This window comes from Sciurus carolinensis, chromosome 7 (genome assembly GCF_902686445.1).
Source record: "Sciurus carolinensis chromosome 7, mSciCar1.2, whole genome shotgun sequence".
Lineage (NCBI taxonomy): Eukaryota > Metazoa > Chordata > Mammalia > Rodentia > Sciuridae > Sciurus > Sciurus carolinensis.
The window spans coordinates 22,430,429-23,007,144 of record NC_062219.1 but is presented as its reverse complement, the minus strand read 5'-3'; the positions used below and the strand labels follow the sequence as shown (position 1 = coordinate 23,007,144).

General features: G+C 39.5%; 2 protein-coding genes across 3 annotated transcripts; one reads left to right on the top strand and one right to left on the bottom strand.

Moving 5' to 3' along the window:
- Positions 1-38,060: 38,060 nt before the first annotated feature.
- Hivep2 (HIVEP zinc finger 2) lies at positions 38,061-183,049 on the bottom strand. The gene is given in 10 exon segments (XM_047559759.1): positions 38,061-40,526; positions 46,609-47,504; positions 48,264-48,365; positions 51,975-52,150; positions 55,488-55,642; positions 56,798-59,172; positions 59,175-62,365; positions 63,193-63,237; positions 123,764-123,875; positions 182,975-183,049. Coding segments are annotated over 7 exon segments (7,335 nt in total). The 5' UTR covers positions 61,981-62,365; positions 63,193-63,237; positions 123,764-123,875; positions 182,975-183,049; the 3' UTR covers positions 38,061-39,701.
- Positions 183,050-317,606: 134,557 nt separating this feature from the next.
- On the top strand, positions 317,607-561,659 carry Aig1 (androgen induced 1). 2 transcript variants are annotated; one of them, XM_047557714.1, is made up of 6 exons: positions 317,607-317,884; positions 379,539-379,694; positions 407,133-407,234; positions 516,375-516,490; positions 555,503-555,666; positions 561,322-561,659. In XM_047557714.1, exons 1-6 carry the CDS (start codon positions 317,744-317,746, stop codon positions 561,357-561,359), a joined length of 717 nt encoding a protein of 238 aa, XP_047413670.1. In that variant the 5' UTR covers positions 317,607-317,743; the 3' UTR covers positions 561,360-561,659. The 2 variants fall into 2 exon arrangements, with proteins under 2 accessions (XP_047413670.1, XP_047413671.1); XM_047557715.1 differs by lacking the exon at positions 561,322-561,659 and adding an exon at positions 556,242-556,545.
- Positions 561,660-576,716: the final 15,057 nt, after the last annotated feature.

Genomic DNA, 576,716 nt, shown 5'->3' with positions numbered 1-576,716 from the left:
GTTTTCTAATTTGCTGTACTTTCTTCAGATGGTTGTCAGGAATATCAACAAGAGAATACGTGAAAAATATTTTATTGCGTGGTGTTCTTGTTATTTCTATTAATGAAAAGAGCAATAATAATATGGTTATTTAAAGAAGTGTTTTCCCCCTTCATGAAAGCCTGGAAGAAAAGTCAGTTTTGTATAAAATAATCTTACAGCAAGTTTTGAAATAAACTGCTCAGAGCTGCTGCTATAGAATACATTGTGTTCTACAGGAGCATAAAAAGGATTTCTAAAGTAGTTTTGTTGACAGATGTAAAGGGGATCTATTGGAACCCAGACAGTTCATTTTTCCCCAGAGTGCAGGACGGGTTATGATAATCAGGAGTTTTCAGGAATCTTTTCCCTCCTTCTCTTCAGGGGAATATGTTGAAGACTACTTGCAATACAGAATCCAATTCTATTACTAGCTCTGACCTCTTCTTTATTGCTCAGTGTATGTGGCCTCAGAGAGACAAATTCAGGCATAAAGTTCTGAAATAATATATCTCCATCAACGACATCATACACGAAGCATTTTGATGGACAGCTGGTTTTGCTTAACTGACCTTGTCAACCCTACCTATGCAGGTAATCACAGCATAAGCCTTACAAATAGAGGCCAAAGGTTTCAGCCCAGTATGTTTCTTATCAACTGGGGACTAATAATACCTGACATATTTTGTGTACCTATTACATATCCAGATCCAGTTATACCAGAATTTCATGTTTTGTCTGATTCGACTTCAGTATCCAATCACCATTTGAGTTAATTCATTCCTAAGCCTTACAAATAAGAGTTACAATACCTAATATTGTACCTTTAGGGGACCGACTTAACCTTTGTAGCTCTCAGTTTCTTTATCTGTCAAGTGAAGACGAAAGTAGCAGTGAGTTTTATAATGTTAGCCCATGTGAACAGTCTTGGAGTAATGATTGGCACATGGAATACATTAAAATTATTATTATCATTACAAGTGAGAATCCGGCTCCTCAGACAGGAAAAGATTGGAATGTAGGAGGAATTCAGGGGAGGGCAGGAGAGGACTGAGGAACTCAAGGCCACCACCAGGTGAGACAGAAGCTCTCAGCTGTTGGTTCCCTGGTCATGATCTTGAAGGGAGCTCGTCAAGTGGCCCCTTCCTTTACCCAGGGCTCCAGCATGACTTCTGGCTTCCACAAAGCAGAGTCTCAGGCTCTAGGCTCCTTCTCAGTCACTTCCTCCTGAGGCAACCACAGAGCAGTGTGACCATGTGCAGCCCCCGGGTGACCCCCACCTCAGCCCTGGCCCCCTAGGAACACAGTGACTGCATCTCACAAGGGAAAAGTCCTGCTTTGAGGGGAAGCTCAGCCTCTTAGGGGATGGAAACAATCAGAAAGCCAAAGTATAAGCTCAGGTGAGGGAGTCGAGGACTTAGAACAGGTCTGGAGAGACACAGTTTCAATTCCTCACTTATCAGGTGAGGAAACTGAGAACTGGGAAATCAATTCATAAATGATCACTGAGCCAGGGTTTAGCGGAACTGAGAACAGCCCAAGTCCTAGTGCTGTGGTCAGTGTGTTTCAAATTGTGCTCCCAGCAGCCCCAGGATCACTGATGTCCTTCAGAGAACACCAGAAGAGAGCAGGGACCATGTCCTTAACGAGTGCCTCCCACTAGGATGTGGCTTATATGTGGGGCATCTGAGCAACACTGACCTTGAATGAAGGATTTCAGGGTGAAGAGAAAGTTCAAGGACCACTATCTGGGCTCCACTTCCTCACGATGCACAACTTGTAGAAAGCAAAGTTTCCCAATCATGGGACCTTTTGTTAAATATTCCAGGGCTCATTTGAGGCCATGCAATTATACTTCAGGTCATCAGAAAAACGTTCAACTAGATCTAAAGATAAAAAAAGTGAATTTCAGAATGTTTTTGAGTGATTTACATGTTTTGTGAATCTTATTATTTTTCAAATTAATGGTAAATATTTTGTTTGAACAGGACAGATATGCTAGAGTAATAAAGATAATGTCTTCAACAAATATTTATCAAGTGCTACTGTGCATTTCAATCTTTGCCTGTAGCCTGAATAATATCTTACTCATGTGTGCTTATCATTTTTCAAATGTATCTGGATGATCTTGCCACTGATAAAATCCAAATGCATTTGAAAACCTTATTGAATTTATCATAGCTTTCAGTTATTGCAATATTTTCTCAGTCAACATTTTCCTCAGATCCATGAATTTTTTTAATAGAAGAAAAAGACATTCTCTTGTGTGAAAAATTATGGAACCTGGTCATAGAGTAGGACAGAAAAGAACACGGAGCATGAATTTCTGCTGTTCCAATAATATCGGACAAGGGAAAGACTCCTGCACATTTCTAGGTCATTTCACATTCTTGGGGGAGGTTTTGTGAGACTTGCCATAACTATTCTTTCATGTGTGATCAGTTAAGTTCAACAGTCCTCTGAGCAGAGGACCCCAGAGAAATGAGCTGGTGACATTATGTGGATATTAATAAGAATAAAAATATTTTGAAAAGATATATAACTTCCTTATTTCTTCCCAATACATGACCACCATGTCACTATATAGGGACACAAACCCCTATACAGAAATGTCAGCTTTGGTTTAAGATAGCAGTTGATCATGAAAGATGGGCAAGCACAACAAGACAGATGATCTCATCATATGCGGTGGTAACGGCATGGAAGAAGGTGGGCACCCTGATAAAGCTGGATTGGAGTGAAGAGGCAACTCAGTGTTTATTTAGTGATAGGAGGAAAATAACTCAGAATTTGAAGTGGGGCTCGGCTGTAATAACAATTTAAAGTGCTGGGATATTACCATATGAAGACCCCAGGAATATCAGGAGTATTGGGTAAGCAGTATCTTTTTGAGATGATATTTGATGTTCTTGATCACCACTACAGAGAGTGATGGCCAGGGTCTTGTTGGAGCTTGGAGGGTGCATTCATCTGCGAGTAAGAAGGAAGATAGAAGTGGGAGCCAGTGTTGTACTAGGAAGGCAGCCCGAGCTCTAAAGGGTGATGCACTGAGACCGTCAGAGAACATGCAGCCGAGCAGGAGGAAGAGCCAGTGTCCGGAGGAAGAGCCAGTGTCCCCAGGGATAAGTATCCCTTCTCCTGGGTCCCCACTCCTGAAACAAGGGCAGACACAGCTCTTACACCTGTCTCATAGGCTGAACCATCCCCAAAGATAGTCACAGTTTCAGTGAAAAAAAAACATCTTTTGCCATTGAGCTTTGAATGAATAGCCTGGATCCTGGGGAATTCCAGCCACCTTCTCAGATAAGAGCAATGGAATGTTCTATTGCTCTTGAACTTCTTGCAAGTATAATTGTTTAGGGTGTTTACCTTCCCGGATGGCAGATAATTCTTTTAAAATTATTTTATCAAACCCTTAATGAGGTTTCTTCCAGAATTTGTGTAGTGCTGTAAGCTGAAGTGTGTCCCCTGCTCCCAGACCCCCCAAAAATCACATGGCAAAGCCCTAACCTCCAATGTGATGGTATTTGGAGATGAGAACTTTGGGAGATAATTAGGTTATGAGGGTGGGTCCTAATGAAAGGATTAGTGCCCTTAAATGACAAGGAAGACAGATCAGGGCTTTTATGCTGCTGATCTCAGAGGCGGATGGTACTCTACAAGTCAGGAAGAGGGTCCTCATCAGGAATTGAATGCAGGGGCTTCTTAATCTTGAACTCTCAGCATCCAGGACTATGAGAAATAAGTGTCTGTCATTTAAGCCACCCAGTGTTTGGTATTGTGTTTTATCAGTCCAAGCAGAAGAACATAGAGATACTACATCCAGGTCAGGTAGCTCCTGACAATAAGCTGCTCTACACCACCTTCCCTTTATTTTTACCAATGCACTGAAAAGGGGACATGTGAAGAGCTCTCAAAAAAGTCCCACAGCTCTTAGAATTAATGCACGAGAGGGATTTAAGCGTGAGCTTCTGCTAGCTAATTTCTCTGGTTCAGGAGTATGTAAAAGGATCTTCAGGAACTAAACTGAAAAGAATTGGACCAAACTGGATTAACTGGGGCTTCCTCAGTAAGGGTAAGCCCAGAACACCTGCCAACAGTTTGGGACTATGACCTAAAGTCATTGTCACAAATTGCCTAAGACTGATTTGGCAGAATTCCAGGTAACACCTCTCTCACAACTGCTACCAGGAAATTGAATGTAATATTAAGAAAAAAGCCAATCCATATGCAAATCACAGTCCCCTTCCCCCAATGTAAGATCCTTATTTATTATTCCCACATATGTATGATATTTGGGGTCTGGAGGTTCAAATTTTGATCTGTTTAATAGCACTCCCTTAGAATGCATGTTAAAATCTCTCGCCTCCTAAAGTTTTAAACATTTCATCCCATGGGGAGGGGGATGAGGGAAGTAGGCAGGGAACAAAGCTATAATGGGAAAAGGAGTAAGAAATCATATTCCCACAGACTTTGCAATTTTAAAACAATTGGCTGCAAGTTCTGTGTTGTTTCCTTTGCCTTGACTTCCTCTTCATATCACAACCCCCAATCAGCTTCTCAAGAGACTGAAGGTGGGCACATCAGAATCTGTTCCTCCCCTAAAGATCCTTCCTTTGCATTTTCTTGGTGAGAGCATCTCAGACCTGAATGCTTCAATGAACAGAGATCTGAAGCCATGCAGACTGTCTGGGGACATAGGGATGCACAAACTACTGTGTGAAACGTCTTAAATAAATCATATTTACCATGTTTCCTATTTGTGTAATGCAGGAAGTACTGTTTCCATGAGCTGTTGAGTGCTCAAGATAAGGAAGTTCCATGCTGCTCAGAGTTTTTAGATAGACCATGGGGATTTTGCACTAGGTACAGAGCATGGCAGCCCTAGAAAGAGAGACAGGAAGCTATCCCTACGGTGTCATCATCCATTGGAACTGTCCATTAGGACTTAGGAAACTTGGATAGCTGAATTTCTTTGGTGGACTCGCTACAGGAAATCAGGTGGATGTATAGATAAGCTTGTGTCTAGCATATATCTAGATATTGCTGCAAGAATTCGTTCATGGGAACAACGGATAGAGTAAATGAAGCAGATCAAGGTGTGTAGGTAGGTCTGCATCAGAAAACAAACATGGATCTGACAGTTCCACAACTGCTTAGAGGATCAAATGAATCACTAGATAAATTATCGATCATTTTTCTTTATGTGACTTGAAACATTCCCACTCCAAAGCAAAACAGGAAACAAGCAATAAGGTCAAGCAAGAGAGTAAGAGTTGAGATCTGCCTTCTGGAAGCTAGTGTTTGTTTTGATATTGTGTGGGGACGTGGGAAGGTGTGAGGGTGTGGTTGGGAGTGAAGGAGGAAATCTGAGAGTAAATACCCATGTTATACAAAAGTAACACAAATAATCCCAGCAGGGGACAGTCAGAAACATTAAAATGCTTCAGATGATCCATAGAAATAAAAGCAGAAAACAAAAGCTGAACACATCATAAAGGAGGCAAGGATGACTTTGTATAGAAAGTACCTGTTTATTAGCATGGCCGGAAGCAAAATGAAAGTGGTCAGCTCTTGGAGGATGTCAGTCCGTCTCTTCCTGTGATGGCACAGCACCCAGCTGCTCTAACAGGGGGCTTGCAATTTCTTTTCTTTCTTTTTTTTTTTTTTTTTTTTTTTTTGCGGTGCTGGGGATCGAACCCAGGGCCCTGTGCTTGCAAGTCAAGCACTTTACCAACTGAGCTATCTCCCCAGTCCTTGGGCTTGCAATTTCTGATTTTTTTTTTTTTTTTTTTTTTTGGTCATTTCTTGAACTGTGCATTGAACAGTGCTGATGTCAGTGAGTTCTTTAAAATGGAGAAATGCTTGGAAAGCAGTCTGGTTTTCATCCTCATTCCCCAGGACTTGCTCATAGTGAGACATTTGCATATTTCCCTGGGCCACACTGTCTTCCCTCTATGATTTCCGTGTCCTAAATACTTACCCAAGGTGCCTGAAGGAAGTTTTTAAATGTTTGACTTTAAAGAGATTTTCCTAATGATAGGCTCTAGGTTTGTAAGGACTTCATTGCTCATTGCAAACATGTGCTCACTCCACATCCGGCAGGGAGTCCTCTGAAGAAAGTTATTTTCCTGTTCTTTGAAAGTGTCAGATCAGCCCCACTGAAAATTCTGCCAGTTGAATTGGACCTGTAGCTCACATTCAATCTCTAGGCATAATTTAAGGTTTTTACTCTTTTCTCACACGACATGGCCTGTCCTTGCCATCTAGATTTTACAACTAGGCCTATGATCATTTCTCACAATGCCGTCCTCCCAAGTCACCATTGTTTCTTCCCCAAAGCGCTGTAATGGCTGAGAAGGGGTGTCTCTGCTCCCGTACTCGCCCACCTGACAGTGTGCTGTCTGTAGAGCAGCCAGAAGGAGATTTAGACATCCTATTTATCTCACTGAGAGCAAGAAAAAGTCCTATGTAATGGTTAATTTGAATTGTCAGTTTGATTGGATTAAGAGATGCCCCAAGATTAAGAGGTTTCTGGGTGGTCAATGAGGGTATGTCTTGGAATGATTGGCATGTGGGATAGCGAACTGAAGTGGAGACCCTCCCCTAAGCGTAGGCAGCAGCATCCAATGGGTTGGAGGCCTGGATGGAATAAAAGTTGAAAGAACAAGAAGCATTAGCAGATGCAAGCTCAAATCTTCTTGAATGGGTTCTTGATTGCTGCTGCAATTGCCTGAGGATATCAGACTCTCTCTCCTTCACTCTTCCAAAACTGACTCTGCCAGTGATTGTCCAGGGGGTTTCCAGAGCCTTAGGTCTTAGACTTGGGGAGCATCCTGGGGTGGCATCTTTGATCCCTCTTGTCCTGAGGCTTCAGCATCTTGGACTGCACAGATACCGGTTCCTCCAGCTCTCCAGCTCTGCAGCCTGCAGACGGCCTGTGGATTATCCAGCTTCTGGCTGTGTAGGTCAATTTATAAATCTCCTTTTTATAATCATGCCTCTTGCTGGTTCTGTTCCTCTAGAGAACCCTGACTAATACATCTTGACAGGTTGGACTGGAACTGAGGTATTGACATGGAGTCGTGATTTCTCAGTCTGTTTGTGGTTATGTTTGCATCTAACACACACGTGGTTAAGGACACGCACACACCATGTTTTCCGGCTCTCTTTGTTAAAAGAACCCAAAAGTGAAACATGCTCAGTGACAAAATGAACACACCTATCACTTCGACCTTGACTTCTGACATCAGGCCCCACTGAAAGTCATCAGGACTCTCAGCAGATGGTTGTTTCCAGTTCTGTGGTTCAGGAAGTACACTAAGACATGGAAACACCCCTTTATGTAAAAAATTAAGGAAATACCTCCCCCACCCAAAAATGGTGGGAACCTGTCACAAGGACACAGGAAACAGTGTAAAGGATCTCCTACTGTGATAATTTGAGAAATAAAATAATTAAGGGAAGTAATTAATCATAAACAGTTAAAAATACAAACCCACACATTCCTACCAATATTAAATAATGAAATAAAGAATGGGGGCCAGGGAAGACTTGTTTACAGCAGAATGCTGTCAATGTGGCAGGAACATTGATGGAAAATCAGCTGCAAACCTCTAGTAAACATTCAGTTAGGCAAGGGTCATTAACATGTCCTAAACCCCAGAGTCAATTTTGCCAAGAACTAGGATATTTGCAAGTTATTTATCAGTAGCAAGGAGAAAACTTTTTAGTAGTGACTAAATGGTGCACAAAGCTGAGAATGCCATGAGTGGTGTTCAAAATCAATATGGCAGATGAGGGGCGGACAGACATCGTGTGCCTCTAAGGGGGTCCCTGAGAAGGACCAACATCTGCACCATGTTATTTCTCCCCAGAATGCATAACCCGAACCTAATCAAGAGGAAAGGTTTGACAAACCCCAAATGTGGATCATTCTGTTAGGAAGGGGTCACAGCAAGGGTGGGGACATGAGGGAGGATACTGCATGCTTCAAGACCAGGAATAGTTATAAAAACAAGACAGAAGGCTGAGAGATTGTTCCAGATGAAAGAATAGCAAGAGACATGAAAATTAAATGCTATATGTGATTATAGACTAGATCCTGCACCAGAAGAGAAACAAATGTTATCAAAGGCATTATTGATTTCATTGTTAAAATTGAAATACAGAATGTAGATTGGATAAAAGTACTATATTAATGCTCAATTTTACTTATGTTAATGATTGGTCCGTAGTTACTCAAAGTTCCCAGGAGAAACAGAACCAGTGGGATGCACATACATGCAGAAAGGGATAAAGAGCTGGCTTGTGTGATTATGAAGGTTGCCAAGGCCCGAGATCTGCAGGGTAAGTCAGCATGGTGGAGACCCAGCAGAGCCAACAGTGAGTTTCAGCCCAAAGACTGGCAGTCTTGTGACCCAGGAAGAGCAGATGCTTCAGTTTGAGTCCATCAACCAGACAAAAGGTGATCTCTCAGTTCAAAACCTTCAACCGGGAAGAATTCCCTTCTACTTATGAGGACCAGGCTTTTCATGCCATTCATATTTTCAACTCATTGGATGAGGCTCACCATCTATAGGAAAGATAATCTCCTTCATTCAGTCTATTGATTTAAATGCTTATCTCACCCAAAAACACTCTCATAGAAACATATTTAAACATGTATTTAAACAAATATATGGACATTCTGTGACCAAGTCAAGTTGACACATGAAATTAACCCTCACCTTCAGAAATAGCCATTTTATTAGAAAACACAGACTGATATGTTTAGAGATTAAGCCATGCTGTATGCAACTTACTCACAAATAGTAGAGGTTAAAAAAAGTTTTAAAGGTTGTAGATGATGATGCTCATTGGGCCAAATGCTAATAAGAAGTGAATCTGAGTAATGGATATGAAGATAAACTTTTTACCTAAATTTTCTTTTAAGTTTGAAATTATTTTCAAATACAAACTTTTTAAAAAGGTTATCCTTGTCCTGCTAAAAGTACTCCAAATGTTTTCCACTTCCCAAAAATGAATCTGACTTTCCTCACTCAGCCTACATTGCTGCAAGTGGCCCAGCGGCTGCCCACCTCTCAGCTAAGCTGGTTCCACCCACTTCCTGTGATGGTTTGCATAAAGTTTAAGTGTCCTTCCGAAGACTCATATTTTGGAGGCTTGGTTCCCTGGGTGGCAGTACTGGAAAACAGTGTGGACCACTTGGGGGGTGAGGCCAGATGGAGGTAGGTCACATAGGGCATTGCCCTCTGAGGAGATTAAGGTACTTCTAGAGAGTGTGTGATTATAAAGAGGAGTCAGCCTGGCTCCTCTCTCTAATTCTGGGTTCAGGATGAGATTAGTTCTCACACGCGCTCCCACCACAATGCAACACAAACCACCTGACTCACCAGAGACTGAACTAATGGGGCCTCCCAATCTCAAACACTTTGAACTGCCTAAAGTAGGAGCTAAGTAAATCTCTTTCTTCTTAAGAAGCCTGCCTCAAGTACTTTGTTATAGTAACTCAAAACTGATTAATGCACCTCCCACATGGAACCATCACTCACCCTGCATGCTTTCTGCTCCTGGACCGTGCCAAGTTCATTCTTACCCCAGACCCTTCAGGCTCGCATTGTTTGCCTCAACGCTCTTCCCATCTTTATGTGGTCACTCTTGTGGTCAGGTGTCTTGTCAAACATCACTTCCCCAGAAAGGCCTTCTGCCTAAAAAGCACATCGTTAGTTGTGCTTTTCTATTTCACTTTGCTCTCTGGACCTGCCATGTTTATTCTTTCCTTGTCTGTTATACTTGCTCAGTTAGACATTTCATAAGGAAAAGCCAGTACTTCATCCATCCTGTTTACTGCTATAGCACCAGGGTTGAAAACATTACTTGGCATATGATAAGTCCTAAAGAAATATTTTGAATAACTGGATAAATGTGTAAGTGCCTTCAGACCCTTAATTTTTATTTTATTTGTTTTAATTAATTATATATGACATCAGAATCAATGAATCAAAATGCATTCTGATGTCATATATAACTAATTAGAACAAATAATGAAGGAAAGTACTTAATCTGTTCACTATTTGTTGTTTCCCCCCATAGGTTTTTCCAGTTTGTGGCAGGAATTTTATACATAATATTACCATGTTGCTAGTTAGCATCAATTATAGAGTATTCTTATAGAGGAGTTAAAAGAAGTACTAATGATTGAGTTGGATAGAAAGATTTTTTTTCAAGTAATTCTGATGATCTGAACTAGGTTGACCTAGTTAATGTGAAAAATCCAAAGGACACAGAAATAAGAAAATGTGCTGGGAATAGTTTCCTGACTTCCAAGTATCTAGTACAATATTTAAAACAAAAATAGTAAAGGATTCAAAAGAGCTTAATAAATGCAAAATATAACCAATCAGTAGTTCAAAAGCAGGTCACTCCAAAGGGAAAAAAAAGCAGAATGGATGGTTTTCCACTAAAATATTATTTTTTTTTTTTAACTAGCAAAAGAACTCATGCTGGTCAGAGGCAAGATTTCCCCAATGGGATAAGGACAGGGTTAGAAATAGTAATGGCAGCACCTGCCTTGGGTAGTGGCCACCTTCTCTCAGCATTTGTTTTGTTCTGTTTGGGGATTTGGGGCTTTGGGATTTTTGCACCTCTGGTTTACTTGATGCCTCGTACTTCCCAAAGAGCCTTATGTCACCACAGAAGGCATCACTGTCTGCATTCACCAGGGATGTGAGCTGAGCAAATACAACAAATCACTTTGTACCCATAAAAATAAGAATGAAATCTCATTTGCAGCAATATTTAATTAGCAGGCTGTAAGTCATTTTGGTGTTGAAAGCTTGCACGCTCCTGTGATGTGATAGCCCAATTTGCACTTTCATACTCGATCATAATATTGCAGCAATTAGACCATGGAAGGGCACACTTGCCATTTTTTAACAAAAAAAAAATATCTGTAAAACAGTGCATTTAGGTGAAACTGCAGTCTCTGGAAGTTCCTTTTTGGATACCATTTCTTACCCCGCTCTGGCATGCTGTACTCTACCTCCAAGGCAAGGGCAATGTGTGCTTAAGTGTAACTAACAATTTTGTAATTAATTTTTTTTTCTTTTTATTTTTTTTTATTATTGTATACAAGTGGGATACATGTTGTTTCTCTATTTGTACATGGAGTCAAGGCATACCATTTGTGTAATCATACATGTACATAGGGCAATGATGTTGGATTCATTATTTTTTTCCCTTCCCCCTCACCCCTCCCACCCCTCTTTTCCCTCTATACAGTCCTTCTTTCCTCCATTCTTACCACCCTCCTTATCCCTAAACCTAAACCTAACCCTAAACGCTAACACCTCCCACCCCCCATTATATGTCCTCATCCGCTTATCAGCGAGATCATTCATCCTTTAGTTTTTTGAGATTGGCTTATCTCACTTAGCATGATATTCTGCAGTTTCATCCATTTGCCTGCAAATGCCATAATTTTATCATTCTTCATGGTGGAGTAATATTCCATTGTATATATATGCCACAGTTTCCTTATCCATTCATCAACTGAAGGGCATCTAGGTTGGTTCCACAATCTGGCTATGGTGAATTGAGCAGCAATGAACATTGATGTGGCTGTATCTCTGTAGTATGCTGATTTTAAGTCCTTTGGGTATAGGCCAAGGAGTGGGATAGCTGGGTCAAATGGTGGTTCCATTACAAACTTTCTGAGGAATCTCCATACTGCTTTCCAGAGTGGCTACACTAAATTGCAACCCCACCAGCAATGTATGAGTGTACCTTTTTCCCCCACATCCTCGCCAACACCTATTGTTGCTTGTGTTCTTGATAATCGCCATTCTAATTGGGGTGAGATGAAATCTTAGGGTAGTTTTGATTTGCATTTCTCTTATTACTAGAGATGTTGAACATTTTTTCATATATCTGTTGATTGCTCGTACATCTTCTTCTGTGAAATGTCTGTTCATTTCCTTAGCCCATTTGTTGATTGGATTATTTGTATTCTTGGTGTAGAGTTTTTTGAGTTTTTTATACATTCTGGAAATTATCGCTCTATCTGAAGTATGAGTGGCAAAGATATTCTCCCACTCTGTAGGCACTCTCTTCACATTACTGAGAGTTTCCTTTGCTGAGAGAAAGCTTTATAGTTTGAATCTATCCCAGTTGTTGATTCTTGCTTTTATTTCGTGTGCTATGGGAGTCCTATTAAGGAAGTCTGATCCTAAACCAACAAGTTGAGGGTTTGGACCTACTTTTTCTTCTATAAGATGCAGGGTCTCTGATCTGATTCCGAGGTCCTTGACCATTTTGAGTTGAGTTTTGTGCAGGGTGAGAGATAGGGGTTTAATTTCATTCTGTTGCATGTGGTTTTCCGGTTTTCCCAGCACCATTTGTTGAAGGGGCTATCTTTTCTCCATTGCATATTTTTGGCTTCTTTGTCTAATATGAGAAAATTGTATTTCTTTTGATTTGTGTCCATGTCCTCTATTCTGTACCATTGATCTACCTGTCTATTTTGGTACAAATACCATGCCGTTTTTGTTACTATTGCTTTGTAGTAGAGTTGAAGATCTGGTATTGCAATACCCCCTGCTTCGCTCTTTCTACTGAGGATTGCTTTAGCTATTCTGGGTTTTTTATTCTTCCAGATGAATTTCATAATTGCTTGCTCTCTTTCTGTAAGGTACATCATTGGGATTTTAATTGGAATTGCATTGAATCTGTATAGCACTTTAGGCAGTATGGCCATTTTGACAATATTAATACTGCCTATCCAAGAACATGGGAGATCTTTCCATCTTCTAAAGTTTTCTTTAATTTCTTTCTTTAGTGTTCTGTAGTTCTCATTGTAGAGGTCTTTCACCTCTTTTGTGAGATTGATTCCCAAGTATTTTATTTTTTTTGATGTTATTGTGAATGGGGTAGTTTTCCTAATTTCTCTTTCTGAAGATTCATCACTTATGTATAAAAATGCATTGGATTTATGAGCATTGATCTTGTAACCTGCTACTTTACTGAATTCACTTATGAGTTCTAAAAGTTTTCTGGTGGAATTTCCAGGTTCCTCTAAATATATAATCATGTCATCAGCAAACAGGGATAGTTTGAGTTCTTCTTTTCTAATTCGTATCCCTTTAATTCCTTTGGTTTGTCTAATTGCTCTGGCTAGAGTCTCAAGGACGATGTTGAATAGAAGTGGTGAAAGAGGGCATCCCTGCCTTGTTCCAGTTTTTAGGGGAAATGCTTTCAGTTTTTCACCATTTAGAATGATATTGGCCATGGGCTTAGCGTAGATGGTCTTTATAATGTTAAGGAATATTCCCACTACCCCAATTTTTTCTAGTGTTTTGAGCATGAAGGGATGCTGTATTTTATCGAATGCTTTTTCTACATCTATTGAAATAATCATGTGATTCTTGACTTTAAGTCTGATAATATGGTGAATGACATTTATTGATTTCCGGATGTTGAACCAAACTTGCATCCCTGGGATAAAACCCACTTGATCGTGGTGCACTATCTTTTTAATATATTTTTGTATGCGATTTGCTAAAATTTTGTTGAGAATTTTTGCGTCGATGTTCATTAAGGGTATTGGTCTGAAATTTTCTTTCCTCGATGTATCTCTGTCTGGTTTAGGTATCAGGGTGATATTGGCTTCATAGAATGAGTTTGGGAGGGTTCCCTCCTCTTCTATTTCATGGAATAGTTTGAGGAGTATTGGAATGAGCTCTTCTTTAAAGGTTTTGTAGAACTCGGCTGAGAACCCATCTGGTCCTGGACTTTTCTTTGTTGGTAGGCTTTTGATGACCTCTTCTGTTTCATTAGTTGAAATTGATTTATTTAACTTGTGTATGTCCTCCTGGTTCAGTTTAGGTAATTCATATGTCTCTAGAAACTTGTTGATGTCTTCGAGGTTGTCTGTTTTGTTGGAGTATAGATTTTCAAAATAGCTTCTCATTATGTTTTGTATTTCACTCGTGTCTGTTGTGATATTTCCTAGTTCATTCCGAATTTTAGTAATTTGAGTTTTCTCCCTCTTTCTCTTTGTTAGTGTGGCTAAGGGTTTATCAATTTTGTTTATTTTTTCAAAGAACCAACTATTTATTTTGTTAATTTTTCCGATTGTTTCTTTTGTTTCAATTTCGTTGATTTCGGCTCTGATTTTAACTATTTCCTGTCTTCTACTACTTTTGGTGTTGGTCTGCTCTTCTTTTTCTAGGACTTTGAGCTGTAGTGTTAAGTCATTTGTTGATTTCTACTTCTTTTGTTGAATGCGCCCCATGAAATAAATCTTCCTCTAAGTACTGCTTTCATAGTGTCCCAGAGATTTTGATATGATGTGTCTTTGTTCTCATTTACTTCTAAGAATTTTTTTATTTCCCTCCTGATGTCTTCTGTTATCCATTCATCATATAATAGTGTATTATTTAATCTCCAGGTATTGGAGAAGTTTCTGTTTTTTATTCTGTCATTTATTTCTAATTTCAATCCATTTTGATCTGATAGAGTACAAGGTAGTATCTCTATCTTCTTGTATTTGCTAACAGTAGCTTTGTGGCATAAAATATGGTCTATTTTAGAGAAGGATCCATGTGCTGCTGAGAAGAAAGTGTATTCGTTCTTTGTTGGATGGTATATTCTATATATGTTGGTTAAGTCTAAATTGTTGATTGTGTTATTGAGATCTATTGTTTCTTTATTCAATTTTTGTTTGGAAGATCTATCCAGTGGTGAGAGAGGTGTGTTAAAATCGCCTAGTATTATTGTGTTGTGGTCTATTTGATTTCTGGAATTGAGAAGGATTTGTTTGATGTGCATGGATGAGCCAACGTTCCAGGCAAAGATATTTATGATTGTTATGTCTTGCTGATTTATGCTTCCCTTAAGCAGTATGTAATGTCCTTCTTTATCCCTTCTGACTAGTTTTGGCTTGAAGTCCACATTATTGGAAATGAGGATGGATACTCCAGCTTTTTGCTGTGTCCATGTGCATGGTATGCTTTTTCCCATCCTTTCACCTTTAGTCTGTGGGTATCTCTTTCTATGAGATGAGTCTCTTGCAGGCAGCATATTGTTGGATCTTTCTTTTTAATCCAATATGGCAATCTATGTCTTTTGATTGATGAGTTCAGGCCATTAACATTCAGGGTTATTATTGTGATATGATTTGTATTCCCAGTCATTGACTCATTTTTGTTTTTGACATGATTTGGTTTCTCCTTTATTTGGCTATTCCTTTAGGCTAGTTCCTCCCGTTGCTGATTTGAATCGTTCTTCATCTCTTCCTCATGGAATATTTTGCTGAGAATGTTCTGTAATGCCGGCTTTCTTTTTGTAAATTCCTTTAGCTTTTGTTTATCATGGAAGCTTTTGTTATTGTCATCAAATCTGAAAGTAAGTTTTGCTGGGTATAAGATTCTTGGTTGGCATCTGTTTTCTTTCAGGGCTTGGTAAATGTTGTTCTAGGCCCTTCTAGCTTTTAGGGTCTGGATTGAAAAATCTGCTGATATTTTTATTGGTTTCCCCCTGAATGTAATTTGATTCTTTTCTCTCGTGGCCTTTAAAATTCTGTCTTTATTTTGTATGTTACGTATTTTCATGATAATGTGCCTTGGTGTGGGTCTGTAGTAATTTTGTATATTTGGAGTCCTATAAGCCTCTTGTACTTGGTTTTCCATTTCGTTCTTCAGATTTGGGAAATTTTCTGATATTATTTCATTGAATAGATTGTTCATTCCTTTGGTTTGTTTCTCTAAACCTTCTTCAATCCCAATAATTCTTAAATTTGGTCTTTTCATGATATCCCATAATTCTTGTAGATTCTGTTCATGATTTCTTACTATCTTCTCTGTTTGGCCCACTTTGTTTTCAAGATTAAATATTTTTTCTTCAATGTCTGAGATTCTGTCTTCCATGTGTTCTATCCTATTGGTTATGCTTTCTATGGAGTTTTTAACTTGGTTTATTGTTTCCTTCATTTCAAGGATTTCTGTTTGGTTTTTTTTCAGTATCTCTAACTCTTTATTGAAATGATCTCTTGCTTCCCGTATTTGCTCTTTTAACTGTTGATTGGTGCGATCATTTAATGCCTGCATTTGCTCTTTCATCTCCTCCTTCAATGCCTGCATTTGCTCTTTCATCTCCTCATTTGCTTCCCTGATTGTTTGAATTATGTACATTCTGAACTCACTTTCTGACATTTCTTCTGCTGTGCTGTCATTGGGTTTTATTGATGTCGTATCTAGGTTTGTTTGGGACATTTTATTCCCTTGTTTTCTCATATTGGTCAGATGTCAGTGGGACCCTGAGATATTGCAGATTTCCTCTATTGGCTTATAGTGTCCCTGTAGATTTCCAGTGTATCACCTCCCAGCCTTCAGTAGCCTGAAGTCTTGGAGGAACTTGATAATGCAGTGCTTCTGAAGAAAGCTGCCCTTAGCCCCCTACTGGTTCCAGGGCTTGGAGCTGGCTGTGTGCAGAAAGGCTTTCACTGGGGGGCCTACATCGCGCAACTGGCCGTGTGGGAGGAGCCCACCGCCGGAGTGTGCAAGGCTACCTGGGGAAGACTCTAACTGCCCTGCCCTGCTCTGATAAGCCGCTCCTATCCGGGCCTGTCGCCCAGGCCGAGCTTCACCCGGTGGTGGAGACTCACCCCGTGGCTCTCTGTTAGTCCAAGTCTCTCAATGCCTCCCCTTCTTGAGTCCTGGGTTCTGGAGCAACTGGAGATGCAATCACCCTCTAGTCCGCCATCTTGGATCACCCCGTGGAAAGAGCCTGCGGCCAGAGGGGGCAGGGCCGCCTGGAAAAGTCTCTGGCTGCCCTGCCCTGATCCCAGAGGCTACTTATGAGTCAAAGCTCTCCATTGGCTCGGGGACTTGTAGCTGGCTCTGTGTAGAAAGGCTCTCACTGGGTGGTCTGCTCTGAGAAGCTAGCCTTGAAAGGTGCCTCCCGCCGGAGGGGGCCGGGCTGCTTGGGGAAGTCCCTGGTTGCCCTGTCCTGGTCCCTGAAGGTGCTTGCAGGCCAGAGCATGCCGCGCTGGCTCCGGGACTTGGAGCTGGTTCTAATCAGAAAGGCTATCACTGGGGGGCCTGCTCCGAGAAGCTGGCTGTGTGGGAGGGGCCCACCGCCAGAGTGCGCAGGGCTGCCTGGAGAAGACTCTAGCTGCCCTGCCCTGCTCTGATAAGCCACCTCTATCCGGGCCTGCCGCCCAGGCTGAGCTTTACCCAATGGGGGAGACTCACCCGTGGCTCTATTTTAGTCCGAGTCTCTCATTGCCTCCCCTTCTTCAATCCTGGGTTCTGGAGCGACTGGAGATGCAGTCACCCTCTAGTCCGCCATCTTGGATTGCCCCGTAATTAATTTTTAAACTTAAAGTCATCATTGGATCATGGTCTTGTGAATGTCCAAATGTATTATTCTTGATCTCTTCACTAATGCAAAATAAAATTTCACCGCTAAAATTTCCTAAACTTGAGAGAAAACAGAATTAGCAATCTAATCTTTTTTTTTTTTTCTTTTTAAAAATGTTGGTATAACTTGTATAAAAAGTAAACTTCACCTCTTTAGGGTACAGCTCTATACATGTGAACAAAAGCATGCAATCTGTCACCACCACAACCACTAAAGTACGGGGCAGTTCTGTCACTCCTCAAATTCCCTCTGAAAAAGTGAGACTTTATTAGAAAGAATTCAGGAATCAAAATGCAATTTCATCTGCAGAAAGGGAGAGAAAGGACAAGTTAATAATCATGCCCTTAGATTTGTTTCCATTAATTGTTAATTATTTCCTCTGTACCATGTTACCCATATACAGAACTCTCAGTCAATAAAAAAGATCATAGTATGTGCCTTTGTAAATAAGCAGAAAAACTTGGTCTGCACGGTGAGCAAATGCCATTTCTATAACAGTACCTAAATTATTAATTAGCTTATATTAACCTTCTGAAGTGATTGATAATAATTAAGCTATTCTCCTAATCAGAGAGGTGAAAATGTTCTCAATTTGATCCTGACTAATTGCTAGTAGCTTCCTAAAGTTTCAGGTTGCAAATAATTCTGAGACTTAATAAGAAAGATTAATAATGTCAAACATTTAAGTCTTAGAAACTGTTAAGCATTAAATATGTATTATCTTATTTAATTCTAACAACAGACTCAATATAATGTTCCTAATGTTATCCCTATGCTAAGGGAGGGGAAAAATGAATTTTAGGAAAATTCAATAACTTATTCAAAGTTGATCAGGGAGAAATGATGGAGTGGGATTTGAACTCACAATAGCCAGATCTCAGAGGTAGGTATTTTTCAGTTTTACCCCTGTCCACCCAAGCATCACATAATGTGGAGAACCTGCAAGTTTTGCTGAGCAAGGGAATCTGACTGAAATCTGAAGCAGGTGTTAAAGAGAGAGGAGGGGAGAAGGCAGAGCGGGAAGAGCCTCCCAGGCGGAAAACAAGGCAGGGGCAAAGCCCAACTGGTGTAAGAACAAGGGACAGAGCAGACACTGAGTTGCCAGGACAGTGAAGGCAAGAGCAGAGCGGAAGTGGAACCTGCCGGACTTGCTCAAACCCTGCTGCCAGTGAAGGACTTTGATCTTTCTCCTAAGGGCATTGGGAAACATTTGCATAGCTCCAAGCTGGTTGGTGACACAGTCAAATGTAGACCTATCAAAGGTCACTCTGCCTGTGGAGAAGCTTACTCACAAGCTGCGAGGGAGAACAGCAGTTAGAAGGCACGGCAAGCACTCCAGTGGAGAGGTAGCCGTGTGTCTTACTAGTTCTTTACGCTGTACTCTGATGCTGTATGCTCACATCCCATGAGGCTTCGCTGACCCTGGAGGAACCACCCCTGCCAGAGTTAACCAATTCCTAGAGATAGCAAACCGTGGCCTACAAGCAGACCCCCCAACGGCCACCTTTAGCAGACCACTGTTCCCCTGCAATAGTCACCTCTAGGTCTCAAAGCCAGACTAGTAGAGGCAGCCCCTCAACAGCAGAGCCCGCTGAGATGATTCAAAGCAGCCAATTCTAGTCTTGCTCTTTTCTTCCCACAAAAAAAACACAATATAAATTTTTGTCCATGTTTCCCCTCCATCCCCCTCTTGTCCAGCCCTGGTGCGTCTCTGTGTGACTCCCACCAAAGGGCATGCCCTTCCTCTTGGGGTCTGTGAAGAACCAACTAGCTTTCCAGTGGCAGTCATCTGCTGATCTGTTGACCTCACCATACTTGAGTCATAGTAAAATCTGTATTTTAAAACAGTGTCATGCTGGAAAAGAGAGTGCACATTTAAGGGACTTTGGGTGGTCCAAGATCAATTCAATGATTGATGGAATACATGGGAATGAGGAAGAGTGGGTGTCCAGATGAATATCTAGATTCCTCGCCTGCGGGCAGAGAGAGAATAGTGAACTCCCATAGAGCACCTTGCAGGCCTGTTCTAAGCACTTCACACAACTCATTCAACCGGCTTTGAAATCCTTTCTTATTCCCACTTCATGTGGGTTGACACTGAGATGGACAGAAGTGGAGGGATCTGCAGCGCCAGAGTCTCACTAACTGCACATTCATCTCACCTCTTTTTTCCTCCTGGAAAACAGCTGGGCTTCACTTCCATCCTCCCTGGGGGTTTGGTGTGTCCCTTCTACCAGAACACAGGGAAAAACGATGTGCTGTGCTTCCAGCCAGCTGCCCTATGTACTCTACACTAACCAAGAGACTCTGGAAGCTTCCTGTGAAGATGGCAAAACCATCAAGGAGATGAAGTGTAGGTCACTAAATTAAGGAGCAGCAGACTCTATATAAAATTTCGAATAGGAAGGAGACTTTGAGGGACCCAGAGCGGAAATGAAAATATTATTTAGATATCGATATCATGATTTAAAAATGTGGTCACTTAAAAATTTTAAAGCATTCCTAACTCATTGATTGTACCAAAAAAAAAAAAAAAAAAAAAGTGCAACAGACCTAATGCGGCCCACAGGGCCCAGTGTACCAAGCCCTGCTGTAAATCATCTCTCCCAGGGGAGATACCTGCTGATCCTGAGCCTCTCTCATGGGTAAGTAAAGGACTGCGGGGCACCAGGTCACTGAAGTGTTGGGACTATTTGTTCCAGCGTGAGCTTCTCAAAGTGCCCCAAGGAAGTAGCAAAGCTCAGATTTGACTCAGTGTAGTGGGGTTCCTGAGCCTCTCAGACCACTGACTACCTGATGCTGTCTCTTGAAAAAGAGGACCAAGTTTGATTACTGATTCCCTGCCATGGGGGTGGGAAGGGGCCGAGGGGGTTCAGGTGTCATACTGCCATGCTCTTCCTAATCTTGGCTTAAAAGGGAGGCCACAAAGACAAGCAGCAATATTTCTACTTTAAATAGAAAACCCACTACGTATCCAGGGTTAGTAAAAAGAGATCTCATCTGAGAATGTCAAGGACAATGGCTTTTACCATTCTTTCAAGGAGTACTGATGACTATGGACATCACAAAAAGCGCCTCTCCTCCAAATCCAAATCCTGCCACTTGTCACCACATCCCTAGTTGCAGAGTCCTCTGAATCTGGAAGCAAGCAGCATTCTGACAGGAGGGAGACTGGAGAGAGGTGGAAGGCTGGGCTCCCGGGACATCCCACACACACCTCTCAGGATCTCCCTCTCTTCAAGATTTTGCATACCATATTTAACTGAGGAATCAGCAAAAATATTTGTTCCTGGAACTTTATAGAAAGTAAACAGATGGCCTAATGTCAATTATCCTAATCATGTCTAATTCCAAAATGTTTTATGGCATGCAGTGTGCCTAGGAAGGGCGGGGGGAGATTTTCCTGGCATAAATTTGGAAAGAAATAAATCAGCCTTCCAAAATACCATTCCTGCTCATTCTTGTCATCCTTCCTCAGTGGGCAGGATTTGTTTATATTGGTGTTTATAGTTACTGGTTGGCCTCAAAATAGTTATTTTAATTCTGAGATCTCAGTCATGGTTAAGGAATGTGAAAGGAAGGTTTCTGTGGTGATGTTTTCAATTTAAGTTAAGGTGCAGCTTATTAATCTCTCCCATCCATCTCCTGTAAAAGATGATTAATGTGGAAACAGAGAAGGTTGGAGGAGAAAACAGTTAATAAGTATTCATTTTGGAATTTTCCTTAGATTTTGTCTCATTTTGTGTTCTTTGTTCAGAAGATAGAACAGATAAGTTATTCTTATTTCTGACAATCATTTATACTGTACCCAAAGCCACAAAGGAAAACAAAAGGTGATATATGTCTGTGTAATTTGCCTTATTTGTAAATATCCCAATTTTAGTTGTCGTGGGTTAGCTCTACTGCCCCAAATTCTAGAAATGCAGTGAATGCCTGGTAAAAGTCACCTCACAGTGCAATGAGAACTAATGGTTGGTTAATTTAAAAAAGTAAAAAGATCACAAAAATCGACACATAATATTTCAAGATTTTTATTTTAACTTAAAAATTTTTAAATGCATATATGTTTGCCATCTTTTGGGGTCGTATAGTGCACCCTCTGTCTTGAGGATGATTAGTTGAGGATGGATTAGTGATGGGAGAACCAGTCTGGCAGTGAGGTAGCTTAATTACAGTCCACCGACACACAATGCCTAAATTTCAATTCCACTTTATTTAAAGAGGAATGAGAACTTAAAGACATTTAAGAACAAGTTGTGGGGGCAGAATCATTTTTTATTTTTATTATATTTTTCTAATTTTCCACACATAATTCAATGTCTGTTTTCATAATACCTCTTCCCTATTAAGGTCCTTCCAACACACTTAACTTAGCAGCCATAGATATAATCTTTCTTCTGTTTTTGCACTTATATTTCATAGGTAATTTGGATTTAAATTTGCAATTACAATAACCCACATGACTTGTATAAATTGAGATTAGATCCAACTGCACATCATTCAACAGGTAAAATAGAAATTCAAGTGGAAAAATGCACAGAGAGCGCAGAGAGTAACCTGGAACATTCAGTAAGGTTTATGAGGGAATGAAAATAAGTAATTATTACAAATCTGTTATTATGCATCTATTAAAAAATCTAAAATGTAGTTATCATGAAGCCCATTTGAAGATCTGTGTATGTAAAACATTGTGTGTTGGTAAGTTTTACAAACCCTCCATGTTACTATAATTAACTAAACATAGTGGTTGGACTGAGAGGCTAGAGTGGTGTAACAGAACAGTAGTGAGCTTGGGGTCTGTTTTATATGGACTTGAACCTGATCATCTTAGTCACAGTAGCAAATAGTAGAAACGAAGCAATGACTGCCATCATTAATTTTAAACTAAAGAGTAACAGTCTTAACACACTGGATATATTTGTGTCAGCAACTACTCAGGATATGCTTATAGAAATCATCAAATGCTTTCTGACATTTTCTTAGGCATAGCAGTCAGAATGTTTGATTCTGTATTAAAGATGAGCTTTTTAGGAGAAACAAACACTTCTGACTGATTTCTATTTATCTTTATCTACTTCCTCCAGCTTCAGACCAACTGGTGGTTCTCAAATGTGTCAATATCATCCCCCACCAGGGCATTTTGGGAATTTACAGAGTCTCTTTGGTCGATGCCAGGATTGCAGGGCGCCACGGCATTTGGTAAAGAGAGTTCTAGAATGTTGGCATCCTAGCAACGTGTAGAAGAGGTTTGAACAATTTGAAGCCCCTCTAGGCGAGACACTCGTGGAAATGAAAACTTCACATACATTTTTGTAAACCTAGAGTTTCACTCTGATTATAAAGACAAATTGGAGCTGCAAAGATTTTTAATATGTCATTTTTGCTCTAAGAAGACCTGAGTATTCAAAATAAAAAATCACCGCGCTATGTAAAACTGTGTGGTAAACACCATACAGCTGATGAGGCAAACAAGGTTAGGGAAACACTCAGAAACTTCCTCAGTGGCACATGCAGAAAAAGAGAGGATGTCAGTGAAAATGGCTGTATAGTTTTACATGAATTAAATGGTTAAGAAATACACAAGTATTAGAATTAATACAGCACTTGGCTTGAAAAAGACCTAGTTTGGTAGTGGCAGTGGGCAACAGGCAGAGCTATAGTTTGTGAGTTATTGTGAAGGGGTGGAGATGAGTGATCTGAAATGGGATGGAAAGTTTTAACACCACCTACCATGTACATCAAGGTGCAGCATGTAACTCCAGTGCTGAAATGAGGTGGCCAGCACATCCTGAAGTGGGTTTGTGTGTGTGTGTGTGTGTGTGTGTGTGTGTGTTGCTCTATTCCCACGCGGCTCCTTCAGCTAAGTGCGTTTTCTGCCTTCCCCTAGAGTTTATCAATAAAAAACCATGCATAAGTACTTGTGTTATGCTCTAAGTGTTTCCTACTGTATCAATTGCACTGGAACAAAATTTAAAATAAGCATTACAGGAGAACTGACTACAGACTAAATTTCTTTTGAGGGAATGTACTGTGTAAACAGACGAAATGTTTTCATTTGTTTTGTTTGAAATTTTCCAAGTATTTTTTTAACCATTTTAGAAAATCACATCACTATGACAAACGTTATTTGTGGTACTTCCCATTCGATATATTGGTGTGCTAATATGTAATTGTCATATGTATGGTAATCCATGAAGAGATGCAAACACCTAACTTTTTCATTACATTGTCACTCTAAATTTTAGCTGCAATAAGGACCATTTAACTATTAAATAAATAGGTAATATTTTCTTTCTTGTCATTTCATTCTTACATATATACACAATGGAATATTATTCACTCATAGAGAAGAATAAAATTATGGCATTTGCAGGTAAATGGATGGAGCTGGAGAATATCATGCTAAGTGAAATAACTCAATCCCCCAAAAAATCAAAGGCTGAATGATTTCTTTGATAAGTGGTTGATGATACATAACAGGGGGAGGGAGGGAGGCAAGAATGGAGGAAGGATGGATTGTATAGAGGAAAATGAGGGGTGTGGGGGTAAGGAAAAATAATAGAATGAGACAAACATCATTACCCTATATACATGTATGATTACGCAAATGATGTGCCCCTACTTCATGTACAACCAGAGAAATGAAAGTTGTACTCCATTTGTGTACAATGGATCAAAATCTTAAAAAAGTATTTATTGAAATTTTGGAAATTTTATGTATTGATATTATATCAAAGGAAAACTATAAAATACATACTAAGAAAAGGGAATCATTAAATTTGATAAGATTGTGAACCACTGCTGTAAAGCAACAAAAATCAAGGAAAACAATGTGGGCATACTATTATCAACTAATACATGTAAGGATTAAATGAGATAAATATGTCTGACATATGACAAACTTAAATTGTGTAGAGTATTGTTATTGATATAGGCTCAGGAGAACCACAGATCCAAGTACTCCCTGGAACTTTCAGACATCCCATAGGCCCTTCAAACTCACAAAGAGAGTTACCAAACTGATCACAGTTCTCCTGAACCTGGCCCTCTTCCTTGTTGGGGAAAGATATCATCTTTAACCCATATCCACCACTCTTCTCTCTTCCAAGAGTCCTGAAACACATACACCATCATCCGATCAATTCTGCCTCCACCAGGTGTTTCAAATCCACCTGCCTTCCTTCATCTCACCCACTTCTATGTTATTTCAGGTGCTTTTATAGCCTGGCTGAGCTTAGTGTCCTCTCTCATGGTCTCAGATCTATTATCTCACCAGCACCATCCAATAGAAATACAATGTGAGCCACATTTGCAGTTGTAAATTTTCTTGTACAAATATTTTTTAAAGCAAGATGATAAATTAATTTTAATATAATTTTATTTAACCTAATGTATCCAAAATAATATTGCAACATGTTATCATGATGAAAAATTAAGGAGATAGTCGACATGTCAATTTGGACCAGTCACATTTCAAGTCGTCTAAAGCCCCATGTAGTTCTTACATTGGATGGTGTAGTCTACGATAGTGTCCTCTGACTCGCTAAACCACGAATCCCGTCACACCACTGTTCTAACTAGCATCTTTCAATCTAAAAATCTAAAATCTAAAATCTAAAAACGATTTTCAAGGTCCTGCAAGATGGGATCCTTTTTCACCTGTCAGCTATATGTTTTATTATCCCTCTTCTAGCCTCTCACCCCACATCTGTACTCTTTCTGTGCAGAACTTGTCCTATTTCTGTTCTGCTCTCACTTGCCATGGGAACTTTCCAGAGGTCTCGCTGGGCTCATGACCCCTTTTATGTTCTGCAAGTCCCTGGTAAATACCCTCAGGCCTCTGACACCCACACACACTTTCAGCTCAGATTGGCAATCCCTTCTTACGGGGAAGACCGACTAGCCTCAAAGCCATGTTCACTTTGCAATGATTTCTTTATTAAAGCTGCAGAGCTATCATCTTGTTCTCCGGCTCCGTAGCATTCTTGCCTACTGTCCATCACAGGACAGAGTGCTCAGTCAATATATATTTTTGAATGGGTCATGGATTTCCTTTGAAATCTTGCAGCTATAAATGAATATCAAACAAATCATGAAATACCAGAATGGATGATTCTGGAATCAGGTAGACCTGGGTTTGAAACTGAGCTGGGTAATTGTGGGCAATTTATATGTTACATTTCTTTTCTTCCAATTCTTTGGTTAGGATTCCTGTCATAAATGAACTAATGGGTAGCTATCACCTAAATGACATCTATCTACATGGTACACAGTAAATCTAGCCATATCTCTTTTCTCTTAGGAATGTCTAGGTTTTCCTCCAAGATACCTCAAGATTTATATTTACATAGAAACGAAGCAACTTTATTTCAGAATGGAGATCAAGAAGTTCTCTAATTAGGGTTAATTAAGACATTTGTTGCACATGATTGGGAGGCAGATCAGTAGGGTGTGTGACATTCTTCCCAGTCTCCCTGTGTGAACACTTTCTTTCTCAAGTAAGAGCCTGTACAGCAGAGTGGCAGGAAGGCCAGATCCTGCCTGAAACCCCCCAACACATTTGAATTGCCAACTTTTGGGCACCTGGGTGAGGGTAGTACGAGGGTAAGAAATTAAGGGAGGGAAAATTGGGGACTTAAATTGATTTGGTCTTTAATATAAGACATATAAAGACTACATTTGGGAATTTAAGGTTACTCTGGTAAATGCTACAGAGGCAGTGTGTCTATTTGGGATAGTTTCATATTGCGGGCTCTGTCAATTTGGGGGAGTTTGTTGCTGTCTTGTGGCACTGGACATATTATTTCTCTAAACCCCAATTTAACAATGTGACTGGACTTGAACTGAGTTGAGAAATATGCCATGGACCATCCCTTCTCAAATAGGCTTCCACAGGAATATGAAATCTTAAAGCTCATTGTGTGTAATGAATTCCATATGAATATTAAGTTCTAACATACATCCCACTGTGTGTAATGAACTAACTTCTCTCCTATGCATAAGGAAGGTACTGGTTATACATGCTTCTTAGGAGATGAGCAATATTAATCACTCAAATCATTTTCTGATGGGCTTAATTCTCTCTGAGAAAGGTTATATGATCTAGTTTTTGAGATGAGATGTAGTTGCTTAATTTACTTTCTTTTCCTAGTTTTGAAGTTGGATATCACTTGAATTATAGTCTCACTGGTTCCAAGAGGATAACAGTCACAGAATGTGTTCAGGGCAAACGGTGGGTCCTCAGTGATAGAGAGTGTCTCCAAAGAAGGGCAAATTCCAGTATGATTGTCCATGAGTTTGGCTACTCAGACCATTGAGAAATGGTGAAAAAGAGAAGGATTTTCCCCCTGGGCTCCTTGCTGAGTGTTTTAGTCAGCTTTTTCACCACTGCGACCAAAAGCCCTGATAAGAACAATTTTAGAGGAGGAAAAGCTTATTTGGAGCTCACAGTTTCAGATTGATGCACCTCCTCCTGCCACACCCTACCTGTCTAGTTACACTCGGTTAATCCATTTAAGTGGATTAATGTACTGAGTAGGTTGAGGCTCTCATAACCTGATCATTTCACCTCTAAACTTTATTGCAATGTCTCCCACATGAGCTTTTGGGGATACTTCACATCCAAACCATAACACTGAGGAATCTGCATGGTAGGTCAGGCAGAAGAAGGTCCTTCTTTACTATGGGAGAAGAAAGGGTGGATTGACATTATGACTTCAAGCCAAAACACCTAGATTTACTCTTTTCTTTTACTTTCATCCTGTTTACTTACATGTGGTCAACAGAAAAGCAAGGCAGGACCTCCAGTCCACGGTCACACAGCTCTATTCAAGACCTCAACCAGCTGTTCAAAAGCAGAAGGGTGGAGTCATTGACCCTGGTGAACCCATCCCAACTCCCTCTCCTTAGGTCTGTAGGGGAGTATATGCATTTAGACTAAGGCAGAGGGGGAGAGCCCACATCAGCTCAGAGACTGTGACACATTTTCACCCTAACTTTAGGAACTTGTCTGTCTCCTCAGAAAAGCATGCTTTTGCTGTTTCTCTTTGAATGATTCCCAAAGTTCAAAACTTCAAGAGAATGAGGAGCAACCAATAAGAATGCATTACCAGAAACCCTAAGGTGAGTTTTATGATGGCAGATATTTTATTTCTGTTTTGCTTTGTTGGTTGATGTTCAGTGTTATGTCACCAGCATGAAGAACAGAGCTGGCACCTGATAGGAGCTTCTTCTTTTCGGTTAAGTGAATGCTTACAGAGATGCCAGGCACAGCATCCCTAGAGGGTACATATGCAGCTTCTCCAGTGGCTTTGCAACTCAAGAGCCACTAGCCACATGTGTCTACTGAAGTTAAAGCAGAATTGAGCTTTCCACGGGGTGATCCAAGATGGCGGACTAGAGGGTGACTGCATCTCCAGTCGCTCCAGAACCCAGGATTCAAGAAGGGGAGGCATTGAGAGACTCAGACTAAAATAGAGCCACGGGGTGAATCTCCCCCACTGGGTGAAGCTTGGCCTGGGTGGCAGGCCCAGATAGAGGCAGCTTATAAGAGTAGGGCAGGGCATTTAGAGTCTTCCCCAGGCAATCCTGCACACTCCGGCGGTGGGCTCCTCCCACACGGCCAGCTTCTCCAGCTTCTTGGAGCAGGCCCCCCAGTGAGAGCCTTTCTGCACAGAACCAGCTCCAAGTCCCAGAGCCAGCATGGCAAGCTCCGGCCCGCAGGCAGCTTCAGGGACCAGGACAGGGCAGCCAGGGACTTCCCCAAGCAGCCCGGCTCCCTCAGGCGGGAGGTGCCTTTCAATGCTAGCTTCTCAGAGCAGACCGCCCAGTGAGAGCCTTTCTACACAGAGCCAGCCACAAGTCCCTGAGCCAACGGAGAGATCCGACCCGCAGGCAGCCTCTGGGATCAGGGCAGGGCAACCAGAGACTTCTCCAGGCGGCCAAGCCCCCTCCGGCTGCAGACTCTTTCCATGGGGCGACCCAAGATGGCGGACTAGAGGGTGACTGCATCTCCAGTCGCTCCAGAACCCAGGAGTCAAGAAGGGGAGGCATTGAGAGACTCGGACTAAAATAGAGTCACGGGGTGAGTCTCCTCCACCGGGTGAAGCTTGGCCTGGGCAACAGGCCCGGATAGGAGCAGCTTATCAGAGCAGGGCAGGGCAGTTAGAGGCTTCCCCAGGCAGCCCTGTTCACTCCTGCCGTGGGCTCCTCCCACACGGCCAGCTTATCCAGCTTCTTAGAGCAGGCCCCTCCAGTGAGAGCCTTTCTGCACAGAGCCAGCTCCAAGCCCTGGAACCAGTAGTATTCTAGGGGCAGCTTTCTTCGAAGCACTGCATTATCAAGTTCCTCCAAGACTTCAGGCTACTGAAGGCTGGGAGGTGATACACTGGAAATCTACAGGGACACTATAAGCCAATAGAGGAAATCTGCAATATCTCAGGGTCCCACTGATATCTGACCAATATGAGAAAACAAGGGAAGAAAATGTCCCAAACAAACCTAGATACTACATCAATAAAACCCAATGACAGCACAGCAGAAGAAATGTCAGAAAGTGAGTTCAGAATGTACATAATTCAAACAATCAGGGAAGCAAATGAGGAGATGAAAGAGCAAATGCAGCATTGAAGGAGGAGATGAAAGAGCAAATGCAGGCATTAAATGATCGCACCAATCAACAGTTAAAAGACCAAATACGGAAAGCAAGAGATCATTTCAATAAAGAGTTAGAGATACTGAATAAAAAAACAAACTGAAATACTTGAAATGAAGGAAACAATAAACCAAGTTAAAAACTCCATAGAAAGCATAACCAATAGGATAGAACACCTGGAAGACAGAACCTCAGACATTGAAGAAAAAATATTTAATCTTGAAAACAAAGTTGGACAAACAGAGAAGATGGTAGGAAATCATGAACAGAATCTACCAGAACTATGGGATATCATGAAAAGGCCAACTTTAAGAATTATTGGGATTGAGGAAGGCTTAGAGAAACAAACCAAAGGAATGAACAATCTATTCAATGAAATAATATCAGAAAATTTCCCAAATCTGAAGAATGAAATGGAAAACCAAGTACAAGAGGCTTATAGGACTCCAAATATACAAAATTACAACAGACCCACACCAAGGCACATTATTATGAAAATACCTAACATACAAAATAAAGAGAATTTTAAAAGCCACAAGAGAAAAGAATCAAATTACATTCAGGGGGAAACCAGTAAGAATATCAGTAGATTTTTCAATCCAGACCCTAAAAGCTAGAAGGGCCTGGAACAACATTTACCAAGCCCTGAAAGAAAACAGATGCCAACCAAGAATCTTATACCCAGCAAAACTTACTTTCAGATTTGATGATGAAATAAGATCCTTCCATGATAAACAAAAGCTAAAGGAAATTACAAAGAGAAAGCCGGCATTACAGAACATTGTCAGCAAAACATTCCATGAGGAAGAGATGAAAAACAATGATGCGAATCAGCAATGGGAGGAACTAGTCTAAAGGAATAGCCAAATAAAGGAGAACCAAATCATGTCAAAAACAAAAATGAGTCAAATGACTGGGAATACAAATCATATCACAATAATAACCCTGAATGTTAATGGCCTGAACTCATCAATCAAAAGACATAGACTGGCAGATTGGATTAAAAAGAAAAATCCAACAATATGCTGCCTGCAAGAGACTCATCTCATAGAAAGAGATACCCACAGACTAAAGGTGAAAGGATGGGAAAAAACATACCATGCACATGGACACAGCAAAAAAGCTGAAGTATCCATCCTCATTTCAGATAATGTGGACTTCAAGCCAAAACTAGTCAGAAGGGATAAAGAAGGACATTACATACTGCTTAAGGGAAGCATAAATCAGCAAGACATAACAATCATAAATATCTTTGCCTGGAACGTTGGCTCATCCATGCACATCAAACAAATCCTTCTCAATTCCAGAAATCAAATAGACCACAACACAATAATACTAGGCGATTTTAACACACCTCTCTCATCACTGGATAGATCTTCCAAACAAAAATTGAATAAAGAAACAATAGATCTCAATAACACAATCAACAATTTAGACTTAACCGACATATATAGAATATACCATCCAACAAAGAACGAATACACTTTCTTCTCAGCAGCACATGGATCCTTCTCTAAAATAGACCATATTTTATGCCACAAAGCTACTGTTAGCAAATACAAGAAGATAGAGATACTACCTTGTACTCTATCAGATCATAATGGATTGAAATTAGAAATAAATGACAGAATAAAAAACAGAAACTTCTCCAATACCTGGAGATTAAATAATACACTATTATATGATGAATGGATAACAGAAGACATCAGGAGGGAAATAAAAAAATTCTTAGAAGTAAATGAGAACAAAGACACATCATATCAAAATCTCTGGGACACTATGAAAGCAGTACTTAGAGGAAGATTTATTTCATGGGGCGCATTCAACAAAAGAAGTAGAAATCAACAAATAAATGACTTAACACTATAGCTCAAAGCCCTAGAAAAAGAAGAGCAGACCAACACCAAAAGTAGTAGAAGACAGGAAATAGTTAAAATCAGAGCCAAAATCAAAGAAATTGAAACAAAAGAAACAATCGGAAAAATTAACAAAATAAATAGTTGGTTCTTTGAAAAAATAAACAAAATTGATAAACCCTTCCTTAGCCACACTAACAAAGAGAAAGAGGGAGAAAACTCAAATTACTAAAATTCAGAATGAACTAGGAAATATCACAACAGACACGAGTGAAATACAAAACATAATGAGAAGCTATTTTGAAAATCTATACTCCAACAAAACAGAAAACCTCGAAGACATCAACAAGTTTCTAGAGACTTATGAATTACCTGAACTGAACCAGGAGGACATACACAACTTAAATAAATCAATTTCAAGCAATGAAATAGAAGAGGTCATCAAAAGCCTACCAACAAAGAAAAGTCCAGGAGCAGATGGGTTCTCAGCCGAGTTCTACAAAATCTTTAAAGAAGAGCTCATTCCAATACTCCTCAAAGTATTCCATGAAATAGAAGAGGAGGGAACCCTCCCAAACTCATTCTATGAAGCCAATATCACCCTGATACCTAAACCAGACAGAGACACATAGAGGAAAGAAAATTTCAGACCAATATCCTTAATAAACATCGACGCAAAAATTCTCAACAAAATTTTAGCAAATCGCATACAAAGATATATTAAAAAGATAGTGCACCACGATCAAGTGGGTTTTATCCCAGGGATGCAAGGTTGGTTCAACATTCGGAAATCAATAAATGTCATTCACCATATCAACAGACTTAAAGTTAAGAATCACATGATTATTTCAATAGATGTAGAAAAAGCATTCGATAAAATACAGCATCCCTTCATGCTCAAAACACTAGAAAAAATTGGGGTAGTGGGAACATTCCTTAACATTGTAAAGGCCATCTATGCTAAGCCCATGGCCAATATCATTCTAAATGGTGAAAAACTGAAAGCATTTCCCCTAAAAACTGGAACAAGGCAGGGATGCCCTCTTTCACCACTTCTATTCAACATCGTCCTTGAGACTCTAGCCAGAGCAATTAGACAGACCAAAGAAATTAAAGGGATACGAATAGGAAAAGAAGAACTCAAACTATCCCTGTTTGCTGATGACATGATTATATATTTAGAGGAACCTGGAAATTCCACCAGAAAACTTTTAGAACTCATAAGTGAATTCAGTAAAGTAGCAGGTTACAAGATCAATGCTCATAAATCCAATGCATTATTATACATAACTGATGAATCTTCAGAAAGAGAAATTAGGAAAACTACCCCATTCACAATAACATCAAAAAAAAAATAAAATACTTGGGAATCAATCTCACAAAAGAGGTGAAAGACCTCTACAATGAGAACTACAGAACACTAAAGAAAGAAATTAAAGAAAACCTTAGAAGATGGAAAGATCTCCCATGTTCTTGGATAGGCAGAATTAATATTGTCAAATTGGCCATACTACCTAAAGTGCTATACAGATTCAATGCAATTCCAATTAAAATCCCAGTGATGTACCTTGCAGAGATAGTGCAAGCAATTATGAAATTCATCTGGAAGAATAAAAAACCCAGAATAGCTAAAGCAATCCTCAGTAGAAAGAGCGAAGCAGGGGGTATCGCAATACCAGATCTTCAACTCTACTACAAAGCAATAGTAACAAAAATGGCATGGTATTGGTACCAAAATAGACAGGTAGATCAATGGTACAGAATAGAGGACATGGACACAAACCCAAATAAATACAATTTTCTCATCTAGACAAAGGGGCCAAAAATATGCAATGGAGAAAAGATAGCCCCTTCAACAAATGGTGCTGGGAAAACTGGAAAACCACATGCAACAGAATGAAACTAAACCCCTATCTCTCACCCTGCACAAAACTCAACTCAAAATGGAACAAGAACCTCGGAATCAGACCAGAGACCCTGCATCTTATAGAAGAAAAAGTATGTCCAAACCTTCAACTTGTTGGCTTAGGATCAGACTTCCTTAATAGGACTCCCATAGCACACGAAATAAAAGCAAGAATCAACAACTGGGATAGATTCAAACTAAAAAGTTTTCTCTCAGCAAAGGAAACTCTCAGTAATGTGAAGAGAGAGCCTACTGAGTGGGAGAAAATCTTTGCCACTCACACTTCAGATAGAGCACTAATTTCCAGAATCTATAAAGAACTCAAAAAACTCTACACCAAGAATACAAATAATCCAATCAACAAATGGGCTAAGGAAATGAACAGACACTTCACAGAAGAAGATGTACGAGCAATCAACAGATATATGAAAAAATGTTCAACATCTCTAGTATTAAGAGTAATGCAAATCAAAACTACCCTAAGATTCCATCTCACCCCAATTAGAATGGTGATTATCAAGAACACAAGCAACAATAGGTGTTGGCGAGGATGTGGGGAAAAACGTACACTCATACATTGCTGGTGGGGTTGCAATTTAGTGTAGTCACTCTGGAAAGCAGTATGGAGATTGCTTAGAAAGCTTGGAATGGAAACACCATTTGACCCAGCTATCCCACTCCTTGGCCTATACCCAAAGGACTTAAAATCAGCATACTACAGAGATACAGCCACATCAATGTTCATTGCTGCTCAATTCACCATAGCCAGATTGTGGAACCAACCTAGATGCCCTTCAGTTGATGAATGGATAAAGAAACTGTGGCATATATATACGATGGAATATTACTCCGCCATGAAGAATGATAAAATTATGGCATTTGCAGGCAAATGGATGAAATTGGAGAATATCATGCTAAGTGAGATAAGCCAATCTCAAAAAACTAAAGGATGAATGATCTCACTGATAAGCGGATGAGGACATATAATGGGGGATGGGAGGGGTTAGCGTTAGGGTTAGGGTTAAGTTTAGGGTTAGCGATAAGGAGGGTGGTAAGAATGGAGGAAGGAAGGACTGTATAGAGGGAAAAGATGGTGGGAGGGGTGGGGGGAAGGGAAAAAATAACAGAATGAATCCAACAACATTACCCTATGTAAATGTATGATTACACAAATGGCATGCCTTGACTCCATGTACAAATAGAGAAACAACATGTATCCCATTTATTTACAATAATAAGAAAAATAGAATTGAAATGAAAAATCCAGGTTTATTAGTTGCATGCACTACATTTCAACTGCCAATAGGTGCATGTTGCTAGAGTGTATTTTGTATTGGAACGTGTAGATAGAGAACAATGTTTATCAAACAGAAGCTTCTATTGGTCTCCACTGCTTCAAAACCTGACTGCCCACTTGCCTACTTACTAGGTATGTTCTTAATGAAACTACTTCTCTCAGTTTTTTGGCTGTTCAATGAACAAATAGATGGAAGCACTTAAAACCAGTGAACTGGAAGTGTAGCTCAGGGGTAGGCAGCTGCCCAGTATGCACAAGGCCCTGGGTTTGATCCTCAACACTGCAAGAAAACAAAACAAAACCCACAAAACAAGGCAAGCACATGTTACTTATCATTATTGGTTACAACTCTTTTTGTATTGGGATGCTATCTTCCTTAAAAGACTGGGTCTTTGACCATGTGCAATGTGCACGAGTGTGTGTAGTTTTTCCTACACGGTACAATGGTAAGACAGTAACTCAAGGAAAAGTATTTTGAGGCTGCAAAATCTAACACTACCACCTACCTTCAAATCATGGGACAGGTTATTCCTAGAATTCAATGTTGGCATCTTACCATAGGACATAGAACTCAAAACATATTCTTCCTAGGAGTGGAGATATTCAAGGTGTATTTAATGCATCACATGGCTCTTGAGCCATGACACTTGGTTGTTAATGAGTGATACCTATGAGGATACAGATTTCTATCAGATTTTACTGGCAATTCAAGTGCTCAGAATAAAGGGCCCCAGACTCCTGCTGCCACACTTTCTGTTGGGACACAGAAACCAGCAGTTGTTCAGGTGATCCTGTGCTTTGCTCCCATTAGATTTTTCCTATTTTTTTCTCTCTTAATTATTCACAAAACTTCTGGATCTTTTCATTTTGCCTTGAGAATATGACCTGATCATTTATAGATTTAGGCATTTTTAATAGACATTTTTATTTAAAAATTTTTTTTCATTAACATTTTTTTAATGAATCAATAAAATGTATCACTATTAAGCATCCTATTTTTGCTTTGCTGAAATGAAATTCTATTCATATCATACCATATTTATTAAACTTGTATTTCAACAAGTTAATAAAACTTGAAATTTATTGTAAGTATAAAACATGCCAGGGATCAATTGCTGACCCTGAAATGTATCACAGGCAGGCACTTAAGGAAGGAACAGAAAATCTGTTGGTTCAATTTGTTTTTATGACCAGCATTATTTTGGAAGGTGACCCTAGTTTTTGCTAAGCCATGGGTATACATACATAAAGTGATCTATAGAGAGTTCCAGAAAATCAAAGGTTGACACCTTCTCTTTGTTAATCTTCAGGCACATTTTAATGCCAAATAAAATAATTTCTGTCATTTTCTTTAGTACTGTCACATGGCCAACCCTGGTTTATTTACTGCATGTAGAGTACCAGTAAGCAAGTAAGCTTGTTTCTCCCCATTCCCAAAGCACCGGGAACTCATCACGCACCATATGGTGCCAAGCAGCCCTTGGGGGAAAAAATCTATACTGAGGCAAGGTAGCTGTGGTCGTGTTTAGTAATATATTCTAAATTACTAACCACCTTTGCAACTGAGGGCAGAAATGGACCTTGTGTTTCTTGTATTTTCTGAGCTTATTCAACCCTAGCAAATTTTACTGTAAATTGTTGTGATCACAATGCTGATCTAAGTGAGAGGAACATAAATCACTGGGAACTGTTCTCTAAGCAAGCCTGGAGAGAGAGCTGGGAGATTTCTGGGTTAGCCTTGGTTCTTCAGTGAACCTCATTTGGCACTTTGAAAACTTCATGTAACTTCCCTGACCTAGGCTTTGAAGACATTTGTGAATGACCAGTTAGTGTAAAGGTCTCTAATTAATGTTTCATAAGAAGGCTGCCTTCATGCTACTAAGTAAATACTATTGTTAAATAATTCCACAAATAGTGTTGGCTATTTTTTTTCCTCAAAAACAAAAAAGAGGTTCTTCAGGTTTGGATTTCTAGAAATTATCAGAGAATTTATGATAATCACAAAATTGGGTATCCCTAGCATTCAGCACAGAGAATGCGCTGACCTTGCACATATATGCTCACTGCCTCTAACGTCCCTGGTCCACCTCTGAAAGTCCTCAAACCTCCTCCTCCACCGCTCTGCAGGCCCGAGGGATTTCATCCACTTCAGCACACTGCGTGACAAGAACTGGCAAACCAGTCTCCTGCCTTCCATTGTGAACGGCTAAGAGCAGCTCATATCTTTACCTACATATTGTACAAATCCACTTTCTTGTGGGTTAATGACGGTACTCTCCTTCTGTTGCCCACATTAAAAGCTCATCGTATCTTTCATCCACAATACCAAGGCTCTCCAGCTATCACCAGCTTCTCTTTGTTCAGCGAAACTGTTACTTCTTTCAGCAGCCCTGCTGCATCTGTTTGGATTGTTGCTGTTTTTAATGTTCGTGAAAGTGATGTCACTTTGTCATTCACCTAGCTGGTCACCCTGCCTCTGTTTTCTCTCCCTCATACCCATTATCTTCACACGGTGGGAGTTTCTTCCCTAAAGAATAATAATTATAATAACATCAACAACCACAGTGACACTTCCTTGGCTCCCCACTTATTATAGTCTGGCTGTTCCTTTCTACCTTGATCATGTACCACACAGCTATGTGCCCCGGGAGCCCGTTCCATCTTGCTTTTTGTTTTTAATTTACTATTTCCCACATTCTGGATCATCTAATATGTGCTTTCCCACTTCTTTCATTTAATGCCCTCCCCACTAGAACATAAACTCCAGGAAGGCAAGGACTTCATCTGTTTTGTGCAGTACTGTGCACCTAGCATGCAGAACACTGTCCTAAGGTAGGTGATGAAAACTTGGCATGATGGAGCTGGTTAATATACTGTTCTAAGCCTGTGTTCCATGACTCTGGAATGAAGCCTCCCTCTTCCATCCTCAGCAGGGACGATTGCTCGCTTTGTGATTACAAAATGCCAAATGCACAATACTTCAGCACTGACGTTGTCTCTTACACACTTGCTCACGTAGGTGTCTCTCCTATTTACTTGAGCTCCTCTGTGGCAGGAATAGTCCCTGGTTGATTCTAAGAGTCCATTATCTATCGGTTCATAGGAGGCACACAAAACTCTGTGAATGAATGAGCGAACTCATGAGTGTTGGATTAGGCAAAGGAGGAAGCAAAGGGTGAGTTACCATGGCTGGAGATAGCCAGCACTCGTGTCAATGAGGACTAAGACACACAAATTGCCCTACCTCATCCAAATCAAGGATTCTTCTTGGGTAAAGAGATACTAGGCAGGCTGGTTGTGTTGACCTTTAATTCACCTTTGTAAAACATAGTTTAAAAAGTCAGTCTGACTCATAAAATGAAATAGGTAAGTTGTAAATCTACTAATTTGAGATTTTTGACCTTTGATGAGCTTCTGCTTTTCTTCATAAAAGGGTTCTATTCTTATAAAGAACTGTGATGTGTGGTGACTTTATGGTATATTTCAGGTTTGTTTTTGTTTTTACTTTAGTCTCCTCAGCAGAAAGAAAAAAAAAAAGAAAGAAAAAAGAGAAAAGGCAAGTTTTAACCAGGGGCATTTCAGATAAGTCTTCAAGATGAGAGGCAGAAAGGAAAATCATTTGCTTTATTCAGATATGATGTGTGCAGCTCAGGCCCAGGCTTAGGTTAGGTGTATCCGTTTCCAGAGCCCAAACCTTAGTGGCCACTATCTGTCCTACTCAGATGACCAATGGAAGCCAGTGACTTGCCTCTCACTTATTAAAAGCATCCGCACTCAGCATGCCACGGGGTGGGCGGAGCCTCACAATTAAAAGCACAGATGGTATGTCAGCAGCATCAAAATTCATTTAGAAACAAAACTGAGAAATTAAAATGTAAAACAACACATAAGAACTAGACACCTCGAGCATGTAATTGTACATTTATTTCTCTTTTTAAAGAACACTCCTTAATGTAATTCAATATACAAACTTGGTTTCACAGAATTATAATCCACTATGTAGCACAAAGGTAACCCAGATTGTGTGTGTGTGCACACACGTGTGCGTGTGTGTGCACGTTGCTGTACCCCTCCCCCTGCTCTGCTCTTTGGGACCTACGAAGGCTCTTCCCATCTTCAGCACTATTCCAAAGCCATTCTGAATGTTCTATACAACAGACATCATCCTCCCGCAGGTTATTTTTCCTTGAAATCTTATTTTCAACATTCCCCCTGAGATAGCCAGGAGTGTGACACTCTTCCCCTACACAAAGGGGAAGGTGACTTCCCCTAATGCAGATAGATGTTAACCCTGTTACCTTGTGGTCAGTCTGACCGGGAGAGATGGGGAGAGGTCTCCACGCCCTTCCCGGCTTCCACATACAACCCTCGGCGTCCAAGCGCAGGCCCTCTGCGTAGTCTTAGTTCAGTCACCATCCTGTGCAGCCAGGACCAGGGAGATCTCTAAGCCCAGGTCTCCTCCAAGGGCAGTGCACAGCACTGCCTGCCAAGCCACCGGGCCGGCCGATAACCAAGCTCTACAGTCCCATGTGCTTTGTCACTTTAATTTTTAAAGACACCCTAGCATAGGTCTGTGGCAACCTAGTGTCCAGCTGAGTTACATAAAATTGTACCAGTGATGCACTTGTACATATTTACATGGGGCGGAATGTTTTCCCATATTTTTAGATGAGTATATAGATCAACATGTTCACATAAGACCAAATACTTTTAATATTATTTATAACTGTTTTATAAAGCTTTGAAAAAACTCACAATAGCACATTGTTTACTTTAATGCTTTACGGTACTATCAGTTTAAAATCACAATCAGCACTTAAGTTATAGTCAATCCGGCAAACAAGAGACAAAAAAATTTACAAGAGTTAAGAACTGACTGATACATCCTTTATCTTTTTTTGTAACTAATGCATAAGTGCAGAATAAGATACTCTAGTTTAAATATCTTGTTTACAATGTACATTGTTGTTCTAGTTACGCAACAGTAAATCCCATGCTTCACATAGAAAAGCAATCCACAACATTTAAGAAAAAATGTACAATTTATGAAACAAAGTAAATAAATATTAGTATTACAGAATCAGAGCTGTACATAAAAGCTGTTCAGTTTTTATCATATAAAAATATGTTTTAGTGCAACCTCACATATATATTGATGCTGTTTTGCTTTACATCATTTAGATCCAAGTGTCCAAAAAAGGAAAGAAATTACATTTATTACAAAGCAGATACACAAATTCTAAAATATGTACAAATTACTGCTAAAAAATGCTTATAAGAATATAAGCAAAGTAAAGAAAAGGCACAAACATCTGTACAATTTTAAAAGTACCAGACCCAATAGGTTAATTTCAAATTTTGTTTTGGTCAGGCTCATGATGACTTGGTAATTTACCTAATTCTTTTGAAATAACAAAAGTATATATAATAGCAAACTACTGTAACTTAGGACAGGCATGCTATAAACTCGATTATCTCTATTTCTAGAAAAACAAAACAAAAACAAAAAAGGGGGCCAATGTGGAAATGAAAGTCTCCATGCATCTTAGATCAATGTAGCTGACTCTTCCCTGATGAGGGCTCGTGGCCTTCGTCTGTGCTTGAAGAGAACTCCTTGCTGCTCTGAAAGTCCACCTGTTTCTCATCCACAGGACTCTGGCTGTGAAACGTGGAGTGAGCCAATGAAGTCTGTGAAGTACCAAAACTGTCCTTTTCACCATCATGCAAGTCTGGGTGGGCGGCTGAGGTACAGGGCTGACCTGGCTCAGGCCCGCTAAAGTGTCTAATGCCAACGTGTGCACTTTCCAAGGGTTTCTGGAGGGGCTCCTGCACCCGGACTGGCTGATCAGCCCCAAGCAGAGCAGCCTCTTCGGTGGCAATCCGGAGAGAGGCAATGGCTTTTGTACAAGTCTGTATGTTTTCCTCCTGTTCCCTCTCTGTTGCATTTAGGCTGTCTTCCGAAGTGCTTTGTTTCATCAGTAGCCGAGGAGAGGAGGGAGTGCTCGGTAGACCAGATGACTGCAAAATGTGAGGCGCTCGCTTCTCCTGCTGCCTGGAGAGAGCATAGGGATCCTTGGGGAAGGGCTCCCCGGGCGCCCCTTTCTTCTCCCCAGGGCCCTCCATTGGCAGAGGCAATGTGGGTGGAGGATGTAAACCGGAAAGGGCCGGCGGCATGGAGTGGACCATTTGGATCCCACCAACTGGCACCATGGGGATAGGAGCTCGCACTTGCTGCTGAGAGTGGAGTGGAAGATGACTGAAGACATAGTCAGTAGGACCCTCAGGGAAAAGGCTGGAGCCTTGATGTTCATAAGCACCTTCTTGGTCTCCATAGAGACTGAAGTAAGGAACCTGAGGTAATCCTCTTCTCAAGTTCTGCACAGGAAAACAAAGAGCACACAATTCACATCCTACCACTCTCCCTTCTTGGGTCAAGCTTATACCTCCTTTCCTCCCTCCCAGGTCAATGCACTACCTTTATCAACTTCTCATTTCTCAAAACAAAACAGATTTCTACTTCTAGACCCTGAAAGAAGGTGTCAGCCTGTGAAAAGTTACTTCTGTTTTTCAACAGTAAGGTGACAAAGCATTCAGTATTTTCCACTGGGTACAGAGACACACTTTAGCTCTGTTTTCTTCATAAGAGAGAATGAAAAGAAAACAATGAATAATCACCAGGAACAAAAAAGTTTACCAAGCAAAAAACACTAATAAACAGTTTTAAATTCAACAGGAAATAAAAAGAGTGCCATCTGTTTGTACATTGAGTTGATTTTAAGATTTGTCTTAGGGTTGATGTGTATGATTAAGAGTTAAAAGCCTGAAAATTGGCCTTTTAAAAAAGTTTTCCACAAAAAGGATGACAAGACTGTGGGTAGGACTCAGACAGCTTCCTCCAGCGAGCAAGGCATTGGTCTAAAGGACTAAACTCCTGCTCAAGGGCTGTTCAGGGGCCAGCCTCTGCAAAAATAGCCTTCCCAAATCAAGACTATTTAAGTCTTACATCACTGCCAGTTCTATAAGAAAACTATGCATCCAAGAGGTTAACACTAAATATTTCAGATAGTTAACAATTTATACTCAAATACATAGCTGGGAACCAAAGATGATTGTGTCTTAAATCCTTTGTTGATGTTATTTTCACTTAAATGTCTTCTTGGGATTTAATGAATTAAAGATAGTTAAAATTTGGGGCCCAAATTCCAGATTTCCTCTTCTCAGTCCTGCAAATGAAGAATTTATTTTCTACATTTGTTTCTGTAGCTAAGTACAGCTCAGTCTGTCATATTATCAGGTTTTAATGAGATTATCAGATATTAATTACTATGATTCATTCTGTTAATGGACTGTCATTTAAAAGGGGGCTCTGTTGTTTATTTTGAGAACTGAAGGTAGACAGACATAAACTTGTCAAATATGGTACTAATGCAGGAGAGAGATCAAAATTCTAATTCATTTCACGGAAGCTTTGTTCTAAAACTCAAGGTATGCTCTATACCATTAAGGACTCAACTAGTTCTATTTAGATTGTAAGATGGGACCAGGAACTATAAATTATGCATTATCTCCCCAACTCTGTGCCATGCTTGGCATTTAGCCTGCTCTGGGTTACACCTTTTTCAAGCTAGAAACAAATGACTTATTCTGGAAATGCAGGTGAAATGGTGTAATCATCAACCCTGTAATCACCAGGACCTCATAAGCTATGAAAGGTGGGAATTTTACGGTACAAGAAAGAATCATTTAAATGCAAATACACACAAAATCTCTCTTGCATTTGCTCTGGTCTCCTTCACTGAACAACAGTTAAGGTAGGAGAAACTTTAATACCTGTGATAATAATCTGTGAAGATAATGAAATGAATTTTCTTTTAATCACAGTTTCCACAGATTTAAAGTTTAAAATAAAGTGGAGCAGGGTTGCTTTTCCATTTTGCTTTCGGGTGCTCTTCTGTGTCATCCACTGCACATGCCTTGTCAGAGGGCAGAACTGGAGGCCCTGGGGAAGCTGGCAGAGGCCAGTGGGGGATAAGTGCCGTTCCCCCAAACTGTCTGAGATCCCAGCTCCAGCTCACCAAGGGAGTGATGGTCTGTGTCATCTCAGACTAGAATTCACTCAATGCTCTAAATCCAATAAGATCTTGTCTTAACAATAAAAGGTTCAGGGGCTGGGGATATAGCTCAGTTGGTAGAGTGCCTGCCTTGCAAGCACAAGGCCCTGGGTTCAAATCCCCAGCGCCACAAAATAAATAAATAAATAAAGGTTCACATCAGATCTGCCCTGATCAGAAATGGAATGACAACCATAGAAGTGAGTGTACGTGTAATTTCCACCACATCACCTCTCCCTTGCTCCACAGGGTGTCTGGCACTTCCACCCATCCTTCTCTTCTCATGTAACTCTCCTGCACCCTCCAAACAAATTAGCATAATGTATGTTTTTCTTTACTTTGGTTTTTAACTCTGCAATCCTATTGCTTTGTAATTCAGACATTATCACAATGTAGAGTACAAACTCCGGTCCTACTTAAACATCAGTAAGAAAGATCCTGTCATGGAAAACTGAATATTGAATTCAACTGTGGATTACGTTAGGGGTGTGTGTGTATGTGTGTATGTGTGTGTGTGTGTGTGTGTGTGTGTGCACACACATGTAGGTATGTATATCATAGGCCTATAGTACATACAGCTTTATCACCTATTTCCCCTGCACCTCATATACTACGTCACTCATCTTTTCTACAGGGTGTCAATAGGTCCCTCTGGAAGACTAGGAAGGAAATAGAAGAGCAAGAGTCCTGGGGCAGCAGTGAGCAGGAGGGTACCTCATGCAAATGCAAAAGGAGGGGTGACTGATCTGTGTTGGGTCACTGGTCAGGGACTGCAGGGAAGTGGCCTTGGCTTGAAACCTGCCAATGTCCTGAAGTGATAACAGCAGAGGGCTGTCAGCTCACTTCATCCCTTACAGCTAAATGGCATGTTCTTCCGGGAACAGATATCTACACAGTCCACTTCCCTGGCTGCCACAGACAGATTTATAACCGTGACCAAGAGGTGAAGTGACTTGCCCAAGGTCACACAGACCATGAGAGAGAGACTGAATGGTGACGGTTTCACTGCACACAATGTTCATCTGCATCACACACTTTTTCTTCCTTTCATTCTCTTTCTTGCCTTCCTTCTTTCTTTTTCCCTCCCTCCCTCCTTCTTCCTTTTTTTCTTTCCTTAATTTATCTACCAAAACTTAAGGATGGAAAAGGAAATGTATTTGATTAAAAAAAAAAAAAGTTAAGGTGAAACTATAACATTATTCCATCTTGGAGTCACACATAATAGATTCTCAAAAATATTTACTGAGGGGCTGGGGAGATAGCTCAGTTGGTAGAGTGCTTGCCTTGCAAGCACAAGGCCCTGGGTTCGATTCCCCAGCACCGCCCCAAAAAAAAAAAATTTACTGAATGAATGCATAAAAGACCCTTCACTTTGAATCCCACTTCTCTAAAAATAAAGACAAACCAGAAGGAGTTAGGGCAAAAATGGCAGGGTGGTAGCAATCTCAGTGGCATGTCTTGTGTCTTCTGAATCTGCTCCCTAGGTCTGTAAGCCCAGACTAAGCCAGAATCAGCATGACACCCTGGGCTCCCAGGTCCCTTTGCACCACCGCCACTACCCCTCAAGGCTTCTAGCAATGTTAAGCAAAAGAAAAGGCATTGCTAACAGAATGTGCATCAAAGAGGATTATTTTTTGTATCATTCTTATTTGATATTTCATAATTATGAGAGGATGAAGCCTTCATCTAACATAGCAATCAGGAGAAATGCTTCTCGTGGTACTGCCAGGTCTGTGTTGCTCTGACCACAGGAACCTTGTTCACACAGCAGAGAAAGGTGAAAGTCTTCCTCTGTCCCTAAAAAGAGTGTGAGAAAGCATAAAATGGGAAATTCTGGGGACCGCTATCTCTGCTTGATGGAGGATTCTCAGGTCTGTCTATTCCCTCATTGTAAGATACAATCCATGCTTATATAAATATATCAAAATAGATTCTACAGTCATGTACAACCAAAAAAATTTTTTTTAAAAGAATGAGGTTATAAGGGTGGGGCTTTCATGATTGTATCAGTGACTTTATAAGAAGAGGAAGAAAGACCTGGGTTAGTAAGCATGCTCCATCTCACCATGTAACATCCTCTGCCACGCTGTATTGCAGCAAGAAGGGCCTCACCAGGTGCTGAGCAGACCCTGCCACCTTGCCCTTGGACCTCCATGCTTCCAGAACCAGAAGCTGAATAAACCTCTGTTCTTTGCAAATTACCCAGTCTGTGATATTGAGTCAGAGCAGCAGAAAATAGACTAAGAGAGCTTACAAAATTGGAAATCCTGTGTCCTTCTTTCCTGTCTTTTTTATATGATAGTTTTATCACATAAAACTCTTATTTGATTATATTCACCATCAAGGTTTTCCTTGCCTGCTTCGTATGCTTGGCTTTACATCCTTGTGACACCCAGTTTTATATCTCTGGGTCCATGCCCCAAGACTGATAATCTTATGAATCCAAAGAATATTTTTCTCCTAATCTTCTTCATCTCGATAAATGTATCACTAACTGTGCACACACACACACAAGCAGCAGGCTATCCATCTTTGAAGAGAAGTAACTAGGCAACAGACCAAGCCTTCATCAATGGTCAAGTTTAACAACTCTACTTACTATTCAGGTGAGTTGCTCAAAAAAAATGAAGTAAAAGAAACAAATACTGAAAATCTGGGTCAAACTCAGCAACAAATAAAACCAATCTCCCTCCAACAACAACTTTTTGAGCATATATTTAAAAATCAGATGCATTTCCTTGCTCCACTCCTTCAATTCCTTTGCCTGAGTTGATTGTGGGTTGCCTTTTTTTTTTTTTTTTTATAACCACAGCATGGTTGCACTACCAGCTTGCTTTTTATGACTGCAGTTCACTAAATATGCTCCACAGCCTTCCACAGGCATGGTCTCAATGCACCTGGCTGATGCTGGAACAAGAGCAGCGGGGATGGAGGACAAAGCTCCTCCACTGCACCCTGCCAGCAGGATTGTGTCTCTATCAGAGACAGCATTTGACACCCGCCCCAGACCTGCCATCCCACAATGCAAGGGATTTACTGCTCTCTATTCATGCCGCAGTGGCATAAACGGAAGAAAATCCCTCCTTTCCACTTTTGCCAAGACAAAAAACCTGTAGAAATGTAGCTCTTTTTCTTAGCTTGCTAATTTATGGGCTTGGCAAATAAATGACTTCCTGATGGCTGTGCATGTCTCTGCAGGATTTGTACCAGGAAGAAGATGGTACTCAGGCTTTGACAAGAGGTTGTTGGCGATGGGGGGAGTGGAATGCAGCAGGGAGCTTTCCTAGAGTTTAAAAATGACAACCTGAGCTTGTGTTATGATTCAGGGTGGCAGAAAGTGAAGACGGGGAGGGAACTGGCCACCAGGGCAGGGATGAGATGAGCAGGGTGTTGGCAGGGCTTTCATTGGCTGGGAAGAAGAGTGCTGATGCTCAGGAGAGAAAACTCGAGCCAAGAGTACAAGAGAGAGTAGAGACCAGGAAACTAAAAACATGCTTAAAGCAAAAAAAAAAAAAAAAATGTCTCCACATCTCTGTCTATGCTGAGTTCATTTTCATATCCTTCACAGAACAGAAAGAGACATCACTGTCTGCCAAGCCAGGGAACCAGGCAGAAGAGGAGCTTATCTGTGGATTTGCATTAAACCAGCTGCTTAAATGTAGTCTGTGACCCCTGCTGCTGTTCCTTAATTTATAATAAGGGCCTGTGCTAGAAGTTTTCAAACATTCTCCCTTGGCGCTCCTGACTTCCCATTCTCTTGGGCCTGTGCTCTCACTCAGCAAGTGCACCCAGTGGGGTTAACAGCAAGAAAAGCAGAAATGTTCATGCCCTTGCTTTGTAATCATAAGGTGTATGTCACTCTCTCCTCGCCGGTGGCTGGCCAGTTTCACATGTCCACTCCTACCCGGCAAGGTAAAGAGTATATTAGAAAATAATGTTGAAAGCCAGGTATAATGGCAAATCAGAGTTCTTATCTGGTGGAGAGTGCAGATCACTGACACCTACGAGTCCCTCTGAGTGTCTGGTTACGCAGTCAGCCATTCCAACGGCTTCACCTTTTTTACTCAGGAAAAGGTTTCAGCTCGTGTCTCTAGTTAGTTAAGCTTAGGAAGCCTTGAAAAGGCCTCACCTGTTCCCAGCTGGAAATGCACTACTGCTGTGATGCAATACTGCGCTTGGAGTAAAGCCACAGCCAGGTTACTGACAAGAGCTGTGGCAAAAATGTCTTCTGCTATTCTCAGCAACTAAGTCCACACCATGGTACAATAAATGCCATGCTAGCACATCATCCAGAGTCTCCACTGCGCTGCAACTTGTATTAGAAAGAGAAAGCAAGATATACTTACAGGAGGCCCCAATACAATTGGCTCTGCTTGCAAATACTGCCCCATGGATAATGGCGGGTTATGGTATAAAGCCCTTCTGGGAGATGGTGCTCTTATGGTGGTCATGTATCTTCTCTCTCTTCTGGGAGACAGGTCTCTTCTTGCTGTGATGTCTTTCCCAGGAGAGAGTGGCCTCCTGGGGGACAGATGCCTTCTTGGTGAAACATCTCTTTGGGACATCTCTCTCCTCAATGCGGCTTCCTTTCTTGGTGACAGATGTCTCATGGGTGACAGGTCTCTCCTGGGTGATAAATGTCTTCTGGGTGATAAATCTCCTTTGGGTATCAGATACCTCTTTGGTGAGTTATCTCGACAGGGGGAAGAATCATAGCCTGGTGAGGAATGGCGACTGGAAGGGGAGAAGTCCCTTGGGGAGGAACTCGGCTCTGAAGACAGCACGCACTCCTCGTCCATAGAACTCGGGATGTCTAGCCTGTCCTTGTCTGCTTCCGAGTCTGTACTTTTGCTCTGGAATAGCCTCTGATATTCTGTCATCTGGGTATCTTCACAGGAGTCACTGGGGGTCATGAGCTGAGTCACCTGAATACTGGGCAAAGTAACCAAATAGCTGATCAGTGAAGAATGCCCCAGGGAGCTATCCGAAGGCACCCCGTGGGGCGCTGCGCCCACATTCACAGGCAAGGAGGAGAATCGAGGAGGCTGAGGACTGGTGCTTCTTGATCTTGTTTTTGGTGTCAAATCTCCCTGGTCATCGAAGTCATCATCATCTTCATCATCGTCATCATTATCATCTCCATCCTCACCATCCGATTCCTCGGCATCTGAGAACTGGTGATCGGTTGAAATGCTGGACATGCTATGCTTCTCAGCTGTTTTGTGCAAATCTTCCATATTTTCTGAAACATTTAAACAAAGACATCAGAGGTCAAGACCCACATGACAAAGTTCGGAGCTTATTTCTTCCTTTCTAAAAGCTTTGCTTAGCCCTCTGGTCACCAGAGACAGTGATGTCTCTGCGCTCCTCTGACTCACTGGGCTCTGGTCTTTCTATGTATCAGTTTGGTTTCATTCTCACCCTATGATCAGGACTCCTAAGCAGGACTTATAGCTCAGACATCATTCTGCCCATAGAAAACCCTCAACAAATGGGTACAGATACGTTGTTACTGATGATGCCAAAGGACAAGAAGAACAACCTGTCCCTCCAGGTTCAGGTACAAACTTTCAGACACGTGGTGCATCTCAGGAGGCTTCACCCAACCCCAGGTTCCCTATTGAGGTTGATGGATTTTTTTCCACTAGATTTTCTCTTAATAGGAATAACAACACATTGCTTTTCGAATTTTCCAAAATGCATGATAACATTTAAATCCCTATCACAAAATCATCTGCATTATACATGCTTCAGAGTTCTAGACAGAACTATGTTCACAGTAAGACCTTTTGTTTCTTCCTCAAGAGTCACAACTGAAATGCTTTTATTTCTCCTTGGCAGGTTTTAAGCAATTCAATATGTCATATTTGTTTTCTATCTTTAGCGTTCAATAAAATGAAATGCAATCATTTTTTTTAAATGTCTAAACTTACTTTACCACTTGAGTCCTAGAGCTTCAGTGTGCACAGTGAGGGGATCAGTCAGTTCAACTACAACATACCTGCTTCTTCAGTTTCTGTATCATCCACTGATGTCATTGAGACTCCCAACTCCAGGCATTTTTTCATGTGTGCTTTAGATTTCATATGTTTTGTTAGGTTACCTAAAAACACAGCCAAACAAAGAAAGAAACTGATTGGTTACCAAAATGTAATGATCATTCCAAAATGCAACATGAAATGAACTTATTTGGGAGAATACAGATTTGTTTCTATTGATTACCCCTTGCTTCAACCTTCAGAACAATTGGATTTCTGAAGATACCAGTCCCCGAAAGCTTTGGCCCAATCTCAGGTTTTGTTTATCCTAAAAGATGAATGGAAATTCAGGGTCACATCCTCTCAAGAGTAGCAAGACTGGGTTTCTGAGACTTTCCTTCCTGAAAAGGGAGGGATCTAACTCCTACTAAAAAGGCCAGGGTCCCAGGACTCCACAGGTGTGGACATAAGTTGGGTCAAACAGGTGGGAAAAACCTCAAGAAGGAAATATACTCAACACATTGAACAGACCCCAGACCTTTTGGCACTGATGGACTTATAGGTTAACCTCCAAAGATCTTCACCAGTCATAAGAAAAAACACACAAACTGTTATGACAGGCAACCATGTAGATGGATTCAAAGGTCCATAGATCTGCTTAGCTAACTCTTACAGGGAGCATTAACTTAGCACCATTCTGGCTGGCGTATGTTAGCGAACTTTACGACAGCAGTTTCTGAACTTCTGGAGCAGTAGCTTACCCTTTTTTATTTAGATTGGATTTCCACCATTCTAGGAAAAAAGAAGCGTTTCATATTGAATATGCTATAATGATGACATATATAATTATGTGTCTACATATTTAAATGTATATGTATGTATATACATACCTATATCGCTATCTCTTTAGATTTACATAATTACTAGAGGGAACATGAGAACATTTGAAAAACATTGATCCAATCACTCTTGACCCAAGATCTATGGAAGAAAAATAATAAATACATACACACACATACACACTCACACAAACATACACACACACGAATGTAATATATACAATGATATACCATGCAACTTATCAAAATAGATCCAGGAACCAATTCAGTTTTAAGGAGTATTTACGTCCACTTTGATGAAAATGGCTATATTATTATCTGTGCCTTTTGATAATGCATTAGCAATGTACCAACAAATGCTTTATTTTTAAGAGCAGGCTCCCTGAAATCTAGGTGGAAACTCACATTGATGAAATAGTTTGTCCCCTTTATGGTAGTTTTTAGCTTACTATTAACATTATGTCACAATTCTAAACTGGCATACCATGTTTACTATTTTACTTATTTTATTATCTACATGTTGCTTACATGCCTATGAATTTTATGTACAATTTTGATAACTCCAAACACAGAAATATTTCCAGGCCCCCATTGCTCTTCTTATCAAAAACATTATTTCTACAATTTTTAAAGAGCTCCAAACTTTAACAGACATTTCAATTCCTAAACCTGTAAATTAATTAAATTAATGGAAATCATCAGTATCTGCCAGAGGACAAGTATACCAGGTGTGTTTTTAGTTGTGGATGCTAAACGTGTTGAGATGACTTACAGTCATCCCTCTCCATCTATGAATTCCACCACCCAACAAGGATCAAGAATATTCAGAAAAAGAAATTGTATCTATACTGAACATGTATGAACTTTCTTCTTATCACTATTCCCTATACTATATAATAAAATAAAAGTTTACATGGCATCTACATTACATTAGGTATTATAAGTAATCTGTAAGTGATTTAAAGTATACAGGAAGATGTGCATAAGTTACATGCAAATATAATACCATTTTAACTTTATATAAGGGATGAGCATTCTTGGAGGTTAGTATCTGTGGGGGTCCTAGAATCAATCCCCCACAGATGCTGAGATGGCTGTATTTAGATTTAATGTGTCTCTCTTCTACTATAGTTTCCTCTCCATGCATTCCAAGGAGGTACTAGAGTTTTGGGCTCCCTTCTGCAGAGCAAGATCACAGCTAGAAATAGGAATCTGACATAATCCCACCCGTGCTTTGGTTTGCTGAAGTCATGAACTTCTGAAGGAGTGGATTAGGGCAGGAGGGGGAAAGAGAGTGGCAGAGGCAAGGGGAAGGGACTGTCCCTACAACTGGGATGCATCTGTGTTCAGACAACAATGACAGCGATGACAACATGGTTTGGAAAACAGGCCCTTCAGATGGAGGTAAAAAATGGTGGGGTTTCCCAGGCTGTTTTACTCAACTCTAAGGTTCTGAGACATTTGCACACTCCCAAAGGGTGATAAGGAAACTCCATTCGTGACCAGAAATAAATCATTTCTTGCTAAAATTCTGGGATGAGAGTTCAGAGCCAGATTTAATTTGATGTTTTGAAATATCTAGAAATGTGTCACTTCTTCATCCAGTTTTCACACAACTAATGTATGCCTGTGACAACTCATATGCCCAATGAAGACATGTCATTTGCAATGTCTAGTGAACTTGGAGGATGTCCCCAAATTAATGTTTTCATTTTCTTATGTCCTAGGGAATCTCTCAGTAAAGCTCTAAATAAAAGGCTTGATTGTGCAAAGGTGGATGCTATTTAAAGGACCTTATGTTTATTTCTTTTGAAGTGTAAATGAATGCTCTCCTTTTTGTCATCTTCAAATAAGGCAGAACTGGAGTGTAAATTACATTTTTAATAAAGATGAAACAAATATGTGGAGAGGCTATACATTTTTACTTCTGTCAAATCAATAATAATAATTTAGGATTGGGGATAGAAGAGGAAATGATACATTTCTATACTGAAGATTATTTTATTTGATATTTATCTTCCTATATGGAAAAGGGAGTAGATAACTTGATAGGCAAATTTGAAGAGTTAAGGAACTAGAGATGATGTGAGGTTGGTGAGGAGGTGTCTGCAGGATAAGTTAGACCAAAAGTAAAACATATTTCCATATATAAAAATCAAGCAACCTCTAATTCACTACTGTCTCTTTTGAGAACACCAGGCTTATGAATATTTTCATGATTTTATGAGATAATGAAAACTGAAGCAATCTTCCTGAGTAAAATATGTTTATATAAATTTATTTCTTAAAACAGATTTTTTAAAATTGAAATAAAAATATTATTTCAAGGTAAGTTCTCTGAGATGAAGAGTCATGGCCTTAGAGCAAGAAATTGTCTCTGTGCTGATAAATATACAGAGTGGAAGCTATCAGATTTCTATGCATAATTAATGCAACTGTGGATGGAGGGGCCCACCTGAGAGTCTGTGGATCTCTACATTATTTATAATCTTGAAACTGACCATGGGCACATGTTTTCTTTCCAGTTGCTGCTTTGCTTTTCAATTGCCTCTGCATGTATTATCTCCCTGCACAATTTCAATACTGGTGTGAGTATTATCTAGACCACATAACATTTCCAGCATGAAGTAATAGCTACCCAGGCAATTCTTAGCCACTTCCTTCAGAGACGACTGGCTTGGTCCTAAGTCTAAAGCTCTTAATTAGTCATAAAAGGAGCCTCACAGTCTCACATGCATCCTCTGATCACCAACAGGAGGGACAAAATACATTACATGTAGTCATATTTTCACAAAGCCATCTTACTGTTGATAAATGTGAGTTACAAGATAGTATTCAGAAGACTAAGTAGTCATCAGAAAAGTATTTTTTCCTCCCCCAAAATCAGATTTGTACCTTTCGTTTTGAAGGCGAAGTTACATAACTTGCATACATAAGGCCGAACATCAGTATGAGTGCGGATGTGTTTTTTGAGCATGCTTGGCTTCTTACAGCGAATCCCACATTCCTCACAGATATACTTTCCACGTCCACGTCCTCTGACATATACATAATCTTCATTTGACTTATACCTGTTTTCAAAAGGGGAATCCAGTGTATTCAAATACTCTTAGTATGTTATATATCAAACCAAAAGTTAATCACTACATGGAAAATTTTACGAGGGTATTTTACAATTATTCAATTTCACTTCTACAAAGCCTGGGAAATGTATGCAGTAAAATGCCTGGAAGAACTCGGTAACAGATTTGGCACTATAAACAAAGTATAATTCTAATGGGATTCAATGGAATTGGCTCTGCTATTATGTATTAATTTATAGACTTAGGGTACAGATGTTCCAGTGGGTTTCTAGAAGCCCCAAAGAGGTGCAGACCTGTGCCTTATTATATTTGGATTCTAGTAGAGTCCTCAGAGAAGGGACATCCAAAAAGCATATCAACATAGTAGAAATCATCATGCATCATGAGTTAACATTACATCATGTAAAATGTACATGTGCACACACTGTTTTACATTTGCCAAAAGAAGTATAACTGGTAATAGAATTCTTCATTGCAAGTTTCTACTCTATTTTTACAATTCTGGCACGAGAGTGCCTCAGAAATTTCTAGTGTACACAGGCTGAGCTCAGCTCACCAACTGTTGTCTGCAGATTTGATCTGCTCTTCCCAGGGACCATGAAACTGTACTAACGTGGAGTCTAAATTTCAACTGGCTTCTTGAAGGTACTGTTGCATAACAAAAACTAGAGATTCTATTTTTAATAAAATTTGCATTTGTTTCCAGAAGGATTTCACAGAGAGCTCTGAAGGATATCTGAGGTCATCTACTTCAACCAAATCAGATGGATGAACAAAGTCTTAGATATTTCCTTGGATAATAAAGGGAGAAAACACACCCAATGCTCTACCATCCATTTTGTTTAGAACACAATAACACATGATAGATAATAGGTGAGGTTCTACTTAATAAATCAACAAACAACATTACTTCTTAAATTGAGGTTAGGCTAGAATTATGGTTCTAATGCCATTATGGAAAGTTTTTTTTCCAGGTATTTTTTGTAATGTCTAAATGCAAAATTCTTTTTCTACTGTACATTTACTTAAAGGAACTAGATTTATGGTTTTATACATTCTCAGAGGATTGCAAATTGCCTATTGTATCCTAGCTAATCCATCAAGAGGAATAAAAGCAAGTTCAGCTTTAATTGTCCAATTCATTGAAAGACTTTTAAAGGAAAAAAATGCATTCACATCTTTAAATACCAACTTTTCTATGGATGCTATTTAATCTTAACATTATGTATATTTTGGTAAGCTCCAATTGAGGAAAGAGATAATTAGATTCAAAAGTATTAATAATCAATTTTTTATGCATTTTGCTCCTTACAAAAAATTAGATTTAAACTGGTTCTTCAAAATTGCTTAAAGTTTATCTTTTATTTCACATTATATGTTATAATAAAGTGGAACAAAACCAAAAAATGCAAAACACCCTTCATCTTGCAATTTCTCTATTCTATGCTCCTAACTAGATGACATTGCTTAATGGGTATAGAATAAAACAATTTAACAGAAAGCTAATTTTCTTCAGGAAAGGACACTTCAAGTTTACTGTAATCCATCATCATAGTTGATAAGAAATGCCCTTTATCTCCAAATAATAGAATTTATTTTCTAGATCGTAGCTGATTAAATTGCTTCCAGAATACAATAGAGTAAAATTCTGTATAACTGTATATTAGAAGAATCTATACCAATAAAATATCTACCTTAAAACATTCCTGTACACCTTTGAATCTACTTCATAGGATATCTGATGTATTTTGAAAAAAAAATTACTTAAAGATATGTTTAACTAAATCATTAAACCTACCAGTTAGGTAATATAAGAAACATACACTTAGAAAATCTGCTCAGTAATACTTTTTTTCCTTCTTAAGTTACCACTTTGGAATCAAGAAAATAAAGAGGTGATAACACACTGTTTGGGATGAATTCCTGGTTACCACCAGGTAGAAACCAGGTCACAGATGAAGAAGTGTTAGGGACCTAGCTGATAACATGGGACAAGGAAAAGAGTAGGAAATGACAGACGGGCACAATCCATTTGGATCATCGAAACGCAGCAATACAATGCTCATGTACACCCTTTCACTGTGTCCTGGGTGGTGGAGGGGGCTCCCAGTACACCCAGTAACTGCAAAGGTGACACTAATCTAGTGATCTGAGGGCAGATCCACTAATCTAGTGGAAGAGGACTGTTGCATACTAATGTCGATTGAGTCAAGGGACTTTAAAGTCTCTGAGGAAAAATAAAATCTATGTTTCTCTCATTTATGTTAAAAGATGAGGGTTCATGACTATATTCGACTATGGTTTTAGAGGTGAAAATATCCGGTATCCAAATAGGGCAAAATCTAAGGGAGAATCAACAACAGCAATCCATCTCCAACCTGTAAAAACCATGCGAGAGATTGATGTTTCATCTCACTGAACAGTCAAATGCTTTATAGCCAAACAAACAACATTATCTTGTCTTTCAAATATAATTGGAATGAACTCATGCTCGCAAAAATATGTAAATTATAGATCTGTTGGAGAGATAAGGCTAATTACATCATAATCTCCCAAATGTGGTTAAAGTATTTCAAAATTTTTGAAAGGTGAAAGCGTAAGTCTGAGTTTTCCTTTCATGGAACTGGGCTGAAGATATATTTCTATTGGTATCTAAAACTACACATTTCATCTATGTGTACTTTTTCATAATTACACAATAAAAAAAAATCCTTGAACTTTATTATTTGAGTTCAGTTGGCTTAGAACTCAACATTCAAAAAGAAATTCCTCAATACAGAGAAAGTGTCACCAACCAGAGAAGACAGGAGACAACTAAATGCAGTGGCACCCTCACTTGGATCCTGGAACAGAAAAAAGATCCCGAGAGGACTAGTGAAATCCCATGAAAGTCTGGAGCTTAGATAATAATAAAAGAAAACAAGTGAACTAGTTTCTAGGAGTCTATATGAGTGTGCACAGTTTCATTTTTGTAAGAACAGAATAAAAATGTCCATTAATAACACAAATGCCCATAAAGCTATCAAAGAATGAATAAACTTAAATGACATCAAGGGTCTACCAATTTAGTAGATTTCATATTAAATTAGGATGTGAAAATTGAAGACAGAGGCTCAAACCATACACAGCAGGGGTATGTCCATTAAAAGCAAGTCCTGAAAGTACTCATTGCCTGTTTTCAGCCAGATTTCAGAACCACGACTGGAAATGGGATTGGCTTTGAGCTTCCACTCGGAAGAGAGGCTATTTTTTCCAGACAGACATACAGGGCCCTTTGCTTCAACTTATGGCTGAACATTTTGCATTTGCACTTAAATTTCCTTACCCTCCTTCAAAGATTTTAATTCGGATTGGCTCAGTTTGCTTGGATCCAACATCTTTATCTCCATGAAGCTCTCCTTTCCCTCTTTCTTTTAATATATTTCCCACGAGTTTCCTTTCTAGTTTGCTACCAAATAAAAAGGTTGCATCAGGTTTCATCTGTAGGACAGAAAGAGAAAATCATTTTGCTGGCTTTCTCTCAGGCACAATCGCCCCTACATCCCACACTCCATCATCTCTGAAAATAAGCTAAATGCCAAACTAAAAGGACAGGACTGGATACAAAAAACAAGGGACACTTGGGATAAAATAAAGAGCGACAGTTTGCACAGAATAAACCCAACATTGTGAAAGCACACATACACGGCTAGTACTTATTCTGTGCAACACTAATTAAGACTTAGAAGACACTTGTTTTGAAGTAGCAATTAGAAAAACCTATATTAAGGAAGTCATCTCCAAAGTCATTGAAGGGAAGCTAGTAACTGACAGAGTGAAAATATATCCTTAAATCCTCTATTTGCTTCATTATTAATTTAGCCTAAATTTAAAAATGCCTGTTTTTATTACTTTTTACATGTAAGGCAGTCAAGTGTTCCTATAGGAACAAACCAGCCAATAATTTGGGAAAGTAAATTTTGAAAGAGAGACAGAAATTTCAGTGGCTTGGGAGGCTAAAGCAGGAGGATCACGAGTTCAAAGCCAGCCTCAACAACTTAGCAAGGTGCTAATAAGCCACTCATTGAGACCCTGCCTCTAAATAAAATACAAAAAAGGACTGGGGCTGTGGCTCAGGGGTTAAGTGCCCCTGGGTTCAATCCCTGGTTCAAAAAAAATAAAAAATAAATTTTAGTGACAAGTATTGCCAGTGAGAACAAGTCCTCTGACATCTTCCACCTTCAGCTCTGACCCCCTTCATGACTCCTTCCCAATCTCTTTTCAGCATCCACTCCCCATTCTACACTCCCAAATCACAACTCCCAGAATTCCTCACATCTAAAACAAAACAGATCTGCAAGGTCACTAACACAGGTCTGAAAGGAGAAGGACCCACAGGAATTAGTCCTGGTGGGAGAAGTAAATGGCATCTGGATGAAGTAGATACTTTCCTTCTTTGGAACTTTCCCAGGGACCCTGAGGTCCAAGTGCACTCAGTGGCTTCTTGACCTCTGGATAAGGCCAGTGTTGCTGAGGACTGCCTCAAATCTGATCTTAATGTCACTAGCAGTTTTTTAGGCTTTCCATCCTTCACTGTGCAGTTCGCTCAGCAATCAGATCCACAACACAAGTGCTCTCTAAAACAGTATCCATTACCTGTGCAAACTGTTTCCAAGCACTGGATGATGTCAGCTTGCCGGTTCCAGGCCTGTGCATAGCAGCCAGAGTATAAATTTCTGCGGTGATTTTTTGCTTGGACCTCAGAAGAGCCAGCGTGGTCTTGGTGTTCAAACCTGATGGATTTGGGTTGCAGGAACTAATGCACCATGAAGCATAAACCGAGGATTTGAAGGTGGCCTGTTGCACAAAATTGGGTTTTGTATAATTCAAGAAGCACCAACTCACGGTAGTAGTTGTCCGCAGACTGGGGAACTGAAGAATCTGCTGGAAATCTGCCACATCAGTGAAAAGAAGAGTCGAGTTTGCCACATTCCCACTGGGGCCAGAGCCCATGTGGACCAGCATGCCAACAGGCAGCTTCTGGCCTTTCCCTTCCTCTTCCTGCTGACTGTCTCCGGTTGGCAGTGAAGAACTCTGAGGACTCATGCTCATGTCCGATGCTGTCTCATCAATGTCCAACTCATCTGAAGACTCTCTGCTTTCTGAAGGCCCACTGGACTTCTGCCTGGGAGCGGGGACCCTGGAACCAGAGAGCATCTCCCTGCTGGGCGGGAATGGCTCCCTTGAGGGCCCGCCAGCAGCTGGATGGTCTTGAGATGAGGAGGGCGACAGAGAGGAGAAGGACGATGACCTCGACTGGGAGCCGTCCTTTGGCTCAGAAGCACACCCTTGCCGAACCAGCTGGGGTTTCTGGGGGCGGGAGAGGTCCTTCTTGATATCTGAGTTGGTCAGCTCCACAGCACTGAGCTCCTCCACAATCTGCCCATACATCTTTTCTTCTTTGACCCGTTTCTGCTGCTTTGTTTCCATGAAGAGCTCCAAGCTGCTGGCAGGAGAGAGCATCCGCTTGCTGCCTCCAAGAGAGGAGGCACTGTCTGAGGTGGAAGGTAAACATAAGGGGATAGAAGATTCTAAGCCAAGGGGTAAGGTCTGAGGTACTTTCCAAAGTGGGTATTTTTCCAAGTCCACATGCTGCCCGAGCACCTGGGCGATATTGAACCCTATCCCTTGCATGGCTGCGTTGGTTACCAGTGTCCTTTGGGTCATATTCTCGTCAACTTTGCATATGACAATCGCAGGGCTGTTCTGCCCAAGGATCTGAGAAATGCTTGTGTACATGACACTTCCATAGGATGGAACATGTGTCTGGATCCGAACAGGAACCACTGTGCCCGGTAGGGATTGCAAAGGACCAGAATTAGCTGAGACGAAATCTTCTTGAAGAACCTGCTCGGAGGGAGTTTCGGTTGACTTACTGCTTGGGTCCAAAGGAAACTTTGGAGGCAGGTTCTTTGAGTGTAGCCCTGATGTTCCTGAATAACACGGGTGAGTTTGCTCTCTTGTGTGTGCATAATCAGTAGACTTCTTCCCAGTGTGTTCTGCAACGTGCTCTACGGGATAGTTAGAATGAATTTCTGCCTGGAAAGAAGGTTTGCCGTAGCTCTTCTGAGGATGGGGAGCAAAGGGATGGGGGAAATGTGCCTGCCACCAGGGAGGTTGCTGAGCTGGTAAATGAACCATACAGACAGTGGGGTACTGAAACTGAAACAAGGCATTCTGGATCGGAGAAAATGGAATCGTCTCTTGGTGTGGAAATAAGTGTGGCTGTTCAGGTAAGTGCTTGCTTGTCATGTAGGATGTGGGTTGAATCAAGGGGTTTCTCAAAGATTCCTGACTGTCCATGTGCATGATCTGTGGTTGGGCCAGGTGGAGCGGTCCTGAGCTCAGCTGGGCACAAGGACCCACCAGCTGCTTTCCTGGGTCATCTGGCGGAAGAGGCGGAAGCACAGAGGACGGCACGTGATGCCATGCGGCCCTGAGGCCAGCGTGCAGCTGCTCCATCTGCTCCTGTTTGACGCCTGGGTCCACACCGGCTTCTCCCTGGGCGATTTCTGGGGAGCCACTGAAGGAAGCCTGCCGCACCAAAAAGCATTTCTTTCTCTCCCGGGAGGGTGATAACGTTGAGGCTGATGTTCCCACCACAGGGGCATGGGACAGATTCCCATAATCAAATGATTTACTCCGAACCTCTGGGACTTCCGCTGGGTGAGGACAGGGCATCTGTTCTGAGGAGCAGCGTCGCATCTCTTTTTGGTGGTGATGGCCCGGAACAGACAATGAGTAAGAACCAGCAGGGACGGTCAAAAACTCGGAATGCTTCCCAAACTCATCCTGCTTAGGAGGGGCAGTAAACTTAACGCTTTCCTCTCTTTCGAAGGACATGGAGAAACTGGAGCTGTGGGACAGGTTGCTCTCTTGACTGGGGCTGCGAGAGAGGCCGGTGCCCGTGGACTCAAAGCTGGACTCCCCTGAGGAGTGCTCCATGTCTGCGAGTCGCAAGCGCTTCTTTTGGGTGGCAACTTCTCTGCAGGGAGCTGGGAAAGGGTCTCACTCCTCTGGGGCCACTGGAATTCCTCTACTGGCTTTTCAGGCTCTTTACTCTGGGCTTCTTTCTCCTTCTCTGGCTTATCAGGCTCCTCGGTGACTCGAATCTCAGGGACCTGGATGTTGTGCTGGCGAACCAACCTGGGCTGCGCGTGATAGGACGGCTGCTGGGCCTGCGGGGCCGGGGCCGGCTTCCCCCCACTTTCTACACTGTACCCTGAGGGAGCCCACTCCGGGCTCACAGGGGCTTCTGGAACCTCACTGTCACACGTCTCGGATGGGGACGGGGCTTTATCCTGGGTACAAGTCCCAAGTTCAGCTGACTCGGACCTTTCAAAGGAGCTGGGCCGGCTCAGTGAGTTGGTGTGCTGAATCACGGAAATCACATTTCCAGGCGGTTTCCTGCCCCCTGGGTCTGACATCTTGTCAGGATCAGTGGCTGAAAGTGACTCCTCGGATCCCAGGGATGGACTTCCAGAGTGCAGTTGGGGTCGACCGGGGTCAAAACGCTCAGGGTGACCGTGTGAAGGATTCTCGAGTCCAGCCACGGGAAATCCACTCCTTACTCCTTCCAGCATCTGCAGTTTGGGGTCATAATCTGAAGCCATGATGTTCATGGGAGTACTTACGACGCTGCTGCAAATCATGGGGGTGTCCTCCTCGTCCCCCACACTCTTCTCTTTCCTGCGTTTTCTGTTTTCACATGTGGTTCCAAACATGGTTGGCACTCCCTGCACTGGCACCGAGGGATCCATAAAATATTCTCCATGTTTTAAAGAACTGAAGCAGGAAATGTCCCTGTAGCTTTGCTTTGGTGTTTCCGAGTCTTCCCACTTCTTATAGGGTTTCCGGCAGACATCATAGTCATACCCAACCCTGTCCCCAGGAACCAGTTTCTTTTCCTTGAGGGATGAGCTGGTGAGACTCTTGGACATCCTGCCAGGGTGCTCGGCCTCCATGTGCCCTTCCTGGACAGATGGCAGCTCGAATGCCGCTTGTCTTCTTAGCATGCGCTGAGGGGGTATCCCGACAGTGCCCGGGTAGAACACGTCATCGGACCCTGTCATCCTTTCATCAAATGAATGGCTTCCTCTCAAAGAAGGAGGAATACTTAAATTAGTTGCTGAAGAAGTTGGCATCGAGTTGCTTCTAATAAGCGGGGAAGAGTCTACAGGAGCTTCTAAGAGAACTGGGTTGCTGACTGGGAAACTAGCAGGATAAAGTTTTCCTTCGTTCCTGACTGACGACGGAATCGTGTGGGGTAGCCTGGACTCGCTGTTGAATTTAGTGGACTTCAGCAGGCTTGTTTGACCCGGTTCCACTTCCCCCTTGCTGGGGATCAGCTGCGAGACTGGGTCTTCAAACATCTTGACTTCCAACCTGGTGTTTACATGAGGTAATGGTTCCATGATGCCCTTCCGTCCCATGGTGGCCCGCTCCTGACCTGTGGGTGTAACACTGAGTGCATTTCTCGGACTAAGCCGACAGTATTTTCCAAAGATGATTTCTTCATAAGATTTTGCATTGGTATTGGGAGGGCTTATTTGCTGCTCTGCACTTTCTGAGCGAGAAAAGTAACCTGAATCAGTGCTTCCTTTACTGTGCGGGCTCAGAAGGTTGAGAGATGGCTCAGAATCTTGTCCTTTTTTCTCTGACAGTCTTAGTGCAAGTTTCTGTTTAACTGTGTGAGAGTCATCAGCCTTAGTATTTAAAGATGGGTTTGGTAGCATATCAGAGCCAATATACTGAGAGCTTTCGTTAGGTAGTGGAATTCCACTTTTGGGGATAATCAAAATCGGCACCTTCATTGGACCTCCCAGTGATTCTTCTAGGGACCCGTGGTAGCTACCTCTGCTAGCAATATCCAATGGGATGGGTGGGCCGGGGCTCATTTTGTCAGAAGTCTCAGCAAACAAAGAGCTCTCCTCATCCGTGTCTGTACTCTGTTCACCATCCGAATGTATTTCTGCTTCTACATCAATAAAACCAGCTTCCAAGTCCAATTTAGATACAGCCGACTCTGTGAAAGGTACTAATCCTGCCTTAATTGCATGGGCATGTGACTTCCTGTGCTTGTACAAATTGCTCTTTGTCTTGAAAGAGAAACCACAAGGTATACATGGATATGGCCGCTCACCAGTGTGGGACCTGATGTGTTTTTTCAGAACACTTGGTTTGGCACATGCTCTGCTGCAGTAAGGGCAAATGTACTTGCCGGGCTTTTTGGGTTTGTGCTCTTTCTTGTGAGCATCTTCTGCCTGTTCGAGACTTTTCTGGGAGTATTGGCTATAAGCAGGGTTCAGACTTGAAATCTTTTTTCTAGGAAAACCACCACTGTGGCCATGTATAGGAAAAGGAAATAAGTCCTCGGAGGCGACCGATGGCAAAGGGCCAGGGAAAAGCCAAGGAGGGCCTTCTAGGCTCTGGTGTGGCTTGTTGCTGTGCATGACCCCCTGTGGCAATGAGTGCTGAGGGAAAGAGAGTGAATGTTGGCATGAATATGGACTCGGACGGTGCGGTGGGTATTGCTTCTCTGTGACTTGCTGCACTGCTTCGCTGGGTGAGGCCAGCTTCCCAGAACCAAACAGCTGTGCTGATGCCGTGTTTCCAATCTGCTCAGAATCAATTTGTGGTTGCCGCTGTCCTTCTTGACTGCCAAAAGTGCTCATCTTAATAATAGCCGATTGTTCCTGTCTCCATCTACCTGATGCTTTATCAGTTTCTCCAGACCTTGAGGTAGCTTTTTGTCCTAGAGCTGTGTCCCCAGTGTCCATTTTGTTGCGCAAGGTCTTAAGTGCTACTTCGCCTGAAAGCCGTGCAGACTCATGGAGTGTCTCAATGCTGTGCTTTTTAAAGCTTGGGCGCTCCCATGTTCCAGAGTGTCTGCAAGCTGGCTGACTGCCCCTTCTCTTTGGAACCTCCCACACCCACACCGTAGTCAATAGGCATTAGATTGGTATGTCCTTTTACCAGGCTATAACACAGTTCTCTCCATCATAGAAACGTCCATCCAAAACCTAAGTGCAAATCTACAAAGATTTCTTATGGCATCTGAATGTTTTCAACTAGGATGAAATTAGGATGATGAATAGTCTGGAAGAAATTTTGCCCATCAACTACAGCAAAGTTCAGTTGCCAGTTTCTCTAAGATAAAATGGCCTGAAGGAAAAGAAAACACAGAGATTGTTATAACAGCCATCAAATAAGAAACCAAAACCAAACCTAAATGGTCATCCTGAAATTAGACAAATTAAAAATGTTCATTCCAAGGAATTCTTTTATAGCTGATAAAATTAATTTCACAATTAAAGAGTGTTAATTTCAAACAGCATTATGTCATGAGCATTCATCTCTTCCATGTTTGAACTTTGGTCATCCCTTTATAAATACTCCTTAAATTTACTTAGAAAGATATTTGGGGACTGCCAGTGTACTCAGTGGTAGAATGTGTGCTTAGCATGCAAGAAGCCTGGGTTCTATCAACAGAAGAGGAAAGAAAGAGAGAGAGAGAGAGAGAAAGAAAGGAAGGAAGGAAGAAAATAGCATTTGAAGGAAAACTCTTTATAGATATTATTTATAAAATCATAAGATTTTTAAAAAATTTTCATTTAAAAAACTTACACTAATCCTAACCAAGTTTTAAGACTTGCATGAGAAAGTGTATTACCTATGTCTAAAAAGATATATATTTTATAGCTTATAAAATACATACTTCAATATATTACATAATTAATATAAAACATAAATATAAAATATAATCATAAATATATAAACCTGTTTTATAAAATATATTAGTATAAAATATCCTATGTACTATATCACTATAACATATATAATGTAAAAAAAGTAATTAGTAGAGTTAGATCAAGGATGGAAGAATCAAAGATTTCTGCAAAACTTTGGAAAAGATTGAGGAATGCATCTAAACAAAATAATATGGAAAGAAAAGCCTATTTTAGGGAAAGTTTAAAAAATGCAATGATTACCTGAATGGTTTAGAGTTTTCATGGGCATGATTGTCTTGACGCTTCCTGGGAACAAAATAAATGCAGTAAGGAAAAATTGTTACATTACACCATGGCATTGCCATACAAATTCCAATTTCCAGTTCATTATATAAAAGACTGATAATGTTATGTGCCCTAAAACAACAACTAGGAATTGCTTTAGAATGCACCCCACTGGAACATAAAGTCTCATATTCAACAGGAAAAGTAACCACAATCAGTGCTTCCTCCACTGTGTGGGCTCAGAATCTTATTCAAGGAGAAAACATTATAAAGAAAGTCATAGTAGCTCTAAACTAATGGTGAATTATGTGAAACTGAAATTAAGAAAATAATTCCATTTACAATAGCTACTAAAAAAGTTAGGAATATATTTAACCAAAGAGGTGAAAGCTCTCTTCAATAAAAATTATAAAATGTAAACTGCAGATGAAAGAAATTGAAGAGGACACACAAACTTGGAGAGATAGTCCATGTTCATAGACTGGAAGAATGAATAGTATTAAACTGTTCATACTACCCAAAGCAGTCTGCAGATGCAATGAAATCCCTATCAAAATACCAATGATATTCTTCCCAGAAATAGAAAAAGCAAACCTAAAGTGTATATGGAAACACAGAAAAACAGAATAGCTAAAGCCATTTCAAGCAAAAGGAACAAAGCAGGAGTAAAATACTACCTGACTTCAAAACATATGACAAAGCTGTAGGAGTCAAAGCAGCATAGTATTAACATGTATGCAGCGCAGAGACCAACGGACAGAATGGGGAGCCTAGAAGTGAACCCACATATCAATAGCATATAGAGTTTTGACAAAGATCTTAATAATACACAATGGAAAAAGAATGGTCTTTTTAATACACGGTGCTGGATAAACTTGGAATCTACATGTAGAAGAATGGATCTAGACTACTACCTCTCACCAATTGTAAAACTCAATTCAAAATGACTTAAATGTAGGACTTGAAACTATGAAAATACTAGAGGGAAACATCAGGGAAATACTTCAGGACACCGGAATGGACAAGGACTGTTTTGGAGAAGGATGCCAAAGCACAGAAAACAAAGGTAAAAATGGACAAATGGAATTATAGCAAATTAAAAAACTTCTGCAAAATGAAGGAAACAATCAACAGGGTGAAGACACAGTTACAGAGTGGGAGAATGTATTTTCAAACAATACACCCAACAAAGGATGGTTTCCAATCTATATAAGGCACTCTGAAATATCCATAGTAGAAAAACAAGCCAACTAAAGAGTGGAAAAGCAATACTAATAGCCAACAGGTAAACAAAAAATGCTAGACATGACTAACCATCAGGGAAATTAAATACAAAACACAGTGAAAACTCACTTCAACTCTACTATAAAAGACTAAAGATAAGAAGTGCTGATGAAGATGTAGAAAAAAAAAGGAAGCCCTTGCACACTATTGGCAGGATGTTAATTAGTATAACCATACAGAAAAGAGTATGGAGTTCCTCAAAAAATTAAAGTAGAACTACATGTGATCCAACAATACCAATATATGCTGGGTATATATCCAAAGGAAATGAAGTCAGTATGTCAAAGAGACGTCTTCACTACCAAGTTCACTGCTGCACTATTAAAACAGTCAAGAAATAGAAACAGAGTGTTCACCAGTGGTGAATGAATAAAGAAATTGTGGTACACAACAGACTACTATATAGCCATAAAAAGGAATGAAATTTTGTTACTTCAACATCATGAATGGAACTGGAGATTATTATAGTAAATGAAATAAGTCAAGCACAGAAAGAAAAGTACTCCATGATCTCACTCATATGTAGAAGGTAAAAAAGTTTATCTCATACAAGTCAAGAGTAGAATGGCGGTTACCAGGAGCTGGAGGAGGAAAGGGGGAGGTGATCAATGACTATTAACACTGAATAGGAGGAAGAAATTTTGTATGCTTTTGTATCATAGGGTGACTACAGATAACAATAAAGTACTACAAATTTCAAAAAGTTAGAAGAGAGGATTTTGAAAGTTTTCATCATAAAGAAACAGTAAATGTCTAACCTGATTTCAGTGTTACGCAATGTACACACACGTTGAAACACCACATACTAGTCCATTAGTATGTAGAATTCTTGTTGTGTTTCGATTAAAAAGAAATTTAACTGAAACATTTAAAAAGTCACAGAAATTGCTTCTAAGATATAAGACTATCAAAAGATCCTGTTTGTTTTGATGTGATTAGCCTAGTTCTAATTCTCCCGATATTAAAAAGTTGACTGTAAATACTGGTTAATTAAAAGATGCCACCATATAGAGTCACCACTGATCCCCAGACTAGAGTCAGCACTGCTTGTTCCCATGGCCAGTTTGCTCCCTAACACAGAACTCTACTGCGATGAGAGTGAGGTAGGAGGAGAGCACATGGGCATACCCACAGGAACACTGAGACTTCTGGGTGAGAAATCAGGAGCTCCCAGATATTTGTGGCATGTCATATGAAAGCAAAAGTTCCCTCTGCTAGTAGCTATGAGGCAACATAGATTTGTAGAGCAGTTGTTGAAAAAATGAAATCACAAACATTAACTTCAGTTTGCTAAAGTCTCTCTATTGGATTTTAAGTTTTTCCCCACAGAGATTTTTCCCAGCATGCCTCTGGATGAAAAATCATGGTCTCATAATATTCCAATGCAAATTTACTTCTGTCAATTCCAGAAATGAGGTAGTAAGGGAACAAAAAAAAATGACAATATTGAACCTAACGTGGTGGAATCTGGGTTTAACTAACTAAATATTTGAAGTTCATAGGGAGATGATTTCTGCTGGACTTTTTGGAGGTGAAAAACATCCTTTAAAGTGGAAGTATAGTATATTACTGATTCAAAAACAGAAACACGGCTGAGTTCTCAAGTAGGACTCAGATCTTGAACTAAATAATTTCTAATTTACTTTTCACATTTACTATTTTATCCTGATATTGATCTGGGTACATAGTTTAATTACTAATGTAAGCTAAGCATCACTCATTGGAAAATCCAAAATTTGAAATGCTCTGAAATGTGAACTCTTTAAGCATTAATGTGATGCTACATCAACATGATTTCCCACGGGTGGGAAATTCCACACCCGACCTCATGGGACAGGTTGTAGTCAAAACACAGAAACAATAAAAATATTATATAAAATTACCCCCAAGGGGGCGGGCACAGTGGTGCATGCCACAATCCCAGTTTCTCGTGAGGCTGAGGCAGGAAGATTACAATCTCAAAGCCAGCCTCAGCAATTTAGTGAGGCTCTGAACAACTTAGAGACTGTCTCAAATATATAATAATAATTTTTTAAAAAGGACTGGGTACATGGATCAATGGTTAAATGCCCCTGGGTTTAATCCACGGTACCAAAATGAAAAAAAAAATCACACCAAGGTATGTGTATAAGCTGTATATGAAACATAAATGAATTTCATGTTTAAAATTTAGTCCCTTTCCTTAGATATCTCATAACATATATACGAATATTCCAGAATCTGAAAAAAATCAAAATTCAAAACACTTCCGGTTCCAAGAATGTCTGGTGAGGGGTACTCAATCCATGATCACAATGCACATGTACCTGTCATGTGCTATGCATTTGCTCTGGGTCAACACTCGGTCCTCACGACAGCCCTAGGCTAGAGGTATCATTGCATCCATGTGACACTTGAGGATGATGCTTAGGGAGGCTGTGTCAGAACCAGAATTCAACCCAAGTGGGGCTGATCTCTGAGCCTAGGAAGTCTCATCTCCATCCTCCATTAGGTCAAATTACAACTTAAAATAATGCATCTTCAATAATATTATCCTGTAGTAATTTCATTTCATGTCAACATTTGAAAAGCCTCAACTTTTAAGGTGCTGGGAGATTACATAAGAATTTTGGATATTTGAAAATGGCCTCAAAAGGTCACTTCCTAGAAATCCAAAAAGTTCATAATTTAAATAAAGTTCAAAGTATACATGTGTAAGTATCAATTGGATAACTCTTTGTGAGCATATGATAAATTCTCACAAGAAATTATTTTCCTTTGGTTAAAATTCATCACTTGGAAGCAAACTAAGAACCTCAGAAGTAGCCAGGTGTGGTGGTAGACATCTGTAATCCCAGCTATTAGGGAAGCTGAAATAGGAGTATTACAGGTTCAAGGCCAGCCTGGGCAACTTAGCAAGACCCTGTCTCACAATTTTAAAAAATTAAAAATAAGGGCTGGAGATGTATCTCAGTGTTAGAATAATCCTGGGTTCAATCCCCAGTCCTGAAAAAAAAATACATACATATCCCACTTCCTATCTTTTGGTTGATCCTATGTATAATTTTGCTTATGAAAACAAGTTAAATAAGGGCATAGAATTTTATTTAAAAACAAGACTAGAATAATATATCCAACAAATGGTTAAACAGAATATAATGTTTTCATGTATCAATGAGGTAACACTTTTATAAATCAGATTTTACTTATTGTGTTACATTAATAAATTAAATCCATTACACCGCAAACTGAACACACATACTCACTAAGTAACAAAGATGCACCAAATAAAATTCAAAACCAACAATATCTTCCTGTCAGAGAATGAACCAGTAGATGAAGAAACCTGATTGACATGAAATTCAAAAGCAGATATCTACTTGTCAGAACAAAATTTACCTAGAACATCAAGCTAACTGTTGTTGGCTTTAAGTTTTAGAAGGAGGCTAATCAGAAAAAGTCCTGTGTACTATTTTCTTAAAAAAAAATAAAAACAAAAACCAGTTTTAAGATTAACATAAGATCATCCTATACCACAATAGCCTTTATTATCCAGAAAACCTGTAAGATTCAAAATTGGATCTCTGTAAAAAATAAATAAATAAATGAATAACTCAATTATGCAAATAGCTTTTGTCAGGAAACCCTCTTCCTTTGCAACTGAAGTCGGGTAGAATTTCTAAGAAAAGTCTACCTGCGATGTCCCACTACTGACTCCAGAAACTAGATGACACTGCAGACTGTGATTCCTCCTCCTGAGTCTTTCAGGAAGAGGTCCCACCTGGAGGTCCCAGCAGTACAGGGACCCCTGTGATACACATTCCTCTGAAAGCAGCCTCTAAACTTTCACTTGAGTGAAAGGCTTAAGAATCATGCTAGGGAGCAGGATACCATTCCCACGTCACATGAACCGTTTACATTAGACTTTAAACATATTCAAGTTCACATTATTCTCACTTCCACTACCTTTGGGGAGCCTTTACCTAACTGCTACCCACAAAAACCACTTCCTTGGAGTTTCAGAGACATACAGAGAAAGGCATGTGGGAGAGAAATGAGTTGATGGGTCCTTTTGGGAATTTACTCATCCTATTCATGAACCAATATAAATGTGGACTCTTCTATTAATTGCTTATCTACAGTTGCTTTATCTTAGAAACTGAAAAAAAATCTGCAATGGAAATCATGTGCGTCATAGATTATTACTGCGTGTGACGTGTCTTTTTCTTTAAACTCAGGCAGGATTTGGGCATGTTCAAGTGTGTTTGCTGCTCTCCTCAATTTAAAGGAAAAGAAATTCATTGTAAAAACATGAGACTTTCAAAAGTTTAATAGAAGGTTTGACAATGATGTCTTTTTGCTAAGTGACACTTTTACTAAGTGACCTAATTCTTCTAAAAATGACATAAATTCTTGAGTTTGCACTTTATTATTAAAATGTATGAAAATGCTTATACATGGGAAAACATTTTTGTAAGTGGATTAAAGAAGAAATTCTACATTAAATGGATCACTGAGGAAATATTTTCATTGGTCCCCAGGGTATTATTACAAATCACCAAATAAACCACTGTATATACCACAATTTTAGTTTAATTTTCTCGATACAGACCTACTTTCTATAATAATGTGGTTAATTGCTCCTACATTATTTCTCTTATGATCATATAAACTCAATTCAGTTTTCACATTCTCTAACAGCATGTTAAAAGCAAATTCCAGTTGTGTCCAACTGACTGATATGTTTGAAAAATGCAATATGAGAGTAATTCTCATGTGAAAAGAAAGGAGTTAGTTATCATTTTATTCACTGGGATTTCTTTTTATAGTAATCAAACCCACGCAAAGTCATTTTTGGCACCCATCGCCAACAAAGGAACAGTATTCCAAACACAGTTGCACATGCACATTAAAATTTTTCCCTAATATTTTTCAGTGCTGTGAGGATGAATCTCAGTGGTCTGACTTTGGGGTTTCCTGTGGATGGTGCTACAGCCCACAGGTGTCTTGCAGGGTGAAGACAGGCACTATCTAGTGGTCTCACCTCACTTCTCAGAGGTGGGTAGTGTTGAAAAAGATCTAGTTTAGTGGACTGGAACAGAAGAAATGGAAACGGTTCTGCATGGAAGAGCTGCCTGTTTCTAAAAGGGCACCCTCTCCTTTGGCCACTCTTGATAGTCCCACTCAAATAAATATGGTATCCAGCTAAATCATTTCCTCAGATAGGTTCCAGGAGGGAAGGCCCAGCAGCAGGGATCTCCCCTAAGGTCTCTTCAGGATAGCAGCTGGGTGGGGCTGGCAGCGTGGAAGGTTTGCTCTGCAGGCAAATAAAGACCCACAGTACCCAGGGTTGTCAATCTGGGACCTTTTGCTTAGAAAAACAGTATCTCAGAAAAAAATTTTTTTTTACCGCAGGAAATTAATCATTACTTGACTGGTGGCAAAAATCAAGTGAGCATCAAATAATAACATCCTAAATAATAATGGAATAAAATGACTGGTAAACCTGCCTTCCCTGCTTACAATATTTTAATAATAAGGCATTTCTTGAAATTAAAATCATTATTTGGCAATTTTTAAAAGAATTTGGTGGTATTATAAACAAAATGTGTCTTATGATAGTATGTATCAGATGACATTTTAGAAGAAACTTCTATATATTTGTTTAAAAGCCATGGGTCAGTTGTTAAATATTTTAAGAAGGACAGGAGTGTGTCAGGACACCCCTGGCTCAACACTAAGGGTCCCTCCACTCACTGGGACACACAGCCCAGCACTGCCCAGAACACACGGGCTCAGAGGGCACCGGAAAGCAGAAAACAGACCTTACCAAAAAAGTCTGCCCAGTGCCAGAGTCCAGCTGAAAACGGACTTATTTCCACAGGATGATTCTTAAAAGGCACCTTCCTGAGAGCCAAGTTCATTATAAATGCTTCTTTTAATAACCCCTCCCCTTAACAACCTCAGTTCTTCCTAAAATGAGCAAGTTGCCAATATGAGCATAAATACTGTCTATTATATGAAACTCTGCCAAACAGTTCTGAGAACTTTTAGAGAAAAGCACAAACCCTGTGATGATCACCCTCTAATGTGACACACTCAAAATCTAATTTGATATTTAAAGCCTAATGGAACACTGAAATGTATTTTTCCACGTGGGCTGCAACTCGGACATCGTTGCCGAGCTGTGTAGAGTTTGCAAATTTAATCAAGATATTTATGACATTTTGATGATAACATGCTGCTTTTAGTATTTTGTCATGAATTTTTTGTGTAACTTTTTACAACTGATGGCACTTTTCTCGGGGTCTGCTTTCCCATCATATCCGAAGTTCTTACTATAAGGATTACTTAGGATTTACTAAGTAGGATTTCACATGGAAATAAACTCTGCCAGAAACAAATTTTCTCCAAGGAGAGAAGGTTAAGAAGGTTCTGATTAAAACTGTTCTATGGTGAAAAACAAACTAAAACCCAACTTTCACATTTTCCTCTCTGAGTGGAATATACACTGTTTCCTCCCTGATCTGACGACAAAGTCAGTTTATATGAGTTCATGGTAGACAAAACTGCTTTTCAAGATAAATATAAAAAAAAAAAACAGAAAAAACAATGAATTTTAGTTATTAACCTGTTATCCTCATATCAATAAACTGCATGACAACCGTCTTTGATTTCCAAGATGCCAACTCTCTCCACAGGAACAAATGCACAACTTCTGGGGATCTGAAGAGTGAATAAAAAGATTTAAATGACGATGAATTTATCAGGCATGCTTACTCTTCACCCCAAAAACCATCTGCCTTTAGGGAAGAAATTTTGGGACTATATCTCCCAAGCATATATATTTTTTTTAATTTCAAGAAAAAACTTCTTTTCTTTTAACATACTGTAAATCTTTTGCATAAATAGTTGTATTAAAGGAGAAGTGCCTGTAACAGAGAGAATGAATATAATTACAAAACTAATGCTAAAACTTAATGTCTTGGCACTACAAATTATGTCATCCTGGTCCCTGCTCACTCTTCTACCTTAAAGCTGAGATTCACAAGTAGCTTCTTTCAGACCATCAAAAACTAAATTTCATAGTATGATTCTCAGATAACCTTGTAGTAAATTCTTTTTTTTTTTCAACAGGTATGTTTTGTGCTACATTAATTTCTTAATGAGGAGTCCAAAACTAACTAAAGTAAAATCCTGGGTCTCTGTAGTAAGTCATGACGAAAGGGACTTTCTCATACTTGGAATTAATATTTATACAAGACTAAGGCAAAGAAATGCATGGAAGATCAAACTACTTCATCTTAAGATGGTTTAGTTCTTAATTTAAAGCCCCCCCCCAATAAAACAGTACTATGCTACCCATAGATGGTTTTCTTGTATATTTGTTTTTTTTTAAAGACATTGCTTCTGCTTCCTGACAAGTTATTTCCAACACCCTTGTCAGAAGAACTAAAGAATTAAGACATGACAGTTAAAATGTGCCTTCCTTCAGTAGCACTTCAGATAGGCATTTGAAGTGCTTAAAGGAAGTAGTCTGTTTTTATATTCCTCCTCTTCTCTGCACATCCCTGAAGTAGGGCTTTGGGACACCCTGTGCACTTGGAGACATGAATCACGGTAAGCATGTAGGCCCACTCGGTTCCTCAAAAGACACAAAAGGTACCAAAATAGCTTCTGCAATTGAAGCAAGAATCACGTCAGCACCCAGATGAATGTGGGTGGTCAGATAAGATTCTGTTGCTGCAAAGGGCAAGTTATTAAGCAAAAGCTGGGTTTGTTTTCTTTTTAAAACTCTGTTCTTCTTGCCTCAACTCAGCCATTTGCTAGCAGTCACAATGACACCTGACAAGTTCCACTCTTCTCCAAACTGAAAGTTCCACCAACACCAAGAAACATGGTGCATCACCCCTGGAGGAATAGTGATGGTCTCCAAAAAAAGGATACAATGCTTTCTAAGATAATTAACTATTTCTGTATTTTAACACACCAAATATCATCTCTCTTTTAAAAAATAAAATAAGTGCTTCTAGAGGAAAAATAAAAACTGTACCTTGGTAATATCACCTAAGCTGAAGTAAAACATGTCATCCTTCAGAAAAATAAAAGAATAAATCACTGAACTATTTTGCATTCCCCAAAATATTTCCCCCAAGACATAAATGGGCCAAGAAACAGCTATTGGTGTGGTGGGGGAGGGAACCCCTGCAGTATGCAGTGACAACATGCCAGCATCTGACTAGTGAGCCCATAGTCATTGAACTAGGAGGCAAGAAGGGAAAGGAAGCTTAATTCTCAGTAGGTCAGTACCAAGAGCAGATCAGATGATCATTTCTGCCAGTAGCCTCCACAGACCAGAGTATGGGACACCCCCGTCACACCTGGCGAGACTGGGGCAATATTTGCTGTTCTCACTCTTCATTTCCAATCTTACATCCTGGGATGATGGCTGCTGAAATGGGAACAACTCCTCTCATGACATTCTCAGACCTCTGGAATTTTAAATTATGGGACAGTCCTCTTTTCACCCAATAAGAGAATTTGGAAATTGGTTCCACAGACTTATAATTGCATGGCTTAAAATTTGTGACCTCTTTAGTGTTTGATTTGCTTTGAAAAGCAAAAAAGGATCAATAATAGAGTCATGTGTATCTTTTATCTTATAGAATCTTCCAGATAATTAGTGTGATTTTTAAGGCAAAGGTCCATCCAATGATATTAACAAGATAGATATTGATTTGAGCAAATTTGCCCAAATCATTTTGTTGCAAATTGGAATCAGTAATGCCCTATACAAGGAAGACAGTCAGTGTTACTATAAAAATGAAGACATGGCAATACCACTTCTGAAAATTATTTTTGCATTACTTTTAGGTGATTTTTTGTGCATCAGTTCCTTCATCAAAATAAAAGAAAAATCTTTTCTCAAACAGCTTTTGGTAATGTGGTATGGCAACTCATGCTTGTTCCTTAGAAATCAACAGTTCACGTGGTATGCTATTTGAACTACGCAAGAAAAGAAGAGAGCTCATCATTTCTTTAATTTCACTTCTAGGTATTAGATTCATAAGAAATTACCAGGCTGTGAAGGCTTAATATTTCATAAAACTAGTAAGTTTTCACAAATAGTGTTAACAAATCCTGTTAAATATCCTCAGGTTATTTAAAATGCATTCCTAAATATGAGGTGAAAATTATCTTTCACCTTATTAAGTAGAGGCTGATCTCTCTGTTGATCTGCAGGTTTATAGAGAAATGCTTGAAAATATTTCTCAATCTTCCTGTTTGTAACATACACTTGGGAAGTTGGAGTTTCATTGTTTCTATTCCAGTAGGCTCTCAGCCTTTTTATTCTTGAAGGAAGAAAAAAAATCCTTAGCATTATGGTTTAAGTACGGGGAGTTCCCCATGAGCTCATGTGATGGACCATGCTGGAAAGTTCAGAGGTGAAATGATTAGCTATGAGCTCTGTAACAATCAGGGGATTAATTCATTTGATGGATTAATAATTTGAAAGGACTACTATACTAGGGGTAACTATGTGGCTGGAGAAGTAGAGGTGGAGGGTATAGCTTTGGGAATTATACACTTTGTCCCTGGATCCTCCCATCCTCTCTCTGCTTCCTGGCTGCCATGAGCTGAGCCCTTCCCTGGAGATGCTCCAACCATGGAGTCAACAGACAGTGGACCAAACCACTGAAACCAGAAGCTCAAAATAAACCTTTCCTCCTCTAAGTTATTTTTATTTTGGTCACTGAGAGGAAAACCTAACTAATGCCCCTGGCATTAGATATGTATTATGTATCACTAAACTAACCAAAGGTCACATCAAATAATAGGTAAAAGATAATTTAAAAATATCTTTGTAGGCAGGCTTCTTCACTTCCATTCTCTGTTATTTCAAATTACTTTAAAACAAGTTATGACTTAATGGCTTAATATGACTTAGGTGAATCTTGCAAGAAGCTACAGTTTCACTGGGCAACCTCTCAGGCAATATAGCTACTGCCTATCGCCAACAAATACGCACTAGATCATAATTTTAGGAGAAGATCTGACAATATAAACCAGTTATACTTTAGATGAAAGTTATCACAATAAGAAAAAACCAATTATTCTTTGCATAAACTCTAGGAAAAACTGATAAACAGGACCTGGAGAGAAGACGTGACACCCACATATCTCAGTTAAAGGAGGGGTAAGCATGACATGTTGGAAAGAATGGACAATGGTCTTTGGCCACTAGAGAAGGGACACTGCACTTTCGTTTCGTAGTAAACGATGAAGTGGAAAAGCTTCAAAAGTAGTAGCTAAAGATGGAAGAAGGGCACTAAAAGAGAAACTGATGTTCAAGACACACACCATCAATTTCACAAGCCTTTTGTAGAGAGACATCTTCCCCCTCTATCCAAACAACAGCAACAACAAAAAAGGTTCTCATGACTCACTGTTCCACTTTGGAGTGGCAAGACTGGACAAGTACGAGGAGACTGAAGGTGCTAGAGAGGACAAGTGAAGACAGACTTGTGCAGGTCAGTGTGATGACCACAGTGTGATGACCAGCTCTTTATAAAGAGTTTCAATATGGAGATAGAGGTTGGGGAGGGAGTTGGAATGTACAGAAGGAGAAAAGTGCTTAAAGAGATATGGGAAGGGATGGGAAAAGTGGGAACTTTGGAACATGGGACAGCTTATTACTGAGACAGAGCAGAAGGCCTGGAACAGTCAAGAGGGTACCTGGGAAGAGGGTCTCCCCTGGAGTTTTCACAAGAGGAAGCTGGGAAAATAAGCCCACACTAGTCTACTCTGCCATTTTGTGTGAGGTTCTGCTACTAGAAATGGCAACACACATGTGTGGAAACATCACAAAGTGCCCCATAAACATGCATAATTATTTGTTAATTTCAAAATTTTTAGAAGCCAGAGGTGTAGCTCAGTGGTGGAGTGCTCGTCTAGCCTGCATGAGACCCTGGGTTTGATTCCCAGTACCAAGGAAACCATTTTTTCAAATGACTCCTTTGGTTTACTGCTGCTTTTCTAGAATGCAGAGAGACAAAGCACTGTGTAATTTAAAACTAGTGAAACCAACATACAAGCAAGTACATCATGTACATTACTGATTATCACCCAAGCCTCCTTAACTCAGGTTATGAATATTTTATGACACTTTTAGATATTTATTGAATGCTTACTCTATGCCAGAAAATGGGCTAAATTTACCAAATACAAGAAAGGAAAAGACAAGCACAATATTTAAGAGTTAAGAGGGAGATATGTGAACAAATAAAGTCAAGTCAACAAAATATTTTAGGTGTTTTGACATAAATATAAACACTGCACAAGGGAGAATCCTACCAAGAGAGTTGGGAAAGGCTAACTCAGAAGCAGTGCCACTGAGCCAACTTTCTAAAGAAAACTACACATACTACATATCCAAAAGTAGACAGCTTGCAACGTTAGCTGTAGAGACAAATACACTGCCAGATGAAATAAAAGTACAAGACCATCATTCGGTTTCTCTACAGTGGAATCTACTTTATTTTCATGTGCCGGAACATTGAGTTCATCAGGATGCTTGGAAGTAAGGTGTTCTAGTTAATCCCACTTTAGGGTTAGGTAAAGACCAAGGAGACACTAGTTTTTGTTTTAATATCTGCTAGTGATTATATTTTCAAAAGCACCTTAGCCATCTCTCCGAGTCAATTACAGCCCACCAAACATAACATGATTTTCTTTGATAATTCAGGATCCACCAGTGCCCTACAGCCCCATTCTGCCTCCTGGCTGGGCTCCTCTGGTCTTGGCAATGCCAGTTCTCTCCATATGTGTTCTCAAACACATGCCATGTTTCCCACGGTCAGAGTTATTACTGAGGTTTGGTTTCTTTTTTTCTTTTTTTTTTTTTTTACATTTACATAGGGTAATGATGTTTATTTTATTTTTCCCCTTCCCCCACCCCTCCCACCCCTCTTTTCCCTCTACACAGTCCTTCTTTCCTTCATTCTTGCCGCTCTCTTTAGCCTAACTCTAAACCTAACCCTAAACCTAATGCTAGCCCCTCCCACCCCCCATTATATGTCCTCATCCGCTTATCAGCGAGATCATTCATCCTTTAGTTTTTTGAGATTGGCTTATCTCACTTAGCATGATATTCTCCAATTTCGACCATTTGCCTACAAATGCCATAATTTTATCATTCTTCATTGCAGAGTAATATTCCATTGTATAAATATGCCACAGTTTCTTTATCCATTCATCAACTGAAGGGCATCTAGGTTGGTTCCACAATCTGGCTATGGTGAATTGAGCAGCAATGAACATTGATGTGGCTGTATCTCTGTAGTATGCTGATTTTAAGTCCTTTGGGTATAGGCCAAGGAGTGGGATAGCTGGGTCAAATGGTGTTTCCATTCCAAGCTTTCTGAGGAATCTCCACACTGCTTTCCAGAGTGGCTGCACTAATTTGCAACCCCACCAGCAATGTATGAGTGTTCCTTTTTCACCACATCCTCGCCAACACCTATTGTTGCTTGTATTCTTGATAATCGCCATTCTAATTGGGGTGAGATGAAATCTTAGGGTAGTTTTGATTTGCATTTCCCTTATTACTAGGGATGTTGAACATTTTTTCATATATCTGTTGATTACTTGTACATCTTCTTCTGTGAAGTGTCTTTTCATTTCCTTAGCCCATTTGTTGATTGGATTATTTGTATTCTTCGTGTAGAGTTTTTTGAGTTCTTTATAGATTCTGGAAATTAGCGCTCTATCTGAGGTATGGTTGGCAAAGATATTCTCCCACTCTGTAGGCTCTCTCTTCACATTTCTGATAGTTTCCTTTGCTGAGAGAAAGCTTTTAAGTTTGAATCTATCCCAGTTGTTGATTCTTGCTTTTATTTCTTGTGCTATGGGAGTCCTGTTAAGGAAATCTGATCCTGAGCCAACAAGTTGAAGATTTGGACCTACTTTTTCTTCTATAAGATGCAGGGTCTCTGGTCTGATTCTGAGGTCCTTGATCCATTTTGAGTTGAGTTTTGTGTAGGGTGAGAGATAGGGGTTTAATTTCATTCTATTGCATATGGTTTTCCAGTTTTCCCAGCACCATTTGTTGAAGAGGCTATCTTTTCTCCATTGCATATTGTTGGAACCTTTGTCTAGTACGAGAAAATTGTATTTATTTGGGTTTTTGTCCATGTCCTCTATTCTGTACCATTGATCTACCTGTCTATTTTGGTACCAATACCATGCCGTTTTTGTTACTATTGCTTTGTAGTAGAGTTGAAGATCTGGTATTGCAATACCCCCTGCTTCGCTCTTGCTACTGAGGATTGCTTTAGCTATTCTAGGTTTTTATTCTTCCAGATGAATTTCATAATTGCTTGCTCTATTTCTGCAAGGTACATCATTGGGATTTTAATTGGAATTGCATTGAATCTGTATAGCACTTTAGGTAGTATAGCCATTTTGACGATATTAATTCTGCCTATCCAGGAACATGGGAGATCTTTCCATCTTCTAAGGTTTTCTTGAATTTCTTTCTTTAGTGTTCTGTAGTTCTCATTGTAGAGGTCTTTCACCTCTTTTGTGAGATTGATTCCCAAGTATTTTATTTTTTTCGATGCTATTGTGAATGGGGTAGTTTTCCTAATTTCTCTTTCTGAAGATTCATCACTTATGTATAAAAATGCATTGGATTTATGAGCATTGATCTTGTAACCTGCTACTTTACTGAATTCACTTATGAGTTCTAAAAGTTTTCTGGTGGAATTTCCAGGTTCCTCTAAATATATAATCATGTCATCAGCGAACAGGGATAGTTTGAGTTCTTCTTTTCCTATTCGTATCCCTTTAATTTCTTTGGTTTGTCTGATTGCTCTGGCTAGAGTCTCAAGGACGATGTTGAATAGAAGCGGTGAAAGAGGGCATCCCTGCCTTGTTCCAGTTTTTAGGGGGAACGCTTTCAGTTTTTCACTATTTAGAATGATATTAGCCATGGGCTTAGCGTAGATTGCCTTTATAATGTTTAGGAATGTTCCCACTACCCCAATTTTTTCTAGTGTTTTGAGCATGAAGGGATGCTGTATTTTATCAAATGCTTTTTCTGCATCTATTGAAATAATCATGTGATTCTTAACTTTAAGTCTGTTGATATGGTGAATGACATTTATTGATTTCCGAATGTTGAACCAACCTTGCATCCCTGGGATAAAACCCACTTGATCGTGGTGCACTATCTTTTTAATATATATTTGTATGCGATTTGCTAAAATTTTGTTGAGAATTTTTGCATCGATATTCATTAAGGATATTGGTCTGAACACATATTTGACATTGACTAAGTCATATATTGGGCTAATTTGTTTTGGAAGCATATAAATAACTATAAACTTCAGTCATCATTTAATTTTTTTGAGTTTATTGTAAATTATAGGGAGTGTTTCGTACTGTGAAAGAATTTCAAAATGGAATTCTGCTAACAATGAAAAAGGTGCGAACCAGAGATGTTGAAAGTCTTGCTTAGGGACCCATAGCGCCTCACGATGGTCTGGGCTATAGCTTAGGTAGGTCTTCAACTTTTCAAGTCAGTTCTTCTCCACTGTCCTTGCTACTTCCTCTTATTGAACATTTATAAATCTGGTCCTATCACAGAAACCAACTGCATGAGTGAAAGAATGAAGAATAAAGAGTAAACCATCTTGAACTTTGAATGAATAAAGATATTTATAATCTGTACTTTGAAGAGACAGAAGATAACAATAGCAAAACACTAAAGCTCCCTTGAATTATTTACCATTTTTTACAAAAGATAAATATGAATTTAATGAAAATTTTAAGTTCTTTCCAAAATAAATAAAAGCAAAATTTGGTGTCAAGTAAGCCAACTTTTCAAATGGTACATGAGTTAGTGTCTCAAACCAAAGCAATGACTTAATTCATGAGCAATTTTTAGCATCAGATGTTTTCTGTTATCAAGCTTCTTATGCTCTTATAATAATAAACTTTAAAAGTAAATATTTTAAGTAGAGTCACAAGATTACCTTCCCAAAAACAAGAATAGCCCCTTCACTCACAGCCGTTGGAACTAAGCCTCTTGGTTCATCACCCAGCAGGCTGTGGATGAGACAATCCCATCTCCCCAGGTTCTTTTGTAGAATGATGTGTGCTGCATTGCTTTCATATAAGGGTAGGGCCAAGTAAATGATGTTTTGGACAATTCAAGATCCTGTTAGTAACTGGGCAAGGTGGTGCATGCTTATAGTCCCAGTTACTTGGGAGGCTAAGAGGGGAAGATCATTTGAGCCCAGGACTTCAAGGCCAGCCTGGGCAACATAATGAGACTCCGTCTCAAAAAAAAAAAAAAAAAAAAAAAGACTTTTGCTTTCTCATTTTTGATACATTATCCCATTTTACTTTTGCTTTCCTTTCCTTTCAATTCCCTCTACTGTACCCCCTAATCTTAGGATGTTAGGTAAATAACTACTTCTTGCCATCTTAAATATTTGCTCTTAAACTAAATATTTAGAGGAATAGGGATGAAACCAAAGGAAGTTTATTTGACAACCATAATGAAGTGAGAAAATTGACACAACAAAGTCATAACTCTAATATATTGTTTTCTCAAGTTTTATCTTTCCTGGTCCTTATGTTTACTATTTGCTTGCTACTGGTACACAAAAATAACGTCCTGACTCTTTCTTCAATTTGCCTTTTATGCCTGAGTGTGACACGACTAGCAAAAAGAAAGACCAAGGTTAATTGTGGATTATGTAAAGAGAGAGAATGGAGAAATTAAATTATAAAATGTGTGCTGCATTCATAAGTACTCTAAAATACGCCGACCTTGCCTGAGGAAAATCTATCTCTCAAGGAACAGGTCCCCTAACAATGGAAGCAATACTAAAGCAAAGAAAGCATAGCTGAAAACTTAAATCGCATCTCATTAAATGGCTACAAATGATTCTCAGATGTGAAAGAAAGAAATTTTCTGTAGTTCCCTTATACTAGGTCTACATACAATAAAGATCCCTAAAGAGAATCAACACAACACACAGCCTAGGACATGTGGAATCCAACCAGACTGGTCTTATCTAAGTCTACTAACTGTTCTGCTGAAAGACTCAATTATATTTTGTTGACAATTTGTTCAAGCACTGGGGAAATTGGTTTTCCTGCCAGTGCAGGGACAAACAACTGCAGGAATCAAAAAACAAACCCTGATTCAACACTGCCCCAAGACCTCTGATGCATAGAGGGCAAGCAGATCCCATCCCTCAAGGTTTTACAAATAGATATATGTGACCACTGTACATAGCAAATAACCAGAACATCAGTAGTTACCAGAGTTTAAGAAACCATTTGATCAAAAAGGGATTGAACAATCAGGTAGGAGAGACAGAGGGGAGTGATCTAAATTGAAGCCGTGCTTTACCCAAAGGAAATAACCAGAGAAAGTTTACAATTGCCTGTGCTAGCTGGCTATTTAGTTAGTCATTGGCACTCTGATAAACTCTAAATGGTCTTCATTTTTTCAGGCTCATCTTAGAATATATCAAAAAACTTGTTTGAAGCAGGATCTTTAAAAGATTTTATTGGAAGGACAATTAATTCCATCTGCTGGCCCATTCACTCAGTCAGATTACACTTTTCCCCAAAGCTTACGTACTTATATAACGAAATAAAGTATCACTGGAATGCAGTTTTCATATTTATTTGAGTTTGAAACCAAATATTATTGTCTCATTGACCAAAAAAGAATCCCAATATATCCATAATTTCTATTTCAAATACTCCAGATACAAATTAAGAATAAGGCATATATGTGGAATTCAGGATAAATAAGACAAGATTCCTGCCTTTAAAGAGTTTACCATCTCAGTGAGAAAAACATAAACAACAAACTGTGAAAGTAATAGAGGCACAAAATAATATTATGGGCATACAGAACGAGAGACTGTGCTTGGCAATGTTGTATTTAAGAAACACCATGTGAGTTCTCACAGGAAGGTTTCATATGGCAGGTACAGAAGCGGAGGAAAGGCATTTCATGTGAACATATCATCATGCCATAGACAGGAACAAGGGATGCTGGGAAACAGGCTGCGTGACTGGACCATCAGATGGAAGGAGGCAACAGATGTTGCAGCTGAGAAAGAACAGTGGTGGCAGAAGGTAAAGGAACTCTGACAGACAGTGGCAGCCAGCTGCGTCTAGAGAAGACAATGGCCACGATCATAGAGGACCACTTTAGAAAGCTCAACCCTCCATCCCAGCTCTTTCCAGCTCCTTCTAGGTCAACTTCTGCAAGTGTGTAGGCTGAAAAAGATCAAAATCAAGAGGAAGTCTGTTTTGAGACCTAGGGAGAAACAATACAAGTGGCAAGATAATTAATGGCATAAACTCTTGGAAAACCTAGAAAGAAAAGGGAGCTTGAAAGCAAGATAAAAGGGTCAGCTGTGGAAGAAAGAATGGGAAGCTTTTCTGCTTCAGACTGGAGGGAAGGAAGCATGGTAACCTTTCCAATGGAGAGAAAAGAAGCTCAGGAGTTTTGTTAAGATGTTTTTATCTCAAAAATTAGGAGGGTAGGTTGTCTGAGGGAAGGGGGAGGTAGAGGTGGTTGAGGACTTGATGAGTTTAAAAATCATCTGTCCTGAGCAATGAATGCATGGAACAGCCTTAATAAGAAAACTTTCTTATCAAGTCGTTTCAAAAGAGTATCTTGTATAGTGGTCACACCTGTAACATGCAGTTACTTGGGAGACTGAGTGGCAAAGATCACTTGAGCCTGGAGTTCTAGGCCAGCCTGGGTAATACAGTGAGATACTGTCTCAAAAAATAATAATAATAATAACTCATTTTCATTTTCTCATTTGTAAAACATCTTCCTCATTTTCTTTTGCTTTCCTTTCCTTTCAATTCCCTCTATCCTGATCACTCAAGATGTGAACCAAAATATTAATTTAGTTTGATCTCTCCAATTTCTCACTTGCTTCCCCTAACTCTTGATTGACTGGAGTGTTTTATTTCCATTGCTAAAGACCTGTGAAGTTTGATGCTGATTCTATGTATATTTATGTCAGCTCTATAAATGTGAAGGTCGTGGCAATCCATGGCAAAAGAAAGGGAACTCATGAATCAGAAATTGAAGCATCTAAGGCAACATAGCCACAGACTTCTACCTATGTCCCAGAGAAGGTCCCAACAAGCAAGGTATACTGTCATGATGGCCCTCGAGACATTAAAAGTCATCCTTCAGGGTCGGTCATGAAAACTCCTACACTCTGGATTCTGAGAATACAATAACCTGATGACTGTGATTCTAGAAGACAGAATGGTGTGGAGTGCAAGGCACAAAACTTCAAATCACAGACGAAGCCCTATGTGTCCACAGGAAGCTTAGGGTCAAGGGAAGTAATGATATCACATATCACCTGCCTCATCCAGTGGTGAGAGTTCAGTGAGTACTAAGCACTCAGCAGAGTGGCACAGGCAAGTGTTCTTGTTATTATGGGTTATCAATGCCCTCAGAGACTTAGCCTGGGTCTTGGTGACCCCAATGTTACACAGTCAATCTAGAGTGTGAGGCATCTCTGATGACAAGGGCTCACTCAAGACCAGCCTGGTCCCCACCTAAGCCCTAAGTCTGGTTTGAAACCCACCCCCTGCACCCACGAGGAAGGGCGTGAGGGAGGAGCACCTGGTTGCATTCCCCCACAGCCAGGAAAATCTCTACATGAAATTTTCTCAGGATTGACAATTTATCATGGTTTCACAAAGACCATAAAATTGTTGAGTGAAGCACAAAAGATGCAATGAAGAGAATACTGGATTTTTAAGCCAGAAAATCTATATTCTTGACCTATTTTAACCTCTCGTAGCTGTGTGCTCTTGAAAAATTCAATTCCAATTCTCCTTTTTTCACCCATAAGATGGAACATTCATTCCTCCCACTGTAACTGGATGTCTGGCATAGTAGTTTTATAGTTTGAATCTGGAATGTCTCTCAAAGGTTCATGTATTAAAGGCTTGGTCCCAAGACAGCAATGTTCACAGGTGGGAATTTGGGGAAGTGATTGTATCATGAGGGCTCTGATCTCATCTATGGATTAATCCACTGATGGGTTCATAATTGAATAGATGACTGGGAGGTGGAGGAAACTGTAGGAGATGGGGCTTGGTTGGAGAAAGCAGGTCACTGAGGTGTGCCTTAGAAGGATTATATTGTCCCCAGCACTTTCTTCTCTCTCTCTTCTCTTTCTCTGCTCTCCCTCCCTCCCTCTTTCTCTCCTTCCTGGCCACCATAAGCTGATAGCTTTCCTCCCTCATGCCCCTCTGCCATGATGTTCTGCCTCACCATGGGCCCAAAGTAATGGAACCAGCCAACATCGGACTGAAACCTCCAAACACATGAGTCAAACTAAATCTCTCTTTCTTTATTTTTCTCAGGTATTTTTGCACAGCAACAGGAAACTAACACAGGAAGTATTCAATAAATTGATTTTTACAAGATAATGGAATCAAAAAAGAATCCTGTCAACAATAAAATGCATATATCATAATTCTATATAACTATTTAAAACAGAATAATGCAATAATCATTCTGTGCTTCATTCTATAGGCATTTAATAAATATTTATTGATGGCCAAATATTCACTTTTTATAGTGTCTTAGATGATTGAGGTGATTTTTTTTCAGTGTTTAAATCAATAATTTATCAAAGGGAATTGATCATGATTCTGTACCCCATTTGCTTTTCCAGCACAATGATTACAGCATGCATTGTTTATCATGGTGGTAAAAGTAAGATGTTTATTTAACAATTAGGAACCATGGTGGTTTACAATATTTAATGTCTATTTGAAGTGAAGACATATGGGATAAACCTTTCTGGTCTCAATTTCAGGAAGAAATTTATTTCTACATAAAACTAGCTTTATAGACACTCCATTATAAGTCTGTTTGGTGGCCCTCTTTAAATTGGCTGCTGGAAAGCTAAAATCTACTTTTTTTTCCCTTTCTGTAGGAAGTAGCTAAATTTTCTAAGTATGTATTTTGGTCACTAACATCATTCCTACTTTCAAGTACTATTTCCACCTTCATTTCCAATTGTCTCAGAGACACACTAAATGTGTACACATATACACACATCTCAAAAATGGGGAATTATCGCAAAAGACATAATAAATGTAGGTAGGAACTGTTTCCAAAACTGAACCTATTTGTTTATTTCAATCGTGTTTGGACAGCACAACTGTGAAAACTAATTGATTCCAGGTATATTAAAAAGTAATGGAAACTTGCTGAATATTTGTCATTTCCTCCAGCCTTCAACTATATTGATTCTAAGAAAAGATGTTGCAAATGCAACAGAAAAGGTACATGGAACAAAACTCAATAGAAACAGGAATTATTTTTTTCTTCTCTAAGAAATTGCATATGAATAATATGGAAATAATACGGTCAAATTATATTATCTTTGAGACATGGTCAAATTTCCAGCTACTGTCAAAGCTCAGTAGGAGACATCGTAAATGTATCTGACATATTCTTGGACACAGATAAATTACATTGGCAGATCCTACATACAAATCTGGTACAGTATACTGAAGGGTTTGGATGAAGATTTTATGTTTGCTGAATATCCATGGGGTTAAAAATCAGATTTAGAAGCACAGACATTAGTAAGTTTTGAATCCATTTAATCAGAAAGCATTTCAAGTCTCAACTCAACCTCTCCTTTTAAGGCATAAGCAGCAGTTATTCGAAGTGTTACTGAAATTTTAAACAATGAAGTAAAGAAAGGACCTGAAAACCATTTTCAATGTCATTTCGATTAACCAATTACATGTGATTTAATTTGACCTTTCTTTTCAAGTAAATTCATACAGAATTCATTAGAATTCCTAATTTGGATTTCAGTCAACATCAACCAATATCTAATACGGGCATAATGCTTTACTTTCTATGTTCTTCACACCTATTTAAGTAATTTGAAGAACATAATTTAAACAATACAACCAGGAATTACTCACCCTGAAACATCATAATAATTTTTTAAAAATGCATTGGTTTCAGTTTGAAAAACAGCTAGCCAAAATCTGCAGGCCTACAAATGGTTTCAATTCACATGATATTCAGTAAATCCACATTAACTAATGCTATTTGAAATCTCACTTTCATTCTTTCTCATCTATCACTAAAGGGAAAATAATTTGCTTGAAGCAAACTTATTAAAAATTTTTCAGGACCGAGGTGGTAGCTCAGTAGTAGAGCACTTGCCTAGCATGCAGGAGGTCTTGGGCTGGCCCCCAAGCACTGGGGAAAAAAAAAAAAAAATCTTCATTATTCACAGATTCTCTTCAAAACAAGCAGAAATGGAGAAAACTAAATAAAAACAAAAAAGTAAATAAAACATAGAGAATATGACCAAATTAAGTACTTAATAATTTAATATATTCTCTAGTATCTATTAGGCTTGCTCTGGTTTCATTGCGGAATTAAGACAAGGTGCCAAAACTAATATTATTGCAGCATCTGCTCCCTGATTTGAACATGGGTGTAAGTTTTTTGAAAAAGCAGATTATAATATGTGTTTTAATAGAAAACAAGCAATCCAACATAAAGAAAAAAGTTTTAGTAATGCCTTGTCTATTCAAAACTTATAATTTCAGCCTCATAATATCTTTGTAATGTGAGAAGAAAATGAAGAAACTGAGGCTTAGAAAGGGTAAGAAACAGAGTAATTTCTCAAAGATCACACCTGCAACAGTCTGTCCCTTGGCCTCCTGCTTCCCAGCACAGGCTGTTGACATGGACCACATGACACAGAGATCCCTCTGCTCTGGACCAACTTTGGGCAAATCTCTTACTTTGAGCTGAGTTTGGTGCTATGTAAAATTGTAGCCATAAAGGTGTTGGCCCCACTTTTACACCACTTTGTGCGTGAGTCAAAATTGAGATGACATGTGAAAGGTACCTGTCAATATTAAATAACCGAAAAACAGTTAAAGTAGTTTTAAATCTCCAAGTGGATATTGTTGTCGGTGTTACTAATGAACAAAGCAGTGTTCTTGCTGAGAGAAGAAATAGAAGAAATTCAAAGACTTGATTCCTAATACTTCCTGCTTCCCTGAGAACCCAAAGTCTACCAACACAGTAACCAGTCTGAAAACTTATATACAATAGACTAATGTGACTATGCTGTGGCTAAGCAAGGTCAGCCAAAACCTCGGTACACACCCATCAGCAAACTTGTATTCACTGTATTCATTAAATTGCAGTCACTTTCACATCGACTCATTAACCCAACACTTTACAAGTTCTGGATGGGGAATTTTTAATTTTCTTTTTCTTTTCTTTTTTTTTTTTTTCAGTCTTGGGGATCCAATCACCCAGAGCCTCACACCTGCTAAGCAAGTGCTCTACTACTGAGTCACATCCCCAGCCCTATTTTCAATTTTTTAAGGAATTAAACTTTATCTACACAAGTGAATTCAGACAGAATTAATATAACTCAGTTCTAAATTATTTCATAACCCTTTCTTACAGGGAACAAAGAAATGAGCTGTAACCTATCAAAAGCAACAAATCCGAAAGAGTTTCCTCAAGACACAGGAATTCGGACTTTAAGTTAATACAGGCACAAAACAAGTGAGTGAATCTCACTCACTATCACCCCAAACTGTAGGCAAAGTAACAGTTCTCCCCTTGTGTACATATACGTCTGGTGTGTCCAAATAGTACATATTTGGACACCCATGTCTGGAAAATCCTTTGATTTGATACGAACTTCGCAATTTAGAATGGTATACACTCAGCTGATGTGGGCTTCTAGGTAACAGGATCTAGAGCCTGTCAAACATGGAGGAAGACACTCAGCCCACGAAGCCCCAGGAAATTCTGCCCCCGCCTGTGGGCTTGTGTGGTGAGGGGAGGATGTCGAGAATCTCTTTTGCCATTGCACCTGCTGCCCGCGGAGCCAGCCTGATGGCACCACTGAGGGTACAGAGTAAAGACGTTCAACAAAAGAAGGCAGAGCCTGAAGGTTGTGGCTAAGGCTTGGCTGAAGGCACGCTGCCCTGGACTGTTGGGATCAGGAGCCAACCAGCTTCTTTTTTCTGCTTTCAAACTGGGCAGGTCATCTGTTTCTTGCCATCAAAGATATCAAACATGCACCCTGGTTAGAAGACCTTGGTGAAAATAGCTTGGGATGTTTTTTGCGTCTTCTTAGATCTTAGAAGACAAGAAGCCCAGGAATAACAAGTCTGTACAGTCTTTCTTCTGGGCTGCAATTTTCTGCATAACCCACCCTTGCAAATGAAAAGCAATTCTGCTCCTGAATGTTGAGGGTGATCCCATGTAGGTCGGGTCAGGGTGATGTGGACTCTGGAATTAAGACAGAACTGCTTCTTAATCCTAACATCATTCACCGGTTCTGAGATCTTGGTTAAATTACTGACCCTCCCAACATCTGTGTTTCCTCATCATAAAATGGGAACAATTATGGTTTTTTTTTATGCCAGAAGATTATTACAAGTATTAAATGAGATGCCACATGTAAATCATTCAGGACAACAGTTGGCACTGGTTAAATGTCATAAACCATTGGCATTCTTTAGAAGAGAGACCATTAGGCAGAGGAAGAGGATGAGGGTAGAAGGGGAGAGGATAGAGGAAGTACTGGGGAGTGAAATTGATCAAATTAAGCTCTATGCATATATGAATATGCCATAATACAACCCACTGTTCTGAATAATTAATATGTACCAATAAATAAATAAATAAGTATTGGCACTCTTCTTTACATAACAGCAGTTAAATTTCTCACATTAATATCTATGATAAGAGGTAACATTATATTTGCCAAAGCAGGTATTTGACTTTTATTATTTAAGTTCTAAGAAAAACAGGTATATCTCATTAGTTGAAAGTAGTTATTTGATTTTGCCTGTAGGTAAGCAGATGTAAAACATGTCCCTATCTATAGACTTTGTCTCACACAAGTGTAATTTAAATCATGAAAATATTAAAAGGCAAACTTTTTATTTATTATATTTCATAAAGTAAAAATTACTAAAGAGAATATCACTATTATAAAAATTTCTGTTGGGGATATTTTTGTTTGTTTTTTATAACAGAATGACTAACTATAAAATGTAACTTATTTCTCGGCTTGTCATCAAGAAAGTGTGGTTCTGGTCCTAAGTGTAGCCCAGGAGAAGCACAGAGCAGTCCACAGCACCACCTAGGCATCCCTAAAGGACAGATGGGGACGTGGATCTAGTCAATTTCAGAAAGGCAATTCCTCTACAAGGGCCCGAAACACGAAGAGAGGGAGATCATCAGGCATCATCTTTCCTGGAAGAACTGCCAAACATCTCTTCATTGTTTCCTCTGATCCTATAGAATTAAGATTAAAAGTCCATTTCTGATCTGTCATGGGTAGCTTCCAAGTCAACAAATTATTTGAAAAAACCCTCGTGGAGAACATTTTTCCCAAAAACATCACTGAGTCTCAAACATCAGAGTACTGTCAACTAACTTCCATAATGCAATGTGAAACTGTGTTTAAAGTTCAAGGCGGAAGAATAGCAAACTGGTGACATCAGGAGGCAGGGAAGCCTCTGGGCTAAGATCCAGCTAGTGAGTGAGAACAGTCCCTTGCAAGGAACACTACATCAGCACCAGGCCTGCGACAGATACCCAACATCACTGAAGAGTTGGAATTGTACCTTGTTCCATTTATGAACAAAAATCCATATACATACCACTTAATAACAAGGAATCACAGAATCTTTACAAATTGGGGGAATTACTTAATTACTAAAGGCTATTCATTCTCAGAATGTTGAAAAACCTTACTTTTTTCCCCCTGAGAACTTTTCCAGAAATTAAATTAAGCAGCAAATATTTTTCTTTACTTCAGACTCAGTGTCTGGGCTGCAGCAGAGAAATCACTGCAAATGTCTGCATTTGACCGGTGTGAAAAAGCTGTCTTCATTGCTCACCAGCGTCTGAGGAATTCAACCCTAGGAAGAGGAATTGCTGCTTTTGGCTGCTAGAGTGTGTCTCTATTACTGTAATTTTTAGATACTTATCAACATTCAATTAACATCTGTGATATGATATTAGTCATTATTAACACTTATTAAGCACCTCCACCTCTACTCTGAGACACACAGAATTCAAGTTTAATAAGGTGAGACTCTAACTGGCAGACAGCTTCTTCGCTTGATGGATGCTTCCCTAGGAAACATCTGATTCCTTTCCAAGCTCAAGTTTCTAAGTGTTTAGCCTCCATTTTTTACATACGCCCATATGCTCAGACACAAAAAAGGCACAACGGATCACGGATCATAATGAGTAAATTCAGATAGGATAGGAAAACTTACAAAAGAATACATTCTCTACTTAGAAAGAGATGACATCTCAGAAATGGCTTCCTTTTAGCATTCTAAGGAAAGTTAAACAGAATAAAAAGAGAAATTTGGGGATATTTCAGAAGAGGAATCCCCCCAAATCCATGGAGGGCATTTTGTGTCTGTGGAAATAATTCAAAGAACCGATTAGATTTTCTGACTGGAAATAACCTTCTGTTATGGGGGGCACTGTGTTTCTTGCTGGGCTAATCCAAATGGCTCAGGAAAGCTGTTCTCTACCCAACAATAGCTGTAGAGGAATCATCATTTTATCATTTGTTGCTTCTTAATGTTAATGGGCAAATAATGGCATTGCCTGACAAAGACTAGTTACATAATGATAATTACAGAGAAACCTCTCCGCTGTGAATAGACTGAGTCTTGCAGGAGTCACCCCCTGGGTGGCATGGGGAGAGCTAAGCACTCAGAGTAGCTCAGGGAGAGACGGGAGGGCACAGCAGGGGGGACAACTCAGCACTCTGCTCACCTTTCCATTCTGCTCTGATGCCTGTGTGGATCAGAAGGCAGAGGACATGCCCTGGGGTCTCACCAAGTTTGAGGTTAAGCAGTGGTTATATCCAAAAACCGTGGTAACACGGGACCCCACGGAGGCAAAGCTGTAGGTTTAAGAGGTGCTGTAATAGCAAGGAAAGAACCCCAGGAGGTTAAAGCAATCACCAGCACATTTAAAAATACTTTACCTTGTTCAATTCTTACTTGAGAAGGTTAGATAAGGCCAAAGGTCACAGAGGCAGTAAAAGCCAGGGACAGGATTCTAAGTTAATTCACTTTTACTACAGAATCTTAAATATTTCTATTGATCCATGGCACCTCTCATCTCCTGATTATATATATATATCTCACACCCTTGGATAAATCACCTTACCTTAGTGGGCCTTGGCTTCCCCATCTATAAAATAATTCCTACTCTTTCCTAGGTTATTGTAAGAACCGAATGAATCTCCACGCAGTCATATGCTGCATTCAGTCAATGATGGGCTGCATATACCGCAATGGTCCCATAAGATTGTGTCATGGACTGATGTGGCAGAGTTTTAGTTTGTATAACTACACTCTGTAATGTTTGCAAAGCAACAAAATTGCCTAATGATGCACTTCTCCAGAATGTGTTCTGACATAGTGTGACGCACAGCTGCACAGGAAAATAATATTAAAATGGCAATCACTGGATCTTATGACATGAATATTAACCCCAAGGACCTTCTCAATCAGTTTTATAGATGTTCCATCACAAGTCTTCTAGCCATAACTTAAATACTAACTTGGGATTATGAGCTTTCATGGCTCTGGGGATTTCCTAGCTTGTTCCAACTCATCTTTTTTTATTTATTTATTTTTTATTTACACAGACTGCATTTTGATTCATTGTACACAAATGAGATACAACTTTTTGTTTCTATGGTTGTACATGGTGCAGATTCATATCATTCGTGTAATCATACATGTACATAGGGTGATGATGTTTGTCTCATTCCACCATCTTTCATATCCCCACTCCTTTCCCCCCTCATTTCCTCTACATAATCCAAAGTTCCTCCATTCTTCTCTTATCCCCAACCTCCTCCCCTATCATATATCATCATCTACTTATCAGGGAAAACATTTAGCCTGTGGTTTTTTGGGCTTGGCTTATTTCACTTAGCATGATATTCTCCAATTCCATCCATTTATCTGCAAATGCCATAATATTATTCTTCTTTATGGCTGAACAATATTCCATTGTGTATATATATCACAGTTCCTTTATCCATTCATCTGTTTAAGGGCATCTAGGTTGGTTCCACAATCTAATTATTGTGATTTGAGCTGCTATAAATATTGATGTGGCTGCATTACTACAGTATGCTAATTTTGAGTCCTTTGGGTGTAAACCGAGGGATAACTGGGTCAAAAGGTGTGTCCATTCTCCAATTCATCTTTAAGTCTAAATATGATCCACCTCCCTGAAGCCTTCCCCAGTCCCTCTCCTCTCCTACGATCCCACAGGACAGACTTCTCCTAATCACCCATCACACTGTACAATCTGTCTCAGACTAGAAAGGGAGGCCTTGGAGACAGGGATTCTGTCTGTAATTGTTAATGTACCCACTAGCTGCTATAACAAAAGCCAAAATTCTTAACACTTCCTTCACTATAATTGTCTAATATGTGTATCCAATAACTGGGTGGCTCCACTCTGGGCATAATTTAAAAAACTAGGATCCTTGAAGCTTATGACTTCATCATCTGTAACAAGGACTGCAAGCACCTTCAAGGCCTCAAGGTGGAGGAAGGGGAAAACAGGGAGGGTCAACCACGGAGGGTTAGGCATCAGGAGAGGAAGTCGCACGCAGGACTCTCACCCAGGTCCAGTCACTAGAACTCGGCCATGTGGCTCCTCTAACTGTAGGAGAGTCTGGGAACTGTGGTCTAAGTGTAAGCCCAGGAAGGATGGGACACAGGTTGGGAGAACAGTCAGCCTGATGCCACACATGCTAGAAACTTCCAAGGTGTTTCCTAACATACAAATGAACCAGTGTAGAAAATATAGGTATTGGTCATGAAGTAATAAAGGGGGAAAAAATACTGTATGCACAGCATTGTTCACAGATCTAACTCACTTAACTTCACAGGTCGATGCTTGCCTTCCTATTCCTAATATATCCAAGCCCAGTTTTAAGGATGCAAAAGGATGTCACTAAAAGAAATGCATCCTAATCAAAGCCTAAAGTTTCCAAAAAGGAATCACCCTCTAATAAGGGAATATCACAGAGAGGGGAGAGTCATGAACAGAGACAGAATTTACTGGCAATACACAAAGAAGAGGTAGAAAGAGCATGACCCAGTCTGCTTGCTGTGTGATTTGCTTTAGAATTTTACATTTTTATAACACTAAGATGGAAATTCCTGTCACATGTCTGTAGCTCAGTTAGACTTGACAGCATAAAACTTTGATTCTGATGCTTTAATATCTCTGTTGATTTAAGGTCAATTGAGTTTAAAGACTGATCAAGTGCATGGATGAAAAAGACATTTGGAATTTTTGTTTTCTGTAAAGTCAGTAAGTATACCAAGAATGAACGCAGGATCTCTTAAGGGCATCACAGCAGGCCCTCTTGAATGTGAAGTTTGATTTAAAAAAAAAAAAGTCTCCATTTGACCAAGTCCAGACCGTCAGTGTATTTAATTCTTACAGAAAGAGATCTTTCAAGTGCAAGTGGGAGCTCCTGTGGGGCGCAAAGTGCCTGTGCCACTTTTCCATCGTCACCTGGAAGCTCCAGGTGCTGAAACGCCAGGGCTCCCGCTCCAACCCTGAGGATCTCTTTCCTTCAGTGGAGTTGGCTCCACCACACAAGCTCTCAAAATAGATTTATTTCTGCTATTTTTCTGACTATATTTTAAAAGAGAAATGACATAGGATTCGCAGATGCTGGAGAAATAATTGCAGTTGCATAGGCGAGGCATATAATTAGTTGAAGAAGAGGGTAAAAAAAGACTTCACCTACACTCTGTGGGCATGAAGGCTTGGGATTAACTGTGAAGCAACTGCTGTCTGCATCTTTCACAGCTACATCTTTCACGGGAGGAAAAAAAAACCCTACAACTAGACACACACACATACACGCGTAACTCAGGACACAAAGACATCCTGCCTAAATTCAAGTGAGCGCAGACGCTTACACTGAAAATATATTCAGTTAGCGTCACCCATGGGTGTGCAGCAAAAAACCAGAACAGAACAAAGCAGGCAGGAACAATGAGCGATTCTTCTCTTCCTACATTCAAGGGCCACAAATACATCGCTGGCGTCACGGAGAGGGAACCTCTCTTTTTGGCAGCTGGCATATTGGAATGCCGCCCCTTCATGCACCCCTGATTCCTGAGGGATGGGAGGATGTACAGGAAGTACAGGCAAGGAACCAAGTCTTCTCCTTTTCATAGAAACCTGTGAATTTCAACCTCTAAGCTGCAGGAGCCCCTCAGTATGAATATCAAAATCTATTCATACCTGTTTTCACAACCTTCTTTAATTATTTTATGAGATTTGCAAGTGACTTTACAACAACCCCAGTGTAACCAACTCCAGTTCAAATTTTAATTGCCCGTGGAAGCACAACATCAATTTATTTTTATCCAACATGGATACATTTTAATTGAAAGAATTTGCTCTCAGCTTCAACAATCACGCCTTGGTGGTGAAGAGCTCAAAGGACGTGTGAATAATTATAAAAGAATATTACACGTGGCATGGCATGGCCAGCTCCACTCAATTTCAGGAAAAAGAATTATACCAGTATGAAAGCAGTTTGATGGTCCCACAAAGGCAGGGTTTGGAAGGTACATGCAACAATAAGTTCATGCTCTTGTGATCAAGCTTGATACTAAGATTTTAGAACATCAAAGTCCACAACTCTAGTCCCTTTGGGGCCCAGGCAGGTAATGAAGCTGGAGTGGCCAAGATAAGAGGAAGGGTGGTGTCCAAGAGCCATGTGAAGAACGGACATCTTGTCTTAATGTGGATTCAATTGAGGAAGAAACTGTGCTGAACCAACATAGACAATCGGAGATCTTTAGTGACCCTTGCCTGGGGGAACAAATGAACAGCATATTTCTCTCAACTGAACTTTGCTAAGGGATTAAGGAAAAATTAAGATGTTAAACATTTTTCTGTGGTATAAGTGACACACAAGTGCTTCAGTGATACACAGACTTCATCCACAGTTCTAAGAGATGGCCCGGGGCAGTGGGGAGTCGGGGCAAAGCTGACATCCTTTAAGAAAACAGGGCAGCCCAATAAGGGCTCCAGGCCTGAGTATTTGGCCAGTCCACCTCTGTGCGCAGAAATTGCCGCAGGGTAAGTGCTAGATAATTATTCTGAATAGACTTTTTGAAAGATGGATGGGGAATATCTAATCTTTAAATTGGACTCCGGGGGTATTACCATCAAAATATTAGCCCTCAAGTGAAGAAATAAGCAAACAAACAGAAAAAAAGAAGTAATCAATAAAATCCCTTAACATTGCACAAAAGAATGTAACTTTGCCTAGTAGGAGGTCCTGAGTATTTATGCGTCAAGATGATGCTAAGTGCACACCAGGTCACTAAACAACAGGATGCAGTGTAAACAGAGGAGTAATTGGGTGGGCTGGCAAGGCCAGCAGGTGTCCTTAGATAGTCTAAGGGGCCAGGAGTGCATGGTGTGTGACTCTGGGCCACTTCTACCCAGCCTCAGGGCAGAGGGGGCAGCCTGTGCCTCTCACAGAGGGCCAGAGAAGCAGGTGGCACAAAGATCTTCTCCAGGAGCTTCTGGATCGCTCTCCACCTGACCTTCCAACCAGCCTCCCAGAGCCCAGTGGTCAGAACCCAGGTCTCCCCACAGAACACAAGGACCTTTTCAGAGCTTACTCTCCCTCTTGGTGCAAGAGAGGGGCAGACAGGCCACGGGATCCCGCCTTCGTTTGCTCTCCTGCAGGCCTTGCCAAGTAGGGCAGAGTTTTACAGGAAGAAATCTTCACCGTTCCGGGGGGAGGAGCTTTTCAGGACACAGACACTACTGGGACTGTCCTTGGCAAACCAGAACATGAGGTCACCGTTTTCATCTATCATTTTTGTGGGCAGTTAATTCTCCAGTTTAGCAATCAGTTATCTCCTTTCTAAAAGAAATATAAATATGGAATATTTGCTACATTCAAGGCATTGCAATAGCTCCTGAGCTAGTCAGGGACAGGGCTCACAAAGATAAACAAAATATGATGCTTGACCTTAAAATTTACTACTCCCAGAGAAGAAAGACAAAAATAACTAACTTTCTGGACACATACATGCGACAATCTTATGCTTACCTTTTTGCGTACATTATCTCACTTAATCATGGAAACAAGCCTGAAGTCAATGGTATTACTCCCATTTTTTTTAGGTAAGTTTTGTAGTGATTATGTAATCATCCAGGGTCACACAGGTTACAAGGAGCTGGAACCAGGTGCACCCCACTGCAATCTCCCGCTCTTACTCTGTGAATAGTACTACTAGAATAATTTAAAAGAGGGAAGTGTGTATCTTTGGTTGGAGGAATCGAGGAGGTTTCATAGAGGATAGTGGTATTAGATATACCTGGAAATACTGAGTTAGAAGGATTTTGAAATGCAGGGATTAAAGGGCCAGGCCACCCAGGGAGGTGGAACAGTGCACCAATAACCTTGGCCTGGTGAAGACTAAGCTGGAGGCAAACACTCAGCTTTACTAGTACTCCATAGTTTTGTATGAAGATCTCAGAACCATAAGTCTGGAAAGGTCAGCTGAGGCCAACTTGCCCTTCATATTTAATTTAAGTAAATATGAACCCCAGTTTGCATGCTCTGAGGACACTCCATATTTAATTTGCATTGCAGACAACCAATGCATCCAGATGAAGATGTCTCAGAGGCAGAGAGTCTCGTATAGCTGGCCTGAAGTGGGATGTGTGTGTTATCAAAAGACTGACAGGGTATAAAACTGTGGCTGAATGCAGTCATGGAAAAGTCCCTGTACATTGACTTAATGTCAACTACTCACTACGTTGTCCATAGCAACATTGTCATATCCATAGCTAGTTATCCATGTTCTAATAAAAAGTCCTAACTTGTATTTGCTGAGAATACTGTCTTCAGCCTGTGAATTGCTGAGGGTGGTATCATAGTCATAATTTTAATGATCCAAGACTATCCAGGAGCCAAAAACTTTGCAAGACTATGGGGGTGGCAGAGAGAGGCTGCAGAACTAATGCCAAAGTGACTCCTTGGAAAGAGGTTCTGCACAAGACCAGGAAGAGCACTGGCTGGAGCAGAGCTGCCTTGGAGACCAGGCCCAAAGCCATGGGATTAAGTCTTAGGCAAACTGACTAATCAGCTTCACAGCATCTCCTGACTTTCAGGATCTCCCCTCACCCAAATGAGGTTCCTAAAGGTGCATCTCTAATCTCATTATTTTTCTGCTCCAAAACTTCCATCCCCACCAAATCTACCAGGTTCCAAAACCCAGATCTACCACTGTGATCCTCCAGAATCTACTCTTAGCTGTTCATCCAACCCAAACTTCCACCGCATCTACTCCAATATCTTAAGTTGTAGAAATAAATAGGGCTTCATCACTGTTCTCAAGCATACCAACCTCTTCCATCCTTATGCCTTTGCTCAGGCTATGAGCTCTGCCTGGCAGACCTTCCTTATCACCTCCATCATAAGTTATCAAAACCTAACTAGACATTAGAACCAGTTCATGTACCAGCTATTCAATGAAACCTGGAATACAATAAACGTTTTATATGCATCTGTTGCATGGATGGATGGATAGGTGGATGGATAGGTGAATGGATGAATGGATGGATGGATGGATGGATGGATGGATGGATGGATGTTGTGAATTTCTCAGCTGGTAGTGATCATTCCCTTGTCAATGTGCCATAGTATATTTCTGTTCTATTCTGAAACTCTTTGCATGTTCATTTCTTTCATAAACATCTGGATGTATTTCTTTTTCTTATAAATGGAAAACTCTTAAAGACTGAACTATATTTGTCTTGGTAACCCACACAAATCCTAGTACAAGATCTTTCATAGATTATGTGCTTAAGATAAATATAAAAAGTAATATGGGTTAGACTCCATTTATGTATGATGTGTCAATGCATTTTATTGCCATGTAAAACTAATTAGAACAAATTTTTAAAAGTAATATGGTAGGCTTGACAGGAGGTGGTGAATGTACATCATGGTTGGCTTAATACATTTAAGGGATAAATCTGTGGCATGAAGGCTTGGTAAGCAGACTGAGCTTAGCTTTATCTTAGATGGAGGTTAAGTCTCTAGTTTGAAATTAAGTTTTGCCAGACATGGTCAAGGTCATCCTTCTCCTACCTACTCCTCCCTCAGGACTCAACTCTGGCACCACATCTTCCTTGAAGCTTTCTGAGAACACTCTGCTCACCCGCTGCCCACACAGTCAGGGTCCTCCCTCCTTACCGGGCACAGGCACCCTTCAGACACAGGGCTGAGCACACTGCTGCATAACTGTTGCTCCCTCTGTCTGTCCTCAGCTCAGAGGAGTTGGCTCCGCTCATCTCTGCAATCCATCATCTTCAGAGCACAATCAGGCACACACTGGCTCTCAATGAAGGTTTCCTAGTAAGCATTTTATTTTAGAGTTACTTAGCTACGATTCTGATGTTTTATCTACTAAGTACAATCATCATTACTAGCAAAACCAGGATAGGTTACTAATCTCTTAGGGGAATGGGACTGAGGCTTCAGTTTGGAACATCACTCTGCTTCTTACCAAGGCTGTGATCTTAAAAAAATCAACGACCCTCTATGGGTTAATTTCCTCACACTTCCGATAGGGATAGCAATACTGACCCTAGAGGGTGTTGTGAGGACCACAGATTATGCAAATAAGGCACCTAACAGAGTTTCTGGTAATTGGGTATTGCTATACAGTGATAGCAATTAGAATGACTAAGGGGACAGGTAAATGTTGAGATATATATTTTTTCAATGAATATACATATATGTTATTTTTTCATATTACTATTATTTTTTTTTAAATGGCAAATTGAAAAAGTTAATTCAGTAATGTCATACAGGCATAGTCCACATCTTTGGGGCCATAAATTATTTGTCATGCTGCCAGGAAGAATAATGCAAATATGAAGCAAGATACAGGGAACACATGGAGTGGATGGGAAAACAGGTCAAAGACGGCAGAGTGGGTAAGGTTCCATGATCTGTCTTCAATCTGATTTCTTTTCCATGGTGTTCAAAGAAGAATTTAAAAAAAAAAAATCAGTGAGGAGCAAAGAGGATGTTTTCACAACATTAAATATTTAAAGTGGGTCGATAAGAGCTCCGTCTCTCAGGAATTCTTCCTCATCTCCATGCCTCCCAGGCAATGGAAGTGGTGCATATGTGTGCCACACGGAGACAAGGCAATGTGCAAATGTGTTTGTGACAGTCTCCAAAGAAGAATCTAGTGTCTAGCTTCCTGTGTAAACAAAAGTCATCCCGTTCAAAGAACAGTACATCAGGAAATTCTCTGGAAGATGTCTGTTTTCTTGGGGGGTGGTGGTGAGAGAGACAGGGAGGGAAGGCCGGGTGGGGAGGGAGCGCGCTGACAGCATTCCACATGGAATGACCTCAGAAGAACTGGAAGACAGGTCATTAAAAATACAACACATGGGAGCTCTCTTCCACTGCAGATGCAGAGAGGTTAGTGAAAGCAAAATGATCACTTAAGATCAATTTAGGAAACCTGGCTTTATACAAATAGGAGTAAGTAGGTGGATTTGTCCAAACCACGTTATTTACATCTTCAAAACCCTATCATTTTGTGCAATGGCTAAAATTTCTTGCATGTCACAAGTCTTTCTCCTCCCCCCTCACACAATGTGGCTGCTTTGAAGAATGTCAGACTGGGAATAAGGAGAAGAAAGAGCCATTATTTTGAAGTCTCACAAAATTCACAACTGAATTTAAATCAGACAACTTTTAGCTTAAATATTTAAGTATTTAAATGGGTAAATGGTGCACAAGAGGCAAAGCCAATGATACTCACATTGTGGGATGAAAAACTTTCTAACACAATCTGTGTTGTTTCTCGCAACACAGATTTCACTGACTTCTCTCCCTGGGTTAGATGTGTACATTAATTTAAATCCTTTAATCCTGCAATCTCAAACGGCAGTCTTCTGACTAATGAATATTATACAAATGAGAAAATAAATACCAAAATAGTCCCACACTCAGCCTCAGATCAACATGGAGTAGCAAGAGCCAGATTTACCCTTCCACTTGAAAATTACTCTAAGGACAGACAATATTTATATAAAACAGCAGCTCTTGAGATGACCAGCCACCTGGCAACAAAGGATGGTGATCCCTGGAAGAAGGGAAGCAGATGAGGTGTGCCCAACAGTCTTCCCAGCTTACCGCCTAGAGAACTTTCAGGCCACGCACAGAAAGCAGAACCCTAGCAGAGACCAGAGCCTCTGTGCGTGGTGGGTCTAGAGCCAGAAGCCCAGGGAGCACAAAGCAGCTAAAGACCACAGGGCCAAAGACAAGGGAGAACACTGTTCCAAAGACCATGGACAAAGCATTCAACTGAGGAGCAATCAGTTGAATATGTGTGCATATGAGGCACTACCCACACCAGGGGAAGAACATTCTGAAAGTATTGAGAGCACATGCCAGGTGTTGACAGAGGGCCAGGAATAGTGCCTCTCGGACAGGTAGATCAGAAAACCTCAATAGTAAGTGAGGCACTGTTTGCAGTACAAAGAAGGCTCTTGCCTCAATAGTGGGGAAGAACTGACCTAGACTAAATGTCTCCCTAGTTCTACCTAACAAGGCTTACAAGCAAGATCTCAAAGGAACAAACTGTCTCCAAGAATCTTCCCCTTGCCCCACAAGGACACGTAAGCATATTTTTTAAGAATTCAAGTTTCTAGTACTCAGTAAGGTCAAATTCTGCTATACCATCTAAAATTATCAGGCCTACAAAGAAGTTGATCCATAGAGAGGAGAAAAATTAATTTTCTACCTCAGAAATGACTCAGATAGAGAATTAGTAGAAAAAGATACAAAGGTATTTTAGCTGCATTCCAGAAGTTCAAAAAGTTAGGAACTTCTTGAACTCAGTTGAACTTCTAGAGAAGAAAACCCGAAAATCTGAGACAAAAAAAAACACTGGGCAGCAGATTAGGTACTAATGGCAGATTATACTTCGCAGATGAAAAGGCTATTGAAGCTGAAGACATAGCAATAGAAAGTAACCAAAAGGAAAGAAACAAAACACTTGGTCCTAGCAAAGTCTACAAGTGCAAAAGTGTGTCTGCTGTGCTTTGGATATGGCTTGAATGTGCCCCCCAGAGGTGCTGAAGCTTGGTTCCCAGTTGGGCAACATGAGAGGTGGTGGAAACTTTAAGAAGAAGGACCTAGTGGGGAAATCATTAAGGGCACCGACCTTGGAAGCGATTAACATAGTTCTTATGGGACCCCAATTAGCTCTTGATAGAGATAGTTGCTATAAAATAGAGCAACTTTTATGGCTCTTTGGCTTCCTGTCTCACCATGTGATCTCTTCCTTCCACATATACTCTCACAGTGATGCCATCTGTCATGATGTAATGTAATCAGGTTCCTTGCCAGAGACAACACCACATTGCTTGAACATCCAGCCTCCAAAACTGTGAGCTAAATAAACCTCTTTTCTTTATAGAGTACCTGACCTCAGGTATTTTGTTGTAATGATGATGAAAAACAAACTAATAAGTGTCTGGGAGTTCAAAGACTGTCAATTGTCCTGAGGTTGAAAGTCATCATATAGGTGAAGATCAATTTAACACTTTAAAAGAAAATGTTTATTTTGTTAATAAAGTTGTATGATTTTATTGACTTGTCTCACTTGATAATCTACTGATGGATATATAAACTGTTTCTAAGATCTATAAATGCTATAGAGCTTTAAATGAGGACTAATAAAAATTATGACTTTTCTATTTTAAGCAGTTAGCTATATGTGTGTGTATATATAAATATATATACTATATACACATATAACATATATTATATATAATAATATACACATATATATGAACAGATACATGCAATAATAAGAACCATTGGTAAGCTATTATTAATACTTGTAGCATAATTACTTTAAAGCAATGAAAATCATTAGAAGAGTCTATTTCACTTCAGAGATAAACATTCTTTGTTTTTCTAATCTATTTTCTAACTGAAAAAAATCTTTCATTTCATCTATAGCTTCCAGTTTCTGTTGCTAAATATTCTGAATTCTAGAAAATATCATTCACATTCAAGATTTCATTACTATATATAAACTGATGACCCACACATTTAATTACCTTTCCTTTATTTTGCCCCTTTGGTGGTATAAAAAATAGCATATTTTTAAATTCAACTTTTAAACCATAAGACATCTCTACCTGCCTGCCTCATCAGTTCTGATATTTTTTAAATAAGCCATGTGTTCACCTTCTTTTTGTAATCTTTGCCCTGCTACTTTATTGACTTAACTAGCACATCCATGCTGGTTCCTGGAAACATGTTAAATAAGATATAATCATCAGTGTCTATGGCCTTGAGCCAGATAAATGGAAAATATTTTTATACATATGTATGGTCAAGCGTGGAGAGAGCACTATGGGAAGAGGAATGAGGAGGTGACCAAGGGTACTGGGGACAGGGCTTGGGAGGCAGGAAGAAATTGCATAATGGGGATGGCCTTTACATGTCCAATGTGTGTGGAAATACACCTAATAGAGAAATTGAAAAATGACATTAGAGGCAGAGGAAACAGCTACTGTAAATGCATGAGGTACAAAGACACAAAGTATATTCTGGGAACAAATAAATGTGGGTATGGCTGCAGTGCAGGTTTTGTAAAGAATAATAGCTAGATTTGAGAAACGAGGGAGAAACTGAGATAATAAAGCACTTCTTATAATGAGGTCAAGACTTCAAGATTCATCCTGGAGCACGAAGGGGTACAAGCAACTTTCCCCTGGTGCAGCTAGAGTCAGAGGGGTTCATGATTCCAGCTCAGATGACAAGCGAGCGGTGGGGATTTAATGGAGATGCAGGAGGAGGAGCAGGTGTTGGAGGTAAGGTGTGATCTGGACACACTGAATCGGAGTTTATTTAGGCCTAACAGAGATACATAGCATAGCTGTGCATCACTTAATGACCGGGACACCTTCTGAGAAATGGATCCTTGGAAGATTTCCTCCTGTAAACATCATGTCCCCATGCAAGTCCCTTCCACAGGCTTGATCTCATCAAACACAGCCTCCCCTGTGTTCTACCCCGGGTTTCTTATCACTCTGCATATTTGCATATGGGGAAGGTACATATTTGCATATTGGGAAGGACAGCTTCTCCCTCTGTGTCAAGGACCCCCCCAGACCACCAGATACCATTCCCTTCCATGCAGTTTCCTATCTCACGCTGGCACGCTGCTATTTGTCCCATGGAGATCTGCTCTAAGACCTCCTACAGGTCTCAAGGAAGTCATCTCCCTCTTCCAAGCCCTCCCTGGCGCCATATTACTCCAAACACTCAGGGCTCTAAATCATCAATTACTGCTTGGAAGCTATTAATCTTTAACACAGAAAAAAAAAGAGTCTACTGCCATTAAGTTGTTCAAGTACAAGACAATCTGGTTCTGTATAAATTTTTATTTGAATTTTTTATAAAAAGTATTTGTAACAGTTTCAGGAAATATGGAGAGAAGGGGAGGGGGCGTGAGAGTTGAATACTTGATTGACAGTTCCTTGAGGCCAGGCCACAGTTATATTCCACTCAGATTGAAAAGTACTAACTAGGGCATGCGAGGACTTCCGAAATTATCCAAAGACAAGCAGATCAGTTAGTCCTCCAAGCTATCCTCTGACCCCAGGTTCTAAAAATAAACTTTTAAGATTTTAGGGTCCCGTATTTCTTCTGAGACTTGGATATTTGGTCAATATATCACAGAAATACAAAAGTACCTTTTAAAACTATCATTTGGTAATTAATTGGCCTGAAATCTAGTCAAAATATGATGTCTCAGGTTTAGATTATTCTGCAGTTGTAGTAGGAGGCAGAAAAGATACACTTTGAGAATTAGGCTCTGTTCTCTCCCTAATTTCACTTAACCTGCACACTGATGTTTTGACCACTTGGAGATGATTAGCAGTCACAGCCCAGTGACAATCACAAGCTCAAATCTAAAATATTTCATTTCTAATAAGCATCAGCCTATTACTTCTGGTTTAGTAAACAGGAAGTACCTTTGCCTCTTACGCACTTTGCTGCATACAACAAATACAGAGGTAAATAAAACGTTACCAGCAAGTATAAGATCCTCAAAGTTCACACCTTCAGATGTAACAAATGAATGCTAACACAATTTTAAAAGCAAAAAAAAAAAAAAAAAAAACACAAAGATATAGAGGAACACTGCAGACAAAGCAGGAAAAAAAAGCTACTTGGAGGAGTTGCAAAAACGTGTGAGAAAGTGACATTTAAACTAAGTCTCAGTGGGGGAAGGGAAGATGAGAAGGAATTTATACATATGGAGCATCATCGATTGTCCTCCAGACACAAGGGACTTATCTCATTGCTGGCCTGTTTTAGAGATGTTAAGACTAAGGCAGGACAACCAGAGTGACTTTTATCTTGCCACACCACCAACTTCAAGTATTACTTCATATGTTCTGTGCAATGCCTGAGCTCCCTCCCAAAGACAAGGAATATTTCAGGTAGAAAAGAGTAAGAATCATTATTGCTACAGTTAAAGCTTCTTAAAAAGTATGTCTTTTAAAATATTTACTTTTAATAAATTAACATATTACGGTTGTGGCTATAATTTTCTATCTGCCTATAAAAAACTTTCAAAATTCATTAAGAAATGCCCGGGGTCCAATGTCATTTAAGAAATGTGTGAGACTTTAAAAATCATATACAGAATGTTGTATCCACGTGCATTTTTTCCAGGAAAAAGGATCAGGAGCTTTTATGTGCCTCAAAATGGAACTATGAACCTCTCCCTCCAAAAAGGTGAAGAACCACAGATCCACTGAGTTTTGCTAGGCTTTTAAGTGTTTTTTCAAAAGGAAAAAATACACATGAGATTTGGTTTCATATATACGGAAAGGCATTTCATATACAATAAGGAAGAAGATTAATATGCCCTATTAATAATGTAACAACTTGATAATGAGACACTGAAGTGACCCTTACCCATGTTTCTAATAACTACTCAGGATGTTAACAGTGAGAGGATCATTTAGAAAGCTAATTTCCTTTTCATCATGCCTGTTAAGTGTTTACTTTAATTCACATCCTGTGTGACCCTATGGGAAAATTTTTCACTAATACTGGGGAAAATCCCACAGGGTTACACAGGATGTGAACCGGGCCTGCACTGAACGAACTTCAGCTTGAAAAATAAAATTAGATAGGTGAGTTTCACTTTCTGTTTGTCATAAGTTCCACTTTCTGGCTCCCAAAGTTTAGATGCATTGTGTACCTGCATTTCTGAGATGGCAGTTCAACAGCATCCCAACGTTCTCACTGTCTTTTTAAAAGAAGGATTTCTCTGTGTTGCACAGCAAAATCCTTCCGGCAGAAGAGGCAAATCTGTGGTGTCAATCAAGGCGGCTGGCTGGAGCACTCCCGGGGCTCCGGCATACCTGTGCAGCACACAGTTCAGCCGCCGTTTTCCATTTCCTGTGGAGAATACACATCATACCACTTCCCCTATAGAAAAAAGAAAGCAGCCCAATTTAATTGCTGATGGAAACATTGTCATACTTTCCACTGGCCAAGCTTGAAACCATTACTGATCTAACCTTCATTAATTTTTCCACAACAATTTGCAGAAATGTCAGGAAGCAGCTGTAAGAAGACTGATTAATTGCCTTTATCACAGCTACTTCACCAGGCACTCTCTCTCCCTCGTTCTCTTTCTGTTATTTATACATCTGCATGTATAAATACATATTTCAGCTTTTAAAAAATTGAGGACTTCTCTGAGTTGATTGGTATGGATGGCAGTATGTCTTACTGAGAAAACTCCAGATCTATTTTTGATGTCTTCCAATGGCCCAAGTCATCTCAGAACTGGAGGACACCCCATGAAGTTTGGGACAGCATCCATGAAGGAAAAGATTGCCTCCTGCCCATTACTCAGTTAGAGCTGTTCAAACAGACGTTAATGGATTCAAGTCTTATAGCAACACTGCATTTATTAGTCAATCACAGGAGCTAAAATTCACTTCCGAAATGTGAATTAGAAAATCAAATGCCCTTTTTCTGGTTTTTTTTTTTTTCACTTTCTTTCCTCCCTCATCATTTAAGTCTGAGCTATGCCATCTGTCTCACCCTATCAAATAATGTGCTGTACATGCCTGGCAAAAATAAGTGGAACAGTGCACCTCAGAACCCCCGTGTGCAACCACTGAGTGTCTCTAACTGGTACACAGCAGAATCTGGCCATCTGGGGTAACCGGTTACAGCAAACTTGGCTCCTCCACCACTCAGACTTGCAGACTTTTAACTAGTTGGCAAAATGTCAACTAGTGTTCAAGAACAGAAACACTAACAAACATTTTTTTTTCAAAACACAAGAATTCACATATATTTTTTAAAGCAAACTGGCCAATGTTGCCAAAGGGAAGGCTTTGAAACAAAGATCAAGGAACCGTCACATCCTTGACACCTAGAAAGAGTCAACGCGAACCTGGCATTCTGGAGCACTACTCAAATTTTGGGTAAGAACGTGTCTGTCCTTCCCCCATATTGCCTGAATACATACAAGCAAGGGATTAAAGCTGAACCGATGTTGAACCAAATGACACCTTTCAGAGACAGCTCTGCATGACTAGGGAGAGTTCCTCCTAGGACCATGTTAAAAAAAAAAAATCCAAAAATTCATCCCAGATATGTATGTTCCTAAAACTAAAGAAAAACAGACTGGACAATGGTAGTATGTAGCATTCCAGTAATAACTGGATATGTAGCACCCTGGCCCAGATAATGGGCTTTGGAGCTGCAATATCTGCTTTTAATTCCACCTCTGCCATTTACTAAATATATAAATGACATCAGGCAAGTTATCTAACTTCTCTGTATCTAAGTTTTCTTATCTGTAAAATGGGAATTAAAAATAATGTTGCCAGAATCATTAAGGGAATTGTATAGTGCTTACATGATACCTCTGAAGTGAACTATAAAGGTTAGCTACTAATTCTAGATTTTTCTTTAGGTATTTCAGGCATATATTAGTCTAAAAGTGAGGAGGAAATAATGTGACAAGAGTTTCTAAATTAAGAAAGTCTACCAAGTAGGCAGAAAGGTTTTTCCCCTGATGGTAAAAGGATGGTAAGGGTACAAATATCACCACTGAAACTGGATCAAACAATCATAGTTTAGGATTGGTATCTTAAATGTCCCTCAAAGGCCAACAGCTACAAGGAGGTAGGGCCTAGTGGAAGGAAGTGAGGTCACTGTGGACCTGTCTTTGAAGGGCTATTGGGACCCTGGCTCCTTCCTCTGTTTCCTGCTACCATGAGGAGAGCAGCTTTGGCCCACTATGTACTCTCTGTCTCAATGCTCTGCCTCACCACAGGCCCAAAAGCAATGGAGCCAGCTGACCAGGGACAGAAACTCTAAACCATTAGCCAAAAGAAACTTTTCCTCCATTAAGTTGTTGATCTTAGGTATTTTGTCACAGTGATGGAGAACTGACACACAAGGGTAAGTATCTTATATCTTCTGTTGACCTCCACAGTGGCTGTAGGACAGCATGCCTTGTGACGCTATGGGACATCAGAGAAAACTCAGCTGGAGGTCATCGCACCTCACCACCACTGCCAGATCTGGAAAGGAGAGATGGGAAGAAGCCACCACAGGCCAGTGAAATGCAAAGAAAGAGGGAAGAGGGCTTGGCCTTCATCATAACCCAAGTGCTTGCTGCAGGTGCTCATTCCCTAGGCACTGAGATCAAGGCTGAGGCTCCAGAAGGTCACACAGTACAGGAAGGAAACAGCTTTTAATTCCTCTTCCGCCATAAGACCTTGAGTAATGCACACACTCTAAGGTCTTATTTTCTGCAGAAAAACACAGGACTGCATCTAGATCAGAGTTTCTCAATCTTCTGTGACCCTCTTTACAGTTCGATGAAGCCTCCAGAACACAATGTTTTAAAGTATATAAAAAACATTGCATTATAAAGGGAACCAATGACAATGAAATACGGTTATCTCAAAAAAAAAAAAAAAAAAAAAACCTTTAAGCAAATGTGTGGATAGTAATACATGTGATTCTTTGTTAACAAAACATGATATAACCTATATCTAATATCCATCCTAATGTTGAGTAGTCATAATCTTAAAGACATCTTGAGGTATTAGCCTCCATAAGAATGTGATATAAAATTATCTGTGATTTCCATTGATGACAAAGTCATCACTGTCATTTGTTGCTTACATTGAAAATAAAAGCAGTGCTGAAGTTCAAAAACTGCTGAAAAAATAATGTTATTTTTTTCCTCAACCAAATTCTCTGAATTCTGTCCATCTGTGGTTAAGAGCCCCAATCTAAGTGAAAAATAAATCCCTTTTTGATTTCAACTAAGATTAGTGATTATGTCCCGAGCTTCAATCCACAGAGAATATTTGCAAAGAGAAATGAAACTATGCCTGTGCTTTGAGCCATGTGGGGAAAAACAGATTTACAGGGATATGTGTCCTCCCTGCTCCCTATCCAAGGGAGGGAGCATTTATTGACTTGGAAATGAGTTACTCAAACACTCCCAGGCACCACCAGCCACAGGCAAATACATATGCAGTGGCATTAACACCAATTAACCACAGCTTCTGTTCCAGCCCCACCTGCTCACACAGGACCTCCAGTCCCCTTGAAAAGTCCCAACCAAGAATTTCTAGGACTCCAGTAAGGGAGACTTAAGGAGCCCACAGGCAGTCTGACAGCCAGTCACAACACCATCTGCCATTTCTTCCTTCCTGTGCCAGCTCCCCCTAGTGTCTCAGGAAGGAACCCCTCAGATTGTGTCCTCAGCAAGAACGCAACTCCCAGATGCCCCGGAGCAGTACTGCCTATACGCCAGACAAGAAGGGTTCTTGCCTTGGGTTCTGTGCTTTAGAAATTCCACAGACAGACCACAAAGACAACAAAATAAATGTACTGAAAAATACATGACACCTTCATTATTGGTATTCAGATGTCCCATAACCTTAAACCCTGACTACAACTCTTGAGGCTCCCCAGGGAGTCTTGAGTCCAACCTCTTTTGAACCAAGCAAAACAAACAAACAGACAGACAAACACCCACTGAGTTTCAATGCCCTGAAGGTTTGCGGGATGTGGAACTCCATACCATTTCAAAAGCAGAGATTTAAGCAGCCTTAATGCTTAGGTTAAAGAAAAACTTAGTACCTAGTCATTGCTCTCAGATGGCATGAACACAGCAGACTCTTAGCATGACAAACTACAGTCATGCCAAGCATCGTGCTTCTTATTCCCTTTAGTGCTCTGATCAGTACTTCTAGCATTATTAATGAATTGGTGCAGTATTTGGAACAATCATACACAGTGCCTGAGGAACATTTTGCAATTAAACAACTCTTCTTAAATTTGTGATGATGTCAATGGCATGAAGCATGGTGCTAATTCTTATTAATATCCAAACCAAAACTTTACATTAAATCTGTAAATAGTTTTACTTCTTCAAAATTAGAGAACTTAATTAAATTTCCAGAAAATACATTAAAAAGATGAAGCTATTAAGTAATTTTGGATTTAAATGTTTTGTTCATTCATTATAACATAGATTTATTTTAATTTTGGATATTTTATAAAAGAACCTTTTATGAAATTTGACACATACCCTAATTTACATTTTTATGAAAATCTATTGATATTTTGTATACTTTGAATACATTTACATCTTACATGTAAATCTTTTAGGTCAATAAGAATGAGTGTAAATCAAGATCTTGCATCTGTATCTTCTCTTTTGAAGTTTAGAAACTTAAAAACAGACTAAAGCAAAAGTAGTAGAAAATCTAAAGTCAATCTGCTTAAAATTTAAAGTTGCAAACAATTAAAGTAAACAAACTTGTCAGACATGACCCATACAAAATTCACTAACAGAATGTTTCAAATTCTTTTTTTTTTTAATGAAGATTTAATGACCATTCAGAAATAATAAAAAGGAGCCAGAAAATTATTCTATCAAATCTACAACTTGAATAGGTCACATGAAATTCCTGGCAATTTCATGTTCTTTACAAATAAAGATTTCATCACTGATCAAATTAAGAATGTTTGTGAGTCTTTATTTGAACTCTCCCCCTAGAGACCCAACAAATACTGACTGCCATGACCTTGTCCCTAGTTGTGTGTTCTTAAGGTCCAAACCAAGCTTGGCTTATAACCAGTTCTCCTCCAAGACTGTCGTGAAAACATTAAGCATTTCCATCAGGTTTTTTTTTTTTTTTCTTTTCTTTTCTTTCCTCTACTCTTTTCTTTAATCTCAGAAAGTTCATTGGGAATACCTTGTACTCATGTAACACGATGCTCTCTGATCCAGTTCAAGGGGTGAGGGAAGCAACTGGTATGTCTTCCCTTGTCCATCTGAGAATCCTCTACCCTTTTTGGCCAAATGTAAAACCATAGCTGATTATTAGTGAGTGTTAGTTAACACATCCTGGTAGTGAGGAGAAGTCATCTGTGTACCATAAAGTCCATGTTTACAGACAAAACCACTGACTTGGCTTGGCTTTTCTTTCCTCTCTGGTCTGTCTTCTTCCTGCCTCCAAGGTTCCTGGCTACCATATTCTGCACCAACTCCACATTTCTTGGACATTTCCCTACCAGACTTATTAAAATTAAGGCCTGCTAGATGCAAGGTCAAAGGAGGCCAAAGAGAATGAAGCAGGCCTCGGAAAGCCCCCTTTCACATTTTTGTTCATAATCCAGTCCTTAAAGATGACAGATAAATCTTGTAGCAAGTTTTTTTCAACAATTTACATGAGGAGCACAATGAAAGTTTTGAGGAGAGTTGTCCCACTTGGAAGTTTGGAGGAAGGATGTTTCCTAGACATCTGGATTAAGGAACTGACTTACAATAATCCATATCAACTTTTGTTTAAAAATTTGTGTGGAGAAAGAATTTTAGAGATTTTGCAGATATATACAGAAGTCTGGTTTTACATATAAACATATATGTGTAAATGTATGTGTGTACATACACCTAAAATCAAGAGTGCTGAAATAGGGAGGGTTGAGTTACTTGCCCGTAGTCTGTAAGCTATTCTGAGGCTCTCAGCAAGAACCCTGGATTCCAGACATCGCAACCAATGGTTTTTCTAGTTACCCACTACTCCCTCCCCATCACTGCTAACTGCTAACATTATTGCCATGACACTGAAATTATTCAATGCGGAAGTCATTTCCCTTCAATCAGAATGGCAATTATCAAGAATATAAGCAACAATAAATGTTGGCGAGGATGTGGGGGAAAAGGTTCACTCATACATTGCTGGTAGAACTACAAATTGATGAAACCACTCTGGAAAGCAGTATGGAGATTCCTCAGAAAACTTGGAATGGGACCACCGTTTGATCCAGCTATCCCACTCATCAGATTATACTCAAAGGACTTAAAATCAGCATACTACAGTGATGCAGCCACATCAATGTTTAAAGCAGCTCAACTCACAATAGCTAAACTATGGAACCAACCTAGGTGTCCTTCCACAGATGAACGGATAAAGAAAATGTGATATATATATATATATAAAATATATATATATATATATATATATTTTATATATATATATATATCACATTTATATATATATATATATAAATATATATATATTTATATATATTTTATATATATATATATATATATATATAAAATGTGATATATATATATATATCACATATATATATATATGATGGAATATTACTCAGCTTTAAAGAAGAATGAAATTAAGGCATTTTCTGGTAAATGAATGGAGTTGGAGAATATCAAACTAACTGAAATAAGCCAAACCCCCCAAAACGAGGACTGAATGTTTTTTTCTATTATGCATACACTAATTCACAATAAAGAGGGGGGCACTAGGGAAGAACAGGTATGTTAGATTAGGTAGAGGGGCACGAAGAGAGGGGAAGGGGTATGGAAGGAGAGTAGGGTGAAACAGATATTAATATCTCATGTGTATATATGACTGCATGACCAATGGGATCCTACACTATGTACAATCAGAAGAATGAGAAATTATGCTCCATTTATGTATGATTTATCAAAATGCATAAATGCATTCTACTGTCATGTATAACTAATTAGAAAAAAATTAATTTTTTTTAAAAAAGAAGTCACTTATAAGACTTTGAAAATGTTAGAAAACAAAACAGCACCATTGCATTGTCAAGAATCACCCTTATGTTATCTGACATATTATTCCTAAATATACAAACTCCAGCATGTCTAAACAGTACAGAAACAATACATAACATTTCTAAACTTAATTCTCTAATTTATCTAAGAAAGGGTTTGAGTAATAATGTTATCATGAGTGAAAAGATTTGAAAATGTGTTCTGCAGAAAATGTTAACTAAGTGCATCTGTTCTGAAGAATAATTCACAGTGCCAACTTTAAAATGGAATTAATTTATTTTTATTTTTTTTTTCATCAGATTTCCAAAATGCATCAAACATATGCATGTAAAATAGGGCACATGTATAATAAAACAATAAACAGTTCTAATTCTAATAAATGTTTAATATATAGTAATAAGTATCTTCAAATTAACTACTACATTATCTTCATGCAGTAGCTCATTTTTGTAATCTAAGTAAAGTCCTAAGAGAATAGATCTGTATCTTATATGCTATATATATTGGAATGCTTCTTGAAAACAATATTTCTTCAAAAAACATAAAATGAGTCTGATGTAGAAGTTTCTTCGCAGTATCTGAAATTAGCTCCTTACTTAATTTAGAAGAAATTTCCTTTATGTATACATTTAAATAGCATCAGAATAAAAGCTTACATGAAGACTGTATAGCTCCATTTTTACTACACCTATAAAAAGTTAAGTAACCAAGTATTTCAAGTCTTCCTGTCACCTGTTAAAGGTTCACAACACACATATTTTGCAAGACACATATGGTTCTAGCTATTTTGAAAAGACTAGATCCCTTTCACCTGTAAATAATCAAAATGATTTTATAATTAATTAGTTAATAATTTGTAATACTGATGCTGTTAGGTATTTCCCAAAAAGATACTGATTTTCTACTTGAAACCATAAGTTCTCTATGTTGTTTAGTAACCCCCATTAGTATCCAGCTAAAAATACCCTATCTTGCATTTATTAGAATAAAGAATAAAAGGAATCGGCCTCTCCCTATCCTGAATGGATGAATGAGTGAATGAATGAGTGAATGAATGAGTGAGTGAATGATCCAAACATAACACAGACCAGTTTCCATTCTCTCCTCCAAGACAACAGATTTAAGATGAAAGAAGGCAAATGTTTTCAAAGATAATGAAGGCAAAAACATATAGTATTAAGAAAATAATACAACAGTGAAATTAATTATCTTCTCTCTAGAATTAAAAAAATCACATAAACATTTTGTCTTCATCAGAAATAAAAAATCATTCTAGTCATAGTGTAAAACTATAATCCCAGTTACTCAGGAGGGTGAGGCAGGAGGACTACAAATTTGAGGCCAGCCTGGGCAACTAAGGGAGACCCTGTTCCAAAATTAAAAATTTCAAAAGGGCTAGGGATGTGACTCAGTGGTGGAGCATGCAAGAAACCCTGGGCTCAATCCCCACTGCACAGGATTGGGTGTGGCAGGGGATACAAAAAACAAAAACTTCCAAATTTAGGTTAGGGTATTCTTAAAATATTCTTAATAACTTCTAAATCAACATATACTTTAACTAAAACACTTTATTCAATCTACAAAAACATGTTAATATATTCTTCAACAAAAACTCAAAATTTATACTTGGCAGAATGAAAATTATTGCCATTTATGCAAATGTCATGCAAATATATCTTTATTTGCTTTAGGAACAAAACAACTTAAGATAAAGAGTTCTATGACAGAGGCCTATAGGTCTCTTAGTTCAACATGAATTGCTGACTATTTAAAATATTGGTGAACTTGGTGGTATGTTACAATTGACAAAATATCCCCAGATATGTGCTGCAAAGCACAGAGGGGAAGGGATTGAAGACATTGTTTACTCATACAATACAAATCAGACAAAATAAAAAATCAGATAAATCCTGCAAGGTCCAAACCTGTCATCCACAGTCACCAGTTGGAAGAAGAGTAGAAAACTATAAAATGAGGTAAGCAGAGGTATAATCATAACCCCAAGAGACTGGGTGAGGTCTACCAGACTGTTGAGATTGATCACTGGCAGAAAAGATCTTGCCAGTGCTCCTAAAGGTGGGAGATGCCCCTGTACTGGGGAATTCCCTGGGATATTCACACGTGCACGGGAGCAAACACTGACTCCATCTATCCCAGGGTTTCAGATAAGAGACAGAAAGCAGCCTGATAAAACATCTTGCCAATCCAGCTCTCAGGGAAAGGCAATTCCAATGCAACAGGTGAAGCTGAGAACACATGGCGATTTCCTCCAAAGGCAGAGGATTCCCACTCCCATTCATCTAAGAGCTATTTTGAACTCTCACAGGATGAACATATTCTAGGGTTCAAAGAGATAGGACACAAATGACGGGGGAAGAACATTAGTACATAATACTCACCTCATAAATGCATTTTCAAACAAGCTGTCTACTATAAAACAGGGAAACTTTATATTGGCTAGTTTCCTCTAAGAAGGATGTGTTTTATTAAGTGTTTGAAAAAAAATAAAAATTAAAAGATTAAATCTTGCATGTCTTTTATTTCCCAGCCCCCAGCCTGGGACAAAGGGTGAGTTCAGTAATCAAGTAAAAGGATAAATGAACAGGTGATTGAAAACAACTCACTGTGTTTATATAGTTTTGTGCATGCATGGGGTTAAGAGGCAGTTGCTTTATGCTCCATTCTACCATTCCTTTCCACCTCTTTGTTTAAAATTTCTTACAAGATAGTCTGATATAATACAAAATACCCCTTTGTGATAATTAGGGTACCTCTGTGAATGATTTTTCATTGTGCCGAGTTGTCTAGAATAACATGTAACAAATATCAGCTAAGCAAAACCACAACACAAAATTCATCCCTTACATTCTATAGTAATAGGCTAATTCATCTTAATGAAGCAATTTCTGAATTTTTCTTCAATAAATTCTCCTATTACTCTACAGGTTGAATTAGTAACACTATCCCTTCTAACTCTGGCTCCACTGCTGCCCTGTTTCCAAAGGCTGGGTTGTGACACAATGTGCCGGTACCTGACTGTGTGTGCTGTCTACTTATTGGCACATAAATACCCCTGAGGACAGGAAGAGAACTGGTGTGTGTGCGTGTGAGTGTGCGTGTGTGTGCCTGCACACAGGCACTTCCCTAGATTGTTCCCCATGGAAATCTCCTTCCACATGGGACAGGAGCCAAGGAGAGCCCGAGGACTTCCCCAACCCTCAGCCAAGGGAGTGGCAAATGCGCTCACCATTATGAGCTGGGTGCCCAAAAGGAAGAGGGCAGGAGAGGCAGGAGGAGGAGGGAAGCTGGGAGCAAGCATAGAATGTTTTACTGTGAGAAAATAATCTGGGCGTCCAACATTCGTGCAGTTGTTTAAAGTTTGCCAAGACTTCTCAGGACTAGCACATTCTCAAGTGATGGCCTCTAAGAACAGCCGGGATGCGGAGATCTACTGAGTTTTATATAAACTTTACCCAACAAGGTGAAATCACTGAGAAAAAGTTCAGCCTTCTTGCTCACTGATGTATTTATGTCTTCAGTATAAAAAATAAGTTTTAGAACATTTCCAGTCTTAATTTTACACTGCAACCGCTTCCAAGTCCACTATGATCCACTGTAGAAACCATTAACCCTTTGTTAGATCCCAATGTTGGTGACGATTTTGTAATTTCACATACTCCAAACATAATTCTCATGCATATGGAACTTCCAGACCAGGGCCTGCCATCCAATGGACGCTCAAGAAGAGTTCCTCTCTCTCACAAGCTCCTCCTCCCCTATCTTCTCTGAGACTTGCTTGCCTATCTTATTTTTCCAGCTACATTTTGGACAGAGGAAGTACTCTGGAATTCTATATCTGAACTTCAGGCCCAGCTGAAGCATCTTCTCTTCCAAACGCTCTCCTGATTTTCCAGTGCAGAAGTCAGCCTTCGCTCAACTCCTGATACTGCTCTGATCATAGTCTGCTTTGAATTTTAGTTAACCGCATGCATATCTTACATCCCCAAATAGAATGTTCAGCTACTTGGGAGCAGGACCCCTCTTGTCTTTCTCAATACATACCTCAACACCCAGCACAATGTCTTGCACCTGGCTGGCTTTCCATAAATGTTGACTGACTCAAACATTTACTGAAGACATTGTATTGAACCTTATCTCCTTCCTGTTTCTCACCCCTCATAGCCAATCCTAAAACCTATAGATAAATTCATTTCCAGTGTCTCTCCCCTCTGCCCCTTCTTTTGTATAACTTTTACAAATATCTTAGATCAGAATTCTATTACTGCTCGAAATGACTACCCCAATAGCTCCCTAACTTATCTGCCTCCAGTTTTTCCAATTCTCCTCTGCAATGCTGTCTGTGGTAATATAAAAAAAATCACACAAACTACAACCCCAACATGTCACTCCGTACCTCAAAGGTGGGGCAAGGTCCTCTAACACTTATCAAACTGCTGTGCTAATTACATTCAAGGCCCTCTGTACTCTCTGGACTATACTACCCTCCCCTTCTCTTCTTTCACATCTCCTCTTCACTTAACAAAGCTGTATCTCAAACATAATCTGCTACTTTTCATTCCATGATTACACCAATATTATCCACCCCATCTCTTTATCCGTGTGAATGTCATTCTTTCCACCTGTCAAAATCTTGCCCATCTTCACAGGCTTTGCCCCAGGAAACACTTCCTGATCCCCAGTCCTCCACCAATCCACAAGAAAATAGATTAATTTTTCTTCCTCTCCCTTCACAAAACATTTTATACAGACTTCTCCAGGGGCACTACTACCAGCTTTCTTATATTCAAGGCAGATATTCTCTAGTCTCTTCTCTCTTTTAGAGCTTATAAGCAACTTGAAGGCCAAAATGCACACATATTCATCACTGTATTCCTCTATAGCACCAGAATGCAAAATTGCATGTGGCAGAACAGCCATAAATATTCATTGAATTTAACCAAACTAAAGTTTTTACAAATATCCAAACAAGCTCAAGTTCCATGTAAGAAGGATCAGGGCCCAAGCCAACAGAGTGTTGGCATTTGTGATGATTGGTGTTCTCAAAATTTCCACTTAAGGTTGATGACAGAATCAAGATCTGCTACAGTCAATGAATAATTTATTTGTGCACAAAACATTCTGTTAATGGAAATCTTTTTATGGCTCAAGATCTACAATATATTTACTGCCCTATAGTTATTAAACGTTTATTTTAATCATCAGTACATGAGATAATGACAAATGATAATACAGGATCATTATATGCTCTTAAACTGATTTAATCAGGAATATCTCTTCTGAAATTTTAAAACTCCTCCATGGATGAGGAAAAGGGTAGATTCCACTGGAACCCACCAAATCACTGCTATGCTACCATCAAATTTAAGAACCCAAGGTTTTCTGTTGTTAGAAATACCACGGATTGTAAAAAAAACAAAACAAAACCTTGAATTCAAACAGCTAGTACTTTTTTTTTTTCAATTAGAGTGCTCAAATAAAAATCCCTCTGCTTGCCTGAGCTAGACTGACTCAGTCTAATACATCACAGAGAAAGAGAAATGGGAGTGTTTGCGCATTCCCTAGATGCTGCAGCCTGCCAAAAAGTGTTCCTCTGCTGTGCTATGAGTCGTGAGATGGCAATGATCCTGCTCCTCAAAAGGAAAAGGGAGCTGTTTCCCTGCCTGTTGTTGTTGTAGGAGGCTGAAAGGCACGCCTCTGGCTGTTGTGAGCACGCCCCTAGGTACACACGTTCCTGAGGATGTGAACTGGGGAGACGGGGCGGGGTAAGGGTTGAGAAAACCTGAAAACTGTCCTGTGCTCTTGGGAAATATTGAAGGAGCTGAAAGAACGGCAGGAACGGGAAGTCCACTCAAGTTTTCCAGCAAATTCCACTTTTCAACTATAAGTGCTCATGGAAAAAGTAGACTAAAATATGTGCTTTTTATTGGATTTTATTTCAAACACTACTGATGTACAACCATCAAACCACTCCCTAAACAGGTTTCTCTCCGAAGCTCTCTTTTCCCATTACAAGTAAATTTTAACTCCCATGCAAAAGTCTGGCGTCCTCAGTGACATCCTGTCGTCCCCAGAGCCTGTGCACAAATGTGTGCACTTTCCTGCACGCATGGGCATGTGCACGCACACCTACACACACAGTCGCCCAGACCCAAACAGGGAAACTTCCCTGGCTTCCTTACACTTCACCTCCTGTGGTCTGTGACCAGACAGTCCTTTTTGCTATCACTCCAACTCACACCTGCAACACTGATCTCTCACCAGGTCAAGTCAAGGGGTTAGAAGGTACTCCAGGTCCAACTGGCAAGTTTCCAACAAAGGACAGAACTGGGCACTGTGCCTTTGTGTGCACAGGACCCAGGGAAAATTACCAGAGGCAGTGACTTGTGGAAGTATCTAGAGAACCTTGAGGAAAACAATTAGAGCTGAACACAGTCACAGGGGACACCATTATGCAAAAGCTGAGGAAGCAGGGGAAGAGCAGGAAGTTCAGGCAGGAAGAATTCCTTGAGCCTGGGATGAGTGCCTTTGTCTGTGATGTCAGTGTGGGAGGAGATGTAAAGGGCACAACACGAGGTGACAGCTCTCGAGAGAATTCATGTAAGTGCATCCTAAGTAACTTCCTTGCTTCTCGCAGGGTCTGCTGTGCCCACTCCACCACCACCACCCCTACCCCCACCCCCAAGCCACCCAACGCAGCCCCGCAGATCATCTTCCGAACGTGCAGCTCTGATGGTGTAACTCTTCCACTCAAAACTGTGCGAGGGCTTCCCTCCATGGGTCAAAGGAAATGTACCCCGGAATCCTGCCCCCAAGGCAGCAGGCTCTGCCTCACACTGCCTGCACACCAGGTCCAGAAGCCCTCACATTCACAGGCACTGTATCTTTTCAGAGGACAATTATACTTATTGCCATGGCTAAGACAAGGAGAACACAACATGCCCTTCAGGGGAAAGCGGGGCTTTTAGTGTTGTTGTCCTTTGTTTGGTTTAGTGGGGAACGGTGTTGTTATTCTACTTTAAGAGCAGCTTTTTGCATTAAAACAAAAACACTAAAAATAATTATGAATTTGGTCTTCTGACATTTAATAAGCATCAGACTTGCTGATTCATTTCACTAATGGAATTAAAATTAAATATGTGCCCGGATAGCAATTTTCAGGGCCCCAAATTAATTTTCAAAGAAAACTCGCCATCAAATATATGGTTAAATTTAATAAATATTTATTGAATAGCCATTATTTTTTTAATCGTTGGGTTTTTTTTTTTCTCAAGCTGAAGAGGAGACCAACAAAATAAAGACCTACTTTTGCCCTTGAGCAAATATGTATTTTTGTGTTTGCTCTTTGTGGCAAATTAGTTTATGTGAGGTTTTTATCTCACACTGCCATAAAGTGCAAGCACAAAAACACATATAAAAAGTGACTTGAGAAAAATATGAAGTGTTAAGGGGATTCTGAAGGCAGATGAAATAAAATATGAAGGTAAGTAACTCCAAAAGAAAAGAATTAACCAGACTATGACATTGTAAAGTGCACTAACCAATAATACAAATAGTAGGTAAGGCAGAAAATATAATTTATCTTTGGAAATTCATCGATAAGAAGTCAAAATGATATCAAGTACAAAGATAAAATGAAAATCTCTTTGTGGGGAACTTATCCAATTTAGAAATTTATGGTAAAAACTGTAACTGCCATGAGAGTCAGATTCAAGAGGCTGATCTTATCTACAAGGGTGCTGCTAGTGATTCTGAGATGCTCAGATTAGGAGGATGACTGGGTAATCTTAACAGTTAATACCTCAGACAGGTCATACCTGTCAAAGGTCTCAAGGATTCACATTCTTACACCACAGCATTAAGTGCACTACTCTGGACTGGTTCACAGTTCCCAAGATTATGAAATGTGACTCTTCTCCAAAGTTCTGTATGGCTTCTACTTCCTTACGTGAATCATATTAGAGAGAATAGAGTAACCACTTCCACCAGGCTCCAGTATTTGGTCACCACCAGTCAACTAGACCAGTGACCTCTCAATAATCATGACATGCTGTCTGAAGTTGGAAGAATCCAGGGTTCAATTCTGGCTCGGTGACTCACTAGGGTTGTGACTTTGGTAAATTACTCAAGCGCAACACCCGCCCCAGACTCCACTTCCTCTTAACACAAAATAAAGTGTGCGTAATATCTATATAACAGTATTTTTCTCAAATGATATAATATATACAGACACCATTTGTGTATGATAAGCCACTACCAAGAGTGCTAATGCACAGCATCATAAAAGCCATGATCCTATGATCACCTGGTTTCACTATGTAAGTTTTGTTTGATGAGTGAGAGGAAACCAAAAGGTGTCCCATCTCCCCCAGTCATTCTACACTGCAAGTCAAAGGAGGGAGACAGGAAGGATGGACAGAAGGATATGTCCTGAAGTGATAAGAGAGCAGTCTGCAACCAGGATTTCAGATGGCCACAGGACACACTGTGCTTTGCTCATTTGGGTTTAATTAATGCTTGCTCACTGCACTATGAACACAAATCCACACCTGAATGGATACATCGTCAGAATTCATGAATGAATGAAGGTGTAGTCAAGAGAAATTCCCGGGAAACAAAGCAGGCCACCTCAAGAATGGAATGCAATTTATGGAAGAACTTCAGAAAATAAGTTTGGAAAAATGAAACCACACAGATCAAGAAGCTGAGAGCCATGGGCTCCACTCACGTATGCACCAAAGCTAATCAAGGGCAGCAGTCTTTGTAAGAAGACAGAACAAGCTGCAGGGCCCAGAGTCCACATTCCCACACCAGTTTGTAAATCCTCAAACATAAATATAGCTACTCTCCTCCATATTTATGGATCCTTTATATTTTTACATTATAATACAAACAGAAGAACTGTATGTATCTGAAAAGCCATAAAAATGTCCCTCTATAAAAGGAAATATTCTGATGGCTACCTACAACTCTTAGACACTTCTAAGATCTATTCTGAATTATCTGATGGCAGGAGTAGTTCTAGTAAACCCAAAGGTAACAGCAGATCTAATTTGCACCCTTATTAAATCATTATAAGACCAGATGAAATGTGTCCAAATAGAATTATTAGAAGTTTTCCTCCCTTTTATTTTCCTAATTGAGGTAAGTGATGCCAAGAAAGAAAACACATAAAGACAGAGCAGAAAAGAAGGAAGGGATGGATGGATGAACACTGAGGGCAAGGAGATCACAAGATATGGCAATTTCCACAGAAAATAAAATTATGTATTTTGGATTCTTTAGTTTCAAGTAAGATCTCAATAATTTCTGACTAGAAATTACTAACTGTAATAGCTATGCAATTCTCAGCAAGTTAATTACTACCCTGAAACCCAATACTCTCAAATGAATATGGGATTCTTAATTCTTACTTTGAAGAGATTATGCATCTACAGCTCAGATCTTGGATCACAGAACTCAAAAGTTTTGTACCTTCCTTCCTAAGAAGTTCCTCTTACATAATTCCTAAACAACTACAACCAATGCAATGAGAGTATTTAAATGTGAGCACATGGTTAGGGACCAGATTCCAACTAATAATATCCTAAATGAACAATGTCAAGACCAGTCAAAAGCATTAGAAGGAAAACAGCAGAACAAGCAAAGTGCATTACTGTAAAAATAAAATAATTTGTATTTACAATCTTACAACAAGCACCATAAAAAGAACATTCTAACGGTTAAGGATTTTCCTTTTTTTACAAACTATTTGCTACCAATTTGTGGTGGGAGAAATTGGACAAATTTTAAAATTTTATTGTTTGGGCAAAAAAATGTCCTCACACAGGCCAATGGCCAGGTTCGCTGATAAAATCGGCAAGAGACTGCTGGTTATATGTACCATACACATCACGAAAAAGCTTACCAATTCCATATAAAATGCTTATGAATTAAGTAGCATCCTCATTATGTTAAAGCAGAGTGGCCAGTGAGTTGACTAAGGCAGAACAGCCCAGAGATCAGTGCAGTGAGCAGGAGGGCCATCTGCACTCCATGTCCAAGCCAGGTCCACTCTCAGGAGGCACTCACAAAACCGCCTGACCCTGCACATAATTTAAATTAGGTGCCACCAATTGAAATTTAACTTTAGCACTGTAGTATACTTTGGGAATCCCTGTAAAAGCCAAGCTTGTGAGTAGATAGAAAACTAAACGTGGCAAAGACATTTAAGTTAGTGGCTCAGCGTATTAATTTGCATCTCCTAACATGTAACATAGCTAGTGAAGACATGAAGGCTTTGCTTTTGAAACTTTTTAAACATTTCTCTTTTTGATTTTTTAAATTTTATCTAACTGTCTTATACCCCTTTAATCACTTTCCCAAATTTTTCCAAATGGCACTGTGTCCCTAACAATGAAAATGTTTGGTCACAAGTAAGTATTGAATCGTGAACCTTTCAAGAAAAATGAAAAGGACACTGGATGTTTCTGATCCCATTGGACACTCACAGCTACACTAACAAATCAAGTTCCAGGGTAGCTGCCTCCAGGGAGATGATTTTAGACCAAGCTAAAGGCAGCTGTGAGCACTGCATTAACTGTACAGTAATGTCACAGAAACACCATCTGATATCATCAAGACTTAAGATGTTCATAGTTAAGCAGACATTATTGGTTGGTTTGGTTTGAAAGGAAGTTGGCTCACCAAATGATTAGACACTTTCCTATCTTATTCATTATCACTCATCAGGTTTTAAAATAGCTCCAGTTTATTTGAAGGAAAATTAAGTAACAAGCTGCACAATTTTAGAATCATGAAGGGGGAAAAAAAACCCAGAATTTCAGAAACTCAAATCTTCTGACCTAAATTAGGAAAACATTTTTTTTTTCCAAATCATCTCTTACTGCATAAAGGGTTAATTTAAGCATGAGTTTGCCTGAGTTAAAATAAAAAATTTCCAAGCCCGATAATCAGTATCATTTAGACTTCTGATGCCAAAAATCTGTTTGACAGAGTAGGCTTTACTATCCTGACATTTTAACAGTAGCCAAAGTCCTGTTCCCACTAAATTCTGTCTTGGCAGTACCAATCATCTGCTAAAAGCCTGAACTCCTCCTGGTTCTCTACCTCAGGAGCTTCCACAGCATCCAGGGTAACAAGAGAGCTGAATTGAGCCAAGTCCTTACTTAAGACGTCTGTTCCAGGGAGGGAGTCAGGGAGGAAGCATGGAACTAAAGTGGAACAAATTATATTCCATGCATGTACAATTATGTCAAAATGAACTCCAATATTATGTATAACTAGAATGCACTAATAAAAACATTGTTTTAAAGATGTCTGTTCTTACCACAGAAACCAAAATTTCGGTAAAAAGAGAATGGTTGAATAAGATGAAATGCTGATTTACTCAAAAAGTTCATGATACCTTGGATTCAAATCTGATAAGACGCAATTACACGTGAAAATCTCAAAGTAAAATCTGATATTCTCACAACACCTCAAGATTACAAGCAAACCATCATTAAAAGAATAAATAAAAGGGGCCAAGAATGTAATTCAGTGGTAGAGTTTGTGCCTAGCATGTGCAAGGCACATGGATTTGATCCCCAGCACCAAAAATAAATACATAAAATAAAATAGTAAATAAAAGAATCAATTTAAAAACATAAATAATATTTTTCAATGTTCAGCTAAAATCAGACAATTTCTAAAACTGCAATAAAGACATACAAATATTTTCATTTAGGGAATACCCCATCAGACATCTAATCTTCCACAGGCATGGAAGGTAACAAATAATCACTGTCAAAATTTCACAGAAAGTTTACTGAATATTGTGCTTGAGAAACCCTTCCCAGAACTTGGAATTCAAACCACATGGAAGGCACTGGACTTCACTTACCTAGTGGCCAAATGTCAAACAATTGGTAAACAAGTGTTCCAATCAAATCAATTCACTTAATTTTCAAGTAGATCTGATTACCACCATCTTTTAAAAACTGCAAAGACTCCACCTAACAAGAAAAAGAAAAACAAAAACCACATTTAAACCAGAGAAGCTTTATTGAACCTACACATTGTTACACAAAAATCAAATCAAGACTATTACTATATCTTTTCCTAAGTTACTGAGCTATTTAAAACTATAAAATAACAAAAGTACCTCTCAACTACACTAAATTTTACAGTTTGGGATAAAATGAATGTTGAAGCAATGGAGCAACTAAGATGTGAAGGAAGAGTTTATTTTCAGCACTGATCGGCACATGGAAATGATGGCTACATAATATCAGGATATTAAAATCAGAGATGAGGAAAAGATGCAAATTATTGCTCTGGAATTGTCCTCATTCTTATAAGTTACTGACACAATGAAAATGTGTAGGTTGCAGTTCCTGAAACCTATTAAGACCTGGTTCTAGAAACCAATACCTAGCTCGATCATTTAAACATAACAATGGTCAAGCAGTCTTGGAGAGAATTCACTAGCGAGAATTTCTGAATCATTCTGAGAATGATACCTGTCCCACAGAATGCTTAAGCTCCAGTAACCACCCACAAGTAGCTTACTTATGATTTCTAAACAGTACCATTTTAATCTATCCACTTAACCAGTAGAAGCACCTTGTTTGAAGTTCAAACATTAAATTACTATCTCAGCTCTAATAGGAGATTCAAGAGAAAGCAAGCAATATCCCAACTGGGGAGAGCCTAAAATAACCACTGGGGGGCTGAGTCCAAGAGTGAGATAGAAAAATACACAGTTTCCAATTACTCCTCAATCAGGACTCCCTAGGGTGGACTTAGTATGTTAAAATCCACTAAGATTTTAAAGAGCAAACACGGCCATATTCAAGTGCAATATGAAATTCAAGTGGAAGTTTGAAAATAAATTTCAAAGTCATAAATACATGAGTTTTTAATTATGCAATTTGGAATTCACCATGGACTGCCATTCCCCCAACCCTGTTACACACTTTCATGAAATTAGTTAATAGTTCATCTTAGTATTAGAAAACAGAAAGGTTGAAATATATCAGCTATACACTTCTCATATTTGCTCAAAAAAGGTTACATCTATAGTAGTCATGGGAAATGTGGTTTAATTTCCAAGAAAACCTATGTGTGGATTTTTTCAAGAAACAGTTATCTAGGAAACTCATTTGTATATGGTCTCCAAAGACCCTTCTTCATTAACTGAGATAAACAGTCTTAATTATTATTCCAGAGTTCTTGCCATTAGTAAGACAAGACAAATGACATATGGTTATTATTTTATTTTCTTGGTTTGTGGTGCTGGGTATTGAAAGGCCTTGTGCATGCTAGCCAAGTGCTCTGCAACTAAGCTACAGCCCCAGCCCATTCTTTGGCTATTTTAAATTATACTGAATCAACAAATACAATCATCTAAACAATGAGCTGCAAAACTGCACAACACATATATTTTTTCCCATTTGTTCTATTTTTTCTGAAGTTTTACAGAAAAGTTACATAGGCTCTCTCAAATAATGTTAGTACAGCAAGCTTCATAATACCATTTCTGAATACCTGCCAATGCTAGTAGACTACTTAATAACTTTTCTTCTAGTTAGTCACTTTGTAAAAGCAAGCTGGGACACTTCCCCCTAATGATGCAGAATGAACTTGAAGATCCTTTAAGTATTCTCTCACTGAGTTTTCAATGTAGAATGCGAAACTGACCCATACAAAAATCTAAATCTATCATCCCTTTTCCAGTCCTTGTTCATTTCTTAGGTAAAGTTCTGTTTTTTTAACTCTGTTAATTCTTGCCTTATAAAAGGTCTTAAATTTCTGAGAGTAGCCAGTCATTAAGCTACTATGTGAAAAGGCTTTTCACCTGTATAGTGACAATTATGATCTCATTTCCACATAACAAAGGTTGTCTGAGTGGTCAGTAATTTCAGATGACTTAGGAAATTTTCAACATTTATAAAGTGCCTAAAAGCAGTAGTATGGTCAGTTCATATCAAAGTTCAAAAGCACAAGTACGAAATACATTAGTCACTCATATGGATGATTCAGTTAAATGACTGCCACTGATCAACACAAAAGACTGGTTATCAGGTAATCCTCAGGTACATAAAATGCAATGTAACATTTCTTGCGAAAGGTTCATTTTTAAAATGAGCAATCACACCTGACATTGATGGTAGACTGCTTACAATTTCTATACTATATAGTAAGGCAACACCTCAAGTAATTTTATAACCTGATGAAAGGTTGAGACTAAACTTCCTTCCCTTTAATTTGTCCTATTGTCTGCTTTCCACACAGGGATGGGTGGCTGGGGGGTCCTTAATCAATGATATTTGGGCTCCATCAAAAAATCTGAGTACATCTCCACTGTGCATTTCCATCAGTTACATGGTCCAAACAATGGAGTAATCTATCATTAGGTAATATTTAATCATGCTGGCTACCAACTGGTCTACTTCACTGACTTGTAATAAATCAGAAGTATCCACAATGCTGGGTTTTTGTAGCTTTCTCTAGCTGAGTGGTTTTCCCTGGTAGGACACAGGAACCACCCTCTCAAAGTCTACCAGACACTCCCTGGAAGCAGTTAAGTAGACTGGTCTGTTGCAACATGGAACACAGGAAGTTCACTTTGGGGAACCCTTTAGGGTAGGAAATGACACCCTGCAGTAAAGTGAGTCATGTCTGCTTGGAATCACCCATCGTGGTCATCAAACATGCTCCTTTTATTGAGGATGCAACTGAGGTTCAGAAGGTCAGCACAGCTTCAGGACTGGAAGCAGATTTCCTAACTACCTCTACATTGCGTGCCTCCACGTTCTGGAGGCTGGGCTCCCACAGACAAAAATTCAGCCTTGTTTATCACAAGCATCTTGGGCACCAACTGTGTTAAAGTTGCTTCTCAGTTTAGGATAGAAAGGAAAGGGGAAGACACCAACGACCACAGAGTAGGAGAAAATAGAGCCCCAAACCACACGCTCTACACCACCCTCTACATCACGGTTACAGTCAAGTTGCCTCCTAGTGAAAAGCTGACCAAGGAGAATAAGGAAATCAAGGATAATATTTTAGTAGGATTTCAAAGTACCATTTGAAAAGCCATGCCCTTGGCTAGTTAGTATAGCTGTCTGCTTATTTATATTATCTTCCCCATTAACAAAAAATAACAACCGAAGACATTTTTAGCCAGAAAGATACTTAATCCTATCACTCAAATGGAATTATTTTCACTTTTAAAAATCTTAATCTAGTATTTGCCCCACTGTAAGCATATTTCCCATATAATTACATAATGCACATATAATTCTTCATACTGATTTTTTCATATAATAGCTCATAATCAAATTCTTCATTTCTTTGTAATTTTCATGGTGCTCATTTTTACTAACCACATATTATTCCACACAGCATGTCATTTTCTTCATTGTTTCTGTATGTGGGAACATGTCACATGATTTTATTTATTTGCAATGTCAAATATACTATTTTGTCCTTAAAAATATTATCTAACATAGAATTATTAAAAGGTAGGAATATTTTCCGGGGCTTCATAATGACATCCATAATGATGTCAAGAGATTCAAATTACTTACAATGTTACCAGCATAAGTACTTCACTTCCACCAAGTTTCCTCACCACTGGATATGACTGAAATATTTTTGTGGTGTATTTTAATATAAATGGCACTTCAGAGTTGCTTTTTAAATTTTAATGTCAATCATAGTTATTTTACTGTTTCAAAATAATTTTTTTTTACCTTTAATGCAAAATTTACTCATATAATTTTACATTTAGTGAAATTTTTCTTAAACTTTTAAAGAATCCTTTATGTATTCATGTGTATACATACACATGCACACACACACTTTTCTAAGAATTGATTTCACCATTTAATGTATCTGGCATGTATTTAAATCTATAGCTTAATATATAGTCAAATATTATTGACAAATTCCAGTTACCCACAATGCTATTTACTAAACTATCCTTCACACATCTTTCTATAAATTTGTGCTCTATTATCTTGCATGTGTACATTGTATCCTAATGGTTCTGTTTCTGGGCTCTTGCTTTGTTACCTTGATCTACATATTTAAAATGGAACTTTCACCCAGATTGAGTAAATGTAACGTGACTGCATTGTGTTAGACAGTATTCAAGCACATTATCACGTGAGCTTGGTGTGCATGTTCAAACTACTGCTAATAGTTTGAATTTATTGTTGGCAATGTTTTACTGCATGTTCTCTTTTTTTCCCAAACATTTCTTGATATGCTCTTAAATGCATATATGTACTTGTGAAATTCTCATACATTTTTCCAGATTATATTTCCACTCTTTTCAGATTATATTTTTAATGAAATGTACTGTTTGCCCTCCATATGTAGCCATACATTTAAAAGAAAAACAACATAAGTAAAAATAAACTATGAGCACATCACCACCAGAAAACAATACCTCATCCAACCATTTTATATTTCCCTGGTGACTCCTTACATGACAAATCCCTTAGTGCATTTAAGACATAGCAGAATGTCCTAAATGACCTTGTACCTACTACCCTCTTCCCTTCTTTCCACCCCGGGCAATGTCTATTTTGCTCCTGTGAAATAGATGTGAATCAAAGGTAGAGGAAATGGATAAATGTAAATTCCTTAAAATTATAATAAAATATTTAAAACTTAAATTTGAAAATAGTTTATATTTTGTTGTGCATATTAATTAAATTCAACTGTTATTATCCTTGATTGAATGAACTTAGGGAATCTTCTATTTCAGATAACCTACTTGGTGCATGAAAATTCTAGACACTGAAGGAAGGGAAGGGAAGGGAAGGGGAGGAAAGGGGAGGAGAGAGGAGGGGAGGGGAGGGGAGAGGAGGGGAGGGGAGGGGAGGCCAAATAGAAGGAGCTGACTGTCCCTGTGAAGGTACCAATGAGGACGGAAGCTGTGTTTGGCCACTTGTAGAAAGTCACATAGGTGTCAAGTTGAGCTCAAGCATGAGTGATGTGCTTCTTCATTTTCCTGAAGATAGAAACACATAGAAAATATGGCAAATATTTAAGCCTTGTTTCTTGAAAGACTACAAGATGCCCACAAATTTTCTTTCCCAGAGTTCAAAATAGCAAGCTGAGTGGGTGTAAGCACTTTAAGTGGAGGGGGTGGGGGAAGGTAACTAAGGGAAAGGAAATCATACTTTCTGCTTCTTAGTTTAAGATTTTTAAGAGAGGCTATTTAAAGAGATACTTGTGATCTGGATCTCCAGGTTGTCTTGAGTCTGAATACACATGCAGTCCGGATGCCTTTTACACAGCGCCCTGGCCACATCTGAACGTAACAATGCTACAAAGGCTAAGCAGGCATCACAGTTAGAGTAAGGACAAGCAGTTCACTGATACAACCAGATATCTCAACCCCCCAAAGTAAACGCTTGCAACAGGGAGAGCCAGGCACTACGGGGATCTCAAAAGTACTCCGTGAGACTTCAACAGGCGTCTGAGTCATCAGCGGCGTTTGTTAAAAGGTAGGTTCTGATTCAGTAAGGTCTGAGTGAACCCAAACAGTTCCCAGGTGAGGCCAATACCCTGGTGAGAGGGCCACACTTGGAGAAGCAAGATTCCAGACAACAGATATAATCAGCCAATTAAGAATATGTGCCAGGTACCTGACACCGTGCTAGCTGTTACAGGAAATTTTAAGAAGTACATGACACGAGCCCTGAGCTAACATGCAAAAAACGTGTTTCTAAAAAAATAAGTGCCAAATGCTAAAATGTGTGGCATGGATTCTAAGATTAATAGGAGTTGAGAACAGGAAGAGTTCAGTGGACGCCAGAGGAGTTACAAGCCACTGCCCAGGGCAAGAGGAAGGTGGGCAGCCCCAGGGTGAGGGCTGGGCTGTGGGGACACAGAAAGAGCTAGACTTCACCAAGGGCAACTGTGGAGCTACAATAACAAAAGCTGCAGAGAACTTAGCCTTGTAGTCTTGGATTACCATGGGAAGCTTTCAACCAGAGTTCCCTTTTAACCAGGGGAAGGGAACTCCAGCCTTGTTTAATATTGGGGATTATGAGACCATCCCCATACAGTACAGAATGGGTAGTCTTGCTGTCGTCTGATGCAAGTTTCTTCTATTGGCAGCAGCAACAGTGTTATGAATGACATTTTAGGTTTCAGCCTAGGAGCACAAAATTACCATTCTTGTATATATATTTATGCATATGTATGCCTTTGATTAACATATGCCTTTAATGATTAACAACTTTAAGAGCATTAGAACCATAACTTTTTCCTGCAGTAGAATTAATAATCTGTTCCCGAGAGTGTTTGCATCTTACTTTTATTACAAAAATAAAGACTTTTTTCTCCTATAAAACACTTTTGCATGGCACATACCCACACAACACCCTCAACTCCAGCATTACTCTTCCCCATCCTCCCACACTGCCTGACAATTGGAAGAAAACATATCCAGAAACAGAATGAAAGTATTAATGAATTATACCTTAGTTTTTTTTTTTAACCTCCTTTGAGAGTTTTTTCCTGCCAACCCACAATATGTTGAATATATTGCACAATAGATTCAACTGGAAATCAGTAGAGGATTCCAAAAGTCTACCTAAACATCAGAATTCAATCTTGAAACTTTATTTTTACTGAAGAAAATTATAGAGAGCATGGGTACCTGCAAGCTGCAAGAAGGAGGGAAGCATTTAAGAGAACCAGGGGCTGGGGTTGTGGCTCAGTAGTAGAGTGCTTGCCTAGCATGTGTGAGGCACCGGGTTCAATTCTTAGCACCACATATAAATGAATTAAATACAGGTCCATCAACAACTAAAAAAAATTAAAAAAAAAAAAAAAAGAGAGAGAGAGAGAGAATCAGGACATTTTGAAATTCCAAGGTCAAGTCAAATTTATTTCACCTGGTTCCAGTTCCATCATGGAGTCTTTTGAACCACCAAATTCATCCGTGACCATCATTTAGCATAGCTACTATCCCAAATGTTTTCCTGTACTACCAAGTTTCCCTGTGCTTCCTGTCCCTACCAGAGAAGTCAAAACTTGGGGAATAAATCATGGCAAAATTTTGTGATTCCAAAACCTTGAGGCTTAAACATTACAAGATACCTGTACCATGACAACTGTGCTTAAGTCCCCAGATTCATGGTGCATGGATGGAGTTACGCCCCCTACCATTCAATACAAACATGCACAAACAATCATTAGTGAGAAGAAAAAGATATAAATATGAGGATGCTAAATTAAGTGTTACCCATGAACGACTGCAAAACATGAAAGAGACTGCAAACAAGCATGCCCTAATAAGACCATGAAGTCTGTCTTCTACAAATCTCTTCCTCTTTCTATTCTGAGTCCTTTCAGGTGTCCTCCCCTAACTAGGTCATGGGGTCGAGCAGACTGTGCTCTGCATCCTCTGCAAAAAAGAGCTGATAAGCATTTTCACAGGAGACTGCCAAAAAAGTGTAATGTGCTCTCATTATGAAAAGAATGTGCTTTTTGAAAAAAACAAGAGGAAACAAATTCTTGGAACATGAAAAACTTAATACAAAGAAATAAATAACCTGGTGAAGAGACATGTCTAGGGAAGGGCAAGAAAATTCTCTCTGCAGAAAATGTTACTACTAATCCTATACATGATACAGTACAAGGGACTGTGTCACATAAACAAGAAGCAGATACTGATTTTGGTTTTCTGAAGCAAATTATTTTGGGGGGTACTGGGGACTTAACCCAGGGGCTCTCAGTCACTGAGCTATATCCCTAGCCCTTATTTTTTTTTTTTTTTTTAGACAGGACCTCCCTACATTGCTGATGCTGGCCTTGAACTTGGAATCCTCCTGTTCTGAGGTAATTTCTATATGAATTGCATTGGCCCTCCTAAAAACAGATCATCAGTGGTAAGTTCTATCTCTCTGCCTCTCACCAAGGTCTATATATTTTGTGTCTAGTTATGGGGTCATCATACCATTTTTTCCTATCACCCTTTGAAATCATGGATCCACCAGCTTTTAGAATTACCAAAGGAAATCCACCAGACATTACAGAGTTAAATTTGCAAAGCACAGATTTCCAACTACATGCTGGAACCATGGTTGAAACAAGGTTCAGTTTAGAAAGATTTTTCCAAGCCAGAATTGATGTCCTCACTAGCAGGGCTGCCAGGCCTAGATCAAATGAAGGTCAATGCGATGTCCCCAGAGGAAGCTGTTCAACTCGTCGGGTCGGCTGGGAGCCCTGCCAAGGAGGCCCTTTAGACTGACAGCGGACCTGGCAGAGCTTGAGTGTTCCCCAAGGGAGAGGGGCCCTCCCCCAGAGGACAGGCTGGGTGCAAACCCTTCTTCCGCAGACACCATAAGACAGCACAGCTAAGCGGAGCGGCTGGGGACCGCCACTTGTGGCTGACACAAAGGCAGACACCCTCTGCCACAGGACTGGGGCTGTCGAAATGTACACTGCAGACAGGACATCCCTCCTGGCACTCAGTGTGAGTGAAGCCCAGGTCAAGCAACAACAGCCTGGCCTGAGGACAGCCTGCACCACACATCAAAGCCAGGGGCCCTGGGAGGCTGGCAGGCAGCCAAAGACGCCCCAGAGCCCAGGGGAGTGTGTTGCCCTTAGGACAATAGCGAACAGGACCATGGTGGAGTCTGTAAATTCCAAGCACTGGGGAGGTCTTCTCAGAGATTTTACCCTCTCCTGTCAGGGCTGTGATTTAATTTTCTTTGAAGAAGGAAAAAAGAGAGAGAGAGAGAGAAAAGAATATACATTCGCCAACCTCTGTCTGCAAAGCTGGACACCATGATGCTAGTGAATGCACTCTGGTCTTCCTGGCTGGCAGCTTCTGTTCAAAGCAGCACAGCCAAGTGAGATGTGGCCTTCTCCACTCACCTCAAGAGGGCTTTAAGTCTACAGGGTAATTAGGATCATTTAAACGCAAACATCGTGGTTCCATTGCTACTATCCTCCCAGATATTTTCCATCCATTCTGTTTAATTAGAGTCGTATCACATGTTAATTATAACCTGACAGCTTTATTGATTTGGCAGGGCAAAGCAAATAGTACCATTTTAGGTAACAAGGACTTAAGGTAGGGCTTCAAGTTCTCAGTCACAAACATGACTCAGCTCTTGGACCCAGGAGGTTCGACCCAAAGCAGTTTACCCACTTAGTCAACAGAAACTGTTAGCCCAGGAATCATCTCATCCCCTCACTTCCTTGTCCACCTTTCTGCATACGAAAACAAGCAAAGAACAAGTAAAGATGGGGGCAAAAATCTGGAGAAGACAAAGGAAAAAAATCAATCCCTCCCTTCCATGGTCTCCACCTGGGATGGATGAAGTGGTGTGATGCCCCTTCTGGGAAAGCAAGCATCAAGCAGAAATACGGCACACGCGTGCCACCCAAGGGCCTGGGTTCCAGCGTGAGAAGCCACACCACACAGACACACGTCGGAACCCAGAGGGGCTTGTTGGCTTCCCTTTCAGAGGAAATGAATATGAGTTGAGGTCACTCAACTCTAATCCACTCTGTACATCAGGCCTACACTTCCAGCAGCACATGCTCCATTAAGCCAGCAGTTTGTCATAGCCCAGCATGTCACCCCTAATGGCATGCTGGGGGCGGAATGACTTCCAACTCCTTGCTAATCCGGTGTGGGGAATGCCAAGGTACAGAGTTTTACTTGATTGCATAAAATGTAGAGCTATTTTCAGTTTCTGAATCATCATCCTGGCTCCTTCACCAGTCCTAAAGCTGTATTACAACCCTTGAAAAAATATCTTTTCTATTCAATTTCACTTATTTTAACATAAGCAAACACTGAAAGTAAACCCAGTAAGTCTCCAAAAGATGAAACCATGAGATGGAAGCAAAACAACAAAAACAAGAGTTTTACAAACATCTGCAATTTTAAAATGGTCGCTGCGGCATTGGTAGTAGGTATTCAGTTATCTTCAAACCCTTTATAAAAACCCTGGGCAATTAGCGCTTAGCAGGACTTTAGTGTGCCCGAGGATACAAATCGATTTTGTTTTAGTCACACTTTTGAAAATGACTTTGAAGAGAAAGCTTAAATAATGGAAATGAAAACACTGCTAACTGGTATAGGAAGAACCTTAGCTATTTCTGTAATAATTCCCCTGGGATTTGTGCTGAATATTATAAAAACAGGATGTTTTGTTTGTTGTTTCTCATCAAAGACTACCAAGCCAGTATCAGACTCCAAAACATATCAAAACTACAAATCTATGTGAAGTCTGGTAATATTAAAAAAAAACAAATGGAATTTTTATTCATGTATTTAAAATTTTTGGTCACTGTGAGATGAGCTCAGGAAACACGCTTCTTATTTTTATGAATGCCAAAGGGAAACAGAGTTACATAACATAACTCTGCAATGGTTTAGCATTGCGGGCCAGAGAAATGGATCTTAAATGCAGGACAGTCACAGCTGAGTCTTCACAGCTGAGATTTCTCATTTTTAAAAATAACCTGAATTAACTCATGGTAACTAGATACCTGTTGCATGTATTTAGAAACTAATTCCAACAACTTAAGGATTCCAATAACAATCTCTTCCTAACAGTACTTCAGTACACTGCAACAAACGTACTGGCACCAAAGGATGAATTCAGAGGTACACTTAGAAAGGGCCAAGACTAGCACACACGTGCAGTCTCACCTATGTGTATGGAGGGGTATCACCTCTATATATGAAGTCAGGGTTCTCAATACTTGGTACCCACATGAATGGAAGCATACATGTCATCCCCTTATCCTGATGTGAAAATATAAATAAATGGAAAGGAAGTGTGTCTAGGAAACAATTGTACCTAAATACAAGCAAATAATTGGGCTCTGTTTTCTCCATTTAAATGCTTTTAGAAATATCTGGAAAAGTCACTCAAACAGCTGCACTTGCTGCCACAATTCCATGAACGGGTTTCCACTCAAACCATGTGAAAGCACCAACTCAGCCCTGAGTCTATGAAGGGAACTAGGGATTCTTCTAGAGTCCTAGAAGCTTCATCTAATCAATAAGACTGCAGGTATTTTTTTTTAAATAAAACTATTAAAAGTATTTTTTTTTAATATCTAAGCACTTAACAAACACTCCTTCCTGGTGAAATAACTTTTTCATTTCCTAGTTCGATCTCTTTAATTGGTTATTTCTGCTATCTGTCAACCCATTCAACATTTGCCAAGTAACTATTACACATCATAAGCTCTGCTGTATTTTCAAAGGTGTACAAATGTGTTTTGTTTTGCTAACCTCAGAGAATACCTGGTGGAGAAGTAGGGAAAGTGCTATAGAACCAGTGATAGTCGGGTCTGAAGGAGGGCGAGGGGCGGGTGTCAAAGCAAGGCCAAAAGTGGAAACACTGGATCTTGAGTGACAAACACATGTTTGTCAGGTAGACAATAAAAAAACCAAGTTTGCAGCCAGATATGGTAATGAATGCCTGTAACCCCAGCCATCTGGAGGCTGAGACAAGAGAACTGCAAGTTCAAGGCCAGTCTCAGTAATTAAGCAAGGCCCTGTCTCAAAATAACATACAAAGAATTGGGGATGTAGCCCAATTGTAAAGTTCACATGGGTTCAATCCCCAGTACTCCCTGTCCCCAAGAAAAGGAAAAGTCATGAGCAGTAAGAGGTCAAAGGGCTGAACTATGAGAAAAGTCGCAGAGCAGCATATGAAGAAGCTAAAAATCGATGGAGTCATGAGGTCACAGCCTCACCGAACCAAGCAGAGCAAAAAAGTAAATTATTTGAGCACAACAAGTTGAATGATCCAAGACCTAAAAGATTTCACTGAATTGTCAACTTGAGAGGCTACTCATAGATGCTAAAGAAAGCCATCAAGACTGTGGAGCAGTCGAGACAGGAACTGTACCAGCTGGAAAAGTCATTGGGTTATCGGTTATATTGTTTGTTAGTTTGCTTTCAAGATGGAAGAAATTTGAGCATTTTTAAATTTTCCAAATTGAGAGACCTTTAATAAAAAGACCAGGGGCTGAGGAACAACAATGTTGTAACAAGATTTTACTAGATTAAATTCTGGCCACAGTGGAGAGATAATTATGACTTGATTGTGTTAAGTAAAACTTTAAATTCTCAACAATTAGCTAACCACTAATATTGATTTATGGACTTGGGGAGCCTTTAATCACAGGACTATGCTGTTCTGCTGTAAAAGGAATTACTAAGAAATCACACAAAATGGGAAATCTTAAAAATAAGACTACCAAAAGGCAAGGGTAAACTTTCATCAGATAATTTTCAACCTGAACAAAACGTTTTACAGATACCCACTTAAACCCCTTATTTTAAACAGAATTTAAATCAATGCAATAATGACAACTTCCAGTGGAAAATATTAAAACCAAGTTTAATTTGTGCAAGATCATGCTTACAACAGAGGCTGACCAAACTACCCTGTTTCAGAAATTTTGAAACCTTTAATTCATCAAGATAGGAGGAAATTCCTAAACCTGGCAATTTCAAGTAACTAGTGAGTGCACCAAGAGAATTTCTAAGGATCTTGAAGGAAGGCACTGGCCTCTCACTTCGTAGCACCCAAAGACTAACTATCCTGCTCAGGCTGGGGTCATGCCCCAAGTGGCTCTCATGCTGAAAGCTACCCTGTGACAAGGAAACAAATACATTGAAAAGAGTAAGCAAGAAGCTGCACCAACTGAAAAGTGTTAGTGTCACAGAGGTCACATGATTAGAACTGAAACCCCAGTTTTATTCATGGGATACAAAATTCAGGAAAAGAAGTGCTTCGTTAGAACTCAGAAAATGACTTACAAGGTTAGTTTCAATAAAAGAATAACAGAAGCACTTTCAAACGTCTTTTACAAGTTTAGTTTATTGTTTTCCAGGTCCCTTTGCTTTTATGTCTAAAGTAAGAGAGGAGAGAGGAAAATAACCCCAACGAGAAGCAGCAGCAACTTCTACAGGCCTGAAACAAATGATATCTGGAAATAGGATTTAGAGCCTGTATAACAGACTGGCAAGACATAGGGCTGTGGCCCTTTTATATGTAAACATACATATATACCCAGGCATTATCTAATTTCTTCAAAAGATGCAGCAGATCATTTGAGCATTCTGGAGTCTGTTGAGGTTGCCCTGATTTCCATGAAAAGCAAGCTTAAAAGTTTGTGCTTACTACTGAAAACTTTAAGAAAAGGTCCAGAAACAGTAATAGAGTTTGAAACATCATCAGAAAAAAATTTTAAAAACCAGCATTCACCCAGTCCTTGTGCTCCAGAAACTACTAAGTGATCTATGTGTGTCTCCCACTTAATCTTTTATGAGATAGGCACAATTATTACCGCCCACCCTTAGAGGTCTTGAAGCTTCACAGTTTTAGGGAACTTATCTGTGGTCTCACGGTAAGAGCTAAAGATAGTTTTTTTTAACCCTTGAGACTAACTCTAAACCAATGTTCTTGAAAATATACACATGAAAGCAATTTAGAAAGATTTCTTGGGTTGAAGAAATCCAAATACCTTGCAGTAACGTGCACCCAGTTTTCGCTTCTAGTCCTAATGATTCTGACCTGGCAAATAAATCACCAGCACCAAAGTAAAGATAGCTTAACATAGTGGACCATTCCTGATTACTTACTGTCTGAGCTGGTATGACCGCCCCTGTGGCAAAAGGTGCAGCTGGTTCCCTCAGGTCCTGATACAATGACAGAACACTTTCACACTCAGCATGAATAGTCATTGCTCTAAATTTGACAACAAAATCCAAATCTTTCTTATGTAGCTCAAGAGTATTGTTTCACCCAGCTCACTGTCCTAATTTACTTTGGTACTAAAAGTGTTCATTACTCTCAAGTAAGGCTAAAATTGATGGGTTGGGAAGACTTTGTATACTCATGTTCCACTACATTAATTTTGGAGGGCAGGCCATGCTCCTATCTCTAGAAAATACAATCTATTTCCTTCTGCTTAAATAAAAATCACCAATTTCCAAGAAAGAAACAAAAGCTTCATGATATTCTTTAAATCTTGTTTTAACTTCATCATGGGGAAATGTCTTTATTTAATTTTGCATCAAAAAGTAGCATTTTACTTTTCTTCAAAAGTGTTTGTGATAGATCTCCCCACAATTTAAAAAATCATTCAACAAAAAATCTCTGCTGCTATAAACCATGATTCTTCTCCTTCTGGAGCTCAGGCTATTGACGGATGGACACTGAAAACAGATTGTTAGCCAGGCAAAAACCTGTAATACCAGTGACTCAGGAGGCTGGGGCAGGAGGATCATAAGTTCAAGACTATCCTGGGTAACTTACTCTGTCTCACAATAAATTTAAAAACTTTAAAAGGGGTGGGGTGTAGCTCAGTTAGTCTTTTCCCAGCATGCATGAGACCCTGGGTTCAATTCCCAGCACCAAAAGAGGGGCGGGGGGAGGAGGAGGAGGAGAAGGAGGAGAAGGAGGAGAAGAAGAAGGAGAAGAAGAAGAAGAGGAGGAGGAGGAGGAGGAGGAGAAGGAGGAGGAGAGAAAGAAGCAGGTTGTTCCTATGTAGATGCCATAGCAAAAGGCACACTATGTAATCAGGAGCCATATTACAGTATTTGAGAAAAGCAACATTCTTCTAATTGTAAGCTTTTTGAATTTTGGGTGCTTAAATATCCCTCCTTTCATGATCTAAAGCCTCATGAAGAAGTGATTAAAACAATTCACTTTATTTTAACAACTATCAGATGACTTGGGGCATCCTGAACCCAATTTCAAAATCAGTGAGATGTTCTAGAAACTTTTCCAAATAAGTCATTGACCCACCATCTCTCATTCTAGATTAATAGATTTTTCACTTAATCTATTGCATCCATTTGTACAACTTTCACAAATTAAGAGGTAAATGGAAAAAGTATCGAAGATCATCAGAACAGGAAAGCCTTCTCAAGCCTTGAAACAGCCATCCCTCCTGATCTCTCCCAGTCTAAAAAGATAACATTCCTCTTTCACAAATTTGATGTAGAAACAAAAAAAAGGAATTTTTGTGTTTACCTTTCAATTAATTAAGCCCCCTTAGTTTAATTGCAAATTTGTACAATATATAACTTTTGTCTTTCTTTTTCTAGAACCTGCTAAGATTTCAAGTACTTTCTTACTACCTTCTTTCAGTTGGTAAGCACGATCCACAGTGAAGGTATTCTTTCCCTATCTTGGTAGACTACCTTTGACAAAGATTATACACAAGAGAATGTCCAAATGGAATTCAACGAAACTGACACATGCCTCGTTTTTCCACTTCAGAGAAGCAAGTCACAGCTGATCCAATTTGTCTGTCCACTGAGCCTAGGACTAATGGGGTAGTGGATGGGGGGCTCTAAGCTGGCTACCCAGAGGGTCTCCTTGGGGATTTGGGGAAGGCCTCACTTACAACAGGTGTGAACTGGACTATTAATCCTGTGCTTCTCTGTCCCCAAATAGTAGATATTCCTAGTCCATTACTGAGTGGATGTCAACTCCAACTGGGTGACTTAAAAAAAAATCACATTCCAAATGTTTACCTTTAAACTTTCTATTTGAAATTTGAAATATGTTTGCCTTGAGAATCAGTGTCACAAATAGTGGTTGGCATCCCAAGCCAGGCTTCAAAAGCTTATATAACCTGGTTTAGAATTAGCCTAAGGCAGTGTAATAAGAGCACCATAAAACCTGCCAACCTTGGATGGCATAGCTTCCTGCCAATTAGTCAAACTGAGGACCTGAGTCATTAGTGTATGAAATTGCCTTTTCCTACATGGGCCACAAAAGCCCAAGTATAACACTAAGAAGTAAATAAGGAACTAACTGCAATAAGACACATTGTCCAAGGCAAAGGGATGGGCCAGGGGCATTCACAGGAAGACTCTCAGTGACTTAGTCTTTTGTCAGAGGCAGCAGGGTTGGTCCAGTTATTTTCAGCAATAGAAGAGAAGAGAGGGTAAGGAAAATAAGAGAATCCAGAAGCAAGAAACATCATTAAAGAGGTGGTGGCCTGGAATTGAGGGCAGAAGGAGGAAAGGGAATTCTTGTCACAAGCCAGCAGGGGAAGTCCCCTAATTGGGGTTGACATCCACTATATCTACTATTTAGTAATTTAACCCTCAAGACCCTTACTGTTTTAGTCAGCTTTTTTTTTGCCACTATGACAAATAGACCTGACAAGAACAGTGCTTGAGGAGAAAAAGCTTATTTGGGGCTCAAAGTTTCAAAGATTTCAGTTCATGGATGACTGACTCCCTTCCTCTGGGCCAGAGGTGATGCAGAACATCATGGAAGAAGGGCATGGAAGAGGAGAGCAGCTGAGGACAGGACAGTCAGGAAGCAAGAGACTAAGCGCTCCTCACCATGGACACAATATATACCCCAAAGGCACACCCCAAGGACCTACCTCCTCCAGCCACATCCTATCTGCCTATGGCTGCCAGCCAGTTAATCCATATCAGAGAATTAATGCATCACTTGGGTTAAGGCTCTCCTAACCCAATCATTTCACTTCTAAGCATCTTCCATTCTCACACATGAACTTTGGGGGACACCTCATACCTAAACCATAACACTTATTTTCTTACTCTGGCCTCTAAAATTCAAACCTCGTATTGTTAATAAAAATCTGGTTCAGGTTAGTGGATGTGTGATACTCATATTTATTGTTAGCCTACAGTGGTTCTCAACTGGGGCACGTTTGTTCCCCAAGGGGCAATGACTAATGTCTGGGGTTATTTCTGGATGTCAAGACTGGGAGGAGGAAAGGCTGTGTTACTGTCATCTAGCTGGTAGAGGTCAGGGATGCTGGTAAAGAGTCCACAAGGCCCAGGACAGTCCCTCTACAACAAAGAATTTTTTGACCCAAATGTCAAATTGTGCTGAGGTTGAGAAACCCTGTAACATTGAAACTGTGTTGCACTAACTTTTGGTACATGACACTGTGCTCCTGGTGTACCTAGGCAGGTGGCCATATCAAACCCTAAGGAGTTTTCTCAGGCAGGGAACTGCAGGACCCCTGACATGAATGGAAACCCTGCTCTAGGGGGCTCCTCCTGCTTCTTAATGTCCATAAACAGCAGCCATATTCCTCACCTGCATCGAAGGACCACGGCGAGCTGGAGCAAGCTCCTGAAAGGCTCACAGTCAGCTAGTATTAAAGCTACAGTCTCCCCCAGGAAGGGGCCTCCTGGGTTATATATATGAGAAAGGATGCAAGCAGGGCCTTTGATCAGCACCTAGGTCCACTCTGTCACAAATGGCTCCATGGCCCAAGCAAAAAACATCCCCTCTTTGTGGCCCCCTCCTTCCTCCACTAAAAGAAAGAATTGGGCACAGTCATGCCCGACTGTCATTCAGTTCTCACCACCATGATTGTTTTCTTCTAGAACGGTAAGGAAAGGTGAGGCTGCTCCAAAGAAAGTAGAGAAAAGTGAGGCTCCCGACCTCTCTACGGGGAGGGGTCCCCTGGTACGGGTGTCTGTGGGCTGAAGGGGCAGCAGCCCAGGTGGTGAGCTCTCTCAAGAGAAACTTTTTTGAACGAAGGCGAAAGTTGGCCCCAAGCTAGAGAGGAGGAGTCTCCATTTAGCTCTAGGGTAGGTTAGAAATGCTGACTGAGAAATCAGGGAACGTTCTCGGTGTGTGCGCAGCACAGGAAGGACTGCTCATTACACACAGCCCTTCAGCCACAACCTTCTCACAGATGGGCCTCACCTGTGGATCACCAGCTGCCCATTAGAAAGGACAGGAGGGCAGTACAGAGAGTTTTCACTGTGTCTCCCTATAAAAATCACAAACACACAGGAAACGCTCGGGATCAACTCCACAGACCCGAGGAAACGTTAGTCCAGTGGACAAGTGCTTCTTGTACTCATAACTTCATCGTAGGGAACCCCTCAGCAACACCGATCAATCTATCAGCACAGTGTGCACTCAGCACTCTATTATCCGATACTGTTTTCAAGACCCTCCTCAAGTTTTTTATACTTTTATACTTCTGTTCAGTCTTGGTGTAGCTATTTGAAGGAAATAGTGTCAAAGGTACACTCAGTCTCTAACATTATGAAAAAAAATTATATCTCTAGTCTTTAGGTTTTTTTTTGTGGGGGGGTTGCCAGGGGTTGAACTCAGGGACACTCGACCACGGAGCCACACCCCCAGTTCTATTTTGTATTTTATAGAGAGACAAGGTCTCACTGAGTTGCTTAGCGCTGCCTCGTTTTTGTTGAGACTGGCTTAGAACTTGTGATCCTCCAATCTCAGCCTCCCGAGCCACTGGGATTACAGGTGTGCACCACTGCGTCCGGCTTCTAGTCTTTACAGCTTTTAAACTGAGTAGGAAAACTTATTTAAAAACAGACCACAGCAGAAGCACATATAAGGAGAATAAGTAAAAGTAATAAAAATCCACTTTTCTGTCATTTCAACATTATCATAACTTTCCAGGGCTGTTTCCCCAGCAAAAAGATCAGATTTTAATATGCATTTGAAATTCAAGACTTTCTGACAAAAAACATGCTTGTTTTATGGTTTTGTTTGTTGGATTTTTTTTTTTCCAGTTAAACCTGGCACTTTTAGAAGTGTCTGTCATCTATATTTGAGAGTACTTGACAACCATTATCTCATTACCTTTTACCACATCCTGGTAAGGGGGAAATGGCAGGTGTCTCTGCACCTTCATCTCTTTCTCTGAGAAAGGGTTAAAAAAATGATAATTTGTATCCCTCAGTCAGCCTACTGTTCCCCTTTCCTACCCAGGATCCTCCTAAAGCCATCTCCAGAGAAAAGTGGGGGGAAAAAATAATCTCCTTTTACTCGCAGCATTACTGTCCCCTAGAAACTGTAGACTTTGTATACAGTACAGTAGTTTTGTTCTGAATGTAAAAGCAGATGCAAGAAGTTGACACCCCTCTCCTTGCAAATAACTCTAACATGACCGAGGTGCTACAGAAATCAATAGCGGTAATGATTGCCTTTTTTGGAACTGCTTCAGCAGTCAGCTGGAGAGGGGGCATTGCTAAGCTCAGGCGCACTGCCTGGATCAAGCACTGAAAACAAGCTTCACAATAGAGAAGCGTGAGTAATTTACTTATTACAGAGACAACTGTAAAGTCTGATACAAACAGACAAGCGTAAAGCCTTCGATGCACAAACCAAATGCTTGGCTTGGCGACCAGAAAATGAAATAAGCAATGAAATCTAGGTTATATTACTCAACTTCCAAAAGTCTAATACCCACTTTTTATCCTGAAAAAGACGACATAAAGAAATGGTCTGCAAGGGAGGGTTCTGGGCTAGAGGGGCTCCCCAATGACAGGGAACCCACAGCAGGAAGTAGAGGGGAAACCTCAGCGGCTAGTCAGAGACTAAGCTGGCCTTCCGGGTAAGGCTACAGGGCAGATCAAGGGGATTACTGTATTCACTTTGCTTCTGAAGCATTCTACATTACCCCAAAGAACAAAAGTCTAGCCAATAATTGTCCAAACCATCTCCTCTGTGGTCATGTCTCCTATATTGTTCAGAAACACAGCAGCAAAGGTGCATTTGTGTGATTCTGAGGACAAGGGACATTTCCATGACCTCAATTTTCCTTTTTTAAATCATCGAACTACCACCAGTCAGCAAATATCAGCAAAACACCAAGGTCTAAAACATGACTAGAAAATGCAGCTTGAGCTAATGAGCACATTAAATTAAAAAGAAAAATTAACTTCACTTGCCATCAAACATCGTCTTCCAACTTGAAAAAAAAAAAAAAAAAAACCTAAATAAAGACAGAACCTCCAACAGTTCTTCTACAATAAGCTATTGTATGGTTCATAGGTCTGGGTCATTCACAACTCCCGGAAATAACTGCATGTTCGCCAAATGCTCTTATTTTATGTTCTCACGGGCTTTCAGGACTTGTGCAAATTGTTTTCCAAGCACCATCCGGCCATAATGACCAGGTTACCACTGATAATTATGCTTGCCTGCCTATAGGTTTGTCAGCTAAAGAAATCCACAGACGCCTGTCATAATGAGCAGAAATCTACTTCTGGCACAGCTGTGCTGACCACAATGCATTAGAAAAACAACCCTCTTTGCAATAACCAGTTCTGGGCATCACTGGTTAAAAAAGATTAGTTTCCTGTTTTTCTCAAAAACTTCAGAGTGTGGGTATTGCTATTTTTTACCCCACCCACACCTTTTTCTTTTTAATTGTTGAAGATTAGAAGCTATAAACACCTAATCAGGGGCATTTTTACATTAAAACTCTGGGTTTAATTTGGGGGTTGGGGGTGATTTGTCCTTCCCCAGCCTAGGCCTCTCCTTTGCTGAGACCTGCAAGGGAGAAGTTCCAGTCTGCGGGCTGCAGGCTGCAGGAGGGTGGAGCTGGCACTAGGTTGGAGCTTCCCCGCCCCAGGCAGCTGCCCTGGGGCCCTGCACCTCTGATGGCCTCCTGATGGCCTCACAGTCACTGCTCCGAAGGTCCCCTGCTTGTTACTGCAGCTGACTCCAAGGACAGCAGGTGGAGGAAGGGACTGAAGGAAGGAAGGGGGACCTTAGCACAGGCTTGGGCAGCAGCCCTCTACAGAAAACCTGATGGCCCGAACATGACATAAAGCATCAAGACCCCTGACATATCTCATTTATATCTCTACTCCGCCATCCCTCTGCCTCGCTGTGAAGTGTTATTTCCTTTCCTTCAAGGAGTCTAGCACATGTATGCATGTGGCTGCTTCTGCTGAGTGTCCCGTCACTTCATTCAAGTTCCTGCTCTATGGTCACTTCCTTCAGGCACTCCCAATACCAGGCATGCCCACAAGACTGGTACTTGGAAGAGTGATACGGGGCTGTCTCCAGCACTGGGATAGAAGCTCTGGCCCAGCAACACTGTTCTGTTCACCCTGAACACCACCAGCACCTTCCACACTGCCAGGAAACAGCAAAGCTGGGTTAATATCTCTTGAGACGGCCGCTCCTCCTCCGCTACTTTGTGAGTCTCTGTGGCATCTCCTTTCACCTCCTACCCTCTTGTGCACGTCTGGAATCCTGCAGTTTGTTCATATGGGCCTTTCTTATAAATCAATAATCCCTGGAAGTTGAGGACTGTGGTCAACACACCTGGCACCTAACAGGTGCTCAATGAACACCGGAGGAGCACTGTTCCCTGACTCACCTGTGATTGCCTACTTTGGGGACAGGGACTGCACTGACACTATAGAAATAGAAAAGGGAACTGTGTAGACACTGTTAGAAACACAGGTTCCTGTCTATAATGTTTTAACCAATACTATAACTTCTGTTTACCACAAGAAAAGTCAGGTATTTTCTTAACCAATAATAGATGCTCTAAGCCAAGACAATATGATTCAATGCACATACATTTGTTGAAACAGAGACCAAAGAAATAATTTTTTAAAGGAAAGATGAAATGGTTACTGCTGTACTGCTAAGCAAGAAGTTGAGTTAATATCATTTGAAAGTCACTGCAGAGAAACAATCGATTCTAAACAAAATTAAAAATCTACATTTTGGTTAAAGTTCACAAGAGAGAAAGTGTAAACACTTTCTTCTCCTCTAAGTTCTTTTAAAGGGAAAGTAGAAGTTGGGCAAAAGTCTACTCCTTCAGACTTTCTACACTTTTCCAAACTGTAAAAGGTGTAAGAAAAATCTGTGAGCTACAATCATACTTAAATGTATATGTAATGATTTCATGTGACTCCCACTCACTCTAAGAACCAAAGGAATTAAAGCTTAAATGAGTTCCTGATGTGAGAAAAATAAATGTAGTCTATCATGTTTCTAGAATTTAAAAATTACTTCTATGCATGCTCATATGAAGCTCCACAAGCTATTCATGACTGTAATTTTCACCACTGGTAGTATGTAGGTTTTATTCCTAACAAATTCTGCAACTTCTAATAAACAGACTTTTAAAAATGAGATAAATCCTCTTCAATTCCTATGTGCTTCATTTAACAATGAGAAATGTGAGAAACAGAAGTTGTCAACCACCGTTTCGTAGAAGACTTTGCTCTATTTTCAAAGACGTTAAAATCTACTTAGTCCATGCGTAGATCAGATAACTGAAAAACACCATAAAAGAAGTTCATACTAACAGGAACAAATGAAGGCAAGACTACGGGCTTATTCAAATGCTCAGCCCCTTAAACAAAGGAAAATATTAAATAGAATAAAAGCCTACTTTGTTTCTGTATGTTTCTAAATAAAAACTGCCTTACATATTATTAGGAAGGAACAAGTCTTACCCCATTCATTGACAGATCAATTAAAATGGCCTCCCCCCCATATTAATACTCACATGGTTGATGTGTAAGGAGCAATTTATTCATAATGAGGAGCTTTGACATATGTACTGGAGGCTTGAGGTGAGTAAACCACAGTTTTTATACAGGGGGAAAAAAAGAAGAAGAGTGTCATGTCCCAGATAAATCAATCTGATGAAAAAACACTGGATGAACTATTACTTGTAAGTTTTCTTGGATTGATGTAGAATAGCACCTTGCAACTAACAGGGTTTGGGTTTTGTTTTTAAACATACATACACTTTTTAAAAAATCAGGATGTTGCTAAAAAGTAATGAAGATGAAAAAGTAGTGTCCCAAGTCTCATACTTAAAAAAAAAAAAGTTTGGTTTTTCTACAAGTCACCAAATAAATGCTCTTAAAATTAGTCCTCTCCTTCTAAACAATTTAATGTCATCTGAGTTCTAAGTTGTCAGTCCCACACTTCCAAATTATAAATAGATACAACTCAGTGTGTGGAACTTCTGTAGAAAAGGATTCCATTTCAAAGTAGACTCCTAAGAAAGAAATGGTAAGCAGACCAGACAGGACGGCCGCCCTACTGGAGATTAGAATTTGGTCCACCTGCAAGAACAGATGGCTATTTTGAACAGCTGCAGAAAGATGGGGGCAAGATCCTGAGAGCTATTGATTTCTGTAATGATTAAACCAACACAACAAAAGAGTACTTAAGTTTTTAGACTGTCACTTGCATTTCTTTTCTAAGAAATTTTAGGATTATAAATTCAGGTTGATACATCTACCCAGCAATTTTGGTTAAGACTGTTAACCTGAATCTTTTTGCAGTTCTGCATTCTTTTCTCAGGATAGTAATCTCCATTACAGAGAAGAAATGCTAATAACTGAAAGGTGCATTTGACTAACATAATTACAAAAAAGGATGAAGCAAACTTCTTCTACTGGGTTCCAGATGTAAAAGGCAAGTGTCACTTCTTCCTCAAATAATTGTTATCATTTTCAACAATTTTTAAAAAGAAAAAAATAATAGATTTGCTACTATAGCAAATGCAGTGTATATAAATGACAAGAACAGATTTGGTTATATTTTTCTTATAGAGTATCTGTTCACAGCTTCATAATGTACCACATAAATTCATATGGAATCTCTTATAGCAGAACTCCTATTTGGTTAAATAAACTCGTAATCATGGTAGTTTGGGTTACCTTAACATAAATCGTAAATGCAAGCCAAATTTTTTCTCTGCCTTGTTAACTGTTTCTGACACATGAGACTTTTTATATTAAAACCTGGGATCTTTTTGAAAATTATTAATTGACTTCTTTAAATTTTTCATAGCTCCTAATAGTTACCATGCATATGATTTTTTTCTGAAATACTGCTTTCTGAAGAATCAAAAGCATATAAGATATAATATTACCAAATTTAAAGACAGCACATGGCAAATATCAAGTAATGAATACATTTTAGAGAATTCATTGAGTTCTCAGAAGCAAAGAGGAAATATTAAGTTTAGAAAATCTTTTCCCAAAGAGGTCAAATTCAACAGTAAATGTCATGCCAGATTTAAAATAATTGAAAAATACCAACTCAAAGTTTTCACAATGCAGCAGCTCATGTCCACGTTCATCTAACCCTGCATTCCGGGTCACACATTTGGAGGGCCCTACCTATTTGGTCTAATTGGTCTCTATCAATTTCTAACACAGACAAGGGTCTCATGGGGAATAAGATGCACTTCTTTCCATAGGAAATTTCACTTTCCATTGAGCACTGCTTCAAGGAATATTTATAGTCTATCAATCCCTAATACACACTTATAAGCAAAATTTTCATTTAAATCTCATCAATATTTTGTGCAGCTTTGGTTCCAGTGTGGAGAAATGTTTATACTGCTATAAACAAAGATGGTATTAAGAGGATATATGTGTGTTAGTAATTTTCAAATTAAACCTGCATGAATTACCTTTGTCCCTTCTCTTAAAGGCCACCCAATAAGACAGACCAGCAATAAGGCTCCAGGCAGGAGGCGGTGGTGTCCTTTCTTTCTTCTTTGCTAGCTAACCCGGCTGAGTATTTCTTAAGCCTCTCTTCCCCATCCCCCTCAGTTCTGCAGCCTGGAATTAAAACCTTACTTCACTGACACTTCTTACCCTATGGTCACTTCCACCCGCACCAGCCTGCAGGATTACGTCTGCCAAGAGTTGGAGCCCCTCAGTCAAGGACTCCACAGGTAGTCTAGAAATAGGGAGTAGGAGAGATGCTGTTCCCACAATGGCAGAGACATCGGTGTTCCCCAACACCACAGCTTACACTCGGAATGAATCTTTCCAAAGAAACTGAAAACCAGATTCTACTCCTTCACTATTATTGACACTTCAGGTATGTGAAAGGTCCACTCAGCTTCTATGACTAGGCAAAGAATGGAAATTATCCAAGAAAAGTGTTCATAAGCTGAGCATACGGTATAGGCATAGACAGGGGTCAAGAAAACTGAAATCTACAGGTGACACTGGTTCATTTCACCAATTTTTGAGCACTTAATAACTTCTAGGTATGTGTCATTACATAACTCAGTTAAATGCCATTGCTCTGTTCACTACTGCCTTTAAAAGAAAAAGATTTCCTCACTGAGAATTTAACCCTCTTTTCATCCAGCCCACAAAAAAAAAAAAAAAAAAAAAAAAAATCCTAAACATGATGAAGGAAAAACACACTGCACAGAATCTGCCACTCACATGGATGATGCTTAATTACGTCCTTTGGTATCTTCCTTTCCCTGACAGTCCCAAGTCCATAAGAATTAATACAGTCAACTCCATTACAAACTGCAGTTAACCTCCCACAGGCCTGGAACAACTAGCCAAGTCATCAGTTCTCATGGAATAAAAATGATCTATGTCTGTCAGTCTGTGCTAGAGCTTGGAATTGAAAAACACAAGTTTTTCAAACAATGGTTCAATAAGCGTTCCTCCAACTAGAGCTTTATTACAGCCTATTTTGTCCGGCTACGTGAATTTTGTTATTGTTGTCATTGTTTTTTATTCCCTAAGAAAAAGTCTCTTGACAGCCCTTATTGTCCTAGGAAAACCAAATTTTTTCTGATAGATCCCAAGTATCCCCTCTGCTGCCATTTTTATATCTAAGACAGAATCTGGAATCATAATTTGTTTTCTCTTGTACTTATAATTGCTCATTCAGTTAGGATTTGGAATGGTACACATTAATGCTGTTAGGAGCATTTAAAGAAATGCTAAGGGAAAGACAGAAAAATTCAAATTTCATTAAAGGTTAACCAAAAAAAGACATTATGGTCATGCTCCTAACTAATGAGGATCTCAAATTATTAAACTGAGAAGAGCAAAAAAGGAAAGACTTTAAGGAACAGTATTATCACTGCTTTTTTCTTTTACTGAGTTCAAAATCCCTGCATAATTAATACAGTAATACTTAATAAATGCATATGAACTTACCACCTCTTCTCTCTAGAAGTTTAATTAGGTGATTGACTTCAGGCATACTATAAATTATAATGGCAATTTAATTACTTTTTTAATGTGCACACTTAAAAGATTTATAAACAGGAATAGAACAGCCCAGCACACTGAGAAGAGGCACACAGAATGAAATGAAGCCCAGCCCACAACGATCACAAAGACAGATGATTCCTGTCGCTCAGAGCTGAGCCAGAAGGGGCTTCACATGCTTCAGTAAACAACTCCACTGCCTTATGACCAAGTATTAACGACCTATCCAGGCTTCTCCATAACCTTAGCTGTCTTTACAAGAGGAGCAAGGCTTCCCTGTGGCTGACCCTCTGAGCCCTTCCAAGACCACTCCCTCCGGCAGTAAAAATCACAGACTTTTCAGAGTCAGACCTTGGTTCAAATTCTTCTTCCACCATTGGCCATCTGGGTGACCTTGACAAAGTAACCCTCTTGGGGCTTCAATGTTTTCATTAGTAAAATTTGTAAAATGAAGAATACATTAGATTAGATAGGCAGGGTGGTGCTGTGGTCAAGAGGCATGTTGTAAATGTATTCTAGTCCTGGCTTTGCCACTGATGATCTCAAGAATTTGGGCCAAGTTATTTAGTCTTCTTGGGCTTCATTTCCTCAAATGTAAAATGGAGATAATATCCATAACTACCTCAAAAACTACCTGAAGAACTGAATAAGTTATGTACAAACAGCAGCACTGCCTGGCACATACTAAGTGCTCAACAGATGTTAGCTATTAATTAATAACTAAGTGTGATCCCTGGCACATAGGAAATATCCAACCATATTTTACTTCCTTTCCTGGACTCCCAGCTGCACAGTTATTTCCCATCAATCAACAGTTCCTGAAATTCCACTTCTGCTCTGAAGTTTTCTTGTACAAGGAGATAACAACTCAGTTCTACATATATGTAACTATATAAAAATGCCTTTAATTTTAAGTTTGTAGAACACAGTAATTAGCCTGGGAGATTCTCTGCATATGACATGACCTGTACCAATCCCCAAAACATATGTATTCAGAGGTTAATGATAAGGAGAATTACTGGAAGGAGGATCAATACATAGAGCTGTGCAAAGGGTCATCCTTTTATCTTTAAGGCAGGTCTCTCCCAGACTTGATTTGACCACATCAGAAATTCTTTTTATTCCAACAGTGTTGAGGTGCAAGGAGACTAAGCTCAAGGTGGCTAATTATCCCTTTCTAATGTTAAAAACCAATCTCCCTTTCCCTGAGCTGTCTTTAAAAAACAAAGTGAAAGAGAAAATAAAAATCAAGATATAAATTTCTGATAGAGACTTTCAGTTCTTACCATTGTAACTTAGACAATGAGAGAAGTTGAAGAAGAAGATCCAGAGGGTTATGAGAAATCTGGGGTGGGCATGTGCTGACTCCAGATATGTAACCTGTTCTGTGGAGCAGTGGGACTGTTCCAATAAGCAACTGGATATGTGCGTGACTGTAAATATTATTTTTAATCAAAATATACCTATTGAAAAAGCATCACTGCCCATTGACAACATAAAACAAACATTGTCCTCTTGTGCCATTATGCATTCCCATTTGTCTTTTTTTTTTTTTCTTGACATGCTACTAAAAATCAATCAGACCTTGGTTCAAATTCTTCTTGTATTAACAGCTTTACAGAAAGGTGGTAGCCAAAGCTAATGAACACTACACGTTAGTGGTGTTTCTTACTGAAGTCCGGTAATCACACGTATTCAGCCAGTTTTTATTTATCAACTATAGGTGGTATCTATCACTCTGACATCTGCCCTACTGTACATTTGGTGGAAGATAAAAGAAGTAACTGGCTTGACTTGCCTTCCACAAGCCAGTTGTTATCATCACAGATTGATTGCAACAGATATCTTTTGATACACAGACCTGAACACATTATCTCTGACTCTTCCTCCACCCACTTCTGTGACGACTTTGGTCAGCAACAGCTGCGGCTGATACATGACTTGTTTAAGACAGTGGCATAAATACAGAGATTAGATGGCATAAATCTGTGGCTATTAGATGAGGCTCTTATAAAGTTTTCCTGAGTTGGTCAGAAAAAAAAATAGGATATATGATGAAAGAGTTCATATATGCCACCAGATACAAGAATGAACATATGCTTTCAGTAATTCATGCATTAATAGAAGAGGAATAGCATGCAAGAGCTGGAAGGCTCCCTGGAGATTTTTAAACAATAAAAAAAATTCTAATAGGATCCCATATGAAATTCTTGAAATTTTGTGCTAGAATTGATCATTTAGTTTTGCAATAAATGTTCTTATTTCAGCAAGTAAAAAGGAGCTTCTGATATTCTCGGTCACCCATCTGAATAACAGAACTTCAAGTCCTATATATTACCATTTTATTCCTCTACTCTGGCTCAGATTCTCAACAGAAAGGAAACATCTGCCTATAATCTTACATCTAGAAAGACATCACCTTGCAAGACTGCTGTGTCAGTAATTTCCGTTTTCAAGAGTTACACGTTGTTGAACAATGGTTATCCTACTGAGTTCCAGTTCACTCAACTTCACAGTCCAGCAGATGACTGACAAAGGGTCAAGAGGGTAGCAGACTTTGGGTGCACAATATTCAAGCCTTTATCAAAGATGGCAAGAAGCCATGTACTATAATAACGGAACAAATGCTTCCTCTTACCATACTGCCTATACCTTCCTCTAATTGGCTAAAGCTTCAGCCCATGGTTCACAAGTAGAAAAATATATTCTATCATGAGCAAAACACATTTTGAAGAGCAGTCACTTAATTCCTAGGCCAAATGTCTACATCCTTAGAGCAGTTAATAACCAGGTATGTCTATTTACCTCACTGGGTTAAAATACCCACCCAAAAGTCTACACATGAACTTCTAAAACTCAACTCATCCACACCAGTGGCACTAACCCTACTTCATCAAGACACACACCCATCTGTGAGGCAATTAAACTTCTCAGGATGTGCAAGAGGAATATACAGAATGTTCTAATCAGGGCAAACATTTACAATATGGTGAATCATAATAATATGTCTATTTAATTAAAGTTTTTAAATAAACTCTATCAGATTACTATTACAATTTAATTCAGAATCAGAGGGATATATCTACATTGAAAGAAAGGAAGTAATATATTAATCAAAATATTTGCAATTCTGGCCAATGGGATTTTTTAATGATAATTGAGAATCATAAAACACTTATTCCCACCCCAAATTTCTTTTTTTTAAATATCTTTTTAGTTGTCAATGGATCTTTTATTTTATTTACTTATATGCGGTGCCGAGTATCAAACCCAGGGCCTCACACATGCCAGGCAAGTGTTCTACGACAGAGTCACAACTCCAGCCCCACCAACCCAAATTTCTACCAAAATTGGTTTTAAAATCTTCTTTTTCATAATTAATAAGCATCATCTTTGTAAATATAGCATTTTCTCCTTTTTGGTGTGCTTGCAGATATCTATTCAAATTTGCAGAATAAAATATACTTAGGCAAGAAGATTTAAACATAATTTTGAAACTCTAGATCAGTGGTTTTCAGTCAGGGATAGTTTCCGCTCACATAGGTGCATTTGGCAATGTCTGGAGATACTTTGATTATCACAACTGGGGAGAAGGGATCCTACTGGTTTTAACTTGGTGGCCGGCCAGGAATGCACTCAACAGCCCACGTTGCACAAGACAACTCCCCCACAACAAGGAATTACTTGGAACCAAATGTCAATAATGCCAAGGTTGAGAAATTCTGGCTTAGATGCTCCTTTAAAAAAATAAATCAACAGTATCATGCCTTCTACCTACATTTTCTCTGAAAAATAAAGAGCATATAACCAAAATTAAAAATTGTATCATGGCTGATCAACATTTTATTGCATACAAATTCATTCATTTAAACAAATACATATTACATATATACATATATATCAATGTACATGTATAAATACATATAGACTAATACATGTATATATATATATATTTCTGACTCAAATAGAAAATGATTTTACATAAATAATGTCAAATCTAATACCTAAGTCATCCTAATCCTTACAAACTACTGACATGCATGAAATACTTCTTCCAGTTTTAAATTTTATTCTCAATATTTTTAAAATTCTGAAAAAACTAGTTTGAATTTCTCTGATTACCTTCCTATGTTTTAACTCAATTTTTAAGATAGCAAACAAGACAATCCAACTTTTAAAGCTGTTTAAAATTTAACACAATCCTTTAAAAAAAAAAGGGGGGGGTGCAAAACCATCTTATTATCACCAGCAGCATTGCTGGTGCAGTTGCCAGTTCTGGTGGCACATGCCTGTAATCCCAGCAGCTCAGGAGGCTGAGACAGGAGGATTGCCAGTTCGAGGCCATCCACAGCAACTTAACAAGGCCCTAAGCAACTTAGTGAGATCCTGTGTCAAAATAAAAAACCAAAAGTGTTAGTTCAATGGTAAAATGTCCCTGGGTTAGATCCACAATACCATGAATGAATGAATGAATGAATATAAATAAATAAAATAAAAATATGCACTTGAATCACCACCAGAAGACTCAGTTAACACAAATCAAAATTTTGATTCTACATGTTTCAGTCATTTTACTATCTTTAAGTTTATTGACACAGTGACCCAAAAAGGCCTGAGTTAAAAGTGTACTACTACCACTAATCCTATGTAATATGTGTTCAACTACTAAAAAGAGGCTCATAACCTTCCTTCCTAGCAGACAGAAAAAAGTGGCAATTTTTCCCACAGAACACTGATATGAAATGGCCCTTCACAGAGATTAAACACAAGCTTCCCTCAGAGGCCACAGAGATAAGGGACAAGACAAATGCCAATGCCAATGGAGGTAACCAGGCTGCTCCTGCACAATTACCATGCAATATACATATTATGAGTCTTTTCCCTTTATATAACCCCCATTACCTACTCTTCTCAAACTTCTCCCCTTCAGGGCATTGTTAGCGGAAACAATGAAATCAACATTTTGTCTAAAACGGGCCCAGTGGAGAATCCGATTTCATTAAGTTCAAGAACGAAATTTGGCTTGTCTTCTGAGATATTTACAATCATCTCTGGTATTTCCAAAGTGATCCTGGTATGTTTGGTGGGATGATGCAAAGCAGTGGATGCATGAAAAGAGTGATAACAGTGGTAGCAACAACACACACCTGTTCATAACACCTGCCCACACACTGAAAACTTCCCTATACGTTATCTCATCAGACTGGAACATCTAGCATTGAGGGGAGGAAGAGCTCTGCAAGTATTGGAAGGAAAAAGGCAAGTCAGGTGTTAGGGTAACCACAGTCTTAGTTGCTTCTTCTATGGCCCAAAAGGTAACTTTGGTAGTTCAGAAGGAGACCAAAAAAGAACACATACCTTGTAATTCCAAAATAATTTTCAAATATTTTATTTTTAATAAGGACAATAAGAAAAAAAATAAAACTTTTTACAATAATACTACCCACATTTTTATGTTATAAATAAAATTCTAATATAAAATTTTCCTTATGGAACACACTCAGTGGATGCACTCAGAACCTAAATCACAGAAATACATATTTCAAAAAGCACAATGGCATATGTTTGCTTTAACACCCTATTTGGCCCCCATCCATTTTTATCTCGCCTCTGCCCAATTACTACCAGCCCTTGCATGCACCTCCACTCCTTAGTTTGTCTGTGTCTCTCCAGGCTTCACATGGGAGCTGTGCATGGTGCAGACTCAACCCAGGTATAAACAGGCTAAGTAATAGAAATCAGGCTGTTAGCCCCTATTTATAAAATAAATGTCTTTTAAAAATATTATTGAAAGCACACAGATAAGCAACCCTAAATTCAGCTGAAATGCAGCTTTGAGCAAAAGCAAACAGCAGATTCAAAGGCACTATAACAAAAATGCTTCTTCTGAACTCTACAGTTCCTGGTCATTCAGACCCAGAGTAACACGCTCAGAGAAGTCCTCAGAAAGTACTGCGGTATCTTCTGAATCACTGCCATTACCCGAGAAAACCCCAGGAAGTGGTTTGACTGAGGAGCTGGACCAGTGCGTAGGTATCAGCTGATGTCTCTCACACATACAAGTCGGTAACAATGGGGACATTGTGAAGCCAGGAATAGCCTTCCTTATCTGCAGTAGTTTGGGAAATCATTTCTAACTCAGTGAGTATATAACTTGGGTACAAGTCAATGGTTAATTATTCACTGAGAGTTTAGTAATTAATCTGTATTAGACCAAGTATCGTTGGACATGAATAACACAGGGATGTCCAATGTCTGGAACAATGAGTCTTTGAAATCACTTCCATAAAGCAACAATCTTTCCTAAGCAGTTATGACCAGCCGCAAACAATGTCTAACAGAGGCAGCTGCTGCCCAAACTAATCCAAATGGACAGTGATTTCATAGAACCTTCCAAACTCAGTTTATTTTAAAATAAATTCCATCTTTCTCTGCACAAGCAAATGATTGGTGCTGACGCATCTGGGGGGTGGCAAGCCAATGATCTCAACAGGAAGAAAACCACAGAATACACAGGGTCTATCCTCATTTAAATGACACTCACCTAAAAACAGAAAGAAAAAATTCAAGTCAGTCTACCACACCAAAGCTGAGAGAGACTGTGATTTACCTAAACACAGAGGTATGAACTACATATGTACCTGTTACGGTTTAGAGATGAAGTGTCCCCTAAAAGCTCATGTGTGAGACAAGGCAAGAAAGTTGAGAGGTGAAACGATTGGGTTGTGAGAGCCTTAATCTAATCAGTGCATTAATCCCCTGATAGGGATCAACTGGGGGGTAACTGTAGGCAGGTAGGGTGTGGCTGGATGAGAGAGGTCACTGGAAGTGTGCCTTTGGGGTATGTATCTCATTTGTGATGAGGAGAGCTCTCTCTCTCTGCTTCCTGGTTCCATGTCCTGAGCTGCTTTCATCTGCCGTGTCCTCCCACCAGGACGTCTGCCTCACCAGAGGAATGACACAGGTCATCTATGGACTGAGACCCTGAAACCATGAGTGCCAAATAAACTTTTCCTTCTCTAAAATTGTTCTTGGGAAAAAAAAAAAAAAAAAAGCAAAAGCAGACTAACTGAACCCTTTTTACTGCAATAGAAATTGGCCCTTTTGTGGCCAAGGTTAAGGGTTGAAGTCAGATTTCATGTAGGAAGGGGTTTCTTATCAGTTCATAAATTTCTCATTTGGTTTCCACAATTTTTGACTGAGATGCCCCTAATCAACTGTTTTTATATTCCCAGAGTCACCAATCCAAATCTCTATAGGTATTCATTCTCCATGGGATCCAAGAAGGTCACAAGAACACCACCCATACCAGCAGTGTCCTACTAACAGAAAGAAATTGCATTACCAATTCTAAAGCACCACACAACAAATAATTCTTACAGATACCATACAGCTGAGACCCCAGCAAGAGGCTGCTACACAGGAACCTTGAACAGACGGTCTGCCTTCAACACCTGGCAGCGTACCTAACGAGTATCCCCAGCTCCCTGTGCAAAACTACAGCAACCTTTTGGGAAATCCTTTATCTCTACTAACTAGGGATTTTCCCCAAATGCAAACATCATTTTTGCAGAAGCATATTTCTCCTTATCTCTACTTTTCCAAAAGAAATGAATGCTGTGTTCATCAGTTTTTCATCACTGTGATCAAAATGCCCAACAAGAACAAGTTAGAGAAAGAAAAGTTTGTTTGGGGTTAATAGTTTCAGAGGTTCAGTTCATAGTCAGCCAGGTCCATTGCTCTGGGCCTGAGATGAGCAGAACATCAAGACAGAGGGTGTGGTAGAGGGAAGCTACAAGGTTCATGGAAGCCAGGAAGCAGACATAGAGCAGCAAGAGTTAAAGACAAAATATTTAATCCCCAAGGCATGCCCCAAGTAACCGGGACAGCTACAACCTACCTGCCTACGGTTACCACCCAGTAATCCATTCAAATTATTAATCCATCAAATGGATTAATCCACTGATCTAGTTATAGGTTCTCATAATCTGATCATTTCATCTCCTGAATTAACACAGGAACTTTTGGAGGATACCTCATATCCAAACCATAAGAGATGCTTGAAACCAAACTGTTCATTCAAAACAGCAAATTCTGGGATGGACTGAGCCTTCATCCAATCACTGCCATTATTTAGAATGACAATGCTATTTGCCAATAATTGGTATACAGTTCAGCTACTAATTGATATACAGCTCAGTTACTTCTAAGCTACTAAATTTTTTAAATTAGTTCATTTAGTGGAATTATTTGAAATGAATTGATTCATGAATGGAATATATGGTTCCCCTAAATTTTCAGTCCATGTTTTCCAGTTAGTCTGGGTGGAAAGAAATTTATCATTTGTGTATTCTGAATTAAGCATGATCACATCACATTAGGATCCTATTATTAGGTGACCAAACAAGCTTGTGATCCTTTTCAACACTAGTTCTTCCTATCCTGACCCATGGGAATTTTCAGAGCAGATCTGCAAAGGATGATAATGAATCAACATACTTATAAAAAAAAGAGACATTCCCTAGTTCCTGAATGTTTTAAACTTGACCAGTAATTCTTCCAAGGGTCTAAGGAATGAGCAACGTCCTTCTGAAATGCTGAGTTTTCAGGCTTCTGACCAACATCAAAAAGAAAACACAGTTGCACCAATCTCTGAGCAGTCAGCATGACTTCAGCTGAGAGTGAGAGGACACACTGTACTTAAGTTTACCCACTACAAATGGTTCCCCTCCACTCAGCCATTTGCTATTAAAAGAACCAAGCTGTTCTGAAGATAAGCAGGAAGAGGATATTCAAAATGTGTAGGTGGGATATTTTCATAGAGCTTCGCTAAATTCCAAATACCTGAACACACTGAACCAAATTAAAAACCCAAATCCAGCTTTCACCTGAGTTAACAGTAAAAACATTGTCCACTGCCCTTTTCAACTACCTATGAGCTTATTTCATATAAAAAAATAAGTAAAATCAAAATGTTTAACAAAACTTCTTTGGTAAGAAGTCCTCCTCTTCCTACCCATGTTTGCAAAACACCGCATCCTCATCAGTCTGAATTCCCATTTTCAGGATTCTCTTTTCCTCCAGTTGTAGAGATATATCTCTCTTTGGTTGCATTTTAAGAAATCTATTTTGTTCCACACACATTACTAACTGCTGAAATCCAAGGCATGTACTGAGGATGTCCTACATGCTTGGCACCATTATAGCTGACATGGAGATTCAGAAGAGTTAAGACTATAACTCAGCCCCATGTTCAAAAAGCTGACCTTCCAGAAGGACAGGCAGAACATGTATCCATAAAACAATCCCATTCCTGTAAGAGAGATGTAGACAAAAGGAGAAAAAGAAAATAATTGAGGAATGTGACTAGCAAAGAAGAGAGGAAGGACACTCAGGAAGGAAGACCGTGAACAAAGGCCTCCAGACCTGAATAAACATGGTCCATTTATAGGACATTAAGGACGTCAACTGGACTGGGTCAGGAGCTCAGAGATGTGATAAAAATTCAAACTGGCTAACTAAGGGAGTGTCAGAGGTCACCTGTCAGACACCTTAGGTTTTTTGGGGGGGAGTGAAGGTCAGATAACAGGGATTAAACCCAGGGACACTTAACCACTGAGCCATTCCCTTTTTATTTATTATTATGGGACAGGGTTTCACTCAGTTGCTTAGGACTTTGCTATGTTGTTGAGGCTGGCATTGAATTTGTGATCCTCCTACCTCAGCCTCCCAACCCACTGGGATTTAGGGGTGCACCACTGTGCCCAACTCAGACACCTTTTTCCACAGAGAAGGAAAGTAGGTTCAAGGTGATGAATGAGTCCACCAATACCTACAAGAGCTCTCTATGCACCATTCACTCTTTCAGGTCTCAAGCTGCAGAGGCAAATGGTAACCTTCAGGGACTCAGAAAATCTATAGTGGTAAGAGAATGGATGAAAAAACACATCAACCATTAAACTGATCGTCTCTGTTCTAATTTCCATTTCTATGAGTAAAATAATGTGATAAAAGGTGAACTGGAGAGGGAAGGAGGAATCTGCTCAAACATGGGTCACAGATGGCCTGTTCAAAATGACATTTGAATGGAAACTTGAGCAAAGAGAAGAAGCCATGACTGAGAAGATGAAAGTTAAGAGTTTTGCAAGAAGGAAAATAAGGGAAAAGACCAAATCAGGAACAAGTTTACCAAATTTAAGAAACAGAATAAAGCCAGGATGGCCAGCACCTAAGAGGATCTGGGGAATACTGGTGGAGATGAGAGGCATGTAGGCCAGAGTGAATAGCATGGACTTTATTCTGAGGGTAATGATAATTTTTGGCAAAGAAACATATTATATAACTTACACTTACTAGGTTTCCCTGGGGAGTGTGGAGTCATGAAAGCTAGTTATCAGTTTCTGCAGCAGACAAGGCTACAAGCTGGTGGCTCACACTGGGACTACAGCACAGAGGTAGAAAGAAGACATTTATTTTGGAGAAAGAGTAGGAAGGACTTACTGGAATTTTGGCAAAAGCCATGGGCAGAGTGGTCCTATTTACTGAAAATGGGATGTTGGGTGGGGAAGCAGAGCTGAGCAGGAGGACATTAACAGTTCCTTTTGTCTATCTCAATTTTGATCAGAGAGCTGAGAGCACATATTTAGGAAGCATAGGAGTTGTGGAGATAAAACTCGGAAAATTATCAGAATATTGATAATATTTGAAACCATGTGCTTACTTGACACTTGCTAGAAAGTGAGTCCAGATAGATAAAATAAGGGGCTTTAGGCCAGAAGCCATAGGAGACCACCACACTTAGGGAAGGTGGAGAAAAGCCTGGCGAGTGGAGTGTCGTGGAAGATGGGGGAAGTGTGTCATGAAGCAAGACGCAGTGGCCAACTGTTCCAACAACAAACGAGAAGAACAGCCACTGACTCTGGGAAGATGGGGAAGTGAGGAACTCCAGGCGGGTAGCAACAATATGCAAGTTTGAGATTTTGATGAACAGTGATGTTGCCAGAGTCACAAAGCAGGTCCAAAGGCCAAGCAATTAAAATGCGGGTCTCTGGATGGCACTTCCTGTGCGACTTTTGTGACCCTAAGTTGCCTCTCATCTGGTGTCCAATAAAAAACCCCTAAAGAATTAAAGCAGTAAAGAGGGATACTAAAACACATTGTTGTAAAATTAGCCTGATAACTGTGTGCAAGATTAACTTGAGGTAGTAGATGGCAAGGTGCTCAGGGGTAGTGAAGAGGGCAAGAATGGAGGTGAACAGGCCACAAAGCACCTCAGAAAAACACCTAAGGCCACAGCAAGTTAAAATGATTTCAAACCAAGTTTCCCAGACACCAAAAGTCACTCAACAGGGCAGGCCAAATTAACACAGGAAAACACAAAAAGACCAAGCACTTTTGAAAAACTATCATAAGATATGTCCTGTGAGGTCTCTTTTAAAGAAAATAACAATATCTACCAAAGTCTACCATTTTTTTGTTTCTCTTTATTATCATATATTACTAGCAGGTTTCTTTTATTATTGATAATACTTTGAATAAACTATAAGCTAGTCTTAAGTATTCTTAAATGTATTATACCATTCAATATGTGTACTAACAAGCTCATAAAGTACATATATATCTAATTATTTTTCATTTCTTCTTCATTCCATTTTTATTAGCTGGCCAGCTAACTGTAAGGAGGCCCAGTGAAGAAAACATAGTCATTAATTAAGTCAATATTTCCAATGAGTAGCCCAATAAAATTCTTTTTAATTGAATTACCTAGAAGGTAAATAATGTGACATCAACAGTTTGGAATTAAAATTTCACTTGAGGAATATTTCTACTCAATACTATTCAGAATTTATACATCTTGTTGCCTCCCTAAAATGCTTTGCTACCAGAATCAAAATTTTATGTCATTCCAATGTGTTGCATATCATTACACCTTTAGTTACATTAGAGAAAAGAAAAAGAAGAAATGCAGTTTGGCAATTGAGTCCTTTATACTCCTATGCCATGCATTTACTGATCTTTTAATTCCAACATATGAGAGCAGTTACAAAAATTCAAAGCCAAGTATCTCTTCCCCCTGAAGAGTTCTGCTATTGTCCCCCGACCCAAGGAATACAACATTCCAAGTGAGCAGGAAACAAGGAGGATGCCAACAAGGACTTGGAGAAGGCATTGCAACTATTCCTACTTGGCTTTTATCATCTTAACGATGCACCCCTTAATCACAGTAAATCCAACTAAAATGCACAAGTTGCAATTTGTGTCTGAGGCTTAATGTGGAGCCCATAAGGCAGTGTAGGACTCTTGCAGTATCTTTTTTAAAATATTTTTTGGTTGTTGATAAACCTTCATTTTATTTATTTATATGTGGTGCTGAGACTCGAACCCAGGGCCTCACACATGCTAGGCAAGTGCTCCACCACTGAGCTGCAACCTCAGGCCCTCTTGCAGGATCTTACTGAACTCATCCTCATGGTCATTTTTCCTTTACCTATTTTTATAGGAGTGGAGGCAGTCCTTGATATTCTAGACAATTGTCACACTTATTTTTTAATATAATTTAAACTTCTGATGCAGAAAACTATCTCCAAAAATCTCTGTCAAAATCCAAATGATTTTGGCTCAGTACAATGAGAAAGTAATGGAAACAGAGTGTTCTCTAAAATCACGTTAACACAGACTCATTAATCATTGCACTGCTAACAAATGTTCCTGATTTTAACATGTATTTCAAAGTACAGCTCCGCATCCTTCTGTATACAGTACTTTCCAAAAGGAATCGTGCCTAAGTGGCTAACAAATTTCTATGACCATTAATATAACAACTGAGAATACATTTTGAAACAAGTATTCAGATCCTGAATTCCTCTAGGAGAAAATTCACAGCCTGTTTCTGGGGCACACCTTCCTGGAGAGCAGCTGAAGGAGCAAAGGCGGTCCTGGCAGCAGTGAAAAGCCATCCACAAACCCAAGAGAAGTCAGTGACAGCCCTTTCCAAGCTCCATATGAGACAAGCAGGCGCTGAGGATGACATCAGGGAAGTACAGAGTGTTTTCTGTGCCTCCCCAGATGTCCTGGCAGGAGACAGGCTTTTCCCAATCTAAGGGAAAATCAGCCAGGAAATGTGTCTCAGCTGACAGCCCTAGATCACAACTTCTAAGCGGTGACAGAAAAGTGACTATAGGGAGACTGAGAGGGACTGAAGGCACTTCATCTCATCGTGCCAACAGAAATCCTAGGGTGAGAATGGAGATGGGCTCCTTAGGTAACGTAAGGCCCTGGCGTGCTAAAAGGCACCTTGGAATGGAACTCCAAAGACTATGTCTTTTCCTGGCCCTACCACTTGTGAACTGTGGGGGCCCTGGACATTGCCATTGAACCTTTCTGATTCTCTATTATGGCATTCATGAACTAAGAGAGCAACATCCACCCACCACGAGTTTCATAAGAACTCAGTGAGACTAAGTATAAAAAGTCCTTGGTAAATTTTAAAGTCCTATGAAAATGGCAATTTCTCATTTTATGGAGGAGCACACCCACTAAACTGTAGGCAGTAGGTAGCCGGTGTAGTTTAGAGCTCTTCAGAGTAAACTATTAAAAAATGGTATTTTAAGAAGATGAACCTTGCAGCCGAATGAGGAACTGACCACGGACAGAACAATTTGAGCCAGGAAGGACATCAAAGAGGCTGTGGTCCACAGGTGCCATGGAACAGAACCTTTCCATAGTAGTGGCAACTGAAATACACCTTAGCAGATCTTTTGGAGGAGGAGCAAGATGTTGAGCATAAGGGACAACAATAAATTAGAGATGAATATTCCACTAACTACAATTATAATAAACCTCATCATCCAACCAAATTCAACCACATTCCAAATTTAACCCCATTATCCAACTGGACCTTCTCCTTCCCCTCAGTCTCCAACTCAGATCTCCAATTGCTCAAGCCACACTCCTTTCTCTCCATGTTTTCACTTCTTCACAGCTGCTGGGGTGGTTCTTTGCTCTCATGTTGAATTCCGGTCCCTTAGTCTCAACCATCCCAGGCCAACTGACTTCAGCTGTCCCAGTGACAGTGGTCCACACAGGCATTTCAGTAACACCCTCACTGGGCTTCCACAGTCTCTTCTCCTCCAACTGACCCTCCTGGACCCTCTCCAAACACATCTCACCTCATAGGCTGCTTTCTCTGTTCCCCTGGGTTAAGCTGCAGTCCCAGCATGGAGAGTGACCTCAGACTTCCAATGAAATCTTGAAGAAAAAAGACTATATCTGGTTCACTATCACATTCACAGAACACACACGGAATATCCTCACTCTATTTTGAATAAATGAAATTAATATTATTAGGAAACTCTACAAGCCATTCCCCCTATGACTGCACTTTTCTTGGCTTTCGCCTACCCCCTCACACTCTTCCTAGTCTCCATTATTAGATCCCATTTCATTTCTCTCCCCAAAGTCTGATATTTCCCAAGGTCCGAAGCTCAGTTCCCTTATACTCTCTCTTTGCTCTGCCTCTTACCGAGATGAGATCTCACCAACAAAGAGAGGAGAATGTGGAAACATTTCAAACAATCATTCCTACCAGGATCCAAATTAACAGCCCCACCAAGATTTCCCACAACTTGCACCCTGACCCAAGAGGTGAGGCCTGACCTCCACCTCTGACAAAAAAAAAAAAAAAAAAAAAAAAAAAAAGACTCCACTAAGAAAGAACAAAAGTTAGAAAGGAATCAGACTCTCCCAGTGGGGACAGCTGAGCCTCAAGTGGGACTGACAGGCAAGCTTTTGCCACCAGACACAGTCACCAATGTGTCCTACATTGATGACAAAGAAACCTCTCTTCTCAGGGATCACTACTGGCCTTTAAAAGCCCAGGTTCTCTGGGGCCTGGGAGCTTTACGCCAATGAAGGCATTTGGTGCCCTTCCTTTGAGAGGCCCTTCCCCATGAGAGAGAGGTCTGCTCCATCACTTCACCAAAGGAGACATGGAGCCACAGCACTGAGACCGCTCCCCACCCTACCTGCTTTGCCCCCCCAGGGCTTTGACTGTGTTTGACCAGGTGTCCAGGCAAAGGGCAGCCTACAACAGGACTCTGCCGTGGTTCCCCCCACTTATCAATGCCCCCAATCATATTCACAGGTCCCTCACAGCCCTGTTTGAACAGAGAAGTTATATAAAATGTCTCCTCCCCAGTTCTACCCTTTCCTTTCTCCATTTTTGGGACACCCTCCCCATTCCTTGAACTACGGGGGCTTAAACTACTGAGTCCTCCTTCACACCTTCCTTCAGTTAGGATTCAGTCTAAGACATCCATCCATTATTTCCACTCCCCACCCGACTCAAGTTTCTTAAGTGCAAACATTTTTATCTTACGTTTTATAGTTAAAAGGCTTAGATCTTTTTTCATAGTTGGTACTATAAATGCCTGCACTTTCTTAAACTTATTCCCTCTAGAGGAAGGTAAATTCTTTATTGAACTATGTCATGTGGCTTTATGAATACCTCTCCACACATATAAAATTAAATAACAGAAGGAACCAATTTTGGATATGGCCTTACCTCGTCACACAGGGGTCAGGCTATGATTTTATAGGAAATGAGGCATTTGTGGACAATTGGTTATTTAAATATCTATAAATCTCCATATCAAAAATTTCTAATGTCCAGGAAAAAAAAAAAAAAAGCTAAAGGTATGGAAAGGAGAATATTTTTAAATGAAATTCTGCAGCAGTTGAATTCCAAGATGAGTGTAGATAATCACAGCAACCTGCTTTCAGACATCAAGAATTCCATACACGCATTATTAGAGGATATCCTGTCCTCCCTTTAGTTTTGAAGCAACCAGAACATGTCATCTAACTTTAGTGAAATGAGAAGAATGCGTTTGGTGAAAATCCTTGGACCCAGTTCCATCCTGCTTTCAGTTCTCAGGGTAGTTAGACACACAGAGTTCCTTCTCTTCTAGAAAATTTATCTTCTTTCAAGTGAAAAGAGCGAATAAAATATTCCCACAAAAAATATTTATCTGTATGCACTATTATCTACCCAGTGACTCGCGTCTCTCACTGAGCTCCCAGTCGCCTGCTCTGTGAAAGGCTTCCTCAGAGCCACCCCTCAGCATGAGCTTCTAGCCCTGCTGACTCAAATGATGACATCCTGTTGTAGAAATCCAAGTACTTCTCAGTGGGTCTACACATCAGTCACTGAGGGCCACTGTCACAGGAGGACTGAGGCAACACAGTCAAGAGTTGCAGACATCGCCCTAATGAGTTATCAGAGCTTTTTACCATTATCAGAGCTGCAGGAGGACTCTGCCCAGAGTGACCAAGCTCTCTCCCGACATCAGACATATGAGGTCAGAGCCTTTCAGCTCCTAAGTGCCAGCAGATAAGCACCAGTGAGCAGAGCTTGTCCTCAGCTGCTGTCAATACAATGTGCAATCTCCAATGGAAAGCCCATCTGTTTATTGGGTCACAGTTCCTCAACTGTGCAGTGACCACGGTGAACTATAAAGCATCTTAAAACTCAGACTGCTTGCTAATGACACAGGTAACAGGTAGAAGAGTCATTTGCCAAACAAAATATTTTATGCCCTCCCAGAAGGAGCTTTAGAAGTGGATCATTCAATTTTCTAATGCTGTCAGTTGGTTATCATCCTAATTCTAGGGAATTGTGAGGCTTCCTCTTTTTTCTTTATGCAGTGCTGGGATGAAATGCCTGTAAGAAAGTACAATGAAGTGTCATATGACCTCTATGTGTCAGGATGGTTTTAGATGTTTGCATCGCTCTCATAAGTCTCTGTAAATATAACAGGAACTTTAGGGAAAGAACTGTGTGTGTGTGTGTGTGTGTGTGTGTGTGTGTGTTGCATGTGCATGTGTGTGTGTGCTGAGATGGAACTCAGGGCCTCCATGAGCCCTGCTCCTGAGCAAAACCCCCAACCAAGTTTCACATATTAACCAGGAAACTCCATCAGCTGCTATGAGCCATGTTGATACACCAATCACTCATACTACACTCATCCATAAGTAATAAAAGTGTCTCCATAGAAACCAAGTACACAGTGGAATCTGCTGTCAATGCAGGATCTGCTTTAGCAAAAAGACTTCACTTTGAGCCAACATTCTGCCCTAACTTAAGGTTACACATCATCTTACACTGATATCATTAGATCTTACACCTTTGGAGTTTCACAGTCTTCATCACAAAGAGTTCCACACATGGTCAGAGAAACGGGGTGGGGAGGTTTGGGAGAAAAGACTTGCATATGTAGTTATAAAAATACCAAAGCGGATTCCATGCTAAGCTCTGCCAAAGAGAACAATGACTGTTGCCCACCAGCTCACAGCCTTGGAAATATATTCTCTTCTCCAAGCAGAAGCAGTCATCAGATTATCAAAATGAGGTTATCCTGCCTAAACTCAAATAGCTCTTGTATGGAATAAACACAATGCAATCAACAGACAAGCAGCTATTTCCCTCCCACACAAACTATAATCTTCTGTGAAATATATTTCTGATGAAGAATACATAACCCTCCTTGGAGTTTGGTTCTGCCCTCACACTCCTCCACATAAAGCCATACATACACTTTAAAGAAAGGGAGACTTTCATAGCTTCTAATAATATCCCCCGCAATGTAGGGCAAAGAAGAATGGAGGCATCTGAGCCAACCCCCAAATGTATCTTTCACAGGATGTTACGCTTTGAGAAGCAAAGTCAGTCACTAATGGTACCTGGGGCACACATGGTACAATGAAATAAACATAAACAATTGGTTGCACTCATATTTTAATGATTTCATTCTAAGTGGATGCATTATGAAGGTTTAATTCATTCAACTACCAATGACTCAAAACTCGCAAAGCTCTGGCTTTCAATCTTTCACAAATTTCAAATTATAAATTGATTGTCGTGAGTCATCCTGCTTATTCAAGAAGCAAGTTTCAAATGGAATGACAAGTTTTCTTGTAGGTGAGGTTTACAGTGACACTCATTTTTCTTTCTCAGTCATCTTCATTTTAAACGTCTAAAATTGAAACAATAGGACTTGACAGGGGATAGATATTTACCATTAAGAGAGTTGATTTTATAGGAAGCTATAAAAATAGTTCCAAATGTCCATGTCCACTTAATAGCACTATACAAGGCAAAAGAGTTAGGAACAGAAAAGATTGTCCACAAGTGTTTTTCACTCCTCACATCTGTTTGAGGGTACTAGACTCTGGGATAATCTCATAATTTGGAACGTAGGAGGCAAACCCTAAGAAAATAGCTACAGTGACAATTAATCTTGGTAATATGCTACATTAAAGGATAGGCCCTTGTTTGGGGTGGGGGGATAAAATAGGCAAATAAGATCAATAAATGCTTTTTCCATAATGAAAACAGTCTTAAAAGATCAGAAAACCAATTTTGCCTAAGTGAGTAAATGTTTTAATAGTATTACACTAAAAGGAGTATTTTAATTTTGTCTAATTGTCATTAACAAACAAAAATCACTGAAAAGATAGCCTGTAAACACAAGCAACCCAGAGTCCCTGACTGACATGTGCACCTCACCCATCTATAGGGAACCTTGTCTACCTTAACTCAGAAGGATGTCAAGAATTACTTTTGCAAGCAAAATCGCACAGGGAAAGATACCCAGGAAAAGGAGGAAAAGAAGGTGGTGAAAGGTCAGAAGAGGGGAAAAGTTTGGGAGAAAGCAACATCACTGCTAAAGTCTGGTGACAGACCCATGAGAGGTCAAGAATCCTATTCATGCACCTGTAAGAAAGAGGTAGGGACAAGGAAGAAAACAGGAAAATATTCTTGTGCATTCATCCTAATTCATTTCCACACACAGAATCAAATGCACCGTCCAAGTAAGGGGGAAAAAAATCAACTCCAGATAGATACCCATTCACAGCTAGATTCAACACAACAACACTCAATTCCTATCTGTGACTATGAATGCTGAGCCTTTAAATTTAAAACCTCTACTCTTAAACATGCTCATAATAGTCCAGTTGCTCATGGATCAGTCAAGCTCATTTGAAAAACAAAATCTTAACTAATTAAAGAGAGTCCAAAGCTTCTGCAGCCCACGCCTTGGAGTTACTCCACGCTGCCCAAAGCAAGGTTCTGACTACCCTATCCACTTTCTCAGGTCCCGGAAATGCACCTTTCCCCACACACAGCCACAGAGGAGGGCGAAGGAACAAGCTGAGCCAGAACTGCGCTGTTCACAAAAGGAATTCCCCCTCCCTTCCCCTCCTTCTCCCTCCCCTTTCTTCTCCTGTCCCTCCCCCGTCATCGCTGGTGAATAATATCACTTGCTACCTGCCTCGATCAACACCGTGAGCCCCTGTCTTCAAGCATTCAGAGAATTTAAAAGCCTGGAAATTCCTGTTGTCCATTCGCTGAGGTCACAGATAAAGCTAAACAACAGCCGTGGTTCCCATCAATCATAAGTCACTCACTGATAGAATGTATGGTAGGAGACCTGATGTAAGCGAGTCACCAGAGAAAATACCCACTGGTGACGCATATCCAGGCATAAAAATAGCTACAGGGCCCTCAAAGGGATTATTCAACAGCCTACATTTAGACTTTCTTACAAGAGACCTGAAGTCAACGTGCTGCAGTTAAGTGGCTGGAGAGAGTTGAAGTTTAAGCTCCTCAACAGACATAACCACAAATAGCTGGTTTAAATAAGCTCCCCCAATTACAAGCTGTTTAGTAAATTTTAGCTCAACTTAATAAGCACTAAACAGTATCACCAACTACCTTATAAAATGCCACATAATCTTCAGATAATGATTCCTCTTTTTAACCCAAACATCAATACAGAATCAGTGCAAAGAAATATAGTCTTAGTTGCTGCCCAAATAAAAGAAAAATAACACGAATTGCAATTCTGCAACTATATCTTTTTAAAAGGTGTTTTTGAACAGAGCTTACTATAAGTTTCCCCAAAGAAACTGACATTTTTGTCCACTATATATGCTGAAGTGGTTAGATCATTTATAGAAATAATTATCGCGCATACTACACTACATATGGAATCTTATACATGGCAGACATTATTATTGTTTGACGAATAAGTGAATGAATGAACAAAGGAATCAGTGAAGTGTTAGGGGTGAATATTTTAATTGAGCAAGTAGATGTTAACTCAGACTGCAATCTTGGGTTCTGGGATTTTTTTTTTTTTTTAATTTTATGAGGAAGAAATTAACTTTTTACATGTGTAACCATTTTAATAGTTTTCAAGTCATCTGTTCTCATTTTCCTCCCACTCAAAACATATGCACAGCTACCCTGCAAAGCAAGTCCTTCACAGAACTTTCAGATCAGAAAAGGCTGGATTTTGGCACATTTTTCTATTTGAATATCTAAAAATGTTCTCTTCCCAGTTTCCTTTAAGCAAATGCGCCAGCACCATGAACAAAGAAAGCAACTGGCTGTGACAAAACCCAAAATTCTGCCTGAGAACCTGAACGCTTCCTGCTTACAGTGTCCTACTTGTTAGGCTTCATTACAAACCTTCCCTAATAATGGACAGATTCTCATTGTTACCTAGTTAACTATCCGCCATAGGATATTTCTCTGTGATAGTTTATTTCGGCACTTAATGTTATTAACCTCCTACACAACTGGCAAAAATCTCTTAGCAACATTGCTATAACTCTCCAGGAGCTTATTTAGGCCTTCATTCTGGAAGGTAGCTCTCCAGCTACTGTGAACAAGATATTTTTCTTCCTGTGTGAGTAGGTTCTCCATCTCTTTCCTCAAATTTGAAAACCCTGCTATAAATACAGGTGAAAATTATTTTTAGCACTAAGATTTCACAAAGCGCTCACGTTTCTCTCCCGTGCATATGTGTCAACAGTATGTGGCCTACTTTAAAGAATCTAACCGGAAATGTTTGCTGGCGCCCCCTAGTTGAGCAATGCTAAAGTAATTTTGAAGAAACTTATTTCCATCATGGTACTCATAAATATAGCAGTTCCCAATTCCTAACAACTCAACCATTAATTCCTGACACAGAGTGTGAGATAACAAATCAAATTAAATACAGAGCTTATTTTGTTTTAAAACTTTCATTATTTGTTTTTTAAATGAATGATAAAAAAATTTAAGAAAGGCGGTGGGGGGTGGCAGATCAAAAAGATAAGATGAGACATACTCCTCTCTGCCAAAGGGGGGAAAAATGTACTTCACATTAACTGGTACAGAAACCAACAAGGTTTCGCTGATTTTACAGCATCTTGTGTTTTTTAAATAGCTCAAAATTAGCCATGGTACCCAGAAATAAGGTTTTACCCTACTTTATAAATTGACAGACTTCAGTCATGGTGGTCTATGCTGATCAAGTCTAAATTGAGGATTCTCAGACAAATTTAAACCAGTGACAGTCTCCAAAGCAGACACTATTTTGGAATTGCACAGACATATTAACTATCCAAGTAGAGATTACAGATTGAGTTCCATAAGAAGTTATTTCCATCAGCATTCCTGGGTTTTTGTTTTGTTTTGCTTTTTGTTTTTGTTTGTTTGTTTGTTTTCAGTAATTCCATGCCTGTTAGGTTTACTAATAGCAAAATAATTGTTTTACTTGTTTTTCAAATGGAACTTCCCTACCCTGGGTTAGAAACTGTGCTATCATTAAGTTTATTTAAATCCCTAAGACCATTTCCTGCCTTGTTTGCAATGAAGGGGTTAAACGAAGTACTGCTTAAAATTGAGAAATGCCAAAATACATTTTACAGAGCAATTGTGTTTATCTTTTTGGAACAGGAGAAAACATAATCACATAGTCACTAAATTTAAAACCATATATTTAATTATTTGGACAGAATTAGGGGTAATACAGCAAAAAAGACAAGGTGGCCAAACAAAACAGAGCAAAAGCCTGCTTTTTCAACATTAGGCTTTCCAGAAGCCACATTTAAGTTCATCTCCTATGTCACTAATGGAATACCATGACAATAAATCTTTTAAAAGTTTTAACTGTATCAAAAACTGGGAAGGTATGTCCCTAGTTCACTAACTCATGTCCAGTCATCGGCACAGAAATCATATTTAGACTGCAAGGTCAGTTTTCCCTTTTAGTCTCAGGATTGTAGCACGATTCTGTTTTTGTTTTTGTTTTTGTTTTTTTCTTTTTTAACATCCTTAAAATGTGCCTGCAGTTTTTGCTCCCTATGCAAATTAACTCTAACAGTAGCAGAAAGGGCTTCATATCAACAGAACAAGCTATTTCATCTAAGAGATTCAGCCCCCAAAGTATGAGCAGATCATATGACACAGTTCCACAGGGAGTACCTTCCTTCAGTGAGCTCCTCCAACACTGTACCTTTACACAGTTAATACAGTCCATCTCCTATCTTAAAGTGTTTACATATTAATGCACTCACTCTGTATGCCTTCTAAAACTGCAAGTTCATTGCAAGTTGAAAACGTCTAGCTAAATGTCTCTTTATACAATCCAGTGTCCATGCTGAATGAATGACTGCGCCAAAGAAAGGAAGAAACCCCAATGCAAAACAGCACAGGAGACTACAGTGGCAAGAACACAGGATCGGGGGCCAAATCTCAGCTCTATGCTTCAAATCTCAGCTCTGCCATCTATATTCTGTGAAGGCAGAAAAAAATCATTTGACCTCCCATCTGTCAAATGATAATATTAATTATAGCTCCCAACTACTTAGTCTATAATAACCAAATGAAATTAGCCAGACATATAATATTAGTGCAAATGGTATAACTGAGAGCAATAAAATAACATTTGAAGTTCCACTTTCTATATTATTACAGAAAATAATGTCCTGTGAATATGAAGACTACCATGCATATGTCTTGCCAATCTGGGTGAATGTCTGTAGGGAAAGATCAATTTTACAATAACTGCAAGGATGATTACACTTCTGCTTGTATACTGCAAAAAAAAAAAAAAGACTGATTGGTCCATTACAGTCATTACCTGTAGTATATAGTCGTTAGCTTACACTAATGTGAGATAATGTTGGAGTTTGCTCTTGTATATGTAACCTGACTCCTTAATTATACCATATGTGCTGTGTGGACAAGGTTTGTGGCCTTAACATTATTTGGCAATTAACAGTCCACATTCTTTCTATGCTTTTCAGTTCACAAGGTAGAGTCTTAAAGTTGTCCTCGTGACAATTTCCAACATAGGTTGAGAATTTTATTGTTTACATCTTACAAAAAAGCAAAGTAATAATAAGGCCAGCAGGTAAAACCATTGGGTTAATTGCTCTAAGTCTAGAGCTCATAATATTCTAGGAATTTCACATTTCCAAAAGAAAACCCAGATTGGCTCATGTGTTCCCACAAGAAGAATTTTAAGGAAATATTAGACATTACCTCTGTCCCATCATTTATGTGTTTGTGTACATATAATTTAATATTAATATATAATTTAATAGTCTTTAAAACCATTCTCACCCACACTCAGCAGATCCTTGTGATACCTTATAAAGCTGGTGTCATGCCACCTAGTGAAATGCTCACTTATCCATAAGGAAATTGGGGCTTGGAGACATCTGGACTCTTGACTATAGAGTGGAATGATCTGTGTACTTGGGCAGCAGGTACAGAGCTACTTCCAAAAGCTGAGTAACTTCAGGTAAGTTACCCAACCTCTCAGGACCCTCACCTTCCTTCTAGGTAAAATGAGAGACTTTAAGTTACTCACAGATCCCACCTTGCTATTAAAATTCTATTATTCTGCAGCTCTCCCATTCAGTAGCATCACTGAGACAAGGCCCCAGATGGTCCTCGTTGGTTTTTTGTTCCCTCGCATGCACTGTGATGCCTTTTATAATATCTCACTGTTTCTCCACAACTGAAAAAATAGGCCTAATTAAGGAGTCCAGTCTGTTTGTTTGTTTGTTTATAGAGCACGAGGCGCTGTTTATGCCTCGTTTGTTCTTTGATCCCTTGGCTATGCCCAGTCAGTTGAAACACTCATCTAGAAGAAAGGCCAGCTGAGACAAGCCTGAGCACAGGGGTCCAGGGAAAGGGTGTGTCCTCACACAACCTTTTTCCCTGCACTGCCACACTGTCACTCGGAGGATAGGAGACGCTTGTTTGTTTTGATGGGTTTCCATATATTTTTCATTTTTAGTCTTCAATGAAACAGTATAAAACCCAAGGATGAGAGGAAAGACAGGCTCTTGAACCCAGGTCCAGGGACAGGGTCACGACTAATTTAAAGCAATTTAAGTGGCCCAACTAAGAAAACTTCCTGTCCTGAAGAAAGGGGCAAACCCAGAAGAACTCACAGCTGAGGACACACCTTGCTTAAGGAGGAGACATATGTGACATATGTGCATGGACCCGCACATACCCGCTCCGTGGGCACAGAGAAAGCTCTTCCTACATCCCTGCTGTGGAGCCAGAGAAATAAGCAACCTGACCCCCTGAAGTCTCTGAAGCCTGGCAGTAACCTGAGCTGCTCTCGGTTATTTTTGCTGATGGCTAGTGGTTCTTAAAGGGACTGTGTTCTATGTACACATGTCCAGACACGGGACACAAACCAATGACAAGACAGATGTCTTAATGTACCTATCTTCGTTAAACACAGTTCATAAAAGCATGTAATAAGTAAATGAGAAGATGTGAGTGAATATTTTAATGCCCTCTCAGAGGGATCAATCATATATTCTGTGATAGAACATCACTGGTTTCAGACGTGAGAATGCTGAGTAACACAGGCTCCTATTGGTTTAAAGTGTAAAAAGACAGCAGGCAAAGCCCAGGGCTCTGTTCTCAGTGCAAGTCTGCTACTTGAGTAGGGAGTAGAGATTAGAGATGGAGATGGTGCCAGGACTGGGCTCTACAGTTATCATTCCATTTAAATGCTTGGTACTATCGTAAGAAGCATAATTATCCCATTGCACAAAAAGAGGAAAATAGAGCTCAGCCTCAAAAGTTACATGACGGATGGGTGCAGGCCTCTTCCAATAGTTTTTACGGGAATGGGGCTGAATCCAAAAGCAAATAGCCCATTCAAAAGACAATTCTCATGAAACAATCAGCCCTTTCATTCTCTACCCCACATCCCTATATTGGTCAGGGAGGAGCAGGAATAATCCAGTAACAAGGGAAGAAAGATCCGGAGTTATAAAAGCCCAAGTTTGTAAACCTGCTCCACTGTAAACTTGCTGGGTGACCTTGGTCAAGTTAGTTACACTCCCTGGGTCCAGTAGGAATAGCAGAGGAGTCCGCAGAATCAGATTATGAGCAACTGACATCAATGTGTGTGTAATGCATTTGGACCAGAAACTGGTATGAAGAGTCCCTTCAATGAATGGTTGTTATGATCAGGTGTGTTAGTGTTTCTATTCAGCAGGTGTGTGATTCAATTTGCCTTGAAATCTGATAATGTATGACCATAGGAAAAATCATGTGACCACGCTGTTGAGCAGGTACTTTACAGACGTCATCTCCAGGGCTCGCACTTTGCCACAAAAGATTCCACTTCCCTTTGCAGATGAGAGAACTGAGGCTCAGGAGGGTTTAGAAACTTGCCTGAACTCCAGCTAGTAAGAGACGGCAGGGATCTTAACTCAGGTCTGACTTCACGGTCACACGCCTTCCTCTCAATTGAGAAACAGGTCCAGGACTGGACTGGGGAGCTGCAGGAACAAACCTCAGGTCCAGTTCTCCTCCCCAGTTGTTCATTGTGCCCTTAGGTCAGTGCCCTCACCTCTCCAACCCTGTTTCACCTGACAGCTATAGATTTCTTTTTCTTTTGGTATAATCTGTGCAGCAAGTTAATCACCCATTATCAGGCTAGAGGTAATTCTACAGAAGATAATAAGGTTCTCTGTAATCTTATTAAATGTACATTTTTTCTAGGTGTTTGTTTCTGAGTCATGGATCTCAGAAATCCACAAGTGCTATGTTATATAATCTTCATAAAAATGCACAAGTGCACATCTTATAGTACATAAAGCATGTCCACAAACTTTAGCTTGTTTAATTTTTCTGACAACTCAGCATGACAACTATGAGCCTGTTTCCAGTGGAAGGAACTAGACATAGGTTAAGTCAAAGACCCATAGTCACACAATCAGTAATTAGTAGAGTCATCCCTTGAAGACAGTATTTCTGATAGCACACTTATGATTTAACCATTTTACTATATGAAGCTCTGGGAAAATACCAGCATTTATTTTGTGCGATTGGCTATGCTCAATTATATTTCAAGGTGTGATTAATTATTAGCTTCCCCTTCTATTTTTCTAGGATGATCTTTCACTTGTGTTTAAAAATACAGTTTTAATTAATTTCTAAGCTATACACCAACATAGTATAAATCTTACCCAAGGAAGATAAATCAATATGATAACTTCCCACAGTGTGAGTGGTCAAGAGGACAGAGGCCATGTCTTAATTATCATTGTATGGCATGGAGCACTTTATTGCACTGAGAAGTAGGTATGCAGTGATTTTAATTAAATAAGGCTTGAGAGAACCATAACTTTATAAAATTATATATATAGTATATATAAGCATAGATAGTATATATAAACATATATAGTACATATGCTTACATAGTACATATAGTATATGTTTATATATAGTCCCTGTTTTAAATAGTCTTTTTTTTATTTTAGACACTTTGAAGAATCTGACAATACAAGTTGTATTTCAGTAAACATCTATTGAGTATCCATAGGTGCTTTGCACTATGTCAAGTACTTTACATTGATTAATTTATACTGGGAAGCAATATTCTCTGGTGTCTACTCTCTAGTGGTAGACACCATTGTTATTCTTATTTTACAGAAGAGGAAGATGAATCCATTTAAGTTGCTCAAGGGTGCAGAGCAAGGGATAATCAGAGCAGTAATCTGAACCCAGGGTCTGTGGCACCCAGAGTGTGTGCTCAGCACTGTTCTACTACACTGTCACCACTAAGTGCCCAAAACTATCCTTCCACTTCAACTGATCTTCACAACAATCCCAGGAGCCAAAGAAAAATCTTGGAAATTGAAGATTGCTTTGATGATGTGCTGGCATAAGTTGATATTTAGGAGAAAAATAAAATAATCCAATTTAATTGCTTATAACAGTCCTGTTTCATTACCAAAACTTATATACAAGTAGTATGTCCACCAAAGTATAATTTAAAAGGTTGTTGAAAAGATGTATAGCTGTATTTTAATTTTAATACTTGAGTTTTGAATCTATAGGCCATTTACCTCTTCATAGAGAGTTCCTTTGATTTTCTTCTATGCAATCTTACACACTTCACATTGTTTTCCATTTGCCATCTTAAAATTTGTGTGATTCTATCAAGTACCCATTGAAATCTACCTTCTATAATGAAGACATCTAGAGAACTCAAGACTTCAATTTTTACCTCTTTTCTACCTTCAACTTTATTTCCTCATCATTTTTCTCTCTTCTATTTTCCCTTTCTTGTTACTTACTTAGTTTTTTTGGTCAGAATGATGGTAGTGGGGTGCCCCATGCCAGAGCAATCTTTCAGAATCTTGGGGCTCCACAGTGGGCTTCTCCAAGTGAGTCCAGAATAGCCACATGGTCATCTCCAGGACTCAGCTCACACACCTACATTTTTCAGGAAACTGCCCAGGTAACTTCTCTACATATTGACATAAATCACTGAATTCTGAGTCTGCTAATTCCTTTAGATAGTCCTCCTACTGACGCTTTTTCATTTATCAATGAGCATGTGCCAGTGTTACAAAAGCATAAACGTCACTCTCTAGACCTCAACGGAGAGTGACACACAAAATAGAACATTTTTGTATTAAATTTAAACCAAAAATTTTAATGCTCTCTATTATGTATTTCAATGTGTAGCCACGAGGAGACACGACTAGAGAACAGGGAGTGGAACAAATGGGGACTCCAAATGCAGCTGCTCAACCTTTTCAGCCGAGATTACCAAAGCAACAGATTTTTATTTTCAGTGTTTTATTTTGCTGTACAAACCTGACCATTTGGGTCCCTCCATTAGCCCTCATTATCCAAACCACTTTATTGACTCAACTAATGGTTAATGTTAGAGATAAAGGCTCTAATGTAACTTCTTCAGAAGACTTCACTTAATAAAAATTATTTATTTACTAATAATGTAACCATAAGCTAAAATTTGAAATGTGACCTTTGTGAGGGGTTATTCACTTAAATGCTTGATGATTTTCCATAAAACCTGATGGGGAGTTCAGATTATTTAGGTTAATATGACAGGCTACAGGAGTCAACCCTGTCACCTGACCTAACCAGTCACCTTCATGCTGCGTTGGTTGTTCTTCAAACTCAGTGACACCCAGCTTCTCAACTCCTCCCTTCTGACAGTTTGGACCCTTCCTCCTCCTCCTCCTCCTCCTTCCTCCCACTACTCCTCCTGCTCCTCCTGGTGTCTAGACCCAGCTGTAAACCACTTCACTCTTCCTCTTGCCAGCATTCCAATTCATTTCCCACCTTGCCCTTCATCCCCATTCCAAAAACCATTCACCTTTGGATCAAGGCTCATTCCATTCTGGTATCAACTCCTCAAAGTGGCTGAGGGACAATCACCTGCTAGGTAGATTGAACTGCTTCTGACCAGCCCTCTGCACGTTAGCACGTCATTCCCCAGGTTCTACGCGGCACACACCCCATCTCCTCCAGAGACCATGCCAAAGGTCCTCACTTCATCAATATTATCCATTTTCCACACACAAATGGGTTTGTCTTATGTTTCACACACACACAAAAATATCAGTAAAAGAGCAAGTTTTTCAAGGAAACTTTGCTTCAAGGCATAACTTCTACCTATAAGCTTAGTAAAATACCTTCTTCCACTCCACCCAGCCCTCTCCAGAGCTCAGAGCAACCTGGCCACTTGGGGATTCTGCTCAATCTTTTCTTTTTGTCACCCACCTTTCCCTCATCAGCATGTATAAATGGGTTTACATGAACAGAAAAGTTCTCTCGGTTCCCTATTTCTTCCTTTGTTCATCATCTCCCTCCTCCTATGCACAAACTTTTTGAAAAAGTGCTCAAAATTACATATTTCTTGAGGGCACGAAGTGTGACTATTATTATCCTTTCTAAGTCCAGTGCTAGAACAGTTTTAGTAGGCCCTGGGTGATAATTCTTATTTATGATTTTGCAAAAATCATACAGATTTTGCAAAAGAGCAGAAAGCCCAATGGAAAAGAGGACAAAATACTTCGCTTTATAAAACAGAGTATCCAGTAGCCAAAAATACACATGGAAAGAGGCTCACTACCATTAACCACCAAAAAATGAAAATTAACACCATAAGACTATACCTCTAAATAACCACCAAAATGACCAAAATGAGAATAATGAAAATATACAACCAGGGGGACCAGTCAGACCTCTACGTACATTGCTGGAAGTAGCATAAGCTGGCACAACCACTGCAAAAGAGGCGTGCGGCCGAACTGCTATAGCTGAATACCCACGTGTCCCCTGATCCAGCAAGTCCACCACAGGCTGCACCCAGCAAATATGTACTCTAATATCCAGTGGAAGCTCTATTTGTCATAGCCAAAACCAAAACCAATGCAAATTCATCGACGGTAGAATGAATAAGTTACATCCATAAGGAGAGTTCTGTATGGTAATGAGAATGAATGATTGTTACACACAAGGCACCTTAATCTCACTGACATACCACTGAATGAAATAAACCAGACACACAAGAGTAAAAAGCATATGGTTCCACAGGCATGAAGTACAACACCAGGCAAAGCTAATAGACACAGTGCTGAAAGTTAAGAGGCTGGTACCCCTGGGTTCTGCTGTGACTGGAAAAGGGCAAGAGAAGGGTTCCCAAATGCCGATAATGTACTAGTTTCTGACGGATCCGTTTGGTCTATGAAAGTTCATCAAACAGTCTACGTTCTTTTCTGTACGCATGTGATATTACACACACAAAAAAAATTTTTTGATACATTAATTTGCCACTGATCCTCTCCTTATTCAAAAATCTCTTGATGGCCTTCCCTGTCTTGCAGGTTCGAAGACTCTTGTGGCCAGGGGCTGTCTTTTTACTCTTGGCTTCCCTAGTTCCCACACAGACACTGACATACGACTGCTCTTGATGAATGATTCTGAATGAATGAACATGCATCTCAGTGCCACCGACTAATTCCCAACTCCGTCTCTGTTATGCCCTTGATTCTGAACTCTGCATTTTCCATCTCTGCAGGTCCTGATCTGTCTGAAGACACTACTGTGATAATAACTGTCCTTTATTTGAAAATCTGCATAGAGTCAGGAGTTTTATATAGATCGTCTCTTTCACCCATCACAAAAAGCCTATATGTTAGCAATTATTACACCTTTCCCACCACCTTTACAGGCCAGGAAACCAAAGCTCTCATAGGTAAAGCCACTTACATAAGAATACACAGGTGAGAAGTTGGAAAGCTAAAATTGAAACACAGGTCTTATTCCAAAACCAGATATGCACACATGACCCAAAATGTAGGTCACTGCTCTTCTCAAAGGACTGCTCACCTTCCTCAGCCTGACAACTGCCATCCCTACCCAAGAGACCTCTCTCCCTTCCTCCAGAGGTCACTCAGAACTGTTTCCCAAGCACTAGTCTCAGTATGGTACCATTAGTCCAGGCTTTTATTTCATTTTTTGAAAGATGACTGTAATTGTCTGTATACCTATCTCCCAATCCCAGCTTGGTTTCCTCTAATTCATTCTCAGGATTTTCACTGGGAGATCTTTGCAACATGCAAATTAGAACCCTGCTCTCCTGGTTGTCTACAGAAGACATGTGGAACGCACCAGCATGGCATATCCTGCTTGACCTGATCCCCACCCAGAGTTCCAGATCATCCCCTTGTGCCTCCACTCCTCCTTCTCCCACCCTGTAATCCAACCAGGGGAAGATTCACTGCTTCACAAAAGCACCTTGCTGGTTCCCTGTCTTTGGGTTCTGCATGCCAGGGTTTTATCTTCCTGCAATGCCCTTCCCCCTGCTGTGTCTCAAATTCCCACCCATCCTGCAAGATGCAGCTCAAGCATGTACTCCTCTGGCAAGCCTCTCAAGCAAAGCTGAGTGCTGCTTTCATGACACAGCTAAGCTTAGTGCCTCTTTCTCAAATCTCAGACTGTTTCACAATATATATTGTGTGGTTTTCTATTTTTTTTTCTTTCTCTTTTTTTTTTTTTTTTTTCAGTGAGCAATCTTCACTTCCAGATAATTAGATCTTAGAAGCAGACATATCTGTTCTTTTTTTTTTTTTTAAGTTCAGGCCTGTACACAGTAGTAAGTCAAAATACTTAGACAAGTAAGTACATTAAACTATTCATATGTACAGGTAATCATAATTGCAAATAATTTTTGAAAGTAAATCCAAAAAGAATGTTTAGGCTAAAACAATGGGGAAGGACTGGGTCATTTCCCTATGTGAACTCAACTAGAAAGTAGATCAAAGTGTGAGCTAGAGGGAGCAGTTAGTGGTAGCTTAAGTGTCCTTCAGAACATAACACTGTCTCTTCAGCCTCCTATGGTAATCTCTTCACCACCACCAGAGCCATCTGCGATGCTTGGCATGATAAAGTTTCAGAGTGAAATAAAAAGGGTAAAGATCCATATTACATAGAATGTTTACTGGATCCATAATCCCTGAATCTACTGGAGATAACCACTAATACTACACTTCAAGTTCTAGGGTAGAACAAAAGTGGTCTACATCTTATCAAAGAATATTCTCAGTGTAATAAAAAAGAGTAAAAAAAGTCCATTTATCTCTTGGATCAGCTAAATCACAACACAGCAAAGATAATGTTTTTTGGATTATTCTATCATTTCTAAGACGCAGAACAGGAAACAGACATATAAATAGTCAAGCAAGAATGCAGGTACCTGTAAATGAAGAGACCAAGCAAAGGACTGGTAGGACTGCTGAGTGAGTGTGACGAGATTGCTGGGCCAGTGTGGTGGGATTGCCAGGGTGGGTGTGTGGGACTGCTGAAGATGGGTGGAGCTGTGACACATAGTGGGAAAAGAACCTTGAAATATGAGAATTGTGAAAGGGCCACAAAGTCTTGGCACAAATGCTTAATTCCCCAGTCACTCCTCAGCCACGTCGCTCTTCACAAATGCGGAAGAGCACAGGACCTATGAAGATGCCCCTTCTCAGGGAGGAAAAGCGGACTCCAGAGTTCCAGCACCTGTATTTCACAGGTAAAGGGCCAGTTTAACAGCTCTCCCTGGAATAAGCCTGTGGAGAGCAGGGGACAAGCCCTCCCGGTCACACACGAAAAAGCATTCCAAGAAGAGGGGGGAGAAGAGCCTCTTCTTGCAGGAGTGTTCTTGAATTGCCTTTTCTTGCTCTTCACTGGAGAGAGGAGAGGTGGGTGATGGCAGCCAGTATGGCTCATGTGAGAGACCAGAGGGCAGCTGACATGAACTCCTGTCAGGCCTCCTGGCACAAAGATCTGATTATAATACATAAAAATGTGTGGGCAAGACTTGGAGGGCTGGGCTCCCCCAAACTCACTCCCAGCCCCGTGCTCTGAATGCATGTGTGTGTGCACACTCTGTACAGACTAGGCTCTTGTGTTGCCATGGAGCTGCGCCCGCTGTTAGTTCAGATGGAGGGATCACTGGCTTTTCTCTTTCTAATGGAGGTAAGAATCACTGCGTAATATTAACTCCACTTATATTTCAGATTTTCAGTTGTCTTCGTGTTCTGAACTCACTTCTTGTCAGATTACCACAATGGAAGCTGCTGGCAAACTGATTCTCATTTTTATTACATCCATATGCTGAAACTTGAGAACATATATAAGTGTGAGCTTCCCCCACCCTGCCCTTTCTAACAGGGAGTGTTTATGACCTTATCATATCTAGGGGGGTTTATGAGACATGTAAAATATAAATCAATCCGTACCTAATAAATATACTGTGAAATGCATAAAACATCTCATAAATAGTAGCCGTTTTCTCTGATATAATAAAATTAATATTACTATACTCTGATAATTACTTTTCAAATAAGCTTTGAGAATCAAAATCATACCTAGAATAATTTTGCAAATACAGATATACTTCTGTAAATTGAACTTGGAAAACATTTCAAAGCTCAGATACCCACTATTTGGGAATTACATAAAGGAATCTTTCAAAAAGGAACTCAAAGTGACTTCCTAGCACAAACTCAGTATCTATACAGTCCCTCCTTTGGGAATTTTGCATCTCCAAAATAGCAAATTGCATTCTGCAAAAAACAAGTGCAAAGGAGTGAAAGAAAATGATTTTGATTTCCTACCTGAAAATCTGCTTTCGGTCCTAGTCACACGTTCTCATAATCTTGAGTCTCAATTTCTCAGGTAAATTCACCAATCTGCTGACAAGAAGTTTTGTATTATGACTTCTCTTCCCACAGTGCATACATTAAAATGTGACTATGAAAATGGTCCTAATATTAACCAGAGCTGCAAAACTGAATCTATCAGTTGGAAATTTGAGAGTGTGAATATGGAGAAGGGCAACAAAGAACAGGTGGGTAATACAGGCTGCCCTCAACTACAGGTAATACTAGAGCACTCAGCAAAATACAATTTAGAAAATAAAAATTAGAAAGTAGTTCATGGGCAACAAAATAAATGGTGGTAGCACTGGATGATAACCCAAAGAATAGATTAAACACACAAGTCCACACTGAAATCAATCCATCATTCATGTAGATATTCCCTCCCTTCAAGAAATTAAGTATAAGACTTCTCTCCCTAAGAACAGAATAGAGAAACAATAGAATTCAAAAAGAAGAAAGTAATGACTTTACCATGGAAAAATCTCGCAGACCCCACCTTAAACAAGGTTAAAATTACTGAGATAATAAGGCATGTTGATGTGACATTACCCACAACAGAACAAAATGAGATAGGCTTCTCCCCTGTGCAGTATTCTGCACCAAAACTCATAACCTCCATCTACAAAATTCCTGGTCAATAGTCCAAAAACACCAAGCATGGTGGTGCACGCTTGTGATCCCAGCAATTCAGGAAGCTGAAGCAGGAAGACTACAAGTTTGAAGCCAGCCTCAGCAAATTAGCCAGGCCCTAAGTAACTTAGTGAGACCCCATCTCAAAATAAAAAATAGGGGCTGGGGAGATAGCTCAGTCGGTAGAGTGCTTGCCTTGTAAGCACAAGGCCCTGGGTTCGATCCCCAGCACTCCCTAAAAAATAAAACAAATAAATAAAAAATAAAAGGGGCTGGGGATGTGGCTCAGTGGTTAAGCCCATCCCACCACCAGAACTAATCCCCACTAAAAAAAATTCTAACCCTTATGAAGCAAAGGGTGTATGTCATGGTATATTCTGTTGTGCTATTACATACCCTATGCATTTAATATTTTAAAAATGAGTAGCAAGTTAATACTAAACAGACTTCTCATGCAAACCAAATTCTTCAGACCTGTTAACCAAACCCTCGAACTGGCCTTTTCAATAGTAATTTTGTTTTAAGAGTAATTTTTCTTTTATTTTAATGCTTCCAGAACACTTTAGTTACTCTAAGGTGACACTCTAAGGTTGAGGTTGTTATACTTCAGTTTTCTTCTTACCACAAACAGTATGTATATCTTCATAACAATCAGCAACAACATGCCTGGTATTGATGATTCTGGCAACTACTTAGGCTCACTCACTCTCTAGTCCATGGCCCCAACAACACAACACCCCCACTCTCTGAGCACCCTGCCCAGATCCACCATGCTACTTGTGGACAGGCATTCCCCAGTCTCTTGGCTCAGTGACAGCAAGCAACCACAGCAGCCACAGGCAGGTGGAGAACTGATGAATAAAACGATAAATATTTGTGATGAAACAGGATGTCAGAGAGGGAGGAGCAGAATATCTCAACTACTGAACGCTAAAGCTGCTTTGGAACTCCTAACAATGTCCCCTTGTAAAAATGGGAATAATAAGTGGATAGATCTTTTCTCTGGTGTTTTCACCTTTATTACAAATGTATTAGAGAACTGTTACTGTAGAACACGACCCCATCCAGACACAGATTTAAAATTTTGAGCTTACTGAACCTAAGCACTGTGCTCCAACAAATGTGATCAGCCACCAAAGATACTTCAAACAATGATTTGAAGACATCTTTTTTCATGTCAGAGAGCACATTTTCAAAAGATCTGCCCTTGTTTGCAGTTGATTGAAGGTAGACTTTAATCCACTATTTCCCTTCTCATCTATGTCACGTAATAACAAGAATAGTCATTTACAGACTCTAGAGCTTTCTTGTCAAGAGTAAATTTGAGAAATTCTGAAATACACATAATACTTCAGTTTACAGAGTGTCCACTCAGGGCCTTCATTCTTAGGAACTCTGGATACTCTGGGCAAATGATTCAAGTGGTTCCCATCATTCACACACTGGTTCTGATGTCTGTATTAAGGTTTAATGAAACAAAACCAAAAGGTGAAATCACCACTCTATCATGCTCCTTTGGATTCATTTTTAAAGAAAGTGTTATCACCAAAGACAACTTCTGAGTCCATGGTATCCATCTCTTTCCTGTCACTCTTCTCCTCTCCTGATGATAATTTAAACACAACAAAGTAAAAAGTAAAGAAAATCCAACACTAAAGCACATCTGGGAGGAATTTGCTATTTGCAATGAATCTCTGAAGATTTAATCCATGGAAAGTGTCCGAAGAGTGATCAGTCATCTAGCTGTAAGTACAAGGAAATAGATCTAATGCCAGACTGAGTTCTGGAATGAGGAGCAAGCAACCCTGCAGACTAAACATAAATGTGAACTTGTATCAATACAAAACTTGAACTTCCAGCAGTTTTTAAACTTTAACCAAATTCATCCTCTCCAAAGTTCAACTAACATTTGACAGGTCCCTCCAAATGAAGAAGTGGGAACTTATGTAGATGCATTTGAAGACACAATTCTACTTTTGCTTTCCACTTGTTACATTCTCTAAATATTAGCAACAACGACTGATGATTAACTTCCCTGTAAATTGACCATTCCATGATTCTAGAATCTATAATTTTTTAAAATATTCTTACATGTTGATAGACCTTTATTTTATTCATTTAGTTATATGTGGTGCTGAGAATCCAGCCAGTGTCTCTCACATAGTAGGCAAGCACTCTACCACAGAGCCACAACCCCAGTCCTAGAATTTATAATTCTAAAAGAATTCAATCCAGTGACAAGTTGACTCTGAAGCAACATGAATAATAATAATCAAAATCACATGATCTTTACAATGGCAACTTTAAATAACTTTGAAAGGATTCATGAAAAATTAATCAGGAACAGATACGCCCAAACAAAACCAAACTAAAATTTTTAGACTTTTAAAATAAGAAAAAAACAAAATTAAATCACACTGAGAAACAGAACTAAGTGTAAGTAATAAGAATTGATGTTTAGGGGCTGGGATTGTGGCTCAGTGGTAGAGCACTTGCCTAGCATGCGTGAGGCCCTGGGTTTGATCCGCAGCACCACATAAAAATAAAATAAAGGTATTATGTCTACGTACAACTTAAAAAAAAAAAAAAAGAATTGATGTTTAGAACATGTAGAGTTGGCAAAAATTTATCTTTAAAACATAGCTAGGAAATAAATTAGAAAAGTCAATTCAGAACAAGAAATATAATAAAGGAAACTCACTAATTATTTTTTAATCTTTCTTATTTTCTATTTCTATGAATTTTTTATTCTAATTAGTTATACATGAGAGTGGAATGCATTTATACATTTTGATAATCATACAGAAATGGAGTATAATTTCTTATTTTTCTGATTGTACACATTGTAGGATCACATTGGTCATACAGTCATATATGTACATGAGGTAATAATGTTTGTTTCACTCTACTATCCTTCCTACCTCCACACCCCTTTCCCTCCCTTCACTCCTCTCTACCTAATCTAAAGTAACTCTATCCTACCCCAGTCTCCAGCCTTATTGTGAATTAGAATCTGCATATCAGAGAAAACATTTGGTTTTGGGGGTTTGGCTTATTTTGCTTAGCATGATGTTCTCTAGCTCCATCCATTTACCAGCAAATGCCAGAATTTCATTCTTCTTTAAAGGTGATTAATATTCCATATGTGTGTGTGTGTGTGTGTGTGTGTATGTATGTGTATATATATATATATATATATATATATATATATATATATAAATGATCACATTTTCTTTATTCATTCATCAGTTGAAGGGCACCTAGATTGGTTCCATAGTTTAGCTATTGTGAGTTGAGCTACTATAAACATTGATTTGGCTGTGTCACTATAGTACGACCATTTTAAATTCTTTGGGTATCACTAGTTACTTTAAAAATGCAAACCAAAACAACAGTGTGGTGAAAAATTTTAGTGTTTGGAATGGAATATCACATTTTTACTAAAATTTTTATCCAAAAATGGAAAACAATCTGAAAATAGGGATCATACAAAATAAAATATTGAATGCTATTTGATATGTAATCCCACAGGGAAAAATCTGAATATTCAGAAATAAGGAAATTTTTAGAAAATTGTGAACAGTAGATAGATCAGTCATTATAATTAAAATAAAGAAATTGGCAAAATGGAAATGTTTACACAACATTTTGAAAATATGGATTATATCAATATCAGGTTTCTACTATTTTAAATGTGTGCTGTGTGGATTAAAATCAGAGTATACAAGGAAAAATTTAAATCAAATTGATACATTATAGAAGGCAATGGGATAGTTATGTCTTTACTTGGTTTTGTGTGTGTGTGATTTGGTTTGTGGTACTGGGATTGAACCCAGGGGCACAATATTCTGAGCTATTTCATTTATTTTGAAACAGGGTCTCACTAAGTTACCCAGGCTGGCCTCAAACCTGCAATCCTCTTGCCTCAGCCTCCCAAGTCACTGGAATTACAGGCATGCACCACCACAACCAGTTTTCTCTTTGTGATAAATACTGTTTGTGTGATAAATCAAAAACCTGACAAGAACGAATTGCGTTACAATAATCGCGTTATTTGGGCTACAAAATAAGATTTCCCAAATGCATCAACCAGTACCCACCATAAAAGAGTGACCATTCTGCAGAATTCATCCATGGTCAAAGCTCCAAGACTCAGATTTTACATGAAATGCGACTGTGAACGATCCACAGTACATCTGTATTCTTTGAGTCATGAAGGCAGGCCCAGGTTTTTTTAAAAGCTTACTATAGAATGTGATGTTAAGGAGAGTTCATTTTTATCCTTTAAATTGTACCACATCCACTAGTTCTGAAGGAGCCCAGTACACACCACCACATCACATTGTTTGAATACAGGCAGTTCTCAACTTACAAACACCTGACAAAAACCAAAAATAAAACCAGCTGTTGCCATGCCAGGGTTGTCGCCTTCGAACACCACCAGAGGTCTTGCCACTACCCCTGGAGAGAATCAGCTGTCGTGAAGAAATCTTAAACTGTTTAGAGAATTTGGAGGCAGAAAGATCACAGCAATAAAAGCAGGGTGGGACAGGAAAACCACCCAAAACCAGTGCCCACCCTCAGTAACCCTACTCAGGAAACAAGAATGATTCATGAATTTCTGAATTCAGCCCTTTAATTTGGGCCTCCTTTATTTGCCTCTATCCTGATCCAACAGCCTATTAACTAACCTCTTTGTGGAACTTCTAACATCTAGTAACTTCTCAAATCACTTCACCCTATATATTATGAATAATTCTTATCTTCTGAAATTTAGAGGCACCCCAAAGTTGTCTTCCTCAGATCCCTCTTATCAGTTGAATTAGAGAATCACAGAAACTCAAACTTGAGTGGGCTCGAAGGCCTTTTAGTTAAACAACCTAATGAAAGAAGTACAGCAACTCCCCTGTCTCATTCAAGATCCATGGCAATGAATCCAATGATCCAGGCTGCTTATGATTCCTGATCTGCACAGATCCAGCCTCCTGGCTTTCATTCTTGGCCACTACGCTGCACAACTGCAGGGGCACCATTTATATCCAGTCCAAGTGAGTAGTGCCCTCCCTAGTCTGGCGATATCCAACTCCCACTTTTATCTATAACATCATTTCCACCAGGAACACCATCTCCCAACCCCATCTCTGCTTCCAATGATGCTAACCATGCCACAAGGCCCACATCTTCCATGAAATCCTTTCTGGTTCCTGCAACGGGTCTTCATCTTTTTCTCTGAACTTTCACTGCATTTGATTTATGCCTCCTTTTTCGTCTATTCTGTCTTCTAGTATGGCGCGTTAGAGTGCATGAGTCTCATCACCTATCATCTACAGGCTCTCTGAGATTCACCTGTCCTTCCATTCAGTTCCTAGACCACTGCCAAAGTCAGATTGGGTACACAGGTCATTGGTGGCTGGGATTTATAACTGGGAAGGGCAATCGATGATTCAGGAACTAGAAAAGTTTGAGGTCATAATTTTGACTGAAATGAAATACAGCAATCTGAGACCTAGAGGTAAATTTTGATAACTTCATGCTTTCAGAACCAGTGGGTCGAGAGGACTTGCTTAGTTGTAGGATGTTATTGTCAAAGAAATACTTTACACTATTTCATGATTTTTGCCTAAGACACCTGCATACCTATGAGAAAAGACTGCCCCTCACCTTTTCCTTCCTTCCCTTGAGAAAAATAAATTCCAATTTCCGCACATTCAATTAAAAACTGAAAGGAAGTACAAAATAACTAAACACTATTTAATCTATTTTACATAAAAATCAAAAGTAATATTTTAGCCAGGCATGGTAGCACACACCCGGTTGCTTGGGAGGCTGAGGCAGGATGTTCGCTTAAGCCGGGAGTTTGAGGCCAGCCTGGGCAACAAAGCAAGACCCAGTTTCTAAAAACATAAAATGAAGTAAAATCATCAAAACAAAATGAAATCATTTTTCTTTTTCAGTTAGCAAAAGTCTACTAAAGAGTAAGCTTAAAGAACGCTTGTAAATCAGGTATATGCTTTTAGAAATATCAAAATATGGTTTTATTTACTCTACAGAGCCCATGTGTCTGCCCAGCATATAATACACTTTTTCTTCATTAGTACACATGCTAAAGTATCTGTTTTAATAGATGTACCGTGTGCCACAGAAATCATTATGATCTATTAAATGATAATTAGCCACATAAAATATGATTTGACATGAGCTATATAGAATGGAGACATCTTCAAATTGAACTATACAGATTCCTATCTATATAAGTTATCATAATATAATAGTGAAAGGATTATAAGAAGAAAGTTACATGTCCTAGTGTAGCTGTCACTCAATATCAAAAAAACAGGGAACGAGCAATAGAAGTAGTCAGCGTTTTTTTGTGTTTTTTAGTTTTCTTGTTCTGAAATATGTTTTAATTATCACACTGTAATATTTTTTTCTATGTAGAAAAAAATAAAAAAAATATTCTGGAACATGAAAGAACCAATCATCGGGAAAAAAAGAAATCTATCTGAATATTTTTGAAAGCTTTAAAATACGTTGTGTATATGTGGCAGTGGAATGCTGAATATTGGTTGATGAGTCAAAATATTTTAATATGTATCACATACATGGGCATTTCTAATCTGAAAAATGCATCACATTCATCTTCAACAATAAATATGACCAAGGTAGGGGAGAGAAGGGCATTGTTAGAAAGCAGAGGGTCTGCAAATGGACTGCGTACCAAGCATGTCAACTAAGCCTTCACACGCAAAAACGTCTGAGACTACATTGATCTAAAATGCAAAATCTGTTTGCCTCTCTTTTAATCAGAGATGTCTCAGTGTTCTTATCATGGACGCAGATGACCACAGAACCCTATTTATCTTTTTCCTTGTTTCGATTCGCCAACATGGGGTTTGAGAACACCACGGAGCTTCTCCTGTGATGCAGGTACTACGTGGAGCCCTGGATCCAGTGTCAGATGGAGCAGGTGTGGTCTCAGCCCTGGTGAACTTAGACTCTAAGAAAGAGTCTCAGCTCTCAGGAACGCCTCCATGCAGCTGTTTTCCCCTTCACTCTTCAGCTTCCCTCCGGGTCTGCATTTTTATTCTGCCTTTTTAAATGTCTCATTTCCCATTTGTATATTTCATCCATTTCCTTTTTCACTTTCAGGCTGTCAGCTATTATGCTCACAATCAGTGTGCCATCCTGCACCAGTGGCACTATTTCTGTGTGCTTTCTGTATGCTGCCCTTCTTCCATGACCGAGCAGGTAAAACCGAGACTAAAATAAGGACAAACAAGCTCTGAGAGCAGGCTGAACAGGTGTTTTATATCACGGTGGTTTAAGGAAATCATTTCATTAACTATCCATTCCTTCTTCTGATGTGATAGTTTTAGTGTCCAAATGACCCCAGCAAACATTTAAACAAATGCTTTACCCACAAAATTCCCTTTTTCTGCTATCCCTTTCTTTAAAAAGCCAAACAAAAAACTTATACTTCTGAAAAGCAGTATCCCTACTGCCAGAAAAATCTTCTATATGTAGAGCTCTTAGAAATGGTATCTTAATATACTGACCATTATTTCTCAAAGAGAAGGCCTCAGATTATCTGCTTCAGAATTACCAGAGTAGCTTCTTAAAATTCAGGGGTCCAGCACTCCATCCCAGACATACAGAATCACACGTACAGAACTTGAAGATCTGGATTTTTTTTAAAACACCTTGAAAAACTGCTGTGGATGATATAGCTTGAAATCACAGATATCAAAAGCCAAACAGCACTTACTGAAGACCCAAGTTCTCCACAGAACCATCACAATGCAGCACAGACTGATTGCCACTCTCTGCAAAGCACTAGATAAAATTAAGTTTAAAATGGTCAAGAAAATAAAGTTTAAAGCCTGACTCTCCTCAGGGAGTTTGCATTCAAATCAGGAAGAAAAGGCACAGGCATATGAAAAGACACATGAAACATTTTGGGAGTCCAGAACCTGGTGGACACATACACACTGAGAGGGTCAGAGTCAAAGCCTGAGCAGAACACAGTTAGGACTCAGAAAGGAAGACTCTCAAAAAAGATTTGGGTCAGACTTTAAAAGGAGAAGTTTTTCAAGTGGTTCTTAAAGAGATGTGGTGATTGCCAAAAGGCATCTGAGATCAAGGAGAAAATATGTATCATCAGAGCTCTTGGTACCATAGTCAACACGAAGAGAAAAGGAAATGCCCTGCAGGATTATAAAAAAAAGTTGTGATATCGGTTTGGAAAGACCAACCCGAAATGAAGTTTTTCCAAATACATATTATCTTTTGAGCAGAAAGGAGGTACTATTATTATCCATAGTGTATACAGGAGGAAACTAAGAATTATCCAAGACTCTCAGGCTGAGTTCTTTTTGGAAGGCAGAGATGGTTCTTTCTTTCCATCAGGGACTCTTCTTTGCTCAGCTTGACATGTCCCAGTAGAAGGATCACTAATTCATTACCTGGCCTTCAAAACAGTAAGCCATCCAAAACCATCCTATTTTTCCCTCTCTCTATTCCAAGAAGTCAGGAGGGAAAAAGTGTGTGTGTGTGTACACACAGGTCCACCTGTGTGTGCATGGGCATATATGCATTTGCACATCCTGTGTGCATTAACATACACATATGCACGAGGGTGTGGAGGTGTCACTAACTGACTACTCATCATTTCTTAATTAATGACTTACTGCATTTTAGGGTTTGCATGGATGTTTCATTTATTGCAAAATATATTAAAAAGTAAAAGCCAATCAAAGTCTCTATGATTTGGGCTCAATACCAGTTTTGAGATATGCCCATTCTGTCTGGTTGTGCTATCCACTATGGTAGCCACTAGCCACATGCGACTATTTAGATTTAACTTTTCAATTAACATGGAATAAAACTTAAAAGCTTGTTGCTCAGTTACACCAGTCATATTTCAAGTGCCCCCAAACCACATGTGGTTAGTGGCTACCATATTGGCCAGCTCCAATACAGGACATGCCCATCACTGCAAACGACCAATTGGAGAGCACTGCTTTAGTGTCGTCCGTTCCACAAGTACCACAGCAGATCCCAATATATACAACCACTGTTGTTTGTATCTAGTTTTAAGGACATGCTAACTATAGTAATCAGACCTGTGTTCCTTTCACCCCAAGCCTCCTGAAGACTGTCTAAGAAATCCATGTCTTCCTCCTGACCCTCTTCTACTCATCACATCTCTTTCCACGGTGGTTTTCATCCTGGGTCCGTATATATATATATATACTTCCATCTCCCCTACAGTTAGCTCTGTAAGGCCCCTGGGGTCACATTTGAGTGCAATTTCCTAACACAATAAACTGAGTTCCATCAATACGAAGTACAGTCCTGACTCAAAGATTACCCAGTAGAACCCACTACTAGTGGGAACACACAGAGAGTAAAACTGGAGATCTAACAGAAGAAGTAAGAGTTGAAAGCATGGTAAGGGGTTGTGATTATTCCTACTACTTAGTGGAAATGCTGTTTTTGCTGCACATTTAGGGGGAAAAAAATCGAATTATTTCAGAAGTGTGAAAATGTACTTAGACATAAGCTGGAAGAGCATTGGGCTATTGCCTGCACTGTGCACTGTGCACAGCCAGCACACAGAGACTGGCCCCTCACCACTGCAGGTGACCAATCCAGTACTCACAGTGGCCTGCTGAGCTTTTCAAAAAATACATGTCAGTCAGGCAGGTGGTGCACACCTGTAATTCCAGTGACTTGGGAGGCTAAGACAGGAGGATCACAAGTTCAAGACTAGCCTTAGCGACTTAGCAAACCCTGTCTCAAAATAAAAATAAATAAATAAATAAAAATTAAGGGGCTGGGGATGTGGCTCGATGATTAAGCACTCCTGAGTTCAATCCCCAGTACTGAAAAAGAAAAAAAAAGTGTGGGTCAGTTTGATTTACTCTCAGACTTTACAACATCCTCCAACCTCAAGACTTAGGACCCAAAGGAATACTTCCACTTTGGTGGAAGGAGGAGTCCCACTCTGGGATTACCTCCAGACCACTCAAAAGATAAGTCTCCCTCATATTATCATTTGGATAGTTTCAAGTATGTGAAATAAGAACAATATCTGATTAAAAAAATAAAAACTACTTGAGGGGAAAACCCCATGTATCAAAACACACTGGATATTGCTATAAAGTTGGAAAATATTAAAAAGGAAGAGAAGCAATCAGGTTGCACCTCACCACTTACTGTCTATTCAGCCAAATTTAATACAGTTTCCCATTCTGCACTAAGCATCTGGGCACTTTTCCACAAGCCTTGGAAGGTAGAGATACCTACAGGGCCACCTTAGACCAGAGGAAAGGGATCTTCACAGGAAATGAAACCAAGCAGCACAGTAGTAAGTAACAGCACCTCTGATGACAACCGAGAGATTCGAGATAAAGACTAGGACAAGGCGGTGGGGGAGCCAAGTGCAGCCTTCAGAGAAGAAGTGAAACTTAAAACGGGCAGAAGACACATCATTTTCCACAAGAAGATTCACCTGTCCTGGCCCCTCCTCACCTTCGCCTCCATCTCTTGGCTCACCACAATGGTCCTCCTCCACTGTTAACGTTTTAGATTAAAAAGCAACAGACAAAAGATGAGTCCTAAGTCCCTGATCTGTCAAATCATCAGTTACAAGTTACACATATACACATACCTCTTCCTCCCAAAACTTCATCAGACTGGAGTCCCAAAACATTATCAGGCTCTACATACATGGGGGGAAACAAAAGTCAACGGCGAAGTGCTCAGAGTTTGCAGCCACAGCACACACAACGGAGGGCAATGGGAAGCACTGGGCTCTGGTGCCAGCCATCTGAATGAAAATCTGGACTCTGCCATGGACCCACCTATAACCTTGGGCAAACTATTGACCTTCTCAGTGCCACAGATATTCTCATCTTTCAACCACAGTTACCATTTGCCATCAAATTTAAGTTGTCCACCAAAACTAGAACGCATGCACCTTTTCATGTTTTCATATTTCTGTCAATGGCATCTTTCAATTAATTGGAAGTCTAATATTTCTTTCTTAGAGGTACATCCAATGCCACCAGTTATAACTGGTGCCAGCTTAGAGTCTATGAAGTACCGTGGAAACCACATCATAAGGTTTTGGTAAAGACTGGTTAATTTAGGTAAAGAATTTAGAATAGTGGTTATCTCTGAGTAAGCTACTAAATTATCATTAGTTACTGCTATTAAATTTACAAATCTGAAAATGGTCACAATCATAAGAGAAAATCCTTACAGATTTACCCATAATTTGTGTGTTGAAATGCGGTTGATACTGGGGACAGTGGTGCATGCCTATAGTCCCAGCTACTAGGGAGGCTGAGGCAAGAGCATCTCCTGAGCCCAGGATTTCAAGACCAGCCTGGGCAATTTAGCAAGATCTTCAGCCTGATCAATCGATCAGGCTGATGCAGACGTGCTGGGGGTGAGATTAAATTCCTGATCAAAATCTGACATAGTTCCAGTCCTTGGAACAGTACCTGCTACACAGTAGGGCCTCAGTAAACACCTGCTGACTGAATCAGCTGAATGTAGGGCCCAACCTTATTCTTGCCAGAGGCTCCCCATCACACACGCATACAATATCCATTCTACATAATAGGAAAGCAGCAGTGCCTGATCCTTTCAAGGTAAATGACATAGAGCAGATTCCTATTTCTAAAACACTGAATACTTTTCCAGTTCAAGTCTTTGGGCAGGTTTTCTCCTCCCATAATGCCCTCTCTACCTCATGTTCCATAAATTTAAATCCAGAACCCCATTCATGAAGGCCCAATTGAAAATTTCATCTCCTCTAAGAAATGTTTTTCCCATCTTTTTCCCATTTGGCATTCTTCCCATTCCCATCCATCACATTCACCTCAGCTACCATAAACACCTGATTTGGACCTCATTGAACAGAATACTGCCTACCTTGAATTAAACTAGGGATAAGAATGCGAACTCTGTTTTTCGATTGCACTGCCTTCCCTCGAAGGCTGGACACAAGAAGGAAATCCTCTTGGATTGAATCTGAGTTCTCTCACTATGCATTGAATTGTGTCCCCCATAAAAGATAAGTTGAAGTCCTAACCTTACCTCAAAACATGACCTTATTTGGAAACAGGGTCACTGCAGATGTAATTAGTTAAGATGATGTCACACTGGAGTCGGGCTGGCCCTTAGTCCAACATGGCTGGTGTCCTTATAAGCAGACAGGAACCCACAGAGAGAATGCCATGTGAAGACGGGAAGAGATTAGAGTGATGACGAGCCAAGGGATGCCAAGGATTGCCAGCTGTCACCAGAAGCTAGCAGAGGAGCCTGGAACAAATTCTCCCTCACCACTCTCAGAAGGAACCAACCCTGCCTGACACCTTGATCTCAGACTTTGAGCCTCCAGGGCTGAGGCAATAGATATCGGTCACTCACTTTGTGGTACTTAATCACAGAAGCCCAACAAACGAACGTCTCCCTCACCTAGCTGCTATGACACTGGACCCTGTGGACTGTTGTCCTTCTCTAACCCTTTCCTGATCTGCCTGTGGACTCACTTCCTCCTACCAGGACTTTAAAAGTTGGAGTTGCTCTGAGGTCAGCCCTGAGTCCTCTCCTCTTCGCACCCTCTGTATCTCCCTTTATGCGGTCTGGTCTACCCCAATTCAAACACCATCTGCACACTGCTGGCTCCCAAATTCGTGTTTCAACCTATCCTCTCTTCCAGAACCACATGTTCAACTTATTACCTACTGACACTAGAACACTTGTCCACTTAGATAATTCAAAGCCACTTTTCCAAAGCTTTTTCCAAAAGCTTCTACTGCAGCACAATGAATATACAATAAATATTATAAATATACAATAAATATTATAATCTAACTAGAGTCAAACGCTTTTCTTCCAAGATGGTTAATAGTTCTACTGCCATAAGCAGCTATTAACTTTATAAAATGCAAAAATTCAAATCTGATTAGCTGATAACCATTTTCCTACCCTTACTCTAATAGTTTAAATATAAGTAAATGCAAGTTCATAACAATTTTGTGTCTGATGTAATGTTGGTTTTATCACTAATTCTTTCTTCTCCAGGATTATTAATCTACTTGATATGAAAAACAGAATATGCTAATAATAAAAAAATAGAAACACATCCACAAAATGAAACAGTCACTTACTCCAGCCCAATTTTTAAAAATTTCCTGAAGATTTTCTGAGTGCAGATCTTGATGCAAGGACTGAAATGGAAACAGCAAGAGCCACCTCTGCAGAAGCAAGATGTATGGGTGACTTTCAGGTAACAGTTACACACTCCTCCACAGGCACTAATGACTCCACATGCATGTGAATTCCAAATTACCAGGTTTTATTCACATGAACAGTGAAGAGAGAGAATTTTCTAAATGATGAGAACATGTTAGTATTTCACTACTTATTTTATTAAGAATCCTAGATAACTTCTATGGCTTTCGTTTTAGGGAGAAGACCAAAATCCTAAATAAGGTTTGTAAGGTTCTGCTTGAATCCCAGCTTCACCTCCCACTTCAAATGATATTTACCCCCAATAGTTGCATCAAATTGGGTACCAGGAAGTCCAAAGCTAAGGAACATCCCCAATTATCCATATTCATATATATCAGATGAACAAATTCTATTTCTCATGTAGTTTCATGTACTCTCTCAAAACCCAAAAAAGTTTTCTAATTTCAACAAGAACAAGGTAAGTAAGGAAATGAAACGACACCCAGTATCTCTACTTCCTTTCTCAATACCTGTTTCCTTCAACCTCCTCCTCTTTACCTTCCTGTTTATCCTTAGCATTAAACACTACCAGGGGTAAAACTACAACAGCACGCAGAATTTTCATGGATGAGGATGTCACTTCCTTCTAGCTGCTTCTCCTGGCCTTATATCCTACTGTGTCCCTTATCTTTGGACTTGGTTTTGAATACAGCTTCTAAGACAAGCTGAGGGCAGCATCTACAGGGTCAGTGCCTCCCCACCACAGCACTGAGACGCTCTGCAGTGGCTTTTCAACTCCGCAGGCCTGTGGTTCTTTGAGAATTGTCTCGGAGACTCGTGCCCATGAGGTCATGCCCAGCTGACCCCTTCAGAAAGTGATACCCTGGAGCGCAGCTGTAAAAATAGAGCACTGACAACTTCTTATTCACCAATACGCAACAGAATGTTCTCCGGATTCTAGAGAACTAACACATTCATATAATTACATAAATACAAGGTGAAATAAAGGAATAAAAGAGCCTTAAGCTATAGAAATGTATTTTCTCGAGACCAACCTATATAAAAACCAACTGACACATAGAGTTTAGCATCATTCAGAAAACAGAGATGGCATAAAAGCTATTTAACTGAGATAGCCTGGAATCTCAGATTAAGTCATTCCCGCTTTATTTTTTTTAAATATAAATACCTATAGTAAACACCTTCGTGCATTTCTTCGTAGTCTATAATTCCCTACATATTACTTTACTTTTATTTATTTATTTATTTATTTATTTTGCGGTACTGGGGATCGAACTCAGGGCCTTGTGCTTACAAGGCAAGCACTCTACCAGCTGAGCTATCTCCCCAGCCCTACTTTACTTTTAAGTCATACAATTTATTTTATTTTTAAAGTAGCTTCTTAGTGGTGACTGAAATGACTTATCAAGTCCAAGCTTACCCTTCTGTCCAACTATTCTATCCCGTTTAATGACACTTTGAAAGTCTTTCACAGAGACTTTCTTAATTCCAATATATTTTCAGAGTATATTTTTCTTTCACATTTATAAAAACACAAGAAAACAACAACAAAAAAAAAACTCTCAAAAATTATAAAGATCTCCAAAACAAGTCACTTCAACTCTCTCTTCCTCCCCCACCCACTAGTACTAGGGATTGAACCAAGGTCCTTACACATGCTAGGCAAGAGGTCTACCACTGAGCTGTGTCCCCAGTCCTTTATATTTTTATTTTGAGATGAGGTCTTGCTAAATTGCCTAGGCCAGACTTGAACTTGAAAGCCCCCTGCCTCAGCCTCAGCTGTGATTACAGTTATGTACCAATTTACCCAGCTTAACTTTCTTGTTTTAACAAGACAAAATTGAAACAAGGGGGAAGAAAAAAAAATTAGAAAATAGTACTGTTAAGTACCCTTTTATTTGTGTGAAATATATAATCTCCTCTGCTCTCTTCCTGACATAAGAGGTTTTCTTTACCAATTTCAGCACTTTATATTTTAATGTTTGATTCATAATTGTATTTTAAAGACTCAATCCTGCTGAATTCTCACAGGATAGGTTAGGAATGCACCTTAATGGCTGAAGTTCAATAAGCAATACTTTACAATATCTTCTATACAAATCTAGATCCACAGTAGTCTCACATACAAACCTTTCTTTTTTTTCTTTTTTTTCCAGAGTCCTATTGCTCTTCATGAAACACATCATGAATAGTTTATAATATGGTCTATTCATGAGTTGTCTACTCAAAGGCCCATTTTAATAAATATCCTCTTATTTGACTTCTGCAAATAAATTCCATGTTCAAACTTACTAATTTTTAAGAAATAAAAGATAATAAACATGAACTAGTGAAGACTAGTAAGGTAGCATTCTAAAGTATTGGCAATTGTACATTTATTTAAAAAACAAAAAGATATCCTAACACAGATCTCACTGTTCCTTACACACTTGGTGTGACAATTCTCAAGTCATATTAAAAAATTCTAATTAAATCTATGTCAAATCTACTTTGGACACTGATATTATACAGTGAAGACTCTAATCCTCAAAAGGAGACAGAAATGGACACCACACACTTATGATCCCAACAAACTCAGGAGGCTGGGGCAGGAGGATTACAAGTTCAAGGCCACTCTCAGAAACTTAGGAAAACTCTGTCTCAAAATAAAAAGAATAAAAAAGGACTGGGGATGTGAGGATGCAGCTCAGTGGTAGAGCACCCCTGGATTCAGTTCACCTATTCAAAATATGCAAGTGCAAGAGTTTAAAAAAACACTCTATTCTGGATAAAAATAGAGAGCTTTCTGAGGACATTTTTATGCCCTTAGGCATAAATAACTTTTAAAATGTATTTATATAGTAGGAAATTTTGTTTCATGAAATACAGTTCTTCAGTTCAGTGTAAAGAGAGTCGCTCCACCTTTCTATAAAGCCCCGAAAACGCTTCTTTTACAATTTGTTCCACCTCCAAAGATAAGACTTATAACCCCATTTTGCATAACTGCTACATAAGGTCACAGAGTCACAGCCAAAAAGAAAGTTGTAAATGTAAGAATAATGTCCCTTCTGTCATATTGGGCTACTTATTCGTCACTTCATTATCTTGGTATCTCCCAAGTCCTGGCTTCCAAAGGTCATGTCAATTGGGGCTGGCCTTGGTTCCATCCTACCTCACAGTCCTACCTGTCAGTGAATGGCTCACAGTTTCACATTGTGGCAGTACCAGTGTTTTACCACCCAGAACACAGGTCTGCACTGCCAACATCACCCCAACTACTAAGAACCAGTGACCCACACTGAAGAAAGAGCTCACTTGGCAATTCTCCAACTACCAGGAAGCAAACTCCCAATACATCTTACATTCCAAGAAATATTTACTTAGGAACCACATTATTATTTGCAATAACAGAAAAATAAACTTCCTTTAGAAAAATAGAAGGTGCCTACCATCAACAGGAAGAAAACATTTTTTTAAATTCAGATTTACTAATCTGGAAGGTATTAATTCATCATTTTCCCCCTAATTCAGTCATTCATTCACTCACTGATCCAGAAAATGTGTAATGAGTCACAGAAGGAAGCAGGCAATGTAATCATGGACAAGGGAAGTTTGGAATTTGAATTCAAACTGGATTTGAATTCAGACTGCCTGAGCTTAAAGGCACACTCTAAAATGTGCTGCCCGTATAACTCTGAACACACTACCTAACCTGTCTGTCCTTCAGATTTTTCACCTACTAAGGAGGTTCATAGTTTTTTCTCAAAAGATAAAGAATTTAAGGTATGAGATGATTAAATGAGAATAAATTAATTAACACAAATACAGGTCCTAGAAAAGTGACTGACACTCAGTTTTTTTAAATCATCATTATAAATTAAAAATTCCATCAGATTCTGAAGGGACAATGATAATAAGGCTGCATCACCCCATTCCTATGGAAGATTTCAAATACATGGACCCACGAACGAATCTCAAACCAGCAGTTTATCCTAATCTGAAAGAATGAGGGAGAAAGAACTGTAAAACTTCTTCTGAAATTCTAGAACCTAATCCTTTTTTTTATCAGAAATTTCTGTGTCTAATTTAAATGTCTCCCCTACATTTACCAAGAGTGTGGGCATAAATGGTCATTCACACTCAATAGCAAATGACAGAAAAAAATAATTGCCAGTCATCTCCCAATTATAAAGCACTTTCAGCTCTACTTTGTGTTGATGCACAGTCCCCTCAGGGAAACTCTGGACTCTGTTGGCTCCTAGAATAAGATTCTCTTGGTCAACTGTCTCTCTCTCTCTCTGTCTGTCTCTCTGCCCCCACCCCCTACCTCTCTCTCTCTCTTCCATATCAGCATGAACTGTCCTCAGCTCACATTTTTCATGACCTACCACTTGTCCTTTAAACTTGAGTCACACCAAGTTATTTAGAATTCCTCAAACCCCCCATGCATTCTCAAACCCTGAGTTGAAAAGCTTTACAGGATGCATCCCAAACACTCAGGTTGTTTCTCATTTAGCTACACCTTAATAAAACAGGGAAACTAAGCCTTACTGTTGAACCAATTTCAGGAGTAAAATCTAAGCTTCCAAATTTTATAGCCAAGATACTCAATTTGTCACACATATTTAATAAGTACCAAGACCAGCTACACAATTTGCAGGACCCAATGCAAAACACGAATGTAGGATCCTTTGTTCAAAAATTTAAAATTTCAAGACGGTAACAGCAGAGCATTAAACCAAACTCAGGCCTTTTGATCTTGGGACCCTTAAGAATGCACAAATCACATGCCCAGGAAGCCAGTCTTGTTGAGCACCATACTAGTCACTAAAGGTACAGCCAGGCCCTTTTGATTCATAATCCCAATTTCCAGAAAACCTCACATGCAGCATCAAAGATTCCGTTAGAAAATGAATGAACAAATACATATACACATTTCACCTTTCTATCTCAAACTGCTATGTTGAGTCTTGAGGTTAAATACTAGTCAAAGTTATTCAAAATGTAAGCAACTGCTCTTTCAGTTTCATTAAATGTCTTCTTTAGCAAATCAGTAAGTTACTGAGCTTTTTAAAAATGACTCAGATAAAAAATGGGGTTATAAATATTACAGTAGTAAATAAAGCACCAGGGTTGCAATATTGCTAAATATTTTGCTTCTCTGAATATGTTTCAATTTAATGGATGTTTTTTGAGCACCTATTATATTTTTACATACAATTTTTTAAATCCAACAATATCTCATTTGGGTTGAATTTAAACCACTCAACAAAAAGAGAATTCTACAAGTATGGCCCAGAAACATGAAACAGCATCAGAAATATGAGAGATGGTGGGATCCTCTTTACTGCTCCATAGCACCTGTGCCCTGAACAACTGTTCTGGGTGGGGCCCTGTTCTAAGCATTGGGAATTTAGGGGGGACAGGACAAACACTGCCGATGGAGGTGAACCTCACTGGGAAAAGGAGACAGTAAACAATCAATTATTTTTTAAAAATTTTTTGGATATTTCAAATTATAATACCAAGACATAATCAAGAATTACTTTTATTTTAGAATTTTCCTCCAAGAAATGCAAGATTCTCAGCTGAGAGGTAAAAGATATTCTTCTACCCACCCTAACCAGAACTGTAGTTTCAGTTACCAGAAAGGCATGAATTTTTTCCCCCGCACAAAATATATTCTAGCACAAGAGCAGAATGCAACCCCCAAAGTAATTCATGTATGAACCAAATCACTTATGTTTGGACCATGATGATAGATGAGGTATTGAATTTGGACTAATATTATAAAACTCAAAATCTATGCAGTCCAGAAGTATTCCTCACACAATGGAATTATACAACAGCATGTTAATCTCCTGGTGATTATGAGATTCAATTAATATGTCTAAGGATCCTACTTAGCACCTCCAACAAGATGCTGCATTAAAACTGGGGATTATTGTTAATACAAATCTGGAGTAATTGATCTCTATTATAATACAACTAAATAAATACTTTCATAATACCAGTCTTATAAATGGCCAAGCTGGATTTAGAAGCAGTTAAATCTTAAAGAGAGCAAACAGACACAGTGAAAGAGACCCAAAATACAATAAGGCCTCAAAGAATGAAACTAACATTCACTAAAACAGTTCTCCACTTAAACAGGTTGTACAATTTTATTATGGGGGGAATAAAATGAAAAGAGAATCATACAGAAAATTAATATTGCACTACACAGTGCTTTCTGGTTTTAGAAAACATTTTTAGTCTCATCCTGTGTGCTCCTGAATCTGTTGAACTATTTAGAGTGTACTAAGGGTGTAGCTCAGTGGTAGAGCACTTGCCTAGCATGTCCCAGGGACCGGGATTCATGTTCACCACCACACACACACACACACACAGTACTAATGTATTATAATGGAATTGGCTCTCTTTGACATACTACCAAGAAGCTCCAACTACCCCTGGTTTTTAACTTTCAATTTTATTTCCTTAAGTGGGCCATTGAGAATATCTGTACCAACAGTTTTCATACATTTCATAAATAAGTAACTTTGCTAGGATAACTCGAATGACATTCAGATGGGGAAAGGGAGGCTCATATTCCATGAAAGAAAAAGAAAAAAGCTACCCCCAAAAAAGAAAAGAGATGTAATCTCAAAATCTACAGTTCTTACTCCAAATCTACTCAAATAACCTTATAGTTACTTAGAAAGTAAATCAGCTCAAAGTTTCCAAAGGGAAATGACAATTGTAGGCTATTCACATCTAATGATCATGTGGGGACTTCTTTTGCAGGAAAATACTTAGGCAACACAAAAGCTTAGATCAGCGTTCAGCTTTATGATTCACTTTAACTTGAACATGTAAACACAGTTTGTTTCAATGTGGAACAATTTTCGAGGTTACTAGGAGTTATTAAATAATATTTTCATCAAGTCTTCTCTGTCAAGTCTTTGATATAAGAAACCTTAGTAGACCTCGCAGTGAACTTTGGCATTTTGGCTGTGTGGCCAAAAGAACAATCTACCATTACAAAGCCTATTCATCAGTCAACCAGGGACATCATCACAATGGCTACTGGGCTGATCCTCCTCTTTATCGTGCTTGCGAGTATATAAGACACACAGGATTCATATTACTAAATTATAGATTACTAGTACGAAGGTCAATCTTAAAATATAACTCGGAAGATTATTAATGCAAATGTAAACACTTTTTATTTAAAAGCCTGTGTTGACTTGCTTGTCTTCAATTTTTCAAAAGCCTTCTTACAGCAAAAAAAGAGAGTAAAAATCCATTTGCAATTCCAGGATAATAAAGCCAGGGCTACCGTGTTCAAGTTTGCAAGAAGATAAAACTATCTTTTGAAACAAAATTTACCATCTTACCTAAAGAAAAACCACTAAAACCCTGAACATTGATCCCATTTGTGGTAAGAATTCTGCCTCTGTGTTTAAGGGCCTGATGCTGGTGTTTTGCACTGAACACTCGTATCTATGTCTCCACAACAAAGTTAAAAGGTGGCAGTTAGCAGGAGGGTTAAAGGAGAGGTTTCCGTGCAGGGCTTTGTGCAAAGAAAGACTGAATACTCGGTCAAGGCAACGAGAAAACAGCTCGGGCCCTCTGAGGTCAGCATTATTCAGCACTGTGGGCCTCGTTCTGAGAGGCCCCCACACACACCGGATGCCCCGGGGGCCCCCTGCCTGGGCATCCTCTCCGTCAGCGAGGTGCAGGGGATGCGGTTCCCAAGGCCAATTACCACCTGACCCGCCGGCTCTTCGGCGCTGAGCGGTCGGCCGGGCTGTCCAGAGAGCCACTGCGCAACCTGGGTGCTCAGGAGTGCCTGCGCCCCGCGCCCGCAGACGCCCGGAGCCACGGGCGCTGTGGCGGCGAAACTAGGTCTCCGCCGGCCGCCGGGAGCAGCGAGCCCCACTTTCTCCGGGCAGGAAGGGGGGAGGCCCAGAGCATTTCCTGTTGTGCAGCTGAAACCCGCGGAGACGTCATTGCATTCATACTCCCTCGGGTGTCAGCGGCCCGGGCCAAAGTTCAGCCGCGGGCAGGGTGGGCGGCGCGCGGCCAGGGCCAGGGCTCCCCTCGGCCGCACGCCTTCCCGGCGCCCGGCTCCGAGGCCGCGGGCGCGGCTCGCCGAGACCGCACCCGGCCGGCGGGCGGGAGCCGCGCGCGCTCCCCGCGCAGCCCAGTAGGGCCGCCGCGCGCCCTGCAGCTCGCCGCGCTGCCGCCTCCACCGCTCATCTCCGGAGTGAGGACAGGGCATGCGTTTCCTGCCGCCGAGAGGAAGCACTTTCCCTGCGCAAGTTTCTTAGCGGAATTTTGAACGTAGTTTCCAAAGGATGACTCGATTCCCATTAGGACTGTTTTTAAATCGTCAAAAGTGAAAAACACTTAGGAGGTGCAATTGCAATTGCTTCCCCCTCGTTTTCTAGTTGGTCTCCCACTGTGGATTCTTCAAGTCACTGACAGAGGGAAGAGGGACAAGAACATTTCTGTACTGCAGAGCTCGAGGTTAAAGAAAACCAGAAAACCCCCCCTAGACGTTTCTGAAAGCATATTCCACGCATATTCTAGATGCTTTCATTATTAAAACACCCGTTGTGCAACATAGACATTTCTTTCATTTATTAGAACCTGAATTAATCATATCTCAACTAATAAAAGGCTCCAAAGAATCTTTCAGTCTTATACTTATCCACTATAATAGCAACAAAACTTCTGGCTAGAATGTTTTAAAACAGAAATTACCCATTCATATTTTTTACAAGTTCCTTTATTCTAAATTTCCAGTCTCCCCTTTAGTTTCAAACCTCAAACCAGATTATAACCCTGTGTAATTCTACAGAATCAATGACTTACGGTCAATAGGAATTAGAAATGAAACCAAAAAGGTATTGTATAATCATTACTAAATAAAAAAAAAATGAAATAGCTTAATTTGAGTTTGCTAAAGAGAGGTGGTTCTGTTCTTAGCACGGTGAACCAGTGTTATGTTGTTCCAACGTCTCTAACATTTGAACTAAGCCGCATTTCACAACAGGACATGACTTAAAATTTAGGGATTTATATAATGTAAGCTATGGACTTTGGATGATCAAGATGTGTCCATTTAAGTTCTTGGATAGTAAGCAAATGTACTGCTTTGGTGCAAGATTTCTAGTGCGGAGAGGCTGAAAGCATACAGGAATTCTCTATCTCTTCCACTCAATTTGCTGTGAACCTAAAACTGCTCTAAAAAAATGAATTATTTTAAAATCTATTTAGAGCTTTATAAGTATGACAAAACCTAAAATGTGCACTGATTGCAACCTACAAATTCACAGTAAAAGTTCAGAATGTAAGAATTAATACAGAAATCATCATTTTAACACTTCCATGAAGTTCATCACCCAAGTTTACTCCTTGATAAAGAAGCTTCATTTTAAAGTTTACTCCATTTTTAATGTTAAAAGTACATAAAGAGACTTCACAACTTAATAAATTTAATTGCCCCATCCAATCACTTACTACCTAAGGCAATATTAAAGGTAATCTGGGCTGCCATGAAAGTGATTCAAAACCAATGAGTACTTGATCTGTTCTTATTTCCTAAACATCTGAGTAACACAATTAAATATTGTACCACAGAATATTTTTAATTTACTTAATATATGAAAGCTTTCCATCTACTTCGCATATAACCCTGTCCTTATTTTATCAAGACATTAGCTCACAGAACTGAAACCACCACTCAGTTCAGGACTAACAAGCATGGTGAAGACCTGCAGCTAAGCTCCCTTCAATCTTGCTGAAAAAAAATTTTGAATCCTTGTCATTCCTAAACTCTTTACTCGGAACTAAAAGCAGTCCTTTACTCAGGTAAAGAAGTGCCCTCCTGTGAGTCCTGGGAGGGGCCAAAGGAAGAATCCATCCAAGTAGTTTATTTACTTAGCTTGGGTATATAGTACCTTTTAAATAAGATCTGTCAACTTCCCAAACCTATCAAAGGACCCGATGATGAAAGTGATTTAGACATGTTCAGTCCTAGGAAATACCGTGAGGTGACTTTTCTGTCTCCTGAGTGATCCCACGCTAACTTTTCTACATATCTTTTTTTCTCTCGTACATTCTTTTACCCATTAAATGTACATAGCCAGTCTTACACTTTTCGTTAGAACATACTTTTAGTTATTCCTTCAAATCATCTATCAATGGTGCTTAATTAACAAACCATTGCAAGTGACTGCCCAAATACTACCTAAGCTCAATGAAGATTTTACTCAAAGTTCATGCTCTCTGGCTTATTATTAATTGTTGATGATGGTGCTTGAAAGAACAAAAGGAATAGCTAAAAATTATCCCATTTTATAATCCTAATTACAGGCTAAATGAGATCAGTACCACCATAAATTCAGTATAGACTGAAGATATAAAGACTAGTATGAGAGCAATAAAATAAATCAACTTGGTGTGAATAAGAACATAATTGAAAATCTGAACCAGAATACTAAACTTGGAGTTCTTTGGTTTCCTGGTGTTATTTTCAAATACATCTCTATTACATCATGAAAAAGAACACACAAACTGTTAGGATAAAAGGATGTTCTCCAGAATAACATAGTTTACACTTTCTCTTTAGAAAACACAGGAAAAAATTTAAATGCTCCAATTTTGTGGTGAGTGATTATAATGTACAATTCCAACCTAATAGGATATATTAGCATTTAATTCAATTACAAGAATTGAGACTTGAAGTTCCCCAAGTTAAACCTTTGAAACTCATTATTTAGTACAGACTTGGTTTCCTTTCAATGTGTAGTTAGAATATGAGAGTCACAGCAAATTGTTAGTGTACCATTTGGGCCTGAGATTCCAGGACTTTATCTTAAGAGCCTCCACATTTTCTTAAACATTGAAAAGTCTTTGAAACAACCAGGTTCTAACAGGCTGACTTGTTTCTTAAGCCGGCCTCCTCTAAAAATATTCAGAAAAGCATTCTGAGTTCTTACTATCCTCTCACAATATCCAAATTGAGTAATATTCTTTTTAAATGAGCAATGAACATTCACCAATCATTTGTTGTTTTTCCAGAAAACTGGAACCCCAGAAATGCAATGATAATATCATCAGGAATCTTTCTTTCTGAGGTTCCCATCCTATTCTAGAATATATGGTACGATGGCCTTGTACCAGAGCCAGCACTTTCCCAAATCAGAGCCTAAGAGCTGAAGCACAAAGGAAGAGAGCTCAGTGAACGAGCAGACGTACAGGCATGAAGAGAGAAGTGCGTTACACACAAACACACACGAGAACACACATGTACAATTACCCTTTCATTAAAAACCTACCTTCCTACATACTTCACAGTCTAATTCCAATAAGACCCCTGTTGTACTTCAGTATTTCCAAAACCAGTGGCTTTATTTTTTCATACAAACTACCCCAAAAGTATAACCTTCTCTTTATTAAGTGGCCCTCAGCATAAATTACTAGTGCCTCTATCCTTCAGGACTGGATAACCAAAGTACACGCCCTATAACTAAGTCCCAAGACCTCCAGTGGTCCAAGAAGGGTTCATCTCTTCTCTGAAAATAACAAGATAAGGTGTGATCATCTGGGGCCTTTCAGGCTCTAGGTAAAAGCTGACTCAGCCTTCAGATGGTAATATATGTATGTAGTACTCCAGTGTTTAACAGCACATCTCCCTTTTCAGCCTCCATCTATATTCAACACATCAGAACAGGCCCTCAATAAAATTTAAACAGTACTAAGTGCCCGATGGCCTATAACGATGCATGTTATTGAAACACCAGTGTTCTCCCCTGCATTAAAGTAAAAGTGAAAATGAATGAACTGCATAAGTTGATTTTTGTTTAGTTTTGTTTTTACAACACAGTATCTTTCATTCTCTTCTAGTCCCTCACAAAGTCCTGAGCACTTCCCAAAGACTGAAAGCGTGACTAAAGCTAAATCTAAAATACGATAATTCCCTTAACAATTAAAAGAAGAGTTCCAGAAATCAAAGTGCCTACTCAGAAAATGATAACCTTTGTTTTAGTAACATACAATCAGCCACTCTCAGTTTGTGCCTAATACATTACTTCTTGTATAGGTTCACTTGCTCGATGACACAAGTGCCTGCTGAAACTTCGACCTCCCTTACAATTCATTATGTAGATTAATAAGCCCTCTGTGCAAGCAAATTAAAGCAAGAGAGTTTTCTCACAAATACTAAAAGCAGTAAAGATCTCAAGTCAGAATATTCTTCAAAGCTGTTATTAAGGTGCAAAAAAAACTATTCTCTATGGTACTCTATAGTGACATTCTTACAAGTGATGTCCACGTATGGAAAGTGTTTCCCAACATTCTACATTCCCATTTTAATGAACAGGAAACTACTGATTGAAGAAAAGGTTAATTTACTGTGATAGTCACTTAAGCCAACCCTGGTAAGGTATGTCACTTATATAGCCAAAATATAGGAATTAGAAAATGTAGGTGGCAAGGTATGAATGTGACAATATGTCCATTAACTTTACCTTCAAGATTAAAGCCATTATCTTTGAGATTTTCCATTTTCTAAGACAAAGATGGTATATGTGATAATATGTCAATGTAAGTCCAACATGTCTTATATGCAATGCTATTTATAAATACAATTGAATTTTCTGCATACAAATGTTCACACACTTTTTTTTTTTTAGCTGTCTGTTTCATTTCATTTAACTGTGTACTATCACAGAACTGCCAAACTCAAGGATCAAATTCTCAATGTGGTATAGTACATCTGATCATTTCAGGTACAAATACTTTAAACTGGAATGCAAGTTCCTAGATAATGATCCCCATCTTTTTAACTTTTTTCACCAGCATTCACTTAACATGCATTTTATGGTGCACTCAAATCAGACACATCTGTAAGAAACACTGTTCGACATTTCCTGGCACGGGTGTATTTGTACCTTTTGCCTATGAAAATCAAGGCCTCCATGAAGTATCCCTTCTGCCAAGAAACCTGTCCTGTGTCCTCAGCCAGGGGTGATTTTGCACACTTTTAATGCTTCTTAAATGTCCCTCTGATGGTCTCATTTGCCTATTTTAAAAATAGCTTCCCTTTCTTAATTCTTTCTTCAATGTAGGAGACCAAAAACATTTTGAAGAGAATAATGAAACACTCTGCTGTGTATTTTATATTCTATTCATAATTGTAATATATTGCATACTCCCATATAGCTTACACATACCAGAATCTCAATAATACATGTCAAAATCACTTTGTATTATACTATTACACAATCTAATGCTGTCCTAGTTACACTGCCTACAAAGTCTCAACCAGCACCGTTAGGCCTTTACTGTAAAATATTTCTAACCCAGTTGGTAACAGGCTTCTTCTCAAGAGTAGCTGAGTAAATAAGCAATTTATTTTTTGAGGACTCATAAAAATCAATAGCCTGGAATAAACTTCAGACATGAATGACCTGATTCCTGAAATTAATAAAATAAAAATGAAAATGAGTTTCTATGAGATCTAGTAGAAAGAATTAGGAATATTTAGGTAAGGTGAACATCATTATTGCTCTCATTAAATAACTGTGGAATTGTCATCCAAGACAATGATTATTAAACTTGTTTTGGAGCTGTTGAGGACTAAACTGCTCATAAACACAAGTGCCTGAGAAGGAAACAGGCCCTTCTAAGAAAGCGCAGTCCTGGGTGATTTGTCCCTAGTGATTTCTCACACAGCTGGGGATTAGATGATGTCTCCAATGGTCTTATCTAATCCTAGGATTCCATAAAAGACTTCACTTCACCCCCAGTTGAAAAAAATCAGAATCAGCACATTAGATCTTGCACCTAAGACATTAACTGCATTATTCAAATTAGAGTTTAAGATAGTCACTAAATAAGTCATCAATGCAATACCACAAACTATCATGGTGAATAGAGGTAAAACTTCTCAGGAAATGTCCGGGAGATCCTGATGATGCCAAGGTCTAACTCAAGTGGGAGGAGATACCAGGGAAAGTTACTGTATTCAGAAGGCCATCTTCAGAACTCAAAAGACCCCAGAATCCTGTTTTCTCATCCAAACCCCATTCTCTGCCTCAGTTTTTTAGAGATATTTACATGTCAAATAGAAATGAGAATAGTAGCTTGATTCACACAACTGCGCGGCATATGAAATTTAAACCAAAACCAGTTGGCTCAAAGGAGATGATAAATGGTAGACACACTGTGAGGCACTTTTGCTCTTGTAGCTATAAGAAGTGTTCCTGTAATCACAGCAGGCTTCGAAGCCACAATTTTGTTATTAATTTCAAACTGTCTTCTTCTTGCTTCACATTGCTCCTAGCCTATGTCACTCATAAGAACAGAAGAAAGACAAATGATCAGCATAAATTCTTCATCATACAAATTCATGAGAATTATTTGCTAAGATCTAAAAACTTTTCCAAATCAACTGTTAATACCCAATGTGACCATTTTCAGACATCATTCGGCTTAACGTTAGCAAATTCTCATCAAACATAGCCAGAAATCAACTGATGACTAAACAAATTTGGAGTTTGTCCACTGGAAAATCTAATCTGCACACTTAGCATCCAATTATCTGCTGTACTCGATACTGTCAGGTGATTTATTTTAAAAGGTCATTTAGAATTCTCAGCCACTTGGCCATTTTAAAGACTGAACTTTATTAAATTTGGGCACCAAGTTTATCATGAATATAACTGAGGTCATCTGAACAAGTAAACAGATTACACATCTTAAAACAAATGCCTTTTGATTCTTTTGGGTTTTTTTCTTCTTTATTTCTTTTTCTTTCTCTCTCTTTTTTGTTGTTTTTTACTCCTTTTGCTTGAACATGAGTATAACTTACTATCTCAATATTTTATTACACATGTGCATTAATGACCCACACAAAATTTAAACACATCAGGAAATACACTAACTACAGAGCAGCTGACCATCATCTTTCTGCAAGCAGTTGCATATGCCTGTAATAAAGTGCATCACTAGCAATCAATTATCTCAAGAATACTCTACTAACCCTTGTCACAAATATATCACTGCATATCGGATTTTTTTTTCAATAACTGAAGCATTCTCAAAACTTAGTGTTGTTTTACACACTAAAAATAATCACTCAAATTCTCTTGTTACCCTGTTCTGTTCCCAGGAGGTAAGGCAGAGCTACAGGCAATGCTTCACTTTTACAGATGAAGAAAAGATGAAGAAACAATGAAATACAACCGAGGTACAGTCACTTGGGCTGAATCATTTTGAAAATCAATAACAAGGCAAGCAATAAACTAGTGGGGTCAGGGTTTAGAGTCATGGGTTCTGGTGGCCTCTGCGGGCCAAGCATTGTGGGCTTTAATGAGCACATCATCACAACAGCAGAACAGACATCTGAAATCCTCATTTTATCCAAAAAGTCTATATTTCTCCCAACATAAACTTTGACACATGGCTACTGACAAGAAAATAAATTGAGTGTTTATAACTTAGATTTTTTCCTTGCTTAGTGGAATCAAGACTATTCCAAATGAAAAAGAAAGAAAAATAAAGTTTGGTCATTGTTCCATGGATAATTAGAAGCTGAACTCCCCATGACCTATATCCACAGAGCGTTGGACCAGCCATCGAGACTCTCCCATGGGGCACTGCCGAGTGGCCAAGGCAGGATTTCACCACCGGCTTGCATGACAGGACAGTTTCACCCCCAGCCTTCCCTGCTCCAATCTTTGCCTCCACCACACAGGAGTAAGTGGAGGAAAGGAATACACTCTCTTTCATATGCTCAATTTATTCAAGTGGGTCCACCAAGAAACAACTCTTCCTAACACCCCACACCCAAAAGCAATGGCCACCTTCACACAACGTTCCTTCTCAGAGTATCTTGAAAAAAGATGGCCAAAGAAAACCTCTTGTATGTAAGAATCCAATTCAACTACAAACTTCCCTATCCAACTTTCACATACCTCAGATGGCTCCATCTGTTCACTTGTTGTAAAAACAGACAGGAAGTTGAGAGCCCAAGGAGTCTCTGACCACGGCTGGCAGAGGTGTTTGTGACTGCTTGGTGTGCAGGGGAGAAGGCTGTTTTCTGGAGGACTTTTTATAACAGTTGAAAATGGCAAGAGACACTTAAGGGTGAGCAGATTGATGGACTTTGGCCACTGAGGCAAAGACTAGCCAAGACGTAAGCCCACTGAGGATTTCCTTCATTTGGCTCTGAAGACACCCCATCTGTCTTAGGAATGATGACTTTAAACATTAACATCCACCACGTGCCCAATGCCTGTCATGCACTGTATTCAGTCACTTTAGTACAAGCACAACCATCCTAATCCACTTGAAATGTTATAATGAAAATTATCAGTAAATAAAGCAATGAAAAATTCATTTAAAGAGGATTAAAAATATAATGTGGTAACCTCCTCACTTTAACAAGCTTATAAATATATTTTATACTAAAATGTGTCATTTGTTAATCTTTTTTTTCTCCTTTCCCATAAGAGGAACTGATCTATAGATATAAAGGACCATACAGCTGAACCATAAAAAATAATTTCAATCTTGGCACAGTGGCACACACCTATAACCCCAGGTACTTGGGAGGCTAAAGCAGGAGGATCACAAGTTTGAGGCTAGCCTCATAAACTTAGCAAGGCTTTGTCTCAACATAAAATTTTAGAAGGCTGGGAATGTATTCCAGCAGCAGCATGTGAGCATCCCTGGGTTTAATTTCCAATACAAAAAAAAAAAAAATAGTGCTATAATATTTAGTTAAGAAGTACCTCTTTAAAAACTACTATGAAATATATATCTCACTATGAATATACATAATTATATATATGAAATAGATCATATCAGGAGTGATTTAGTAAGTCTTATGGTTCTTCTTCAACCATCATTTGGGTTAAGAGAGACACATTATAAAAGAAGGGATTCCTGAAAACACTAAAAAGTAGTACAGTGACTAAATTTTCCAGAAAAAGCTTCTAAATTAGTCTGCTAGAATGCAAACTCTATGAGGGCAAGGGTTTTTTTGTTTTTTGGTTTTTTGGGTTTTTTTGTCCACTAATAAATTCTCGTTTTCTAAAAGAGCACCTTTCCCAAACTATAAATATTTATTCAATAGAAAATATTTTTAAAGTCTGCAGTCGGGCAAACACCCTGGTGTACTCTTTAAATAGGCCCAAGGCCCCGCAGGTGAATAGTGGTTCTCTGGCTTTTAAGATTTACACAGTTCAATTTGCGTAATTCAGGCCCTGGACCTGAATTAGATCAAAAACTCTGGAACCAGAGAATTTAGTTCACATCATCAGTATAGCACAGTATCTGAGCTAAAAGAGAAATATACAAGAATACAATTGGCAATTCCATTTGTTAACGGCTGTTGAAAACCAAGCTCATTGTGACATTGTTTTTAAACCACTTCAATCAAGAGTTTGATGGACCATTTGAAAATGTTTAAGTCATATTTTACTGTCAAAACAATTGAAGTTCTTTTGGTCTAATCTCTTCTTAATAGCAATCACAGCTACCAGGCATTAAGCGTTCACCATGTGCTCATCGAAATCCATACACACATCCTCTCATCCTCATCAAAACTTCACAATGACCCTCGAACAGGATTTGTCATCAGTCTGTAATCCCTGGGATGTTAAGTGACTTTTCTACATTCCCCCTGGCTGGAGGTGGAGTTGGAATTCACCTTGTTCTGTCTTTCAATCCAGTCTCTTCACACCGAGGCTACCTGTTTGGTCCACCATGCACACCCGCATACCGTCAGCAAAAACACTCTAGAGTGATAAAAATGGTTGGCATTTTTTGTTGTTGTTAATTTTTGAAATAACTACAGTATGTCAACAGTTGCTGAGATTGCATGGAATGGCTTCAGAGCCTGATAGCTCCAAGTTCAAATCCTGTTCTACTGATGACCATCAGAGTGTCCCTGCAAAAACCAGTTCGCCTTTCAGAATCTCAGTTTCCTTAGGTGTAAGCATAAAGATAATGACAACAGATCTTCTCAGCAAGGCTGTGGCACTAAGGGAGCTAATGCTTGGGAGAGTGTCTGCCATGGAGCCTGGCACAGGGCAAGTGCTCTTTAAACCTCAATTCCTTTCCTTCTAATGGATTTGCTAAATTGGCACTGTGCTGATTTTTTTAAGTGTTTTGTTCATCCTGGTAATACCATAATTACAGAATAAAATGACATTGAATTCTCTATAACTACAAAGTAGAATTTATAAACCGATAGAATATGAGTTGGAAGAGACTCTAGAAGCCATCTGTTCCAATCTCTTCCATTTCCAAATGAGGTCCAGAGAGCTTGGAAGACTTGCTTCCAAGTTCTCACAGAAAGTTCATTGCAAAGACACAAGTAGACCTTATGTCCTTCCCACCCCCATTCCCACAATACCCCCCAGCTTTTGCCTCAAGTTACACAGGCATGGGCAACACATGTAATTTTCAGATAATTAAGCAGTATAAAATAACCTCAATTTAATTGCAGCCAATTAACAAGCCAAATTAGCGTTTCATATGTACACTATTAAACTAGTTGTCTGGCTTCCAAAAGAAATAAAGTGCTGTTTCAAATGAATCTAGCATTTTAGTGAACAAAGCTAGTTACAGCTTAAATTACCTTTCCTATAATCTTCTTTATATAGAATTAGACATAATCTCCACTTTAGAAGAAATACTTTCAGCAACTATCTAGATAAGAATTCAGGCTGTATTTTAAGCATCAAAATCTTCTCTCGTTGAACACATGATTTTTCTAAGATTTGTTTATGCTTATGTGAGTGCATGCATGCCTATACACAGATGCACCCTTACGGATTCCTGAACAAATACAAATGAGGGTGTGTCTGCATTCACCTAAGGCCTACTTTCAAAAGTCCCACCTTTTTGCCGAGCTTCTGGAATCAAGTGAAACTGCCACAATGCAAATAAGAGCTTCAATGATCTGCTTTCTTTCCAGAGAAAACGAAACCACCAAATAAATCTTTGCCAAACAAAGCACTGCATGTCAAATACACTGCACTCCACCATTTGTCCGATGTCATGATTTAGATGCAACTGGGAATCGATTAAAACATGGCATTCTAACTAAATGAATCACCTAACGATTCCTTGTATATTTACACCTAAAAGTATAAATATCCTGTAACTTTAAATATAAACATTTTCATAAGTTGGTGTTTGATGGTCAACTTTCACCTGTGAGTATTTTTAAATATTAAATAGTTGTATAGCCGGTTAAAGTAATAATGCTGTTCTGTACTTAAAAGTGTTGTTCAAACCTGCCATACGCATTTGGCAGTGCTTAACAAAATATATTAATCACTTTATTTATTGCATTCTAAAGTGCTTCTAACACATCCATTAACAAGAGAAAACTATTCATGCAACAGTTTACTTCTAGTCCTTTCCTTTTTTGTCATGGCAATCTGACCACCTCTTTACCACCTTCTATACCCCTTACAATCTTTCCAAACACACACTTCATAGCATTATTTCTTTGCCCAAAACCACTGAGTGAAACCCAGCTTTCTCAGCAGAGCTCTGAGGCCCCAGGGAAACCTGGTACCTTCCCCAGCCCTCCTGACTCCTCCCCTGCCTGGAACCACTCCTACACCTCCTCAGCTCTTTGCATTGGAGCCCCTCTCCTCTCTCTTTGCTTAATGCAGTTCTACTCAACCTTCAAGGCATCCAATCAAAAATCACTTTCTCCTATAAGGTCCCTCTAAACTTTCCAGTTGGAAAAAGAAAGAAGTGGGAGGAGGGAGAAACAACCAACTTCCACTTATGCTCTATTCCACTTATGCTCTATTCTCACTCGTAAGTTTTATTAAAGTTTACTTACAAGCCAAATGTCTTCTCTTGCAGTTACTGTCTGACTACAGAGCCCAAGCTTGAAGCCACTAGATAGCAATGACTCTGCCACTTAATTTTTTTTTATTTTCTAATTATATAAAGTACAAGACAGGGAATGAACTAATAAAATGATACAGTTGGCAAAGGAAAAGATTATTATTCCACAATCCTTTATTTCTACTTCCATACACATGATTTCATCTTACACTGACCCCTAATCATATTGAAAGTAAAAAATCAAATCTGAATTTCTCCAAAGACCTTAATATTTGCAACAATATAAAAAATAATTTGGAGAATTGACTGTTTCACTCTTTTACTAGTTGTTTAGAAACATATGGATCCAGCTCATGCAGGGCTCCAAAGATTAATCGATTCCTTCACACAGCGACCTTGTAAAGACTTCTCAATTGGTAGTTATTCATTAATTGAATCAATGATGCTGGCCAGTTCAGTTTGTTGGAACCCCAAATAAGTATTTTTTAAAACTTAAATTCCTTTTTTTTTTTTTAACTTCTATAAAAAGTACACATATATCTGCAAATACTAATAGCTCACCTGTGGGTAAGTCCATCAAACTGAAGTCAGTTCATACAGCAACATTAAAAATGTCCCAGCAGCAGTGGGCACTGATGTGGAAGCAGTGTGCAGACATTTGCTATATACATAAGTAACTTCTAGACCCACCCTCCAAAATTCCCTCTGTAAAGATCAAGCTGTAACGTGGCCCAAAATAGGTACAACATATGCCCTGATTTGCCAAGAGCAATCCTTTTATGCCAGGCTGCATAATCATTTGTGTGGTCAACGCGCCCTCAAGGCCCTGCCCACATGGTCCAGCCTTATCCCGCATCACCTCTCTGGTTATCTGCCTGCCAGCCCCACTGGCTTGCTTTCAACTCCTGGAAACACTGTACATTCCCCAACCTCAGGGCATTTGCTGTGCAACCTCTTTGTATAATGTTCTCCCTCTCCCCACTCGCCTTTTTCTACTTGACCCTTCACTCCAACAAGGGGTTGTATAGACTCTTTTATGTTTCGTCCACAGCACTTAAAACAACTGTATTGTTCACCATGTGATTAATATCTGTCAGCCTCATGAGATTATAAGCTCCTTTTCTGAGTTGAGTCAAGGCCCTACCTAGAGAAAACCCTTATTGAATGACTAGATGAATGACTTACGTTGATCAACAATGATGGGACACCTGTCATCGTATTCTGAAAAGAGGAGAGACTATAGGAATGGCAAGTCAAAGACATGGGTCCTGACTAATTCCTGACCCTACATTGAACCATTCTGCAACCCAGAAGTGGTGGGATAGATCCCACCTGCTTTCTGGCCAGAATCACTCTCAGGAACATGAATATCATTTTCACCTCTTCTCTTCAAAGCACTTTCTTCAAATGGGTCTAAATAGTTGAACCCCAAATTTTAAGACAGGAAATCGAGTAGTGCATGGTGGTACATGCCTGCAATCCAGCAGCTCAGGAGGCTGAGGCAGGAAGATCAAGAGTTCAAAGCCAGCCTCAGCAAAACTGAGGTGCTAAGCAACTCAGTGAGATCCTGTGTCTAACTAAAATACAAAATAGGACTGGAGATGTGGCTCAGTGGTCAAGTGCCCCTCAGTTCTATGGTTTTGAACAATTATATAATAAGTCACATGTTATACAGTTAATACCACAAATGATGGATCATGGGAGTATTAAGATTGGAACATCTTTGCCAGAACAACAGTAACCTACATGGCCGGCAGCTCTGGTTCTATTCCAGAAGAGCCATGAAGTGGGTTTAAGCTTATGTCAATCTAATGCTGGTGTCCATGATTCATCTCAGAGACACTATAGATTGCACAGAGCAAGAAAGACATATTATCCTTTTAACACTATGATTCTGGAGTTGTGTCACAACAATAAAGTACTAAAATTTTTTCCCAAATTACTTAAAGGTATCTCATAGCTACAAATATTGATTTTTAACTTTTTTGTGTGGCCATAAGTAACACATAAATAACAATAATTTTGATTATGATCAAATATCAGGAACAAATATAAAATAATATTACTTCTCATATAATTTCCTTCAAACACACACAATCTTAATTTCATGAAGCCTTCCCATTTTCCTTCAATCCTTTATGTTCACTCACAACTTCACAGTATAGTCCTCACTTGAAATATTCACTAAGTTTTACTCAGTATCAATGAAGACTCTGCCTACGTACAGGTTAAAGTCAAACCAAATATTCTGGCTGCTATGAAGTTTCTCAAGAAATACCAAGTCCTCTAAGTTGAGTTAGCAAGTTTCCTCTGCTCCTTTTTATAATACAACTCCAAAAGTTTGCAAGTTTTAACAATTCACGAGTTTTACCTACTAAGGTTAAGTCAAAACATGAACTTGTACAAATTCACATATAATGTCATACACTAGAAAGCATATCATTGAAATTTTAAACTGTGAACCATTTCTCCACCTACAGGACTAATGTATAGACCAACAGAGTCCTGCTGATGTTGACTATGTACCTCAATGTGAAAACTGCTTCTTTTTAATCAACAGAAGATTGGCAGCCTGTTTGGTCCACAGCCATGAATCTAGGCGATCTGAACCACTTTTCCCTTGTTATAATATATTCAATGATTTTACATCCTAATGAACTAAACTTTTGCTCCTGCCAAACAATATTTTCTATAGGTGTTTAAAGCTGCTTTTCCTGTGTTGAAAACTTTTAAATGAACGTCAGTGAATCACTGGTGCTGCTTCAAAAATCTAAAACCAACACAAAGAGTATTTCTTCTTTATTTTTGCTGCTGAAATTAGCTCTGCTTTATAAAAATTGGCCATTTTTTAAGTAAGATTCCTAATTTTAAATTGAGTCAGCATAAAAGATGCAACCTGGTTTTTCTGAATAGTGTCAAAGTGCCAAAAGCTCAAGCAGACACATGCACCATTATTCCCCAGGGAACGCCTGCATGTATGCTGCCCTGTTTTGTTTTCATAGTAACAAGGACGTTTGTAAACACATCTCATGCAAAAGGAGACTGATCAATCAAAAGATTCTGCCAGTTAATATTGCAATATAATCAGTGTTATTTCCTTACGTGATAGTTCACTCATAGTAAGTTTTCACATTTCATGTTTCATAGAAACATGGAAATGTTTTATCTACTTTAATAGTATTTTACCAAACAGCTCCACAAGGATCTACCAGTTTTAAAAATCAGCTAAATTTTAAATTTCTAATATCATTAACATCCCATTCCCAAAATTGTCCCCAAATCAATCTTATATCAACTTAATCTTAAATACCCTTATATAAATGAAAGCAGCCTCTGACAGTCTCATAAAACACAATCACTGTAACAGAAATATAGATGCCAAAAAGCAAATTTTGTTTTATACCTGACCTATGTTCCAAGCAAGCAACTATCTCAATTTTCAAAAGATTCACCATTGTAATATATTTCTGCATATGAGAAATAAATTGCATATTTCAAACCTAGTGGTCAAAAGGGATTATGACACTCGAATCACACTGTCATTAAGTGGATATTGGTAAATCCCTTTCAGTTTAAAATAAAAATGTACAGTTGTAATCTGTATCATGACTCCTCAGAATTCCACTGGAATTTTCTCCTAGCATTGAAAATGATATCCACTTTATTCACATGAAGGGCATTTCTGTTTTGATAAATTATATGGACTATCTCCTAAAAATCAAACCCAATCTACTATTATAAAATTCACTTAAGATTTTGCTGTGGTATTCTTATAAGGCATAATAACAGACATTCCCAAATTCTGCTCTGTGTGTGTGTGTGTGTGTGTTTACATAGATATGTATGCAAATATTTAAAATAACTTGCTTGGCTCAAGGACAATTATCACCAAATACTACACTAAAGGAAATGTTTCTAATAAAGTTAAATGGCCTTTTTCAAGGAGGAGAGATCATTGTAAATTTAATTAAAATGAATCTTATTAATATTTCAAGTAATTTCTGGGCTTGATTATTCACTGCAAAAGAAGCAACTGTATTGAAGAGAAAAATCAATAGCCCTTGACTAGGACTCTGAGGATGCTAGCAAAACACAGTCCTCCTGTGAATTATTGAAGTCCAGCCATGTGGGGTGGAGAAGAGCACCAATATTTTTTTAAGATAAACTGAGTTATTTTTAAAATGGCAGAAAAGGAAGGAGAAAATCAGTTCAAATTTTCCATTGTAATGAAAGTACCGGAAACAAGCCTACGTTCGTTTTAGGCCTAAATAACTGTGCAGAGAGAATAAGGGTTTTGCAATGTCAGTTGCACACAGCTTCCTGTGTGAATTCTAAGCCATTACAGGTGTCCTAAGGCTTCCAGTGAAACCTATTATCAGGAGATTCCTCTGGTCTCCTCCAATCCGTCGCCGCTGCCCCCCGCCCAAGCGCACATTATTGCAGTTCTCCTCCTAGCATCTTATTAAGGACCCTTTCTTTTCTTGTGAAGTCCCGAGGTTAAAGCGCCCACTTCCCCCTGGCGAAGCATGCAAAAAGCTTTCCCATCAGAGAGGACTAGTTCCTGCAGTCCTTTTTAGTTAGATGCTTTCGAGTCTGAGGAGAGCGAAGAGCCACTGGAAGAAATCTCTTTCCCTTCTGCCTTTTTCCCACGGGGAGCCACGTCCCTGAAGGACAACACCCAGGGACACTTTCCGACCTTCTATTCCCTTCACAATTTGGGCTTGGAGGGTTGGGGTCGCGTTTTCTCGAGTCCTCTGCTGCACTGGATGTGTTATGTAAGAGGGACAAGACGCAGGAGGCACATGCGTATAAAGCGCACGGATCTGTGATAACAGCTGGGGTGTCAGAGATGATCTGGAGTCCCCCCCCCCATACGACAGACAACACACACGCACATCACACACACACACACAAACACACACACACACACACACTCGCACATAAAGCAGTGTTTTCCTGTCTCACCCCTACCAGGATCAGACACACGGAATGGAAAGGCAGGGGGTGGGGGTGAAGGGAGGTGAGAGTGGAGAAGCAGCAGCAGCAGCACATCTGCTTTGATAGCAACCGGCAGAGCCGCCGCGGCAGAGAGCCCCTCGTTAACCCCCTTCCTGTGGCTGCACCACGTCATGGAACATTCCCGGAACGGGCCAACGTTCCACCCACTTCAGGGAACAGACATAAAGGCGCAGACCCAGCTCCCCACAGTGCATAGCCCAAACACACATGTCCCTTCCCGGTCCCCGGCCAGACGCACAGACAAACACGCATGCAAACCGCCCCCACCCGTCTCCGCGCGCCCGGGTCCAGCCGGCGGCGGCTGGAGCCACTCTGCGGCCGGTGCACCAGCAAGGCGAGGGCGCCTCCGCCTGAACCTTCCATCGAGACAGTCCCCTCCTTCCTCGCTTCCTTCCTTCCTTCCTTCTCTCCTTCCTTCCTTCCTTGCTCGGGAGGAGAAAGGAGACACGAAATGCCCACAGCCAGAGCCTTCCCAGCGCCCGCTCGGCCGCAGGCCGGCGGCCCGGCCCTCGCGCCGCCAGCCTGGCCGCCCGCGCCGCCCCCGACCCGCGCAGCGCGCCCGGGCCCCCTCCCCCGCTACCTGACAACGGGCCGCCGGCGGCCGCGGCAGCCGCAGCGGTGGCCGGGCGGTGCGCGCCGGTGCACGTCCCTCATTAGTAACCAGGCACATTCCTGCCTCCAGCGCTCCCGCGCGGCCCCCTCCCCCCAGGACATTACGCAAAGCAGCCTGCCCTCATCTGCATAGATCCTCGGCCAGGGTATTCCCCGCATTTCCCAACGCGCGGACCCCTCCCGAGGTCTCTTCCATCCCCGCCCCCTCCGACCCTCACCCTTCGGAGACCGGGAAAGGGCCGAGTCGCGCGCCGAGGAGGGGGCGACGGAGTTCGGCGGAGGCGATTTCAGTATAAAGTGAAACAAGCTCCTAACGCTGAAGGAGGCAGGAAAAACACAGCGCCGAGGCCACTTACCGAGCCGAGGAGGGACCTAGATTCCCGCCGCTCTGCTCCCTGCCAGTGGCGGGTCCGCCCTCCACGCACCCGGGGCTGCACCCAGCAGCCGGAGTCAAGGCGCGGAGGGAAATTGTTAAGGAGCCGGGAGACCCTCCAAGTTGCTCCAGGCTCCGGGGAGCTTCAACGTCCAAGACACAACTTGGCAAATACTTGTGCCACAGTCACAGAAGATGTTTTTGCAGAGACCCTCCTCCGCCGGGGAGAGACAGCGCTCGGCGGCTCCCCGCTCTCCGCTCTCCACCCCCTCACCTCCAGCCCGCCTCCCGCCGGCCGCCCGCCTCCGGGCCGCGAGCCCCTCGGGCGGCTGTCAGCTCCCGGCTGCCGCCGGGTGACAGGGGCAGGAGGAGGGCGCGACGCGGCGACCGAGCCCGAGCCAGCGAGGGGGATCCTCGCAGCCGCGGTGGCCGCTCACCTGGAAAGTCACCGCTGAGAAGGAGGAAGAAGAGGGAGGAGAGGAGGAGGGGAGGAAACCCCCCTGGTGCCCTTGTTCTCGCTGCCGCGGCGGCCGCTCCTCGCCAAGGCTGAGCGTGTCTGGTGGGGGGTGTCTGGTAGCATTTCCTTAAGGACAGAGGGAGGGCGGGCGCGGAGGGAGGGAAGAGATCCCGTCCGCCAGCCCAGACTCCTCTTGCCTATATTTATTTTTCTGACACTATACGAAGATGGGCCCGGGGCAGGGGCCGCCAGGCTGGGGCAGGAACCGCGGGGCTCGGGCCGCAGTTGTCTGCGTGCGGGAGCCGCAGCGGCCGCCTCCCCTCCCGGGCAGTGGACGCACCGGGTTATTCCTGGCAGCGCCTCCCCGAACAGAAGTTACTAGGAGGAGTGCGCGGCGAGGGCGGGCGGGGGAGAGGCGGGGGGAGGGAGGGAGGAAGAGGGAGAGACTCAGCCAGCGACGTCATCGGATCCCCCAGCGCGTCCCAGGGAGGGAGGCTGAACCAGAAAAACCAGTCTGGAGCCGGCGAGCAGAGGGATGTGCGGCGCGCTGGGCGAGCGGGGAGGGAGGTGGCCGTGAGGGCAGGGCCCAGCCTTGCTACCGCCACTCGGCTTGGGAAGATCGCCGCCGCGCTCCCGCTCGATGGGAGCGGGGAACTCCCTGGAGAGCGGGTCTCTGACTGCCTTGCAGAAACGCTCGGGCGCTCCAGCAGCCTGAGAATTTCCTTTAAGAATGTGGAAACCTCCTTCCTTCCCACCCGCTCCCCATCTACCCCATTTCACAGATAAGCGTCCCCTGCTTTCCTAGCAAACAGAATTATGTAATTAGTATTGCTCTTAGATTTTTTTTTTTTTTTTTTTTTTTTTTTTTTTGTCCAGGTACCCCAGTCCTTTGCCTCTCCCTCTCCCCCGCCTCTACTATTTTATCAGTCAAGAAAAACAAAATCAAACTGTGGCTCCCGGCTCTGTTTCTGGAGCGTTGCGAAGTGTTTCACTAGCATTGTCCGTGCCCCCGCGGAAACGCGAACTTTTCACGCGCTTGGATCCCCAATTGCTTTCCCTGGGATCACTCCCCTGGGTGCCCTGGACGCACCCAGCTAGGGGAACACGACCCGCCCACGCTGGGATGTTCAAATAAGCTTGGGCAGCGGCACAAGGAGCAGCTGCGGGTTTCCTGGTGGGCAGCTCTGGGACCTGGGGCTGGGGGCGAGCTGCCACCACCAGCTGCGCTCTCCTCTTTCCTTGGAAGGACAGGGATGAAATCACGCCCGGTCCTGGGAGAGCGGGGCGTGCGGGGGAAGGGAATCCCAGGCGGGGTGGGGGGGCAGGGTTCTGGCTTCCTTCCCCGCCCAGAGACACCCGGGGGACACCGGGGGTTCCCTTGGGCCGGTACCCTCCCTATGTGGACTCGCGTGCACCCGCGAGGGGTTCCCAGGAAGCCGCTGTTCCCCAGAGCGGCTAGCGGCCGCTGCTGGGCGGCGCGGACGTCTGGAGCGCCTCCTCCGAGTGGTCTCCCGGCCAAGGTGGGGCGGGTGCGGGGGGACCGCGCGGCGCCCAAGCGGGGTGCCCAAGCCCATGAGTCCCGCCAAGCGGAGCGGGCGCCCGGGGCTTGGCGGGCGGGAGCTGCCCTCCCCACCCCCAACCCCCAGCCGCGCCGCCGCCCTGCCCCGGGCGGAGTAAACAAGAGACGCGCAAGATTTGACCTGGCGCGACCCGGCTTTCTGGCCGGGGTTCCCCCTGAGCAGGTGACTCCGTGGGAGGGGTGGAAATTAGTCTCTGGAATTCCGAGCCAAAGACATTAACTGTGGTTCTGCTTTTAAGGCAGGTATTTCACCAATAACTGCGATATAATTTGCGTCTCGAGTTTCAGATTTTGCAGAAAGGAACCAAATGTCAAGACATATAAAATATCCCTTTCTCTTTTCATTAAAAATAAATACAATTCAAAAGGAAGGGCAGCCCCTTCCGTGCGAGAATAGCGCCTCTGGTTTCGTTTTTGTTTTGTTTTGTTTTGTTTTTCTTTCGACCTATAATCAGGGTATTTGGGGGATCCCCGTGCACTGGCAACACTGCTGTGAAGGACGACTCTCCAAAGTAAAACGGCAATGCCTTTTTTTAATCGATATTTTTCCACGGAAAAAAAATCGGAACGATTTGGAATGTTTCACTATACCCTTTTGGTTAATCTCATTTAAATTCGGGCCTACTTCCTTAGGCAACTTCTCCTTTCCTTGTATAGGTTTTTTAATATTCATCCTTTCCTCACTTGACTGGAAGCTCTTAGGAGAAGAAAAAAAACTCCCCAATTATCATTTTCTTTTAAATATATGTGGTTACTTTTTAAACATCCATTTAAAACTCAAAAAGTGATTTTTTCACTTTCAAGCCCACCTGCTACATACTCCCAGAGCCCATTTTATTTAATTGCTTAATAGAGAAGATTAAGCAGTTTCTTTAAGAATTCAATTTCCCGTCAACACACACAGCAGCTGCCCATGCTCCCAGAAACTGAGCAAAGAAAGCAGGCAGTTTGCTTCACCAGAATGAATATTGGTTGAAACCTTAAAAACCTCCTTAAAAGATGAGATTAGGAGGTATAATGAGACTCTTAAGATATTCAGGTAATTGGATGGTTAAAATGCTTTTATTTAAAAGTAAAGCAAATATACATCAATTTTGATGATCTGAATTTACCACCAAAGAGGATTCCTGAAAACAGGATTCAAACTTTGAAACTTTCTTTAAATGATTAGTTTGTTTTAAAATGATCAAGATCTAACAAAGATAGCCTAGATGGAGTTAAAAAAGGAAGTAAAAATATGAGTATGTGTAAAGGAGGTGACATTCCTCTGCTGCCCAAGAGTCAATAACTTTGAGTAAATACACTACTGTTACTTGTCTCTATTGTGCCTAATAGTTGCTTGAAGTTGACAGGGAGCCATTGCCCCTCCAAAGCAGCCATACCAGCGGTTGGTCACCAGCTATTCCAGAGTCAGGTGTCCATGTGACTCTGATGGATAGCACTGTCTGGTGCAGCTGCTTCTCTTTGTGACATGTCCCACTAGCCTGCTTTAGGAAATCTTTCAGAAGGATTGCATTGCCTTTCCCCTCCCAAGAAAATCTCCCTCATAACACATATTTTATGTCTGAATCTCAAGCATGCCATCCATATTTAGTGTTGCTTACATGTAAGAACAATAAAGAAAGCAACGGAAAAACTCCCCCCCCCCCCCCCCCCGCAAAAAAAAAAAAAAAAAAAAACCTTCAAAGACAAAACTGGCATTGGTAGAAAACTGTGCATGCTGCCCCATGAAACCCCGTGGGAAGTGAGACTGAGCAGGCACAGCTGACCCAATGGGTCATCATAGGGAACTAAGCAGAACTGTGCTTTCATCGTTGGTCCTTACCACTTCTCAGTTTCGAAGGAAGGGGGAAAAAAAGGTAATCTGGATTATGAGATATTAAGAAAGTAAAATAATTAATGACTACAAGGCAATATGACTTTTCTCAGAGTGTTGTCAGAGAATCACTTTGAATTGAAATCACTTTCATTCAGAAAATATTTATCGAGTACCTGCTATGTGCTGAAGACACTTAGGAGACATGAGTGAATAGACAAACCATGCTTTCTGGCACTGGCACTGTGAGGGGAGGAGGGGAGGTACAGGAACAAGAGGAAGAGGACTTTGAAAGGTAAAGATTGGGGTGGGGGTAGGATAAAACATTTGAGTGGAATGGAATAGTCATGTTGCAGTATTAAATAGGGAGGTCAGGGTAGGACTCGTTGAGAAGGCAGATTTCTACCGAGACTTAGAGGAAAAGTTTTCACCATGGAGATACCTGAGGACAGAGTTTTTCAGGTAGAAGGAACAGCCGAGGTAGAGTTCCAAGATCAGAAATTTTCATAGACTTCAAGGGGAATGATGTGGCTAGAACAGATTGAGACACCGGTGATCAGAACAGCTTCCCAGGCACTGTAAGGACACCTCTCACTCTGGGAAAATCTTGATAAAGGCAGGTGTTTGACCTTCATCACCCAGTGCTGCTGAATCTAAATATTTGTAGACCGAGGACTTTGTTTTTAACAGATAGTGGAGCCCATACTTAATCATTCTAAAGGGTAAGTCCTACCCCTAGGGCCTGGAGCTTGCTTTACCCAGGCCGGAGGACTGGTTACCAGAACACTTTGTACATACAGTTTAAGGCTTTTCTAGTTAAATCCCCAATTCTGATGAGATTGAGGAAAATGGAATTCCACTGACTCACATAGCTAGAAGTCAAGAACTAGCTTCCAACTCAGGGAATTCTGATGCTCAAAAGCTGTTACACTAGTTAAGTCTTTCTCCGTCTTTCAGCTCCTCTTACCTTTCTACTTCCTTTTGCCCTTGGACAAACATTCTGCAGAGTCTTGGCAGCCATCCCACATTACTGTTTTTCTATTTTAACAACTCCTGGGAGAGAAGACCCCCCCTTTCCAGGTAGCTGGGGCAGCCTTACGCAAGAACCACTTGCTGGGTATGGGGCAGGTGATCTGATGGGTCTTGCCTGGACCTGGAAGGCAGGGGTTGGGGGGCACTCAGGGAAGAAACTGTCATACTAAAAAGGAGTTGTAAGGACTTGGGGGATGGATGTCTACTTTGTCTCTAAGCCTTTGGGCCTTGGTTTCTCTACTCTTTTAAATTAGGCAGTTGGTCAAGATGATGTGTCTGATGCCTTATGACCCAAATTCTTTATAAATTGCTATAATAAATCCCTCTGTAAAATTGTATAAAATGAACTAACTGGCATGCCATTTTCTCAGAAAAATTTATAGTACCATTAAGTACAACAATAAAGGTGTTACCTGCTCAGAGGTCCTGATGTATACATGGAATATGGCCTTTGGTTATAGTAAAGAGTAACTTAGAACTGCCTGCCGGGTGGATCTCCCACACTCCCTGTTCTTCTGTTTTAATTGGTGTTCGGAGAAAAATCAAGCAGTGTCTTGATTCCCATGGTGTGAAGAATACTTAGGTCTCTGCTACGAGTTGAAAAGAATTTTAAGGAAAAATATGCCCATTTGTTGAATTCAAGTTCAAACATCCTAAGGTAGACCAGGGTCGATTCCACTCTAATGTCCTCTGATTGGGAAGTGGAGGGAAATGACATCAGCCAGAGACATACTAAGACTGAAGGTGACATCTGTTAGGATTAAATGATAAAGTACTTATCCTCATGGCTTCAGAAGATGGGCAGAACTCATAGACATTCACCTAACCATGTGTCATCCCACACTTCAGAATTTTCCTGAATGTCTTTCAAAGGCCACCTGTAGCAAAATCTCTTGAAATGCAAACTTAAAAGTCTAGGCTACCCTGTAGATTTATAAAGCCAGAATTCTTGATATCCATGCCTGGAAAACTCTGTGATGAATAAGATCTCCAGATGACTCCCATTCTCATTAAAGTTTGAGAACCATGGCATTATACTTTGCCCTCAGATTGATCCTGGGAAGGCTGACTGCCTGAGAACCCCTTTCTTTCCTTCTTGTCACATTCCTCCAGTTTCATTGGATACTTAATGATAAATTGGCACCTTTTTTTTTTTTTTTTTTTTTTTTACTTCAAAGATATCCTGTGTCATTTTTTTTAACCTGATTTCATTTTCAAAAATATGGTAGAAAAGAAAATGTGCTGGTAAATACTCCAGACCTGAGGATGGAAAGGGTGGAGAGGGCATGCAGTGTTGCTGAAGAATCCAGAATCTAGGGTTGCATGGAGAAGGGAGGGTGAGGGAGAAGTAAGTTGGTGAGACAAACAGATGCAAAAAACCTTGAAGATTCTCTGGTTGACTTGGACCATCCCTGTCCAGTTTATGAAAGGACACTGTACATTTCACAGACCAAGCTGCTAGTGAAACTAACTTCTCACATTCTAGAGAGTACTTTAGGAATGCTCGCACCCGGTCTGTATTCTGAAGAAGGTGAGTTCAATGATATCTTATGGATAATCTTCTCAAAGACTAAACAGCAAAAGTCAGTTTAAGAACCAACCAGTAGGAGCGAGACTTTGTGCAGGATTACTAATCCTAAAATGTCACCTTACATATAGGAAATGTAGGCCTAAAATAAACAATAACGATTTAGGAGCATCGTGTTAACAACACACCTCCATTCTACTCTCTTCCATCACGGTCTCTCAACTCCTAAATCAGGAAGAGTTGAAGTTTCTCCCCTTAACAGTCACTGTTTGGGTTAAAGGTTTGTGTCTTTAGAAATCTTCCCTTATAAATTAACTCTAAGTTGCAAGCTCTTCATACTCTAAGCTCTTAATTAGTCATTACTTTCTATGAGAAATTATAAGATTGCTTTTCCATAGTGACATCTCATTTAGGACTCAACCTGATTTATCTTGACAAAGCAAAGAACTGGAGATAATATAAGGAGGTTCGGTGGGAGGGGAGACAGAGAGGGCCAAAGCTCCACCAGACCAGCATGGGTAAAAAGATGTAGTGACAGAGAGGCAAACCCCAGAGTAACATCTTTGACTACTATCTGCCCAGTTCCTGTGGATAGGGTAGCTTTGAGTACGCAGACTTCCTAGGAACAGGTGGCTACTCTGTCAGCCGAGGACATAGGTCCCAGGTCTGACTCTGAGCTAGACTTGTCTTCACTCTCTGAGCCTCCAAACAGTGAGGAGGTTTCATTTCACCCATAAGACTCTAAAATCAGAACTCCTAACAACTCAATAGAGACAGAAAAAAGGAAGCAGGAAGAAACAGGAGTATAAAGGAGAAAAAGAGAGGACAGCACTAATCAAGGACCTACCAATTCTTCCAAGATCTTCCCAGGGTAAAACATCAATTTCCAGTTTCAAAGAAGTTGGTATATCCAGACAAGTGGATAGAAGTACGTGATGATCAGAAGATAGAGATTTTGGCTTGAACCTATGCAATATAAATTCAATATACTCTATGCTCAGAAACAAGAGTTGTTTCTCATTATTAGCCTTAAAATATATATATTTTTTTAAAGTGTGAGTTTCTTGAACCTCACCAATAAAGTCTTTTATACATTGTTATACTTTTGGGATTTCTAAGAATAATTACCTGATCTACTCCTAGTCTGTCTATTGGTCTGATTTCTGGTAGATTTAACCCTCCATTTGAAACCTGCTAAGAGGAGAAAAAAAAATCAAATATTTGTCACTAAACTTGTGTCATGATTCAGGCTCTTAACTAGAAATTTTATGTAAAATAAGGTAGCAAATGAAAAGCATTAAATCAAAGAGAGGATATACTAGTGAAGTGTATTATCTCAGACCCAGAGGAGAATCACTTAGCAAGGAAGGAGATGCTGAAGTTAGAGATGGACAGAGGGGCAGGTTCACTTAACTGTTCCTGGGATAGTGACAGAGCAGCCACTGAGATTGTCCTATGCAAGTGTCAGTGTACATCATGAACCCAAATATCAGAGAGGCCAGGGTATTACAGCAATATACTTTTTTTTTTTTATAAGAGGAAATCCATGATCTTTTAAGAAAGACTTCCACAAGAGAAAACTATAATCATTTAAAAAATCTTTTGTGTTCAGCAGAGTTAAGATTTCATTATTTGAAAAGGTTACATATATAGAAAATTGTTCTCAGTGATTTTCATGGAATATAGGAACATTATTAGGTTGATTGTTTTATGATTTTTTTAATAAAGATTTTTCATAAAGGAACTATATATTCAGTGTGCCATTTCCCACTGACATTTTTGCATATGTAGATGAATATATCCAAACTTCTGTACTAGTAAGCAGATAGTCTCCAGGTTACCCCAGCGAGTGCTCTCCAATTTCATCTATCATTTCTCCTGGATGGGACTGTGGAGAGAAACTAGCAGAGATGGTGCCAATGATGTATTGTGTGGAATAAATACTGAGTTTTAAAGTTAGTATTTTACTCTGGCTTTCTTATCTTTTTTTTCTGGGCTCCATGAATTAGTCACCACACTGCCACTGAAATAAATGAGACTCTTCTAGTTAAACTCTTATATTATGATACAGGAAAGGCCATAGTTGAAACAGACCTGTGTTAAAAAAAAAAAAAATGTGGCTTTGGGGAGACAAACTGATCTGTTGTTGATCTTAAATCTATCCCTTAAGGGAAGAATTATTTTCCAACAAGCAAAGATTTTTTTGCCACGTATTTAGAGATGCCTAACTCAAACATAAGAGGTGCAAAGCTCATGACATCATGCCTGGAGCTCCCACCTCATGGACTGACAAAACAGTTTGTTTTGCTTTTTAATTTTATTTAGGTCTCTAAAGTAGACAAATAAGAAGCATACAACTAAATTAATTTGGGGTATGTATGTGTGTGCTTATTACTCTGATGAAGAAGGAGAATATTTTTAACATTCCAGAAGGCTCTCTTATGTCCCTTCCCAGTTAATACACTCCTGAGACAATCTGTATTCTAACTTCCATTTCCATAGTTTGGATTTTGAGTAAAGATTTATCTCTGCTGAGTGGCTAGAGATACATGGGAGAAGGCAGATGAGGCCTCTTGATTGAGTGGGGAACTGAGGGCAGACAAATAAACAAGGCAAATTCAAAATATGAAAAATGGGGGCTGGGGCTATAACTCAGTGGTAGAGCGCTTGCCTAGCATGAGTGAGGCATTGGGTTTGATCCTTAGCAGTGCAGAAAAGAAAATTGATTAATTAATTAATTAAAGGCATTCTGTCCACTTACAACTATAAAATTTTTTTAATTAAAAAATGTGAAAATGGCAAGAAGAATAAAATAAGGTAATTGATAGGAAACAAATTAATAGAGTAGGGCAGAGTTGACTTTTGGTTTGAGAACTGACTGATGCAGAGCAGGGAAAGAAGGCCCCAGGAAGAGGAACTGAAAATGCAAAAGCCCTGAGACAAGAAGCAGTTGTGTGCGGGGAGGAACTGAAAGGCCAGTGTGGCTGGACATGGGAGGTGCTGAACAGGGAGGAGAAAGTCCAGTCAGAGGACATGAGAGAGGCAACCAGGAGCCAGAGGAGAATGTCTTTGTGGGCTAGGTTGTTTTCAAAGATGGGGACAGACATTGGGGATGAAAAATGTCAATTAGATATATCCTATTAATTAATTTTTAAAAAGCTTTTCCCAGAAACAACCTTCAGTACTTCAGAAAGGAGTGACTGTTGGATGACATGCAACCGGGTGGCAGGTCAGCAACAGAAGAATCCAAAGCAGAGGACTTTCTGAAGGCATAATTATACATAGTGAATGTAACCAAAGGAAAATAGTTTTTAAGGTAGCAAATCCTAAAGGGAATCTGGATAATGTGGGTGCTATTCTTCACATTTTTCTATGGCTAATTAGAGAGAGCTGGGAAACACACAATGCTGCCCACAGTCCTGCCAACCCATTATGGGCACTTCTAATTTCAGATAAATGAAGCCCTTAGTTACCACCCCCAGCTTGTCTTAGAACATCCATTGTCTTATCAGAGTAGATGAGTAAAAATAATAGCCTTCTGAATATCTATAAAGGGTAACTTTCTCTTATGGGAAGATCCATTCAAATCACATCTCTGTACTAATGAGGCAAATCTCAAATTTACTTTGCTCTTTAAAAATCTCATTTAAAATTTTTTTTTCTTTAACACAGACAATGGGATATTTGGGTGTGCGTAACTAGAAAAAACTCAGTGTGTGAAATCTTAGATCTATATTCATCTTATTTTAAGTAAATATCATGTATGCATTCTTGATCATATATATTGATCCATATATATGTATATATAGATATAAATATAGATACACCCATATATAAACTTAAAAGATATGCTAAAAGCAAATAGCCAATGGGTACCTTTGACATTCACCCTTTATTAAATAAACCATGTGTTATTTTAAAAAGCAGTAAAGTAAGCATGATTTGAAATATTAAATTCCATAGCCAGGGTGAAATTTGAAGAAGAGAAAAAAAATCAAAATAACTACATTTGGGTTTAAGTTTCCAACAAGAGATTGTAATCTAGTGATGTATCACTAGTTTTATTGCATATATAAAAATGTAATAGCAATGTTTCAAAATGCCCCCAGTGAGCCTGAATCAAAGCAGAAATGAACAAAATGTGCATGATTATCAGTATCAGGATATGTGAAAGCATCAAGATATTCGGTTGAGTGTGTCCTTTATCATTCAGATTTTTTTTTTTTTTTAACAGACTGAAAGGCTCTTACTGTTTTGGTGTTTCTGAACTGAAAAGAGGCTACCCCTCATTTGGGCTTTTTCTTGATCATTTCAGGATTTCATGAAGTGCTTCCTCTGACATAAAATCAAATAAGGCTGCAGATTAAAATGCAGCTGCTTATGGCATAAGTTGGAGTCCACAGAGTACAGGGGAAAGTGCATAGAGAGGAGATAAGATCTTATTCACGAGGCAATCTGCTGATACAGTTATGCTGTCTAGGACAGGCAGGGCTCAAATCCCAGGACCCTCATTAACCTAAGTACTTCAACATCTCTAGAAGCCTCATTTTCTGACAACATGAGACAGTAGTATTGGTCTCATAGTGTTATGTAAAGGTTAGATGGCATACAGTAAGCACTTAATATTTACTGGTTATTTACAGAAATATTGGAGGTTAGCCACTAACTGTTTATGCTGAGCAGGGTATTGATTTCTGGGCCTAAGTGTTCTCATCTACAAATTGAGAATTGAGCAAAGCATTAAAATCCCTTCCAACTCCAATATTATACAATTCTGTCTATGTAACCTCAGTGTCGTCACCTTCACAGTGGGCACAATAAGAGACCTCATAGAATTTCTGAGAAAATGAAATGAATTAAGACAGACAGAAATTCTTAGAATAGTGCCTGGAACATAGAAAGACCTTCATATGTACTAGCCATGGTGATGTTGCTAATGATGAAGACATCTAATGACACAGTCACCATAAAACATTCTCAGTGTCAAATTGACTACGTCTTTGCTTTTTTCTGGAGTCAGTATCAGAGTGACCAAGATTTTATCCTTTATAGATTCTTGAAGGCTAAACTCAGTCACTTCTTAGTAAGAAACACATTAAGACTTCTCAATACAGATACCCTCGACTACTAAAGTTATTTTTTTCTTCTGATAACAGTGTCTTAAGAAATCATTTGTCTCATGGCCCCCTCTCTTTTTGTGAGACTCCAGATGTGTTCACTTTCATTCTGGAAAAAGTAACCTCCAAATCCCACACATGCTATCCAAGCTCACTAAGTTTACCTGGAGAATTTCCTGTAGTTTTCTGTTTCAAATTATTTTAAATAATACATAATTCCATCAAGTAACTCGAGCATGCTTACATTCAATTGGCACATGAAGAAAAGTTTTCATTGACTTGGAGCTGTGATTTCCTAGCCCTCCCTGAGTTTTTAATGAATGTGACATGCAATATGCAATTAAATAAACCAGCCTGGCCAAATGAACTGGTGAGTACATTATAAATAGCAACCAAAATTAGACTTCAGATGGTAGCTGGTTTGTCCTGATTTAATAATGACTTACATCATTTGATAAATGAGATAAGACCTTCACCTTTAGCTTTCTGATCCAAATTTCTAATAGTTGAAATGTATTATTACCATCTGGTGTCTGGCCTCCGAAATGTACCAGTGCTATCTGCCTCATTTCAAGTAGTCAGGGTTTGTGTGCCAAAAAAAGCACTCTCCAAAGTGTCTTGATTGGCAGGCCCAGTGAGAAGACTAAGAACCAAATGAACCATGGAGATAGAGCTCAGCTCTGCAGAAGTTTCACATTCAAGCAGGTTCATTTTCTTAGTTTATACCACAAAAAAATTGTCATTCAACATTGTTTTATTTTGGATTTCAATCCTGAAGGATGTAATCCCTACACATTTCAAAAATCTTTGGATCTCTGTTAAAAATTTTTTTTTTCACACTTTACAAGATGGCAATAATTTTAGCATCATTCATCCTCAGGTAAAATAATTTGAGAATGAAACTGAGAGTGGTATCTAGGTCTAGAGTTTTAGCTCAGTAAGCAACATGAATCTGGCAGTTCTTTATTGCTCTACATACCGTGCTAGAATCTTGAAAAATAAAAGATGAGTCTTCTTTCAATAAATGGAAAATATGAGAGGAAGGACAGAATTAACACAGAGAACAACAACCAATAACAGATGAAGGTGAAAAAAAAAAAACAAATTATATATAATGGTACAGACTGTAAATGTGATTGGTTTTCTTGGTGTTATGGATTGAATGTGTACCCCCAAACCCATATTTGGAGGTAGGTCTTTGGGAGATCAATAGACTTTAGGGTGGACTCCTCATGAATGGGATTAGTACCCTCGCAAGAAGAAGTCAGAGAGATAACTCATTGTCTTTCCATCATGTGAAAACACAACAAGAAATCAGCACTCTGTAACCTCAAAGAGGTTCTCACTAGAACCTAACAATAATGGCACTCTGATTTTAGACTTCTTGTTTCCAGAACTGTGAGAAAAAATTTTCTATTGTTTATAAGCCACCCAACCTATGGTACTTTGTTACAGTAGCCAGAACCTAGACAACAGAGATGAAAGAATTTTAAAGCATGAAATTTAGAAAAAATTAGAAATGAAATGCAAATAACAAGATAGAGAGTAACCCTAGAGTAGAAAAATATCTGAATTTGGTAGCTTTGAATAGTTTGGATGTGCCAAATCTGGGCAAAACAGGAGCATCAAGAATAATGGCTGCCTCATTACTAGGTGTATCCAAAAAACAGTTAAGAGTCTGTATTTTTCCATCAGGAGGCTGAGAGTAAGAGAAGTTAACCTACCCAGGATCACTCAATCAACAGGTGTGAGAGGAGGGATTCATACCTATCTGAAGACTTCAGAGCTATTCCCCAAACTCCACACAGTTTCACTTAGTAATCATTTTTCCCTTGGTGGATGCTAAGGTGACCACATATTTGAGAGTGAAGCTATAAATACATATATTTGAAGAGATGGCATGGGACTAAGACAATCCAGGGCCCATTGGAATATATGGTCATCTTCTCTCTACAAAAAAATCTGCATTTCCAGCCATTTACCAGGAAATCAATGCTTTACTTGGTAATCTTGGGCCAGGTTCTTGGAGTGCATTCAAGTCTTACAATTCCAGAAAGTTCTGATATTTAACAGAGCTTGAGAAGAAAGAGGTCCAATTATATGAATCACTGACAATGGAATTTCTAGCAGTTAGGTACTTGATCATAAGAACAATTTCAAAATAACATTTTTTCAGAGCCTGTCAATCATATATGACATATGGTCAGCTGGGTGCTCACACTTTACTGTCTAGCTACAGAAGTATACAACATGGATTCAGAGTCAAGCACTCTAACAGGAAAGAAGTGACAGAGGTGCTCTACCCCAGATGCTCAGTGCTACTCTAACTTCTGTTAGAATTTCATATCTAGTTGAGAACTTACCAATATAAGAAAAAGACAGACACTTGGGAGAGCATTAAGAAGCAACCCAAGATTAGCACAAAATTACAGGTATGTTTAAATATTTAAAACTCACAATGTAATGTGCTTCAATAAAATATTTTTCCTCAACACACACAAGGTCACAGATGTATAACAGACACAGATACAGAGATAGACTATCAAATGCCTGTGTACTCTTTGTATAAAATCTAAGTTAAAATTCAGTTCCACCCCAATAATCGTCTACAAATTTGGTTTTATTTTTAGTTTTGGGTCAAGTCAAGTTTCATTTTTTTTATTTGCAAAAAAACAAAAATGCTGCCAACAAAATTAACTGAAAAAGGCAAAGAAGTAGGGAACAAACAAATACTAAAAGAGGAAAAGAGAATGCGGAAAAACCCCAATACATAGAAACGTAAAAAAAAACTCTAGCCAGGCATCCCTGGCAGCAAGTGTTGTCAAACATGGGAAGGCGTTGCTAAGGGAGGTGAGGGAATCTCCCTTTCCCAGAAGTCTTTAAAAATAGGATCACATCTGTTTGCATGGAATTATGGTGGTAAAGCCTGACCAGGCAGCTTCTTCAGCAAACCTGTATCCTGCTCTTTCTCCCATTTCTATTTCAGATTGTGAATAGCAACAAATAACTTTTGATCACCTGACAAACTGGACTTACAAGAACTCATGATTTCCATTCTATTATAAAACTATTTTCATTGTTATTTGCAATACAAAGGTAGGTAATTAAGTTATTCAGAATATACTTGAATATATAGCAAAAGCTCAACCTTTACTTATTCATTTGTAATACTTCCCCCAAATACTATAAAGCCAGAAAGGAAGCAGAAAGTTATAGATAAAACAGTGTAGAGTCCTACATAATTTTCACTGAGTGTATCCACTGGGGTGGAAGCTACAGGAAGGCTGAATTGGATAAATCTTATCAAAACTTGGAGTCTGTCCCCCAAAAGGTTAAAGAATATTAGATATCATTCTGTGATTCAGTTGTATCTGAACTGTTCCATGATCACCAAAATTTCACTATATGCATCAGACTGTTTGTCCCCATTCCATGTAATTATAAATATATTTGTTAAATTCCTACTTTTTGTCAGGTACAGAGAGGAAAGGTCACAGTCCCTTCCCTTAAGCAACACAGAATCTGAAGAAAGACAGAGTGGGTCCACATATAATTTTGGAGATGCATTTTAGGAAAAATAATACAAAATGAAGAATAGTTAATATTTATTGCAAAGAGAAAAGTAGAAAAATTCAAATTCGAATATGAGAAATATAAAATTTATTTTATAAATAAACTGTATTTTTTTAATTTACTGATCCACATTATGGTTCTATTTGTCCTACATTTTGATTGCATGTTCTTGACCACATTACAAAAATTCTGATCTTCCTGTTGAGAGAAAAGAACATTTATTCAGCCATTTTTCTGGCATGATGAATCAAAATTTGTTTCCTTTCTGGTTCATAATTTATAAACAATTTTAAGAAGTAAATGTTCAGGATTTGTGTCAAATGCAGAGAAACCCCAATGAAGTTCCTTTTATATATGAGCTATAAGAGCTGTAAGATTTTAGGTCACTGAAAATTTTCTTGTGTACAAAAAACTCTTTCCATTGATGACATTCATTCACCAGATTGTCATTGGTGCTCTTGTTGTACATTGTTATTTTACTGTTAGTTTGATTTTTCATCTTCTGTCAATGTCAGTATTGTGTATCAAATTTGAAAGAAATTAAAAATTTTTTCAGGGAATTCTTAGGTTGCATTCCCATTCAGTAATTAGATTATCAAACAATAAAGAGGTTAGTCAGTGCTTATTTTTCCTTTTCCTTTTTATGAATTATTTACTCCTTGTATAATTTGAAAAATATTTTGTTATAATTAAATTCTTTTTTAATATATGTTTTTTAGTTGTTGATGGACCTTTATTTTACTCATTTCTTTATATGCAGTGCTGAGTATTGAATCCAGTGCCTCACATGCAAGGCAAGCACTCTACCACTGAGCCACAACCTCAGCCCCTATAATTTAATTCTTGTTGCTAGAATAATTTCTATTGACTTTTTCTCTCAGCTTTTTTCATTTTTCATGAATTTTAATCTGAAATTTTTCTCAATTCTTTAAAAAATTTATTCATGGGTGACAAGTTATAGTTCATGTATAACCAAACCAGAAATCACTGATATCTCCCTTTTTTAATTGAAAAGTTCTAAAACATCCATTCAAATTGCAGTTCAAATGAAGTATTTATGCCTTATGAATTTTTTGAATAACCTTTTCACATCTTGCTTTTCTCTTCCATGCCTTGGAAAATGCATTTTAGAAACATTACATTTCACTGTACAGTGTTTGAGACTTGAATGGTTTTAGTAAGTGCAAACTAAACTATGTTGCTAGCTTTAGATTCTTGAAAGAAATATTCTTCTTAACACTTTTAAAAATTGAAGTATAATTACCACACAATAAAATGCATATATCATAGTGTTCTGCTCAATGAGTTTTGAAAATACCATGTAACCATCACCTAAAACATGATAGGATATTTCTACAACCCCAGAAAGTTCCCTTTGTCCCTTTCAAAAATAATCTTTTCCTTATTTACCACACTCTAAAAGCAACAGTTTTCTGATTTCTACCACCATATTACATTTTCCCTGTTCTTGGATGTCATTTAAACAGAATCACAGAGTAAGTAAACTTTTGTGTCTGTGTTATTTTGCTTAACATGATTTTGAAGATCACCCATTTGTTGTATGTATTGGTGGTTTGTTCTGTTTTATTACAGCTATCTCACTGAATAAATATCCCACAATTTTTTTTATTCATTCTCCTATTGATGGACAGTTGGGTTATTTCCACTTGGGCTATTGTGGATAAGTCCACTTTGAACGGTGTAAGTCTGTGTGTGAACATGTGTTTTCCCTTCTCTTGAGTAAATACCCCTCAATAGAATTGCCCCATCATAGGTAAATGCATGCTCAATTTTATTAGAAACATAGCATTCATATTTAAAATACCCCATCTACAAAGAAAGCACAAAACCAAAGCATGTCATTGTTGCACAGTGTTGAAGTGGCCCATGCACTGGGATCCTGTAAAGACACCTCTTCCCCTATCTACACTGCTGTACCACAGCTTCTCACCCACTATCCTTCTCCATCCAGCCATGAAGAATGACTTGCTATTCCTTGAGGGTGTGACTCTGTCTCCTCCCTGTGACTCTCCCTACCACTACTACTTCTGGGGGCTCATCTCTTCTCCTTTACATGCCCTATCCATTCTTATAGACTTGACTTGATCATTTTCATCTTTGGGAAGTTTCATGCCACCCTCCCTGGGCCCCCATCACCACTATCAAGGCTGAATTAGTTGTCCCTCCTCTGTGCTCCCATAGAAACCTGTATTTTCCCCTATTCTTGTTGGTTATTCGTCCATCTCCACCACTGGACTACAATATAAGCTCCTCAAGGTGAGTTCTGATCCCTGTTGGAATCTAGTGCCTCATAAAGTTCTTGACTCAACATAGGTGCTCAACAAATATGGGTTAAATCCATAAATGCTTGAGCAAGGGATGTTGTTGGGGATTAGGGGAAGTTTATTTATACTTTGTGATATTTAGGCAGAAATAGGTTGTTAGCAATACAGGCCTGGAGTTCAGGTATTGGGCTTTTGGGGAAGAAGTGGGTTAGAGGTTTAGATATGGGAGCATCCCTTCTCTCAGTCACATTGCATGTAGTTTAAGAGTTGAAAGGATTCAGTGTGAACACCTAGGGCAAGGTGTCATTTTAAAAGTAATTGAGAGAGAATAAAAGAAGGGAACCAAACTGTAGTAGATTGTGGAGTGAATGAAAAACAGAGGAGAAATACAAACTCTATAAGCAGCTAATTCAAGAGTTTGGTGCTGAGATTCAAAATAAAGCAATTAAGACAGATAAATGACATTAGATAATGCCGTGTTTCTTCCACTTCTGTTTTGGTTAGTTCAAGAAAAAGGAAGACCATTGACCCTATTTTTATTTGAGGAGTCAGAATCATTGAAAGGAGGATATTACGTGACAGATACAAAAGGATATAAGACCAGCAAGTTTAGTTTCTATAGTTTTTGCTGAGGTCTCACTCCACTAGGTCACAGTTGGGGTTTGTTTTGTATTTCATCCTCAGTGACTAGGGACTGCCTGACGTATTTTTATTTCAAGGCATTGATTAGGATTTGGAGTCAAAAGTATTCAGGTGACTCAAAGCCAAAGTCTTTCTCCATAATGAGAAGAGCGGGGTAAAGGCTGTATTAGAAGTTTGGATATACACCAAGAACTTCATGTGTTTGTTCTCTGTCTTGTATTAGAGATCTCATAGTACTGAGGGAGACATTTTATAATGGGTTCCAAATCAGAACACTGTGGAGCTAGAAATACACCTTAAAAACATCTTGTACAGCATCTCCAAGACTTTATTTCTTGATCAGGACAGAACTTAGACATATCTCTTCCGGCAATTCTGAGTCCTCAGGAGATCAATAAGGGTGCCTTTAAAAAAAAGTCTCAGACAACTCTACTATGTTCCTCTACTCATAGTAGTATTGTTTATCATTAAATGTTCATGTTAAAATCTCTGAGAAGTTCTACCATAAATAAACCAATAAAATTCTGATTCACAAAATATTTTTTTATCTTATTTGAACATGGAAGCCATTATACTCTTATTCTATGGACACCTATAGGCATCTCACAAAATCTGCACTGAGGATCACTAATCTAATCATCCTAATCTAATCTAATCACTGACAGAATCTCATTCCTTGATTTTACCTCCTGTTGCAGTCATTTAAACTTAGTTGCTGAAAACAATTTCATTATCTTGGTTGACTGGAATCATCTAGGCAATTCTTCTATTCCAAATAATGTTAGTTGGGTCTGCAGTTACCTGGGGCTTGCCTGATACCTTGGCAGGGGTGACCAAAAGAGTCTAGCTTTGGATGGTGTCACGGCTAGGCTTCTTTCTCTCCCTCTGTTCTCAAGGCCTCTATCTTCACCTGCGTTCTCTTCATGATGTTTGGCTTAGGGTACCTAGCAGTACAAAATCAGAAGCTTCTAGGGTCTTCTTAAGGTTTAGGCCTAGAACTGGTACCACAGCACTTCCATCATCTTCTTTTGGTTTAAGGATTAGCTCAGTCTCAAAGGGAGCAAACATAAACTCCACCTTTCCATGAAGAAGATGGAGAGAGTGATGATAAAGAATTTGCGGTTATGTTCTATCTTCCATACTCTTGTAAACTTTTAGCATCCTAAAAGATAAAGAACCTACTCATAGACACTGCAGGACCCCCCAGATAGCTCTGAATATCCAAGCTTCTTGGCACCCTCAGACATGGCTGCATTTAGTGATGTCTTCCCTGAACTTCAGGACCAATGGATTAAGTAAATGGCTAATGGGACCCAGATCCAACACTTCAAATAGAAGAAAGTTTGAAAGACTAACACCAGTACTAATGGTCTAAACCAGAGGACAGAAAATTACATCTATAGGCCAACACCAGACACTACCTCTTTTTGCAAATAAAGTTTTGTTGGAGTACTGCTGCACTCATTCATTTGCATCTTGTCTGTGACTGCTTTTGTACTACAAGTTCACAGTTGAATAGCTTGTGACTAAGACCATCTGGTCTACAAAACCTAAAATACTTACTATCCAGCCCTTTACATTAAAAGTTTGCCAACTCCTGGTGGAAACTATAAGCATCACAAAATGATAATCACATTGTCATGAGATGACTCTACCCACACATTAGGAAATGCAGAATATTAACAAGCTCTAAAGTATTTTCAATGGAGACAAAAAATTTTTGTGTTGTTGCATGCACCAATAGTTAATTTTTTTCTTATTGTTAATTATATTCTATTTTTTAAAATCCATTTACCTATTGACCAACTCTTAAGTTGTTTGTAGTTTTGGGTTTTCACAAATAAAGTGTTGTGAACATTTTGTGTGGATCTTTGGGTGGATATATGTTTTTTCTTTTTCTTCTTGGGTAAACATGTAGGAGTGAGATGGCTGGATCATGTGGTTGGTGTATGTTTAACTTTTTAAGAAACTGCCAAAATGTTTTCCAAACATTCCATCAGCAGTTTATGAGAATTCCTGTTCCACCACATCCTTGTTAACACTTGCTATGGTCAGTCCTTTAATTTCCTTTATAATAGTATGCAGTAGAATTACATTGTGGTTTTAACTTGCATTTTTCTAATGACTAATGATGTCAAGCATCTTTTCTGATGCTTATTTGATGTCCATATACTTCCCTAGAAAAATGTTGAGATCTTTACTTCCATTTTCAAAAATTTAAGTTTCTTTCATTGTTGAGTATTCAAAATTCTTTATATATTATGGGTAGAAATTCTTTATCAGATATAAAATCTACAATAAGCTTGTCTTTCCTTCCCTTTTGAAGAGAGGTTTTTAAATTTTTACAAAGTCCAATATATCATTTCTTTCTTTTATGGATGATACTTTTGGTGTCATTTAAGAAATCTTTGTTCAATCCAAGGTCATGAATATTCCCACTTGTCCTTTCTTCTAGATATATAATTGTTTTTAGATTTTACATTTAGATCTATGATCCATTTTCAGTTAATTTTTAAAAATATGGTGCTGGATATAGATCCAGGTTGACTTTCCTTTTTGGCATATGGGCATCCAGTTGTTCTAATACCACTTAGTGAAAAGACTATCTTTTCTCCACTGAATTGAATTTGCACTTGTATCAAAGATCTCTTGTCTTTATATATGTTGTTCTGTTTTGGGACTGTTTATTCTGTTCCATTGATATAGCTCTCTTGACGTTAATAACTACCCTATTTTGGGTACTATAAATCTTGAAATCGGGAGGTGTTAGTCCTCCAACTTTGCTCTTTTTAAACCTCTTGTGAGCATTCTAAATTCATTACATTTCTACATGAATTTTAGTACAAACTTGTTAGTTTTGGCCCATAGCTTGGTGAACAATTCCTATGTATTCCAAAGGCTTACCACCTTAAGCAGTGGCTCCTCTGTGATTGGGGGTGTTTTCTGCCTAAAGAACACATGTGGAAACATGTTCAATCCACAAGCTGGCAGGTCAAAGTAACTGAGAATCCACACCCCAAGGAACAACTCTCAACCACTGAAAGATCAAGATCGCAAAATAATACACCAGTTTCTTCATTCCTCAGTGCAGCTGTTCTAAGGAATGACTGAGAGATTCTCGGAGGGTCTCCAGAAGAATTAAACTCCAGTTTCTCACTCATTAACACACTCATCAACACATCTTTTATTTTCATTTATACCTTGCTTTTCTCCCTAGTTCTCTTTGCTCTTCTTGGGACCATCTGCACCCAAATTCTGATCTCAGGATCTACTTTAGAAAGGACTTAATCTAAGGTAGTACCAGGAATGACTCTAGAACTTCTGGATGAAACTCTAGAATTAAATAATGTGCCCGAACTTCCTCTTATACCAGAAGGTCCCAAATATCATCATATTTCCTCAGTTAGTTTAGAGATAGAGTACATATGGAATACTGGACCAAATATATCTCACAGGGAGTCCATGGACTCAATCTATATAAATTATATATATTATGGCAACCTCTGAGAGTAGGACCAAGATGGATATAATTAGCTCTTGGCAGAGCCCTCTAACTGGTTTCCTGACCTGTGGGACAAGTGATGTCATTGTAGACAAGGTCAAGTGGAAGCCCCTGAAACTGCTACCTTCTTAGCCAAAAAATAAATTGGAAGCAATACCACATCTTAGGTGCTAGGCAGATATTAACACTGTCCTCTGAGACTTATAAGATATAGGAATAATGTTTCCCTTCTGTTTCTACTTAACTCACCACTGTAGTTTCTGCAACATGACAGGTGGAAATGGAGAATGTTAGATTATAATGTGTAGCTAGATATGTAACCCAGGGATCGCTTCAATCATAACTGCTGTCCTGTACATGGGATCTTTCCTTAAATAGATGAGTACAACCTCTGATACTTGATATGCAGCTACTGACTTGGCAGTTGCCTTTTAAATCTCCAATAGGAGGATGACCCACGGTTTGTTACATTTATCTGGAGTGGTGACCACACACTTATTTCACATTATTCATTTTATTCATTTTTTTTTCAGGTAGCCCTTTTTTTTTTTTCCAATTTCTCTTTGTCAGTTCCTCCATTTCTCCTGTCACCTCCCAAATACACAACTTGCACACAAGTCCTTTTATCAGGGTATACTTAGGATAGAATCCAAACTAAAACAATAATCAGTATATCTTAGTGAAAGTTATTGGTAGATATGAATATATCAAAATATATCAACAGTTCCAATAAATCTAAAAGAATTAAACCCATCAAACTCCCTGATTCAATTTTTTAAAAAAATTCCAGTGATGAGGTTTTTGTAAGAGATGTTCTTAAAGCATAAGACACAGTATGCCCGCCATCTTTTACTGTGTAACAGCTGCATCATCTTAGTAGCGTGCAAATAAATTCTTGCTCATGCATCTGTAGGGTATCTTGTATATGGCTGATTTTGTCTACCTGGGTTTTGCTCCAATATATAGGCTAAGCCTGGGCCTGTTCCAAATATTTCCTGTCTTTCCTGCACCAGTAGAATTCTGAAGTCATGTTCTAAACATGGAATCAGGAACACATGAGAACATGATTGAGTTCTTCAATCATGTTTAAAATCACTATCCACATCATCTCTATCAAAATTGTTAGCTAAACCAAGTCACATAACAAGGGCTCACAAAATACAAGGAAGGGAGAAACATTGAGAAAAGTAATGAAATCTAACACACTACATTTAAATAATAGAATGGAACAAAATAAGGCAGATAGTAGCCAAAAGAAAGCTTTTGTGGCTGTTAAGTGTATCAGATAAAATAGATTTAAAAATAAAAGCACCATTAGCATCCACCATGCAACAAGAAGTTATAATAATTCTAACTACCATGATTCTAATTTAATAGACTCAAAACAGAAGAAGGGTGTCAGTGACACTCCATGATCACAGTAAGTGATTTCATCAAACTGCTCTAATTTTTTAAAATGCTAATCCATCATTTCTAAGCAAAACACAGATGATTTCAACAATACCATTAAGAAATAAAATTTTGTATCCAACAAAATATTTCTACTTGGTATGGTTTGAATGTGTCCCCTCAAAAATTTATGTTAAAATTTTATCGGTTTTGTAGTGGTAATAAGTGGGGCCTTTTGGGAAGTGAGTAAATTATCCCTGCCATCACTGATGGATTAGTGCCTTATAAAATGATCTAGCTTAGGCCCTTTGGCTCCTCTGTCCTTTGCATCAACGAGGACACACAGAATGTAACATCAATGAGAAAAGGGCCCTTGCTAGACTCTAAATCTACAGGCACCTTGATCTTGGACATCCTAGCTTTTGGAATGTTAGAAATAAATTTGTTTTCTTTATAAATTAGTCAGCCTAAGGCATTTTGTTATAATAGTGTAAAAGAAGTAGGATTATATACATTCTTTTTAAGTACATGCAAAACATTTATAAACATTAATTACCTATTTGGACAAAAAGTAAACTCTCTTAAGTTTCTGTGAATAGGTATTGTGTTACATGGATCACATTCTCTAACCCTAATTCAAATAAGTTAAAAGATAATATGAAAAAGACGAGTCTTCTGCATATTTAAAACTTAAAAACATGTTTCTAAATGACTCATGAGATAAAGAAATCACAATGAAAACATGCAACAACCATTTCTAGGTAAATACCAAAGAGGAAGTCTCACACATGTGCACCGGGGATACATATAAGGATACTTGTAGCAATACTATTTTAAAAAGAGCAAAAATACTAAGAATAACCTACACATCTAATGTCAGGAGAATATATCAATAAACTGGTAACTTTCAAATAGTGGAATACATTATGGTGTTGAGATTGAATGACTATCAGCTCTGTACCACAATATGGATGGATATTAGAAATGAATAGTAAAATAAATAAATGCATAAGTAAATAAATTTAATATTATAGCTAGCTAGAGTTCCCTAAGAATACTTTCAGCATATCATTTTTATAAAATTTGAACACTAAAAATAAATGATAAGCTTCTAGGACTACATAGATGTGAAATGAACTAAATAAATAAAAAGGAAAGAAATTATTAATATGAATCAGGATAGTGGTTACCTTGGGTGGGGACAGACACTGTCCTTAGAACCAGACAAAAGGGCCACTAGACCCTTACTTTACTGGCCCAAATCTGGCCCTCCTCTGACTATTCCTCTCCCTATGAGGGAAGCAGTTGTTAGCAATAATGAGATGTTCTCATCTAAAGACTTCAGTCCCTCCTTCTAGATCATTCTGAGTACTGAGAAGAAAGGACTCCCCTGGCCAAGTGGTACAGGGTCACTCAAAGTGACTGCATGGGCCTCTGGAGTGAGTCTATTCTTCATGAACGGATCATGCTACTTGTGTGTTTCCAGGTAGAGAATGCCCAAAGAGGTCTGTTTAAATGAATATGCACTGAATTTTGGGCCAAGTGTCCACACATGTTCTTAAGGGCTCGTCTCTCTTCACACTACTGCCACACTCCAGTGGGGCTGAAAAACCTGAAGATTCAAAATTTAAGCCTGACCTTAAAGGTGAGATGAGAAGACAGGATATATTTTACTCGATTCATATTCAATGAAAAACTTTTAAATGTTTATACGCATAGCAATTGGACCTTTTTCCGTGGGCCCTACAGCTGTTAAAAGTCAGCAGAGGGAAGAATTGGGAATCATCAAAAGCCAGATACATCTTGTTTTCAATGTTCCAGTGTCTGTGAATTTAAAAAATACACCACCTTGAATGGGTCAGATACATAAGAATTGTTCATAGTAATGACTGATTGGGCGCTTTGTATTGGGGGCAATGGAAAGAGATAAGCTGCAGAGGCAAGAAAGAACCTGATCTTATAAACCATTCTATGGAGTTTGGGCTATTCTCAGATGACAGCAACAGAGAAATACTAAAGGACTTTCAGTACAAAGCTGAAATGATTAGATTGGTATTTTAGAAAGATTAGTCTACAGCAAAGTGAATTTAACATTGGAATAAGGAGAACAAGGAATGAGTCTGATTTACTAATCCAGATAATAAATGTAGATGGTTTGAACTCGAATGGAGGTGATGAGAGTAATGTCTCTAGGACCTGTTTAGAGAGAAATTGGAGTCAAGGATGATTCCTAGGTCCTGGCCTGTGAAATGAGGTAGTTGGTGATGTATTCAATAAGATAGGAATTGAAGTAGAAGCTTGAAGGATGTATTGGGAAAGTTCCAAGGACGATATTGTGTTCAAGGGCTTGTAGGCACGTAGTAAGCATTTGACATCAACTTCACATGAAATAATTATACAATATAAGTCAAAATAAATGAAGGAGTCAAACTTGTTAATTGTTTTTCAGCTACCTTTCCCCATGGTTAGAAAACATAAGGGGAACTTGCTGCTCTCATCAACTCATATAATCTCTATGTAGATTTGCCAAGATATAAAGTAATACTAATTAGTGAAATTTTATTTTTTTTACAGACTTGGTGATAACGAACAACTCCAAAATTAGAGATCTAATACAACAAAAGTTTACTCTTTTGTTAACATTCCCAAGAGGGCCCCGGGGGTTCCTTTTGACAGATATCCTGCTTTTTCAGACATTCAGGCTCATGCAATCTTATAAATCTACCATCTTAGAGGCAGGGTGTCACATAATGTTATGGTTTGGATGTGAGGTGTCCCCCAACAGCTCATGAGTGAGATAATGCAAGAAGGCTCAGAGGAGAAACGATTGGGTTATAAGAGTCTTAACCCAAACAGTGTAATAATCCCCTCATAGCGATTGACAGAGAGGTAACTGAAATGGTAGGGTGTGGCTGGAGGAGGTGGGAATTGGGGGCATGACTTTGGGATATATGTTTGTATCTGGCAAGTGGAGACCTATCTCTCTGCTTCCTGATCATCATGTGAGCTGCTTCCCTCTGCCACACTCTTTGGCCTTGATGTTCTGGCTTACCTTGAGCCCTGAGGAATGGAGCTGGCCTACTATGGACTAAGACATCTGAAACCATGAACCCTCAAATAAACTTTTCCTCCTCAATTGTTCTGTTTGGATCTTTAGTCGTAGCAGCAAAATAACTGACTGAAACACATACCATGATAGGACTTAAGAATTAATGAAGGAAGTTTAAAGGTGATACCTACAAGGGGCTCATACTACCTCTGCCCATTGTCCATTGATTGAGCAGACAGTCATGTGGTCTCAACCCAATTCAAAGGAGCTGGTAAATCTAGAACCTATTTGTGCCCAGCAATAGGACCTAGGATTGATGACCTTCTAGCCAGTACATACAACACTTGAAAATCTGAATGCCAGTTTTCAGGTAAGCACTCAAATAACAAATGTACCATAAAACATAGTCAAAATCTGTGCTCCCTTGTAGACTTCTTATTCCAGAGTAAACATTGATTGTATGCTGTAATTGCAAAATAGGATTATACCATTGTCTTCTACTCACTTAAAATGCTTTGTTATTTGTATTCTTAGGTTTGCTTAATTCTTTTAGAGGGATTCAAATGTTTTCACAGAAGATAATACTTAGTGGTTCTTTTCTTTTGCAATCAACAGCAAGAGTATTTACCACAGTGACTATAGAGGAGAATTTGTCAAAATGAAATGGAGACTCCCAAGATAAAACTCAGATGTTTCAAGTTACAAAATAACATCATTATTGAAAAAAATCAAGTTTTTAGGAGATGTTTTAATTAAATAACAACTGGCATTTATATAAAATGCTATATTCTTGCTTGTCAATAATGGCACCCAGATTTTCTATGGGGAACTATTGTTCTACAGTTACTCTCAAATTCCTACTGTTTGGGTGGAGCCGAATCCAACTCCAACTTAGAGAGTGGGCATATGTCCTAGACCTGACCAAAGAAATTCATATCTGCTGTGATTCAGAAACAGAAATCCAAGTAAATACAAAATCCATGTCATTCTTACAAAAGTCATGGCCCATCAATTACTGAACTACTAATGTAGTGACTGAGAAAAAGGCATCCTTCTGAAACTACTTGGACATAAGCTCGGTGATATAGTCTGAATCTGAACTGTCCCACAGAGGCTCATGTGTTCAAAGGTTGCAGCGTAGCTGGTGATGCTACTGGAGGCGGTAGAAACTTTAGGAGGTGAGTGCTAATAGAAGAAGGTAGGTCACTGTGGTGTGTCCTTGAAGGGTATGTTGTAACCCCAAACCTTTCCTCATCTCTTTACTTCCTGGCCACTATGAGGTAAGCAACTTTTCTCTACAGCATGCTCCCAGCCATGATGTTCTGCCTCACCACAGCCCAGAAAAAACAGCCAAGAAACCTCCGAAACCCTGAGGTTTCCTTCTTCCTTTAAATTGTTTATCTCTGGTATTTTGTCACAGTGATAGAAGACTGACTAACATACCTAGAGTTGCTAGAGACCATCTTGCCCCATGAAAGAGAACTTTCCAGAGAGTGAGGTCGAACTGAAGAAAGTGGGACCAAGACATAGAGAGTGACTGAGTCCTAAAGACATTGTTTGAACCAGATCTAGTCACACAGATGCCAGGCTACCTCAAGACTTTCTACCTATATGAGTCAATACGTTCTTTTTAAAAATTCATCTTGAGCTCAGCATTTTCATTTGCAAGTGAAAGAGTCCTTTGCTTTGGTTGAACTATTACTTTTTTCCTTACTTTATGGGAATGTAAACTGACGTTTAGAGAGTCTAAGCAGCCTCCTACATAGAGCTTGATTCACAGTTGGACAAAAGGAAGAAAAATTGACTAAATGTACAGTACTTTAATTACATTTTTTAAAATTTGGGATTTTTTTTTTTGAAGTTTTAAAGCACCTTTCTCTTTCTTTTCTTACAAGAATTAAGAAAAGTTCTGTCAGGATAGGATAATTACTGCATTATATCTGGAACGTTCAGCCTTTCCAACATTTATTGGCAGTTGTTGTGTAGATTTTATTATTAAAAATACGAATGGCTGAGTCATTCTGAAGAAATAAATAGTAAATTTAAGTACTTTATGAGCCATATGATGGATGTCTCAGCTTCTGTTCTATACTTGAAATGCAATTTTTTTCTACAGTTGAGCCCCAGGTCTGATCTAAAATCAATAGAGAAGGTTGCAATACTCCAATGTGTGCTACTTATGAAATCTAGTGGTTTTAGGAGGGGAAAAGCATGTATGTACTGTATATTTCAAAATAACTAAATAACAGTATTCTTAATGGGGAAAAAATCCCATTTTTTCCTGGAACTGTGAATGGAAAACTCAACTGCATACCATTCCATTTCAAGGATCTGTAATCTTAGACCATTGAAGAGTTCCCCTTTCCAAGGAATGTTTCTCTGTGTGGTTTCTAAACCTCCTGACTTCTTGCAAAAATTTAGCATACCCTGGGAAGCATAAGAAAAATAACAATGCAGAAATATCATCGGTCTTCTTTAGAGTATCTGTCTGACAGTTCCTCCATTTTTATCTGTCCTGCCCAGTTAACATTTTGCTTTGTTAGAATTTACTACTTCTTCAGAATAAAACAGGGCGTTATAAGGGAGTGATAAGGATTTTTCTCTTTCAAAACAAACAGGAAGCCAAGTTTTGCTTGGACCCAGTCATAGGTACTAGGAAGATCTGGAAACAGCCATGTCTTTAGGCTCTGATCCTCTACTTTATTTCTTTAAAAGTTGATAGTTATAATGTTAATGTGACTGGCACTCCGTGTATTCACATTTGACTTATCTACTAATTTACTACTAATTATCTACTAATGATCCTCTCCTCTGATGTCCTCTAAACAATTGCTCATGGGAATAAGTACCCAAACGAGGCACAGTAGCATATAGAAGGAAATTGTTCTTACCTCTGTGGTGGTAGAATGATCCTGAAGCACAGCAGAGGCTCTCCGGATGCTGGAGCCAGATTATGGGTCCAGATGGTTATCACTGTACTGGGAGTTAGAAAACTTCATCATTTACCTCTCTGAGCTTCAGTTTTCTGTGCAATAAAATAGATATACTGATGCCTCTCTCCTGGGAATGTGTGAAGGCAAAGGTTAAATATTCTTTCAAATTTGATTTATTATTCAATCCAAAAAAGAAAGTTGGTTAATCTTTATGTGGATGTAAGACCCTGAAGATAATGGAGTATCAGTTTTTCAACTCTTCCTCTTCTGTGACAATTATAGAAAATACATTCAAAATCCAAGAAATAACACAACTATTGTCTCACACATAATGGTCCATAACAAATTAAAGTCAAGTTGCCATCAAGTAAGAGTAATTGTACAATTAACTTTTATTACTGACAATTATATACATATGTATACATATACATATACATGCACAGAGTTAATTTAAGTTTCGCCAAATGGAAAAATCAAATGTGAGAAAAATTCCTCTCCACTAGCTGAAGACATCAGAAGTAATTTCCATGGCAGTTGTCCGATGATTCATCTCTCCTCTACCATGGTTTCTTAACTAATGTGAGACATTTTAATTGGATCCTTCCTCGTTTTCTTCATTTTCATTTTGGCCCAGCATCTTTGCTGGAATCCATCCCTCCCCTTACCCAACCTCAGTGTTTCCCACCCCAGCCCTCATAGCTGCCAGCTAAATTGGCACCAGGAAAAGAACTTCATCAGCCAACCACAAGGGAAGTCGAGTGGCAGTAGGACTGAATATAGATGAAAGTTGTCTTTGCTATCCACTGTTTCACCTCAGTTTCCTGGCTCTTGTTATCCTCTTTCTCCTACCCCTTTCCTTATAGTCACCCAGACCTCCCCCACACCCCATCCCACATTCCATTCCCTAGGAGACTGATGTTTTTATGTCCAGTGTTATATTAGTTAGCTTTCCAATACTGTAAAAAAATACCTGAGATAAGTCAACTTAAAAAGAGGGAAGGTTTATTTTGGTTCACTGTTTTAGAGATTTTGGTCCATAGTCAGACCAACCTACTGCTTGTAAGCCTGTGGCTAGGTAGTACATCACAGCAGGAAGCATATGGTAGAACAGACTGCTTACTTTATGAGGGCAGGGAAGCAAAAGAGGGGTAATAGAAGAGGCTGAGATCCAAATATCCTCTTCAAGGGCATGCCCCTAATGACCTAACTTCCTCCCAATAGGCCCCACCTCTTAAAAGTTTCACAACCTCCTGATAGCACTATAGGCCAGGAACAAAGACTTTAATAAAAGGACCTTTGAGGGACAGTTAAGATCTAAACTGTAGTAGCAGTTCAACTGATCACTGCCCCTTGCCTCCTCTGGAGGGTCTCCTATCTCAGAACAATTGCCACTTTTTTCCCTTTCACTCAGACTTTATCCTTTCAGACCTGCTGATCTCAGCAAGCAATAAACAGAAGAACCAACCAAACGAACCTAAAATGTGCATAACCACTTTTTTTTTTTCCTTTTGAGATTTTGCATTTTAAGCAAGTTAACTCATCTTCATCTACAATTAGTAAAATTTCATGAAATTTATTAGGGGACCTAGACTACCAGGCAGGGTTATCTATGAGCCTCAGACTTCTCTTCATTCTTTAACTGCAAACTTCCTCTCCCTTGGATTACGGCCAGTCTCCTTAAGCAATGATTTTCCTATGAAAAAATCATTGCTTAAGAATTAAAAGATGCTTCTTGCTGCCATTGACACCAAGAATGCAGCTTGGAACATGGAGCAGGAAAATTGCTTGTAGAGTCCTGCTGATTGGCATAAACCCATGAGGAAATACAGGTTTTCATTTGTGTGTGCATAGACACACACACACACACAATATGAAGCGGCACTTCTTGTTTATTCGTAGAAAAATACAGTTTAAATTACGAGGGACACTTGTTCCTTTTTCTAGTTGTAGAACATACACTGCAGGTGTTACTAAGGCCTAATTAATTCTCGGTATCAGTTGATGAGTATAGATGCAGAAATATCCTTGGCCTTTGATTAACTGTTGCTCTCAAAGAGTCTTAAGAAGAATAAGCATTGTGTGTAGATTTTATTATTTTTACTAAATATGTGAATTTGCTATGATTTCTTCCTAATTTATTCACAAATTATAGCAATGCATTATTTTTGGTTGTATTTGCTTTATGTAAAACTACATATAATATATTGTTAAAAATAAATTGTATTTATGACTTCTTTGGTTTTTTCCATTTTTTACCCCTTAAAGCCCGGCAACCAGGAAGACCAGAATACTCCAGGAACATAGAATCACATATTCCCTCAACATGAGCCCATAACCACAAAAGGAGTGAGAAATGTACACTGTGTTCTCAAGAGCTGAAAGTAAGGAGGGAGTTACTAAAGAGCTTATGTGGAAAAAATTATTCCTGAGGAAAAATCTTGAAAGAACAATCTTAACTTTCCTCAATATGTATGATTCACCTTCTGCCTCCACCATACTAGCAAAATAATTCACAGACTGATTACCAATTAACACCTTGTGTTGGTTAGTTTTTTGTCACTGTGAAAAATACCTGAGATAATCAAGTTAAAGGGGAAAGGTGTGTTTTAGCTCATGGTTTCACAGGTTTTGGTGCATGGTCACTTGGCCCTCTTGCTTTGGGCCTGTGGCAGGCAGCTCAGTGCATCATGCAGGAGTGTGTGGTGGAAGAGACCTGCTCACATAGCAGCCAGGAAGCAGAGAGAGGAGGGGGCGAGGGGAAGGAGTCAAGATTCCAATATCCCCTTGAGAGCAAGTCCCAGTGACCTGACTTTCTCACACCAGGTCACAGTTCCCAAAGCTTCCACCTCCCAAACCCACCATGGGTTGACCACCAAACCATTAATGTCTAGGCCTTTAGGGCACACATCCCATTATAGCACTTTTGTCATACTTATTTCAAGGCCTCCTTTTATTATTTTATTTTATCTTATTCTTCAAGGTCTTATTTTAGTCTTTATATTATTATGAAGATGATACTTTCTCTTATTGGCCCTTAAAAGTCAGGGTTCACACATCCATCTGTTACGTTCATCTATTCTCATTCTTTTTCAGAGTTCTTAAAGTGGAGGTCCGCACACTGGGTAGGACCCACAGATGTATTCAGTTTGGGCTAGAGAATACTTCAGGCAAATTTAAAAAACAGTACTTAAAAACTGTGCATTTATTCATTTGAATTTCCCAGGTTCTTTCAAAAAATGGAAAGATCTGACAAACTCAACCAACATTTATGCAAGCAATAATTAGTTGGAACTAAATAGAGGTTGCTCTATAGATCCTGGACATTTGCTTTCCGGTTGCCAAAGTCCTCACCACTCCCTATTGTGTTAAATCCCTGACCCAATCACTTTATTCATTTATATAAGTAAGCATTTTTAACTATTCCTCCCATACTTATCCTGTGTAATCTCATCTTGTGATTTGATCTATCTCATTCTAAATTTCTAATCCAGAACACATTCTTAAACACTGTACAATATTCCAGCTTCCCATAGCACTGTGAGCTCCTCACTCTCAACATGTCTCAAGCCAAGCACATCTTTTCTCAGCCACCAAATTTCCTTATCCTGTAACCCCTGTTGAGTCAATGGTGTCATCATCAGTGATAGCTAGGTCTCTGTATTGGTTTCTCTAGTCTATGGTATCCAGTGATACAAATAAACACGAATCTGGGTTTTGCTGTGAAGGTATTTCATAGATGTGATGTGTTTAAGTTCTATAATCCATTGACTTTAACTGAAGAGATTATCTTTGATAATCCATTAGGGGTTTTTTCCTCCTGTGGGAAATCTTGACTGATACCCCATCCACCCAGACATCCAGGATAAAAATAAGAGACTTCTTCAACTCTTTCTCTTCTATATGACTTCTTTCAAATACTCTTTGAAATAGGTTTCGATTCAATCTTATAATTTCGTGTATCAGTTCTAGTGCCTATTGCCTAGAGATCATAGTCTGAGGTCCTAAGGAAGGCACACCTGGCTGTTCACTTCCTGGTCCCCGCCTGCTTCTCCAGACTCATTTCTTGCTGTCCCACCCACTTCCCTTGCAGCTGCCAGTCAGATGGAAGTGCTTCCGTATCTGTGGAGACACCATCACATTTTACTCCTTTGTGCTTTTGGTGCTCTCACAACCTCACATTCTTCCTGACAGAGCCCCTGTCCAAAAGCTGTCAAGACTTAGTTAAAACACCTTCTCTCTCTGAAACCTCCCCATCCCCTCTTACCCATGCAATTGACGAACTCTTCTTTCATACTCCAGTCACGCATTGAATATTTCACCCCAACATGGACATGAGGTAGGACCTTACTTTATGTGTTCACTCACCTGTCTTTCTTTGTTGGTTAAAGGAAAGCCTAGCTCATTACCTCATCTAGGAGACTCTTGTGGCAGCAACTACTAATCACCCCTCATCATCTTTCTCCCCTTTGTTCTCAGTAATAGAATTTCTAACTAGGTGCACAGGTACCCAAGAAGGGCTGCCTTCTTCCTCACAACTTAGTATAGCCATGTGGCTAGGTTCTGACCAAAGGGCTTTGAGTGAGAGTGTGCTGTGCCCACGTCCAACAAGTTTCCATCAGAGGCAGCTGTCACATGCTCTTTACATCTTCTTCCCCTTTTCATCCTCCTGAAAGATGGCTAGAGCTCCATTTTGGTTTTTGTGTGGGTGTGTGTGTAGGGGGTGGCACTGGGAATTGAATCCAGGGGCACTTCACCACTGAGCTACATCCTGAGACCTTTTTATTTTTTATTTTGAGACAAGGTCTTGCTGAGTTTCCCAGGTCTGGAGCTCATGTTTTTGCCTTAGTCCAGTCAGGTCTCTAGGATTACAGGCAGGTGCCACTGTGTCTGACTCCATTAGGGTGCTTGAGGAAGAAGTTATTTTTATGGAGAGTTGCAGGAGCCTGGCCCTGAAGACTGGAGAATCAAGTCACTGTCCCAGCTCTAGACTTGTTACTGGGCGCAAGTCAGAGAGACCCTGACATTCTCAGGAGTGAGCTGTGTTGGGATTTAAATTTTGAACCCAGTGTTTCACGTGGTCTTCGTATTATACATACACAGTCTCTTCTATACTTCCAACCATGGACTTGGACTTTGTCCCAGCCCTGGTCTCTGGGGAACCGTCCTGAACATATTCCACTTACTGGGTCAGTATCCGACTCCATCTCCTGCAAGTGGGAGTGAGTTAGCAGATCAAGAGGAATGGCTAAGATAGAGTCCATAGCTGGTACACAGTTAAAGGCAAAACCTGGCAACAGGAGAAAACTAGGCCAATCTATTGCCAGAATGACCTGATTTACTCTTCAAAGACTAGGCTTATGCTTAGATGAATTTTTACATGTTACGACCTTTTCCCAATGTGCAAGTAGAAAATAGACACTCTTATATACACTGTGTGAATATGAACTGGTAAAAATTTAGAGAAGACAACTAAAAAAATTCCCATATATATTTTAAATGTGCACTCATTCCAAAGATTTTTTAAAGTGGGAGAGGGAGCGTTAGCAGAAACACTGGGAACAAGTCTTTATTATTTCTTAACAAGAGTTCCTAATAAACAATAAGAAAAATAGACCAACATGAATATGTCTATTCTATTCCCAGCAGTAACAAGAACTAGAAAATATTTATTATAAATTTAACAAGAAACATGTAAAGCCCATATGAAGAAAACCATAAAAATTAATTGAAGTTTGTACAAGGATTAAAACTATCTTTTTTGATGATGCTATTTATTTTTATATATAGGAAACCAAAAGAAATTGATGATAGTTTGTTAATACTAGAGTTTAGTAAGATAGCTAGAAATAAAGGAAATACATAGAATTAATTACATATGGCAGCAACACAAATTAGAAAATGTAATAGAGTAGAAAGGACAATAATTAAAATCAGCAAATAACTGATGGATTGACTGATAAATAGTTTTGGAGAATTTTGATAGCCAAATGGGAGAAAAATTGTATTCTTTTCTCATACAGCACACACACACATACACACACACACACACACACACACACACACAAAACACACAATCAAACCATCCAGATAGTTTCAATATACAAATAAAGAATACTAATGCCAAAGTTATGGTGGCACTAAAACAAAATTTAATAGAATATTTTTTTGGTATGATAAAGGGTTTTCTTGACTTTTGTGAGTTTGAATACTAAAAAGGAATTAGTATTGACAGTTGATTATAAAAAAATTAGAAACTTAAAGAACCTTTAAAAACTTGACAAGTATATAAAGACTAGGAAAAAATACTTATAATACATTTTAAGGGTGGAATATCTTTGTTATAAAAAGTACCTACACAGACTGAGTGTGGTGGTACATGCCTGTAATCCCAGAGACTTGGGAGACTGAGGCAGGAGGATTACAAGTTCAAGGTCAGCTTCAACAACTTAGTGAAATCATGACTCAAAGAAAAACAAAAAGATGCCTACAGGTCAGTAAGAAAAAGTCAAGTACTTATTGAGAAATGGGTAAATTAAAGATCATTTGCAAAGCAGATTTAATAATAATGGATAATAAAATGTTGAAAATTTCTACATTAAATATGTAGAAATTAATCCAATACCTATTAAATTCATAAAAATTAAAATAATTTATAATAAATATGGAAAACAATAGAAACCTCAATAAAAACAGAACAAAACTTTTTTTTTTTTTTTTTTTTTTTTTTTTGTGGTGCTGGGGACGGAACCCAGGGCCTTGCACATGCTAGGCAAGGGTTCTGCCACACTGCTGGCTCATAGACTAGAGGAAGGTGCTAGAAAGAGAGATAGAGACAGATGAAAGAGAAGCAGAGGGATCAGTTTAAAGAGCAAAGGGAGAAAGTTCAATTTCAAAGGGTCCTGAGGTGACCCAGACTTGAGCCCCTCTGGAGCAGCACCCTGGAATGTCTAAACCCTTCCCCAGGTTGACACCGTTTAAAGATTCCCAAGTATTGTTTGGTAGTAGCATGATCTTCAGCATCCAAAGGACTTGTAAAATAGCATCCGTGTGGTAAACCTGTGGATGGAAGTGGGAGGGAGCTCTCTGCTGCCTGGCATAGTTTTAAGACTTTGGAACTGGGGACTTTGTGGCTTGGAGTGGAGGAGAGGTTTTGTGGAGATCCCCCAACAGGGCATCTTAGTTTGTTTTCTGTTGCTATAACAACATACCTAAGACCAGGTTATTTATAAAGAATATGATTATTTGGCATATGGTATTGGATGCTGGGAAGTCCAAGAACATGATATCAGGTCTGGTGAGGGCCTTCTTGCTGATGATCACATGGCAGGGGGCATTGCATGGCCACATGAGCAAGCATGCAGCTTGGGTCTCTCTTCCTCTTTTCTAAAGCCACTAATGCTTTCTTGGGGGCCCCACCCTCATAACCTCATCTAATCCTACTTATGCCCTGAAGGTCCCACCTCCAAATAACATTATAAATCTGGGGATTAAGTTTTTAACTCACTTACTTTGGGGTACACATTCTAACTATAGCATAGGGTATAATTTAGTTTTCTCCCTAACATCAGGATAGACCACTGAGTCTAATTTAAGTTGATTTTAAATGAATAAGGAAATATGACTTTTCTTGAATAACTGGTTTCAGAGTTGTTTATGTTAGCCAGCATGGAGAGAAACAGGCAACACCAGAAAATAAGCAAACTATTTAGGAGGACTATTTGGCTAACCATGTAAAAAGGCAAAATGAGCATGCTTTCTCACTAGCTGTCTTAAATCAGAAGAGTCTACACTAAGGAGCTTCCCTAACTGAAGTATATAGATACATTGAAACTTGTTTATGATGACAAAAAGATTTTGAAAAGTCCTACGTGCTTATCAGCAGGGAACCATTTAAATAAATTATGGAATAAATCATAGTGCACACATACAATTGAATGTTCTGAAGCATTAAAAGTAATTATATACTCAAAACCATTAGTCGTAAGGAAATTCAAATCCAAACCAAAATGAGATGCCACTTCATACTCATTAGGATGACTATGATGATTTTTAAAAAATGGAAAATGACAAGTGTCAGTGAGGATGTGAGAAACTGGCAACTTCATACATTGCTGGGGGGAAGATAAATGACACAGCCACTGTAGAAAATAGGTTGGCATTTCTTCAAAAGGTGAAGCATAGAAATGTCATATAATCCTCAATTCCACTCTTAGGAATATAACCAAAAGAATGGAAAACATTTCCACACAAAAAGGTGTGCTTACATGTTCATGGTATTGTTCATAATACACAAAAGTGGAAATATCCAAAATTAACTGCCATTAACTGATGAATGGATAGAAAAGTGTTATATCTGTACAATGGACTATTATTCAGTTATGAAAATGATAGAAATGCTTGAAGCTAAAATTTAGGGTCTTCAGAATTTTATGCTAAATAAAAAGCTAATGACAAAAGGTCACATATTGCATGATGTCATGTATACAAAATGTCCAGAATAGGCAAATCCATAGAGACAGAAAATAGATTGTTGGAAGTCAGAGGCTGGGAAAAAGGGATATGGAGAGTAATTGGGTACAGGGTTTCTTTTGGAGGTGCAAGCAATAAAAATATTCTAGATTTAGGCGATGGTTGCACAATCTTGTGAATATATTAAAACACGTTGAATCATATGCTTTAAACTGGTAAATTTTGTGGTGTGTGAATTCCATCTTATTAAAACATTTTTCATCTGAATTTTTAAAAGAGGATTATAGGGCTCTCTTGTAATCAATATGTATATATTGCTGAATAAAAAAAGCTATAAGCAAAATACCATGTGCACATTGATCCTATTGATGTTAAGCTGTGTACTGTACATATGTGTATGTGAAAGGGAAACTGCCTAGAGATGCTGGTTTTGTAGGGTGTTGCAATAAATTACCACAAACATGGTGGTATAAAACAATGGCATAAATTTATTCTCTCACAGTTCCAGAGGCCAGAAGTTCAAAATCAAGGTGTCAGAAGAGTTGCTTCTTTGCAAAAGCTGGGAGGGAGAAACAATTCTGTGCCCTTATCCCTGGGATGGGCCTGCTGGCCACCCTTGGCCAGTAATTTTATCGCTCCAGTCTCTGCCTCTGTTCTGTGTCAACCTTCCCTCAGTGTCTTCTCTTCTTTTTTCTTATAATGACACTTGTCATTAGATTTGGGGCACACTGTCATCCAGAATGAGCTCATTTTGAGATCTTTAAATTTGTTACATTTGTAAAGATTCTTTTTCTAGAAAAGTCACACTCACAGTTTCCAGGGAGCACCATGCATCACACTATAGATCCACAGTAGAACGTTTTAATGGAAATCTTTGAAGAATATTACTTTTTCATGTACTTTACTGTATTTTGAAAATAGTTAAGCTGTATTGTTTTCCCAAAACCAACAGAGAAGAGAGAATTGTTAATAACAAATTTGCAGAGGTGTGAAGAATTAACATTTTCAAGTACCATTACTACAAATGTAATTTGTAGGACAATTTGGCAAATGTAATTCAGAGGACAATTTGGCAAATCAGTTTCTAATAATTTACGCTACAGAAGTACATGTACCTTTGCATGAAGATATGTGCCCAATGATGCCCATTATAACACTGTTTGTCATGGCAAAAATGTAAAAAACAAAAACAATTCATAAAACCAAAAAACCAACTTTCTGTGATCTGTTTGCCTTGGGTGATGTATCCTGATGAACCTAGGGTACATTATGTAGCCATTGAAAATAAGGGAAAGAGATATTTTTCTGTATATCGACAAGGATAAAAACTCATAGTATATTGTTAAATAAAAATAGCAAGTTAAAAACAGCATTTACAATGTGATCTCATTTTAAATTAGTATTTTTATGCACAGAGGAAAAAAAACCAAAAGGATTCAAGCAGCAATTATTTTTGAGGGATGGAATGATAGAATTTTAATTTCTTGTTTTATACATTTTTAGATTGTAGGAATGTTTTACAACGAGCATTTATTATTTCTATTATAGAAGGGAAAACAATGAGGGTTTTTTTTTTTTTTTTTAAGGAAAAGAAAAAGAAAAATCCCATAGAGAGTGGCATTGTTCCAGGCCTGGGTCTTGGGCCAAGATTTAGACTCTGCGGCACAGCAGTGGACAGGACCTCCCTCAGCTGGAGCCTGTGAATAGCTTGATTGACATTCTCTGCTTGGCCTGGGCTTTCATGCATCTGGCATGGCTCAGCTGGGAACCCCCTTGAAATTTCCATGAAGGGGCCTCTCTACTGTGTGTGGTATTGACCATTTCTTCATTTTCTGTACAGCCAGAGAGCCAAGAATGCTACGAGCTATGGAATCCAACTCCGCTCCTCTTATTATTTCCTGGCTATGTGACCTTCAGTAAATGACTTAACCTCTCCAGGCTGCCTACCTTGAAAGTCAATTTGGAGATGAAGTTAAAGCACATGTAAAACCCCTCCATGGACATTGCTACATAGCAGGTACCAATACATGTCAGTTCATACCCTCCACAGCCTCTACCACTTCTTCTTTCTCCCTCTGGTTAATTGTGGCAGTGGTCTTCAAATAAGGTACCATCCCTTTGGTGGCCTTTGAAAAATTCGGAGAGGGCAGTTTTTGGTTGTCACCATGATAAAGAAACTCCTGGCTTTGATAGGATCCCTAGACTGGCCTAAGAATGCCAGATGTCCTGCAATCCATGAGTCAGTGCCAGACAATAAAGAATTGTCTTGCATTCCTCATAACTTTTCAATGTTCCTCAAGATATTTGTATTAGTTTAAAACCTGTTTATATTATTCAAGTCCAGAGGCAGCTTTCATTTCACACAGCAACAAGGTATTTCCCAATCTTCCCATTCAAGATTGTACTTTGTTTAATTTGAACTTGACCACTTTTTCTGAAAATTACATTCTGACAGCTACACCCCTTGCTATTGGAATCTCCAAATAAAACATGTCTCCAACCATCTGCCTTTAGTTGTGACAAGTTGGTTTGGTGCATAGGTGCAACCATCTGACTGCACTATGAAGGCTTCTAGAATCCTAATTCCTAAGCATTTTCATCATGAAATTCATACTCACCTATTGCCAATTATTTTCCTTTCTGTTCAAACTTGCACAGTATATTGATTTTTTGAAATAATGTGCAGATAGATTACATTATCTACCACATCTACCACTTTTATTTCAGGATCACAAAAGGAGTATTTTTAAATATTTATCATCAAAAAAGGACATGACAGGTTGAAGACTAGCACAGGAGATCATAAAGTTTTTCAATTGCAGCATAAACTCGGGGTATCTCTCATGTGAAGTGCAGTGAATTCAATATTGCATGCTTTTAATTGGTCATTGGCAATATTTCAAGTATTTTGTTGTTCCCATTACCACAGGGATCGTAGGCATTCAAGATAACAGCCAACACTGCTATGTCAAAGCCTGACCCAGGGAGGCAACAGATCCCAGAATAACCCATATGAGAAAGGGTCCTTCACCACTAAGAGAGATCTAATAATCTTGTTGTGCTGTCTAGCTCACTGAACTAAAAGGCCAGAGATATATCATGATTCTGGAGAAGTGATAGGCCAGAAGCCAGAGATATGAGTACGCTGAGGAGACACAGGGGCAGGGCCAGTTGTTGGCAGGTGATTGACAAAGTAGTAAGTTGGACCATGATTAATGTAAAGAATGAGGAAGTATTTTGGCCTCAGTATCTCACTGTTATATGAGCTGGGCACCTAGGTCTGCATGCCTCCAGTGGACACTGAACACTGTGGCAGGGTTCCTCAGAGCTGTCATCCAGTGCTCAAAGATCAGAAGCAAGACAAGGATGTCCTTGGTGTCTTTGCTGACGGGTTAGAAGATGGATGAAAAGCATCAATCATTGCCACTAAAAATGTCATTGTATACATTTTAGAATACTTTGTGCTACTTGTTTAGTTTAGTTTGTATCCTTTGGTAATGGAAAATCTTTCTTCACACAGTCACCAAGAATGCCAAGGTAGGATGAGCTGAGGTAATCATGGTACAGCTTCCACACTTTTCCTGATTATGAGGCAAAAAGTGATTTCCTAGACCTTCTGACAGACTTCAGGGAGTTTGCAGAAGTAAAATAACAGCAAAAACAAAAGCTAGAGTGAATAATGTGAAAATATTAGTTCCATAGTCTAGTTTAAGTTGAAAGGAATTTGAAATTTGTTTGGGATCATGTGCAAAATGGATGCCCTGTGATCAAAGAATAATGTGCTCTTCTGTTAAAGTGAGGAACTCTATCTGGAGAAGAATAGTATTAAAAATAATTCTTAAGGAGGAAGTCAGAAAGGAACCAGGAAGATACTTTGTGCAGATAAGTGAAGGTCTAAAAAGGGTAGAAATCATAAGACAGGATATAAGTGAGGTAGTCTTACAGAATACTCTGTTTACAACATATTTTGAGGTTGAGGGTCTGGACTAATCTCTTCATCTCTCACCAGACCTCTTGTACACACACATACACACACACATACACTCACACACACACACACACACACACACACACATTTATATATTTAATATATAGCACGTATACAGATATGATATGATAGAAAAATATTTGCATTCACTCATTTGTATGAAATTAGGTCTTGCTGACTTAGGATATGCTGGGATACAAGCTGAAAAAACAGGCACAGTCTTGCCTCCTGGAGTTAATTTAGTGAAAGATTCATGTTGATAAATGGGCAATAACAACACAGATCCATTCTGGAGAAATATGGGAGCTGTAAGAGAATCTTATAAGGGTTTCTATGCTAGTCCTAGATATTTGGAGGGATTTTGCAAAGGAAATGATTCTGAACTTCAATTCAAAGGGTAAGTCGGCATTTGCTGGGAAGTGACAGTGGCAGAGGGGCAGGCAGGTTATGCCCTACGGGGGCAATGGCATTTAGAAAAGCCCAGAGGGAGTAAGGACTCTTCAAAGAGGTAAAAGAAGTTCAAGGTGAGGAGATGGGTGGAATGGAGGCTACAGAGGCAAATAAGAACCAGATCGTAACAAGATCCTTTAAGGGTTTACATGTTCAAAGAGCAATAGCAAGACTTTCCAGGGCTGGAGAAGCAACACTAGCTGATGAAAGATCATGCTGACCACAATGTGGAGACTAGATTAAAGGAAACAAAACCAAACCATATTGTTTTAATATTTTTATTCAATCATCACACATTGCTCACTTCCCATTCTCTACTCTCTAACTTCCACATCTTAACAGGCCAAGGTGAACCCAATACATCAATCTACTTTAAGCATTTCTTAAAAACTATGCCAGTATGTCCTGATCAACGTTTTGGGAAAGAATAAAGCAAGTGCTATAGATAATAAAGTGGGAAGATTATAAATGATGGAGATTCTTGAAGTAAGGGGGAAATAATTTTAAGTGCAAGATAAAATGTTAGCTCCTCTGGCAGATTTATCTATAACATGTCTCTGTAACACAGGAAACAAATAATTACTAATCAAAGCACTAAGAAACCATTTTTAAAGGAATGCTTTGAAGACTCATGGGGGAGAGGGAATTTTATCTGGATTTTTTTTTTAAAAGGCTAGGTAGGGTTTCAATAAATTGAGACAAGGGTGCAGGGTAGGAGGAAAGGAGAATATTTCAGGTGTAAGGATCCTATTGAAAAAGGAGAGGCCAAAGACCCTATAAAACATAAGTTTCATCTAGAATTGTGAACAGAATGCTGGACACAGGCAGGACGCTGGCTGCCATCACTAATGCCATCCTGAAAGGAGAGAGCTCCAGTCTCAGGGCAGGACTTCAGCTCTACCCTAGGAAAACGAATCTTGCCATGGTAGGTGGGATAGATTAACGTCTTACAGGACTACAGACAAAGAGCATGACCTGATTTCAACACCCCAAAACCCAATTTTAAAAAGGCACAAATGTGGTGCCCTATGAACATTGAAAGGAAAGGATATCAGAGAGATGTGAGTGAGAGAATCTATAAGGAGAGAGAGAGAGAGAGAGAGAGATTTAGAGAAAGAGAGACAGAGAGACAGAGAAGAGTCTCGTACTTAGGAAAGCTAGTTGAAAATGGACCAATTAGTTTTGTCCTAATGCAGATCATGCCAAGGAAAATGTCAGGATAGGTATTTGCCTCTATTAGGAATGACAGGACTAAATTGCTAGTCCTTGTATAGAATACAGCAAACAGCATAGAAGCCATTAGATGGTATTTTGAGAAATATTACTTCAAGCACTTGGCTTTAGTGATGTTAGAAAGCAGAGATAGAAACCTAAGTTATTGTCCTTTGGCCAGGGTCTGATTTATGTTGCTTGCACAAAGTAATAATTAACAATCTTACTGCTTTTGAATAACCCTAAATGTTTCTCTGATTTTGAGAAAAAGTAGTCATCACTCTGGTGTCTTGATGTCAATTAGCACAGAGAACCACAAACAAATCTGCTTTCTCCTTTACAGTTTCTAATGGCTCTACAAGCTCCCACACCTTTTACCACTGGCCAAGGAGAATCCAAAGAAGTGGGTCCATTACAAGATTCTTTTTTACATAAGTAGAAACCTTTCTGGAAAAGTGTATACTGAGAAAAATGAAAAGCAAGCAGATCTCAGGGCTTTATTGGCTGGGAAACCTTGAAACTTGGTTTCAGCACTAACTTTAAGAAACAGACAACTGAGAGGCAAGTTTCTGAACAATGTAGTAATAATTAAAAAGGTATTTTTAATACTTAATTATGGTTACTATTATAAGTAAATGAGGGAGGGGGAAGACTAGAAGGATCTATGGAAGTTTCCAAAAGGAAGACCAGCGAGCAAATAGCATGGAAAATGGGTAGTGTATGGGGATTTTTTAGTGCCTGGAAAAAAAAAAAAGAGAGAGAGAGAGAAAAGATGTGGTTACAAAAGGTGTTTTAGATAAGGAGGCACCATGTTTTGAAGCTAGGCCACACACGAGGCCACACAGGAGGATGAGGAATTAGGTGAGGTGTGAAGACAAAGGGCTGACACAAAAGAAAAGATTAGTGCCAATCGTGGTGTTTAGTGCTAGTGCCAGTCTAGATGGTGACATATTAGATATGCAAGACATGTTAGTCAGTCTGATGGGCTGATGGATCTGGCTCCATGAGAATGGTATAGGCCAGACTATAAAGGAAATGACTAAATAGACTCCCCTTTGCTCTGAGATTCCATGTTATGTAGGAAATAAGCTTCTCCCATGGGAACACCCCGCCTCTGTACCCATCATCAGTTATTTAGTGTGACATGTTTAACAATACAAAATGACAATTCCTATGTAAAGAAAAATTGCTCTCTTCTGATTCCTATTGCTCCTAAACAATGTACCATGTGAACAGTGATGGTGTGGATGTTAGTAACCATTCTTTAGTTTGTACTGAGGTAAGGGTCATTTTGACCCACTACTCCCTCTGTTGATGATCTCATGATGTTAATGTGTAATTTCAAATCATAGAAACAGACACTTATGATTGCTGTGATTTTTGGTATAAGAACCCCTACAATCCTATGGTCAGGGCTGTTCTCCCAATAACCATTTTTTGGGGCATTGTGTGAGACAGTCAGCCAGCTGGCTTAATAAAGACTCTCAAATGTGGGCTTCTCAGTGGTGATCAGTCTGTTCTTAAGTTGTGCCCCATAACAGTCAGTTTCTCATTACTACAACAAAATACCCAGATGATTAACTTATAAATAGAAAGGTTACTTTAGGTCATGGTCGTGAATGTTCCAGTCCATGATCAAGTCGCCCCATTTCTTTGGGCCTCGGACGAGACAGCACATCATGGGAGAAGCATGTGGCAGAGCAAAACCTCCTCACATTTTGTAAACAAGCCAAAGAGCAAACAGGATGAGACCAGGGACCCAGGGCCCCTTCTGGAGCATGAGCCCAATGACCTAAAAGCCTCCCAGAAGTGCCACCTCCTAAAGGTTCCACAACCTCTCAGTAGCACCACCCGAGGACCAGACTTTTAACACTATGGTCCTTTGGGGGATAGTCAACAACTGGACTACAGCACAAGGTAACTGTATTTAACCAGAGTCCCTGTTAATCTCAAATGTATACTCAGTTAGAGGGTAGTCACAATGGAGGAAAAAATATTAACACACATCAAAGGGATAATGAAATCACAGAGAGACGTGGTGGAGGTATGAAGGAAGAAAGCAAGAACTATGACTGAACCTCAGAAGACAGGGAAGTGTGTAGATGAAAGATAAATTCAATGTCAAAAGGCACAAGTTTTTAAGGCCAGGATAGTTCTGGTGACTTAATTCCTACTCCTCTTTAATGCTTTATGAAATATAAACTGTGGAGCCTTAAAATCGTTTTGCACACACTGTAATAGATGGGGAGGGATCCTCTCAGCCCACAGGGTCCCTGTCTTGTCAGATGTTGTCTCTGTCCACATGAGGGACAGACTGTGCTATGAAAGCAGGGGAGGAGAAGGATCCCGGTGGAAAGTCACGTCAGGAAAGATGCACAGGGTAACAGGAACAAGGAGGAAAGAGGTGTTAGGAGAGAATAAACATGCATTCCCTGAATACGAACCACATTATCTCATTACACCCTTACCGTGGCACTGAAGAGCTAATATATGACTGACGGGACAGGAGGTTAAGTAACTTGCCCAGGAACTCCACTGAAGCTAAGACTGCATTTGGCACCTAACGTCGCACATTCTTCTCCTCAACGGGAAAAAGAGAGCATTTGTAGGATGGAAGAAATAAGAGGAGAACTGATGGGGAATCATGAAATGGGAAAAGAAACCCTAGAAATATGATGTTAAAAACATTCTATTGGTGGGGTGCAGGGGATGGGAAGGATGGCAGAATGAGACGGACATTATTACCGGATATACATGTATGATTACTGTACCAATGTGACTCAGCACCATGTGCAGCCAGAGGAATGAGAAGTCCTGCTCCATTTGTGTCAATGTGTCAAAATGCATTCTACTGTCATGAGTAACTAATGAGAACAAATAAAAAAAAATTAATGAAAAAATTCTATCAAGCTACCAACAGTCAAATTGAAGGTTGTCATTAGATTGTTCTGGGAAATGCCCTCAACTCTTAAGGAAGGGAGAACTGACAAGCTCATGTTCACATATGGAATAGTCGGAGGAGACTTCTGCAATCAACGGAGACATGGTATGAAAACTGTAAATAATGAGGAGAATGTCATCTCTCCTCTGGCATAAAAATATTGCCAGATTGTGGCAATAGTTCAAAAATTGTATGAAGGGGACCCCCGTGGAGAAGAGTCATCTTTCCCCTCCCCTCCCCCAGCTCCTGCTCTCTGCCTGCCCTTTCTCAGCCACTCCGATTTTGGGAAATAAAAACGGCAGGAAATTCAGCGTTTGCTCTTGGCAGCCCTTCCTTTCTCTTCAAGCCACCCCCCACATTTCCCATTCGATCTATCTATTAAAATCTGCATCCCGTCTCATGTCCTTCATTAATATTTTCAAATAAAAGAACTCTTAGCTATTAGGATAAAAGAATCTCCTTCAAAGACAGTTGTCTTCAATGCCATTGCCTTTAGTCCCACATAGGATAAATCGATCAATAAAATGCAAAATGTCTCTTCCCTGGACAAAACATTTCTGAAAATTGTTTATTTCATGAGAAATGCATGACAGATGGTGTGAGTAGTGGTGAGCATTCAAAACAGAGCGAAGTTTCCTACTGTTCTCTCAGATGTTTCCACTCTCTGTTCCATCCATTAAATGCTGACTGATTTTTCTTCCACAAACTTCAGTTTGGCTTTTTTCTAAATCAATGATGCTTCGGGTATTCATTTAAGATTTTCTTATGCTATTACTAGAAACTTCCATCTGAAATGTAACCTTCGCATGGCATAGAACAAGTGGTCGGAAGAATTGACTGTGATTATCAAAACATAGGGCATGATGCTTATTGCTCAAAGAGCGATAAATTACCTACAATCACTAAGATTATTAAATTCAATGTGTAGATTGGTACCTTGGTAGTTTTAAGTATGTTTAGATAAAGATCACCGTTAAAATTCAAAATGCTCAATCAGTAATGAGTTTGCTAAAACCAGACCCATATAACCTTCATGATGGTTCTATTAGTCTAGGTTTGGGTAACAGATGAATGGTATTCTCTCAGAGCCTACTCCACGTTATGACTGAGAAATGATAAATGCATGAAATTGAGGTGCTTCATGCCTCCCACATACTTCTCTCATACAGTTTCTGTCCATTTCCCCTTTGTGAATCCTTTGAGGAACAATTAAAATGAGCTTTCAGAAGGCTTGTACAAGTGTGGACCGTGATGTTTTAAATGGGCATAGACCAGGGTGCTGTGTTCTCCTTCTTGATGAATCAGATCCTTTGTAGAATTGAGTGACTCTGCACCTGCTGATCTATGGTAGAAACCAAGACTTACATCAGTCTACTAAAAAGACTCATCTCTGAAAAGAAACAAGATTAAGAAGGCCATTTAAATGAAAGATGCCACTTAGGGGCAATTTTTTTTTTTTCAGCAAAACCATATCTGCTGAAAATTCGAACATTTTCAAGGTTATCCTGGAAATAAATGGACTCTACTTGGCAATCTTCACAAAATGGAAAATACTGCAGTCTCCTGCCAGTTCACTTGTACGCAACTGACCAACGCTAAATAAGAAACAAATGGAAAACTCCTTTGCTTTGTTTGTCAGACTGACCAGCAAATCAATTTAAATTATTTTATTTTTATTGAAGAGATTTGCCAAGTAGATTGCCATCTGCAATTGTTTTTCTTAAACACAGCATTCAGTAGCATAATTGGCTAAAACTCTGTTGTTGATAGAATCCTAATGGTAATTACAAACTGAAGAGAAAACTAGGGTATTGAAATCTGAGTAATGTGAAGCAGCATTTTTAAAGTGGCAGCGAAGTAATTCTGCAAAACTGATTCACTTCCTAGACTTCTTTTCCCCAGAATTCAAATACGTGAATTGAGTACCTGTGCACAGGTTGGTATTTAACTTTTAACTTTATTAGGGGTTTAATGGAGAGGAAGGAGCTTGAGGCGGACCTTGGGGAAAGCCAAGTCGCAGTTTAAGAACATGGTGTGCTGCCACCAGCTCAGGATGACCTTGAGTCTTGGCCCCCAATCTCCCTGGTATGTTCTAACTCTCCTGGTAGAAGTAGGAAGTGTGGTTCCTTTCCTACTACCAGCTAGCTACTCCCATGCAATCATTTAAGAACTAAGTACTAATTATTTATTTGCCAGTACTTACAAAGTTAATATTAGCCTGAAACAGCAATTTCATTACCAATGGTAACATCAACGCCAAGAAAGACATTCTTAACTTCTGATCCTTTTGTTCTGATACGAGGATTAAGAAAAGGTTCTGCTGGGACTAAATGCTCTCCTGGAGAAAGGGAGGTAGGGCTGACTCATTATCTTTTCAGATTTATTCTAGTCAGATATGCTAGTTAGTGTGAAGATTTATCTCATCCACTCCATTCTCCACTTCATTCAGATCTTCAACTCAAGTTGCAAAGTATCAATAAACCAAGACACCATCCTTACGGAATTCCATTGGATCATGGATCCCACTGCCTTCCCAGGGCACAGAGAGCCTCTACAATCTGGCCCCTGCCTTCGTCACTGATTTCAGCTCACACTGTGCTTCCCAGCTACACTCCATCCACACTGATCTGGTTTGTTTTCCTACAACATTCCAAGTCATTTGGTTGTATTTTACATTTGCACTTGCTGCTCACTTTATTGGGAAGTGTCTCACATCGATCTTTAAAATGTTGTCTCCTCAGAATGGCCTTCCCCTGCCTTCTTAGTTACTATTATCTTGTCTTCTTTATTTTCCTTATTGCACTTATCTTTACCTAAAACACTCTTTTTTTTCTCTGTTTACTTGTATATTATCTCTCTCCTATTGCTCAAATGTAAAAACATGAGAACATGAACCTCATTTCCTTTTCCATTGCTATGTGCACTGTGCCTAGCATAGAGGGGCCGTGCCTGTCACCTATTTGTCAAGTAAATGATTGAATCCACATTTTCAAGAGCCATGGTTTCAGTTACTCACTGTAAACCATAGTCCAGAAATATTAAGTGGAAAATCCCAGAAATTAATGCTTTGAGTTTTAAATTGCATGCCATTTCAAGCAGCAGGATGAAACCTCATGCCATTCCACTGCATCCTACCTGGGATGAAATCATCCCTTTGTCCACAGTATCCATGCGGTATACACCACCTGTTCTTTAATCACTTGGCAACCACCTTGATTAACAAATCCTCTCTAGAGGTATCACAGTGCTTGTGTTCAAGTACAAAGACCAATCGTAGCCCAATGGTACGTCACAATGCCTACAGCATTCACCTCGTTTCATCTCAACATCTGTATTGAATTATCTCACATTATCATAAGAAGAAAGGTAAGTACAGTACGATAAGATATTTTGGAGAGGGAGAGAAAGAGACCACACTCACATAACTTTTTATTAGAGTATATTATTATAATTGTTCTATTTTTCTTAATTTCAGTTATTGTTAATCTCTAATTATGCCTGATTTATAAATTAAACTTTATTATAGGCATTTATTTATAGTAAAAAACAATATATACAAGTGTGCTACTATCTGGTTTCAGGCATCCACTGGTGTTCTTATAATATAACCTCTGTGAATAAGTGGGGGACTAATGTTAGGAAAAGAGCCTTGATTGAGACCCCTGTTCACAAAGCCTTCTGGTAATCAGTTATCTATTCTCCATTTTTCTTGAGCAGCCAGCTTAAATAGCTTAGGTATTTTCCCCATCTTGCTTCACCTTCTGGTGTTTATGTCCTCTTTTTTTAAATATTATTTTAGATGACATTGGACCTTTATTTATTTATTTGTGTATGTATTCATTTATTTATTTATTTATATGTGGTGCTGAGGATTAAACCCAAGGTCTCATACATGCCAGGCAAGTGCTCCACCCCTGAGCCACAACCCCAACCCCTGTTTTTGTCCTCTTACCTTTGCTCAGCTACTATGTACATATATATGGTTTACTCCAGTACCTGCTCTGCCTGAGGCTCCTAACTGAACCCAGATGTACCAACTTAATTTCATGCAGTGGCCTCTAATACCCCAGGCAGTTGTAGGGTAATGGAATATAAGCCCGGGTGTGAGACCAGTTCTTCTGCCATTCTGGTCTTTGGTTCAAAGAGAATAGGGTGTTCTGAGAGGGCAAATATAGGGATGTAAGACAATAATAAGGAGACTCCCAGGAGTTGGGCCTGAGTTAGGGACGTCTGCCCGAATGGCAGACTTGAGGTGGAGAGGAGGATCAGAGGCTACACTTAGGCTGCCTTACTTTTGAGGCACCAGGTAGACATACAAGATTTCATTTAGGAAGGGAGTTGCTACATGAGTCTAGATACTAGGAGAGAAGTTGGGGCTACTGATACAATTTGAAATCATTAACATGTTGGTGGTATTTAATGCCACAGAACTAGATGACCACTTAGCTGTCACCTACAGCATAGGAAGAAAAGAGAATGGCCCAGGCACTGAGCCCTGGGCACATAAACATTTATAAGTGCGTGAATTGAGGAGCAGCCAGGTAATGAAGGGTCAATGAGTTCAAAGAAAATCCAGGAGAATGAAGAACGGGATTCTCAATAATTTATTTTATATATGACAGCTAATTATATATGACAGCTAATACATTTGCTAAGCATCCAATCAGTGCAAAGCACTGAAGGGTAACAAAATAAACTCACCATGAATCCTGCCTTCTAGGGGGTTGCAGTAGAGTAGGTGGACAGATGTATAACTAATTACTCAAATACAAAGTAAAGAGCAATACACAAGTAGCAAATCATAATAGAAGATTTTAAATGTATGATTACTAAATGCAATGCAGTATCCCGTATTAAATTCTGGAACAGAAAAGAATATTAGTAGAAAAAGCTAGCAAAATCAAATAAGTCTATAACTTAGTTAATGGCATTGTACCATTGTTAATGTCTTAGTTTCAACAAATATATCACCATTATTTAAGATGTTAACATTGGACCAGGGATGCAGCTCAGTGGTAGCATGAGCAAGACTCTTGATCTCTAGTACTGAAAAAAAAAAAAAAAAAAAAAGGATATTAACCTTGAAGGAAGTTGAGTGAAGGGCATACTGGAATTCTCTGTAATGTCCTTGCAGTTTTTCTAAAAATCTAAAATCTTTCTTTTAGAAAAGTATGGTTATTTAGAAGAGAAAGACCTAGGAGAGGAAAGTTAGACTGGAAAACTCTCCAGGGAACAAACATGGTTTCTATTGAATGGATAAGAGTAATGCATAAATTGTATATTAGTTGCATTAATATACAAGGAAGAGAGGTGTTCTAAGTTGGAGGCAAAAACATTAAAAAATGCAAAGACAAATCCAAAGACGTCAAACAGAATTCTGCTCCTCTTATTGAATGAGGTTTAGAAACTTTCCCCTGCTAGACTCAGGATTTGCGAGACAATCCACAACCATCTGAGATTTTGTACATGTCTCCAAACTCTTGTCTACTAAACACTCAACCCAGTTCTTTCAATACATTGGATCTAGTTTTCTTCCTTGATTTAGTATGACAGACACTACTCTGACCCAGATCTTTTGATTTGAAAATATTCTGACATTACCTTATCACATTCCACTAAATGCCATTTAACTGAGGAAGTCTTTTCTTTCTCACGGACTTCTGAGCATTTTGCTGGAGGAAACTCTTACTTAGTTCTTATACTTTCTGCCTTGAAGTATTCCAATGCCTAAACAAAGATACTACTGCAACCGTGCAGCACACGGGTCAGGAGCCACGGCTTTATGAACCATTAGCAGTGCAGGTAAGGAATGACTGCTATCATCTCAGTCGACCTTCCTCAATTGTTTCCTCAACATCAACATCATGAGAGTAGTAACTTAACACTAGGTTACTGTTAAGGATGTAATGAAGTCAAGTAATGTCATCCTGTGCCTGGAATGGAAGAAGTGCTTATTGAATGTATGAGATTACTTTCAAGAGATTCCTTCTTAAGAAGAGAGATTGAGCCTTACTCATTTTAGAATCCCCTGTAACCCACTGCTTGATGCCTATCTCACTGAACTCTCTTATAAAAAGATGAATGATGCAGAGAGATACCTTTCAATCACACTTGAAAATTGTCTTGTATGTTTGTCTTTAGTGTGCAGAAACTACAGTATTTTGTAATGTTGATATCTTAGCATTAAAGATCTCTCATAAATTTTACACACAAAAGTTGAAGATCAAGGGCACATGTGATTTGCTTAAGGGTACACAAGGCACTTAGTGGGCATGACACTCCATTGGATGCTCCTTCCCTTCCCATGGGTCCTTCCTTGTCCCTGTTTTCTCTGCTGCTGTGTGACAACAAACTTACAACAAATGATTCCTATCATGCTTGTTGAATAGAGAGAACAGTCTAATGCCAGCCTTCAGGACAAGTTACATCTGCTTCTTCACTTCAGGTTAAATTCCATCTAATTCTGAGAAGATATGATGTCACACTATGTATAAAGGGTGACAATCATTGGTAAAAGAACAAAACATTTCCCTAGTGCTTTCAATGCAGAATTGTGTGATGCCACACTCCATTTCTACAATTAGACTTGGAATTTTATCACTTATACAGACTTAGAGGTATAAATATTTTTACCATAACTGAGTTTCTTTCTTTTTTTTATTTTTATTTATTTTTATTTTTATTATTATTGTATACAAATGGGATACATGTTGTTTCTCTATTTGTACATGGAGTCAAGGCATACCATTTGTGTAATCATACGTTTACATAGGGCAATGATGTTTGATTCATTATTTTTTTCCCTTCCCCCCCACCCCTCCCACCCCTCTTTTCCCTCTATACAGTCCTTATTTCCTTCATTCTTACCACACTCCTTATCCCTAAACCTAAACCTAACCCTAAACCTAATGCTAACCCCTCCCACCCCCCATTATATGTCCTCATCCGCTTATCAGCGAGATCATTCATCCTTTAGTTTTTTGAGATTGGCTTATCTCACTTAGCATGATATTCTCCAATTTCATCCATTTGCCTGCAAACGCCATAATTTTATCATTCTTCATTGCAGAGTAATATTCCATTGTATATATATGCCACAGTTTCTTTATCCATTCATCAACTGAAAGGCATCTAGGTTGGTTCCACAATCTGGCTATGGTGAATTGAGCAGCAATGAACATTGATGTGGCTGTATCTCTGTAGTATGCTGATTTTAAGTCCTTTGGGTATAGGCCAAGGAGTGGGATAGCTGGGTCAAATGGTGTTTCCATTCCAAGCTTTCTGAGGAATCTCCACACTGCTTTCCAGAGTGGCTGCACTAATTTGCAACCCCACCAGCAATGTATGAGTGTTCCTTTTTCACCACATCCTCGCCAACACCTATTGTTGCTTGTGTTCTTGATAATCGCCATTCTAATTGGGGTGAGATGAAATCTTAGGGTAGTTTTGATTTGCATTTCCCTTATTACTAGGGATGTTGAACATTTTTTCATATATCTGTTGATTGCTTGTACATCTTCTTCTGTGAAGTGTCTGTTCATTTCCTTAGCACATTTGTTGATTGGATTATTTGTATTCTTAGTGTAGATTTTTTTGAGTTCTTTATAGATTCTGGAAATTAGCACTCTATCTGAAGTATGAGTGGCAAAGATATTCTCCCACTCTGTAGGCTCTCTCTTCACATTGCTGATAGTTTCCTTTGCTGAGAGAAAGCTTTTTAGTTTGAATCTATCCCAGTTGTTGATTCTTGCTTTTATTTCTTGTGCTATGGGAGTCCTGTTGAGGAAGTCTGATCCTAAGCCAACAAGTTGAAGATTTGGACCTACTTTTTCTTCTATAAGATGCAGGGTCTCTGGTCTGATTCCGAGGTCCTTGATCCATTTTGAGTTGAGTTTTGTGTAGGGTGAGAGATAGGGGTTTAATTTCATTCTGTTGCATATGGTTTTCCAGTTTTCCCAGCACCATTTGTTGAAGAGGCTATCTTTTCTCCATTGCATATTTTTGGACCCTTTGTCTAATATGAGAAAATTGTATTTATTTGGGTTTGTGTCCATGTCCTTTATTCTGTACCATTGATCTACCTGTCTATTTTGGTACCAATACCATGCCGTTTTTGTCACTATTGCTTTGTAGTAGAGTTGAAGATCTGGTATTGCAATACCCCTGCTTCGTTCTTGCTACTTAGGATTGCTTTAGCTATACTGGGTTTTTTATTCTTCCAGATGAATTTCATAATTGCTTGCTCTATTTCTGCAAGGTACGTCATTGGGATTTTAATTGGAATTGCATTGAATCTGTATAGCACTTTAGGTAGTATGGCCATTTTGACAATATTAATTCTGCCTATCCAGGAACATGGGAGATCTTTCCATCTTCTAAGGTTTTCTTTAATTTCTTTCTTTAGTGTTCTGTAGTTCTCATTGTAGAGGTCTTTCACCTCTTTTGTGAGATTGATTCCCAAGTATTTTATTTTATTTTTGATGCTATTGTGAATGGAGTAGTTTTCCTAATTTCTCTTTCTGAAGATTCATCACTTATGTATAAAAATGCATTGGATTTATGAGCATTGATCTTGTAACCTGCTACTTCACTGAATTCACTTATGAATTCTAAAAGTTTTCTGGTGGAATTTCCAGGTTCTTCTAAATATATAATCATGTCGTCAGCGAACAGGGATAGTTTGAGTTCTTCTTTTCCAATTCGTATCCCTTTAATTTCTTTGGTTTGTCTAATTGCTCTGGATAGAATCTCAAGGACGATGTTGAATAGAAGTGGTGAAAGAGGGCATCCCTGCCTTGTTCCAGTTTTTAGGGGGAATACTTTCAGTTTTTCACCATTTAGAATGATATTGGCCATGGGCTTAGCGTAGATGGCCTTTATAATGTTAAGGAACATTCCCACTACCCCAACTTTTTCTAGTGTTTTGAGCATGAAGGGATGCTGTATTTTATCGAATGCTTTTTCTGCATCTATTGAAATAATCATGTGATTCTTAACTTTAAGTCTGTTGATATGGTGAATGACATTTATTGATTTCCGAAAGTTGAACCAACCTTGCATCCCTGGGATAAAACCCACTTGATCGTGGTGCACTATCTTTTTAATATATATTTGTATGCGATTTGCTAAAATTTTGTTGAGAATTTTTGTGTCGATGTTCATTAAGGATATTGGTCTGAAATTTTCTTTCCTCGATGTGTCTCTGGTTTAGGTATCAGGGTGATATTGGCTTCATAGAATGAGTTTGGGAGGGTTCCTTCCTCTTCTATTTCATGGAATACTTTGAGGAGTATTGGAATGAGCTCTTCTTTAAAGGTTTTGTAGAACTCGGCTGAGAACCCATCTGGTCCCGGACTTTTCTTTGTTGGTAGGCTTTTGATGACCTCTTCTATTTCATTGCTTGAAATTGGTTTATTTAAGTTGTGTATGTCCTCCTCGTTCAGTTTAGGTAATTCATATGTCTCTAGAAATTTGTTGATGTCTTCGAGGTTTTCTGTTTTGTTGGAGTATAGATTTTCAAAATAGCTTCTCATTATGTTTTGTATTTCACTCGTGTCTGTTGTGATGTTTCCTTGTTCATTCCGAATTTTAGTAATTTGAGTTTTCTCTCTCTTTCTCTTTGTTAGTGTGGCTAAGGGTTTATCAATTTTGTTTATTTTTTCAAAGAACCAACTGTTTATTTTGTTAATTTTTCCGATTGTTTCTTTTGTTTCAATTTTGTTGATTTTGGCTCTGATTTTAACTATTTCCTGTCTTCTACTACTTTTGGTGTTGGTCTGCTCTTCTTTTTCTAGGACTTTGAGCTGTAGTGTTAAGTCATTTATTTGTTGATTTCTACTTCTTTTGTTGAATGCGCCCCATGAAATAAATCTTCCTCTAAGTACTGCTTTCATAGTGTCCCAGAGATTTTGATATGATGTGTCTTTGTTCTCATTTACTTCTAAGAATTTTTTTATTTCCCTCCTGATGTCTTCTGTTAACCATTCATCATATAATAGTGTATTATTTAATCTCCAGGTATTGGAGAAGTTTCTGTTTTTTATTCTGTCATTTATTTCTAATTTCAATCCATTATGATCTGATAGAGTACAAGGTAGTATCTCTATCTTCTTGTATTTGCTAACAGTAGCTTTGTGGCATAAAATATGGTCTATTTTAGAGAAGGATCCATGTGCTGCTGAGAAGAAAGTGTATTCGTTCTTTGTTGGATGGTATATTCTATATATGTTGGTTAAGTCTAAATTGTTGATTGTGTTATTGAGATCTATGGTTTCTTTATTCAATTTTTGTTTGGAAGATCTATCCAGTGGTGAGAGAGGTGTGTTAAAATCGCCTAGTACTATTGTGTTGTGGTCTATTTGATTTCTGGAATTGAGAAGGATTTGTTTGATGTGCATGGATGAGCCAACATTCCAGGCAAAGATATTTATGATTGTTATGTCTTGCTGATTTATGCTTCCCTTAAGCAGTATGTAATGTCCTTCTTTATCCCTTCTGACTAGTTTTGGCTTGAAGTCCACATTATCTGAAATGAGGATGGATACTCCAGCTATTTTGCTGTGTCCGTGTGCATGGTATGTGTTTCCCCATCCTTTCACCTTTAGTCTGTGGGTATCTCTTTCTATGAGATGAGTCTCTTGCAAGCAGCATATTGTTGTATTTTTCTTTTTAATCCAATCTGCCAGTCTATGTCTTTTGATTGATGAGTTCAGGCCATTAACATCCAGGGTTATTATTGTGATATGATTTGTATTCCCAGTCATTTGACTCATTTTTGTTTTTTGACATGATTTGGTTTCTCCTTTATTTGGCTATTCCTTTAGGCTAGCGCCTCCTGTTGCTGATTTGCATCGTTGTTTTTCATCTCCTCCTCATGGAATATTTTGCTGAGAATGTTCTGTAATGCTGGCTTTCTTTTTGTAAATTTCTTTAGCTTTTGTTTATCATGGAAGGATCTTATTTCATTGTCAAATTTGAAGGTAAGTTTTGCTGGGTATAAGATTCTTGGTTGGCATCCATTTTCTTTCAGGGCTTGGTAAATGTTGTTGTAGGCCCTTCTAGCTTTTAGGGTCTGGATTGAAAAATCTGCTGATATTCTTATTGGTTTCCCTCTGAATGTAATTTGATTCTTTTCTCTCGCGGCCTTTAAAATTCTGTCTTTATTTTGTATTTTAGGTATTTTCATAATAATGTGCCTTGGTGTGGGTCTGTAGTAATTTTGTATATTTGGAGTTCTATAAGCCTCTTGTATTTGGTTTTCCATTTCATTCTTCAGATTTGGGAAATTTTCTGATATTATTTCATTGAATAGATTGTTCATTCCTTTGGTTTGTGTCTCTAAGCCTTCCTCAATCCCAATAATTCTTAAATTTGGCCTTTTCGTGATATCTCATAATTCTTGTAGATTCTGTTCATGATTTCTTACCATCTTCTCTGTTTGTCCAACTTTGTTTTCAAGATTAAATAATTTGTCTTCAATGTCTGAGGTTCTGTCTTCCAGGTGTTCTATCCTATTGGTTTTGCTTTCTATGGAGTTTTTAACTTGGTTTATTGTTTCCTTCATTTCAAGTATTTCAGTTTGTTTTTTTTTTCAGTATCTCTAACTCTTTATTGAAATGATCTCTTGCTTCCCGTTTTTGCTCTTTTAACTGTTCATTGGTGTGATCATTTAATGCCTGCATTTGCTCTTTCATCTCCTCCTTCAATGCCTGCATTTGCTCTTTCATCTCCTCATTTGCTTCTCTGATTGTTTTAATTATGTACATTCTGAACTCCCTTTCTGACATTTCTTCTGCTGTGCTGTCATTGGGTTTTATTGATGTAGTATCTAGGTTTGTTTGGGACATTTTCTTCCCTTGTTTTCTCATATTGGTCAGATGTCAGTGGGACCCTGAGATATTGCAGATTTCCTCTATTGGCTTATAGTGTCCCTGTAGATTTCCAGTGTATCACCTCCCAGCCTTCAGTAGCCTGAAGTCTTGGAGGAACTTGATAATGCAGTGCTTCCGAAGAAAGCTGCCCCTAGCCCCCTACTGGTTCCAGGGCTTGGAGCTGGCTCTGTGCGGAAAGGCTCTCACTGGGGGCCTGCACCGTGCAGCTGGGTGTGTGGGGGGAGCCCACTGCCAGAGTGTGGAAGGCTACCTGGGGAAGACTCTAGCTGCCCTGCCCTGGTCTGATAAGCCACCCCTATCTGTGCCTGCCGCCCAGGCCAAGTTTCGCCCAGTGGGGGAGACTCACCCCATGACTCTATTTTTGTCCAAGTCTCTCAATGCCTCCTCTTCTTGAGTCCTGGGTTCTGGAGTGACTGGAGATGCAGTCACCCTCTAGGCCGCCATCTTGGATCGCCCCATGGAAAGAGCCTGTGGCCGGAGTGGGCAGAGACGCCTGGATAAGTCTCTGGCTGCCCTGCCCTGATCCCAGAGGCTGCTTGTGGATCGAAGCTCTCCATTGGCTCGGGGACTTGTTGCTGGCTCTATGTAGAAAGGCTCTCACTGGGTGGTCTGTTCCGAGAGAAGCTAGCCTTGAAAGGCGCCTCCCACTGCAGGGGGCCGGGCTGCTTGGGTAAGTCTCTGGCTGCACTGTCCTGGTCCCTGAAGCCGTTTGCGGGCTGGAGTATGCCGCGCTGGTTCTGGGACTTGGAGCTTGTTCTGATCAGAAAGGCTCTCAGTAGGGGGCCTGCTCCAAGAACCTGGAGAAGCTGGCTGTGTGGGAGGGGCCTAGCGCCGGAGTGCACAGGGCTGCCAGTGGAAGACTCTAGCTGCCCTGCCCTGCTCCGATAATCCACCTCTATCTGGGCCTGCCACCCAGGCCGAGCTTTACCCAATGGGCAGACTCACCCGTGGCTCTATTTTGGTCCGAGTCTCTCAATGCCTCCCCTTCTTAACTACTGGGTTCTGGAGCGACTGGGGATGCAGTCCCCCTCTAGTCCGCCATCTTGGATCACCCCCAACTCAGTTTCTTTCTACTTGTAAACATTAAAAATTTTAAAATAAGACTTGACATCTTAGTCACAATATTGAGGTCACTGGAATGAGTGCCATTATTTTTTCTATGATATATATAATTTTAAAATATTTTAGAAAGATCTATGTTTCTATTTAGACAATATGAAAAAATAGCTTGAGATTGAGCCTTACTCATTTTAGAATCCCCTGTAACCCACTGCTTGATGCCTATCTCACTGAACTCTCTTATAAAATGATGAATGATGCAGAGAGATACCTTTCAATCACGCTTGAGAATCACAGTTGAGAACTGAAAATCTGAATATGCTGGAAAACTACAATAAAATATTTTAAAAAAAACTTGATTAACATGTCATGTTAATCATTCAATTAATTATTAGTACATAGTAATTGAATTATGGTGGACTTCCCTTTTTACATTTGAAGAAATGTATGAATAGCTTGGAGTAAAAGATGTAGAAAAGAGAACTTACATCTGTGTCAGAAGAGTAGTGCTCAAGTTCTCACTTTTGACCAAGATAAAAACTGCTTGCTCAATACCTCCTCTTCCCTCCTGAAGAATTAGTTCCTCAGTGCATTTATTATACATGTTTATTTTATGCTGTTACTTTTGTATTTGTGTGCTACTGTGCTCTTTGTTTGGCCTACTGGGTTGTCATATAGGAATCACGGTGCATAGATGAATAGAAATTTTTATTGAATTTTGAGCCTTGCCTAGTTTCCCGAGAATGCCTTTTATTACTCTTCTGCATAACAATTTTATCCTTTTAGCTGTGGGCAGCTTACAGAAGAAGTGACTAAGGATATGAATAGAGTAAGAAAATATTGTTTTTAAAACCAGAATTATTTGGTCAAACCAGCCCTATATTTTTTCATAGTTTTTTTGTGCTTTTCAAAACAATTTAATTTTTATGTTGACAAGTAAATATGGTATACTTTTATTGTGTACATATGATGTTTTAAAATGTATATACACTGTGGAATGGATAAGTTGAACTAATAAAAACATGTATTACTTCACATACTTATCATTTTGTGTGTGTGTGTGTGTTGAGAGCACTTGGAATCTACTCTTTTAATGATTTTCAAGAATAAAATACATGATTATTCACAGTTGTCCACATGTCATATGATACATATTTTTAACTAATTCCTCCTAAGTGAAACTTCATATTCTTTATGAGCATCTTCCTTTCACTCCACTCAGCCCTGGTAACCACTGTTCTTCTGTCTTCTATGGGTTCCATCATTTATAGATCCCACAAGTTAGTGAGATCAGGCATAAAACCAGTATTTTTAATTGTAAGTTTGTCATCTATTGAGTCACATCAGAATATTTGTGTCCCAAAATATTAAAACAACTTAAAAAGAATGACTCTACCATAATTTCTTTCATGACTTGCCTACATAAAATTTCTGGTAAGTTTTTTTTGTTCCTGCAATGATAAGAATGAAGTTCCTTAATTCTGTGTCTCCCACAAAAATTCCCTTGATGACATTGACTCTTCATGGAAAGATACTTTTGTTAGCCAGCCAAGTAAATCACCATAAGGTCAAGACACAAGTAAATGCTTCCTGCCCTCATCGATGCCTGCCTTTCCTTTCTTCACACATTCTATTATTATTGTCATTTATGATTATTATTGATTCCATAAGCCCCTTTCCCCAAAATGCAAGATTGTTAGAACAATACCTGATTCTGCTGTCTCACACAAGTTTATATGTAGCAAATGCTTCAAGTTTGATGCCAAAGTTGAAATTCCTTGTCTCTTAATAAGTTGTTTTACATTAATCCCCTCATCCATTAATCCATTGTTTTTCTTTCGGCAAACTTCAATTACCTAACTAAAATTCATCAGCTACAGAATTATGAATTGGAGAAGTTTCCAGCCTTCATCAAGAGTTTTCAATACACAACATTGTAGATACAAGTACTAGCTATGGATGCAACCAACTGCATCTTAGTGAACCTGGAAGAGATTCCCAGAGGAGATGTGATATTAAAATGTGTTAGCACTCATCAGTTGAAGAAGAGGATATGCTTTTATTGGTAGGAATGGAGTGACCATGTAGGTGGAGTCAAAAGAAAGATCCAGAAAAATAGGATGCAGTCAGATCCTAAAGAGTCCATATGCCAATTATCTTGAGGACACTGGGGATTTACAAAAGATTTTCAAGCACCTACTGAAATAAGCACAATGAAGGTCAAAATTATCCAGCATAAAATATATTATTACCCTTTTCTGGAATAGAATAATGATATGTTGTCTACTTACTTTGACTGTTGTTATCTTTAGATATGACTTTAGTGATGTTAGAAATCTTAGCAGCCCAAAGTGGCACAGAAACATTTCTTATTTAACTAGCTCTTTCCCTCCAAGTATTTAGTGAGTACTCATAAAATACTACGTGACAATACGAAAGCATTCCCATTTCTGGAAAGAGTTTGGTTATTGGACAACCAAGATAGAGCATATCCTTAGGCTTATTTAATACCACTTTGTAAGACTACCTCTATATTTTATTTATTATTTATTTTACTAGCTTCATATGGCCTCGGTTCTAATTTAGGTGCCTGCCCTAAGGAACTAAATCATAAAAGTAAAAGATAAAGCCCTGTGCAGACTACAAAACACAGGTCAATCTGGGGGAAAATGGGCTTAAGGAATAGTGACTTTGTGAGACTCAAAAAGAAAAGTAGATGTTCGTATCTAGCCTTGATCCAGTAACAGGTCCCAGATTTAACCTTCCACCACAAATAGCTAGAACTCTGGATGAAATAAATGAACAACTGATTTTTAAATATTTGGCAATGGGTTCTACATGTCTGTGACTTCTAATAAAGCAATTAAAAAAAAAGAATAGAGCATCAGTGACCTGTGAACCAATATCAGGGAGTCTAGCACATGTGTACTTCAAGTCCTAAGAAAGGGGTAACATTACTTGAAGAAATAGTGGACAAAAACTGTGAATTTAATGAAAACTGTAAATCCAGATTCAAGAATTTCAATAAATTCCATGATAAATACACATGCACAAGAATAAAACATCCCAAGGCTCTTCATAGTTAAGTTGCTAATAATCAGTGATAAAAAGAAAAAAAAAAGGGGGGGGAAAGAGAGAAAAACAACCACATTACTTACAATTGGACTGTAAAAGAATAACTATAGATCTTTTTGCCAGAAATTCTGAGTCAGTTTATCAGAAGGCTATAACAATCTTAAATGTGTATGCACAATAACAGAGCTTCCAAATACTTGAGGCAAAACTCACAAAACTGAAAGAAGTTAGAAAAATCCGCCATCATAGTCAGAATGTCAATGCCTCAATCTCAATAATAAATACTACATGGAAATCACAAGGATGAGAAAAGACTTGATCAATGCAACAACCTGCTTGACTTATTTATAGATGACTCCTTGCAAAACCTGCAGAATAAGCATTCTTCTCAAAACACCAGAAATGTACATCCAGATACATTAAGTTTAGTGGGGGTGAGAGTGCAGAGTAACTGAACTTTCATTCATTGCTATTGGAATATAAAGTGGCACACCCTGGTGGAGAACAGTTTGACAGTTCCTCCTAAAGTGAACACACACCTACCACACAACCAAGCAATCCCATTCCAAGGTATTTACACAAAAGAAATCAAAATATATTTCCACAAAAACTGTGTACGTGAATGTTTATAGTAGCTTTATTAATAATGATCCAAACTGCAAATAACTCAAATGTCCTTCAGTGAATTAATATATAAATACATTGTAGCAGGTGCATACAAAGGAAGGGCACAAAAAAAGTAACGAGCTACTGATGCAAACATCAACATGGACCAATCTCAGAAAACATTATCCTGAGCAAGGGAAGCCAGTTACAAAAGAGTATAAATGAAATGATTATAGTGTAAGAGACCTTTAAAATGACAAATTCATCCAAAGAGACAGAAAGCAGAGCATGATTACTTGCAGCTAGGAGAAAGTGGGTACCGACTGGGAAGATTTATGAGGAAACTTTTGGGGGAGATAGAATGTTCTCTCTCTTGATTATGATGATGGTTACATCTGTCAAATATATGCCAAACCCACCAAATGTTACCCCTAAAGTAGGTAACATAGCATTTATTGTATGTAAGCTCTTTTTCAATGAAGATGAATTTTTAAAGAAAGAATAATGATATGGTTATATGATGTAATTGAATTCTAAAGTACACCTATCTTTTAAATCTTTGGAGTCCGAAGGAATTAGTCTTAGTCTGTTCATCCTGCTATAACAAAATTCCATAAACTGAATAGTTTATTAACAGCAGAAATATATTTCTCACACTTCGGGAGGCTAGAAGTCCAAAATCAAGGTGCCAGCAGATTCCGTACCTGGTGCAGGCTGCTTTCTGATTCAGAGTGGCCATCTTTCCATTGTGATCTCCCATGGTAGAAGGGGCAGTGAGCTCCGATCTCTTTTTAGGGTGCTAATCCCATCATGAGTGCCCAACCTTCATGACCTACCCATCCACTAAAGGCCCACCCGTGAGTCCAATCACATTGGAGATCAGGTTTCAACATGAATTTGGGGGACACAAGAACGTTCAGTCCCTTAGCAGTCCTGAAATCAACATGTACTAACTCTGCAATCTCATCGGCAAGTGATTTAAGATTTCTTTGTCTTTTTTCCTTCATCTGAAAAATAGAGCTACTACCTGACAGGATTACTAAAAGTACTCCAAATTCCTTGTGAAATGGAAAATGCAAAATTAATTTTCTACTCATTCTTACATGCTTATTTTTAATTTATTCAATTCTACATTTTGAGATAATTTCAGATTTGTGAACTAAAGAATCTTCAGACTTTTACCCAGATTCCCCAAGTGACAGTTGATATTACCAAATTAGCAAAATCAGGAAATTAACATTTACACAGAACAATTTTCAAAACCTTCAAATTTTTACCAATTGTCCCTTTCATGTCAGTTTGATCACATGTTGCATTTAACTGGCATGTGTCCTTAGTCTGCTTAAGTCTGGAACTGTTCTTTGTCTTTCATGTCACTCTCACTTGTGAAGAATACTAGCCAGTCTCTTTTTAGAAATATTCTTAAATTTACAGTTATCACACATATTCTCATGATTAAATTAAGGTTATTTATTTGGAATAAGAAATTGTGTTGTTCTCTTTTGCATGCCGCATATTGGGAGAGACCATGCTACGATTTTTCTTATTCCTGGTGATCTTAACTTTGATTACGTTATTAAGGTGGTGTCTTCAGAATTCTTTTCTGTAAAGTTGCTCTTTCTCCAGTTGTAATCAATAAAGTAATTTGTAGGGAGATACTCTGAGTCTACATAAAATCCTGTTTTTCATATTTTCATCCAGCAACTCTAGCATCTACTGATGATTCTTGCCTAAAAAAATTAATAATGTGTTATTTGCCATGTGGTGATTTTTTATTTTCACCCTTCCTTCTATATTTGTTAGTTGGAATTCTACTATGAGGAATAGCATTCCATTCTTACCATTTATTTTTTTTAATTGTCTGTTTATGTTAGTATGGATTCGTGGCTTATTTTACTCCATGGGTTTTAATCTAGTATAATCATTATTTGTTTTTGGTCAAATTGTCCCAAATTTCACCATTAGTAAACATCTTCAAATTGATTCCTATTTCATTTTGATGTATTCCCATCTTTTTTGAGTACTCCTTATTTTTACCAAACATTCCAGACTTCCCTTGCAATTCTTTTATCACAGTCCTAGAATCAACTCTGTCTCTATGGAGTTCTACTTTATTTTATTAGAGTATAGCATAGTGCTTTGTTAATGAAAGCTACTCATATTGTTCCATTTATGTCAATTCTAAAATATCAATCTATGAAATAGTATGCATAGTTGATGGTCCTAAAAAGATCACAAGAGACATGTAGAAGCTTGATTTTTCATCAAGCAATTGCACTTAAAATAAAAATTTGTTTTACCACTTGAAAGACCTCCTCTATATTTTACACCTTATCAAGCTAATACTGAAGTCAAAAGGGGACAATGGGGACCAGGAGGGGATGTTAACCTGCCAGGTGAGATCTTGCAGGGGTGCCACAGAATGGCTCAGACAGGTCATCTGCAGGACCAAAGATTAAATATTTGAATCATAAAATTCGAAGCTCAGAGCATAGTAGAAAGGAACAGAAGGTGCAAGAGCCAGTGCAGGAGCCACCTCCTATCCTGATGACTTGCTGGGAGGTGGCCCACTAGACGTCATAGAAGAGTGGAAGAGCCCTGGCAGAAGTGGAAATGGGAAAAGACATTTTCCATTATAAAGTCTGTACAAAAGACTTGGTCATAATTTTAAAGAAATGATTATCCCATAGGCCATTCCACTTGGCAAAATGAGTTTTTTAGAATAATTGTGCTGAGTTTTTAATCAATCTTCAAACATAATTTCCATATCTCTCAACACAAAAATGAAAGTGATGATTAGTATATGTAACTGGGAAGATAATCCTTGAAAAGTGGCTGCTATGATTTGAATATGAAGTGTCCCCCAAACACCTGTGTGTTGAAGGCTTGGTACCCAGGACAACAATGTTCCCAGGTGGGGACATTGGTCAGTGATTGGATCATGAAGGATCTGACCTTATGGATAGATCAATACATTAAAGCATTCCTATTTAATGGCATTCTTAGGAGCTATGGGAGATGGGACCTATGTGGAGGAAGTAGCTTACTGGGGCTATACTCTGAAACATTATATTTTATTTCGTCCTCAGCACCGCCCCCCAACTTCCTGTCTGCTGTGAGCTGACAGCTTTCCTCTGCCACACCCTTCTGCCATGATGTTCTGCCTCGTCTCAAGTCCAAGGCAATGGAGCCAGCTGACCAAGCACTGAAACCTCTGAAACCATAAGCCCAAACAAACCTTTCTTCCTCTAAATTGTTTATCTCAGGTATTTTGTCTCAACAATGGAAAGTTGACTAACACTGGCCCATATCACGAAGCTACTTAGGTCAAATTCTAGGATCTCATAGAAATAGAAATAGCTTCAGAAAGTGTACACTGCCACATATTTCCATCCAGACTGACGGCGATATTGAGAGAGAAGGAGAGAGTTCTCATATCTTTTTAAGAATATCTTGTATCCATTTGTGCATTTCCACATATTTTCTTTAGACTAAGTATTTTTGTTTAACTACTTAAGCAAACAAAAGAAGAAAGAGATGGAAGGATTCTCTGTCCCCATCCCAGGCAGGATGGAGTTAACTCAAGCTTGCCCAGGATAAAGAACTCAGCAGTTGCCTGAACTGTGCTGATGGCAAGTCCTCTTGCAGTAGGAAAGCCTGAGATCTATAAGAGAAAGGAGAACGTGCCGACGCAGGTCTCTTCCTGGGTTTCTCTATACCTGGCAAATCGTTTTCTGTCTTCCAAGGCAGTCGTGTGAACTGCAGTCTCTCATCCTGGGAGACCTTGTTCTTGAATTCAAGCAGTGGAGGAGTTCCCCTCCTGAATGTTAAGCAGGTACATTTTTACCTGAGACTGTCACCCTGGATTCATCCTTTGCTCTGAAAGCCGCTGCTCCCGCAGTGGCTTGCAAATCAATTTATCTACATCCCAAGGCTTCATGTGAGAGCTGTTTGAAATGGTCACATTTGCTGCTTATTTGCCTTGTAGAAGATTGTGGAGATGAGGGAGGGATGTCTGCAAAACTGAAGGGTAAACATGTCCGGTGTGTTCCTGGCGAGGGGCACCGCATCCCTAGCTGCCTCGTTTTCCCGGAAAGACTGCATTACCAGAGATACCCTTTTACATATAGGAAACTACAGTTCCCAAGGGTAGAGAGACAGTGGAGACACAGTCGAAGATGTAAATAATTCTAACTTAGAACTAAGAAGTTCAGATTCCAAGGACTGTGTTGACAACATTACTGACTCTCTATGCCGTGGAACAGTAAAGACAGTTGTATCAACATGTACAAGGTCCCACTTCATACTTGCACAAAATTACAGCTTCCTGGACTCTAATCTCACAGTGAAATAGATTTCATTAGAAGTAACTCTAGGCATGACCATTTTTAAAATAGCATTACATGCACTGACTTTACATTCATATCAGGCTGAGTTCTAAGCATAGTTTAAAAAATTTAAAAATAATAATATTTATGATTTTCTGCTTTAAAAAATAATTCAAGGTCTATTAGTCAGCTTTCCATTAATGGACCAAATACCTGAAATTATCAAACTATTTTAAAGGGAAAACATTTGTTTGGGTTCACAATTTTGGAGGTTTCCATCCAAGATCAGGCAGAACCATTGCTCCTACCATTGGGTAGGAGGAACACATCATGGCAGCGACCTGTGAATAGTATCAAAACTATTCACATCATGTCTCCTGGCCAGGAAGTAAAAAAGAAGAGAATAAGGTCACACAATTCCCTTTTAGGGCATGACCTCAGTGACCTAAAGCCTCCCACGAAACCCCGCCCTTCAAAGCTTCTACGAGCTCCCAGAGCACCAAACTGAAGACTAAGCCTGGCATGCAGGTCATTGGGAACCCACACATGGGCCTCTGGGGACATTTAATAGCCAACCTGTAGCTCAGGCTCAATCAATGCAAAATTGTACAAAAATAACAGATGTAGTGTCAAAACCTAAGAGTACTGTTAAAGTTAGTACCTTTTTGGTTAGTAAAATCCCTACATTTTTCTGCTCATATAAATTTTATATTATTTGATAAATGTAATACCTTTTACATAATTATATCATATTTTATTATATAATTATTGTTAGTAAGCAAAATTATAATTAACAATTTTGATATTATTAAAGTATCAGATGGTTCCTACTTCTGTGAAAAAAATCTCTTACACTTATTATGAAACTTTTCCTGTGAACTATTACAACTTCAAATTTTCATGACTATTTTATTCTCTTGATGGTTCTATCGTATTTTTGTAAATATTACAAAATACTTATGTAAATAAATATATTGTTGGGACATGAAGTAGTCATAACATAAAATTAATAAAAATTAATATACATATAATTGATATTCACATTAATATTTAGATAATTGAGTTTGTATGCACATGTGCAACAGGTGAAATACCTATGTATTGAACTTCAAAAGTTTTTGTCACATGTTGCTATATTGCCTCTGAGGGTTTGCTCCTGCTTACACTCTGTTTCCCTATTTGTTAACTATTGGAATTGCACGTGGCTACATATAACAGAAAACCTGAGCACACTGATTTTAAAAAGCAAAGGATCTATTTATTTGTCTCATGCCACAAGGAGACCTGGATCCTGGTCAGGCTGATAGAGTTGTTCAATCGTACCTTTGGGTAGCCAGTTTTCTCCATATTTGGTTTTATCCTCTGTGTTCCAAATTGGCTGCTGCACTTTTATGCATTGAGCTAGTATTGCTGGTGGGGCAGGAGGAAAGTCCTGAAGTTTTCTCTTTGTGAGTCTTCACCATTTATTCCAGAAGGCCCTACCGAGGGATCTCTACCTGCATCCCTCTTGCTGTGAGGGTGTTTGGTGGGTAGTGATTTAGACTTCCATATCCATAATAGGGAAGGGCAGGAAGAAGATCTTTGACTCTTTTCGGGGTTGTCATCCTCAGGGCTTTCATCATATTGCAACCTTATTTGAAGTTTTTTTTTTTTTAAATATAATGCTAAAATCCTCTAGGATATTTGTACAAAATGTTGGGTAGTATCAATTGCCCACATTTGGTATTATTAATTAAACTTTTTCCAAATGTATCTTTTGTAATTAAAAAAATGTCTTGCCCAATTATATTCTTTGTCTATTTTTCTAATTGTTTGTGATATACTTGTTCATATTAGACACAAATTTCAGTATCATCTTTTTTATTCAATATTATTTCCCATGCATTTGCTTGTGCATCTAGACTTTTAAAAATTTAACATCATCATCACTGGAGTAGAGGAAGAGGATTGAGGGAGAGGGAGGAAGGACAGGAAAAGGGGAGAATGGTGGAATGAATCTGAACAAATTTTCCTATGTACATATATGAATTTACCATAGTGAATCTCACCTTTATGTATATTCAAAAGACATGGATTTAAAACAACCTATAAATAAGTAGAAGAAAGGGAGGGAAAGAGGAAATACCAGGGATTGAATTAGAGCAAATTATATTCTATGTTTGTATGATTATGTCAAAATGAACCCTAAACCTGGAATCCCAGCAACTCAGGAGGCTGAGAGAAGAGGATTGGGAGTTCCAAACCAGTCTTAGCACTTAATGAGGCTCTGAGCAACTCAGCAAGACCCTGTCTCTAAAATAAAATGTAAAAAAGGGCTGCGGCTCTTTCTCAGTGGTTAAACCCCTCTGGGTTCAATCCCTGGTACCCAGTAAAGGAAGAAAGATAGAAAGTAAAAATTAAGAAAGACCCCTAATACTAAAATTAATTAACAAAAAAGTTAACACCTTCAAATGGTTGCTTCACATGCAATCATATGACTATCTGATTATTTTATTCTGATCTTCCCCCAATTTTTCCTTCTTTTGTATTTTCATTAACCTTGTTCTAAGTGTAATTTTTAGTTTGCATATTAGAATATTTGAGTCTTATGAATGAGGATTTCTAACTATTTTGATACTATGGCCTAATATTTTTTGAAGTTTTTATATTTAAGTTTATTTTTAAATGAACTTTCAACTCTAGAATAGTTTGAGATTTATAGGAAAGCTGCAATGATGGAAGAGAGGGTTCTGTTCAGCCTACATCACATTATCCACATCTTACATTATTACACTATGTGAGTTGAAACTAATAAATGAACTGGTGCATTATTACTTAAAGTTCATACTTATTCAAATATCCTTAGATTTTACCTATTGTCCTATTTCTGTTCCAGAACCCATCCGGGATACCATTGTCTCCTCTAGATAGCAGCTTTGCAGACTCAGTTTCTTCTGATGACCTTGACAATTTTGAGGAATCCTAGTCAATAATCTCCATCAACATGAACTTGTATGATATTCTGTTTTCCATGATTGTCAGCAGTTTTGAGCTTGGGGGAGGAGGGACGTGGAGGTGGAGTACCATCTTCATCACATCATATCCAGGATACCTGTCATCAAATGACATTGACCATGTTAAGCTCTTGGTCATGTGGCTGAAGCAGCGTTCTTAAGGTGTCTCCACTGAGAGGTGACTTTTTCCTTCCTTCCATGATGTTCTCTTTTGAAGGAAGTCACTATGTGCAGCACATATGTAAGGGCAGGAGGTTATTCCTCACCTCTTTTAGGATTTGGTATCTCTATAAGTTATTTGGAATTCTTTCTCAAAGTTAGTTATTTATTCAATTATGTATGTGTATCAATATGAATATTTTATTGCTCATATTTCCCCACCCTTGACCATTGGGAACTCTTTCTGTTGGTCCCTGTGTCCCTCTGACAAACTCCCATCTTTATTTTGTTTTCTTGAGCACTTCTTTGTTCATGACACTCTACGGTGCTCCAGGCTTGTCTTGTATGTTTCTTGTCCCTGTCCTAGTATTAACCATTTCTCCAAGGAGCTTAGGTCTTTGTGTTGGAGACAGAATTATAAACCAAGATCTGGGTCCTGGGTTTACTTAGTACTTTATATCCTATAATCAGATATACATTTTCTTCAATTTTAACCTAATTCTTGTAATTAAAATATATGAATATAATTATAAAATATCTGCAGTTAAACATATTCTTTGTGTCCTATACTCTGTAGAAAAATAAAACAAGATGGTTTCAAACATACACTGGATTTGTTTTACTATCAATATGACCAAAGCTGATGCATGGATATTTTCTGGATGGACAGAAGATCTCACCCTTTCTGAGGTCCACCTGAAATTTCAGTCTCCATCTTAAGGTCACTACTTTTAAGCGACAAAAGAAGTGACAGGAGAAGTGACAAGGTCCACTCTTCATTCTACCTCACCTCAGTAAACCTATTCACAAAACTAAACAAAACCTTCTATTCTAGTTTCTTTTCCCGTACATCTCCCAAAAAATAGCCCCAAGGTTCTGATTCAGAAAAAAAAAAAAAAAAAAAATATATATATATATATGGCAAAGAAGTAATACAGCAAAACTCATCCTGATTTGAAACTCCATTTTGTATCAACACAATTCTAACACTATTTGTGAAATGCCAAAACAAAAAGAACAATTTAAGAACCATGAACAACCATGTCAATTATCAGGCAAGCAGTACAGGCATTGTACAATAGCAGAGATCATTGTCATCAGAGATAAACTAAGAATAGACAATAGCAAATGGGGAATCCATCAATAGCATTAAGAGCACAATGCACACAAATCCTTTATTTATTATTTATTGAATAAATAAGTGTATCCTGTCTAGACTGCAGTGTACTTAAATTCAAAGGTGTCAATAATAAAGAATAACTTTATAAAATAGTAATAAACCTCGATTAAAAATGAAAATAAATGAGATAGACAAAAAAACACCTTCTAGATTGTGTTTATCAATATAGCCTATTCTATGAAATTGCTATAGAAATTACTACAAGCAGGTTAGCTGATCACCAATCTGATTTTGACAGTTGAATAAAAAAATCCTTGTTCATATTTTTAAAATAAAAAATAAAACATTACCACTAAAAAGATCTCTAAATGAATAAAACCTTATGTAACCAAGATTTTTCCAGATATTTTTATTTGATTTCTAAATTTGTGTCATAACAGTTCCATGTCCGATAAAAATGGCTTATCTTGATCAAATTTAGCAATCATAAATTCTACAGCCTTAAAGGAGGCTTATCAATCACAAAATGTAATGTAGTATGTAACATATATTTAGATTAAGTCAGCAAGGAGCCCCTAATATTCCTAAATTTTCTTTAGTTAAGATAAAATCTGAGTTTTCCCCTGTTGATGAGTTGTTAAAAAAGTGGTTCATTTGGAGAGTGTGCTGTTGTCTCCAGGTGATACAAAATGGGCAGAGCGAGCTGGGCCTCATGGGGAAACATGCACCCCCACTTGCCCACAGTCAAAGCTGGCCCAGGTTCTAAGGTTTATGCTTATGCTCCTGAGCATTCACTCGGCGAATTATTTATTGAGTACTTTCTACATGCCAAGAAACATGAGTGTCCCTGAGCAATCACTAAATTCATCTAGGGGGTCCTTGGCATGGGTTTCAGAGAACTGGGCTGAGGGTAGAGATCCATAGCACAATGCATTACTATCACCTCAGGGGTGTGTGGGTCCCAGTGACAGGAAGCATCAGTGTCTGTGGGGAAACAAGATCTTAAGTGGTGGGCTGGATGTCAGGGGCAGATTTCAAAAGCCACCAAAAATGAGCCCCTGGTTTTCTGAGGGGAGCCAGTTAGATTAACAGAGATCTTCAATTGGATTAAAGCAAATGCCCAAATATAGAATCAGAGGTACATGGCAAAGCTGGGCTTAGGTACAAGACCACCCCTTAGGAACCTGGTACTGAAAAGGTGTGAGCTCAGAAGTCGAAGTGTAGTCGGAGATATTAATGTAGGAACAAATACAAAGCACAGGGGCCTCAATTTCAGAGTAGTTTCTAGAATGAGCACAGACAGGCCTGTGCTTGGAGACAGACCTCTTAGCTCAGCAGGAGCCTTTAGGATGGGGTCAACTCAACAAAGACTGGCGTTTGATATATTAAGACTCCTGCTTAATATATAGCCTGGCTCCTGGGTGGAGTTGCTTTTACATAGGGGAAGTCAAGAGGCCCAGCTGTGGGAATCTAGGAATTATAGAGGCTCAAAAAGATGTGAGAACTAAATGCAATATTATGTCCTGAATTTGTATAGAAAGAGGTCTTTGAGTTATTACCAAGGATATTTGTGTTAGCTTTTCATTTCTGTGACCAAAATACCTGACAAACAGAAGGAGGAAAGATTCATTTTAACTCATGGTTCCAGAGGTTTCAGTCCCTGGTAAGTTGACTTTTTTTAGGCCTGTAGAGAGGCAGAAATAGCCTGGCAGAAGGACGTGGCATAGGAATTCTGTGTACTTCATGGCTCCCAGGAAGCAGGGAGAAAATGATAGAAGGAACCAGGAGCAAAGTATACCCTTGCAGGACATGACCCCAGTGACCTACTTTCTTTGTCCACCTAGGTTCTACCTCCTATAGTTTCCACCACCTCCCAATAATGCTCCCAAATTATTAATCTATGAAATGGATTAATCCACTGGTGAAGTTAGATCTCTTATAATCCAAACTTTTCCTGAAAGCCCCACCTCTGAATATTGCTGCATGGGGGACCAAACCTTCTACACATGAATCTCCAGGGGACATTCCAGAACCAAATCATAATTATATACAAATAAAATATGAACTTTGATTATAAAGTGTCAATATCAGTTCACTGTATTCTTTGTTACAAATGTACCATAAAATACAAGGTGTTGACAGGAGAAAGAAGGCACAGGTTTTAGGTATTTTCTGCAAAAGAGAAAGCTTTTAGAAGTTACCTTAGCAACCTCTCAGTAAATTCGAAAGTGTTCAAAAATAAATGTTTTCTTTTTTAAATCAGGCACTTGTCATCTTCCTCTTCCTTTTCCTCTTTCTCACAAAACACTTTTTTCTGTTTACTAAGAAAACAGCATTTTGAATGCATTTAACTTGAATGTTATCATCATACCACTCAAAATGTCTTCTCAGTAATATGACAGTTATATGCATATTTTGTGTGTCTCTTATTCAAAAACTGGTCCATTTGCCTTAGTTTTCTCAGGCTGCTGTTATAAAAATACTATAAACTGAGCTGCTTATAAATAACAGAAATTTATTTCTCACTGTTCTGGAGACTGGGAGGTCCAAGATGAAAGTACTAACAGACTCCGGGTCTGAGGAGGGACCACCCTCTGATTCACAGGTGGCATCTTTTCGTAGTGACCTCACACATGGAAGGAGTGCAGTGTCTTTCTCCCACCTCTCTTAGAAGGGTATTAATCCCACTAGGAGTGCCACACTCAGGACCTAATCCTCTCCCAAAGGCTCCATCTCTACCCAGGAGTGCTCTACCACTGAGCTACATCCCCAGTTCTTTTCATTTTATTTTGAGACAGAGTCTCAGCATTTCACCAAGTTGCTAGGCTGGCCTTGAACTTCTGATCCATCTGCCTTAGCCTCCTGAGCTACTGGGATTACAGGCACACACCACTGCATTCAGCTTAAATATATTAATTGAAAAAATACTTTCATTAGTTTGAAAATTAATTGGAAAATAATTACTTTTCAAATTAAAGTGTCAAGTCATTTTAAATGTACTCCCTCTCTGCCTTCATTCACCTTTCCTTTCCTTTTTTCTCTCCCTTCTCTTCTCATTCTTGGTCCCCCCCCAATCCCATGTTCTTTGTTTTGTATTTAGTAGACTTGAAGTCATTACTTGGATAGATCTTTGGATTCCTCAATATTCTAACCTTACATATCAATTTCCTGCAAAGTACTAAAGTGTGTGTGTATGTGTACCCCTGTCATATTTTGTGGAAAATCCAAGAAACGGAGTTATCATACTTTAGAGGTGATCTATTCAATTCCATCTGTTGATAAAGAATTGAGGGTCAAGGTTTCCAGAGACTGCCCAAGATGAGCTGTGCAATTCCATGTATCAATAAATAGCAAAACTGGGCCTAGATCCAGTAGTCTATTTCCCAGTCAAATGCACATTTTACTGCACAGTGTTGCCTTCACTCTATAAAAAGTACTTTGTTTGCAGAGTTACTCTTGAAATTTCCCTTCCCACAAGGAGAGAGATGAGTTTGTGCCAATAGCTATTTGCCTGGACTTTATCATCCATTGTTCCAGCAGGATGTTGTGACTCGTTTTACAGCTTAACTTTACAACCTCTTTAAAAGGAAAGGCTGAGGAAAATCCACGATTCTTTTACTTAGATAAAAGTTCCAGTCAGTTAATAATTTATTTAAAAAATATACTACAATATGAATTTCCCCTCATCTAATTCCTTTTTCCTTAGTACGTATATGCTCCCCAATTTTAAGAATGTAAACTATATTATTGCTTTTAAATCATCTCTCCAAAGCTTTAAAGCAGTAAGGAAAGGAAACTCGTTAGCCTTGAAGGTGATGCTATAAGGATACATAGTGGTTTGTAGGAAGAGACATGCTTACTTGTATATTCTGGGCTTTTCTTTATTTTGTGGCTGTAGTCTATTTGCTACTGTTTCCAGTGAGGGATTTCTGCTATCACAAATAGTCTGTTCCAAGAGAACTACCTAAGTTTATTTCCAATGTTCTTTCCATTCCCTGCAATTCAATGTCCTGCTACATGAAATTTGCCTTGTCATGTCTTCTGCCTTGTTATGGCTTCTGTTTTCACCATCATCCCCATACTGCATTCACCTTAACTGATTTGACCAGATCCCACTCTGTCATCTTACATAGCCTTTCTTAATGGTACATGGAACAATGGACAAGTATTTGGAGGTGACTGAAAAATAGCTTGATAGGTCCGATGGTTGTTGTATATGCTTGGGTTCCTGGATTTGTTGGCTGGGGATGGGGGGCTCCTACCTTGCTATGCCCCCTGAGTTTGGGGCTTGATGACTCTCTGGCGCCACACTCTGGAATCCTAGTCAGAGAAAAAACCCTTTAGACCCCATTAATCCATGAAGCAGGTAATCCCAGAAAACCAGTGGAGCAAAAGGGTAAACATCTATAGGAAACTTAGACTAGTTCAGACATCTAGCGCTAATCCAAGTAATTTTCTTTCAAAATTTCTTCTCTTCAAACATTTAAAATCAGAGCTAGTGTGTTAGTTAGCTTTACATTGCTGTAACCAAAATACCTGACCAGAACAATTTAGAGGAGGACAAATTTATTTTGGGTTTATGGTTTCAGAGGCGCAGTCCATGGTTGGCCAATTCCATCGCTCTGAGCCCAAGATGAGACAGAATATTATTCCAGAAGGGTGTGGTGGAAGAAAGCTACTCAGTTCATGGTGGCTAGGAAGTAGAGAGAGAGGAGCCAGGGACAAGATATGCAATCCTCAAGGGCATGTCCTCAGTGACTCACTTCCCCCAGCCAAAGTCCCACCCACCTACAGTTATCATCCAGTAATCCATTCAAATTATTAATCCATTCAATGGATTAGTCTGCTGATTAGTTTATAGCTCTCAAAATCTAATTGATTCACCTCTGAGCCTTCCTGTATTGCCTAACACAAGCTTGGTAGGGGACACCTCATATCCGAACTATAACAACTAGAGCCAAGTTTAGTATTTAGTTCTCATTTGTACCCTGTAATTCTTGATTTTCACTTTTACCTATTTACCACTAACAAAAACATCATTTAAAAATTTGTTCAAAAGGAAGAAAATAGTGAATATTTCTATCCCACCCCTAAGTCATTCTTCTGAGAAAGCCACTGATTATGGTGGTATATCCTTCCAGAGTTTTGACTCTTTATGCAAGTATGCACGTAAATATATCACCAAAACTGCATCCATATTTGAGTGTGATTTTCTCTTGCATCTTTATTTAACATTATATGTTGGACATCTTTCTGTATCAATGCACACAGAATCATTCTAATCTTTTAAATAGTTGCACAGAGTTCCATTCCAATCTATGGAGTTGTTGTAATTTATTTAACCAGTTCCCTAGTGGCATTCTTAGCTATTGACTTGCCATATATACTCCTAGCCTCTTTTCATTTGTATACTATTGCTAGAGACATGTACTACATTGTAATTTCTATGTGTGGCACTCTGACCCCTATGGTTTTGGACATTGATCCCACCTGCAGGCTACTGCCTGGCTTGGCAGTGCAAAGGACATACAGAGAGTTGACTCATCTGGTTGCTAGTTCTAGAGTATCCCAACTCATCAGCCCATCCACTACTCTTGATGGCCCCCATTCACTGCATCTGTCAACCCAAGGCACAAAGAATCTCTTTTATAAAAGTCTTCCCTATATGAATTTTGACCATGACTTTTTTTTCCCCCATTGATTTTGTTTAATGTTTATTTTCCATCTTTCAGTTATTTAACATAGTTTCTGGTCCATGAGACACTGTGTGTGTGTGTGTGTGTGTGTGTGTGTGTGTGTGTGTGTCCTTAAGGAGGTTATAGATATATTCATTTGCCATATGTCTTTAGGGTACTTCTAGGAATTTTGAATGGTAGGAGAAAGCTATAACATGTGGGTATGCTTTTGGCTTTTGGATGAGATTTTATTTGTAATCTGGTGATGACTAACTTTTACAAATGTTTTGTGTGTTGGTTATAAAGTTCTCTGTAGATTTTTAAATAATTTCATTGAGTTATTAACATCTTCTGTAAATTTACTTGTCTTATCTATTTGATCTGATAAATTCTGAGAGAGCTGTTGTGGGAAGCAGAATGATATCTCCTAAAAGGTTCCACCTGCTAATCCTCAGAAATTGTGCATATGTTAAATTATATTGTGAAGGGGCATTAAGGCCACTAATCAGCTCATCTTGAACCAAGGAGATTTTCCCAGATTATCCATGTGGGCTCAATATCTTTGCTCTTGCTAATTCTAGGCTAAGCATTTGTTTTTGTTCTTTGAATTAACTACTGATTTTATAGTTCTGCTTTTTAAACTTGTGAGTGATTGCCCTAGAAATTACAACCCTTGCGCCAGTCTCTGACTTTGCTGCCTCTCAGTTACTGCTGGAATCTTAAGACACTAACTCACCCTCTTCCTGTCTGTCATGCTATGTTCTGGCATACATCTAGTTCTACATCTATTCTAAACTCTGTATACTGGCTCTTGTTTTGTATAGTAATTTATATTTACTCACATATTTGCCCAACCACCATCCTTCATTTCCTGCTAAATCTCCATATTTCCAAATTTCCATGTTTACTTGTTCCAGTAGAACTCCCTTCAGTATTTCAGGACAGGCCTCCTGAGTACATTGTCTCAGTTTTGCATTTCCATTTGCTTCTTGCTTCTTCCTTTCATTGTTGTTTATTTGAAATGTTTTTATTTCACCTTCATTTTTGAAGGTGTTTTCCTGTAGGTTGGCTGTTCCTTTCCATTCCCATTGTCTCCTGGCTCTCTTGTCCCTGGGAAGAAACAGCTGCCAATCACACTGTTGCTCCTTTGTAGGGGATGTGTCTTTTCCCCCTGGTTGGTTTGGTCTTAGGTTTAGTCATTTCATGTGAGTCCCCAGTTGTGTTTCTCCTTATGCTTCCCCTGCTTTAGGGTCTGTTGAACTTCTTAATGAGGAAGCTAAATCTTCAATTTCTGCCCCATTTCTTTCTCCTACTGTCTGAAATTCTAAGTATATAGGTTGGATCTCTTGTACATATCCTATCTGTCTCTCATTTGTCTCTGTTTTTCTCCAATTCTTTTTCTCCTTCTGTGCTTCACTTTGTGCATTTCTTATTCATATATTTCCAGTTCAAAAGGCCTGTAGTCATTAGTGTCCAATCTATTGTTTAACTTACACACTGAGTTTTTAAATTCAACTTGGAAATAATTTGCTTTGAAATAAATTTAAATTTACAGTAATTTTTGAAAACAGTAGAATGAACCCCCATATTCTTTTCATTCAGATTTCCCAGCTAATGGTTTCATAGTTGTTTGCTCCATTTCTCTTTCTACGGGTAGTTAGAACAAGATTTGTGTATTCAAGCATATGATAGCTTTTTTGTGTGTATGAACAATTTGAGAGCAATCTGCAGTCCTTATGCCCTATTATTCCTAAATATTTAGTGAATATGGGAATATTTCACTCAAAGAGACTCTTCTACATATTCATCACCAAACTTTTCAACTCAGAAAATGAACATTGATAACAACTACTACTAAACCAGTCCATTAACAGCCATGCACAATCCTTACTCAAAAATTCCCAGCATTTTCCCAACAATGTCTGGTTTTTCCCTTTGATTCAGGATATGATCTGGGATCGTGTTATATTTTGTTGTTTTATTCCTTCATCCTCTTCTGATCTGTAACACTTCCTTGTTCTTTTCCTATTTGTCAAGACCTGGGTAGTTTTAAAAGTACAGTCTTTTAAAAATCAGTCTTTCAAAAACTAGTTCCTGTGTCATTTCAGTGTGTTGCTTCAATATTTCTTTATTTTGAGAGCAATATGATGGACCATGCTAATCTCGAACATTCCCTGCCCCAGTTCTTGAATCAGCTATTTTTATAAGGGGTCCCTACTCTTTTTGATAGATGTCATTACATACAAATTGAGATCTGCACACTTGATATACCCAGTGCTACTAGGGCATTATTGTACTTAGACTCTCCACATGGACAAATTTTGAAATGTATGCATGTACTTATTTGTATATATCCATATATATTCATAGGCATCTAAATTATATATCTATTAGAACATATTCCATTTCAATCCAAGAACTTGGGGTTCTTTATTTTTTTTCCCATTCCATATTTGTAAATCTCATCTTTCACAGTGAGACAGCTGACTTCCTCAACTTCAATATGAATACTTTAAAAATAAATCCATTGACACCATTTTCTTCCAACACCAGGTACTACCATGGTCAACTCATTAATACTACCTTCTTCATCTTCAGGCAAGTCATCCCTTCTGAACTTGCTGTGGTTTGAATGTTGAGTGTTCCTCAAAGGTTCACAAGTAAGAACTTCCTCTCTAGTGTGGCAGTACTGGGAGGTACTGTGGACCTTTGAGAGGTGGGGCTCTATGGGAAGTCCTTAGGTCACTGAAGACATGCCCTTGAAGGGGATTATGGAGTTAGGGAACTTGTCTCTTCCTCATTCACTCTCTCTGCTTCTTGGCTTATTAATGTGACTATTTGCTCTGATATGTGCTCCTACCTTTGCCATCTGGTATCCTCACTAGTGGTCCAAACCAACCCATTTTAAACTCAATCCTCCCGAACCATGAGCTAAATAAACCTTTTCTCTTTTAAGGGTAATTGCCTTGGGTATTTCATTGTAATAATGCAAAACTGACTAATACAGAACTCTTCTTTACTAAATCCTTGGCTCTTTGACATGTCACTGTTTTCAAACCCCCGACCCTTCCTCTTTGACTGCTGGTCGCATTGAAAGCTGTGACTCTCCATCATGGCTTTCTCCAGTCTTCTGTGATTACCAGGATTTCTATAGTAGCTTTTTGTCAGGGGCAGCATGTAGTTTTGCTTAGAATCTTAAATATTCCCATATAAAAACCACCTTGGGATTTTATCAAGTCCCTACTCCCTCTTACGAGTCATATCTTACCTCTGTTGTTTCTGTCCCACCCCCACCCCTTCCTTCCCTTTATCACAGTGAAACTATGGGGGATTTCATTTTGCATTTCAGAGTTTTGGGGCTAGGTGTTTTGGCCTCTGAATTCAGTAAATGTCTTAGTCTTGAGTTTGAGGCCTCTCACATCTCGGGTGAATTACTGAAACCTCAGATAACTGCTAAAAAAGTTGCTCATTTTTCATTTTTTCTTTGATGCATTCCTCTTCCTGAACTTAACCTGGTCTTTGTCCTGATCTCCAAACTGACACTTTTCCCTAAGAGAAAAAAAGATTGACATCATCAACTCACCATGGAAAGTTCTCACTTCTCTGGAATTTTAATTCATTTAGTACTTCTTTCTAAAGCTCTGTAATTCCCTTGTAAATGTATGATTTACCTAGGTTTCTCTCACTGTTGTCAGAGCAAGCATTGGCTTGTCACAACATCCTACATCTTCTCTGGAAGTAGAAGTTCTCTCTGATGCTTAAGAAATAGTTTCTGCCCCTTAGTTAATTATTGGTCCAAAACATGTTTGTCCACATTGTTGGAAGTATGAAGTACTGGGATTGAATTCTACACCTATTTAGATATTGTAGAAAACTGATTGAATTTGGCAAATGTAAATTAGGCTTGTGTGAATAAAAGATGAATCATTATAGTGACCTCCTTTGTAAATAGGGAAGTATTTTAGTATGTTCCCACTCTAGCACTGATGATTTGAAATCATGCCTCCTCTGGAATGTTATAGTATTTCAGCAGTGACCCAAGTATTCTCAGCCTTCTTCTTCCCTATCTATCAATCAAGGCCACCGGATCGAACATGATTTCTCCTTGTCTCACTACGCTTTCATCTTTCATTTTCATTCAGTTGCTTCATGTCAACTGAGTACTCTCTAAGTGCAAGAGAGTTGTCCGTAAACAGAAGACAAACTTTCTGTCCTCATGGAGATTATATTATAGTAGAAGAACATAGACAATAAACAAAGGGAATAACAGGATTTATGGGTGATATATAATTCTAAGTATGTGGACTCATTGGTCTTAAACAGGAGTAAGAGGCTGCAGACAGAGATGCTTAATAAAATCAAGCCCTGCCCTCTATAAGGAATTTGACAAGATCCCAAGAGTCTTGAGGACAGCCTGAGTAGATGAAGGTCTCCTATTCAGGTCTTTTATCTCTGCTGGTGAATTTCTTTCTCTATTCATTATAATATTTAGATGGCTATGGTGTTAAGTTGGGAAGGTTGGAGATGTTGTGATGTACAAGAACAGGGAAGATGGTTTCCTGCATTGTGCATATATCACTTAAGTAATGTATACCTTTTGTTGTGTGTCAGGTGCCCTTTTACCACTCCTCTGGGTCTATCTTATATGAGGATTACAATATCACCCAAGTTTCTTCTGCGCAGATACATCCTCATCTTGGTTTTCAGAACTTGCAGGACTTCTGCCGGCCAATGAAATAGGAACTTCTCCTCTCGTCGGGGTCTCAGCACTTATACCCCTGTTCCTGTGTTCAGTGCTCCTGATGAGAAGTGACGTCTTTCCTAATGGATGAAAATGGGAAAGAGGCTTATTTTTAAAACACTGTTTCAGATTAATGTTCTCATGGAATAGGTGCATTCTTCTCTTTTGAGAGGTCTACAGTTTCACATATGTATGCTCGTGTTTTTCCCACACTTTTTTTTTTTTCCAGACAGACCCAAACCACACTTTCCAAACCATTCTTACCTGCAATAGCATTGATATTGTCTCCTAGCTGGCTCCCGTAGCTTCAGAACGCGTACACTAAAGGAGTGTAACCAACCCCACCAAGATGCTCAACGGTTTCTTTGAAGTTACTCTAAAACTGCTGTGGACCAGAACTTCCCAGAGTACTCTTGGCATTTATATTATTTAACACGCTGCCCAATGAAAGGATTACTAAACTGTGGTGTATATGTGTACCCATATATGTATATATGTGACATATATGATATGTATATTATAAATACAATGGACTATTATTTAGCCACAAAAGAAGGAATTTCTGTCATTTGCAGCAAAAAAGATAAAACTGTAGGGTGTTACATTAATTGAGATAAGCCAGGCACAGAAAGACATACTGCATGTTCTTGCTGACATGTGGGAAGTTAAAAGAGCCCTCGAAAGAGAGGAGAGTGGAATGGTGATTACTAGAGGCTAGGAAGGATGAGCGAAAGGAGAGAGGGGAGAGGTGAGATAACAGGTATTAAAATACAGTTAGACAGGAGGAATAAGCCCTGGTGTTCTACAGCACAGCAGGGTAACTATAGCTCACAACAACCTATTATATATGTCATGAAGAACCAGAAAAAAGGAGTTCAAATTTTCCAAACACAAAGAAATGATAAATGTATAAGAAATAGAATTGCTAATTACTCTAATTTTATGTGTATTAAATTATCACACTGTACTTCATAAATACATGCAATTATTATGTTTTAGTCAGCTTTTTCACTGATGTGACTAAAGGATCTGACCAGAACAATTTTTAGTAGGAAAATTGGTCTTAGTCCATAGAAGGCCAACTCCATTCCTCAAGGTTCCAGGTGAGGCTAAACATCATGGCGGGAGAGTGTGGTGGAAGGAAGCAGCTCACATGATGATCAGAAAGCAGAGAGAGACTCCACTCTCCAGATGCAAAATGTGTCCCCATAGCCACGCCCCCAATGAACCACTTCCTCCAACCACACCCCACCTGCCTCCAGTTACCACTCAGTTAATCCCATCAGAGATTAATTCACTGATTGAGTTAAGGCTATAACCCAATCATTTCTCCTATGAACCTTCTTGCATTGTCTCGCACGTGAGCTTTCGGGGGACACCTCACATCCAAACCATAACATTATATATCAGTTAAAAAGAAAAATACTAAAATAAAAAAATAGTCATTACTACAAAGCTCTCTTTAAGGGATATCAGGTAACTCCCTTGGATCAGCTAGGATTCACTGTGCCATCACATCTGATTCATTACCCAAGTTCTCTCTGCTTACCTTCAGGCAATCACAGCAACATGAATTTCCCTAATTATCCTAAACACATACAGGCCAAGTCAGGAAAGCTGATGACATCTACCAACCACGACCCTGCACCAGTCTTTGCTTTCTAAACATACCTTTCTTTGTTTCAATTATCCTTTACAGTCTCACTCAATATATTATGGACAAGATGTTTTATTTGTTTTATTGTTTTGCTTGTTTGATAACACTGCTAGAATATGATTGATGTCTTCAAAGTAAATGCACAATGATTTCTATCTCATTATAAATATACCAATGAAATAGTGTTAGAAATTAATGTATAAATAAATAAAGCACTACCTTCTTTCTTGAAGAACACAAAATGTATGTATTAGTAGAGAAAAACAACAGAAAAGATAGGCAAAGTTTGGCTTGATAAATAGCATAAGAAAGAAGTATTAAAGGGAGGGTAGCCTGGTTGGGGTGGCAGTAGTGGTGCAGTGATAAGGATAAAGATGAGCAGATGTCATTGACTGTCTGAGAGAAGCACAGATTATTGACATGGATCTTCAGTTTTCCTTTTCTAGAATGACGGAGAGAGGAGGAAAAATGACTAGGGGTAAACAATATTTCCTGGGATCAAAGAGGTTATAAATTACTATAATAAAATAAATTTGTAAGGAAAGGAAGTAAAAATAATAATAAATAATTGTTTTGAGAGTTATTCATGAAAAGTGGGACTACATTGGATCAAATTACCTTGAAGTCACAAACTCTGCAAGGAAGAAGATGAAATGAAAGGTTTAAGGTATTAAAAAAATAAACCCCTCTAGGATACTGTATTCAGTAAGTGTATCCTGCAGAAATGAAGAGAAATATTTTCTCATTTAGAAAAGAATTGAGGGAATTTGCTGCTGGTAAGGCTACTTTGCACAAATGTTAAGACAGTACTTCCTAGAAAAGGAAAACAACATAGATCAGAAACTAGGACCCACATAAAGAGAGCAAGAGTGTTAGGGAAGGAACAAATGAAGGTAAACACAATTTCTTTCCCTTTTTCTGAATTGGTCTAACAGGTAATAGTTTACTCAAAATAAAAACAATGCATTTGATGATTAGAGCTTGCAGATAAGTGAAATGAAGGACAGGGATGTTATAATAGGACTGGAGCTGTAGCACAATGGGAGACTACGAGCTTAGCATACACAAGGCCCTGATTTCAATCTCCAGTGTTTGCACGCACATGCACACACACTTACACACGTGCACACACACACACACACACACACACAGAAATAAAATGGATAAAAATATAAAGGATGGGAGGAAAGAATTGAACTTGCTTTGTTATAAGGTACTTTCACTACCTGTGAAGGAATAATGGAATCTGATGAACAATTCTATGTCCACAGGTTTGACGACATATATGAAGCAGACTTAACTCTCCCAGAAGAAAAAGTCTACCAAAACTTGAAGGAGAAAAAAGCAGATTATCTCAATAGGTCGTCCTTATTTAGCAGAATCAGACTAGGTTGAGCCATGTGACGCAGAGGCCTGGCTTCTAGGAACTGCCAGGAAGTATGTGGGGCTGCACGGGAGTGGTTCCCTGTGTTCTTCTGGAATTTTCCCCCTAGGAGAATGGTTCCCCTAACTCCACCCTATCCTGTCCATCACAGAAGGAGCTCCTCCCATTCCTTGCTCCCTTTACCTGTATATATAAATAAAGGAGAGTTGGGAGACTCCATGTTTTTGTTGTAAGAGGTCAGAGCTGGTATGGCCAGACCTGTCACATCCCCTCTCTCATAAAAACAGTATTGGCTCTTGTGTGTTCATTGAGTAGATAAGTTTTTTGGGTAATAGGTAGAAAAACTGCCAACATCTTCCTACGGCAGTTAACCCTTTCCTCCTCCATGCAGGAAGTGGCAGAGAGGACACCCACAGGCCTATATCTATTAAAATAATTGACTAAATAATAAATGATCTTGCAAAAGAGAAAGCACCAGACCAGGTGGGATTGATAGTGAATTCAGTGAAACATTCAGGAAGAAATGACCCTAAGTCTCTACAGTCTCTTCCAGAAAATAGAAGTAAAGGGAATACTTCCTATCTCATTTATGAGGCCAACATACCAAAACCAAAGATAATGTAAGAAACTACAAGGCAATCTCTCTCATGAATACATTTAAAATTCTTCAACAAATTATTAGGAAATAAAATCCAAAAATGTCAAAAAGAATTATATAACATGAGTAAGTGAAATTTATTCCAAATGTGAAAGTCTTGTTCAAAATTTTAAAAAATCATTTACTATGACCCATCATATCAACCAGTGAAAGAAAAATGTATGGTCACATCAATTGATGCAGAAAAAGCATTTGACAAAATCCACCATCCACTCAATGTGAATATTAGCACTCACTATGACATGTCATTGTAAGTTTGTCCAAACCCGTGGAACTGCACAGCAACATGAAGAGTGAACCATAATGTCAACTATGGACCTTAGTTATTAGTAATGATTTGATATTGTTCCATCAATTCTGACAGAAGTAGCACACTAATGCAAGATATTGATATTAGGGAAAACTGTGTAGGGATAAGGGGGACAAGATACAAATGATCTCTGAATTAACAATAGTTTGGCTTACAATCTTTCACATTTAGGATGGTGTGAAAGTGATATATGTTCACTAGAAACTGTGCTTTGAATTTTGAATGTTGATCTCTTCCCAGAATAGTACTATGTGATACAATCCTCTATTATGATGCTGGGTCACATCTCCCAGTCAGCCACACCCCCTGGGAGATAATTTAAAGGGTGCTGTGTTGATAAGTCAGGATGTTTGGTATGTTAGGTATAGTAAATGCATTTTTTACTTATGGTATTTTCATCTTTCAATGAATTTATGGGGATACCAACCCACTGTGAGTTGAAGAATGTCCATCTATGGGAACATGGGCATTATCTGTACTTTCTGCTCAATTTTTCTGTAAACCTAAAACTGTGGTCATTTAACTCTTCTGAGTCTCAGTTTTACCATTTATAAAATGAAACACCATGAGTAGAAGTCTTCTTTACTTCAAGTAGAAGATCCTGTCATTCTGTGATATCTGATCTTCAATATAGTTTAAGGTAGAAGGAAATAGTATTTTGAAAGAAAACAATTCATTGACTAAAGCGAAACTTAAAAGAATATCATTCTACAATTTCAGCAAGCCAATGAATATAATTCTTGGATTATCTGGTGACCAAATACGATTTATGTAAAAGGAATAATGGAGTCATAGTCATCAATAGGTATTGATGATACATTCATTCAAAGGACATAGAGCTCCAGTTTTCAAAAGATAACTTCGGATCCCTCCCTTAATTAAGGGTCATGGTCAAATGATCACAAATGATTATCAATAAATGAAAAGTCTATGAAAACTGTTAAGAAGAAATTTGTGCCTCTTGGAATTCTTTGATAGAATTTTCTCCTCCTTGTGAGTCAGACGTCATTAGGTTCACAGAGATGAGGAAATGCAGGCATTGTTTGTGACTGATATGACACATTCCTGTCAGATGTGGCCCTTAGCCTGGGCAGAGAAGGCAGCTGCCTGTGAGGAGGGGTCAGAACTTGACTGTAACAGGTGAGAAACAACCCAGATCCCATGGCCTGTCAATGGCAGAGCAGGAATTGAACCTACTATGTGAGATGTACTGGTAGGATTGTGCAGCACAGTGTGATGATCAAGAACCCACAACACACGGCTTTCATACCCAGCTCTGCCATTTACAGGTTGTGTGTGCTTGGGAAGTTCACTTAATTGAATCTGCTTCTCCATTTCCTCTTTTGTAAATGAAGATAAGAATAGCAACCCTTCTCAGTAAGGATGAAATGAATTAATACTTGCAAAGTGCTTGGCTTGGCACCTGGCCCATAGTATTATATGAGTGTTTGTTACATAAAAATACATAAATTTAAATCTTGTTCTCCATAGTACTGGCTTACATTCTCATGATTCTGCACTTTTTAAAGGACACTAGAAAATAACCCAAAATATCTCCTTGCACCATCATTTGCCTGCATGTAAAAGAACACTCCACTACATCGTTTTAAATAAATAAGTTGCTTTTCTTACATCATAAGAAGTCTGGAAGGCAACCACAGTTCATGTTGGTTCAGCAGGTTCTTGCTCTAAGAGCAAATATCTCTGAAAATCTCTGGTCTTTTCCTCATGATTATAAGGTGGCTACTATAGCACCGCCATCAAATAGACAGTGAAATGAAAAAATGGGGAAAGGACAAGGACTGCACTATTTAAATATTTTCAGAGTCCTCGCAGAAGATTCTAACTTCCCTTGGAGCCATGGCCTGAGGCCCAGTCACACCATTATCTTCCAAGTAAGTTCCCAAATCTCTTCATCCACTCATACCTTCTCCTACATTCACATCCCATAAGTGAATGAGAAAATGGTCTGCTTTTTCTGACAGATGAATTTTTGAAAGGAATAGAAGCTGGATGCTCAGCTCCTGGAGGTGTCAGAACAAGACTTAGCCCCAGTAGGCCTGCAAAGGTACAGGTTTCCCTTGGGTAGAAATGAACGTAGCCTGTAGCCTGGGCTCTCAGTTGGCCAGATTCACAGGTCATTTAAACTGGCTTCTGGCTGTTGGCAGGACTGCCTGATGCTACCACTATCTCTCATGGCAAGTCACAAGTCTCCTGAAAACAAAACATTGGTGCTTCATTTAATTTTATTGAGCTCTTCTTTTGTGCTGGATGTTTATTATGCTAGCTCCTAAAACTGACTTTCAGCTAACTCTCTGGATGACTAACACAGGGGACCAATAAATGGACTGTAGACATTTCAACTGCCGTTAATTTGGGGAAAAGTTACTTAATATGGTAAAAAGTAGCAGCCCATCCCATCATCTCTGCATTCCACATTTCTGTAATATTGCTTTTATGCAGAAGCCATTGGTTCCTGCAAAGGCTTGCCTTCTTTGGACAGAGAGTCTGGGTCCCAAGGGAATAGTTTAATTAGCTGTTTCATGTAATCTAAACTATCAGAGATAAGTTTTCCATCTTACAAAAGAGAGGGAGTGCTCTCTGCCAACTACCTCACCTATGGCCTGGCAACTGTGGAGGGCATCCCAGGTCAGCCCTAGCTTCATGGGTGATAGTACAGAGATGCCTAAGGGAGGAGATAGCATAGACCTCTGTAGAAGATGCCACCATCACATTTAGTATAATGTTAAAGCGTTTCCTTGTTGGCAAAAAATTATGCAAATATAGGCATTATTGTAGAATTCCGGTCACAGCTGACCTTGGGAGATGAGTAGAATTTTAACATATTGGAGAGGTGCTGTGAATTATTAGTGCCTAAGGGTTATGGAAATGTTTTACTGAACATTTAGTAAAAGTAAATGTTGAGTTTTGGAGGAAAAACAAGTATTCCTATGAAAATAGAATATGCAATTATTTAAAGAGATGCAGTAATGGAAGTCGAAAAACTGGGTTAAGGTCAGCTAACTCATGGAAGACGTTAAATGTCATACTCTAAGGGAGTGAGATTTCCTGTAGGCCATGGGAAATCGCTATTTTTGAGAAGAGACGTGATCTGATATGACCTATATTTTTAGGAAGACAATTCTAGTGGTAGTGATAAGGGTGACATGGGATGCACGGATGAGGCAGGAAAACCAGTTGCAGTTTATTCAATAAGGCAACAGCAGTAGATTGAGAAATGAAAATCCCACCCTGAGAAAGTTGCAGAAAACAAATTACTATACTTGACTATTGACCTTGGGCAGGTTAGCTAATTTACTGGTTGTAGTAGGAACTCTTCGTGGTCTCCCAATATCTTTCTTCTCCCGTGTATTAGTTTGCTAAGACATCATAACAAACTGGTTGGCTTGAAACAACAGAAATTTGTTTTTTCAGTCCTGGATGCTGAAAGTCCAAGATCAAGGTGTCAGCAGGGTTGGTTCCTTTTGAGGCCTTTGAGGAAGAATCTGTTGCATGAACTTCTCCCGGCTTTTGGAAACAGTCAGCTATCCTCATCATTCCTTGACTTGTCATTAGTCAAATCCCTGCTCCTATCTTCTTAGGGCCTTCTCCTTATGCATGTCTCTCTTCTTAAAAGGACACTAGTCATGTTGGATTAGGGCCCACTCTATTCTGGTATTACATCATTTAGCTTAAGTAATTATATCTGCAATGTTCCTATTTCCAAATAAGGTCACTTTCTGAGGCACCAGGGGTTAGAACTTTAACATATCTTTTTTTTTTTTTTTTTTTTGTGGGGCTGGGGATTTGAACCCAGGACCTTGTGCTTGTGAGGCAAGCACTCTACCAACTGAGCTGAGCTATCCCCAACCCCATCATATCTTTTTGAGGATTATGATCCAACTCATAAAGTCCCACTTTTGTGTTCCTGGAGTCCTGCTTTTTGGGCTAGCCTGTGGCCACCAAGAATCTGGACACTCCTGTTCCCAGCAGTGGCCCCATGGTGAGTGTCAGCCAAGGAGCTGAAGGTGGAAGTGGTGCGTGGCAGCTTCTGCAGACTTTCCATAAGGGGCAATATATTGCCATATACCACTTCTACCTGCAGCTTCTTGGCTGGCGCTCATCCACATGGCCATAGCTAGGACAAGGAATGTCCATGACCCATCCTCATGCTTCCCTCCGTTTCCGCAGTCAATTCCAGTGTCAGTACTCAGCTTTAAGAGAAGGAGGAGTTTACGATGACTCTGAAGCAGGCCTGGCAGGGTTCCACAGACACTCTGGGTAAGAGGGTCAAAAGGCGCTCTTTTAAAAGGACAGCAGGAAGTCCCGCCCTGAGACCTGCGAGCTGACTAGCACACAGGTGGGATTTTTATTTTGGCTGACCTATGTTTGATTGCCACTGTGGTGGAGACTTTAAGAGGTGATAAGGTTGTTAAAGCGGGATGAATGCCTCTCTCATGGAACTGGGTAAGTTCCTGTGACAGTGGCTTGTTATAAAGCAAGCCTCTGCTCCTTGAGTTTTGCCTCTTCCACACTTGCCCACTTGCCCCTCTATTTTTCTATCATGTTATAAAATAGCCCGAGGCTCTTGCCAAATACAGTCATCTGATCTGAGATTTCCAGATTCCAGAACCATAACCTAAACTTCTTTCCTTTCTAAATTACCCAGCTCAGGCATTCTGTTAAGGTAACAGAAAGAAGACTAAGACACAACATTTTCAAAAATTTAAATTGGAATGCCTTTATTTGAATAAAAGTAAATGGTGTTTGTTCTCATTTTTCATAGACCCAGTCTTGTTCTTACATTTAGCTTAACTATGCATATGTCTGGTCTCTGCAGGATTTAAGCTTACAACCTTAAAACATTTTTTATTTATTAAATTAAATTTAGTTTTTAAACCTATATATAAAAACATAAAAATTGTACATATTGTGATATTTCAATACATGTAGACATTGTATAATCAGGTTAGCATATCTATCTCTTCAAATATTTATCTCTTCTTTATGGTGAAAACATTCAAAATCCTTTAAAATCTTTTGGAATATCCTTTAAATATGTGTGCAGTACTTATTTAGAATAGAGACCAAAGGTGGTGAAGAAAAAAGGATCCCTGGTTGTGGTAGTTCCACGTCTTCTCTACTACCCAGAGCAATTTAGTCCCAGTCCCCAATTCCTAAATATTCCACTCAGCAAAACAAAACTCTGCAATTACTCTGACACCCATGCTGGGGGTGGGGGTGGGGTTAGCAACCCTTTACTGTTACTCTAGAATGCTTTAGGAGGTCCTCCTATTGGTCATTACCATGCACCCAAGTGGAGTATGAAAGGAAACATTTAAAAACACAAAGTATCCTCTCCTGGGAAAATTCTGGAAATACATGACCGTCAGCTAGCCATATTTCCAGCATATTTGAACAGAAGAGGCTTGTTCTGACCTGATGCTTCTAACATGGCAGGCAGGTACTGTTTCCAGAAATTAGGAATTGCAGAGGGCAGTTTTTGAGAAGGAGATAATTGGTACAGGTTATGAACGTAGAATTTGAATCACCGATGAACCATGCAGGTGATCATTCTGAACAGGAAGGCCAGATCATAAGCCCCAGAGAGGGATTCCCAGATGATGTGGACTTAAACACCATGTCTTTTGGGATGGGCTGGGTTTGACTGTATGCGAAGAGAACATTCCAAGCAGGACAAGGGGCATTGGCCAGCACAGGATGCTTTAGATCTGTGAGATTCACGCAATGACTCACCACTGATCTATACACTACCTTTTCTAAAGCTTTTTAATGAACCTCCACAGAATTCTTAGCATTTAGATATCTCATACCTTAGTAAGGATCTCTATAGCAAACTCAGTCCATTTTAAAATCAGCAAATCCGGTCTAGCCAGCAATATCAACAAAACTGCTAGTACCTGCTGTGCCATTTGGCCTAAAAAAAACCCAACTCTTTTGGTTAACAGAAAAAGAAATCTGGCTAATCATATGCATTGGCACTACATTTTATATCTAAGGCAAATTTTAAAAGCTATAATGAGCATCAATTTTAGGAAAAAGTGTTTTTTACCTACTTCTTTCACTTCGTCTTTCTCAACTGCTCTCCAGGGCAAAAGCACTCTCCTTGGCACCTCAGTTTGTATAAACAGGTGTGAACAAGTATATGTGTTAGGTTATAAAAGTGTGGTTTCTTAACTGGTTTTGAACTCCAAATAATACTTAAAAAGTGACTTTCTCCATTCAAAATGCAGACATTACGGTGTATTTCTAGTGGTTAAAAAGCTGAAAACAACTTAAACATCCAAGAACAGAGAAAACTCTAAGCAAAATATGGTATGTCCATATGATGTTGCACTATGCAATCATTAAATATGATTTTCACAAATTTTAAATAAGGGAAAATTCTCTTTAAACTTAAGGCAGATAAATTTAAATGATGCAAATGGTTACGCAGTATGTCACACCCATCTAACTAGGTATTACAAAAAACTGCAGGAATATGCTAAAATATTCAGTGTTTTCTCTGGGTGGGGCTAATGTTGAATTTTTTTCCTATTTCAATATTACCAACATGCTACTTCTATAATAAAGAAAAAATAAGTAACTCAAAGGCTGAAATCCTGAGAGGATTTTTCCAATGCCCAAGCCTCTGAAAAAGGACATGTCTCAACTTCTACCCCTGTGGTAACAGATAAATGTGAAGGGGCATAAATGATTTGTCCAAATATATTGACAGTTAGAAATTGCTTACCTAAAGTAAATGCAGAACTAAAGGAAATGCATAAACATTGATTATTACAAAACTGTATGTAAACACAGTTCTTCCTCCTCCTTTTAAAGCAGAGACCTGTATTTACATGAAGTTGGCTTCTTGGAATACAACATAAGGGAGACACAGGGGTTCTTGTCATTTCCAAAATTAGCAGGTATTATCACCACCAATGTGTCTGAAATCTTCCCCTTCCAAACATGTACACACACATGCACACACACTTACAGAGTTTATATTAGTTTTTAAAAGTACTTAAAGAACAGTATTCTCAGCCCTTATATAGTCTTAAGAGTAAGAACACTAAAATAACTACAAGTTAAAATAGGGTTTGAAATCTTCCCTTGGTGTTTCTTATGTTTACTAGTATCCATGAAACTCAACAGAACAAGGATTTTATTCTCCATCCCATTAATGGTACAGTAGGAGGAAAAACATTTTAAAAGTGGCATGCAGATATTTCTTATTATTATAGGATGTAAACAGTATATATTAAATCAAATATGGAATCATCATACACACTTAGAAGTAATGTATTACAGTTTATAAATAGGGGGACTGGGGTTGTAGTTTAGCAATAGAGCACTTGCCTAGCATGTGTGAGGCCCTGGGTTCAATCCTCAGCACCACATCAAGATAAATAAATAAAATAAAGATATTGTGTCCATCTACAACTACAAAAAATTAAAAAAAGAATAACCCACTGAGTGAAGTCCTAAGAGTAATATCCTATTGAATTATTTACACTCTAAAATATAATATTATTTCACAAAGAATACCTGTAAAACATGAATAAGATTGTTAGATATGGGCTAAAAATCAAAGTGAGCAACCCTGGACATGTTAACAAATAGTGATTAAGAAGTTATAAAAATTGTAGACTGACATTCTCATAAAATAATATTCTCATAAAAGAGTATTTGAGTCAAGCTTTATACAAATCTTTCATTTTTTAAAATATAAAACTATCTCATCATGGTTGGCAAATCACACAACAAAAGCAAAACTTAAGTATTATTTATTTGAAAAGAAACTGACCATAGGAAAAAATTTAAATAACTATGAAAGTATCATTTTATTTTATAGTCATGGGGACAGGGAGTCTTATAATGATTTTCTAAAATCTAAACTAGGAAAGGTACATCCAACTTTGAGAATATCATATCACCTCACAAAACTTTGTCAAGGCCTTTTAGCTAGATAATCTCCAAGAAATCCTTTTGTGTGTGTGTGTGTGTGTGTGTGTGTGTGAACTTATGAATATGTAGCAAGGACACACACAAAAATAGACCCAACTTTTACATGACAAAACTATAAATCATCAATGAGGAACAATTTTATGCTAGTACAATCTTGTGATTTCAATTTCTATTAGCAAAATTACAATGACAATTTAGAAAATTCAGTGGGTCTCTTTTTGATTTAGATCTTGATTGAAAATAATTCAGGGAAACATTCTGATTTGCTACTTTCTCTTTACCTCTAATGCTATGCTTACCCAGCCACTTCTTACTCCACATCCTCTCTGACTCAGAGACTATTTGGAGAGGACACCTGTTTTAAATGGACCCACAGGAAATACCTATGTGGTCTTTCACAGTCTGACCCTGCATCTGTTTGGTTGAAATATGATCATGATTTAAAAAAAAAAAAAATGCTGCCCACAAACTGAGGCAACTTCAGAGTGACAACACTTACTGGAAGGCAGAGGGAATCCAGTTTAAATTTATTTTCCTCCCATTAAGCTCTGGTTTTGTACTGCAGGGGGAAAAAAAAAGTCAAAGGGTAAAAAGAGTTTAACGCCACAAAGACTTAAATTACGCACGCCTTTGAACTGAATGCAGTCTTTGGCAGCAAGTGTGTTAACCTGGCACTCCTTTCTTTATAGCTTTATGTGTATAAATCTCTCGTCCAAAGTTCATTTTCTAGTTTGTGTTATATGTTGATAGGATGATAAACCTCTTGCAGAACAGTGCAGAGCAGGCCACCCCAGAAAAGCAGAGTTTATAAGTCACTTAGGGGCTGAGAGCGCTGACACCTCCACCCGTCCCGCACCGAGCACCTGCCCTGGCCAGGAGCAGCCGCCCCAGGGGCTGGAACTCTGGTGGACAGCGGGGTCCCCTGCTGCAATACAGGTTCCTCGCCCCCTCGCCCGACCCTGCTCCCTCTCCGCCCCTCAGATGCCACCAGCGGCGGTCCCCGCAGCTCGCGCGCACTTCCCGAGCCCGGCTGCCACTCGGAGCCCTCCCACCCCTTCCCGGGACGCCTAGGGGGCGCCCCCGGCCGGGTCTCCCGGGCCCCGCGAACGCAGGAGCAGAATGACGAAGGTGACGAAAGAGATGACGCCACGCCGCCTGCCTGGCCGCAGCCGGCCGCGGGGAGCGCCCGCAAACAGCGCCCCGCCCGCGCAGGTCGCCCGGGCGCTCGCGGCCGCGCCGGTCCCGCGGGGCGCGCGCCCCGCCACAGCCCCCGCCCCGCCCCGCGCCGCGCCCGGGTTCCCACGGCGCCCGCCCTCGCTCGCCCAGCGCCGCCCGCGCGCCCTCCACGCCGCCCGGCCCGCCCAGGCCTCTTGCGAACATGGCGCTTGTCCCCTGCCAGGTGCTGCGGGTGGCGATCCTGCTGTCCTATTGCTCTATCCTGTGCAATTACAAGGCCATCGAAATGCCCTCGCATCAGACCTACGGAGGGAGCTGGAAATTTCTGACGTTCATTGATCTGGTAAGGCCGTCCCCTCCCCCCAACTGTCCGCCCTGCGCCCGGTGCCCGTGTGCGTTTCGGGGGCGCGAGCACCTGCGCTCCTTCCCTTGTGCTCGCGTCTTCGCAGTGACGCCTCCCGGCGTCTGAAGGCCTGGCTGTCCCCGCTGTGCTTCGGAACCACCCACCGTTACCTGGTAGCTTGGGGACGAATGGAGGTGGGGCGCAGCCAGGCGGTGGGCTATCTGGAGAGGGACACAGACCTGCTTCTAAGAGGTGACATGAGAAGATTCATCATCTACCCAAAGCATCCGACGACCTTGATCATGAGTGGCCTTAGTCGTATTCGCCCTCGAGGTGCTTTCTAGAGCACCCGCCATCGCCATCGGATAAACTTGCAGCATGGAACGAAACTGGGTATTGTCTAGTTACTTGAAGCTTCGTCTGAAAGCGCCCAAGTCCACCTCCTAAGGCAGAGGAAGCACCTAATAAACTTATCTTCTTTGCCCATTGTCAGTAGTTTACTTGCAACCTTTGCCCCAGAAACATCAGAGGAGAGAGTTTCAGAGTTATTCCTAGTGTGGCTGTGTGCCTGCTGTCTCCTCCAGTACAAGTTTGCAGTGTTTGCATAAGCAGCTCCTCTGTTGGCACAACATGATACTCTTAACGGGTACCGGTTATTATTATTTTAAAGGTTGTCTATTTCTGACACCAGAAAGGCTTCTACAGGGACACAGGGTGGACCTCGGGATTACTGGACAAAAGGTGACTAAGATCAGGTCACACACACACTCACACACACACCCATACACACATTATCAAGCATGGGCAGAGAGTTAAAACAAAAGCAATGAAGTCCTAAAGGACTCAGAGAAAATGCAGAACCAACTGCTGGAATGCTAGAACTTTCTGTACAAGATTATGCACAAGGTTGGCCACACCAGCACAGTTATCATCTCTTCTTTTGAACCTCCATTTTGATGAAGAGAACTTGAACTTTGATGAAGAGAACTTTCCAAAGATTCAGTATGCCTAAAAAAAAAAAAAAAGCCATTAGAAACTTTAGAATACCACCTTATATTTACATTGTATTTCAGTGAACAATTTGCATTCTTTTCCCCAGCAATCCTGTGCACACATGGAGTGTTCAACGTTTTCATTTTCAAATCTTCCACTTCCAATTCTTTCTTGAAACTAATCTGCCTCTGAACATGTGAGTTTCTGGCCATTTGCCTTTCTTCCTCCCATTCAACCATGTAAGGAGCACATGCCAAGGCTCCATCTCTATTTTTCTGTATGTTCCTTTTAGCATTCAGAAGATATGTGACTGTCACCAGGACTGTCTTCATATTTGATTGAAAACTGAAGTTGGAGTTATTTTGACAGAAGGTCTTATTGGCTTGATTAGCTTATCAATATGAATTGGCTTCACAATTATGTTATGCAGCAGAGATTTTGCATTGATTAAATGAACTATCTCTGCATACCTAAGGTTCTGTCTGATAAATATGTATAAAAGGCGCTAGTACCATATGCAGAATACCAGAAATCTTGTCCCTTCTTCAAGTGTTTAATCTTAAGTTAAAGATGTTTAGATGTATTTAAAAATACACACATAGATTTTCAGAATTCTTTCAGGGCCTATGTGAACAAAACTTATCCCATTCCTAAGTCAGATCTTACTTAGAACTGGCCCATTTGAGTGTTGCTAAGGCAGAAGCCATAGGTTCTATACACAGTACACAGCCCTGCCCTTGCCTTAGGTGCTATTTGGGGGAACAAGGGAATGGATCAACATACTCAGAGACTGAGTATGTTGGAAAGCCCAAGAGAGAGGACTGCTTTCTCACATTGGCATCACTTCCTATGTGTTAGAAAACAAGGCTCACAAGAAACAATACACCTCCCGTAACCTTCGCATGACATGAAATGGTGGAAGAGTCACTTTGATGTGCTGTCATGGAGTTTCTATTTTAACTTTTGATGATTGGACTTACCTATTTTAAACACCAATAATCACCATAACTATACTTTTTTTTTTTCTATTCCAGTATTTAGACCATAAATTCAGATATAAAACTTTTACTTTCACACATATATTTGGCCCTAAGTTTGTTTAGGGCCTATAGCCAGCCTTTCAAACTTTTTACACTTTGTGGCTCCTGATTGAAATAAAATAATTATAGTTAGCCAAGAGTTCCTGTGAGAAAATATGTCTGAACTATATTTGTAAAAGCATGCATGCAAAGTGTTACTCTTTTTATTAGGGATTTTGAGTCCTTAGAGCTTAAGCATCATACAGCTGTTAAAACAACCAACTTGTCAATTCTTCCGTGATGGCATGAAAAGATCAGGCTACTAAAATGTACCTGTTTAATTTTACATTTTTTGAGTTTAAGAAAATACTGAATAAACTTTGTTTCCTAGTGTCTTTGACAATTTTAATGATTCTAAGCTTATTGGAGCAATTCTAGAAGAGGGTTTCGCTTCTCAAAATTTTAATAAGGCTCTTTTTCTGGCCAACTTGGATGCTGAGTCAGGGCATTAATACTGATGGCCACGGTTGAATTCCATGTTCTATGGCATCAGTTTACTCTAATGGAAGTCAGGAAACATGGGCTAACGTATCCAGGTGTACATGGTTCTATGATAGTGGCCTCTAACTGTATTCACTTGCTCTTTGGATATTAGAGTCATTCCAATGACATCAAAGCTCATGGTCAAAACTGGAATGCAAGTTGTTGCTACCAGTAATCTTATACTATTATGTCCCACGATTTTCTTTTCCCAGTGTTGAAAGACTGTAAGAGAATCTAATGGTTTTTGGAAAGTTCAAGTTAGAAAATGGAAAAAGAAACACTGTTCTGGTGTGGTAGATAAAATCATGGGTCCCCAAAGACGTCTACGTCCCAATGCCCAGAACCTGTGAATATGTTAGATTATGTAGCAAAGGGGAATGAAGTTTGCTGTTCAGCTGACCTTAAAATAGGGAGATTATTTTGGAATATCCAATACCCAATGTAATGGCTCTGGTTCTTTTGGAATGATTCTCATTCTCTAAGAGTGATATAAACACAGCTGGAGTGGCCACTACCAAGGACCTTGAGGGTCCTTAGAAACGGAATAGGGAAACAGAAGAGTCATTTGAAAGAAGATATGACTGAGGAGGAAGGTCACAGGGAGATCAACATTGCTGGCTTTGAAGATGGAAGAGGAGTCGTGACCCAAGGAATGTGGTTTAGAAGCTGAGAAGAATAAGGAAAATGGATTTCCCTTTGGAGTTTCCAGAAGGAACACAGCCCTGGGTTTTAACCCAATAAAACCTGTTTTGGACTTTCTGACCTCCAGAATTGTTGTTTAAGCTAAATAAATGGTAACTTGTTATAGGAGCAATAGAAAACTCAAATATTTGGCTTTAAACTTCTGACCTGGAAAAAAAATTTTAGCTGTTTTTATACTTATGTAAAACAAAATACTCAACTAGTTCTTAAATATTACATAACTGGTTAATTTTAGCTTTAACCAAAACTAGGTTTTTGCCTTTTTACCCATGAAACTGTGGAGAAGACATGCATATAATGTGGACAGTATGAGAATTTATAGACTGAACAACATTGGAAATGTGAGGCCTTTTCTTTACTGTGAATTATTTCAGAAGTTACTGTTTGCAATATGCCAGGCAAAGGGAAGGAATACTTTTAACTGGAAACAAGCTGGAAAAAAAGGAAAATTTAAACAAACTGATGTTCCAGTATTTTCTTAGTCAATATCATAACTGATGAATTTTCTTCAAATGATGGAAACTTGTTCCCTTATTCCTAGCTGTGATCATTCTCCAAGTTACATCATACAGGCCAAAGATAATAAAAAAAAATCAAAATAAGACCAGCAATAAGTAAATGAAAAAGGCAGTTATAGTTTGAAGCTTCGCTGTAGTAGCTGAAGTCTAATAGGTGCTTAGTAAAGGTAGAATAAATGGAAATTTTCCCTTTCCACGTTTTCAATGAGCATTCTTTTCTGGTTTTCTCCCAAAATATTAAAAATAATAGGAATTTTAGAAAACATATCAACGAGGGCTGGGGTTGTAGCTCAGTGGTGGAGCACTTGCCTAACACATGTGAGGCACTGGGTTTGATCCTCAGTAACACATAGATAAAAATAAAATAAATAAAGGTATTGTGTCCATCTACGACTAAAAACAAATTTAAAAAAACAAAACAAAACAACATGTCAACCAGCACTGTATTTGGATATGTGTGGTAGACTGCCTAGCAAATGAGTTAGAATCAACTTCTTTGATAAACATACACTGGATGTTTGTTATTAAAAATTAAATTAATAATGATATTGGATTTGAAACTTGGATTTTTAAAGATCGAAACAGAGACCCGGGTATCTCATTTGCTCTAGTTTGTGGTACTTACTGTTTGAGAGTTATCATCATCATTATTCCTCCTCTGCTGGGTTTTTCATTCATGCTTTGGCAGATTATTGTTGCCAAGGTCCTGCCTACTCAAAGTGTGGGCTGAGACCCACATGAGCCACTTTCCCTGGGAGCTGACTTCACCCCACACCTTCTGAGTCAAAATTTGCATCTTTCTGAGCCCATCAGGCGACTTCCATGCACATTCTGGTTTGATAAAAGCCGCTCTAGGAATTTTGTAATTTAATGTAGAATAGCTGTAGGAGCCAGGCTTCACATATGAATTCTGCCTACTTTCAAAACATATTTAAGGTAACTTTCACTGTGACATAATTAAAAACATGTAAAAATTTACAACTTGAAAATAAAAGAGAAAAACAGAGACAGGCACAGAGATGGAGTAGTTATTACAATTGGGAAACAAATTAAAATAATCTTTAGGGCAGCTGAGGTAACAATGAAGAAATTGTCTGATTGTTCCTAGCATTGGAATAAAGGAAGCATAATAATTTATCAGGAAAAATACAATTTCTTTCCAGACATTGACTTTTCAGGGTTATTTGTCACTCAGGTCCTCATATAAAGGACATCAGGTAGCATGATAGATAACTCCTTTAATTATTTTTTTTGGCAGAATGTATAGGAATGTTCTTATAGTTGATACTTCTTTTATTGTAATTTTATGGAAGCCAAAGACACAGCCTTGTATTTTGGCAGGCTGAAGGAATTTCTGGAGAAGTTAAAGGTAATATAATCTAGGTACTTTGTTGTTGTTATCGAAATCCTTATTGGAAAAGAATGTAAGAAAACCACAGAAGGAGGAGGATGAATAATGGCTCTGATGTGGAAGAGCTTGAGCTTTTCAAAGCAGGAAATGGTCAAGTATACCTGGATGATTGTTTTTTTTGCTTTAAGGCACATGAGAATTTGTGACATTTAGAAAAATGTTGAAAAGGCAGAATGAAGTGCATAAGTATACAAAATTTTGCAATTGAGTTAGCTTTACATTTACTTACATACTTATCACAAAATACATTTTTGACTGTAGTTCATGGCTTAATTTAAATAGGAAATAAAATGTCTTGAGAAGAGCTTTTGCACGTTATTGTGTGTGTGGTGCTAAGCCAGTGATAATCACAGTGTGCCATGGAGAGGCCAGAGGTTCATGAACAAAATTAGGTGGGATTTGTTGTTGTTTGTTTTCTTATTTTTACTTTTCCTTTTTGGAGGTTGAAACTGCACATTTTACTTCAGTAGGTTCAGACTATGTGTGCACATAAGCATAAAGAATCAAATGATGTTTTTTTCCTAACCTGGAGAAGGATAATCCTTTGCGTAGAATCCTCCTTACCTTTGTTGCAAATGTTGCTTTTGGATCAGACATAAAGCAGGGGCCTGGTTTTGTCAGAGTTGGGGAAATGGTTGGTGATATATTTACCCATTCCCTCTCTTAGTTGCAAATGTTATTGAAATTACAGAAAGTCATCTGACCACCGGCTGAGGTCACCTCTTTTCTCATCCTCACCATCCCCCATGCCTGGTATAACATTTAGCAAAATTGGTAGCTGCTCTTGAGGGTTTTCATTTGTTTCTCTTTGTTCCCCTGAAAGGACACGTTTCTGTGGAAGCCTGAACAATAGTACAATTTTCCACATTGAATCAGATGTTCCTGTGATCCAAGCATGCTTGGAAAAGTCCTACTGCTCCGGAGTCCGTAATACCACTGCTTTCTTTGGCTGTGAAGCCTGTGGCCGTGAAGTTGAAGGACTCATTTCTCACTTGCACCCTAGTCCTGTCCCAGTGCAGTGGGGACTGAGCCGTCTTTGCAAGTGACACGCCCCTTGATCAGTAGTCTGGGTGGAGTGGAATTGGAATTCTAAGATTCTAAGGTGCAGCTGCCCCTTCGTATTGACTTACATCAGATCTCTAAGATTGTGTTATAATTTGAAAATTTTAATTAAAAAAATACATAATTATTATAGAGAATTTTGTACATTTTTGCTTCACATTGGCATCAAAAAAGAAAAAAGATAAAAAAAACTTATGTAACTTATATATGTATGTGTATCTATATCTCTATCTCTCTCTGTCTGTCTATATGAAACCATAGGGAAGAAAATACTTTCCATTTTAATTCTCCCTAATTTCCTTGCATTTTAGAATTTTAGTGCTTCAAGGTGGTATTTATTTTAGAACTTTACATACACAGAAACAGTCATACTACAGATGTATATGCATATATATATTTGCGTGTACATTTATATGTAGTCATATTTCAGGAAAAAAATCAGTAAGTTTTTTTTAAAAATTACAGATATCACTCATATCAATGTTAGTATTTTGATATTTACCTTTTCAATCATATATGTACATTAAAAAGAAAGTTTAATGTCTACACATGGTTTTTAAAAATTTGTTTTTAATTCACATGCTCCAAAATTTTTGTTGGTCTCAGCTCTGTGAAGTTTTGACAGTTGTGTGCCTACCACCCTAACCACCTAAAAGCATTCCTTCATGTTTGCTGCCCCTTCAGAGTCAAACCCTCCCTTAACTCTTACCAACTGCAGATTTGTTTTCTAAAAAAATATGTAAGGCCTACAGCATGTCTTTGGGTCTGTTTTTCCTTTCACTTAGCACAATGTATTTCAGATTCATTCATGCTATCCTGCATATCAGTAATTTGTCCCACTTGATTGCTGAGTGGTATTCCATGGTCCCACAGCTTGTTTATCCATCCATAAGTTGAAGTATATTTGAATTTTTCAGTTGTTCTGAAAACACTCTTTGGTGTGGTGTTTCCTGTGTTTTGTAATAGGTGTCTAGTGGCATATTGTCTTGATTTTAATTTGCATTTCCCTCATGACTAATGATATGAAATTATCTTTTCCTGTGCATTTTTATCGTGTGTGTGTGTGTGTGTGTGTGTGTGTGTGTGTGAGATTGTTAAGGGTGTTATATAATCTGGGTGCAGTGGTGTGCTCAACTGTAATTGAAGCAACTCAGGAGGCTAAGGCAGGAGGATTACAAGTTCGAGGGAAGCCTCAGCAGGGCAGCCTCAGCAACATATAAGACCCTGTGTCAAAGTAAAAAATTGAAAAGACTGGGAATGTAGTTTTCAATCCCAGTACAGAAAGAGAGAGAGAGAGAGAGAGAGAGAGAGAGAGAGAGAAAAGGATGGATCCAAATCTTTGTCTGTTAAAAGAAGTTGAATTCTTTTCTTATTATTAAGCTTTGAGAAATTTTAAGTATGCCAAAAAAATAGTACTCTGTCAAGTATGTGATTTGCAAACATTTTTTCCCTGTCTGTGGCTTATCTTTTCATTTTATTAGTAATGGCTTTGGCAGAGCAAAAGTTTATCATTTTGATGACATCCAAGCTATCAATTTTTTTTTTATGGAACTTTCATTTTGGTACTTGGGGTTGAACCCAGAGGCCCTTAACCACTGATTTACATCCCTAGCCCTTTTTTGTGTTTTATTTGGAGATAAGGTCTCACCGAGTTGCTAGGGCCTCACTAAGTTGCTGAGGCCAGTTTTGGACTCGCCTTCCTCCTGCCTCAGCCTCCCTAGCTGCTGATATTGCAGGCCTACACTACCCCGCCCCACTGGAACATGTTTTTGATGTATCCAAGAACTCTTTAACATGAGGTCACAAAGATCCCCCCCCATTTTCCTTCTAGAAGTTTTGTAGTTTTGAGTCCCTTCCTGCCCCCCACCCTTTTTTTGGTACATGATGTGCAATCATTCCAGCATCATTTCTTGAAGAGGTTATCCTTTCACCTTTGCTTCCTGAGTCACTTATCAATTGACCATGTGTATCCGAACTCTCTTCTGTGCCAAGGAGTGTCTGTGTTCCTAGGTATCACACTGTCTTGATGGTTGTAGCATTATAGTACGTCTTGACAGCAACTAGTGCAAGTTCTCCAACTTGGTTTTTTTTCAGTTTGCTTGTTTTCAAAGTTTGTAATTCTAATTACTTTGTTTTCTTGTTTAAATTTTTAAATAATTTTGTCAATATCTATAAAAAAATTCCACTGGCATTCTTTACCATTATTTCACTGAATCTAAAGAAAATTTCAGAGAAAATTGGCATATTAATATTTATTTTTCCAATCCATGAACATGAGATATATCTCAATTTAGATTTCTAAATTTATTTCTTTTGAGGCTGGGGTTGTGGCTCTGTGGTGGAGCACTTGCCTGGCACATGTGACCACATAAAAATACATAAATAAAGGTATCGTGTCCATCTACAACTTAAAAAAAAAGTTTCTTTCTTTGGTGTTTGTAGTTTTCAACATATTGCTCATGTGCATAATTGCTGGGTTTATACCTATTTTATTTTATATTTTAGTGTTGTGAGTGGAACTTTAAAATTGTTTTTATTAATCCTTTTATATTTATTTGGCATTTTTTTGAGGTAATTGTAGAGCCACATCAGTTGTAAGACATACAGAGAGACCCGTGTAGTAGACTTTATGCAGTTTCCCTTAATGGTCACATCTTGTAAAACTGTTGCGTAGTGTCACAACCAGGAGATTGCCATTGAAGCAGCCAAGATATGGAAACTTACAACCATACAAAGTTCCTCAGATAGCCCTTTTAGATCACACCTATCTTCTACCTCTGTTTCATCCCTGAACCTTGGCAACCATTGATTTGTTCTCTATTTTTATGATTTTGTCATTTGAGGACTGTTACATAAATGAAATCATACACATCTGGCTTTTTGGAATTGCCTTTTTTCACTCACTGTAATTCCCTGGAAAGTCATCCAAGTTATCACATATATTAGTAGTTTGTTCCTTTTCATTGTCGAGTAATATTTCATGGTGAGGCAATACTACAGTTCATTTAACCATTCATGCTTTAAAAGACATCTGGGTTGTTTCTGGTTTGGGGCTATTATAACTAAAGCTTCTGTGAACATTTATGCTCAGGTTTTTAATGTGATCTTAAGTTTTCATTTCTTTGGCACAAATATCCAAGAGGATAATTTCTGGATTGTATGGTAGTTGCAATTTTAGTTTAAAAGAAGCTACCAAACTCTTAACCAGAATGGCAGCACCATTTCACATCTCCATCAAATGTGTGTGAATGATAGTTTCTCCCCATTCTTGCCAGTTATTTGATATTGTCAATATTGTCCATTTTAGCCATTTTGACTGGTGTTTGGAGTGATTTCTCGTTGTGGTTGTAATTTACATTTCCTATTTCCATGTACTTGGCTATCTGTGTATTCTATTTAGTGAAGCAAATAATACCATTTTGTTAAATTTTACTTCCTGTTTGTTTATTGTTAGCATGTTAGTAGAGATATATTTGATTTTTGCATGTTGCCTTTATGTCCTCTGAGTTTGCTAAACACACTAGTTCTAGGAGCTTTGTGTTGAATTCCATGGGATTTTTTTTTATAACGTAGACAATCATGTTATCTGTAAATAAAGACATTTTTCCCCTTTCTAATCAGCATAGCTTTTATTTCTTTTTCATGTTTTATTGCATTGGCTAAGACTGTCAGCATACTATTGAATAGAAGAGATGAGAGCACATATCTTTACCTTGTTTCTTCCTAGGGGAAAACATTCAGTCTTTTGCAAGTATGGAGTTGGTATAGATTTTTTTTGTTGTTCCTGATATTTATCAGTTTAAATTTCCTTCCATTCCTAATTTGCTCAAAGTTTTCTTTTTAAAATTAATAGATGTTGAATTTTTTCATGTACTTTAACTGAATCTACTGATATTTTCATATGGCTTTAATATGTTTTTCTGTTAATATGGTGAATTATATTACTTGATTTTTACTTATTGAACCAGTCTTTCATTCCTGGAGTAAATACCACTTAATTGTGAAGTATTGCCCTCTTTATATATGCCACATTTGATTTGCTAATGGTTTTTGAGATCTTTTTAACTTCTCTTTTCATGAAAAATATTCATCAGTATTTTTTTTTTTTAATCTTTGTCTGGCTTCAATATTAGAGTATGCTGGCCTCATTCCTCTATAGTGCTCTGGAAAAGATTAAGTAGAAGTGGTATTACTTCTTTGTGAAATATTTTGTAGAATTTACCACTGAAAATCAAGGATTTTTCTTCGTTGAAAAGTTTTAATAACAAATTCAGTTTGGTTGATTTCAGGGCATAGAACTATTAAGGTCATTGGTTGTTCTTTAAATTGATATTAGGTAGTTTGTCTTTCAAACACTTGGTCCATTTCATGTTTTAGTATCCACTTCTTATCTTTCTTTTATTGTTCATAGAGTTTGTAGTGATAACCACACTTCATATATGAATTAGTAATATGTATCTTATTTTATTATTTTATTTTCTTCATCTGTTTTGTTAGGGGTTTCTCAATTTTTATTTTATTTTTTTTCTCCCAAAAGTAGACTTTTTTCTGTTGTTACTCCATTTTCAATTTCATTGATTTCTGTTTTATACTGGCTATCATGTTGAATATTCCATGTTTACTTGGCACGTGTATTCTGCTGTTATTGAGTGGAGGGTTCCTTAAATGTCAGTTACATAAAGTTTGTTGATACTATGACTCAGGTGTTCTGTATCCTTGCTGATTTTCTGTCTGCTGGCTCTGATTAATTGAGAAAGGAGAATTAAACTAAGTGTAATTATGTGTTTATATGTTTCACATTTTAGTTTTGTAAGGTTTTGGTTGTTTGTTTTATTTTTTATTTTTAAATTTTAAGACTGGATCTTGCTAAGATGTGGAGGCTGGCCTTGAACTTGTGATCCTCTGCCTCAGCCTGCCAAGTGGCTGGGTCGTAGGCATGTGCCACTGTGCCCAACTCTGTTAGTTTTGCATCATGTATTTTGGAGTATACAACATTGTTAAGTGCATACACAGGTAGGAATAATGTGTATCATGGAGAATTGACTCATGTGTCATTACCATTTTCATTCTTTCTCCCTGGGAATTTTCCACATCTGACATTAATAAAACTATTCCAAATTTCTTTTGATTAGTGTTTGTGTGGTATGTATCTTTCCATTTTCACTTTTAACTTATCTGTATTAATATACTTCAAGGGGCTTTTTCTTGCAGTCAGTATATAGTTGAGTCTTATTTTTGAATTTAATGTGATCATTGCTTTAATAGGTACCATTTTTATTTGATGCCATTAAAATGATTGGATTTAGGCTTATTATTTTAGTATTGGTTTTCTATATGTTACCGTTTTGTTTCTTCTTTTCCTATTTTCTGCCTTCATTTGGATTATTTGAATATTTTTATCACATTGCATTTCATTTTATCTATTGGTTAGTCAAATATATATCTCTTATTATTTTATTTATTTATTTGGGGCCTTGCACATGCTAAAAAATATGCTCTGCCTCTGAGCTGTATCCCCAGTGTTGTATTATTTTAATTATTGCTCTAGGGGTTACTGTATACAAACTTAGCTCTACATAATCTAATTAAAGCAACTAGTTTAGCACTTCAAGTAAAACATGCACTTTACCCTATTATATTATTAAGCAGAGGTCTCTTGGCTATAGATTCTCCGAGTTTTCCTTCAATTTTGCTTTCATTACTGAAGGATATTTTTGTTGGATATAAAATTTTGGTAACATTTCTTTTCTTTCATCACTTGAAAGATCATGTGCTCCTGTCATCTGGCCTGTATGATTTTGGATGACAAATCTGCAGTCGTTCAACACATTGCTTCCTTGAATATAAGGATGTGCTGTTTTTCTCTTGTTGCCTTTAATATTTTCCTTATTATCTTTGATGTTCACCAGTGTGATTATATATCTGGGTATGTTTTTACGAATTTATCTTGATAGGAGTTTGCTGAGCTTCTTGAATCTGCAAGTCTGTGTTTCACCCATTTAGAGCCATTATTTATTTATCCTTTCTATAACTATTTCTTTTATCTCTTCTTCTAGGACTCTATCGGCATGAATGTCAGATCTTTTATTTTTATTCCTGAGGACTCGTTCTTTTTTTCAGTCTTTTCCCCCCTCTTGTTTCAGGTTGTATGATTTCTATCCATCTTTCTTCAAGCTCACTGACTCTTTCCTCTGTCATCTACTTTCTGCTACAGAGCTCATCTAGTGAATTTTTAAAATTTTGGGTATTGTATGTTTCAGTTCTAAAAATGTCCATCGGATTCCTTTTTACAGTCACTATTTTCCAAGAATAAATTGCTACTTAGCATTTGCACGGTTATCTTTATGGAGGATTGTTGAAGAACTGCCTTAACGTCCCCGTCTAATAATTCCGGTATCTGGGCCATCTTGGAGTTGGCATCTGTTGATTGCATTTTTCTTTTTTTCATATTGTCTGATTTTCCTGACTCTTGGTATGTCAAATTACTTTGGCTTATACCCTGAGCATTTTGAACATACATAGATTCTGGATTCTTTCAAAGTCTTAGGAAGACTATTGATTCTTTGCTTACTGCAGCAGGCTGTCAAACTGGTTAGGTTCAGATCTCATGTTCCAGCTCATGGAGGTTCTGGTGCCAGCAGAGTTTTCAAAGATTTTGGTAGCTCTTTGGTTCTAACTATAGCTTACCCCACTCAGGGGTTAGTCTGGGACTTAAGCCTGGCTTGTGTGGTATTTCAGTTCTTGAGGCCGCTGTGAAGCTTGTGTATGTCTGTCCTGCATGTGTCTAGGACAGACATCAGCACATAGGCAGAATTATGCATTGACCTTTTCCAGGTTTGCTCTCTGTGATTTCTGTCCTTGTCTGCAGCTCTCGGGTAGCCTTTCTCTTGGTTCCTCTGGTCAGAAGTGTGGAGTGCTCTCAGGATTTCAGCTGTCACGTGGTCCTCGCAGTTGGGGATGCTTCAGAGGGAGGCAGCAAGAAAAGAGCGAGAACATACTCCTCTGCCTCAAGTTCACTCATCAGGGCTTCCTTTCTCCCACTTCCTCTTGGAGAGAGAGCTAGGTTTTTCTTCGGGTTTTAGATACCCATGCTGTAGGGAAGAAAGAGGGGAGAGGGGACCAGGAGCTGTTGCGCTGGGAGCCTTTTTCTGTTATCTGGCTGGAAAGGAGCTTCTCCTGTAGTTTCTGCCCTCCATGTGCTGCCGGGCTCCAGGAACTAGTCTGCCCTGAGGTCAGATCTGGGGGGAAAGGAAGGAGAACATTTCCGGATGGGCCTTTATTCATTTTCACTTTCCTTCCCAATCCACCTGCCATTGTGCGCTTTTCAGAGTCCTCAGGTGGCTGCTTTTGTATTCTGTTCAGAGTTTTTAGTGATCAGTGAGAATGATAGGGGCCAGCTCATTCCATTTGTGATGGCTCCAGAAGTAGCCTACCCATAGTTTTCATATCTATTTTTTCCATTTAAAATACTTTGTAACAGGTTTTCCGTTCCATTGTACATCCTTTCATGACATCAGTTTTAATTATTGAATATTCTTCAATGGGAGTTTCTGTTAATTGTCCCAGTGAATATAAATATATATATATATATAATATAAATATATATGTAATATATATATTCACATACATTTATGATGGTTTTCATAGATAAATTCTTAGAGGTGCAGTAGCTATACTAAAGTCTAAAGGCAACTTTAAATCTATTTTTACCTTCTCTAAGACTCGGAATATTGATTTCTCTGTACTTCTGATAACATATAGAATAGTCTATGTAGAAGAATACCAGCCTCACACTTTCCTGTCTAGTACATTGACTTAAAAATATTCACTATATATTTCATAAATGTAAATGACTAGCTGTCTTTGACTCCATGTTTATAAAACTCAGTGATATTAGGTATATTTGGTTTGGGCTCAAACTTGAGTCGAATATAAATCTTGAGGTGCCTAGAGCATCTTAATTAGTATAGAATTGAGATGACTGAAGAGAGCAGAGTGGCTTTCTGTGTACGGCAAAAATGAATCTGCCTGTGGAGTCCATTCATCATGTACTTAAACTGCTCTGAGCTTAATCACGAGTGATTCATTAGACCAACTTGAAAAGCTGGCCTGAGGAAAGTGTATTTGCTGTAACACTACACATCCTTTACTATGTAATCGCACTTACACATTGTTGCTATTTCAAAAAAGGCATATGAGGGATCCAAGATGGTGACTAGAGGGTGACTGCATCTCCCATCGCTCCAGAACTCAGGATTCAAGAAGGGGAGGTATTGAGAGACTCAGACCAACATAGAGCCACGGGGTGAGTCTCTCCCACCAGGTGAAGCTCAGCCCAGGCAGCAGCCCTAGACAGTGGGCAGCTTCTCGGAGCACGGCAGCGAGAGTCTTCCCCAAGCAGCCCTGCTCCCTTGGGCGGCAGGCACAATCCACAGCCAGCTTCTAGAAGCAGGTCGCCCAGTGAGAGCTTTTCTGCACAGAGCCAACCCCAAGCCCTGAACCCAGCAGCAGGCCCTGACCCGCAGGTGGCTTCTGGGACCAGGGCAGGACAGCAAGAGGCTTTCCCGAGCAGCCCGGCTCCCTCCAGCGGTGGCAGGCCCTGTCTACAGCCAGCTTCTAGGAGTAGGACCGCCCAGTGAGAGGATTTCCACACAGAACCAGCCCCCAGCCCTGGACCCAGTAGCGGGCTAGGGGCAACTTTCTTTAGAAGCACTGCATTATCAAGTTCCTCCAAGACTTCAGGCTACTGAAGGCTGGGAGGTGATATACTGGAAATCTACCGGGACACTATAAGCCAATAGAGGAAATCTGCAATATCTCAGGGTCCCACTGATATCTGACCAATATGAGAAAACAAGGGAAGAAAATGTCCCAAACAAACCTAGATACTATATCAATAAAACCCAATGACAGCACAGCAGAAGAAATGTCAGAAAGGGAGTTCAGAGTGTACATAATTAAAACAATCAGGGACGCAAACGAGGAGATGAAAGAGCAAATGCAGGCATTGAAGGAGGAGATGAAAGAGCAAATGCAGGCATTAAATGATCACACCAATCAACAGTTAAAAGAGCAAATACGGGAAGCAAGAGATCCATTTCAATAAAGAGTTAGAGATACTGAAAAAACAAACAAACAAACAGAAATCCTTGAAATGAAGGAAACAATAAACCAAGTTAAAAACTCCATAGAAAGCATAACCAATAGGATAGAACACGTGGAAGACAGAATCTCAGACATTGAAGACAAAATATTTAATCCTGAAAACAAAATTGACCAAGCAGAGAAGATGGTAATAAATCATGAACAGAATCTACAAGAATTATGGGATATCATGAAAAGGCCAAATTTAAGAATTATCGGGATCGAGGAAGGCATAGAGAAACAAACGAAAGGAATGAACAATCTATTCAATGAAATAATATCAGAAAATTTCCCAAATCTGAAGAATGAAATGGAAAACCAGGTACAAGAGGCTTATAGGACTCCAAATATACAAAATTACAACAGACCCACACCAAGGCACATTATTATGAAAATACCTAACATACAAAATAAAGACAGAATTTTAAAGGCCATGAGAGAAAAGAATCAAATTACATTCAGGGGAAAAACAATAAGAATATCAGCAGATTTTTCAATCCAGAACAACATTTACCAAGCTCTGGAAGAAAACGGATGCCAACCAAGAATCTTATACCCAGCAAAACTTACTTTCAGATTTGATGACAATAACAAAAGCTTCCATGATAAACAAAAGCTAAAAGAATTTACAAAAAGAAAGCCAGCATTACAGAACATTCTCAGCAAAATATTCCATGAGGAAGAGATGAAAAACAACGATGCAAATCAGCAACAGGAGGAACTAGCCTAAAGGAATACCCAAATAAAGGAGAAACCAAATCATGTCAAAAAACAAAAATGAGTCAAATGACTGGGAATACAAATCATATCACAATAATAACCCTGAATGTTAATGGCCTGAACTCATCAATCAAAAGACATAGACTGGCAGATTGGATTAAAAAGAAAAATCCAACAATATGCTGCCTGCAAGAGACTCATCTCATAGAAAGAGATACCCACAGACTAAAGGTGAAAGGATGGGAAAAAACATACCATGCACACGGACACAGCAAAAAAAGCTGGAGTATCTATCCTCATTTCAGATAATGTAGACTTCAAGCCAAAACTAGTCAGAAGGGATAAAGAAGTACATTACATACTGCTTAAGGGACGCATAAATCAGCAAGACATATCATAAATATCTATGCCCCGAACATTGGCTCATCCACGTACGTCAAACAAATTCTCAATCCCAGAAATCAAATAGACCACAACACAATAATACTAGGCGATTTTAACACACCTCTCTCACCACTGGATAGATCTTCCAAACAAAAATTGAACAAAGAAACAATAGATCTCAATAACACAATCAACAATTTAGACTTAACCGACATATATAGAATATACCATCCAACAAAGAACAAATACACTTTCTTCTCAGCAGCACATGGATCCTTCTCTAAAATAGACCGTATTTTATGCCACAGAGCTACTGTTAGCAAATACAAGAAGATAGAGATACTACCTTGTATTCTATCAGATCATAATGGATTGAAATTAGAAATAAATGACAGAATAAAAAACAGAAACTTCTCCAATACCTGGAGATTCAATAATACACTATTATATGATGAATGGATAACAGAAGACATCAGTAGGGAAATAAAAAAAATTCTTAGAAGTAAACGAGAACAAAGACACATCATATCAAAATCTCTGGGACACTGTGAAAGCAGTACTTAGAGGAAGATTTATTTCATGGAGAGCATTCAACAAAAGAAGTAAAAATCAACAAATAAACGACTTAACACTACAGCTCAAAGCCCTAGAAAAAGAAGAGCAACCAACACCAAAAGTAGTAGAAGACAGGAAATAGTTAAAATCAGAGCTGAAATCAAAGAAATTGAAACAAAAGAAACAATTGGAAAGATTAACAAAATAAATAGTTGGTTCTTTGAAAAAATAAACAAAATTGATAAACCCTTAGCCACACTAACAAAGAGAAAGAGAGAGAAAACTCAAATTACTTAAATTCGGAATGAGCAAGGAAATATCACTACAGACACGAGTGAAATACAGAACACAATTAGAAGCTATTTTGAAAATCTATACTCCCAAAAAAACAGAAAACCTCAAAGACATCAACAAGTTTCTAGAAACATATGAATTACCTAAACTGAACCAGGAGGACATACACAACTTAAATAAATCAATTTCAAGCAATGAAATAGAAGAGGTCATCAAAAGCCTACCAACAAAGAAAAGTCTGGGACCAGATGGATTCTCAGCCGAGTTCTACAAAACCTTTAAAGAAGAGCTCATTCCAATACTCCTCAAACTATTCCATGAAATAGAAGAGGAGGGAACCCTCCCAAACTCGTTCTATGAAGCCAATATCACCCTGATACCTAAACCAGACAGAGACACATCGAGGAAAGAAAATTTCAGACCAATATCCTTAATGAACATTGACGCAAAAATTCTCAATAAAATTTTAGCAAATTGCATACAAAAATATATTAAAAAGATAGTGCACCACGATCAAGTGGGTTTTATCCCAGGGATGCAAGGTTGGTTCAACATCCAGAAATCAATAAATGTCATTCACCATATCAAGAGACGTAAAGTTAGGAATCACATGATTATTTCGATAGATGCAGAAAAAGTATTTGATAAAATACAGCATCCCTTCATGCTCAAAATACTAGAAAAAATAGGGATATTGGGAACATTCCTTAACATTGTAAAGGCCATCTATGCTAAACCCATGGTCAATATCATTCTAAATGGTGAAAAACTGAAAACATTCCCCCTAAAAACTGGAACAAGGCAGGGATGCCCTCTTTCACCACTTCTATTCAACATCATCCTTGAAACTCTAGCCAGAGCAATTAGACAAACCAATGAAATTAAAGGGATACAAACAGGATAATAAGAACTCAAACTATCCCTGTTCGCTGATGACATGATTATATATTTAGAGGAACCCAGAAATTCCACCAGAAAACTTTTAGAACTCATAAGTGAATTCAGTAAAGTAGCAGGTTACAAGATCAATGCTCATAAATCCAATGCATTTTTATTATACATAAGTAATGAATGTTCAGAAAGAGAATTTAGGAAAACTACCCCATTCACAATAGCCTTGAAAAAAATAAAATACTTGGGAATCAATCTTACAAAAGAGGTGAAAGACCTCTACAATGAGAACTACAGAACACTAAAGAAAGAAATTAAAGAAAATCTTAGAAGATGGAAAGATCTCCCATGTTCTTGGATAGGCAGAATTAATATTGTCAAAATGGCCATACTACCAAAAGTGCTATACAGATTCAATGCAATTCCAATGAAAATCCCAATGACGTACCTTACAGAAATAGAGCAAGCAATTATGAAATTCATCTGGAAGAATAAGAAACCCAGAATAGCTAAAGCAATCCTTAGCAGAAAGAGCGAAGCAGGGAGTATTGTAATACCAGATCTTCAACTCTACTACAAAGCAAAAGTAACAAAAACGGCATGGTATTGGTACCAAAATAGACAGGTAGATCAATGGTACAGAATAGAGGACATGGACACTAACCCAAATAAATACAATTTTCTCATATTAGACAAAGGGGCCAAAAATATGCAATGGAGAAAAGATAGCCTCTTCAACAAATGGTGCTGGGAAAACTGGAAATCCATATGTAACAGAATGAAATTCAATCCCTATTTCTCACCTTGCACAAAACTCAACTCAAAATGGATCAAGGACCTCAGAATCAGACCAGAGACCCTGCATCTTATAGAAGAAAAAGTAGGTCCAAATCTTCAACATGTCGGCTTAGGATCAGACTTCCTTAACAGGACTCCCATAGCACAAGAAATAAAAGCAAGAATCCACAACTGGGATAGATTCAAACTAAAAATCTTTCTCTCAGCAAAGGAAACTATCAGAAATGTGTAGAGAGAGCCTACAGAGTGGGAGAAAATCTTTGCCAGTCATACTTCAGATAGAGCACTCATTTCCAGAATATATAAAGAACTCAGAAAACTCTACACCAAGAATACAAATAATCCAATCAACAAATGTGCTAAGGAAATGAACAGACACTTCACAGAAGAAGATCTACAAGCAAGATATATGAAAAAATGTTCAACATCTCTAGTAATAAGAGAAATGCAAATCAAAACTACCCTAAGATTCCATCTCACCCCAATTAGAATGGTGATTATCAAGAACACAAGCAACAATAGGTGTTGGCGAGGATGTGGGGAAAAAGGTGCACTCATACATTGCTGGTGGGGTTGCAAATTAGTGCAGCCACTCTGGAAAGCTGTGTGGAGATTCCTCAGAAAGCTTGGAATGGAACCACCATTTGACCCAACTATCCCACTCCTTGGCCTATACCCAAAGGACTTAAAATCAGCATACTACAGAGATATAGCCACGTCAATGTTCATAGCTGCTCAATTCACAATAGCCAGACTGTGGAACCAACCTAGATGTCCTTCAATTGATGAATGGATAAAGAAACTGCCATATATATATATATATATATATATATATATATATGTATATATATATATACACACACAGTAGAATATTACTCAGTCATAAAGAATGATAAAATTATGGCATTTGAAGGCAAATGGATGAAATTGGAGAATATCATGCTAAGTGAGATAAGCCAATCTCAAAAACCCAAAGGATGAATGATCTCGCTGATAAGCAGATGATGACACATAATGGGGGGTTGGAGGGGTTAGTGTTAGGGTTAGGGTTAGGTTTAGGGTTAGGGTTAGGGAGGGTGGCAAGAATGGAGGAAGGAAGGACTGTATAGAGGGAAAAGAGGGGTGGAGGGGTGGGAGGGTTGGGGGGAGGGGAAAAATAACAGAATGAATCAAACAACATTACCCTATGTAAATGTATGATTACACAAATGGTAGGCCTTTACTCCATGTACAGACAGAGAAACAACATGTATCCCATTTGTTTACAATAAAAAAAGACATATGAATATTTAGATCCACATAGAATAGGAAAACAGCCTCTTCTAAAACATTAAGGCATATTCTATGCCAGAATAAATAATTTCTGTATCAGAGCAGGTCGTGGCAGTGAAGAGAGATGGCATACTTGAAATGGTAATTTGAATGACTTTGGGGAAGGAACCATTTTTGTACGTGTGGGCAGGGTATAGAGATCACCACTACAAAAAGCTAGGCTAGCACCTGAGAGCAGGTTACCACTGCAAGGCCTGCAGCAGAGACCCTTGGTGTTCATCCAGTGTGCAGGATCCCCTGGGGAGTGGGAGGTGAGCAAAACAAAGATCCCTCTGTTCCATCTTCTGCCAGTTCCCCTCCGTGGTTAAGCCTAGAAACCAGAGGTAAGGAAGCTGCTTCATGCACTATGCAAAAATCTACCAAAGGGAACACAGGAAAAATTATTACATTGAACCTCCTATCACAAATGGGTACAGAAGTCTCTGGCTACTTGCAGGTAATTGTGTATGATGAAGGAATATGTATGTTTTAAGGCATTAATTTATAGTTGGATATACAAAATGTTAATTATTAGCATATGACTTCTTAGCAAAATATGCTTCCAGTTTATTAGAGAATTATATATAGCATATTATGTATCAATTAGTATTATTATATATCCATAAGCTTTATAGTATATGAGGTGAGTGCCAGGGTTCAGGAATCAAACTGAGTTTCAATCCCAACTTTTCTATTCAGCAACTGTCTGAGTCTGGGCAAATGTATTACCTTCTGAAAAGCCTAATGCTTCTATTTTGTTTGTTTCATTGGTTACACAGGAGTACTAATAGTACTTATCACACAGGATTGTTGTGAGGATTAAATGAGACAATACGTAAATGGGATAACCCAATGCCTGGTACATGTTAAGTGCTTAATAAATACATGTTGTCTGCTATTCTAATTATTATATGTGTACCTGTGATCAAGCACAAAAATTGTGAGTTGATATTACTGTGGTCATTTTAGGAAGAGACCAATTGCTTATTAACTAAATGTAGTATTCAGAAAGGATAAAGAATTCAACAATTAAATGCATAGGCTATAGAGTAAGACTTCTTAGATATGTAGACATAGACTACAATAGAGATGAATATTTACAATTTTAGGTATAAAATGGAAAGGAGGAAAATTCATAATCGTGTCAAAAAGTTAGATTTATAGTCAACCTTTTTCCAGAATTTAAGAGACTAGTTCCATAAAAGCCAGAACTGGCGGAGTCAAGCGTGTCATCCATGACCCATCCCATATCTGCTAGTCTAACAGTTGAGATGTTGTCCATAGAGCTCGTTTCTGTTTCTGACTCAAAGTGTCTGGAAAGACTGCTTCTCATTCCAGGGTGCAGACCTGAGAGGCAGCCCGAGTGTTGCCTGCTTGACTAAAGCAGGAGACAACTGGGTAGGAAGGAAATAGGACAAGAGCTGAGAAGTGCACAGCATCCTGGGGGGTAGGCTGTGCCAGATAACGTGCTGGAGGTGACTGATAGCAGGAAGAGCTTGCCGCAGTGTGCTCTGAGATATCTGGGTTCTTTATGTACAGCCCTTCACTGTCTAACGGGGTTCCCCCAATGACAGGCTGTAGTCCTGTGAGATTGTAACAGAGTCACTCTCCCCTCCTGTCTTTACCATCCGTGTGTAAAACCATCTAGTTTGTGCACGTACTGTCTGTGTTGTTTACATCCTAATGAAATTACCAGTAATGATGCATTTCTCAGAATGTATCCCCGTGGTTGAGTGATACATGTCTGTTCCATTGCTTCAGAATGACAGAAGCTGCCTGTGAGTAGGAACCATGCTTCTCAACAAAGCACAAGTTCTTTACATGGAAGCCTCTAGAAAGCTACAAAATTGAGCTAGACTTGTGTGTGTAAACATTTTCAACCAAAGATCTGGGACAAGAATGGCACTCAAGTATAAAAATACTAGGATTAGACAAATATTTTCTTGTTCCAGACTGAATAAAATAGGAAAAAAAAAAAAAAAGACAACTGTATGCGAATGACCCTTGAAATTTATTGCAGAATAAAGACAAAGGGAATGGATATCAACCTGAAATCTCACATGAAGAAAACGTGAGTGGAAGTTACGTATTATAGGAAGCAAAAAAAAAAAAAAAAAAATTAGAAAACTGTTCAGAGTCCTCACTATAATGAAAAAGGCCATGACTTCTGTGACGTAGAGCATATGGCCAGGTTGAGAATGGAGAAAGGAAAAGGCAACAGGATGAGGTGAAAAGAGAAGAAAAGGAAAAGGAAAGTGATGGAAGAGAAAATGTGAGGTAAAGGGAATGGAAATTTAGTAGCAACTGTTGGTTGTTCATTGTTCCTGAAAAATCAACTATGGCCATTAGAACAAAATTACATATCCAAACAAAACTGAAGAAAACTCCTCCTTCTGAGGGCAATAAATAAATAACTAGAAGACCCACAGAGGATGTATGGATCCGGAAGGTTCATTGTCTCTCAGGCAAAATAAATAAGAAATGACACCTATTTGGTTTCATTCTTTGTGTTCAAAAATAATTATTAGGCATCATATAAGTATTTGTGCTTGAAAAGCAAAACATGAATGAAGCCCTTCAACAAATTATGTACCAAAGCAAAAAATGCAGGGCTTTGAGTTGTCTAAATTTAGTATATATTATTTAGATACAGAGTTCATCCATTAATATAGCAACATCTATAGAATCTTGAGGAGAAAAATGATATAGAAAATTTCATCCCCAACCAGGCTATCTTCATGAGTTCAGATAATTGAGATACATTGTCAGTTATATAGGATTTCAGGAAGTATCACCCATACATCTTTTCTTGCCCTTTCATTCATTTTATTTGTTCTGCCTTTTTATTGAACAAGCTAAGAGAGGAAATAACATGTAAAATTTAGGAATAAAGTAGAAATAGTATAGAACTGTGTGATCCATCAAACTGATTACAAGTTAAATCTAAAGATTTTTTTAGTTGTCTTCAGTTTATAAGAAATGATGGTTCAATTAAAAACTAAAATGTCCCTAATGCAGACCATCTATAAAAACAATCTAGCTTAGTTAGTGTGTTTTTAATTACAGATATTTTATTTACAGCACTAGAGATTGGACCCAGAGCCTGTGCATGCTGGGCAAGTGCTCTACCACTGAGCTACCACCCCAGCACTTGTTTACAGGTTTTTAAAATCCTGTTAAAGAAAACTAATCTAGCAGATGTTTAGTAGCAGAGGCACTATTTCCATGAGTACTTAAGTATCATTAGTTAATTAGTACCTGAATATAGTAAGCTGAATATAGGTTTTTGCTGCTACCATTGCAGTTTACCTGAATGAAAATAAATTGGTATGTCTATGCTGGTCAAATGATCTCATCTAAATTTTTAGTATGCTTTATCATGAGTCAGTTTCAAGGGTAAATTTGAGGTTAATTGAGGTATATCTAGTATGAGAATGAACCTCGTTCTTAAACTGTGGTTTTAAATAATAAACACAAAGAGAAGATGAAGAACTTTGTGTTATTGTCACTATAAATAAGACTGGGTCTCAGTACCTCACAATGTGAATTCCCCTGAGATTTCATTTTTGGGTAGAGTCCTCCAGGACCATGCTGATATGGATGGTCAGTAGTTACCTTAGGTTAATAACTGATAAACAGTTTCTTTATGACTTCCTTGTCTTTGAAGGCTTAATTTCAGGAAAAAAAAAAAAAAAAAAGAACGAGAACATCTTTCAGTCTGGACATGAGTGTCTTACCACATGTACGTTAAAAGTTAATAGGAGGGTGCCATAGATACCGCAACCCAGTGGCAATTGCTTTATTCCTACTTAATGTTTTTACTGAAAGGCCACCTAGTATTATAATTTTAAATGATTTTTTTCTCTTAATTCACTTAATTTTTTTCCATATATGAACACAAGTTAAACTCATTGCTTGACTGTAACAAACATAAATCTGAACCAGTTTCTGTTGGCTGCACAAAGCCATTAAAATGTGACCTAATTTGATATATTAAAATTGCCTTTAGTGACCTTAGGCACAAATAGAATATCATTGTCCCAGAAGACCTCGGTTGTACAGTCATAGTGAGATTCTTTTTCTAGGAGAATGCCTATCTCCTAAAACCTCCTTGGATTGCTGCTGGCGTGGGGCTTCTTGTGCTCTTTGACAGTGGAGAATTTCTAAACATGTTGTGTTGTACAAGAATATTTAAACCCTACCACCTCTTCCAGCCCTATGCTCATTTCCTCATTTTCTGAGCAGCCTGGTTCACCCTTAGAAGCCATGGTCCACCCTTAGAAGGACACTCCAGCACACTCTCTCCCGCTTTTATCTTCTATCTTTTTCACCTGGAAAATCTGTCATCTTAATTGAACCCAAGTACTGACCTTCGCCTGCCTGTACCCAAGGAGATGAGCAGGATTAAAGAGAGTCTCCAAAGCCTGCTGTTTGGAATGATGTGGTCTTTATGACCAGAGATGTTTAGAGGACCCTCAGTGCTGCCCAACAGGTACTGAATTCTTTAGTAAGCTTCCTTTTAATCTCAGAGAGCCCCTTCCACTTGTTTCTCTGTCCTCCTATCTTGGGCATCCCTCCCTTGATCCTTTTGCTCAGCTCACTGTTTTACTCAGAGAACAGTCTTTGTTATTAGCCGAAGAGCAGGATGATCTTGCTACTTATTTCAGTATGAAAACAAAACCAATCAGAAGACTCTTGCTCATTTCCCCACTATCAAATAGTTATGGTTTGGACCTGGAATGTCCCCCAAAGCTCATGTGTTGAAGGTAATGTGGCAATATCTAGAGGTGGAACTTTAGGAAAAGATTGGATCATGAAGGCTCTGACCCCATTAGTGGATTAATCCATTTGATGGATTAATAATTTGAATGGACTATTGGGTGCTAACTGCAGATTTGTGGGGCATGGTTAGAGGAAGTAGCTCTCTGGCGACCTGCCTTTGCAAACTCTATCTTGTCTCTGGCCCCTTCCTCTCTTTCTCTCTGCTTCCTGACCACCTTGAGCTGAGAAGCTTTTCTTCACCATGCCCTTCCACCTTGATATTCTTCTGCCTTGTCTCATGTACAGAGCAATGGAGCCAGCCAACCATGGACTGAAACCTCTGATACTGTGAGCCAAAATAAGGAATTTGGCCACAGCAACACAAAGCTAACACACAGACCTATCAATGCACCTTTATCTGAAGCTACTCCACCTTCCCTCCTGTTCCCCTGAATGAACTGTACTTCCATGAGTACCCTGGCCTCGAACACCTCTTGATACTTTGAGCATTCCCTTGTGTATCACATAGTTTTGCATTTCAACTTCTTCATTTCTGTCAGTGTACAAACACACTGGGCCATCTGTCATCTTAAACACAACACAACAAAATTAGTGCCACCCTATTTTTTTTGGTTCTGTTTTCAGTAAAACTCTTTGAGAGAAGTCTACACCGCTCCCCACTTCTCTCTTGCACACACCCACTCTACTGAAAGAGCTCCAATCAAGGCCGTCGCTGGCCACCCTGGCAACACAGTGGCCATGGCTGGATCCTCATTCAACGTACACTTTCAGGAATGGTTGGCCCAGTTGTCACTTACTCTTTCTTGAAACATGCTCCTAAAGCTTGGTTTCTGGAAATTGACCCTGCCCTCGCTTCCCTCTGACCTCACTGGCTGTTTCCTACTTCTCTTTAGTCTGCCTTGCTGGATTCTCTTCCTCTTCTTCACCCCTTGATGTTGCGGTCCCCAGGAGTCAGCCCTAGACCCTCTTCCCCCTCTAGTCCACATTCACGGCCTTGGAGAGCTCACCCAACACCTTGGCTTTAAATAGGTGACGATGAATCTCCAAATTGGAATGTGGAGACCTGCTCTCTCCTGAGCTCCGTATTTCTATAACTTTCTTTTCATACTGATGTTCAACACAATTATCGATTTCACCTCCCGAATCTGCTTGTGTCCCATTGTTCTCTAGCTAAATAAATGCCACCATCATCCAAGACTACTGGACTGTAAAACTCCAGGGTGTATTGTTCTTATCTATGAGTTGAATTTTTGTTAGCATCTTCTATGCGTTTTCCCAGTGACCATCTCATTTATTTGGCTTGGACTAAATATGCAAACATTTCAGCAGCTAATATCTAGCTCTTAAAAATTTCAGTTTGTCTGTGCAACTAGTTATGTGCTGAAAATGGTTAGTTCATATTCCTTTGGGAAATTGCCAAGATCAGAGAATAATCTTTATATTGGCCGAAACACATAATTAAAAAACAAAAAACAAAACTTTAACCAACTCTAGATCTTGGAGAAATTTCAGTGAAGACTTTTTAATTCTTTTATTTTCTGGTACTGGGGGATTGAATCCAGAGGTGCTTTACCATTGAGCCACATCCTCAGCCCTTTAAAAATTTTTTTTTAGTTTGAGACAGGGTCTCAATAAGTTGTTTAGGTCCTTGCATTTTGCTTAAACTGTCAATGAAGAATTTTTGATTTAAAAAATCAGTTTTTACTTAGCATTTAGGGCAGTAACCACATAGTACTTTTTTAAAAAAATTTCACAAAAGATGGAAACATTTGTTTTTGACCACAAAGTGATAAATATTAGCTTCTTATTTGCTGCTGTTAATGCAAAAAACTTCAAAAGTTTTTCAGCTGGATATATTATGAAGATCAAAGTACTTTCAAAGCAGTTTCTAAAAATTAATATAGGTGCTTCCTCTGCATAAGGCAAACCTGCTGTTCCCTGTTCCATAGAGTATTCCTTATGCTAACCAAGAGAGGGATTTTAGAAAAGTTGATCATGAATAATTGTGATATGTGCATAAGTTATTAAGGACAATTATGGAGATAATTTACCTCTATGGTTGCTTTTCCCAGCCCATATTTTTGCCTCCTGTCTAGAAGTCAGCACCATTCTGTCTTTTGTGTTTATTATTCTCCCTTTTTATCTTTATTTTATTTTATTCTTTTTAAATATATTTTTTAGTTGTAGAAGGACACAGTACCTTTATTTTATTTATTTATATGTGGCGCTGAAGAATGAACTCAGTATATTCTCCTTTTTTAAGCTAGTGTGTACCCCTAACCAGATATTGTTGTTTGGCTTTGCTTGATCAGGACCTTCATGAAGATGCTGTCTTTACAGGGGCTTCGTTCATCCCAGTAGAACAGGGGTGTGTACGCAGGGCAAACTTGGCCGAGTGCTCTGTTGTGGTGCAGTTGACACGCTTGTGTTTTTATCACCTTCAGTACCATGTCATTTTGTCTTTCAGCTGATTTGCCAATTAGGCATTGGAGGGATGATATGTAAATGTTACTGTCTAACTGAGAGAATGATTTCAGAGCATAGATTTGTGGAATGTCACCTGCCTTGTTCAGGAGGCCCTGTGCCAAACCCAGGCACAAGTGTCAATGGCAGACTTCAGCCAGTTGCTCAGGAAGACTTAGTCTCAGTGCATTCCACTCCAGGACAATTTCGTTTGTGTGCCAGTGCTAACATGCTGATTTTAAAACATATTTACCTTCCATCTGTGTCATTGAAACTTTCAGGACACGGGGTTGTCACTAACCCAGGAGACCTGATGCCACCACTGAGCACACTGCTTTGGCTGGTGCTTTCTGTTCTGCTTAGGTCCAGATTCTGACCCCATTCCCACTGCCAAGTGGACCTCAGCCTTAACATTTACCTGGGGAGGACTTCTCTTTGTTCTGTGAAAGATCTCTGTGGCTCATTGACCTAGATTGTGTACTTAGATTTCAGAGATGGTTGGAGATTTGTTTATGAGAAATATTCTTTTGATTTTACTATTTTGTCTTCATGTGGTTGAGACAGAAAGGGATACCAATTAGTTTTATAAAGAAAACGGAAGCCAGGCATGATGATGCACACCTGGAATCCCAGCTACTTCAGGGGCTGAGGCAGGAAGATCACAAGTTTTAGGTCCACCTGAACAACTTAGTGAGAGCCTGTTTCAAAATAAAAAATAACACACACACTCTCTCTCCCTCCCCCTACCTCTCTTTCTTTTTTCTCTCTGCCTCTATGCTTCCTGGCCACCCTGAGGTGAGCAATCTGGCCACCCAGTCTTGGTGCCATGGTGTTCTGCCTTGCCTCAAGCTCAAAGCAATGGAGCCAGGTGACCATGGAAAACTTTTAAATATAAATATAAATCAACTGGACATGGTAGCATATACCTGTAATCCCAGCGGCTCAGGAGACTCAGACAGGAGGATCCTGAGTTCAGAGCTAACCTCAGCAACAGGGAGGCACTAGGTAACTCAGTGAGATCCTGTCTCTAAATAAAATACAAAATAGGGCGAGGGATGTGGCTCAGTAGTGGAGTGCCCCTGAGTTCAATCCCTGGTATTGCCCCTCAATAAATAACTAAATAAATGAACAAATAAATAAGACGGGCTGGGAGTGTAGCTCAGTGGTAGAGTGCCCCTGGGCTCAATCCCTAGTAGCCCTTCTCCCTGCCACATACACACAAACAAAAACATGGGAAATAGAAAAAAGGAAAAGCTGTCATTTAGCCATTACATTGATCTACAAATTAAAAAAAAAAAAATTTACTTACTTTAGGAAAAAGTTAGGAATTAGAAGTCAATATTAGGATAATGTGTTAATTAAGGATTTCTATTTTTAAAAGACTCCATTAATGCTCATATCTATCTTTATTTCCTTTATTTTAAAAGGAAAACACCTTCCTGTAAAGACTTACAAGACACTAACAGAAGAGAGTAATGGGATCATATTCTCTTGTGTAATTAATTTAAACTGATTTTATAAAATTCTTAAACTTTAGTCTGTATCATCTTTGTGTGCATGTCTGAGAGGTTATTTTTTTTTTTTTTAAATCCTTATAGTTAAATTGATGTTAAACTCCTTGAAGTCAGCGTAGGTAATTAAAATGAGATGTCAGACTGCCGCCTTTCACTCTTCAGAACTGTCTCAGGAGGATCAGGTGAGAAAAGGCGGTGATGGAGTGGCCCTAGAGGGGCTTCTGGGGGACCACTGCGCCCAAAGCTCAGGCAAATCCTGGAGCGGCCGGCCGTCAAGTAGGGACGAGCAGCCTGCAGGGGTGGCGCGCACGGACTTTCACCACGTTGTGTGAATGACGCTAATTAGGTAACCACATTGTTTTCCTTCCACCGTTTTAGCATGATTCCAAGGAATTATTGACTCGAGGATGGGGCAAGTTGGAATAGATGGGGAGGAAGACACGCTAAACCCCCCAGGTCCCAAGTTGTCAATCCTGTGACCATAATAAACATTCAGATGTTATTTCAAGGTTACCATCGGTGGCATATTTGTTGTTCAGTTTAAATTTCTGTAGGTGTCCCACCTGGGAAGATGGGTCAAAATGGGTTTAAGGCTGGCTTCTCTCTGAAGGGTGACTTGGAGTAGGTTGAGGTCTGGTTTGCTGAGCCTGTTGGAGGACAGCATGAAGGAAACTGGGGCCAGAATGGCTGGCCAGGCACGGCACTGGAGAACCACTTAGAGTGACTCTTTGCTTAGTGTCCCAGAAGAGAATGACAGCCCGAAGGACCGGAAACATCCAGGAGCAATCAAATGGAAATGCCAGTTATTTCAGGGCCTCTTAGGATATTTTTTAGACATACCCCATGGGAGATGGTATTGACCGTTCATCATTGCATCCATTTTAACATGTAGAAGTGTTCTTGGTAAAATAATAGTGGTTGATACTGTTTTTCATTTCCATCATACATAGCTGTATTTTGAAAAGTTTACAGTTATCTGATTTAATAAAATACAAAAGTTGATTATAAGCGGAGACTGATGTCGCCATGTCAGGCAGCCCAATATTTCATCAAAGGTGAAACCACGATAAAGCAAAGAAACAAAACTCCATACACTGGATTTTCACTTTATTTTTTACATTATTCCAGAGTCGTAAAGATTTGTATACACCATGAGCACAGATGTCTAGCTTGCATGTAGGAGATAGATATTTGAGTGTAGCCATCTGTTAATCCAATGATAGGAATTAACTGGGTGGTAACTGTAGGCAAATAGGTTGTGACTAAAGGAGGTAGGTCTCTGGGGACATGCCTTTGGGGTTTATATTTTGTCCCTGGTGAGTGGGGAGATCTCTCTCTCTCTGTCTTTCTCTCTCTCTCTCTCTCCCCCACCCCCTCTCTCTCCCTGTCTTTCTCCCTCTGTCTCTCTCTGCTTCCTGTTGCCATGTTCTGAACTACTCTCTTCCTCCATATCCTTCTGCCATGATATTCTGCCCCACCTTGTACCCAGTTGATTTGAGTTAGCCATCTGTGGATTGAGACCTCTGAAACCATGAGCCCCAGGTAAAATTTTCCTCCTCTACATTGTTCTTCTCAGATCTTTTGGTCATAGGGATGAAAAAAACTGACTAAAACACCATTATGAGAGAATCCCTTCTTTTGGAAGGTGTCACTGAATTATACATTTAAACCAGCACAAAGGCAGTAAAAAGATAGCCTTTCTTCTTAGCTGACTTGTTTATTCAGTGAACCCTTTATGAATACCTACTTTGTGCCCCTGTGCTAGTTATGGTTACTCAATGATTAAGGAACATGCAACCCCAGCCTCAAAGCATTGCAATTTAAGGGGGTATTAGACCCCAAAGCTTGAGAAACAGCAGCAAAGTATAATGAGATGCACGGGGTATTAAAAATGATTAAAAACTCTACCCCTAACACTCGTTGTTGGATTCTAAGGGAGCATTTGTTACCTAAATTAAGTCAGCCCACCTAGGAGCCACACTGTGAGATGTATATGTGTCTATTCTCCTTTTGCCTGGTGAAGTAAATGACTGTATTTAGAAGTACACTGTTTTAGCTCATTGAGGTCATTTATAGCCTTACAGGGTAGAAGTGATAAATATAGACATTTCCTAAAATGTGCTACTGAATGTCCTTCTTCCTGATAAGTTCTAACCCCAGATTTCTCACTAAAAGTAGTATCACCCAGGTCTTGGAAGAAGTGTAGTCACTCGCTAGGATTCTTATTGGCAACTCAGTGGAAAGTACTTGTTCCATCAAAATAATTTGCCTTCATCTTTGACTCTAAATGGAGGGAATTATCAGTGTTCCAGATAGTGGTCACTGCTGCTGGTGGTGATAGTGGTGGGTCTGATGGTGAGAGACTTCTGGTTTGATCTTAACCCACCACAGAGGAGCACCCCAAAAACCATGTGGTGAGCAAACATGGAGGTGAGGGTCAACCTGAATTGGTTTCTGAGACTTATCTTTGTTGCCTGTCTAGTGCCTCCTTTAGACCTTCCTTATTTAAGAGTTGTACAGCTGGAGCATTCTGTGGGAACAGAAATGGTACTAAAATTAAAAATAGAAACGTCAAGGTTACATTGCCTATAGCCTATTATATAAAGCTTTTTGCCTTGTGTGTCCTCAATCCCTGTGTAGGCATAAATGAAGGACCTGACCCCTCTTAATTCCCCCTGTGGAACTTCCTTCTGGCCTCATCTTCCTCCCCCTTTCCAGCCTGAGTTGCCATCTCTGCAAAAGGATAGTGGTCATTTGTCTCAATAAACTTCTTAATGTTGAAAGACCTTTGAACATATGACTAAAGGCCTGTGGGCTTTTTGTCATGTGTTTTTGTTTTTCAGTGCTGAGTCAGAGGAAACAGAAACTATAGAATAACCTGAGTGTGTCCAAGAGGCATAACTAGTAGACTGGAATTGAACCCTAAAAGTGGGACTTGTCTGCCATGGGTGGGAAATGGCATATTAGCAAGTTGGCTCAGCTAAGGAGGGTTCTTACCCTGCCTCTCAGCTCACTGCCACATTTTCATAAAATTTTGTGTGAATATGGGTAACATGGCATAGACCAAGAAGAACACAGCCAAGTCCTGAGGGTGTGGTCAAGCAAGCAAAGCATAAGTGGTAAGTGGAGGACCTAAGGCCAAGAAGACCAGGTAAAGCAAGGACCAAAAGGACAGGCAGGACAGAAGTAAGGAAGGGGTGCCAAGACAGTGTGTGAAGGGCATAGGAAGGGGCTACTCAGGGCTTGGGGCAGGAGCAGCCCTCAGGAAGAGTGCACAAGGGGAGCAGGTAGCCTTTGGAGAACAACACGCCAGGAAGTTCAGAAGTCTGTTGTGTAATATAATTATAATATCACTTACATTCTTGAGCGACAATATTTGTCTAGGAGTATGATAGCCAGGATGCTTTTCCCAAGCTGACTATAAACATTCAGAAGTGTAGGTTTTGCTGAGAAAAAAGTGTTGAATGATATCAATATTTCTCCCACAGCTCCAGAAAAAAATGTGTCCACAAGCAGAGTCTTATCCTTGAATTGGTGATTTTACAAGTGAAATGGATCATTTTGCAGAGGGGAATGTGGTACTGAATTCTCCAGTATGTCTTTTTTGCAAACTCGGAGTTGACACAGGACTTTGCTTTGTAAGTCCTACGTCCAGCACACACACTTCAGGCCTTAGCACACATTCCTTGAGAGTCCACCTCTGTGGGCAGCTGACCTGCAGCTGGAGCATTTGGGAGGAATTTGGGAGGACTTTTGGAACTAGATGGGAGGAATGTGGAAGCCATTGAGAAATGGCAACTCTTCTGCCAGGATGCCCCAAAGTCTGGAGAATGGTTATGGTATGCTTGGGCACCTCTCTCTTCTCCCACTTCCCTTTTGCATTGGGTCTCCCTAAAATTCATATGTTGAAGGCCGAACTCCTCATACCACAGATGGTGCCCTTGTTTGGATAGGGTCATTGCAAGATGTAATTTGTGTAGATGAGGTCGTGCTGAAGTAGGGTGGACCTCAAGCTCAGTGTGACTGGTGTCCTTATAGAGAGGGGAAATATGGAGACAGACATACCCATGGGGAAAATGTCCTGTGAGGATGAAGGCAGAGGGTTGGAGCACCAGCAGACCACCCAAGGAAAGCCTAGGGAGAGACGTAGGACAGATGTTCCCTATAGCTCATCCTGTAGACACTTGGATCTTGAACTTTTAGCCCCCCAAACTGAGAGAATGATATTTCTTGTTCAGACCCTCTAGTTGGTAGGAGTTCATTACGGCAGGCCTACCACATGAGTGCATGACCAACATGATTAACATGTTTCTTATCTGTCTCTTCCATTGAGGTCAGGGACTATGTCCTGGTCATTTCCAAATAAATTCTCATCACAAAGAATAGTCCTAGCATATTTAAGGGGCTTCCACAAATATTACTGAATCAAAAAAAAAAACAAAAAAACTAGTTATGTTCAGTTTTACCAATAAACCCTTCGTTGCCTCTCATTTAGGAAAGCATATATACTAATATCCCAAGTCTCAAACTTATTCCAGGTTAGCAGTGTTGATGTTGGGTTAGGTTTGAGTGACTTCCCTTGTGTCTTTGTCTGGTGTTATAACAAAATACCACAGGGTGGGTGGCTTGTAAACAGCAGAAATTTATTTCCTATAGTTCTGTTCTTTGGGAAGTCCAAGAACAAGGCATTGGCAGACTTGGTATCTGACAAGGTCCTGCTTCCTGGTTCATAGATTGCCTTCTTTTTGCCATGTCTTCACATGGCGGAAGGGAGGGAGAATCTCTGTGGGGTCTCTTCTGTGGGCTCCACCTTCATGACCTCAAAGGCCCACCAACGACCTCACATTGGGCACTGGGTTTCAACCTACAGTTTTTGAGAGAACACACATTCAGCCCACAGCACCTTGAAAATTCTTCTTCCCAGACCCTACCAATATTCGTCACTCAGGTATTTTCTGTATTTTAAAAATTTAAACATATCAGTTTTCATAATATCTATAGAAAAGTGAAATTTTATTCCACTGTTCCAGGAAAGTAAAAAAATATAAATAGTATCAAGCATTTGGTTAAAGTTTACTTGAGGGAGGAAAGTTAGTATTTTATTGACACAAATAAAGTCAAGGATTGATTTTAATATAAAGAAGCTTGTTCATTGTAGAGAGATGTCTTAAGTATATTAAAAATATAAGTGGATAATTTATTGAGACTAACTGGAGTATAGCTCATCCAAAGCATATTACCATGGATGCAGACAGCTGCCATCTAGATTGTGGAAACTAGCTGTATCAAGTTATGGTGATATGTGAGTGAACAGAGATATTTTTTAACCATAAGTAAAAATGTGAGTCCTTAAAAGTAAACTGGAAAACTTTCCTTCATAAACACTAGCAGCAAAAATGTGCCTACCGACTAGATCTGGAAAGATGAGCATTTCTTTACTTGAGTGTTTTAAAATTTTTTCTTTCTTTTAGTTGTAGCTGGACACAATACCTTTATGTTATTTATTTATTTTTATGTGGTGCTGAGGATCAAACCCAGTGCCTCACATGTGCTAGGCAAGTGCTCTACCACTGAGCCACAACCCCAGCCCTACTTACTTGAGTTTTAACCTTTGTACCAAGGGGTGGAAAAGCAAGGGAACAGGAGTCTGACTGGAGACTTAGAAGAGGATGAAATGGCATAGATGGAATGGGAAAGGCAGAGCATTCTGGGTCAGAGGTGGAAGGGATATATTTTGTAACAGTCTTTTGAAACCATGAGTCAGAAGTAATTTCTGAAAATTTGGAAATCAGCTAAAATATATTTATAGATTGTGATAAGTTGAAAACATTGTTAACTTCACTTATCTTTTGTGTGTTCCAGTTTCTGTGTTCACCCTTGTGTTGGTTTTTATTTTGTTGCAGAGGGAAACAAAGAACAAATGCTTCCAGTAAATTCCTGGTCAGTTAAGTATTTGACTGGTGGCATGGTGTTACATAAAACTTTCTCTGAAAATTCATTTGCTCGAATTACTGTTGTTTTACCTTGAGTTCTATGTTTTGCTTGAGCCCTTGGACTTGATGAAATGAATGCGTGAAAGCTTTAATATTGGTTTGCGCTTCTCAATTGCAGTTAAGTAAAAAGTGTTTCCAAAGAAGAGGGAAGGTCAGATCCTATGTGGTCAGAGTTGCATTCTGCAAAGTGTGGATTAGAGGCTGTAGATTCAGGTTTGTTTAAAACAGTCCAGATTTTTCTCTTCTAAAAATGGGAAGAGAAAAATTTTTAAGATTTCTTACTTGCAATATAGCATGTAAGAAAAAAAAATCACTGAAATTAAGACAGTCTTTTGAGAAACCTAAAACCAAGTAAAAAGACTTGGACAGAAAAGATTTTCTGACATGGCAGTCATTGCTTTTGGTGTCTGATGGTGCAATAGGCAAGATAGAATGCCTCCTTCTCCTTTTCCCTGATCTAACCCCTGTTTCTAGGAATAAATGCAGAAGGGCAGTTTGCAGCTCAGAGAATTCTCACTTAACAGCTTCAGCTGGGATGAGGCCCAGAATCTGACTCTGGTGTATAAAATTACACTTTTAACTGTAAGTGTGGATATTAACACTTCCCTTTGCCGGATGCAGGCACACATGTATATGTGGGATTCACACAGGTCTTCAACTTTTTAATATATTGTTAGAAATGCCTTTTAAACCCCTGCACTGCAGGTGTATCAGTGTGGAATACCGTGACTCAAGTGAACTTGACTGTATTACTACTCCACCTTATTTATTCATAGCAAATCATAGCAGACATATTGAGAAGTGCACAGATCTTACAGGAATAGCTCACCAACCTTTTGCAAAGGGTGCAGGTCTGTGTCACCTCCGCCCCGTCAACTTATCATGCGTGACCCACACCCCAGAGCCTGCTTTCTGTCCCCTTCTGGCCATTAGCCCATCAGAGGTAACCACTGTTCCGACCTTGCTCAGTGTGGATCGGTGCTGCTGGTTCCTGAGTCTCACAGAAGTGGGGTCATGCGGTTTGTACTGTCTAGCTTCCTTCCCCAAGATGTGTCTGTGAGTTTTCTCCAGGCTGGGATGTGTGGGAGGCGCTTGTTCTTTATCACCACTGCATAGGATTCCACTTAGTGTACCTCAGAATTTACTTTCCATTCTGGCTGCTGCACTTTTGAGTTATTCCTAGTTTTAGATATCAAGAATAATGCTTTTATGAAATGTTTACATATGTATTTTTCTATGTGTATTTCTGCTTAGGAGTGGAATTGCTGGATTATAGGGTACATGTATATTCAACTTGGTAGATTCTGCCGGACAGGTTTCCAAAGTGGTTTTAACAATTTACATTCCTGCCAGCAGTGTTTAAGAGTTCCAGTTATTCTTTATTCTCAGCAACATGATGTATTGTCAGTGTTTTAAAAATTTTGTTTCATTTTAGTTATTTATTTTCTAATTTTAGCTATTCTGGTGGCCTTCGGTAGTATTTTCTTGTGATTTTAATTTGGCTTTTTCTAATCACTTGTGTTCTTTCCCATTCGAATAGCCCGTTCTGCGAGGTGCCTGTTAAAGTTCTTTATCCATTTACAAAATGAGTGGCCTCTCTTTTACTTTCTGGTTTGTAGAAGTCTTTTTTTTTTTTTTTTTTTAAAGATATAAGCCCATTTTCAGACATCTAACATGACAAGTATATTTTCCTTCTCTGTGGCTTACCTTCCCTATTTATGGTATCTTTCGATCAAGTGAAGTTCTTGCTTTCAATGCAGCCCAACTTGATAATCCACTTCATTATTCTGGCCCCCCGTCTTTTCTTTTTGATAAGAGTCTTCTAATCCAATATCATGAAAATATTTTCTTCTGTTGTCTTCAAGAATCTTTGACGTTTTACCTTTCCCATTTATGATTCATCTGGTAGTGATTTTTGTGAATGGTGTGAGGTAGGAGACAAGTATTATTTTGTCCTGTATTGCTATCCATTCTTTTTCCCAGGGGCATATTTGCTGTAAATTAGGGTCTGTATCTATTCTTCTATCCTCCCACTAGTAGCACACTCTGGTGATTATACCTGTGAATTAACACTCCACACCTTGGATCGTAAGCCCTCCAAGTTTGTGCTTATTCAAGACTGATTTGATGATTCCTTCTGCATTCCCATTGAATTTTAGAATCAGCTTGCCAAATTTCCACAAAGATTTTTAGGTTACTAATTGGGATAACAATGCATCTATAATCTATAACTTAGGGAGCTTTGTCACTTGTTGGCATCGTGCCTTCTAGGAACACAGTGCGTTTCTTCATTTCTTATCTAACCTCACCTCAGTAAAGTTTGCATTTTTCTTTGTGGAGTTCTTGCATATATTTCTCTAGCGTTGCTTCTACTTAGGTGCCCTCTTTTTAGTAGAGAGCTGCTTCTAGTTTGCATAGAAGAGAATCTTCCTTTAGACTCACACGCTTTAGCAGCATATCACAGAGAAGCTCTATTTTGAAACGGAAGAGAGGAAGTGCCCTTCACCTTGAGGAGGAGGTGTGGGGTTTTTTTTGTTGTTGGTTTGAGGTAGGTGCGATACAGCATGTCCTGTCCAGATGGAATCTTCAGAATATCCGTAAAAGCAGCAGATGTGTGTGGGAAGAATGACGGAGTATATTGAGAAGCAAACTTACTTAATGCCTTGAGTAATTGCAGAGTTGAATGAAGAAACCTATGCATATTTAAGTATCTGAAGCACATTCATTGATGCATACAAATGACCATTCTAAACAGATAAATTATGTATCCTGGACTTCCCTTCCTAAATCTTTGCTTTATCATTGACAATCACCAGAAATTAATAGTTTTAAAATTAATGATTAAAATATTATCCAGGTGACTAAGTAAGGGATATTTTTGGAGGTACCACTGAGTATATTTTCCATTGAAAAAAAACTTTCAGAATTTAATAACTCATGCTTGAGTCATACTGTCTAGGGCTGAAGTGTCTTGGAATTCCCTCTGTTTGCTACTGTTTTTCTTCCCTTTCCCAATCATGCTTTGGGAAAGAATATTTCTTTCTCTCTGACAGCAATATCTCCGCACCACTCACTCCGCACGCTGGCCCCTGACTTCTAAGGTTCATCAGAGCTACCCTCAGCATCAAGGGCACCACAAGACTGCCAGATCCGTGAAAAAAAATGTTCATGTTCTCGACCTTCGCGTTTATTGAAGTGTTCTTTTTCCATGAACGTCTCCTGTGCAGCTCCCTTGCCCTTTCTTCTCTCCGGGTCTTCCTCCCTCGCAGACTCTTTCTCAGGCTTCCTCGGGCTCTCTTTGTTCTGTACCTGTGGGTGTCGCATGTGGCCAGCTTCAGGCCTGTGTTCTCAAGACCTCCTCGACAACCAGAATTCTGTAGGTTTTGAAGGCTAGTTGATTGAAGGCCAGGCTGATTGTACAAACACACAAACAACAAGTTTGTTGTTGGACCTTCTCCACTGAAGGGGCTTTAAGGCACTTGAAACTTAACATGTCCAAGAAGAGATCCTTGGATGTGCTCTTCACCTTGGTGAATGGCGCCCTTTCCACTGGGCCCAGCACCTCAGGCGACCACTGGCTGTTCCTTCTCCTTTGTTTCCCCATGGCCAGTGACACCATCCAGCTAGGCTTCCTCCTTAATGTCCTTCACAACTCTGCCACCTTGGCCCTCCTCTCCCCACGGCCTTTTCTCTGTTCCCACGTATCCTCACATCTGGTTTACCCAAACAGCCTCTTAATGGCCCCTCTGCCCTCAGTGTTGTTACCCTCCAATCCAGTATCTGTTCTCGGGTGATCTTTCCAAAACATGTTATGCTTCTGTTTAAAACTCGACAGTGGGTCTGTTCTTGCTTAGGCACAAGAGTGAAGATCTTTAATATAACATTAAAATCCCAGTTATCACAGGGCCCCTCCTGCATCGCAGGCTCACCACCACTCTCTTCCACCTGCCACAGTGCTTACTCGGGACTGCTGCAGGTCCCTCCATCTCTCTGGGCCTCTCCTTCCTACTGCTCTACTTTTGCTCAGAACAGTCACCTCCTCTCCTCTCCCCCCACCGTTCTCCAAATCAGTTCAGACGGAACACGTTCTGGGAGAGACTTTTCATTCACCCACCCCCACCAGTCTAAATTAGATTATACTGCATGAGGTGTGTTGTTCCCACTCTGAATTCCTTGAAACTGAGGAACACGTCTGTCATATGTGTGTCCTCCCCCTGCGGGTGCTTTTATAAGCAGGTACTATGTTAGTCTCTGGGGATGTAAAGATGGATGACATCATCTCCACTCCCTGGGGATCTCACAGTGTAGATGGCAAAACAGAAACACCAACAGATAATTACTGTGCAATTTGAGAGTACCACAGGACAGGCATTTTTACAACATTAAGAAGGAGCCCTTTTGGGTTAGAGTGAATTTTACTGAAGTGTGTACGGGGATGCCAAAAGACATGATGTAGGGATGAATAATTCTTAGAGTAAAGATCATCTCCAGGAAAATTCCTGGCACCCCCTTGGTCAATTTTACCAGTTCATCTCCAGAGATTGTTCACTTAGATGTTCAGATGTGGAGAACTGCATGGCAGTTAAATTTTAACAAATAGTAAGTACCTCAACATGTAGACAAATATCATGTGATTTGGTGGGAGAGATTAAGTGTTAGACTATATTTTAGGGTGATTAGTAGAGATGTGAAAGAATCTACATCTTATTTTGTATGCCCAAGGGCTCTCTGACAAAATCCTAACTCTGATTAAGAACAACATCTACCCTGACTTTGTCTGAAAATATTTACCTGCATTATTTCAATCTAGTCCTTTTTCAGATAACAATGTTAAGTCCCAGAAACCAGTCCTATAAAATGGGATCCCTCTATCCACATCCCAGGTGGTGACATTGCGGTTGAGAGCTATTCTAGAATACCAGGGGTATCTACCAGTCTGGGAAGGTAGTAGCCAGAACAGTTTGCATCATATTCAGTTGATACTGCAGCAGTCAGAGATGAAAGTCTAGTAGTCTACTTTGACACAATAAACCTGGCCTTTTTATATGAGTGTAGGGGCTCATAAGGTGGCCTGTAGACTTTAGCAAGTAGTACACTTCATAGGTTTGGGAGAGTCCCTAAAATCCCATGCAAAATTGAGTATGTGTGCAAACGAGGAAAAGGGCCATGGTTTCCATTATATTCTCAAAGTTCTTGTAACCCAAAGATCACAATATACATATTTCAATTTGTACTCATTATACTTATGCATTTGGTAATCGTTTTTCAGGGTGTAGTTCATAGGCATTTTGCTCCATTCTGATTCATTCTCGTGATGTGTGTTGCAGTGATGCTTGGGCTGATTCAGATTTAAATTAGCATTCATTGGGACCCTAGGTTCCAGGTGCCTCTGCATGCAAGAGCTCATGTAGTCTTCATGGCAAATCTGGACAGTGAATACCTGTGACTGTTCTATAGAAAAGGAAATAAGCCAGGTACAATGGCATGCACCTGTAATCCCAGCTACTTGGGAGACTAAGGCAGGAGAATCCTAAGTTCAAAGCCAGCAACTTAGCAAGACCCTCTCTCAAAATAAAAGTACAAAGGGCTGGGAATGTAATTCAGCAGTAGAGCACTTACCTGCCCTGTATGAGGCCTCAGACTCAATCCCTAGCACTGGAAAAAAGAAAGAAAAAAAGAGAAAAGGAGACTAAAGTTTGAAAGGTAGAAATTACTTTCCTAATGCTGCAGAGTATCTGGGCAGATCAAATGAACCTAAGAATGTAAAGATGAATAGCACAGTACTCTTCTTGTCAAGGAATTCACAGCCTTCCACGGCAGGCAGACAAAAACAAAAACTAAAATACAGTGGCTTAGACGGAAGAAGAGAGGGATATATGATATGAATCCCTGGCACCCGATAACTTCAGCAAAGCTTTGTCAAGGAAACAACAGAGGTGGGTCTTAAAGAATGAAAAACAGTGGACTAGGTGGACCAAAATTAGAGAAGCATGCCAGGTTGAGGTAAAAGCATGTGAATTAGTCTTCTGCTTGTGAAAAAGTAATAGTGGTAACCTGACAATAAGGACATAAACAACCTGATTAAGAAATGGGCCAAACACCTTCACAGACACCTCACCAAAGAATATCTATAGATGGCAAATAAGCATATGAAAAGATGTTCCACATTGTATGTCATCATGAAAGTGCAGATTAAAACAAGGAGATACTGCTATACACCTATTAGCCTGGCTTGAATCCACATGACTGACATCATCAAATGCCCGTGAGGATGTGGAGTGACAAGAACTCTCATTGCTGGGGGGAATGCAAAAAGGGTGCAGCCACATTGGAAGACAGTTTGGAAGTTCCTTACAAAACTAACACACTCTCATCATACAACCTAGCAGTCATACTCCTTGGTATTCATAAAGAAGACTGAAAACTTATGTCAACAAAAAAGTGCTTAGAATGTTTATGGTAGCTTTATATAATTGCTAAAACTTGGAAGCAAACTAGATGTCTTTTATTATGTAAATTGATAAAAAATGATGGTAAATTCAGGCAATGGAATATCACTCAACACTAAAAGGAAATGAACTCTCAAAGAGTGAAAAAAGACATGCATATTACTAATTTAAAGAAGCCAATCTGGAAAGACAAAATACGATATGATTCCAACTATATGACTTTCCGGAAAAGACAAAACTGTGGAGGCAGTAAAAAGATCAGGTTGCCAGGGATTAGGAGGGAGGAAGGGATGAACAGGTAGAGAAGAAGATTCTTAGTTATTCATACAGTGAAACTATTCTGATGATACTGACTGGTGGATACAAGTTCTCAAACATTTGTTCAAACTCAGAAAGTACAATACCAAGAGCAAACCCTCATGTAACTATGGACTCTGGGTGATAATGAGGTGTCAGAGTAGGCACAATGTTCCATTCTTGTGGGTGATGTTAATAATGTTGTGCATGTGTAGGAGCAGGGGGTATCCGGGAAATCTCTGTAATTTATGCCCATTTTTCTGAGAAACTGAAACTGTAAAAATAAAGTCTTTTACAGAAAATGATAGTGATTTGGAATGGTGAGTGCATAAGTAAATAAATATCAGAGCACAGGCAAAGATATGTCTAGGAACCTGGGTGTGTCCTATAAGTGTCCACATTTGTTAACACCTCTACAATTCCCTTCCAGAAATTAACCCAGCATACAGGTAGTCAGTTAATTTTTTCTTATTTTTTTCTTTCAAAACTGATTTAGAGCATGTGTTCCTTGCACTGTGAAATGCCCTACAACAGTGATTTGATGACTCTCATAGTCCATTTTCTGTTGCTGTAACAGAATACCACAGACTGAATAGTTTATAAAGAAAAGAATTTTGTTTCTCAGTTCTAGAGGCTGGGAAGTTCACAGGAGTACAGTGCCCACTTCCGGCAGGTGTCATAGGTGAGAGGACAGAGGGGGTGGGCAAAAAGGAAGAAAAGGGGGCAGACTCTGTGATAACTAGCCCACATCCTTGAACACCCACCTTTCACAAAGGAGAGCCCTCCTAACCTCAGTACATTCCATTAGGCCCCACTCTACAACACTGTTCCATGGGGAATGAAGTTTCCAACACATGAATTTTGGTGGAACCCATTCAAACCACAGCAGTGGTTTTTCATAGGACGAGAAACAGTATAACCATTTTCTTAACTTAATCTGATTATAACAGAATCTCAAACCTATCAATTAACCCAAATATATAGGTAATTGCTTCAACTAGTTCATGGTCCTGAATAGCAGGATAGTTAAGTTAAGCACAGTGTATCTTCAAGCCAAGCTATGAAAACACAGATCTGTCTTTAAAAATCTTACAGGGATTAAAGATTTAATGCTTGGTTTGTTATTTTTGTTTTCTGTTGAAAAACAGTACAACTAGTTTAAACAATGCTAGATAATTCCTAAGGGAAGACGCTGCAAGTGCCTCATATGTCATGAGCTTCCTGCCTTAGCCTGCGTTTGCTACATGCTCTCAACAGTTCTCAGAATAAATTCCACTTTAAAATAGGAAAGAAGATGCTCTAAGGTGAGAGTCGCGGCAGGGAAGAAAGAGAATACGAGAAAACACGAAGCCTGTGTTCTCCTGGTATTAACAATTAGACATAGTGAATTGCAATCTGAGTGAGAAGTTTAGGTTGTAAGTATGCCTTTTTCCACTTGAAGATAAAAATATCAGTGTACATCAGCTGATAGGTTCGCCATCAATAAAAAGAACATAGGATCATGGCCTACCACATTCCTTTATACTGTTGGGAACATCAGTTGTTTAAAACCCCCTGGCTAACCTCTATTGTTAGGCTTTACTTTCTTCTTCTTTTTTTATGTGCTTGGAATTGGATATTACCAATGAGCTACACCTCCAGCCTAGCATTATTTTTATACATGTTTTAATAATTTTGAGATCATGTCATGTGTAGTATGCGTTTCTGTGGTTTAATGGTTCATCTCTGAAATAGTGGCTATTGGAATTCCTGGCTCATGGTGTTGCTAGGTGTAAGTGGGATGGGTTAGTAATGCGCCCAGCACAGAGTCTGGCACCCAGTGGACCTGCAGGTAGCTAGTTGTCCTTGGTACTTGGTTTTTACATTTAAACATATAAGCATTTTCTCTGGTTGTTAACTGTGATTAAGTATTAATCATGCTGTCTCATGAACATGTGCTATCCTACTACTCCCTTAAGATTTAAATAAGGTCATTTTGGTCTGTTTAATGCTTTCCGATTTTTAAAACATAATATAAGCTCCTGAAACAAGCATTCTTGTGCATAAATCTTTATGATCAAGTAAGATGCAGTTCTAAAAGAGAATGATTGGGTCAAAAGGTTTAAATATTTTAAAGACTTTTAATTTGTACGTTCAAATTACATCTCCAGAGATTGAAACTATTTGAAAGTATCCCTTCCTGTTACAATGTTTACATTAAGAACTAAGTAAAGGTAAAATAACCTGGAAAAATGTTATAGAAGGCTGGTAATTTCAGAGTGGGAATATTTGCATTTGCTGTTTATTTATTCATCCCATGGTATGTATTTATACTTGGGGAGGCAAGACAGATGGGTTATGATGTATACAACTGGTCATATTTGAGAGAAGCTTTGTGTGATGAGATGAAAGCATTGCATTGAAGTCAACAGGCCTGGATCCTGTATAGACTGATAGAGGAATACCTGTAAACTTGAAGTCACTCTGCCTCTCATGGTTATAGACTGACAAGTGATAAAAGGGTGATACCTATCTTAGAGGCTGTTCAGATGGTGCATGATAAGCACCAGGCACACAGTGAGCACCTGCAGTTGATCACAGCATTCTTGGCCATGAGTGTAATTTCTGCTGCAGAGCGAGCCTCAGGCCGCCTCAGTCCATTGCACCTGTAACTTTGTAGAGTGGCAGAGATCCTATCAGGTGTTCTGGCTGCTCCATGGATGGACTGAGCAGGGGGAAGAATTCTGTGTCACTTTTCAGCTGTACTGTCAGCTTTGCTGAAAGTCCTGGGGAGGATTCACTTGATGCAGTTTTATGCCTTGATTTGGTCACATGTAGCCCCCTGCTTTGTTTCGGGCACCGAACCAAGAATCGATGATACAGGAATGCATTAAATGTAATCTTTGTCCTTGAAGGGCTTACAGTCTAGACAGCCATTACCATATTTTCTGGTCAAAATTCCTTTCTTTCTGTTTATTGAACATTCTTTTGTGCTCATCCCATGAGACATGCACTAATAGGTATTTTGAATGTGAAAGTGAGTAATGATAAAGCCAGGTCCATACTCTAGGTGGGTAAGAATGTGGCATATAGTTAAGGTGATTGACCTACTGTGGTGTAAAGAGAATGGGCTTTCAGTCAGAAGACCTTGGTTCACATGAGCTCTAAAGTTACTTGTTGGATGACTTTAAGCAAGGTCCCTGTTCTAAGCAAGAAAATGAAAAAAAGTTAAAGTCTAGTTATTCATTTATACACCCACAAGTATTTGGCAAGTATTTGTTGAGTGCCTGGGATTCAGCAGAGAACAAAATATACAAAAATCCCTGCCCTCATGGAGCTTGGTTAGATTCTAGTGCAGGATGAGTTGTAAAAAGTGTTCTGAAATTTTAAAAAGGCAGCAAAGAGGGCTAAGGATTTGAGGTTGCAGTTTTACAGAGTGACAGGGAAGGACTCACTCCAAGCCAGTTTTTGAATGAAGGATGTGAGGGAGGAATCAGTCCCAAACAGAGTAGATGGGAATGGCAGGACAGGGAGGTTAGCACTTAGTGGTCCTGCGATAGAAGACTTTCAAAGACTATGGGCAGCTGTGAATGGCCCCCGTCCAGAATGAACTAAGGAAGTGTAGGGTAGAGGACAGTCCAGTGGAAGGCCATTCCAGTAGTCCAGGTGAGAGGTGGTGATGATGGACACCAGGGACAGAGTGGTAGCCCTGTACAGAGTCAGATTCTGGAGATGGTTTAAGATAGAGCTAAGAGGATTTGCTGATGAATTGCATGGGTTGGGGCTGCATCACTGTAACCACCAACTGAGATGAGGATGACTCTGGAGAAACAGATTTGTTGGTAAATACTAGGGGCTCCATTTTGGACCCCATAGGTAGGAGATGCCTATTTGATGTTCATAACCAGATGTCACATAGTAGTTGGAATTCAAGGATGAGGTCCTGACTAAAGATGTAAAAATGGGAGCGATGGAACTTTGGATTGTGTAGAGGGAAATGAGGTGGGGGCAAGGGACAGGGGAAGGAAAGATAGTGGACTGAGACAGACATCATTACCCTATGTGTATGTATGATTACACGAATGGTGTGACTCTACATCATGTACAAGCACAGAAATGAAAAGTCGTACCCCATTTGTGTACAGTGAATCAAAATGAAGTCTGTAAAACTAAAAGAAAAATAAATTAAAAAATGGGAGTGGTCATCATAGAGATGGTATCTGAAAGTCAGGAGGCTGGATTAGATCTCTAAGTAGTAGTTGCACCTAGAAAGAGAAAGCTCCAGTGACTGAGGTCTGTGCTCAACTGCCCTTGAGAGGATACTTAGAACTGTTAGGCACTTTTGGAGAAATATGTGATATCATGAATTTTTTTGATGCATACTTGACTAACTTTATGTTTTATATTCACCTTTACTCTGTTTATAGTAGTCACCACTAGAAACACTGTCTTCTTACTAACTGGTGTCTTCATGACCTGAATGATTTAAGGTGCTTCCCTATCAAGGATTGATTCAGGCACAGTTTGGGCACCGCTGGAGCTGGCTATATGGAACTCTATGAAGGGTGCTTCTGAACAGTATATAAGCAGACTTAGTGATCTTGATTTCTGAGTTTACTACATGAAAACACAGGTTCAGAAAACATGAAAGGAATGTAGGTCCTTGGAGATGATAAAATTACTAAAATGGTGGTGTACATCATGTACAGTATGCTTTTAATATTAAAGTAAAAGATACTGTAAGACATAGGCCGATTTTTCTAGGAAAAACATACCTTCCAGAAAATAGTTTGTGTTCCCATGCTTTTAGCACTCATTTATACCTAGAGGGCTTTCTCCATGTCTGTTTATTCCATAATGAAAATTAGTTCAATAGCATAACCTTATCATTTATGTTGCCTTATGATTGATAGTGGTAGTAAATAATCAAATCACAAGGTCCTATTAAGCATTTACAAAAAGAAACTTGAGAAATCTCAGTCAAGATCAGGGCTGAAGCTGTTCCAATGTAAAGCTTTTGGAGAGTGTCCTGAAGAGAGTATTTTTGGAGTACTTTGTCTCTAGCCCTTACCAACAGTTTTCTCAGCTCATGTCTGGGAGCACTCTGGCTAACAGAATATCCTTCATATTCGCCCATATATGCTCAAATTAAATATCAAACACATCATAAACTTTTTGAAGTTGCAAAAGAAAAGTTGGACTTTGTGTATCTACTGAAACATTTTGTCTTGGCCTCAACATCAGTAATAGATTTAAAAAAAATAGAGGCAGGTGTATGTACTACATATAAACTTCCTTATGGACAGTCTAAAAAGTTGACAGAATTTGATGATGTTTCCAGTCCAGCTCTAGCATCAAGTATCAGTTATGATAGAAAAAGATGGATAGATTTGCTCTTATTTGCCCTCTATATTTTTAACTATAAGATTTCTTCCAGCATTAACCAATTTGAAGCATCAACCTTCAGCTGCTGCCTTCTGATCAGGAGTTATTGACTGAATGTTGAGTATTTCATGTAATGTTAAGAATGTAGGTTTGTGTGTGTATAAATAATATATTTCAGAATATATGATTTACAACTTTCTCTTATTTTCTTTCCTCTCTCTCTATTTTTTCCCCCTACTTTCCTTCCTTACCTACAGGCAAATTGCCATAAAAATGTCATTGTGAACTATATGAAGAAGCTATTAAAACTATTTGCTGGGAGTAGCTCCATTTGCTGGTTAGCAACCAGGGTTTTCTCCACCAAGTGGTAGACAGATCCATTCATACAACTCTTAGCCACTCATGAGCCTTAAGTATTTGATTTCCTACTGATAAAACCTTACATTAATTATTTTAAATTATGTTATTGTTAATGATTCTGATTTTTTCATATGCTTCTTAGGAACATCTCAGAATCACTTAGAAATTTGTAAACATCTTATTATTTTCTTTTATTTTTTTACTAAATTTAGTTATACTCTACCAAGTTTTCATTCATTTTTCCCAGCTATCTTTAATATTTAGTAAAATTTTAGTGTGCTTTCTGATACAAAATTTAGTATACTTTCTAATTTCCAACAGGAGCAAGTTATTTTATTTGTTGTTTTGGTGAGGAAATTATTGCTAAGTTTCAAAATTCATGTACTTTGTAGGTCAACATAAATTATGCATTTTTTGCATTGTGAATTCTTAGAGCTCTCTTGTGTTATTTCTTCCCAATTTTATTTGACCTTTGATGTGTGAATACTGAATTAACTTCTCTCAGAAGAATTTTACAGACAAATCCTGCTTTTTAGAAGACTATATATGCATTTTTATTAATACCTGTTGGAACTTATCCAGAAAATTTTGAATTTGCCTTCTTTCTTCCCTCCACAGTAAAAGTGATGAAACTAAATTTATTATTTTATGGGGTATGTTCATCAAATTGAAAAAAATTCTTCTGTCCATGTGCAACTTTGGCTTTTGATGTTTTTTTTTTTTTCCTATAGATTAGCATAACTTGTATGTTTATGGGAACAGAAATGTGGCAAATCAAAAGAAGATGCATTACTGTAATGTAACTGAACAGAAAGTGCCATTGTTTATAGTTTTATTGATTCAAAGTAGTCAGTTACTATTCATTATTTTATAAACTTCTATTTTATAATTATATCCTGTATCGAAAGGTTTCTAAAATCTCCGATGCTCTTTTAAAATGTTATTTTTAATTTTCATTCCAATTTCTTTTAACCTTTTTTTGCCCCTGCGTTTACAATAGCATAGTTATACATGAGACTCACTTCTCACACTCTTTCTTTCTCCCCAACTTTGCTGACTTCTGTCTCATCCATCTGGGAGTTTACTGGATCTTGTCATTGAGAACTGTCTGACGTAGAGTCTCCCATCTTGCAGATGTTCATGCCCCCTGCCCCTGTGACACACTCAAGCACTCTCATTCTGTCCCCCTTCTGACTTTGCTTTTTTTTTCTGTCCATCCATTCCAAGCTCCATGGTAGATCTGTAATTATCCATCTGCCCATATCCTCCTTGCCCCTGTCTTGCTAGGCCTGCGTTGAAAGCCCTCAGACCCATCGGTTGCCATTTGTATGTCCTATAATGAGATCTCTGAACACTTTTGGATAAATAGCAGTATAGCAGTGCAGATCAGTAGAAATCCAGCTCTGCAGTCTCTTTCCTTACAGGGCCCGGGACATTTCCTGGTCATCTTCTGCCAGTCCCAAGTCAGGTCCCTTCCCACTCCACTGAGTTATCTTCACCACTGAGATTAATTCTCTAATAAGTAAATGTGTATTAACACTACACCCCAAGCTCTAGGGATACACTATTGAACCAAAACCAAACCCTACCCTTAAGTAGCCTGCAAGAGTGTCAGACACTTATAAAATAGCAACACTAACGATGATTTCACTGGAGTTGAATCAAGTGGTTAAAAAGAAAAGGTTCCTATGGTTACATTGAGATAGGGAAGGGGAGACGCTCATAGGGCTATGGGTAGTGTTTATTATCATTGACTTGCTTTTTCTTATAGCTTATTACATGTATATTCCTGGGCCAATATTTGGAATTTTAAAATTTTTTTAGAACTTTATTTAAATGACATTATTCTTTTTCAGTCTTCCATAGCTTGCTTGTGTGATCCATCCATGTTGATAATGTAACTTTAGGAACTTATTTCACTGCTTTATATTATAATACCTCTATTTTTATCCCATGGTCAAGTCTGTATACATTGGGGTTGCTTTCTATTTTTTCTCATTGTAAAAATTCTGGTATGACTAGGAAGGGCATGAAAACGATTGGTTAATTTTCATTATACGTGTAAAATTAATTTTTGGCCATTCACTTCAACCTTCTCTAATACAAATAACAAATTAGACCACTTTGAAGTTCTGCTGTGTTTAAAATGTCAAGGGCTTCTGGGTGCCCCTTTTATAGTGTCTTTACACATTCTATTTTCTTGTGATAGCTTGATAATTCTTTATATTAACTTTTCCCTGTATGATTACATGAATGGTGTGAATCTACATGGTGTACAACCATAGAAATGAAAAGGTCTACCCATTTGTGTACAATGAATCAAAATGCAGTCTGTAAAAATAAAAAAGTTTTTAATAAAAAAATCAATGAATTCAGTTCTAAAATCTCACATAAACCTACAATTTTAATGTTCTAAATGAGTCAAAATATGAGAAAACCGTATATTAACTGTAGTTGTAATTCAAAATTATGTCCATTACTTTCAGTCTTCAAGAAAATTGTTATTCCTTAATAGAAGCTTAAAGTGATAATTTTGTTAGTGAAGGTCTTCAGACTGAAGGTGAAAGGATGGGAAAAAACATACCAGGCAAACGGACTATGTAAAAAAGCAGGGGTTTCCATCCTTATATCAGATAAAGTGGACTTACGCCAAAGTTAGACGGGTTTAAAGAAGGATATTTCATACTGTTTAAGGGAATCATACATCAACAAGACATAACCAATTGTAACTATATATGCCCCAACAATGGAGCATCTATTGTATGTCAATTTTAGGATCAAATAGGTGACAACACAATAATACTGGGTGACTTTAGCACACCTGCCTCATCACTAGATAGATTTTCCAAACAAAAAGTGAACAAAGAAATTATAGAACTCAATGATATAATCAACTAATTAGACTTGACGGACATATATAGAATATTCATCCATTAACAAGTGAATATACTTTTTTTCTCAGCAGCACATGGATCCTTCTCTGAAATAGACCATATGTTATGCACAACGCAACTCTTAGCAATACAAAAAAAAAAAAAAAATAGAGATACTACCCTGCATTCTATCAGAGCATCATGGAATGAAATTAGAAATCAGTGATAAAATTAAAACAAGCTACTCAACCCCTGGAGACTAAATAATATGCTATTGAAAGAAGCACGCATAGCAGAAGACATCAGGGAGGAGATAAAAAAAATTCTTAGAAGTAAATGAGTACACCAGTACAGCATATCAAAATCTCTGGGACACTGTGAAAGCAGGTATTAAGAAGAAAGTTCATTGCATTGAGCTCATTCATTAAAAGAATAAAAATAAACAAATAAATGACCTAACATTACATTTAAAACCCTAAAAAAGAACAGATCATCACCAAAAGTAGTAGAAGACAGGAAATAATGAAAATCAGAGCTTAAATCAATGAAATTGAAACAATAAGTGGAAAAAATGGACAAACAAAAAGTTGATTCTTTGAAAAAATTAACAAAATTGGTAAACCCTTAGCCACACTAATGAAGAGAAGGAGAGAGAAAACTCAAATTATAAATTCGTGATGAAAAGGAAATATCATGATGGACACTAATGAAATAAAAAGATAATTAGAAGCTATTTTAAAAATCTACACTCCCACAAATAGAAATCTCAAAGACATTTACAAATTTCTAGAGACATATGATTTACCTAAACTGAATCAGGAGGGACATACACAATCTAAGCAGATCAGTTTTAAGTAATGAAATAGAAGATGCCATCAAAAGCCCCCAATTAGGAAAAGCCCAGGACCAGATGGATTTTCAGCAGAGTTCTATAAGACCTTCAAAAAGAACTAATACCAATACTCCTCAAAGTATTCCAGGAAATAGAAAAGGAGGGAACACTTCCGAACTCATTCTATGAGCTAGTATCACCCTGATACCAAATAAGACAAAGACACATCAAGGAAAGAAAACTTCAGATCCATATCCCTTATGAAAATGGATGCAGAAGTTCTTAACAAAATCCTGGCAACTTGCATACAAAAACACATTAAAAAGATAGTGTACCATGATCAAGTGGAGTTCATCCTAGGGATGCAAGGTTGGTTTTGACATATGGAAATCACTAAATGTAATCATCACATCAATAAATTTAAAGTTAAGAATCAAAAGATCATTTCAATAGAGGCAGAAGAAGCATTTGATACAGGATAACACCCCTTCAAAACAATAGAAAAAATAGGAATAGTAGGAACATACCTCAACATTGTAAAGGCTATCTATGCTAAGACCAAAGCCAATATCATTCAAAATGGAGAAAAATTGAAAGCATTCCCTCTAAAATTGGAACAGGACAGGCATGCTCTCTTTCACCACTTCTATTCAACATAGTCCTTAAAATTCTAGTCAGAGCAATTAGAAGATGAAAGAAATTAAAGGGATATGAATTGGAAAAGAAGAAATCAAACTACCACTATAATCTGACAACATGATTCTATGTTTAGAGAATCCAAAAAATTCCACCAGAAAACTTCTACAACTAATAAATGAATTCAGCAAAGTAGCAGGATGTAAAAGCAACACCCCCAAATCTAATGCGCTTCTATTCATAAGCGATGAATCCTCTGAAAGAGAAATTAGGAAAATTACCCCATTTACAGTAGCCTCAAAAAAAAAAATACTTGGGAATCAATCTAACAAAAGAGGTGAGAGGCCTCTATAATGAAAACTACAGAACACTAAAGAAAGAAATTAAAGAAAACCTTAGAAGATGGAAAGATCTTCCATATTCCTGGATAGGCAGAATTAATATTGTCAAAATGGCCATACTACCAAAAGTGCTATACAGATTCAATGCAATTCCAATTAGAATCCCAACATCTTCCTCATAGAGATAAAGAAAGCAATCATGAAATTCATCTGGAAAAATAAAAGACCCAGAATAGCTAAACCAATCAATAGCTGAAGCAATCCTTAGCAAGAGGAGTGAAGCAGGAGGCATCAAAAATCAGACCTTAAACAGTATACTATAGAGCTACAGTAACAGAAACAGCATGGTATTGGCACCAAAATAGATAGGTAGACCAATGGTACAGAATAGAAGACCCAGAGACAAACCCACATAAATATAGTTATCTCATACTAGATGAAGGTGCCAAAAATATACAATGGAGAAAACATAGCCTCTTCAACAAATGGTGCTGGCAAAACTGGAAATCCATATGCAGCAAAATGAAATTAAACCCCTATCTCTTACCTCCCACAAAACTCAACTCAAAATGGATCAAGGACCTAGGAATTAGACCAGAGACCCTATACCAAGTAGAAGAAAAAGTGGGTCCAAATCTTCATCACGTGGACTTAGAACCAGACTTCCTTAACAAGACTCCTAAAGCACGAGAAATAAAATCAAGAATCAATAAATGGAATGGTTTCAAACTAAAAAGGTTTTTTTCAGGAAAGGAAACCATCAATAATGTGAAGAGAGAGCCTACAGAGTGGAAAAAAAAAATCTTTACCACATACACTTCAGGTAGAGCACTAATCTCCAGGATTTATAAAGAACTCAAAAAACTTAACACCAAAAATACAAATAACCCAATCAATAAATAGGCTAAGGATCTGAGCAGACACTTCACAGAAGATATACAATTGATTAACAATATATGAAAAAAAAATTCAACATCTCTGGTAATTAGAAAAATGTAAATCAAAACTACTCTAAGATTTCACCGCATTCCAATTAGAATGGCTATTATCAAGAATATAAGCAACAATAAGTGTTGGGGAGGATGTGGGGAAAAAGGTACACATACATTGCTGGTGGGAGTGCAAATTGGTGCGACCATTCCTGAAAGCAGTATGGAGATTCCTTATAAAACTTGGAATGGAACCACCATTTGACCCAGCTATCCCACTCCTCAGCCTACCCCAAAGGACTTAAAATCAGCATAGTAACAGTGACACAGCCACATCAATGTTCATAGCAGCTCAGTTCACAAAAGCTAGGTTATAGAGCCAACCTAGATGTCCTTCAATAGATGAATGGATATAAAAAACTGTGGTATATATACTCAATGGAATATTACTCAGCCATAAGGAAGAATAAAATTATGACATTTGCAGGTAAATGAATGGAATTGGTGAATATCATGCTAAATGAGATAAGCCAATCCCCAAAAAACCAAAGGGTGAATGTTTTCTCTGATAAGTGGATGCTGATACACAAGTGAGGGGTTAGGGAAGAATGGAGGAACTTTGGATTGTGCAGAGTGAAATGAGGGAGGGGAGGGAATAGATGTTGGGAAAGATGTTAGAATGAGATGGACATCATTACCCATGTACATGTGTGATTGCACGAATGGTGTGACGCTAAAGAGAAATGAAAAGTTGTACTCCATTTGTGTATGATGAGTTGAAATACATTCTACTGTCATGTATAACTAAATAGAACTAATATAAAAAGTAGAGCTGAAAAAAAATTAGTAGAGGTCTTGACTGTGTTACCTAGGAAATTGTTTCCTACTATAATAAATAACAGGACCACCACTTCTTCCTTTTTTAAATTTATTTCTGTCTAAAGGACAGAAGCATGCCTACCATTCCAGTCCCTTCTAGTCATCAGCTCTGGGTTCCAGGAGACATAGCTAAGTGTGGGGAACCATCTTTCTCTAGCAGAGGCAGACTTGGTTGAGCCATGGGACACTGAGACCTGACTCCCAGGAACTGGCAGCCATGGAGAACTGTCCCAGATGGCCAGGGGTATGTGGCCCTGTGTGGGAATCACTGTCTGGTTATGTGATAGTTTCCCTGAGCAAATGGCTCCACTAACTCCTCCCCATCCTGTTCATCACAGAAGAAGCCCCTCCCAGGCCCCTGTACCTGTGTGACTATAAATAAAGGAGTGGTGGGCTGCTCCATGTTGTTAGAGGCCCGATCTGTCCCACCCCCTCTCATTTAAAAAGAGTACTGGCTCTTGTGTGTTTATTGATTAGGTAAGTTTATGGGTAAATGATTGACTTATAGCCAGCATCGTCCTCTGGCAGTTAACCCTTTTCTCATCCACGCAAGATGTGGCTGAACCCCCCCCAATAGGTAAGACCATTCATGGGGATGCCGCATCTTTAACTTTTGAGAAAATGCCTTTATTTTCCGAAGTGATGGAACCAAAATGTAGCCCCACTTACATTGTTCTGCATTACCTTCTCCATTTAATATTTTCTTTTTTATGCAACTAATGAAATATTTAAATGTTTTAGGAACTTTTAATTTTGTCTGAGATTCACATTGTTCCTTAAGTTGGGTGGTGGTGGGACTCTTCTAGCACCACTTCTGGACGTATAAGATGCTGGACTCATAAACACTCTTAATTTAAAGGTGGGGCCACAGGTGCAGTATCTGAGAGTACAGGTGAGAAGAATGTTTAACTTCAACCCTTCCAGGGTCTGTACCGGTAAACTCAAATATAAAAAAAAATAATATGGTAGAACAAGAGTTAATATCATAAATATTGTCTGATAAAGAGTGAAAGAGCAAAGAGTGTAGATTGTGCATAGGTTCTATATAATTATCTGATTCTGTATCATCTATCAATTAAGACCTGATCTGATCCTGATTCAGGTCAAGGCCCTCTTTTATTTAGGGTTGAGATTTATCTAGCTCTTCAGTGATTACTTTTGACATTTAAGTGATCTCCTGGTGAGATAAATTGTCACATGATTAAAACCTTAGTAAGATGAATTACCTATTACAATGTTAGAAAATTTAATGCACTTCAGATTTGCATTATTAAAGTTGAACACCTTTCCCCCCTCCTAATAACTACTCATCCCTATTTTTGTGTTTAAGCCTGAACTTCACCTATTTAGCAAATGTAGATAAGTTAGGGAAGTAAGGCGCATTCCAGCATCTTCCCATTTGTGGTATAGGACTCCATCACTGAACAGTTTGCATTTCTGTATTTGTTTACTAAGTGCTTTGTGCACAGTGATCAATAAATATTTGTTAAATAAATCAGTGGCATGTTTAATTCAGTGTTGAAAAGAGGTTCAGGCTAATATCAATAGTTTATAGGAGATCTTTAAGTTCATACTTTTTGAGTAGCTTGGGGTGTCAGCGTAGGACCCTCCCTCGGGGCTGTGAAAATTCAGTCAGAACACCACAGGGTGTAGTTTTCTATCATTATTTGCAGATGACTGTGGCATCTGTGGAAAGGTCCCTGCCACACTCTTATTGGCTTGTGATGGAAGATGGCATGTCTGTACCCATTTCTTTGTGAAACATATCCAAACACATGCTTCAGGTGACTGTTCTCCTTTCTACTTATGTATCAAAAGCAGTTATGTGATGCTGGATGAATTTTCATTGACAAACCTTCCTTCCCAAAGCTGCTTATCAGACTCCATTACTTCTGACTGCAAAGCTTACTTTTTTCCTTCTGTCTGAGTGGACTGCTTGCCAGGAGTGACTCATGGCTTATTTCATCGATTTTCAGGAATGAGATGGAGCAGTATGAGGTAAATGTCTGTTCATACAGGCAGGGATCCTAAATCACATTCTGCAAACCATGAGCTCGATGATGCTGTGAGTCCATCTCCTCCAAAGTGTTTGTGGTGAAGGTCTCTTGGAAAAGCTCCGGGTTAAAGCACAGCACTTAAATGACAGATTTAGAGAAATAGAGTTACACAGTCATTAGAGCGGGAGGTCCATACTGGCTTGGTCAGGCTAACCTCCTTACAGGTCATAGAGGCTAATTCACCAGGCTGTGCCTCCGATGGGTCGTCTCAGTCGATGAGCAAGGTGGAGACAGCATGATGTACTTTCAAACGCATGAATTTCTCCAGAGAGTGGCCTTTAAGCATGCAACTGGTCACAGACTACAAGCGACTGAAGACCAACTCCCCTGGCTGTGGAATTGCCACAGGATGTTCAGAAGTCTTAGTCAAGGAAGACCCTGAAAAGAAACGCAGAGGAAATCCTTGCAGACTTCACCCACCTGATACCATCCTGGGTCACTGTCTTGTGGTGCTGAATGACCTGTGGCATTCACTGTTGATCTCGATGACAGGGAGTGTATTAGGTTCTCTTAGAAGGTTGGATATCTGTGGAAGGGAGGGGAGTCCCTTGAAGGGTACGTTTTGGCACTGCTGGTTACGGCTCTTCTGTTCTTTCCATGTGCCTTCTTACCCCTCCAGTCAGATTTGCTCTTCGTTGCACAGAGATGCTGCTTAGGTTGGTTTCCAACAAGAACTTCATTGAAAGTTTTTATGAACCAAAAACAAAGTAACTTTTTTTGTTCTAGAAAGACCTCATGATGTGTGACTATAGGTGAGATACAGGAAGGGCTGACCTCAGACCGTTTCTCCAAACGTGTTAGTCACCTTTCTGCATAGGAAAATTCTCCTTCTCCTCTTTTGTTCTCACCCTCCCTCACACATTTTGTATTATATGTGTTGTATGTATAGATAGGTAGATAATGGAGATAGGTAGATAATCTACATATAGGCTACCTATCTCACCTTTAGATTACACATACATTTATTAAATGTCACAAAACACTTAATGTTCTCTAATGAGAAGAGTCCAGGTAGCTTTTTTCATTACTTCTTTATCACTTCTCCTTTAATTAATGCTCTTATCTTCGTATGGAGACTCCTCCGGGCCTTTCTTGATGACACCGATAAATCTCCCTGCCTCCTTCCCATCTGTTCTCTCCCCAGTGTTCCTTCATTCCACCATCCTTGTCACTTCACTCTTCCCTGCTACCCCTGAGTCCCACCTTCTTGTTTCTTCTTGTTTCCAGTATCTAAAATTAACCTGAAACTAAGCATCATCTTCAAGGTAGTCAGCAGGGCATTCTTTAATCTTATGGAAAGCACAGCACAAAGTGTGGTGCACCGTGCACAGCAGTTACCAGAAATTCTGTGGTCAAGACAGTTGCACTCTGACCTTTAAAAATCATATAAATAATAATTCCATTTCTTACTTCATGCGCTGCTTTCCCTACTTGTGTCTTGTCTGAGTTAGGCAGAAATGTACAAATTAGCACCTAATTAAAGTAATGACATAACTTGATAGATAGACTCTGGTTTTGGTACAAATATATTTAATTGAGTGTATTGAAGATGATATCATATAATGAAATAAAACTGATTCTGAACAAATTGTATCATGTACCTTCAGGAATGAATGGTAGGAATCTAATAGACTTGTCTATTAGTGCAAACAGAATTGTAAGCCTTTAGTGCATCCAAGAGGAGAAAGGAAAATAATATTAATTGATCAAAACCAATCATGTAGAAAGATTAAAAATATGAGTGGAATTGGGGTACATTTTTATATACTCGTAAAACTGTATATGACTCAGTAAATAAGTTATAATTTCATGACAGAAAGATTGGGGAGATGGAGAAAAGATACTGAAGGAATTGGACAGTAGAGAACCTTCTAGAGGAACAAACACTGAGCGATTCAAAAATATCCTGGGAATTTGTTTTTCATTCTGATCAATCCCTATTTATGTTTCTTGGAGAGATATGATACATTTGACCACTTCATTTCTACATGGGGTGTAAAATAATAAGAGCAACCAGCCTGCTAAGAACTCAAAGCCAGATGGTGTATATGTGTGTCATGCTGAGTTGATGGTTTGGAAATGCCAGCCCTGCAGAATGGTTGGAGCCAAATAATACTTCAAGGTAATCCTGCTTAAGGCCCACTTGTGCATCTCTGTCCAATGTATGCATTTTATCCAGTTAGTTTAGTGAATTTTAAGTTGCAGTGAACAGGATGATATACACACAAGTAATAGAAAAACATAGATAACAGTTCTCTAATGAGATTTGTTAACTGTCAGCTCAAATCAAACACTAATAAAAATGGCAGAAATCTACAGTGTTTTACAATATTGGCAAACTGATTCTAAAGCAAATAACCAAAAGTCAGTCCATTCTCCAGGGAATAGTAGGCTATTTCATAATTTTCAAAGATTTTATTTTGATAATGTGAGTTAAAGACAAAGACTTCTTGTTTTTCGGCTGTGCTGGGAATCAAACCCAGGGCCTCTCACAGGCTGGGTAAGCACTCTACTCCTGAGCTCTGTCCTCAGCCTGACAGAAAGAACAAAAACAAAACCTCCAAATTTCCTCTGTCTCCTAATGTTCAGAAACTAGACGGTAGTTTTACAGCTTCTGCATTTCCTGACCTCCACCTTCTCAAATCTGTAGCAGTGAGGTGGGCGCCTACTGTAGTCGCAGGCAGGGAAACTAGCAGGGAGGCCAGAGAGCGAGAGGCAGCCACCAGGGGATAGCATGGAGGTACTGCTGTGTCAGATGGCGCTTTGAATAAGAAGACGATGAGGCAGCCATAGGAAAGTGTAGACTCCTTTCGTATGTGCTATTAACTGTGCAAATTTGGCAAAAATGTTGTTTAGCCTGTTATGCGTATATTTGTAGAAATTCTTTTTTTCTGCTCTGCTAAAATAGGAAATCGTTCCCCCTTTTTCATTTTCAAGTTCCCTCCCATTTCAATTCTTTTTTAAAAAGTCTTCATAAAAGTATCTGCATCCCAAGAATCAGTGAATCCTTCATTTCTCTAAAAAAGTTTTATTAAGTAATTTAGTTTCAGGTTAAACTTGTTTCTTTTTCCTCTCTTTTGAAAGTCTGTTATTTAGGTGTAAACAGAATTAAGATCCTCATATCTTCTTGATGACTTGACCTTTTTTTTCAGTATAAAATGTACCCCCATTTTTGGTAATACAGTTCAAATATCCCTTATTCAAAATACTTGGGATCAGAGGTGTTTGGGGCTTAGGATTTTTGTTCTGATTTGGGAACATTTGCACATACATAGTAGAATGATATCCTGGGGAATATCCAAGTCCAAACACAAAATTCATATATGCTTTACATTCATATTATACACATAGCCTGAAGATAATTTATACAATATGTTTAATAACTGGTACACAAAACGTAGTTTATATTGCAGCCAAAGGGGCCTGGAGGATTGTTTTTCCCCTTGGGTATGTGGAATGAACTGTATTGTGCACCTGTATTTTGACTGACATATCGCAAGGTTAAGATAAAATTTTCTGTTTGTGGCATCCTGTTGGCACTCAAAATGTTTTGCATTTTGGAGCATTTTAGATTATTGATGTTCAACCTGTATAACTAACAGTCACAAAATCAGCATCTAAAAAAGATGATTTATATATTTAGAACAGAGATCCCGTTGTTTACACTGGAAAGGCAAGTCTGGTACTAGGTGCTATATCCTGGAGTTTTTAAGTGAAAAGTAGTAGCAAATTCACTTGTGTTTGGAAAGTATTGCAATAATTATAACTAGAACTGTTTTTCTTGAACATATCCACCACCAACTTTCCCTGTTTCCCAGGATGCATAAAGCAAATCATCGTTTTCCAAATATTTCTCTTTATCAGTACCAAGCCAAGGTTCTCTTTCCTCTGCCTATAGACAAAAGCCCTGGAGAATTTTTACATACAGTAGTTTCTTTGCCCCTTGAGCTCACCAAATCCTGCTGTGATCAACCAGTCTTTAAATCTAGGGGAAACTGAGTTGCAAGGAAAGGAATGAAGAGACTAGCCAACTATTTTCTAAAAGTACGGATGCCACATTTTTAACCTTTATTTTTAAGTAATTTCGAGTTATTTTACACTAATGAAATTGAGTAATAGAAAAAAACTTGAGTATGTCCATAATCAACTTAAAGAAATAAAATGTTCTCAATATAGTCGAGGCTCTTGTGTCCTCCCAATGTCATCTTCCCTCAAGAGGCACCTGAATTCAGTGTTACTAATCTCCATATTTTACTAATCTTCATATTTTAATTCATATACCTGCATCCTCATATTTATATTTATATTTTCTGAAATTTATTTTGATCATGCCATTCTTTTCTTCTTTTCTTTTTTTAGTTTGGTTGTGAAAATTAAAAATTGGTATGTAATTAGAATTTCATTGTATGAATTCAGTACACTATCTTTATCCAACTTTTTTGAAGCAATGACTGCAGAAATGAATTGTCAGTAGGTGTAATTAGTTCATATGTGTGCACGCTAGGGAGTGCCTCCATTGTTAAGTTGCTAGGCACATATGCACCATTAAGTGACTAGATTTTGCTAACTGTTCTTCAAAGTGGTTGTCCAGACTTCCATTCCCACTATAAGCTTTCTGGTTGCTCTACATCTTTATAACACTCGGTATTGCCAGAATCATATTGCAAATCATTACACTGGTGAGAAATGCTGTCTCATTGTAGTCTTCATTGGCATTTCTGTGGCTATTTGTCACACAGGGCACCTTAATGTTTACTGGCCAGAATGGCATGGGGATTATAATTCCCTGGCCTGGGCACCCCAATGTCTCACACTCGAGTAGAGCTGACTGAGAGATTCAAATGGCTTAAGTCTTACAAATGACATAGAGAAATATCCTAAGTATGAAAATATTCCCTGAGTCATTTAAGTTATTTCTGATTATCAAAACATGATGGCTGCCAGTGCCTCTTCCTGTGTCATTCTCAGTTGTGACATCCTCAGCTTCTCCTACTCTGGTTCTGGCTGTAGAAAAAACAGTAATAAACCTTAAGTCACTGATGCTCAAGATGAAGCTAAGTCATAAAGGAAAACAGTGCATCACTCTGGCTAAAATGGACTGACAACAGCAGGATTCGGGGAGCTCCAGAAAGCCTATATTAACAACATGGGGGTTCCTGTGCTGAGAGAAGGGATGGAACTCAGATGCTCTTTAGGACCTTTTATTTTGGCCCTTTACGCTGGTCCTAAGTGAGGAACCATCCACAAAACTTTCACAGACTTTTCACTGCCCATGTGGAAAAAAACATTTTTAAAGTATGTTATGTTTTCTAAAGAGGTGATGAGTAAAATTGTTTTACATATCATTTCTAGTAGAAGTATCCAGAAAATCCCCCCAACCTACCATTGGTGCTAAGTACATAAGACTTTGACCCTGGGGAGCACACATGTTATCCTGTCTATAGTCTGAATTATCATTTGCCTCACTCGCTATGTTACAGTATGTCGCCTGTCTCCATTCACAGCTCTGGATCATCAATACTTTTATCCCTACTCTACAGGTTATCCAGGCCGTCTTCTTCGGGATCTGTGTGCTGACTGATCTTTCTAGTCTTCTGACAAGAGGAAGTGGGAACCAAGAGCAAGAGAGGCAGCTCAAGAAACTCATCTCTCTGCGGGACTGGATGCTGGCTGTGTTGGCCTTTCCTGTCGGAGTTGTGAGTATGACATAGAATGCATTTAGCTGCGGAAACAAACTTGGGTCTCATTTCAGATTTTTAAGAAGGGGGAAAAGAAAAGGCAGATTAGAGGAAGTTGATTTCCTCCTTCCTTCCCTGCTCTTCTTCCTTGGTGCTGGGATTGAAGTTAGAGCTTGGTGCGTGCTAAGCACACATATAACACTGAGCTGCCCCTCCAGCCCTGAGTTTTAGATTTAGATTTAGATTCGTTCACTAAGCTGCCAGGACCACAGACTGACGGGCTTGACCAACAGAAGCTTATTTTCTTTCTTCTGGAGTCTGGAAGTCCAAGATCAAGAGGTTGGTTTCTTGGAGGCCTCTCTCTTTGGCTTCTAGATTATCACCATCTCATGGTGTCTTACATCCCTTCCCCTATGTGCTGGTCTGTACCCTAATTTCCCTTTTTTATAAGGAGACCACTCACATTGGGTCAGGTTGCCCCTCCTGGCCTCATTTAACCTCAGTTACCTTTTCAAAGTCCCTGTCTCCAAGTGTTACCACATCCTGAGGTTCTGGGGGTTAAGACTTCAACCTAAGACATTTTGAGGGACACAGTTTAACCCGTAATAGTTTCTTAAACATCCCAAAGCTTGAAAGGTATGGTACTTTGATCAAATACTTTAGGGTTTTTGGGGGGTATGCTTTTTTGTTTGTTTATTTGTTTTGCTTTTTAGTTGTAGAGAGAAATCAGCATTAGTTCACTCTTGTTAACGTAACTCATCAACTGTGTGTGTGTGTTGCACTTGTGCTGAGGTGTCCCTTCCATTAGTTAACATCACTTAAGTAAATACTACTTAATGTTTGGATCCATTCTCCATAACTCGACTTCCTTCATAAGTGTGTTAATTTTCCTACATCTGCACATAAACCTTGTTTCTTTAAATGCTCCACAAGACTCTAGATTTGAACTCATGTAGAGCCAGGAGAAGAATGAGAATCCTTATATATCGCAAATTGTGAGGACAATGAGAGTTTTTTACCCAGTTCAAATTCAGACCTCTGGCTCGCCATCTTTCTCCTGGGAGAAGCAGAAGCCCTACTGACCGTGGGCAGCAGGAGCACCAAGTCCAAGGCTCGGTGGCGGAGCAGTCGGGAAGACCTGCCCAGATCCTTCCCATGGCTCCTCCTCTCGGCTGCCAGAGGCCCCCACATGGGTGGCTGCAGTTCTTTTTCTGTGTGCTGAGTTGCCTTTTCTTGAGTGAGGTCGCCCTTAGCTCTTGAGAACTGCGCAAGGGCAAGGGGAACTTCACAGCCAGTCACTGCCCTTCTCGCTCGCCAGGCTTGTCTTCTGGAGGCGACCGAGCGGGCACTCAGATCTAAGCCGTCTCGCCGATCTCTCAGGTTCGGTCCTTTACATAACAGGTCTAAATGCTTTGTGAATTATTTATTATTCCTTCTTTGCACTTGCCTTATACAATTCAGATACCTTCTACCAGAATAGCCACATAGAAGGAAATTTTCACTAGCATAAAGTGTAAAGATGTATGCCTTCTGCATAAAAGAATTATCTAGACATCCAAGTCTGTGTGTGTCAATATAATTTGTTTATCTGTGTTTCTTTTTTTTTTCTTTTTAAATCCCAACCCTTCCTTGAATTCCATTGCCTCTGGAAGACTTCACTGGGTAGAAACAATACAATAGTAATACAATAAAAATAGGAGCACCGTATGGATATGTTTTCTCTTAGCTCCAAGACTCCTGTTAACTGATGTCAAAGTGTTTCCACAGGAACATTCTGACTTTTGGAGTAAATTTTGGCCTGTCCGCAAAGGCTCATTGCATATGTTCTTTGGATGGTTGTGACATTCTCTAGGGGGAAGTTTTCTGCACCTTTTTGTGCTGAAGACTTGAGGTGTTTGTCAACTTTGAGTGTCCTTCCTTAATTGTGGGCGTGTTTCATGGTGTGTAAGTTTGTAAGCCTTTTTATTTGCTTCTTTGTTTTACTACATCTGATGTTTTCCTCCGTGATTCACCATTTTTGTTGCTTTGTCCATATTTTGGAAGAAGGTAGAGGAGTAACACTACTCTTCATCTCCTGCCCTTGTTAACCAGAAGTCACAGCATCAAATTTTCAGCACAGTGTTCACCTTTCCTGGTGACAAGTTCCCTAGCACAGGACCAGCCTTGGCCTCTCACTCAATACCTCCATCCGGTGCCACCTGACACACAGGAGGTAATCAGTGTTCTGTGGTCACAGAAGAAAGTGAAGCGTTAGTGATGAATCACAGATAAGCAACTTGGCTGATTTCTTTCACTCATTTTTTTTCCTTGGCCACTGATATTTTATAGTCACTATTTCCCTTTTTCATAATCTTTCTTATTAGCATAGCAAGTTACATTTCCCTTTATAGTCACTAGCCTGTTGTTTTTTTGTGAACTTCCTTAAGTTTCTCTTTCACTTTTCTTTGTACTCCTCCTTCCTTCTTTCTTTACTCCCTCCTCCCTCTCTTCCCCAATTAAGAACCATCTTGGTCAATGTTCTCTGGAAATCTTATGTTTTCCACTGTTTCTACCTTATTCTGTCATTTGACTTTGTATCTGTTTACCCAGTTTTTACCAGATTTCTAACTCTAATGTGCAAAAATTCATCTTGAGGTAATACCCCAAAATCTTGATAAATGGCTTCTTCCAAGACCCATTAGTTTTATTGTGAAGTCATGCAGTTGCTCAGAAGGGTCTAGAATACCACTGTAGTTTTATTCTTTGTTTTTTGTGTGTGGTATGGGGGATCACACCCAGGGTCTCACACGTTAGGCAAGTGTTCACTTGCCTAACATGTAACCACTAAGCTACACCCCCAACCCTTTTAAAGATTGTATTTTCTTATAGGGTCTCAGTAAGTTGTCATTGCACTCGGCCTTGCATTAGAGTTTAAATTCTATTTTCTATGTTTCTTAAGGAAATGGAAACCATACAGTCCTCATCACGAGTAAAAACAACTTTTAGATAATTCTAGAAGAGTTTGGCACATATAAAACCTTCACCAACTCTACAAGATATGATTAGAATACCAGAAATGGTTACTTAACGGATAACTTTAAGACTAAACTCAGATAAGAAAGACAAATTCCAGAAACATTCAGGCACATACTGGCTTGCTCTGAGACTGTACACTTATCCCAGGCCCAAACCTTCAGGGTCCCCTCACTTGCACTCAGAGAAGGATATCTGCACCTTCACAGGGCCGGGGACAGGGCAGCAACTGGGCTAGAGCAACCCAAGGTGATACCAAGACACAGATGTACTGGCGAGGTGGTGAGATTTGATTGTGTGCATTTTTCAAGCAGAGTAACAAATGAATCTAGTGCCTAGACTTGAATTTATGGAAAATCTACAATTGTTCTTCATTAAGAGGGCTGCACTGGATAGCCATTGGGGATACATTTAGGGTTGGGGAGAGGGGAACTTTCATACTCATCTTATTCTTTGTTTGTTTGTTTGTTTTTTGGTTGAAAGTGTAAGCTTACTCTCTTGAACTACAGGGGTATCTTGCCAGCACAAAAGTCAACAAACACACAGGAGACAAAAGACATTCTTGGTTTGATTGCTTCTAATAAACTTCAGTGCTTCCAGACCACATAATGTCATAGAATTATTTGTAATGGTTCTTTAAAAGGGTGACAGGGTTCAGAAATAAACTGCACATGGTAAGAAGAGCCTCCCGTGGGTTATCCCTGTGAAATGAGTTGCACGACTTTGGGAGTGGTGGTGATTTCCGGCCATTAGCATTACTAATCAAGGCCAGCTTTGCATTTGTGGGAATCGACACAAATCAAGATGATACATGCTATGTTCACTCAAGCAACGCTGCCTAATTCCTTCAAGGTCACAGTGAAACAAACCTTTACTCCAATTATCTTTGATTGGAATGTTTCATTATTTTTATATATCCTTGAGGTAAGAGAGAGCTTGAAGTAGATGCATTAGGTCCATGGGTCACCAAATCATATTTAGTGCTCCAAGCTCACATAAAGCAATTACTGTCAACTCTCAATTAACCTTGTTCCTGGAGGATGCATTAGTGCAGAAATTACAAATCCTGCCTGTCTTGCTGCCTTGGTTGCAGCTGAGAAGTGTATGTGCACGTGTGTGCATGTGAGGGGGAGGGAGAGGGAGAGGGAAAGAGAGAGAGAGGGAGAGAGAGAGAGAATGAGAGAGGAGAGAGAGCACCAGGAAAAACTTGGACCAAAAAGGCCATCATGCCTGCACCATGAAGCAGAGCTAACACTGCTTCCCCAGGAGCAAACTAACGAGAAGCGTGAGGTAGAGAGAGCCTGTTACAGCAAGGAGCCCTTGGCATGGTCAACCAGTCACCTTGCAGCCAGGGCAGCAGAGCAGGGAAGCCCTCGGGACCCAAGGGTTTCAAAGCCCAGACTCCATACCTTCCACGTTAGGTGGCTGGAGCTAGGACCTGTGCTCCCCTGGTGCTCTGAAGGTGCTTAGATGTTTTGCTCTATGGAATTCTGTTTGCATCACCCAAAGTGATAAAAGACGTTTACTTCAACTGTTGTTATGAATCATTTGCACACATGGTAAGCATTCTTAATGCTACGAATTCCCACGTATTCCTATGGGTGTTATAACTGTGTCCATCAGATACTGGGCACAAATGCTGTTTCCATCCTTCTGCGCTTGTGAGCCAGGTCGGCTAGGCATCTCCCTTCAGGGCTGGGAGCCTCAGGAAAAGTGAAACGCCTTGCAAGTGACTCCTCGTGACTTTGCTCCATGAAGGTTCATATTTAGCAAGGAAGAAAGTTCTTGTTTTATTACTATCACTTAATTTGGGCACATGCCTATAATACCAGTTACTCAGGAGCCTAAGGCAGGAGGATCACTGGTTCGAGGTTAGCTGGGCAATTTAACAAGACCCTGTCTCAAAATAAAAATAAAAAAGGATTAGGGAAGTAGCTCAGTGACTGCCCCTGGGTTCAGCCCCTAGTACTGGGAGGAGAGAGGGGAGGAAATAAAGGGAGGAACTATTGCAACAAAATAAAATAAATCTCTGAGGCAAACTCCATGATAAAGTATATCGCAACTATTTTCAAAATTAATTTCCCACTGGGTGTGGTGGTGCACGCCTATAAACCCAGCAACTCGGGAGGCTGAGGCAGAAGGATCATGGGTTTATAAGCCAGCCTCAGCAATTTAGTGAAGCCCTAAGAACTTGGTGAGACCCTGTCTCTAAATGAAATATAAAAATGGCTGGGGATGTTGCTCAGTGGTTAAGTGTCTCTGAGTTCAATCCCTGGTACCAAAAGAAAAAAAAAATAATTCTCCGCAGACTTCATTTATTGATATACTACCTAAGTTTAAGCTACATGAAGAAAACTTTTGAGATGTATAAAAGTTTAGATTATCGTATCCCTACAATTCAAAACATATTTTCATTACACATTTATTAAATGTAAAAGTTTAACTTAAATAGAAAACTAGCATATCAACTAATTACTAGTATTAATATCTGTTAATGTAACACACAAAGGAAGGGAATTTAATTCTATTTGTGATTGCAAATAAAGACAAATGTTTTGCTTTTGTTTTGATATCTAGGGGGAAATATTTTAAAAATACATTATTTACTTCCTACTACCAATACAAGAGTTAACTTAATAATATACTTAATATCTGCTAATCTCTCTTTATTAAATTTTCACACAGATACCTAAAATCAAACCCATTTCTGTTTTCTTTAAACTTTAGCTAATGTTTTAAGTTTCTTTAAATGCCCCTTTTCTTTTCACCTCTGAAATTAAAAATACAATACCGGCTAGGTCATATTTTTCTGGCAAAACCAATTCATGTCTGATTCAGTCAATCATATGCTCTCCCCCAGTATAGCAATGAGGATATGAGTTAAGTTGCCCAAAAGGGAAGGTTCATAGATGTCAGTTTGTTCAAGATCAGTAAACAAAATAAGCCACATTTCCCCATTTCCAGGAGAAAGGCTCAGAACACTGTAATTACATAACCGAGGTAAGTATAGGTTGTGTGTTTCATTTCCTGCTGATCCATGCATCAGGGGCCATGTCTAAATATTAATTCAATATTAGTTGAGTATAATCTGTTCCACTCTAGCTTGAGCAATAAGAATTTTTAGTATCTCATAAAACAGTGGGACTGTAGATGGGTAGTTTCAGGGTGGTATTGTATATTATTTAAGAATTGGGCATTTTCTGTTTTAAACTCTTCCATCTTTATAAAGTTACCCTTTTGACTGTTGGATTGGTTTTTGATTTTCAAGAGGATAGATAAAGCACCAAGGATCACATCCTTCACATCCATGTTCAAGGCATGAAGAGAAATAAAATCCTTTTAGGGAGCTCCCACCCCTAAAGTGTTTGTCTCTTCCTCAGGCAAATGCCTCATTCCAGAAACTGTAATTGCAGACTTCCCCTTAGGTCTTGATGGCCAGAACCATCACATGGGTAGAACCAACATCATGGGAGGCCAGAAAAGCAGGTGGAAGCAGGAGACGTGAGGTTGCCATGAGAGCGTAAACTAACACTTTATCCTCAGGGCTGGGCATACCGCTGCCAAACAAAATCAGGAATTTTAAAAACCATTATAAGTAACACATTTTGAGAATTACAATGGAATATAAAGTAAGTAAAAGCTAGTCGAATTTTAGGTAATTCATTTTCTATTCATGTTGATATGAAAAATGCTGATCAGTCTAATCATGGACATTTTCTGTTGTAGAGAATAGAGGCCTATTTTTCCATTCATTCTCTTCCAATACCTTGTTCACTGCATTTTTGCCAGTATCATCATAAACTATTTAAGAGAAAATCAGATCTCTTATGCACTTGACTAAATGGTGGCCTTTGTTTTAGACCACTAACTTAGAAACACACAGAAGCGGGTTCAATGAGTAAAATTCTCTTTCTCTTTCCATCTCCCTAGAAATTATAGAAAATTATTATACTCCTATATATCATTTCACAGAGTTCCCACTCTGGCTAGGCGAAAAGATGACAGAATATCTCAGAATATGAAGATATATTTTTCTGTAGTTATATTCAAATGTATTTGAAAGTTGATCCCAATATAAGTTAGAAGTAATCTTCAGTAATGTTAATAATGTGTGTATGTTATTAAACAAATATGATCCTTGTCCTACACCAGAGTCTTGTGTATGTCCTTGTGTTGGGGACCAAAAACAAGATGTGATTTTACTTCTCATCTACTTATCTCTCTCCTTACCTCATCCCTTTCTTTCATCCCTTTCTATTCCTCCAGCCCAATTATTGGTTCCAACCTAGAAGAAACAAATTGTTCCTGAAATTACAACAGTCCCCATGGGTGTTTTGAGGTAACTCTTTATCTACTTTGGCTGGGTCAGAGTGCTGTGTTACATCGGCTGGATATAAAACATTTTCTCCCCAAAGGAAGGAGCTACACAAGATTTATTAACTGTTGTTGAATCCATGCTATTACCATGTTAATAATTTGCTTATTTACCTCAAATAACCAGTCTTCATAGGACTTTAATTCACCCTGACTGTGTTAGAAACTCAGGTGGGAAGATGAGATGGGAGATGGTGAGGAGAGAGTGTAACCACAGTTCATATGTAACTAAACCAGCTCGCTGTCTCCTAAACTCCTCTGAAGAGCCATTTTTTGCAGTTCCCTCTAGAGGATGTCTGTTTATTCTGTAGGCTGGATCTGTGCTTGATCCACACATAGGCACATATCTGTTCAAGGAGTTTGGGCTATGCTGGTGAAGTTTGGAGCAACCTGAGGACAGTGAAGAGATCTTTATCACAGAAAGAAGCAGAAGCATCCCCTCAGTTCTAATCTGCTTTGTGCTTTTCTGAGTTCTCTAATACCTTGTCCATCATTCACTGGAGGAGATGGGAGAAGGATGTAAAAATCCAAAATCCTGAATTGGTGATGTGCCCAAGTTAAAAAGTATGACTAGAGAGAATGTATCACCTCACCACTTGATCTTAGGAGGTTCCCCCTCTCCCCTGTGTTTGCCCTAAAAATCGACTACAAAACAAGATTTCTTTTCATAAGCACAGATAACTAAACAGAAGCCTCCATGCACGCATGGCCAGAGGATAATGTGAGCATGCAGGTGCCCAGGGGCTGCCCTTAAACAAAATTTGCATTGAGGCACCAAAGTCAGTCCCAGATTTATTGGTCCAGTTACTCATGTCTAAATATTCAGGAACCCCTAACTGCAGTCCCCTCCCCCACACCCCATTACCTAGAGTTCTAAAGAAGACGCCATGCACCCAGAGGCTTTGCTGTTCCCTCCCCTTAGGCTCCAGCCTCTGAATGAGTAGTTCCACTTGTATTTCCTGAGACTTCCCGCCACCTCCCTTCCCATAGTGTCAAAACCCACAAACAACTCAAGAGCCCCAAAACCCAAGAAACAAGAGCTAACTTCTAGTACGTGTGTGCTGTGGGCCAGGCAATGTGCTAAGGGTTTTCCTCAAATGATTTATTTGGTCCTCAAAGCCCCATTAGATAGGAGTTTCCATTACAGGTACAAGTAGGACAGGATTCCATTTCACAGCTTGCCTGCCTGAGGTGGTGCAGCTAGTACCTGATGCTAGTAAATCAAGCGGGATTTGAACCCAAACACAGACTAATGGAGTGCTTTACTCTTGGGAACTATTCCAGACTTTCTGACAAACCAAGCCTAACTTTGCTTTTCATCCTGTACTTCATAGACGTTTGAGCTATGTGAATACAGCCTGAGCTGAACAAAATTTCTAATTTTGGAGAATGTATAAAAAAAGAAAAAGAATTGGGCAGAATGTGAAACAAAAATCAGTGCTTTATCTGTTTCCTTGATGTTTAACAGAAGACCAAGTTCATATGTGCCTTTCGTTGCTTCTCTTTGATAACTTTTTTCACACTGTGGAGTCCAGTGCTTGATAGTTTTACAGGCCAGTTTGAAAAGTACAGGTTTTGATAAGAAAAGAAAATATTTCCTACTTTGTTTCTTTATTTTAACAATTTCACAAGCTATTACATATTTAACCATTATGCTTGTTTTTAATATATGAAAATAAGGTTTTATCAGTGGAATCAGCTACATTTAAAAGAAAAAGGTTGCTAAATGCATCCAGTGTAATCTGTAAATTGTCTCTGGGCTTCCAAGAAGGCATGGTTTGTAGCTACACAATTGCAAAAGAATGTGTTTGTTAAGAAATGATCCAGGACATTCCACATGAGCAGGAATATCCTAACAAATGAATTATGCCTAGTCAGTAAAATATTTTACTAAGAATTCCTGAAAGTCATTTTGTTCTCCTTTATCAAGAGTGAGTTTTCAGTCAAATCTGCTTTTCTTTCTAAATTTGTATTTCATACCTCCACCCCTTTTCAACAAGGACTTCAGGTGGCGCAAGTCAAGTCAGTTAATCAGAAAATACCAGAGCATCTTGGGCCTTGGTGTTATTCAGCAAGGCCTCCTACAAATAATCTTGCCTGTTTGGGTATTTTTTATATAATAATGTAAGTAAAACAGAGCAACTTTCTTAACCTTTTTGTCTGGAAAGGGGAGGAAAATCAGGAAGATGCAGAAACCTCTGATAGACCTAGCAAATTCAGTTAACATAGATTGAGTACTTGTCACTATATTAACCATTACCACATGATTTCACTGACTCCAGAAGGGGATCTTACATAAACAAGAGTCCTTGGCTGACAGGAAGTCACTTGCCCCCACAGATTGTGGTGCTAAGAAGAGGACTGGAGTCCTTTGCAGGGAGTGGTGCTACCGTCCTAGCCATGACAGCCAGTTCTTGCTCTGCTTCTGACCTGTCTAGAGAAGATGCCTGCCATATTGGACCTGGTCAGGAATGTCTGATGACCAGCATTGGTACTTGAAGAGTCTCAAGCAAAAGGGTAGGAAGAGAGGAGAAAGAAGGAAAAGCTTTAGGGGAAAAATCATCACCCACATTAAGTTGGTTTTCTTTGGGATCCCTGGCTTCTTTCACAGATCAGCATCAAAGCAGATGATCTCTCTCCCCAGCCTGGCACCTTCCTGAACTGCTGATCCTCAGAGTAGCCAGTTGGGTGAAACCTCCTGTCTCTCAATTGACAAGAAGTGTTCTTCTGTCACAAAAAAGCCCATAATTGGTCAGCAATTGTAAAGAGGCCCTAAGTAATCAGATAGTCAAGAGTTCAGGTGCACCAAGTATCAAGAGGGGAAAAAATTTCAAAGTGCTTCCAGGCAGACAGACTGCTGACACTTGGGCTGCATGTATGCATCTTTGAGCCATTTTGGTCCCAAAGATGACCATTTGCTTGCCGACACCTTCCGCTTCAGGTATACAGCATACATCATCTTAGGGAAGATTTAAAGGCAAAAACAAAAGTCCACACAAATTCCCACAGTAAAATTTATTACTTGTATAGTAAGAAAAGCCCACAAAACATTAGAAAAGCCCTCAGACAACTACCCATGTTTGGAAAATAAACACAATTTATATTTGCAAATGCATTTGTAGTTAGGGTTCATGTTCTAAATTAAAGGGCAAATCCCTTAGAAAAAAGAAGCAATATCTTGTTGCATGATACAACACAAATATATCAGTGTCTCCATAGTTTTTCTTGTTACTAACTATGTACACAACTTAGCACTGTACACTCTTGTACATGGCATGGCGGATTTTCCTAGTTTGTATATAATGTGAAAGTAACAATACAAAACCTTAGCCTTCCTCCTTCTGTCCTACCTCCATAGCAGTTCACAGGTAACGGGGGATTCATCTGGGAATGTTCTGGTATGCTGGGACAAGGACTCAACACTTGGTTTTGTCAGTCTTTGAAAATTCTTAGGGAACTCATACAAATTAAATGATTACATTCTAAAATTTAGAAGGATAAGCCATTTATGATGAGAAAAAATATCTGGGCAGACTAAATTCTGTGAAGCTCACCCAGCAGGCAAAATAACTTTGAAAAAGCCAAAAGGATGCCAGGAGATTTTTGGGTGAATTTGAAATCAAGGAAGGGAGTGGTAATTTAATGATTTAAGGACAGGTGATCAAATTACTAGTGTTGGATGTATGCTTTTGCATTATAGGATTGACTTGCTAGGTAGACCAGAATGCTTTCTTCAGTGACTAAAGGACCCTCATCTATATAAGGTTAGAGATGCAGTCTTGCCCTTCAGTACCTAAAACCTACTCACCATTATGACCCCATTTCTCCTGTTAACATGCCTTTCTTGGGAAGACTGTAATTTGTTTGAGTAGGCTTCACCATCCCCAGATTAATCCCCCATTACCTTTGAACTGCTACGGGGATGGTCTTCACTACTGTAAAAGTAGTCTTCTGATCAGTGGTGTTCTGTCATTCTGATACTATACCTGAGTCACTGAATGTGGGCACTCATCGACACAGTCTCTAACATAGTATGCTTCTGCAAAAGGATAATCTAATTAACTTTCATTAGATTATATTAAATTAGATTTTTCTTAATTTTATTCTCAGATGGTAACTTTAAATTCTAGTTGTGGTTAGATGGATCTCTCTTATTATGTACTTAGAGCTACACTGTGGATATTCATGTTAGTGTAATTGTATCTGTAACTAGACCATATTACTCTTTTATTTTTTAAAAAAGCACAATACAGAGAGAGCAGGAGTTTGATTAGTACGTGATTTTATGACAGATACAAGGTCCATGTGGTTTTTTTAAAAACATAAACACATCAGTGCTAATTGATTAATAAAAATAGTTTATGGGTTATCTGTTTGATTATTTTATTTATTGCTACTTGACAAACAGTAAAAGAAGCCTTGCTTTATTTATTTTGGTGTGGAATTCAATTTAAAATGGACCTAACTTTGAACTCATAAAAGCAGGGTCAGTTATTAGACCCATAATACCAAGATGATTACTTCATGGGGAGATCTCCCTTATGAGAGGATGAAGATTTCAGATAGAGTCAAAAGAACACCAGCTTTGGGGACACACAGACCCAGGTTCTAATTCTGGACCCTGAACTTCCTACTGAAAATTTAATTACTGTCAAAACCTTGGTGTTGAAATGTGAGGCAAGAGCTCAGTTAAGTCTAAATCACTTGGGTTATTTTGAAGGTCAATGAAAGTGGCACATGACAAGTAGTCAAAGAAGGTCAGTTTACTTCTGTTGGCCTAAAAAATGGCCTCATGTCACAGAGAATATTATGTTAGATGACAGTATCCGTGGGTATAGCCTGATATGAAATTCCAAGGATATGGTAACACGTAGAAGGAGTTTGAGTCGTTCACAAAGACAGTGGTATAATTGAAGTCAGGAGAGAAGACTTGGTTTTGGAAAAAGGTTTTGAGAGAAATAATAAACTAATAGTATTTTACAGCATAAATTAGAAACAGATCTGCTCTACACTCTCTTTCTCACCAGCACTTTCTAATTTAGATTTTCTGGGTGGTGAATATTTTGTTGTTTTCTTTCCTTCTCCTCCTCCTTTCTTCTTTTTCTTTTCTTTTTTTGTACTGGAGATTAAATCCAGGGGTTCTCTACCACTGAGCTACATCCCTAACTCTTATTTATTTATTTATTTATTTTATTTTGATACAGGGTCTTCTAAGTTGCCCAGGCTGACCTTGAACTTAACAATCTTCCTGCCTCAGCCTCCCAAGTAGCTGGGATCACAGACATGTGCCACTGTGCCTGGCAATATGTATATATATTTTCTAATGAAAGTCAGTAATGGACTTAAACATGAGGGTCCAGATTTACAAAGAAGACTAAAAATTAAATTAAAAAAAAAAAAACCTCTTATGATTTTTTTTCCAAAGATCTTACCAGTCTTTAGAATTTTCAGCAAGGAAATTTGTTATCTGTGCTACTCTTGATAGATACTGGGCTTGTTTTGAGTTTTATGCCTGTTATAGGCAACCCTGCCCTGAACATTTTTGTACATGGATCCTATTTCACCTTTGCAAGAGATTGTTTAGGGTGACGCTTCCCAAACAGCGGGCTGTGTGATGGAATGCCACTGTACCTGGGTGTGTGGGTGACCTCGGTCTGTGAGACTCCAGCCAGCCTTATCCTCTAGTGAAGGCTTGGGTTTCTTACTTACTAGAATTGTTATCATGAATGATTGCCAAATTTATCTGTATTTGTGGAGATGATCACATTTTTTCTCCTTTTTTCTATTGATGTAGTATGTTACGTATGTTTTTCTAATATCAAAGCAATTTTGCATCCTTGGGATAAAATTGACTTGTTCCTGATATAGTGCATTTTATAAACATTGATGGATTTATGTCATTAAGATTTTGCTTAGGATTTTTGTATATATTCACAAATGATCGTTTCCTTTCTTATCACTATTCCTTTCTATTATTACATTGTTGTCTTACCAGCCTCATAAAGTACCATGGGACATAGTCCCTTCTTTTTATCCTCTGGAAAAGCTGGGTGAAGGATTGGTAGAAACCACTAGCGTGTCTGGTATACACGCTGTGGGAAGATTTTTAACCTCTAATTTGATCTCATAATTATGAGGTTATTTGGATTTTGTATTTCTTCTTGAAATTAACGATTAGTGTTTTCTGAATAAAAAGTTCTACTTAATCAGATTTTAAATTATGACAAACTTGTTCATAAGTATTTTTTAATGTTTTTGCTCTCATGGTATCTGTAGGAATTTCCTCCTTCCCAATATTGCTTATTTGTATTTTCTGTCTCTTTTTTTCCGTTGCCATCCTTGCCAGAATTAATCTATAATCTTCAAAAAATTCTAATTTCTGGGCTTTTTTTTTCATCAATCCTGTCTTCTGTGCTTGTTTCTGTTTCTTTATTAGTGGCTATTCTTCAAAAGATGTATTAATCACTTATTAATTTTGTTTTGGTTTTCTACTATAAGCATGAAAGCCTTTAAATTTCCTTAATTAACACATTAATGATATCTCACAATACTTGTATTTTCCATATTTATTTCTAAATATTTTATGGAGTCCATTAGGATTTCACATTCCACCCATGTATTTCAAAGCAAGAATGTTTTTAGATTTCCAAATGTAAAGAATTTGTTTGAAATGGGAAGGTAACTCAGGGCATTTTCCATCATGAAACTAAATGATAAGTCCTTAACTCCTTTCCACTCCTTGTCTAAAGTCAAGAATAGGTTGACCCCAGCCTCTTACTGCAAATGTTCCTTGTATCAACGTCTCAATTACGGAAGTCATCTTAACTTAGTTCTTTTCAGGAAACAGTTGTGTCACATATATCAGGGTTAACCTAAATCATTGCAGAGTTAAAGAAAACTCTTTCCTTTGTATTTATTGAAACCAAGACACTACCCTGTGTCTTTCTGGAGTGTCTGATTGCCTCTTCTTTCTGTCTGTGCAGTTGGTCGTAATCTTTGTGGCTTTCCATCTGAGTCACAACTACTTCTGATTCCTTCTTTGTAGCAATGGTACCTTCGTGTTTCTCAGCCCCGATGTCTGTAGCTTGATGGATGACCATAAAGTGGACAGTCATTTCCTCCCTTGGGCTTCATCTTCTCCACAGTCTCCCCTTTCACAGCACACACCACCTTACTAACCAGGATGCTTTCTAGGCTGTGCAGTAAACCTTCAAACATCTGTCTTCACCAAAGAAGACTGCTACCCTAGAAGGTAGCCTCAGGCAATCTCCTACTGGTGAGAAAGAAAACATCCAAACCAACATTGCTGTGTTTCAGTCAGTGGGGAACCAGCCCGATACCTGAGATGCGAAGAGATGGAACTAGAGGAACATGGCATGATCGGTGAGGTTTCAGCCCATAGGCCCAAGGATGACACAGGAAGTAACTCTGGGGACTCCATCCACGAATCCAGACATCTAGTCATAGGCACCTGTCTTAGTCTGTTTTGTGGTGACAGAACAAAATATCTGAGTCTGGGAACTTAATAAATACGTTATTTAGCGCACAGCTCTGGAAGCTCAGTAAGATGGCACCAGCATTTGATTGACTTCTGGAGAGGGCCTCATGGCAGCTCACTTGATCACTGAAAAAGTGGAAAGGGAAAGCAGATGTGTGTGGAAGAGCTCATGTGTGAGAAAGACTAAGGGGAAGTGCCTGCTTGCTGTATAACAACCCGCCCTCATGGCAACGAACCCAGGTCTGCAAGAGCTAGGACTCATTCCTGTGGGAAGAGCATGAATCCCTCTTAAAGGCTCCAACACCTCTCAGCATTGTTTCATTGGGGACTATGAGTTTTGGTGGGAACAGACCAGACTCAAGCCACCACTGCACCTGTCCACACAACTGACCTTCTGGGGCAGTCAACGTATAGATCCAAAGTGCAAGGCAAATTCAAACATTAAGACCAACAAATATTCTAAGTCTGTTGTTTCTCTTTCCTGTGGATGTGACTTTTCTAGAGGGAAGATATGCTTGGTCAGATCTTACTGACAAGCTTGAGATTCCCCAAATATACTTATTTCTAGCAAAGACAAGAATAGATTCTTCCAACTTGTCTTGCATTCCATGCTGCTGTCTGTGGCCTCCTATGTTTGATCCAGAAGAGCAGATTACAGGTTTTCACCATACATCATCGTTTTTCTTTTCCTTTTTTTTTTCTAGAATGATTAATCAAAATGATTAGCTACATTGGCTCACTAAAAATTGTTAGCATTGCCACCTAATGCAGACTTTTCTAGGGGCCCCCAAATTAACTGTGAAATAGTCTCTGGCATTTAATTTGTTCACTCACACAATTATTAATCCACTCAAAAGTATCTAGTACTTAGTATATGCAAAAAATATTTAAAGAGGCTAAAAGCTTTGACCCTGTCGACACACAATCTGGCCTCACTTTCCAGCTTGATCATGTTAACTTTCTGACACTGGAAAAGTAATTTAAATTCTCTAAAGCTTAGTTTCTTTATCTATAATACCAGAAAAATAAAAAAAGTCATTATTATTGAGGTACTACTTCAAGGTAGTTGAGATTCTCAGGGAAGATCTTCCTCATGAAGTCTCTGGCCCACACACTTTAGAGACTAAGCCAGGTTTAATAAATCACTGAGAAAGACTACATTTATATGACTAAATTGCACAGATGGAAGACAAATCAACTATTGCCAGAGGTTAGGGCTGGGGGGAGCTTGGGATGCACAAGGGCAGATAGGGAGTTTCTTTGTGGTAATGTCATGCCTCTGTGTATTCCTCAGGGCCATGGTTACCCAAAGGTATGTGATCAGATCTCACTGTGCAGCGGCTCCCCCCCCCCCGCCCCCGCTCAAAGTGAGTGCATTTAAAAAGCAGTAAAATCAGAACATGGCCTGTAGTTTAGTTAATAGTATTGTATCAGTGTTCATTTTATGGTTTTGAAAATGGACCATGGCTATGTAAGGTGGTACCACGTTACACGGAAAGCTGGATGAAGGATACATAGGAACAGTCTCTACTGTTTTTCAGCTTCTGGGGAGTAGACTGCCTCAAAATGGAGTTAAAAATAAAAATAGGAAGCACCAACAAGAAGTGGTGATGGAACAGAAAGGAGATAGGTGGGTCTTTGCAAGCATGTAACTTATCTTCCATTGGAAAGAAAAATTAGTAATTAATTATGCAGTCAGTTGTTTCATTGTAATTATGCTCCGTGTTAGGAAGGAAAAGTCTAATAATGTGCTACTTGAGCATGTGCAAAGAAAAGGGGTCGACGGGGGGCCCCCAGGGGAGGTCTCTTAGAGGGTATGGCATTAAGCTCTCACCTATACAAAGAGAGCAGGTGTGTTGGGGGGGCAGCACATGTGGAGTCTGGAGGGTAGAGGGAGCCTCGTGACTTGGAGGAGCTCTCAGTTCCTTCTGACAAGAACATTGTGGGGAGAGGGAATCAACTGCACAATGAAAGTAACAGTAAATGGGACTTAGATTTTGAAAAACAAATTTTAAGGCATTGCTAGCTGCAGTTATAATCATCAAATAAATGGCTACTTGGAAGTATGTGATGAGTTTGAGAAGTTACACAGAGTCTGAGGAAGGAATTAGAAAGGGACTAGGAAGGGAATTTGGGGCCAGATTACAAAGGGATTTTGATTTTATCCTGCAAACAAAGAGCAGCCATTGGAAGTTTTTAGCTGAAAAGTTCTTCAAACTTAATTTTAAAGCCAGGATAAATCATAGGGCTAAAAGAAAACTGAAGCCAGTGAGCTTTGCCAAGGGGCTGCTGCAGTAGTCCAGGGTAGGGACAGTATACCTCGGAATAGGAGTAGAGGAAGTGGACGCAGGGCACAGGGAATTGCAGAGGAGCCATTGTGAAAGGCGGCTCAACAGGCAGCAGGGACCTCAGAACTCTCCTGGTAATTTATTCCTCTGAGGAACTCATAAAGGTGCATTAAAGCATGCACTTAACACACCCTTTGTAGCATTATTAGAAATTTTAAAGATCAGAAAGAATGCACACACCATGAGTGAGTGAGTGCACAATCATATAGTGGGGTTCCATGGAGCACCTAAGAAAAATTGTGTACCTCTATAAATATGTTAAAGTCAAAGTAATTGCAGAAGAATGGGTGTAGTATGACCTAATTTCATACAACAATGTGTGGAACACATTTTACATGCATAGAAAAAGATCTTGAAAGATATAACCCTCCTTTTTGACAGTGATTATCTGTGCAGGCTGAAATTGTAAATTATTTTTTATTTTTGGATTTCTTTTACAAGGAATTTTTATCCTTCATGGTTATTTATTGCAAATGTTTTCATGCTTAAAAACATCTGTTGCACTTCTATATGAATGGCATTGTCTTAGACTGGGATCCCTGTGAACAGGCTCTGAGATGGTTATTAGTCTGTTTTTTGTTACTATAAACTGAGGCAAGCTCCTTTATAAAGAAAAAAAGGTTTATTTTGGCTCATGATTCGGGAGGTATAAGCTCCAGGGACTTCATCTGGCAGTGGCCTACTCGCTGTCAGTCACAAGGCAGCACCGAGTGTCACATGGCAAGAGACAGGGAGTGCATGTCTACGTGTGTCTGTGCGTTCCTCTTATAAAGACACCAGAACTTAATCATGGGGGCTCCACCCTAGTGACCTTATCTAAACCTAACCACTGCCCAGAGGTACCACCTCTAAACACCATAATTGGATGAAGGTCCCACCTTTTAAATTCTATTAACATAAGATTTATGGATAAAACTCATGTGTGAATTTGGATGATGAGAGAGACAACCATACTCAAACCAGAGCAGATGTAGAACCATGCACCAGGAACTGAACCTGTTAGAAACTAAGCAAGACATCACTGGGCAAAGGGGGAGGCTGACCCACAGTGCAGAGCTGGGAGGCCCCTCAGAGTTGTCCCCAATTGAGGCAACAGGGCTGGGTCTTTGTATCCTTGCATCAGCCAGTCCTTGCATTTGGAGGCGGGAACCTATCTACCCTGGAGGCGGGAACATGACCTTGGATGAAGCAGTTCTCTAAGCCGAGGGCAACTCCCAGTGAGGCTTGTAGCAGAACTGCCAGCAACTTATATTCCTCATGGGGAGGGATGGGTGTATCAGTCCCAGAAGGAGGTTCAGAGAGGCACTGCAGCATCCATTAAAGGAATCTGGCATTGATATGAAATTTATTTTTAACTTTGCAGACCTTGCTGAATTATCACATTTCGCTTCATTAATATGAAGATAAAGGAGGAAAAATGATTTTCTCAATGCAGAAGAAAATTCTATAAAATTAATTTTTTTAAACAAAATTTTAAAGTATCTTAGCAATTAGGTAGAAAGCAATTTATTTAACCTGACCAAGACTACTTTCTCCAGACTGCCCTTTCGCTGAAGGTACAGCCCCTCTGTTGGCCAGACCCCACAAGTTCATGCCACTCCACCACCTTGTGTGGGTCCAGGGCCTTCTGGTCTACCTCTTTGCACAGTCCACAGAGTGCTAATTCTGATGCTGGCATTTGCCTCCCATGCAGTCTCGTCCCAGTTCCTGTGATTTTTACTGTTCTGTTTCCCCCAACCTTTTTGGGGGCTCCTAATGATGTCCCTTCCTTTCTTGTGTGTTCTGCAGTACATTTGAAAGTGTATGTGCTGTAATTTATTTAGCACCTAGTGTTTCACAGCAGGATGGTTTCTCAGTGTATGCAGTCCGCAGTTCTGCAGAAAACTCGACCCCGACTGTCTTCACCAGAGGTGACTTTTCTTTTCCTGCTTCGAACATGACTTTCGGTTTTACTTTTTATATTTTATTTGTTCATTAAATCCTTTCCACTCACATTTTTGCCTGCTTCTTGAAAGCTCTGTCTTCTGTTTGGGTTTATTTTTCTTCTGTGACCTCTCTTCATCAATGGAGAATTATTTGATCATAAATTATACCCATGTTGGCATGATTTTTGGTTTGTATTGTTCGTTTGCCTTTTTCGTCATATTCTTCATTAGGTGTCTGTGTGTGTCTGGGGTGGGGGTGACTCTGATACTATTTCTATTGCTCATCCTTCAATGGGTTAGTTCTTCCTGCGCCAGCTCTTTGCAAAAAGACAGAAGTAGAGACGGCTATAGAACTGAGCTAGGGTAGCCTGAATTTCCATCTATTTTCCACCACTACCCTGCTGTGGAGATGGCTCTTTTCTGCACTCAGCTCATTCCTCTCTCCCTGGTTTACTGTTGTCATGGTCCTTTTGTACAGTGTCGTGAGCTTGGTCTTCATCAGGTGCACATGGGCTGTGTGTTCAGGCTCATTAGCCCTGATCTGCTCTTTTGGCCTTATCATATCCACCCTCCCTCTTACAGAGGACAGTTGGCCCCTTTCCACCCCTTTAAGCCAGACAGGGATCAGAGCACTTCCCCCGTCCTCCTACATGCCAAGCCATCATGTTCCCAGCAAGGGTCACTGAATGTCCCCAAGGAGTGCCACCTGTAAGAGCACTCTGTTCTGCTCACTCAGCCAGGGAGCAGTAGGCTCTTGTTTCTTCCTCAGAGTGTCTTCCCCGGTCCTTGTTCAATTTTCTGAGCCCTTGATAGGCAGCCTTTTGGGTATTTCTTACTTTGATCGCTTACAGTTCTGTTTCTCCTTCATTCTCCTTATTCTTGGTTGACTTCAGGGAAGAGAGTTTTCCAGTTTGATCTGGAGGTCCCAAGCATTACTGTGGATGATGGAAGACTTTAACAGGGAAGAGGGAGTATCTGATAGAGGATCTGAGACAGGCCATACTGTGAACGTGGCCAGGGAAGAAGGCTTTCTCTTCCTTGCACACTGGGGGACAAAAAAACCCCATGGGGGACATGAAGGAGAAATTCTAGGTCAATAGAAGAAAACCGAAGGAGTCATGAGACACTCGCTCCTGTGGGAGATGTGGAGTCTGGCCCACAAGGGGAACAGCAGTATCTCTATTCATTTATCCTACAGATTTGTATCATACACGCTGTGTGCCAGGCAGTGGGGAATAAACAACTAACAAGACAGACAAGTCCCTGTTCTCTGACATTTCTCTTCTCCTGGAGGAGCCAGACAATGAGCAGTTGGACAATAATAATAACAACAGAATGAGCCTCTTTTCTGTCCGGGCCCATGATAGGAAACAGTGGCATAGTGAGTGGAGTGATCTGTGAAGGCTCTCCTGCCGAGGTGCTATTGAAGCTAGACCCAGGGGAACAGAGAATCTTGCCACATGGAAATGGGGGAATGGCATTCCTGGCACAGGCTGTAGGAAAGGCTATGGCCTTGGAGCAGGAAGGAGCTTAGTAATTTTTAGGAACAGTCAAATTGCCAGTTGGAGTTTAGGGAGCACAAGCTGAGGTTGGAGAGGAAAGCAGGAACCAAACCATATGGGCGCTTGTAGGAGCTGGGTTTTTATTCTCACATGACTTAGTCAGTGGAGATAATTAAGGACCTAACTGTAGATAAATATGGATAAATTATAGCTGTACCAAAAAGGTGGTAACTAAAAGTCAGGGGGGAAAAAAGGGATAACATGGACATGTGCTTTAGAAACTCTTCTTATGTAGATGCTGGTTTTAAGGTAATTTGGGCAAAATGCATAGCATAAAAAATATAATAGATTCAATTACAAGGAGGGGAATTTCACATCACATTTCTAGAAAGCAGTTCTAGAAGCTTATTGTACTCTGGAACAAAAATCACTGACATTTTAGAGGACTCTATGCTTTACTCTGCGTTCCTACATTTGAGAGTGCTGTTGAGGGAAGTAAGCCAGAAGGAGACAACCTAGGGACTCAGAATCTCCGCAGTGTGAAGGTGTCAGGAGGAGGGCCACACCAAAGTGAGGCATTCCCTACACAGGGACCATCAGAGCAGAGCAGGTCACAGGAACGCAGCATTCCCATCCTTGTGCCTCCTGTTTGGAAAGAGGAGTTGCAACTGGAGACTTCTCTGCAGATGGCCTCAGAGCCATAGTCTATGTGTGGAAAGAACAAACATGGAAAAGAAGCTCAGAAGCAAGTCGACAGTCCCCACCCCAAATTTAAATATTTTTCCTATGAGCGTTTGATAGTCTGAATACCGAGATAGCAAAAGGCAAAACAATTGCATTGAATCATACCTGAATGCTGAAGCTGAAGATGTTAAAGATGTCTTCATCCTTCTTCCCCTCCTTTCCTCTTTCCTTCAACAGTGGAAGTCTGACATCATGCTACTCGGCCCTCATAAGTGAGTGTATAGCTGAGTAGCTCTTTGGCCCCTTATATGGCACATTTCTCTACAACATCCTTTGCATTTCCATGGACCTTTCTAAATTAAAAAAAAAGAAAACCACTAATCAGGAAAGCTTCTTAGAAGGGTGCTAAAGCTGAAGTTTAGGCTTCTATCAGACACCACCTGAGAAAGGCAAACTGTGTGTCCAGGATTTTTGGTTTTGTTATTGGTGTTATTTGGCATTAGTTCCCAATTATTCTAGGGGTTTGAATGGGGCATTAATGTTAGCTGTCACTCAAGTGCTTTTTCTTGAAACTTGAAGGACTGGAAAGTGACTGTGTTTCTTCCACTCTCCCTTCAAATACAGTATTCTGGTCCTGGAAGCAAAGAAGCAACAGGTGCACAATGGGGAATAGCTGGCCATTCATCCTGGCCTGAGAAGGAACTTCTTTACAGTGGTAGAACATTCCAGTATCACTTAGCCTGCCCAGGTGAAACTATTTTTGTTTCATATCCGTGTCCTGGTAGTAGAGTTCAAACTTATTTTGGGTTTGCTGATGCCCGTACTATGAAGAGGATATCAGTGTAGGAAGCCAAGAAACCACCATCTGTTCTGTGTTTATATCTAAAATATTGTTTCTAAGACCTTACTCAGTTAGCTGTGCCTCCTGGCCTTCTAGTGTCACACCTAGAAAGGCGACTCACCCTTTCTTGGTAATCACTTCACTTTGGATAACCTTTATAATTCCTTCATGATATAGAGTGAAGTATTGGCTGAAATTCCAGTACTGAGCAGTCACTTCATGGAGCTTTAGGGATGCCATGAATGGCCACTCACGGTGAATAGAAAGTAGCTCCCAAGAGCGTTATACTAGTAAATGTTTTAACAGCTGACTCCTCCGGGGGACCATACCTGATTTATAGCACTTGTCAATTTCCATAGTGAAATATTAAGAACAACTTTATAAATTTAAAAACTTAGATGAGGGCTGGAGATGCAACTCAGTATTAGAGCACCTCCTTAGTGTGTCCAAGGCCCCTGGTCATTCCCTGGCACCAAAACCAAAAATAAAATGAACAAAAACAGAAAAAAAAGGAGGAATTCACAAAAGATGAAATTTACTAAAATCAATTTAGAACAATTAGAAAGCTTGAATAGTCCTATTTTCATTAAAGAAAATGACTTCATGATTAAATTTGCCTGCAAGAAAACTTGCAAGAGATTTACTAGATATGCCTATCACTTGGATAAGAAATAAACAATACTGTTTTTACACAGAGTCCTTCAGAAAAGAGAGGAAACACTCTCAACTCGCTTTTTGATGTCAGCAATTTCCAGTTACCAAAATCAGATGAGGACATCATGAGAAAAGAAAATTATAGATCAGTATACTTCATGAATAGAGGAGAAAAAAAAACCCTTAACAAAATAGCAAATCAAATCGAGCAGCATGCATACATAAATTATAATATGTGATGATCAGAAATGAAAGGTTGTCTTGACATTCAGAGTAAGTTGATATCATTCTTCACATTAACAGAGTAAGGAAGAAAAAATATATGATCATCTCAAGATAGGCATTAAAGCTATCTGAAAAAATTTAGCACTTATGATAAATGTATATATATGTGTGTGTATAGCTATACCTCCCGAGTAAATTAAAAACAGAAGAGGTCTTCCTCAACTTGATAAGAGGCACCAAAGAAAAATATGCAGCTATGATATTAGCTCAAGTTTGAAATAACTTCAGTGTTGAAAGACTGAATACTTTCCCTATAATAGGGAAGGAGGCAAGGATGCTCATTCTAGATCACTCTATTGAACATTGTGTTAAAGGCCATAGGTAGCACAATTCAAAAGTAAAGAGAAGTAAAAGACATGCAAATTGTAAAAGAAGGAAAACTGTCCTTATTTGCTTATTATGTAGAACTGAAATCCAAAATAGCTACTAGAACTACTAAGTGAATTTAGCAAAAGTAAAAAAAAAGTCAATATTCTTAAACATGCTGTATTTTTATAGTCAAGCAAAAAAGAATGTCCAAAATGTAATATGATGATGTACAATAACATCACAAAACATGAAATATTTAGGAATGGATTCAACAAATTATGTGAATATCTGTACACTGAAAACTATAAACTTGCTGAGAGAAATTAAAAGGTGGCCTCGGTAAAGGGAGATGTATTTATGTGCATGGGTTGGAAGATTCCATGTTAAGACATCAGTGCTCAAACGGTGGCAATGAGAATTCTTTCGGGATATTTGTAGAAACTAACAAACTGAGATTCTGAAATTTAAATGGAACTGGAAAGGACTTAAAATAGTCAAAACAATGGTGGAAAGAAGAACAGGGTAGGAGTCTGTGTGAGCAGCATTCTAACATGGCTCCAGGATTCTGCCCTGCTGCAAGGACAATATAATCTCCCAGTTTTGTGTGGAGGAGTGGGCAGGAAATAGGATGGAATTTCACTCTCATGAATGAATGGTGTTATGCAGCAGAGGTGAAAGGATTTCCACCAAAGGCTCCACAGGACTGAATGGTTTCATGCTTCATGAAACTTTGGTGCTTGTCCTACAGAAACAGACATGTCTTTACCCCCTTTCAGATCAAGGTAAACACACATTTATTGCAAAGTCCACCCTGGGTTCAGACCAGGGGAGGAGGCCCATATCCCCATGAGTCATACCTGTGTGTATTTACGGAGGGAATTCCAGAGTCGTGGTTACCTGGGTGTGCTCTAGAAGGGGAGGAATATAGGTTCTGGGTAGACAAGCCTCCAAACCTAGGATCTCCTCACTCTATGGGAAGGCAGGAGGCGCAAGGTGGAGGGGGCCCCACAAAGCAAGACATCTCAAACTTTTATGTAAATGTGAATGCCTTCAGGATATTATTAAAATGTAGGGTCAGAACCTAACAGGGCGAGACCTGGGTTTCTGCATATAGGAACAAAATCTCAGATATGGGTGCTGCTGATTCACGGTCCACACTGTGAGAACCTAGACTGTAAAGTCTGGGTCCAGGTCTAAGGGTAGAACTGCTGTGGAGCGTAGTAGGGCACCCTGGCATTGAGACATCAAATCAGCCCTAATGGACTGGTTTCACTTGGAGTTGCCAAATCTATACAGCAAGAAGAAAGTGAAAACAGGAAAGACTATCTTTGGTTAAACGTCCACTGTGTTTCATTAGAAGATGATTGATGTGTAAGTCATGACACTGCTCCTTCCCACGTTAATGGCTTAGAAGCACCAGTTGGTCACTGGAAGATGTTCTTTCCAATTTTATAGCATCCTCATTTCAGACCTTCTGTCTATGAGAGTTACCCAAGTCACAGCACTGGGAAACCCCAGGATCCTCTTTCTAAATCCACTTTTTCATAGATCTCATGATAGCTCTGGACAATATCCTATTCGTTCCTCTACAAAACCATCCCTTTAAACCTCAGTTGTACCATCTTGATTCATGACAGTCTTCCTTTAAATATTATTGACCTCCTAGCACTTTATCCACAATAGTGCCCCAGGTCACTATCATTCTGTGTTCAGCATGTTTCCAACTGGCAGGAAAAGTGCTTCCTCTCACTTTAAAGAGGGAAGAGAACTGGGTCCTAATCCTTTCCTTCTTCTGGGTGTTGCTTGTCAGTCATTCCCTAACTTCTTGTCTCCCTTTATTCTGATCTTAGCCACTCTATATATTGCCCAGAACTCCTGTATTTTAAAATCATACCTACTTTCCTCTATCCCCTGTTATAGGCTCTTTCCCCTTCCCTACTGTGCATAGGATCCTGACTCCCCTGACTCTGCCTGCCCTTACCACCACCTTGATCTCTGGTAATCCAGACTTCACCAAACTATCCAGACCACCAACTGCAAGGTCATTCAAGGGAAAAAAAATTAACATGCTTTACAATTAAGTGTCACACATTGTGTGTGTGTGTGTGTTCCCCTACCAAATGCTTTCTTTACAGAATAGAAATAAACTAAATGCATAGTAGATTCTTTCTACATTTCACCCAAATTAGTGGGATTAAAATCAGTGAAATTATATTGAGGTTCCATTCCATTTATGATATATGAAAACTTATATACAAACAAATGTTATTAAAGTGAAAAGAAAAACCTTAATTTCTCTATTTGTTGCAAGGAAAAATACAATAATTTATATTCCAGCCTGCTCTAAGGAGATTATGCTGAGAGGTAATGTAATAAAAATTTAAAGTAACTATCAAATATGTACCTTATGAATGCAGTCACAATGGATATTCAGTATATTTCAGTATATATTCAAAATTATTGATAATTGAAGTTATTCATTATACTTGAAAAGTTATAGTAGTTATCTTTAAGCTAAAATGGAGGGTTTTTTTTTCTTTTTAAAAAATCTCATGCATTTATTAACTGCAGTGAAATAGTTGACTAAAAAGCAAGGTAAATAACTGGGTATCCAATCTGGTATTAAAACAATGTGTGTGATCTATAGTTACCTATTACGATGATCATCTATTATGTTTTATGAAACAATGAACTTTTGTCTCACCTAGATTTGAAGGGTGATTTTTTTTGTGTCTTGGCTAAGAGTATCCATGTCATAACTCTCATAGTGAGAGAACTTTGGGACCCTTGTGATTATTAGTCTTGCAGGTGTAACTAAGTAAATTATTAAAAATGGCATTATAATATTATTATTTGTATTAATAAAATGTGGGAGCATGAATGACTCAAAGATGAAATAAAAACTTTTTGTTTAATATTCATGCTGCATATTTTTATTCTGCAGTATTTTTTTTATTTTGAGAACATTTTATAGACACTGTGATGCCTCTAGACTGTATCTCTTTTCCATGCTCTATTTAAAAAAAATTTTTTTAAATTTGTTCTAGTTAGTTATACATGACAGCAGAATGTATTTTGATTCATTGTACACGAATGGAGCACGACTTCATTTCTCTGGTTGTATATGATGTAGTCACACCATTCATGTGCTCATACAAGTACCTAGGTTAATGATGACAATCTCATTCCACCATCTTTCCCATGCTCTGTTTCTTGACATTTACAAAAGCATGTACTTTTTCTTTAAAATCCTCTGCTGAAGATTAAGACCATGGGCCACTTGTTTCTTTATCTGAACTTCTTTTCTCACCATTAGTTCAAAGAATAGTAAAAAAAAAAAAAAAAAAAAAAAAAAATCTAGTATTCTACTCTCTTTCTATGATTATGTTGCTAATGGGCCAAAACAAACTTCTGGAACCCAGATGAACTTCTTAGTTATTCCAAGAGAACCAGGAATCTTCCTTTACCCTCCACATACCCTGCTTCTCAGTGCAGCTAAAGCCCTTGCTGAGGTTGTATAAATTAATACATTTGCTGGAACTGTGACTTTGGGACATTTTATAAGCAGCGGTTTCAATGCTGTTCGTGGTGGAATGGAAACTTGAGAAGGCGAAGATTAATTTAAAACACATGATGGGTTCAAGGAAAAGGAAGGGATGAAGGCTACAGCTTCTTGAATGTGTGCTTACTCTGTAAAGTGGGGAATGGGGTCTGAAAAACCACCAGTGAACTCTTAAACCCTCTTGAGAGCAATCTTACCAGCTCGGTTAGCCCCAAAATGGTGCTATTCCTGACAACAGGCCTCTTTCCTCTCCCTCTTCCTCTGCCTGAGAGAACACAGTTGGGAGACCTGAGAGAGAGGAGGCACCCAACTCTCACACTAACTGAACCATCTCTACAGCCATGAGCTGGCTGATTCTCGGTTTCAAATCCGCTGGGTTCTTTTAACAATAGATAATCAACAAATTGCATGTTGCAGATAGCTAATGAACTCAAAATAAAAGCTTTCTTTTCCTTTTTCCAGTTTGTCGTAGCAGTGTTCTGGATCATCTATGCCTGTGACAGAGAGATGATATACCCGAAGTTGCTTGATAACTTTATCCCAGGGTGGCTGAATCATGGAATGGTGAGTGGATTAAAACAAATGGCTTCCTTTTACCAAATAAAAGCTATTCGAGGACTGTCTTTGATCTTAGAGGTTCCATGGCATCGACCTAAATAGCCATCAAACCTCAGAAGATAATAACGAGAGATTCTCAGAGAAGAATGCCGCATGTAAACCTAAAAATGTCCTGTCATGGAATTGCGCCATTAACTCAAGGATGCAGTAGATTGATTTCCACCTACATGGCTGTCAGTCCTCTGCTCCAGCTCCACCTCACAACAGGGGGGTTGTGCTGGAAGCAACTGTCGTGCTTGGACAGTTTCCCCCAGAGGAGCAGCAAGGCTGCTATTGCCCTTGGAGGTGTCCTGAGGGTCGAGCTTGTTTGCTTCCTCAAGTCCTGCCCTTCCTGGCCTGTTTGCCCTGGCCATTTCTTGCCATGTGGTCTCGTTCTGTCTGATGCTCTAGCTGTGGTGTTCCCTCCACTCGTTTCAATCCTATTACTTGGAAATGTTTGCACACCACTTTATAAAATGTGAGGATCTATTTTCTGCAGAGAAATTTTTTTCCTTTTCAGCTTCCGGAATGGAGCCCTGTTTGGTTATTAGCTAAGAAACATGTGTTTTAGTTACGGCAATTTTTAGAGTAGGTCCCAGGGTGTTCCTCTTGAAAAGGGCAACCCATCACAGAAATTATAGGGGAGTGAAGAGCTAGAAATCATGAGTCCTAGGTCCAAAATAACCATTTCCTTTCTGCACCGAATTTCAGTACTTTTTAAGAAAAGTGGTGTGTACTGACAAACACTACTCTACCGAGGGTGCTGGAACCATCTTTCTTAGGCCAACCCATCAAAATTGGCATGTGTCAGTGAACCAGAATTTTGTTTGAGTTCTGTTGGAGCCACACTGTTGACAGATTACCTTGGCACCTCTGAGCTGATTTCAAATCTACAAACTGCTCTTACGGGTTCAAATTAACTGCGTAAGGGGCCCAATACTGTCACTCTGCCCCTTTCCGACGTTTCACTCTTGTCAGGTAAAAAGCCTTTCTGTCAATAAAAAAAAAATAAAAAATTAAAAATTTAAAAAAAAGCCTTTCTGTTACCCCATGACTTTGCAGTCTGTACCAGGTGCCTCTCTTGTTCTTCCCTGGTAGACTCTGGCTCATCCTGCTGCCATGGTTACAATCTTCCTGAAGAAGTCTCCCCTAACTTCCTCACAAAGTTTGCTCGCGCGCCCCTTCCCTGTCTCTCTTATGCACATCTCTGTCCCCATAAAATGTTAGGCTCCTAGTGCAAAACAATAGCCTTTGATTTTGGAGCACTGTGCCCAGTTGCTTGGCATATGGTGGGATTAATACATGTGTACTAGATTGGCGAATGGGTTCAGTACAGCCAGTTTCCACAATTCTTTTCTCATCAGTACCAATGGCTGCAATCTTTGGAGGCTTTTCTGTGTACCCACATTCTATGGTGGTTGCACCATTGAATGTTCAGACTGACACTGTGAACAAGGAATTACTATCTCATTTACAAATGAAGACAGTGAGGCTCAAAGAAGTTTTATAATTTGCCCCGAATTAATAATTTTAGGGTGGTAGAAATGGAATCTGAACCAAGGCCTATCTGACCTAGAATGTGCTCTTTCTACTAGTTTATTTTTCATCTCAACAAGCAAAACATTAATTAATTCTTAGAAATTATTACTTTATATGGCTTTTACAACTGTACCCCAAAAAAATCCAGGAGAAACATCTTCAGGATATTTTGAAGTTTGTCTTCAAAGCAGCATAGTTCAGCTATCTGATACATCACTTGACAATTTCTTGACTTTTCTTCATGTTCCAATTCATGGTTACAGAATTACTGGAAAAAAAAAGTTGCACTGGTGAAAGAGGTACTTTTTCTTGTTCTTTTTAGTTATACATGACAATAGAATTCATTTTGATATGATTATATAAGCATGGAATATATCATTCTAATTGTGACCCCGCTTTTGTGGGTATTTATGATGGTGAGATACACTATGGTATATTTAAATATGTATATAGGAAAATTATTTCAGGTTAATTCCACTTTCTTTTTCTTATACCCTCTCCCTTCCCTTCATTTCCCTTTGTCTAATCTACCGAATATCTATTCTTCCCCTCCTGCCCTTTATTGTGGGTAACCTTTCACTTAGCAAAAAGATTCAACCTTTGGCTTTTTGAGACTGGCTTATTTCACTTAGTGTGATAGTCTTCAGATTGGTCCATTTACTAGCAAATATCATAAAGTCATTCTTCTTTATGGCTAATATTCCATTGTGTGTATATGCACCACATTTACTTTATCCATTCATCTGTTGAAGGGCATCAAGTTTGGTTCTATAGCTTACCTATTATGAATTGAGCTGCTATAAACATTGATGAGGCTATGTCACTGTAGTATGCTGATTTAAAATTCTTTGGATATATATAGAGAGGAGTGGGATAGCTGGGTCAAATGGTGGTTCTCTTCCTAGTTTTTTGAGGAATCTACATACTGCTTTCCAAAGTGGTTGCCCCAGTTTGCAGTCCCACCAGCAATGCATAAGTATACCTTTTCCCCCACATCCTTGCCAACATTTATTGTTACTTGTATTCTTGATAATTATCATTCTGATGGGAGTGAGATAGACTCTCAGGGAAGTTTTAATTTGCATTTCTCTAATTGCTGGAGATGTTGAACTTTTTTTTCATATATTTATTGACCATTCGTATTTATTCTTCTGAGAAATATCTGTTCAGTTCCTTTGCCCATTTATTAATTGGGTTATTTGTTTTCATGATGTTAAGTTTTTTTGAGTTCTTTATATATCCTGGAAATTAACACCCTATCTGAGGTGCAAAAATTTTCTCCCATTCTGTAGGCTTTCTTCATTCCTTGTTTGTTTCCTTTGCTGTGAACAAACTTCCAAGTTTGATGCCATCCCATTTAATGATTCTTGATTTTACTTCTTGCACTTTAGGCATCTTTTTAATGTAGTCAGTTCCTGAGCCAATATGTTGGTGTGTGGGCCAACATTTTCTTCTAGTATGTGCAGGGTTTCTGGTTTAATTTCTAGCTCTTTGATCCATGTTGAGTTATTGCTTATCCTAAATGAATGAACTAGTAAAGGGAGATATCTGAAGCTGCTTACCAAGTGTGAAATAATTCTGACATTGGAGTCTTAGCTGAGAACAATCAGTTAGGTCTTGTGTAGTAGAAGTACAATCCTGGACATTTGGCCCCTGTTTGTATACTTACACTGCACGAATTACCTTCAAGCTGGAGAATGAATCACAAAGTTGTAGATTCTTGTTCTTAATTTTTTGATGTTTCAAACAAATGACCTATTAAGCATGTATGTAACCTTTGGAACTTGAACTTGACAGTCTCGATTTTCTCTTGAACCATTAATGGGTTAAAGTTCTTACTCATGGAGATGAACACTACTTAGAAACATAAGGAGGAATTGAGTGACACAAATATTTAGGAAAGAGAAAAGATAAATTAATTAACATGTCAAATCCTCTGAGGGAATATGAGCTCAGTAGATTCTTTCACAATGAATTTTGTTTCCTAGCAGAGATGAATGGCTATTTCTTTGCTTTTCTTCATGTTCCAATTCATGGTTCCAGAATTACTGACAAAAAGAAGTTGTTCATGGAGACTGAGGAATATTTTGTAATATTAATTTACATTACTGCAATTTTGTATGTATGTTACTATAGATACAACTTGCATAGATCATGATGCTGATTCTTTACAAAATTACCAATTAAAACATGAACATTAAACTTGGGATCATGATTTACTTTATTCTTATAAAAAGTGTGTCATCAGATTTTAAGTAATTTCAGCTTTGTTTCAATTTTAAAGTTTTAGTAATTATTAATTATAATCTGTGTGTGCTTTTAATTCTAAAATATGATTTTGAATATTTAATTTGAAAATATTTTTAAATGTATGAAAATAATTCAGTTGAAAGGTTTCACTTTTATTTTAATGTATATATTTTGATTTAAGCATTCAAATTGTTGACAGTTTGATAATGATTTTTTTTTGATGGATCATTTAGATTATTACTATCTGAGCTCAAATTTTGTAATAATTTCTATTATAAAATCATATTTGGTGATTTTGATAAAATAAGGCAAGAGAAAAATTTTATGTTTGTATTCACATTTTATTAAATATTTTAATATTTATATTTTCAATTTATAAATATGTCATCATTTTGCTACTGATTCGATCATGATTTTTTCTAGTTTTTTTGTGAAAAACATCTGACAATGTAGAAGGATAATGCGTGTTTTGTTTGCTTAATTTGTAACTTCTCAATATTTCTGTAAGTAGTTATGGCTCTCTAAGCTTGCCTGCCTGTGTTGTAAATGGGGGTTAAGTTCCCTTTTTGGAATCTTTAAGCAACACTCCAACACAGCTGTGGAAATCCCACTGGGAGAGTCATATGGAATCAAAGGACTTATGCTCACAGGTTCTAGAGACAGGAGGTATGGCAAGTCAGGCCAGGCAGGGTCCATGTGGGAGGAACTTCCAAGGAGCAAGTTCAATTAAACAGGCTAAAGCTTTTAAAGGGGACAGGACGGAGGGGAGTTTGAATGTTTGAATGTCTCTAAATCAGAGGGAGGACAAAGAAGGTACTCATGGCAGGGACCAGCCATATCGCATGGGTGATAGATATTCATAGCCTATTTGTGGGGGATATTGAGGCATCACTAAAGTTTCAATTTTTCAAAATTTACAATGCATTGCCATTATCTGTGTAGATCTTTATAAAGAAAAGAAAACCCAGAGAGACTATGCTGTTTACGTGCAGGATCACATCCACTGTTTAAAGATGCTAAACATAACTTCTCGGGATCTAGTGTGAGAACCACAGAACTGAGACAGAGTATAAAATCATGGCACCATCTCAGAGAACATCATCAGCTCAGTCTCCAGTTCATAGCACAACTACCCAAAACAGGCAGACAAATCCAAGAAAACTCACTGTATCTGAGATACACAGGACTTTGGTTTTAATTTACACTAGCACTGCCAGAAGTTAGAGCAATTATAACCAAAGAAGGTGTCATTTGGCTTCCATTCTATTGTCTACTTTTTTCCTTCAATAACCAATCCTAGAACGTATCTGTAGAAGAGAAGAGGAAATGGATAGAGTTACGGAAATATACAACCTTGTTGTGTAACTAGTAGTTTTTTGCAGGCTCCAATAAAATAGCCAAAAAAACCCAAAAAACAGACTTTTAATTCATTACACTTAAAAATCCAAACATATAAACATAGCACATTTAATTGTAACCAGTTCAATATCTAAAACCCAAAATTTTTCTATCCTTGAAGCTCCATTTATCTTTGTGTTCCCAACCACATAGCACATGACTCCCATTAGGCATTCACTAAGTGTTGACAATTAAAAGGATGTTTGTGCATTTGCTTTTGATATTTAGAAGACTGTCACAATTGCTTTCATATCCTTTAAGCACTGATGGTCACACAAAAGGAAAAAAGAGGTGATATCAGCAAACAAATAGGCTCTAAACAATATTGAGAATGGCAATGAACAGTTGTGGGAGATAGAGTTTTGCAAGGCCTACAATACATGGAAGCTGGGCTTTAATGTAATCCAATCTAGCAAACATTTATTGAAAACCTACAATATGCACAATACCCTGCTAGGCATTGTGGGGGCCCAGGATGAGAAAAACATAAATCGTGATGACTTTTAAAGGATGGAAAGGGTGTGTTTGAGATGTAGAAAGATAAGTAGGAAAACAATTCTGCAAGCCAGCAGAGTAGTCCCCAAAGGGCTGTTTTCATTCTGCAGAGAAGTACTATTGTTATTCTGGCCTGTTTCTTGGTTGTAGAAATAGAGCCCTGAACCTTTCTCTTCTGCTGATTATAATTTTAAGGCCTTGTTAGTGGAGTAAATATACATTAAAAGTAATAAATAAACATCTAAACTCTAGAAAGAGCATGGACTTTCAGTGATGCTAAATCAGGAAAACCAACAATGAATGTTTCTGCTTATTGAAGACCTAATTAATGTTTATAAAGTCCTGTGAGAATGCAAAGCACAGCAGAAGGTTAAGATATTATTATTATTATCACAGATCTTAAAGCAGATGAGATCTTCATATCCTTGTAATCACAGCAGGAGTCGTTCATTCCCCATGTAATTTATGGGGAGAAAAAATATTAAGCCCCACCTCTCTTCCTGCTTGATTTGTCAGTTGTTCTTGTTATATGTAACCAATTCTCAAGAGAACCTTAATTTAGGCAACTGTTTATTCTGTTCAATATTATTTTGACATTTGGTAATTACGAAAGATTTTATACATATGTCTTTCCCCTAAGAGAAGACATGAAATGCTACTTGGATGATCTCTGGTTTTGCAGGCGCTCAACTCTGAAGTCGTGTTTTTGGTAGATGGCATGACTCTGTGGACAGTTTCCAGCTCTGGATTATACAGATTGTGCACTTTATGACCCATGGAGTCTGGGTCACTCTAATATTGGATATTTCATGAAATAAGCTGTTGGTTGAAAGAAAACCTCATAAACATTTCATAAGGGAAAAAAAAAAAAAAACTGGCCTTTCTCAGTTTTCCACACAGAGTTCTAAAGTAACCATGAGATACCTGGCAGTTTTCAAAATAAAAGAAACCTAAAGAAAGGCAAAAAAAAAAAAAAGTCTTAGGAACCCCTTTCTAAAATTCCAAAAGAAAACAAGTAAGACCCCAAAGATCAGGAACCAGGAGAGGAGCTGCACAACCCGAGGCAGATCCTTTCAGAAATGCTGCCTGCTGTTCTGCGTGTGAGCTGTGGTAGGTCAGAGTTGACGGATGTCAGTTTCTTCCACTGTGAAATTTCAGTTGGGATTGTTTGTTCAACCAAGTCCTGTTCTCTTATATTAGATTTTGAAGATTTGAATTTTGACATAAAACTTTTTGATTATTCTATTTAAGTCAGTTACAAATGTATTCAATTTTAGTTATTTTTAATTTTGTTTTTTATTTATATCAACCCAACACATTTTAAGTCATTTTATTTATTTTAACCCAACATGTTTAATGTATTTTTAAGCTAGTGTTTGAGTAGATTGTCAATAATTTTGTGAAATAGAGAGACAAAGAAAACTAGAGGGAGAATGGGGAGATGGGGGGAGACCAGGATGGGGATGAGGGAAGGATGGGGGAGGGGGGCGGGTAGAGGGAAGGGAAAGGAACAATGTCATGGGTGAGAAGAAGAGGGGGCATAGAAGAGAGGATACAGGACAAAGAGCTGAGAAAGAGGGAGACTAGAGGACAAAGGAGTTTTTAAATGTCCTGGAATCAGCTGGTTGTAGTGGCACAGGCCTGTAATCCCAGGTCCTCTGGAGGCAGAGGCAGGAGGATCACAAGTTTGAGACTAGCCTCAGCAACTTAGCAAGACCCTGCCTTGAAATTAAAAATACCAAAGGCTGGGGATGTAGCTCAGTGGGAGAGCAGAGTGCAGTTGTCCATGTCCCTCTCCTAGACTGTCATATCCATAAGGTCGGGATCTTTGTTCCTTTCACTGAGTTATCTCATGCTTCTCCAGCACCACCTCCACGTAGTGCACAATCAGTGAATGTTTTTGTGTGGATGAACTGATCTTATCAATATTAGTACTGTATGTGCATCTTGTCTCTTGCTCTCTTTCTTCCCCTACTCTTCCTCTCTTCCCCTTCACAGTAGTTGACAAGGGAAGGCAACCCCAAACTCTTGACTTCTTTTCTACCTTGTATTTTATTCATGCAGTCTCAGCTGCACTGCAGCAAAACCCTGCATGCATGGGCTCCTCTTCCTCCAGGGTGTCTTTTTGTACATATTATATTGCTACTGCTGTCTGAGACAGCCCGAACTTATGTTCCAAAGAACACATCCGTGGAACATCTAAGAGCTACAAGTCAGGTAAATAATAGACTGAATCAACTTTATTGAAAAGCACCTCTGCACGTTGGTTTATTATATCTGGATGTTAGTGAAATAGACTATGAATTTTTAAGTCAAATTCATGCCATCAAAATCTCTTTGTGGAACTGATTTTTCATGCATGTGTAGAATTCAAGGCTAATATTATTATTTAGCTTACACTCTCTCTTTTTTTCTTGCTTTGTTTAAAAGATGAGCAGACCCAGCAGTGGTATTTAGTTCATCAAAAGGTCTATGAGTTCTGTTAGGGTCAGCAAAACCCTAAGTGTGGTTTACGCAAATGCTTTCCACCCTGATCCTTAAATCCAAAGATATTTCAAAGTAAACTTGGTTCATCTGTTTTCCATTCATGTGCCTCTAGGTCTTCATATTTCTGGGAGGGGAAGTGGCGGGAGGGTGCTGTCACAGGTCCTGGCTTCCTTCTTCACTGCCACAGACGGATCATTCATGAGCCACAGACTCAATGCCTTGGCTGAAGTCCACACCTGTATCCTTTCCAATTCCCTTTTAATTGATGCTCCATCCTCAGCTCATATCAGTGTAGTTGCCAAAGGAAGTAAAGTGGAAAGAAGTTTAAGAAGCTGAATTTTCTGCCATGGAATCCCAGGATCTTAGACTTGTTGTTCTCAAGTTCATCTGGTCCATACAGGATGTGATGCAGGAATACCTGAAAAATATCCTGGTAATTACATTCCGGCCTGTGCTTCAGTATCTCAGCGATGGGGATGCAGCAGCAGACCATGACCAAGGGGTGGCTTCACCTGTGGGAAGGGCTCTCATAGGGAGCTGAGTACTTTTTTTTTTTTCCCCTCTCCTGTCCAAATCTACCTACTCTTCATCCTTTCTGTAGGATTTGAATACTGGTCCTCTATATTCCTCTCATATTCTCTTCAGAGTGGCTCTTACTCTCCCCTGTGACTTTAATCACTGCAGTATATTCATGGGTTGTTCCCAAATCTGTGCTTCTCAGTGCCACTAGTTAGGGGACATCACACTGCGTTTGACACATGGACCTTGAAATGAACATTAAGACAAAGCACATTACATTAACCCTTCCTCTAAATCTTATCACTTGTTTTGTGTTGCCATCTCAATAAGGACAAGATGCATCCAGAAGCTTCTCTTTCTACCACAACCCCATGGTTAGTGACAAATCCTGTTCAGTGTACCTTCAAGTAGCTCCCCAATCTGCCCCCACCTCCTCACGTCCATCATCTCTCATCATCTCCCATCTCGTCATCTCCCAACTGAACTGAGCCTATGGGCTCTCTGCACACCTCTTGCCTCTCTCCTCCTTCCTCACAGTCCTTTTTCCTTGTTGCTTCCTGGGTTTATCTTTCTCAAAGAATGGGAGTTGCAGTAGGGGTTCCTTTCTCAGAAACCACCCATAAGTAAAGTGGTTCTTGGTCTCCTAGGTTGGGTGGGTTCCTTCTTGCCGCACACTTAACAGTTTGTTCATGTACCTCTGATTGCACTTAGTGCATTGTTTGGTTACCATATGTTTACTTATGATTCTGCCATTGGTCTCTGAGCCATAAAGGGCAACGATTTGTTTCCAGCTTTTCATTAGGATCTAGCCTCTGGTACACACTCAGGGAAATGACGATGGAGGAATAGTACATAGACCCTGCCCCATGACGCCCAGCCTCTTCTGACCTTGCCTTAGCTTGTCTTGTTTGTTTTTACAGTTTCCTATGGTTTAGCAAATACACAGCAAAGCAATTTAGTCATTGTCCTTGCTTATTAGTGTTGTCCAAACTTCCATTAACATGTTCGACAGTTTCATTATACTCTATGATAAAACTTCTACATCTTCCTTGCCTGACTGGTGTGTAGTTAAGCTAAGATTTAAAGTTTTTGCCTTTTAGACCCAAATGTAAGACCCTTAAATGTATTCCTAGTGAATTTCATCTTGTTAAACTCAGTGTGAATACAGGATGAGCTGTAGGAAAGCCACATTATTAAGGATGTGACGATCATTGGGTGGATATAGTGGGATTTCATAGTGATGCGCTCTTTGTTTTAAATTGAGGAACCTACGTGTGTGCTATCGAGTTAAAACTGCTTCAGAGGCTGAGGCTGGTAAAGTGGGTAAGAAAATAATTGACTTTTCACAGTAGTAAATTTTAACCACACAGAAACCTTGCTTGGAGTGAATGGTTGATTCCTAAGGTCAAGACAGGTGTTTGGGTGAAGATGACACATGTCATGACAGAAGGTTGGGGCGAGCAGCAGGAACAGCTACCATATTCATTGATGCAGAATCAAGAAACTGTGGAAAGAAGGTTATGTGAGAAGGGATCTCATGAGAAAACAGACTAGGGGCTTGGTATGGTTTGGATATTAGGTATCCCCAGAAGCTCTTGTGTGAGACAGTGCAAGGTTGTTCAGGTGAAATGATTAGATTGTAAGAGTTCTGGCCTAAGTGAATTAGTTTGCATGAATGGATTAACTGGGTGATTAGTGTGGAGGTAGGATGTGGTTGAAGGAGGTGGGTCACTTGGGCCATGCCTTCGAGGTTTATATTTTGTCCCTGACTCTGCCTCCTGGCTGTCACGAAGTAAGCTGCGTTCCTCTGCTGTGCCCTGTCTCATCGTGGCCCAGAGCTATGGCCCAGCTGTAGACTGGACCTCTGAAACTGTAAGCCCCAAGTAAATTTTTCCTTCTCTGCATTGCTCTTGCCTGGTATTTTGGTCCCAGTGATGCAAAGCTGATGAAAACAGGGCTGGAACTGGAAACAAGTAGAAAGTGGCATGGAGAACCCAGCAGTGAAAGGTAGGTGTTGATTTGTAACCAAGTTGGCTGGTTTCTATAAATCCAGGGTGCTTGAGGGGGTCATTGGGTTAGTCATACTTAAAAAATTGGGAAAAGAAACTTCTGAGAGTCCAGAATCATTGTCCCACGCCCTTCTACTAGCTTCAGATCATGGAGAGAGTAAGGTGTTTGGATGGTCTCCTCCATCCTCATGGGATTTGCATCCAAGTATAGAAAAATGGTTGGTGACGAGAAGCAAGAGTGTGACAATCCACTCAGAAACGTTGAGCCTAACTTTTATTTCATGACACTTATTCTGAATCTCAGTCACTGTGTTTGTCCCTGAACCACCTGGTCCTCTGGGAACACTGAGGTCCTGGATAACTTTCCTGAGCTCATCTATGCCTCTCCACCAAGTCAGGCTTCTCCATGAGGTCTCCAGTACCCCCCCAACCTGTGGCCCCCACAGAGCTCCATCCACATCTGCCACTGTCTCTCCAACTGACCCCCAGACTGAGTCTATACTGTAAGCCTCTTCCCTTACATCATCTGTTTGCTCCTGCATAATCACCTCTCCTCCTCCATCCTTTATTTATGAGCCTCATTACCCTCTAGGTACCCCCACTGTAGCACCCACTATACTGTACTTATGACTTAGTTGTACGTTTCTCTGGAACGAGATGTTCTTTGGGTACTGGCACATGGTCTTGGTTTCCTGTGTGCATTCCCATTATTTGGCTTAGTGCTTAACACGGCTAGGGCTCAGAAAATATTCTTTGAATGGTTGAGTGAATGAACGATTGAGTGAATGAATGGAGTTCTATCATATTTCCTCACTCTCCAGTCTGGTATCGCTTTCTGGAAAGAAGATATTATTTTCTTTACATGAACCTAAGCTGGTACTTCATGTGTTTTCGTCAGCTTTTTCACCACTGTGACCGAAAGACCTGACAAACTCAATTTTAGAGGAGGAGTTTATTTGGCACTCACAGTTTCAGAGGAGGTCTCAGTCCCTAGACAGCTGATTCTGTTGCTCTGGGCCTAAGGTGAGGCAGAACATCATGGGGAAAGGGTGTGGGAGAAGAAGCAGCTCAGGACATGGCAACCCTGAAGCAGAGAGAGTGAGCTCCACTCACCAGGGACAAAATGTAAACCCCAAAGTTATGCCTCTGGTGACCCACCTCCTCCAGTCACACCCTACCTGCCTACAGTTACCACCCAGGTAATCTGTTCAAGTGGATTAGTGTATTGATAACACAATCATTTCACCACGAAACCCTCTTGCATTTTCTCACACATGAGCTTCTGGGAACACCTCACATCTGGACAATACCATTATGATTGCCACTTCGTTTTCCTGTTTCCTAGTCTCTCAGCAATCCATTCCAGTGTCTTACAGCATTCTAGTCAAGCTCATTGGTTTATAACTTTCGGGATTAGTCTTCACCCTTCAAACAGCAGAACTCTAACTGCTGGCCTCCAAGGGTCCAGTGTAATAATTTATCCAAGCTCACACAGCTCAGGAGTGGCCACGCTGGGACTGGATCACTCACCAGCCAACCACTTTTGACTCCTGAACTTTGTTGACATCCAGTTAAGGAGATGCCTTTGAACATAAATTATCATTATATTTCACCAGACATCTTTCAGTAGTCCGCCAAGAACATTCATGTCCAACATGAGGGCACTCATAAACATTTGTTATCCTTTTGATAAACAGAACAAAATAAGACCCCTTTTCATCTACGCCGAGGTGACCATTTCCTGTTTTTACCATTTCTATATCCATATCTGGAGAGCGAGTTTGCATGCAATGATCTAATTCAGATACATTTTTAACCTAGGGGCAAGGATTAGCCCTGATGAGTGGAAATGTTTCCTTCACCATCTTGCAAACCCTTTTTTCCCTTCCAGGTATAGGAATTCATTTGACCTGGGAATACAGCTGACTATCCTATACATCCAGGCACCGCTGCTTGTATGACTGCTCTCTCTGCGTTAGGATAAGAAGGCTGGCATGAGTAAACATGCCTTTGTAGCCTGCTCTGCAGCCCTCACTGCACACACAATAGGGTGTCTTTTTGTGGCCATTCTTTTTCTCACACCAGGTTAACCCAAAAGAGCCACTCTTTCTATGGACTGCACTTCTAATAGCCACTGACATTTGAGTTACCTGGAAAGGGGGACTGAACCAAGGGACCTCTGAGTTTTCCCTGGCTTTATTATTCTGTGAAAACAGTTTAGTGTAAGTGATTTAAGAGGTAAGAGTAGAGTTCTCCATTGAATAGTCTGCTTAAATTTCTCCCGAGTTCACTAGTGGGAAACATAGCGCTTTCGGGATGCATGAGATTGACCAGGGATGTGAAAAGCACAGTGCCTGCCACACAGTAGGCCCAATAAATGTCAATCCTAGAATATAAAATAAAACAGCAATAAATACAATAGCATCAGATATCCCTAGAGCTAATTATCATAATTTCTCATATAATAAGTAGCAAGTTAGTGTCAAATTCTACCTAAAGTTTCAAGGAAAAGTACCCTGGGACGAATCTTTATGCTTCTAACAATACTGAGTTTCTAGATTCTCCTAATGTAAAAAGTTAATGAAATTCCTTAAAAATTCATACAAAATGTAAGATATTTATCCTTGGTCTTCCTTGTGTAGCTTTAAGCATTTCCCCTCAGTTGCACCTATTGCAAAGAACTTTGCTTAAACTCAGAATTTGCTAATCTTCACACATATGGCAAATGTGAACTAATCAGACCACAGATATTTTGCTGCATTCCATGGTGTCTCATTTATTTGTTTGATTTGCAGCTATAGCAACTAGATTCCACCACATTAGGCTTTTACACGGACTTACAGTGTGATCAGCTTGGTTGACGTTTGGCACTCGGCACTATATTCAATTGAAGACATATGCACAGACTCACCACAATTTTTAACTGTTTTTCACACAGGGTAGATCTGTAATATTTGCCTAAAAATTTGAACAGCAAACTTCTGCAAGGATAGTAGGCAATTAAAAGATGTTTCGACCTTCTTTTCTGTAACATTTCAAATCTTGAACTTTCCTTGGCTTGTTTTTCAAACACCCATCTGACTTTGAAGCAGGCTGCCTCTCCACAGAAAGCTCATTCCTGCAATGACTAAAGGGTTGACCTGGTGCCATACTGGTGCCGTTCCACACACGCTGCTCTGCACAAGAAGAGCAGTTGGAAATGACCTTGAAACAGAGTTTTGCCAAGTTAATGAAATATGGGCCTTCTAGAAGTGCCATTTTTCAAGTGATTTACAGAAGAGTTTTGCAGCATTGTCAAAACTCGTGCCCTGAATTTGGTATTGGATAACCACAAGTTTTTAACATCCATAAGGAATGATGCTCACTCTTGGTTTTATTAGTTGCACATTGTAACAGGTTGGAAAAATTAGGTAATGGAGAAAATTGGCATTGCACGGTTGTTCTCTTAGGTGATTTTTTTCAAGCATTTGCCTAAAGAAATAGAAATGCTCCAAGGCTACAGTTTTAAATGGGGAGATGGAGCTTTAAAATGAAGTAGAAGTACAAATGGAGACGGAGCTACAATTAGGGAATAAAGAAAAGATGACATAGGGATCTCTAGTTGTAAGCTGCCCATTGATGGGATTCTGACTCACCAGGTTTAGGCTCCAGGAGGGGAACATCACTTGATCTCAGTATGCACACCCAAGAGTAAACTGATGTTGCTGTTTAAACATGTTAATTGATGTTGACACCAATTATTGCTTTATGTTTTCCATGATACAGAGTGCTGTATTTATGCCGGTGCATAATGTCACCTGCTAGCACTTCCCATACTGGCGAACATGGCTGACATCTCAGGAGCTGGAATAAAACGAAGCTGCCCTTTAACCTTACTTGGAAGTCAGGGTTGTCATGTCTCTGCAAGGTACCCCAGCTCCTGCTTCCTGTGACCTCCCTTCCATACCCATAGTGAGACTGAGAAAACCCGAGGTTGGGGCAACCAGGGAGGACAGCAGAAGAGAATTAGATAGAGTCATATATTCTCTTAAGCCAGCTCTGGACTTTTATGCAAAATCAAATTCTACATTTCATTTATTTAAAAAAAACAACAAAAAAAAACTACTCAGCACCTCTGGAGCTCTCCAAAGAGGCTGCAAGTGACTCCATGACTTCTGACCACTCTCAACTTTTGCAAAACTGATAGTCTTCACTGTGCAGTTCTGAGAAATGTACATCTATATGAGCAAGGAAATATACTGTCAACAGCAACTTACCAGGACGTTTCTTTTTACCTCATCTGGGAGTTTTCAATACGTAATTTGATATTTCTGTAAGTTTAAACTGGAATCACTAAAATGAAGGCATTTTTTCCTCATAAGCTCAAACCTTCCAGACTCATCATTTTAACTTTTGTAGAGTTACATAAGTAAATAGGCAACTAAGAATCCAAATTATAGATTATAGTTGTTGGCACAACTGTTCACATTTTATGTAGTAACATGTTTAAACCAGTAACCTGGTTGCAAAAACAGTTTTTGCATGAAGTTATTATATTGAAATCCATCTTGGTGACTTTATATTAGGTTTTGCTAAGTGTCATATACTAGATTATTTGCCTGTGAATCCTCCTCCCCAATTGCCTTTGTTTGGTAAGTTTGCTTTAAAAGTTTTGGTGTTGGAATTTCAGAAAGATTTTATTGTTTTACCTTATTTTCTTTATTAATCTGTCTTCGAGGTGATTTGCTCTAAATTGTAGTGCCATGTTTCTTTTTTTTCTTACTTTTAAATATTTTTAATTGAAGAATATAATTTAGATAATAGTGCTCATCCCTGATTTAGGGACCTCTTACTTTAATATGATTGATTTTGAATGGATTTCCTAAAATGTTTCTCAACTTCTTGAATAAGAAGGTATATGTCATTACCCATTCAGCTTGCTATAACAAAATGTTATAAGTCAAGTGGTCTATAAAAATCATAAATTTATATCTCATCTCTGGATGCTGGAAGCCCAAATCAAAGTGCCAGCATGATCAGAACCTGGTGAGGGCCCTCTTAGGTGATAGACTGATGACTTCTCACTGTTTCTTCAGATGGCTAAAGGAATCTCTGGGACTTCTTTATAAAGGTACTAATCCCATCATGACCTTCCCACCCTCATGACCTAATCACCTTCCAAAGGCCCCACGTCAACACCATCACCTTGTGCATTTAGATTTCAACTTGTGATTTTTGAGGGGGCTATAAACATTCAGACCATACCAGGATGACATAAAGGAAAGAAAGTGCACCTGAGAACATCCATGACCTCTGGTATTGGATATCATAGATTACAGGTCAAAGGAACCAAGAGACAGAATGAAAAAAACAAAATGCAGAGACCTGTAAGCTTTTCATGCTGAAGTCTCCTTATGCCCCGCTGCCTGGTGACCTCAGCAGTCACACTTCCTTGTTCCTTGGTGACATTTTCATTTACATTTTCAGTAAATATATAGGATATGAGGAAAGTAAGGAACTTACCATTATTTAAAATAATCAGACAGTGTCTTCACCTTCAAGCTATATTCAGAATCTCACTATCCTATTTTTTTTAGAATCATATAAAATTATTCATGTGTAGGTGAGCAAATTGTGAAGCAATGTCTTATGAAAAACTTCTGCACCACAGCACAGGACCCCCCAGTTGAACAGGAGTCTTCTTTTCAAAACTCCAGATTAGGACTTGCTTGCCCCTGTTCTAACATGACAGCACTCCATCTTCTTGGCTTTCAGCTCTTACAAACTATGGCAGTCCTTTTCCTCTGGTTTTACTTACATGGTTTCAGCTACCCATGGTAAACCAACATCCAAAAATATCAAATGGAAAGTTTCAGAAATAAGCAATTCATACGTTTTAAACTGCCCATTGTTCTGAGTAGTGTGATAAAATGCTCACCTCCCTGCTCTGTCCTTCCCAAGGTGTGAGCCATCACTTTGTCAAAAATCCTCACTGTAGTGCTGTCCACCCTCTAGTCACTCAGAATCTGTCTCCACTATCAGATCTACTCCCACGGTATTTGCTGCTTGGGTTCAAGCAACCCTTACATAATCACAGTGTCACAACATCACAATGTCAGGTTATCTACCTCATCTTATCTCATCACACAGGCTTTGTATCCTGTGGCATCATCACAAGAAGGGTGTTTTAGTCAGCTTTTTTTTTTTTTTTCTTTTTTCTTTTCTTTTCTTTAAACCACTGTGACCAGAAGACTGAAAAGAACGATTTTAGAGAGGAAAAGTTCATCTGGCGCTCACAGTTTCGGCAGTATCAGTCCACAGATGGCTGACTTCATTGCTCTGGGCCTGAGGTGAGGCAGAACATCATGGCGGAAGAGTGTGATAGAGAAAAGCAGCTCAGGACATAGAAACAGGAAACAGAGAGACAACTTCCCTTACCTAGAAGAAAATATATACCCCAAAGACACGCCCTCCCTCATGATCCACCTCCTCCAGTGACACCCTCCCTTCCTACAGTTACCACCCAGTTAATACCTATTCAAATTCATGCACAGGTTAAGGCTCTCATAACCCATTCGTTTCACCTCTAAATTTTCTAGCATGGTCTCAAACCTGAGCTTTTGGGGGACACCTCATATCTAAACTATAATAAAGGGCAAATACAGTACTGTGAGACTTCTGAGAGAAAGCGACTGCATTCAGGTAATTTTTATTACAGTATTACAGTATTTGTTACAGTTATTCTTTTTTTATTGTTAATCTATTAGTGAGTCTAATTTATAAATTGAACTTTATTGTAAGTATGTTTGCATAGGAAAAAGCATAATATATATAGTTTGGTGCAGTCTGAAGTTTCATGCATCCTCTGGGGTTTTGGAACTTAACATTGCTGAGAAGGGGGAACTACTCTGTCTCTCCAACACTTTCTAGATTATTTTCCTTTGTTTTTATACAAGTGCAGATGGTTCAAAGAAATAGGATCCCCACTGAAAACCCTTTTCCCTTCGAAACCAACCCTACCTGTAAAGATCTGAATGATGTTTTCCTTTCTCCATGCCACTGGAGTTGCAACAATGGTGGTCACCTTGGTAATCCAGGCTGCATGCCGAGGACCTGACTGCTTCCATCTGGGATGGAACCTACACACCCTCTGTGTTTTTTTCATGCTTCTTCATGTGGTTTTAAGGTAGGGTTGAAGACCTTTGAAGTCATTGGTCTCTCTGGCATCTTTGGGATTAAGGAAAGTGGTTAATGGATGTAAGTCAATTTGATGATGTATGGAGCTGAACTGAACGGAGACCATGGCAAATAGGCAAGCCTGAGTAAATGGGGGCAACCAGACAAACCTAACTCTGGTGGTTGGTTTCGAGGTGGTGTCTCTTCCTTGGTTTCTACTGGAATAAAATATTGGCACCATCCCTAAATTCTAGGAAAAGTGAATTAATATTACCATTTATTAGAAGAATAAAAGCATAATACATGTGTCAATTATCATTAATCCTTGAAAATATTTATGGAGTTCAATGGTCTGTAACTAATTAGAGTCTGCAGTTAACAGGAGATATGGGTTTCCTCTGAGTTATATGAAACAAAATATAAATCTTTTATATAACTCTATTTCCTTCAGAAAGAATTTTTACTTGTCAGTGGGATTTTTAAAGTTTTATTTTATTTTCTTGGATCTCATTATTTTTCCATAAATCCTATAAGCAGAATTACAATGAGGTGAGTCATAGTCTTAACACTTTCTTGGAGCTGCTTCTGCCAGTGCAGCTTGGAGTATAGGAGATTTTCAAAGAGGAGGGAAGGAAGGAAGGGTGGGAGGGAAGGAGAGAAGGAAGGAAAGAAGAAGAGAAAGACAGGCATAAAGCATTTTACGTTAGATTGCATTTGTCTTTAAACTTATAATGGCATTATAAAGGTAAAGCTTTCATGGTCTGTCATTGGCACGTTTTAGACAACTCTGAAGTGCAAATAAATTTGGGTTTGAAAAGTTCTTTCTTGAGCCAGTTACTTGGAACTGGAAATGTGTTTGCCTGCAAAAACTTTGTTATATAAGTGGTAATTAATTTTCGAGGCTAGCTCATAAACTCCTTACTCTGCTTCGAAGCTGAATTATGGTGCATTTACAATGATAAATGGCAGACTATACAGTTGAAACCTGGTAGATCTAAAGAACATAAAGGCAATAAAATCAATTATTGAATTGCTTCAAACTTTTATCTTTAACGCTGGTAATGGAAGGAAAGCAGATGTGATTTGAGGAGTCTGAGGCTGTTCAGAACAGCTAATGCTGATATTGGAGAATGTCAGTCAAAGGAGCATGTGCTGCAGGCTGGTCACTAAAAAAGCAGTGCCCTGAGACCATATCAGTGAGTCGTCAATACAGATGCCTCCATTTTCCACAAGTCTCCATGGAGTGCACGCTGTGTCTTAGGTGATTCTCACCACTGATGCTATCAGACAAAACAAAAAGAATCACTCTATGAAGCTTGTAATCGAGAGGGGAGACAATCAAATAATTTTGCAAATAAATGATTACTTGTGATTCACCCATTTTTATTAAAAGTTATTGGATGCACATTAAAATCCACACAGACTTACAAGGAATAATGTTGGCACACCTAGGGTGCGTCTGGAGGGGGGATCCTAAGTCACTCTTACACCCTGCTGTGGATGGGCTACTTACATATGCTATCTCAGTGAATGCCCACCGTAACCCCGAGGGGTAAGGAGCATTATCATCATGTCACAGATGAGGAGCTGAGACTCAAGGGAGTTAAGAAATGTACCACAGGTGGTACAGCAGAGAACTAGGTTCAAACCAAGTTCATCCAACTTTGGGCACTTTCTGCCAATCTAAACGGCTTGCTCTGATAAATCATTCTGAAGATATTTCGTTACTTTACTCAGTGTCCTTTACATTAAGTATCTGTGCAGTAATCTCTTTCCACAAGGGCAGCCTGGATTTAGGAAGAAAGAGAAGAAGACTGAGAATGGAGCTTTGGTCCATGGACCCAGGGAGAGGAAGCGGGGAAGACCCTCAACAGAATGGGTGAATATTTGAGGGAGAAGGCATCAGGGAAGCCAAGAAGGAGAGAGCTTCTAGAAGGCAGCATCAAGCCTTCCTGGACCACATGGAGACAGCAACTGGAATGTGTGTTGGCGAGTATCAACATGACTACAAGGGGAGAAGCCAGAGGAGAAGGAGCCTGCCTGAAAAGAAAGCAATTAAAAATCTCATCAATGTGGCAATTTTTTGGTGAAACAAGACTGGTCACTTCATCCGTCACTTGAATCAAAAACAAGGGTGTGTAACAGCATTTGAGAGGTAAACAATTTTTCCTTAACCCTAACCCTGTGACCCTTCGTTTTCTCCCAGTGAAAGAGGCCCTGTTTCTGGCCTGTGCCCTTATTCTGAAGGGTCAGAACTTACCCCAGCTATGTGATAATGACCTCTGGCTATTGCTTGATGTACTCTCTCCCAGTGTGATATTTTTCTATGTTGATTTGAATATTAACCTGTAAATAAAAAGGAGAAATCATAAGAGAATTTGCAGGAAAATGATTAAAAAGCAATTACTTGGGGGAGGAAGAAGAAAAATTTTAAATAATCCTTCCCTTTTGTCCCTTCTTGGTTGTCAACACATCAGAAGCAACAAAGGCAAAACAAACAAACAATTGAGAGAGGAGACAATCAAATAATTGATGATTTGATAAACTGGAAGACTGGCTGCATGAATTCCATTATACATCTTTTGTTTACATTTTCCAAAATCTGATGTAGATACTTAGGAGTCTTCAGAAACTTCCATGAACGTGCTGCTAGAGATGAACCATTTGTTCTTTTGGAGATTCAAAAGGGAAAATGTATTTTAGAAAAAAAAAATTGAAACTGGACTCTGCTTGGAGAAATAGTTCTTTGACCAGATGTCATTTAAAGGCACTGGACAAAGGGCCCAAGCTTTGTCTCTCAAGACAAACATGCACGGAGGAACCAGGAGGGCTTTTTCAGGGTTGCTGTGAAGTTCATATTATAATGTGCTGAGCATGCCCATGCCACCTTTGGGGGTGTCAGCATACAGTTGAGACATAAATGCTTCTCAGTTCTTTCTCATAATTTCTCTGATCTTACTGGCAATAAAAAGGAAAAAAAGAAAAAAAAAATACGCTGCAGGAGCATAAAATGTTATTGAATTTGCAGCAGTCGTCATGGTTACCTGCATAGTTTCATTGCTTTATTAATGTGTAATTCCCTTTATTTCTGGAAATGTCATTATAGTGAAACATAATAGTTCACAGCCTCTTAGCAAGTTTCTCCATGTATCTCAGAGACTCTGACGATGGCCGTGATGAATGTGTGTGTGGTTTTTGGGCCACCTGTGTGCTGTTGATTCAGTAACTAGGACATCATTGTTTAGGAAAAGACAACTTCAACTTAATGACTCTTGAGAATCCCTTAAAAGTTCAAATGTTTTCCCAAGGTGCTTATTCTTTTCCTATAGGAAAATAACCCAAGGTTGAGTCTTTTTCTAACTAAAATATTTAGATTTTCTGGCATGAAAAAAAATTTTTTTAAGTAACAGTTATTACTTACTGAAGTCACTTTCAGGTGTTCAGGAAGTTTTTTTCTTACAGATTCATTTAAAATCTATCTTTACTAAATTTATTTCTTGTGTCATAGAAGGGTTTTTGTGAGACACTCTCAGTAGAGGTTTTGAGCTAGTTTTTCCAAATGTATTCTCCCAGTACTCAAGTTGAAGCTAAATAAAGCAGTTCATTAAATTATCTTCCAGGCTAACTGCATGTGGCAAAGGCTGTTAACCAATGTCCACATTCATTTCTCTTCTTCTGGGCATCCAACCAGACTACCTTCCTCAGCATCCCTTGCTGGGAATCATAGGGTGGTGGAATGTGATTAGATGTTACATTCAGCCATCTGTATCCACAGGTTCTGCATCCTTGATTCATTAAACGGCTGATTGAAAATATTTGAAAAAGTCACATCTATATTGAACATGTACATACTTTCTTTCTTGTCATTATTCCCTAAACAATATAGTAGGAAAACAACTCATGTAGTATGTATTAGGTATTATAAATCATCTAGAGATGATTTGAAGTACACAGGAGGATGTGCATAGTTCCTATGCAAATGCTATGCCATTTTATATAAGGCACTTGAGCATATTCAAAATTTTGGTGTTGGAGGGTGTCCTGGAACCAGTCTCCAATGAATGACTGTATGTAACCATTTGTGGGTCTGGTCTCTTAAATTCCATTTAATCCTCCCATCCCTGTTTCCTGTCTGGTTGGAAACTCTGCTAGTCTGGTCCTTGAGTAATTGGTAGAGCTGAACCTCACTGTAGATTAGTAACAACTATTGTTATAGAAAGAGAAAAAAACCTCTGAAATGTGTGTGTTACATCAGCTACCGTTACCCTAACTAATACAGTGCTTATTAACATTTCTTCTAAATGGGCCATATAATCCTTGGGTGGAGGCCCACGTTTTTCATCCACAAGTGTCTCTCATAGCTTCTTTCATAGTCTTTAAAAATAAACTGCTCTCAATTCCAGCAGTATCCAGTGTCCAGTGATAAATTTACTGTTTTGGCAGAGTCCAAGAGACCTGAATGTGTACACCACTAGCAGATATTTGGGAAATGTCAGACCCTGTAACTTACGGACACAGAGAACCAAAGGGAAGGATAGTTTTCTAGATATTTCTAAATATTTCTGTGTACAGTACCAAGAATAGTGTTCCCTTCTCTGGTATACACAGCCCTATTTGTCCTCTGTAGTGAAATCTCCTTCCAAGTTTTGTCATTCCCATGTTACAGACTTTTAAAGTGTGGTTTAGGTTAATTTACTTTGTCATCGCTACAGACCAGCAACGGAGGAATCAAACAGAAGTTTGCAGGGAAGCAAACATAGTCAAGCTTTTCACTTTGCTGTTTCTCATGGTTTATACTGTTAAAGTCAGCTAATCATTGTGCTCTGGGATAGACTGGCAGCAACAATCTGAAGCACAAGCAAACAACATGTGATTATCTGTGGTATCGGGAACTGAAACTCTTATTCATTTATAGTCCCAACATGGTTGAGTTTTACCTTCTATCTTAAGCTATCAGAAGAGCATTCGTAACAGATTAAATAGCAGTTCTGCACTGATGGTCCAGAGTCAGCAGGCCAACTCTTCCTCATGAGGTCAGCTAGGACCCCGAGCTCTTTCATCTGGCAGATGCTAGGTTCTTTAGGTTGTTTTTTCTCTGTGTGCTCCCAGAGAGTGCAGCACACCACTTCTGCATTTAAGCTGCTAGAAAGGGATTATAAGAGAGGAGAGAGTGTGCTTCTTTGTAGTTAAGGGCATGACCCCAAAATGGCACCCATCAGATTTGCTCACCAAAGTTGCATGGTCGCATGAACATCTAACTGAAGAGAGTCTAGGAAGTGTCATTTTTAAGTGCCAATACTTTCATACTTTTAGAAGAAGGGCACGAGATATTAGGAGACAAATATCAGCCAATGCCACACCTGCTTTCCTTCTCATGAAATGGTAATGAGAAAGATCCAAAACAACTGTAACAGAAAATGGAAGGAAAATGAACTAAGGAAAGTAAATAAATCAGAAATTGAAGATCCCATTTCTTCTTAACCTCCTCCAGTGCACACGCTAAAAAAAATCAAAAGTCAATGCCTTGCATTAACTTGCTTGAAATAGGTGGTAACTATTAAATCAGTAGTCTCCAAATAAAATGATTGCAACAAATCAAACTAAGACTGGATATTAATCATATTAAGTAATGAATTAATTTCATTGGGTTCCATATATGATTAGATCATAAAACAAAGTCTCATTTGGTAGAGATATTTACTGAGGTATCTATAAGTGAAATATGATACCTAAAGTTAGCTTTGTGCCCAGGAAGCTGGGCACAGTGGTACATGCCTATAATTCCAGTGACTTGGGAGGCTGAGGCAGAAGGATCACAAGTTCAAAGTCAATCTCAGCAACTTAGCAAGGCCCTAAGCAACTCAATGAGAACCTGTCTCAAAATTTAAAGGAGAAAAATAAAAAATAGCCGAGGATATGGTTCAGTGGTTAAGCATCCCTGGTTCTATCCCCAGTATCAAAATAAAATAAAATATCCCAGGAACAGTGGAAGAAAGGATGATGAGTCAATGAAATTAGACTGGGAACATGTTAGTTGTTGAAGCTGAATGTTGGAAGTTAGGCTATTCTTTCTACTTTTATGTATATTTGAAATATTCCATAATAAAAAGTTAAATAAATACTTGTTGCAAGAAATAAAAATAAGTTTTGCCTGTGCTTCAGTATTCATATAAGCTTGATTCTGTACTCCAGTTAAGTCCTTTTTTAAGTTCCCAGGGTATTGTTTATTCTGCATGCATACATCTACCCAGAAAAACTGTTTTTCATCTGCAGGATTTGTTAACAATTTGCTTTTGAGTTAATTAAATAAAATTTTCATGCCTGGCTATTGCATCTAGTGATGCAAGGGATGCAAAAATGAGTGAAATAAGGTCTCGTTCAAGTATAAAGTCAAATCAGGAAGGTGAGACGGTCTTTCAAATAAATGTGATTTACAGAGATATACAAGAAAGCTTAAATATAAGGAGATTACATCAAATTGGAAGGACCAGAAAAAGTTTCCAGGATCATATCTCATAAGCTTAAAGGAAGCATAGGCTTTTGACAGATGGAAATAGTGGAGAAAGTAGACCACCAAGAGAAAGGCACCAAGCCAGAGAACTTGAGATGGTTTCCCCATGAAGGCAAAGGGAGATAGGGTTTTTTTAAGTATGAGTATCTGGATGTCCCATTAAAGAAGGTCACAGAGTAAATAAAGGAACCCAACTGGGAAGACCAGTGCTGTGTATAGGGATATATAGTTTTGAGATGCTGGTGAGATTCAAAATGATGTTCATCTGGACTCTGGTGCTGGGGCACAGAGAGCATTTAGGGTGGGTGGCAGGGTAGGTGCTGAGGTTGATCATTGAAGCTGCAGGTAGGTGATGAATTTACTACTGAAGAGAATAAGGAAAAGATTTTTTTAAAGCCAGTTTTATTAGGGTAGAGGATGGCAATTACAATGATAACATCATTGTAAAAATGACATAATGATTTCCGTTAGCATAAGGATAATGACTCATTGATGTGACAAGCTTTATATTCCTTCCCCTCCCCGTCCCCTGCGTTCTCAGCACGTCTTGTTCTACAGAACCCACCCAGCTCCACTTTCTCCTTCCTCCTTCAGCCTCAGCTCTTCCCAGGAGTTGTCAGTTCAGAACATCTCCACCACTGGACTTCCATTCATTCTTTTATTTGTTTTTGGTCCTGGAGATTGAACCTAGGGGCCCTTAACCACTGAGACACATTCACAGCCCTTTTTTTGTATTTTATTTAGACAGGGTCTCACTAAGTTGCTTAGGACCTTGCTAAGTTGCTGAGGTTGGCTTTGAAATTGTGATCCTCCTGCCTTAGCCTCCCAAGTCACTGGGATTATAGGCATGTGCCACTACACCCAGCTTCATTTGCTCTTTAACCCATTCTAAATTAGAATTCCAACTACCACTCCACTGACATGGTTTGGTGGAATTATCAGTGACTGCCTGTTGACCAGTTCCATGGATGCTTGGTATTCTCACTTCCCTTGTTTCTTTGAGCAGTTTCTAACCTCACGGGCAACTTTCTCTTCCTTCCATCTCTCTTCTTCGCCTCTGCTTTTCTTCTGGCTGCTGATTCTCTAATTTCTGTACAGGCTCCTCCACTACTGAACATTTTTAGGCTGTGGTGCCTGAGGACCAGTCCTAGAATCTCCTCTTTTCTGAAAGACTCTCCTGGAGGGAATTCTTCCTACTCCCATATTTCACCTAATTCAAAGATGCTCCCACATATATCTCATTTAAGTTCTGGTCCTACCTCATTTGTCACTTGGATTTCTCCCAGACATTTCACATGTAACAAATGCAAAACTGAAATTTGAACTATTGTCTTCCTCCTAAATGATGATGTTCTCCACCATCTCAGCAAATATCACCATTAGCTTGCTGAGACCAGTGAAGTAGAATCATTTAGTTTGTAGAGCTCACAGGACAGTTGCAGTAGGAAGCCCAAGCAAATACTATTTCATCATGAAATATTTGCGCCCCAGACTATTCGTTAGGCTAGCTGAAATGTGCAAATCTAAAAGATAAAGCTTTCCTCTGTTACTTTATTGCCACATAGCAATTTCATTTCAGCACCAATACTATCTTTAACTTGAAATTCATGGTCAACTTTAAGCTACACATTTTTAAAGGATGTTATAGGTTACTTATATTGGGCAGCCAGATTTCTGAGCTGACCACATTTGGTGACAGGACTAGCTTCAGAGGGCCTCCAAAGTAGAAAGGATCTCAGAATCATCTGAGAGATGCAGGTACTGGTCTTCTCTCAGTGAGATTGAAAATCTACAGGTGTGGACATCTCTACCACCCCCTTCTGTGCAGAGTGGTGCAAAAAATAACAACCCTAAGTCTTTTTTTGTGAAGGACAGGGAATTGTTTCCTTTCTATCCCACTGGATTGGGAGACAATGGAATTAAAGTAGGTTTGCATTTTATCCATCCATTATGAGTCTGTATTCTCTAGAAAGATCCAATGTTCAGAAGAAAGAGAAACTGCTTCTTATTCTGCCTCAGAAACCAGCAAGTTGGTTGTAAGTCTAATTGGTAGAGTTATCTTTACCCCTTTTTTCTACCTTCCCCACATCAAACACATCAGAGCAATAACTGATGCCATCTGAATATTTTCCTGTGCCAGACACTATCCCAAGTGTTTTGCTTGTATGAGCTCATCTAACCCTAACAACATATGAGTGAATTGTTACCGTTGTTTAACATATGAGGAGACAGGGCCTGGAGCATTAGGAAATTGCTAGAGATACCCAGCTAATGTAAAGCCAGGATTTTAATCCAGGCTATTTGAGTCTGCTCTTAACCACTCTGTTGTACTGTGTTGCATAGATACCACCTCTGAATGTCTTTTTTCCACCCATTCCTATTGTGTCATTGATGTGAGATGTGCCATCAATTTAATTTAATAACAGTTTTCAGAAATAAAGTAAACACTACCAAATCAAATACAGTTATAGTGGGATTATCTTTTAAAATCCTAACCAATGTGATTTTTCTCCTTCTCCTTCTCCTTTCCCTTCTCCTTCTCTTTCTCCTCCTCCTCCTTCTTTTTACCTCATTTAGAGTAGGAAGAATCCCCTCCAGGTTTTTAGCTTCAGGAACAGGCCAGTTGCAGAAAACAGGCAAATTCTTGGCTATTGATTTCTAAAATTGGGTGATGCAATTCAGAAAAGATACTCAGGAATCAGTTTTGATGTTTTGCTTTGTTGGGTTTTTTAATTTTTTTTTTTAAAACAGGATTTATCTTAAGATAAACATACAGGGAAAAAAATGTCTTCAAAGTTTGCTTTGCATATCAAGAGCCAAAGCTGACAAACCGACATCAGTGCTGGAGTTGGGGAGAATGAAGGATGATGTCTGAATGCCTTCCTGTCCCAAAGGAGATAATTGCTTAGTGCTGGGAGAAGGAGATTCTGTGCTTTACAGACTGAAGGACCCTGGGAACTCCATTCCCTGTGCCACTGGAGATGGGAGGGAATGGCAAGAAGTGTTGAGGGGAAATCCCAGAGTACGAAAGACCGGGGTTTGAGCCCCAGGAGACGAAGCAAGCAGCATGACAGTGGAATGGAAAAGCAGCAGTGATTGGTGAAGGTGTCCAGGCAGCATGAAAGCATCCTAAGATTCCTGTGTCCCCAGATGCTACCCTGGGAGGGAACCAGAGGGCCTGGGTGTCCTGATAGGGGAACACCAACAGCAGACTTGATGTGCAGTCTCCATGCAGGAGGTTGTGGAAATAGAAACCATGTCTGCAGCTAAAGTACCATGGATAGAAATTCCTAAGAAAGATGAGCAGGACCGAGGGTCTGGTGGAAAGATGTCCCTCCCTGATGCCATGACACACGTGGGCTCTCCCAGCATTTAGATTCTGTCACAGGAAAAAGGAAAGAAAGGGTGGAGCCTTAATTTGACTGTTTAAGTTGTAATTCAACTTTGAAAATTATAAGATTGAATATCCAGAAGTGGCTGTAGGTTTAGTAGCTGTGTAACTCAAGGGCACGTGGCTAGACAGTAGGTGGTGCAGCCAGGACTGTAGCTTGCACAGTCGGAAGCACCAGTCTGGACGGTACCGTTCTCTACTTGATTCTGTTCCCCACGACCAAATGGAATGGTGGCTCAAGACCCTAGTCAAATTGCATTATTAGAAGTTAAAGCGATAATGAAATGACCTGCGACTTTACACATAGATCTTAAGATGCATTGATGTAAAAATGTTTGAGACTAGAAGAAATGGAAGCTGTATTCTCTGCATCTCTCCCGCTGTCACTTAATCTGTGCCCTCCTTATACTTTTGCAAGTTCTTCCAAATGGAAGAGATTAGGTTTTTCCTTTGTACTTAGAAGCAAGAGAACCAGGAGCAATGAAGGGAAGTTTTAAAGAGACAGAATTCTGTGTAGAATTGGAAAGGACTTCCTCACATTTCAGATATCCAAATACAGAGCAAGCACCCGTCGGCGGATCCATGTGCCATCTCCCTGTGATGTTGTAGTATTGTTGAGACAGCCACCACTGAGAAAAGACATTATGAATGGGAATTCAGTAGAGGACATCTGACTGAATGACATGAGCTTTAAGGTCCCCTCCAGCTGTGAAATTCTGCCATTTTAGAATGGAGACTGTGGAAGCCAGATTGCTGTGTTTTAAAGATTGGGCAGTGAGGAAATGGAAGCAGAGGGTCTAGGTTAGTGTTTGGAAGATGGTTACTCCTAAGGAAAGCAGAGCTTTATTATATGATGTAGTAGGCCTCCGGAAAGATTTAACACTGGGAAGAACTGAACAGATATGTAGATAAAGTAGGAATTAAATCTTTAAAAAAAAGAAAAACTAAAAGAAGCTTCGGTTTCAGTATATATTGTTGTATAACATACTACAGTAGTCTTTTTTTTTAATCCCAGAGGGACACATTCCAGGACCCCATTGGATGCTTGAAACCAAGGTTAATACCAATTCCTATATATACTATATTTTTCCTATACATTCATACCTATCACAAAATTTAACTTAAAAATTAGGCACCATAATAGATCAACAACAATAATTAAAGATTGAAAAATCGTAATAATACCCTTCAAGAAGGGTACATTGTTACAGTATACTTTAAGATAAGTTGCGTAAATGGGGTCACTCTCAAAAATTGTTAAACCCTACTCACCCTTCTTCTCATGATGGTGTGAGATAATACAGTGTGTACCCAAGGTGGTAAAATTAGGTGAATGACATACTCAGAGTGGCATGCAATTCAAAAGTGATGAGTTAATTTTTTTCTGAAATTCTTATTTGTTTTTTGGACTGCAGTTGACTGCAGAAAGTGAAACCATGGTTGGGAAGGCTATTTTGTAGCTTTAAACAACTGTTTTATTATATCTCAGGATTGTGTAGGTCTGGAATTGGGACAGACCTCAGGTGGGGGTCCTTCTGTTCCATGTGTTATCAGTACTGTGGTCTTTGACTGACGTGGGCCTTGATGGGGACAGCCGGAGGCTGTGTTCAGGTGAAACTGTTGACCAGGGCACCCACCATGTCTTCAGCAGTGTAGTCTGACTTCTTATTGGCAGCTGATAGCTCCCAGAGCAGTATTCCAGGGGGCCTTGCCAAAACTACAAGGCTTTGAAGACCTAGTCTCAAAAGCCCAGCATTGCACTTCTGCTGCACCTCCTGGTCATTCAAGTCCTTGAGCGCAGCTCAGACTCCAGGAGAAAGGAGCTAGATGCCACCACTCCATGGGAGGAGTGACAAAGAATTTATAGCCCATCTTTAATCTCCCTTAGAGGCAGTCAGTAGAACGTGATCCTGAACAATGTGGATAATACAAATTGAGAGCAGGGGTAGAAGGTCTGTCCTTAGAATGGTAGAGCATATGTCTGCCGTGGGGAGGTAGAGAAATACACGTTTTGAGACAAAGACAAGGGAAAGCAGAAGGAATTATTTCCACGAAGTTCAAATCATCCAGTCTATTTAGTAGAAAAGGGGTGTCCTATAATGAAAATCAGGCCACGTACCCACTGACAGTATTCTTTGCCCGTGGGTTCTTTTTCTGGTTCTGGTAACACATTACCATTGGTTTCACCAGGTGTGGCTCACCAGACTTCTGTCTGAAGCGCTGTGTCCAAGGCTTTTTGGCCAAGGTTTTTGGTGCTCTTCATGTACCCATGTAGCTCACCAAACTCCTGTGTAGGCCAGTGCAGTGGGGCAGGTAAATTGGCCTCCCTGGAAAATAAGGCTGTCTGTGACTCATTCCCAGAGCACACCAGCCATGAACTGAGGCTTGAGTAGTAAAACGTGAAATCCGCTTTCCACAAATTATCCAGATAATCTCTTCCAATCCCCTTCTGGATAAAAAACAGCCATATGAGGGTGACAGTCTGGCATGGATCGAAAGCTGCAGTGATTGTGGCTTGGCCCCTCTCATAGCCACAGAGCTGTTCCATGGGGTGATTTATACAGCTTTGCTTGCATGCATCCTTTTGATAAGGATCTTTAAAAGCTTGCTAATTAATTTTAAAGGAATGCTTTTCTGGCTCTGTGTCTCATTCTTTTCACATTATACATTCCGGTGATAAATGATGAATGCATAAGAACATTACCTTTGCTCAATCAGTGTTTTCTATTGTTGACATAAAGTGCACAAATTGGATTTGTTTCAGGATAGCTGAATTTGGAATGTGACATTTTGCCAAGTCAGAATCACACTTGCCCATACAGCACAGATGTGAATTTTGCAGTTGTTTTCTTTTAAAATAGTATATGTCTGTGGTGCCATTGATTAATGTAATATTGCATTAATGTGCTGTTAGAATACCCCAGGGCAGGCATGAGGTCTTTCAGCCAACAACAAAGAATTCCCTAAGCTGGAGGGTTTTTTATTTATTTTTATTTTTTTGTTATTTTGCTTTTTAATAAAATACAGATTGCAAGGGGAATAAAAATTATCAATCATGAGAATTTATGGATAGCCAAAGTGCTTGAGGAAGCAACTTCTGATGAACTTGCCAGTGGAAACACAGTTTAATTGTTACGTAATTTCATTCTTCAGATCATTAGAAATCATCTATGTCTATTTAGTTCTTGAGCTTCTCTCAGTGACCATGCTATCATGGCTCTATTGTCCCATAACTTCTCTCTTTCTTTTTCATTGTCTGCTCCCTCTGTGGTGTTTGTATAGTTGTAGCATCAGATCCAAAAGGTCAGGGGAGGCTGACAGTCACATGTGTGACCTGGCTTTAAGTACAGAAATTAAAACTGGATCATTCACTGTTCATTGTAAGTGGCCAGCAAGCAACCTCTCAGTGCAACACTGATGGAATGTTGGTCTGGGGTCACTTGGGCTCTATTTTAAGTGACAGGGTTTTTTTTGTTTGTTGTTTTTTTCTTTCTCAAGGTAGTTTTTAATCTTTAACCATAAGATTATCCCATTTTAAAAAAATGTGGAATAGTAAATATTTTTCTAAAGTCAATTAACTGATGAAAAAGTTTTTAAGTGAATGAAAACATCCTCGTTTTACTCATTCTTAACTTTGTAAGCAAAAGATGCTCCTGCATGCCTACTAACAGCTAGGTACAAAGCCAACCCTTTTTCAGATTCTAGAGGTGATGGTCTTCTTTTCAAATATGTATTAGACAAGAAAAGTACAGACAAGTCTCTGCTTCTGTAGTGCAAGTCTCTATAGCCTTATAGAGGATATAAATATGAAAAGTAGCATTTCCTCTAAAGATTTGAAAACCAAACCAAAAGAAAAAACAGGATAGAGCTTCTTAATTGAAAAAAAAAAAATGTTTATGTAACCAAGTTTATGAATCAGCATTTTGGTATAAGTAATTTACAACTAGTATAATAAGATCATTAAGTTCAAGCATGCAGAAAACCATTTCATGGTCTTTGCTGATAGTGCTAATAGAGGCCAATTTGAATGAAAGAGGCCACTGAGCTTAATAATGTGGCTTCAGAAGTCCAAGCAGTATTGATATTTTGAGTTGAGATAAAAGAGATGGCATTTCTCTTCTATTTCAGTACTTTTAAACCTGAACAACTTTAAATGGATTCTGTAAAATAAATGTCATTAAGATTGACAGTTCATGATTAAGATAGGAAACTATACCTCTGTGGTGGGTGGTTGTCTGCCCCTGTGGGGTCAGGGTTCATGATGTCATGAGTCATATAAACTCATGAGATATTAGGGTGGGCAGCATAAAATTGGTATATTCAGGAACAAGTGGGGGAGGTTGTCACCCTCTCCAACATGTCCCCTCTTTTGTACATACAGCTGTTTTGTCTTTTGCTCCACTTGTAATGACCTAAGACTTAGATTCCATCCTATGACTGTCCTTTCTCTAAAACCACCAGACAGAATACCTTCCATGTCCCAATTACACAGTCCTCTCGTGTTTTTCTGGTGTTTGTATTCCCATAGTTGCAAATAAAAAGTGTATTTTTAGTTTAGAATTTTCCTTTCCATTAAAAAGAAAATCCCTGAAGATTTGTGGCACCACTGTTATTTCTTTTAATGTCATTGCTTCCATAGCAGCAAGCTACGGCTTTGTAAGAAACTGTTTACCAAAAGCAGTTATCCAAGTGAGCATTGTTAACTACATGTAGCAACATTTCAATTTAGATTTCTTGTAATTACTGCACTGTATGCATGCGTGCGCATACACACACACCACCATACTCCTTCAAGTCTGTGTATGAGGTGTAATTAGTTGGATTCCCCTGTCAGTAGAGCAGAGGTGAGACCAGTTCTTTGGACTCTCATAGCAGAATGAAAACTCAGGCTATTAATGTTCTTGGCCACAGAATATAAAATAAATGAGTTTGTGCTGACATTTAATCCTGAGAATGGATTTAAGGGAAAATTAGAAAAGAATCAAAGAAAATACATCTCTAGTTTTTCACAACTCATTTTGCTACAAATAAAACTAACAGGAACATAGACATTCATATTGCCTGGAAAGTTTATTTTCTTGAATTTCAGTCAGCAGAATCATGTCTTTAATTTAGGATGCTTCAGATTTGCTTTACTACCTTCTAGGTCAGAGATCTTCTGTCAGAGACAGAGTGAGAAGATTTAGTGGCCATCCTATAGCAAAATGAAAATGTCCAAAGGAAGGGTAATTTCTAATAAGATCTAACTCAATATGAAATGAAACAAGAAGGCTTTCTAGAGAAAGCCGGCCAAAGTGTGCATCGCAATGCTTTTGTATGCATACGGCTGGCCTTTGTGAGTAAAAGTGAACGTCAAAATCTTTCTGACGGATTCTGCCCATATCTTGCTGCACAGGTAAAAGCCAACTAGGAAATAAAAAATTCTTTTCTACAGTATTTTCAAGCAACACTCTATGAAATAATCTAACTCTGCAATTTTTGGCCAAAGAACTCTAAAGCTGTTGTACCCTAAGTACAAGCAAGACAAGAGTGATGGACCCCTTCCCTTTCCTGCTGAGCATTTACAGTTGCATGAGGAACACAGCCAAGAATCCGCGGTGAACGAGATGGTTGCAGATAAGTGAGGCGAAGGGACACATGCAGCCAACTGTGTTATATAATCAGGGACAGGCGGGGTCAGTGATGCTAGGTTTTGTTAGATTGTCAAGGCTTAATTTTTTTTCTTAACTGGAATCAATTTATTCATATTTTATGTAGGATTTTTATATTTATATCATTATTGATATCAGTCAGTGATTTGTTTTCCCATATAGTATTAACCTAGTTTTTTTCCTTTACCTTTACCCTTTTATTTTTTAATTTGTTCTAATTAGTTATACACGACAGTGGAATGCACTTTGTCACATCATATATAAACAGAGTATAATTTCTCATTATTCTGGTTGCACATGATATAGAATCACACTGGTCATGTAGTCATATATGTACATAGGGTAATAATGTCCAATTCATTCTATCTTTGCTACCCCCACACCCCTCTCCTCCCTTCATTCCCCTCAGACTAATACAAAGTACCTCTCATCTTCCCTAGCCACCCTATTGTAAATAAACATCCACATATCAGAGAAAACATTCAGCCTTTGGTTTTTTAGGATTAGCTTATTTTGATTAGCAAATATCACTCTAGTGCCATCCATTTACCTGCAAGTGCCATAATTTCATTCTTCTTTAAGGCTTAGTAATATTCCATTGTGTATATAGACCACATTCTCTTTATCCATTCATCTGTTGAAGGGCAAAGGGCACCTAGGTTGGTTCCATAGTTTAGCTATTGTGAGTTGACTTGCTATGAACATTGATGTGGCTGCATCGCTGCAGTATGCCGGTTTTAAGTCCTTTGGGTATAAAGCAAGGAGTGGATAGCTGGGTCAAATAGTGGTTCTATTCCAGGTTTTCTGAGGAATCTCCATACTGCTTTCCAGAGTGGTTTCACCAATTTGCAGTCCCACCAGCAATGTATGAGTGTACCTTTTTTCCCACATCCTCACCGACACTTATTGTTGCTTGTATTTTTGATAATTGTTATTCTGACTAGAGTAAATGAAATCTCAAGAGTAGTTTTGATTTGCATTTCTCTAATTGCTAGATATGTTGAACATTTTTTCATATATTTGTTGATCGATTGTATTTCTTCTTCTGTGAAATGTCTTTTTAGTTCTTTAGCCCATTTATTGATTGTGTTATTTGGTTTTTTGGTGTTAAGTTTTTTGAGTTCTTTATATATCCTGGAGATTAATGCTCTATCTGAGGTGCATGTGGTAAATAAAGATTTTCTCCCATTCTGTAGGCTCTCTCTTCATGCTATTGATTGTTTTCTTTGCTGAGAGGAAGCTTTTTAGTTTGAATCCATCCCATTTATTGATTCTCAATTTTACTTCTTGTGCTTCAGGAGTCTTGTTAAGTAAGTCAGATCCTAGGCCAACATGGTTAAGATTTGGGCCTACTTTTTCTTCTATTAGGCACAGGGTCTCAGTTCTACTGCCTAAGTCTTTCATCCATTTTGAATTGAGTTTCATGCAGAGATATAGGGGTTTAATTTCATTTTGTTACATATGGGTTTCCAGTTTTCCCAGCACCAGTTGTTGAATAGGCTATCATGAAAAGACCAGGACCAGACAGATTCTCAGCCAAGTTCTACATGATCTTCAAAGAAGCATTAACACCAACACTCCTCAAATTATTCCATGAAATAGAAAAGGAGGGAACCCTTCAAAACTCTTTTTATCACCCTGATACCAAAACCAGACAAAGACATATCAAGGAAAGAAAACTTCAGAACCAATATCCCTATTGAACATAGATGCAAAAATTCTGGCAGATTGCATACAAAAACATATTAAAAAGATAGTGCACCATGATTAAGTTGTGTTCATCCTAGGGATGCAAGATTAATTCAGCATATGGAAATCAATAAACGTAATTCATCACATCAATACACTAAAGACAAGAATCCTATGTTCATCTCAATAGATGCAGAAAAAGCATTTGACAGAATACAGCACCCTTTCATGTTCTGAACACTAGAAAAACTAGGGATAGAAGGAACATAGCTGAACATTATAAAAACTGTCTATGTAAAGCCCATTACCAACATAATTCTAAATGGAGAAAAATTGAAAGGATTCCCTTTAAAAACTGAAACAAGACAAGGATAGCCTGTTTCACTGCTTCTATTCAATATTCTCCTTGAAAATCTAGCCAGAGCAATTAGGAGAAAAAAGTTAAAGGGATATGAGTAGGAAAAGAAGAACTCAAATTATCACTATTCACCAATGACATGATTCTACATTTAGAAGATCCAAAAAATTCCACGAGAAAACTTCTAGAACTAATAAATGAATTCAGCAAAGTAGCAGGATAAAAAAATCAACACCCATAAATCAAACACATTCCTATACATCAGTCATGAATCTACTAAAAGAGAAATTAAGAAAATTACCCCATTCACAATAGCCTTAAAAAAAAAAAATACTTGGGAATCAATCTAACAAAAGGGGTGAAAGATCTCTACAATGAAAACTACAGAACACTAAAGAAATAAATTGAAGAAGACCTTAGAAGATGGAAAGACCTCCCATGTTCTTAAATAGGCAGAATTAATATTGTCGACATAGCCATACTACTAAAAGCATTATATAGATTTAATGCAATTCCTATTAAAATCCCAATAAGATTCTTCATAGAACTAGAAAAGGCAATCATGAAATTAATTTGGAAAAATAAGAGACTCAGAATAGCCAAAGCAATCCTTAGCAAGAAGAGTGAAGCAGGAGGCTTCATCGCAATACCAGACCTTAAACTATACTACAGAGCCATAGTAACAAAAACAGCATGGTGTTGGCACCAAAACGGACACATAGACCAATACAGAAGAGAAGACACAGAGACAAACCCACATAAATAGTTATCTCATACTAGACAAAGGTGCCAAAAACATTCACTGGAGAAAAGATAGCCTCTTCAAGGCTTAATTCTTATGAGACCTTTTTAGGAACAGAAGGCTATATTAGTGAGGAGGCTCGATCTGCTTCTCATGCACCACACAAAATAGTAGCATTAAAGATGAAGAAACACTGCAGAAGTTAAAAATTAATCTTGCCACCCTCTTTCTTCATCCGAAACCCCATACAATCTCAAATCTCACACTTCTCTCGTCGGAAACCTTTCTGAACCATTTTAGGTATATTCCCCAACTATTTTAACACTGTGCATCCTTACCTAGAAAATTATCTAGGATCTTTAAAAAAGAATCCTCTTTTTGAAATGCAGGAAAATTACTGCAGCCAAGGTGGTCAAGCTCTTGGGGAAGCTGTAGGAAAGGAGCTGCTGAGAGGAGGGGAGGAAACGCTGGCCACAGCTGTCCTGCCTAGGCAGGAGCCAGCTCCAAGGATAAGCAAGAGGAAGGCCAGGGGCTACTCCTCCAGAGCCTGGCACAGCTGGGGCTCCTGCATCTCTCTGCACTGGGGGAACTTGTAGTTAACCTGGAAGCCACCTCACCCCTGCTGGTCCTGCAATAAAGGAAACAGCTCTTTCTCTGATCATTTGACAAGAAGCACATGTATACATGAATTCATTAAACATCTATGTAGGTATTGAGCAGGATACTAAAATTATACTTTCCATCATATCATTGTAGAAGGTAGAGTAATGGCCCTGAGAGGAGCTCTCCTGATCTCCAAAACCCTCGAATATGTTGTATTGCATGGCAAAGGGGGAATTAAGATTTTGGATGGAATACAGATTGCTAATCAACCAATTTTGAATAAAATTATCCTGATGATCCAGATGGGCCTAGTGTGATCTCAAGAATGAATGGGGGCAGTCAGAGTGGGAAGATTTAGTGATTGGTCCTTGATGGTTCTGAAAATGGCAAAGGGGTCATGATTCAAGGGCCCTCAAGATGCTGGGAGAGGCAAGGAAACAGATTCTCTCGTTAACACTTCCCTGACAACACCGTGACAATAGCCCAGTAAGATGGACAGTAAGATGATAAGTCTGTGTTGTTTTAAGCCATCAGATTCATAGCAATTCGTTATAACAGCCATATGAAACTGATACAGTTGAATTCCTTTATAATAATGTTAACCTGTCTCCCTCCACACTTAAGAATGTTCTCTTGGGAGGGCAGGGCCTCACCAGGTGTTAGCTGCTATATCTCAGAAGCTAGGAGCAGAGCTTAGAGTATACTGGTGCTTAGTAAATTTTTCTTGGGTGTCAAGTGAATCATTGTACATACGAATGAATGATTTGAAATCCCACTTCCGGCACCCTGGGGACATCCATGAGATACACGCATAGGAAATAAAGGAAAAACCAAAAGTAGTGAGGGATCAGGAACTGGAAGGAACAGGAGATGAAGTTTTTCAGAAAGTGTCAATTACAGAACAATTAAAATGTGAACATTTTGTGTGCTTGAAAAAGCCCTGTGGTACAAAAGACGGTAAAAACTGGCCTAAAGCAGCTCTTCATAACAGGAAGAAGACTGCTAGTGTTCAACCACAGACAACTCTTCAGCTCCTTTTCAGGTTGACTTAGCATAGTGCCATAAATCAGTTTTTATCAGGAGACAATAAAAATGAAATTAACCTGTAGCAATAAATATAGGGAGAGAACTGGACACAGCAGAGAAACTGGATAGAACATTTATTATGAAGTAAAATCAATATGGCAAAAGGTGTATCCAATTACAGCTTTCAATGCCTTTTACAGATAAATATAAACAAACATATTTCCATGTTCTTTACATCACAAAGAGCACTTCAGTTTCTAAAGACCCCAACGGTAAAACCAAGGCATTTTATGGGTTTTTTCCCTTTCCAATTTAAAAGTGTGCAGAGAGATTTTTAGCTCTTTTTTTAAAAATACTTCACTCATCCACAAATATTTATAATTATGCACCATACATTTTGATCAATGATGGACCACAAATGCAATTGTGGTCCCAGGCAATTGTAATGGAGCTGAAAAGTTCCTATTTTCTAGTATTCTTACTGTACCTTTTCTATGTTTATATATGTTTGTATATATAAATGCTTGCTATTGGGTTAGAACTGTGTACAGTGTTCAGTAGTGTAATGTTATATATGGGTTGGTAGTCTAGAAGCAATGGGTTGTGGCATTGGTATACATAAATACCATGTAGTTTTAGGTGTGTAGTAGGCTATGCCATCTAGGTCCCTGTAAGTACACAATATGATGTTTGCAATGACAAAATTGCCTAATGATACATTTTTCCGAATGTGTCCCTGTCAAGTGCCACATGGCAAGTGTTGAACCTTTGGCTCGTGTCAACTTATTTAATTATGCCTCCAAGGCAGGTACCATAAATCCCCCACCTAGGGATAAGGAAACTGAGTCTGGGTGAAAAGCAGATGACACACAGTGAGGTCACACAGTGAGTTAGCAGTGGCACGTAGAATTAAACCCAGGCAGTTTGACTCTAGAGTCCCTTGTCTCATTTCCATTCCTGCTGCCCCACACCAGGACACCACGCTGGGCACTGCAGTAAACAGGAAGTACATGAGACCAGTCCCTGGTCCTGGGAGGCTCCCAGTCTCCCAGGGAGACATAATAAATAAAAATCACACCAGTGTTTGTTGAGACTGGTGCTGTGAAGAAGTCACAGAATGCAGGATGCTGAGAGAGCGATTACCAGTGTGGACTAATCCAGTCTCTCTAGTTTATACTTTATACCAAGATGGAGTGAATATTTGCATGTGAAATGTCTTTCTGTGTGCTTCATAAGCAAATATTGGGTAAAGCAGAAGTTGATGAGATGTGGTAGGAATTGTTTCTCAAGTCCAGCAGTAAGTTAATATCTACATTTGACCCTTTCTTACTGCTCAGAATGTCCTTTGTGTAACCCGGGGTTTCCCAGCCCCAGCACTGTTGCATATTTGGGACTGGAGAATTCTTCATGGTGGGGAACTATCCTGTGCATTGCAGGCTGCTTAACATCAGCCCAGCTTGGCCCAGTATAATACCATCCCCTGCCCAAAGCTTGTGACAACTAAAATGTCATCACTCATTGCTAAATGTCCCCCAAAAAGCAAAACCATGCTGGCTTGGGGAACTCAGGTAACCATACTGATGAAACGGATCCCATCTCTCCTTGAAGACCATCACCCTGCCTACCAGTTCCAGCCCATTCTTCTTTCTTTCTCTGCCTTCTCAGGAATCTACAGCAACACTGCAGTCTTTGAAGCTCAGCAGTATTGCAGGCTCCAAATCCAGCCCGCCCCCTCCCACAGCCTTGGGATGGGCAGGAGTGCACAAATGCCAGGAAACCAGTGGAACCCTCAGGACCCTCCTGGGCACTCTGGGTGCAGCCTTGTCTGACTTTTCTGTTTCTTCCTGCTGCACATCTACCCCCTGGGTCCCTGGGCTCTGAAGGTGTTTGGGTTGTTAGCTCCTTAGCAGGAGAAGAAGGGAAGAGACTGAGCTAAATAAAGCAAAGAGAGGGCACAAAAGGCCAAGTGGAGGAGCTGTTTACAAGGGAGGAGACGGGGCAGGGCATGAATTAAACAGGTTGTAAGACAATGGCTTCCAGGCAGGTTTTGAGCAAGTGACTGACCAGTTGATGAATTTTGATCTGTTAGTGACAACGTGTCCTTCCTTGATAGCTATACCGCATTTGGGACTTAAAACTAAATCACAAAATAAAAACTTGGTGCTATAGGGCACCTTCGAGGAAGAAAGGCAAGCTGTATAATGGTGAAGAGTGTTGAGAGTGTATATCTGTGAAGAGAGCTCCTTGGTCCTGTTCACAACGAACTTAGAAGCCTTTTCCTTTGGGAAGCACCAGCATGGGTAGGCGATTTTTTAAAATTTAATTTAATTTAATTTTTTTGTACTAGGGACTGAGTCCAGGGGTGCTTTGACACTGAGGTACATCTCCAACCCTTGTTTGCCTTTTTTTTTTTTTAATTTTGAGACAGGGTCTCACTAAATTGCCCAGGCTGACCTTGAACTTGCCATCCTCCTGCCTCAGCCTCCCCAGTAGCTGGGATTGTAGGCACGTGCCACTGTGCCCAGCTGGGCAGCTGATGCAATCATTACATAAAGAATTATATTGAATTATCACACTTCCCCATACATTTGGACAACTAAAATAATTTTTAAAAGTTAAACATAAATAGGAATAAAAAATATTTTAAAGAAGAATAGAAAGCAAAGTGGAGTTTGAGGCATAGTGCCCATCATGATTTCTGGTTCCTTAAGATAGCAACTTAAGAAAGCAGAAAGACTCTCTGCTTTTAAACCAAGGTAGACTTAACCCACGAAACCTGAGCTTCCAGTGGGAGATGTGATTTGGAAAAAGTGGAATTGAAAGACAGTCTTCTCAGGCTGAACTTCTTAAAAAGGCTTGTGATCCGAAGTCTTACCAAATCTCACAATGAACCCTGTGTAGGCCCGCTAAACACCACAACCCAAGGTGGTTCCCATAGCTTTTAATTTTTTTGCAGTAAAATTGCAAGAAAGTAAAAATTCTTTGAATGCACTTGGGATTCTGGTACATACCCATAATTGTGTGTGTTCAGTTGCACTGTCACTGAGGTTTATTAATTAATCTACAAACCATTATTGTGGACTACTGAGTGCCAATCACTGTGCCAGACTCTGGCCATGTCATGATAAATAGATACATTTGTCCCTCAGAATGGGGCAGAGGGTTTCAGGATTCCCCAGCAATGCCAAAATCTGGAAACTCATGTCCTTTACATAAAATAGCACAGTATTTGCACATAACCTGTGCACATCCACGCAGAGACTTTAATGTCTCTACATTACTTATAATATGTAATACAATATAAATTCTATACAAATAGATGTTCTATTCTGTTTTTTAAAGAATAATGATAAGGAAAAGAAGTGAATACCTGTTCAGTACTGAGGCATGTTTTTTTCTGATATGTAATTTAGGCACTGAGGATGGAACCCAGGATGTAGCACATGCTGAGCATGTGCTATATGACTGAGCTACACTCCCAGTCCTTTTTAATCCTTGGGGTATTGAATCCTCAGATGCAGAATGTGTGGGTATGATGGACTAACCTGACCCTGTCACTGATCAAGGGTCTTACCACCTAGCTGAGGAAAAGAGAAGGAAACTGACAATCACAACTCAGGGTTTTACGTGTTTTGACTTGGGCAACACAGTAAATGAGAGGCAGCTTCTAACTCAAACACAGAGGTCAAGGGAGAAAAGCAGGTATCTGGAAAGTTCTTTCTGAAAAGACAGATATGTACGAGAACAACTAAAGCCATAAAAATATTAAATGTAGTTGCCTTGAGACTTTTAGCAAGGCCATCTTGAAAATTCTTATGGCTCTTCACATAAATGATGAAAGATGGACTATAATCAAATAGAAAGTTGGAGAAGTAGATTTTCCGTGTGTGTTTGAACAACTGCCATGGCACTGAACAAAAGAACAATAAAATATATGCTTGATTTTTCCTATTAAGAGACTTTGCCAAAGCCTAATAAAGTACCCTTGAGAGAGAAACAGAAGGGAAATGCCTCCATGTATGTTCAGTGCCATTAAGATATGTCACTGCCAAAACATGCAAAAAGGACTGCCTGGTCTGGATTTAGGGTGACAGGTTGAGACTGGAATGTGCCCCAGAAGGAGCCTTAGACCTGAAGGTGAGCCCCGTTCTGCCACCCATTGCCTGTGATTCCGGACAAGCCACTTCCCCTTTCTGAACCTCCGTTCACCCCAAGTGTAACAGGGGGCTTCAAAGCCCAGCTGCGAGGAGTAAATGAAGTTCGGGTTATTGTTACCCACATGTGTCTTTACTAATTACCTGTCCAGTGAATGGCTCTTTTTGAAGAACAATACAAGATCCTGCTTTAATTTAAGCATGAGTGAAAAATACGTGATGGGGTAAATAGAAGTCTCCTCTCCTGGCTTCCTGCCTGCTCATCCCACCCAAACCCTCCCCACTGTGACTAGAATGATCCTTGTGAAACATGTTGGTCATATCATTCTACTATGAAATCCAGCATCTTGGTGCCAAGGTCCCTTTTGTTCTGGGTATGGTTTCTGCCTTTTTGATCTCTGTCCCTCCTCCCTGCATATCTGTGTTCCCCAGGCTACACATGCTCACTCTCTCTCACGTGCATGTCTCTGCACGTGCTGCTCCCTCATATTGCAATTCCTGTGCTCCCCTTCTTTACCCTGCAACCTCCTCCCACCTGGTTCTTCAGCAGTCAACTCAAGCCTTTTGTATGAACTTTCCGTAATGTACCAGCGTGCACTCCCCAGAAACCATCTCACCCTATAGAGCCAGTACATACTTGCTTCTCTGTCTTCCATGTTGACTTGGAACTCCTGGAGGGCAGCAATTAGGGGGTCACTGTACTTTACATCCCTTGGCCTCACCCTGTGCCTAGGATGTGGTAGGTGCTCAGTGAATCCTGTTGAAGGAATGATTCAGTCACTGATATGTAACTTGCCAGTATGCATATCCAGTACTATGCATGTTAGTAGACAAAAGAAGTTGTAATTATGATGTCAGGATGCAAATTCATTATTCTTTAAAAATTTCCATCCCAAAATGGAAAAAGGTGGATTACCGTGAATCCCGGTACTGTGAGTACTATGAATCCCGGTACTCACCATGTCACAAAATAGCGTTTTGTAGCAAAGACTATGCTGGTCTAACAGCATCTACTCTCTCCTTTCTCCACAGCAACTGATTCTTACTCTTAGGGGAATATACTGATGCCGGGAATAAACCTACAACAACAGAACTCTATTTTCCTCTACCCCCTGCAGCTGGTTACGGCAAATGGCTAAGTCCTAACAAGTGAAATACACGTGTGAGTGTTTTATGGAATAACCAGGAAGGCTGTTTAATGGCAGCTGACTCATCATGGAGGAGAATGAAGAGTCCCACTAAACCATCTCTTACTTTTCCCCTTTTAGATTTGGAGATTAGCGTCCCTGCAGCCGTTGTGGTCACCATGTAACTTAGAAGATGAGAGCCACATTCAAGGAGTCAAAGCAGTCCCTTCTCTGATAATCCTCTTCACCTAGCCTTCCTTTTATGAACTTCTTTACACGAGAAAGAAAGAAATTAATAATGCTAAGCGAATTTTTCTGTAAAAGGTCAGATATTAAATATTTTAATCTTTGCCAGCCATGTAGTCACTGCCCAACTCTTACGCTGCCTAAGTAGCCTTGGATGGTACATAATCAAAGGAGTGAACGTGTGAATAAAATTTTAATTTCAAAAGCAGGTGTCAGGCTAGGTTTGGTGCCTGGGCTGTAGCCTACAGATCCCTCTCTAAGGGACAGTGATATTGAGTCTTCTGACATATGTAACCATGTCTAACCCTAACACACGCATCTTTTTTGGTGAGATGAGATGTTAGGTTTGGAAGAGAGAAACTGCCAAGACTCCTGTTTCATTTTAAAAAAATGTTTCCTTTGGTAGGCTCTTTCTGCCTTGGCTTATCCTTATTTGAATTATACAAAGTTCTGTCATGATTGTTTCCAAACTCTTTTGATTATTAAGACCAGCCAAATTGGATCCAGGGCTTTTCTGGGTTTCTCCAGGTTCCATTATGTTCCATTTGGAGGATTCCAGCAGAATATCAATGGGAGAGTCATCAGGTGTGTGGGCAGTGAGAATGGAGGACAAAGCATCAGCAGCCTGCAAGAACTGAATGAAGAACACCATGCTGAGAGCTCCTCAAATGTGTTTGAATTATCCCACAGAACTTTCAGGCTGACTGAGCATCACTCATTGTACTCTGTTACCAAGGAGATTGTACAAGTGGAATTGATGTTTAGCAGCAGGGCCAGAGCTGGTCTTGGAGATTCTTTTCAGAAAAGACTTTGCCTGGTACTGTTAGGATGTCTTGGCTTTTCTGATTCATCCCATCCTGTGAAAGCAGAACAATAGAGTACAGACCAGGAATGGCAAATTGATTCCTCTTACATGCAGACTCCAGCTGATGGGTAGTAGATGTCTAGCGCTCTACGTGGGGCAGGATTCTGGGGCTGCGTTGAGTTTTAGCAGGAGTGGACTGTGCTTCCCCACCAGTGTCGTCCCCAGGTTCTTGGGGGTGGGGTGGGGTGGGGAAGAGGTCACAAGCAGCAAGCCAAAAGAGAGCAATCATGTAAAGCACCTCTGATCTGGTTCTTCATTTGACAGATGGCTTTATCAGTAATGAAATCAGCTCAGGCAGGGTTATATGACTCTCAGCAGCAAAACCAGTTAGAGAAGTCAACAGTGGCGTTTCTCTTACACAGTACGACACGTTTGAATCAGATGTTTTTATACTTCTTATTAATTTTACAGAATTTCTTTCTAACATCAGACTTGAGCCTGCTCGTGGGTGAGATCTTTGCTTGATTCCCACATCCACACTTCCAGACCTCGTGCTGCTGATGCTTTGTGAGAACCCATTCTTCAGACTCCATTTAGTTCTGTAAGCCCCTTAGTCTTTCAGTAATTTTGCTCTGTTGTTGTTTTAATGATGCCCAGCGTCAGTTTCTGTTGCTGCAGTCAAGAACTATGTTTGATAAGGAAATTGATCCCAGGGAGTGGATTTCAGGTATCAGGCCCTGAGTGCAATACTGGGAATGGGGAATCGATTATCTAACCTAGATTAGGTGGAATGCAAAAATGTCCTATTTCATATCCAGACTGTAGTTCTAACATCTCATAGCACCTATGGTACCAGTTAATTAAAGGCATCTGAGATCCCTGGAGTCATCGGCTCATGAAGGAGGGATGGTGACATTGGAGAGTATAAAGATAAAACGACAAGCTCAAGTCCATATGTGCTTGATTTGAGGCCAAAAAAAAAAAAAGGCAGGAACTTTTTAGTGGCCATGCAGGAAGGCCTTTATGTAGCCTCAGAAACAGAAGTATCAAAAAACAAAGCAAAACAAAATGATTCTGCAGAGTTTAATCATGTGGATTTTTGAGTCACAGTCTTAGTTGAATTCAGGATCTTCAGGTCTCTTGAGAAGAGCCAAGTTAATAGGAGCAATTAATTTGGGGGACTCAGAATTCCTGAAAATCCTCCCCCACACTGGATTTTCTTTGCCCTTGGATTTGGCATCTCCTGCCTCATTCTAGTTTGGCTTTTCCTCCCTCATGGCCCCAGCACCTGCGGAAGTTCCTTACCAGAGGACACCAGGTTTGCATTTTGGCTAGGACACCAAAATTCTTTTACCTGTTCTTCAATCCCAAACCTTAGGAGTGAAGTTTAGCCTGTGACAAGACATTTTCTCCAAAATATCGGTAGATCTTCGTTTCATGTCCTTTCAAGCCAGTAATTCATTTCTTTTTCGGTGATCCATTGTACTCTTAGTTTTCTAGTGTAAATCATTTTTAGATACAGAACTTAAGGTCATGCTTCAGAGTGACTTTTATTTATGTGAGATTCTTAGGACCTCCATGAGTGGGGTTCAGTTACTCTGGTTTAGAAGCCACATAATACTTCATCTAAAATAAACTAGTTTATGAAATTAACAAACAATTTCTATTAACCAATTGCAAAATACATAAAATGAAAAGAATTCGGTGGAGGGGGCTATATTGGGAATTAAACCCAGGGACACATTACCACTGAGCCCCATCCCTAGTCCTTTTTTATGTTTTTTAATTTTGAGACAGGATTTCATCTTAGTAAATTGCTTAGGGATTTGCTAAGTTGCTGAGGCTAGCCTCAAATTTGCAATCCTCCTGCCTCAGCCTCCCCAGTTGCAGTTGCTGGAATTATAGACATGCACCACTGCTTCCAGCTGCAATTTTTATATAATAAAAACTCGTAAGTATACTTGTTACTGTCTTCATAAGCTTCATTTTCATTTAGTCACTGATTTATTTTTCCCTGTTCCTCTTCTCGTTTTTTATTATTGTTCTTTATTTAGAAGGCAGTAGAACCACATCATAGGAAAATAAAGAAAAAGAAAACATGACCCATCATTCCATCATTGTTACCATTTGGGGTTTTTTTTCTTTCTGGGCTTCTTCCTTTGCTTTTCCCCTTAAAACATAGTGGTAAACATGCTTGTGCTCAGCTTTCTAAATTTAATGTATCACATGTATTTTCATCTCAGTGTCTCCATAGCCTTCTTTCCAATGATTGCAGAATATTCCAGAGCATGCAGGCATTAAATGGTGGTCATAAATTATCGAGGGATGGAGCTTTGCCTTATTACACTGAGCTCCTGGTAGGTGTTCAGTCCTCACTCATCCAGTTGAATTGAAATTTCGCGCTGTACTCTTTCAAACATTGTTGGAGCAAACATCTTTATGGATACAGCTTTTTACATATTTTTGATTTTTTAAGAGATTCCTGGGAGTGAGATTGCTGGTGGCATGGTGTGACCATGTTTTGGACTCACTACTACCAAACTGCTTTCCAACCCTCCCTGCTGTGCATGACGTCACATTTCCCTGCAGTCTGAAATCCAAGGAGGAAGGGCATCTCTGACTTTAATGTGAGTGAGTGTTTCTCATCTGCATGTTACTCATTGTGTCTTCTCATTTGTGAATTCACTTACTCCTCTTTAGCAATGTGAGTGAAAGCTATAGAGAGTGAAAATATTAACTTTCATTGATTACTAGTGACCTTATTTGCAGTTTGTTTTTTCTAACTAGCTGTGGGTGTTTAGACCTCCTTTATTCTCCTTTGAAAAAAACCTGTTAGCCTTCTTCTGAGCATACCTTGACCTTCTGAAAATTTACAGCCTGGTGAAAATGCTGCTGTCACCTGCTTTAGCTGCCAGCTTTAAGTGATGAAGGAAGGGTAACTGATCCGAGACTACCATCCTTTAATCTGAGAAACATCTTAGCTTGCCTTTTCCTGTCCACCAGTATTGCTTTCCATGGTCAAAAGGAGAATAAAAGAGCATATTTTCTCTGTTGTTACTGCTCTTTTCCATATAGGAAACTTGCCCCCATGTGACCCAAATCTGTCCAACTTCCTGACCCTGAAGCACACGTATAACCTTTGACTTTACAAATCTTTGCCGATTTCTTTCTTCCTCTAAACTTGCTTCTTAATATTTTAAAATTGCCAGGTGGTACCCACACCCTAACTGGAGTTTGAACACAACAGGAGCTATTTCCATTATATAAGGTAGCTTAAAAAAGGGGTCCTGGAGGAGCCCTTATTCAGTCTCAACATTTTGATAATTCAGTCTTTTATTGTCTTCCTAAAACTCTGCTACTTTCTAACCTCTAATCCTGAAGTTTTCTTTGGGCTTTAGTTTCCCCTCAGAGAGGAAAGGGTAATCCAGCCTTTTATAATACTTTTAGAAATTGCTGCTTTATTCCTTTTCCCTCAAATCTCACTCCTAGACCTTACCCGAAACTTCTGGTTTTGAGGAAACTTCTGTGAACTGCAGAACACCAAAAACAAGCCTTGCGTTTGTTCGTCAAAACTAAACACAAGGGGTACTTTCCAGAACATCAGAGCTCAGATGTTAATTTGTACAAAGGGCAGTACCGACTGATCAACACGGAGTTGTACAGAGACAATGTCCATAGCCATTAAGATCAGAATAGGTATTTTTATGTAACAAAACATATGGGAAAATTATCAAATAAGTCAAAAGATGATCCCAGTCCCAGGCTTTGAGATTCAGTTTCCTTGTCTATAAAACAGGAGTCAGTTGCTGATTTTCAAACTTCGGGATTGTTTTTAGCAACACAACTCAGGCTTCCAGTGAAAAATAAAACATGAAACAGATCCCCATACAACTCCTGGTTGAAATAGGGGCCAGCGGTGGAGTCCCACCCTCTTACCCTCTCACTCTCCACTCCTCAAGGCTTCCAAGGCTGCTCCAAGAAACCCTGAGCTGACTTCCTATTGTGATATGAAAAAATTGATAGCACAGACAGACCAAATTAATTTCCACTTCTATATCCTGTATTCTCCAGTGGTTAAAATACAGATCATGCTGGGTTTAGGCTGAGGACGTTAGACTAGCAGAGAGACATGGAGACATATCCCTGTGGCAAGGCCTGGTCATAGTGGGATAGCAGAGGGTATATTAGTAGTGGTCTCTGCTGCCCTGACTACACAGGGGCCTCAATACATTATGGGCATTTTAAAATGTGAATTATGAGTTAATACTCCTTTTGTGGAACACTTGGCCTCCCTTCTGCCATGAACTCTGCTGCAGATCATCCTACCTTGTCCCCTTGAATCCTCACCACCAACTTCATCTTGAAATCTCACTCCATCCCACTTGGCACACACTGTCCAACTGGGAGGACAAGGGTGACCTTGGCATCTTTAATGCTTCCCTTGCCAGAGCATCCCAAAGCTGATCCTTTCTCTTCTTTTAGGTTGTAATTTGTATGTCATCTTGTAAGATGAGTCTTCTTTGATGATCCTGGATATCCTGAGCATCATGTCTTATTTTATTTACAGCATTAATTACTGTCTGCATAAATATTTAGTCCATTCATTATATATATGTTTACTTGCATATTTCCTGAATCACTCTGCATGCATCAAAATGTTAATGTATGGAAAATAAAGATCTTGGCTCACTCATCCAACACTCAACTCCCTTTAAAATGCTCTAGACCACAGCAAATGCCTCATAAGGACCTAGAGAATGAATAAATGAACTTGAGTGGCATTTGTTATCTTCTCTAATGGACAGGCACAGAAACTGAGTTGTAGAAAGGCTTAATTGACAACTCTGAGTCACTAGTAAGTAACTGTTGTAGTTTGGATATGGAGTGTCACCCAGAGGCTCATGTTTTGAATTCTAGGTCCCCAATGCAGCAATGTTCAGAGGTAGGGCTTTGGGGAGGTAATTGGGTCATGAGGGCTTTGACCTCATCAGCAGATTAATCCATCAGTGGTTCATAATTTATTGCACTATTGGATGGTGGTGGAAACTGCTGGAGTGGGGCCTACTTTGAAGAAGTAGGTCAGGTCATTGGAGGTGTGTCCTGGGAGCTGGTAGTGGAACCCTGGGCTCTTTCTTTTCCACATTTTCTCTCTGCTCCTTTGCTGCCATGTGGTGAGCAGCTTTGCTCCTCCACATGCACCATGTCATGATATTCTACCTCACCAAAGTCTCAGAAACAATAGAGCCAAGTGGACTGAAACTCTGATACTATCAGCCATAATAATTCTTTGTGCCTTTAAGTTGTTTTTCTCAGGCATTTTCTCACAACAATAGAAAGCTGACTCACACAGAAACAGAACCTGGATTCAAACTCAAGTTTGACCTAAGAGTAACTCTTGGCTGCCATTTGACCTCTCTTGGTGGAACCATTTTCAACTCTCAAAGATGCCCGTATCTACCAGATAGAATACTAATAATGATTATGATGACAATGAAAATTGTCATGCCAATCACTGTTCACCCTATGAGTGTTTACTGAGCCTCTCCTTGATCATCTGCATCTGCAGAACACACAGCATCTGAGTAGGCAGCACATACTTGGTTGGATACTTGCATTTTTTTCAAAGTTTTTAATCTAGAGCTGAAATTTACCTTCATGCATCTTTTACTCACTGATTGCAGTTTATCCCTTTGTAACAAAACAGAGTGACTACTTTCTTACTTCCAGTTTGGAGAGGAAATTAATGACAGCAGGGCTGACCTGGTGTGGAGATCCCAAGTTTCTCACTAATGTGCAAGAACCAGTAAGCATTGTAGGTAATTTACAAGCAGTTTACTTGCCGTGGGTGCCTTAGTGAGAATTCTTGTCCTTGCTTCATCTTAATGAATGGTGATATACCTTTATTTAGCTAGTGGATAAGGCATTTATTAAGGAAGTGAGTCCTCACCACTGGCTTGAGTGATTAGTTTTGTCTTCGCAAGCTGTCCCCTTATGACATACTTATTCACTCCCCCTTCCAACTTGAATGTGATAAAGATTGACAAGGACATGTTGAGTCCACCCTCTGAGCTCCTGACATCAAAGGCCCAATACAAATCTGTTCAATTCTGTTTTTCCATTCAGAAAAACAAAAGTGGTCTCTGGCGTAGCTTTCGGCCTTTAAGAGCATTTTAGTCCAAACACACTGTGGCCTGTGGTCTCCACTAGTGGCAGCTGGTTCCTGAGAATATTACCTGTATTTGAATCTTATGTGGCTCATAACTTTTATCTAGATCCAAACTTTTTATTATGTTTCACAGAAAGAAATAGAGAAACATGTGATAATAGTTAATATTTAGTGTGCTCTGTGGGTGAACAACTCTTCTAAATCCCTAACTTGGATCATCACATTATTTTTATTTATTCTTTTTAGTTATATATGACAGTAGAATATATTTTGACACATTTATACAAACATGGAGTATATCTTATTCTAGTTAGGATACCAGTCTTGTGGTTGTACATGATATGGAAATTCACTGCCGGTATATTCATATATGTACATAGGAAAGTTAGGATCATCAACTTAATATACAGTAGCATGTCCTAGGAAAATAGCATAGGTTTTGTTGTCGTTGTTATTTCATGCATTTTGTTTTCGTTTCAACCCAAATTCCCATTTTCTACTTCCTAATATTCTATCTTCCTCAGTGATATGACTGATCAGATCCAGTGGTCCATGTGAAGTGCTTAGAACAGCACCTGGCCTAGCACTCCAAAAATATTACCTGTTGTGATTACTGTATTTCTTTCTTGATGTTGAACAGATTCAATATATTTGGATCTAGACTCATAGTGAAGCATGTAATTGTCTGGCTTAAATCACACACTGTACTACAGTAGACAGAAAGATAAGGTAGAAGTAGCAACATGTTACAGGCCAAAAGCTCTGTGGTCAGGCTTTGGTTGTACCATTTGATAGGTTGTGAACAACCCAGAAGTTCCTCAACTCCTGAGAGTATTGATTTTTCATTGATATATGAAATATGTAAAACTGTCCATGTCTAAAATCATTTGCCCCCTGTGTATCCTCCTTGTCTTAGTCCATTTTCTGTTCCTGCAACTCAATATCACAGACTGAGTAATTTACAAAGAATAGGGGTTGGTTCAGTGCATGGTCCAGAGGCTGACGTTGGAACTGGAGAGCGCCTTGTGCTGCATCATAACATGGCAGAGGGTATCACATGGCGAGACAGAGCAAGTGTGTTGACTCTGGCCTTTCTTCCTCTTCTTCTGAAATCACTAATAGTACCACATGAATCTCACCCTGATGATGCTCTCTGGTCCCAATTACCTTCAAAGGCCCGTCTCCAAATACCATCAGTATATGACTTTTAAGGATTATGTTTCCAACACAGGAATTCTGGGGGACACATCTAAGCTCTAGAATTCCCCCAGATAGTTCCTTAACAAAATATGAATTTCACTATAATATTTTTACATTTCTTAGCCTACATAGTACATTCAAGAGACCCAAATCATCATAGTGAAAGAAGCTAGGAGGTTCTCAGCAAGGAAGGTTGGTAAAGGCCCCTCCAGGACTCACTTCTCTCTGTTCCCCCAACTGGTTTAGGAATTTTCAAGGAAAGTACAGCATAAAATACACTATTGGTAGAATTTGGGGATTTTTTTGTTTTTAAATCAACTCATTATGATGTGTTTCACATGGGAAGTGGTATGTGGTGGTAAGAAAAGTATTGACCCAGGAGTCAAGAGCCTGTGAGTTCAGCTCCAGCTCTGCCACCGTCTGGTTCCCTGGCAAATGGCATTGACCTTCCCTGGGTCTTAGTTTTGTCAATCGTCAAAGCAGAAGGATTGCTAAAAAATTCTTCCAATTTTCAAACTCTCTGCTCCTAAGTTCTTCATATGAGAACAATGTTCATATGAAATCCTATGGACAGAGAAGCATTTTCTCTCCCTTTTCTCCTTTCTTTGCCAAGTATAATGAGAGTTGGTGTGGAAAAAAATATTCTGCTGTGAAAAGGTTCATTCAGCCTTTTCTTAATAGATCAAGTGGTTGGTATTTCTGCTGGCTCCTGAAATACATTACAAATCACAATCTGTGAAAAGTTCCAAAGCAGCTCCATGCCTTCCTGCTGAATTTGGATACATCCTTAGGTCTTACTCTGCAGCTCATCCTTAACAACTGACAAAATATTTACTTTGCTCGGTACAGAAAAGGGTAACATTTTCCAAAATATTAAACTAGGTTGGATTCAGAACACAGACAATGAGGCAAAAAGTTGGACCTCTGTTTGAAGCCATGTCGTTGAATCATTTTCCAGAGTGCCATGAGAAAACAGAGCCTTAGTGGATGTTTGTGCTCCACAGTAATTCTGAAAATGGCAAAAGCCAGCCAGCCTCTGTCCCACATACCCCTGGTGTGTAGATCAGCAGTTCTCAAAGTGTGGTCCCCAGGCCAGCAGCATTGGCATCTCCTGGCCACTGAGTAGAAGCATTCTCAATCCATCCCAGACATCCCAAATTAGTAAGTTCCAAGGTGGCCCAGCAATCTGTGCTGTCACGGATCCTTCAGGTAATAAATCCAGGTAATTTTGATGATGAGCAAAGTTTGAGAATCCCCGGTTTAGGCCCATGAAAGCTACAGGGCTTATCACCTTTCAGTTGAAAATGTGAAGCAAAGATCAAGTGGTTGGTATTTTTGTAATTAAAGCTCTCATTAATAAATTAATTTTCTCTAATATAAATGAATTTGAAATTTGGGGGTATTGATTTTTAAAATGCTTTTCCCCTCTCCATTTCCCTGTCTTTTTTTTTAAAGTTGTTGATGAACCTTTATTTAATTTATTTATTTTTATGTGGTACTCTCTTCCCACCCCCACTACATGTTTATGAGAATAGTATCTGAATTACATTTGTTTTTAGGATAGTAAGAATGTCTCCCTAAAAGTATGCTGTTATCCTACTTGTATGAAACTAATAATTTTGTTAAAATCCAATTTCATTTTTAAAAAAATCTCATTTGAAGTCACTCCTAGGATGAAAAGGTAGACAGAAACTGAATCATTACAATTTATAATTTTTTCTTCTATTAATGAGCCTTCTAACAGAATAACTATTTTAATAAATAAATTATGATTTCTTTAAAATTAAATTACTCTAGTCACCAGCTTGAATTAGAAATAGGCTGCTATTGTAAAAACTGTCTTATTTCTATTTAAAATTGCAAATAATTTCCAGAGAAAATTCAGGTCATGCTCAGATATCTCTTCCTAGTGTCTCCTGCCTGTCCCCTGTTCATTTGTGTGACCTGCCTGGCCACCACAGGCAACTGAGCTGCGACCTTTGTCCTATGGTCTCATGCCTGGCAATGCCATTCAGTCCCAGGGTTTCAACTCCTGCATCTGTTGATTTGGAAGGCTCACAGATATGTGACGAGAGTGTGACTCCGCTTCTGAGTTCCAGCCAATATCTCCAACTGCTTCAGTGTCCTTCCGGTGCCTTATAGACCACATATCCAAACCAGAACACAGTGTCTTTTACTTCCTTTGCTTTCCATGACATCCCTATTTATTTTAATGAACTTACCCACCTGTTTTAGTCAGCTTTTTCACTACTGTGACCAAAAGACCTGACACGAACAATTTTAAAGGAGGAAAAGTTTATTTTGGGGCTCACAGTTTCAGAGGTCTCAGTCCATAGACAGCTGGCTCCATTCTTTAAGACCCTAAGTGAGATAGAACATCATGGCAGACGAGTGTGGTGGAGGAAAGCAGCTCAGGACATCATACCAGGAAGCAGAGATAGAAAGAATACTCCTCTCAACAAGGACACAATATAAACCCCAAAGGCACCCCTATAGTGACCTACCTTCTCCAGCCATAGCCTACCTGCCTACAGTTCCCACCAAGTTAATCCCTATCAGAGGATTAATGCATTGATTCAGTTAAGGTTCTCATAGCCCAATTATTTCACCTCTAAACCTTCTTGCATTGTCTCACCCATGGGCTTTTGGAGGACTTCTCATATCTAAACCATAAAACTATACCATTCCCTTCACAGCCTATCATTAAGCAGGAGATAGTCGAACGTCCATGGGTTTGGGAACTGTATAGATCTGGATTAAGATCCAGATGCTGCCTCCCACTAGCTACATGCCATTAGGTAAATCACCTCTCAAATCATCAGCTTCTTCGTGTGTAAACTGGAAGATTGTCTTGAGAAATAAAAGAGGAAAATTATATAAAAACACGATTGTATGGGTTCAGTCCCCAGCATTGCAAAAAATAAAATGAGACATCATGGTGTAACATATCCAAACCAGACTAGGCTGAAAGAGTAAAAATGGTCATGATAATTTTTCCATGTCCAAAAACAAACAAACAAACAAACAAAAACTCAGATGATGCCAAACCAAGCAGGTCTTGTGTTCCTCCTGTATATTTAGTATTGCGAGTCACATGCAGTGGATCCTCAATAAATACTAGTTCCCTTTCCCTTCCTCCCTGACATCCTGGACTAGTCTGTAGCATGTTTGGTCTCTGCATTTCCTTCTCATTCCTCCTATCCCACATGTCCTCAGTCCCTGCCTCTTAGACTGCAGGACCGTTCTCCCAGCTGGGCTCCTTGCGGTCCATTTTCCCTTCTGATGTGTCATTTGTACTGTTGCCAGATTAATCTTCTGAAACCACATTGCTTAACCCATTCTCTGACTCAAGACCCTTTAACAACTGCCCGTTCACACTTACTAAAGTTAAGACTCCCCAGGATGGCATCCAAAAGTCCTCCTGTTGGGGGCCAGTAGATTTGTTCATACTTCAATCCAACACCATCCTTTATCTGTACCATGTTCTTGGCAAACATGAGCATTTCCCAGCTGCCTTGGTTTTCCTAGTACCTTTGCCCTTGTCTCTCACTTGTAGTGGAGCCTTCCTCCTGCCTCCACCTGTTCAAATCCCCTTGGTCCTTCATGCTGAAATATAACCTTTCCCAGTCCTTCATCCCTAAATTCCCCAACCATGTTTTATTCATTCCTAGACCTTTTGGTGCTCTGTGTCTTTCTTGTAGTTAATCGAGTTTATGTCTTTGGCATCCCATAAGGAAAGGGATTGGGAGGCAGCAAATACATCTGGCTCCTGCTTCTTGGCCTCAACTAATTCTAACATAAGGGGAACTCAGTAAATGCTTGTTGAATGAATAAATGACTGAATGGAAGTCACTTTTGCCCTGCCAGTTACTTAATAACTGCCCTTGCCTCCTTGAGTAACCAAACATTTCTAAAGACTATGACATGGATTCTCATTTATTTTTGCCTCTTCTAAATTAAAAGTGAAGACCATGAGTCAAAATTTAAAACTGCTTAAATCAACATGGTTACCATGAAGTCAATGAGAGTAAAGGTTCTAAAACTACACATCTTCGTATTCATAACATTAGCTTTACTTGCCCAAAAGCAAAAACAAATGTGTTCATAATTAGGAAAAATTTTTTACCTATGCATCTAGTAAAAATGGGCCTTTTGCTTGTCTTAGATATCGGAAAATACTTAAAATTGGTCAACTTCACTTACTTTCTCCAAACTTCAAAAATTGGTCGACTTCACTGACTTCTCCCAAACTTCAGGAAACTTTGTCTTGTTTTTTTCCTTGCTTTTGTCCCATTTTTCCTTGCTTTTATCCCAATCGATGGAAATTTATATGTATTTTAAGGAAATATAGCTAGACTCTTTCGGCATATCAGTTTTGCAAACATCTTATAGTCAGACATAAAGTTTGTATGTTTGTTTGTTTTTATGCTATAGGGGATCGAACCCACGATTTCCTACCACTGAGCTACATACCCAGTTCTTTTGTTTACCTTTTTTTTTTTTTTTTAATTTTTACATTTGTGGTACTGGGTTTTAAACCTAAGGGAGCTTACCCACTGAGCCACATCCCCAGCCCTTTTTATTTTTTTTAAATTCTGAGACAGTGTCTGGCTAAGTTGCTCAGGCTGGTTTTGAACATTTTACTTGCAATCCTCTTGCCTCAGCCTCCTGAGCTGCTGGGATTATTATTTTTTTTTTTTTAAGAGAACATCCGTAGTTAAAGGAATAGATTTTATTAGTTTTGTTGTTGTTGCTGCTGCTGTTTTACTTTGCTCGAGATCTCTTTAAGAGAAAGCTGCCTGTTGGCAAAGAGCCCATGTAGCATCCAGATCCCAGGAACTGGTGCTGTAGAGGAGCTGATCATCTTCTGACTTGTGTTTCAACATTTACCTGTTCGTTTGTCTCACAGAAGTGCTTCACACCTGCTTAGTCTCACCTGGAAGTGACAGTTCTAGATCCCCTGCTCCTCAACTTTTACATTCAAGAGATCCTTTTCTTTGCATTAGATAATTGCTCAAATAATTCTGTTAACTGCTGTGAATATTTTTACCCCACTTTTATCCCAGCATGGGTTTTCAGAAGTGAAAATGCAGGCAGTTAACTTTTATTGAATTTGAAATGCTCAGGCCTCAGAATTAGCATAATTTTATGAAAATTATATAGAAACCTGCTTAACTTAGGTAGCCATTGACATATTAATAGAGTGACCCAGGAGTAACTCATTCTCATTTCCTCCCAGGGAACTGGGATGTCAGGGCAGGCCACCAGACATCTTATTTCCATAGGTAACCTGATGCCCTAAAAAAGAGAATTCACGGTCTAAACTTCTATCATTAAGAATCTTGGCAAAGATACTGGAATTCTCAGAGGTAGGAAGTGTGTCTCAGAAAACAAGAATTTCACCTGTAGCCAGTCAGTCAGTCAGCCTGTCAACACATGCTTACTCAGCGCCTGTTGCGGATGAGGTAGGGGTGAAGTGTTGAGGTGCAGTGGGAACCTGCCAGGCGTGGCCAGGGCCCTGCCCGTGGGGTGGATGCCCGGTGAGAGGCGCCATCATGGCTGCCCCGATGCCTCTATCCCCTGCCCCTCCTTTACCCTATTTGGCCCAGTTAACATTGGGAAGAAGGTTTTAGAAAACAACAGTGGATGGTTTCCTTGTATCTGTCTTCCAGCCTGGAACCTGGAAAATTCTACTCTTTGATCCAAGAGATTGTAAAGTTGAAAGAAACCAAAGCAAAACAAAAAAATGTAAAACAAAGCAAACACCAAACAGGCCAATTTTTAGGGACTAAAATATCTCAGCAACCACATAGAAGTCATGACCTTTGATTAACCAAAAGAGCTGGGATCTCTTTGGGCTACAGTGTTTTCACATGGAGAATCCTCACGTGTTCTAAAGTTCTTTTAATAAGGTTCTTTGAATGAAGAGCCTAAGGCACAGCTGTCTTAAGTGACCAGGTCTTGGAGGAACTGGAGCAGGCCAGAAGCTCTCTGTTGTAGGGATACACCCTCAAAGGGACCCAGCACAAGCCAGAAGGGTTTTTCTGGGGCCACAGAAAAATCAGCTGCAGGAGGAACAGAAGCATCTCCACTCTGCTCCGTACTAATGTGACCCAGCTCTTCTCCCTGGCCTGCTACATCTCCTTTATCTGTTTTCTGTCTGTCATCTAGGTTCCTCAACCTCTCTGGGTTTTATCTTTGCCTTTTCCTTAGGGATTTCAAACACTTAAAGCAACAAAATTCTTTCTTTAGGTAGCATCTTCTGTTTAAAGCTGATATAAGCTAACCTGTAGGGAATAAAGTGACAGTATCCTTGTTACTCCTCTCATCCCTGCATCGAGCCCTGTGCTACCTCCAGAGAACCCCAAGATGCCTTGGAACACACTCTGAGAACCTCGGCCCTGTCCCTTGGCTTTGGCGTTCCTGTGACCTCCTTAGGACCTGCTGTGACCACTTTCCGCCCCATGGAATCTCATGGGCACTTATTTTGTTTTTCACACCAGGCCTGTTTACATATAGACTGGACTAGTCTTGAGTGAAACAGCCACCTCTGGTCTTATCAACTGTGCCAAGTTAAAGATGGGGTTAAGTGATACAAAACCTGACTAGTAAGGCTTTCCCTTCACTGGGGGCTGGGTAAGGCTGCGGCTCTCATGATCACCATGAGAGTGGAGCAGGTGCCCTGGCACCTGAACCAGGAAAGCACATAGGAGGCTGAAGCTCCAACCAGCCACAAGCCACCTGGAAGGAGAGGACAGCTGAGCTTCCAGAAAGAGGATCTGAGTAGCTATTAGGGACGTCTGAACCACCTTCACTTGTGCAAATGAGAGGGGTCCAGGGGCTTGGACTTGGGATGGTCGGAAGTTCAGCACCAAATAAAGAAATGATTGTCACCAGTATGATTAATTGTTCCCAAGGTGGGCGTGGTCTGGGGAACAAGGAAAACAAAAGTAACCTTCATTTGCCTTTTTGTGTAGGTGTGGAGCTAGCTTTTTAAAAATGTGTTCTTTCCATTTTCGAGATGTCAAGTATGAAACACCAACACACTCTTCATCTAAGAGTTCATTTCTTATTCCTGTAAAAGGCAAAAGTGGCTTTTGTGACCATGTGGCACATGGCTTGGAGGGATGTCTGGCAAAGACCATTTTGGTAGTGTTAGATCATACCAGTGCCATAATAGAAAACTAGATTTGGGGCCAGAAGAAGGATCTGTGGTACTCCCAGCCACAGGAAGCATAATGTGACCCTAAGGGGGTCCAGCCCTCCAACAGGAGCAAGGCCTGATTCCAGAGACCCTCAGATGTGGCCTAAGGCTCTTTGAAAACAGCAGCTGTGATTCCTGCAATTTCCCTCACCACTGCTATTTGAAGACCTTTGGCTCCAAAAAGAAATCAGTCTGAAGAGACTCAAGTCCTAACGGTGGCCCTGACACCAGCTTGTTGGGTGATTGTGTTCCACTTGTATCACCTGGTAGATTCTGTGAAAGGAGAGTCCACAGCTCAGTCATGGCGGTTGGGATCCCAGTGTAGCATCCCTGACACTCTTTATCAGTTCTCATCCACCTTCTCTCGGGTTCTATGACAAACAGATAAGTGCAGCTTGTTGGGACTTGGGGAAAGATATGTTTTATCATGTTAGGTGCATTTTCACATTGACAACTTAAAGTTCTAAAATTCCCCAGCACATGTAAGTGGTCATTAATACTACAGCGCCCTCATTCACTGGGAGACTGTGATGATGTCACTGGTTAGTTGTGTCTTCAATGGGTCCGGCCATCATGACATTGCCAATTCATCATTCTTATTTCAACTAAAAAACTGATGATCAATTGATTGATTTTTTTTAGGTCTTTTGTAATAATTTGATTTGGATGTTTCTGGTATTATTTTAACTTTTTAGAAAAATGATCTTCAACTACAATCAAAGAACTTTACTGGTTTATATGGTACAAGAGTATTTGATGTGCAACCTGCCCCACCTATAAGACTTCGTCATTCTGAGATAGCAAAGGACATTATATCAGACTCTGTAGGACATTGCCTAATCTTAGGGTTCTTTTATTTACGATGTGATTCTAAGCTCTCAGAGCTTCCCTAAACTTACTATTAACTAGAGCTTTTAGCCCATTGCCCTCTTTCCTTTCATCTGAAGGCTAGGTGATCAGTTTCTAGAAATCTAAAACACTAACCCAATTATGTCACTTATTGAACATCTTGTAGTGGATCCCCATTGTCCACAGCGGTTTCCCAGTGACTGGCCTGGCTCTTCCTAGTGATGGTGAAATGGTTTTAAGGGCATAGTGGAAATGTTGTTTTACTTCTATGTTTATTTTACTATGTTTTAGGAAAAATATAAGTATATATATTGAAGAAATATTATCATAGTTAATATGTTACTCATTATTATATACTAAAAATGTTATGCATTAATAAAATAACTTGCCATTATATTATTGTATTTTAATAATATGTGTATGTCAATTATGGATATTATTGCTTAGGATGATAAGAATATTAAGTGGATCAGTATAGAATCCATTTTTAATACTAAGTAAATAATGCTTCAGTTTCTTCTGAAATACATGAAATCTCTTAAAGATGGCAAGGGAATGACTAAATCTGAGAAATCTTAACCAGCAGGAGAAAGTTTGACTCCTCAGCTTATGTCCAGCTTTATATCTTGTTGCCCTTCATGTCAACCATCCAGATATGTTGGTTGTTCCTTAAATAGGCAATTAACTTTCACATCTCCCATTCTCGAATTAGTGTTGGCCTTGTCACATCACGTATGCATGACCTTGGGAAAGTCACGTAAACTTCTTGGGCTTTAGTTTTCTCATTTAGAACAATAGGTCTAAAAACTAAGGAACTCCCACCCTGTAGATGTTTCTTAAAAGTTTCTGGACATAATAGTACTGTGTCAAATGAAATAAATTATACAAATATAATGGGTTATAATATTTCATTTTTATAGCTCTCAGTGCAGAATAAGGGCTCATTAAAGATATGTTAAGAGAATAAATGAACAAATATCACCAATGTTCAGGTTTGAAAGGGCTCTTACTTAATGAAGGGACATTCATGGAATGGTAGCACCTAATGCAGAAATACTAGAGAAAGGGTGTCCGCCTTCAAGGAGCTCAATCGAGGGAAGGAGGCCAACACCTGAAGAGGTGATTACCATAGAAGGCATAATGTCAGATGCTTCAGCTGGACCTGACAGGATGCAGAGAGGTGATGTCCTGGACAAATTGCAGAAGGGCTCTCTGGACTGAAGGCAGGGGCATACTGGGCAGACCAGCACTGTCCAAAGAAATACAACGCAAGTCACAAATGTAAGCAAGATTAAACAAAGGTGGGAAGAAATGCATGGAATTAATTTTAACCGTATATTATATTTCATTCAGTAAATCCTAAATATTATCATCTAATAGGTAATTGACATTTTTAAATCATTAATGAGATCTGTCACATTCTTTTATACAGAATCTTTGAAATGCGGTATATATTTGACATCTACAACACTTGTCAGTTTGGATCAACCATGTTTCAAGTGCTCATTAGCCACATATGTCTAGTGGCTACTGGATTTGATAGCACAGGTATAGATGATACAAGAAAAGCCCAGAATACTGAATAAGCTGAGAGTTCTTTGATGTGCCTATAGCGGTGACTGTGTGGCATACTGGTGGAAGATGAAAAGGAGATACAGTCAGACACCAGACTGGGAAGGCCTTGGGTGCCAGGATCGGGGAGTCTCAACTTAATCATGAACGCATTCAGGAGCCTTTGACGCCTTTGAAACATTTTATATAGGTATAATTTGTGGATTTGAAAGATAATGTCAGCAACGATGTAAAGGATTGATTGGGGAGGCACTTTGAAAAGCAGTGCTGTTCAAAGTCTTTCTCTGTGCTTAATGGAATTTTCACATAAATGCTAGCAGTTAGTACACAGCTTTTAATTTCCAGCGTTGCATGAGATTTCATCTTTTTCTGGGCCTTAGTGAGAATTAAGGGTATGGTAGAAGAGGGGCTAAGAAGATCAGGTTGTATGAGGGACCAAGAGTGGGCACTGCAGACACTGTTGGGCTTAGACTGAGCAACTCAGGGTGGCATTTCCTCATCAGTAGACCTTTCCCTCCACCAAACCACCAAGCGGGCAATGAGGGTGCCACCACCAAATACGTGTGTGCAGGACAGCTGTCCTTAGTGGCAATAGATGGAAGGGAAATACCCCACTGTCCCCAGATACCTCCTTTGCCAGTACGCCTCTACCTTCTAAATTCTAGGTAATCATGTCTTTCCTTTGAGATAAAAATTGACTTTTTTGTGATCTTTTCTAAAAGGGCAAATGTCTTGAGTAGGTTGCATAGTTTGTCACCACATCCGCTAAGTCAGGTTGTCACTCTTTCCCCTTCATGGAGTAAGACCAGCTTCCTGATTTCATTTTCTTCTCAGGACTGTCTGCTTCCCAGGGTCCTTCTGTATTCTGTTCTGCCTTGCTGCTGTCTCATTCTGTGGCACCCTTTGAGCTCCCTTGATTTCTAATTCAAAATGTCACACATCAGTGGATATTTATGTGCAGAGCAAATGAGCCTGGAAACTTCAGATGGTGTTCTGTGGAGTCACGTGCTGGCCATGCCTCCTCTTTCTTCTGCTCTAGGAGCCCCCCTTGCCCCTGCTGGTCTCTCTGAGCCAAACGATGGTAACCAAAATGCGAAAGGAACAGCCCACAGGCTTGGAAGCCAGAAGCACAAGGAGATGCTGCCACCCAGATGAGGAGGTGTCCACAGCTCATTCCTGGACTCCGAGGGTCCATTCCTGAACACTGAGCTCCATCTTCTGCAGCCCAGAAGTTGTTAGACACGTAGTGATTTAGACGACTGTCACCAGGGACATGGACCATAGGGGTGTCTCTGCATGGCCCAGCCACCATTTCTTCAATCTTGACATTTAAACCTAAACTTTTAAATCTAGAATTTCTTAAGTTTCAGAACCAACTCCTGGGGTGATTAATTTGTTTTGCTTAAATCAGAGTCCAGGAAATTTGGCAATGGTAGACGGTTTGATGAGAGAGTAAAGATGGACTCTGAGTAGTTGGGGAAGCGCCTTAACTTTGCCATGTCACGTGTGAATAGCTGTCACTTTTTCTCATCATATGCCTAGTTTACTGAGATTTTAAATCACTAAAAAATGATTCCATTTTGAGTTAGACACTGCTGGGTGCCTGACTGGCATCTGTCCTTGGTGCTTGATGGGTGGGTAAAGATATTCTGAAAACTACAAAGACATCCACGCAGCACACACACACACACACACACACACACACACACACACAACTCCTGCCATTCTGGTGGGGTGGACAGTATCACTGTGAGGAGAGAGAGATTTGGACTTTGACCATATTTTTTTTCCCACTGTTAAATAAACCGCTAGGCAATTAGCCTTTTCAAAGGTGAGAGATTTCTTTTTGTGATCTTTTCATCACACACACATTTATAAAAGAAGAAAAAGTAAATTTGCTCAGAACTACAACCATGAGGTTGACTCCTGTAGCTTTGTCAATTGGCTTCTTTCAAAGGTAGATTACAGTGATTAATGGTAATGCCATGAGTACCCCTAAGGGGCTTTCCCAAAGAAAAGAGAAAACCCTTCAGACTTCCCCCACCTGGTCCGGAGCATCAAAGTCCTTTCAGGACAGCTTTGTTTCAGAAGAGAAGAAATATTGATTGAGACTGACTAGGAGTTGTCTTTATATGGAAAGAAAAGACTTAATTGCTAGAGAAATAAATACTAAGGGAACAAAAGAATTCAGCCAGCCTGTATTACCTGGCTGAGTCCTTTCATTTTTTTAAAACAGAATTTAAAATGCTTTTTTGGGAAGAGGGTGAGTTATTACTCAGATCCTCATTAGGATTCTTTTATCAGGGGAGAATAGATTGGAATTAGAATACAAGACCTAAACCAAACATTAACAATGGTGTTGGGAGAGAAAAGCATAGATCTTTCATCCAGAAAGTAGTCTTTTGTGACTCAGTCACTGGTGTTGAATATTGCATGACACATAACAGGAGCAAAAACCAGTTGGGAATGAGAATGAAATGAATTTCAATCTGATTGACTTGGGGTTTGGTAAAGGGATTATTCTCCCGGAGATTAAATATTCTACCAGGTGGGGCAGAGCTGATTGTCACTAAATAGCCCAGCATGTATGCATCAGTTATTAACTGAGGGCCCACCAAGAGTTAACCATGTTCTAAACACCAGGGATTTAAGGTGGATGATGTGGTGACATTCTGGGGGTGGTAGTGGTTGGGGAGAGGTCCTGGACAATGCGGACAGTGTGAGGAGGTAGGTCCCTGGAGGTGCTGTGGGAACCCAGAAGACAGACGCTATAAGGGCTTCATTCCATGAGAACTCTCTTTTTCCCCCCAGGAGAATTTAGTATTTCTTCTCATTACCAGTGTCTCTGAGGTTATGGCTTATGTATCTCTGTGGTGGTGGAAGAAGAAAAAAGAAATCTAAAATTTGTATAGATAGCTTTTCACTTTGCCTGTGGCCGTGTTTAGTAGAGTAACAGGGAAAATAGGTGAGAAAGGTCCATGTCTACAAGATTTTTCTGACTGGAAGCTAAATCTGGGTGTGAGAAAGGAAGTATATCAAATAAGCTAGAATGGAAAACGGTGGCCTTTTTCTGCAAAATGCCTCCCTGGCATGCTTTATTCCCAGGTCCCTTGTCTTATTCCCTTCCCCTCTGATACTTTTGCACTGAAGGGAGATTCTAGGTTCGTGACTGAAGCCCCCCATAGCAAGACACATATTAACAAGAAAAAAAACATCCAAATGTATGTAAGTTTTTCATGTCATAAGAGCCTTCATAAGGAAAATGAAAGAAACAGGTAAATCTGTATAATTTTTTACATTAGGTGTAAAGAGTGGATTGTTGTGAGATATGAATGGGTAAAAGATTATGATCTAACTATAATCAGTTGGAGGAAACAGCAACTTCTTCACCCTGTCTATGAAGAATGTGCTTTTGCTTTGGAAATAGGGAGGGCACCTCTCCACTAGGGGTCTTCTCACCTGCTTCAAGATAGGTCAGAAAACCCAACCTCAGATTATGATCTGCTTCAGAGGAGAAGAGGCTCGGGGGTTAGGATGACCTTCCTGCTTCCTCCATTTTCTCAGATACCTTTGGTGGAAAGTATTTGGGGTCAGCACTTCCTGAACCACATGGCTTTTTTATTTTCTTGTAGGTGGTAAGTCCCGCAGTGTGAGGTTTTACCTGCCCAGGACATCTGGGTTGATTTGCTCCTGAAGCCTCAGTGGCCTTCACAGGCTGTGCTTTTCTCAGGAGTGGAGTGCATCCGGCTGGTGTCCCTCCTGGTGACCTTCGCAGCCATCTGGGCCAGGACCTTCGTCTGTCCGGCTAGCCCAGCAGGGCAGGGCCTCTGCCGTGCGTTTGCGGATGCCTCATTGGGACTCCGCTTCTGTGACTCATGCCATCTGTTGGTAATTTGTCCTTGTTCTGGAGTCAGGGGTTTTCAAAGGATTCGGTCTCTGGCTTCCCTCCATGAGGGGCACTGCCTGCGATTTCCTGACCCCCTCTTCCCGTCCAGCCTGTGGCCGGGACCCAGCACTGAGTCAGGCTGCCCTGAAAGGAGCGATGTTGCCCTGTTGCCCATTGCACTTTAGAGAGCCTCACACCCAGCGCCTGCTCCCTTTGAGCCAGTGACACTCTTTGTGGGACTCGTTTGAAGTTCAGCCAAGCTGGCAGCCGTGGGGTTCCACTTTTACAACCTCTAGCAACAGTAGGCTCCCGTCCTTTGTGTCACTGGGCCATCTGCTTAGCTTTTTCCCTCCTCAAACTAAAAATGAGCCACCTAAACCACAAAAACACCCCTGAGTGACACTCATTTGCATCAAGTCAGCCTAAATATCTGTTCAGAAGCACATACCTTTTCATGCCTTCTGGAGAAATTGCATTTTTGCCAAGAAAATAGACAATCGTAATAATATCCTCACGAAGGGAGGTTCTGTCACTAATCCTTGCTTTTGCACTTAAGGAAATTGGGGCTCAGACTGGGCGAGTAACTTACCATAACCGTGCTGCTGTTCCTATGGGGTGGACCTGGAACTAAGCCCAACTGCCTGGCTCCAGAGTGTAAGAGTTTGACTTCTTGTACACTGTCCCCGCCCTGACGTTAATAATCCAGTGCTTTGAATTTCAGTACCTTCAACTGACTAAACCCTGAAACCTTAAATATGGCATCATGCACCGTTAGTAATTCCCACGCACTCCTCCACCCGGCACATATTTTTGAGCATCTCCTGAGTGTTGTGTGCTTTGCTGGCCTCTGAGGACAAAATGATAAGGAAATCTTGCCTTGGGGAGCTTATAATGTAGTGGGGCTACATTTATTCATCTAATAAACCTTTATAAGGAACCTATGGTGTGTGGGCCTGCACTGCTGTCTGGTAAACTCACAACTTTCCAGTGTATTGGGCCTCTCAGGTTAGGAATTCAAAAGCTGGGTGCCAGCACCAGTGTCCGGTCCGTGTGTATGGGCCAAGGCTTTGAGCTTCTCGTGCACTTGGTTTCTTCATCTTTTGAGTAGATCATATGTAAGGTTACCTCCAGCTCTGGAAAACTACTTCCTATCCTTATCGAATTTGACTTTGAATGAAGACGAGGGTTTCAAAATGTGGGAAAAGAAAAAAAGAGGTGATCCAGGTTCGTGAGGCAGTCAGGAAAAAGAACTTCCACAAGCACATCAACTTCTGTCTGCAAGTTGCAGAAAACTGCCGGCCAATGGCTAGAGAGTTAGGAGTTTGTTTTCTCACACAGGAAGAGATCAAAGGGTTAGTGTTGCTGGTATTATTTTAGTTGCTCAATAGTGCCACCAAAGACCGAATTTTGTCTAGGTTTCTCATCGTGGTGTGTTGGCCTTTTATCCTCAGTCATTTCCCTGTGGTTACAAAATGGTCCTTGTTATTCCCAGTATTATTTTCTTACAATAGTGTTCGAGCAGAAGAGAAGCCATAGGAGAAAAGACTTTCTTCCTGCTGTGGCACTTGTATGTTGTTGTTGTTGTTGTTGTTGTTTTTGTTTTAATCTGGAAGAGGAGCCCTCCCCCCAGCCAACCTCCTGCTTTATCTCATTTGTTAGAACCAGGTCATATGTCAAGCTCTAAGCCAATCATAATTCATCCTTTGGATCTGAGCGTGGGAATTCTCCATTCTCTGAGGTCCTGAGATTGCCAGCTCTTTAAAATCTGTGTTTAATTTGCAAAGAAGAGAGTAAGTAGTCATGAGCTTTGGGTTTGGAAGTAAACACTCTAGCAAGCATCATTTGGCTCTAGAAAAACCTTTGAAAAAAATACTGTAATGAGTGAGATTGCTCAGCATTTTAACACTGGGGCAGATAGATTCTGGGGCAAAAGCTTTGTTGTCCACATAGAGTTTGTTACCAGAGAACATTGTCCCTAAACGAGAAAAGCAAGAGATGAGATTACCACTAGGAGACCCCTGCAAATACCCCATGACTAGCTTGTATTTGAAATGGAGAAGTACCAGCTACAACTTCCCTTTCTTCTTCCATTCTGACACAGGAAAGGACATAAGGGCAAGGGAAGAGCAACTCAGTCATCCAGGGTCTGTGTTACACTGGGCACTGCAACACAAAGATGAGAGGATGCATCCACTCGCAGGCAGACATTCTAGATATCTATGCATTTCTGAAAGAACTTAGAGCATCATAGGGCTTTGCCAACAGTCTGCATAAATACAGCTGGAACCCTCAAGGAGGACCAGCTGATTTGCTCAGAGTGGGGTCGGCAGTGATTCAGGGAGGATGTGCATTTGAAATGACATTTGAGGTGGATGCTGAAGAAGGAAAAGACACACTCACTGAAATGTAGGGGACATGTAATCTAGTCTAGAGGAATCTCCCAACAGAAGTTCAAGCCCTTTGAATCTCTTTCAGTAGATATCAATGATAAAAACTTAAGGACCCCAAGAACCTACATGTACACCACTACTCAAAAAAGCTGTACTCTTTTCCTTTGTTGAGAGAGACTGAGGGTGTGACCTCAGAGGTAGATCCTCAGATACAGCTGCTCGTGGAAGAGCTGAGGAGCCGCTGTGCGCTGGGCTTGGGTGCCTAAGGAATGTAGAGAGGGCCGGTCTTCCCTTCCCCACCTCTTTTACCCGTGATCTTGTCTCCTCATTTTCTCACCTTCACATCACATTTATAGGTCCATCTTACCAGGTAAATGTCACCCACTTCACTGTGTGCCGTTACATCTTCATCTTTCTTCTGCCCTAGCACAACACCTAACGCACGGTCTATGTCTTAAACTCGAGTGTTGAACAAATGTATGATCAAATACATGAAGTGAGAAGCTGGCCAACGGTGACCTCTGTGTTGACCAGATAAGCAATGGAGTTTACACACTGGACTCCAGGTTTGGGTGTATTAACCATATCTGGCTCAGGGTGTTTTTGCCTGATGAGAACTTCTGAAATGTTTCAGCAGGTGGGGAAGTAGAGAAAGTAAGTCTCCCTATTATTGGGTGTATGTAACACAGGAGGTTCCAGGTAGAACTGAGCCACTACCTAAATTGCCTGCAATGGCAAAGAGATTAAATGAGGAAGGAGAAACCATGGATCAAACTACCAATGAGAAGAGTGTGACATAAGGACTTATATTACAGACTCTTCAGCCAGACCCTCTGGGTTTCAATCCCAGCCTCATTGCTTCCTGACTGACTTTGGGCAAGTCACTTCACACCTCTGTGCCTCAGTTTCTTCATCTGCAGAATAGTCAAAAACCATTTACTACCACAGAGGGTCATTGTAAGAATTAAATGAATACATGTAGTATCGTTCCACATTACTCTGAGCCTGGAAAGTAATGAAGATATACAAGTGCTGCGTACCTCAGCTTCAGAGCAACCCTAGGAGATAAATATTACTTTCACACGTTATAGATGATGACAGTTTATAGATGTTAAACGGGGGTCTGCATCTCTGAGGTCAGTTAGGTAGAAAGTGACAGAGTTGTGATTGAGATTTAAACTGGACACTGCAAGCCCAAGGTAAGGAATTAAGTGGCCATACAGTTTTATGCTGTAAATGAGTCCCTTGACCTTATCCTTTACCTGGTGAGAAAGAAACTGAGACTTAAGAGATTTCCCTTATCAAATTCATATTTTTATATTAATGTAAACCACAGATTCCCCTTGCTCCCCAGGGTCATGAAATTATAGAATCACAGATTTGGCCACTTTGTCTAATTCCTACCTCTGGACCAGTGACTGATAGAATTTTTCTCACACTTAAAACTCTCAGTGGTGAGGGAGTGTTTGTTTTCAAGTTTGGTTATTAGTATGTTTAGTATTTTTTAGTATTTTTTTTATCTCCCATCTGTCATGAACCAAAATTTTTACAAAATACAATAAAAATGGAATTATTTTAAAAAATGAAAACCAGGCAAGCACCATTCAAGTCCCACATTTTGTATGATTAGTTTCAAAGAGAAAATTGCTAATGGAGTTTCTCAGTGCTTCTCCTTGGTACTCATCTTTCCATGGCTCTGGACTAGATGCAGACTCTGAGTATCTCATTTCAAGAATTCCACCAAGAGTTACTTACTACTCAGGTGGAAATGATACACATTCCTATTTGCTCTTAGCTTATTGGAAAAATCACTCAGATTTCTGTAGATTTTCCTTTACAGACATTGACCTGGTATTTGCAGAGCTTCCTAGAGAACCTCTGTCTACCCTTAGAGAACATTAAAAAAGTAAGTTGAGACAATATAATAGCAACAACCACACAGCCTCTAAAGCCCGTCTTGTGCTAGGTGCAAAGAAAATATTAAAGTCACTTTTAAGAAAGGCTCAAGAGAGCCCTGAAGGCTCGAGTAGCCCTGGTCCTACTTCAGAAACACTATTTTAGCCCAGAACTGGTCCAGATCTCTCCGTGAAATCCCTGACCCTCTTCAAGCAGACTGAACTATTTTAGAGTCTCCTGGAGCCTTTCACCCCTCAGATTGCCTTCCCCACTCAACTAGACTTGCTTGACAGCTTGTTCCACAAGTGCAAACCCCACTTGGGCTGTCACCATCCTGCCACTTCCCCACTGAGGCATGAAGAGACAAAGTAACAGAAAGAAAGAGGGCAAGAGCTTATTTCCATGCAGCCCTGCTGCAAGGGCTTTCTATTTCATTTCATCCCATTTTATTTAACAAGTATTGCCACTGTGCTGATTGTGCGTCAGGCACTGTTCTAAGGAATTGGCAAATATTGACTCATTTAATCCTTAGGACAGCCCTAGCAGGTAGGTCCCGTCTCCTCTCTGACGTATGTAGATGAGAAGCTAAAGCACAGAGTGTTTAAACCACAGATTCCCAATCACACGGGTAGGTTTTGATCTGTTCAGCATCTCTCTTCCTGCAGAGTAAAGGGGACAAGCAGAGGAGCCAGTTTGGAAGGAGCACAAGTGATAGCAGTGGGGGTGGGGGAATTTAGTCCAGGAGAAGGGACGGTCCTCGCATGCGAAAGCAGCCACCTCTCAGACAGAACACGGGATTCCAGTCGCCAGTATGGGAAAAGACACTTCAGACTTAGTGGCAGGGTTGTTATGTAATACCAGAAAATAGAACTGAAATCACACATCATGACCAAGTTCACCGGCAAGGACATGATAATACATCTATAATGATGATGATTATAAAATATTATTATTCTAATATTTAATCATCACTAAAAGCTATTTGTTTTTTTTTGTTTTTTTTTTTTTTTTTTCAGCACTGGGAATTAAACCCAGACACCCTACTGCTGAGCTGCATCTCAGCCCTTTTCATTTTATTTTGAGACAGGGTCTCACTACCTTGTCCAGGCTGTCCTTGAACTCGTAGCTCTCCTGCCTCAGCCTCCCATGTTGATGGGTATAAAGGTGCACGCCACTGCTCTCAGCTGCTTTAGAGTAAGTGACCCAGTGCCATTGGAAGGATGGCTTAGGAGAATCCTAAATATGCCTGTTGAGTCACTGTGTGCCCAAGAAATCTCTGAATGATGGCACCTACAGGTAAAATTAAACTTTTTTAAAATTGCAAAAATGCCAGAAAGGTAAACTTAGCACCCATTAACTAGTTACAGCATACTTCCACTTCTTACCAGTGGCGAAGTGTTATGCACCTCTGCAAGAGCTCTATATGACATGATGGCTGAGAATATGTCCCTGGGAAGAAGCTAGCATTTGTCCCGGGGTGCGTGTCTCTCTTACACCAGGTTGTATGGTCTGTGGTAGGCAGAATGTTGTCCCTGGGCCTCATGCCTATCTGATGTCCTAGATGGATGACACGCGAGAATTGTGGGGTTCTGCCAGCATTATTTCCATCCTAGATCTACATTAAGTTTGTGGGCAGATGGAGCTGGTCCCTGAGGCTGGGCTGGGCAGGGGGTTCAGGACTGACCCCACAGGGCCTGTACAAATTCATTCCATTTCCCTCTTAGAATAATCCTAGGTCCGGCTTCTTCTCAGTACTTCATAATCAAGAAGTTGATTTTGTTTGAACATTCACAATTGCTTATATAGATAGATGCCAATGCCTTATTGACTGCAGAGTTGGAGATATATCTAGAATACTTAGTTTGGCTAAAGCAATTCAAAAAACCATTCCAGGATGGGTCATCGGGAGTGATGTTCTTGCCATGCTAAGTGAAATCTCAAAAATAACACTGATAAGAGTTTCCCAAAAAAGAAAGTCTGTGCATTCTTGGAATTGGCAAGGTGCTTCCCCTTAACTATACACCTGCTTAGAATCCTAGCCTTATCTTTCTTTGAATGACCTGCCAGTTAAAACTAACCAGATAAAGTATCCTAGACTACAAAATGCCAGGAATCTTTAGACCAGGTGACATCTCTTCTTTCATGTATCTCAGATTAAGTCACCCCAGATTAACTTGTACATTTTATTTGGCAATAGGCAGTGATAACATAGGTATCGTTAAAGTAATGACGTAAGGGGTGGGGTTGTGGCTCAGTGGTAGAGCACTTGCCTAGCATGTGTGAGGCACTGGGTTCAATCCTCAGCACCACATAAAAATAGATAAAAGAAAGATATTGTGTCCAGATACAATTTAAAAAAAAAATATTGATGTAAGAGAGTGGAGAAAGGAGACTTTCTATGGTTTGCTTAAGAAGAAAAAAGAATTTTTTATTGCCCCGTGACTATGGTTCAGAAGTATTGCTCTTCCTCTGAGGGTAGAGCAGGAAAAGAAATCCCCTGTGGTCTAGGAGAAAAGGAAGGCTTAATGGACAGAGATTTTCTGGACAGAGCTGATATTAAGGGGGAAAAAACAGGAACAAGCATTTGCAATTTGTGTTCGCCAGTCTCCTCTGTGAACCCTCAGTGTTCATTCATTTTGAAGGAGAAAGCACTCCCCACCCATGCAGGGGGCAGTCTTAAGCCTGCATAGTAAGGATACATACATGGCGTTCATACCTGAGGTCAACCCTCCTGCTCCCAACACAGACATAACTAATCAATCATAGCACTCCTCCCTGCCATGCCTGGTTCTGGCATCAAAAGTCCTTCTCTCTTCAGGGCTCCAGCCAGGTCCTCTCATACCATGACAAGTGTCCCATAAGTTGAAACCTGTTTATTTTCTCTGGTTAGTACTAGTAGCTCAAAACTGAATAAAACAGCACCTGCCCTCAAACAATTGCTGACAGTTGAGAGAATCCCACCTAGCATCAGTTAGTAGAGTATTATGAGGTAAAATGATAGAATTTATACATTCTGTGGTATTGATATGGTGGAGAAAATGTTCCTGAAGGAGGTAAGGAGGATTTCCTGTAGAAAATGAGCAAAATCAGAAGGACAGGGGGACAGGGCAGTTCCCTTCTCAGAGAAGGAGGGTGAGGTGTGGGGCTTCTAATAGCATGGCCTGGGACGGTGCTTTTCCTGCCTGGGGTCCAGCAGGGCAGTGACTGAAGTGGGGACAGGCTTCCAATCAAGAGCTTGACCTTCTGGATGGCCAGGTAAGATGATAAGGCACACGGACACCTTGGGAGTCAGGTTGTTTTGACAGGGACTCCATGAATTCACAGCACACTGGGCAACTGACCTTGGACCATGTGGGAATATATCCTACGGCCGTGGGCTTTAATAATGTCACTGCTAAGAACATACGTGCCATGTGGTTGCAGAAGTAGGAAATACGGAGAAAAGGCAGCTTTTGTCCTCAGTGGCTAACTTGACATGCACAAGACCACCATGGGCATCAAGGTACAGGCTGCAGAGCTGACTTCCCTGAGCTCTACCTGTGCAGGTGGGAGATGTGGGGACGTGAGTTTGGGATCTGGATGTCCATTCCGTGTTTGATCTCGTATACGATTTAATTCTCCTTTTTTGACAAATGAAGACTCTCAGCTGGGGACTCCCAAACCCTAACTCATGTTATCACTGGAGACTTTCTCGCAGCCCAAGCTTTGAACTTCATTCACTCTCCAGGAAATCATTACATTTAATAAATATGCTATGAAGGAAATACACTCAGACATTAATCTAATTGTCCAACCCTGAAAGAAGAAACCAATCTGCAACAAGGCCACTACTGAATTAGCATCGTGAAGGATCAGCCGTCATTGTCACTTGTAGTGGGGGAATGGGGAATCATACCTCCCAAAGCCACTTAAAGAACAAGAACTCTGGGTTATTCATCCAAATACTGAACACGACTCAACTGAATATTATAATAATCTCCTGCGTTTTATAGGACAGTTGGCAAAACACTTGCTCTCACATACATTATATTATTTGATGCTCACAACAACCTTTCAAGGAAGACAGAAAGGTATTATTAAACCTGTTTTCGTGATAAGTATTGTCACTATCCAGAGTCTGGGTTTAAAAAGAAAAAAAAATCTACATAAACAGAATGAAACAAAGAATCTGTAGTGAGAATTTGGGGATAGTTAAATGCACCAGCCCTTACCCATTCCTTGCCAGTTAAATCACAGAAGAGTCACTCAGGGTTTACAACAGCCCTTTAGTTTTCTTCAAAGTGAATGAGCACCCCAAAGATGAATCTAGTGAAAAAATGTGTCCATAGCAACCAGGCAGCTTGAAATTTGAGGAATTATCACAACTCGAAGCATTGCTATTAATATAGTGCATTTTCATAAGTACAAAATGTACCCTTGAAAGAAAAAGAAGTCAGATTTTTTAAGAAACTGGTGAGAGGGGATTGAAATGAACAAGACAGGGAAGGAGAAAGGAAAGATGTGCCGGGTGTTGGGGAGAGGTAGCGCCATGGGGACATAAATAATTAGTGCAGTCCATCAAAGGAGAAGAGTCACAAGACTTGTCAGTCATTTTTCTGTACAACATTTTGATGTGTGCAGCAGCAAAGTGTATGGAAATGGCATCTATTTATACAAAAGTAGTAAACACACACACACACACACACACACACACACACACAAACTTCCAGTGAAGATTTGGAGAATATGGAAGTTTCATGGTGATTTGAATTTTTTCCCCTGAGGCTCTCCACTAAATTTACTGCTTCTTTCATTTTATTGATACTATAATGGAGTTTGATACACTCTAATTCAGAGACTAAAATGTTTATTCGTTTCATATGTCAGTACAAAATCCAATCAAGGAAAAATATTGCCCCTCCAGAAGCTAGAGTTCTACAGAATGATAATTGCTTTGAAAAGAAATAAACAAGTTTGGGATGAGGGTGTTCTCAGCCAATGAAGCAAGCCCGAAGTGGGGTCTTCTTCCAGATTTTTCCAACAGTAGCATTTTTAAAGATTTCCTTCCTGCAAGAAAAACAACTAGAATAATCTGATAGCTGTTATTCTCATCTCTTGAACATTTTGGAAGCTTGGAAACATTGTCTGTAAACTTCACCGCAGCACAGTTGATGAATGCCTTCAACAGGGGTATTTTACAAGACAGTGTAGCTTATCAGCTAGTGCACAGGCTTTAAGGACATAGGAGCCTGTGTTCAGGTCACAAAGATCAGGGTTCAAGTCCTGACTTTGCTTACTAAGTAACTTAGCTGTGGAAGTTATTGAAGCTCTCTACATCTCATTCAGTTTTCTCTCCAGAGTTAGCTGTGAGATGATTCACCTGAGCTATTCAACTGCCACCCAGTCAGTACTAAATAGCAAAAATGATTAGTAAATGTTGGTGTGTGAAGTTCATAAAGTAAGAGCTAACATACACCAGGCAACTTACATACCATGTTCCGTTCTGTGTTTTACATGTTAAAACTTATATAATTCTCTCAATAACCACATAAGGAAGGAAGGCACAAGGTTTTCAGTGAACTTCAAGAATTAGCCACCTCTGAAATTAGAGGAACACTGTTGACATAGAACATCTTCACTTTTCACTTCTTCTGACACCTGTTGCTGGTTCAGGGGTTCCCAAAATCACATAAAGTCTTAAAAATCTGCAAGAATGACTCACAGAACTCACCGAAACCTGGTATACTCATGGTTATAGTTTATTACAGGAAAAGGGTGCTAATTAAAGTCAGCCCAGGGAAGAGTCCAGATGGGTCCAAATGTGGGACTTGGAGTTGTCCTTTCTCCATGGAGTACTGTCAGCCAGGGAGCTTACCTGAGCACTGGTGTCCAGGGTTTTGAGGACTTGACCATGGACTGTCCTCACGGCTGACCTTCAGTGTCCATTCCTCTCCAGAGGCAGGACTGATACAGATGACTATGTCAGTCAGCTCTCTCCACTGTGACAAAATACTTGAGATGATCGACTTAAAAGCGGGGAAAGATTGATTTTGGCTCATGATTTCAGAGGTTTCAGCCCATGGTCAGCTGTCTCCGTTGCCCCTGGGCCTGTGGCAAGATAGAATGTCCTGGTGGAGAGTGCATGGTGAAGCAAAAATGCCCACCACAGGGCAGCTGGGAAGAAAAATGAGAGAGGCAGGATGAGGCCACCCCTTCAAGGACAACCCCATAACCTAACCTCACTGAACTAAGTCCCTCACCCTAAAGGTGCCACTACCTCCCAATAACTCCATAAACTGGCTCCCAAGCCTTCAACACATGGGCTTTTCTGGAACATTTAAGGTCCAAATGATAGCAATGGTCCAAAGCCTCCATCATAAATCACATTGTTAAGCTGTTTGTTTGTCAAAACCCCAAGGCAAACCAAGATACTCCTGTTACCCAGGGCATCCCGAGGGTCTAGAGAGCACTTCCTAGTAGCCAACGTCAGTGGCAAGACCTTTCTTTGGATAAAGTTAATTTCTAACTACTGTTGTTATTCCCATTTTATAGGAGGGAAACGGACGCACAGAGAGGTTAAGAAACTTACATAAGAACTAGATGGTAAATGAGAGCCAGGCTCTAAATCCAGGCAGCCTTTCTCTGGAACATGTAAGCGTTACTCCTGGCTGCCTAAAGATATATTCAATGACTCCCCAAGAATCAGACTACTGGTAAATGGTAGGTCCTGGATTTGAACCTGGGTTGATCTGATTCAAGAGTTCTTGATCTTTCCATCTTCCTCTGGTTTTTCCTTACATTAAACACGAGATCCTTGCTGCATATTGTCTGCAAGGCTCTTGCTTCTTCCTAGGTGAAGTTGCTAATGACTACACTGCGTTCTCCTGCTGGCAAACTGAGCCTTGCAGCGTCTATCTCAAAAGTACCCCTCTGTGGTCTTCTGGGAGTATCTCACGTCAGGGGAGTTTGTATAAGCCTTGAAAATATTACCTGTAGGACTAATCCTTCAGTAGCGGAAAATACCTGCTCTCAGTCCATACCAATATGGCATGTAAGTGTCAAGGGAAGGGAAGATACCAAGTGCCAGTATGGAAATAGAGTGAGCCTCCGCTTGCGTAGAGTACACCACTATGGCACATATAAGGGCAATACTTCCTCACATATTTTTGAATGCACAGTGTTTTCTTGGAGCTGTCTCCAATGCCCTGAAATTTAGGATATAATTATAGATACCAAGCCACAGCTTGTTCCCTTAAAGACCATCTCTCAGTTACTTGTCAGGCCTGGAAGGTTTTGTGGAGCATGGTGGGAGGAGATCCACACCCCCACCTCCACCCTCGGAGAACAGCTTTTCTGGGTAACTACTGCAAACAGAGAGAGATCATTGATGAAAATCAAAGGGGCGGGCACCTCCCACCCACGGAGCGGCTGTGCTAATGTGCAAGGCCAGCTCATCCCTGAGCCTGCAGTCAAACTCTGTGAGTTGAATAATGCAAAAAATAGGTTCACTTCCTCCTCCACTTCCTGTCCAGCCCGTGAGTGGATTCCTCCTTAATCAGCATGTCCCAGGTCAAAGCATAACAACTCTGTATTTTTTTTAAGTTCCACAGGTAGACTTGGAGGCACAACAAATGTCAAGATCTGAAATTATGACAACACTTAAAAATTTAACTTTGCCAAAACATGTGGAACAGAACAACCTATCATCTAATGCTAATTTTCAGCATAGGGCACGTTCATTCTTTAAGGGGAAATGAAATGACCAGCCCCCGTTTATATTTAATTTTGGTTTGTAAGAGGGGCTGGTAGTGTTTATTAAAAGTAAATACAATTATGCACGGTGAATACCTTAAAATTAGGGTAAGTTTGCCACAAAGTAATTTGTCATCTAAAAATAATTTGCAGTTTTTACAGTATTTTCACCACAGATGCTAATGACCACAGCTGAAGAACTTCCTAAAGTCACTTCCAAGTACAGAGTTGTTCTTTGATTTGTACATCTTTTGTGGGGATGAAAGGTTTGTTTGAAGCTATTTCCTCAGTACACCGTCTGTATCATACTGATGGAATCATCAGTCATTATTTATTGACATCAATATGGAGTATGCAGCCTGAATTTTAAGTTCTTTCAAGTTGTAAGAAAGAAATAAACTTGGGTTTCAACATGGATGTGGTAGGAGGACACATGGTAGTAAGAAAAACAAACCACCAGGTAGCCTCGTGGCCAGACCTCATAGAGAGGTGAGCATGAGTCGTTGTTAAGGCCAGGACTGATCAGGGCTCCTTTCATCTGACAATAGTTCTGGAAACCCAACAGCAGCTTTGGTAGCCTACCAAGCTCAGACCTGGGCTCTTCCATTCTGCCCCTCTACTAGATTGGACTTCCTGTGGCCCTGAGCTTCTGGTTTCTGCTGTGTTGTAGACCACCTCTCCACTGCATAGCTTTGATTCACTCAGAGCTTCTACTGTCTTCATGGAACTTCTTCTTGTGTCTTTTGCTTCAACCCATCCTGATGTTTTCTGATGCTCTGTGTGTCTCATGTTCAAAGCCTCTAAAAGAAAGTGAGTAGGGTCATCAGTCGTGATCCATGTCTTGCACCCCCAGTGCAACAACAAACAGGTCTCCACAAGGGTGCTGCCTGCCTACAGAAGGCCATCTTTGGGTCAAGTACTGGTTCTATATCCATCTGATTTTGACCAGGAAAGCGGGATTGGAGTCACATAGCATGGCAAGTCATGCATAAAAAGTCTAGAAAAAGGAAACTGCGAGCATGGGCTTCTCTAAAAGCACTGGCTGTCCAGAGAAAGCAGGCCACATAAGCAGCCCCACAGGATGACGCTTGGCATGGTTCCCTGTCCTGGCTCAGCACTCTGTGAACCCTGTGTTCACAGGCCCTGGGCTCAGTGGCTCCTCTCCATAATTACCACCTATGTCTTCTTCACCTGGCTGGCTCTGGAAAAGGAAGCAATTCTTTGTGTCTTTGTATCCTTTACTTTTCCATCCTTTTAAGAATTACTCGATTTATCTGTTTTCAATGTTTTCATGCCAGGTACTCTGGTTTGAGAATGGGCTTACTAAAATGCCAAAGAAGGGGTTATAAATCTCAAAAGACTTCCTATGAGTAGTCTATATTAAAGTGTGAACATAGTTTTACAAATACTTGCATATTTTAATCATTCTGAATCTGGGACTCTAAGAGAATAAGATATATTCCATGTCTATATTATTATATCAAAGTGGAAATATTTTCAACAACAAAAAAGTATCCACATGTCAATCTCCAGAACCTGTGAATATGACCTGTTATGACAAAAGAGTGATTATCGACTGATACAGCAAAACGATATGATTAAGGATTTTAAGAGGAGCTTACCCTGGATTGTTGGAGTGGGCACCAAATGCCATCGCAAATGACATTATGTGAGAACAGCAGAGGGAAACTGGACACACTCTGAAGAAATGAATACCCTGTGACCACAAGGCAGAGGTTGGAGAGATGCAGCTACTAGCCAAGACTGCCAGGGACAAGTACGGATCCTTCCCTCAAGCCTTGGGAAGGACTGAAGCCCTGCCAACACCTTAATTTCATGTTTCTGTCCTGTGACAGAAACTGTGACAGAACACATTTTTATTGTTTGAAACCACCCAATTTGTGGCATTCTTTATAGCAGCCTGACTTAGTCCAGCTTCTGCCACTGTAATAGAATGCCAAAAATGGATAGTTTATCAACAAAAGAAGTTTATTTGGCTCACAGTTCTAGAGGCTGGGATATCCAAGAGCACAACATCCTCACCTGGCAAAGGTCTTGTGCTGCATGGTGACATGGAGGAAGGACAAGGAACCTCTGATGGAGAGGAAACTAGCCAAACTCATCCTCTTATTGGACCATGCTCCTGAAATCACTCACGCAGTCCCTAGAAAGCAGTGTTAATCCATTCATGAGGACAGAGCCCTCTTGACCTAATCCCTCTTGAAGGTCCCAGCCTTTAACATTAACAAGGCAGTTAAATTTCTGTGTGAATTTTGAAGGAGACATCCAGATCATGGCACAGCCTAAGAAACTAGCACATATACTTTCCTAAATGTTTCATGGAAGTCTCCAGAGTTCTTATCTTGAGAGACTATTTGCAAACTGGAGTGAACTTTTCAGATTTTGCCTGAGGCAGCACCATGACTAGGACCTGAGATGAATGGACCATAATATCCATGAAAGTAGCATTGTGATGCATGCTATAGGTGCTTAATAACTATTCACTGAATGAATAAATTATCCCTCATTCCAATCCCTTTTTTTCTGGCTTTGTGGGCCCACATGTCTCCCCCAGCCCCAGAGGGCACTACACTTTAAATCTGCACTTTTTTGGCCTTTTTTGACTCCCATCTTGGTCTCTAGCTAATAATTCATTCCATTGTTCTTCCTTCTTCCTTCACTATTTGTGTACTCAGACTGGATAAGAAAGGCAACCTGCCCTTCCTTTGGTTTGCTTTGAAGAAAGGAAACTATTGTTCAAATTACATCTGCTCTCCATTTCTGTTCTCCACCTCCCCATCTCCAAAGCTGCATCAAAACTCTGTTCCCCCATACAGAACTCTCTCCTCTTTGGAGCCTTCATGCCAGTCTATTCCTTTTCCTTTCCATATCACTTTGTTCTCTCTTGGAGATCAAGCCAGACATCCATTTGAATACCTTCCACCAGATATTAGTGGGGTCTTACCATCTGGGTCATCTGATTAACAGTAGAGGAACCCAACAAATACTCCTCAGCTGCAGAGATGGAACTCAGGAGAGCTGAGGGGGTTTGATAAGAATGGAGAGATTTGGGAATACATTTCTTAATTTTATAGGCATCTAAGAAGGTAAATAAAATTATTCCGAAACAACATTAAAGGTCTTGTTGACCCAATGGGCTAACCAAAACACATATAGAAGGTTAGAATGGTTAGTTGAGTCTATACTCATTTCTTTCCTACTGTTCCTTAGCAGATTTAGCAGCTTAAAACAACACAATTATCATCTCACAGCTTCTGTGAGTCAGGAGTCCAGACATAACCTAGCTAGATCCTCTACAATAGGGCCTCTTAAGGTACAAAGTGGCAGTCAAATTTGAAGGACTTATCTGGAGGATTGAAGTGATAAAAATCTGCTTCCAAGTGTGCATGTCTGTCAATGGGACTCAGTTTCTCAAGGGCTGTTGACCAGAGGATGCCCTAAGGTCTTGTCTTGAGGACCTTCCCAACATAGCACCTTGCTTCATGGCACCTTGCCAGTAAGGGAGGAAACCTGCTGACAAGATGAAACCACGGTCATATCTGTCCTAATCGAAGAAGCAACATCTCGTCAACTTTTTATCACATACTGTAGATTAGAAGCAAGTCACTAGGCCAGCCAACCCTCAAACGAGGGCATGAATACCAGGAATCTGGAATCATTGAGAAACATCTCAATCTGTCACACCTGGTAAGCACCATAGGCACTCCCTAAGTACTGAATGGGGTCTCATCCCCAAAATTTATTTCATGCTCAGTTAGAACTAAAAATTCCATAGGATTTTCTTATAAAAACAATAGAGTTATATTCTTGGGGCTTACCACCCATAGGTCATGCCTGTTTTATCCAAAGTATTCCAAATGTCACACTAACCAAACTACTTTAACCAATATTTACTTATCCCATTGTTATTCTGTGATAATACATTTTCCAAATTTCAAGTTGGTATCCTGGGACAAATTCTGCACTTAATGGATCCTCAACCATGTAAGGAAGTGAATTCTATACTTCTGCCATCTCTAATTCATACTGTTTCACACCAGGACTATGAACAAATTATTCCCCAACAAAAGAGTATGTGGCCATGAACTGATGTTGATCAATGATGCATTTACTGTAGAGTTATTCTATGAAGTCCTCAGTATTTTCAAAGAAAGTCTAAATGTTTCAACAGAGAGAATCATTTTCAATCTGTCATAATGTGCAATTCAAGGAAATATTTCAAACTGTTTCAGATTCTTAAAATGAAACAAAAACTTCCCCAGCAACACTGAGTCCTCTGTTCTGAAGTTCCTGGTCCCTTGTTGACATTAAATCTCATGGGTTATGGTAGATGCCACCTCCTCTCCCTGTAGCTCAGTATGGAAGAATCTCCCTGTTAGGTTGGGAGCAGAAACTCTTTTGAATTTTTAGATTCATCAAAGACTGACCCTTTCCCTTTTTGAAGTCTTCTCTGGCTTCCTAACCATCAGGGAGTGCTTTGAACTGGGCTCCCACTGACCATGTTCTTCTTCAAAGGCTTGCTCCCTTCTGTGCAGGGAGAAAATACCTTTTGAAAGTGGTAGGTTCCTGCCTTACCTGAGTTTGTTGGAGCAGGCACAGTAAACAAAAGTAATAATCAATAGCAATAGCAGTTCTTGGTGATTACAGGGAGAACTGGGGAAAATCAAAGGAAAGCCACCTTGCACTGTGACTTAGTGCTTAATATGCAAGGTCCTCCTGGTGTTTCAGTTCCCTAGAATTTGCATGAAACAGGGAGTGGCATTGAAAGCAGCCCAAGGATAGGTGGAAATTTTCACCCAGGTGGGCATCCCAGAGGCATCATGGGAAATTTAAAACAATGGCAGTTATTGAAGTAGAAATCTTCCCCAGGCACCTGCACAGTTAGACCCTGCTGTGAGGCCAAGTTCTAGCCATCTTGGTGGTGTGCCTGTTTCACTTTATGCGTAAACACAAACTGAAGTAGAAACTCTTGGAAGCTTTTCTTTTTCTTCCCTCTCTTTATAAAGATATCGACTCATGCATTATTGAGTTGATTCTCTTGTTTTCTCTTTTTATTCCCCAGTTTAACTTGCTAACTTAGATATGTACGGTTTTAGCCCTCAAGAAATCTAGTTTTATTTTCTTAGGAAGATATTATTGAAGTTGTTGTGATGCCTTGTGAGGAATTTAAAAGTGAGTTCTTCCTGTTCTCCAAATCTGATTCTAGAATCTTATCAAAGTGCAACTGAATAGAATAGCTTTTCAGTTGCCTCACAATGCAGAATAGTTCATGTGTAGAACAGCCAGTGATCTTCTGTGAGCAACAACAATCCAACCACACTTTTCTCACTATATGAAAATGTTTTTTCCATCCAGGAGTCTACAATCTTGCTATGACTATCCTAATGAAATATGAGAATGCATGGCTTAAACCACAGAAACTAGCTTTCCCACAGTTCTAGAGCCAAGATCAAGGTGTCAGCAGGTTGGGGTCTCCTGAGACCTTTCTCCTTGGCTTGCATATGGTGCCTTCTTGTTGTGTCCTTGTGTTGTGAGAGCGTGATCTCTTCATCCTCTCGGAAGGACAGCAGTCCTATTTGATTAGGGTCCTACCCTCATGACCTCATCTTGCTCTCATTGCCCATTTTTAAAGCCTCTGTCTCAGAATATGGGCATATTGGCTGGTTACGACTTGAACATATGAATTTGGGGGAATACAATTCAGTCCATAAATGCAGGATCATCCCACAATGTTCCTGAATGGATGGATCAGAGGTCATAAATAGTTTGAGACAATGTGTGTGTAAGGGTGTGCTTACGCAGATCATCCTGGAGAGCATTCACACCCTTATGGGAATTTCAAAGGCTTGTGGTAGGACACACTGGTTTATACCAACTTCCCTAATCACTCTTCCAGGCATGATACTGTATGCTCATCCTTTCACCAAGATTCTATGCTTCTAGAAATCCTGTTGTTCTGTCCTCTTTAATTTTTTTTATAACTGTTACACAAAAACAAAATTAGACCTATTGATGGGGTACGGTGCCGTGTTCAATACACGTGTACATTGCTTAAAGTTCAAGTCAAGTTAAGCCTGTTTATCTCCTCAAGCATTTACTATTTCTTTGTGTGAAAACTTTTCAAAATTCTTTCTCCTGGCTTTTAGAAATGCTCCATTCATTATTGGCATGTATAGTCACCCTACTGTGAACAGCACCCCAAGCTCCTTGCTCCTGTCTAGCTGTAGCTCAGTGCCCACGGATCAGCCTTTCCTCATCACATTCCTGACGCCATCCTCCCCAGGCCCTGACAATCGCCATTATTCCACATGTGAGTAAGATCATGTGGTACATGTCTTTCTGCACCTAACTTATTTCACGTAACAGTGATCTCCAGTTTCCTCCATGTTGTCACAAATGATAGGACTTTATTCTTTTTTTCTGACTGAATCGTGTTCCATTGTCTACATAGGCCACATTGTCTTTATCCACTCAACAGCTGATGGACCCTGACGTTGTTTCCAGTTCTTGGCTGCTAAGACCAGGGCTGCAGTGGCGTGGGAGGCAATGGCGTGGGAGGCAAGTACAGGTGTCTCCTCCTTTGAATATGTACCTGGCAGTGGGATCGCTGGGTCATACAGTAGTTCTATTTCTGTTTTAAATGTTTCAAGGCACTTCCATCCTGTTTCTCAGAACAGCCTCCTAGTTTACACTTGCTCCCACTCTGTGCAAGCTTCCCTCTTCTCCACAGCCTCACCAGCACTTGGTATTTTGGGTCTTTTTGATATTAGCCATTCTAACTGTGGTGTTAACTTTTGAGATATGCTATTTTGATACAAATAATTAATCTTTCAAAAACCACAGGGAATAGTTGAAAAACATGTTTTTTTGTTTGTTTATCCTTCAGAGATGCCTAATGTCATGATTTTCTTTTTTTAATTTTGATTCATTGTACACAAATAGGGTACAACTTTCATTATTCTGGTTGTACACGAAGTAGAGGCACACCATTTGTGTAATCATACATGTACATAGGGTAATGATGTTCTAATGTTTTTCCTTCCCACCATCCCTCCCCACCCCTCATTTTCCTCTATACAATTCATCCTTCCTCCATTCTTGCCTCCCCCACACCTCCCATTATGTATCATTATCCACTTATCAGAGAAATTATTTGGCCTTTGGTTTTTTGGGATTGGCTTATTTCACTTAGAATGATATTCTCCAACTCCATCCATTTACCTGCAATTGCCATAATTCCAATGGGAATAATATCCCATTGCATATATAGACCACATTCTCTTTATTCATTCATCTATTGAAGGACATCTAGGTTGGTTCCACAATCTGGCTATTGTGGATTGAGCAGCTATGAACATTGATGTGGCTGCATCACTGTAGTATACTGATTTTAAGTCCTTTGAGTATAGGCCAAGGAGTGGGATAGCTGGGTCAAAAGATGGGTCCATTCCAAATTTTCTAAGGAATCTTCATACTGCTTTCCAGAGTGGCTGCTCCAATTTGCAACTGCACCAGCAATGTATGAGTGTGCCTTTTTCCCCACATCCTCACCAACACCTATTGTTGCTTATATTCTTGATAACAGACATTCTAATTGGGGTGAGATGAAATCTTAGGGTCGTTTTGATTTGTATTCTCTTATTACTAGAGATATTGAACATTTTTTCATGTTTCTGTTGATTGCTTGTAGATCTTCTTCTGTGAAGTGCCTGCTCATTTCCTTAGCCCATTTATTAATTGAGTTATTTGTATTCTGTATTATTGTATGGTTTTAGAATCTTCCTCTATACAAGGTGGCTTAGGTGCTTCAGTAAATATGTAAAGTTTATAAATCAAGTAAACATCTCAAGTAGGTAAAGGAAAAGCAATTGAAAAGTAATCAAGAATGTAGGACATAATAAAGTGTTATGAAATAAATAACTAGAAGTAGATTGCCCAATTTAGATAGCATTTGTCCATAGTTATTAATGCATGGAGGAAAGCAGGGAAAACAAGTGATTGGGAAACAGATGATATGGGAAAAAGCTAAAGAGATGAGGATTTTTTTAATGGAACATATAGGATGAATGATACCTACAAATTACCTCCACCCATCATTTTGTGGCTTTCCTTTGTATGGCTATTTGGGTACACCATACATTGATTTCTACAGCTGGTATTTTTAATGCATATTTATGCTAATGAGCTTCTTAAAACTCAAGAGTGGATTTTCATTTGCCATCAATAAATTTCATTTGGAAGACTTGGGAGGTGACCCAGCAGTAGAGCGCTTGCCTGGCATGCCTAAAGCCCTGAGTTCAATCCCTAGCACCAAAAAGAAATGAATAAATTTCATTTTGATAGGTTTAGACATTTTTCTTACCCAGCAATTTTCAAGTTCTTCTTTAGTTATTGAACCCTTAATCCAAACAAAATCTTCCATGGGTGCCAAGCAGACAAAAATGGAACAGTTATAGCTGGAATGGAATGGGAAAGAGGTCCCAGTGAAATAAAAATATACTACCAATACAGTATCTCCTTCTCCCCAAGTATATGCGACATGGAGTTTGCCTCCATCAGCAGTTGGCAGCAGCTTCTTGCCCTGTTCAGCATTCTCTGTATATTGGAATAGCAGAAGAAGAAAAGACAGCATCATTTTTTTAAAAGAGCAGATTTAGTGGGGGTCATATTTACTTTCTCTGACCATAATTGCTTATTAAGATGTCAGTAGTGGATGGGAAAATTAAGGCCATTCTCATTTAACTTTTTTCATTTTCAGACAATGAAAGGGAAGCAACTGGAAATCCTAAATAATATAATTGACTTTGGAAACATTTTAACCTTGAGACTCATTTCCCCCAAAAGAATACAGCTAGAGTCACGGAACGTGCATATTGAAGCCATCCTCTGACTCGCTGATGATGGAGGGCTATTTTGGAGAGAATTTTGACAAAACCTCCATGTCAGTTTTGCTGAAGTCGCTGTGTCAGTTGCAAAGGCAGCTGGCATCTCCCACGGCCTTGGTCCATGCCTGAAATGGCTTTCAGGGAGTGCTCCAAGATCCTGGGGTCCCATCCGTTCTGGAGTCAATAGCAACCTGAGTCACTAAAATTAAATAAAGTGTGAAATGGGTTGTTATCTAAGTAGAGTGATCTTGAGTATTTCCAGGGAGGGAGGGAGGGAGGGTGGGAGGGAAGGAATCTTTATTTGCTGACCTCCCCAAAGAATTGAGAAAACCTTTAAAAAGTAATTTCATTAGCAAAAATAAAACACTCATGAATCTTGGGACATCTCAGTGGAAACACATGGAGTGTCTATGTGTGTATTTGTGCATTAATTATGACAGTTAGATTCTACATTTTTGCAAAAGGCTTTCTGCCTGCTTTGTTTGATTTTGTTTGGGTTTGGTTTAGTTTGGTTTTGGTGGGAATTTTTTTGGGGGGGGTGTTTTTGTGTTTGGAGGGAGTTTGTTTGTTGGTTTGTTTTTCAATTCTCCCAACATTTCCAGCTCTAAATGGCTCAGCAAAGAAATAAAATTGCCATGTTTTATGTTATTTGCCCTAGGCCTTTGCTGGGGTTTTTTAATCTGCTACTTTGGCTTGCCAACACACTGACCTTTGTATCTGGGCTTGTCTGGCAGACACTGTGCTAAGTATCATGGAGACGCAGATAAACCCTGTCCCAGCTCCTCACACATGCACAAGCTCTCTTGATTCCATAGCCCAAATCATTGGCATAGGCCATGGTAACTCTTCATGAGTTCTAGTTCTCACTTATGCCCAGTGATGTCTGTGGAAAATGGAAACAGTTCTAAGAGCATGCACTTTACTGAGAGGCTGGATCTTAGTAACTGTTCATCACTTCTGGCCAGCTCTCAAAGTTAAGTGTATCCAAGTGCAGTGGGATGTACCTTTTCCAATTGGAATTTCAAATGTTAATGAAGAGGAAGGGAAGAAAAAGGAAAATAGTAGTACTGAGTGCCTGTTACATGGCAAGTCATGGGTTTACAGAACTTAATCCTCATGACAGTCCCATAAGAACAGTATTATTATCCCCGTTGACAGATGAGGAAACCAAGAATGAGAAAAGCTAAGGGTTCTCCAACTTTTGTTGCATCAGTAGTATTTGAATTTAAGTTTCTCTAAAGACAAAGGCAAAGATATTTCCCACTTGACTGAACCTTTTCTATGTAAATGCCAGAGAAGGTGAGCCATAAGTTTCCTCATCTAAGTAAAGAAAAAATCTTTTGGGGTCTGTTGTTTTCTAGAGTAGTGAATCTAGAGATTCAAATGAGCTTACATTCATTCAGTCCCTTCTGAATTGTGAACAAGCACCAGCACATGATGACTCAAATCATCAACAGAATTAATGCTTGCCCTGACTCAGCGAGACTGAATTAAATGTGATCCCAGTCCAGAGATTTCTTCTTAGCCATTTCTAACATTAAAGAGAGAAATGCCTTCCATTCTTACCCATTCCCCTTTGCAAGAACTCATAAAAACCTTTGTTTTTAAAGTTTTTTTTCTTCTCTTCCATGCTTCTTATCCTGCAGGTATTTCATGATCTTGTTTGGTAGAGAAAATCAAGGAGAAGCATATCAGTAGGATGGAGGAAGAACAGGAGAGAGATTGGCATAACTGAGGCTAAGAAATACTATAGAGTTGATAAATGAAAGCTTAAGTGATATTTTCAAAACATTGAGGAAAAGATCTTAAATTTAAGACCCAAAAGTTTAGACTGGATAATATGGGCTAGTAGGATCCATGGGTATTTGCCTTCTGTCCCCAGCTGCCGAATGGCCTTCAGTATCTCATGGGAGCAATTGCTGGGCTTAGGAAAGGGAGCACTAAAAGAAGAGAGATAGTCCTTTGGGTATAAACCAAGGAGTGGGATAGCTGGGTCAAATGATGTGTCCATTCCAAGCTTTCTGAGGAATCATCATACTACTTTCCGGAGTGGCTGCACCAATTTGCAACTCCACCAGCAATGTATGAGTGCGCCTTCTCCCACATCCATGCCAACACTTATTGCTTGTGTTCTTGGTAATAGCCATTCTAATTGGAGTTAGATGAAATCTTAGGGTGGTTTAATTTGCATTTCTCTAATTAGTAGGGGTGATGAGCTCTTTTTCATATATTTGTTGATATTTGTTAATATATTTGTTGATCACCTGTATATCTTCTTCTCTGAAGTGTCTGCTCAGTTCCTTAGCCCATTTATTGATTGGGTTCTTTGTATTTTGGGTGTCAAGTTTTTTAAGTTCTTTATAAACTTTGGAGATGAGTGCTCTGAATCTGAAATGTGTGTGGAAAAGATTTTCTCCCATTCTGTAGGCTCTCTTTTCACATTATTGATTGTTTCCTGTGCTGAGAAAAAATGTTTTAGTTTGAATCTATCCCATTTATTGATTCTTGCTTTTATTTCTTGCGCTATGGGCGTCTCGTTAAGGAAGTCTGGTCCTAAGCCAACGTGATAGAGATTTGAACCTACTTTTTCTTCTATCTGGTGAAGGGTCTCAGGTCTAATTCCTAGATCCTTGATCCACTTCAAGTTGAGGTTTGTACAGGGTGAGAGATAGGGGTTTAATTTCATTTACTGCAAATGAATTTCCAGTTTTGCCAGCACCATTTGTTGAAGAGGCTATCTTTTCTCCATTGTAAGTTTTTGGCATCTTTGTCTAGTATGAGATAACCGTATTTATGTGGGTATGTCTCCATGTCTTCTATCCTGTACCACTGGTACAGGTGCCAATACCATGCCATTTTTGTTACTGTTGCTCTATAGTAGAGTTTAAGGTCTGGTATTGTGATACCGCCTGCATCACTCTTCCTGCCCAGAATTACTTTGGCTATTCTGGGTCTTTTGTTCTTCCATATGAATTTCATAATTGCTTTCTCTATTTCTATGAGAAATGTCATTGGGATTTTAATCAGCACACTACAATGATGCAGCCACATTAATGTTCTTAGCAGCTCAATTCACAATAGCTGGATTGTGGAACCAATCTAGATGCCCTTCAATTGACTAATGGATAAAGAAACTGTGGTATATATACACAAGAGAATATTGCTCAGCCATAAAGAAGAATAAAATTGTGGCATTGCTGGTAAATGGATGAAGCTGGAAAATATCATGCTAAGTGAAATAGGCCAAGCCCAAAAAACCAAAGGCCGAATGTTTTCTCTGATAAGTGCATGACAATATATAATGGAGGTGGGGAGAAAAGAATGAAGGAACTTTGGATGGTGTAGAGGAAAAAGGGGTGGGAGGGAGTGGAGGATAGAAAGATAGTAGAATGAAACAGACAGTATTCCCTATGTGTACGTATGATTACACGAATGGTGTGAATCTACATCGTGTACAACCATAGAAATGAAAAGTTGTACCCCATTTGTGTACAATGAATAAAAATGCAGTCTGTAAAAATAAAAAATATTTTAATTAAAAAAAGAGAGAGAGAGTAAAAAAGAGCTGATCATAAGTTTAGTTCCAGGCTTAGGGCATTTGAGCTGCTTTAAGTTTCGGTATCATAAGATTTGGATCATGACCAGGAGGTCAAATGAAAAATTTCTACAGAGTTTTTGGACCATAGTCATATAGGAGAGACAGTGAGGTTGTGCTTTGCGCTCAGTTTTTAATAATTGAAATTCCATCCATCCATTCATTCATTCATTCATCCACAATCACAGATTCCTTATATGGGTCCATTAGTTCCACTTTATCTCAAGCTCACTGAGGACTCTATGGGGTGCTGTGGTTACCAGGGACAATCAGGGAGAGGCTACAGGAGTGATGAATGAGGATGACACAAACATGGAGTGCTTACTTGTGCCAGTTACTGTGAGGAATGCTTTATATGCAGAGTCTGATTTACTCCCATTCAACACCATTAGGTGGACGTTCTTTCTTAACCCCATTCTATAGCTGGGTGAACTAAGGCTCAAGTACATTAAATATCTGGCCCAAGCTCACAAAGCTAACAAGTGCAAAACTAGAATTCCAATCCAAGACTAATTTCAGAGGCTCCCCCCTCCAACTGTGCTTCCCATCTCACTCCTGCAAGAACTTCCAGTTCATTACTGAGTATATCCTGCTCAGAGAAACCCCAAGGTGGCCCCGTGTTTCCTTTTGCTCATTCAAATTAGCAAACAAAAAGAACATCTTTCTCTTTGGTTTCAACTCTTTGAAACCTTAGCTGAAGGAAGGAGGAAGAGAACTTAAAAAGGAAAGAGAGTCTGAGTATCAAACATAGAAGCAAATAGCCTAGAGATGACTTGAGGACCTCACTGTCACCCACAGATATCTGGTGTTCCAGAAGAGCGAGCAAGGAGGAAGGAAAGCCCAGTAGCCTGTGAGGGGCTGGATTTGAGGGAGGCTCGTGAATACTAGTGGCCTCCGCCTCAGCAGGTCAAAGCTTCCCCCTGAAAAGGAGCTTTGGTTAAATATCAGAATTTATGAGAGGGAAAATACAGATAATAAAATTCAGAAAACCTACACAGATGATAACCCTTACCTGTCTTCCATGCAAAACTTTTTAAAAAAAATGTTTGAGTCCAACCAGAATCACCACCAAACAGCACATACCCCTGATAGATTGACTTAAAAGAGCTTTCATTGCCTCCAGGGAAGAAAATCTTAGATTCTGGAATAAGCAAATGGTTACTTTATGGTCAATTTCTCTTAATGATTATCTTTCAGAAAACATGTGAGTTATGAGGAGGAGTATTGAACTTACCCTACTGTTGAAAAATAGATTGCATGACAGGTTCCAGGTGCAGCTGCTAAGAGACTTTCAGCAGTCGTAGCTCGACCAGGGATGTTCAATGGAACAAGTAACAGAAGGCAGCCTAAGAATTTGCAAGAGGAAGTGTTTTCCTAATATTACTTAGCAAAAGCATCTCTATATTAAATCCACTTGAAAATTTAATCTGTGCCAGGGGAGGGTTAAATGGGTCTCATAATCCATGTAGCATAGGAAACAGTAAATACTTCATGTTGTTAGAATAGGGTTACATCATTTTCAAGGTGCTTTTTTCCTTTGGAAAATTGAAGTCTCCATCTGCAAGTAAGAGGCAGGAAGAATTATTTGCTGTGGGAGAAACGCTGAAATGCTCACAGCTCTGCCTTATGTTTAAGCAGCAGCTGGAAAACAAGAAGGGCTCTATTTTATCTCATCAGTTTTTTCAACTGCAAGGAAAAAGGGGAACAGAGAGAGAAAATAAGAAAATTCTGAGAAGCCATTGCCTTCAAATGAAGGAAACTGCTGCCAAGAATCACATTAATGTACTACTTGATAATATGTGTGTTTTCAGGAGTAGGGTTCTTCTAGGTTCCTAAGATGGTGGAAGGGATTTTACACAAGCTTCAACAAAGGCAGAAAGAGCAAATATACACCTAAACAGAACTGAAAATGGGAGGCTCATTTTTTACAAAACAATTTACAGCTTAGCAAGTGGAAGATCTTAGAACCGAGTAACCATTAAGATCTCCATTAGATTCCCAGAGGGCCAATCCGGGCATGGAAAATCCTTTGGGGGACCACAGATGAGACCCATTTGCGCTACTCTAACGTTCGTGGTCATGTTTTCGAGTTTTCAGTACCTGTGGTTATTGCCATCCTTTCTCATTTCCCCCCACCCCCTTCACAGTCCTCCTCAAACACATCTGCATGGCTAGGCTGAAATATTCCTAAAACCAACACCAGAGATAAGCAGGAGGATACTAATCGAGTTGGCAGGGGAAAGCCACAAGGAATATTTGTTAGGTCACTTGTGTCCCAGCGGACTGACTTGAAACTTGGAATGGCTCCTTTGGCTGTGACTGTGTTTTAAAGAAGGGAAATCAGCTCAGCCCATCCCACAGGTCAGCACGTTGGCTGTGGCTTTTGATATTGCAGATTCTCATGGCTCACCTCGATATTGCTTATGGTAACCAAGCGAGTCAAAATGGTCCCCTAGCAAAGCAAAATGGATCCAACACGAAGCTATGCCACTTTTACTTGAGAGCTTCCCATTACTCTTCTGTGTGTCCTGGTACCTCACTGGGTTTTCTTCCTTTGTTACCACTTACATCTCCCTCCACTTCGCTTCATCTTTTCTTTTTTCTTTTTCTTTTTCTTTTTTTTCTGATATCTGAAATTGGCTTGCTTTACTCTTTCTCTTAACTGATCCTCTCATTTTTTATTATCCTGATGTGTTTCCTCATGTTTCTGTGTTTTCTTTTTAAAAAAAACTTTTACTCATATTTTCTTAGCTACATGCCACATTTTCTTTAATGTATTCTTTTAAATTTTTTTATCTTTAATGATAATGGAATACACACAAATTTAAGAACATTTTGAAAAATTTAGAAACAGAAACAAAAGGAGGAATCCACTGTAAACATTATGATTTGTTCCTTTTAGAGTGTTTTATGAATAAGATCTATAAAAGTAAATATGATAAGTATCCTCCGATGTTCTTTGATGTCTAAATATGAAAAATGAGTATTTTTCTTAATATCTTTTAATGGTCATGTAATATTCCATTGAGCAGCTATACCTTAGCTTTAAAACATCATTCCCTACTTGTAGATCTTTAAGCTTGATTTAAGTGGCATTAGGGAAAACCCAGCTGAGCAGGATGTGTTTATCTTGTGTTTGTCTCTTTTATTTCGGCTGATTACTACTTCTTCAGCATTGATGCACAGAAATTGAATTAGGATTCTTGGAAAGGGACTTAGCACCTTTGATAAGATACTTGCTTTCAAAGCTGGTTGTGGATGTTCCGTGTCCAGTGTTCACAAATGTGTGCTTTTCCCTTCATCCTTGCATCACTGAATATTTTTGTTTTAAAAGTCTGCTAATTCAGTCTGTGAAAACGGTGTTTCATGTGACGGCCACTGTGTGTTAGTGTGAGTGTGTGTGTTTCCTTGTAGTTTCGACTATTGTTAGCCTTTTCTCATTACTTCTTTCCCCCTTTTCCACCTCTCATTACCCTGCGCCCGCTCTGCTCGTTTCCAGTGCCTGTCCTATTCCCTTCTGCTAGCTTTTCCTCCCCTCAGTGTTATTTTTGTAATTCTCTTTTGTCTGGTGTCCAGTAACTTGTGGGGCAGTGGGACCCAAATTGCATTTTAAGATCATTTTTATGAGTCCTTCTCAGCAGGCAACGTCAAGGCCCCAAGTTCTCTTTCTGTCCCCCACTGTGAGAAACTGATTGGCAGCTGATGACGGGCAGGGCACTGGTGCTTGGCACTCACAGGAAGCCCTGCAGGAGGTGCCCAGAGCCATGGCAGATGAAGTGTGGCCAAGCCAGCACAAGGTGGGGGACCAGATGTCGCCCGATTATGTTCCATTGAAATCTAAACAAAGCCCCAGATTCAGGATCATTTCCTTGAGACTCCCCAGTTGGAAACTGGAACCCATCCAGAACCTTGCAACAGCTGGTCTCCCCAGGCTAGGATTTATGTGCCCTGCAGAAAACTTTACCTGTGTGTTATTGATTGGTTTCTGTAAAGCCATCAAACAATATTTTGAAGACTTAAAGCATACTTCTCTCTGCTGAAAATAAAAAGATGTCATATATCACTGAACACACAGCAGTCTTATTGCCGGCGTGGGAACTCTGAGAAAGATGTGTCTTCTTTTTTTATTTATGCCACCCATGTTAACCTTGAGGCCGTGTCCTGACGCTTGCCGCCTTGCAGTGACAGTGCCGCACTCTTGTTAGGAGAGCAAGCCCACCCTCTGGAAATAAATTATATTACAGAATAAGCTTTCAGAGGGAACCAGCAGATGAGAAATTGTGCTAATGTTTCTCATCACCCTGTTCATGTGGGGGAATCTGAAAGTCTTTCCAAAATTTCATTTATGATCATTCAGGTCATTTGCATTTATCCCTTAACTCTTTGGAATAAGGGGAGCCACAAGGAGGGAAAAATGACAAACAAAAACCGCCCCCACAGCACCCAAAGAAAGATACTGTAGTTGGTCACTGGGCTGTAGGGAACAAGGGGAAGGTTTTAATTTGAAAACAAAAACAAAAAAACCTCATTTCTTTTTTAAATAATAGTCGAAAGCAACTTCTCCTCATGGAATATTTGGCTAAAGGTGTTTCCTGGTGTAAATCCAAGAACTGTATTTTGCGTGTTGCCTTTGTCACTGGCCGCTCCTGCTGTTTCCACTCACCTGCTATCTCCCTGTCCCTCTGCTTTCCCTCTCCCCTACTCTCCCTCTGGCTGCCTGAAGGTCCTCAGCCCAGATTCTCAGACCTCACAGTGTGATTTTGCAGCTGAACTTCTCCATTAGAAACAAACAAAATAAATTGTTTCCATTCCCCAAAGGAATGTGCTAAAGCCTCTTTCCTCTTTAACATGGATGCAATTTAGGTTTGGCAAGAGCCGAACACAATATACCTCATTCCGAGGAGAAAGATTTCTGAGAGGGACCCTGATAGAAAGAATTAAGTGCCCCCTGGTGCTCCTTGTGAACTGAAAATGACAAAGTCTGTAGGTCATGCCTTCTGCACCTACAGTGAGTCTACAGAATCCTCACCCATTCCCTCTCACCAAAAAAGAAAAAAGCACCAAGCACCTATTTACCATTTGAAAGTCCCAGGATCCTGCTCCTTCCTGGCTGTCCTTGAGAGACCGTGAAGTCAGGCCTTACAATGTGCATTTCATTTGCTTCATTAATCTTTAGCCCTCACCACACTAGGGCATCTAAATATCATTCAGTGACATTTCTCTTTGTTCCTGCAATTTAGAATCCTGTTTATCTGTAATGTTCCATAGGTGATGAATTAAAAGGAAATGAGAATGAGAATATGGTGAATTCGCTGCAGGTGTTAAACAGAAATCCCCTGAAATGGTCTGATTAATTCATTGTCTACTTGAAATTTGCTAAAAGGGTCAACCTCCAGTGTTACACACACTCACACACACACAGTGCCTTATTTGAGGTGACGGATATGTTAATGAGATAGATTATGGTAATCATTTCACAATGAACATTTATATGAAAATATCAAGCTGTACACCAACTCAGTTTCTATTTGTCAGTTATACCTCAGCGAAAATGAAAAAAAAAAATTGATGAAGGGCAGTAATATGATCAAGCACCAATCTAAGTAGAAATGAAAGAATTGGACTTCAAGGAACATGCCCACAAATCAAAAAAGTGACCCAGCTCTTGTCAGAGTCTTCTCTCCCCTTCCCTCTCCTCTCCTCATCTACATTTGTAAAACATCACTTGCACAAGGATCTGAAGGATCCCAACATCTTTGTTCAAATCCTAGAAGCCACATTGGCTTCTTCCTCACTGGAGCAGTGGTCACCGGTGTTTTGAGGCCAGAGAAAAAGGTCCTCTGAGACCATTGGAGAAGGACTCGTTTGCTGGTTTATGTGCCTGGAAGTATAAGGACACCTGATTTTTTTTTTTCTTTTTTGTACCAGGGATTGAAACCAGGGCACTTAACCACTGAACCACAACCCCAACCCTTTTTATATTTTATTTCGAGCAGGGTCTCTCTTAAGTTCTTAGGGCCTCTCTACATTGCTATGGCTGACACCTGACATTCCTAATGCAACCTAGCTTTCTCTGGTCATTCCTTATTCTTTGATCACATTAACACATTTATCAAGACATATATTGAATCAATTTCTGCTTTTAGTCAGTTCCACTTTCATAACCCAGAAGCTGCCTCTCCTTTTACAGCACAGCATGTAGCTTTTCTATATTCCTCAAATCACCTATTCCTAGCCCCAGTATTCTAGGAACTGGCTGTTATTGTAGTTCACCCAAACCGCAGTGTTCTGCATCTTAGACCTTTTGAATAGCAATCTTCCTTTGCACCTTTTTCCCTTTGTCCTTTCTGATTCTTTTTTTTTTTTTTTATCTTTTAATTTTTTACAGACTGCATTTTGATTCATTGTACACAAATGAGGTACATCATTTCGTTTCTCTGGTTGTGCACGATGCAGATTCATACCATTCGTGAACTCATACATGTACATAAGGTAATGATGTTTGTCTCATTCCACCATTTTTTATACCCCCTCCCTCTCATTTCCTTCTACATAATCTAAAGTTTCCCCATTCTTCTCTCCCTCCCCACCACCCCACCCCCATTATATATCATTCTCCACTTACCAGGGTGTCCTTTCTGATTCTTGAAGCTGAAAAGGTTCTCAAGGATTTAAGTGAGCCCTGACCTCATCCTGCTCAATCCCTGAGTGGCTCCCAGACGACTTGATTCATGACCATGAAAGCAAGAGGATATGGGGTTAACGAGATATGCTTAGAGCAAGGGACTGAATACAGGCAGGCAGGCTGAAGACAGGCTGAGAGCATGCCCTAACCACCGTTCTCAAAGGTCCAGCCTCTAATGAGGAGGCCTCCTGGAGAGGAGACATGCATTCCTCCCACGCCTACCCATGTGGGGATGTTTCTGTTTACCTAAGTGATCACAGAATGGGGACCTGACTCCTAGGGATCAACCAAGGTCGAGATGGGATGGATCCACGGCTATGCTTGAGCTTCAGAAAAAGTATCCCAACATATACAACTATTTTTTATTAATATGTAATTTATTAAATTTGTCTCTGCCCCCATCAGGCTACCAAGGCTAATGAAAATGTCAGTTTTCCTTGATTCATCTGAACTCTGTGAGCACAATGTCAGAATACTGTTAGTCCTATGCTGATTTGAAGCTGAGATCAAATACATATCTTTGATTAATGATATTAAAATGGGGAGGACTAGGACAATATATTCGGCTAGGGAAATAAAATTGTTTAAAATACTGGTTTGTGCACAAAAAAATGGCAAAACAAGGCCATAAAGAGAAATCAAGCTAGAGCTGGGTACTGTGGCCTCATGGAGCTCAGAGGCTGTCTCCCTCCAGCTACCCCTCCTAAGTGCACTGCCACACAGGCAAGCTCCTGTCCCCACAGAGCAAGTGGGAATGGTCAGAGTCCATTCGTTGGAGTTTGGATTTTACAAGGAGAGGTTCAGAGTGACTGTGTCACCTGGTTTGGTGTTAACTGTGTTTGGTGGGTGATGTGACCTACCTTTGGTGCCATATTTGGGCACCGAAGGTCTTAGGTCCCCAGCAGCTGGGAGTGCTGCTTGCAGGTTTCTGCCCTCTGCTCTAAGGCCCCTCCTGGACCACCTGTCTTCTGGAAAGAGCTGCCTTGCTGAAGGGCAGGCTCCCTTTCCTGTGGTGGCCCATGTCTCATAACTGGTTCACCCTGGGGTATGAAGACCTGATCCACTTATCCCAATCTGGGGCCACCTTGAAGGACCCCTGCACTTCGCAGCTCCTGATAGGGTCATCTGCCTCATGGGTCCACTTCCTGAGCTGATCACACCTCCTTCTTCACTTCCAAAGGTGTTGGTCCTAAGAACCCTCCCTAAGAAACTTCTGCATGCTGATTCTCTCTCAGATTCCGCTACCCAGAGAACCTGACATAGAGTAGTATGTAAAAAGGCAGTGTAAGTTAGAAATGCCATAATGTAAAGGACAAGTATGACAACCACTGAAGTGAAAAGACAAAATTAAGTGTTGGCAAGGGTGCAAAACAAGTGAAATTCACACTGCCAGAGGGAGGGTACGATCATTTGCAAAACTCTGACTTTATCTACCAAAGCCAAATACTTGGGATCATGGCCTGTGACCTCGCAATTCCTCTTCTCAGCATGTGCCTGAGAAAAATGCAAACATGTTCACCCAAAGAAGAAAGCACAGGAAGAGATGCAACAGCATTCTAAATGCACCAAACTAGAAAGAACGTCAGTGCCATTGACAGGATGAATGAGTACATTGTGTCATCCAAACAAAGTCATGCTACTCAGCAATGAAAACCTGCAACTCCACGCTGCAATGCAGGGGAGTCTCACAAACATGATGCTGAGCAAAAGCAGCAAGACACAAAAGAATATGTGCTGTGTGGCTCACTTCTGTGACTCTTAAGAGCAGACAAAACTGATTTTGAAGTCAGAATTGTGATTAACTTGGTGGGGGGAGATTAGTGGTGACAAGAAAGGATCTGAGGTTATATCCTGGGGAACTCGTAAGGCTCTTTCTTGGTCCATGGATCCATATTTATGGAAGTGAGTAGTTCACTTTGTGATGATTCATTGATCTTCTGGATACTGATTATTTGTGCTCTTTTCAGTATATATATTGTGCTTAACCTGAAAGTTTACACAGTGAGGGAAGGAGGAAGGAAAGGCAGATATAAATTCTACAGAAAAGTATCATCAAGGATGTGGCACAAATTTTCAAAACTTATACAGGACCCCTCCTGTCCTGTGCTGCAGGCTCTTAAGATGAGGAACCTGAGATCCAGAGGAGCTCCAGCTGGTTCCAAGTTGCATAACCAGCTAATGGTGAATGACTTCCTGGTCCCGTTCTCACCCTACATTCACTCATGAGCAGAGTCCTTGTCCCCATTAGAGTCCCCATTCATTTGGGCTCAACACTGACCACACAATCATCAGGGCAGCTTAAGCAAGGTATGGAAGGAACAGGGAAATACATCTTGAACAGAGACTGAGAAAGGCATCGGCATTGGGTGTACTAGGGTAACAGAGTTGTTTTCCCTTGCCCAGAGGCCTTTTTCAGTCCATTACAGACGATCTGCCCATCCACACTTTTGTAACCATTGACTTTACTTTAGGTTGAAAGTCTGTCACTTTCTGTTTGCAAAAGCAAAGCCTAGGGAGAAAAAGTTTTGACTTGTGAGTTAAACTCTGTCTTCTCTCTTGACTTTCTTCTCTAATCTTTGGGAGAACATCTGACTGCTTTGTGCTTTAAGGATTCTTCTGAGTCTTTTATGTCATAGAATTATTGTGAAAAAATAAGTTATAGCTGCTTGATGTGTTTAAAATAGTGCTTCTCTAAGAGCTTAAATTTTGTTTAATAGGTGATAGAGATGACCTTGGAGATTAAAACTGAAATCTTCTCAATTCCATAAGTATGTTAGTTTGTGAGTGTGCATCAGCATGTGCTTCATGTGTTCACATGTGTGTTTGTGTATATATGCATGATGTGTACTTGTAGGTATATTTGCATATGTATACATGGATATCTGCTTGTGTATGTATACATGAGTATGTACCTGAGAGACTGCATAGATGTGTATTTGTGTGTGTGCACGAGTGTGTGTGTTTGTGTTTTTTCATGTGCTTCTGAATGTCTTTTCATGGGTATGTAATTGCATGGGTGTGCATGACTGAGTGATTTTATATTTTTACATGGGTGTGTATTTGCATGGATGTCTGTGCTTGCATGGGTGTTTGTATACATTGGTGAGTATTTGTGTATACACATGCCTGACTGTGTATGCACATGCACATTTCTCTATTAATACATCGTCATTTGCAGGGTGCATGTCATTCTCTTGAGATTCATGGCTCTCTGCTTTCGATTATACTCAGACTAGTCCAAAACCCCTCTGAACTAATCCTAATCAATTTGGAAGCCACCACACTCAGGCATGAGGCTGTCAAATGTGAGTGTTTGCAGATGTCAGTGCATCGAAGGCAAGAATCCAGGAGGACAGATCAAGGCTTAGTCACTGAAAAATACATGCCAGTGCATCCCAGCTCCAGAGTACCATCACAGCCCATAAGAAAAACTTGTCGTGACAGCAAATCAATAACTTCTTGGAGACGATTCGTTTCTGAAATATCCCTGATTAATTATGCCAGTGCACCCTTGGCAACAGTACTTTGCTCCAGATTAACCTAATGCTTTTTGCATGAAGCAGGATTATAACTGGTTCTCATAAGTCAAATTTGACATTTCAAATCAGGCTTTAAAGGTTTGGGTTATAGATTTTATAATGTCTCCATGTCAAACCTAATTGCTCTTATTGCTGCTAGTAGACGTTTGCCAATCAATCAAAATAACATTTATTTTATCATAAACAAGAGTAAATTAAAACTTTGAAATCATTGTATCTGAAGACTCAGTGAAGAAGCATTTTTAGAACCATTCAAATTTGCTTCTATACTGTGACAGAGAACTCTGATGGTGACATTATAAAAGTTCATGGAAGTGTGTTACCATTTTCACTCCAAATAATTAATGCCTCTACATATTTTGTGAATATGCAGCTTTAATTTGGTGACTTATTCCCATATGAATATGAGTTGGGTCAAAATAGCTCTCTTCTTTTCTGTAATGGACATTTATCATTTTTGTCTCTTAAAGATAAATGTATTTTTAAAATTTACTTGACATTGCATTCAGGAACTAATTTTTTATTCCCCTTCCATTACAGGGGCTTTTTTTTTCTAATAAAAGCTAATGGAAAAATAAGATTTGCTTAAGGGAAATTCAGATTAATACGTTCATTCAACAAAAGCCGAGCTTATCATGGTCAGTTTGGTTTGCTTCTTCTCTGTACAGTGCCTTCAATGCATTAGGGTCACCTTTCCTCAGGCTAACTGGAGCCAGCATTATGAGGCATCTTACTCTACCTTTTATATAGCTACAGACACATGTAAAACCTTTCAGTGCCATCACGTAGGTATGTAGTGGGAACACAAGTAAAAATAAGGAATTTTTTTTCAGGGACAGGGTTGACCATATGGAATCTTATTTGCCAGTTTATTTTGAGGTAACAGATTAACCCTGAACTCTCCCTGCTGTGATCCAGTTGATTGTCAGGGTAGCTCCCCTCCAGGTGGTGACACAGGAATCCAGACCATTTCCATCCATGGTTCCATGGCAACACATGGCTCCAGGTCAGTATGGCAGAGAAGAAAGTGAACTTAGAGCAGCCTTTGAACACACTGGTCTTCAAGTGTTCACATCTCTTCTGTTACTATGAGACCCACTGGTCAAAACTAGACCCCTCAGTGGCCCTGCTTAACTGTAAAGATGGAGAGAGAGGTGAGCAAAGCTCTCTGATGGGCAGAAATGACTTCAAGTATACACCAAAAAGAAAAGCCCAAGTGTCAAGGGATTCCACTCAGAGAGAAGAACAGGAACAGAGGCATGAAAACTTGAGGTCTTTCAGCAAAACAAGACCAGTTATCAGTGCAGAGTGACATAAGACTAATGTGGAAAAATAGGTTGACTCTCCTAGCAGGACCTTTGAAGGCAATGTCAAGAAATGAGTTGAACGTAGTTGGAATACTTTAAAGAAGGCAACCAAATGATCAGGATTGTGTTTTTAGAGCCATCCCTTAACATTGGAGGGTGCTGATACATCTGAATGCATGAATTACTGAGAAAAATAATTTCTGAGAAATAGGCGATTAGCATTAAAATCCTAGTTTCTTTTTTTTTTTTGTTCCAGAGTTCTCCTAATAATGAGTTCCATTTTTCTATAATTCCTCCCTAAACTTGTCCTTTTCTCCTGAGGTTTAAGGAGGAATTGAGAAGGAGAGGGTATGAAAAATCATGGAATGAGACAGACATCATTACCCTATGTACATGTATGATTACACAAATGGTATGAATCTACATTGTGTACAAACATAGAAAAGAAATGATGCACCCCATTTGTGTACAATGAATCAAAATGCAGTCTGTGAATAATTAAAAGATAAATAAGAAAATAATTAGAAAAAAGAAAATATTCCAATGCTTTCAGATGTTACTGACTATGGGAACACCCAGTTCAATGTCCCTTTTCCCTCACCTTCCACCTTCGCTTTATCTAGCAGTGCAGTTCCTTCCGCCCTCTTCTCCTCACCCCACAAAATGCTTGCACAATACTTTTAAGGAGAGTAGGCCATCGGAAACAAAAAAGGTTGCACAAATCCCAGAGGGTGCTTCTTTGTGACCATGACTAGCTGTTACTCTCTCACTCCTTCCCCTCTCCTTATATAAAAGTCCTCAGCACCCAGGGGATTTGCCCTCCAACTTGAGCATGAAGATTGGCTTCAAATTGAAGTAGAGGCCATTCAACCTTCTGCCCCTGGAATCTTGCCAATCTGAATGGCAGTAGGGCAGGGTCAGGGTATGAGGAAAGGCTCACGGCTCCTGGTCTCAAGCTCCACTATGAGAGGAGAGTTGCCCTGATAGGATCTTCCACCCACCAATCCTCCAAGCTCATATTCTCCCTAGTTCCATCGGCAACGTTGCAACAGGGTTCAAAGGGTGATCTCAGAAGCTGAACTGTGGCAGTCTGAGCACAAATCCGCCACCTTCCAGTCTGATAAACCTGAGCAATTTTCTCACTTTCTCTTTGCTTCATTTTCTATAAAATGGAATCGATGTTGATGATGATAAAAATAACTATCAAATATACCTCAAAAGATGATTGTAAGAATTAAATGAGTTTTAATCCATGTGAAGTGCTTAGTACCATTGCTGGCATGCAGAAAAGAGATCACACAAAATAATCTTAATCATTATTTGCATGTATTGAGTGAGCTGCTTTTACTATAGGATCTCAAACATGCAACCCTAGTGAATTGGGTCTTTTCAAAAGTGAGAGACTCCACATTTGTATTAGGCTAATTGAAATGCATTTCCAAGAAGAGTAGTTCATTAGGGGCAAGAATCTTTGTTCTGGTGTAGATTTTAAGTTACCTGGGATAGTGAATGATACTGTAGTACAAGTCCAATAAGTACAGTATTTATTGAATGAATGTACAAAGGAGCTTGGGAAGCAATGCATCTCAGTTGGAGCACGGTTTCTGGAGTAGATTTGAAGTCAAATGCTGGCTGCACCATTTAGTAGTTCGACACTGCCTTTGCCAGTCAATCCCCTATTCCCCTATTTCCTCATGCATAAAATAGAGGTACAAATAACTACTGTGTAAAGACCATCATGAGAATTAAATATAATTCTTGAAAGTTTCAAGTAGAAACAGCACATATGAACCAAGTAAATCGTAGCTCTTCTTATTTATTCTACATTTACGTGCATCAATTACTAATGGGAAAAGCATTGTCAATGCAGAGGGATGAAGAGTCCCACTCCCATATGTGCCTGTAATAGGTATTCCCAAAGATGCACATTTTTTTGTATTTTTCCTCATACATTGTTTTCAGTATTTTGGTGCTTATTAATGGAGAAAAAAGAATAGAGAGGGAAAAATTGTAGGTGAGCAGTCTGAGAAAGTACGTAAGATTGAAGATCAGAGAACAGGCCTAAAGACAGTTGTGGGGAGCACAGAGCCCTGTCCTTGAACAGAAGGCCAGAGAGGGGAGCCCCGTGGCAAGTAGAGCCTCCTCTCCCTGCTGGGTCCTCCACCCCACCTCCCCTCCACTGTTAATACCCATATCTGTTTCTCTTACCTCTGTACACCTTAATGTGGCAGAAATGTAAGCCACGGAGGAGGCATTTTGGCAAAATGCACACCAGGGCCCTTTGGTGATTTGGCATCTGGTCACCTCGCCCAGCCAGACTTCACCCTTCAGGCTGTCTCATGGGCCACATCTCCATGGTGGACCATCGCGCTCACTTTGACTTCTTCTTGTCCTGATGGATGAACTCCTTCCTTTCTGCTTTATTCTGCTTGTCAATCCCCAGTCACAGGTAAAAACAGAGCTCAGATGTCTCCTGCTGTGTGCAGTCTTTCCTTGACCCACCCAAGCATAGCAGATCCCTTGGGCCCTTGCACGTCCGCCATCTGCCTAGAGCCCACCATGTTGTCTGATTGTCTGGAGGCAGTGATTAAGGGGCTAGTCTGTGAGAAGGACGAATGCTAATTGTCAAATGTCATGGAAGAAGTGAACAAAAGAGGTCCCTTAAAAACCGCTGTTACATTTTAGGATGCAACAGGAGGCATTTCTGGCATCCCATTCACAAAAACAATTCCTTATTCGGTAGCCTCAGGCTGCAGGACTGAAAAATAAAGAGAAAATACACACCACACTGGAGACTCCCAATGGTGCCACAGCCCCTTGGCACTTCATGGCCACAGTCATTAGGAAGATTTAGCAAGAGGTGTTTACTGCCCTCCAGTCATATTTAAAAATGCTTTTTAAGTGCAAAAATAATAGCCCAGTGAACCATGTCACTGTCCTAACGTAACTGTTTCTGTGACACATAGTTTGCTCTTAATTGCAAAGAAAGGTGTGTCTTTGTTTAATGTGTAATGTTATTTGATTTATTTGGCCTAATTATAAAGCCATATCCTAATAGTTGTTGGGACTAATGTTAGAGCTGAATGAATCCCAAATTTAATACTGAGGCCATAAAAAGATTGGGAAGTGCCTGTGACACACAGACACACAATGCTTGTTGGTTCCATCTGAACCTAAGCTTTTGACCCTGGGTCACAGTTTCTAACTTCAGTTCATGTTCTAACTTCATGTTCATTTTGAACATGAGGCTGCTCCTGTGTAAAAGCAACTCATTCCAGTTTGGCAGCTGGCAGGCACAGACACCCAACACCACACCAAAAAAGCATCATCTAAAATGCTCTGGAACTTTCTAGAGAGATTCTCCACCATATCACCAAACAAAAACTGGCACCTCAGTCTTTAGGAGAAGGAGTCCTATGACAAGAGGAGATTCCGTTGAACTTCTGGAGAAAAGGAAACTATGGTGTTTGAGACTGTTAGCTCCCTGTCACTCAGGACACTGAAACATCTGTCCTAGGGAGGGAGTGGCAGAATTGAACTGACCTATTAGTGGAATTAATAACAGCAGCTTCAGGATAAAACATTTGGTCATATTTTCAGAGGTAAAAATTTAGTTTCCAAACTGAACCTGTATCAGTTTGATTTCCTAGATGCCTGGATGTCATCTCTGTCTCCCTGGAAGAGGAGAATGCCTCACCAACAGATTCTAAGTTTATGGTTGTCCCAAGGGAAGATCCACCCAATTCTGCCCAGACCCCCACCCCATGTGGTGGCTTCCAGAACTCATCAAGTGATTACACTTGTATGGGGAGCTTAGAACTTTGCCCAAGATCGGAATCAACCAGCGTTTTGTGATTTCCCTGTTTCCTGTAATAATCACTTTAAATCTTACTTTGCTAATGCAATGGGCCCAATTTTCAAAACTGGGAAATTCCTTCCTACTTTATTTCCAAATACAGATTTCTCATTTTTAATAGAATGAAGAAGAGGAAAAGGGGGGTTGGGAAGCAAGCATCCAAGTTAGAATCCGGAGTGTACGACTCTTTGTATCCTGGGGCAGGTTTTCATAATATTTCTGTTCATGGTGTACCTCATAGAGACCCTTCCTCACCCCATCTTCTCAGGGAGGCCCTGTTGCGTCACCAGCCTGCCTGCAGCCTGGGTGCCCCCAAGAACACAGGTACACACTGACACTCATGCACAGGTATGCACGCGCTATGCATGCCTACACAGCCATCCTTGTGTTTTTTGGTCATTAGTTGTCTTAGGGATATCAGATATCAGATGTCCTGATATCCTTAGGGATACCTAGATGTCCTGACAGACATGAAAGCAAAAGCAAGCTGACCTGGTGATCTGATGCACCCATTATTCTGAGAACACCCCCCGAGGCCAGGTCCTGTCAATGCACAAAAGTGGACTCTAGGTTCCAGCTCTGTTACCAACAAGGCTGGTCACACCTCATATTCAAAACCTGGTTTTGTCTCCAAGGAAGAAATTATTTCCCTATGGTACAGGAGTACCATTCTCCTATTGAAAAAAAAAGTTTTAGAGAGAAAGAGAAAGACAGCCTGAGGTCCTACAACCCTTCCAAGGGTGTACCTCCAATGACCTAAGGGTCTCTCACAAGGCTCCACCTCTTAAAGGTCCACCTGTGCTCCCAGGACCAAGCTTCCCAATAGAGTCCCTTGGGGATAAGCCACACCCAAACCATAGCAACGACTACCCAAAGAACAATCCAGTCCAGGTCTTAGGAGCCCCCGCTGGTGACCAGATTTTATCCACTTCTCTGTTTATTGAACACTCTTAGGCTTTAAATGGTATTGTGTCAGGAAACAGGTGCTTCTTGATTCCACCTCCAGGCATCAGATCGCTAGGGTGTTCTGACTTTATGGTAGCTGACTTCCTCGTTTATGATTATTTGGATTAGAATATGCCACAGGAAGTAAGAGTGAGGAAAATTCATGTTGTTAGAGTGAAGACCATTTTGTTCCTTCTGAGCCCCAACCAAAAAATAGTTCTGGTCTATTGGGAAACAATGAATGTTATCTTCAATTATGCACATTCTTATTGATTCTAAGATTATTCAACTCTGATGTATTTTAAAATATGATTCTAAAGCACCCCCCCCCCCAAAAAAGCATGGAATTTGGAGGCAGATTCAAAACAGAACTGGTTTTGAACCCTCCCTTTCTCTGGACCTACTCGCTGAGTGATCATAGGCAAAATAATTAACCTCTCTGAGCTTTTCTTTTCATCTGAAGAATGGAGTTAGTAATACTCACTTAAGAGAATGTTCAGAATATTAAATAATCTCAACAAATATTTATCAGGTTCCTTCTATGTGCCCAGGTCTTTTCTAAGTACTGCAGATGCCTCAGTGAACAAAACATAAGATTCCCATTCTTATGGAGCTGATAGTCTTAAATGGAACTGACCATTTCTCTGCTGGGTCTTAAGTCTTTGAAGCAGTATTGCCTGGGAATGGATTCAAACTGGCTTCCTCATACCTGAAGTTCTAAAATAACTATCCCTCTTGCTACTGCAGATTTGGAGTTATAGCTAAGCTATTGATGGTCGCTTAGAATTCAAAAAGTTCATCTATAAAATTTTACCACTTTTTTAGTTCATAACACTTTGTATTAGGGTAACGCTTACAATAAATCTTTGGCACTGTGTTGACTCGCTAGTATATGCTATTTAGAAGTAAATATGATTTGCATTATAAATGTTTAGAGGGGAGATAAACACTCTTTTGTGCATGAAAATTCTGAATGATAAGAATGGTGTGGACAAACTTTCCCCTGAGATTTACCACTTAGCCACAAAAAGACCTTGCTGGTGTTTATGTCACTGATAGAGCAAGTTGCTCCTTTTTAGTGTCAACAATTTCAAGGGTGAAATGATCTAGAAAGATCTACCTTTTTTAAGATAAATTTTTTCTGCCTGCCATCGAGAAAGCATATCCTAACCCTGTGCTGATTGTCAGCCAGTAGACTGGATAAAATAATAACCACTGGGTAACTAAGCATATTTAGGTTGGTCACTTGAACTAATATAAATTTGTAGAAAAATGGGTTCATTTCTATTCACTTTGGATCAATGAATGAAGGGGTTGAACTAAGAAATGCCTTAATATGAATGAGCGCAAACTAATATGATGGTCATTTATAACCCACACGGGTTATCAGAATCAACATTGTCTTCAGTGTAAAGGTTTGATTTGCAAGTGTTTTTTTTTTTTTCTATGTGAGGTTCGATAAGATATGACCTTATTGCTAGCTGTATTTTTAATTTTACACAGTGAAACTATTGTTGCCATCTCAAACAGTTGGTGAAATTCCATTCCAGTGTCATCTGAGGTAACTTGATTGTAATAAAAATCCAATAGAATGGTTTTTTTAAACGCATTTATTTTTTCTGTGTTAGCACACATGTGCATTTTGCATGCTTCCCTACAGAGCTAATTATACTGTTTCAAAACAATAATAATAGTAAAGAAGATAAAAGATGAAGAAACATAAAGCTACCCAACTGTGGGATCACTCTCCTGACATCCTTAGAATGCCACTCTATTTACTAATGAATTGGCACTTGGAACAGTTATCTAGAGGAGAATGTTGAGACCAAACAAATAAAACTGTACACTGTTCTAATATTTCTTTCAAAATCATTTCTTTCTATTTTGCCTATGAACATAAACAGTAAGTGGCTCCCGAGATGCTCACCTTGATATCCCCAACATGTCTTTGACCTACCAACACATACCTGCCACCTGGCTTCATTGAAAATCAGGACATTAAATTCCCTACCTTTTCCTTGAATGTGCAAACAACGTGGCCTACACAGAAGATTCTTCCATGGCTGTTCAGGAGGTACTGAGTAAAATGCAAACCTGCTGACAGATCAGTTTTCAATCATTTATGCCATCTTTGCACTTTTAAGAAACATCAGAGTTGATAAGTAAGGATATATCCTGACCCACTTCTATCTAAGAAGGTCTTAGACCTTTATGTCTCTCTACCATATTCCAATACCAAGAATGTTTTGGATCTCAGAGGGATTTAAGAACTTGAATTTCCTTCTTACCTTTTGGGTAAATACATTTCACCTCCATCCTGGTCCCTTGTGCATAGTCCGTAGTGTAACCACTGGATCAGAAAAAACAAGGGGACGTTCTACTCAACTTCTTGGGATTCTGCCTTCATACATGGTATATAAATCCATGCACTATTGGTATAAACTGGCACAACCTTTCTGGAAGCAAATTTGACATTGTTTTCTAATCCAATGCTGATATACACATAATTTGGCAGTATGTATCAGTATCCTTAAAATCTTTATAGACTTTAACTCCAAGGAAATAATTTCACATTTAGACCTTCAGACAGAGAGTTCTATAAAAAAAATTGATCATGACATTTCTAATAAATGAAAAATTGAAAACCTTTTACTGCTTGATGCCCAAGGATAGGAATTGGTTAAAAAATTTTTAGTACATCCACATAATAGAGTTTGAAGCAGCTATGGTCAGGGCTGGTGGTCTAGAAGAATTTCCAAAATAGAATAACAAAAAATCTCATGCTACAATATTGTGATAAAAATCTAAAACTAAATTGCATGCACAGTATGATCTAAAAGATGTATAAATAATATGACCAAGGAGGAAAAAACCAACACATTCCCCCCCAAATGTTAGCTCTGGTTATTCTTATTCCTTTCTTGTGTTCCAGTTCTCTTTGCTCTACATCTTTCTATGGTATCAAAATTTCCTATCACAGACATCAAATAAAATAAAGTTTCAAAAGTTAAGATACAGGAGAAAAATGGAGCAGTTGCTTCAGTACATGTTATCAAGTCTGTTCTCCCTCTCTGGTGAGTTGTATACACTGCTTTCTACTCTGGCTCTTTCCTGGGAATTTACATTGCTCATTTTCCTTCTAGAGAAAAAAAAAAAAGAAAGAAAAAACAACTGTAGAAAGGCGATGATAAGACTCTGTGTCACCTAGTCTCTGTTCTTTTCCAGCACACAACGGTTTTGCCGTTTATATTAATCGAGATGAGGACATCGCACCATCAGTATCCCAGCAGGAGCTGTGGACTCACAGCCATATGCACCTTCTCTGTGGGCTATATATTATGGTAAGGACCGTGCCTGCTGGGCCTTCATATTGTATTAGATTTTGCACTGCTAAATTTGGGCACATATTGCATTATGGATATAATCACTAACAGATTCACACTGTGTGCCTCATTTGGTCCAAGACCTGGGCTTTGTCTCGTTTCCCCAGATGCTTATATTTTTAGAAAGTATATGCCAAACCTCACACAGCAGGAATTTGTTGAACAATCCCATGTAAGCAGTGGTTCTTCCAAGGCTACATTTTTCAACTCTTTTTCAAACTAAATGTTTTTCTTGGACACCAATTTTATGGCTTAAGGGCTTTTTAGCTTGGGATTTTTTTGTTGTCGCTTTTGTTGGGGGTGGGGGTGGAGAAGTTGCAACAAACATGAAATGAGAACAGAAGAAATGACCTCTTAGAGCAGCAACTTTCATAGGAAGTGGGTGAAAAATATACATTTTTCTGAATGTGTTTAAAACCTATTCCAGAATCAGCTATTTCATATAGAACGCATTTAGTCATTTGGGTGTTGAATGTTGGGGTCTGTCAGCCACAAGAACTCTCCATGAAGTCTGTTGGGCACAACGAAGTCCCAAGAATAAGGTGACAAATTTATCTGATAAGAGATTTTGCTTGGCAAGTTTACTTCACATTAATTTCAGTTTTATCATGTTTTAATACTTCAAAAATTATCTTAACATAGAGGATTCCTTATTTCTCCTTATAATTCCTCATCTTCTTCCATATATCAACACACACATACTTCTCTTGACTTGGCTATCCTTCCCACCAGCATATCTGTCCCTTGGGACTCTTTCGTCCTGAGTTCTGGGTCACCATCCCCTCCTTTAAGCCTGAAGGACTGGATAATGTTCTTCCAAACGCCCCACCACTGTACTTAATCCCGCCAAGAGCCCGGAGCTCTTGGGAGGCCCAGTCTCCGTGGAGCATTTTGCTTTGGCCAGCTTAGAAATATAAAATCAAGTACAGTCAGTCCAGGACTTCACATACTTTGCATAAACAATCACATAATGCTACAGATCTGAGCAGAAAGAGAAATTGCTGCCAAGAAGTCTCACCATGTGGCTGGGTCCATGTGGGGCATCCAGAGAGTGGACCCCAGAACCAACATGCACTGAAGTTCATCCATTTGCCACTCCCTTACCTAGTAAAGGACCATTTGCAAGCACCGGGAAAGAGTCCTAATTACTTTCAGAGTTGGATTTGTTGTTGTTGTTGTTTATTCGTTTTGTTTTTCTGCATGCAATACCTTAAGTATTGACTTCATCTAAGAGAAAAAGTCCAAAAGAAATGTGACTAATTTTATGTCTTGGAAATGAACATCCATGCTTTTTACAAATGAACTTGGTATTAAATGACTGTTACCTTTCTGAAGAATCAAGTAGGGGAGCTACTGCCATTGCGAGGATGCTACAAAAGCCAAAACATGCCTGGAACTGCCTTTAGCACTAGCTTAAAAATCACCTTCTCTACCTCCACCTCCACCCCAAATACAGGCTCATGCCTCTGCACTTGCATGTGCTCACCAAGGGGACAGGCAGGTTTTTCTCTCTGGGAACCGTGGTATGTTTCTCAGTGTTCATTCTTATGCTATTGAATTATTTTGTAAAGCCCCAGAGGTTTCAGGACTATGTTCTTTCTGATGGCCTTTCTTCGACTGTGTGTACAATCAGCCCACATTCCAAAGAGGCACGGGGGAAATACCACGCAATCCTCATTATAGACCCCCAAGATCCCTCATTACAGTGAAGCATTACTCACGCTCTTGTGCCAAGTGAGGCTTGCCAGCTCCATGTACTCCCTCAGCAAACCAGTACTTGTTTGGTGGTGTGTTTGCATTAACCAGAGAATTCCCCCAGATTTGTTCTGAGAAAGCTTTCAAAGTAGGCATTTTCCTTTGGTGTTCTGCCCCAGGCATTCATAGCCATGCCAAGAGCTGAACAATGCCTCTCACGTCATGTCACATTATATAAACCCAAAGACTGAATTGTTATCAAAAAGGCACTGACTTTTTGCTCCCTTCTAGACTATCTCAGGACTCACATACCAGTAACACAACAGAGGAAGTTTCTGGATATAAAATCTTTGGATAGCATTCCAGTGTTGGAACTGGAAATTCGGGAACTTCATGTCAAGATGCAAAAAAGAAATATTCTACTTATCACGTGCTAATTAAAAAATAAGTAGGTCTCCTTTACTGTCCTGAGCAGGGTTGAGCTGAGCCTGTACCTTGGGGCTGCTGGTCAGCACGTCCACTCCTTTCCTCAGACACTAACTGGCTCTCACTCTCCTCCCCATCTGAAGCTGTCCTCTTCCTAGTTTTGGAAAGGGGGACTTGAGAAAGCCCTGGAGAGATGCCTGGATCTCAGTGATGCGCCCACTGAGTTCCCACCCTCAATGGCCCCATGTCCCAACCTTGTCTCAGTCCTCCCAAGCTTAACATCCACGTCCATCCCAGGTCCTCTCATGACCGCTTCTGCCTATCCACCAGGCTGCTTCCTTCACTTGCCCAAATGTTTCAGACACCAACATCCTTCTGTTCACTTTGCGAAGAGCTCTTAACTCTTTTCCTGGATACTTATCCTCCATCATCATCTCCCAGATACTATTTGTAAGATTCCCCTTATAAATGAGAGGATCCTTATAATCTCATGCTACATACAATACAGAGGTCCCCTGGGTCATTAATGTGATACTAATTATCAAGGTTCATAGTAGGTACCATTCTTCTGAGGCAGACAACATGCCAAGTGCTTTTCAAATATTACATTAAGGTTCCCCCAGGAGACATTTGAGATGGGCAATTCTTGCCCATTTCACAAAGAAGGGAGCTAAAGCTCAGAGAGGTTATCTGACTCAATCAGGACGAGCCACTGGGCTCTGCCAGAACTGTAGATGTGTGGCTCAGAATCTACATTATTAGCAATTCCCTTGCCTGCCTCTTCCGGTATGAAGAGTAACTCTATGGATGAAAGTATTTACAGGTTTTTGGTTTTGTTGTGTTTTAATGAAACACACCAGAAACAGCCAGGTCTAGGAGTTAAAGCCCATTTCCTGGGTTGGAATTCTGGCCCCTCCACTTCACCTTTTTAAGCTCATTCAGATATAAATAGGGAGAAGTATAGTGTGCCCCTCACAGAGCAGTTGTAAGGACTCGGTGACTGTATGTAGAACCTAGAGAACAATGCCTACCTCATAGTAAAAATTTCCTATACATGATATTATCACTTCTAAGAATCTCCACAACAAACAGTAGTATGAGCATCTAATGTTTTCTTTTCAAGGATTTGAGAATATTAGTTATGATGCTGTAAGTTCCATCTCTCTTTATTTATTTCACTAACTCACCCTTCACTTTTTCTACAAGACTTGAAAATACCATTTTTTATTGTCTTAGGGTCCTAATGGTATTAGATGAATACCATATTCCAAACACCATTATCTCAAATACGTTCATAAGATAACTTTCCACTATAGGAAATGGAGCAAAATCAGAATGAAATATGATCTTTCCTTTGTGATGCAATCCTAAATTGTCTCATAATTTTATCTGCCCCAAGCTTGATTATCTTCAGGCCATGCAATTGTGGATTATTATTGTTTTCTTATTGAAATGTCTCTATTTTCTCAAGTTTCTATTGGAAACATGCCTTATTTCTGTTTATATGTATTATCTAAAACACAAAGAAATTCTCAAAAACAAAAATAAGAGTGCACTCAGATTTAAAAGTCTAAGAATTTTTCGTCATGAGTGAGTAAAATTTTTAGTAAGAAAATGAAATTTTAGACCACATTAAAGTCCTCCCATTTGCTTGGATGCTCCTTCACCAGTTAAACATACCTGACCCAGGTGTAATTGTTCTTTGACCAGAGATGACATTTTCCTCTGCTCAGCTTGAACCTTTTACTCCACCATAACTGCCTACCTGTTGACTTTTATGTCTGTACTAGTTTTTGAAAGTTTCCCTGATTTTTCTGACTTTGGAGAACTGTGCCCAGGCTGAAAGAGCAAGTTCTAAGCTTGTCACATTCTGAAGAGAGATGCCTTTCTTGGGGTTTGTAAGAGAAAACCAAAGGACTCTGTTCCCTTGCCCATCACCAGAGTCACCCATGCTCTTCCTCATGACCATCTCCCCATCCTCAATCTCCAGCCTGACTGGGAAAGGAGGAGAGGGTCTTTGCAGGCTTGGATTTGTGGTCTGGGGGAGCCATTAGGGAGTGGAAAGAAGCGACATGAAAAAAAGAAGAGACATGAAGTGTCTCCCATGCTCACCAAAGTCAAGCCTGAGAGGCTCCAACAGAATCCGTGGTAGGAATCCATTCAAGAAGCAGACTTTTCCATCTTTCTTATGTCTCATAGCTGTACAGGAAAAGTGCACCAAAACAGTGGCATGTGGAGAGAGGGACAAGTAGAGCAGCCCGTGATCTCATGGTTGCAGGTCTCAAAGGTAAATGAGTTTCCTGTGGGTTTGACTTGACACTGAGGAAGCTTTGCCACTGAGCTCTCTTGATAGCTCACCCAAGAATTTTCCAGCAGTAAGAAACTGTGGTGTGCTGCCATGAGCAGAAGCTGAGCAGTGTGCAAGGTGTGGAGCCAGCCACCATCTTCCCTGCATCAGGAAACTCTGCAGTGGAGAAGCCCTTTGGAGACTCCTGCAAATCTCACACATGCGTCACAAGCAAAAGTGGACATTTGGACTGCAGCTTCGCTGCATTCATCAGCAAGAAGTTGAGATTAGCCAGAGCAGTAGAGGCAGCCACTTGTAGGACAACAGGTACTGAAGTCAAAAGACATTTATTCTCTTCTCATTTCTCCTCTCAGACCTCCAGACAGGGGAGAGACATCTCAGAACCAGGCCATCCCCTCCCCTCAAGGCTCTGGAGTGGTGGTGGAATGAAGAAGCAACGTCCCCTCCACTCAGGCCTCCAGCAACAAGCCTTGTGAGTTTGAGGAAAGCAGAGGGCCAGTGTGTTGGAGGGAAAGTGAACAGAGACTCCTGGGGTTGGAGATGATCACAGAGGGCCTCGTGAGTCATTTTAAGAACTTTGTGCTTAATTCAGAGTGAAATCTAGAGTCCTTGGAAGATGTGAACAGAAAGTTACGTGACCCAAGATGTTTTTAAAGCATCACTTGGCTACTTTGTTAAAAGTGGATTGGGGTAAGGGATTGATTTAGTCAGTTTTTTCAATGCTGTGACTAAAAGACCTGATAAGAACAATTTTAGAGGAGGAAAAGTTTATTTGAGGGCTCACGTTTCAAAGGCCTTAGTCCGTAGACAGGTGACTCCACTCCTCAGGGCTCAAGGTTAAGCAGAACATCATGGCGAAGGAGTGTGGCAGAAGGAAGCAGCTCACATGATGATCAAGAAGCAGAGAGAGACTCCACTCACAGACACAAAATATATACCCCAAAAGCATGGCCCCACTGCCCACCTCCTCCAGCCACACCCTACCTGCCTTCAGTTACCACTCAGGGAATCTCCAACAGAGGATTAATTCTCTGATTAGGTTAAGGCTGTCAACCCAATCATTTCACCTCTGAGTGCTCTTGCATTATCTCAAACATGAACTTTGGAGGACACCTAATATCTAAACCATAACAGGGTTGGAACAGGGGAAGAGATGGAAGGCTATAGAAGTAATCCTGGTGAGAGACAAAGTGGCTTGGCCTCCGATGGTAGAAATGGGGGGTGGTTGAAGGTACAGTCAACAGGACTTCATGATGCAGTCAATAAACTCCGGACACAGCCCCTTTATCGTATTTAACCTTGATATGGAAGACAAAATAATGCCCACCCTACCCCCCAGAGATAACCACACCCCAATCATCAAAAAAAGGTGAATGTTACCATACATGGTACATAGCAAAAGGACCTTGAAGTGTGATCAGCTGAAGGACCTGGGTAGGGAAGATTATCCTGCATTGGCCAAGAGGACCACAGGAGTCCTTAGAGGTGAAGAACCTTTCATAGCTGTGGTCAGAACGAGACATGATATGGAAGAACAGACTGTTCTGACAGACATAAGGTGGAAAGGACTCAGACCTCCATTGCTGGCTTTAAAGGGAGAGAAAGGAGGCCATGAGCAAGGGACATGGGCCATCTCTAGAAGGCGAGAAAGGCACAGAAGAGAGTTTTCCTCTGAAGTTAGACATCTAATCTACAGAATTTTAAGTTTATGTCATTTTAAGCCATGAAGTTGGTACAGTAAGTTATAGCAGCAGTATCAAACTAATATACTTGAGCAAATCATTTAATCTCTGTGTGCCTCAGTTTCCCTATTTGAGTAAAAAAGAAATCAAATACTTCTCAGGCAGGATTGCTGTGAGAATCTGAAAAATGGGTATACAATGCCCACCACGTAATTGACAGTACAGTGGCCATTACTATAGTTCCGTTTATTCTCTAAGAATACTCAATCTCTGGGCAGCCTAGACTCAGTGCTTTCTGCATGTCTTCCTTCATGAACCTGTGGGACTTGTTCTGGGAGCAGAAGTTCAGACCATTGAATTCAGAGGCTCCTTGATCAGTTTTCCTCTTCCTTGGACCTTTGAGCATATTACTTACCCTTCCCTAGCCTCGTTTGTACCACCTACAAAACAGAAAAGAACTCCTGCATCATGGGAATGTAGGGATGCTCAGGAAATGAAAGGATCTTTCCTTCCTTCTAGGCCACAAAATCCCAAATGTCTGCAGAGGCTCTGTGAGAGAGACCCATTTTCTTTCTATCTCTCTTCCCCACCAAACTAATTTATTCCATTTTTTCCTCTGCTCTTCTTATGGGTTTTGTCCCCCCTTCATGGGATTTCTATCTTTGCACCCTTATTGAGAATGCTAAAGAGTTTTCTGAAATTTTCCTATGGTTCATATATTAAGCTATTTCCGGAACTCTGATTTCCCCCTGAGAGTCAAGAATGTCACTGCTTTCCCATTGTTCCAATCTGCTTGTTTTCATAAGCACTTTGTTGAGAGTGTGTTGTTTTCTCATTCTTTTAACAAGAAGTCTATCTGCACTCTTGAGGGCTTAACCACTGAGATGTGGCTTGTGCTGGGCCACTCAGAGAATCAGCTGGGGCACGGGGTCAGTAGGCTTCCACACAGGAAAGGCCTGTGTCTCCAATCCATCTCAATTCCCAGGATTTGTCAGTTGGAGTTCATCTTCTCCTACCCACATGAGTTGGTTCTCAGATATTCTGGGAATACCTGGAGGCCCCGAAGTCATTTTCTATGTGGTTATGATCCTTCCACACTCCCAGCTCCAACCCGTAACCATGCCATTCCTTCTTCTCCCTCAATCTTCTCAGATTACCAAGTTGATGCTGTTCACGTCCTTGTTGCTGCTTGGCAATTTTTCCACGTGAACATCTCTGTCCACTCTCGTCTACCTCCACCTCGTTCTCCCACTCCTCACAATGGATGGCCTGGCCTTCTATGCCACAGAGAAAACCAGACTTCAAACATTCTCTCTGCACCTACCCTTTCCTCACCCAGGAGATGCCTTTCCTCACCTTTCAACAGGCAGCCCTTCCCTCTGTGAGCTGGCCCTGTCTCCTCCCAGCTCTCTGGGACCTCATCTGTCAATCATCATTTCATTCTTCTGTAACTTCAGTCTCACTCCCGGATCCTTCCAATATATTTCAGTATTTTACACACACACACACACACACACACACACACACACACACACACACAGAGTTTGGTCCTCAAGTTCACCTTACAAAAATTGCTTTTCCAATACCACCCCCTTGGAAATCCAACTACTACCCCACTTCCAACTCAGTCAAGTTACTCCCAGGAGTTGTTTAAATTGTCTCTACTCTCACTTACACATTTAAGAGACAGGATAATGTAGTGGTTTAAAAAATTAACCCATGTCTGAATTCTGTTTCTGCCATTTGACCTTGAGCAAAGTCATTTAACCTCTCTGTGCCTTAATTTTCTCATCAGTGAAGTGGGACACTAATAGTACCTATTTCATAAGGTCATCATGATCATTAAAATAATGTTCACCTTTAGTATACATAAGGCATGTAGGATAATACCTAGTGCACAGAGTATGTACTGTAATATTATTATTAACCCACTCCAATGTGGCTTAAGCTTTCATTACTTTAGAAAAACCTTTGCTGATATCACCAGTGACTTCTGTCTTAAGGAAGTCACGGAATGCTTTGTAGGCCTCTTCTCAGTGACTATTTTATGCTCCCTTTCCCAAACACTCTCTTCCCTGACTTCAGTAATATTACAATCTCAATCTCCCTACTCTTCCCCTCCCCCAGTTCCCATGATGATCCCCTTAGCTTCCTTTGATGGTTCTTCCAACTCTACCTAAACCTCCATATTGGAGTTTTTCGGGGACCCAGTACTGGATTCCTTTTCTGTTTCTACTGATTCTCCCTGGTCCAACCAGTCCCCTCAATGTTTGTAATACCTTCATCCCAAACCTTCAGCCAGCCACTCTCCTGAGCCTATTCCATATCTACCCACTGAGCAACTGCAAGCTAACCTCATGTCATACCTGATTTCCCATCTTACCTCCAAACCTGCATACCCGCCACCATCACCCACCCTGCTACCCATACCAGAAGTCTAGGAGACCCTCTCAATCTCTCTTGGGTATACGGCAGGCAGTGGCTTACCAGTTTCTGGCTTCTGTACCTGCAGGACACTTTTAGAACCCTCGTTCTTTGCTCTACTTCCATGGGCAACATGATCCAAGCTCAGTTATCTCTGTCCTAAACCACTGCATAAAACTAGCATCCCCCATCCACCCTATCTATTCACAGGATCACTGAGTGATCTTATAAAAACAAATATAAGAATATCACTCCTTTGCTACAGAGTGTGAATTTCTCATTGTTTCTAGGGATTAGGACAAAATTCTTTATGTGGTTTAGGGAGCCCCTGATGACCCCTCCTCCTCCCCTTCATTCCCCTTTGCTAACTAGGCCAGCCAGGTGAGCCTTCTCTCTGATTATCAAGAGATTATCTAATTATCTTCCCAAAGTCACCATTTTCAACCTGTCCATACCCCAGCCAACCCACCTCTCCCCCACCATGACGCCCACTTCTGTTAACTCAAAGTTCATCTTTCAGATACTAAGATTCCGGCCTTAGTATCTTTCTCAGTAGGGGGGCCTTCTGGAATTGTCCACACACGGCAGCTTCTTTCTGGTGCACTGCTGTAATCCCCTGTTCATCTGTGCCAGGGATTTCAAAGCTGCTTGTAGTCTTGTGGATTTGTGGGGTTTTCTTTTTTTCCAAAAACTTGCCCCCATAGTCCCCTCCTCTCACGATCTAGAGCAAGAGAAGATCATCACCTAACACAATATTAAAGTATTCTAGAGTATTCTAAGGGTTCATTATCTGTAGACATACATCAATTGAGATGTCATAGACAATGTTCTTAATTCTGAGAGCTCAATAAGAGATTGTGAGAGTGAGTTTTAACTGAAAGATGCATTGTGTGTATCCCCCCACACCTCTCTTACCCTTATCTCAGTAGTAACCACACAAACTGTTTGCAATGCCCCCCACATCCGTTCCTCTCAGCTTGAGTTTCAGCTGTACTGTCTCTTCTCCCACCTGCCTGATTCATTGAAATTGCCAACTGAAGCTGATACTTTTGTAGGAGAAACCTCAAGACTGCACTTCTTGCCCGAGTGACATCTGGTATGAGAGATGATCCAGTTCAGGCAATAGAAACATCTCAACTAGAGGAAAATTATATAGCCTCTGCCTTTTCCTGAGCTGAGCCTGTGCAGGGTCTCAGAGAGTTTGAGAACACTTTGAAGCTCAGAACATTCTCTGGTGGGCTGTACCGGAGCCTTTCTATGAGCATCTTCACAGTGACCGCAGCCCTGCCCAGGTTCACCTTTAGCAGATGGTCTCCATAGCCAGCAATAACCAGGAGGAAAACAGTTCCCAGGCACTGGTCTCTCCCAGAGCACCAAGCAGTGCTAGGCTCCCAGGAGACAGAATAAAAACCAATTGCAAATAAACAATTCAGATGAGGAGATATCTGCACCACAGTTGAGTTTATACTCCCAGAGTCAATAGAATCTAAAGCCAAAAGACCATTTGTTTGAGGTTAATGGAAATGGCAAGAGAAACTTGGTCTAAAATCACCATGTAAAATTTTGATTTATACATTTCCCAATAGTTTTCCAAGTAAGAGAAGCATCTTGATTATTATTATCATAATATTCTAAATCTCTTATTCTGAAATATTTAGGTACTTGTTGATCAAGGACAAAGTTCATTGACTTTCTCAAATAAATGTCTGTTGAGTGCCTACCATGTGTAAGGCCTTGTGCAGGTGGGGGAGATTAACAATGGGAAAAGCTTTGGCTCTGACCTAGAAGCTTCCACACTATTGAAGGACTCAGGGAAATAAGCAGTAATTAGAGTTGATAAAGACCTGTTTATAAAAGAAGAAGTAGGTGGAGCTCTGAAAGCCCAGAGGAAGGTTCTCTCACCTGATTTACAGGGTCATGAAAAGCTTCCCAGAGAAAGTGACATTGTAACTTGTCCCTTTGTGGGTGAATAGGAGCAAGCCCTATGAATAGGGTAGAGCCCCAGGCAGGAAGGAGAGACAACCCTCAGCAAGTCAATGGAGTTCAGTGCACCTGGAGCCATGACCTTTGACCCTCCTCCACCTTTATTTTACTGTTCCACAATGTCCATCTTTGAGCAGGTTTCTTGGTGGCCGAGGGGGTGGGTAGTTGTTCTGCCCGCTTCCTGTGCTCCCAGGTTTTCTGTGGTCACTTCTTCCCACCCTCCCTGTGTTCCGGCCCTCTTAGCAAGCATTCTTACACTGCTCCCATCTATTTTCCACTTCTTGGCCAGAGAGTTTGTTTTTTAAATGCAAATTCTATTATGTCAGTCCTTCTATTTAAAACCTCAATAGTTTGCTTTTTCCAGTCTGAGGTTTCTGGGATTTTTCTGTTTTGGTAGCACTTTTCTTTTATCCTTGCACGTCTCCCTGGGCTGTGATATTCTCACATGACAGTAGAAAAACAAAATGTGTAAGTCATCCTTATGATCTGAGAATTACGTACAAAAATCCTATGTAAGTTAAAACGATGCATAAATTTACAGGTACAAATACAAACTATTTTCAAACGATAGTGAGTCACTTAGCCCCTTGATACTCTGCTGGAAAAAACATTGGATATGAAAGAAAATGGAGTTCTTAGACTTGGATAAGCTATGTCCTCTAGCTTCTCTGGAGGACTGCAAGACAGAAGTGACAATTCATTCATAAATTCTTGCCAGCCTCTAGAGAAATTCCAAGAACTGCCATTAGGACTCTGTTGAGATCTGTCCATTCCCTAGAGGAGTAATAGCTTACAAAAAAAATTGTCAGGCAAACTTTTTTTTTAAACCTCTCCTTCTGAGCAGACTACTATCACCTTATTTGTGACTTTGACAGGATTAAATGTTAAATGTTCCAGTAGATTTTCTTCTTTTTCTCATCTTTGAAACTTCCTTTTTGTTACCTTTGCCACTGAACACCATTTTGACTGGGTTAAAGTTCTTATAAACTTCTTTGTAACATTCCTTGGGTTTTGTTCTAGAAACTGCTGGTCTCTACTCTTTTTTTTTTTTTCCTGCATTCCTGGGGATTGAACCCAGGAGGACTCTACCACTGAGCTACACCCTGGCCCTTTTCATTTTTTTGGCTTCTTACTTGCGATCCTCCTGCCTCAGCCAAGCATGTAGCTAGGGTTACGGATGTTGCCACCATGCCACACTGGTCTCTGATCTTAATGTGAAGAAATCCAAAGCAAGCTTCATTTTGTTAGAGAACAACCTACTATTATATCAGGAGACATTTTAAAGTCGTCCTTCCTTGAATTTAATAATTCCATCAAGGTTAAATTCATCTTGTCAATTATTTTTTGACCTTGTTCAGAAAACATCTTTTCAATTTCAGATTACGATTTTTTAATGTAGGATTTTTTAATGTTCTTCTAATAGATGGTATATTTTGATTCTTTTTTTTTCTTCCCTTAAAAATAGTATTCATACACACTCAAATCTTTAAGGCAAACTTCCATTTGCAAAACTAACCCATGCAAAAGGGCAGTGTATCTGCCAATCATCCTTTTAAAAGTATCTGCAGTGGGTAATTAACAGTCCAAACTCATCAGTCCTGCTTGGCCCCTGGTAGAAGGTCAAGATAGCAGCCAGATACACTATCTGCATTCTAAGAGAAATATCCTTGATTTTCCCTGCGGTTGGCTCCAAGGCTGTGGCGTCTGTTCATGTTCTAAAGTCAGTATTACCAGAACACGTGGTCGTGCTACCAGACCAGCTGGCGTGTGTTATGTTGGCATGTATGTCCTTTCCAGTGTAAGCATCACAGCTTGTGGTTGGCTGGAAGCACTCTCATAAATGCCACCCATTCCATATCTGGGAAAGGCAACCAAAAAAGAAACCCAGATAACAAAAAAAGCTGGATCCATGACCTTGTTGCTAGAGCTGATCACCTGTCTGACAGAGAACCCACTGCCTATCCCAGGGAGGAGGGTATCCCAGGTCATGGAGGCCCCACTTCTTCTTTGCATCATGTAAAATTTTCTTCTCTCCTGTGGTAGTGACGCTGCAGCCTCTTCTCACCATCTTTGGACTAGTTGGGTCTAAAAATAGGATGGCATGAGTCAGGTACAGCCCTCATAGAAAGACACTGTGTGGTGCCACCATCACCCAGTCTGTAACGCCAGCAGCATGTGAGCAGAAGCCTACAAACAGCATGGCAGGAGTAGCAGCACATGCAGGTGGGTGACAGAAGGTGCTGAATAGGTCTGTGACAAGTGACCTTGAGGTTGAGAGGAGCTTGGTAAGGTAAACACAGTGTTCCTCAGGAGCAACAGGAATCTCACTGTGGAAGGCATGCTGCCAGATTTCCCTAACTCACCATGCAAGATTCCTGCCTTGAACAGGAATCTTGGGTGGTGGGGAACTCCCTTGTTCCGGGTTCTTCATCTGCATAGTCACCTTCCTTCCCACACCTGCCATGGCATCCTGTTGCTTTGGGCAGTGAGGCACAGAGGGTATTGCCCTGAGCACAGGCAGTTTTGCTCATGCCTGAACCACAGTTGAGGGAAAGAGCAGTGGTTCCTGGTTCTTCTTGATGCTTTCATTTGCCACACACACACAGATGGGAAAGAACTAGGCATGGAACACCTTGAGCATCTGGAGAGCTTTCCACTGCTGAAATCCCCAGGTGATCCCCAAAGCCCCAGGTGATCCCCTGCCTGCTGGTGCTGCCTGGTCCCTTGACCTTGTCCACCTGCCCTTTATCATTCAGCCACATTCAACTTCTTTCCATCCCTGGACATCCTGTGGTTGTGAATCTGGACTATGGGATGCCCAGGTAGCTGGTAAAACATTATTTCCGATTGTGTCTATGAGAGTGTTTTTGGAAGAAGTTGGCACTTGAATTTGCAGACTGAATAGAGAAGATCACCCTCACCAGTACAGGTGGGCATCGTGCAGTCTATTTAAAGCTTAAATAAAACAGGTGAAGGAAAGGCAAATTTGCAGTCTCTGCTGAAACTGGAATGTCCATCTTCTGCCCACAGACATCCAAGCTCCTGGTTCTATAGCCTCTGGACTCAGACCATGATCATACCACCAGCCCCCTGGTTCCTGGGCCTCTGGGACTGGACTGGAATGACAGCAACACCTTTTTGTCACCTTTAGATTCTAAACAGTAGATGATGGGACTTCTCAGTCTCCATCATTACTGAGCCAATTCCTCATAAGTCTACTCTATATACGTGTATATAGCCACTTGTAAACCCTAACTGGCGAACATCCCGTATTCCTTCTTCCTGCAAGACATTCATACATGTTTGTCCCTCACCTCTCACTCACTCCATTTCCAAGCCACCCCCTTCACTGACAACTCCCTCCCATACTTTCATGTTTACCTTAAATTTCACCTATTCCCATGAAAATTCCCTTCATTTTCTCTCTATTTGGGTCTATGTTTCTTCTTCCCCATAACTACTCTTGGAATTACTCTTAAATGTCTGGTTTTCCTTCCAGTTAGTGAAGTCCTGGGGGTAGGGACTGCTGCTTCCATTCCTCTCTGTATCTCCACCTTTTAGCAGAATGTGTAGCTTGAAGCACGAGCTAAATGGAAAAATAAATGAATGAGGAGAAAGTGTGCAGAAATGTTAAGGTCTGATGACGGCCAGCTGAGTGAGTTGTTTTCTTCTAGCTTCTATTTTCTTTCTGACAGGAAATGACTGAAATGTAAGAAGGAAGGTGGGTGAGACAGGTGGGGTTTTGTTTGTTTTGTATTTTCAGGAAGAAATTGTATAATGAACCCCTGTCATCTGATTTCAGCAGTTACCAATTTATTGCCAAACTTGTTCTATCTATAACTCTACCTTGATTTTTTTATACAGATAGGACTTACTTACTATAAATTTCACCCTGTTAAAGTGTACGATCCAATGGTTTTGAGAATATACGTGAGGCTATGCAACTATCACTACTCTTTAATTCCAGATATTTTGTCATTTCCAGGAGAATCTTAAAACCCTTTAGGGGCTGGGGAGATAGCTCAGCTGGTAGAGTGCTTGCCTTGCACAAGGCCCTGAGTTCGATCCCCAGTACCTCAAAAAAAAAAAAAAAAAACCCTTTAGGCAGTTACTCCCCATTCCTGCCTCCCCTAGCCTCTGGCAATGACTAATCTACTTCTGGTCTATACGAATCTGTCTATTCTGGAATTCATGCAACATGTAGCCTTTTCTAACTGGCTTCTTTCACTTAGCACAATGTTTTCAAGGTCCATCCGTGCTGTAGTTTTAGAGTTGAATAATAATTCCATTGTGTAGATATACCACATTTTGCTTGTCCATTCATCATACCTAGGTAGTTTGCACTGATTGGCTAAAGGTGGAATTTTAAAGGTATAAAATGCTCACATGTTAAAAGACAGAAAGAGCGCTGGAAACAGGAGTTCCATATCACAGAAGGAGCCTGGCTGTATTTGTATATCACAGTATAATGCTCTGCAGTTATGTAACATATAGCTAGAAGGAGCAGGCTCAAAAATCCACATATCATGGCCCTCCTCAACTACCTGTAGCTCCTCTTGTAAAGACTTATGGGTTTTGTAGTCTTCTCTCTGCCTGGGCCTTGTCCCCACCCTCCAGGTCTCATTACCATTCTTAGTTTTGCAGTGTCAGATCAGCTGTCAATTCCTCAAGAAACCTTCCCTGACACTTCCCTGGTGTCATGTGCAATATCACCAACTCCCATAACACCCTCACCACTGTACCATCTCTGGAAAGAGCAAAAGGCTCTTCACCCAATATTCACAGGTAGAAAAGATCAGGAGACAGCCAGGACTGCAAACATAATGTAGCAGTAGAAATAGGCTGTTTGAATTGACATCAGAGGGTGAAAGTGAAAGCAGTGTGGAGAATCCTCAGAAAACTTGGAATGGACCCACCTTTTTACCCAGTTATCCCACTCCTTGGTTTATACCCAAAGGACTTAAAGTCAGCAAACAACAGTAACACAGCCACATCAATGTTTATAGCAGCTCAGTTCACAATAGCTAGATTGTAGACCAACCTAGATACCCTTCAACAGATGAATGGATAAAGAAACTGTGGTATATATACACAATGGAATATTATTCAGCTATACAGAGGAATAATATTATGGCATTTGCAAATAAATGGATGGAATTGGAAAATATCATGCTAAGTGAAATAAGCCAACCCCAGAAAACCAAAGGCCGAATGTTTTCCCTCGTAAGTGCAGAATGATATATAATGGGGGTGGGGGTGGGGAGTGAGAGAAGAAAGGGGGAACTTTAGATTATGTAGAAGGAAATGAGAGGGAGGGGGGATATGAAAAATGGTGGAATGAGACAGACATCATTACCCTATATATATGTATGATTACACAAATGGTATGAATCTACACTGCATAACCATAAAAATGAAATGATGTACCCCATTTGTGTACAATGAATCAAAATACAGTCTGTAAAAAATTAAAAGATAAATTATAAAAAAGAATTACTATTGATATGCCTACCTCCTATTAAGTGCAAAGACCTTTTTGTTAACTTGGTTAACTTTTTGATTAAGTGCACTTTTAAAAATTATTAAATTATGGAAAAAAATCAGAGTTTTAAATCAGCACATAGACTTAAAATGAATATTGCCTAGACTTGACCAAATAAATCCTTCTTTAAGGTAGTCACACATAGAAAAACCAGGTACATTTAAATCAACATATACTGAGTCTTTAAATGAGTTTTCCTCTGTGTAGAAGAAATAGCTGACCTATACAAATTCAGTGAGCTTGATCTATTACAATATAGTTGGCAATGATCTGCCTTCTTGCTTTGCTTTTAATACTTTATTTCTAAGTGCATGCATCTTTAAAGCAACTATATAGTTTGTTTTTATAAGAGACCAATAGTACGAGATAGCCTTGAATTGACTCTTGCCTTGCAATCCAAAGTAGATCTTAGTGCAAGTTCCCCTGTGCTTATCTAATAATGAGGTTGGACAAAAATAATGCTGCTTCAGATTGCAATGTTCAAGGCATTCATTAAAGTTAATAATCAGTGCTCTTGTATAGAAGCATTATGCCTAACGTTGATCGGCCCTTTATTGTGTGGAGTTTGCTAGAATTCAAGTAACAAGGAGCTCTCCACAAAGGCCATCAGGTAGGTTTCCATGGTAGCAGTCCTTCTTTTGTTATTCACATTTATAGCATAGACAGTACCCGAATACTCAGTGTCATTGCTTAACGAAAGGAAATGGAATATTGTTCATGCCAGCATAGTCAGGAAGCTGGTCTCTGGGTGCCACACTAGGGAAGCCATGATGTCTACTCAGGTTTTCTTTTCAGCAGCTGCTCACTAAGCAGTGTTAGTGTCCCTTTGATCTTCTTGCATTTTAATAACTTAATTCACCTGTCCCACATTGTTGCTGTAGGGATAAATAACATTGAATGACAAGTACAGTTGTTTCATCAGAGCTGAAAACAAGTTTGTGATTGTACACTAACAGCACAATGGAAAATGATGGAAGAAAAACAGCTCAATCATTTAAGGTGTAAGGATAACATTGAGGATTACAAATGAATTTTTGTGGAGTTCACGTTGTGTTCATTTTTCCCAGTGACTCAACCCTTGGATTTACTCATTATCTTAATTATCTAAAATAAATGCATTCTGGTGAGTGTGACCTCTCTTTGGTTATGAATTGATTATTTGAGCTCATAGAAGTATATGCGGACTTCATTATACAGCCTGCCTTGTTCTCACTGATGTCGACAGTAAAGTCAGTTAGTACCAGTCATTCAAATAGGTCCTCCATTCAAAAGAGAAAATTTTACTAAGGCTTAACATCATTCTGTTGCTCAACTTTATGTATATCATTTCTTCCACTTACTCAGCAAGAGAGTAAAGACTATAATTCTTCATTTTAATTTACCTTTCTCTTTCTTATAGACCAGGAGGTCTGAAACACCTATGACCTTTTAGGTGTATAGTGCTTCTATTTTAGCTACTCAGTCTGTGAAATTTCTATGAGATGTTGTACGGCTTTCCCTTATAGATTTAGCCTTCAGTACAAATGATCTAGGTGGGTACAACATCCATGGGGCTATATACAATTTCTATTATATACATATTTAAATATGTAAATATCTTTACATATTTAAAAAAAGAAAAGTTCCTTGGGACAGACAGTAGGAATTAATAGAAATTTAGGAATGCATATGGCCAGTGAGGCAAAAATGGAAAGGAGCAAGGATTGAGAAAGAAATTTAAACTAAATTAAGGGTTGAAGGTTTCCAGCTGGAAGTTGTCAGGAGGGACCCATCCACCTCTAAGGTAGAGGATGGAAGAATGTGGACTTGCCCTAAGGAACAACAAGATTGAGATCAGGGAAAGGGAGAGCTTGAAGGACAGCGGACAGCAGAACTAGAAACTGGGGAGAATTAGATTCTAGAAGAGAACTTCCAGTGGATAACATAAGTGGCTAGGAGCAGAAACATAGCATTTGGGAGGAAGAGCTAGACCCATAGTTCTTCCATGTCCAGACAGCTAACAGTGAGCCACCTCAGTCTTGGAAGAAGGAAGGTCTTCCATTGTTTCTAGAGTGTGCTAGGCATCACTGTTTTCCCATTTACATTTTTTCTTCTAATGGACAGAAAATAGGAGTTGCCTACTGCAGTCACCAGTATTGAGGTCGAAGCACTGCGTAATGTTTATTCTAAACCATCTTCTTTATGGACTTAGCTTCACTCACTGATTCACCTGTGTCACAAATATATATGTAGTACTCACTACAAGATGGTTGTGCTAGCTAATAAAGACTCAAGAATGAATGACTGCTACGGTTGAAACTCAAGCAAACTCGTTTTGCTTTTTGGCAAGTGTAATGAAAAAGTAATTATTTTGAAATACATGCAGTGCATTCTCAACAACAAAAACCTTATTGGAAGGGGAAAAGACTTTACCAGAACATTATGCACCTGGGGAAGTGCAGCTGTGTATCTCTAAGTCAACCTGTCTCATAGCACAGAGACACAGGCCCTTTAGAAGACTAAGATTTAATAATATGATGTATAACGCATCTTTTTCTTTCACACCTACTGTCACATGAACAGAGCTTCAGCACAGTAATAACAGATGACAATGGAGAGAGAGCTGCAAGACACCAATTCTATTTAAAAAGGAGTTCTAGGGAAACAAAAGGGGAAAGAAAAGCAAAGACTCTAATGTTAGTCGAATCCTTTAGCACTAGGTCTATCGCAAACATGAAAACCAGTCCCAGTTGTAAAACTGCAATATAAAATCTAACACTAAAAGTTTATTTATTGGTTACTAGTACCAGCTATACGTTAGCTTTCAACAAAAAAAAAAAAAAAAAAAAATGCAAATCTTAATAGGCAAGAAAAAGAGTATAGTCTGAAGAGACAAAGCAAGCATCAGAACCAGATATGGCACAGATTTCGAGTTATCAGAAAAGGAATTTAAAATAATTGCAATTAGTATGTAAAGACCTTAATGGTAAAAGTGACAACATGCAAGAACAGAGATGAAAACTCTAAAAAAAAAAAGAAAGAAAAGAAAAGAAAAAAAAAGAAATGCTATAAATCATAAACACTGTAACAGAATGGAAGAATGACTTTGATGGGCTTATCAGTAGACCAGATACAGCCAAGGACAGAATCTGTGAGTTTGATGATACGTCAATAAAAATTTCTCAACTGAAATGCAAAGAGAAAAAAGAATGAAAAAGATATAACAGAATCCAAGAACTGTGGGGACAATTTGAAAAGGTATAATATATACAAGATGTAAATACCATAAAAAGAGGAAAGAGAACAAAGAAGTAATATTTGAAACAGAAATGGCCAAGACTTTCCAAAATTAATGACAGACACCAAACCGCAGATCCAGATCCAGGAAGTTCAGAGAACACCAAACAGGTTAAGCACCAAAATATCTACATATTTTGTATTCAAACTACAAAAACCAAGGTCAAAAAAATCTTAAAAGAATTCTGAGGAGGAGAAAATACCTTTTACATTTCTAAGACTGAGGGTTATGTGAATTATAGCATGCTTCTCATCAGAAAGCATGCAACAAGAGGACTATGGAGTAAAATACTATGAGTGTTAGGAGAAACCACCCCACCCCCATCAACATAGAATTCTATACTCAGGGAAATTATCTTCCAAAAGAAGAAAAATAAAGATCGAATGATCTCTCTGATAAGTGGATGATGACACATAATGGGGGGTGGGAGGCGTTAGGGTTAGGGTTAGGGTTAGGGAGGGAGGCAAGAATGGAGGAAGGAAGGACTGTATAGAGGGAAAAGGGGTGGGTGGGAGGGGTAGGGAGGAAGGGAAAAAATAACAGAATGAATCAAACAACATTACCCTATGTAAATTTATGATGACACAAATGGTATGCCTTGACTCCATGTACAAACAGAGAAACAACATGTATCCCATTTGTTTACAATAATAAAAAGAAGGAATAAAAAAAAAAGATTCTCTCATAAAAACAAAAGCTGAAGGAATTCATCATTCACAGACCTGTCCTAGAATAAATGTTGAAAGATGTTCTTCAGGAGTAGGGAAATCACAGAATTCAAAAACTTAGATGTAAATTTTTAAAAGGAAGAGCATTTAAGATGGAATAAATAAAGGTAAAATATTTTATTTTTTATTCTTAATTAGTAGAGAAGTGTCATTTAAAGTTACAGTCATAATAATCTTATATGTATTATAGTGTTTGGATAGTGAAATTAATGACAGTGATGTTAAAAGAGATGAAAGGAAGCAATTAAAACATCCTGGTTTAGGTTCCTGAACTATCTATGGAGAGATATAGTCTTATTTGAAGAATGGACTTAGACTTAGTAGGCTTACTGTACAACAGTAGACAATTGTTATAAATATATATATATAGATATATATATATATACATATGTAAATATGTATATATCCTATCTCAAAGAACAGACCAAAAAAATTATAAAAAGAAGTACTTCTAGAAAAAAAGAAGTATTCTAAGAGAAAAGAGGAATTCAACTTATATACAATGCTCAGTTAAAACCAGAGAAATCAGAAAAGTGGTCAGGAAATTAAAAAAAAAATGAAAACCAAATACAATAAATGGAAAACAATTATAAACATGGTACTTATTAATCTGACTACACAAATAATCACTTTAAATGTAGGTGGTGTAAATATAGCAATCAAAAGTCAAAGATTATTATTGTAGATAAAATGTAAGGCCGAAATATGTGTTATTTACAAGAAACTTGCTTTAAATTTAAAGGCAAAGGGCAAGAATAGAGGGATGGAGAACCTGTAGCACGGTAGCATAAATCAAAGTTCGGCTGGTGTAACTATAGCCATTTCCGTCAAAGCATGCTTCAGAATAAGGAAAGAGGTCAGGAATACCTGATCAGGTAAAAGAAAGAATTCACAGACCTGAAGACGGGTCATTGGAACTTAATCCCTGAGTCAAAGGATGAAAAAGATAGAAGAAGGAAGAGTAAAGATCTCTACAGGATATAAAGGACATGGAGGGAAATAACATACAGTATGCGAGTTTCAGAAGAGAGAGAGGGAAAGGGGTGGAAAGATTGCTTCAAGAAATATGACTGAAAACTTCCAAGTCTGGGGAGAGAAATATATTTCAGATTCACAAAACTCAAATGTTTCTCATTAGATGGAAACTGAAGGGGTCTGCACAAAAAAATCAAAGTCAAAGAGAAAAAATTAAAGCAGCAAGAGAAAACCAAATCATTGTTTATAAGGAGTTTTCTGCACACATCCCCAACTCCAGACTATCAACGGACTTAGCAGACACTTTGCAGGAAGGGGAGAGAGAGATGATATATGTGAAATACTGTAAGGAGAAAACTGCTAACCAAGAATACCATACCGGACAAAATTGCCTTTCAAATGAACAATAGGTAAAAGTCTTTCCCCATGCAGAAAAACAGAGGGAGTTCATCACTACAAGATCCACTTTACAGAGAATGGTAAAGGGGGTTATTCAAATCAAAACAAACAATAAACAGCAACACAAAAGCATATGAAAGAACAAATCTCACTAGCATACAAGTCACAAAGCAAATGTGTAAAGAATAGCTATAACCACAAAAAAATCTAATATTGACATACATGTAAACAGATAAAACTCTGCTGTTAATAGCATAAAGGAGGTCAATAGAAGTCTAGAATTTTCATATGTGATTGAAGTTTGAAGCAAGATTCATGGCCATCACAAAGGAAAAAACCTATAGTGGATACAAAATAATAATAATGAGAAAACAGTAAGAGCATACTACTTAGCAAAAGGAAATCATCAAACTATGAAGAGGTGGCAGGAGAGGAACAAGAGAATTATAAAACAGCTGTCAACAAAATGGCAGTATCAAGTCCTTACCTATCAGGAATTACTTTATAAATAGATCAAACTCAAACTCACCAATCAAAAGACATAGATTGGCTAAATGAATAAAGAAAACAAGTCCAACTATATGGTGTCTACAAGAAACTCACCTTAGAATTGACACCCCTTGAAAGTGAAGAGGTGGAAATAGATATTCCAAGTAAATCGTTTTCAAAAAAGAGTAGGGGGAGTTATACTTCTGTCAGAAAAAATAGACTTTAAGTCAAAATCTGTTTATAAGGGGCTGAAGTTGTGCCTCAGTGGCAGAGCACTTGCCTGGTGTGTGGGAGGCCCTGGGTTCCATCCTCAGCACCGCATATAAATAAAAAAATAAAAGATGAGTTGACAACTAAAAAAATAATAATTTTTTTTTTAAAAATCTATTTATAAGAGACAAACCAGGGTCATTCATCAGAAAAATATAGCAACTAAAATGTTATATACTTAACATCATATAAAGCAAACATTGTCAGATCTAATGGGAAAGATAAACAGCAACACAATAACAGTAGAGGCACTTCACTACCCCATTTTCAATAACAAGTAGATTTTTCAGACAGGAAAGCAGTAAGGAAATAGCAGCCTTGAGCACTGTGGACCAAGTAGACCTACAGGCAGGTACAGAACATTCCATCCAACAGCAGGATACACATGCTTCTCAAGCACACATGGAAACTTCTCCAAAATAGATCACATGTCTTAAAATTTTTAAGAAGTCTGACTTCATCCCAGGTGTCTTTTCTGACCACAGTGGGAATGAAACTAGATATCAATAACATTAGAAAATTCACAAACATATAGAAAGTAAACAGCACAATCTTGAACAACCACTGGGTCAAAAAGGAAACCAAAAGGGAAATTAGAAAATACCTTGAGACAAATGAAAATGTAATACAACATGCCAAACCTTATAAAATGAAGCAAAAACAATCCTAAGATAGTAGTTTGCAAAAATTAGCACCACATCGAAAAAAAAGAGGAAGCAAAAAAGAAAGGGAGTGTAGCTCAGTGGTAGAGCACATGCTTACAGAAACAAGGCCCTAGATTCAGTCCCTGCATCACACACACGCCTCAGTCTACCTAACTTTATACTTGCAGAAACTAGAAAAAGGAAAAGAAACTGAATTCAAAGTCAGCAGAAGGAAAGAAATAATAAATATTAGAGCACAAATAAATAAAATAGAAAGTGACAGGAAAGATGGATAAAACTGAGTTAATATTTTAAAGGATTAACAAATATCAACAAACCCTAGCTAGACTACCTGAGGAGGGAGAGAAAACTCAAGTAAAATCAGAAATGAAAGAAGATATGTTACAGTTGGTGCCATGAAATAAAATTTTTTAAAGCGTGTAAGGGATTATAATCAACAATTATGCATGAGCAATTATGCAGAAACCTACATGAAATGGATAAATTCCTATTAGCATTAAAACCATTGCAACTGAATTTAAGAAGAAACTAAAAGCTTGAATAGCCCAATAACAATCAAGGAGACAGATGCAGTAATCAAAAATCTCCTAACAAAGAAATCAAGGACCATCTGGTTTCACAGGTGAATTCTACCTAACATTTAAAGAAGAATTAATAACAGCCTTTTAAACTCTGCCAAAAAAGGAGAAGGGAAGAATTCCAAAACCATTTTATGAGGCCAGCTTCATTCTGATACTAAAGCCAGACAAAGATACCTCAAGAGAAGAAAACAACAGGCTAATATCCCTGGTGAACATAGATGCAAAAATCCTCAACAAAATGATATCCAAATGAACACAATAGCACCTTAAAGAATCATACATCATGACCAAGTTGATTTACCCCTGGGATACAAGGGTAGTGGTCACGTTTACAAACATATCACTAATGTGACACACCATGTTAATGACAAGACAAAAATTGTATACTCGTTTCAATAGAGGCAGATAAAGCATTTGACAGGATTCAACTTTCATGATTTAAAAACATTAAACTCTGAATGAACTAAGTATTGAAGTAACATACCTCCATACAATAAGAACCATCTATGAAAAGCTCACAGATAATATCATTCTCAACAGTGAAAAACTGAAAGCTTTTCTTTCCTCTAAGATCAGGAACTTGACGAGGATGCCCACTATCACCACTAACCTAGTAGTGAAAATTCTAGTCAGAACATTTAGGCAAGAAGATGAACTCTAAAGTATTCAAATTAGAAAGGAAGAAATGAAATTATCTGCTTGCAGATAACATAATCATATATCTACAAAACCTAAAAGGTGCCCCCATACAAAAAAAAACTTTTGCACTGTTAAATTCAATAAAACAGCAGGATTAAAAAATCAACCTGTAAAAATCATATTATTTCTTTACATTAATGCTGAACTATCTGGAAGGGAATCAGGAAGACAATTCCATTAGCAATAAAAAATTAATTAGCATTAAATTAATAATTTGATTAATTTCTTCCTAAGTATTTTTTAATGCTAATTAATTTAATTTAAAAAATACTTAGGAAGAAGTTTAACCGAGGAGCTGAAAAACTTGTACATGAAAAGCTATAAAGTGTTAACAAAAGAAATTGAGAAACACAAATAGAAAGAAGTTCGTGTTCAAGGATTAGAAGAATCAATATGGTAAAATGACCTACTATGCAAAGTGATCTACAGATCTGATGCAATCTCTGTCAAAATACCAGTGACTTTTTTTGTAAAGAAATTGGAAAAAAAAAAAAAGTCCTAAAATTTTATAATGAACTACAAGAGACAACAAATAGCCAAAGTTGTCCTGAATAAGAAAAACAAAGCAGGAAGCATCACACTTCCCCATTTCAAAACATATACAAAACGACAGCACTCAAAACAGTATGGTACTGACATAAAACAGATATCTCAACCAGTGGAACTGAATAGAAAGGCCAGAAGTGAGTCTACACATTTACAGTAAACAAATTTTTGGCAAGTGCCAGGGATGTAGGGGGTGGGGAGTATCAGGGGACGATAGTACACAATGGGGAAAGGACAGTCTCTTCAGTGAATGTGTTGGAAAAACTGGGCATCCACATGAAAAAGAATTCCAATCTTACACCATACAGAAAAGTCAACCCAAAATGGACTAGGGACTTACATGTAAGCCCTGAAACTCTAAAATGTCTTGAGGAACACAGGGAAAAACTCTTGACATTGACCTTGGCAGTGATTTCTTGGATGCGACACCAAAAGCAAAAATTGACAAATGGTATTTCATCTACACAGAAGAGGAGACCATCAGCAAATCAAAAAGGCCTATGGAATGTGAGAAAATATTTACAAATCATTTTCTGATAAAGGGTTAATATTCAAAATATATAAGGAACTCATACAACTCAATAGCAAAAAAAGAAAAAAAAAAAAAAAAGAATAGCCTGATTTTAAAATGAGTAAAAGATCTGAATAGATAGATCTTCAAAAAAGACACACAAATGGTTAACAGGTATGCGAAAAGGTGTTCACGTTTGCTAATGGTGAACAGGAAAATGCAAATTTAAGCTACATCAAGATATTACCTCCCACCTCTTAGGATGACTGTTATCAAAAAACAAAAGATAAATGCTGGTGAGGATGTACAGGAAAACCTTGTTCACTCTGGGTAGGAATGCCACTTAGTGCAGCCATTCTGGAAAAAAGTATGCAGGATCCTCAAAAAATCAGAAGTGAACTATCATAGAATCCAGCAATCCCACTTCTGGGGATATAGTCAAAAAAACTGAAATCAGAATCTCAAAGAGATATCTGCATTCCCATGTTCATTGCAGCAGCATTCACAAGAGCAAGATCATGGAAACAACTTAAACGTCCATCAACATATGAGTGGATAAATAAAAGATGGCATATGCTAACAATGGAATATTATTCAGCCTTTTACAAAAGGAGGTCCTTTCATTTGTTAAATCATGGATGAACCTGGAGGACATTGTTCTAAGTGAAATCAGCAGACCACCTGATCCCACTTATATCAGGAATTTAAAATTATTAACTTCATAGAAACAGAGTGGAATGGTTGACACCTGGGACTCTGGGAGGTGTTGGTCAAGTGTCCAATGTTTCAGTCATGGAAAGTGCACAAGTCCTAGAAATCTACCCTACAGCATAGTGCCCGGAGTTAGTGATCCCTTATTGTACATGTGTTACTCTGCTTTCCATCACTGTGAGAAAATTCTTGAGAGAAATCAACTTGAAGGAGGTAAGGTTCATTTTGGCTCAAGGTTCCATCCATGTCCAGTTGGCCCAGTTGCTCTTAGACCCGTGGTGAGGCGGTATGTGATGGTGGATGGTGGGAAGTGTATGATAAGCAAATGGCTCACCTCATGGCAGCCAGGAAGTTAGGAGACAGAGCTTGATCTTATGACAAAGCCCCTCCTTGACACTCATGAAACTATGATGCCATAAATGGATTAATCCATTCATGAGATCAGAGTCCTCATGATCCGGTCACGTCCCAGAAGCTCCACCTCCCAACACTGCTGTATCTGGGATCAAGCCTTGTGCACATGAGCTTTAAGGTCCAAACCATGAGAATACTGAAAACTTTGTTAAGAGGATAGATCTTATGTTAAATGTTCTTCCCACACAAAGAAAGCAGAGGAAACTTACAGAAGATGGTTTATGGTGATATTGTCATAGGTGCATATTTACCTTCAGACCCAGTGACGTGTGCATTAAATAACGTACACCTTATATGTCAATCATACCTCAGTTTTTAAAAAGTGAATTACATAAGTAAGAAAAAACCTGAAGAAACAGCTGAAAGAGTTGAACATGGCTTCCTCTGGTGGTCAGGGCAGGACACAGGGAGGAGACTAAGAGCTGCCATTTGTGGGGCAGGGAGATTCTCCTTTTTTTAATAGAAGCATTTTAGAAAATTTTATAAGCATTTCTAATCCTGATAAGAATTAAAATTAACAAGGAACACTGTAACTCATCTTTCTACTATCCCTCCCTCATGCGAGTGAGGGCGCACTTCCATGGTGGTGTAAATGGACTGTGTTGCTGCTTGACTGGACCCCGTCTCAAACTCAGGGACCACAGTGGCTTCACAATCTGCTCCTTTCACATCTGCCACCTTCCCGGCCTGATACTTCCCTGCCCAATGAAAAAATAAAAGAAATATCTCACAGTAGTAGAAGGAGCACCCAGAAGACATATATGTCAGATGTCACAGAGAAGGCCTTGCTACAGTTTGACATGGGACACTGGCACAAAAGCAGGGGTTCAAGGAATGTCGGGAAAATGATCTCTTTATTAAGGAAGTTGGCAATGAGAGAGAAAGATCGGTAGTCCACAGAGGAGGCAGGGTCAAGGACGCTACGGTCGTGACAGGGATAACCAGAGCTTTGTTTACAGTCCTAAATATAAGCACCTAGTGGAGGGAGACACAGAGAAGATGCTAGAGATATGCTGGAGATAATTTTTGCAAAATTTGGACAATTATGATTTTTTGCTGTGGAATGTAGGATGATGTTCTTTCTCCTTCCCTTCCAGGGTAAATGCGTAGCTTCTTCCTGCTGCAGCCAACTCCGATGATCACTTGGGCCATAATGGTCCCTTGCTGAGTCCCCACCTCTCTTCTAAAAGTACACATACTCCCCGTGGTGTTCAATATGCCAAGTTAATGCTTGGCACCTGTACGCTTTGAGAAATTCCAAATTATTCAAGTTAAGAAAAAAGAGTCATGGTTTTTATTATGGGAAATTCAAATTGAATTATTTCCAGGAAAACATCACCATAAAACCAGGTAGACTGTAGAGAGTAGACCTCAATGGAAACAAATCATTTGCAACCAGCATAGACACATGCCAGGAGATGTGTTAAAGGAAAATATTCTGAAGCTGATTATTCCGAAGTCTGCCTTACTGGATAAATCACTCTGATATTTGTGATTTAGAATCAGGAAAGGAGTACATTCCCTCATTACCTCATTACAGGAATTCATTCTGGGAGGCACGTACAATTTGCCTCTTTCCCCAGGGATGGGTGGAGGGACTTGGAACCTTGAAAATATTCTTGCATGTGAGAAGTACAGGAAAATAGTCTATATTTCTGCTTAAGAAAGCAGTGGGAAGGGTTTTTGTTTGTTTCATTTGCTTGTTTTTTTTTTTTCTTTTATCTGATGTAAGTTTTCTATGCTAAAACTTTATACTACCTGATAGTCACATCTCTAAGTTAGACAATATTGCTTATGCCAGTTTACTAAATGGGAAATCGAGGCTCAGAGAAGTTAATTAATATCCAAGGTAGCCTAACAAATGTGTGGATCAGCTAGAAGTTACTAAAGGTTAGGTGACACAGTTCTAGAGACAAGACGAACTACATAATTGTTGGGACCCAGGGCAAAACAAGAATGTGGGATCCCTTGTTCAAAAATTAAGAATTTCAAGAGGGTCACACCCAATCATTCAACCAAGAATGGGACCTTTCTGGCCACAGTGCTTTGTGTGACTACATAGGACACATACCCCCAAAGCCTGCCCTGTCGATAGCTGCCCCCCAGGGTCTGTTGGGCTAGTTCCATTGAAAAAAACAGTGGGTCATCTTTGATGAATATTAAAGTATGATTATGTCTTAAAATATTATCTTGAAAAAACTCTTAAACCCACAGTATATGAAAAATAGATTTCTAAAAGTATGTCTGTAACTGAACCAGAGAATTATTTCAAAACTGCTTAAGATTGGATTCCTCTGTTTGGCATTAGCCTGTGAATTAATTTTAATTTTCTGACACTACTGTGTACTTTAACTGGGAGAACTTTTTGAGCCCTACTTCCATCAAAGCAAATGTCCCCTGTCCTAGTCCCTGGGAGTCTTGGCAAACCCATTACATTTGTCCCCACTGCTGCTCACCCCACTTGACACAAAGTCAAGAATCAAGAAATATTTATTGGGGCCAAAGGTGCAGCTGAGTGGTAGAGCACATGCTTACCAGGTGCTTGGTTTAAAACCCAGCATTTAGAAAAAGAAAAATTGTTAAGTAAATGCATGTATTCATGAACTCTAGAAACTCCAGTAGGAATGCATATTCCCATAAAATGTAGCCAGACCAAGACTCCACGCCATCAATACTCAGGGGACAGTCCAAGAGACCTTTCAAATAACCCTAAAATAGACGTCAGATCTAAAGAGACTGCCAGGTCTAAAGTCAGCATTTAAGCCAAAAGTCACATCTGCCCTTGAAAAGACCTTCAGGCATCAGGTTGGAGGTACCATGAGAGATGCCCAGAGACCCAGGGGATGAGAAGCTGATGCACTTCATCTGTCCCACCCAGGACACAGGCTCACTTACTGTCATACAGTGTAGTAAATTCCAGTACGTTAAATGCAGTCACATCATGTGACCATTTCTAAGAGGTAAGTTCCTATTTTCTCTGACGGAAGTGTTCATTACTTTATCCCTGCAGTGGTTTCCCCTCTCCTCAGGGGAAGTTATAAAATCTGGTCCCTGAGTTTTATAAGACATTCAGTCTTGTGTTAAAACTTCACCAAATGTGATTTATCTTGCATTTTGCAACATTTCTGCATCTCACACATTTTCTGTAATGAGTATGAATTACTTTTATAGTCAGTGGAAAGAAAGAAAAACGTTATAGAGAGATTTCATATTTAGATCGTTTTTGGTTCTGAGCACATTAAAAGCTTTCCAGGGCTCTGTTCTCATCCATCACAATCTAGCCTTTGGTGCAGCAGAGAAGCCTGGTATACAGACTGAGCACTTAATTGCTGAAGTGTGCATGTCCATGACTTAATCACTCTGGGTCTCAGAGTCCTCATCTGTGAAATGGTACCTTCTCCAAAGAATTGCTCGCATAATTGCGTTTAGCAAGTGCCTGTCACTAAGCATTCAGTATATTTGGCTATTAGCTATTATTGTATGTTTATATCCTCTGTATCTGATGAGCTAATAGCCTAACTCTAAAACAACCTAGATCCTTATCTAAATGTGAATTGTAAAGAAATATTTTAATCCTCTTTAAAATAATCTTCAACACTGAAAGGTTCTCAGTGGTCAGATAGGTGCTGTGTCTATCCAGAATAAAGAAGTGTAATAGCCAGAAAAGGAAGGGATGATACATCTGCCTCACTACAGCTCCTCAAGTGCTCCCGGGACTATCACAATTCATGATAGGAGTGATCAGATGAATTTGACTATGTGAAAAAGAGAACTACTGAATTTGTCAAGGTCAATTATTTATGTACTATTTATCACTTTTACCCAGTCAATATTCAAAGTAGATATGAATGATACATATATCACTTGAAATCTGACAAAGTCTTACTTGTACTTTATAGGCCAAAAGCCAGGTTTCTGATAATTCTCTTAATTCTTAAAGTTTCTGTGCTAAGGAGAATGTCTACTCTTATCTACAAATCATTTGTCCACTGGCTTCAAGAAATGGCACTTTTCCATCTTGCTTCCATGTCCCTAGCCCACATTTCCTGGTCTTCCTTTTAACCTCCTTTCTCTAAGCAACCCTTTCACTCTTGACATTTTTCCAGGCTCTCTCCTGGGCCCAGTTTCTTCATACCTTACACTCTTATCCAGCTGATCTCCATCCGTTCAGACGGTTTCCACCACCATCTTTTTGCCAGTGAACTCAGTACCTGCACTGTCACATCAGTCCTTGCCCTGTACCTCAGGTGCAAGTTGCTGTCTGCCTTCGGGACATCTCCACTTGGATATCTTGCAGAGACCTCGGGCTCCACATGTCCAGACGGAACTCATGATCCCCTGAGAGCGGCTCCCTCCCAGCACTCCCTATCTCAGGAAATGGTAGCACCCTCCACCCAGCTAATCGGGCCAGGAATCTATGATTAATCCCTGACTCATCTCACTTCTCTCACTGCCCAAATCCAATCAATCACCAAGTTCTCTAAATTCTGTTTCCTAAATCAGTGCCTGTCAATTTATTTTACTATGAATTAAAGAAACATCTTTTGTGTTGTGACCCAGCCAGCGTGCATTGAGTATGTGTTCATGCATCGTGTTCACATAACTGAAATAGAAATTTTGCAAAACAGTTTTATCATTATATGCAGGGTCCTCTGATGTTTTCTGTTCTATTTTCTCAAATATTTTTTAAATGCTTGTAACCTGTGGTTACTGGAAAATGCTTAACAACTAGTACGTTGGGGGTCAGGGAAGGGGACACCTGATCCATAGTGTTTGCCCATGTCTTTGGTGTAAATAGTCCCATGGTGGCTGAATCCAAGCTGCCAGTCAACCAGCTTACAAACTTCCTAAAGATTTAACTGACTCTCATGATCATCCCCAGCATGCTTCTGAACTGTAGTTTGATAGACACTCGTTGGTCTACATATCTCTTAAATTTATCTAATAATTTTCATTCCCAATGTTACCATTCCTATCCCAGCCACCACCATTTCTGATAAAATTGGTTTCTAGGCCAATCTCTATTTTAAATGTATTTAATGTGCTTCAAAGACTTTCTGTTGTCCACGCTAAGACAGAGTCTACAATTCTTTTAAAAAGCCATCCACAGTTTGGTACTCGCCTGTTTCTCCTGTGCTGTCTCCCTTCATCTCAACAAAAATGTCTTCTTCTTGAACATCTTGGAGCGTTCCCTTTTCTTGGATCTTTTTGGACTTGCTGTTCCTGTTGGCAAGAAGGTTCTTTGCTTCTATCGCTCAACTTTTGCTCATCTCCACATCATAGCTTAAATACTACTTTATTTACTTGCTCATTTTTCTACTATATGACAGACATGTGGTGAGCACTAAAGATACCAGGAAAAGTACAAGTAGACACATCTCGCCCCATAGAACTTGTACTCTAGAGGGGATAAATGCTCAAATAAAAATCATTCAAATTTAAATACCTATACAAGAACCTTGAAAATAAAACAGATCTGCAGGTCTATAAAAGTTTGTAAAAATCTATCCTTATCTGGTCGATCAAGGAGTTTTTCCTCAGAAGTGCTAACAGGTCAATTATAAGAGATGAGCTTAGATATAAAATATTAATATAATAACTAGTTTATGGGGTTGGGTAACTAATAGCATAAGCAGAAAGGGGAACATGTGAAAATTCACGTGACGGGAAACATAGCAAAATCAAGGAACCAAATGAAAGCTAGTGTAACAGGAATACAAAGAGGAGCAGAAAGCTTGAGAAAGGGCCACGTGGACAGGCAGCAGCCACGTTCTAAAGGGTACTCCAGACTTTGTTGTCTTTAACAAAAAGCAATGGCAGTCATATCATGTGTTCAGATTTCTGTTTTGGAAAAATCACTGTGGCAGCCATGATAATGAATAGAAAGGGGGCAAAGGAGGAGTAGAGACAAGTTAGACCATTGCAGTTCTCCGGATAAAGATAATTGTAACGCAAATTAAGATTATGGTGATGGAGATGGAAAAAAATCAATATATTGGAGAGATGTGTGAGATAACCTTGATAAGACAAGATGGTGGGTTGACTATATGTGATGAAGAAGAGGAAGGTTTCAAAGGTGATTCCAGGTGTTTGCGTTGCACTGAAGGAACTGTGGTGCCGTTCTCAGAGATAAGAAACACCCGAGGTCTGGGGAAAAACATGCCTTGGCTTTAGACTTATTGAATCTGAGGTATCTTTAAGATGTACTGAATGATGTGTTTTGAGGACTGTTGAAAATCTTTTCTGAAAAAGAGAAGAAATCTGGGTTAGGGTGCAAATTTGTGAAATAGCCGCCTATTTATTGGAATTCTGCAGTGGTCATAAATGAGCTCATCTCCTGAGAATGCACAACATGAGAAGCGGGTTAGAAACCCAACCTTAAGGAAGTTCCACATTTACTGGTGGGGTAGTGAAGGGTGGACTCACAAAGGGAACTGGCGAAAAGGAGCCAGATGGTCGTGGGTGGAGGAGTGAGCGCAGAGCGAGGAGGCAGAGTCAGTGTGGGCCACTGTTCAGAGAAGTTTGTCTTTGCAGAGGACGACAGAGCAGTATTTCTGACACCAGTGGAGATGTTGTGGTTGCACTTTAATGAAAGACATTTGAACATATTTATCATTTTTTCATATTTCATGAAACCATTGTAAGAAGTTGTATATTAACCATTGCAAAAAGTGTATATTCAACACTCATTTTTTCATATTTATATTTTACATGCTCTTATTTTTATATTTATGAGAAAACAGTCTGAAAGGAAGTTGAATATACAAGAGAAAGCCTAATGGTAAGTGGAAGATTAAAAGAAAAAGCAGGGTACAGTCCTGTGCACCCACAGCACCCCTACACTTAACCTGTGTTAATTTTGACTATACTTGTAAATGCTCCTTTAACAGCTGGATCCCTCATTAGACTGTAAGAGGATAGAAGTTACCTCCATCTCATGTACGTCTGTAACCCTGCTAGCAAAGTACTCAGTTGAGAAACATGGATAAGTGTTATTTTTAAAAATCACACATTAAAGTGAATGGAATTGAAGGTACATTTCATAAAATAGATAATTCAGAAGTCTCATGGTATAAATATGTGCATATTTGAGCATGTACACACAAACACAAACACACACACACACACATACACCATGGTTATTGATTTCTTAGGCTAAAATTAAATTTGGTACCATTACCTTAAGTGTGATTTATTTAGGCACCAAGACAAGAAGGCTTTATAATGAGATAGAAATTGAAAGTCAACCAAGAACTAAGAACTCTCCACAAATAAATGAGCAAGGGCGTGAGTCATCGTGGTGCAGAGAATTGAGCCCTGATCATATCACGGAAGCAAATGATGAAAGCGAGGCCTGTCAGGACAAGTGGATGCTTCCTCACACCGATCCAGGTGAAGCCCCAGGTCATAGGGCTTCCATATCTGAAATGGTTTGATGAACTCCCAGATCAAGAAAGCTTTAAAAAGTTAAGAAAGAAACTCTCACTTCCATTTTGGCAACAGTATTAAGTGCCTCCTCATGGGAAGCAAGTACACACAGAAAACAAGAAATTAAATGTGCATTTCTTTTCTGGCTTTGCCAGTTTTTTAGACAAGTTCTTTTGCCTGGTCTCAGTTTATTTATCTATGAAATAGGGATACCTGTACTTTGTAGGGGGCTGGTATAGATAAAGGAGATAATTAAAGCACCATATCAGAATAGCTGTTCACTGCCCTGTGTGCAGGATGCAAACCTGAGAATTTTTCATTTGCATTGGTAATTTTGACATATTCTCCATAGTCTCTGATTTTCACATCAGTAAAATGAGAATGATATGCTACACATAGGATTGCTGAGAGGACTAGATGACATGCTTACACAAAGGAGTTTAGTGAAACACAAAAAAACCCTCCTAAACTAGGGGTTAATAAATGACAGCCCATGGGCCAAATCCACCCCATCGTGTGTGTGTGCGTGTGTTATGACACACACAAAAACCATTAAGAGTCGTTTTCACATTTTTAAATGGTCAAAGAAAATCAAAAGAAGATGATTTCATGATATGAAAATTCTAATTTCAATATCCATAAATAAAATTATTGGGATACATGGACCTGCCTTTGTTTAGCTATTATCTGTGACTGCTTTTGCACTGTAGTGGCAGACTTTACTTGTGGCAGAGACCATATAGTGGCCTACAACGCTGAGAACATTTACTATCTGGTCCTTTGTAGAAAAGGTTTGCCTACCCCTGACTTAAATCAAATGGAGTGACAAAAAGCATAGAGATTTGGGTTGGTTACTTTGTATTTGTTTTGGATTATTTTTAAGATATTTTAAGAGAGCCTGCTTCATAGTAAGGACTCAGTACACAGATGTTGCCGTTGATGTTCAGTTATTAATGCAACAAATAATTTTTTAGTGCATCCCACATGCCAGACACTGGTGCAAAGGTCATGGCATACAGCAGTGAACATAACAGACAAAACATCTGGGCTCAAGGTGCAGACAATAACCAGACAAGTAAATCGATAAAGCACATTAAATGACAGGGGAGAAAAATAAAGGGCTGGAGAATAGAGAGTTTCAGGAGAGTGGTCGCAATGTTTAGGCACAGTGGCCAGGGAAGCCCTCATTAAGAAGGGGGCATTTGGGTGAACACCTGGAAGACCCAAGAGAGCACTGGGGATGTTGGGGGACAGGAAGGAGGAGGAGCCCTGTAGTGTTCCAGGCAGTGACAAGACAGAGACAGGGCTAAGTGTGCTCAAGGGAGGCCAAGAAGTGGGTGTGGCAGGAATGGAGCGAGCGAGAGCTAGAACAGGTTAGGAAAGTTCGAGGCAAGCTTAGGTCAGGCCTTGAGAACCATCCAGGGACCTGGCTTTTCTCTAAGTGGGAGAGGAAGCAAGAGTTGAGCGGAGTAGCAGCATGGCCCCCACGCACTGAATCCAGACCTGTCTGGCTGCTCCAGTGCAGCTGGGCTGTGGAATGGTGGTAGGGAGGGTAAAAGCAGAGATAGAGGGTACCGCAGTGTTTCCTGGGAGAAGCAGCGATGGCTTGAACCCAAGGGATGGTGAGGGCAGTGGTGGGAAGTCGATATGTTGGACATACAGTTGGCCCTCTGTATCATTGATTCACTAATCATAGATCAAAAGTATTTGGGGAAAATTGCATCTATTCTGAACATGCACAGACTTCTTTTCTCGTCATTACTTCCTAAACAATACAGTGTAACAACCTGCGGAATAGCATTTCCATTGTATGAAGTATTATAGGTAATCAGGCGATGATTTAAAGAATACAGAAGGGTACGCAGAGATGATCTGCAAACATCATGCCATTTCACATGAAACTTTGCATCTGCAGAATTGGGTCTCTGTGGGATTCCTAGAGCCAGTCCCCTGTGATATCAAGTGATGACAGTATTTGGAAAGTGGTGCCAATATGATCTAAGGATGGATTTGGGTGTGGGTTGTGAGAAAAAAAAAAAAAAAAAAAAACAAGACAAAGATGCCTCCATGTTTTCTGCTCCAGGCTACTACTGGAATAATGTAGCAGCCATCAACCTGGGAAGAGAAAGATGTGGAATAGGCACATTTGTCATTGAGTGATGAGGTCAGGGTGTGTGCCAGAATCAGATGCAGGGAAGATGATGACATGGAAGGATTAGGTTGGAAATGCTGCTAAAAGCATGTCTAAACATCCCAGGGAGCCGTGCAGCGGGGCGTGGAACTCTGAAGTCCAGGAAAGAGATCTGGGCTGGAGGGGTAAACTTAGGAGTCATCTAAGGATGGCTAGGATATGGTTATTGGTGTCATACTGGTTGGTATTATAGGAAGATTCCATACAAATAAGAAAAAGTACATTGACAATAGGGTCTGAAGAGTGGACCTCAGATCTGGCATCAGAGAGGACCCCAAAAGCTGCAAATGAGAGCTCATTCTTCCAAAAGTGAGTTGAGCACCAGGAACAAGTATAAAAAGTACAATTAGCATTTATAATTTGAATCACTCCCCATTTGCCTGATTGAGGAAACAGTTTTACTGTGAGTCATATTATACTTTCATAAGTTGATTTACAAAAAAAAATCAATTACAGCTTTATGGTATTAAATTTGGGGAATATTGCATATTATCTCTGTGGAAATTAATAAGCCACTTGATGGGTACACAACATTAGTTAATACAAGATTAGGAAGATAAAACTGCCTCTGATTTATGAACACACAATATGATGTATCAGAAGCCCACAGGTTAGCTCTGACATTTTAATTTCTACTGAGTCTCATAAATGCTTTAGCTTTAAAAGAAAAAAATTTTTTTACTAGCATGCCCTCATTTTAAGTTAAAAACAACAATAACTGTTAGGGTTAGAGTTAGGGTTAGGGAGGGGGCAAGAATGGAGGAAGGACTGTATAGAGGGAAAAGAGGGGTGAGAGGGGTGAGGGGAAGGGAAAAAATAACAGAATGAATCAAACAACATTACCCTATGTAAATTTATGATTACACAAATGGTACACCTTTACTCCATGTACAAACAGAGAAACAACATGTATCCCATTTGTTTACAATAAAAAAAAAAAAACAGTAACAACAACAACAACTCCTGAGTTTTGACATGATTTAAGCTGACCTGGATGGACTCAATGACTGAATGACTGCCTGTTCTTCCTAAGGCACAATTTCTCCACCTTTCTTTCATGACTGCCTCCTCCAAGCAAGGAATGCTTTTAGACTTTCCCCCTAATCTCTACTCCATGAAATGTTTTATTGTGGTAATACATCACACAATATTTATTTTGATCATTTGTAGATGTACAGCTGTTATTAAATACATTTAAAATGCCATGTAATTATCACCACTGTCTATACCCAGAACTTCTTCATCATGTCCAACATAAACTCCCTATTCTCCACTCCCCTCAGTCCCTGGTAATCTCCACTGTAGTTTCTGTCTCTGAATTTGCCTATTCTAGATGTGTCATGTAAGCGGAAACATACATCTGCCCCATATCTGGCTTAATCCATTTAGCATGTTTTCAAGGTTCTTTCATGTCATAACATTATCAAAATTTCATTCCTCTTTTATGGCTAAATAATATTCCATTGCCAGCATATCCAAAGTCATATTTATTCATTCATCTGTTGATGTACACTTGGATTGTTTTAACCTTCTGGCTGATATGAACGTTGGGTACAAACATGTGTTAGAGCTCCTGACTTTTATTATTTTGCTGCATATCTAAGGGTCGAATTGCTGTGCCCTGAAGTTCTGATACCAGATAGATTTTTTATCTGTTTACATGCATGTGTTTATATACATATACATGTATGTACATGCATGATTTTAGCTAAGCACTTATATACTTTCTACAGTTAAAAAGTAAGAGAGTTTTACTACCACCCCAAAATGAATTTTGAATGAGGGTCATCTTCGTTCATAGTGCAAACTCTAAGATCCCAGGTTTCCTTCCTCAAAGGAATTTATGTGTAGGTAATGTATATGTAAGTGCACTCATTAAAGAGTAAAATCATGGAAAATGAGGAAATGACCCCAGAACACAGAAGTTTAAAAAGTAATTTTAAATGTGCAGGCATCCTGCCGGACCACCTTCCAGCTCGACATGAATGTGAGCCACCCACGCTGGCAGAACCATCCCGTAGCCTAGCAGACACCAGGCTCCCTGATCCTTGATTCTCGGTATACTAAAGTTATTCATATTTTATTTGGTCTTCAAAATTGACAACATTTGATAGAGTAATGAATATTTTTGAAAAACAGCTATGAGTAGTCATGTCAGGACCAAGCCAGTGGCTCAAATATTCTAACTAAACTTTGAAAGCAGTGGCAATTGATGATGTTGCTGTTCCCACTGAGCCAAAAATATCTCCAGAACACAAATAGAATGATTACAAGTACATATGTAAAATGGGGGGTGAGGAATGAGACGAATGTGGGATCCGAAAATCAAGGATCAGGGAGCCTGGTGTCTGCTAGGCTACAGGATGGTTCTGCCAGCGGGGTGGCTCACATTCATGTCCAGCTGGAAGGTGGTCCGGCAGGATGCCTTGCACATTCCCACCTAGATCTCATTGCAGTGCCTTGCCTAATGCTACATTGTTTTGTTATGTAAAGAAGAGATTAAAAAGATTGTATAACAGTTGCAAATACCTGACCAGGAGCTGTAAGTGTCATCAAAGACAGGGAGAGGCTGAGGAGCTGCCAGAGCAGAGACTAAGGAGACATGCCTTTAAATGAAAGGCGGGATCCTGGAGTGGGTCCTGGAACAGAGAAAGGACATTAATGGAAACACTGGGGAATTCCAAATAAATCCATAGTTTCGCTAATACTGGCGTAACAAGGTTGATTTCTTAGATACATTGATGGCCCCAGAATTATACAAGATGTCGACCAGCTGAGAGTGGGACAGATGGGAATTTTCTGCCCCATATTTGCACCTCTTGTGCGAGTCTAAAATTATTTCAAAGTAAAAGGTTAAAATCACCAACCACCAGGTTTCTGGTCACTCCCAAGGATCAGAAGCCAAACTTGTGACTGGCAGCTGCTGAAGAACAGTTAGATAGGGACGTGTGTTCTTGTGACCTGGCAGCTCTGAAGTCCACCATGAGAGTGACTGCCTCTCTGTCTCTTCTGCATCTCCACTGCAGGGTGTGCTGGGTGCATCATGTCACCGGCATGTGGGTGTACCCCTTCCTGGAACACATTGGCCCGGGAGCCAGAATCATCTTCTTTGGGTCGACAACCATCTTAATGAACTTTCTGTACCTGCTGGGAGAAGTTCTGAACAACTATATCTGGGATACCCAGAAAAGTGAGTATTTTGGGGGTAGCATGAGTCACAGGAGTGCTGCCCACGGGAGCGTATGCAGAGACTGGGGGAAAATCTCTTCTGAAGCTCTCATTTTGATAATTACAATATTAATTTAAGAGCTGTTGGAGGTTTTACCTGAAAGGTTTACTACTCATTCAATCTTATTAGCTAGTAAAACCTCCAAATCTATAAAATTTTATAGGGAAAAACATAGTGTTAACAGGAAAAAAATTAGAGACGTCTGCTCTGATTAACCAAATGCTGTCTTAGCAGAAAGGACTCCAAATTTAATAGATAAGTTATTAAATGTAGCCAGGGGGTCTTGTTAAAAGTCCCCTGGTTATCCACTTTCCATGTCATCTTTGTGTAGGTGCGATAACCTCAGAGGGGTCTCACCACTGTGCGGTTAGAACTCTTAAGCACCTCCAAATGCCTGTGGCCAGCTCCCCAGTGGCTGTCCTCTTTAAGGTTCAAAGATGGCAAAGAGGTACAAACTTGTAAAGGGCGACACCACATTGCTGCAAAAGCTCTCCTAACCCATGATGTGATTTCTCTTTTGTTTCCATTTATGGCAGAGCCTCCATCTAGACAAGACATATAATCTTGTCCAAGCTGTGCAAAACCTGTCCATATTGTATGTGATTTAACATAAACATTGGAAGATGGAAAAAGTTACAGACATGTAGTGATTTGAATCCTGCATGAAAATCCCTCCAAGGGCAAGATGGTGTGGGGGTTCTAGAAAGTTCTGGACATCTCCAACAATTGCAACATTCTGGAGATCACCAGTAACTGGATTCTGCTCCACAAACATTGAGTACCCTACTCTATGCCAGATACTATGCCAGGAACTCCCTCTAACAGACAAATAAAGCACAGTGATCACAGTTATTGATTCAGGCGTTTCTTTGTGTGTGGATCTTTTAAAGTTGTATGTGTCAAGGTGGTAGCCAATGCTAAATGGCCCAGGGAAACTGAGGCTTTACTTTCTCAGCAGCTTTTGGGTTTGATGATTAGTCCACTGAAAATATCTCAAAATTTTTTATTCAATTCAGTCCACAGTTTGGGGAATCAGGAATCAACCTTTTAATAGTGTTCCCTCTGTTTGATGGGAATAGTAATCCTTCTCTGTTAACTTATAGTTATTTAGTTAACAGAAAATATTTTGAAAACAAAATTAAGCTTTCTTCAGATTCTTGGAGGAAAAACTGTATTTAGATTTAAGCTAATAGCCCAAGATAGGAAATATTTATGACTGTCTATGTCCTCTTGATTTGCCTGGTTCAGTCAGTCATTTGGCCATTGTTCTAATACTTGTATGGGAAGAAGGCCTGAAAACCAGGAGTTATGTCCAATGTAGGTACATGTCCTATCTAGCTGCTTTTAGCAACTTTGAATAAGGAGTTAAAAATAAATAGTGAAACTACAGATTTTTCAAATGGTCTGTTCAATTTAATTGTCCATACTACTTTCTTAAGGAATTCGAGTGAAGCTGACTAACTTTTTATAACTCATCTCAGGTTTGAGATTAAGCCTGTCTACATCTATGTAGTTGATTCCATTGAGGATAATGTTCTGTGTCAAGTAGGTATCTTCCCATTTACAACAGGGGTCACACGGTGATCACCTGCCCCTAAATTTCACCCACTGAGAAGTTTCATTAGGCCTACATAGTGGAATTTTGGGTTTGGAACCAATATTTAAAAATCAGGAGACTTCATGTAAAGGCCAGACTTCAGCTTCCTATCAAATATTTTAAGATCTAGGAATAGCAAGCCCACTATTCCCTTCTGTCAAACAAGAATTAAAATTAAGTGTCCTGTTTAGATGGCACTCTAATTTTTCCTCATTCTCATCTGGCACTTTACTTAGTCCCCTTAGTTTCCTGGCTCTGTCAATGGTTGATTTTTGAAAATGCTGGTTGAACACTGGTATGTGTGTGTGTGTGTGCAAGTCCATGTGTTGAATACAATGGAGTACATTGCACCATCATCACCAGTTACTACAGAATCCCCCAAGAAGAAGGAATGCTGCCCTTGAGCCCCCTTCCCTTCATCCATGACAGTTTTTGTAACTTGACTTCCTTGACTTAGTTTTGTCCGATTACTGCAGTATTGAGTAATCTTGTTGCTGAGAGGAGAGTAGGAATCATCTAAACCAACATTTTCCTTTTACCAAAGGCAGCTGAGGCACAGAAAGCTTAAAGCCCCAGAGAGTCATACCAAAATAGAGGAATCCACCAAAATAGTTGGCAGCAGAGCTGACATCTTCTAGCTGAGGTTCAGTCCCATGTTATTTCTAGGGAACTGTGAGCATGCCGCCATTTTTGGAAATCCAGACATGTGAGAGCTCAGAGACTTCACTCAGAACCACAGACCTTGCCTATATGAGAGCAAAACAGGCTAAGCTGATAGGAAATATGAATTTTTAAAAGCCCTTAAAATAGGCTAAATTAAGAATCGAATATTTACTCTTTCTATAACAAAGCAACTCAAGGTGGTTTTGTGGAAGTTGTTTAGTTTGCTAAGGAAGTGGGAACAAAGTCCCACAAACTGGTTGGCTTAACAACAGAAATTCATTGGCTCACATATCTAGAGACTGAAAGTCCAAAAATCAAGCTTTGGGCAGAACTGGTTCCTCGTTAGATGTGTGAGGGAAGGATCTGTTCCTGGCGTCTCAGGGGCTTACAGTTATCCATCCTCCTTTACTTGTGTTCTCCCTGTATGTGAGAGAGTTCTCCAACTTTCCCTTTCTCTGAGGACACCAGTCGTATTTGATGAGGGCCCACCCTGATGACTTCATTTTAATTTTGTGAAGACCCTGTAACAAATAAGATCACATTCTGAGACTCCAGGGGTTCAGAATTCAACATACAAATTTATGTCCTTCCCATATGCAAAATACATTCACCTCATCCCAATAACCACCAAAGTCTTTGCAATGTCAACTTTTAAATCCAAAATCTCATCTTAAATATGATATCAATCAGGCATGGATGAAACTTGAAGTATGAGTCATCCTGAAGCAAAATTGTTCTCCACCTTCATGGGAACCTATGAAACCAAACAAGAAACTGCCTGCTTCTAAGACACAATGGTGGGACAGGCATAAAATACGCTTGCCTCTTTCAAAGAGAAATGGCAGGGGAAAGAAGGCCCCTGGTGGTTCCCAAGAAAAGTCTGAAAGCAAGAGGGGAAATCCAACAGATTTGAAAGCTTGAGAATAATCCTCTTTGGTTGGATGCTCTGTCCTCTGGTCACAGGGAAGGGGGTGTGGCCCTGCATTCCATGCCTAACAGCAGCTCCACCAGCTCAGTTCTGGGCTACAGCCCCACCCTCTGGAATCCAGGAGGCAGTCCCTGAACCATCTTGACCAATGACTTGGGCCCTTCATTTCTTGTCTCTGTACCTATGAGACCAGGCTGGCAGTGTTTCTGCTGGTAAAAAAAAAAAAAAAAAAATACTCAAAAGACAGATTGGCCTCTGTACTATTGGCCAGACCATCAGAGAAGAGGGTCAGGACTTCAACGCATGAATTGGGAAGGGCAGCCTGCGTGTGCAGAACCCCCTCCCCTTTCTTCTCCAGCTCCCCATCCAGGTCATTTCTCACCGGGGCCCAGGAGGCTGGCAATGTCAAAGTACTGCCCGCGGGTGGAGCCCCTGTTCCAGCCTGGGGACTTGCCTGTAAATGCCTCCCTCAAGAAGCCTTGTCCCCTGTGTCCTGCATCTGTGGCCAGAATCAGCTTTACAGCAGGTTTCTTTCTGCTTTGGGGGCAAACTCTACATCCGGATCTTCTAAACTTCTCTCATTTTTCGCCTCTATCTCACAGCTGCCAAACCGAAATAGGAGGGGAGCCATTTTCCCTCTCTAGATCAGAGAGGGCTCCCTGTTCTCCTCTCCCGCTTCTGAAGATCCCACCATGCTGCCATATCAGCAGGAGAATGCGTTGGAGGAAACAGACATTAGAAAGCAAGCTCTTATTAGTCCCCAGTACCTTCTCCATGGAGAGAGAATGTGGGCCAGAAGTTGGGACTCAAATCTTGTGTGCAGTTTGAATGGAATCTGTTGTTCCTGGCCTTTGCCTTGGCTATCAGCAACAAAGCCCTGTCCTATCTTCTTGCCTTTAGCCCTATTCCTCCTCCCTTTGGATGTCTTTATTCTTCAAACTGAGGTTTTCCATAATATTATGAGAAGTACTTTGGAAACAGTGCTGTAGTTCCTTAGCTATGAGAACCAAACACAAAAGACTATTGAGGACTCCAGCATTTACCCACAACCCACTATCTTCTCCTGACCCCACAAAACATCTACTAGGAGCTGGGAGTTGAAGTATGAGTCATCCTGAAGCAAAATTGTTCTCCACCTGCATGGGAACCTATGAAACCAAACAAGAAACTACCTGCTTCTAAGACACAATGGTGGGACAGGCATAAGATATACTTTCCCCTTTCAAAGAGAAATGGCAGAGGAAATATTGAGACCCTGGGGCCAATATAGTCTATATGACCTCTGGAGCTTTATGATTTATTATATTGTGGGGGCCCATGTTTTGTTCTACTGCTTTTCTGCAGGTCTGGTCTCCCAAGACCTTCTCTATGTGTGCTGTTTCTTTATTTAATAAAGGTTAATTAAGTATCTACTATGAGGCAGACACTGTGTTAGGTGCTAGAGATACAATCAGGAATAAAACAGTCAAAGGCTTTGCCCTCAGAGAGCTAGCAATTTATAAAAGAATACTAATCAAACCTGAAAAGCAGTGTTTTGAATTCTTTCATTCCATCATTGCTATTGAAAACAACTTGCAAAAAGTCTCTGAGAATTTGGTAACATGAGAAAAAAATAACGAGAAGCAAAAGAAAAAAGTTAATTACAATTTACAAGAATGACTGAAACATATTTATCTCTAGGAAAATGAAAGGTTGCTGACTATTCACCCAAGACAAAAGGCAGATCATACTAGTCTAGTATACACAAGTCCTACAGGAGGAAGAGCAGACAAACCCAGGTCTATCAGCAGCAGGTTGAATAGAGGGAGGACTTGGGGCTGGGGGTGTAGCTTAGTGATGGGCATGCATGAGGCTGTGGGTTCCATCCCTAGCATTGCAAAAATGTCTTTTAAAAAGTATATAAGGGCATGGATATAAATAGTTCTTGTGGCTAATAAGCCCCTATGAGCTTTTTAAAATATAAAACTAAATATATTTTTTAACATCTTAACTCTTAGAAATCCAGAGTCCTTGCCTTGGGAAGGGACAGGACTAAAGTAAAAATAAATGCAGTCCATTTGAATTGCATCAGCTGCATGGCTTCTGTTGGCAGAGGCTGATTAAGAAGCAGACTGGCTGGGGTTTCCATGCAGATTCAATGGATCAAGAACCAACTTGTGGTCCTCACCCACAGAAGTGAGAGAGCTGGCTGTGTCCCAGAGGTGTTATGTCCTGATTCAGGGAAAGGGTGTGGAAAGAGGTCACTGAGGATGTTTCTGGGAAAAGTTGTAAATGACTTTCCTTCTCAGCTAGGAGAAAAAGGAGGAATAGTCTACAGGAGGGTGGATGGGGAGAAGGGGGGGAGGTGAGAGTTTTTGTGAGTAGTTTTGACATACCTAATCATAGTTTAATCTGATGCCCAAATAAAGAACTTTACTTGTATTTCTAGGTATGGAAGAAGAGAAAGAGAAGCCTAAATTGGAATAAGATCCAGGTCTGAACGGAAGAGCCACTGAGTTCTGTCACCTGCAATGTAGACCAGAAGCTCACAAGAGGCAATGTCATCAGCCCCCACCTCCCTGCCCCAGAGGGAGGACACTTTTTATACACAAATATGCATACAAATAGAACACATTGCTTTCCAAAATACTTCACCCTAGCTCTGTTTCAAAGAATTCTTTCCAAATTCATTTTTTTTGATAATAACATCTTTTTCCTTTTCTAGCTTTAAAACTAAAATTGATCAATGGATTTTCATTTTTGCAATTATAACACCATTTAATCAAGGAGGAGTAAAATTCGATTGTGTTTCTTGTTGAGAAGTATGTTGAAGTCAGAGGAATGGATGTGGAGCAAGACATGAGTGCATTTAGTCCCAGAGGAGCTGGAATAATACCCCTAGGCCACCAGGGGGGCCTCAGGAGTGCAGGACAGATAATTCCACTTGCAATTAAGTCACAGTCGCCTATCCAGGCAATGTTAGTCATAATTACACCAAGTTAGTCAAAACCCTGAGTGTACTCGATCTCCTGACTTAATCTTGTGAAACTCTCCCTAGATGCAAATGTTAATAAAGACCAAGCAACCCCAAATTTCATGTTCACGTGGTGTTTCTCAAAATCCTAACATTGGCATCTCCTTCCTTATTTTGTATTACCACCTGTTGAAAGTGGATTTACTGTACTGGTTCTTTCCCATACTTTTCTGATTTAGAAAAGATATACAGGCTTATAAAGTCTTGAGACCATAATTATTTTTTGCCCATAGTTATTTATTTATTTTTAATTAGTGCATTATAATTACACGTAACAGTGGGATTCATTGCTACATATTCATACACGCATATAACATAATTTGGTCAATTTCATTCCTCAGTACCTCCACTCCTCCCTCCCCCTACCCCCACAACCCCTTCTTCTACTGATGACCATGATTATTTTTAAAGTAGAAAATAGAAGGCTATATGAATTATAAAATATCACTTAACACATATATAGGTGCTCGTTGTCCAAGCTAAGTTGGATCAGCAAATGCTATAAAATCATTTACTCAAAAAATTATTACTTAAAGCTGGAAGTAGTGACACACCTCATAATCCCAGCAGCTCAGGAGACAGAAACAGGAGGATCATAGGTTCAAAACCAGCCTTGGGTACTTAGTGAGGCTGTAAGCAACTTAGTGAGACCTGTCTCAAAATAAAAAATAAAAAGGACTGGGGATGTGGATCAGTGGTTAAGTGCCCTTGGGTTCAATCCCTCGTACCACACACACACACGCACACAAAAATTATTATTAAATTGATAATATAATTTTTTTAAATGCTAGAAATATCTCTCCCCTTCTCTTTCTCTATCCCCGCACCACACACTCCCATGCCTACACACATACCCTAACATGCACATCAGGATACATTCTGACTTTATTTCTTTTCTTTTCTTTTCTTTTTTTAATTACAACCACTTCCTAACTGAGACTGAATGTTCCCATTGGCAAGGATTCAGTACCCACCTGAAGAGGAAAGGAGTTTCCAGGATGCTCCTGATAATTTACTGAAGATAATTCAAAGTAGATATAATTTAATAGTAAATGTGTTTATACGTTACAGTACTTATATCCAATGTTAACATATTACTTATTAAAAATTCTAACCTGAAGGAGAAAAGTTCAGTTAATAGTTACAATTTTGTAAAAAAGTAAAGTATCATAAAATATTACCCCAGCCAAACATGTCAATATCAATAAACATACGTGGGTATTCATATATTTAAAAAAATTTTTAGACTACATCTCAAAGGCAAATCCAACTCTATCCTGTATATTGCAAAGCAGACACAAAGTCATTCTGAAAGATTGAAAAAATAGCCAAAGTACACTGAAATATGGTAATCAAAACTAAACAAGTGATTTAATGTGCAATTCAGATCAAATCACTCCTGGGAGGCACTCCATGCCTCTTGTTTCTTTAAAAAAAATTTTTTTTTGTTTTTAGATATACATGAAATTAGAGTGTATTTTAACATATTATACATACATGAAGTATAACTTCCCATTCCTGTTGTTGTACATGATGTGGAGTTATACTCTTCATATGTTCATATAGAATCATATTAAAGTCATGTCTGATTCATTCTACTATCTTTCCTATTCCCATACCCCTCCTTTCCCTGCATCCCCCTCTGTCTAATCCAATGAACTTCTATTCTTCTGTCCCCCACCCCCTTGTTGTGAGTTAGCATCACATTTTTGGGATTGACTTTCATTCCATGTCCCTTTTCTGAAAGCATAGTTGATAGAAACAGACTTCTTTAGAAGAATCACCCTACTGACCCCCTAATTCACAGAGTTGAAACTAGGAAGTAGGAAAAGTCAAGCAGAAATCTACCAAAACAGAAAAGTAAAACAATACCACATTTTGATGGTGCCTCTATCACAGACTTGCACAATCCAGAGTTGGTTACCATCACCACCACACTCAACTCACCCACTTGACCCATATTCATGAGTTGAGTTGCATCCTCCTAAAATTCTTGTTGGAGCCCTAACCCCTAGGAGCTTAGAATGTGCCTATTTGGAGATAAGGCCTTTAAAGAGGTGATTAAATTAAGTGAGGCTATTAGAAGAGGCCCCAATCCAAACTGCTGCTATCTTCATAAGACAGGAATATTTGGATGCACAAAGATACACCAGGGATGCACAGAGAAAAGGTCATGCGGGAATCAAATGCAAGCCAAGGAAACAGGCCTCAGAAGACACCCAAACCTGCTGAGAACTTGTTCTTAAACTTCCAACCTTCAGAACTGTGTGGAAAAAAGTCAGTTGGTTAAGCCCCCAGGCTGTGGTAGTTATGGTGGTCCTAGTAAACTAACACTGCCTGTGTACAACAAACTAACGGCTTTTGGAGAATGATAATGAGTTATTATAAACTTACTTAGGGGTGACTCCAGAAGAAATGTCGTTTTTTGCAGGAGTAACTCAAAACAAGCCCTGGTATGAAGCTATTAAGTTTGTCTTTACCTTGCAAGGACGGTAATATGCCTTCACTATCTTTGTTTTTTCCCAGACTATATTTCAATTCTGGTTGTGTACCGGTGACTTTAGTTGTCTATTCATTGCATGGAGCATCAAGCCTCTATTATTCTGATTGTATTATACTCCTTGCTGGATGCAACAAATACCCTAGAGAACGTCATAAGCCATATGCATGCTGATAGATGATAGATAAATGGCCCTTTCCAAAACAAACATGCAGGGGCCATCCCCCTTCATGAAGTTTCTAGGGCTCCAGTAATCTGTGTAAGCATAACAACCACATGCCCTCTAAAGTGAAATGGAAGGGTTTCATGCATGCAATACCACAGGGTGTCTTACTGGATTTTGAAGGAAATATATATCACATTGTATGGTTCCAAACCCTTAACCACAGAAAAAAAGAAATCAGAGTTTTTCAAATTAAAATGAAAAAGGTAAAAATACAATTTTCTATCATATGATTTTAAATAAACACATGTACACAAAACCTGTTCCAGTTATTTCTTACCACTGACACACCACCACAAAACTCAATGGCTGAAAACATTTACTTTGCCAAAGAATTGGCAACTTGGGCAGGACTTGGTAGCATGAGCTTGTCTATGTGGGATTATATCTGCCATGGTGACTTGAAAGCTGGGGCTAGAGTCATCTGAGGGTTTGTTCATGTGTATGTCCAGTGATTGTTGCTGGCTCTTAACTGAGACCTCAGCTGAGGCTGTGCCTAGAACAGCTACATGTGTCCTTTCCATGTGGTGCTGGCTTCATCCCATACAGTTGACTGCCATTTTTATGTTGACCTTGATGTAATACAGTGGCTGGATCCTAGCAAATCCAGGTAAAAGTTATGTTTCTTAGTATGACTTGGCTTCAGAAGTCACATTGTGCCACTTCTGCACTCAAGGGAATGAAACATATACCCCCCCATGTCTTGTTGGAGAAGAATCAATGTTAAATTGTAAAAAGAATATGGAATATGTGGAATTGAGATATATTGGTGTCTAGATTTAGAAAGTCACTGAAAGCAATAAACTGAAAAATGACTTGAGAATTAAGATAGTAAGATAACAGTATAAAATTAGCATATACAAATCAGTAGTTGTCCTATATATAAGATGTAATGGAAAATCATGGAAGAAGAGTTCCCATTTGCAATAGAAACAACTTTACAAAGAAAATTATGGAAATATCAGGTAAAATAATATTTTAACAAGTGGAAACACATGCCCTATTCTTAGAAAGCCCGAAGTTTATAAATTCAGCATGAACTGAAAGTCCCCATCATTTTATTTATTTAATACCCATCATTTTATTTTTAAAAAGTGGGATTCATACCTATACCTTTTACCCTGACACATTTTGAAAGGAACAAAGATTTAAAATGTTTAAGAAACTATGGGAGAAGAAAATTTGGAATTTTCTAGCGGTGGAGAAGACCTTGCTAGTTAAGTAGGATTCATAATATAATACTCATAAAACAAAATTAATAGATTCAGTTACATCAAAATTCTTTTAAAAACTCCTACATTGCAAAAAATAAAAGACTAAATTCACAAACTGGAAGGGAAAATTACAACTCATTTAATAAAGGACTTACCTTCCTAATATATAAAGGTCTCCTAGGGAAAAAAGCAAGCAGCAAAGAACACAAAAAATTCAGAGGAAAAAGGGAAGTATCCCTTACACATATGAAAAGAACACATCCTCAATCACAATAAGAAAAATACAATAAAAGTCACCCTCCATCTCATTTTTAACTATTGGATAGGTAAAACCCCTAACATTTGACAAAACACCATTGAGAGGGTAGGAGACTCATAATTGCTCATGGAAAAAAAAATAGGTACAATCCCCATGGAAAAACTGTCTTTATCTTTTAAAATTACAGATGCATGAATCATTTGACCTAGTAATTTTGTTTTTCAGAATTTATGCTAACAGGCATGTTTCCACATGTTCAATTTATTAATTGTACCAAAGTCTATAACAGAAAAAATGGAAATATTTGCAGTGTTCCCTTTCTTAAAGGAAACTGGTTTAAAACATAATGGTTCTTCCACTCGATACAATACCATAGTGCTAATGCCATAATTTTATTCTTCTTTGTGTCTATATGATTGCACAAAAGGTATGACTCTACTTCATGTACAACCAGAGAAATGAAAGCTGTACCCCATTTGTGTACAATGAATCAAAATAACATAAAAAACTTAAAAATAAATAAATAAATAAATATTTTTTAAAAAGAATACCACAGTGCTGTACAAAGAAGGAAGCAGGGAAGAGGAGCTGATGATCTTCCTTGTGCACAGATATGGGGAAATCCACCTAAAAATCTACCTTGAATTTTAAAAAGAAATATGTCAAAGAAGGAGTATAGTGTGCCACTCTTCATGCCAAAATGATGAGGAAGGGATATAAGGATGGAGTTTTGCTTGAACATGTGTAAAGAAACTTTAGAAGGAATCTTAGGGGTCGGGGGATGGGGATGAGAGAAGAATGGAGGAACTTTATGTAAAAGGAAATGGGGGGGGTATGAAAAATGGTGGAATGAGACAGACATCATTACCCTATGTACATGTATGATTACAAGAATGGTATGACTCTACATCGTGCACAACCATAGAAATGAAATAATGTACCCCATTTGTATACAATGAATCAAAACACAGTCTGTAAAAAATTAAAATAAATAAATAACTTTTTAAAAAGTGTACAAAGTTATTCATGTGTGTGGTAAAGGATGAAACAGAACTGATAGGAGACCCCTTGGTGGGATCTTATTTTACACCATCTTATTTTTAAAAATATTTTGAAAGATGGTTGTATTCTTAAAAAGGGTAATTTTAACTTAAACACAGCTCTGAGGGAAGTACATTACAGACAAAAATTTAAAAAGCAATTTCTACCTAGTCGGAAAATAATTATAAAATTCACAAGATGTAACCAAAGCTATATTTAGAAATAATATATAGCCTTAGACTTGATTTGTATACAAAATTTACATGAAGAAAACAAGCCATATAGTAAGTACAAGAAATAGAAAACATTTTTAAAAACTTAGGGAAATATTAGGAACTAAGAAAATGAAAGCAAAAATTAAAGTAGCAGAAAAACATCAGAATTGACAAATTGATTAATATATACACATGTGCACAGAAATCAATAAAATATGCAAGCCATCAGCATGTTAATTGAGAGGAAAACAAACACTTGACAATATAAAAATATATTAAGTAAATTTTTAATAATAAGGATATATTTTATAGCACTTTAGGAACAAATTCTTAGAACAATGAATTGTTCAATTTTCAGGGGAAATGGACTCAAAAACAATTGATGTTTGTGGAAGTGATTTTTTAAATGTTCAATTAACCATCTTCAAACAAGTAGTTAAGTCCAGTGTTTTATGAACAAGTTCTTTAAAACATTCAAGTATAATTCTCACATTATTTAAATTATTCTCATTACACAATGATGTAACACCACAAATCATTTTTCAAAGTCAATAAAAACCTCAAAAAAAGTTTTCCACTTAACTAAAATATTAGCAACAAAAATATAACATTATTTATCTTGCTTAAAATGAGTTGTATTGTGACCATCAGTGGAAAAATTTTACATTTTAAAAAAGTGTTTCCAAACAACCATAGAATTCTATTATTAATGGAAAACAAAATTAAATGTTGTGAGACAAGCAGGAAAGACGCAAAACCAACATTTGAAAGGAAAACATTTCTCCAGGCAACTCAAAAAAAGGAACCTCGTGGAGTGGAATTTTTAAAGCAGTTCCAGGAAAAATTCCTCTGGGGTCCTGTGACTACCCGTCTCCTTTCTCAAGCAAACAATGTTTTCTGATCTAACACTAAACTGACACCTCGAGGACCTGACACCTGCGACGTTTAAATGAAACTAGTCCAGCTCACGGTGCGCCTTTGGAATGCGCTCATCACTGCGGAACAGTATACCCTAGGACTTGGGTTTTTTGGTTTTTTGGTTTTTGTTTTCTCATGGTGTGTTATTTGGGCTTTGGAAACCCCAGCCGCTGAGTCCTGGCTACTAATTCCCATAGGACCGCAGCCTGTCTTGCCAACAGCTTGCGGCACTAGGACACGCCCACGCGGTGCAGGTGCTGCTAGGTCCCCAATGACCTGTGATGGCAGCTCAGTCTGCCCAGGAGCCCGTCAGGATGACTCTGCCTAGGGCTCTGTAATCACTGCGTGCACAGGAAGAATAAACCACCAATTCCTCTCTTTGGTTTGGAACCATTTGCTCCCTCCTGGCAATCCGCTGGAAAATGTGCTTTTCTCTGTGCCTGTATGTAAAGATCTGTTATTCCAGGAGAAAACCTGTTTCTACTTTCACTTCTAGAAAAAGAAAATTAATAATTAACTAATGAGAATTAATGGAAGAAGGTTTAAGAATAAATTGCACCCAAAATGCAGAGTGGTGAAAAACTTCTCCAGTTATTTTCTAGATATTACACAAGATTTCACTTATCATAAACAAAATACTAAAAGCATAAATTAACACAATAATAAAATAATGATCTTTATGCCCAAATACTATATTTTTTTCCCTCAGAGATTTGTGTGTGTGTGTGTGTGTGTGTGTGTGTGTGTGTGTTACCAGGGATGGAATCCAGGTGCGTAACCACTGAGCAACATCCCCAGTCCTTTTTATATTTTATTTTGAGACAGGGGTACCACTAAGTGACTTAAGGCCTAGTTAAGTTGCAGGAACTGGCTTTGAACTTGTAATCTTCATGCCTCAGTCTCCACAGCTGCCGGCAAGCACAGCCATGCACCACTGTGCCAGGCCTGAGAGATATTTTTTAATAAAATGAAAAGGTACAGTAAATTCTGGAAACTATTTTTTTTTAAAGATGTCATTTTTTTCCTCCCAATACAGTCATAGGACACTTAGTGATGAGGATACATTCTGTGAAATGCATCCTTCAGGAATTTCATCATTACGCAAATATTGCAAAGGAAGCAGTAAAAAGATACGATGCTACTACAAGTATACCATGGTACTTTGTTTTACAGAACACTTTGTTTATAAATAGGAGTGCACTCTAAAATAATTAAAAGTATTGTATAGTAAATATATAGACTAGCAACAGTCATCTTCATTAGTGTGAAGTGTTACGTATTGTACACAATTGTATGAGCTATACTTGTACACTGCTGGCAGTGTATAGGTTTGTTTATATCAGCATCGTCACAAATACACAAGGAATGTGCTGTGACAGTGTGACCATTATAATTTCATGAGGCCATAGGAATTTTTCCATCCATTATAGTCTTTTAGGACCACTTTTGTATATATGATCTGCAGTTGACCAAAATGTTCATGCAGCACATGACTATAACCGTTTTTTTTTTTTCAACTTAACAGAAGAATAAACCAGTAAGAATAACTGAAAACAAAAATCTTGAAAAAGCATACTTGGGCTGTCAAAATATTTTTTAAATGCAATAATTGAAATAGTATGATATGGCTCAAGAATAAAGAAAATCAATAAAAACAGACAAGTCCAGAAACAGGCCTTAGTACACATAGAAATGTAGTCAACAATAACAATGGCATTTTTAATTAGTGAGGTTATAATAAGTTTTACAATAAATTGTGCTATAACAAATTAAAATCTATTTTTATTTTTTAGTTGTAAGTGAACAAAATACCTTCATTTTATTTATTTTTACCTGGTACTGAGAATCAAACCCAGGGCCTCATACGTGCTAACCAAGTGCTCTACCACTGAGCCACAACTCCAGTCCCTGAAAAAGTATTTGATGAAAAAGAACCAGTTAAGAATTTCTTTCTCCCTTAAACCACCCCACCCACACGCACATCCGCTGGACTAAATGACTTAAAAATAAGAAAGAATAAAATAATAGAGACTTAGGGAAATATAAGAAAACACGGGTGAATATCTGCTCCCACAACAGAGATAGCATAGTGTGTTTATGGTATATACTAACGTATATTAGGAAATTGAGTCCACAGGTCTGGTAGCCCATATTCTATGAGATAACTGAGAGAAAGCAACCTGGGATATGTTCACGACAGTGACACCACTCTGTCCTTAAGTAGGAAACCGGAAGGAGGACTAGGCTGGTGGAATTCCGTGATAACCTTGGCTTTGGATCTTTCTGTATGGAGTCAAGGGCTAGCTTCAGTGAAATTATAGGGACAGAATGTAGATTCTAGAGAAGGAAGGAGTTAGCAGCTTCTGTGGATGGGAAAGAAGTAGAAAGAGCAATTACAGAATACTATTTCAGGAAGAGAATTGACACAGAGCAGGGGCTAAAAGGGAATATGGATCGAGGTGGATGACTTCACCTGGTAGCTGTTCTGGGTTAGGTTTAGGAGGAAGCACCTCTCGCACTGTCACAGGAAAGAAGGAGAAAGGGATGAGAGCCCCGGGTAGGAGCTGGGAGCACTAATGATAGACTCTTTAATGGCTTTGATGGCTACAATTTAACTCACAGAACTGTCTCTAGACTGAGAGGACAGGTGATGGGGCTGGCGTTTGTCACCCACCCTGTAAACAGAGACCTGGGCTGTGGAAACACAGAAGGCTTTCCAGGCTACACCGAAGGTCTGGGAGAAGGTAAAGACCATGAATTTACTTGGTAATAACAAGAACCATTTCAGGTTTCCCTCCAAGAACTTCAACAGACCAGGCAAGGTGAGGAAATGGTTTGGTTTAGAAGAGGAGTGCTACACAAAGACTAGCAGGTGAGCAAGAGTATCGGCATGATAGGATCATAGGATCCAGAGGAACTGGGGGGGAAAATGTAGGGACACAATAACATGACTCAGAAGTTGGCAGTCTCCCTAAAGTTGGAAAACATGTCTCAAGGAAAAAAGGGTCATGGGTAGATAGATAGGAAGTCACTACCAGGAATTCACGGTAGGGACTTAACATTTTAGAGATGTATGAAACCATTCTATGTCTTGCTTCCTTAGTAACTATGGTGTGGGAGTCTTGCCCGTCCCACACTGTCCCCACAGAGCTCCACATGCTAATCCCCGAGAATACGGTTCCCTTCGTGGCAAAGGGGGATCTTAAGATGTGGGGTTACCCTGGATTACCAGTGGGGCAGAAGTGATTACAGGCATCCTTAGAGGAGGGAGCAAGAGGGTAAAGTGAGACAACAACAACAACAAAAAAAATGACACCATGGCAGCAGATCTCAGAGTGACCTGAGGAAAGGAGCACAGGCCAAAGACCGCAGAGAGCCCAGGAAAGGGACCTGCAAGACTTCAAAAGGAGTACTCCCATCGACACGGATTTTAGGACTTCTGACTCCCATCAACACTGATTTTAGGACTTCTGACTCCACATAATAAATTTGTCTTTAAGTTACTAAATTTGTGATGATTTGTTCCATAGCAGCAATAGGAAACCAATGCCTATGCTCTCATTAAGCATTTTTCCATTTACGTAGGCTATTCTCTAATAATTGAAGGGCCAACACTGTTATCCCTGGCTAAGCCAAACCAATTACCCAATGCTACCAAGTCAGCCAGAATCATTCAAAATCATCAGATCTACTGAAATGGAAGCGCTGAGGACCACTGACGTTCCATTGAAGCAACATTGGCCATCCCATGATATTTGGGTGCTTTCATGCCTACTCATCAGCAAAGCAAAGAACATTTTTGAGACAGATGACCCTAATTTTGAGTACAATTCAAAGAATTTTGGAGTAATGACAAATGTCTCTGCTTGCTACAGGGAGATTTGCCAGAGAGGGAGGGAGGCATCTTATCGCCAAGCTTTATTGAAAACATATTTTTAAAGCCTTAGTCAAAACAATGTAAGCAATAAAAATCCTCTCAAGGGATTGTGTAAAACCAAGCACAATATAAGATGCTTTAATGCTATGTCCGGTTTTACATACTGATAAAAGCATATTAAGTTTGATTATGTATCTCCACATAGATACATTCAAGAATGAAATTAATTCATTTTCAAACATCACTAAATATTCTGGGTCCTCAACTCTGCATCCTGAGTGGGCCAGAAATGTTATTTCTTCATTCCACTCAGGTTCAATATTTAATCCTTGGCCTTCTGAAATCCAAACTGTCAAAACCCCTTTTCCCTTCCTCGTGTCTGGGAAAGAGGGGGAAGAACTAGGCTTATGTAGCAAATGACATCAGAGATGGTTATGTCGCTGCTGAGCCTCTCGGTCCAGTAGCAAGGGTGGAGTCAAGTGCTGGCAATGGCTTTTGGAAGGTGAGGAGTCTGTTGGCTTCACAGGAGCTCACATTCCCATGGTCCCTCTGTCCTCTTCTCCCGTGATACCATGGCAACAAGTGATCCACCCAGAAGCCTCTGCTTCAGGTAGACCTCAGCTACCTTCCAGGGCAAGCACTCACTCAACCACGGGTGGGTGCACTGGCTGCCCTGGGGCACCCTCCCTCCATCAGTAGTCAGCCCAGGTCAGACAGCCACATCCCTCTCCCACCGTTCTTCCTGGGAGCAGAGGAACTTGGAAAACAGATTTCAGAAGAAGAAAGTGGAACAAATAGAAATTTCCTTGCTCCCTGCCTCCCAGGCTATCCACTAAAGGAAGGGAAGGAAAAGGGCATTGTTAACGCTTAATGTGAACGCTCCTTCTTCAAAGGCCTCATCATCTTGTTCCTTCTGTGTGCTTTACTCCATTCAAAGACCAAGGACTGGCCAGCACAGTGACACCTGCTTCTTATTCTAGCAACTCAGGAGGGTAAGACAGGAGGATGGCAAGTTCGAGACCAGCTTGGGCAACTTAGGGAGACCCTGACTCAAATTTTAAAATTTAAAAATGGACCAGGGGTAGCAGTAAAGTGCCTTGGGTTCAATTCCCAGGATGGAAAAATGAATGGAGAAGGGGGAGGGGGCGGGAGAGAGAAAAGGAGGGAAAGGAAGGAAGGAAGGAAGGAAAAAAGGAAGGAAGGAAGGGAGTGAGGGAGGGAGGGAGGGAGGGAGGGAAAGTTAGAGATGGAGGAGAAACTAAGGACAAAGAAACTGGTTCTGCTGGATCCCTTCTGCTAGTAAATTCACAGTGCACAACTGGCATCGAGAAGGCATTTCTCTGAACTTAAAAGGTGAGATATTTGGCAAGTTTTATCCTGATCTATGGACTCCAATTGGCAACTACCAGGAAGCACAAAGGTCCCTCACCACCACTTTACTACTTTTTTATATTAATTTCATACTATGGTCAGGATTAATTTTGGAATATTTGTATCACAAAATGGTTTTCCAAAGACAGATCCTCAGTTTAAAGTGCTGTGCCTCCAAGGAGTAAGTTTTCCATTTAAACTGACTCAACCTGAGACCATAATCTTGGCACTTATAAATTATAATTTAACTCTAATGTATATAACTTCAAGTTATAATTTTGGAGTTAACTATGTTAATTTTAAAAAAAAATGAAACTGGGATAAAAACTTTTCAGAGAACTAGAGGTTTCTCGCCATTTGTGAGAAAGCCTGGCAGATTGCAACATTTGTTCTCACTCAAACTAGAATATTGAGACAAAGTTCAAAATCTGTTGTGTCTGGGGGATTTCTGCTTCCTGCTCTGAAGAAGTAATAGGCTCAGGAATTCAAACACAGGCACACACACACACACACACACACACACACACACACACATCTATAAATAACTGGGAAAATGGTAAAATGTAGTAAAACGATAATTCTCAGATACTGGTCAATGAAGTTACTTAGGACTAAGATCCCTGAAGAAAATAAAGTCTGTGAGCCCACTCTGAGCCCTGGATCTCTGCCTAGAGGCAATTTCCAGATCACAGCCCTGAAGGGGAGTCCCCAAGCAAACCCTCAGGGTCTCACTGAGTTAAAGAGACCAGAGTTCATGGAGACTAGGTGATCAGAATTTGTGGAGCACCGTAATAAATCTGAGGATGCTATGAAAAGAAAGAGCCCCAGAAATCCACAAGGGGTCCCGTGATCTTTGGACCATCAGCACTGAAATAGGGCAAAAATCTACAATTTGGGGGAAAGTACAATTGCACTCCAAGCTGAATAAATCCAGTCATATCAGACCAAGAACCATTCATGTTCTCACTAGCCAGAGTAAAGGGTCCTCAAATGAATACACCGGGCATTCAGTAGGGAGCCTAGAGGGGTCACATGCTTGTCACAATTCTTGAGTAAAGATTACTCTAGACCTACTCTAAAAACATCTTTAAAAGGCGCCTCAAAATTATTATTTCTAGAATAAAGCACACACTCTTTGAAAAAGATGTTCCCCCCCCAAAAAAATCACATACTCAACTCACAAAATTTATCATGCCTGACATCCAATCAAATTTTCTACACCTGCCTAGATGTAGGAAAATTTGACAAACCCAATATAAGGGGTGGAGGTGTCAATCAATGGAAGGAGACCCAGAATCAATAAAGAAAGGAAATCAGCAGACAAGGATTTTAAAACAACTACTATGAATATACCCCATGTGTCAAGACCGCAGAGGAGAAAATGTCTCAGAGAAAAATGGAAGACATGAAAAATGCAAATAGGACTCTTAGATATGAAAACTACAATAGATGGAGTAACAAAAAAGTAGAAATTACAAGGCAGGAAGGATCAGTGAATGTGAAGAGATATATAAGATACATAAGGAACCATCCAAACTGAAGCAGAGAATAGAAAGTGAGAAAGAAAATGAACACAAACTTAGTAACATGTGGAACAACATATATGTTGTTATAGAAAATATGGAAAATTATGTCAATGGAAAGAGACAAGCAGCACTTGGAGATGCAGAAGAGCAAGGTGCAGGCCCACTGGAATCTTCTCCAAAGGCTGAGTCCAGTCCTTTGCTCTCAGTATCTTTTACACAGTTCAGACTTCCAGGTTTCAAGACTTTCTCATCCAAGTACCCTTAATCCCTTCCCCTTTATCCAGGCAGCCCTGGTTCCTGGCACAGCTGCTGAGCAAGCATGATTACAAAAGCAGAAACAAACAGGTTGCAGCTATTAAAAGAGATTATAAGAAACATCTGAGGAAGGAGTTGCCACTTAAATGGAGAGCCATAAAAAGAGAAGAGAAAGCGGGGAGACAGAAAATTTTGAAGTAATGGCAACAGAAAATTTTCCAAATTGATTAAAAACTGCAAACACACAAATCTAAGAAGATTGACAAACTCCATGTAGTATAAAAGCAAAGATAATCACATTGAGAGAAACAATGTCTATATTACTGAAATCAAGTAACACAGAGAAGAATCTTAAAAGAAGCCATAGGAAAAATAGATAAATACAATAAAGAGTAACAAAGATAAGAAATATTATAGATCTCTTTTCAGAAACTATAAAATCCTGGAGACAATGGAATGGATTCTTGAAAGTGCTGAAAGAAAATAACTGTCAAACTAGAGTTACATACTCTGAAAAATATATTTCAAAAATCAAGGCAAAAAAAAAGGATTTTTTTTTTTCTGGACAAACAAAAGTTGAGAGAATATATTATCAGTAAACCCGCATTATAAGCAGATGTTAAATAAAACCAGATGGCAAAAATCCTTTGCTCTGTACATCTCCCACCTCTGAGTTTGGCTGGTCCCCAACCTCTTCCACAGTCCTATGTGACATGTCAGGCAGTGCCCTGAAAGTAGTTGTGCTGTCTTCTTTGGAAGCTTTTGAGATCATTGCTCTGCAACATCAGTTTTCCTCCTGACTGATTCTTTGCTGCCTCTGATTGGTGTAGCTGTGCTCTGCCAGGATGGTTTTAAGTCACGCCTGATAGGGGATCAACACACCTTGCACCAATCAATCTGCCCTTCTGCTCTAGCCACAGGCCCTTCCTCTATCCTCCCTGCCAGTGGCAGTGTGTAAAAATAGTGTTGTGGCCACCAACATTAAAAGAAATCATATTTAGAAGTGCTCTGATTAGAATCTAAAGATTTGTACATTTATGCTTTACAATTCTAAACAAAAAATTTAACATGACCAGAAAACAAAATATCGTTCAATTTTCCCTCAGAGTTTGGGTGAGACCTCTATCTGTGGTTAGCATAGACAAGGCCCAAGAACAACCTGTACTGTGTCCATTGGAAACCAATGTTCATGGGTAGCAGATGGATGATGTGAGTCATGAGTAATGATGTGACTGACATTAAATAAATGGCATTAGGGAATTGCAGAGGTAAAGATACTATGCTGCTTAGGTGCAAGTAAGTTCTGGCAATGTGAATAATAGCAACATTGTTAGATTCTCTCAAGAGGAAATAATCCACAGGCAATGTTCTTTATAAAGACCTGGAAAAGATGGTTTCTAGACCTAAATAG

What these genes read in the sequence shown, in the direction of transcription:
- Aig1 (XM_047557714.1), top strand. Translation starts at nt 317,744, where the DNA reads ATGGCGCTTGTCCCCTGCCAGGTGCTGCGGGTGGCGATCCTGCTGTCC. An exon ending in TTCTGACGTTCATTGATCTG is followed by an intron (nt 317,885 to 379,538) that starts GTAAGGCCGTCC and finishes CCTACTCTACAG; the next exon opens with GTTATCCAGGCCGTCTTCTT. An exon ending in GGTGGCTGAATCATGGAATG is followed by an intron (nt 407,235 to 516,374) that starts GTGAGTGGATTA and finishes GTTCTTTTCCAG; the next exon opens with CACACAACGGTTTTGCCGTT.